Source organism: Balaenoptera musculus, chromosome 9 (genome assembly GCF_009873245.2).
Source record: "Balaenoptera musculus isolate JJ_BM4_2016_0621 chromosome 9, mBalMus1.pri.v3, whole genome shotgun sequence".
Lineage (NCBI taxonomy): Eukaryota > Metazoa > Chordata > Mammalia > Artiodactyla > Balaenopteridae > Balaenoptera > Balaenoptera musculus.
In genome coordinates, this window is record NC_045793.1 from 18,566,263 (window position 1) to 19,055,171 (window position 488,909).

The 488,909-nt window shown below is 41.2% G+C and overlaps 6 protein-coding genes and 2 pseudogenes across 43 annotated transcripts; 4 read left to right on the top strand and 4 right to left on the bottom strand.

Moving 5' to 3' along the window:
* Positions 1–1,629: 1,629 nt before the first annotated feature.
* On the bottom strand, positions 1,630–26,638 carry STRA8 (stimulated by retinoic acid 8). The gene is made up of 9 exons (XM_036862777.1): positions 26,526–26,638; positions 19,922–20,146; positions 16,073–16,148; positions 15,336–15,420; positions 12,344–12,556; positions 11,234–11,519; positions 6,619–6,692; positions 4,838–4,949; positions 1,630–1,880 (listed from the first exon to the last, which is right to left on the bottom strand). Exons 2-9 carry the CDS (start codon positions 20,111–20,113, stop codon positions 1,806–1,808), a joined length of 1,113 nt encoding a protein of 370 aa, XP_036718672.1. The 5' UTR covers positions 20,114–20,146; positions 26,526–26,638; the 3' UTR covers positions 1,630–1,805.
* Positions 26,639–32,795: 6,157 nt separating this feature from the next.
* On the top strand, positions 32,796–33,086 carry LOC118901209 (annotated as a pseudogene).
* Positions 33,087–42,787: 9,701 nt separating this feature from the next.
* Positions 42,788–70,389, top strand: WDR91 (WD repeat domain 91). 6 transcript variants are annotated; one of them, XM_036864066.1, is made up of 15 exons: positions 42,788–42,946; positions 44,329–44,508; positions 45,305–45,512; positions 47,316–47,398; positions 48,387–48,517; positions 49,641–49,806; positions 57,257–57,412; positions 59,204–59,397; positions 60,014–60,164; positions 62,095–62,189; positions 62,321–62,489; positions 64,870–64,978; positions 65,810–65,922; positions 67,193–67,390; positions 69,853–70,389. In XM_036864066.1, exons 1-15 carry the CDS (start codon positions 42,824–42,826, stop codon positions 70,015–70,017), a joined length of 2,241 nt encoding a protein of 746 aa, XP_036719961.1. In that variant the 5' UTR covers positions 42,788–42,823; the 3' UTR covers positions 70,018–70,389. The 6 variants fall into 6 exon arrangements, with proteins under 6 accessions (XP_036719961.1, XP_036719967.1, XP_036719966.1 ...); XM_036864070.1 differs by lacking the exon at positions 42,788–42,946 and adding an exon at positions 42,953–43,181; XM_036864069.1 differs by lacking the exon at positions 42,788–42,946 and adding an exon at positions 42,953–43,147.
* A 3,428-nt stretch (positions 70,390–73,817) lies between these two features.
* Positions 73,818–78,809, top strand: CYREN (cell cycle regulator of NHEJ). 5 transcript variants are annotated; one of them, XM_036864082.1, is made up of 5 exons: positions 73,818–74,531; positions 75,657–75,867; positions 76,244–76,367; positions 76,875–76,950; positions 77,797–78,809. In XM_036864082.1, the coding sequence occupies exons 4-5, from the start codon at positions 76,885–76,887 to the stop codon at positions 78,034–78,036; spliced, it is 306 nt and encodes a 101-aa protein (XP_036719977.1). In that variant the 5' UTR covers positions 73,818–74,531; positions 75,657–75,867; positions 76,244–76,367; positions 76,875–76,884; the 3' UTR covers positions 78,037–78,809. The 5 variants fall into 5 exon arrangements, with proteins under 5 accessions (XP_036719977.1, XP_036719978.1, XP_036719974.1 ...); XM_036864083.1 differs by lacking the exon at positions 76,244–76,367; XM_036864079.1 differs by lacking the exon at positions 76,244–76,367 and having other exon boundaries at positions 73,820–74,531; positions 75,657–75,920; positions 77,794–78,809.
* Positions 76,957–93,503, bottom strand: TMEM140 (transmembrane protein 140). 9 transcript variants are annotated; one of them, XM_036864076.1, is made up of 4 exons: positions 93,331–93,497; positions 92,847–93,125; positions 81,742–81,825; positions 78,694–80,228 (listed from the first exon to the last, which is right to left on the bottom strand). In XM_036864076.1, the coding sequence occupies exons 3-4, from the start codon at positions 81,745–81,747 to the stop codon at positions 79,635–79,637; spliced, it is 600 nt and encodes a 199-aa protein (XP_036719971.1). In that variant the 5' UTR covers positions 81,748–81,825; positions 92,847–93,125; positions 93,331–93,497; the 3' UTR covers positions 78,694–79,634. The 9 variants fall into 9 exon arrangements, 6 of the variants coding, with proteins under 6 accessions (XP_036719971.1, XP_036719972.1, XP_036719970.1 ...); XM_036864077.1 differs by having other exon boundaries at positions 93,319–93,497; XM_036864075.1 differs by adding an exon at positions 82,343–82,574 and having other exon boundaries at positions 92,847–93,497.
* Positions 93,504–102,238: 8,735 nt separating this feature from the next.
* AGBL3 (ATP/GTP binding protein like 3) lies at positions 102,239–200,783 on the bottom strand. Its single transcript, XM_036864084.1, is given in 20 exon segments — positions 102,239–103,163; positions 113,209–113,255; positions 123,408–123,628; positions 125,943–125,992; positions 125,994–126,081; positions 128,808–129,004; positions 130,192–130,240; positions 146,349–146,427; positions 158,161–158,227; positions 158,955–159,023; positions 159,025–159,065; positions 159,269–159,369; positions 159,946–160,072; positions 161,217–161,379; positions 164,967–165,746; positions 167,702–167,840; positions 170,772–170,879; positions 197,937–197,997; positions 199,332–199,436; positions 200,418–200,783. Coding segments are annotated over 19 exon segments (2,853 nt in total). The 5' UTR covers positions 199,392–199,436; positions 200,418–200,783; the 3' UTR covers positions 102,239–102,757.
* On the top strand, positions 167,024–167,529 carry LOC118901063 (annotated as a pseudogene).
* Positions 200,784–206,045: 5,262 nt separating the features above from the next.
* CALD1 (caldesmon 1) lies at positions 206,046–385,510 on the bottom strand. 21 transcript variants are annotated; one of them, XM_036864044.1, is made up of 16 exons: positions 385,292–385,509; positions 345,632–345,672; positions 321,588–321,679; positions 299,375–299,486; positions 241,215–241,361; positions 236,780–237,740; positions 235,412–235,489; positions 230,085–230,227; positions 226,000–226,258; positions 223,290–223,430; positions 218,630–218,673; positions 218,450–218,531; positions 216,498–216,635; positions 215,931–216,026; positions 210,770–210,850; positions 206,046–208,362 (listed from the first exon to the last, which is right to left on the bottom strand). In XM_036864044.1, exons 4-16 carry the CDS (start codon positions 299,443–299,445, stop codon positions 208,354–208,356), a joined length of 2,250 nt encoding a protein of 749 aa, XP_036719939.1. In that variant the 5' UTR covers positions 299,446–299,486; positions 321,588–321,679; positions 345,632–345,672; positions 385,292–385,509; the 3' UTR covers positions 206,046–208,353. The 21 variants fall into 21 exon arrangements, with proteins under 21 accessions (XP_036719939.1, XP_036719941.1, XP_036719938.1 ...); XM_036864046.1 differs by lacking the exon at positions 321,588–321,679 and having other exon boundaries at positions 385,292–385,510; XM_036864043.1 differs by lacking the exon at positions 345,632–345,672.
* Positions 385,511–488,909: the final 103,399 nt, after the last annotated feature.

The window sequence follows — 488,909 nt, forward strand, 5'->3', positions numbered from 1 at the left end:
CCCCGCTCACGTGGGGCGGGGACCCTGCCCTCTCGAGTACCTCTGCACCCCGCACATGGTGGCAGCCAAATAAGTATTAGATTAAGACCACGACAAGCGTGCTTTGACCCAGTCACTGAGTCACCGAGGTCTGGCCCCAAGCTGCTTCCTTCCACTGTGCTCCAGCCCTCCCGTCTCCAGTGTAAACCAGTCCTCTTGGCAGTATTTTGATGCATCGGGAGGAAGAGGCTTTGGGTGGGGCAGGGGACGGAGATGGGGCTGTTTGCTGAAAGGTGACGGGAACAGTTCTCTTCCTCCCCAAAGAGGCTGGAGGCCCTGCCAGCACCCCCAGGCCCTTCTCTTCCAGACGCTTCCTCTTCCAGGCCCCTCCCCTCCAGGCCCCTCCCCGCCAGGCCCCTGCCATTTGTAAACACTGAAGGGCCAGCAAAGCTACAATCCCTGCACAGCCCCAGCGCCAGTCCTTGGGGTCAGACTGTGCATCACAGGACGGTATAGTGAGGCAGTGGGCTCTGGCGCTGTGGAGTCAGGACCAGGTTTGGATCCTAAGACTTAACCTGCATGTCAGGTTCTCAGAGGGACATTAAACAGTCAAAGCATTTGAGAGGCCTTCAGTGGAGCGGAGCCACTGTTGTTATGATATATAAACTGTAAAGAGCCAGGCGAACCTGTTCTCTCTGCATCCTCAGTGGATTAGTCAGGATTCTCTAGAGAAACAGAGCCAATGGGTGTGTGTGTGTGTGTGTGTATACACATACATGTCTGCAGAGAGATATATACATGTGTATACACACACACACATACATATATGGGGGTGGTGGGAGGGCAGGGTGGGGAGAAAGAGAGAGAGATTGACTTAAGGAATGGACTCATGTGATTGTGGAGGCTGGCAAGTCCAAAGTCTGCAGGGTAGACCAGGAGGCTGGGAAGAGTTACAGCTGGAGTCTGACGGCAGTCACTGGCAGAATTCCCTCTTCCTGGGGGAGGTCAGTCTTTTGGTCTATTCAGTCCTTCAGCTGATTGGATGAGGCCCACCCACACTATGGAGGGTAATCTGCTTTACTCAAGCTCTACTGATTTAAATGTTAATCTCTTCTAAAAAAAAATACCTTCATAGAGACACCTGGAATAATGTTTGACCAAATACCTGGGTACCATGCCCTAGCCATGTTGACATATAAAATTAATCATCACACCCAGTGTACAGGCCCAGGGACATTTATGCACTCTGCCCAGGGGCCTCACCAGAAAGCACTCAGAACACTGTGGGATCTGGCTTGGACTCCATTCAGGAGTCTTTATTATCAGAAGAAGCAGATGTAGCTGATTCTACCTTGATGTCCTGGAGCACAGGGTTGAGGTCAACACTGTTCCTGGGCTCCTAGAACATGCAGGATGTGTGGTGGGCTCCAGAACTCTCTAGAACCCATCAAAACAATGTCCTGAACCCAGGTGTGCCGCAAGTACCCGGTGTCATGGGACAGATCCTGCCTGTCCTGTTCTTGAAAGGCTCGTGGCCTGGGCTTCAGGTGCATCCGGTACCCCCTGAATAGGAGCACAGTGGGAGCAGGTGTGTGCCCTGCAGCAGGCCAGCACCTCATACCAAACAACCCTGAAAGACTGACACGGGGCCACACTCCTCTTAAATACTTTATAATAATCAGAAACTACAACCATCAAAATGCTTTCAGGACAGCCCACTCCAAAACATCCTGCAAGGCTGAGGCAGGGGCAACCTGGGCTGCCAGCATTCAAACCTGGAGACTGCCCGCCCTCCTTCATCCCCTCCTGCTCCCAGCCCTTCTACATCACAGATCTTCATCGTCAAACGTCTCCATGCACCTCAACATTATCATCTCATCGTCGACGGGAAGGTCTGGTTCCTGCAAAACACAGGTAGAAGAGGATTCAATTTTATTTAAGGGCTCTGGGTCTCAGGCAGAGGAGAAGGCCCCATCATCTCAGGCGTGCCCCCCTCCCTCTGTCTCTCCCCCACATCTCTTCAGTGGTATCTTCTTCTCCAGCTTCCAGCCAGGAAGTTAAGAGCAATGGGGGGGGCAGGGAGTCCATTTCTATTTCACTCCACTCAGTACTCTGTGATCTCCAGAAAGGCTTCTCCTGGATTCAACAGAACTGATTTCTTTCCTCTCCTGGAGATTTCTGGGATCCCATAAGAGAGACGGGGGCAATCTTAAAGCTTTATCCAAATGCCCTCAACAGAGGATGGTAAATTACACCATGATGCACCCACCAGCTGTTTCAAAAAAAAAAAAAAAAAAAGGAATGAGATCCCTCTCTATCCGTAGGATAAACTATTTTAAAAGGGCAAGGTACAGAGCAATGTGTATAGTAGGCTACCATTTGTGTTTGAAAGATTCTGTAAATATCTGGAGAATATCTTTGGCTGGCTGTACAGAAACTGGTCATGGTAACTGCCTTCAGGGAAGGGAATGCGATAGTAAGCAAGGGACAGTGGTAGGCGAAAGACTACGTTTTCTTTGTATATCTTTTGGTAACTTTCGAACTTTAAATCATGTTCATGGGTTAGCTGTTTGGAGATAATTTTTTAAAAGAAACAGCGCTGTGTCTGTTTAGCAAGGGTTTCTCAGTCCTTTAACAATGACCCCAGCCAACCTCTCTGACTCCCCATTACCTCTTCCCCTAACCGTACGTTCCTGGGTTTGTGTTCTTCCTACCTCTCCCCACCCCAGCAGAAAATCAGCCCTGTAATTTGTTAGCCCTGATGGTTAGGGGTTGATCCCCTTGGGCCCTGGGAAGCACCCCTAATCCAGCCAACCATCTTATGAACGTGGGACCTGGTCCCCAGGGTGACGGCCAGCTTGGGGGTGACTCTGCAAATGAAGCCTCTCCAGCTCTGGAGAACGGTCCTCACCTGCTGGGCTCTACTGATGGGGGCGGGGTGCATGAGAGCCAGGGGATCCAAGAGGGGGAACAGCTGGTGAAAGGAAAAACCACCCAGGCCCATTGTTCAGGGTGAGGATACCGCAAAGGTTGAGAAAAGAGGGAGTCGGAGCATAGTGGTTGCCCGGAGGCCAAGCGTCCTGGGAGGGAAACACACACTGGAGTCTCTATCACACAGAGTGCTTGAATGTCATTCCAAATGTTCTACTTCCTTAAGCCTCTGAAAACGGCGAAGAGGCATTTTTAAGCTGCAGATTTGTGAAAGCACTAGGCTGTGAGAGGTGTTTGCTGGAATTGGGTGCTGAAATGTGTTGAGTGGTGTTCCCTCTAATTCATATCCTCCTGAAACCTATTTGGAAATAGAGTCTGTGCAGATGTAAGATTAGTTAAGGATGTCAAGCTGAAATCATCTGGATTTAGGGTGTGCCCTCAATCCAAATGGCTGGTGTCCTTACAGGATGAGAGGGACGGAGAGATACACAGCAGAAGGCCATGTGAAGACGGAGGCAGTGACTGCAGTGATGCAGCTACAAGCCAAGGAATGCTGAGGGTTGCTGGGAGCCACCAGGAGCTAGGAAGAGGCGAGGAAGGGTCCTTCCCTAGAGCTTCCAGAGAGAGCAGGGCCCTGCCAACACCTTAATTTGGCCTTCTGGCCTCCAGAGCTATGAGAGAATAGATTTTTGTTGTTTTAAGCCACCAAGTTCGTGGTAATTCGTAACGTCAGTCCTAGGAAACCAATACAGGTACTAATTAAGTTTCATCCAACCACCTCCCATGAAGCTGATAGCGGGGAACAAACAGGGAAGAGAATGCAGTTGCCCTCTTTACAAACCATCTACCAAAGCCTGAGGCCTCCTGCACGAGGACACTCTTGAACAGCTTGTCCAAAATACAGATTTCTGGGGCCGCATCTCTCAACACTGAATGGGCATCTTGGGTGTGGGGACAATGGGAGTCTGCATTTCCAATAAGCTCCCAAGGCGATTCAAGTCTGAGCACCTCTGCTTTCCATGGGTGCTCCAGCCCTGCCTGTTCTTTCTTTCCTGCCACGTGTAGAGAAAGGAAGCAGGGAAAGCAAAGACTGTCCCATCGATCCATTCTCAAAGCCTTGGTAAAGTGAACTGACTTCACTGTGTTGAGAGAAAGGGACACAGTGGTCAGAGCCAGCGGCCAAGGGTTGGGAGGTGGAGAGCAAAGCGCAGGGAAGGGCCCTGGCTCCAAGTGGAGATTCAAAGTGGTCTTGGCAGAGGGAAATGAAGGGTTAGCGGGAAGAGGGCCCCATGGAAAAGCTGTCCGAATTATTTGAGACATTTTCATCACTATCACTTACCTTTTTAAATGAACAGCTTCAGTTTTGCTAAATTCGTGAGAAAATCCATGGCTATGAACCTGAAAGGGCCTGTCCCCGTGGCAGCTCAGGCGTAACCCTCTCCCCCTGTGGAAGCTTCCAGGAATGGACCTTCTAACCAAGACCCCCCACAGTGCATGTCCCTGAGGCTGCACAGTCAGCTTTTTGGAAGCAGAAATTAATATCCTTCAAAAGCTGGCAGCAAATATTACCCCAGGGTCTCCGAAGATGACGAAACGGTCCGGCCCCTTAGAAAGGCATCAAGGAGTCACACAACATGTAGGAATGCCTGCGAAGGGCCAGGCCCCTGAGGTCTGGTCCCGGCATCAAGGGACTCCCAGGCTCAGGTCTGCCCTGAAGAGCATCCCTCTGTCTCTCCCCTCCATTTCCCCAGACATCCTCCGTTTCACAGGATGCATTAGGCTGAAGTCAACCACCCGTGGAAGAACGCCCCCCCCCCCCCGCCGTGGTGTGAGCTGGGGGAGCTGTAACCAGGTCTCCCCTCCAGAGCCCTTCTCGCCCTCCGAGGGGAGGTGAGCCAAGGCCTCACCGTACTCTGCTCCATCCTACCTGTTTGAACTGGGTGTTAACACAGCAAAGGCCTTTAAAAAAATTGATGATCTGCATGTAGAGCTGAAACTTCTCCTCGGGATTTTCTGGGTTGCAGACAGCCAGCACGGAACTGACAGCAGAAAGGAGGAAGAAACAGCAAACCTTTAGAATCCTAACGTTCTACCTCTGTTTGTACCCACTAAAATATCTGGATTACAGTGGGAGCCAAGCACTTTGAAGCACGCAGCTGAGCCCTCCATGGAAGGCTTGCATGGCCCCAGTTCCAACACCATGTCTGGAACCTGCTGGGAAAGCGAGACTACAGGGAGGCAGGCTCGCGCGCCTAGCTTAGTGTTCTGAGCTGTGGCCTGTGGAACAAGGAGCGAGATTTCCTCTCCTCCCAGAGTCAGGCTCGTACAGCAACGCCACACGGTTCTGCTCCCACCGGTGGTTGCCCAGGCTCGGGGGGCTCAGGGCACGGTCAAGACCAGCCCCTTGAGATGCCTCCGCTCAGGAGGTCTAACACGGAACACAGGCCTGGCGCAGAGGGCAGGCTGCTTTGCAGATTCCTTTCCTGCTGCTTCCTGGAACAAGGGGAGAAGCCTGCCAACAGGACCGTGAATCAGGCCTGGACAGCTGACTTCCTGCTGGAGTGAGGTCCCACAGTCAGCGTGGGAACCCCTGGCAGCAACCCCTGCCTTTTCTAGGGAAAATAGAAAAAAAAATGTTTTAATTGGTTGTTTTTTGTTCCATCAGTAGAGTGAGGAGTTCCAAGTACACTTTGGCCACTTTTCAGCAAAATCGTCTTCACAGCCCAAGCCCAGCTCAGAAATAGGAGCGTATGTCTCCAGCCAGTTTCAGCCAAATCAGACTCCACACACAGCTGGGAAGAGCCTGAGTCACCAGGGAAAAGCGCTTTGAGATTTTGGGCAAGTCTGCCTGGGCTGGGGGCGGTGGGGTGGGAGCAGAGGAGCAAATGCTGACCTCTGATCTGCCTGCAGGCGGCCAGGGCTCCAGGCCGTAGCCACAGGCCTCGGGGACAATGGAGATGTTCTTTGGGATCACGAGGACATGAATGTCAGCCTCACTCCCAAGGCAGAAAAACTAAATTTTCTTGCTTCTTTTTAGCCAGCTAGCCAAAGGGCCTGTGCCTTCAGGCTGTAAGACCACAGCTTTTCAAAGTAGCAAGGGAATTTCCATCCTAAACTTTCTTTCTGAGAAAACACACCTGTTTTCTTTTTTTAAAACAAGCTGCTTCTTGTTTTAACATCTCCCCAGATGCTCTTCTCACTTCAGGGGGTCAGCCATCCCCTCCTCCCCTCCTTCCACATCCTTCCCATCAGCACTGTGAAAAGCAGCTTCTCCCCTTGTGCGACTCAGAGCTCAGGGCACCGGGCCTGTTTCCACGTTGGCCCCGGCTCTCTGTGCCCCAGAGGCCCCCCACCCACCTCTCGGAGCAGACCGACTGCTGTAACCTGCCCATGGCCACCTCACCCCGGGGAACAGTGCAGCACAAGCAACCTGGAGTTGATAACCTGCTGTGTCTCAGCCCTGGGCCACGATGGAAGAACTGTCTACTCTGAAGAAGCCCCAGACAACATCATCCCCAGGGCAATGGCACAATCCTAGGACCTGCTTTGAATCACAGAAAAAAGTGGATTTCCAAGAACTTCCACTGAATTATGCTCCCTTCTGAGAGGCTGCAGGGGAGAGGCTCGTAAACACCCCAACAGGGGTGCCCATGCACACACACACTTACACACTCGTATACACACACAGTCTCACACCCCCTTCTTCACCTGGAGCTAGATGTACTTGGAGCCTCACTTTTGTCCCGGAAACTTGCCACATCGAAGGCATCTTCAAAAAGGATCTGAAAGGAAGCACAAAACTTCATGTGTCAGAAATACCCCTACACTTTGATGTTTGCTCTGGGTGGCTGGGGGAGAGATGTGTAGAAAGCCTCTCTAGCCCTCAGCCCCAAATGGGTGCATGTTAAAGCTGAGGCCCAAACCCAGGCTCTCTGCTTGGTGACCTTTCCAGAGGATGAGTATTAAGTTCTTGCCCACCGAGAACAAACTGCCAACCCCGAGAGGTGGCTGAGAGACGGGGAAGCACTGGGGACCATGGTCTCCTCCTTTTAAAGAAGGCGGGAGCTTAGGCGCAAGATGCAACAGCCAGAGGTGAACCTCAGTTTACACTGGAAAGGGCTCATCTACACCTCCCGAGGGGCAGAGACTATCTGAGCCCAGGATCCACAATCTAGCGGTTTCATGCCAGGGCAGCTGAACAGAGGTTAAGGGGGCTCTGGGGTTAAGCTGCAGGAAAGCCGACTCCCAGCCCTGCCATTCCCTAAGCTGTGACTTAATTTCCCAAATCCCAAAGGGAATCACAACAGTGCCTACCCATAGGGATGCTGCAAGAATTAAATGATGTATGGGAAGCAGCTGGCACATAATAATAGCTCAAATATGCTAGCTATTATTGAATACTATGTGCTTTGTAAAAGAAACACATGTTCATCTTGGAAATTTTGGAAAATAGAAACAAAGTTAAAATCACTGAGAAACAATCCCACCCAGAGATGTCCATTGTTGACATACTGATCTGTTTCCTCCAGTCATTTCCCCGAGACATAGCATATATTTCCAATTTTGGAATCTTGCTATTTAGAAAGTTCTCAGTTCTGCTTTTTAAAAATTTGTTGATTAATATTAAATATTCCACGGGAACATGATATACACTTAGCATTGCAGGATTTTGTAAATAAAGATACAGGATGCTTGGTTAAATTTGAATTTTACATAAAGAATGAATAATTTTTTAGCATACAAATGTCCCAAGTATTGCATGGACACTCTTATATGAAAATTTTAACTAGGTGTGCTTTTTACCCCTTCTATATGGGAGTCAAGAGGGCATTCTCTGATCCTAGTTGGCAAGTTCTAGCAGGTTCCCCAGGGTCTCCTCTTCTCTTACCTGGGGACACATTGCTCTTTGTCTTGGACAGAAGGGGTCCTTCTGTCTGCCGTTCACGTCTTTTTTTTTTTTTTTTTTAAGTTTTTTATTCTTTGATGTGGATCATTTTTTTAAAAATTTATTTTGTAATTTAAACAAGCTGCCAGATTTTTTTATGAAAAAATCTTCATATTCCAGATTGATTTTTTTTTAATTAATTAATTTATTTATTTATGGCTGTGTTGGGTCTTCGTTTCTATGCGAGGGCTTTCTCTAGTTGTGGCAAGCGGGGGCCACTCTTCATTGCGGCGCGCAGGCCTCTCACCATCGCGGCCTCTCCCGTTGCGCAGCACAGGCTCCAGACGCGCAGGCTCAGTAATTGTGGCTCACGGGCCCAGTCGCTCCGCGGCATGTGGGATCTTCCCAGACCAGGGCTCGAACGTGTGTTCCCTGCATTGGCAGGCAGATTCTCAACCACTGCGCCACCCGGGAAGCCCGATCATTTTTAAAGTATTGAATTTGTTACAATATTGCTTCTGTTTTATGTTTTGGTTTTTTGGTGGCAGGGCACGTGGGATCTTAGTTCCCCAACCAGGGATTGAATCCGACCCACTGCATTGGAAGGCGAAGTCTTAACCACTGGACTACTGCCAGGGACGTTCCCCACTTCATGTCTTCTTACAATTCACTTTCCCTGAACTGAATTCCCTGGGACTCTGGAATTGTGAATTGTCCTCCTGGCTTTCTGGACATTTTCTGGTGTCCTTCTTTTGGATATCCCTTTGGTCACCTCAGGATTTGGGAAGGGGTCACTGAAAGGCCTGGGCTCCTGTGTCCATCAGCACAGAAGCCCATTGTCTCCGTGTTCCTCCCCAGCAGGCCTGAGGCAGGGATGCAGGACCTAAATTCCTTCCCTCAAATCAATCAGCCCATCACAATCACAGGCCACATACCATCCTCACCTGTGCAAACCCCTCTCACAAACCAGCTCTTGGGGGCAGCATGGCCAGGCTCTGAGGTCCTTCTGGGGCACCCGGCACACTTACGGGGCCGCACCTCTCAGAAGCGAGGGGCACTGGCCACCTGATCCCGAGTCCAGGGGTTGGCACCAAACGCAGCTGTTCCACAGCAGAACCTCTCAGGTGGACCAGGAGCTGCAGAGGTTTCACTGCAACTAACTTAGAAGCCACAGCAGGAGTAAGTGGCTCTGTCCCTACCCTGGGCATAACTGTCATCTGCCCCGCTCACCTTGTCACTCAGCCCTGGGCTGGCCCAAGCTTGGGGACGGCGATGCAGGCAGAGCCCTGCTCTGGGCACGGCTAAGAGACTCTGCTGCCAGCTTCCCTCGACACCAGAAGAACGTGAGCCCTTAACCCTTCCTGAAAAAGCCCAGACAAGCTGCTTCTGTGATTTGGAGACATTAGATTCTGGGGTTTTCTCTTTGGGTCTGCTCTTCCTTGAGGAAAGTTTTGTGCTGCAAACACGTGTGCAGTCAGCTCAGTTTGACAGAATTTTCATCCATTTGACATACGTTTTCTTTTGCCTTCTTTGTTGTGGGACCCCAGGGCCAGGCACTTTGAGGCTACAAAGACATCTAGCCTGGCTGATGCTTGCCTTGGGTTGAGGTCTTTTGGGGCTGGTTGTCTGGCCCTGCTTTGGCCATTAGGGAGGAGAGCTCACATCCTCTCATGGTGGACCCAACTATTCGTAGTCAGATCAGAAGCCATAGTCCAGTGGAGTGGCGAATGGCGGGTGGGGAGGGGGCATGGGTGGTAGCGGTTGACTGTGGCATATCCGCCCTGCGAATTCCCTCGACTAACACCCGCGGTCATCAGTCACCTGGGGTGCTTGTTCAAAATGCAGATTCTGAGCCACCCCCTCGGGGACTCGGATTCAGTGGGTCTGGGGTACTAGCCAGGCACCTGCCTTTTTTTTTTTTTTATAGATTTATTTATTTGGCTGCCTCGGGTCTTAGTTGCGGCACGTGGGATCTTCGTTGTGGCATGCGGGATCTTTAGTTGAGGCATGTGGGATCTAGTTCCTTGGCCGGGGATAGAACCCGGGCCCCCTGCATTGGGAGCACAGAGTCTTAGCCTCTGGACCACCAGGGACATCCCCAGGCACCTGCCTTTTAACTAAACTCCACTTGAGAAGCATCAGGGGAGATCATGGAGGATAGAGCATAAACAGGTGACCAAAGGGCAGAGACTTGAAAAACTCTGTGCTGAAGGATACAATGCTTGAAGCAGGAACTATGTGCCCTGGACTTGCTAGGACACATGCTAGGCCTGGTCTGTGAACTGGAAGTACTGGGCAAGGTGACCACTGCTCCCCTGGCCCGGGCCCTGGTGGCTGGGAAACCTCCCAGAGGATGGGGCCTCCAGGGCTGGCCCCCAGCATCAGAGGCACTTGGAGGAGGTTCTCTGGCTCTAAGACTCCCCAGAGAGACACTGGACGTCCCCTCCAAGGGACCACCCGCGGAGGAGTATTTGGAAAGTCAGGGCAAAGCAGGGGGTGGGGTCCACGGAAGCTAAATGTCCCGCAAAGCACTAGACAGGCGCGGAGAGCAAAGCCGCAAGTGGTAGCAGCAGCCTTCTGAGGCTGTCCTAATTCTGGAAGAGTAGCTGAGGGGCCCAGTTTGATCTCAGCGCTGACCTAACGCCACCCAATGCTCTGCATGGCTCACCATGACCGTTTTTGCTGCTTGCACGCGGAGAAGCACATTTACAGCAGAGGCGTGGTTGCCTCCTCCGCGTTCTGCAATGCTCTTTGGGGTGGGAGCGGACCTGCTCTCAGGGATTGGGCCTGATTGGTCCTATCTCGATTACTCATTGGCTCAGTAATCTGGCAATCTGGCCAATTCTGGCCAATGAGAGGGCAGGAGAGGTACGGTGCAAATTCTGGGGAAGTTCTTCCTTGACCCTTAAGAAAGAGGCACAGGGAATCTTTTCTCCTACCTGATGTAGAGAAGGAATAACAACTTAATTGCTACCAGCTGCCGTTCCACAGTCACCACACGGGGTGGGGGAAGTGGGGTGGGGAGGGAAGGTGAGATGCCGGCCTTGAGACGAGACAGAGCAGGAAGACGGGAAGAGCCGAGTCGGCGGCAACATCGCAGGGAGACGAAGTGGAAGTCCTGCCTGGGGCCCTCCCTGGGTGTGCCGAGTACATTTCCTCTTGGTTTAAAGAGCGAGCAACTTGAAGCCGAAAGAATCCTAGTGCATACAACCTTCTAAACCTTCTTTTCTGTAATCCCCATGGAAAGGCCAGGAAAGTAGCAGGGGAAAAATAACTGTGGTTCTGTGGTTGCGTATACTATGTCGGGAAAATCAGAAACTTACCGCGCGCGCCAGAATCCAAACAGCACCTCCAAGTTACTGTCTGACCCGGGCAGCTCCCTGGCGTCTCCAGGCAAAGGTGATGCCCACCCTCCACCCCACCCGTCGGTCCGCTCACCTCCTCGGGGGTGGAGACGAGCGAGCAGCTGGCCCCCTGGCTTTCCACGCCGCTGTCCTTCACGCTGCCCTCGGCGCAGGCCGGCTCCTGACAGGCCCCCGCGAGGCCCAGGAGGCCGCTGTGCTTCTGCGCCCAGGCCTGCAGGAGGCTGGCCTTACTCTCCTCGGAGAGGGTCTGCCACAGGTGGGAGATGGCCGCAGACACGATGGGGAGGGTCACCTCCTGCGAGGAGACGATCCCGTTCCCGGTCAGAAGGTCCATCGTCTGCTTGTAAAAGTTGAGGTACCTGCAACAGAAAGGGCAGCAACTCCCGGACCTGAAGCCGGTGGCCCGGGGTCCCGCCCAGGCCGGCTCCTCGGGATCCCGTGGTGGCGGGGAGAGGGGAGGCGTGCACAGCACACAGGCCTTGCCCGCGCTGTGCTTCACCAGGGACTCAGCCTCACTAGCCGCCGCCTGCCTTGCCACTTGCAGAGTAGAAGCTATCTGGGGGGTCCGTGGGCGACTTAGCTTTGTGCTTCGCAGTCCCTCCCCAAGTCCTCCCAGCGCCCCCTGTGAAGCTCTCTGCCGGACAAGAGAGAGGATGAGAGGCAGGGCAGGCTCAGCTCTCCCCCCAGGGGAAAACTGCTTCAAGTTTAGAGCCCAGACACGTGCAGATGTGATATGACCTCGCTTTAGTTTGGAAGCTGTGGAGCGAGCCTCCTTCTACTGGGCCCGCCCCTCCCCCGTGGATGTGGGGGGCCTCAGGTCTGTGGAGGAGCGGTGAGGGGCAGGGGGAATCTGAGCCATCCAGCCACTGCCTTTCTTACCCCAAGATTAGTAATGCTGCTGAAGCAGACCTGTGGTGTGTGTGTGTGCAGCAGTGGGGGTGGCTTTAGCCCTCATATCCCACCCACGGGCCCCCCAAAGTCACCCCAAATAAAGTCAGTCTAAGGAAACACAGTTCACGTGCTATGCAGATGTGGCTTCAGGACTATTTCTCTGGCTCCTCTGCCAAGCTCATCCCTGAGCCCCCGCCATGTGGAAATCCTGGAGCTTCCATGACTCGGGGCCTGCAGGACGCCCCAGGTGGAGCACCTGTCCCCTTCCCCACAGGGGCCCAGCTCTTCACACCGTTCAAATTCCAAGAGGTCTGGCAGCAAGGTGACTGGGGAGTTTAAGAGCTCCACTTTTTTCTCCTCTTCCTCCTCCTGCTCTTCCTCATCCTCTTCCTCCTCTTCCTGGTCCTCCTCCTCCTCCTCTTCTTCCTCCTCAAACTCCTTCCCGACTGCCTCGATTGAGCACCAGGTGTCGGAACCTTTCTGAAGAACTGTATTTAACACCAGACTGGGGAGGAAATGGAAACAAGGTAATCCCTCATGAACATCAAGACTGAAATTCTTGACACAGTTTTAGCATATATAGACTAAAGAGAAAAAAAAAACCTATATGATCATCTCAATAGGTGCAGAAAAGCACTTGGCAAAATTCAACATCCATTCATGATGAAAACTCTCAGCAAACTAGGAATAGAAGGGAATTTCCTCAACCTAATAAAGGGCATCTACAAAAAACCTACAGCTAACATCATACTTAACAGTAAAAGACTGTTTCTCTGCTAAGATCAGGAATAAGACAAGGATGTCCTCTCTTACCACTTCTATTCAAAATTGTGCTGGAGATTATAGCCTGTCCAATAAGGTGAACCAGAGAAATAAAAGGTGTACAGATTGGAAAGAAGAAATAAAACTGTCTTTATTTGCAGACAATGTGATTATCTATGTAGAAGATCCCAAAGAATCTACAAATATGTGACCAGAACTAAGAAGGAAGCAAGGTTGCAGAATACAAGGTCAGTATACAAAAACCAATAGTATTTCTATATATTAGCAATGAATAATTGGAAATTGAAATTTTAAAAAGTACCATTTACAATAGCACCAAAAACCATGGTTAAATACTTAGGTTTAAACTAAAAGCTCCATCTAGAAAAGAAAAAAATGAATAAGTTGGGCTTTATAAAGTTTTAAATTCTGCTCTTCAGAAGACAGTTTTAAGAGACTGAAACAACATGACACAATTTGGAAAACCAGGACTTGTACCCAGAATCTCTTCATGCTGATAGGAATAATCCCCAAGGTATCAGATTGAGTTAAAAAGCAAGTGTGCCAGAAGAAAACATAGGAGAAGTCTCAACCTCTCTTTCTCTCTCTCTAATCTCAGAGTGGAGGAAGTCTTTCTGACTATTCACCCAACATCAGGTGCCATTACAGATGGACAGATTAGACTTAATTTTTGCATGGACAAAACAAAAAACAGAAACATTGAAAGCAAAATAGGAAAACAACCAACCAAGGTACAATTGTTTGTAATCCATATACTAGAAAGAGAGCTAATTTCTTATGATACATAAAGCCCTTCTACCACTAAATAAGAAAAAGACCACCAACCCAACAGGAAAATGGGCAAAGAATAGGTTAAAAAAAGCTCCCAGGAAAGGAAATACAAATGATCCTGAACAAAGGCACTTAAGTTCACTCATAATGTAATTAATTAATTAAAATATAATAATTATAAAATGTAATTAATCTATTTCTCTGCTGGTACCACAGTTTTAATTATTGTAGGCTTACAATAATTCTAGTGAAAAAAATCCTCCCTAATTAATATGATTCTGAAAGAAATTTAGTCATCCTCATGTGGATAAGTGATACAAGTATTAATAAGATTTTAGTATGTGATAGTGGTCGTATGTTAAATCAGGAAGGAGAGGATGGCTTATGTAATAAATGTGGTGGGATCAGTAGCTAACATCTGCCTCACTGAGATCATCTCCCAGGCTGATTTCCAGGTGGGGCTAGTCTGATTTGTAAAACGTGGCCACAAACACCCTGCCACGTACACTCAACACACACACACACACCCCACTCTTGCCTCCGCCCCCCGACGACCAAAGCAGTGCAGAGTGTGATTATAGGTGATCGTGTCCTAATACTTTTCTGTATTCTCACGTTGTCTACAATGTGAATTTAATTTAATTTAATAATCTATCATTTCCCCCTGATTATTTCCCTTAGGATATAATACAAATTTATTGTTTAAAAAAATTGGAAAATACAGTAAAGCACGGAGAAGAAAATAAAATTCATCAGTAGTAACCCCACCGACAACAAGAGGAAACAACATCACTTCACCTCGGCAGGCTCTCAGGAGGTTCTGACAGTAAGCAGTTCGCAGTCCCCTTTTCAGAGTGAGTAAAATTGTTTATACACGTACTCCTGTGCCTCCTGAGAGGCCAGCCTGAATGTACACTGTGCTGGGCACGCCCTGGGGCCACCAGAGGTGATGAGGGCCTGGCCATTGTCCCCAAAGTCCAGGCCGCTCTTGAAGCAGCTGTGCAGGATGGTGGTACAGGGCCTGGGTCATCCTTTGAGAGCACAGCAAAGACTAAGTCTACAAAGTACACATCAAAAAGTGCGAGAGTTAAATGTTCAAAATGAGATCATAAAAGTACGAGAAAGACATTGCTTGAATCAGCCTCTCTTGTCTGACTGTGACATTATAAAGGAGGTTCCCCTTTCAGCATCTGTGACACCTGGGTGTACAACTTTTCCTTTCCTCTCTGAAGTTCAGTTTGGTTTTTCTTAGGTTCCTACGAAGCTTGGAAAGTAGGCAGAGATTTGGATTTTCATTATTTTCGTATATATCCTCAATAAAGCCATTAGGTGAGTTTCTTTAAAAGCTATAACACGGTATGAATACTATGATCTCATTTCTGTACAAAATAATGTGCAAAATGAAAAAAACTAGGATATTCTTTAAGATTAACATTGATTTTCTTTGAGTGGTGAGATAATATGTATTTCAATTTTCTTTTTTGGGCATTTCTGTCTTTTTGACATTTTCTGTTAATAAGTAGGATTTTCATAATCGGGAAAAATTCCAATGCGTGTGATTCGAATAACATAGAAAAGAAATCTCTCCAGCACAAGACTGTTCTAAACAGGTAAGCAGCACCTCTTCCTCGGTTCTGCGTTCTGGAGGGGAAAGGTGGGCTGTGGAGCTGCAGCAGCACTGTGGTAGTAGAACAGCAGATTCTAGGTCTCCTGGTGCTTGGGTGTCTTACCTGGGATTTCTGGAGTACATGCTGGCATATTCTTCCTTGACCTCCTCTAAGCTGTTTACATTCCCATCCTCCAGGTTGAAGGATTCTATGAGGGAAGTTGAAGTCAAGGGTCACACATGATAAAGTTGGGACTTTGTCCAGTCTCTCCTGCCTTTCTGGCCTGGGTGGACCATGGGTGGTCGCTGAGCCCACCCAGGTTCAGTGTTAGGGAGTCAAGAGCCCAGTTTCACCTCTCCTGTTAGGTGTGGGGGGAGAGCACTAGAACAGGGGAAGAGTTTCTTGAACTGGACTTTCTCAGTCAAGACATGGAAAGTATCCCTTTCAGAATCGGCTTCCACTAGCTTATGAAACCCAAATTCCCAGCCAGCCATGTCTCCCAGCCTGAGTGCAAGGAAGGGAGACAGCTTCTGCCCTTTGCTTTTGAGTTGGACAGGCCCCAGTCCACTTCTCTGGCCTCTCTGACCTGAGGAGGTCAGGCACCCTTCAACAGCACCTAGGAAGGAACTCATCATGCTCACACAGCCCGCTGATGTCTGTCTGTCCTGCCAGACGCTAAGCTCCCTGATGACAGGGACATGGATCTCACTGTACCCCTGGCCCAGGTGCAGTGCCTGGCACACAGTAGGCTCTCAATAAATATATGTTCACTTGGCTTAACCCAATCTCCCTGTTTTCAATAGAAAAACAAACCAGCCCTTCCCTGGGAGGTAGAGGGGTGGCAGGTAGGGATCTCTTACCTTTCAGCTTCAGCAGATCATCCAAGGTTTGTTCCAGTTCCTGAATATGATTCTTCGCCTTATTCAAAACCTGCCACTGAGGACAGAGACAGACAGTGCGGAAAAGCCAGGCTCCCACCACAGAGATGGTTTTGCGGGCACAGGAGCCCCTTTCCCGGCCTGAGGCCACCCTCCCTCGGGGGCAGAGCCCCAGTCCTTGATGCTGTCGACAGAAAAGGTAGGAAGTTTGCTCTGATCCACAGAAGGCATGACATTTACTTTGTATTCTGGAAATGGTTCTCACAGAAATATCAAAGTATTTGGAAACAATTAAGCTGAGCTCAGCAGACAACTAGGGTTGCACACTACTATATACGCTACATGAAGTCGGCGTGGACGGTGACGGCACAGGTGGCCTGATGGATAGAGCTCCAGGCGGCACGAAGGCCCATTAACTTCTGCTCGCTTGTCCCAGTGTGCGACCGGCAGGTTAACATTAAACGTGCTAATATTGTTTGTTTGCTAAATGCGTACACTCTAGTTGATCTAAACATTTATCAAGTGCTCTATCAACTTGAACTCTGAATTTCCTATTCTGCAAGAGTAGAATCACAAGCATTTCTGCCCTCCCTCCCTCCCTTCCTTCCTTCTGTACTGTATGTAATATTACTACAGTCAAAATGGTAACTGCAAGATTATTCAAAAATGAGAAACGCTGAATATTGTTTATTATGCAGACACCCGATGCCTGTCAGGAGTCCCACACCTTCATCAGGAATGTATGGGGGCAAAGCTGTGTGCTCAGCCCGGGGACACAGAGTAAACAAGACAGCCCTGCTTTCAGGCCGCTGACAGTCTAACAGGGAAGATGAGCATGGAAACAACCACTCAACGCACAAAACACTTAACAACTACGTGTAACCCGCGCTAGAATTCAGTAAGCGCCGCAAAGCGCTGTGGGAACGCACGGCAGCGGGAGGAGGGGCCCATCTAACTGGAGGGCTCGATGGAGCAGGGCATCTGCGCAGCTGAGCTCAGCTGAGCCCCGGATTATGCATGGACTCTGAAGGGCTGGGGGACGCAGGCCTCGCTCAGGGAGCTGCGGAAAGAAAGGAGATGGGGAGGCGGTGGGAGAGGACGCCACAGCAGCCAGGGGCCCACAGCCCAGGGGCTGCCATTCTAGATTCCCACTGCCCTGGCTGGTGCGCAAGAAGACTTGAGGGGAGCTCACAGCACAGCGCTCTGCAGACCCAAAAGACAGCGACAGGAGAACACGGTGGACTACAGGACCTCCTTTAGCGCAGGGGCCACCTGCTGTCTTACACCATCTGCTGCCCCCGGCCCACCCCGGCTTCAGGATTATACCGTTGGGTCAGCAAGGACTCTGTCCCCTCTTCGGACACGAGGGGCTGACAGGTGGCCCGAACCTCAGGCTTGTTCTTAGAGTGAGGCGAGGACTTTCTAGTCCTCTGGTCCAGGCCGGTCAGCTGTGTCCACACAGCCGGGCCACCCCACGCTCACCTCGCAGTCTCACTACGTCAACTGGACCAGCACAGAGCCAGGTAAGCCGGGTGCGATTCATTGAAATTCTGTTTCTAGAATGGTTTTGGCAGGCTGATTTTCTTAGGACCTTTGTCTGGGTTGAATTGTGTTGCCCTAAAAAAGATATGTTGAAGTCCTAACCCCCAAACTTGTGAGTGTGACCTTATTTGGAAATAGGGTCTTTCTAGAGGTAATCAAGTTAAAAAGAGGTCATTAGGGTGGGCCCTAATCCGGTATGACCAGTGTCCTTATGAAAAGGGGGAATTTGGATGCAGAGACAGACACACACAGAGGGAAGACAATATGAAGACACAGGGAGAAGACGGCCATGTAACTGGAGTGATGGCTCTGTAAGCCAGGGAACGCCAAGGATTGCCAGCAAATGCCAGAAGCCAGAAGAGGCAAGGAAGTCTTCTCCCCTAGAGCCGTCAGAGGGAGCACGGCCCTGTGGACACCTTGATTTTGGACTTCTAGAGGCCAGACCTCTGAGACAATACATTTCTGTTGTTTTAAGCCACCTGGTGTGTGGTATTTTGTTTTGGCAGCCACAGACAACTAGTAAGACCTTGCTACCACACATACGTGCATCTCACTCTTGTAGAACAAATCCTTTCTCCATGGACATTACAAATGCAAAATTCAGGGTTGTCCCTCCAGCACGAAAGAGAAAGAAGGAGAGGACAGAAAACATCTGATTTCCAGACTGCCCTCTGGCTGTGCCCTTCCAGGCAAACTGTCTAACTTTCTGGAGCCTCACTTTCCTAAGTGATACTCCTAAGTGATACTAACATTCTGAACCACATATGACCATGCTATGTTTTTCATGCTACTATACTGCTAAACTCCACAGCAGGCCTCAGGAAGCCATGACTGTTGCCCCCGTTTAACAGGTGTGTTAACTGAAGCTTAGCGAGTAACCTGCCTCACGTGGACCGAGGCCAGTTAACATGCAGGCTCTCGGCCACCACGTCGTGAGGTGTGAGTTTTAGGGGCTGCAAAGGGTTCTCCTCCAGATTCACTCCCACTCCTTACTGCCGGCCCTGAGTGCCTGTTCTTTCTTCAGCTGTGCTGCAGTCTGTGCACACTTCTTCACTGGCCAATGACAGGGACTTCGGAGTTTTCGTCACCCAGGGGACACAGAGCAGAGCTGTGCTGGACAAGCTCTTTGCCGAGAGGCCCAGGTGTGGACTCTCCCTCCCCACCCTCACCTGAGTCCCGAGCCCCTGAGCCTGGCCCAGCCGGGGAGTAGCCCTCCCCGTGCCTCTCCCGCCACAACCTATCGCCTTCCAGAGGAGCACGTGGGACCTCTGTTGAGATTCTTCCAGCCCCACTTGGAGCCCTGCACAAGGGCGCTCTGGGCGCCTTCCTCTAATTTCCACAGAGGCCCTGGCCCTGTGCCCACTGAGGGGCTCTCCTGTGTGCCTGCCCTCAGCAAGGCTCCGGCACCAGCTCCGGAAGCAGGATGCTCCCGCCCGTCAAATGGTCCCTCTCCATAAGTGCAGCTCTGCTGAAAGCACCAGCCCAGAGGGAAACCCGCTGTCTGGAAGCAGTTGCAGGGCATTGGGCTGGTCCAGAGAGATGGACGGGGAAAGAGGGCCAGGTCTGGAGCCCCGAACCAGGCCTCCTCCTGGACCTGCCACCAACTAGCTGACAGGTCCCGTCTGGACTCCAGTTCCCTCCTCTGTTAAAAGAGGGTGGGGGGCCTTGAGGCTGTTGGGGACCTCTCCCCTGTTGGAGACCTCCTAAATGCTTCCCGCAGTGATACCCACTCCACTCTTCCACCACCACCCAAACCCACCGGAACCTTCTGTGCTCCACCAGAGGCACTGATCAGCAATGAAAAAGCTGTATAAGGAGAAAGGCAAAATTAAGATCAGGAAAAAATAAATGCCTACCTGGAGAGCCCTGTCGCCTAGGGAAAGACCTGGTTGATGCATGAAAACTGAGAGGCACACACGGGCATGTATTGGGGGGTGTGCTTTGGGGTATGTGTGTGTGCTTGGGCTGGGGACATAGGGTCTGGGCAGCTGCTAGAGGCTCACCACTGCCCGTGAGAGGGATGGGCGTTGCAGTCACTGGCTCACTGGGCCTCTCGGGCCATCACTTCCCCTCCGAGGCCAGGCTTGTCTGCAGCGGGTAGGTAAGGCCCGGCTCTCAGGCTTTACCCACATGCAGCAGCAGACAGAGCGCCATGAGGGGTCCGCAGCTGACCGCTGACCTGCCCAGGCCGCAGCCCTCGGGGGCGGGAGCTCCAGGCCAGTCCCCATCTCGGCTCCACTGTCCCTCCACGCGTGGGACCTTTTCCTCCCTACCCTCAGGTCCCTGTACCTTTGAGGCTGTGAGATCGGAGTGGGAGTAAACGATCTTGCTGAGGCTGCTGAAGAGGGCTGCCAGGGTGGCTCGGTGGCGGGCCTGGGACAGGCGTCTGCGGGCCACGCGCGGCTCGACCTTCTGCAGCTGTGCCGGGGGCCGGGGCGTTGCTCTGCCACTGGGGTTGTTGTCTTCTCCAGAGGTCTCCATGAGAAGCTGCAATGTACTAGCCTTTGTTTGGCCCTAAATAATAAAGATACAACATTAAAGAAAAAGGAAGGTGGATTGAAGCAGAAAGAAAGGGAAACAACTCCCAAGTAAAAGGTCCCAAACCAATGAGTCTAATCGATGACAGATACACAATAAATAACAGATGATAAAAAATCTGTTATTGAAGCTCGACTCCTAAAACACAAGGTGCTCATATCTGACTTACAGTTGAAGGGCACAGCTGCTTTACACCAGGAAGTTTCCAGGACCTTGCAGGTACTCACCAGACGCTTGTTAATTGACCACAGTGGCCAAGGAGAGCAAGCTGTACCCTGAGATCCCATTCTTTAGTCTGTCAGAGGTGGAACAAGTATGTGTCCCACCCTTTGAGGTCTTTCCTACTGTGAGAAGGCACCCCTCTTTGAGTTGGGAAGTAGTTACACAGGTGTATGTAGTATATGAAAAAAAATCCATCGAGGTGTATTCTTTAGATTCATGAACTTTCCCGCATATATACTGTACCTTCAAAAAGAAGAGAATGCACTCTTCTACATGTGAAAGCAAAAAGGCACGTGACGGCAGAGAAGTGGAAGCTGGTTTGCCTTGAACTGCTTCCAGTGGGTTCTGAAAATGATCATTATGTTGTCCTTGGTCACATCTAACTTTACAAATCAGGAGCCCTTCTCTAAGAGAGGCGGTTCTAAGGCTGATAACGTAACAGTTTTAAGAAAAGATTGAGTCATGGATGGCTCTGCCAGCAATTTGAACAGGGGGCTGCATTGTCATCCCCTCTATACTAGCAGGAGGTGCTCAGCACTGGGGTTTGAGCGAATTAGGATGGGAGTTCTCCGCGGGGTCCGCTCTCCCCTGAGCACAGTTCTGCTGGGCAGAGACAATGCATGACCTGGGTCGGTTTTGATGTATGTCAGCCACCTGGCGAGACCGCTGAAAATATACATGCCCAGGCCCTGCCTCAGAAACACTGGATCTGCATCTCCTGGGGTGGCCCAGGCGTCTGTGTAGGTGGCATGCTGCCTGGATGATTCTGATGCTTTCCCGGCTGAGCCACCACTGGGGCGCAGGCAAGCAGCCCCTCTCTCAAAGCACCTCAGCTGACAGCAGCTGGGAGCAAAATCTCCTTTGAAGAGGGAATATCAGGGAAGGAGGTGGAAGAAAGCTTTCTCACTAAGTTCTAGGGGGGAGAACTGGCCACAGAGACCATGAACCCAATGAGGTAATGTGGGATTTTAAAACATCTTTTAGGTCAGACAGCAAGTCTCCTGTCACCAGTGTGGTCTTCACTAGGGTGTCCACTTTCCCTCGGTTTGCTTCTCAGAACAGTGGTGGAAAGATGGTAAGTAGATGCCATTTTTGTTGCCCGCGCTGATCCCTTTCAGCTCCTGTAACGTTCATTACCAGGAGTTATGCCATCGGTGTGGGGAGGACAGCCACAGAATCACAAAGGCCCATCCAGCCCGAGGGCTAGGTTACATCAGAGGCCACGCTTTTATAGTCTCCAACTTCCAGACATCAACAAATCTTTAATAGGGAGCAAAGTAAAACAGTGAAGGTTTTGAACTACCTACAGAAAAACAAGAAACTTTTGAACCGAAGAACATAGGTCTTCTTTACCTGTTTAAATTAAAGAGAAATGCATGTGCCTGGACACCAGGGAATTTAGGTCGACAAATGGAGGAAAAAATACCAGGGTCCTCCCAGCATCTCAAATTCTCTAGTAGTCTAGGAATATGAATACCAAAGGCCTTTGGGCTTGTGGGGAGTCTGGAGCTCTCCCAGTGCCCATGCTGATAATTTGGGTTTCCTCCCAGGCTTCTACCCAAACACATTCCTCAGGAGGGCAGCCTTCTCTGCCTGCCTCTGGGGTGAGGATGGCGCCAGAGCATCTGCCCAGCTGCCGGGAGCTGTGGCCTCCATCTCAGCCTGCCTGCCTCGGGCGCCCCAGGTCAGGAGCTGGGAGATGGGAACACCGCAGTAAAAGATGGGAGGTGATCCTTCCACTCTGCTTTCAGTGGGGTATCAAGCCAAGGATCTAATCAAGATGTTAACCTTCATTAGACCTTGTGCAATTTTAAATATCCTATTCCTAGATGCTCCATCGTGCTCTCCACTAGGGATGATTTGCTATGATCCCCCAAAGCCATTCTTTCCAAGTTATCTTTATTGACTTGCACTGTGGACCCAGCAGGAGCTTAGGTGGATATTTTTCAGACAGAGCCTCTTGTTGCAATAATACAGTTGGATCTGTCCCATCCGCATCTGTGATCTGTGTGAAGGGGTGCTCGCCCAGGACAAGTACCACAGAAGTCATGTTCTTGGATGGGGGAGGGGAGGGCAGGACCCTCCTCCGCCTTCTTGCAAACTTGGCTCTTTTGCTAGGAATGGGGGAATTAACGGTAAAAATGAGATCAATAAGTGATCTTTTATTTAAAAACAGAACAAAACAAAAACAAACCTTTTCTCCTAAAGTCCCTACGCAGATACAAAGTGTGTTAAGGAAACTGCCCCCAGCAGTATACATTACTGCCCTGCCCACCGACCCCTATTCTGTGGCCCATTCTCTTTCCTCCTACCGAGAATGCCTCCCTGCCCCCAGTTTCTACCTCTCTAGAGTCAGCTTGTCCTTCAGTTCCCAGTTTAAGTCCCAATTTCTCTGAGAAGTTTTTCAGCCCCAGTCCACACAGATTCCTCATTTCAATCTTGTTTTGCCAACAAATTGGTACGATCCTTCATCAGGATCCATGTATCCAGCATCTAAAGTGTTCTTCCTGGGGTGCATCAGAATAGGAATAAGACAGGATAGCATTCAGAGAAAACCTTGGGGGCAGGAAATAATAGCGAGTTCAACCCTGACCCAAAAGACCTCTCTGGATCCTAAGCATTTACAATCTCATGGATTCAACTCTTGACAAGGTTCACAGTGAGAAGCACATATTTGAGAAGCTGAAAAAGAAAAAGCCTTTGGGGCTTCCCTGGTGGCGCAGTGGTTGAGAGTCCGCCTGCCAATGCAGGGGACACGGGTTCGAGCCCTGGTCCGGGAGGATCCCACATGCCGCGGAGCAATTAGGCCCGTGAGCCACAATTACTGAGCCTGCACTCTAGAGCCTGCGAGCCACAACTACTGAAGCCCATGCGTCTGGAGCCTGTGCTCCGCAACAAGAGAAGCCACCACAACGAGAAACCTGCGCAATGCAACGAAGATTGGCCCCCGCTTGCCGCAATTAGAGAAGGCCCACGTGCAGCAAAGAAGACCCAACACAGACAAAAATAAAATAAATAAATTTATTAAAAAAAAAAAAAAAAGAAAAAGCCTTTGAAGGTGATCCTGGCCCATTGCCATGTGAGACAGGTGGGGAGGGATTATACAGGGGCAAGAACCTGGGTATCCTATTCTGGCTCAGGAAACGGGGCATGTTTGGAGGGTGAGTGTGAATGTCCGGGCATCTGAAAGGTGTAAGAATTGGGGGAACTCAGTACGGGGATAGTAGGTGGAAGGAAGCTAGTCCTACAAATCCACGGTGGGTAGGATGATGCAGGGATGCTCCCAGAGGTGGTACCCAGCCAATGAGATGAACCAGTGTGGGAAAAGGCAGGATGGATTATAGATTGGCTCAAGACCTGGGTTGTAACTCTTTGTTAACCAGCAGTGTGACTTTTTATGAGCCAAGAAACCTGAAATCTTAATTTCTTTATCTGGATAAAGGAGGTGAAAAAAATCCTTAACTAGATTATAGTTTAAACTTTCCACCCCTGGAAGGTCATTGTCACAATTCTGTGACTATCCGGGACAAGCGCAAGTAGCACAAGCCGCTCATTTTCCAACAGAAGTGGAGGAAGGAGCATACAACAGCATGGGAAGCTGCATGTGAAGGAATTCTGGGGACTGCAGCTCCGTAAACAAGTGTTTACTGGGCACTTTGTGCAAAGCTCATTCATTCTGAGGGAAACTGGGGCCAAAAATAATATTAGGCATTTCAGAATGGCCATAACTCTGATATCTTTTCCTTTTTAAAAACTTTTTACTGTGCTCAATCCTGTTCATTAGATCAGCCTGCTAAGCGTAACCTTCAGTCTCACAAAGTTAGAAGACAGCTTCATTGATGCATTCTTCTAAAAAGGCATTTTGTGAAGGTTCATACTATCATGCCATAATTTTTTATCACCTCTCATGTATAAAGCAAAGTATACTTTCACTACCAAAGACTTTCTAATTAAAACACCACTTAGTACCCATTTAGAGCTGACATTTTTAAAAACTCCCTAGGCTGAACTTTTAAAAACTATGACTTCACCCTCTCCAAGGTTCCGAGTAACTTTCAATCATTTTTAAGCATCAGTCTGCAAAACATATGAGTGTGATCCAGTCTCATTAGCAAACCCTAAGCAAACGCATACAAGATACTGGATAATGTTTTGCAACCCACCGGCAGCTTCCTTTGGTTCCCTATGCTTATCAGATCATGTAAAAAAAAACCATCCAAAATCAGTCTCAGAAATATGTAGGGTGTCAAGATGACATGTACAAACGCTCCTATTAAAGTCTGGACCCAGACCTAAATGTTCACCTGTTTGGATCCAGGGGCTTGAATCAATTGCATGTACATAAACACCCACAAGGACAAGTGCACTTTTCTGGAGGAGCCAGCCGGCCGGCAAGGTGAGAAGGTCAGCCCCGCCCCTCCACAGCGTTGAGTCGACTCACCCTCGGAGGGAGATGGGCACCCAGACACACGACGTCCCCACTCCCGGAACACGCGCGCCGCCGGAGGGCTTGACAGCGGTGGCAGCGGTCACCGGCCTCGCGTGCCAACCAGAGTGCGGACCGTGTCTCGGCCCGGGCCAGACAGACCCAGCACCTCGACACAGGCGCAGGGACCAATCGCAGTGTGTCACCGGGCCCACAGCCAATGGGGACGCGCGGTGGCCAGCCAATGAGGGTGCAGGCAGTGGAAGAAACAGTGTAACATTTTGTCTGAAGGCGGCACAAGAAGGCGGGGAGAGAGGGGGAGGGGCAGGGCTGAACTTCTCACCTTTGCCCATGGCTCCTTTCCAAGCAGAGGCCCAGGGGGCAGGGAGGGGATACCTGTGTCACCTCAGGTACCCCAAACGGCTTGTATGTGCCCACAGAGAACTGAACGGATGTCCTCCGACTGGGTCTGCTCTCCTGACCTGGAACCCCAGTTTCTTCATCCCTCAGACGGGGCTCTGACACCTGCCTTATGGGGTTATCCTGAGACTTAGAGAAGAGGAGGTCAATAAAGGGTCAAGAGCAGAGGCTCCCTGTCTCAAGGGAAAAGACGAGAGCATGCAGGTGTGAGGAAATAGACGCATAAAAGGGGGAACCCGGGAATGATGTTTTAAACTAGGGAAGAAGAAATGGGGGTGGGGCTTAAGAGGGGCTGGGCAGAAGAGGCCTTTAAAGGTGGGATCCAAATAGCAAGAAGAAAAGAGAAAAGGTGCTGACTCTTTGAGACAAGAGGAAACAGATATTCTTCCAGCTTAGGGGAAAAAATTCATTTTCCCCCAAATATAGATAGACTCATGTGTCTAGGTTTCTTTTTGCTTGAGTTCTTGCACCCCTGAATGTTTCAGGATGTGGTGTTCCCACACCTTCAGTTTTACCCTAGGACGCAGCAGCCAGGCCAGGTGCCCCTTGCTGTTCTCTGACCTGGGGCAAGCTGCTTCACCCCGGGGTGAACCTGAGGTCACACGGCCTCGCTGAAGCATCCTGGGCCTGGTGGCACTCAGATTGGGATTCTGATCCAGGATGCACCTCAAAGTGACCGTGAGGATCATGAGTTCTACCTAAAGCAGACAAATAGGGTACCTGGCACGCAGTGGACACTCCTGAAATTCAGCTTCGGATTTTGGTGGAACATTAAATTAAACTTTGTGTTGTGTAGGAAGAAACTGCCACATGGAAAGCACCCAGTAGGAGCAAATTCTCCTTCTCCTTTTCCAGGTGAATGTAAAATGTTCATTTTAAAACCAAATTCTGCCTAGGTTGAGGCCCTGTCCCTTCTGGCTGTCCATGACCCAGGGTCACCGAGGGTCCCTGAGGAGCGGCTTTTCTCCCCTCCCCCACTCCCTGGTTTCTCTTCCCTGGCCCTGCTCCTTGCCTCCCACCACCAGCCTCAGAGTTGCTGAGACCCCCTGGGAGCAGAGGGCATTCAGGAGTCTGTGTACCTCTGTCTTGGAGAGCCTTACATTTGCACCGAGAGGGCACACAGAGGTCCAGGAACCAACCTGCCTGGCCTTCATCTAGTCACCCCCTCCCCCCATCAACCACCACCCCACACTCATCTGCCTCACTGGATGAGGCCCACTGGGGAGCAGATCTGCACCCAGAAGAAATGCAGTCCTGGGGTGGGATGTTGCTAAGAGGGTTCCTTACCTGCCGCAGCCTGATTTCTTTATAGAAAGTGAAGATCTCTGGTCCACTTCAGTCAACCTTCCCCGCAGCTGTGAGGCAGGAGGCTCTGCTCATGAACCCTGGGACCTCCGGGTGGCCTCTCACCAGCTTTGGATACAATCAGAGTTCTCCACGGCAACAGCCAACACACCCCATCACCTTCTGACCCTGACCCCTCCCTCACAGTATCAGAGATCCTGCCCTGTACACGCCTCCGCATGGTAACATAGATCCTGCCCCCAATGCCAGGCCCCTAAGTAGCATAGATTCCGCCCTGAAATACCCCTGCCCTCCACCAGTCTGAGAGCACTTCCTCCCCTCAGATCCAGCTCCACACCTGTCCCAACGGGGAGCTAACATTCTTGCATTAATGCCAACCCAGTATGGCCACCTGTGTTCTGTGTCCTCGGCCTTAACTTTCTGGTTGAAGAAACAGCCTTTTTCACTTGTTCTCCATTGTTGGGGATGACGTATTTAAGATCATTTAAAAATAAAAACGGAGGAACTGTGGTTCAGGCGTCTCCAATGGAGCCGGGTGGCCATTGTGGATGTGGTTTCAGACACATTCTTGCATCGACTCCTGAATTTTCTGAACTATCTCAAACTCAAGGACATCATCAGCTGTTTTCAAAACAATATCTGCTAGCAGCTGCCAGTTGCAACCTTATGGTCTCAGGGTCTCCCCTAGTAACTATGCAACCATTTTGGGCCCCAACCAATCCGTGCTTAACAAGCACCCTTACTTTGTGCCAGCTCCAATCCTAATTCTTGGCAAACAACTTATGTAATTTTATGGGTTTTGCGTATATAAGCCTCCTTCATTTTGTGGTCCAGTGGAACACAATTCAAGTGCTTTTTGAATCTGTGTCTCCTGGGCTACAGTCCTCATTTTGGCTCACATGAAACTCTCCTCTATCCCTTATTATAAATTGTTTATTGATTATTTACATCAACATTGTTTTCCATTCATTTCATGTGATGAAGGGCAGAGGGTCTCAGACTCTATCTCCTCCAAACAAAATAAGAGAGATGGATCGTGTATTGAGCACCTACTATGTTCCTAATCCTTGTGGATGACCTTGTGAAGAGTCTTCTCTTGCTCATTTTATAGATGGGGAAGCCAGCTCAGAGAAGGGCAGTGACCTGCCTAAGGTCTAAACACCTAAAGTTCTCTCTGGTCTTCTGCTCACCACGGCTCCTTGGGTGGCATTTAGTGAAAGGAATATTAACTATCTTTGACTGGAGAGAAATTTGCACGATTTTGTAAGTTTCAGAGCAAAAGACCCTCAGCTGTGAACTGAGGTCTGTGGACAGTAGCTTATAGGGAGGGATGAGGAAGGCAGAGATCCATGAAGAGGTACATTCTCTGACTCCAGTTATGAGCTCCCAGCACTTCTGCTAAGAGGAACCTTGGATGCAATCTCAGATGGGCTTTTGCCCTCCATTTCCTTTGCACAAGGCCAGATTCTGGCTTCCAGGAGAGGCTGGGAATATAGTAGGCTCCTTTATGGGGAGCAGGTATTGCTGCGTCAGCATGGCTGGGCACTTTCTGCTGTAGAAGGGCAGATATATGACTACCAAGACATGTCCCAGGGTGAGAGTACCCATCCTCCCCTGACCTCTAGAGTAAAACTCCCAAAGGCTCAGGGCCTGTCATCATGACTCAGCACCAAGGGACCTCCTTCTGGGGTTTCTGTTTTAAGGGTTTAATGTATATGAAAGTGTTTTGAAACGTAGAAAGAGCTATACAAATACTCATATAGAAAGTTGAGGCTTGAAACTATAAAATTCCTAGAAGAAGACATATGGGAAAATCTTCATAACATTGGTTTTGGCAGTGATTTCATGGATATGACACTGAAAGAACAGGCAACGAAAGACAAAATAGACATCAAACTAAAAGCCTTCTGCAAAGCAAAGGAAACACTCAACAGGGTAAAAATGCACCCCAGAGAATGGGAGAAAGTATTTGCAAATCTTATGTCTCATAAGGGGTAATATCCAAAATATGTAAGGGACTCCTACTACCCAATAGCAAAAAAACAAATAAACTTTTTAATAAACGGGCAAAGGACTTGAACTGAGGTTTTTGAAAAGAAGACATACAAATGGCCAACAGCTATATGAAAAGGTGCTCAGCACCACTAATCATCAGGGAAATGCAAACCAAAACCACAATGAGATATCACATCATACCTGTTAGGATGGCCATTATCAAACAAACAAAGTCTGGCAAGGATGTAGAGAAATTGGAACCCTGTGCACTGTTTCTGGGATAGTAAAATGGTGCAACTATTAGGGAAAACAGTATGGAGGTTCCTAAAAAAATTAAAAATAGAACTAACATATGATCCAGCAATCCTACTTCTAGGTATTTATCTGAAAGAACTGAAAGCAGGATCTTTTTTTTTTTTGAAACATTTATATTAACATATTTCCATACAAATAACCCAATGAAAGTTTAGTATTAGTTGTTTTGTTTGTTTGTTTTTTTATACTGCAGGTTCTTATTAGTCATCAATTTTATACACATCAGTGTACACATGTCAATCCCAATCGCCCAATTCAGCACACCACCATCCCCACCCCACCGCAGTTTTCCCCCCTTGGCGTCTATATGTCTGTTCTCTACATCTGTGTCTCAACTTCTGCCCTGCAAACCAGCTCATCTGTACCATTTTTCTAGGTTCCACATACATGCGTTAATATACGATATTTGTTTTTCTCTGAAAGCAGGATCTTAAAAAGATGTCTGCACGCATGTTCATTTCAGCATTATGCACAATAGCCAAGAGGTGGAAGCAACCTAAATGTCCATCGACAGATGAATGAATAAAGAAAATGTGGTATATACATACAATGGAATATCATTCAGTCATAAAAAAGATGGATAAACCTTGAGGACATTATGCTAAGTGAAACAAACCAGTCACAGAATGAGAAATACTGCATGATTCTATTTATATGAGGCATCTAGAGTAATCAACCTCATAGAAACAGAGAGTAGAGTGGTGGTTGCCAGGGGCTGGGGGAGTTGCCAGAGGGAAATGGGGAATTGCTGTTTAATGGGTATAGAGTCTCAGTCATGGATGAAAAATTTCTAGAAATCCCTGTACAACATTGTGCATATAGTTAACAATATAGTACTGTACACTTATGAATTTGTTGAGGGTAAATCTCATTTTATGTGTGTGTGTTTTTTTTTTTTTTTTTTTTTCATGTAATGTCTGAAACATTTATATTAACATATTTCCATACAAATAACCCAATGAAAGTTTAGTATTAGTTGTTTTGTTTGTTTTTTTATACTGCAGGTTCTTATTAGGCATCAGTTTCATACATATCAGTGTATACATGTCAATCCCAATTGCCCAATCCAGCACACCACCATCCCCACCTCACCGCAGTTTTCCCCCCTTGGTGTCCATATGACCATTCTCTACATTTGTGTCTCAACTTCTGCCCTGCAAACTGGCTCATCTGTACCATTTTTCTAGGTTCCGCATACATGCATTAATATACGATATTTGTTTTTCTCTTTCTGACTTACTTCACTCTGTATGACAGTCTCTAGATCCATCCATGTCTCAACAAATGACTCAATTTCGTTCCTTTTTATGGCTGAGTAATATTCCATTGTATATATGTACCACATCTTCTTTAGCCATTCGTCTGTTGATGGGCATTTAGGTTGCTTCCATGACCTGGCTATTGTAAATAGTGCTGCAATGAACATTCGGGTGCATGTGTCTTTTTGAATTACGGTTTTCTCTGGGTATATGCCCAGTAGTGGGATTGCTGGGTCATATGGTAATTCTATTTTTAGTTTTTTAAGGAACCTCCATACTGTTCTCCATAGTGGCTGTATCAATTTACATTCCCACCAACAGTGCAAGAGGGTTCCCTTTTCTCCACACCCTCTCCAGCATTTGTTGTTTGTAGATTTTCTGATGATGCCCATTCTAACAGGAGTGAGGTGATACCTCATTGTAGTTTTGATTTGCATTTCTCTAATAATTAGTGATGTTGAGCATCTTTTCATGTGCTTCGTGGCCATCTGTATGTCTTCTTTGGAGAAATGTCTATTTAGGTCTTCTGCCCATTTTTGGATTGGGGTGTTTGTTTCTTTGATATTGAGCTGAATGAGCTGTTTATATATTTTGGAGATTAATCCTTTGTCCGTTGATTCATTTGCAAATATTTTCTCCCATTCTGAGGGTTGTCTTTTCGTCTTGTTTATGGTTTCCTTTGCTGTGCAAAAGCTTTGAAGTTTCATTAGGTCCCATTTGTTTATTTTTGTTTTTATTTCCATTACTCTAGGAGGTGGATCAAAAAAGATCTTGCTGTGATTTATGTCAAAGAGTGTTCTTCCTATGTTTTCCTCTAAGAGTTTTATAGTGTCCAGTCTTATATTTAGGTCTCTAATCCATTTTGAGTTTATTTTTGTGTATGGTGTTAGGGAGTATTCTAATTTCATTCTTTTACATGTAGCTGTCCAGTTTTCCCAGCACCACTTATTGAAGAGACTGTCTTTTCTCCATTGTATATCTTTGCCTCCTTTGTCATAGATTAGTTGACCATAGGTGCGTGGGTTAATCTCTGGGCTTTCTATCTTGTTCCATTGATCTATGTTTCTGTTTTTGTGCCAGTACCATACTGTCTTGATTACTGTAGCTTTGTAGTATAGTCTGAAGTCAGGGAGTCTGATTCCTCCAGCTCCATTTTTTTGCCTCAAGACTGCTTTGGCTATTCGGGGTCTTTTGTGCCTCCATACAAATTTTAAGATGATTTGTTCTAGCTCCGTAAAAAATGCCATTGGTAATTTGATAGGGATTGCATTGAATCTGTAGATTGCTTTGGGTAGTATACTCATTTTCACAATGTTGATTCTTCCAATCCAAGAACATGGTATATCTCTCCATCTGTTGGTATCATCTTTAATTTCTTTCATCAGTGTCTTATAGTTTTCTGCATACAGGTCTTTCGTCTCCCTAGGTAGGTTTATTCCTAGGTATTTTATTCTTTTTGTTGCAATGGTAAATGGGAGTGTTTCCATAATTTCTCTTTCAGATTTTTCATCATTAGTGTATAGGAATGCAAGAGATTTCTGTGCATTAATTTTGTATCCTGCAACTTTACCATATTCATTAATCAGCTCTAGCAGTTTTCTGGTGGCAGTTTTAGGATTCTCTATGTATAGTATCATGTCATCCGCAAACAGTGACAGTTTTACTTCTTCTTTTCCAATTTGTATTCCTTTTATTTCTTTTTCTTCTCTGATTGCCGTGGCTAGGACTTCCAGAACTATGTTGAATAATAGTGGTGAGAGTGGACATCCTTGTCTCGTTCCTGATCTTAGAGGAAATGCTTTCAGTTTTTCACCATTGAGAGTGATGTTTGCTGTGGGTTTGTCATATATGGCCTTTATTATGTTGAGGTAGGTTCCCTCTATGCCCACTTTCTGGAGAGTTTTTATCAGAAATGGGTGTTGAATTTTGTCAAAAGCTTTTTCTGCATCTATTGAGATGATCATATGGTTTTTATTCTTCAATTTGTTAATATGGTGTATCACATTGATTGATTTGCGTATATTGAAGAAGCCTTGCATCCCTGGGATAAATCCCACTTGATCGTGGTGTATGATCCTTTTAATGTGTTGCTGGATTCTGTTTGCTAGTATTTTGTTGAGGATTTTTGCATATGTGTGTGTGTTTTTACCACAATTGAAAAAAAAAAAAAAGAGGCTAAGTGATTTACTCAAAATTCAAAAGCTAATCAATGTGGTCTCATTTTGGGTTTTTTCCCATTATTATAGTGTAACTCATGAAACTTTGTGGTCAAATATATTCTTTACTCATTCAATAATTTTTTTTTTTTTGACCACACTGCATGGCATGCGGGATCTTAGTTCCCTGACCAGGGATCAAATCTGCACCCCCTGCAGCGGAAGCATGGTGCCCTAACCACTGGACTGCCTGGGAATTCCCCATTAAAGAAATATTTATTGCATGTCCACTATGTGCCAAACATTGTTTTAGGTGCTGGAGATATGACAATGAACAAAACAGACATAAGTGCTGATCCTTGTTGAATTTTAATTCTAGTCCTGGGAAGATTAAAAAAAAAAAAAAAGACAAATGTGTTTATAGTATATTAGAAGGTGATAAACTAAGCCCGCATCCCAGCTAGCCAAGTGACCCCTCCACACCTTCCGCTAAGGTTTCAACAGACCTCACTGAAAGGCCATGTCAAATGGAACATGCCATGGAAACCATGATGCTCACGTTTCACAAATTGCTGGGGATAAAGTCTACTCTACAAAGGAGGACCTGAGGATACTCATGGAAAAGGAGTTCCCTGGATTTTTGGAAAATCAAAATATTGAAGGACCTGGACCAGTAGTAAGATGGTTAAGTGGACTTCCAGAGCTTCTTTTTGCTAAATGCTGGGCTCACTATTGCATGCGATGACTATTTTGTGGTGCACATGAAGCAGAAGGGAAAGAAGAATGCAGCATGGAGCAATTACTCCCACCATGATTAGACTTCTCCCGCTGGGGCGCTTAAGGAATCTGTCCCATAGCTTCCCCCGTATAAGGATTTCATGAGCAGATAGGGCCCCTTAGAAAAGGTACAAATAAAATCCAACTCCCATTTGACGAGCAGAGAAAGCAGAGTCAGTTAAAGCCAGATAAGCTTTTTTTAAAAAGTAAATTTATTTATTTATTTATTTATGGCTGCATTGGGTCTTCGTTGCTGTGCACACGCTTTCTCTAGTTGCGGCAAGCGGGGGCTACTCTTCGTTGCTGTGCGCGGGCTTCTCATTGCGGTGGCTTCTCTTGTTGCGGAGCAGGGGCTCTAGGCACGCGGGCTTCAGTAGTTGTGGCTTGCAGGCTCTAGAGCACAGGCTCAGTAGTTGTGGCGCACGGGCTTTGTTGCTCCGCGACATGTGAGATCTTCCTGGACCAGGGATCGAACCTGTGTGCCCTGCATTGACTGGCGGATTCTTAACCACTGCGCCACCAGGGAAGTCCCAGATATGCTTTTGATTTTTATATTGGTCACATCCTCTTGCCCTCAATAAACAACTTCCTTTTTTTCGTTCCTAAAAAGATGGTGATATGATAAATGCTAAGAAGGAAAATAAAGCAGGGGAGGGAGATAGGGAGTACAGGGGGAGGCGGTCCACTTTAAGTAGGTAGAGGGCATAGCAAATGCAAAACCCCTTGGGCGGGGTTGTGTCAAGTGCAGAGCAAGGCATCCCTGTGGCTGGAGCAGAGCGAGAGAGTGAGTGAGGAGGAGGATGGTGAGAGATGAGGTTAGAGGAGCAAAGGGCAGGGGGCAGGGCTTTCCTGGGACCTCTCTGGCTGCCGTATCAAGAAGAGGCAGTGAGGAAGTGATGGGGGAAGCCTGGAGGCGAGTTAAGCCCTTACAATAACACAGGTGAGAAAATATGAGAGCTGGTGGTGGACGAGGTTAGAAATCACTAGATATTGAAGACAAAGCCCACAGAATATCCTGATGGGTTGATGGTGGGAGGACACCACAGAAAGAGGGGAGTCAAAGGTGACTCCCTGGTTTTGACCCTGGAGAGCTGGAAGGATGAAATGAAAGGATGAGGAAGACCATGGGTCAGGCAGGTTCAGTTCTTGTAAATCAAATCATTGGTCAACTCCTTTATTCACTTGCTACATAAAATGAATTTTAATTATACAAAGAATACACATTCCCCTTGTAAAAATGAAAACATTTGAGCCCACCTTGGTCTTCTCTCCACCTTTATAGATGTAACTACTGTTATTTGTTTGGTATGAATGCTCCCAGATCCTTTGCTAGATGTTTACGTACCTACAGGTATTCCCTTGGAAAATATAGTTTTGTGAGTTCTGGAAGGAAAGAACTTTACATAAATACATCACTCTGCAACTTGCTGTTTTCATTCAATAATATGAGTTGGAAATGAGTTCATATTTGTACATAGAGATCTACCTCATTTGTTTTCATGGCTGCATAATATTCCTTATGTTAGACAACTTTAAAGGAATGGTGAATTCATTTGAAAGTGGAGAAAACTTTTGCAAGGTGTATTAGTCAGGGTTCTTCAGAGAATCAGAATATATTTATACAGGGGCGGAGAGAGGTGCGGGGGACAGGCAGGGGAAGCTGCCCTAATTATCGCAGAAGGTAGAAACAGGATTGCAGAGAGCAAGGAGTTGTTTTTTAGGAAATGTGGCAACAGAGACGGGATTCCCCCATGCTGTCCTCAACTCAGTGTTTGCGAAGGCATATTTCTTATTAACCTAGGAGACGTGAATTGTTCCAGCAGTGAAAGTGAATGATTTTATAGACTCATAAACTCATGGATTCCTGCTGCTGGCAGTCTTATGCCATTATTGACGGTTTACTGCCCTGTGCAAATGGGGACTTTGTTGCCACGTGGGGTGGAAGGCACAGGGCTGGAGGCAGGCAGTTCTCACTCTAATCTGAGCTACTCCTCAAGAGATATGATCACGGGACTTCCCTGGTGGTGCATTAGTTAAGAATCCGCCTGCCAATTCAGGGGACATGGGTTCGAGCCCTGGTCTAGGAAGATCCCACATGCCGCGGAGCAACTAAGCCTGTGCGCCACAACTACTGAGCCTGTGCTCTAGAGCTCCCGAGCCACAACTACTGAGCCCACGTGCCACAACTGCTGAAGCCCGCGCACCTAGAGCCCCTGCTCTGCAACAAGAGAAGCCACCGCAGTGAGAAGCCCTCGCACCGCAGCGAAGAGTAGCCCCCGCTCTCAGCAACTAGAGAAAGCCCGCGTTCAGCAACAAAGATCCAACGCAGCCAAAAATAAATAAAAATAAAAATAAATAAATTTATTTTAAAAAAAAGGAGATATGTGGTCTGGGAGAAGGTGGATCACTTTCAGTCTTTGGGATAATCTTAGAGATAATCTCTAAACAGACAGACCAAGGTTCCCAGCAGGTGCCTTATACCAGCATGAGGCCCATGGGCTGTACGGGCTGGAAGGACCCCAGGGTTCTTTTTAACCCAAGGTCTTTATGTTGCAACTGAGGGAGCTGGACAACTTGATCATCAGAGTTCAGGTGTAAGGTCCTATCTTTTGTTCTGAAAACTGAATTGTATAAGCATAGGATTGGGAATTCCTAGTTTAGCATCAATTTATATTAAAAAGTTTTGGGTGGATAGTTGATAAAAGCTTTGTGTGAGTCGCCACTAAGATATGGTTATGAAAAATGAACATGCTATATTTAAAGATAGTCATTATATTTATAAAATAAAATTAATACATGTTCATGGTAGGGAATTTGAAAAATATTAAAAAGTATATAGACAAAGTCAGAAATCACCCATAAAATCTCTACTACCTAAAGCCAATAATTGTAAATATTTTGTGTGTACATATAGATCAAAAATATTATATAAAGCAATCATGTTGCATCTACAATTCTGTATTGCACTTAAAATTAAACTTTTTATTTTGAGATAATTGTAGATTCACATGCAGTTGTAAGAAATAATAAAGAGAGATCCCATGTACCCTCTACCAAGTTTACCCCAATGGTAACATCTTGGAAAAACTATAGTACAATATCACAACCAGCATATTGACATTTATAATCCACTGATATTATTCAGATTTCCCTCTTTTACTTATACACATTTGTGAGTGTGTGTGTGTTTAGTTCTCTACAGTTTTATCACGTGTGTAGTTTCATGTATCCACAACCACAGTGAAACCCAGAATAGTTCCAGTACCACAAGGAGTTCTCATTTTGCCCTTTTATCATCACACCCCCTTACTCTCATACCCGCTCACTCATTCCTGACCCCTGGCAACCACTGATCTGTTCTCCATGTCTAAATTTTATCTTTTCAAAGATGTTATATAAATGAATTATAACTGCCTTTTGATATATATATATATATATATATATATATATATATATATATATATAACCTTTTAGAATTGTTTTTTTCCACTCAGCATAATTTCCTTGAGATCTGTCCAGTTGTGTATCACTAATTCACTTCTCTTTATTGCTGAGTACTATTCTGTGGTATGGATGTACCAGTTTGTTTAACTAGAGGAGGTGGGGTAGGTCAGCCATGTTGCCTGTTGTCGCTGTTTATTTTAGCCTCTACCAAAAAGAGTTGAAGGACATCTGGGTTGCTTCCAGTTTTTGGCAATTAAATAAAGCCGCTATGAGCACTCATGTACAAGTTTTTATGTGAAGATATGTTTTCATTTCCCTGGGACAGATGTCCAAGAGCTTGATTACTGGGTCATGTAGTAATTGTGTGTTTAATTTATAAGAAACTGCCTAAAATTTTTTTTGAAGTGTGAATCACATATTTTTTTTGTTTTGTTTTCTTTTGGCCATGCCACACAGCTTGCAGGATCTTAGTCCTCAGACCAGGGACTGAATCCATGCCCCCTGCCTCCTAACCACTGGACCACCAGGGAAGTCCCTGAATCACACATTTTTAACATGTAGTGTGAATATTTCTCTAAATAATAAAGTAGGCTTTGCAAAAAAGATTTTAAATGACAACATTATATTGCATGGGACGGGTATAGCATAATTTATTTAAGCTTTTCCCTAATGTTGAACATTTTGGTTGTTTCAGATTTCTCTTTCCCTGTAGAAATCATGATTAGACGCCTGCATGTGCAGTTGGTGTGAAGAACAGGCCGGCTGGAACTGTTCTTGCCGTGCCCAGTGATGAGAAGTTTCTGAAAGATTGATTTGTGCTAACTTCACTGCACAGGAGCCTGAGGGAGACATCAGAATGCCACCCTTCTTGTCGTTCAGTAAGAAATACAACTATCGCACACACAGGGAGTGTGCATGGTAGCACTGGCATAAACGGCATCCCCTTTGGCCTGTGTTGGAAGGCTAACATAATTGTAAACTCCTTTTTAGTTTACCAGGAGAAAGACACCAGAATGCCACAACTCTTCCTGTGGTCAAGTGCCAGGGTGATCAGATGGTCCCCTGGTGAGCTTGGAACGAGGAAAAGGGTGGACTACCTCTAATGGCCCCATTTTCGTGGTCTAGTGCCTCCTTCTCATCTTGGGAATGGTCTTGTCATAGAACAGAACTCAGGACATCTGCTGGCCGAGATGCACACGAGGGCTTCAATGGGCTCTGCCCATGGTCACTCTCTTGATTTCTGCATGTCTGTGTGCAAAACTTCTTCTGATGGGCACAATATTTATTTTGGGAATTGATGCCCTCAATCAAGTCCTGTGAGCCAGTAGCTTTTCTCTCTCCTTCCATTGACTTTGTCTTTGGTTTCTGATCCATTTTGGGTTGATTCTGCCATTCAGCACTCAGTGGGAAATGCAGTTTCCTCATTCCTAAGTTCTTGGAGGATGCTTCACTGTGGCCTCTGAGTACTTATAGCTTCTACTATTGTAAATAACTTTCATTATTACAAATAACTTGTGCTCTTACAAACAACCCATTCTACATGCATCTTGTCTTTTTAAAATTATTTCTTTAAGGGAAATTTTAGAAGCGTAGTACATTGGGTTCAAGAGTATGAACATTTTTTTTGTTGGTGGCGGTGATCATTTATAATGCCATCCCTAGGAAAGTATAATAGCTCATTCTGGAGCTTTGTGAGAACGCCCACTTCACTTTATGTTTATCAACACTGGCCAGTAGATGTTTTAATGCAAATTTAGTAAGTGAAAAGGGCATCTGTTTTAATTTGTATGTCATCGATTTTCAGTGGGCTGAGAGCTAATGTGTAAACAGCCTGCCCCCTAAGGCAAGGCCAAGGGTTATCAGCCGGGCTGGGCCACTTCCAGTTTTCAGAAGTGCTCAGAACTTTGTATGGCACTGACCACAGTAAGAAAAGATTTCTCTGCTGAAGGCAATGGTGATGGAAGCTCTGTACTGAGCGTGTAACTTGGAGTCCCAGGCAGTACAGCCAGGTGGGCTTCATTCATTCATTAATTCAACAAACAGCTCTTGAGTACCTCCTTTCAAAGGACTATGCTAGGAATTGGAGGATCGGCCAGACATCCTCTCTGCTCTCAGGAGTTTATAATCAAGGAGATGAGACAGACAGATAGTTACAAAGCAATGTGATAAGCACAAACAGGGCGCTAAGCCATGGGAACAGAGAGAGGGAAACACCAAGTGCAAGCTGAGGGGTGAGGGCCAGGGATGACTAGGTTGAGTCTTAAAGGATAGGAGTTCAAGGGAACAATCACAGGCAGAGTCAGGCAAACGACTGGGTGGAAAGAAATCTCAGAAATTGTAGGTTAAACAAAGGGCAGCCCAGAACATCAAGATTAGAAGTAAGGGCAAGAGGTGAAATTCTAAGGTACCCCAGAACCTTAGAGAGCTCCAGGTGCTCTTATACCTCTGATCTGTTATCTGTGGTACCCAGGGTTAAACTGATTGATCCCTGCCCCAGGCAGAATGCTCCAGCCATTACAGAGACCCTGCATGGTGAGTCTGAGCTCCAATACTCTTCAGAAGTGGGGTGTATTCATCCTCATTCAGCCACGTGGCCTGTCTCACAAGTTGACTGATTCAGTGTTGCTGCTGTGAGCACTGGTGGACTTGGAATCAGAAACGTCAACCTGAGACCTTGAATAAATCATTTAGTCTCCCTGAATCTCAGTTTTTTATTTCTAAGATGAGGGGAAAAAGACTTCATAGGGCTGCAAGAGGTTCAAATGAAATAAGGTATGTAAAAGTGTTTTGCAGCTACAAATATTATGGTTATTACTATTACTATTAAGCTTAAAATAGTCATTTATTCGTGGAAGCTCTGTGAATTGGCAGCTGATCCCTTCTATCCTCCTCTCAGACATGCGTGTTCCTAAGAATCCCCTGGAACTTGGTCCAACTGCAGATTCCCAGGCACCATCCCAAGCAATTCTGATTGAGTGGGTCTGGGTTGGTCCCGTGAGTTTGTAATTTAACAAGACCTTGAAGTAATTCTGATGCAGGTGGTGACACAATCACACGCTGGAGAAATGGGAACTGAGTTCTACTGGGTTGGCCAAAAAGTTCGTTCAGTTAATGAATACGTTGTTCGATAAAGTTCTTGGTGAAAATGAAAAACGTGCCTTTTATTTTTACTTAAAACTGAATGAACTTGTTGGCCAGCCCAATACAGTCGAAGGTAGCAGGACTAAAGCCTCCTTCACCGTTCTGAACTGAGTCTCCAAAAATGCTTCTGAACGCAACTGGTACAATTAAGTTTGAGATGCCTGTAGGATACCCAAGTGGAAATGTCCCTAGGTATTTGGGTAGCAGCTCAGGAGAAAGGTCTGGGTTGGAGGTAAGATTTGGGAGTCATCAGTGTACAGGTAACAGCTGAAGCCTTCACGAGGGTGGGGTAGGATAGCCGTGCTTCAGGTCCCAGTACTGCTTACTGTTTATGGGTCCCTGTTTGTTTTAGCTTCTACCAAAAAGAGCGTGTCTGGATGTCCCATGGTCTCCTCTTCTGGAGTTCTCTCTGCCCACAAATGGCACGATCATCCACCCAGATGCCCAAGCCAGAAACCTGCCAATCACGTACTATCTCTGCTCCTCACTCATCTTAGCTAATTAATCACCAAGTTGAGCTGATTCCACTCCTCCATAATTCCCAAATCCTACCCCTGCCCCTGCAATCTTCATCCCCACTGCCACCAGTCTAGTCTCATCTCTTGCTTGGAGTGCCACAGGCTCCTAGCTGGCCTCCATCTTCCTTCCAGCCCTGGTCCCATCCAATCCAGCCTCCACTCTGAAGCCAGAGGGTGTGTGCTTCAGTCATCCGGCTCCTCCAACCAGCCAGAGCTAGTCCGGAGGGCAGACACCCTGGTCTTGCATATAATTGTGTCCCTGACACCTAGCACAGTGCCTGGCATCTAGTAGGTGTTCATTAAATGTTTACCCCTCGTCCCATCCCCATGCTCCTTGTCCTCCCTTCTCTCCCAACTCGAAGCCTCAAGGGCAAAGAGAGATTATTAGATTGGAAGAAAAGATAACTTGTGGTTCACCTTGTGGGCACCCGCATACTTTTCTTTGTATAATGGAACTGCTGCGGCCCCCAATAGCACCTGCTTAAATGAATATCAGTCTACCTGTTACTTTCATAGCAGGCGCCAGAGCATAACCAGTAAAGGCTTAATCAGACATGCTGGAGCTAATGAGTGAGCTGGAGAATCTAGTGCCTTCTCCGGTTACATAAAGACAACTCAGTTAAATGTCTCCAAAAATTTTTAAAGAGAGAGTAAAATGGTAGGAAGGGAAGATGGGGGAAGAGGAATGCTTTGGACAGGAAACCGGTCAGAAGCCCACAGAGCCTACACACTGGAGTGACCCAAGAGTTTACATTCCCTCTAACTGGGCTGTCCTGCTTGAATGTGGTGGGTCCACACTGAATTTGTCCTGGTTTATAATTCAGTAAATTTTTATTGAGCCTATACTATAAGCCAGACACTGTTTTAGGCAATGGGGATATAGTAACAAACAATTCAGACAAAAATCTCCGTTCTCATGAAGCTTGTATTTTTGAGGGGGGAGGGGGACAGACAATAAATAAGAAAAATATCTAGTTTGTCAGATAGTGATAAGTGCTATGGAGAAAGATAGAGCAAGGCAAGGGGGCTAGGAATTCTGGAGGTATAGAACTGCTATTTTGTACAGGATGATCAGACCTTTCTGAGAAGGTGACATTAGTGTAAACGTGTGCAGCCTCCTTTGTGTATTTGCTCAAATGAGCTATCCATATGGGTATCTGGGAGAAGGTATGCCTGGTAGAGGAAAAAGCTCCTACTAAGGCCCAGAGGAGCTGCATTTTGTTGATCAGAAAACCAGTCTTAGTTGGTTTTATAGGCTCTGGTCTGAAATTGCCATGGCCCTTGGAGGTGCAGGAGGTGGCTTCAACTTCAGGTGCCTTTAGGGGAATCTAATTCGCAACTTTCCTGTAGGGGGAGGTTTGGGCATTGGCTGCTTGTCAGGATTTCCCAAGTTCACTTTTGAAGATCTGAGATCCCAGTCAAAACAGGATTTGCCTGGGGCCTCAGTAATCACAGAGGCGACTCTTCTTGCCTGCCCTGTGCAGCAAGGCTGTTTGCCTGGGGTATGCTTACACCTGTGGAGACAGGTAAAGCAAGCAGAGTGGAACAGGTCTCTACCTTGTCTTGCCACGGGTTTTGCTTTTTGTTATCTTTTCAGGTTTCTCTAGTGCAGATCAGAACGCCTTTGGGGATAAATTTCCAAGTAGTAGGATTGGAGTATCAGAGCAGAGTGGCAGTAATGATTCTGAGTAGTATTTTGACAAATACACAAAGCCATACCATTAGAGGGAAGGAGAAGGGAACAAACCTTGCAATTTACTGATGGGCTATTCACTGTGCTAAGCGTTTTCCATACTGATACATTATCTAAATACATTTGCATTATTACTCTGGAAGGTAGGTGGAAAGTGAGGCTCAAAGATATTGACTATTTCCCTGCTTACAAAAATATATGCACTTTATAAAAATGTCAAACAAAAAACCATAAAAAATAGGAAGTGAAAGTCCCTCAGAGTCTCACCTCCTAGAGGAAACAACTACAGGCGGTTAGTGTATAATCTTCCTGAATTTTAAAAATGTACACTCAAGCACATACACACATACCTTTTTTTTGCTCCCCTAGAAACTGGGACCATATTATACATATTGTTCTGAAACTTGCCTTTTTTCTCAGAACAGTGTGCCTTGGTTTTCTTGCGGTGTTAATAAATCTTATTAATGAAAGCAGACTTTTTGGGGAGTTAGAGCTCTCTGATAACACAACACCTGGTTGTGTGACTTCACACAAGTCACTTTGCCTCTTAGGACTACAGTTTCCCCCATTTGTAAAACGAGGGCAGGCAGATCACAGAGGATTCCGCGAGGTAATGCCAACGAGCAGGGCACCTCAGCCCCTCGCCCGCCTCGTGACTATCTGGGATAATCTCCAAGGTCCAGCCCTACTTGACTTGGACGGCAGCCGCCACTTTCAATAACTCAGATGACAAAGCCGCTGCCAGCGCTGCCAGAAAACCCCGGCGGGCAGTGCTTCTTTCATTCGCTCTTGGACCTGGGTGATGGTATCGCGGGGCGGGGCCGGGGCGGGGCCACAGACGCGCGGCGAGCGGTGCGTGCGGGCTGGTAGGCCGGCCGCGGCGTGACGTGATCGGCGACCGCGCCCGGCCCCGCCCCGCGCGGCCTCGGCCCCGCCCCTCCGTCCCTGGTCCGCCGCGGCCCCTCACGGCGCTGGCGCAGAGATGGCGGAGGCAGTGGAGCGCACAGACGAGCTGGTCCGCGAGTACCTGCTCTTCCGCGGCTTCACGCACACGCTGCGGCAGCTGGACGCCGAGATCAAGGCGGACAAGGAGAAGGGGTTCCGGGTGAGGGGCCGGCGGGCGCGGCGCGGGCAGAGGCGGCCCCGAGGGAGCCCGGAGCTGGCTCTCCCCCAGCACTGCCCTCCGGGGCGGGAGCGGCGCTGTCACCGCGCCAGGGGGACCGTCGACATCAGCGCGTCCGGCATTCGCTTGACAGATGCGGAACTGAGGCCCTGAGAGAGGACGTGACTTGCCTGAAGTTGCCCAGTGAGTTAGGAGCATCGCCGAGGCTGGAGCCCAGGTGCCCTGACTCCTGGTCCGGGGCTCCCTTCTCCACCCCAGCCTCTCAGCAGGTGCTGGCCAGTCATTGGTCAGGATGGCGATGAGGTTTTAGGAGCTAACGTGGGGTAGATGGTTGGGTTTTTGGCAGCAGAAGTATTCTGAAGTTGGCTTCCAATGGCCTTGGGAACAAAGGGGTCTGCAGCCCAACATGTTAGCTGGGTTCAAGTATTTGTTTGTTTGAAACGGCTTTATCAGTGACTCATTGGCAGTTTTGCTTCACGATTGAGGAAGACCTTGTTGTGCATTTGAAAACATACTTCCCCTGCTCAGACATGATTTTCTGTTGAGAAGTTCTTGGAATTTATATGTGTGTGATTTGTGTGTATATTTGCTGGCTTCAGTTGGTGTTGGCAGGTGAATTGAGAGAGGCAGTGAGCTAGCAGCAAGAACACTGGAGGGGAGTTAGGAGACCTGGGTTCTTGTCTTGCCGAAGTTAGTGGCTACTTGGTGGTGGCAAAAGCAAATCATTTCAGCTGTCCGAGCCTCAGTGTTCCTGATCTATAAAATGGGTGTGTTGGAATGGTATCAATATTCAAAAGCTTTTCCATCTTGTGTACTCTGGTATGATTGCTCCTCACAAGGAGGTGACTCCTTTGGCTGACACTCTGAGCAGCTGCCAGGACTTTGGGAGTGCTTTGAGGACTTGAAGGAGACAGTACATCTCACCATGAGCCTTGGAATCCTGGAATGGAGGAGTTAGGAGGAGGGGCATGGAGATTGTCTCACTCTTGTCTTTTTTGCTTTTTGAAATCTTAGGTAACTGAGACCAGAGAGTTGAAGTGACATTGCTAAGGTGGCTGAGTAAGTCAGAGGCAGATCCAGGCCCTGGACTTAGATCTCCTTCTTCCTGGGCCAGGGTGCTTTTACACCTGCAATTTCCATGCTTGGTAGAGGGTCAAAACACGTATCTAACATCAGGAAAAAAACCTAAAAGCTATTACGTTACTGTGTTTTGAAAGTTTTATAGATTGCTAACTTAAAGAAAAAAAAAATTTTAACATCCAGAAGCCACAGCAAGAGGAAAAAGCTGTATTAACTCTGTGGAATGAGGAGAGAATTCCCTTCCGTCCTTCAGTGCCTCCTCCATCTCATCTTTCTCTCACCAGGTGGACAAGATTGTGGACCAGCTGCAGCAGTTAATGCAGGTGTATGACTTGGCTGCCCTTCGGGATTATTGGAACTACCTGGAGCGTCGGCTCTTCAGCCGCTTGGAGGATATGTATAGACCCACCATCAACAAGCTGAAAACCAGCCTGTTCCGCTTTTATCTCGTCTACACAATCCAGGTGCTTTGGGTTTAGGGATTTCTTGGTGGAGAGAGTTCTTTGATCCAGAAATAGATTTTCTTTTAACGCCTAGGGACAGCTCTCTCTGTTACTCCTGGGAAAGGGTGAAACAGTCGCAGTGCAAATTATTTTTGACTGTGTTCCTACTTTTTTTCTCCTTCTCATCTGTAGATGATTGGACTTGTCTTCCTCATTCCTATTTCCCCTCTTGTTTCAAACACGTAAGCCTGGGTGGTGTTTTGAAGAATATAAGTAGCTGGGTTAAAGTTTGAGTAATAAAGATTATGGCTGACCTGGGGGAGTAAATCACTTAGATTATTTGAAAATCAACTAGGAATTAATTTTTAGGATGGTATTTATCATCAGGACTTTATTTTATTTTACTTATTAATTTTTTGAAGATTTTTTTGATGTGGACCATTTTTAAAGTCTTTATTGAGTTTGTTACAATATTGCTTCTGTTTTATGTTTTGGTTTTTTGGCCCCAAGGCATGTGGGATCTTTGCTCCCCGACCAGGGATGGAACCTGCACCCCCTGCGTTCGAAGGCGAAGTCTTAACCACTGGACGGCCAGGGAGGTCCCTCAGGACTTTAGTTTAAACCAGCTTCTTTGAAGTTACAAGGAACTTGAGAAAAGTGTGATGATTTTTTTGATTTTATAGAGTTTATAGATCATGTTTGGCCATTTACCCAGCAGGCCGATATTCAGAGGCTCTCTGCTGTGCGGTGGTGAAGATTCTTACCTCTGGACTTCTGTCTCTTCCCCCTCCTTGCTACCTCCTCTGTGTCTTGGCAGACAAACAGAAATGACAAGGCTCAGGAGTTCTTTGCAAAGCAGGCTACGGAGCTCCAGAACCAGGCCGAGTGGAAGGATTGGTTTGTCCTGCCCTTCCTGCCATCCCCAGACACCAACCCCATCTTTGCTGCCTACTTTTCTCGCCAGTGGGCCGACACCTTCATCGTGTCCCTGCACAACTTCCTGAGCGTCCTGTTTCAGTGCATGCATATCCTCTCAGCTGCCCGGGGCTGGGGGCCCAGGCTGAGGCAGCCCGACAACGTGATCAGGGGCCGCTGCTCTTAATGCAGTCATTTCTTCTACAAAATGCCCAAGGATCACTGTCATGTGTCATGTGAGGGGGCTGGACAGATTGTGGTTATTTTGATTGGTAGGCCGGAGATCATAGGCCGGGAATTGTAATCCTTAGTTCTGCCGCTCTGCTGCTGAATAGTGGACATGTGTGGGTGGGGACTGTACTAGCAATGAGGGGATAGGAGCCCTCAAATAGGGCCTCTCTCAGCAAACGCAGGGGTCAGTGCAGAGCTGCTTTGCAGCGAAACCGGCCAACCTCGAGAGCACCCTTTGTGCATGCCCTGTGCCCCCCAGGATTCACTTGCCTTTGTTGGGATTAGGTAGCAGGTGAGAACACTTCTAGGGCTGGAACTTCCTCCCTGTGTTAGTGCCTGGGTCACTGTCTTTATAATGACCTCAGGGTCCCTTGACTTGTCAGAGGACAGAGCAGCTTGAAGAATATAGGTGTGGATATTTAAGAGAGAGGATGTAAATAATTTACAGCCTACCGTGTTTACCATTTTGTCGTGGAAAGCCCAGGACACCCTCCTCGCTCACTCTTGCTCTCTAACAGGAATCCTGCGGGAGGAGAAGGGAGTCTGGTTTGAATGGGGCTGTCTGGTGAGTTACTGATAAACTGGACGTGTGGAGGCCCATCCACCATCTCCTTTTGGCTCTGGGAGGAACGTCTTCTGGTGGGGGTAGGAAGGGAGTGTCTTGTTTCCTTTTGTGCTGTGGTGAGTGTGAATTACGCCCGTGCCAGGTTGGCCTTTTCTCTGCTGCTGCTCTTCATCCCGAGGGCTTTCAGACAAACCTAACAGGGGGCCCAGCCCAGAGGCAGTTACGGCTTGACCCCGGGGGCACTCTAGGGAAGTTTGCTTCCCGGGTACTGAGGCCCTGCCTGCTTTGTGCTCCTCTGGACTGAAGCTGTTTGTGGTGGTCAGGAAAGACTGACACCGTGACCTAGGATGTGGGTGCTCCTAGGGTGGCAATCTGCAGAAAGCTTGCTTCTCAGTCTGAACCTTTGCCAGGGAGAGGCTCAACCTGCGGAGGGGAAAGGCGAGTGGCCAGCCCTTCTGCCCAGCTGGTGGAGCAGGTGGCGGTGTGCCCACGGAGCCACTGGCCGCTGGGCTGGCTTTTTGCTCCATGTCACTAAAGCTTAGGCTGGCTGTGAAGCCCGCAGGATACTAGCCCTTTACTGCTGGCATTTGGGAGAAAGCGTCAGGTTTGGATTTATGTCCTCTCTGTGGGCTAGCCAGGCAGGTTGTCATGTGTCCGTGAGTCTCTCTGAAGGAAATCAGGCCAGGCCCGGTGTCAAGGGAGAGACTATTCATAAAGCTGTGAGGAGCCCACAGCACAGAGTCTTTACTCTGTGTCATGTTCAAGGGTGTTGGTGTCGTGTCAAGAGTTTGGGAAGGGCTTTTAATCATTTTGCAGGCAGGCCTTATTCTTTCTTTTTTTTGTATTGAATTGTTTTATCTTATTGCAGAGTTTGTGATAGAATATATTTTTTGATTTGAATTTTATTTTTATTATTTTTATTTTTTGACTTTAATTTTATTTTAGAATATATATTTTAATTGGCTATTTTTCCCAGCTTTGTTGGAGTATAATTGACAATTAAGAATTGTATATATTTAAGGTATAAAACTTGATGATTCGGTGTACGTACACATCGTGACATAGTCACCACAGTCAAGTTGATTAAGAGGCAGGCTTATTCTTTAACTTGGTGCACCGGTTCCCGTGATCCTGAACTTCGATGCAGAGTGCCAGCGGACCAACCAGGTTCAGGAAGAAAATGAAGTTCTGCGCCAGAAGGTTTGTTGCGAACAATGCTTGCTCCTTGGGAAGTACTTCTGCTTTTCATGTGTAAAATTAGGTAGTAGCCATGGAGGGCTGATTTCAGTAGAGGAAAGCACTGATCTCAGATGAAAGTGAGTCACCAGAAAGGCAGTGTTGGGGATTTGGGGGCCACGTGACAAGTCTTTGAAAACCAGAGGTGAGGCTCATGTTGTAAGTCACGTAGCGCAAACAACACAGTAACAGGAGTAAACTTTTAAGAGGAAAAAGACTCTATGCATTGACGTCACCTTACATCTAACCTGCTTTCATACGTCTGCTTCCCACCCCTAGTGCTTTTCCACCTGTCCCCACATCTGTATTGTTTACAGCCCAGATATGATTTAATTGTTCTCAGCTAAGCGAAACTAGGTTTCTCTAGTTTGGTAAAATGATAGCTCCGGGGGACCAACATTTGCCTTTACAATTTGCCTGAGGAGCATTTCTCTAACCTTGAGATTGACACATCTTCAGAAAAGGGAGGATTTTTTAGAAAAAGGAAGGTTATAAGCTGTTTAGGTTTGGGGGTTTAAGATTCTTGGGTTTGGGGGTGTGTGTATAATTTTCTTCAGGCAAAAGGTCAAAAATGCTGAGCTTCATTAAAAATTTTTTTTTTTCCATTTGAGTTCCAAAGTCTGATTTTGTAGATTCCAAAGAGCAAAGCAGGATTGGGTGGAACTGTTTTTCTCACTGAATTCAGGAAGCGAGTCAAATGATAAAAAGAAAAAAAAAAAGTGTGTTTTGTATATCTAACGGTTTTTAGTTTTCTCACCTCCCTGTAGTCAAGTAACAGCAGCCTCACCCATTTTTCCAGTCTGCAGAGAGTGAGACAGGCACTCCGAGGCTGAGGGCCAGTGGCCTTTGAGCCAGTGTGACTGTGTTTCGGATGTGACGGGAGGTCTAACCTTCCCCAGGGGAGGGAAGGCCGGGTGAGATCCCCATCTTACTCACCCCCACCTCTACGCAGCTGTTTGCACTGCAAGCTGAAATCCACCGACTGAAGAAAGAGGAGCAACAGCCAGAAGAGGAAGAGGCCTTAGTCCAGCACAGATTGCCTTCTTATGTCTCCAACATGGACCGCCTGGGGGACTCGGAACTGTGAGTGTGTGCCGCGCCCACTCCGCGCCTCTGTCCCCTGTGCTCTCCCCTCCTCCCGGCGACGACGTGGAATTGCCAGGAGCCTCCCCGGTGCTCACTGTTATTGTCTGAGCTTTCTGAGTAAGGGCCCCTGGTCCTCTAGTTGTCCCCTACCTCCCAGCCTCTAGGCCTGCTCTTCCAGGGGCCTGCACATCCAGATGTGTGCAGCCTGGGTTAATAATCACAGCCGCTTTCGTGAAGCCCTGGGAAGTTTCTGTGCCCTGAAAGGAGCGCCTCTTGGATGACACGATTGCCAACCACAGGTTGGATGCATTTCTCCGTAGAAGCATGCTCTTGTCTCAGGGTTTGGAAAGGTAGGCAGGTTGGAAGAGAGGTATTTGAGCAACCTTAAAAAAACAGCTAGTTACAGCCGAAAACCCAGACGATGAGAATAATAGCAGTTGAAGAGACGTAGGTGCCACAGGTCACAGAATTAGCGATTGGTGAGTCAGGATGCAAACCCAGGCAGTCAGATTCCAAACCTGCATGTGGCCAAGTACTGCAGCAGATGAAACTGCTCTAGTTTCTGAGCTAGCGCCCTCTGATGGAAATAAAGTGCAAGCCAAAAATTGAACTTAAAAATTTTTAGTAGCTATGTTAAAAAAAGGAAAAAAAAGCTAATTTTAATGATATATTTCATTTAGCCCAACTTTCCCAAAATGTCGTTTGAACGTGTAATGAATATAAACAAAGTATTCATGAGATATTGAACAGTCTTTTTCATGCTCAGTCTTGAATCCCAGTGTGGATTTTACACCTCCAGCACATCTCCATTTGGACTAAAGACGTTTCAGGTGCTCAGTGCCACACGTGACCAGTGGCTATTAGACAGCGCTGCTCTGAGCATTACCACGGCCCTCAAAGAAGAGCCGCAGCCTTCAGCCTTCACCGCTGTGCCAGTTAGGCTGCTGGCTCCCTTCGTACAACAATAGCACCAAGCATCATGCCGCCTTAAGGCCCAGGCGTGCGAACCTGGCCAAGGCCCTGGTCACTGGCAGCATCCATAGCCTGGGAGGTCTGTGCCCCGGGTTCCGCCAGGTTCCCCCTCCAGCGCCGCGACCTTGTGCTGTGTCTGCTTCTCCAGAGCCATGGTGTGCAGCCAGAGGAACGCTTCCCTCTCCCAGTCGCCTCGCGTGGGCTTCCTGTCCTCGCTGCTGCCTCAGAGTAAGAAGAGCCCCTCAAGGTTGTTGCCTGCCCAGGCCCCGCCTCAGGCCCAGAGCTCGGCCAGGAAGGAGTCCTCTGGCGGCCAGGTTAGTGCAAGTCCTGCCTTTCTAACTCTCGCCAGGAGGCCTCCGACATCCCACTTGTCAGGTGGGGACTTGTCCACCCTCCCTTAGGACCTGCAGGTGGAGGGTGGATGGTGACAAGAGGAAGTATGCCCTGAAGGGCCCCTTCCCGTTTCTCATAAATGTCCTCTAGCTCATGAGTGCTTATGACTGCGCTTTGCCTACTCAAGTGTGAATTCAAGCAATTCTGGACTTTTAGATTTTTGGTGATATAAAGTAGCTTGTCGATGAAGACTAAATTAAAGTTACTTCTAAACCCAGTGTAGTATTTCTTTTACAAGTTCCTGATTCTGCAAAGGAGTTTTGCTATTTTTCACTTTTATAGAAACTTGCAAGAGAATTTCTTTTATGCCAGCATATGTCCAAAATTGAGTAGTTTTCCGAGCAGAGATGGTCAGAATTCATTGCTTTCAGAAATGCTGGCCAGAGTGAAACTTTAACAGGCCCATAGTTATGCTTTATTGCTCGGGTAGGGACTGTTTCCCTTTTAATATATTTTTATTAGTCGCAGATACAGTAAGTTGTCATCACCTCTGCCTTCCTCTCCTGCCACCCTTGGCTTGAGGACAGTTGCAAGTGAGGCAGCAGCGTGGGGCTGCTTGGGGAGAAAGGGGTCCGCCCCAAGGCTGCCATTGGGACGTCGGGGCTTTTAGCACAGCACTTGGGTTTAGTACTGTTGTTGAAGTGCAGACATTGAGCAGGACACCAGGGAAGAAAGAGCGTGGGCTTTGGAGTCAGGCAACTGTACCTTGTTTATCATCCTTGCGCAGATTGCTTAAACTCATCCCACTTCACTTGGGATGATGAAAACAGCATTCACTCCCTAGCGGCAGAGTTATTTGAGCTGATATGAGAGCCCTTGGTATATGCAGTGCCTGGCAGGTTATAAGCACGCAATACATTTTAGTTGTAGTTGTTGTAGCTGGGAAGTCAGTTCTGAGACCTAAAGTGGCAGCAATGCAAAATAACTGCAACCTTAGCATCTAGTGGGTTCGGGGCATCAAAAACCAGTCATGGTTATTCTACGACTGTTTTTTTGAAGTTCAAACCTTAAAATTAGAACTGCAGTTTTGTAGAATGTGGCTGAGTAAGTTTTACGGTTCGCTTTGCAAATCTCTTTCACTGTGCAAGATTTTGTAAGTGTAATAGATGATGTATGGAATGCTACGTCCCTTAAAATGTGCATGAAATGATGAAATTCAGTTTCATTAACTTAAAAGAAAATACGGAGACGGGGTCTTTGGACTTACGCCTGTGGCCTTATGTTTACGTGTTCAGGCACTAAGGTGTCCTATGGTGAGGGTGAAATGGGATTGGAAAGTTTTTGTATGGTTCTTGTTCAGGAGACAAAGGTAAGAATGTGTAATTTGCAGAAAACATGCCCTCCTTTACCTCTGAGATATATTCAAACAAAGCTTGGGTCACCGTGTGGCAGGTTAACAGAGCGGAGGCAGCCTTCTTTCCATTTCCTGAATGGAGATGATAAGTGTCTGCAATCTGAAAAATCCAGTGCTTGGGTCACTCGTTTTTTTTACTGATATATTTGACTCAGCAGTGATGTTTCAGTTCTAAAGATAACTAGTATATTTGAGGTTCAAGAAAAATCACCGAATTTTAGAGTTGGAGAAAGCTTAAAGGTCATCTGGCCCACCCTCCTATTGAGAGAGGGCACGTCCTGTGACTGATTGCCTCCTGTGCTGGGGAGGTCACTGCTTGTACGTGTGGGATGTTTGCCTGTTTGAAAGTTGTTAGTTGAAGCCTCTATGATTTTTACTCACTGATCTCAGCTTTGCCTTCGAGCTATTAGAATAAGGCTTCTGGTTAGGACAACCCTTCCTGTCTTTTCCAGGCTAAGTGCTATGTTCATTCCTTCCTTTCTGCCCAACTGTTTACCCATGTGGCATGATTTCTAGACCCCTCACCATTCTGGTTCTCTTCTTCTAGGGGGACGTTCTAATTTTTAAATTCCTCTATACAATCGATGGCCAAATTTGAGTTTACAGTTCAAGATGCTCTCTTACCAATAGCAAATGCAGTTAGCTGTATGATCACTTCCTGTGATTTTAATGCTATACTGCTTTTAACGCAATAGAAAATGACATTGGTTTTTTAATCAGCCACGTGGCTTCGTTAGTGCATATTAAGCTCGTAGTCTTTTCCTCACTACTACCATGCCAGAGCGCCTTCTTTCTTTTTTACTCTGAATAAGCAAACGAAACAACGTGAGTTGTGTTATTAAATTAGCAATACAGGGACTTCCCTGGTGGCGCAGTGGTTGAGAATCCGCCTGCCAATGCAGGGGACACGGGTTCGAGCCCTGGTCCGGGAAGATCCCACATGCCGTGGAGCAGCTACACCCGTACACCACAACTCCTGAGCCTGCGCTCTAGAGCCCACGAGCCACAGCTACTGAGCCTGCGTGCCACAACTGCTGAAGCCTGCACTCCGCGACAAGAGAAGCCACTGCAATGAGAAGCACATGGCACCGCGACAAACAGTAGCCCCCGCCCGCCGCAGCTAGAGAAAGCCCGCGCGCAGCAACGAAGACCCAACACAGCCAAAAATAAATAAATAAAAAATAAATTTATAAAAAAAAATTAGCAATACATAAAATGATAGGCTTTCCTATTTTAAATATTATTTATACATAGCATTGTAAGTTTCAATCACATCAGCATTTTACCCACTTGTGATCGGTCACTGTAACTGTTGTTGTTATCACTGAAAAGTTCATAAAATTATAGATGTAGAGTCTATGGCGATACACTCTCTGTGCTTTCAATATGAATCCGGAGGCAAAATTTTAGAAACACATGGAAGTAGCTGTAAAACCACAATTCCTAAGCTCTTCTGGGATCTCTGTGACAGAAGCCCCTGTGGGCACCTCTCAGCAGGCTCCCCCACTGCAGTTTTACCCCATCCTCCCCTCCAGTGATAACTCCACTCCTTCCATAACTACTCAGTCAGTTTGGGACTGTGAGGGGGAATTATGGTTATTATAGAGATAACCTCTGATTGGCTGGAATGCAGAGAAAGCAAAGTGACCACAGACTTCTGTGTTTGTAACTCTTATTAGTATCAAACTACCTTATAGCTCCCGTGACATCAGCAGTAAGAATGCTGCCCTTGGGGCTGTTTCCATGGATCTTAGCAGGATGGGGAAAAGGGAGCCCTCTTCCCCGTCTTTCATTCTGCAATTTCTGTGTTACTAGGGCCTGTCTTCTGGGTGTCTTTATTTTGCTTCAGGTGAGCCTAAATTACTGGAACTTGTTCTCTGTTCCATTTGGATGACTGCCTGGTAAGCTGTATTCAGGCCACCGAAAATGAATTTAGATCCTTCCCTAGAGTGAGAAGCAAGAAGGTCAAATGATAAAACATAGGTGAAGATACCTCTCCTGAACTGTAGGAGACAGGTAGATTATGGTAGAATATGACAATATAATTTGGACTGTTAGAATGTTATCTGAATCCAGTAGTTAAGATTTTTATGAGGTTTGCTCTTAAAATAAAACTTTCAATTACCGGTTGTATCACAGTGAACATTTACTTAAGTTATATGCATTTGTAGCTAGACACGAGTTTACCTTAACTTACTTATTTAGGTGTTTGGTGGATGGCTGCATTCATCAGCTTTTAGCATGCTAGTGTTTTTTTTTGATGTTTGCCCTTCTTTCGTAAATAACTTAGATATAGTTTAAGGAGAAGCTCTCTCTAGCAGGATCTGATAGGTCACACTTAGGTCTATAGCTCTTTTGGTGTAAACTACCCTATCATTATAAAGACAGTTCTTCTTAATTTATTGCAGTGCCTTATGTTAATGCCTGTGTGAATTTTCATTTCAGAGTACTGTCCAGCCCCCAACCTAATGATAAACTGGACAACTTCCTTGCCATCTTGACTTGACAGGGAAACATTGGTTTTGTTCCTCTTAATGTTGTAATGTATTTGCTGGGGAAGGGTTACAAGTGGCTTTTGTGTCAGCTAGAGCAATTTGAAGTCTATCCTGAGCCTCTCTATTCCATCAGTTTGGGCCAATTGAATTGAGCACTTTTAAAACCACGTGTTGGAAAAGGAAAAAACACCACTTATCAGGTGTAGCAGGTGAGTAAGGAAAGACAGGTGTGCCACCAAGTGCCTGTCCCTGCTCTGCAGCCTTCCCAACCTTTGGTTCCAAGGTGGGATACCCCTGTGGTCTGTGTACTTTCTTTGGGAATGCACGCAGTATTAAATGGGTTCTTTTCCTTCTCAAATATCCAGTTTAAAGATCTCTTGGTCAGGCTGATAAATCTGTCAAACCTGAATCATAGTTGTGCCAGGCTGTTCGAGACTTCCTTGCTTGCCAGGATCCCACTATTTTGGAAAACAGCCGTCAACCCTGGAAGCTGATCTTCCTCCTCCTCTCAGCAGTATTTTTATAGCTAGCTGTGGAGTTCCCATAGCCACCTTTGAAGTCCAGAAAACATGGCCTCTGCTGTCAGTTCTTCTTTTGTCTTGTCTATCAAAATGTTAGAGCTTTTGGAGACGTGTTTTGGAATTCTTCATTTCTAAATTTATTTGAGTCCTCTTTTTTTCTTGGTAAATCAAGCTAAAGTTTTGTCTATTTTGTTTAACTTTCAGAAAACCAGCCCTTAGTTTCATTGATCATTTCTATTGACTTTTTAGTCTATTTCATTGTTTTCCGCTCTGATCATTGTTATTTCCTTCCTTCTACTAAATTTGGGCTTCGTGTATTCTTCTTTTTCTAGTTCCCTGAGGTGTAAAGTTAGGCTGTTTACTTGAGGTCTTTCTTCTTAATGTAGGTGTTATTACAAACTTCCCTTTTAGAAGTGCTTTTGCATAAGTTTTGGTATATTGTGTTTCCATTTTTACTTGTCTCAAGATATTTTTTGATTTCTCTTTTGATTTTTTCTTTGACCAATTGGTTGTTCAGGAGCATGTTTTTCAGGCTCCACATATTTAAGAATTTTTTAGTTTTCTTCTTGTAATTGATTTCTAGTTTCATCCATTGTGATGCTTGCTATGATTTCAGTCTCCTTAAATTTATTAAGACTTGTTTTGTGGCCTAACATATGATCTGTCCTGGAGAATGTTCCATGTGTGCTTGAGGATGGAATGTTCTGTAAATGTCTATTAAGTCCATCTGGTCTAAAGTGCAGTTTTAAGTCCAGTGTGTCCCTAGTGATTTTCTGTCTGGATGATCTATCCACTGATGAAAGTAGGGTATTGAAGTTCTCTACTACTATTTTCTACTGCCTATTTCTCCCTTCAGGTCAGTTAATATTTGCTTTATATATTGAGGTGCTCTGATGTCAGGTACATAAATATTTACAAATGTTATATCCTTTTGTTGGAGTGACCCCTTTATCATTATATAATGGCCTTCTTTGTCTCTTATTACAGTCTTTGGCTTAAAGTCTATTTGGTCTGATATAAGTATAGCCTCCCCCGTGGCATTCTTTAGTCTGAGCAGTTTGCCCTCTGGATCAGTAGATACAGGGAGGAATTAATAGATTTGTGTAATGAAGGTTGGCATCCTTGGATCTCCTCCTAGGGAGTGAACCACCCCCCACCCCACTGCCCACCCCGGGACCGTGTGAGGGACCATGGTTCCCTCAGGACCACCTCTTACTTTTGGGAAGGTAACAGGAGTCATCTTCCACTTTCTAAAACTGTGGGACCTATTCAGTGTTCCATGGACCACGGGGTACTTCTCAAGAACGGCTGGAAGCACTGAGAGAAGGGCCTTATCTTGGTTGTTATTTTGCTCCAGGATTATGACATTTCTTCTTATCTTTTCTATTCAGTGTCACTTTCTTCCATGTGCTCCCATCATGGTTTTTCTTTCTTCAGGTTTCTCAGAGTTTGGGGCCACTGTCAGATCTGGATGTAAATTCCGGTTCTGTCCAGTTCTCCCTGTGTAAAACGAGTAACTTAACCTCTCTAAACATCTGCTCCCCATGTTAAAATAATGCCTCATCTTTAAGGGAATGTTTGTAAGGTTCTTCGCATGGCACCTTACATATGGTAAATGCTCAATGAGTAATATATATTGATGTTATTATTGTTGTTGGTTTTCTTCTTAGGTTATTTTTTAAAAATCTTAACTAAGAACTTTACTTTTCCCAAAATAAGTCAGAATTCAGAGAATCAAATACTCTTCCTAGAGAAAACATCTGTTACAAGCACAAGTAGATACCAATGGAGGTCGCCTCAGTCAGAAAACCAAAAATAACCAATCCTGTGTAGGTCAGCCCCAGTTAGGCTCCAGGTAAACTAATAGCCTTTAAAATTTCCTTTCTTAACTGTTCACATGACTCCGGGGTCCCAAGGAACATATGTTAATCATTTTAAGTTGTTTAGTGTTAACATAAAAAAATAACCAGTAGAAGAACTAGAAGCCCACAAATAGGCTTTGGTTGAGTTTATTCTCTTTACTTAGGACTTGTGTACAGATGATTTGTGAGGAGGTTGGTCTCAAGCCAGAGCAGCTGTTTGCATCCTATCCCTCTGCTAAGAGTGTAAAAAAAAAAAAAAAAAAACGTGTGTGTTGGGGGGGGTAGGAGTGTGACCATCACAATTTGTGGGAATAAGGGTGGAAAAAATGAAACCAGCCAGATAATCTGGAAAGGTGATGAGGTGGCAGCTCCTTTTTAAAAAGCTCTAGATTAGGAATCTTCAGTCTCTATAGGAGTGGGAATTACTGAGTTCATTTGCTGTAACCTTGGTTGACTTTATCTCTCTTGCTATGAAAAGGAGCCAGAAGATGCCAATTTCTCTCTTGTCCAATTTATCTTGCTCAAAAGGCCTTGAGTTTCCAACAATTTCTGTTAAGACTTTCTGGTTGCCTAGTAATCATTTCCAAATACCTCAATATTTGTTATCATTGGCTGGTTTAGTCATGCACTTGGCCCAAAACAAGAGGGTACTGTGTTCCTTTTTCCCTCCAGAGGGGTGATTTTATTTTGCATAATTTTTTTGCTGTATTGCCCAAACATATAATTGCTTGTAAATCTTCGTAACACCCAGCGTAGGGCCTGATCTGCCTCATAATTGTCACTTAGTAAGTGCTAAGCTAAATAAAGTTAACTGTTCCACTTAGATCAAGGAGACATATATGTATTACCTCCAGGTGATAGGTGTGGCAGGTGGAGAAGTGCTGGGGACCTGTCCTCTCAGGATGGGGGAGTGGGGAACAGAAAGGAGGAGGTCCGGCCTGCTTATGTTTTGCCCTTGACTTTGCTCATGGGCTGACATAGTAACATTTTAACTACCTCTCAGCATGGCCAGGGAGGAACCTTACCCAGGAGTAAGGGTAGAGTCCACTCCTTGGCTCCTGCTCCCCTCCTGGCCCAGGTGTCATGGCCTGGGCCCAGGTAGGAAGAGACTTTTCACAGCCTGGTGTCTCGTCCTCCAGAGCACCAAGGGTAGGGAACCAGCATGCGCACCCAAGGATGGGAAGAGCCTCTTCAGCGGGCTGGCCACTGGGGAGTCCAGCTGGTCACAGCACCGCCAGCGGCGCCTGCAGGACCATGGCAAGGAACGGAAGGAGCTCTTCTCCATGACTTTGCAGGTATGGCTTGGCCTTGGCGTCTCACGAGCGCCTGCAGGGACACCACGCGGCTACATGGTGGAGAGCCATGGAAAATGGGGGGGGCAGTGTAGGGCCTGCTCTTACCTCTCTTGATTTCTTCTGCTGTGTAGAGTGTGGTTTTGCCTGACTGGGTTTAATTGCTCGCACTTTGGTTGTTTTGTTCCAAAACCACCTGGCTCTCCAGTGATCCCTCTTCCTGATGTAGTTTCCCTAAACAGGGGCCATAAAATGCTGGCCTCTGAAAATGTTCCCAGAAGATGAGCTCTGTGAATAATTGGTTTGGGACCCCTTGCATGCTCTGTCCTTCCCTTAGGTTAACTGTGCATGTTAGCATGTCACGGGCACTCAGAGTCGGTGGGAGAGAGAGACCTGTTTCCCTTGGTTTAACCCAGCATCTCCCAGACTTGCTCAATCACAGGATCACTTTCTCCTGCACTCCCTGCTGGAGCCGCTGCCCCGAGAGCCACGTGTCCACACAGCGTCGTGCTGCGGCCCAGGGCCCTTGCCACGTGAGCTCAGGGACTCCTCTCACTAGTGAATATGGGTTGGGGTCTGCTCTTCCTGGTGGTATAAGCTGCTTCTGTTTCGGTCAAATACTCTGGATTGAAGGCAAAAGGGATTTACTGCCTAAGTCACCTTGTTGACCATGTATCTCCTAATTGAGGCTACTTGCCTGTTTTAAAGGCATATTTTGGCATTAGCAGCCCTGTGCTGGTTCTGGTTCGATAGCGTAGACCCTTACGGCTCGGATCTCAAATCCTTCTGTGCTGTAGGATTAGAGGTGCACCTGAGCTCAGCCACTCCCGTAAGATACCTCTCTGAGCTCGGAGGTCTCTGTTTCTCTGTTTATTCTCTTCTCTTCTCTTCTGTTCTATTCCATTCCATTCCATTCTATGTTTGCTGTAGAACTGCTCTTTCTGGGACCCCAAGGAGTGCTTAGAGGAGCCTCAGGAACCACGCGGGTGGTAGAGAGTGCCCTGGCTGGTGCCGCCTGGCCTGGGTTACGTCTGGGTGAGCCCATAGTAACCGTGATGGCCAACACTTGCGGCAGAGACGGGCGGCTGCCGCCCTCCCGGGTGGCAGGGTGTGTGGGGTGCCACGTGGTGCCCCGCCTTGCTCTGGCTCTGCTGCTGTGCTCGGGTCTGTCTCTGTGCCTGGCCCGTCACCCCAGTCTCTCAGTACCCCTCTCCCAGGAGGAGGTGCTGGTCGGCACGGCAGCGCACTGGCGAGGGGCCACGCTTACCTCTGACTGACCCGGCTCCACATCCGCATCCTACCCCGGGCCAGCTCTTGATCTTAGGCAAGTTATTTAACTTCTGCTTTCAGTCTTACTTTCCAGAGCTGTAAAGTGGGGTTAATAATAGGATCAGAAATGGTTGGGGGGGAGCATTAAATGAGACAATCAATCATATTCACGTAGTGCCTGGAATGCAGTAGGCACTCACTCACTAACTGATTCTTGTTATCATTGGCCTGGTCTGTCAAGGTGGTGCGTGCCCCGAGTCTCATCAGCTGTGGCTGGGAGCCTGTGGCCCACACTCCCTCCGCAGGGCCTGTGAGAGGAGCAGGGCCTCTAGGAAGGGGCCGCCAGCAGAGCAGACTCTTGTAGTTCAGAGCTCTTTCTTCTAGACCCCGAGACCACCAGGATCCTCCCCCGAGGGCTGTGGCCTGGCGTCCCAGACATCTCGCAGTGTGTCCCCAGACGTGGGGAACGGCTGGGCCCAGTGCAGACCCCTCACAGCTGACTTGTGCCCCTTTTGCTTGGTGCAGTGTGCAGAGAAGAAGCCTGAAGCTGGTGGCCCGGAGGCAGAGCCCTGCCCGGAGCTCCACGTGGAGGTGCTGGAGACACTGATGCGGGCTCCCACCGCAGGCCCTGAGGGTGGGGGGCTCCGCCCCGAGCAGCCGTTCATCGTGCTGGGGCAGGAGGAGTACGGAGAGCACCACTCCTCCATCATGCACTGCAGGTGGGTGTCGGGCCGGCCGGCCGGGGCCAGGGCCCTCTGGGGGAAAGGCTGATGGCCTGGGGTTTGGGCTCCCCGGGAAGCCTCGGTTTTCAGCCTGTGCGTGTGAAGGTGTGGCAAGCAGGATGATGAGAGGTAACAGAGATGCAGAGGGTGGGATGGCCCCGAGGGACCGTGGTCACCCCTGAACTGTCAGAGGAGGGCTGGACAGCTGCCGTTGGGGTCCTGCCAAGAGCTGCCGTTGGCCGGGTCAGCCTCTCCACTCCTGATCCTGGGGTGTAACGCCCAGAGGGTAGGTGATCCCTTGCTCTGATGGACGTGATGGGCTCCGGAGCCGTGACGCAGGAGGCTCTCAGTCTCTAGAGACCAGGAGTGCCGAGGGCGGGGCTGTGTGCATCTTGCCCACAGGGCTCAGCACATAATATTGAATAAATGCTTTGTAAGTCGTTCTCAGACAGACGCATGAATGAATATTTCTAGAAGTAGCTCACGCCCATCCTTGGAGCGTGGGCATTTGACTCTCAGCAGGAGAGTCAGAAAAGCAATCCTCTGGGTGCGCTGAAGAGGACGGCGGACCAAGGCAAGGATGCTAACAGCGTCCCTCTTTCTCTCATCTTAGAGTGGACTGCTCGGGGAGGAGGGTCTCCAGCTTAGACGTAGATGGGGTCATCAAAGTGTGGTCCTTCAACCCCATCATGCAGACCAAGGCATCCTCCATTTCCAAGTCGCCGCTGCTCTCTTTAGAGTGGGCCACCAAGCGGGACAGGCTGGTGAGTGGTCTTGCTTGTTGCTGGACCTGTGGTCTAAGGGAAGAACCCTCCAGGGCGCTCCCCAGGGGCTCCAGCACCGCAGGCCTGGTTGGGGCCTCTAAGACGAGCCCCTCCCTTCTCTCTCTCACTGGGAAGTCAGGGACCACACATCCAGGACTGTCCCAGCAGGCTCCTATCTGGAGGTTAACAGGAATTGGAATTAGGCTGCAGTGGGACCCTGTCCGATGGCAGAGGCCTTCTTCCTGTGTGCGGTGGTCTGGCTTGCTTTTCGTCTTCCCGCAGAGAGACCGGCTCACTCCCTGTTCTCCCCACCAGCTCCTGCCGTCCCTGCACATTTCTGACAACCCACCAGGAGGTTCTCCGCTGCTCCTCCTCCTGCTGGGACCCCTCCCCGCGCCAGGCCGGAGGGGGTGTGTCCTATTCTGGGGTTCCCACAGTGGTGTTAGCACAGTGTGCTTTTTCCCTCTGGACTTTAATATTTGACATAGAATTTGTAGTTAAGGAGATAAAGTTGATATATAGTGTTTTGTTTTTTTTTCACCGTATTCCATTTTGGAGGGGATCATACCCAGCAGCCCAAGGAGCAGACCTTGTTTTTTTTTTTTTTTTAAATATGGATCAGTGTGTCTTTTTTTTTTTTTTTTTTTTTGGCTGTGTTGGGTCTTCGTTTCTGTGCGAGGGCTTCCTCCAGTTGCGGCGAGTGGGGGCCACTCTTCATCGCGGTGCGTGGGCCTCTCACTATCGTGGCCTCTCTTGTTGCGGAGCACAGGCTCCAGACGCGCAGGCTCAGTAGTTGTGGCGCACAGGCTTAGTTGCTCCGCAGCATGTGGGATCTTCCCAGACCAGGGCTCGAACCCACGTCCCCTGCATTGGCAGGCAGACTCTCAACCACTGCGCCACCAGGGAAGCCCCCAGACCTTGTTTTTTAATAATTTTTTTTTTCAAAGCTTTTTTTTTTTTTTTAATTTTTATTTATTTATATTTATTTTTGGCTGTGTTGGGTCTTCGTTTCTGTGCGAGGGCTTTCTCCAGTTGCGGCGAGCAGGGGCCACTCTTCATCGCGGTGCGCGGGCCTCTCACTGTCGTGGCCTCTCTTGTTGCGGAGCACAGGCTCCAGACGCGCAGGCTCAGTAGCTGTGGCTCACGGGCCTAGTTGCTCTGAGGCATGTGGGATCTTCCCAGACCAGGGCTTGAACCCGTGTCCCCTGCACCGGCAGGCAGATTCTCAACCGCTGCGCCACCAGGGAAGCCCCTTAATAATTTTTGACAACTGCAGGAATTATCCTTATGGCACTAGGATCTTGGGGCTTACCCTGTACCAGTGTCAGTTTGCTAGGTGAATGCTGAGGCCATATTCTAGGGAATATTCCTGGGGGACACCCTCAGATCTGCTTCTGGTGTTTTCTTCTGGCAGTCCTCGTTATTGTCTTTGAAGTTTTCACCAAATAAATCACAAGGATAGCCTCCTCTGTTTTTTCTGGAGGCCTTTATAGGCCCAGAGCCAGAGCTGTCCCCAGGACACACAAATGGGGCTGTCACCCAGCCCAGTGACCAGCTGGGGCCACTGCCCAGGGAGGTGGTGGTGGATCAGGGGCCAGAGGGCAGGACTGGGGCAGCTGGGATTTAAACTGGAAGACACGGAGGGTGGGCAGAGGGTCTCATTTCCAGCTCTACCTGAGGAGCAATAGAGCTTCTATTCCACAGATTCCTTTTGTGGTTTTGCTTCTGTTCAAGGTCACCTGTGACGTCTTTAAGTTTTAAATGAGGCCCTTTGTAGCTGGGTTTCCCCTGAACTAGCTGGAGAAGTGGAGGCAGGCCTCACCCCGCAGCCTGGCCCACCGCACGGGGTGGGCCTGGCCCCCCAGTGGGCCTCCCTGAGCGGGCCTGACCCAGAACTGTCCTTCGCTTCTCCCGCCCCTTCTCCTTCCAGCTCCTGCTGGGCAGCGGTGTGGGGACGGTGCGCCTCTATGACACGGAAGCCAAGAAGAACCTCTGTGAAATCAGCATCAACGATGATATGCCCAGGTGTGCTGGAGGCCGCTCCCTCAACTGCTGTGCTCGGCGGGCCTACCTTGGCCTTGGCCGAGCCTCCGAGCCCCGCTCCGCCTCCCTCTGTGGACGGACGGAGCACTGACCCGGCCCCACGTGTGTTGCAGGATCCTGTCTCTCGCGTGTAGCCCCAGCGGGGCCTCTTTCGTCTGTTCAGCTGCAGCTCCGAGCCTTGCTGCCCAGGTGGACCTGTCCGCACCAGACATCGGCAGCAAGGGCACGAACCAGGTTCCTGGCAAGCTGCTGCTGTGGGACACGAAAACCATGAAGCAGCAGGTGCGGGCCTGCCCCGTGGTCTCCCTGGGGCTGGTCACACTCCCGGGCAGGCACACAGCCTGTGCTGCCCCTTGTTTCTGAGGTCTCTTCCCTCTTTGCTTTGGGCTCGTCAACATTTTGATTTGTGAGGAGGTTTCAACATTGAAGTGTTGAAAAGTAGTAATACTCCAGTGGGGCAGATTGCCGGCAACCGAAGTCGTTCAGCATCATGCCGCAAATTTAGGGTTCACACACAGCCTCTGATCGGGCCCTTTTGGCTTATTTAAAATTTTTTAAGTTAATTTTTTTTAATATTTGAAGTTTTTTCGTTTCTTTTATTGGAGCAGTTGTAGGCTCACAGTAGAATTGAGAGGAAGTTTCAGAGATTCCCCGTATACCCCCTGCCCACACGCACACAGCCTCTCCTGCTGTCAGCATCCCCCACCAGAGGGGCTCATTTGTTACAGCTGATGCACCCACGCTAACCATTGTAATCACCCAAAGTCCATGGTTATATCAGGGTTCAGTCTTAGTGTGGTGCGTTCTAAGGGTTGGGACAGATGTGTAATGACACGTATAGTGTCATAGAGGGTATTTGCCCTAAAATTGCCCCGTGCTCGATGTAGTCTTCTCCCCTGACCCCAAGCCCTGGCAACTGTGGATCTTTTTTTTTTTTTTTTAAATATTTATTTAATTTAATTAATTAAGTTTTTTATGGCTGTGTTGGGTCTTCGTTTCTGTGCGAGGGCTTTCTCTAGTTGCGGCAAGCGGGGGCCACTCTTCATCGCGGTGCACGGACCTCTCATTATCGCGGCCTCTCCCGCTGCGGAGCACAGGCTCCAGACGCGCAGGCTCAGCAATTGTGGCTCACGGGCCTAGTTTATCCGCGGCCTGTGGGATCTTCCCAGACCAGGGCTCGAACCCGTGTCTCCTGCATTGGCAGGCAGACTCTCAACCACTGCGCCACCAGGGAAGCCGGCAACCGTGGATCTTTACACTGTCTCCATAGTTTTGCTTTTTCTAGAATGTCATATGGTTGGAATCAGACAGCCTTTTCAGATTGGCCTCTTTCACTTAGTATTATGCATTCAAGTGGTTTATTTTTCAGGAGACAACTGGAGTCCCCTTCTGACTCCCTCTTAACTTACAATTGCATAACAATTGCAGCAGCAGCTAGAAGCAGTGAGGACACATGCGTATTCTTAAGAAATGACAGTCTTGAGAAAGCTTGCCCACAGGGCCTGTGGCTCACCTTCCCCAGGAGCGGAGGATGCCTTCCCAGGCAGAACAGTAGCAGATGCTCACAGCTATGACCCTGAATCCTGAGAGCTTCAGTGCTGTTTACACTCACCTGTTTAAAAGGCAGTGGTGTTTCTTGAGAGAATCAGTTTCGGTCAGGCCCTTACGTGCAGCAGCTTGTTTCCTGCTGGTACCGGACACTTGAAGTGTCCCTGTCTTGTTGGTGGCTGTGTCCCGAGTGTTCCGTTTGTGCCTTTCTGCGCCTTCCTGTTCCCAGTTGGAAGCCTCGCAGGTCTCTCCAGCCAGTCAGGGCCACCCTGCCACGTCAGTTCTTGCTCTCTACCTCCCTTGTCCTGGCAAATGTGTCCCACTGAGAAACCAGGTGCCTTTCTGAGCCAGCCTTCTCCCTCACCCTGAAGTCAGTCCAGGAGCAGACATTGTCAGTTCCACCTCCAAAACCTGTTTCCAGTCTGAACACTTCTGTCCATTTGCGGGGACATGCCCGCTAGCGCCCCTCAGCTGGACAGCTGCTGGACAGCTCCCACCACGGCGCCCGCCTGCCCGCCGGGCACACTGCGCCTGGGGGATGGGCAGACACGGGGCACGTCCTGCTCCTTCCCGCTCCTCCAGGTTTCCCATCCACACTCCCTGCAGCCCTGCCTGGCCTGGCCCTCCCTGCTGCTCCAGCCTCCTGGCGCCACCTGTCCTCCTCGTCTTGCAGCCACACGCCCTTCCTGCATGCTGTCCCCTCTCGAGAACGTTCCTACCCCACTCCATCCGGCTGACATCTGTCCTCCAGCATCTCGTAGGTGCTCCCCTTTATACCCACCCAGTCTGATTAGGTCCTTTTTAATCTGGTTAGTTTGTGCTAAGAACTTGTGATTTGTAATTTTATGTTCACTTGTTATTTTTCAATGTTTCATTAAATATTGAATACATAGAAGAGAATATTGAAATCATAGGTGTACGGAATAATGAGAAGAACAGTAAAATGAACACCTACCTACCACCACGGTTTAAAAGTGGGACATTACCGACACTTTTTATACCCTGGTGTGCCCTTCCTCAATCTTGGTCTCCTTCCCCCTTTCAAACAGAAGCTGTTTAGAAATTTGGTTTATTACCGTCTTACATTTTAAAATTTAGTGTGTCCTTTTCCTAGCTCCAGTTCTCCCTGGATCCGGAGCCCATTGCCATCAACTGCACAGCCTTCAATCACAACGGGAACCTGCTGGTCACGGGGGCAGCTGATGGTGTCCTCCGGCTGTTCGGTAGGCAGGCCTGCTCACGGCCATCCTGGTCCCCTCCTCAGATGCCCTGGGGAAGAGAGCTGGGTTTTTGCCAGCTGGACTGACTAGAGGCTATTGCAAAACCCCAGTTCAAGATGCTTGTAATAGCACTTAACTCTGGCCAGAGTCTGCTGTTTTCAGGACCCCCTAATTACCTTGCATGTGGTCCGTGTCCGTGGACACGGGGTGGATGTAGCTTAGTAGTCCTCCAGTCCTGAGCTGTTGGATCTGAGTCCTCATGGCCCGAGTGAGATCTAAGAGGATACGAGAGGGTCATGCCGTCCTGTCCTCTTGGTGTGACCACTTCATTGTCCCCGTGAGAGCGGTAGAACGGTGTGCATCAGAGTCATTGGCATGCTGTTTAAAGCTCCTCACGCCAGGCCCGTTCCAGGAGACCAGAGTCAGAGGGTCTGGGAAGGCCCTGGGGACTGTATCTTTAACCGATCTCCAGGGCTCCCTGGTGGGAAGTTACAGCGCCCTCCCAGGAAGGACTTATGTGTCCTCCTAGACTTACGGGCTCCCCAGATGAGCTCAGGCTCCACCCAGGGATTCCTGAACCTGACTTCTGACCCAGTGAAAGAAGCTTCCGTTTAAGATTGGTTAGCAGAAGACAAGGCACAGTGGAGGAGAGAACTGGTAAAATGAAGCACTCAGTGCCCACTCTTCACCAGGGGTCAGCTCTGTGACTCCTGTCGGGTCTGGGAGGCCCTCTGCCACCCACCGGGCAGAGGGAGGGTGAGAGGTACCTCCTGCTGTGGGCAGATGTCTCCCCAGGGCCTGGGCGGGAATCCTAGTGGCGTCTCATTGCCTCAGACATGCAGCAGCACGAGTGCGCCATGAGCTGGAAGGCCCACTGCGGGGAGGTCTACTCTGTGGAGTTCAGCTACGATGAGAACACCGTGTACAGCATTGGCGAGGACGGGAAGGTAGGTGGGAACGGGATTTGGGTCAGGAAGCTCCCTTCCTCTGGCTTAGGCATCTGAGATTCTAGAGAGCACCAGAATAGCATGACGGGCTGCGTTCCAGTCCTGACCGTACTTTTTACTAGCTCTGTGACCTTGGGCCTCTGCCTCAGTTTTGTCATCTGTAAAACAGAGATGAAAATAGTAACCAGTCTCACAGGGTCTTTGTGAGGTTTAAATGAGTTCAGTGGGAGTTGACTGTTCTTATGAAAGGGGAAGACCTACATCCTTCCTCCCGGTTGTAGCAAAAAGGACTCATCTCACTGACCCACCTGACTCAGTGGGGTGCCAGGGGTGCCAGGATGTACTTCAGTGAGCTTGGTCATTGGGTGGTCACAGCATGGATATGTAGAGCTTGCTGGGGCTGGGGGCTGCAGACTGTTTCACCCAAACAGAGTCAAGAAATGTAAAAAGGAAGCTGGGGAAAAAAGTAAAAATAAGTGCCCCCTTTAGATTCTCTCTGGAAGGATTCATTAGGATCCTTGGAAAGGGAGCTGGGGCAGGCAGAGCTGGGAGAAAGACTAGCTTTTCATGTGTACCCTCCTGTACCTTTTGGATTGTATACTATCCACCTGTATTATCCAACGAAGGCAGTAATTACCAAATGAATTCTTCATTTGAAAACTATGAGAAGGGATTTTTAAATCAAAGCTCTACTTCCTATTTATTTGAGTAGGATTCTCAGTTAAGCGGTGGTCACACCCAGGTAGCCTGTCCCTGGGGTGGGCTAAAGGGCTGTTTGCGCTACAAAGCGTGAAGCTCAGCTTATACCTCATTGCTCGTGTTGCATTGATTGCACTGCTGAGAAACTGGAAGTGTATTTGGAACTTGTCCTATTTTTAAGAAAAATCTAGTTGGGTTCTAACCCTGACAGTAATATTAATAATGAAAACAACAACAACAGTAATAATAACAATCACTGGAGCATTGCCCTTGCTTGAGAGATGGGAATCTAGGCGAAGGCTGTTGCCTGCCTTTTCCCTTTCCTGGAGTCAGGCCAGAGAGAAAGTTCAGGCTTTGACGTGAAGTGGCTGACTCTTTCTTGATTTTCTTCCCTTAAGAAAATGCTTAAGTTGTGTTGGGAAGAGTCGGGACTGTGTGGTCATCTCACTACCTTTCCCAGGGCCTGTGGACCCACCTCCTCTTTCCCGGGGCCTGTCCTCTCTCCTCCCCCCGGACTGAGGCTCTGTTGCTGGCCCGCTGAGAGTGCCGTGCTTGTGCTTTGCCGTTGCAGTTCATCCAGTGGAACATCCACAAGAGCGGCCTAAAGGTGTCCGAGTACGGCCTCCCCACTGACGCCACGGGCCCCTTCGTGCTGTCGGGTTACAGCGGCTACAAGCAGGTCCAGGTCCCCCGGGGCCGGCTCTTTGCTTTTGACTCGGAGGGGAATTACATGCTGACGTGCTCTGCCACAGGGGGCGTCATCTACAAGGTACCTGGCGGCTGGTGGCAGGGAGGTTCTTCCTCGGAGGTCTGGGCCCGGTTGAGTTCGAGCCTCTGTCCCTGTCTCTGTCCCAATCTCTGTCCCTCCCCGATGGCCGTGGAGAAGCCTTTGACCCGGGATGGACAGCTCCTGGGCCTCCCGGCTGCAGGCTGGCTCGAGGGAGCAGGCGGGAGTGGGCACGAGTGTGGCGTGTCCGTCCTCTCTGCTCCCCCGTCACTGTCCTTGGACGAGACTCTGTCCCTTTTCTGCCTCCTTCCTTGGGAATAATACCAACTATAGAAAACCTCAAGAGCTAGGGAGAAGGGCTGTAGGTTGGTTTGGGGGGACATACCCCAAACAGGAGGGTGCCTAGGTGGTCTGTTCCAGGTACTCTAATCTGGTGTAGGTTTATTGTTTATGGGAGGTCCTGTGGGTCAAGGACGTTACAATCCATGGCTGGGACAGAAATCCGGGGGTGTGATTTGTCACGCGGGATGTAAGTTGTCCACTCAGTTTATCTGCTTATTTTAATTCTCATGTCACAGCCTCTCTGGTTCATGTACTTTTTTTTGGATATATGATTGAACGAAATTATAAATCTCTCCTATGTTACTAGTGCTACCAAATGGACTAGGGATGAGGATTTGTGTCGTGGCCTAAGCACATGGTCTGGTTCCGCGTTGCCACGTGGATTCAGTCCTGAGCCTCAGTGTTAGCTCTCTGCCTGGCGGTGTTTCGTCTGCAGGTAGAGTGATGGAGTGGCATGCTCTTTCTCTGGGGCTCCCCGAGCTCGCCTCGCGTGGCTCACAGCCAGCGGGCAGCCGGTGCTCCGGACAGCAGCTGCCTGCGGGCGTGTCCTAGGCCCCGGGCAGTGTGCACAGGAGACGGAGAGTGTGGCCCCGCTCTCCTGGGGCTCACGCTCAAGTTAGAACGAGACGCGAGCCCCAACAGTGACGACGGTACAGAGCTGAGGGCCCCCAGGGGAGGAAGCCGGGTGGGGGCCGAGTCCTCGGGGAGGACTGGGCAGGGGGGCAGTCTGTGGATTTGAGGCCTTTGGAGGAGCAGGAGGAGGAGTTGGGAGGATGTGGAGGAAGGCGGGCTTTGGGGCTCCACGGGGCAGAGGGGAGCAAGGGCACACGGTGGGGTGAGGGGGAAGGGGGCTGCTGAAGTGGGAAGTAAGGAGGCTTCTGGACTGTTGACCTTGAGTGTGGCACCGGGAAGCCTGGGTTTACTGTCAGCCAGGCTCCCCTTTTCCGCAGATGGTGATGATTTGGGTGGCTCTTGCCCTCTCCTTAAAAATTAGTTCCACACTTTATTTTTACTTATTTACTTAAATATATACATTTAAAAATCTTTTAAAAGTTTTATTGAGGTACAGTTGACAAAAATTGTATATATTGAAGGTGTACGGTGTGACGGTTTCATGTAAAGCTCCATAATTTCTGGTAATTGCTATCGGGAGATACCGTAAAACGTTTGCTGTCTACAAGCCTAATTTTAGTTTATTATTTAGAGTTAGTTGAGTTTCAGGTGGGCTCTCCTTTGCTCTCTGTATGATTGTGTGTTGTGTGTGTATGTGTGTATATTATTTTATTTTTGATCGTGCGGGCTTTATCATTTGTCCTGATCAGTTCATATGGTTTGCAGTCAGACTTTCTCTATAACCAATTAATGGGTTGAAAGATTTTCCTCTGTCATTTAAAAAATGTCAAAAACGGGGTCTAATTACTTAAGGAATATAATGACCTTCAGGTCCCATTTTTACAATCTATAAACAATTCATGATTTTTAAAGATGTTTTCTCCGTGAAGGCTGAATACTTCCTCTCTCTTGCTCATGGATGTTGCATGTAGCTGGATAGATAGTCTGCTCCTGGTTTCCCTTCCTTATTACCTTCTGACCCCTCACACCTGCGCACCTGAGTCCCGGGCGGCAGGTGCTGGCGGCACAGAGGAGAGCCGTGTTTGTGCCCTGACCCAGGGCCTCCGGTGCCAGCACTGCTGTCTGGGTGTGTGCCGGCTGCACGGCAGGGAATCACCAAGACCCTGCCCTCCTGCCTTCCTGCCGGTGGTGTTCCCTGGGGGAAGCAAATGTAAAACAGAGAGGCAGATACATGATATGAGGCTGGGAGCGGTAGATGGTGCTGGAAGAGAACACCGGGCACGAGCAGGAGACATGGCTCACAGCAGGTTAAAGGTGGCAGGGAAAATTGTGTCTTTCAGAGCATATTAGGGACTTATTTTCCACTTCAGCTGAAGGAGTAACTATAGTCGGGAAAGTGAAGATATTTCCTGGTCCAAGCAACGAACCTGAGACTTTCTGGAAAGGGGGACCTGTGTGCCTGGGCATGTCCTCAGCTTGGGGTGGCAGCCCCCAGGCTCGAGGCGGCTTGGCTACCGAAAGTGGATAAAGTGGATGTGTTTGTGAGCAGTGCCTGATGATGCAACCTCGTCTCTCCTGTCCCCTTGCAGCTGGGCGGGGAGGAGAAGGTTCTGGAGAGCTGTCTGAGCCTGGGCGGCCACCGCGCCCCTGTGGTCACCGTGGACTGGAGCACAGCCGTGGACTGCGGGACCTGCCTCACTGCCTCCATGGACGGCAAGATCAAGCTGACCACCCTCCTGGCCCATAAAGTCTGATGGGGCCCGCCCCAAGGGCCACCCACGGAAGCAGTATTATCCTGGGAGGCAGGCAGAGACGGCTCAGGAAGACAGGACGCTCCCCTTCCGGCTCCCTGCCAGGGTGGGGAGTCTTCAGGGAGAGACTGCCCAGGGGGCTCGGGCACTGTCCAGCCACCTGACGAGAACGGGAGCCATGTAGAACTGTGGCACGTGTTCCCCAGACATCGGCATGCTGGCCTCTGCCAGGAGCAGGCGCCAGATGGTGGGAGGAAAGCTCAGGAAGCAGGAGAAACATTGTGATGGCTGCTCTGTTGGCCTAGAAGAGATTGAAAGTATTTTGTATATATTCGCTCAGTTTTCTTTTTTATAAAAAGAATGCTCTTGGGGTCACCTGGTGTCTCTTTCTGGAACGTATGCGTGCAGCAGAGCGTCTCCCTTCACCCTTTGCCCTGGCGATGGTCATTGTGAGCTTCGGCCCCGCGCCCCAGCTCTTACCTCACCAGCCATGGGGCTGACCTTTATTGGAGGTTTGCTTGTTGCTCTGCCACGGAAGTAGGACGTCCTCTCTCTACTGCTGCGTCGGCTAACCAAGGTTTGTGCCGTTCCCGTTTCTTTGGGCTCATGTCAAGGAGGCCATGGTGTCTTCTTTTCTCTGAGAGTTGGCAGCTTTTGTTAGGACAAGTGCAGGGTCTGAGGCATCTGCCCCTCTCCATCTGGGTGGCTGTGGTTTCCCAGGACCTGTCATTGTGGTTCCTCCCATTCTTTCAACTTCACTTCCCGAAGTTTGAACAAAGCCGGCCACCAGCGCCCTCTGCTGGTGAGTGGCCAGAGGACAGGAGCAAGTTGGCCAGGTGCCGGCCTGGAACCTAGGGTTCATGCCATCCGCGTGTGTCCACAGCCTGGCCCTTTGCTCCCTGGCTGGGGTGGGACCTTGAAGAGGCAGATGCCCTCACAGGGTGGAGAGGAACAAGAAAATGACTCTCTTCTCCCACTTGCATTTCCACCTGAGGCGGTGGGATTTCAGGCCTGGACCTCGGGCTCTGACACTTGACAGGGGCAGTTTGTCACAAAGCTGCTCAGAATAGTTGTTGCAGAGGCTCCAGCCCAGATCTGGGGTGCAGGTCTGGTGTGGGAGTGCTCCCAGTTACCTACTTTTGGAAAATCATGAAGAGATTGGTACTAAAGCTTTGGCTCTGATCTGCTGGGAGTTGGGAGGAAAGCAGGGAGGTGTTTATTTGGCTCAATTATGAGATAACACCAGAGACTTAGTGATAAGTAGTTACTTACACACTGTTACCCATTTCCACCTGGTAATCCTCCTTCAAATGAACAAACTCAAGACTTTTCCATTTATAATTTTTCCCATCTTCTGCACTGAAGCAGCAACCTTATTAATCTCTCCCAGTGATTCTGTAGGACATTTAAAAAGTGGTCATGTGTTTCATTTGAGTGAGAGAATTCATTGTTTAGCTTTTCCTCTCTCCATCTCGAAGTTTCTGTCTTATTGCCCACTCTCTCCTCTCAATACGGTCTCCACAGTTTGCTGAAATGTCTTTAAGGTTTGTAGAAAACACTTGAAGAGCTGTCTCTTCTCTCATTTCCTTTAGGCTCTGGGTTGGATACCTGTCTCCCTCATGTTTTGAGCTTGGCTCATAGCTGATGTGACTGAGGCTCCACCAGGAGGGATTGAGGTGGGGCTTCCACATCACTTTGAAGCTGCCTAAAAACACAAAACCAAAACACCATTAACCTCTGACCTTCTGAAATTAGCAAGTAGGATACGTGCAGCGGGCCACCCTGTCCCCTCCTGGCCTCTCTCTCTCTGACCTCCACCCCATCCTGAGTGCTTGTCAGCATGCATTCATCCTGGTGTTCCTGTCCCACCTCCTCGCCCCTCCAAGACGAGCTCTCATCCTCCAATAACGCACGTCAAAACTTAAATTCAGGGACTCCTCTGGTGGCGCAGTGGTTAAGAATCTGCCTGCTAATGCCGGGGGCACCGGTTCGAGCCCTTGTCTCAACCTCTAGGAAGATCCCACATGCCGCGGAGCAACTAAGCCCGTGTGCCACAACTACTGAGCCTGCAAGCCACAACTACCAAAGCCCGCGCACCTACAGCCAGTGCTCCGCAACAGGAGAAGCCACCGCAATGAGAAGCCTGCGCATTGCATCGAAGAGTAGCCCCGGCTCGCCGCAACTAGAGAAAGCCCGTGCACAACAATGAAGATCCAACACAGCAAAAAAAAAAAAAAAAATTCACCTCTCCCTCACAATACCTGCTTGACATCTTACTGGAGAATGCCAGCAAGACTCCCCCACCAGCTTGGGCAAGGGCAACTAGATGAAAACCGTCAAGCCAGTCCAGCCTCAGGCCCCCAAGCCCGCACGCCCTGCGCAGGTGTAGCCCTGGCTCTGGGCTGGGCTGCACGAGAACAGTGAGGTGCATTTCCCTCATCCTTGGGACCTGTCTGCGCTTGCCTGCTTCTGCTCCAAGACCTCAGACTCGCTGAACTCAGCATTCAAAATGCTTCAGGAGCTGATTCCCACCCATTCAAATCCCACAGCTGGGGTTTCTCATCCCTATTTGGCCTTTCACACAGCAAGTTTTTTATGCAGATGGGTTTCCTGCTCCGCAGACCCCATTTTTCAGCTGGCTATGGGAGAAGGTTTTTGAGAAAAAGGTGGAGGGAGTGGTTCTCATAATGGCAAGTGTTCTCTGTTCCTTTATTAAAACAAAATGATGCTTCTCCACCCATTAGACTTGGGTTTGTCCTGGCTCACAGACTGTGGGAGCGGAGGACCCTAGAGGTCAGTGATTTTGGAACCTTTAGGGAATCAGAGGAGAAGCAAGTCCTGCCTGGAAGGGTTGGCCTCCTGAAGAGGCTGGAGGCAGAGCCCAGGTTCAACCCGCAGCTAAATTACCCCAATGCACAGCAGGTTGGTTTTGTGACTTGAAATCATTGATTTACTCCTTGAGCCTTGATTGATTGAAACTTTCCTGGACCAGACTACTTCCCTAGGATTGAGGATTAGTATGCGGTGAAAGTGCTTTGGAGAAACCAAAGGCACACACAGTTGGAAGTGAGAACTCCTGGCTCTGGATTCTCCAAACTCTGGATCACACTCCCCTATCCTGCACCTGTAGCATATGGAGAGTAATTATTCGCTGATTTGTTGTAAGTCACATTTCAAATGGCTGTCTTGATAATTTTGCATTTTGGGGGGTAGATGGTTGGTTCTGATCATCCTTTTGCCTCAAAATGTGGTAGAAGTTTCACCTTCTGCACTTGTGCTTGTGTTTTTAGTGATGTGTGCCACCTGGGTTGTTTTTTGTTTTTTTTTTTGTCTGTCTTTTAAGCTACTTCAAGCTGTGTGATTTTAAGTTAAACTAGATGCTAACTCCACATGTAAACTGCAGTGCTCAGCATCAGGCTGAAAGCAAAGCAGTGAGGACATCTGGGCAGCCTTGTGGAGCAGCCCTGTTTACAGAGGGAACACTTCTGGCCAATTTGAAATGTAAACAGAATCTTTAATTTCCCTTCCTGCACCCGGGGGGGCTCACCTTGCACCCCCCTTGCCTGGGAGTGCATGCCTCCAGCAGGGAGCACTCCGCCTCTGCCCTTCCCCAGCAGAGCTTTCAAAAATGCAGATCCCCCTCCTCCCCTCCCCCTAATTTCTGGTGGCGGGGGAGGGCTGGGAATTGACACTTTAACAGAGTCCAACCAGCAAGCCTCAAATGGAGCCACGTTTGGGGACTGTTAAAGAAAAAATATTGTTAAAAATTATTTATGACACTTGTTAAAGACAAGTAAGGCAAACTTTATTCGAGGGGGCTACTCAGTAGGGTTTTGCAGTGGGGGCGAAGTTGGGCTCAACTCCCAATACAAGGAAAAGTGGCAGGGTGGGGGGGTCGGTGGATGGATGATTATTAACAGGAAACATCAGGGGTAAGAGGGGATTCTGGCTAAATTGACCTAACAGGATTCTTGCTGAGGGCGGCCGGGTGATTAGACACCACCTGGAAGATGGTGGCGGGTGAGGATCAGAGGCGGGGCATGGGTGGACTTTGGTTAAATCAACTTAGCAGTATTCTTGCTAAAAATGGACAATTTGGAGATGCACACGGAAGTCCAAAAGGCAGGGCCTAGCTGAGAGGAGTTCAGAGGAGCCCGACCTGGATGTGGTCAAGGAGAGACTGTCAGGACCCGGGACAGCGGGGCCGGCGTCTCCCATCAGATGGGGAGTCAGGGCTCCACCGCCGAGGGCGCAGACAACGCGATCTGCCGGCAGGGGGCGCGCCCGGGCCTCCGCGCCCGCGGGCGGCCGGAAGCCGGAAGTGCGGGGACGCGGCCGAGCCGGGGGTGGGCCACGGTGCGCGCGGGGCCGGGGCCCGGCCGGCCGGGCTCTGAGATCCCTACAACCACCCAGAATCAGACTCCCGGACCCGCCCCGGAAGCCAAGAAGGGGGCGCGGGTCCGGAGGCAGGAAGCCCTGCTGGAGGAGCGCCGGGGACGCGGGCGGCGCTGTTGCCGGTGAGGCCCCGCGTGGTTGTCGCGCGTGCCCCCTCGCCCTCCTCCTGCATGTCGGCACCGGTCTGGTCGCGCCAGGACGGCGCGGGGTCCCCGAGGGCTGCGGCGGCTGAGAATCGGGAGCTCTGGGCTGGGCACGCGCCTGCGGGGCCGCGCCGGGGCGTCCCAGGCCCTCACCCACCCCCAGCCGGCGGAGTCTGGAGGACCCGCGTGCGTGTCCCGGTCGGCCATTTCAAACTTTTTTGTGACTTTGTGCATACTGCTCAGTCTCAGTTTCTCATCTGTAAAATAGGCTTCAGAATATCTACCTCATGGTCAAATCAATGTATGCACCGACCGCCGCGCTGTGTTTGTGCCGGGCGGTTAGCGGTGCTCGTTAGGTGTGGGAATGAGTATTAGCACCGCTTGAATTTAGGCAGAAGGCGCCCGCAGCTGCCTTCAGGGTTAACTGCTAAGTGGAGGGTGGAGCCCTGCACCCTTTGAGTCACAGGGTCGGGGCTGAGCTTTAGGAGGAGGGGCTGAGGTGGAATCCAGTGCGGGTGGGGAGAGGCCCAGTAAGATGAGACACTCCCCCCAGCCCGGCGCCCTAGCTTCTGGATTCCTGACCCTACTGCTGGCTGAAATCTGACCGGTCAGAAGTATCTTTGGTGTAAGGGAGTGGGTGTTGGCCAGTGAAACCTCACTGTGAATCAAAATGGCCTTGGAGTTTCTTATAACCGCTCCCAGAAGAGGGAGTGAGAAGTCTGTGGTTGGGAGAAACAGGGGAGAGATCTTTGAGAGGTGTCCTAAGGGTAGGATAGTCAGGGCACCCCGGGGACCGTGAGCATCTGGGGTGGAGAGGAGCAGGGGCACCTCCCTCCCTGTTTCCTCCTGGGAGGGTGTTCATCCCACTCCTCCCGGGTTGAACGGCTCAGTGCAGAGGCTCCTGGAGGCGTTGGGCCTGGCTGCCGGTGGGGACCCTGGGCCCTGCGTGGAGGGCTGCTTCTCCCTGAGCCCCTCGCCTGCCCCTTCATGCCCTGTGAACGGCACATCTGCGTCTCCTGGGCCCTGCCCTGACCAGTAATTTCAGCTGATGCCTGGGAGTATTCTCGCTTATTAGAATTCACTGGTCTTTATTCTTCTTTGTAGGAATTAAAGCTGGACTCCCATTCAGGACAGACAGACCTATAATTCCTGGTGTGATGAGAGAGTGGGATTTGCCGTCCTGAAGTCATTAAGCTTGGGCCCTTGTTCCTCTTTATGAGAGACTAGGGAGATGGAAGACTTAAAATCTGAGAATAAAAAAAGGGTGCTTCCCGCATGGATGACAGCCCAGGTGGCTGAAAAGAGGACGGTGCAGGTGAGGACCCCCAACAAGAGGAGAACAGCCACGGCGCCAGTGGCTGCAGCAAGGTGGGCAGCTTCTGGTCCTCCTGGGGAGTTAGGACACGGGGAGGGATTTGGGGCATCACAGTTGGGGGTCCAGTCTTCCCGTGTTGGCAGAACAGTGAGGTGGGGTGTTTCAGTCCACAGACCTCTCATCAGCTCTCAGGGGGTGCACAGGAAGTGAGCTGTGCCCTCCCAGACTGGCACCGGCTTCTGCCTCTATTGGTGAATCTCCACCGCCAGACCCTCACTTGTCAGCTCCCGATAGCGGCTCCCCCCTCGGGTCACACACACCAGCCAAGCTCTCAGACGCCAGTTGTCCAAATCGCCAGTCTCTTCTCTTGCCACAGAAATTGTGACCATCCACTGGGCAAGATGAGTGACGAGGTGGTCCGGTCTCCCTGCGGGTAGATCTTCAGGGACAGACGGACAAGCTGCAGGTTGCTGTGCCGGCCTGAGATCAGAGGCTGTGGGGTGGGTTAGGTGAATGGTGGTAGTGGAGGGGGTTTCTGGGCCGCCAGGGAGGGGCTGCCCCTGCTCTCTCCCCTCGTGGTCCCCGGCGCTCACTGTCTCTCTCTGCTCTTCCCTTTCTAAGTTTTCTTCGTTGACCAGCCTTGATTTCTGGTCTTTGCAGCCCTCCTTTACTGTGTTCGTGCACTGCGGTGGGCGGGGGGTGGGTTGAGTCTTGGCTTGTTCGATCTGCTCGCATCCACCGTGTGTGTGAGTTTGACTCTCAGAAGCCGGCCGTCGTGCCCTATTTCCAGATCCTTAGGGGAGCTGGTGGAGGGTGGGAAGCCCCACACTGTTGCCCCGAGAACCCCCTGTGCCAGTCACTGGTTACAAGGCTGCAGAAGCCACGTTGGCGCCCTGGGGAAGCTGGTGCTCTCACCCCTGCTGGGCAGGCCCTGAGACGCAGCTCTCGCTCTCATTCTCTCCCCCTGGTGATTCCGTGCCGTCTCTAGCTTTGTGCTTTTCTTTCAGACTTCCTGCCATGAGGACTGTGTACTGCATGAATGAAGCTGAAATCGTAGACGTTGCTCTGGGGATCCTGATTGAGGTAAAGTCAGCTGCGTCTTTTCTTATGACCAGAAACTCTTGGTGGGCAGAAACTAGACCAAGGCCTGGTTCGTGCTAGTAAAAGAGGCGCCCTGCCTGCTGGGGTGGCCAGGGGCCCGCTCACCCGCAGCCCGCTCCCTGGTAGGTGGGCACCCGCTTGGGGCTGGAGACCTGGGAGGGTGCAGCTGTGCAAGGGAGGGCAGCCCGCTCTGTTTGGGTGCCTCTGTGCTGGTGGCGTGTGGGGGGGACAGAAGTCGTTAACTGCTCACGTTGTCTGGAGGGTCTCAGTCGGGCGAGGTGACTTCTGAGCACCGTACGGAGCACCACGCCGCCGAGTGTCTTGGCTTCCGGAAGCGAGTAATAACTGTCCCACTTTAGAGCTGTATAGTACTTGGTAGTTGCTCAGGGACTTTTGTATATTCCTATCGCGCTTATTCCTTGCAATAACCTGCTGATAGATATTATTATTAGTTACAATAAGTGATTTGGTGCCAATAAGGGAGAGGCTAAGGCCCACACTCGGGGTTCATATCCTGTGCTCCTTCCGTTCTGTCACCCTGCCTTTCCACGTACATTTATTCTAGTTTTCTTTCCTGTGGCGCTGTTCCTCAGGCCCCTGCCGCCGCTCTCCCAAGCTGGTCTCTACTTCTGCACCATCTGAGAAGGGGTGGCGGGGAGGTGGGGAGTCGGGTGAAGGGAGGGAGGGGCCACCTGTGATTTGGGGGCAGGGCCTGACTCGTCACGTGCTGGCTTCACAGTTGCTTCTGGGCCTGTTCTGCGTCGCTGACAGATAAACCAGCGAAGTAAAACCCCGTCTGTTTTGCCTGCCATTGCTTCTACTCAGCAGGGCCGAAAACAGGAAAAGCCGTCGGAACAGCTGCCTGTGGCAGGCGCTGATAAGCCAGAGCACTCCCCAGCCGGCTCAGCGCCGCCGTCCCCGAGTCCCCCCGGGAGCAGCAGTGAGGACGAGGCCTGTGGGGCAGACGGCCCTCCTGCGGGGCCTGCGGGTTCTGACTCGGCCTGCAGCCAAGGCCGCGAGGAAGACCAGGATGCCCTAAAATACGTTAGAGAGATATTTTTCAGCTAAGGGACAAACTTCCAGGACTTTCTGCCCAGAGTGGCTGGAGGAAGCTGGGTTTCCCTCTTGGCCTGGGCGCTGCCCTCAGACTGTCACGGCTTCTGCTCCCAGCTTCGCGCCGCTCTGGGCTGCGCAGATTCACCTTGGGAGGTGAGGAATCAGGATGAGCTCCCGTTAGAAATCCTCCCTGCACTGTGCTCTCTCCTCGCTCAGAGGGTCTGGGATCCCCACCGTCTGTTGTGTTCAGTTACCTGGTTCCAGGGAGGTGAGGTTGTGGTGGTCAACTTACTGGAACCAAAGAGTCAACTTAATAATTTTTAAAGAAAAACAAGTTTGGCTGCTAAGTACACTGGAATTCCTACTGTTTGGCCTCCCTAAGGAGGAAGCCTATTTTAAAAATAGCTTCCATCGCGAGGCAGTCAGTCAGTCTGTGAGCCCTTGCTCGTCCAGCCCTGAACCAGACACCCTGCCACAGTGCTGGGCTCCGTCTAGGAGCCGGAGGCTCAGCGTACAGATTGGGAAGCCTCCTGACCAATCAGGCCTCCTCCCCCCGAGCTGCCACCTTTCTTCCACTTGGTGGCCTCGGCCTTGGTCCCTGGACAGTCGGAAAGCAAGAGTGGGACAGGAACCCAAAGGAGACACCAAGGACAAGACATCACACTAGAGTCCGTGTTTCTGCTTCTGTATTCAGTGTGGCTTTTGACAGGCATAGGATGAGGCAATCACGTGCTGTACAGGTTTTAAATATACAGGTGCTGAAAAATACACACAGTTCGCCAGTGCATGAGTTGTGCTTGTATCCTTTCTGGGCCCGGGGTGAGAGGTGAGGGGATGCGGCATTCACGTGGATGTGGAACCGGTCAGTCCTGTGCACCTTCCTCTCCTGACCAGGGACCCAGCGTCTTCGGCTCCTGAACTCCCAGGTCACGTGCTGGGAGTGATCTGCCCGCTGACCCCCTGCTCTGTCGGGCTTCAGGTCCGGGAGCCTTTTCAGAGGAACCTTCAAAGCCACCAGGGCTGCTCTTCGTGCCCATGTGTTCTGTCTTCGGTGAATCCCCCAGGTTATTCCTGGGCCTTTGGGAGCGTTGTCAGAGGTGGGGGGCTCATCGCATTCTACCCGCCTTGGATGGAGGTGGGGAGCTGGCCAGGCAGGGCCCCCGGGGCCCCTGAGGTGTTTCTTCATAGGCCCTCACTGGGTTCCAGTCTGGCATTTGGCAACTTGTCCTGGAAATCTGGCCCCATGACAGGAAGCCTTATTTCCCCGTTGTTCTGAGGATAAAGTAAGAATGGCTTGCTCAGATCAGTTAATTAAAGCAGGAATTCTTGTGACAATGAGCTGTGTGGTTTTAGGGTGTCTTTGGGAACCTTACAAGTCCCAAAGGACACACAACCCTACACTAAGAAGCTGAGGGAGCCCTGGCCGCCCTTGCTGCCTCTTGTCCTTGACGTCGGGTGCCCTACCCCCTCCGCGGTGGGTCCTGTCTGCTAGAGCTTGAGATCAGCATTAGCTATGAAACAGGATGGCTGAGAAGACACAGCAGCCCGTGAATTCTCTGGCACCTTCTCTGAGCATAGTTCAAACAGAACCCTTGCAGTCACATAAGCCTTTAGACAGAGCTAGCAGCTCTAAAGTTCTTGTCCTTTGCCCTCTGAGGGAACATGACTGTGGCCATAAGCAAGAGGATGAGTAAGCCCTGGGCAACACCCAGAGCTAGAAACCCAGGCCCCAGGAGGGAGGGCCGGAGCCACTTCCATGTGTAGGTGAGGAAGAGGCCCAGGCCGCTGGCCAGCAGCATGGAGGACGTGGCCAGGAAGCCCACGGCCAGCTGCCACTCTCCCTCGTTACTGTTGCACCAGGCCAGGAAGAGAGGCAGGGGGACGAAGAGGGTGAGGACCAGGGCCCCGTACACGCCAAGCCTGGCCAGGGCCAGGCCAACTCGAGGCACCCCCAGGGCCTCCAGCTCAGGGAACTGGTGACACTGTAGGGCCCCAGTGCCCTCGTTCCAGAGACAGAAGTTGTAGAAGCCAATTCTGAGGTTGGGCAAGTCGATGAGGTTGCCGGCCTTCCAGAGGAGAGCAAAGAACAGCAGGAAGATCACTGTGACTGTGAGCGTCATGATTCCCAGGAACCGCAGCTGGTTCCTCCGCCTTGACCTTAGGACGGGCATCTTCTGCGCTTCGCAGGGTGTCTCCCTGGGTACCTGCAGGAAGTCACGCCGTGAGTGTCCAGTTCTCCCTGTCTCCCTCCCAGGTTCTTCTCAAGCTCATGCTCTCCCTTCTGGAATTACATAAAAACCTGTGGCAAACTCCCTTCAAGACAGCCAAACCAGAACCAAGAGATCTGGGGTAACCTCCAGGCATGGTCCATGGGCTCAGTCCTCAGCTGCCTCTCTGGGCTGAGATCAGGAGGAAGGGCCCTCCTGGCAGCTTTGAGGGCGGGAAAGATCATAACTGAATGCCCTTTGGCCTGAGACTTTGCTGAATCTGATTTTTCCTTAGGATTAATATCTAAAACTACAATCACTGGGTCAAGGGTAGCAATATTTTTTAGTGATTTTACTGCATTTTGCCAAATTGATCTACAGGAAACTTGCCTTCTCTAGTCCCTCCATAGTATATAGTATCGATATATATAGGATGTACCTTCCTCATCTTTTTAGAAAAATCTTTTCACTAAGTTTTTAATCAGAAGGACTTCTCCAAATTGGCCTCTCAAACAGTAGTCTGCATACTGTGCCTTTATATTTGTAAATTTGCCAATATGGAACAAAAGAGCCATTTCCATCCTGAAGTGCCTAGGAGCACAGGGCCAGAGCACAGAGTGGTGTCCTGCAGTGCACCCGGCCAGGGCTGCCCGTGGTGTGGGCACTGCAGGGAGTGGTGGCCAGTGGGGGCCTTAGAGAGGGGCCCAGAGGCAGCCCTGGAGATCAGTTTCTGGAGGGACCCCTTAAGAGGCGCAGCCCCTCACCTTTCCCAGAGCTGGCTAGAGGGTCTGCCTGACCATTCCCACACTTGTCCTGCGCGTGGAAAAACAAAGCGTGGTGGGAGGGGGCAGGATGTGGAACAGACTGAGGGGGAGGGCGGCGTCTGTCCGTGCAGGCTGCCACAGCAAGTTACTTTGGGCTGGGTGCCTTATCAACAACAGAGGTCTCTTCCTCTCAGTTCTGGCGGCCGGCAAGTCCAAAATCAAGGCACCGGCTCATTCGGGGTGTGGTAAGGGCTCAGCATTTTGCTGTGTCCTCACATGGTGGAAGGGACCAGGAACTCTCTGGGGCCTCTTTTTTAAGGGCACCGATCCCATTCTAATCACCTCCCAAAGGCCCCACTTAAAATACTGTCTCGTTGGGGGTTAGGTTTCAACATACGAATTTTGGGGAGACACAGACGTTCAGTCTGCAGTAGGTGGCTAATGAGAATAAAGCTTTATCAGTGACTCCTTTGGCAGAGACAGAAAGATTTATCAGGTATAAAAAGGTTGTGTTTAGTCCACGGTGTTAGATTGGTACGGTAAGAAGTTTTAACCAGTCCAGCCCAGGGGATGGGAAAAATTCCCAACAGGAACATAGTTTGCACGGTTTTACATATTAACAAGTGTTTGTAAAAGCCTGTATCTCCATTTTTAATGGATTTAGGTATTTCGGGGTGTAGGATGGATTTCCAGGGCTGGAATCTGGATTTACACCATTGTGCAGTGGGAAATAAGATTTGACTTGCCTCCATGGTCCAGGTTGGGAATTGGGGTGCCTTTGTGTAAATGCTTCCTCTTACTTCTCCTATTTCAAGCCTGTTACACTTGGGCTAAAAAAAAAAACACCATTATTATTAAGCTTAATGCAAAAAGATTCCTGGGGCTTCTCAGAGGAGACTGCATGAGCCACCTCACGCAGCAGCTCCCCAGGCACCCAGGGCCTTTGTTTCTGACTTCCTCTTCTCTCTCGAGGTTTTCAATAGAGAGTGAAACAAAATAAATTGGAGCTAGGAAGCCCATGAGCAGGCATGTGGAGAAGGTGGTAGTCCCTGATTTACTTCCTCTCACCCCTTTATGCACATAGAATTCAGTCCCAACTCCTGTGCCTGGTACGTGAGGCTCACCACGATCTGGTACGACTTAGAACTTGAACTTGGGTTCTCTAGTGAGGCCCTGCTCCCTTTGGTCTCCCCCCCTTGCTTTGCTGAGTCCAGCACCTGCCCACTGTCCCCGTTCCCGACTGCCCACCCGCTCAGCCACTCCACCTCCTCAAGTCCTACCCTGTTCTCTGCCTCTCTGAGTCCTACTGATTTTTCACCAGCTTTCTCAGACTACTTCAGCACACACTCTGATATAGCTGAAGGCCAAGCTTATGCTTCCACTAGCTGTTTTATCCCAGAATGGTGCCTGATACACAGTAGGAACTCTTTTTTTTTGTTGTTGAATGAATGAAAATGACTTGTAGCGTCCTTTAGGTACTGCATGTACTTATCTAACAAGACGGCAAAGCTTCTTGAGGTGAGGGGCCGTGTTTTACGTCTCATATATACTCAGTGCTGGGATGGCTCCTCCGTGCTTCCTGTTGGGATGTGGACAGAGAGGTTGGGGGCTAGTCCTAGCTTCTTTTTTCTAAGCACTTCCCAGTAAAACGATATGGTTATTTGGTTGGAAAACCCTAGGGTACTCTTCTCTGCCTTCCTAAGAGCTTACCCTGTTCTGTTCTGTTTTGGCTTTTAACAATCCTAGTATTCATGTTCTCACCACAGTGAGCTTTTAAATTCCCTTTAGATGATAAGCCTGTGCTTCCTTCAGAGGGCAGAAGGGGACACTGCTGAGTCACTGTTGCTATTTTTAGGTGAAGTTTTTCCTGTTTATAATAAAGTAATGCATGTTGGTTGTAGAAAACTAGAAAAATGCACGAAAGTATGGAGACAAGACTAAAAATCGTCTATAACTTCAAGGTTGTAGAAGTAAGCACTCAACGACACATTTCCTTCTATAATGTTGTTTTACATAGTTGGGACCACATAAATATATGTGCTTGTATCCCGCTTTGTAAACATCATTATAGCATTAATATTTCCCTTTGTCATTAGAAGTGTTTCCTAAACAATATTTTTAACGGCTGCATTAGCTGTTCTGTTGTGTATGGTTTATATATTCTGTCCTACGATGTTGTTTTATAATATTAAAAATAATGCCACGGTGACTATGTTTGTGAATCAGTTTATCCTTCCACCAGCAGTTTAAGAGAGTACTTATCTCATCTCATCCTCCCATATTGAATTTTCTTGTCTTTTCATCTTTGATAATGAAAAATGACACAGCATTGCTATACTGTTTCTTTTTAATGAGCAAGGTTTAATGTTTTTTAAGTGTTTGTTGACTGTCTCTGTTTTTTTCTCTTGGGAGTGCTGTCATTTCCTTTTTTTTTTTTTTTTGTTTTTATCATTTTCAGTTTTGGTTTCTGTTTGTCAGTGTATATGAGCTCTCTATAAATAAACGCTGCTAGCCTTTTGCCGTCACAACGGTCATCGTAAAGCGTAACCCTTTTGGGGCAGTGGGGCCCCTGGACCAAGACACAGATCTCTACTCTGAGTGAGTGTGTGGAGTGTCACCAGAGAGCCCAGGGCAGCAGAGTCCCAGTTAGAGAAGCAGGAGGAGAACACTCCCAGACCGTGCATTTGAGGCAGTTTTTTTGTTTGCTTCTGTTTTTTAGTTTAAGCACCTCTGAAGTTTTCACTTTGATGGGATGATGGCTGAAAGAGGCACAGACATAGTATCCTGATCTTCTAAATTATGTTCTTGCCACCTTCAGGTTAAAAGAGTGAAACTTTCATGAGGTCGTGTCTGAGGGGGGATTGGAGTTCTGGCAGATTGTCACACTGAAAATCCCTCCGGCCGCCCATGCCCCGAATATAGGACACCTGGCAGGCAGAGAACGGGTGACCAGAGAGCTTTTCCCAGCATAGGTTTCACCCCTGGCCTGTCCCTTGACTGTAAGGAACACTTGAGAAGGGCGATGGAGCGGGGAGGCCGGCCCTTGCCACTGACACCGGCTTGTTTACTTCAGATGGCTGAAGGCCCTACCGCGTGCTCTCTTGAGTTGCAGAGTCAAAATGGACTTTGTAAACTGCGGCCCCGTTGACCTTTGTTTCTGTTTTAGAGAAGGTCTGTAGCTCTAATCTCCGGCTCCCAAACACTTCTTTCTTTTATGCTAAAATATTTATCAGCTTAATCATTATGCAGCTGCTGTATACAAATGTTGATCATATACTTATTTATAACTTATGATTTGTCACTGCTCTAATCATGACTTCACATATTACATTTTCATCTTATCCCAACATACGAGATTCCCCACAAAACTCCTTTCTCTACATTGACTTAGCAAAAATACCCACTCCCAAATCACCCACCTCATTCTGTTTTTTCAGTTCATTCTTCCTGCCTGAACGTCTAATGATATTCGGTAACAAGACTTTATATACAGCTGGGGCTTATTTAGTTTCTCGCCATTTTGCCCGAGTTCACCACCCGCGCGCCTCTGTCCCGAGTGACGCCCCCGAGGGTAGCCTCCTGGGGCACCCTGCACTGTCGCTCGTATCAGGGCACCGCTCGTCCACCACCGGGAGATTCTGCTTCGTTCATCAAGTGTTTAATGAGCCCTTAGAGGTGCCCGTCGGAGAGGAAGGCAAGTTCCTGCAAGTGTCCCCTTCAGTCCGAGCTCCCCCTCCAGAGGGTGGGGACGAGACTCTGGAACGTTTGAATTCCTCGGCCAGGGAATGGTACAGTGTGCTGTGCCCGCAGGTGTGTAAACGTCCTGGAGCTTGCTAACAAGGATGACTCTTGACGCCAAGGGCGCCCACTTTCCAGGGACAACATTAACAGTAACTTGGCCTTCTCCTGCTTCTTTGGGACCAGGACTCCCCAGTGCTGTTAGTGCCCGTGTCGCCTCCTGGACGTCTTCTCCCGTTACTCCTGCTCTCCACTCCCTCCCCCGGCTTCGGCCACGTTGGCTCCTTTCGCATTTTCCAGAAACTTGAGGCAGGCTCGGGACTTTGCACTTGCATTCCTCGCCTGGAGTGCTCTTCTGTTATCCCTTGGGTCTCTGCTCAAAGGTCCCTTTCTCGGTGGCGCCGTCCCTGGTCGGCATTTTGAAGCCGTAGCAGCCCCTCCGCAGCCCCCGGCCCCGCTCTCCCCGCGCTCCTTCCCTGCTCTTCCTCCTTGCCGTTTTCCACCATCTAACATGCTAAATGTTTTCTTTTGTCTTCCACCTACAACCCTCAGTAGAATATAAACTTCATGTGGACAAGGAATTTTATCTGTTAGGCAAATCAGACAAAAACCTATGGCTGTCCGCCTCTCTCAAAATCTGTCTTTAACTGTTATATCCCCACACCCGGGACTCCCTGGCACATTATGGGCACGCAGTAAGTATCCACTGAGTGACCTCCGAATGGTTTCGTGAACGTCAGCCATGGCACGTAGAGCTTCGTAAATGCCTCCTTCTATTTTTTTGACCTGAATCTCTGTCCTAGTTCTCCTCCTTCTGGTCCTTCTGTTTTTTATTCTTCCCATTTCCTAAATGTAAGTTTCCTCAAGCTTGTCCCCTCTTTCTCAGACATGTATGTGAGCCTGTAGCTCCAGGCGTTGGACGCTGTGAGGCCCCTTGCAAGGACGGACTCAGGTGTGGTGAGTCCGTGCCCCGCTCCACCCTGGCACCAGCAGGAGCAGTTGCTGCCGTGACCTGGCAAAACTTGGATGTTATAATTTTGCTGCTGTCAGACACTACACAGTTTGCAAGTTTTGTGGAACAGAAGCTTGAAAGAAAAACGGATGGGTTTTTAGTTTATTGGCTACAAATTCATCTCCCGGCCTTCCTTCTCATTAATGACTTAAGAAAGCTATAGCGGACCTTAGAGGGCAGAACTTGCTTTGAGAAGTCTTTGTGATCACTGGAGGTGTCTAAGAAGGAATCTAGTTTGATTGAGGGCTTATTAATGATTAAATACTGACCTCAAAATCTTTTTGAGCATTTACTCTGTGCCAGGCCCTGTACTAAGCACTTAGCAGGTATTCTTAAGTTTTCACTGTGAGAGCACACTTAATGTTATTATCTTCACTTTCCAGAGGAGAAAACTGAGGCTTACTGAGGCTCAATAAGTTCCCCAAGTGAGCCTGGTGAGGCCTGTCGGGCAGAATTGTGAAATCACTGTAAGAACCTGAGCTTTGTCTCCCGAGGTCTGGCCCTCACATGCTGCATCATCCCCTTTAATCTTCACGGCCACAGTGTGTGGACATCACATTATTCTCCTCTTGTATGGGGGTGACACTGTGGAATAGTGCGTCTGAGCTTAGACTTTGAAGCTGTGTGTACTGGGTTCAAATCCCCGCTCTACCATTTACTAGCTACGTTAATGTCTCTCTGCCTAGTCTTCTCATCTGCAAAATGGGTACAATAATAGAACTTGTTTTGTAAATGTTATGGAAATTAAGTGAGGTGATTTATGTGCACCATGTGGAACATTACCTAGTATTACTTAAATTATTATTATCATAGAGAGGAAACTGAGGCTCAGAGAAGTGACATTCTTGAGGAGACACTAGTGCTGGGGTTCAGAACAGAGCTTCCCTGGAGGACCTGGACTCCAGGAAGCTGGCCTCACTGGTGGCTGGCGCCGACGACTCCAGGATGGTGTGAGGGACGTGGTGGTGAAGAGCGTGGACCTTAGTGCCAGACCACCGGGGTTCAGGCTGCTGTCCTGTCGCTCATAGCGCGTGACCTTGGGCATGTCCTGAGCTTGCCAGCGTCTACATCCCCGCCCTTAACGCGCCTGCGGGCCTGTCCCTGGGGGCTGTCGTGAGACTGAAGTGAGTTAATTTGATCTGCACAGGTGGACTGGTGCCTGCTCTGGTGCTGCGGTGGAGGCTGTGGTCCAGGGGAGAAAGGGAACACGAGGGAAGAGCAGGGCAGGGGCGGAGGGTGGGGCTGCGACGTGAATGGGGGGGAGCAAAGCCCAGGGAAGAAAATACGAGCAGAAGAAAGTCAGAAAAACAGAATCTGACAGAGGAGAGAGCCAGCTTGTCAGAGGGGGCCTCCAGCCCTGGCGAAAATCTGTCTCGCTGAACTCACTGAGCATCAGTGTGCTCGTGGTTTGGGTGTGGCTCCTGACGAAAATAAAAAGGGAAGAAGAAAGGGAAATGTGTCATCTTTGCTTTGGCAGAAACGTGAGCTCAGGTTCTTACTTTTGAAAACGAGGCCACAGCGCTGTTTCCCAAATGTTGTAAGATGGAAGCAGCAGCCTGGGTTTCACATGCCGCTTGGACGGCCGGGCCAGCCGTGGCTTTTTATGGAACACTGTGACGTCTGGATTTACTTAATTTTTCCATGTAAATAAAAACAGCTTTGCCAGCGGACACATGACTACACCATGAGACTGCAGCGTGGAGTTGGAGCCCTCGCCGCCCCCTCCACCTCCAGCTACTGGAATAGACTGTCTCAGCGGCCCCATTAATATTAACTTGCTGTTTGTCCAGTTGTTTTGTTGCTCGTTAGCCCTGCTAGTAAGCAGACGATCCAGCTGGGAACAAAGGTCAGAAAAAAATTTAGCGCGGGGAAAAAATCCTTAAAAATGAGAAAACGCCTGCACCTTGGGACCCATCCTCGTTTGGTTTTTACTGGGGACACTTCACAGTGCAGTTTATGGGGGGCCAAGATTCACAGGCCCCAAGGCAGAGTTTGAAGACAAATAACAGTACCAGCAAAGAGTGACGGCCTTTGCTGTCACTCTCGATGTGCAGCTCCTGCCCTCTCTCCTGCACTCACATGGGGAGTCACTGCCCCCCTTCTGCTGATGAGGCCAGGGTTTCCTCTTGTGACTCCAGCCATGATACATGTTGGACGATTCCCTGAGTCACAGGCCCCGGGGAATCAGTAACATGCGGGGCAAAGCAGGGGCTTGCCTTCCTTGAGCTTGCACTCTGGTTGGGGAGACAAACACCAAACATGTATTTTTAAAAAGTTAATTATAATTTTTGAAGAGATTTGGGAAGCAAATAAACAGGGTGACGTGAAGGAGAGAACCTGGTAGAAGGAAGTGATGGTTCTCCATTGGAGGGTCAGGGAAGGCCTGTCTGTGAAGGAGACATTTGATTTGAGGCCTGAGGGGTGTGAAAGAGCCAGGGGAAGAGCCTTCTAGAAACAGAGTGCAGTGGTTATAAATACCGGGTTGGGAGAGGAACAGACCAGGGGCTGGTGACAGCCCAGTGACTGAGGGGACAGGACGAGGCTGGACAGGGGAGCGGACCCAGGTCCCTGAGGACTTTGGAGGCCAGGGTGAGAGGTTTGGATTATATCCTCACTAGGTGCTTCATTAACTCAAGCCCCTGCTCCCCCAAACCTAAGGCGCGAGGCCCCAGGTGGCGGGGCTGAAGGTGTGGAGAGTTCCTGAACTGGGGTGGGAGCAGTGCCGGGCGTTGTCTCTGGCGGTTCTGCCCACTAGCCCTGCTGTAAAACTAGTGAACGTAGTTTGCCCGCAGCAGTCAAAAGTAAAGAAGAGGAGGTAAAGAATGATAGACGGTCACTTAGACTTAGACCTTCAGTTTTGCAAAAGTTGTTTTGAGAGTTGGCCGGAAAGGAGGCTAAGTCTTCTAGGACTTCACCTCCATCCCCACACGGGAGGATGCGGTTCTTACCTGGAGAGCTTGTAACGCATATGAAATGGCTTTGTAACTCACCAAAATAACTCAAAGAAAGCAAATCACAGGCCAACTGAGTAGCAGGTGCTATGGGGCCTCTCCCTCCGTCCCTGAGAAAGCAGATCTTTCCCTGGTCACTCTTAGGGGGGTGCTGACCGAGGCCTGATGCTTCCTGGTGGGCAGGATGCTGCCAGAAGGGGCCGAGGTTGCTGCTCCTTTGTGTTCTCTGCGCTGCCAGGGTCTCTGCTGTTAGTACCTCCACCTCCCTACTGCTGCTGAGTGGGCAAAAGATCTGTGTCCTCACAGAAAAGCTAGGGATCAGGGGTGTCCCCTCCCAAAGTCTATTCAAGTCTAGATTTTTGGCTGATAAAGTTAAGTTGTATATTGGGACTCAGAAAATGAGGCGGCCCCAGTGGCCCAGCCCAGGTCACAAATCTAAACCCAAGTCAGCCTGCATGGGAAACATCTGTCAAGGAAACCTAACATACACCAATCACAGTCTTCCAGCAGCTTGAGGCAGCTCACCTTCCCCAGGAAATAGGACCTGCTGGCTACGAGGTCGAGGTTTCATCCTAAGCCATGTTACCTCTTCTAATGCTCTGTCCCACGTCCCTAGAAAGAGTGCTCCACTGCTTGCGAGGTACTGTGCTCCCTGGATCTGTGGATTGTTTTCCCTTGAACGAAGGAATGAGTAAACTCATTGCTAAATTATTTCAGTTCTGTCATTTTGACAGGGCTGAGACAGCTGAGGTGGTGTGAGCCCAGGGGTATAGAATAAAGCCCTGCAAAGTCTCAGTTTCTATGACAACACACTGTGCATGCATTTGAAGATTAAACTTCCAAAGATATTTATTATATTAATTAATTCACCTTAAGCTGTAATTCACTTGAAGAGGCCTAAGGCAGGCTAGAGTCACTGAGGTCATTGCAGTGTCCAGCTCCCAGGTAGAAATAACTGAGGGGAAAGTGGGCCCAATAGAACAGAATGGCAGGGGTACTGGATGGACAGCTCAGAGAGCAGAATATCCCAGAAAAGCCATGTATATGAAGTTAATACACCATAAAATTGGTGTTATAATTCGGTGGAAGAAAGGGTTTTCCATTGACTAATGCTGAAGCAATTGATTAGTTAAAACAAAAGAAAATGATTTTAGGGCCTCACCTCACTCCACATACCAAAATAAATTTCACATGGATCCAGTAGTGAAATGTAAGGAACAAACAGACAAAAGAAAAAAAAGATCTAGAAAAAAGTAAATATTTGATTTATGAATGAGAAAGAATGCTCTGAACTTAAAAGCAAATTGAAACTACAAAGAAAAAAGCAGTACAGATTTAACTATTAAAATATACATTTCTGTACAACAAAATGTAAAATTAAAAGTCAGTGAGCATGGAGGGCTTCCCTAGTGGCACAGTGGTTAGGAATCTGCCTGCCAATGCAGGGGACACAGGTTCGAGCCCTGGTCCGGGAAGATCCCACATATCACAGAGCAGCTAAGCCCGTGCGCCACAGCTGCTGAGACTGCACTCTAGAGCCCACGAGCCACAACTACTGAGCCCTCGCACCACAACTACAGAAGCCCACACGCCTAGAGCCTGTGCTGTGCCATAAGAGAAGCCACCGCACCGCAATGAAGAGTAGCCCCCGCTCGTCACAACTAGAGAAAGCCGGAGCACAGCAAAGAAGACCCAATGCAGCCCCCCCCCAAAAAAAAAAAGTCAGTGAGTATGGAAAAATATCTGCAACAAACATGAAATGGTTAATATACCTAATATAACAAATGTTCATGCAAACAGATAAGAAAAACATTAATCTCCATAAAAATGGACAAGGCATATGAAGAGATATTTCACATAAGAAGGAATGCAAAATAGTTAACTGTAAAAAATTCTTTTTTGTTTATTTGTACCCTCCACCAAATGTGTGAGGGTTTTTCCTCACCAGGGAATTCTCTGTGACACCTGGATGTCCTATAATTTCACTTAATTCTGACACTATCTACCTGGAGATAGCATCAGATCCCACAGGTTAAGGGGTCAGTGCCGCAAGACGAGCGTTGCCCCCCCCCCCCCCCAGTGCAAGTCTAAGATAACTTCGAGTTTCCTATGACCCCCTCCTTGGGTTTGATTAATTTGCTAGAGTGGCTCACACAGAACTCAGGAAAACAGCCTACTTACTAGAAAACTCATTCATCAGAGAAGGAACAGCCACCCAGAAGATGCAGAGGGCAAAGGGTGGGGGGAAGGGTCGTGGAGCTTCCATGCCCTCTCTAGGCCTGTCACCCTCCTGGCACCTCCATGTGTCAGAAGCTCTTGAACCCTGTACTTCAGGGATTTTTATGGAGGTTTCATTACGTAGGTATGATTGATTGACTCATTGGCCACTGGTGATTGAACTCTGTCTCCAGCCACTCTTACCTCCCTAGAGGTTGGGGGCTGGGGTGGTGGTTTTCCCTGGCAGCCGGCCCCATCCTTAGCGACTTGCCAAAAGTCGAGTCATTAACAACTCAGAGGTGGTTGAAAAGAGTTTGTAATGAATAAAAAAAAGACACCTTTACCTCTATTATCACTTAGGAAATTCCAAGGGTTTTAGGAGCTCTGTGCCAGAAATGGGGACAGAGACCAAACACATATTTCTTATTATAAAACACTCTATCACATTAACTAACATGAAAAAAAAGTCTATACCTCATGTAATGTAACCAAAGATATGCCAAGTAAAATAATCTATAAGTTTCCCTATTAAAACTGCAGCTAAAAACACTTGATATCAAGAGTGCAGTAAAACTGGCATTTTCATATAATGATGGTGGATGTGAAAATTCTTAGAAACATTCTGGGAGGCAATATGGCAAAAGGCACTAAAAACCCTAAAAATCATCATACCTTTTGGCCAAGTAATTCCACTTATGAGTCTACCCTAAGGCAGCAATCAGAAATGCAATCAATGATTTATATACAGGAATGTTCATCACAGTATTACTTTGGCAAAAAATGAGAAGCAACTTGAATGCCCAACATTAGAATCAAATTATGACATATCAAGATACTAAAACTCTATGCAGCCTTTAGAAGAACCAGGTCTGAAATCACACTTTATAGTATGACTGCAAGAAAGAGACTAAGGAATTGTTCTAAAATGTTAATGTTTGCCCTGATATCTCTGGGCATTATGGGTAAGAGTTCCTTTCTTTTTGCATTAAAAATATTTCCAGAATCATGTGTTATATTTATGTAAAAGTGAAATTTAGAAAACGAACAATCTTAGTGATTAGATAAAGCAGGGGGTTAGCTGGAAAGAGTGTTGAGAAAGGGGAATATACAAAATCAAAAGGAGAACGTCATATGCACGGATTCGGGACTTTGGGAGAGATGAGGTTTAGGAAGAAGATACTGAAAAATGCATTTCAGCTGTCATGAGGGAGGAAGGAAGGACGAATTACATACATACATGTATTTATCTCTTCCCAAAGAGCCTTTGATCTTACAGGTGAAGAAGCATACTGGAAATTATTAGGGAAATAGCCCACATTAAAAAAAAAAATCTTTTAAGATCTGCACCAACTGAACTAAAATCCCACCGTGAATTTCCATCAAGGTGTGAAAAGCAATGTAGTCTAATAACATAGGGTCTGAAAATCTCTTAGACCCTCTTGTCTTCTTTCTGAGTCAAGAACACAGGTCTTTCTGACAATCTTAGTCCACAGTGCGTATTTTAAGAACTCATGATGTTTCCTGTAACTACCAGTTTAGCTACTGCGAGTCAGTGATCTGCTTTTGTTTGGTGGCCTATTTCTGATGAAGAATCCACTTCATGCGTCACTAACCATTATTTGTACAGACTCGGTGCAAGACCCTGCTGCCCACAGTTCTCCCCTGCATTTCTAACCAGTTATACTGGCATTACCTGCACCACTTCCGAGGCCAGAGTCGCACAGGGTGATGCTGAAGGGAGTAGGGAGAAGGAGGGAAGAAGAGCAGAGCTCACGAAGGTGGGTCTGTGTAGGGGGGAAGGTCCCCAGACCCTGACTACCGGTCGTTTCCCCGGGCCCATGGCTAGAATGCAGGGTCTGAGAGGAAAGCCGACTTGTCTTGCAGAGAGGCAGGCGTCTGGGCGGGCCGTGGGGCACGTAGGGTAGGTACTTACCAAACAGAAGGTGCAGAGCCCACAAAACACTCACAAAGAGGAGGAGCAGGAAATCAGGTTCGCTTGATTCTTCTCTCTCGCTGCCTCCTAATGTCAGGTTCCAGAAACGAGGCTGGTGGAGACGGGGGCGATGCAGCCCCGAGCATAAGCCCGGAGCTTGTGACCGGCTGGAAGGCGCAGTTGTGCCTAAGTAAACAGCTCTCTGAACTTTGTCACATTTGTGCTGACTGATGACACTATCCCCTGATTTCACTTTCATTTCTTGCCGGTGGCTCCTGACTTTTCAGAAAGAAAGAATGTAAACAACATTGTTGTTCCCCAAACCGGCCACTTTACCCACACCTGAACCAACCAACCAATAGACTTAAAGAGGCAGGTAAGTGTCTTGATTATATCACACCACAATTCCAGAAAGGAAACTGGCCAAGACACTCTCAAAACTCCTAATGTTTTAAACCAAGATAAATACAACCTAGAATCTTACTCAGAAGGGACCCTCAAGATCATCTGGTCTGAGATCCCAGACCCAGGTCACCACTGGGGAAGCAGTTATGCATCTGTCCCCTCCTTTTCAGAAATCAGCTTTGTAGGATGACTGGGCATCCCTGGACACAAAACCTTGTCGTCTTAGTGTCCTCACCAGGGTGTTTAGGCCCATGCTGGAACAGCTGGAATATCTCTTATTTCAAAATAAGAGCAGAACAGAGCTTTTATTTTTGTAATCATAGGGGCTCCTAGCCAGAGTTTAAAAATTGCTTTCTATGCTCACATGACCAGCTGGAAATTCCAATTTGGGGTTAAGCTCGGTTAAGTCAGTACACAGCTACCTAGTAATATTGCTGAATCCTTCAGGGTTCCTCTTCCCCTCGCTGGCCTTCCCTCAAAGGAGTTCTTTGAACTGCTACATTTTTTCCCCTTTGTAGTTCTTTTAAACTCAAACCCTAGAAAGAGGTGATAACGGTGATGTGATCTAATAGGAAGGAAGAACAGAAACTCTGGGATCAGGGAGCTCTGCTACAGATTAGTAAATTATTTAACCTCTCTGAGCATCAGGGTCTCATGTGTAAAATGGAAACAATACCTATTTTGCATGGCTGTTGTGGAAATTGGAGATAATGCATGAAGGTTCTTAGTACAGTACTGGGCACACAGTAATGGTAGCTGTTATTATTAAAAGCAGAATTTCTGAATATCTTGTCTAGCCTTCATAATAATGCCTTCAAGGCAGAGATAAAATTAATTTTTTGGTACTGGTATAGACTAGTCACGCTGAAACCTGAACACTGGTGAATGAAGTGACACAATATAGAAGAGATAGAAGTATACATTTAAGAATTTTATTTGAAGTTAGAATGCACATAGTTTTTAAAGAGTCAAGAATTTGTCAAAGTTTGTTATAGAAAACGGTAGTCCCACACTAGCACCTTCTTCTCCAGGGTAAGCACCTCATCTGCTTTACCTGATTCTTTAGGTATTTACCTCTGCTCTGTAAGTAACATGCTGATAATGGTACTTCTTGATTTTTCAGTTTCCAGCATAATCTTTTGACTCTCAACTATAGAAGATGAAGATGTAGCTTTCTTCTTCCTGACCCATGTTCCACAAGTCCTAATTCCCTCTTCCAAATTGGTTATTATTTTGTTTAAATTGGTACTCAGTGTCTACAATATTATAACTATGTAAATACCATATATAGTAGCTGAGCCACACAGAAAATGATGATTTTTTTTTCCTTTCCTGCATAATTTTTTTTTTTTTAAAGATTTATTTATTTATTGATTGATTGATTGCTATGTTGGGTCTTCGTTTCTGTGCTAGGGCTTTCTCTAGTTGCGGCAAGCGGGGGCCGCTCTTCATCGCGGTGCGCGGGCCTCTCACTATCGCGGCCTCTCCTGTTGCGGAGCACAGGCTCCAGACGTGCAGGCTCAGTAGTTGTGGCTCATGGGCCCAGCTGCTCCGCAGCATGTGGGATCCTCCCAGACCAGGGCCCGAACCCGTGTCCCCCGCATTAGCAGGCAGACTCTCAACCACTGTGCCACCAGGGAAGCCCTCCTGCATAATTTTTTGTCTTTTTCTGGAGATGATACTCGCCTTAACTTTTTGTTTGCTTGGTTTTCTGTGTACTTAACACTAACCCAACCCTTAAATCTTCATAATATCTTTTTTCAAGGAATTTTTAGGCATGATACTTGATCTCTTCCCAAGATAGTCTCCCCCGGAGCCTTCCCAACAAGTCTGGGCTGATACACAGCTGTCATCCTGGCATTTCATTTCACTACCACCATCCTGGGGTTCTCATTGCCTCTGTCCAATGTTGGATCTCATATTTCCTGTGTCAAATGCTTTTCTTGATCTAGTCTTTATTCTGTTCTTAAATTTGATCAAAGCTAGAAGAGTACAGACTTTTAGGTTAAAAATAATTTGCCTTTATAATTTTGAAAGTCTTGTTGCATTCCATCTGGCTTTCACTAGAAGTTGAGAAGTTTAAAGCCATTCTGCTTTCTAGCTTCCAAAATGGCCTCCTCTCCTAGTCTCATCCTTGTAGCTTTGTCTTAAAAGATAAAATTGTTATTTTAGTAGGTTTTTGAGAAGGAGCATGTGTGTCCTTCTCAAAAGGATAAATATGTTTCTAAATATGTGTCCAGTTTGCCATTTTTTACTGAAAGTCTAATTTTTTTTTTTTTTTTTTTTAAACCCTTGGAGGGCTCTTTTTAGCTGTCTCTTTCAGTGGTTCCCTCTGACAACATAGTGGTCCTCTAGTAGAGTTTGTCGCTCTTATCAAGCTACTAGCCTCCTCTTAATTGCTAACCACCCAAATCTCTGTTGTTTTTGACAGCACCCTTAGGCTTGAACTTCTCCACATTCTGTTCCAAACAAACCAGTATAGGTAGGGAGAAGTTCAGAGCTCTTAGTTCTTATGGAATGCCTCTCCTCCTGGGGCAAACTGTCTGAGCCACAGCTGTGGAGCTGGGGGTGGAGACAGCGATCCACTTCTTCTCGAGTGACACCTCTGCTTTTTGAGTGTGGTGCTTGGTGGGGCGGTAGCCGCTGGTCTTTTTACCCTGCGTGGAACCTCCACCCTATGAACAAGCTTGGGCAAAGGTGACTGGGACTCCAGCTTCTTGGCCTGCTGAATCTGGGGAAGAGCCTTTGTCTTGTCCTCCACCCAGCCCTCTGGTTGGCTGAAGGACAGGAGGCTCTGACCTCTTGGTTGTACTTGCCTGGAATTTAGCCTCTGAAATAAAGGTAGGGGCATGAGAAATGCTAGCAGCCTGCCTTGCCTGGGGAGATACCATAGCCCTTGACTGGGAGCTGGGGGAGTGCTATTCCTGTGTCCTTGATCACACACTTGGGAGAGTGGAATTTCCCTCATGCTGAACTGGGGTGAAGGGAGAAATGGGTTGTGGCTTAAGTGCCACAAACTCTCACTGCTTTTACTGAGATTTGGTAGATTTTCTTGAATAAATGTTTCTTCACTTGTTGTGTACCCTTAGGACAATTTCTAAAGACTTAATTTTTTTTAAAAAACCAGTTTTGGTATTCTCACTGGGGAGTGGATGGAGGATTTTCTCAGGTTGCAGTTCTAGAACTGGATTTGTGCCCCTTTATTGTTTTGTAAAGGGAAAAGTTTTAACTGCATATAATCTAAAGACATTTAGATAGCAAAGAGTATCATGAACAAATCCGAAATGACAAATTTCAGAAAATTACAAAATAAGAAACAAATGTTTGTAAATTTCAAGCCCCTTAAATTAATCTGTGAACTTAGAATGTAACTAATAAAAATACTGATAGGTTTAGCAGGGAATATCTTTGTTGTTGTTTAGGTTTTTGTTTTCTTGAAGCTAATAAAATGAATAAAAATTTATTGAGGTAAATATTAAGCTACTTTTACAGACTTTTTTTCAGACTTTTTTTTTTTGCCTGAGCCGCAGGGCATGTGGGATCTTAGTTCCCCGACCAGGGATCAAACCCACACCCCCTGCAGTGGAAGCATGGATTCTTAACCACTGGACCACCCGGGAAGTCCTATAGACTTCTAATAGATATATTGTAATAGTCTTCTTTTTCCCTTTGTTTCAAATATCTCCACCTAGTTTTGTAAAACATTGATGATGGTTTAAATAATAGTAAAAATACAGTACTATATCTTCTAATTCTAGGGTGCCTAATGAAATGGAAATAATGTATCACAATTAAATTAAAACCATATATATTTAAAAACACTCTTAGGAATCATAGTTCTATCAAACAATAAGAAAAAAAACAAAGAACCAATTACATAACAGCAGTTAAACTAAATAGAGGTAAATCGAAATTACTTTTAAAGAGAGAAAAACAAAACAAAACAAAACACCAGATGTCCTGCAGTGCATGTGGATGTCGTGGAGTTGGCTGCTTTGAAATCTGAATTGAACCTGCATGGGACCCTGGATTCCTTATGGTGACCTCATGGCTTAACTCTCCTCCTTCCTTTGAAAAGGGAGAAGTTGTCATCATCTGTATGACCTTCTCTAAAGAGAGCAGGTAAACTTATCACCTGCAGCACAGTTTCAGTAAGAGAGTTTAAGGGATCCCTTTATCATTTACAGCCTGTTTTATTCCTGTGTAATACTTTTCAAGCATTTTTCTTTTTCTGGTTCTTCAGTTCCCACACTCTTTCTGTCCCTCATCTTCTTGGGAAGGCAGGGTTAGGTTTTCCTGCAGATGAGTGTTTTCATCCAGACCATCCATGATTTCCCTTTGAAGTTGTTCTACGTTTTTTCTGAGATGCCTTTGGCATTAATTGGTTGGGACTGGAAGGATTTCGATTCCGTTTTGACTGGTCGTGTATGTTCTTGAAGATGAGCCATTAGCACACCATGACGTGAGAGTTAAGGAACTTCGCTTTTAGATTGGTTTTGAGAGGTCTCCTGTGTCCTCAAGTGAAGAGGTGGACCCTTCCACATTTCTATTAAGTGTTGCCTAACACAGACTTTGTACCCTTAGAGAACTGGCCTCTCTGAAAGGCAGTTTGAGGGCTTCGTAGTTTTGTGTGAACTCTTTAATCTTTTCACTGACATAACAGTATTCTTTACCCAGGGCAGAAAAACTTTTGACCAGCTCTTTACTCCTCCTTACAGTATGTTGGCTTCTTACTAAAAAAAATAAATCGTAGCAGCACATACTGAAGGAAAACCCAAAGGGCTTTGCCTCAAGTAGTCAAATAACACTATCAGAGCACTGCTCCAGGAGCCGCCCGACAGCTAGTTCTGTGGCAGTCTGAAGGTCCTCTGTGGCTCCAAAGACACTGACGCTGGGTCTCTGGCTGTTAGTATGCCGTGGACCACAACTGCCTGCTTCTACCCCTGTGGAGCGTTGTACTTCCAAAACAAACAAGTACCTGGCAACCAGGTCAGACCATTGGTGGGTCAGGGCAAGTGAGGCCTGGTTGAATGAAACGTTACACTCTTTGTTCTGTTCACTGCCGCACACATAGAAAGTGAGGTTTGTACTGTGCATTGGGGAAAATGTAAAAGGCTGACTGTAGCCAGAGGAGACTAACCCATGAGCTCTGGCCACTCTGGGCCCCACCTGATGTTGCATAAAACTAGGGGATTAGAGTGGTGTCATGCTATAACCCATTCTCTGAACACAAGCACGTCAGGGCATAATGGTGAGACATGCTGAAGCAGAGGACTCACATGCCCACGTTCCTGGGTGAGGCTCCTTCTCCTGCTTTGGAGTTTCTTTCTGTAGCCTTGAAGCCTGATCCTGCCTGCAGAGGTTCCAGGGATCTCTCTTCTCTGCAGGCTCGCTTGAGCCCTGTGTTGGTCAGTGCAGACAAGCTGGGTCAGAGAAATGAAGAACCTCCCCAAAGGTATTTCCTCACTGATCTGGAGTTCAATTACAAGAACTCAGGAGACATCAAGAAGAACTGTCGGTGTCTTCACATTTCATGTATTTTCAGTGGAGCCTTGTCGTAGTTCATTCCAAGTGTTCTCAGGTGGGGTGACTCTTTTACCCAGGTGCCTTCCCTCATGTGGCCCTGCCATCTTGGCACAAGTCATCTTCAGAACTGCGGTTACCTCTGTAGAGGGAGTACTTCATTCTATCAGCTGACTTTGCTATCTTTTATTTCTTTAAACAATATCTCACTCTCCTAGTATCTCTCTAGTAGATTCAGGCCCAGAGCCTCTTTTGTCCATCACGCAGGACTCGGACATGAACAGTTCTTTCCACACAAACTTTTCCAAAGAAGAAAGGATAGAACAATCTGCAAAGACTGGTCTGGGAATCCTGGAGGGTGCCAGGGTTTGGGCCAGTGGTCTACCTAGGAATGTGGAGAATAGAGGCTCTTACCAGGCTTGGAGGTGAGGGGTGAAGATGGGCAAATGCTTGATGAAATACTTGTTTCTTTGTTTATAGTTTATTTATTTGAAAGAGAAATTGCCAATTAGGAGTTTATAACATGTTTCTGAAAGTAGAGAATTCAGCTATGATAGTATAGAAGGAGATCTTTGTATGGAAAAAATGACTTAAGTAAACCCCTTTTATATGCAGAAAGGATGCTCACCCTTCCGGGATAAAAACGAAATATAACTTTTTTTGGTGATGGTGGGCAGATCGTCCTTATCTTAAAGCCTAATTATAAAAGAACAATTTAACGATGTCAGGATGAAAGCTCCAGAGTTAGTGTATGTCTGTTTTTCCTATTATAAGGCCCTTCTGCCTGGGTCAGTAGCATCAGTGCCGACTCAGGAACCCAGGCTCCATGAGGCATCACTGCTGTCATGTGTGGAGAACCAAAGGTGACATAGAATCTGGGTCCTGTCTGCAAAGAGGATGGGGTCACAGCACATACTCAGCCCTCCTATCACGGTGGTCTCTGATTTTAAAGGATTTTTTTTTTTTTTTTTTTTTTGGCTGGACATGGAATTCAGGTTTGTCAACACCACACTGTCTTGATTAATGTAGCTTTATAGGTAAGTCTTTTAAGTCTTGTAGTCAGATAATATCAATCCTCTGACTTCTTCTTCCCTTTCAGTATTGTGTTGGTTATTCTGAATCTTTAATCTTTTTAAAAAAAAATAAATTTATTTATTTATTTATTTTTGTCTGGGTTGGGTCTTCATTGCTGTGTGCAGGCTTTGCAGGCTTTCTCTAGTTGTGGTGTGCGGTGGCTACTCTTCATTGTGGTGCGTGGGCTTCTCATTGTGGTGGCTTCTCTTGTTGGAGAGCACGGGCTCTAGGCGCACGGGCTTCAGTGGTTGTGGCACGTGGGCTCAGCAGTTGTGGCATGCGGGCTTCAGTAGTTGTGGCTCACAGGCTCTAGAGTGCCGGCTCAGTAGTTGTGGCGCACGGGCTTAGTTGCTCCGCAGCATGTGGGATCTTCCCAGACCAGGGATCAAACCCATGTCCTCTGCATTGGCAGGCGGATTCCCAACCACTGCGCCACTGGGGAAGTCCTAATCCTTCTATATAAACTTCAGAATCAAGTTTGTTGACAATTTGCTAGAATTTTGATTGGGATTTCATTGACTCTATAGATCAAGTTGGGAAGAACCGACATCTTGACAGTAGTGAGTCTTCTTATCCATGTACGTGGACTGTCTCTCCATTTATTTAGATCTTTGATTTCTTTCATCAGAGTTTTGCAGTATTCCTCATATAGATCTTGAACATATTTGATTTATACCTAAGTATTTGAATTTTTGGTGCCAATGTAAATGGTATTGTGTTTTTAATTTCAAATTACAGGATTCATTGCTGGTATATAAGATAGCAATTTACTTTGGTATATTAACTTTGTATCTTGCAACCTTGCTATAATTGCTTATTACTTCCAGTAGGTTTTTTTTGTGTTGATTCTTTGGGATTCTCTACATAGATAATCATGTGTTCTGTGAACAAATAAAGTTTTATTTCTTCCTTTTATTTCCTTGTCTTAATGAATTACCTAGGGCTTCCAGTACGATGTTGAATAGGAATGGGAGAGCAGATACCTTTGCCTTGTTTCTGATCTTAACAGGGCAGTATCTTGTTTCATCATTAAGTGTGATCGTGAGTTGAAGATTTTTTGGTAGATATTCTTTATCAAATTGAGGAAGTTTCCCTCCATTCTTAATTTGCTGAGAGTTTTTAATCATGAATGGGTGTGGGATTTTGTCAAACTCTTTTTCTGTATCTATTGATGTTATCATATAATTTTTCTTCCTTATTCTGTTGATGTGATGGATTATATTGATATCTGAATGTTAAACCAGATGTGAATGCCTAGAATAAAGCTGACTTGACTGTGGTGTATAATTATTTTTATACATTATTGACTTCTGTTTCTAATATTTTGTTGAGTATTTTTGCATCTATGATCACAAGAGATATTGGTAATTTTCCTTTCTTACAATATTTTGTCTGGTTTTAGCATTAGGGTAATGCTGGCCCCATAGAATATGTTAGGAAGTAGTCCTTCTGCTTCTGTCTTCTGGAAGAGATTGTAGACAATTGGTATAATTTCTTTCTTAAATTCTTGGTAGAATTCATCAGTGAACTCATCTGGGCCTGGTGATTTCTCTTTTGGCAGGTTATTATTATTATTTTAAAATATTTGTTTATTTGGGGGCACCAGCTCTTAGTTGCAGCACGTGGGATATCTCCACTGCCTGATCCTCATTAGCCTCATCCTGTAATGGGTGCCACTGTTGACCTGCAGCTACAGGCTGATTGACTGTTTTCTCACCGCATCCATCTCGACTTATTTGCCTGACATACCTGTTTCTCTGCAGTGTCCTTTAGGAATCTCACCAGTACTCACTGTCTTATGAGTGACAGACTGTGAGGTGCTCCACTTGCTTTCACATTGAATAAATGGCTGGAGCTCTAACAGAAACTGCACGTCTAATCTTTTACACTTTTGCTAAATTTTGAGAAGTAAAATGACTACTTAAACAGTAATCTGTGCATTTTTGTGCCATTTTGTGTCAAACTTTTCCTCTGTGCAATTAGCATCTTTTAATATGTAGTATTTTCTCTAATTATTGGAGATACACAACTTAGTACTTTACTATGCACTGTCTTATTCTGCAATTATTTTAGTCATGTATGTTTTATATGTACAATTATACAGTAGTAAAAATACAGGAATGTCTTTTATTTTTTATTTATTTATTTATTTTTTAATTAATTAATTAATTTATTTTTGGCTGTGTTGGGTCTTCGTTTCTGTGGGAGGGCTTTCTCTAGTCGCGGTGAGTGGGGACCACTCTTCATCGCGGTGCGCAGGCCTCTGACTGTCGCGGCCTCTCTTGTTGTGGAGCACAGGCTCCAGATGCGCAGGCTCAGTAGTTGTGGCTCACGGGCCTAGTTGCTCCGCAGCATGTGGGATCTTCCCAGACCAGGGCTCAAACCCGTGTCCCCTGCATTGGCAGGCAGATTCTCAACCACTGTGCCACCAGGGAAGCCCAGGAATGTCTTTTATATCACTAGTGGTTTCTAACACACTGCAGACACGATGTTTGTTGACTGATTCATTAAAGTGCCTAGTAGGGACATTAATGTCAGTGATAGTACATGTCATTCCTTCTCTGAGGTCTTAGTCTTTTGGTGTTGTATGAATAAGTCATTTCAGAAGAAATCAAAAGTTCAGAGATTTTTTTTTCATCTTGACAAAAATTAAATATAAATATCGAAGTGATTTTTAATTTTCTATATTTCCTCTGGATTTCCTTTTAGCTCTCTGAAAGATGTTCCAACTAAAGAAGATGGGATATCTAAAATCTGTAGTTCAGTACATGCACATGAACATGTAGGGAGTGGGATAGGGATAGAAGGACCGGGAGGGCTTTTCTTTTTCTTTCTTTTCTTTTTCATTTTACTGTGTAAGCGTATGTTATCTTCCATCCACAGTTTTCAAAAAGCAGCGTAAAGCTAGATTATTTGTCCCTTTGCAATTTCAAACGAAAGGTGGGTTGTCCATCCTTCTTTTTTGGTTGCTCTCCCTTATTTTTAGTTGGATGGGGGGCTGTTTGCATAGAGTCTTGCTGGTTGGATTCTTCAGTTTGCAGACTCTTGTCTGCATCCTTCTCAGAACTTGAGGGAGTAGTCTCCCATTTGCTGCTGATAGGTTTCATGTATTTAGTCTTTGTGGCCTTGACTCGAGAATGTTTTTTCCTCTTCTTGGGCCCTTTGAGAGGTGACAAACTTTCAAATGACTTCTGGGACACAGACTGGAGCCATTCTGAGGAGCTTACCATAAGAGTCCTTTGGCTTATCAAAGGGGCATTTCTGGGTGGTGTCCAAGATGTGCTGTATTTCTTTATGTAAGTAGATGGGTTTAGTCTAGGAAAGAAATGAAATATGTGAGTTTTTGCCCAATATGTACCATAAGTATTTGTAGTCCTTAGGTATTGTCATAGTATAAATCATTTTTTTTTTCCTTTTGGTGAAAAAAGGAAAAAATCAATATTGCTGATTTTTTCCTTCCATTCTCCCTTAAGACTCTTACCTTTATTTCTGTGGGAATGATCTAACTTCACTTCTGGTTATGAATTTTCAGCACTACTCCAATCTTGTATTTGTAAATGCCTAGAGGATATGTTTATTTGGATACCTGCCCTGACCCCAGGCTTCCTAATATAACGGCCATTCTGGGCCTTAGCTCCTTACTTATGCATCTAGTTGAAGGAAATGTTCTCTAAAATTCTACTTTGCTCTAAAAATCTACTTTGTTTATTCCGTTAGAATCAACTCAGTATACATGCTCTAACTTTTTTCCCCCCTGTAGTCAGTAAAGGGATCGATATGAGTCCAAGAGAGGGAAGTTTTCCTCGAGAGGGAGGTTTTATAAATTGCTAATTGTCGCTACCTAAAATCTCTCAGTTTTTCTTTAGAATTCCATTTTTTAACCACAGAATATCAACAGTATTTTTAATTAAACTCTTAAGTTTGAGATAATTGTAGACCCACCTACAGTTGTAAGAAATAATATAGAGAGATGTAATGTACCCTCCACCCAGTTTCCCCTAAATGTAATATCTTGCAAAACTGTAAACAGTAACACAATCAGGATATTGCCGTAGATATAGTCAAGATACAGAACAGTCCCCTCATGTTTCCCTTTTACTGTCATACCTACTTTCCTCCTTCCTCATCCCCTCCTTAACTCCTGCCAGTCAGTCTGTTGTCCAAATTACATAATTTTGTTATTTCGAGAACGTGGTTACCATATGTAACCTTTTGCGATTGGCTTTTTTCACCCAGCATAACTCTCTGGAGACTCAGCCAGGTTGTTTTGTGTATCAGTGGTTCATTCGTCATTATTGCTGAGTAGTAGTTCATGGCATGGATGTGCCAGTTTGTTTAATGATTCATCCATTGAAGGACATGTGGATTGTTGCCAGTTTATGGCTGTTACAAATAGAGCTGCTATAAACGTTTGTGTACAGGTTTGTGAACATAAGTCTTCATTCCTCTGGGATTAATGCTCAGGAGAGCAATTGCTGGGTCATATGGTTGTTATATATTTGGTTTTAAAGAAACTGCCAAGCTATTTTCCGGAGTGACTGTACCATTTTAGATTCCTACCAGCAGTATGTGAGTAACCCAGTTTCTTTGCATCCTCATCAGCATTTGGTGTTCTCACTATTTTTTATTATAGCCATTCTCATAGGTGTGTGGTGATATCTCATTGTGGTTTTAATTGCATTTCCCTAATGGCTAATGATGTGGAACATCTTTTCATGGCTTATGTGCCATCTGTATATTCTGTATGGTGAAATATCAATTCATGTCTTTTGCCCATTTTCTAAATGAACTATTTGTTTTCTTACTGTTGAGTTTTTTTTCCTACTTGTGTGTTTTATGATATTTTTATTATTATTATTTTATTTTTATTTTTTAAATTGAAGTATAGTTGATTTACAGTGTGTTAGTTTCTGGTGTACAGAAAGTGATTCAGTTATACATATATATATTGTTTTCATATTCTATTATGGCTTATTACAGAATATTGAATATAGTTCCTTGTGCTATACAGTAGGACCTTATTGTTTATTTATTTTATATATAGTAGTTTGTATCTGCTAATACCAAACTCCTAATTTATCTCTCCCCCACTCCCTTTCCACTTTGGCAACCATAAGTTTGTTTTCTGTGTCTGTGAGTCTAGTTCTCTTTCATAAATAAGTTCATTTGTATCATTTTAGATTCCACATATAAGTGATATCATATGGTATTTGTCTTACTCTTCCTGACTTCACTTAGTATGATAATCTCTAGATCCATCCATGTTGCTGCAAATGGCATTATTATATTATTTTTATGGCTGAGTAATATTCCATTGTATATATGTACCACATCTCCTTTATCCATTCATCTGTTGATGGACATTTGGTTGCTTCCATGTCTTGGCTATTTTAAATAGTGTTGCTCTGAATATTGGGGTGCATGTATCTTTTCAAATTAGAGTTTTTTCTGGATATATGCCCAGGAGTGGGATTGCTGGATCATATGGCAACTCTATTTTTAGTTTTTTAAGGAACCTCCATACTGTTTTCCATTGTGGCTGCACCAATTTACATTCCCACCAACAGTGTAAGAGGGTTCCTTTTTTCTCCACACCTTCTCCAGCCTTTATTATTTGTAGGCTTTTTTGATTAGTATGTGTCTCGGTGTGTTCCTCCTTGGGTTTATATTGTATGGGACTCTCTGCGCCTCCTGGACTTGGGTGACTATTTCCTTTCCCATGTTAGGGAGGTTTTTGACTATAATCTCTTCAAATATTTTCTCAGGCCCTTTCTCTTTTTCTTCTTCTTCTGGGACCCCTGTAATTCAAATGTTGGTGCATTTAATGTTGTCCCAGAGGTCTTTGAGACTGTCCTCATTTCTTTTTGTTCTTTTTTCTTTATTCTGTTCCATGGAGAATTATACTAATTCTCTCAATCCTGGAGAATGTTCCATGTGCACTTGAAAAGAACATGTATTCTGTGTGTGTGTGTGGTTTTTTTTTTGGATGTAATTTCCTGAAAATATCAATTAAGTCTAACTGTTCTATTCTATCATTTAGGATCTCTGTTGCCTTATTGGTTTGACATTTGGAAGATCTGTCCATTGATGTCAGTGGGGTATTAAAGTATCCTACTATAATTATATCCCCGTCAATTTCTTACTTTATGTCTGCTGCTATTTGTTTTATGTATTTAGGTGCTCCTGTGTTGGGTGCATGTATGTTAATGAGTGCAATATCCTCTTCTTGTATTGATCCCTTTATCATTATATAATGTCCTTTATTGCCTTTCTTTATGGCCTTTGTTTTAAAGTCTATTTTGTCTGATATGAGTATTGCTACCCTTGTTTTCTTGTCATTTCCATTTACATGAAATTTCCTTTTCCATCACCTCACTTTAATCTGTGTGTGTCTTTCACCCTAAAGTGAGTCTTTTGTAGGCAGCATATTATAGGTTATGTTTTATTATTCAGTCTGCCACTCTGTGTCTTTTGATTGGAGCATTTAGTCTATTGACATTTAAGCTAACTTTTTTAAAGGATTTTCTATTATTTGTTTATTTATTTATTTTTGGCTGCATCGGGTCTTAGTTGCGGTATGGGATCTTCATTGAGGCACGTGGGATCTTTTGTTGTGGCACGCAGGCTTCTCTCTAGTTGTGGCGTGCAGGTTTTCTCTCTCTAGTTATGACGTGCAGGCTCCAGGGTGTGTGGGCTCTGTAGTTGTGGCGCACGGGTTCCAGAGTGTGTGGGCTCTGTAGTTTGTGGCACGCAGGCTCTCTAGTTGAGGCCCAGGAGCTCAGTAGTTGTGGTGCGTGGGCTTAGTTGCCCTGCAGCATGTGGGATCTTAGTTCTCTGACTAGGGATCGAACCCACGTCCCCTGCATTGGAAGGCGGATTCTTTACCCCTGGACCACCAGGGAAGTCCCTAAGGTAATTATTGATAGTTATGAATTTACTGCCATTTTAAACCTTGTTTTCCAGTTGATTTTGTATTTCTTCTTTATTGCTTTCTTTTTCTTTTTGTTTTTCCTTTTGTGGTTTGATGGTTTTCTTTTATATTATGCTTTTGCTCTATTCTTTTTGGTTTTTGTGAATCTATTTTAAGTTTTTGATTTGTGGTTACCCTGATTTTCAAGAATGATAACCCATTACTATATCTACTTGCTTTAGACTGGTAGTCATATAGGCTCAAATACAATCTCAAAAAAAATCTACATTTTCTTACTTCCCTCCCTCACATTCTATGGTTTTGATGTCCTCTTTTACATCTTCATATTGATCCTTTTGCTATTCATTGTAGTTATGATCACTTTCACATATACAAATTAAAAAAAATTTTTTTTCTATCTGATCTGTATACTGGCTTATTTAAGTGATTTACTTTCCAATTGTGTTTATCTCTTTCCTATAGATTCTTCTTTTCTATTTAGAGAAGACCTTTCAATATTTCTTTTAGCATAGGTTTAGTATTCTTCTAATTTTTGCTTGTCTGAGAAATTTTTTTTTCCCTTTGGATTTTTAATTTTTATTTATTTATTTATTTATTTTAACACCTTTATTGGTATAATTGCTTTACAATGTTGTGTTAATTTCTGCTGTATAACAAAGTGAATCAGCTATATGTATACGTATATACCCATATAACCATATCCCCTCCCTCTTGCATCTCCCTCCCACCCTCCCTATCCCACCCCTCTAGGTGGTCACAAAGCATGGAGCTGATCTCCCTGTGCTATGCAGCTGCTTCCCACTAGCTATCTATTTTACATTTGGTATTTATATATGTCAGTGCCAGTCTCTCACTTCGTCCCAGCTTACCCTTCCCCCTTCCCATGTCAAGTCCATTCTCTACGTCTGTGTCTTTATTCCTGTCCTGCCCCTAGGTTCTTCAGAACCTTTTTTTTTTTTAGATTCCATATATATGTGTTAGCATACGGTATTTGTTTTTCTGACTTACTTCACTCTGTATGACCAACTCTAGGTCCATCCACCTCACTACAAATAACTCAATTTTGTTTCTTTTTATGGCTGAGTAATATTCCATTGTATATATGTGCCATATCTTCTTTATCCATTCATCTGTCGATGGGCATTTAGGTTGCTTCCATGACCTGGCTATTGTAAATAGAGCTGCAATGAATATTGTGGTACATGACTCTTTGAATTATGGTTTTCTCAGGGTATATGCTCAGTAGTGGGATTGCTGGGTTGTATGGTAGTTCTAGTTTTAGTTTTATAAGGAACCTCCATACTGTTCTCCATAGTGGCTGTATCAATTTACATTCCCACCAACAGTGCAAGAGGGTTCCCTTTTCTCCACACCCTCTCCAGCATTTATTGTTTGTAGATTTTTTTTTAAAATTTATTTATTTTTAGCTGTGTTGGGTCTTCGTTTCTGTGCGAGGGCTTTCTCTAGTTGCGGCGAGCGCGGGCCACTCTTCATTGCGGTGCGCGGGCCTCTCACTATCGCGGCCCCTCTCATTGCGGAGCACAGGCTCCAAACGCGCAGGCTCAGTAATTGTGGCTCACGGGCCCAGCTGCTCCGCAGCATGTGGGATCTTCCCAGACCAGGGCTTGAACCCGTGTCCCCCGCATTAGCAGGCAGATTCTCAACCACTGCGCCACCAGGGAAGCCCTGTTTGTAGATTTTTTGATGATGGCCATTCTGACCGCTGTGAGGTGATACCTCATTGTAGTTTTGATTTGCCTTTCTCTAATGATTAGTGATGTTGAGCATTCTTTCATGTATTTGTTGGCCATCTGTATATCTTCTTTGGAGAAATGTCTGTTTAGGTCTTCTGCCCATTTTTGGATTGGGTTGTTTGTTTTTTTGATATTGAGCTGCATGAGCTGCTTGTAAATTTTGGAGATTAATCCTTTGTCAGTTGCTTCATTTGCAAATATTTTCTCCCATTCTGAGGGTTGTCTTTTGGTCTTGTTTATGTTTTCCTTTGCTATGCAAAAGCTTTTAAGTTTCATTAGGTCCCATTTGTTTATTTTTGTTTTTATTTCCATTTCTCTAGGAGGTGGGTCAAAAAGGATCTTGCTGTGATTTATGTCATAGAGTGTTCTGCCTATGTTTTCCTCTAAGAGTTTTATATTGTCTGGCCTTACATTTAGGTCTTTAATCCATTTTGAGTTTATTTTTGTGTATGGTGTTAGAGTGTGTTCTAATTTCGTTCTTTTACATGTAGCTGTCTAGTTTTCCTAGCACCACTTATAGAAGAGGCTGTCTTTTCTCCATTGTATACTCTTGCCTCCTTTATCAAAGATAAGGTGACGGTATGTGTGTGGGTTTATCTCTGGGCTTTCTCTCCTTTTCCATTGATCTATATTTCTGTTTTTGTGCCAGTACCATACTGTCTTGATTACTGTAGCTTTGTAGTATAGTCTGAAGTCAGTGAGCCTGATTCCTCCAGCTCCATTTTTCGTTCTCAAGATTGCTTTGGCTATTCGGGGTCTTTTGTGTTTCCATACAGATTGTGAAATTTTTTGTTCTAGTTCTGTGAAAAATGCCATTGGTAGTTTGATAGGGATTGCATTGAATCTGTAGATTGCTTTGGGTAGTATAGTCATTTTCACAGTGTTGATTCTTCCAATCCAAGAACATGGTATATCTCTCCATCTGTTTGTATCATCTTTAATTTCTTTCATCAGTGTCTTATAGTTTTCTGCATACAGTTCTTTTGTCTCCTTAGGTAGGTTTATTCCTAGGTATTTTATTCTTTTTGTTGCAGTGGTAAATGGGAGGGTTTCCCTAATTTCTCTTTCAGATATCTCATCAATACTGTATAGGAATGCCAGAGATTTCTGTGCATTAATTTTGTATCCTTCTACTTTACCAAATTCATTGATTAGCTCTAGTAGTTTTCTGGTAGCATCTTTTTTTTTTTTTTTTTTTTTTTTTTTTAGCATCTTTAGGATTCTCTATGTATAGTATCATGTCATCTGCAAAGAGTGACAGTTTTACTTCTTCTTTTCTGATTTGGATTCCTTTTATTTCTTTTTCTTCTCTGATGGCTGTGGCTAAAACTTCCAAAACTATGTTGAATAATAGTGGTGAGAGTGGGCAACCTTGTCTTGTTCCTGATCTTAGTGGAAATGGTTTCAGTTTTTCACCATTGAGAACGATGTTGGCTGTGGGTTTGTCATATATGGTCTTTATTATATTGAGGTAAGTTCCCTCTATGCCTACTTTCTGGAGGGTTTTTATCATAAATCGTTGTTAAATTTTGTCAAAAGCTTTTTCTGCATCTATTGATATTATCATATGGTTTTTATCCTTCAATTTGTTGATATGTTGTATCACATTGATTGATTTGCATATATTGAAGAATCCTTGCATTCCTGGGATAAACCCCACTTGATCATGGTGTATGATCCTTTTAATGTGCTCTTGGATTCTGTTTGCTAGTATTTTGTGTAGGATTTTTGCCCCTATGTTCATCAGTGATATTGGCCTGTACTTTTCTTTCTTTGTGACATCTTTGTCTGGTTTTCATATCAGGGTGATGATGGCTTCCTAGAATGAGTTTGGGAGTGTTCCTCCCTCTTCTATATTTCAGAAGAGTTTTAGGAGGATAGGTGTTAGCTCTTCTCTAAATGTTTGATAGGATTTGCCTGTGAAGCCATCTGGTCTCGGGCTTTTGTTTGTTGGAAGATTTTTAATCACAGTTTCAATTTCAGTGCTTGTGATTGTTCTGTTTATATTTTCTATTTCTTCCTGGTTCAGTCTTGGAAGGTAGTGCTTTTCTAAGAATTTGTCCATTTCTTCCAGGTTGTCCATTTTATTGGCATATAGTTGGTTGTAGGAATCTCTCATGATCCTTTGTATTTCTGCCGTGTCAGTGGTTACTTCTCCTTTTTCATTTCTAATTCTATTGATTTGAGTCTTCTCTCTTTTTTTCTTGATGAGTCTGGCTAATGGTTTATCAATTTTGTTTATCTTCTGAAAGAACCAGCTTTTAGTTTTATTGATCTTTGCTATCGTTTCCTTCATTTCTTTTTCATTTATTTCTGATCTGATCTTTATGATTTCTTTCCTTCTGCTAACTTTGGGGTTGTTTTTGTTCTTCTTTCTCTAATTGCTTTAGGTGTATGTTTGGTTGTTTTTTTGAGATTTTTCTTTTTTCTTGAGGTAGGATTGTATTGCTGTAAAGTTCCCTCTTAGAACGGCTTTTGCTGCATCCCATACGTTTTGGGTCGTCGTGTTTTCATTGTCTTTTGTTTCTAGGTATTTTTTGATTTCCTCTTTGATTTCTTCAGTGATATCTTGGTTAGTTAGTAGCGTATTGTTTAGCCTCCATGTGTTTGTACTTTTTACAGTTTTTTTCCTATAATTGATATCTAGTCTCATAGCGTTGTGATCAGAAAGGATACTTGATACGATTTCAATTTTCTTAAGTTTACCAAGGCTTGATTTGTGACCCAAGATATGATCTATCCTGGAGAATGTTCCATGAGCTCTTGAGAAGAAGGTGTATTCTGTTGTTTTTGGATGGAATGTCCTATAAATATCAATTAAGTCCATCTTGTTTAATATGTCATTTAAAGCTTGTGTTTCCTTATTTATTTTCATTTTGGATGCTCTGTCCATTGGTGAAAGTGGGGTGTTAAAGTCCTCTACTATGATTGTGTTACTGTCGATTTCCCCTTTTATGGTTGTTAGCATTTGCCTTATGTATTGAGGTGCTCCTATGTTGGGTGCATAAATATTTACAATTGTTATATCTTCTTGTTGGATTGATCCCTTGATCATTATGTAGTGTCCTTCTTTGTCTCTTGTAATAGCCTTTGTTGTAAAGTCTATTTTGTCTATGAGAATTGCTACTCCAGCTTTCTTTTGATTTCCATTTGCATGGAATATCTTTTTCCGTCCCCTCACTTTCAGTCTGCACGTTTCCCTAGGTCTGAAGTGGGTCTCTTGTAGACAGCATATATATGGGTCTTGTTTTTGTATCCATTCAGCCAGTCTGTGTCTTTTGGTTGCAGCATTTAATCCATTTGTATTTAAGGTAATTATTGATATGTATGTTCCTATTACCATTTTCTTAATAGTTTTGGGTTTGTTTTTGTAGGTCTTTTCCTTCTCTTGTATTTCCTGCCTAGAGAAGTTCCTTTAGCATTTGTTGTAAAGCTGGTTTGGTGGTGCTATATTCTCTTAGCTTTTGCTTGTCTGTAAAGGTTTTAATTTCTCTGTCGAATCTGAATGAGATCCTTGCTGGGTAGAGTAATCTTGGTTGTAGGTTTTTCCCTTTCATCACTTTAAATATGTCCTGCCACTCCCTTCTGGCTTGCAGAGTGCTGAAAGATCAGTTGTTAACTTTATGGGGATTCCCTTGTATGTTATTTCTTGCTTTTTGCTTGCTGCTTTTAATATTTTTTTTTGTATTTAATTTTTGATAGTTTGATTAATATGTGTCTTGGCGTGTTTCTTCTTGGATTTATCCTGTATGGGACTCTCTGCACTTCGTGGACTTGATTGACTGTTTCCTTTCCCATATTAGGGAAGCCTTCAACTATAATCTCTTCAAATATTTTTTGAGCCCCGTTTTTTTCTCTTCTTCTGGGACCCCTATAATTTAAATGTTGATGTGTTTAATGTTGTCCCAGAGGTCTGTGAGACTGTCCTCAATTCTTTTCAGTCTTTTTTCTTTGTTCTGTTCTGTGGTAGTTATTTCCACTATTTTATCTTTCAGGTCACTTATCCGTTCTTCTGTCTCAGTTATTCTGCTATTGATTCCTTCTAGAGAATTTTTAATTTAATTTATTGTGTTGTTCATCATTGTTTGTTTGCTCTTTAGTTCTTCTAGGTCCTTGTTAAACGTTTCTTGTATTTTCTCCATTCTATTTCCAAGATTTTGGATCATCTTTACTATCATTACTCTGAATTCTTTTTCAGGTAGACTGCCTGTTTCCTCTTCATTTGTTTGGTCTGGTGGGTTTTTACCTTGCTCCTTCATCTGCTGTGTATTTCTCTGTCTTCTCATTTTGCTTAACTTACTGTGTTTGGGGTCTTCTTTTCACAGGCTGCAGGTTCGTAGTTCCCGTTGGTTTTGGTTCTGCCCCCAGTGGGTAAGGTTGGTTCAGTGGCTTGTGTAGGTTTCCTGGTGGAGGGGACTGGTGCCTGCGTTCTGGTGGATGAGGTTGGATTTTGTCTTTCTGGTGGGCAGGTCCGCATCCAGTGGTGTGTTTTGGGGTGTCTGTGACCTTATTATGATTTTAGGAAGCCTCTCTGCTAATGCATGGGGTTGTGTTCCTGTCTTGCTAGTTGTTTGGCATGGGGTGTCCAGCACTGTAGCTTGCTGGTCGTTGAGTGGAGCTGGGTCTTAGTGTTGAGATGGATATCTCTGGGAGAGTTTTCACCGTTTGATATTACGTGGATCTGGGAGGTCTCTGGTGGACCAATGTCCTGAACTCGGTTCCCTCACCTCAGAGGCACAGGCCTGATGCCCGGCTGGAGCACCAAGAGCCTTTCATCCACACGGCTCAGAATAAAAGGGAGAAAGAAAGAAAGAGAGGGAGAGGGAGGAAAAATAAAATAAATTTATTAAAATAATAAATTAAAAAATTGTTATTAAAAATAAAAAATATTAAAATGTAATAAAAAAAAAAGAAAGAAAGAAGAGAGCAACCAAACCAAAAAACAAATCCACCAATGATAACAAGTGCTAAAAAGTATACTGAAAAAAAAAAAACAACAAAAAACCAGACAGATAGAACCCTAGGACAAATGGTAAAAGCAAAGCTATACAGACAAAAGCACACAAAGAAGCATACACATACACACTCACAAAAGGAGGAAAAGGAAAATATATATATATCATTGCTCCCAAAGTCCACCGCCTGAATTTTGGGATGATTCGTTGTTTATTCAGGTATTCCAAAGATGCAGGGTACATCATGTTGATTGTGGAGATTTAATCTGCTGTTCCTGAGGCTGCTGGGAGAGATTTCCCTTTCTCTTCTTTGTTTGCACAGCTCCTGGGGTTCAGCTTTGGATTTGGCCTCATCTCTGCGTGTAGGTCGCCTGTGGGCATCTGTTCCCGCTCAGACAGGGTGGGGTTAAAGAAGCAGCTGATTAGGGGGCTCTGGCTCACTCAGGCGGTGGGGAGGGAGGGGTATGGAATGCCGGGCGAGCCTGCAGTGGCAGAGGCCGGCATGACGTTGTAACAGCCTGAGGCATGCCATGTGTTCTCCCGGGCAAGTTGTCCCTGGATCATGGGACCCTGGCAGTGGCGGGCTGCACAGGCTCCCGGGAGGGGCGGTGTGGAGAGTGACCTGTGCTCGCACACAGGCTTCTTGGTGGCAGCAGCAGCAGCGTTAGCATCTCATGCCCATCTCTGGGGTCTGCACTGATAGCCACGGCTCGTGCCCATCTCTGGAGCTCATTTAGGCAGTCCTCTGAATCCCCTCTCCTCGTGCACCCTGAAACAATGGTCTCTTGCCTCTTCGGCAGCTCCAGACTTTTTCCCGGACTCCCTCCCGGCTAGCTGTGGCGCATTAGCCCCCTTCAGGCTGTGTTCACGCCGCCAACCCCAGTCCTCTCCCTGCGATCCGACCGAAGCCCGAGCCTCAGCTCCCAGCCCCCACCTGCCCCAGCAGGTGAGCAGACAAGCCTCTCAGGCTGGTGAGTGCTGGTCAGCACTCATCTTCTGTGTGGGAATCTCTCTGCTTTGCCCTCTGCACCCCTGTTGCTGGGCTCTACTCTGTGGCTCCGAAGCTTCCCCCCCGCCACCCCCCCGTCTCCGTCAGTGAAGGGTCTTCCTGGTGTGTGGAAGCTTTTCCTCCTTCACAGCTCCCTCCCAGAGGTGCAGGTCCTGTCCCTATTCTTTTGTCTCTGTTTTTTCTTTTTTCTTTTGCCCTACCCAGGTATGTGGGGAGTTTCTTGCCTTTTGGGAAGTCTGAGGTCTACTGCCAGCGTTCAGTAGGTGTTCTGTAGGAGTTGTTCCACATGTAGATGTATTTTTGATGTACTTGTGGGGAGGAAGGTGATCTCCACGTCTTACTCCTCCACCATCTTGAAGGTCCTCCTGTCTGAGAAATTCTTGATCCCTTCTATTCTAAATGATAGTCTTGCTGGGTAGAGTATCCTAGGTTATAGGGTTTTCCCTTTCAGGACTTTGAATATATCATGCCACTCCCTTCTGACCCACAGAGTATCTGCAGAGAAATCAGCTGATAGTCTTATGGGGGATTCCTTGTAACTGACTCTGTTTTTATCTTGCTGTCTTTAGAATCTTTTATCTTTTAACTTTTGCCATTTTAATTATGCTATATCTTGGTGTGGGTCTGTTTGTGTTCATCTTGTTTGGGACCCTCTGTGCTTCCTGTACCTGGATATCTGTTTCCTTCTCTAGATTTCAGGAAATTTCAGCCATAATTTTTTTCAAATACATTTTTGATCCCCTTTTCTCTTTCTTCTCCTTTTGGCATCCCTATTATGCATATATTGGAACACTTTATATTATCCCATAGGTCTCGTATACTGCTTTTTTTTTTTCCATTGGTCTTTCTGTCCGCTGTTTTGATTGAGTGATTTCCATATTCTATCTTGCAGATCAATTATTCATTCTTCTGCGTTATTCAGTTTGCTATTTTATTGCCTTTACCTCAGCTTTTATCTTGGCAAATGCATTTTCTAATTTTACTTGGTTTCTCTTTATAGTTTCTAGTTCCTTTTTACAGTAATCTGCATTTCTATCAATAGCCTTTCTTAATTCCTTCAGTATTTTTATTACCTCTTTTTTGAACTCAGAGTCTAATAGACTAGATAGATCTATTTCATTGTTCTTTCAGGGTAAATTCTCTTGATATTTTAATTGGGAGTGGTTCCTCTGCTTCTTCATTTTACTTATATTCCTCTGACTCTGTGAGTTTAGGAGAAGCAATTATCTGTTGTGGTCTTGAATGGCTGTTTTTATGTGGGAGTGTCCTGTGTAGCTTGCATGAGTCTAATATTTTTGGTTTGAGGGCTGTTTTTAAATTTTTTCCAATATTATAGCTTGCTTTTTATCCTCTTAACGGTCTTTCAAAGGGCAAACGCTGTTATTTTGATAAATTCCAACTTATCAAGTTTTCTTTTATGGATCATGCTTTTTGTCCAGTTCTAGATTCTGAAGATTTTCTTTTTTTCTAAAAGTTTTATAGGTTCATGTTGTGCAGTTAAGTCCATGATCTATTTTGAGTTATTTTTTTGTATAAGGTATGAGTTTAGGTCAAGGTTCATTTATTTGGCCTGTGGATGTTTAATTGCTGCAGCAAGATTGGTTAAACAGGCTCTTTCTGCTCCATTGAGTTGCTTTTGCATTTCTGTCAAAACTAGTCAAGGATATTTGTACAGGGTCTGTTTCTTGGTTCTTTATTTGGTTCCATTGATATGTATGGCTATTCCTCTTCCCATACTATATTCTCTTAATTATTGTAGCTATATTAAAGGTCTTTAAATCAGATAGACTGATTCGTTCCATGTTATCTTTCTTTTTCAAAATTGTTTTTGCTATCTTAATGCCTCTGTATATATATTTTAGGATAATCTTTTCTATATCTACAAAAAGTCTTGCTGGGATTTTGATAGGAATTACATAAAACTTGTATATCAATTTGGGAAGAACCGACATCTTTACTCAGTTGGGTTTTCTAATCCATGAACATGCTATGTGTGTCATTTTTCTGTTTTGAATTTCATCTCTTTATTATTCCCTTCCTTTTACTTGCTTTGGGTTTATTTGGCTCTTCTTTTTATAGGTTCTTACAGTTGGAGCTTATTGGTTTGAGATTTTTCCTCTTAATGTATGTGTTTAGTTCTATAAGTGTCCTTCCCAGCCCTGCTTTAGCTGCATCCCACAAATTTTGATATATTGTCTTCATTTTCATTCGTTTCAGTATATGTTTTTATTTCCTTTGAGACTCATGAATTGACTCATGAATTGTTCATAAGCATGTTGTATAATTTTCAAGTGTTCGTGAGTTTTTCTGTTATCTTTGTGCATTGATTTCTAGTTTGATGCCATTTGTGGTAAGAGAATATGCTTTATATGATTTAAATTCTTTTAAGTATGTAGAGGTTTGTTTTACGGCCAGGATATAGTCTATCTTGATATATGCTGCATGCATACTTGAAAAGAATGTGTATTCATCTATTGTTGAGTGGAGTACACTATAAATGCAAATTAGATTTTGTTGGTCAGTGGTGTTGAATTCTTTTACATCCTTATTGCATTTCCATTTAGTGATTTGATCATTTGTGGATTTGTCTATTTCTCCTTTCAATTTTTGCTTCACATATTTTGTAGTTCTATAGTTTTGTGCATACACATATAAGATCACTATGTGTTCTTAGTTGGTTGACCTTTTTATCGTTATATAATGTCCCTCTCTGTCTCTGGTAATTTTCTTTGCTCTGAAACCCACTTCGTCTTATATTAACATAGTCACTCCTGCTTTCATTTATTGTTTTCATGATATGTTGTCTTTTATCCTTATACTTTCAGCCTGCCTACACTGTCATATTTGAAATGAGTTTCTTGTGGACTGCATATCACTGGGTAATATTTTTAAATTCACCCTTCTAATCTCTGTCTTTTAATTGTTGTATTTAGACCATTTACATTTAATGTAGTTATTGTTATCTTAGGGCGTAAGCCTGCCTTTTTGTTTTGTTTTTTGTTTCTGTTTGTTCTCAGGTTTTTCTCATTGTTTTCTTTTTCCTGCCTTCCTGTGAATAATGTGAATATTTGGGGGAATTCCGTTTTTATTTATCTGTAGTGTTTTTGAGTGTATCTTTCTGAATAGGTTTTTGAGTGGTTACTCTAAATATTACATTACATATGAATAACTTATATCTCATGGTGTAATTTTACCAGTTTGAGTGGAGTGTAGATATCTTATCTCCCTTTATCTCCCTTTACCTTCTAATATTTATAATTGTCTTAAATATTTCCTTTATATACATTTAGAACCATATCAATGTTATAATTTTTGCTTCAATCATCAGAATATTTTACAAAACTCAAGAAGAGAAGGAAATCCCATTATATTTACCTGTACATTTGTTCAGTATGTTACTTATTTCCTGATGTTCCTCCTTTAATTATTTTCTATCTGTTGAGAAAAATTCCATTAGCCATTCTTTTAGTGTAGGTCTTTTAGTGAAAAATTCTCTTAGTTTTCCTTCATCTCAACATTTCTTGAGTTCTCCTTTATTTTTGCTGGGTGTAGGATTATGGGTTGACAGTTCCTTTCTTTCAATAATTGAAAACATTGTGCCACTTCTTCTAGCCTCCATAGTTTATTTTTTTTCATATTTATTTATTTATGTATTTGGCTGTGCTGGGTCTTAGTTGTGGCACGTGGGATCTTTGTTGCCATGTGCAGGATCTTCATTGCAGCATGCAGACTCTTAGTAGCAGCATGTGAACTCTTAGTTGTGGCATGCATGTGGGATCTAGTTCCCTGACCAGGGATTGAACCTGGGCCCCTTGCATTGGGAGCGTGGAGTCTTAACCACTGGACCACCAGGGAAGTTCCATAGCCTCCATAGTTTTTGATGAGAAATCTACAGTAATTCAAATTGTTTTCCCCTATAAATAAGGTGTCATTTTTCTCTGGCTGCTCCAAGAGTTTTTCTTTTTCTTTAGTTTTCAGAAGTTAAATTTTGGTGTATCGGGACTTCCCTGGTGGTGCAGTGGGTATGAATCTGCCTGCCAATGCAGGGGACACAGGTTCAATCCCTGGTCCAGGAAGATCCCATGTGCCGCGGAGTAGCTAAACCCGTGCACCACAACTGCTGAGCCTGCGCTCTAGAGTCCATGAGCCACAACTGCTGAGCCCAGGCACTGCAACTACTAAAGCCCGCATGCCTAGAGCCTGTGATCTGCAATAAGAGAAGCCCGTACACAGCAACAAAGAGTAGCCCCCGCTCGCCACAACTAGAGAAAGCACGTGCGCAGCAACAAAGACCAACACAGCCAAAAAAAAAAAATTTTTTTTTTGGTATATCTTGGCATGGATTTCTTTGGGTTTATCCTGTTAGTGGTTTGCTCAGCTTTTTGATCTGTAGGTTTATGTCTCTTGCCAAATTTGGAGTACCTTTGAGTACCTTCTCAGCCTTGCTGTTTTCTCCTCTCTTCCTGGGACTCTGATAATATGAATGTTAGATCTTGTTTTATAGTCCCACAGGTCTCTGAGGCTCTGTTCATTTTATTTCCAGTCTGTTTTCTCTCTGATGTTCAGGTTGGGTTATTTCTGTAGTTCTATCTCTTCCAGTTCATGGATTCTTTCCTCTGTCCCCTCAATTGTGCTGTTGAGTTCAGCCACTGAGCTTTTAATTTCAGTTATTGTGTTTTTCCATTCAAAAATTTCCCTTTGGTTCTTCTTATTACCTTCTATTTCTTTCTCTCCTTCTCTGTCTACCCGCCCCCCACTTTTTTTCCCCCACTGAGGCTTTATATTTTCTTGCATTTGTTTCAAGTGTGTTCGTGTTTGTTGAAGCATTTTTTATCATGATTGTTTTAAAAATCTTTTTCAGAAAATTCTATTATCACTGTCATCTCATTGTTTGCATTTACTGATTATTTTTTCTAATCAATTTTAATCTTCCTGGTTCTTGGTATGATGATTTATTTCTGATTAAAACATGGACATTCTCATATTATGTTACGAGACTCTGGATCTTATTTAAACCTTCTGTTTTAGCTGACTTTTTGTAACTGCTGTAGCAGGCGTGAGACCTCATTACTGACAGATGGAAGCAGAAGCCCAGGTTCCCCACTTGGACTCCACTGACACCAGAGGGGAGGAGCTTCTCATTCCTGCTGGACAGGTGTGGGAGTTTCACCTCCCCATGTAGCCTCCACTGATACTATGGTAGAGGTGGTTTCATTACTGCTGGGCATTGGTAAAAGTTCTGACTCTCCACTAGATCTACTCTGACACCACCATAGTGGGGAGGGGGAAAGACACCTCATTTTTGTCCAGTGGGTGTGGAAGTCTAGGCTCCCCACATGGTGTCCAATGACACCCAGGGGAGGGGGTCTTTACAGGCCAGTGGGGATGAAAGTCCTGACTTGGTACTTGCCCTTCTTTGACACTACCTACAAGGGGGGGTTGAGAGGCCTCATTATAATCTTATAAGAGTGGAAGTCTAGACCCCTCACTCTGCTGCTGCTTATGTGGGTGGGAGTGGAGCCACTGTTTATCTGTAGTGTTTGGCTGGAGTAGTGCAGTTTTTATCTAAATGTTTTCTATTTTGGTAGGTCATCCTTTTCCTGGTAGGTCTTTTGGTCGTATAGTGCAGGCTTTTATTGTCTTCTTTTCTTTTTTTCTTGGTCTGTGTCCATTGGTGTTTCTATGTTGGTGGCTTCTTCAGCTCCAGTTCTTGGATATATGAGGCAAAAAGAAAACCCAGGCCACTCACCACTGTGTTGTCATTTTTTGGCTCTTGAGGTCCCTAGCTAGTCTACCTTCTTTTCTCCACCTTTCAAAGTTATCTTATATTTGTTTTATATGTAATGTCTAGGGTCTTTAATTGTTTTTAGTGGAAGAATAGGGAAAATACATTTACTTCATCTTCCTGGAAGTGAAAAATCTCTCCAATTTGATTTTGATTTGCATAATCTTTCTCAAGAATTTTCATCATTCGCAGATGGAATACCAAACATGAGATTTATTCCTCCATGTTTGACCTCTGACCAATGTTTGATCAGAGGTACATTTAAGAGATGTAAATCATCTTGCTAATATGCTATTGATTAGTAATCCACCTATATACCCTATTAATTTTCACATAAGAACAAAACAGTTTAATTTCCAGTCTTATAATTATATTCAGATTTTATATCCTTAAGCATGATAATTCTGCAGGCTGTTCCAATACGTTAAGTAGTCTTTCCTTAGTCGAAACTTGGATTGATACCTAAAATGGTTTAGCAAAGGTGTGATCTTTTCATTCTTTGCTTATTCTTACTCTACCCTGTAATCATGAAATAGTATGTCAGTGTGTTGAGCCAGTCAGGTAAGGGATATAGAAAACAGAGAAAAGGCAGCCATAAAGAAATAAGTTGTAAGAGCAAAAAATACCAATTTTGATGATGTTAAATATGTAGTGAGATCATCTGTTAAGAATAGTTTTGCTTTCGGCTTTCCTAATTTTTCTTATTTCCACCTATACCTATATTAGATACTTCTGGAAAGTGTCCAGCCCAGGCAAAGTTTTCCCTTCCTGGGAACTGCCTCTAGATCCACAAGGGTAGGGCTTCAGTCAGCCATGTTTGCAACTATTTGACCTCTACCCACTGGAATAGTTGCCAGTCAGATTATCTTTCCTATAATTTAGAATTGAGAATGACAGATAGTGAGTCAGTGTTTTAAGTGAAACTGCTGTAGGGTACAAATTTGTGAGTCAGGGGTGTGAAGACTTTTCTGCAGAGAGAGAAAAGCAGAGACTGAAGATGGATGGCTTTCCATTCCCAGTTCCAGGCCTTTCCTGAATCCTGCCTGAATTCATTCTCTCCCTTATTTCCATGAATAGCCTTATATTTTCTTACAATTCTATGTTAATGCTTTTTGATTAAGTTAGCTTGAATTATTTTGTTACATGTAACCAAAGAGTTCTTAATTAATAAAGACTACCATTTATTTACACCTTCAGGTTCTGGCCAGACCACAATGAGTACATGTCTAGGTTCAAAGTATATAAGGAATCTCTTGTGACGATAATGCCTAAAAATCAAGCGATGGCCGAATTGTCACCTCTCAGACCCCTTGCTTATATCCAGATTCTCAACTTCTCAGTTTCTTTGCCTAGGTCCATTGTATTTTGTTATTAATTTTCTGATTTTTGATTTTGCTGATATTATCATACTTGATCCCTAGTTTGCCTGTACTGTTTGCTTCTCTCATATTAGCTGACCTATTAGGTTCAATTTCTTTCAGGCACTGCCTTCCCCAGCATGATAGCTATCCCATCCCACTAGAAACTGCCACCAATTGCCTATTTTTGTAGTTTTTATTGACTTTGATGATTATACAGCAAAGAAATAGGCATTAATAAAAATTTAGAAAAAAATCAGGAAGAGGAGTATCATACTCTGCCAATACTTTTTCAATGGTTATGATAATCACTGTTGAGAATATGTGCTTCCAGAGTTTTTTCTAGGTATATATGTGTTTGAGTATGTACAGTATGCACACATTAAATATATATACATAATCTATAAGTGCAACCATACCAAATCAAACTGGTCTGCAGCTTTTATTCACTTATATATTGTGAACATCATTTCATGTTAAAATATACACTGATATATTTAATAGTTACATAATCTTTCACTTTATGGATGTACTATAATTTATTTAAGCAATCTTCTATTGTTGGACATTTAGATTCATTTTTCTTTTTCTTTGGCTCTTATAAGCAATACTGAAATGAACATCACTACAGAAATCTTCTAGCCCTTTTCTAGGTTTTTTTTCCTTAGGATCAGTTTCTAAAAGTGGAATTTCTTAGTCAAAATGAATGTAGATATTAAGGATTTTTCATATATTGTTGGATTGCCTTCCAGAAATTGTACCCATTTATAGTCCAACAATCAGTGAATGAATTCTTCCATTGATAGACAAAAATGAAGAGAATTTCATTATTGTTTTAATTTTCACTCCTTGGATTTAAGTGAGATCGAACATTTAAAAATGATCATTGGCCATGTTTTTTTTTTTTTCTTTTGTGAATTTCTGGTTCATATCCTTTGCCCATTTTCCTATTAAAATATTCATAATTTTATCATTGATTTGTAGGCAGTCTTTGAACATTAAGTATATTGGTCCTCTGTTTTTCATTTATATTATGAAATATCAAAGCATACTGATGAAGGACTCTGCAGTCAAAATGTCTAGTTAGGGTTGAATCCAATTGCTACCTATTGGCTGTGTGACCTTGAACAAATTGCTTAACCTCTTTGTACCTCAAGTTCCTTATGTGTAGAATATAAAATGTGTTTGTGTGTATAAACACAGAATAGTGTGTAGCACATAGAAATACTTTATCAAAATTTGTTGATAATATTAGTATTATATTTATCGTTTTCAGCTTGTCATTGTCTTGCTTTTATTTATATGAGTTTCCTTTTGGCCTTAGTGATGGTTCTTTTTTATAATCTTGAAAAGAAATCTGGTCTTATCCTTCCTGCTTTCCTCTGAATATCAATAAGCTGAAGTAGCTCCGGTTAATTATTTCTAATTCCAGTTGCCCCCTAGGATTATAAGGTTTAAACACCCCTAAGAAATTTCAAGTCAGGCTGTGGTCATACTTTATTAATGCATACTTTATTCATAGATCCAAATTAATGAATGGTTTCATGTAAACAAACAATCAAATAAGGCCTGAAAACCTGCTCCTTCACATATCCAATGTTTTCTTGAGGCTTTGGGCCTTTCTCCCTTTGTCAAACATGGTGTAGCTGTCAGTATTTTTAAGAGCCTATGTTTGTTTCTTAGGATAATGAATTTAATAAGCCTTGTTTCCTTATAAAAGAGCGTATGTATTAAATAGCTAAGAATGACAAAATTGTATTGACTTACTTATGTTGGATTTCTTGGATTGAGTATCTGTTTTCTCTGAGTAGTTTGCACATTTTTAGTGCTTTTCATGATGGGGAGCAAATACTGCAATATTTCTTGAGTTTCAGCTGTTTTTTTATCCCTGTAGATTCTTTTTTCATCATCTGTCCAGTTTACTCCAGGCTTCTTGCTTTGGAAAGATGGACATTCTTTCATATTGCTTTTTAAGTTGTACTGGAGATCTGGGGAGCAACCATAAAAATATGTATAGATATATAAACTGAATTGATTAAGCAGTTATATATTGAGCATTATCTGCCAAACATTCTATCTAAAAATTCTTATCCATCTGAAGCTTATACTTTAATTATGAGGCAGAAAATAAGCAAACAAATAAGATATCTATGTCAGATAATAAAAAATTTACAGGAGAAAATAAAGCTGGGAAGGGGAATAGAGAATTCTTGGGGGAGGGGCTGATTTCTGTTCTTAAAAAGGTGTTCAGAGAAGGCCTCCCTGCGAAGCTTCCACGTCAAAGGAGTTAGGGAACGAGTCAAGCAGCTATCAGAGGGAAGAGCGTTCTAGGCAAGGGGAATAGTAAGTGCAAAGGCCCTGAGCTAGGAGCATGGTAGTGTGTTCAGGGAACACCAAGATGGGACAAGTGACTAAAGCAGAATGAACAAAGAGAAAGATATAAGGTAATATGAGCTCAGATAGGTAACTTGGACTTAGTTCACATAAGACCTTACAGGCCATTGTAAGGACTTTGATTTTTACTGAGTGTGAAATAGGGACCCACTGGAAGGCTTTGAGGAGTGTCACATCTGAGATTTGCTCTAAGAGGATCATGCTGGTTGATGAGTTGAGAACAGATTGAACAGGGGTAAGGGTAAACAGGCAGGGAGATCTTTTAGAAGGCTACTGAAATAACTTAGGAGAGAGGATGGTAGCTTGGACCAGGGTGGTGGCAGTTGCCAGAAGGGTGAGAAGTGAGGGGGGGAGGGAAGTATCCTGAATATATTTTGGGATTTTCTAATGAATTAGATGTGGGGTGAGAAAAGAAGAGTGAAATCAGTGGTGGCTCCAAGGCTTCTGTTTGAGGAAATAGAAGGATGGAGATATAGTGAAAACTATGGTAAGAGCATGTTAGAAATCCCTTCTTTATTAGATGATATGAAGGAATTATTGTTTATTTTGTTAATTGTGATAAGAGTATAATAACATTAAAATGTGTAGAAAACTGTTTTAAAAAATAAAGTTCATTTTAAAAGTGTTTATTCCACCCCATACCCATTAGGATGGCTATTGTCAAAAAACAGAAAATAATAAGTGTAGGCAAGGATGTGGGGAGATTAAAACCCTTGTGCAGTGTTGGTTGGAATGTAAAATGGTGTAGTCAATATGGAGAACAGTATGGTGGTTCCTTAAAAAATTGAAAATAGAATTACCATATGATCCAGCAATTCCACTTCTGGGTATATTCCCCAAAGAACTGATAGCAGTGTCTTGAAGAGTTACTTGTACATCCATGTTCATAGTAGCGTTATTCACAATAGCCAAAAGGTGGAAGCAACCCAAGTGCCCATCGATGGATGAATGGATAAGCAAAATGTGGTATATATACAATGGAATGTCATTCAGCCTTAAAAAGGAGGGAAATTCTGACACCTGCTACAACATAGATGAACTTTGAGGACATTATGCTAAGTGAAATAAGCTAGTCACAAAAAGACAAATACTGTATTTGTCTTCCAAATATTTGATTCCACTTATATGGGATCCCTAGAATAGTCAGTCAAAGTAGGATAGTTGCCAGGGGCTGGGAGGAGGGAGGAATGGGCAGTTGTTGTTTAATGGGTATGGCGTTTCAGTTTTGCAAGACAAAAATAGTTCTGGAGATTGTGTGCACAACAGTGTGAATGTACTTAACACTGCTGAACTTGACACTTAAAAATAGTTAAGATGGTAAATTTTATGTCATGTGTATTTTAACACAATTTTTAAAAATTCAATATACAGAGGTAGAGAGAGGGGGAAAAAAGAACCCTAAGTAAAGCCTGAAGGAGAATAGGTAGACATTTTAAAGGATGTAGCAGTGTTACTTATAATTATGATGCCTAAACTGATATGTAGACAGCATAAGAAAAAGTAGAATACACTTAGAATAAAAGCAAGAAATACATTATGCTTTGTTTATCTAGTTAGAGATATACACTGAACTATTTATGGGCAAAACAATATGATTTGCTGACTTTGCTTTAACTACTTTAGCAAAAAAAAAAAAAAGCAGTGGGAATATAGATGAAACAAGAATAGCAGGATGCTGATAACTGTTGAGGGTGGGTGACGGGCACCAGCGGTTCATTATTCTATTCTACTTTTGTTTATGCTTGAAATATCCACAATAATGTTTTTAAAAAAGGAATTATCCATTAATAAAAAGAAAGGAAACAGATGACTAAAGCACTCACTGAATTAAGCTAGACTTGAAAGACAATGATTGAGGGTATGTATGATTACAGTATCTGGCAGTGCTGGCAAATAAACTGAATTTACCTACAGTCTCTTGAGAAGCCATTCCTAGGCCATTCAACAAATACTCACTGAATCATTATTATGTATCTGGCATTTTGTTTGGTTTGGTAAATAGGTATGAAAAATATAGTCCTTGCCTTTAATATGCCAACAGTTGGGACTAGAGAGAGAGAAGTAAAGCATCAATTAGAATATATATCTATAGAGATAAGGCAAGGTACTTAATAAAGGACTGCTGAAAAGGGACTTCTAGCCATACTTAGAGCTGGAAAAGGAAATATTCCTAATTCCTAATTAATCTGAGTCTTGATGCATAGCTATTTCAGCTAAGTAAAAAAAAAAAGGGTAGTAATCTAGATAGTGGGACTAACATGGCACATTCAGGAAATCACAAGTATGGTTTAGAATGACTAGAAATCAGTTAGGTGTGAATAAGTTGTTCAAAACTAGAGATCTTGTCTGTAATAATAGTACTTTTGGGAGATTTCCTGAGACAGGAATAATTTGTGACTGGTAGATGCTTAATGTTTTAAAAATGGAATTGTTAGGAGGCCATTGAAAACTTTATACATGGAAGTGATATAATTAGATGTGCATTTTTGAAAGATCACACTGGCAACCAGGAGGATGACAGGTTGAAGAAAAGTGGGAGTTGAGGCAGAGAGACAAGTTAGGAGGCTAATGCAGTAATTCAAGGGAGGCAGAAAGGGAGTCTGAACTAAAGGAGCAGCGGTATGATGAAGAAATGCAGAGTCAAGAGAATCTTTGAGGGCAGATTGATAGAGCTTCTCATTGTTGGATACCAAAGAGATGTAGAAGATTAGGATATGTCTTGGGCTATTTTTTAGGTAACAGGAGGACGGCAGTATTATTGACTGAGAAACAGAATGCAGCAGGAGAAAGAGATCTGCAGTGGGCAAATTGGATTAGAAGTATCTGTGAGGAAAAACAGAAGGATAATTCCAGTAGGCACAGTATGGAATTCAGAAGAGATGCCTATATTGATGATTAAAAAAATATGATTATGATCAGCACTTGTTTGTGGAAGCTACAGGTATAGATGAGAGCGCTCAGAAATAAAGTATGTGGTGAGAAGAGGAGAGACCAAAGGATGGAATACTGGGGAAAAGCCCACTTAAAATTCAGGCAGAGGAAGTGAAGGCCATGTAGGACACCAAACATGAATGGGCAGAGAAACAGGACTAAAAGAGAGAGAAGTTCCACATATACGTCTGTTGGAATTGCTCAGTGAATGAAGGGAGAGAGAGTTTTAAGTCTCTGGAATTAACCAACAGTAGAGAAGTCAGGTATGATAAGAGCTGATGACTTTGGAAATAATTTCATTGTTAATGGTGAGAAGCTAGATTGTAGTAGGTGGAGAATTATACAGGTGAGGAGGTGAAGGAAAATTTATAGCCCTAAATGTATATATTATAAAGAAAGGGACAACAGCAAAAAATAAGAAAAGATAACTCTCTCTGAAATGATTTACTTCAGTGAAAAAGAAGATTGTAGAATTTTTATTCGTATGTCATCAAGATTCATCAGGACATGTTAAAAGATAATATAACAAAAAAGCCATGAGAATCTCAGCTCAGGGAAGATGGGAAAGATGAGAAACAAATTTTAAATTAAGCAGTGTGGTGGCAGCAGTGGGGAAAACTGAAAAACAAATCTCCCCGTTGCAGCAAAATTCTGTAAATACTGTCTCCAATTTCTCTCCTCCTATTTTAAAATACACTTTAATTAGACTTGTACCTCTGTCATTCTACTGAGATTTCTCTGATCAAGATCCCACATAAAACCTCCATGTTGTAAAATCCAATAGTAAATCCACTTGACTTAATCAGAAGCATTAGACTTGGCTGCTTATTCCCTTCTCTTTGATACACTCTCTCACTTAGCTTCCAGGATAACACATTCCCTTGCTTTTCCTCCTACCCCAGAGGGGGCTTCTTAGTCTTCTTTTGTTGGGTTCTTACTCTTTTCCTGATCCATCAGTGTTGGAGTTCACAAGGACTTGCTCCTTAACCCTCTTCTATATCTACACTCACTTAAATCTCATCCAGCTTCATGCCTTAAAATACTATCTATAGGCTGAAAATTCCCAAATGTATCTTCAGCCCAGATCTCTTCCCTGAATGCTGGACTCATATATCCAACTGCCTATTCAGTACCTCCACTTCAGTGTCTAAAAGGCATTTAAAAAGCAACACGTCTAAACTGAATTGCTGCTCCACTCCGTCTTTGCCATCTGGCGGATGATAATTCAATCCAGCTAGTCGGTCTGGCCCAACACCCTGGAGTTTCAACAGTTGTAAATACCTTTGAGACCGTTACCATAAACAAGATCTAGAAAAGATCATCCCTAAAAGATTCCTGATGCTCCTTTACAGTCCATTCTTTCCTTCCTCCCTACTCTGTCCCTTCCTACTCTAGGAGACCTTTATCTACTTTTTGTCTCTATAGATTAGCTTGCATTTCAAATAAATGTGATTTCATATAGTATTTACTTTTCTGTGTCTGGCTTCTTTTTCTCAGCACAGTGATTTTGAGATTCATCCATGTTGTGTGTATCAGCTCATTACTTTTTTATTCTATGATATGGAAAGGGCATCAATAACAAGGAGGTGATGGGAATAAGGAAATTAAATTGATTTTTCAAGGCTATATTAAACAAACAATTTTCTTCTATATTCAACTTATATAGAAATTAAATAAGACAAATACTTTACAGAGTCAGGAATAAAATGGCTGTCTATCCTCTGTTTATAAAAAGTTCCCATAATCCAAATTTCATAGAATTTATCAATATTAATGATGATACAGTGAAAGCCACCTTTGTATATAATATTAAAATCCTAAACAACAACAAAAAAGAAAAACCTTCTGTTGGTATCCTTGTCTTCTCAGTCCAAATGGGAGTTTGTTTGCTCATAGGACTCTTCAAGGATGTCACTTTGACACAGTTTCCATACAAATCATTGATTCTGGGCTGAATTGTTTCCCGGACTGGCCTCTCATCGGTTTCTAAAAAATATCTTTGTTGGTCTTTGCTAAGCCTCCGAATCATAGTTTGGGAGCTGAAAGAAATTGGGTACTCTGATTTCAATGTCAACAATGAACTATCTAATCAAGAGTAATGTAATGCCATGTTATATCTGTATTTTACATCTCACAGTATGCAAAGTATTGTTACAGATATTATCTTACTTGGGGCTCTCACCAGTCCTGTGATACAGGCAGGATGGCCAGTGTTATCCCCATCTTACATCAGAGAGGGAATGTAAGGGAATGTTAGGGAATCAGAGAGGTTAAGCTATTTGCTCAAGATAACACAGCTAATAAGAAGGAGGGGCAGGTCTAGAATACGTATCTTCTAACTCCAGTACTTTTTCTATTACCTTCTCTTATGTTGATATATTATTTCATTTCTTTCCATAGATATGATAAGTAATATATTTTAAAAGTTAAGTCTTAGTTTAAATTAATCAATTCTAGATCCAAGTACAGGTATGGCCAAAGATGGTTTCTTAACCTAATTTTCTAGGTTTTGGGGGCAAGAGAGCCTACATATTTCAACAGAACCCATTACTGAGCAGAAACCAAGTTCTTAGAAAAGAGGCCAAGGAAGGGAGAACAGGCATACCATGTTTCCTCTGTTGTGCAAATTCAGTCTATTCTCAAATACTTACAAATCCACTGTTCAGGTGGTTGTTCATATCATTATCCCTAGAGATAGGGAAACTTGCCAGGGGGGCTAGTGGTATAATTACCGGTTTAGACAAAACTACAAAGTTTATCTATGTTATCCCTGACTTCCCTTTCTATTCCTTTTCCAGTTTTTAGGTACTAGTATAATCCCTACGGGACCAATGATTCAATTGCTATTATAGATAGTAAAACATTTGATAGTATTCATTCTAAGTAACTGTTTTATGCCAGAAGTATTTCTATTTAAAAAGAGAAACTCAGATAAAGCAATGATAATTGCTTAGAAATAAATGTCTAACTGCAGATGTTAAGGCATCCATTAGGGCTACTTTAGGGATACTGAAATCTCAGAACCATTCAAAATGCATCATATGTACACTCCTATGTATAAAACTGACCTAGCCACAGACACTGTGTAGACTATAAGGAGACAATTAGCAATTGTTATTAAAATGTCACTTTTAGCTGTTACTTTAATTCAAAATAAAAATCTTATAAGACAGAGGAAAAGGGAGTAAGGTAACCTGGTAGAAGAAATCAAGTGTAGTTCTCCTACCTCAAATATCTTTTTAGAAGCCAAGAAGGGGTTTGTCCAGGTATTTTTGCTAAAAAAGAGAATATACCATAAAATTTCTGAACTTAGGTTTTAAGGTTAACAAAACAATTTTTTTACTTTCTTCACAATTACCTCATTCATATATTTAATGGCTAGCTTGAGTTTATCTTCAATTAATCTGACATTATCTCATTCAGACATATGAAATATATCAGTGCATACTTCCTCTGGAAGCTTTTAAATGAAACTGTTTCAAGAGAAGAGCAAACAGTAGAAATACCTGTCCAATAATTATCAAGCATTTCAGAACTGAATTCTGCATGTCAGGCTCTATGAAGGCCATCTACATGTGTAGTAGGGTGACTAACTTTTAGAGCGCCAACTCAAGACACAGCTACACCAGACCAAAAAATTAGTACAATATGTAATAAATACTTATACACACATGATTATTATTTTAACATAAAATATAAATTAGGCATTTATTTAAAATTATATATTATTCTGTATTATTTGCTTTTTTGTTACATAAATGCCATTATTTAAGAAAAACAATAGGACTAGTTAACAGTGGCAATTAGTAGTTATTAATAGTGGAACCAATTAAACAAATAGTATGTGTGAGAATAATATAACATTATAAATAGTTTTTTCCTCTGATACAGATTTTAACTCTTTATAGGATATTTACATTTTATAGGCCATATTATGTCTTCTTAAGATACATAAATATAAGACCTTTAAAAAGTTGAATGTAAATACAATGGGGCTAATTAAACAGACATTACTTATAATTAATAAAAATTGACGTTTCTTTATGTCCCATGATAAAGTAGGATATTTTTGCTCTTTGTGTGTCCTCTTCCAATAATACTTCTCTGAACTGCCTGCAGCCTTCAGGATATCCTTCTTTTCTTTTATGTAGTGGTAAAACTGAATACATTAAAAGTCAAGGCCTCTGAGTTCTGCTCTTATGAAGCCCCACATTACACTGACCCCTGGTGGCAGGCCAATGCAATGACAGCAAGTTAGATATCCTGTCAACAAAGGAATTTGAGCATGGAATGTGACCTTACTTATTAGTAATAGCAGGTTTCTAGACTTGTAAGGAATTAGTTTCCAGCTTTACAAAAACTTCCATCCACTTTGTATCTACAGGCTTAATTTAGTAGGCTGGCTTTTGGGCATTTGGTCCTTTGCATCCTTAAATTCATCATGTAGTGTTCGCCATGTCTAAAATGTCCACTGTTTTTAGATACTCTGAAGCACACTGGATATCATTGCAAGTTAAACTTCTCTTCCTCAGGGAATAGGTTTTTAAAGCACAGAGGTAATTCGAACTTAAACTGAAGGTGGATTTCAAATAAATTACAGTTTTTAGTGCTGTTTAACTTGGCTGCCCTTTCTGGTGACATATTTTTGACTTCTGAGTCAGTCTTATTTCCCCCTAAATGTCATTTTTTTTCACTGTATGAGTTTTTGTCATAACCTACACATAATGTCAAACAACTGAGGTGCAGTTAGTTCATCCTTTTCTATGCTCCGTATGACCTCTTCAAAGGTCATCAAACAGAATTAGAAAAAGAGCATATAAATTGTTTTACTGTAGCCCTTTCCTCTATTCCCATCTTCTAACTATTTGCAAATTAGAGAAGGCCATTCTTCTTGTCCCACATATTGAAAATGTGATTTAATGGCAGACCAACATTTTAATGTGTTTTCTATGGCTGGGAACAATGATAGCCACCTTGTTGGCACAGGTCTAAGGAAACTGCCCTCTTTCATTTCTATAAAGTCGAAAATCTCATTAAGTGCTTCTGCATGTTTTGAGGAAACTAAAACATAACCAAAAAATTTCATTATGAAAGCCTCATTATCACAGGATAGCAAATCACACTCTCTTTTAAATACAAGGTGTGCAAGACATTTAGGAGATCAGATCTTTTTATTTTCTTTGGTAAGAAGTTGATAGACTGAATGAAATTTGCAAAAATATACATTTTATTTTTCATTGTCAGCCAACCATGCAGATAGATGAGCAAAGTCTAGTTTGTCTTTGGAGAACATATTGACAATATTTGGTTTGATGTTTTCTGTGGTTTCATTAAAATCTTCATAGAAATCAAGATTCTTTGAAACCCCATTTTTCAAATTAAAGTACCTAATAGCCAGAGGAAATGTTTTCTTTTTTATTCAATGTATCATGTGGTAACTGTAGAAAACATTATTGTTGGTAAGATCTGACAAAATGAGCTTTACACTCTAAGAGTCCAACACATCTGTCATCAAAATTTCCCCTTTGGTTAACCCACAGGGCATTTTAGTGGCAAACTCTGAATTAGGAAATGTAATTTTACTCAGCTTCATCAAGCAGTCAAGGGAATTATCTGATAATCAGTGTTCATTCATGTCATGTGCCCAAGCGAATCCACCAGCTATTATTTTTGACTGAGCATTGGTGTCTTTTTGAGAGGTGAAAAAAATTTCAATTGATTTAGAAGTACTTCTTGCTTCTCTCATTTGGACTTGTGAGATTCAGTCTCCTTCATGACGATCAATTCCAAATTCTTTTCTCTAAATTGTACACTATGCTCTGTTTTGGTTATTTATCTCCCTAACTAATTGTATGTGTCTATGAAGGTTGCTCAAAAAATTAAAAATAGAACTACACTATGACCCAGCAATTCCACTTCTGGGGATATATCCAAAGAAATGAAAAAAAAAAAAAGATCTTGAAGAGGTGTCTGTCCATGTTTATTGGAGCATTATTTACAATAGCCAAGACACAGAAACAACGTAAGGGTCAGTCAATGGTCGAATGGATAAAGAAGATACGGTGTGTGTGTGTGTGTGTGGTGTGTGTGTGTGTGTATATACACACACCCGCACACATTCACACACACAATGGAATATTATTCAGCCATGAGAAAGGAAATCCTGCCATCTGGGACAACAGGACCTTGAGAGAATTAGGCTAGGTGAAATAAGTCAGACAGAGAAAGATCAATTCAAAGATTTTTGTCTTTGTCTTTGGTTTTCTGAAGTTTGAATATGATGTGCTAGGTATGTGTGTGTGTGTGTGTATACATTATAGGAATTCCTATAATAGCCTTGTTTTTGTCTATCCTGTTGTCTTTGGGGTTCCCTAAGCACCACTTATCAGATAGAATACGTGTCTGGCTTGCAGCTCTTTTAGCTGTAAACCATTGTTCTTATACTGGAGTCATGTTGGTGTGGTGGTAAGGTATGGGGAAAGGGAACATTCTATAATCTTATTAAATCTTAGTCTTTTAGTGGGTCTGTGTCCCTGGGCTGTGACCTTACTTAATAAGCATTTCTTAGCTTTTCTTCCCCCTACCCTTCAATGAGACAAGAAGGCTAGAAGGGGCTGGCTCTGGTAGGGGGAGGAAGAGTAAGCATTGCTAACTATCCAGAACGTTCTCCCTAACAAAGGTCTACTCTCCAAATCTAGCCCTTTACATGCTGGAGCTTAAAGCTAGCAGTCCCCTTACTATGTTTACATTGTATGTCTATCTTTTCTTCTAAGAGTAGTTTCAGGTTTTACATTTAGGTCTGTCACCCATTTTGAATGAATTGGTGTAAGGAATGAGTCCAACTTCATTCTTTTGCATGTGAATATCTAGTTGTCTCAGTACCATTTGTTGTAAAGGCTGTTTTTTTCTTCATTGAATTGTCTTGGCGCCTTTGTTGAAACTTAATTGACAATAAATATAAGGGTTCACTTCTGTATTCTCAATTCTATTTCATTGATCTCTATATCTGCCATTATGCCAGTACCACACTGTTATGATTACTGCAGCTTGGTGGTAAGTTTTGAAATTGGAAAGTATGACTCTTTGAACTTTGTTCTTCTTTTTCAAAATTGTCTTGGTTATTCTCGTCCTTTACATTTCCTATGCATTTAGGTTTAGCTTGTAATTTCTGTTTCGGTAGAGATTTTGATAGGATTGCATTGAATCTGTATATCAATTTGGTGAGTATCGCCATCTTAACAAGTCTTCTGATTCCTGAATGTGGGGGAATCTTTCCATCTTCTTTAATATATTTCAACAGTGTTTTGTACTTTTCAGTGTACAAGTAACTGTTTTTGTTAAATTTATTTCTAAGTATTTTATTCTTTTTGATGCTTTGTAAATGGAATTGTTCTCTTAATTTCATTTTCAGAGTGTTCATTGCTAGTATATAGAAATACAATTGATTTTTACAACATATTGAGATCTAATTCACATACCATACAATTCACCCATTACAGCTGAGTTTTGCATGTTGATTTTCTATCTTGCAACCTTGCTGAACTGATTATTAGCTCTAGTAGGTTGTGTGTGTGTCTGTGTATGTATGTTCCTTAGGATTTGCCACATACAAGATCATGTGTTCTGCAAATAGAGGTAGTTTTACTTCTTTCCAGTCTGGATGCATTGTATTTATTCTTTCCAAACTGCCCTGCCTAAACCTCCATTATGTCGCATAGAAATATTGAGAGTGGACACCCCTGTCTTGGTCCTGACCTTAGGGGGAAGCATTGTCTTGTACCATCAGCTACGATGTCAGCTGTGGGGTTTTTGTAGATAGCCTCTATCAGGTTGAGGAGCATCCATCTACTCCTACTTTACTGAGTTTTTTTTTTTTAAATCATGAAAGGATGTTGGATTTTGCCAAACATTATTCCTGCATGTACTGAGATGATCATGTGCATTTTGTTCTTTTTTCAATTAATGTGTATTACATTGTTTAATTTTATTTCTTTTTAATTTTTATTGGAGTATAGTTGATTTACTGTGTTGTGTTAGTTTCTGTTGTACAGCAAAAGTGAATCAGTTATGCATATATATCCACTCTTTTTTTAGATTCTATTCTCATATAGGTCATTACAGAGTACTGAATAGAGTTCCCTGTGCTATACAATAGGTCCTTTTTGGTTATCTATTTTATATATAGTAGTGTGTGTATGTCAATCCCAATCTCCTGATTTACCTGTCTCCCACCTTTCCCCCTTTGTAACCATAAGATTGTTTTCTACATCTGTGACCCTATTTCCGTTTTGTAAATAGGTTCATTTGTACCATTTTTTAAGATTCCATGTATAAGTGATATCATATGATATTTGTCTTTCTCTGTCTGACTTACTTCACTCAGTATGACAATCTCTAGGTCCATCTTTGTTGCTGCAAATGGCATTATTTCATTCTTTCTAATGGCTCAGTAATATTCCATTGCATATATGTACCACATCTTCTTTTTCCATTCCTCTGCTGATGGACATTTAGGTTGCTTCCATGTCCTGGCTATTGTAAGTAGTGCTGCAATGAACCTTGTGATGCATGTATCCTTTCAAATTATGGTTTTCTCTGGATATATGCCCAGGAGTGGAATTGCTGGATCATATGGTAGCTTTTTTTAGTTTTTTAAGGAACCCCCATACTGTTCTCCATAGTGGCTGTACCAATTTACATTCCCACCAACAGTGTAGGAGGTTTCCCTTTTCTCAGCACCCTCTCCAGCATTTATTGTTTATAGATTTTTTTGATGATGGCCATTCTAACCGGTGTGAGGTGATACCTCATTGTAAGTTTTGATTTGTATTTCTCTAATAATTAGTGATGTTGAGTATCTTTTCATTTGCCTTTTGGCCATCTGTATGTCTTCTTTGGAGAAATGTCTGTTTAGATCTTATGCCCATTTTTGGATTGGGTTGTTTGTTTTTTTGATATTGAGCTGCATGAGCTGTTTGTATATTTTGGAGATTAATCCCTGTTGGTCGCTTCGTTTGCAGATATTTTCTCCCATTCTGTGGGTTTTCTTTTCATTTTGTTTATGGTTTCCTTTGCTGTGCAAAAGCTTTTAAGCTTAATTAGGTTCCACTTGTTTATTTTTGTTTTTATTTTCATTACTCTTGGAGGTGGATAATTTTCATATGTTAAACCAACCTTGCATTTCTGGGATAAATCCTACTTGGTCACTGTGTATAATCCTTTTTATATGTTGCTGGATTCAGTTTGCTAGTATTTTGTCCTACTCTTTTGTCTTAATTTTTAATAGATTCAAAACTTGGTAAAGAAAAAATACTATTTATTTATTTGGCCCCTGGAACCGTAACAGTTACCTTTTCTGAGAAACTTTCTCTGATACTCCCTTATCCCCAAACAACTCCTGTATAATATCATAGCACAGTAAGTAGCATTTATCTCATTATATTTCTACTGTCTGTTTACTTGTCACTCTCTCTGCTTCTTGAGAACAGACTATATTTTATTTTCCATTGTAGCCCAGTATTTAGCACAGTCATCGACTAGTATGTTGAGACCTCTGCGAAGCAAATAAACATCAGATTTTTAAAAGAACATGAACAAAGATGGAAAGGAGATTATGTAACAAAGGATGATTATAAGAGAGTGACTGAGCCACAGGAGAATAGTATCAGGAAGGTTAAAATACCAGATGAACTCAGATATGAAGAAATATTGACAAAAAGAAGTGAATTTTACTTAGCTATATTCAGAATGAAAATATATCAAATAATGTTTAGATTTGTTCTGCTGGGATTATTTTAAAATACTGATGGATGACAAAGAGCAGAGTCCCTCAGCTCCTCTGCTGCACCTGTCTTTTCTACTGAATAGAGTTTTCTTCTGTTTAGACAGGGGAGAATAAATATTGGTGAGAGATGTCAGGAGTCAAAAGGCTCTGAATGCCTTATCTTCAGTCCCAGACATAGTACATCTCAAGTAAGGGAAGAATTTTCATATAAATAAGATCACAAAACCATTGACATTAATCTTTTAAGAATTCAAGGAAGTGACTCTCCTCTTGCTGCTAAATGCCTAACTTATCACTTAAGACTCCATCATAATCATGATCATAATTTAAGGATCAGTTCCTTCAGGAAAACATTCCCTGAGATTTCCAGGCTGGATTACATCCCCTTCTCTGAGCAACCAGAGCAATTTGTGCATATCATTATCACTCAGTCTATCTCACTCTTATTGTAATGAACTGTATATGAATCTTATTACATTTTGAGCACATCATTATCACTCAGTCTATCTCACTCTTATTGTAATGAACTGTGTGTGAGTCTTATTACACTTTGATACCTACTCCTTAAATGATGAGTAGCTTATCTAGTTGAAGAGGGAGAATTATGTTTCAGGCAGAGAAGACAGAATGAGTAAAGGCAAGGAGGTGAGAAGACTGATGTATTTTGAGGCCACAAGAAGATCATCATTGCTGAGGTGTAAAGGAAAAGGCAGAGAATGGCAAGAGGTAAAACCGGAGAGGCAGTCAGGGGCCAGTTCACTGGAAGTCTTGTACGTCATGTTAGGGAACTTGGTTTCACTGATGCAGCTAGTGGTTGTCAAAAAAAATTTTTTTTGTTTTTAAAGTAACAGACCATTATTGAAAGAAAAATTGTACATGAAAGCTACTCAGGATGAATAAGAGTTGGATGGGCTAGGTCCCAAATGCTTGGCCTCCCACCGACTCTCACTATAGTTCCCAATGTGGTGAGTCGAAAAGTGCAGATCATCAACATCAGAATTATCTATGGTACCTTATTTAAAATGCAGATTTGGGGGTTGACAACAAAGGGCAACTCAGGATTCAAAGCTGGGATTATCATAAACTCCCCAGATAATTCTAAAATTTAAAAACCAGACATTCTGTAAGACTGCTGGCCCATAATCTTCAGTGCTAGTGCTGTGAATGACAAAGAAGGGCTGAGCAGATGTTCCAAATTAAAAGAGAATAAAGGGATATGGCAATTAAATGCAGTCCATGAGCCTGAATCAGGGAGAAGTTTTGCTCTAAAGGACATCATTGGTACATTTGGCAAAATTTAACTACAGTATGATACAAAGTAGTATTGTATCAAAGTTGAATTTCCTTATTTTAATGTAAGAGAATGTTCTTGTTCTTGGAAAATATATGCTGAAGCTCTTTAGGAATAAAGGAGTATTATGTCTACAAAAAATGGATTGGGGGGGAAATACAGCTAGGTAGGTAGATAGATATAGTTCTTTGTACTATTCTTGAAATTATTTAAAAATTAAAAGTTGAAAAAAAATTGAAAAGAGAAAGCCTAGAACAAACTGAAGTCTCAGGACTGTGCCAACTTCAACCACTGTTAGAAAACTGGGAATTACTGAAAGGCTTTAGGTAGTGGCATTAATCAGATTTCTGTCTTTGATAGATTGCTTTTATGGTAGTATGAGAGGTTGAATTAGGATGACAATATTGGTGGCAAGGAGACCACTTAGAAATCTAAAGTGCTTCTGATAAATAAGCACTGAAAAGAATGCTGGTAGTTAAGGTGGAGGAAAAAGGGATTATGTGGTAAAATCAGTTGGATTCAGTGGCTATCTAGATATGAGTGGTGGAAGTGAAAGAAGAAAAAAAAGATAACTATTAGGTTTCTAGCTTGGGTAGTTATGTAGATAGTACTGCTACCAAAGTTAGAGTGAATACAGGAGGAACAGCATTCAATGTGGGATTAGATGAATTTGAATTTGGCTACAAGGGACATTTAAGTGAAGACCTCAAGTAAAGATAATGAGATAAAAATTAAGAAAAAAATATACCAGAAATGTTAGAGATTCAGAGATTTATGTTAGACTAAGCAGATTCCTATAGAAGCAAATGAATAATCCAAAATTTAATTTCTCTCCTGGCTCATCACAAAAGGACCAAGGTGTTTTTTAGAACATAAAATCCCTATATTCTGTTTTGGGAAAAATCTTTCAAATCGGCAATATCTCTCAAGTACAGGGACCACTCAATCCAACCCTCCAGTCTAACTGACCACTCCTTTCTCTGTGCTCCCTTGGAACACTGTCCAGACTATAGGCATTGCACCGGTAACACTGCACTTAAGTTGTTTATTTGTTTGTCTCCTCCTATTAAAAGATGAGTTCCTGGGAATAAGAAATGGTATAGTATATTCTTAATATCCCTAGCACAAAGCACAGTGATAACCTCAAAGCTGTAGCACAAAAAAGTGTTTGTTGAGGAAATGAATTAATTTTTTTTTTTTTTAATTTTTTTTTTTTTTTATAGCTACGTTATTTATTTATTTATTTTTGGCTGTGTTGGGTCTTCGGTTCGTGCGAGGGCTTTCTCTAGTTACGGCAAGTGGGGGCCACTCTTCATCGCGGTGCGGGGGCCGCTCTTCATCGCGGTGCGCGGGCCTTTCACTATCGCGGCCCCTCCCGCCGCGGGGCACAGGCTCCAGACGCGCAGGCTCAGTAGTTGTGGCTCACGGGCCCAGCTGCTCCGTGGCATGTGGGATCTTCCCAGACCAGGGCTCGAACCCGTGTCCCCTGCATTAGCAGGCAGATTCTCAACCACTGCGCCACCAGGGAAGCCCTGAATTAATTGTTTATGAGAGGGTAAAAGCAGAACATTACCTGTCACATCAGAATTTGATTCTTTGTGTCTTTGAACTAAATGTCCTTTTTCACAAACCTAATGGAACACAGAACCAGAAGGAAAGCAGTACTATATTATAAACATGAAAATGAGGTATATTTTCTATGATTTATCGTAATTTTCAACATTTCTTATTTTATCCTCATAGATTTAGAATGGACAAAAATAATCTTTTAAATCAGAGTCTTCTACTATCTTTCACAACACTACTTTTCTTCTACAACAATGATAAAAGAAAATATTAATATTGTATTTTGGCATTAAAGGGAGTTTAAATTTTTTTTTACTTCATATAGAACTTATTTATGATGAGAAAGAGACAAAAATGTATGCTTATAATCTCACTTAATGAGAAGAATAAAGATGTAGCAAGATAAGTGTGAAATGAGTGAAACTATATAAAATTGTATGAAAAGGTATAAGCAATTACAAAACTGTGTTTATATAGAAAAGTTGAAAAAATATTTTCTTGTAGCTTGTAAAAAAATTCAGAGTAAGAAAGATCATACACATGACATTGCTGTCTATCTTGAGAGGAGATACTTGCCAATATGACCCAGTTGGACTAAAAGAGACACAAAACACCGTAGAATTGTGACTGCTAATCTTGAGTAGTCTACAAATCATTATGTGATTGTGAAAACATTTTAAATGATTCCCAACTTTTGTTTCTGCATCTGTGCTATGTGGATATTAGAAAGAATTTTCCAAAAGGGCCTGAGAAAAGAACTGAAAACATTTTGCCAAGATGTAATGCATACCAACTCATGATAAAAAGTAGACTATGAAATAGTTAAAAGCTAAAATCCTCTTTTTAGATAAAATTGAATGGCAGCCAAAAAAAAAAAAATTGACATAATCAGGATGAAAATGGGAGGAAACTGTAAAAATCAAAACTTGATTGTTGAAGGGAGAGAGCAAAGGGAATATTCTAGAAAAAGTTACACGAAGTTAAAAGTAGCAATATTATATAATCATTATAAAGAATTTGGAGAGACAAGGGGTGAAATTAGGCTGAAAAAAATTCACTTGTAGTAAGACTTGATTCAATGAACTCTTGATGTCATTTTTAGCTCTCTTCCTTTGATTGAAATAATGCTATGAACCATAATAAACTATTATATTTATCTCATAGAAAATCACCAGGCCAGTGTCCTTATGAATGTGATCTATAAATTCTAATCACAGTAATCTATAATTATTTGTTTTTGCTTAAAGTCTGCAAAATTAATTATTGAAAGTATCCTGGTAGGAAATAAAGTTAACTAAAATACTCTAATATTTTTTTAGGGATATACTGATATCTTAACAAGCAATCATTTAAAGTAAGAAATAGTTCAAGAGCATGAACTTAAGTTGACCTCAGGCATTAACCTCAGTTAAGATGATACTGTTCACTCTTTTTGCCAAAGATTATTAGAAAATAATAAAGGAGGAAAAGAGAAAAAATTTCAGAAGTTCTTGGGAAATTAGATTCCGTTAATTCAATCCACATTTAGCAGATGACAGTGTATTTGGTGCTGAGTATCTGCTGAATGAACTTGTGACTGCTAACTTTAAATTTCCCACTGGATCACTGTTATTAACTCCAGAAATATCTGAGTAGAAATCTTTTAAGTCTGGTACTCAGGTCTTCAACTTCTGGGATCTCTGCAAGTAACAGATGCTTGAAAGATTGATTGATTGGATCCAAGGATGATTTTTTAGATCCCATCAACTAGGGATGTTGTCCTTCATCTGTGTTTGCCAGGCTTATTTCCCAACTAGACGATTCTGTTTAACTCTGGGTACTAATCTTTCCCTGCTACCCCTTCCATACCTTCTGGAGCTATTTATTGTTCTTTACGTATTTGTTTCTTTAGTGACTGGCTGGTATATTTTAGCGAAGTCCATTACCCCCTGAAGTGTTAAACCTCTAATTTGCTCCCTGAGGGGTGCAGACTTGGTTGTGCCCCATTCTCTCTGGGAAGGCAGTGGTTTTAGCAGGGTTGTCTTTGACACCTTCCCTGATCACACCCCGCTGTTAAATTCCACTAATTTCTGGCTGATAGATCTATTGTTTTCAACAGTGCCCTGGGGCATAAATTGCTCTACAGACTAATCCAATCAAATTTGGGCTCCTTTGAAGGAATAGTTTCCCAGGCCAGGGTTTCAGATTTGTTCTGATGCCACCTCAGACTCCTCCCAGCTGTTCTCCTCCCCGCAGTTCTCTCTGGTGAACTAGCCAGCCTACAAGTTTAGCCTGTTTCTCCAATGGATCTACCAATCTTCTCCGAATTGCCTTTTACTCTACTTCTACTGTTTCTGAGAATGCTGTTAAGCTTGAATTTCTCCAGGAACTGTTGCAAATTAAGTCACTTATTTTGGGAAGACATGAGGAGCTATCTGTTTTACCTGGTTCCCCCGACCAAGGAAAAATATTTGGTCTATTGTGTCATTTAGCATCTCTGTTGCCTTACTTACTTTCTGTCTAGAAGATCTGTCCATTGATGTCAGTGGGGTGTTAAAGTCTCCTACTATTATTGTATTCCTGTCAATCTCTTCCTTTATGTCTGCTGCTATTTGTTTATGTATTTAGGTGCTCCTATATTGGGTACATTTATGTTAACAAGTGTAATATCCTCTTCTTGTATTGCTCCTTTTATCATTATATAATGTCCTTCTTTGTCTTTCTTTATGTTTTAAAGACTACTTTGTTTTAAAGTAGTACTTTGTCTGATTGCTACCCCTGCTTTCTTATTGTTTCCATTTGCATGAAATACCCTTTTCCATCCCCTCACTTTCAACCTGTGTGTCTTTTGCCCTAAAGTGAGTCTTGTAGGCAGCATATTGTACTTGTGGGCCGCATATTGTAGGTTCTTGATTTTTTATCCAATCTGCCACTCTATGTCTTTTGATGAGAATTTAGTCCATTGACATTTAAAGTAATTATTGATAGGTATGTACTTATTGCCATTTTAAACCTTGTTTCCCAGTTTTTGTCCTTCTTCGTTCATTTCTCCTTTGTTTTCCCTTTTGTGGTTTTATGGATTTCTTTTGTATTATGCTTGAGTTCCTTTCTTTTTGGTTTCTGTGAATCTATTGTTGTATCTTTTTGATGTGTGGTTACCCTGGTTTTCAAGTGTGTTAACCCATAACTATATCTCCTTGCTTTAAACTGATAGTCATACAAGTTCAAACACATTCTAAAAGATCTTCATTTTTATACTCCCATTCCCTACATTTTGTGATTTTGATGTCCTATTTTACATCCTCATCCTTATCCTTTTACCGTTAATTGTAGTTTTAATCATTTTTACAATTTTTTTGGATTGTGTTTTCATCTATGTACTGACTTATTTAAGTGATCTTCAATCCTTTTATATATTTGCCTTTCCTATTGTGATTTTCCCTAGATACTTGCTTCTTTTCTATCTAGAGAAGACCTTTCAATATTTCTTTTAGGTTAGGCTTAGTATTGCTGTATTCCTTTAGTTTTTGCTTGTCTGAGAAATTCTTTATCTCTCTTCCTATTCTAAATTATAATCTTGCTGGGTAGAGTATCCCAGGGGCAGGGTTTTCTCTTTCAGGACTTTGAATATATCATGCCACTGCCTTCTGACCTGCACAGTTTCTGCAGAGAAATAAGCTGATAGTCTTATGGGGGTTGCCTTGTAACTGACTGCTTTTTTCTTCCTGCCTTTAGAATCCTCTCTTTATCTTTTGCCATTTTAATTCCGGTATGTCTTGGTATGGGTTTGTGTTCATCTTCTTTGGGACCCTCTGTGCTTCCTGTACCTGGATATCTGTTTCCTTCTTTAGATTTCAGGAAGTTTTCAGCCATAATTTCTTCAAATACATTTTCGATCCCCTTCTCTCTTTCTTCTCCTTCTGGAACCAATATTATGTGTAGGTTGGCATGCTTTATATTATCCCATAGATCTCGTATATTGCTTTCACTTTTCTTTTTTCATTTGTCTTTCTGTCTGCTGTTCTGACTGATTGATTTCCATTATTCTGTCTTCCAGATCACTTGTTCATTCTTCTGTGGCGCTTAGTTTGCTATTCATTGCTTGTAGATTGGTTTTTATCTTGGCAATTGACTTGTCTAATTTTGATTGGTTCCTTTTTATAGTTTCTAGATCCTTGTTACAGTGATCTGCCTTTCTATTGATAATCTTTTAAAATTCCTTTAGCATTTTTATTACCTCCTTTTTGAACTCAGGGTGTAGTAGACCACTGAGGTCTGTTTCATGATTTGTTTATTCAGGGGATATCTCTTATTTTTTTAATTGGGAGCAGTTCCTCTCCTTCTTTTTCATTTTACTTAACTTTCTCTGTCTCTGGATTTAGGAGAAACAGTTATCTACTGTGGTCCTGAAGGGGTGCTTTTATGTGAGAGTGTCCCTGTATAGACTGTGTGAGTTCAATATTTTTGGTGTGAGGGCTAGTTTTGGTATGGATACCAGCCACATCTTTCCTCAGGGTAGGCTGGCCATTATCCCCTTGATAGGGGATGGGATTGGTGTTGTGTTGTCCAGAGCCTGCACTGGATTTTGGGTGGGGCCTCCTCTTTGCTCTGTGGCTGTCAGAGCCCTGCTGGGGGTGGGGTCTGCTCCCTGGTTGTTGGACTAGAAGCCCTGAGGGTTGGGCTCAGTAAGACTCTGTTGCCCTTAAGTATGTGCTCTGTTGCAAAGGAGGTGAGCACTGAAGCAAGTGAGGTCCATGTAGTCACAGCAAACCTATGTGCCACCATCGAAGGCATCCACAGTTCTTCCCAGAAGCAGCCCAAGGTCTTGTCTGTTTCTCCATTGTGTTTATCCCAGACTTACTGCTAGGCTGGTGCTGGGAGCTGGGGTGTTGTGGCTGCAGGAATTGAGGTCATTGTGTGGCTGCCTGGGGCTGCTCTCCCAGGACCTGTCCACCCACAATCCAGCTCCAAACTGGGGTGTGAGGTGGGAAGAACCAGAGCACTCTCACAGGGAAAGGAACCACTGTGTATTCCTCCCCAGGGGCTGTCTGCCAGAGACATGCGATTCTGTGATGCCACTTGGTGAGTATGCCAACAAAGTCCACTGCCGCTGTACCTGTGCCCCACTATGCATGTGCTGATGATGGGCTCCAACGGCAGACTTGCACTCTGCAGTGCATGTACTGACAATGGGCTCTGAGGTTTGGCCTGGGCCACACCCCAGACTCTCCGGGCTGTCTCTGTGCAGCTAGACTGAGTTCCCTCCCAGGGCACATAAACCCGAGATTCAGTGCCTAGCCACTGCACATACTCGCTGCCCCACCCGGCATGTGCTTCAGGCTGGGAAGTGTGATGAAGTGGCAGCCTTCAGCGCTGGTCTCTTTCTGCCCTGACTGATAGCAAGCCAGCACATGCACACGCCTTGAGACCAGAATCCAGGCCCCTCCAGTCCCTCTGTCTGTCCTGGTGGAGTTCCTAGCAGTCAGGGGGGTTCCCAGGGTGAGGGCTTGCCTGTGTGGACCCTCCCTCCTTCAGATACCTCCCAGGGGCGTCTTGTGTCCTGATGCCTTTTTCTTCCCATCCTACCCAATGACATGGGGATCTTTCCTGCAGCTTTGGTTGTATAAAAGAGATCTTCTGCCAGTTTCCAGTTGGTTTTCTGTGAGAATTGTTCCACATATAGATGTGTTTTTGAAGGGAGGTGAGCTCCACATCCTCCTACTCTGCCATCTTAATGCACTTATGCAAAATTTCTGATGTGTCTCTGGAGCTAAGAGTGGGGACAGTGGCACTCTTCTCTCAGTGGTACCCCACTTGAGGAGCTAAGATGTAGGTGGAAGGAGGGCAGGAACCTCAGGTCTTCTCTATTTGCCTCTTCCAGTGTGGAACCAACAAACAAACACTTTACAATCCAAGACGGGTGATTAGGACCAAAATATTTTCAGTGATGTAGCACACAAAGTGGAGCCTTCTTCTCAAGAATGGGGTCTGGGTAGAAAGAAGGGAGCCCCCACCTCCTGACTGCACTTACCTGGAACTTTGCTTCAACAACAGGCAGCTGGAGACAGGATAAGAAATACGCAAGCCCAGCCCTCTGGCTGGCATCTGTGGGGAGAGCAGACCCTGTGTCCTTGGCTGCACTCTTCTGGAGTAGAGTATCATTGAGCTGGGGGGCAGGGAGGGGAGAGTCTTGATTCAAATACCCCAGGCTCTCACTGGTTGTTTTTTTGGTTGTTTTTTTGTTTGTACCCAATTATAGTAGATTTTCCTGAATAGATGTTTTTTCATTTGCTGTATGCCCTTAGGACCATTTCCAGAAACTTTAAATTTTTGTTTTTTTTTAAAAAATAATTTTCTCTGATTTTTGCTGGTGAGTGGGTTTGCAGAGATCCTCATGCTATCATGATGGAAGGCAATCTCTCAGCACCATCTATTTTATACTCTTGTTTTCCCATTAATTTTTCTTAGTTTTAATTGATTTCTTCTTGCTATCCTGGATACCTCTTTGTAAGATGCCTCAAATACTTTTCCAAGTAAGGTAAGTATAAGTGAAATTTAAATATAGCACCTTAATAAGACCCACCTCTCATCTGTCAAGATTCTTTTGTATTTTTATAAACAGTAAATAATATGAGCAAAATTTTAATCATTAATTTTACCTGGGGAAAAATCATGAAGTCTTCCTGGGTATAAGAGGAAATAATTTGCCATTCTTGTTTTTTTTTTTCAACAACTGTTAACAACCATATCAATGAATATTTACCTCTTGCTCTTCTCTGATGGCTTGCTATGGTAGAGTTTCTTTCCTTCTTTGTTTTCAGATGTTTTTTCTTGTTTTTTATCTAGGTAAGAGAATCATATTTAAAATCATTATTTAATCACTATATCAAAGATAGTATGTATGTATGCAGACATAAAACTATCTTAAGACTTCCACTTCTAGGAAGATGAAGTACTCTTCCTCTTCTTTCCACTAAGTACAACTGAAACCCCTGGGTATTACATACCAGATAAACACAAGAGGCTCTAAAAGGTGAAAAGAAGAAGGCAGATGATGAGGGACTTCAGGAGCAGAAGAGGAGCATGAGGGTGAGTAGTTTCATGTGTTTTCTTTTTGCCTCATGTATCCCAGCCTTAGAGCTGGAGAAGTCCACAACCCACAAATGCCAAGGAGTGAAGAAATAATGCCTGAAAACTGCCCAAATTTGATGAAAGACAGGAAGGTAAATATCAAAGAAGCTCAGTGAACTCCAAGTAAGATGAAATTAAAAAACCCACAGTAAGTCACATAAACTTTCAAAGTCAAAGAGAGACTTTTGACAGCATTAAGAGAGAAGCAAATTATTACATGCAAGGGATCCTCAATAAGATCATTATCAGATTTCTCATCAGAAACTTTGGAAGCCAGAAGACAATGCAAAATAGGGAAAAAAACCCAAAAAACAAAAAACAGCAGAACTGTCCTTCAAAAGCTAGGTAGAAATTAAGACATTTCCAGATAAACAAAAGCTGAGGGAGTTTGTGACCATTTGACATGCCTTGAAAGAAATGCCCAAGGAATTTCTGCAAGGTGAAATGAAAGGACTCTAGATAGTAACTTGAAGCTGTAGAGAAAAATAAAGGTCTCAATGAAGTTAAATACACGGGAAATTATAAAAGCTAGTACTATTGTAACAATAGTTTCAAACTGAATTTTTTGTTGTCTACATGATTTAAGAGAAAAAAATTTAAAGAAAAAAAAGCATTTATTAGTATAAAATTAGTATTAGACTACTGTCACTTTTGTCTATAACTCTAAACCTTATTTATTACATAATTTAAGAGACTAATACACTTAAAGAATTATTAGTTTATGTTTTTGGGCACACAACATATAACTACGTAATTTGGTGACATATACAACAGAAAGCATGGGAGTGCAGCTGTAAAGGAACAGAGTTTTTGTATGTTTTGAAGTTAAGCTGGTGTAAATTCAAATTAGAGTGTTATAACCTCAGGATATTAAATGTAATCCCCATGGTGACAACAAAGAAAAGACCTATAGAATATACACAAAAGGAAATAAGAAAGGAATTTAAACATTTCACCACAAAAAAATCAACTAAACACAAAAGAAGACAGGAAGGCAGGAAATGATGGACAAAAATACTATAAGGCATATAGAAAACAGCACAGTGACAGAAGTCTCTTTTTATCAGTAATTATTTTCATTGTAAACATATTAAACTCTCCAATCAGAAGACAGAGACTGTCAGAATGGATTAAAAACACATGATCCAACTATATTCAGTCTATAAAAGACTCACTGAGATCCAGAGACACAAACTGGTTGAAAGTGAAAGGAAGGAAAGAGATATTCTATGCAAATAGTAACCAAAAGAGGGCAGGAGTGGCTCTATTAGACAAAATAGACTTTAAATTTAAAAATGTTACTAGAAACTACTTTAAAAAGGATATGTTAATAAAAGATTCAATACAGCAAGAAGACATAACAATTATAAACATTTACATACCTAATGACAGACCATCAAAATGTATGAAGCAAAAACTGACAGAATTGAAGGGAGAAATAGACAGTTCTACGATATAGTAGGAGACTTCAATACCCCACTTATGATAGGGAGACCAGTCAGACAGAAGATATATAAGGAAAAAGGACTTAACACAATGAACCATCAAAACTTAACAGACATATACAGAACACTGTACCCAACAACAATAGAATACACATGCTTCTCAAGTGCATATATAGGACATTTTCCAGGACAGAACATATGTTAGGCCACCAATTAAGTTTTAATAGATTTTAAAAGATAGATATCATACAAAGTATCTTTTCTTACCACAATGGGATGAAGTTAGAAATAACAAAAGGAAAACTAAAATGTTCAAAAAATTGTGGAAATTATACACACACTTTTAAACAATCAATGAATCAAAGAAGTCACAAGAGAAACTAGAAAATACTTAGAGAGTTAGTTGAATGAAAATGAAAACACAACAGAGCAAAATTTATGGGACACAGTGAAAGTAGTGCTAAGGGGGAAATTTATAACTATAAACACATTCAAAAATGAAAGATCTCAAGTAAGTAACCTAACTTTAAACTTAAGGAACTAGAAAAAGAAGAAAAAATTAAATCCACAGACAGAAGAGGAAGGAAGTAATAAGGATTAGAGCAGAGATAAATGAAATAGAAAAACTAGAGAAAATCAATGAAACCAAAAGTTGATTCTTTGAAAAGAAAAACAAAATTGACAAACCTTTAGCTAAATGGACTAAGAAAAAAAGTTAAATTACTAAAATCAGAAATGAAAATAGAGATATTACTACCAATTCTACAGAAATAGAAAGGATCATAAGAGAGTATTGCAAACAAGTGTATGCCAACAAATTGGATAACCTAGATGAAATGGACAAATTACTAGAAACACAGAACTTACCAAGACTATCTCATGAAGAAACAGAAAATATGAGTAGACCTATAACTAGTTGAGGAGATTGAATCAGTAATCAGAATTCTCCCAACCAAAAATAAAGCCCTGGACCTGACAGTTTCTTTGGTGAATTCCACCAAATATTTAAAGAACTAATGCTGATCTTTCTCAAACTTTTCCAAAAAACTGAAGAGGAAGGAACATTTCCTAACTCACTCTGTAAGGCCAGCATTACTGTGATACCAAAGCCAGACAAAGACACTACAAGAAAAATATAGACCAATATCCCTTATGAACACTGATGCAAAAATCCTCAACAAAATAATAGCAAACCAAATTCAGCAGCATATTAAAAGGATTTACACCATGACCAAATAGGATTTATATCTGGAATGCAAGGATAGTTTTAACATATGAAAATTGATCAATGTAATACACCAAATCAATAGAATGAAGGAAAAAAAATACATGACCATCTCAATTGATGCAGAAAAGGCATCTGACAAAACTCAACACCCTTTCATGATTTAAAAAAACTCAACAAACTAGGCATAGAAGGAAACTACCTCACCATAATAAAAGCCATCTATAAAAAACCTACAGCAAACATCACACTCAATGGTGAAAGACCAAAAAGCACCTCCTCTAAGATCAGGAACAAGGCTAGGATGTCTGCTTTCACCACTTCCATTCAGCATAGTATTAGAAGTTCAAGCCCTAGCAATTAAGCAAGAAGAAGAAATAAAAGGCATCCAAATTGGAAAGGAAGAAGTAAAATGATCTCTGTTTGCAGATGATATATTTAAAAACCCTAGAGTCCACAAAAAACCTGTTTGAACTGATACATTAATTCAGCAAAGTATCAGGATACAAACTCAACACACAAAAACAGTTGCATTTCTATAAACAAATAATGAAAGATAAGAAAGGAAATTACAAAAACAATTCCATGTACAAGAGCATCAAAAAGAATAGAATAGTTAGGAATTAACTTAACCAAGGAGGTGAAAGAATTGTATAACGGAAACTACAAAACATTGCTGAAAGAAATTAAGACATAAATAAATATAAACACATCCCTTGTTCATGGATTAGAAGACTTATTAATATTATTAAAATGCCAATACTGCCCAAAGCAATCTATGGATTCAATGCAATCCCTAGCAAAATCCCAATGATATTTTTTGCAGAAATAGAAATATTCATTCTAAAATTTATACGGAATCTCAAGGAACTCTGAATGCCAAAATAATCTTGAAAAGGGAGAAGGAAATTAAAGGGTTCACGCTTCCTGATTTCAAAACTTACTACATTTCTACAGTAATCAAGACAATGTGGTACTGGTATGAAGACAGACATATAGACTAATGGACTAGAATAGACAGCCCATGAATAAATCTTTGCATATATGGTCAAGTGATTTTTGACAAGGGTGCTAAACTATTCAACAGGGAAAGAACAGTCTTTCACCAAATGGTGCTGGGAAAACTGGATATCGATTCGCAAAAGAATGAAGTTGGACCTTTACCTAGCACCTTATACAAAAATTAACTCAAAATTGATCAAGGGCCTAAATGTAATACTTAAAACAATAAAAATCTTAGAAGAAAACATAGAGCAAAAGCTTTATGACATTGGATTTGTCAGTGATATCTTGGATATGACACTAAAGGCACAGGTTAAAAAAGAAAAAAATAGACAAACTGAACTTAATGAACATTTAAAAAATTTTGTGCATCACAGACACTATTCACAGAGTAAAAAGGCAAAATACAGAATGAGAGAAATATTTGCAAATCACATACCTGATAAGGGATTAATGTCCAGAATATATAAAGAACTCCTAAAACTCAACAACAACAACAAAAAATAAACAAACCAATTCAGAAATGGGCAAAGGACTTGAATAGACATTTCTCCAAAGAAAATATATGAATGGCCAATAGGCATATAAATAGATGCTCAATATCACTAATCATTAGGGAAATGCAAATCAAAGCCACAGTGAGATATCATCTCACACCTGTTAGAATGGCCATTATTTAAAAAAAAAAAAACAAACCCAGAAAATAACAAGTGCTGTCAAGCATGTAGAAAAATCAGAGCCTGTGTGCACTGTTGGTGGGAATGTAAAATGGTATAGCTGCTGTGAAAAACAGTATGGAGGTTCCTCAAAAAATTAAAAGTAGAATTACCATATGATCCAGCAATTTCATTTTGGGGTATATACCCAAGAGAATGAAAAGCAATGTCTTGAAGAGACATCTGTACAATCGTGTACATAGCAGCATTATTCACAATAGCTAAAATGTGGAAGCAACCCTGGTGTCCATTGATGAAAGAATGGATTAGCAAAATGTGGTATAAACATACAATAGAATATTATTCAGCCTCATAAAGGAAAGAAATTCTGAAATATGCTACAGCATAGATGAACCTTGAGGACATTATGCTAGATGAAATAAACCAATCACAAAAAGACAAATACTGTATGATTCTACTTATATGAGGTACTTAGTGTAGTCAAAATCATGAAGAAAGAAAGTATACAGTGGTTTCCAAGGGCTGGGGGAGCAGAGAATGGGGAGTTATTAATGGGTATAGAGTTTCAGTTTTTGAAGATGACAAGAGTTATGGGATGGTGGTGATGGTTGTACAGCAATGTGAATGTACTTAATATCACTGAAGTGTACACTTAAAAATGGCTAAGATGGTAAATGTTATGTGTATTTTTACTACAATAAAAGAAACTCTATATTTTTGAGGGGGCTACTGGAAAAGAGGGTATCTACCAGACTTACAGTTGTGAGAATGTGAGGCTGGAATTCCATTTCGCCAGCAAGAGAGGAGAGTCTGAGAATGGAACTAACCCAGAAGAGGCAGAAATGACATTAAAATGGGGAAAAAACTTTGAATCCTAGTGATATCCTTTGAGCCCCTTATTTAAGCCATGGCTAAAGCCAGTCTTGTCCCTAGACTTTTTCCCTTACTAAGCCAACCAATTCCCCTTTTAGCTAAGCCATTTTTTTTGAAGAGTTTTTTGTTCCTTGCAATGGATGGAGCCCTGATACATACCTTCAGAACATGATTTAGTAGGAAGAGAAGAAAATAGTCCCCATGTCAGTAAGTGGAAGCTCCATCTTCAGTTGCTCAGGCCTGGAATTCTGGAGACCTCTAGCTCTCCTTTTTATTGTTCAAACTCACACCCAAGCCATCAGCAAATTCTCTAGACTCTGTCAGATATATCTAAAATCTGATCACTTCTTATCCTCTCTATGGCTACCACCTTGGTCCAGCCACCACTTTTTCTTGCCTGGATAACTGCAATAGCCCCTTAAATGGTCTCCCCTTGTGGTTCATCATTCTACTCTCAAAACAACAGCGAAAGTGACCTTGCTGACACTTAAAGCACATCATGTCACTCCTCTGACCAAAACTCTCCAAACTCACTTAGAGTAAAAAGTGAAGTCCTAAGCCAGGTTTTACATGATTTGTCCCCCTCAACTTCCAACACCTATCTCACTTTATCTCTTACCACTGTTCTCCTTTTTCAGTCTTCTCTACCCTAGTTAGCCTCCTTGGTCTTCCTAGAAGATGACAGACATGCTCCTTTCTCATGGCCTTTGCACTTCTAGTACCTGTCCCGGGAATAGATCCCCCTGGATTGTTCCCAAATTTTTACCCTTCCTATTCCATTGATGTTAGATTTGGATATATGACTTGATTTAGCCAGTGGAATGAGAAACAGGGACTTTAAACATACTTTCACGGTTTGGCATGCCCTCCTGAACTCTTGTGATTTGCCATGAGCAGAACGTACCCTAACTGGCTGCTGGTCTTGGGGTGGGGGGAGGAAGAAATGTAGAGTAGATCTGAAACAACCCACCGTCTGGATATAAGTTCAACTGATCCCCTATTAGCCCAGTAGAGCCATAGATGATCCATGAACAGGAAAATAGGTATTTGCTATTATAAGCTACTGAGATTCTGAGAATTTTGTTTTAATGAATAAAATATGAATAGTGTTGAAACTGATACCTAGAAATAGAATGCTGTCCTAATAAAAACCTAAATTATGTGGCAATCATTGGCTTTGTGACTGAATAACAACAGGTGGCTATAGGAATCTAGAACAATAGTGACACAAATTATGTAGAGGTGATACATCTAGTAAAACTATCTTCTGTGACAGTGTGAAAGACAGAAAATGTACCTAACAGAACTGAGTCATTGGGCAAAGAGCTTTTGAGGCAGAAAGTTTAGACTATGAGTTGGTTGTTGCTAGCTTTATTTGATAAGGTGTGCTACAAGAAAAAAATCAGCTCAAAAAATGTGGATAAAAAAACTGAATTGAGAGGGAAAACAGAGAGCCCCAAATTCTAGAATTTGTAGGTTGGCTTCAACATAGCCTTGAGGCAAAGGTCAAATCAAAGTAATGGCTTTTACATCTGTGGTAGACAATCTCTAAGATGACCTCTGATGATTCCCATCTTTTAGTATTCATACCCTTCTGTAATCCTAGGTCACTGGGCTAAACCTAGTGACTTACTTCTACTGAATGGTATATGGCAAAAGTAATGGGATTCTGCTTCTGAGATTAGGCTACCTTCACTGCAGTCTTTTCAGAGACCTTAGATAAAGGAACCCAGATAAGCCACTCCTGGATTCCTGACCCACAGGAACTATGTGATAATAAATGTTTGTTGTTTAAAGCTGCTAAGACTTGGGGTAATTAGTTACTCAGCAATAGAAAATGAATACAACATCTGTCTTGGTCCATTCACCTGCTATAACAAAATACCTCTGACTGTGTGGCTAATAAATAAGGGACATTTATTTCTCATAGATCTGGAGGCTGGAAGGTTGAGATGAGAGTGCCAGTATGGTCAGATGAGAGCTTTCTTTTGGGTTGTGGACTGCTTGTTGTATCCTCACAAGGCAGAAGGGGCTAGGGATCTCTCTGGAGCCTCTTTTATAAGGCACTAATCCCATTCAGAGGGCTCTGCCCTCATGACATAATCACCTCCCAAAGGCCCCACCTTCTTGTACCATAATATGGGGCATTATAATTTCAACATATGACTTTTGGGGGACAGAAATATCTAGACCATAGCATTCCACCCCTAATCCCCTCAGATTCATGTCATTCTCACATGCAAAATTCATTCATCCCATCCCAACAACCCCTAATGTCTTAACTAATTCCAGCATCAACTCTAAACTCCAAAGTCTTATCTCAATAACATCTAAATCAGATATGGATGAGACTCAAAATATGATTCATCCTGAGGTAAATTTCCTGTCCAGTTGTGAACACATGAAACCAATCAAGTTATGTGCTTCCAAAATACAACTGTGGGACAGGCATAGGATAAGACATTCCCATTGCGAAAGGGAGAAAAAGGAAAGAAGGATGGGGGGATGTGTCCCAAGCAAGCTCAAAACCTAGTAAAGCAGATTCAATTAGATCTTAATGGTCATGAATAATCCTCTTGCCCCAATGCTCTGCCTCTGGACCCACTGGGGTGGCAGTAGCACGCCAACAGCTTGGCAGGGCGCTACTCATGCCTGGCTCTCTGTCTGGACTCTGCCCACACCACAGTGCACAGCTCCAGGCGGCTCACCTCCATGGCCTCTATTGGAAGCCGTCTGCCCTGTTTAAACCTAGGTGCTAATGGCCCTGATGATCTCTTAGTCACCTTCAGGGCTTTTTAAAATTTGTCTTCATGACACAAACAGATGGAAAGATATACTGTGTTCTTAGATTAGAAGAAGAATTAATATTGTTAAAATGACCACACTACCCAAGGCAATCTACAGATTCAATGCAATCCCTGTCAAAATACCAATGGCATTTTTCACAGAACTAGAACAAATATTTTAAAAATTTGTATGGAAACATGAAAAACCCAATAGCCAAAACAATCTTGAGAAAGAAAAACAGAGCTGGAGGAATCACACTCCCTGACTTCAGACTATACTACAAAGCCACAGTAATCAAAACAGTATGGTACTAGCACAAAAATAAACACATACATCAATGGAACAGAATAGAGAGCCCAGAAATAAACCCACACACTTATGCTCAATTAATCTACGACAAAGGAGGCAAGAATATACAATGGAGAAAAGAATCTCGTCACCAAGTGGGGGTGGGAAAACTGGACAGCTACATGTAAAAGAATGAAATTAGAACGTTCACTAATACCATATACAAAAATAAAGTCAAAATGGATTAGAGACCTAAATGTAAGACTGGAAACCATAAAACTCCTAGAGGAAAACATAGGCAGAACACTCTGACATGAATTGTAGCAATATTTTTTGGATCTATCTCTTAAAGCAAAGGAAATAAAAGCAAAAATAAACAAGTGGGACCTATTTAAACTTAAAATCTTTGGCACAGCAAAGGAAACCATAAATAAAACAAAAAGCCTACTGAATGGGAGAAAATATTTGCAAATGATATGACTGATCCAACATATATAAACCGCTCATATGACTCAACATCAAAAAAACAAACAACCCGGGACTTCCCTGGTGGCCCAGTGGTTAAGACTCCACACTTCTACCACAGGGGGCATGGGTTCGATCCCTGGTCAGGGAACTAAGATCTCACATGCCACACAACCAAAAAAGAAAGAAAGAAAAAGAACAAACAAGCAAACAGAAATCCAAACAACCCAATTAAAAAATGGGCAGAAGAACTGAATAGACATTTTTCCAAAGAGAAAATGCAGATGGCCAACAGGTACATGAAAAGATGCTCAACACTGCTAATCATTAGGAAAATGCAAATCAAAACCGCAATGAGATATCACCTCACACCTGTCAGAATGGCTATCATCAAAAAGAACACGAATAACAAATGATGGCGAGAATGTGGAGAATAGGGAAACCTCATACACTATTGGTGAGAATGTAAATTGGTGGATCCACTATGGAAAACAGTATGGAGGTTTCTCAAAAATAGAACTACCATATGACCCAGCAATTCCACTCCTGGGTGTATATCTGAAAAAAACAAGACCCCTCATTTGAAAAGATACATCCATCCCAATGTTCACAGCAGCATTATTTACAATTGCCAAGATATGGAAGCAACCTAAGGAAGTGTCCATTAACAGATGAATGGATAAAGACGACGTGTATGTATGTGTGTGTGTGTGTGTGTGTGTGTGTGTGTATACACACATATATATACACACACACACACACACACACACACACACAATGGAATACTCCTCAGCCAAAAAAAAGAATGAAATTTTGCCATTTGCAGCAACATGGATGGACTTGAAGGGTATTATGATAAGTGAAATAAGTCAGAAAGAGAAAAACAAATACTGAATGATATCACTTATATGTGAAATCTAAAAAATACAACCAACTAGTGAATATAACAAAAAAGAAGCAGACTCACAGATATAGAGAACAAACTAGTGGTTACCAGTGGGAAGAGGGAAGGTGGGGAGGGGCAATACAGGGGTGGGGAATTAAGAGGTACAAACTATTATGTATAAAATAAGCTACAAGGATAATTGTACAACATGGGGAATACAGCCAATATTTTATAATAACTATAAATGGAGTGTAACATTTAAAAATTGTGGCTCTCCCCTTCAGTTCAAACTGGTAGTTTTCCTGCTGGGGTGGCTGATTAGTTCCATGGTTCATACCCACACTCATCTCCTTATCAAATGGCTGGTCCTCCACACACTTACTGTTCTATTCTGAACACACATTCTCAATCTTTGGATTATGGATGGGCTGAGAATTTTCCAGACTTCAATGTTCTGGGTCCTTTTTGCTTAACAATTCCTTCTTCAGTTCATTTATGTCTTCTTGCATTTAACTGTATGCAGTCAGGAGGAACCAAGCCACTCCTTCAACACTTTGCTTAGATATCTCCTCAGCTAAATATACAATTTTGTCACTCACAAGTTCTACCTTGCACAAAACACTAGAACACAAACACAATTCAGTCAAGTTCTTTACCATTTTATAGCAAGGACTGCATTTTGTCCATTGTCCAGTAACATGTTCTTTGTTTCTGAGACCTTATCTGTACATGATTACTTATGTATTGTCTAAAAAGATGGAAACTCACTCTCCTGCTCTCTTCCTTTCTTTCTGAGCTCTCTCCACAATCACCTGCAGACGTCCTTTCATGGCAATATCAGCATTTTCTAACATGTACCAATAGAGTATTGTCTTAGCTTGTCTTAGTCACCTCCTAACACCGTCACATTGGAGGTCAGGGTTGGGGCGGGGGCACAAACATTCAGTACTAATACCACCTAAAGTCCCTAATCCTCCTGCTCTTATCTCCTCCTCGGGCACTTCTGATCATCTAACACATCATATATTTTACTTACCAACTAGAATATAAGTTACAGAGGGAGGGATTTTTGTCTTGTTTTGTTCACTGCTCTATTCCCAAGCACATAGTTGGAGCTCAGTACGTAGTTGTTAAGTAAATAAATGAATGAATGAATGAATGAATATAGGACTAGCAGTCAGGTGATGTATGTCATGCTACCAACTCTCATTAACAAGCGGTGTGGCTTTTGAAACGTAATTTAATCTCTCTGGATCTTAACTGTTCTCATCAATAAGCAGGAGTATTAAAAAACCCTAAGGTTAGGGCTTTCCTGGTAGTGCAGTGGTTGAGAGTCTGCCTGCTAATGCAGGGGACACGGGTTCGAGCCCTGGTCTGGGAGGATCCCGCATGCCACGGAGCAGCTGGGCCCGTGAGCCACAACTACTGAGCCTGCGCGTCTGGAGCCTGTGCTCCGCAACAAGAGAGGCCATGATAGTGAGAGGCCCGCGCACCGCGATGAAGAGTGGCCCCCGCTTGCCGCAGCTAGAGGAAGCCCTCGCACAGAAACGAAGACCCAACACAGCCAAACAAATAAATAAATAATAATTAAAGGTGCTAATAATTAAAAAAAAAACAAAAAAACCCTAAGGTTAGAAAATTCTATGATTTAAGGATATGGTACATAGTAAGAAAATAACAATTATGATATACAATAATTATACAACTGCAAACTTTTTTTTGCCTGATTGTTAGTCATAATAAGAAGAGTACCTATTTGGCATATCCATATCATAGGCAGAAATTTTCATTCGTACCTGAGAACTTAACTTGAGAAGATCAGTCTGAGAGTCATTGGATTCTGAACTGTCAGAGCCATGGCTACTACAAAAAATAATAAATTACTTCAATTTACAGAATGTTTTGGTGGTATTTTAAGATTTCAACTGTTACTTTTACTTTATTATCTTATTGGAATGGTAGAAATAGTTCTAATTATAAGAAGAATGTTTACAAAGGTAGTATAGATGTTTGGTAGTTCTAAGCATTATAAGAGTATTAGAAGAATGATGACTGAAATTGATTGGAACACGTCAAATATAAACAAATCTATGAGTTCAAAATGATACTCTCTATCTGCAAACAATACAGGGGCACTAACTCAAAGTCTGAAAATTTATAAATAAAGGGGAAGAATCAAACATTTGTTCTGCTTTTCCTATAGGAACTGCACTAAAGTTAGCACCTTCCTTCTTCCAATAACATTCCCTTGGCATTAAATTTTGCACTTATTATTCACTAACTTAGATTATTTATATGGTATCTCTATAAGTGTGTCAGTTCTCTGTGGGTAATGACAGCATTAAAAACAATTTGAATATGTCTTTCATATACAGTACATAGTGGGTGCTCAATTAATATCATCTGAACAAATGAATAAATGAAGTCTTGATGAGGTCTGGCTAAAGTAATGTGCATGGGAAAAATTTTCCTCCACCTATAGCCAGGATTTTCAGTACAGACTGAAAATTATATCCTCATATTATTATAAAGAGAATAGTGTAAGTAGAACAGCACAGCAAATTACATTACTACCACCATCTTGACTTACCTAGACTCTAGATCCAATGTAATTTCTTTCAGAGAAGTATCTGAATCATCAAGGACTTTTTCCAAGTTTATGTTTTTCCATTTCTTCTAATTCTTTCAGGCACTGATAATACTAGGGGAAAATGATAGATGAGTTAATTATAAAATAACTATTTCCTAATTAAACTGAATATTTATAGATACCTGGAACATCAAGTACAAAGAACACTGAACACTGTTAGGATATTAAAAGGAACAAACTGCTGTAGGCCCATAGGCAGGTTATGTTATCTGAGAGACTGGAGTCTGATGTATCATCAAATGGACTTTACTTACCTTGGTTCGGTTTGGATCACAGTTGTCCAAGAGAGAATCACAAAAATGATATCCCATCGACTCCAAGTCTTTTGTGTTGAAATGAGTGCCTCTTTTATTACCTAAAACATCAATAAGTTTAGCCACCTTTGAGGGTGACTTAAACATTTTTTCTTAGCAGGTAGGCCTAAGTTGCACAACAAAGTGTAAACAAAACATCTGATACGATTCCATGTTCTGTCCTTTGGATTTTCTACACTGGGACAGGTCATTTAACAGCTTATTGCTTTCCCTTGTTCCCCCTCCACCACCTGGACCAAAGGTGACTTAATACAGATTAGTCTATTGCAAAGCAGAAGAAAATTCAGTAAGAAAGTTATGGAATACTTGGTTACCAGTTATAAGCACCCTAGTTATCACTTAAGCCCAAAACAAGCAATTAAAGATTAGTTCATGAAACAACCAATTAGGTATTCTATGTATGTGCTAAAACTTCCTTTTCTAAACAAAGGAAAATGATGATAGAGATATATAATGGGAGTCTGTTTATCCTATTTATAGAATTGATTAGATATCAGTATGTATCTAAGTAGGAAGAAAGTGCTCACTATCCAGTTGCCTACACTATTAATCTTACATTAAAAACGTTTCTTTGGTTTAAAGCTCCGACAGTCATGAATGAGGACACTTGATCTTACCCAGAGTGGATCCACAAAAAGTGGCCTCCATGGTAGAGCTGTTCCTGATTCCCATTTTCCACATTACCACCCTTCCTATTCCCTCTTTGCTCTTCTGAATATTAAACTTGCAAGCTGAGAATGAAAACTGAAAAGACGCAAATAAAAATGAGACCCATTGCTTTTCTAATCACAATGTCTTTCATAAAAAGTAAGGTTGGAAATGAAAAAGTAGTTTTGCAAAAGCAATAATTCTCTCTAAAGCTTCGGGAGCTTTTATATCCTGACCAATGAAAATAACTCATTTTAAGGATGACATATTTACATTTCTGAGAATTATAGACTTAAATTCTGAAATAAATTTTATTTTTTATCTATATATAACATATGCATTCAAAACCAGCTGATGAATTCTTGATAGTGTTGACTTTAAAAGCTATAGGAAGGAGCCTAAACATGTTTAGCAATGAAGATCAGTGTTGTAGATTTTCAGAATCGAATAAAGATGCTTTATCATCACATGAAAGATAATCTGAAAGTCGCCCTGAAGGACTGTTATAACATCAGTATCTACAATGAGTTTTTGTAATTTAATTACAATTTAAAAAATTTACTTTGTGTTCCATTCTGTGAATTTTAACACATGTATAGGTTTGTGTAAACACTACCACAAATCAGGATATAGGACAATTCCATCACCTCTTAAAAACTCCCCTGTGCCATCCCTTTGCAGTCACAAGTATTTCACTTATTTTGGAGCGATGGTAAATGATATTCTTTTAAATTTTGGTTTCCAGTTGTTCACTGTGAGTATATAGAACTGCAGTTGGTTTTTGTGGGTCGACCTTGTATCCTATGACACTGCTAAACTCACTTATTAGTTCTAGGAGTTTTTGTGGATTGCATGGGTTTTCTATGAACACAATCACGCCTGCCTTTCCAATCTGTCTGCCTTTTCTTTCTTTTTCTTCCCTTATTGCACTTGTTAGAACCTCCAGTATAAGGCTGAATTAAAGGGGTAAAAGTGGATATCCTTGCCTTGTTCCTGATCTCAGGAGGAAAACAATCAGTCTTTTATCATTAAGTATGGTGGTAGGATATTGGGCATTTTTTTTCATATCTCAAATTACTGGTCATTAAACATTTCACACAGTTGCTTTCTTATGGTCAACTGTATAAACCAATCAGAATAACTAAATAAAAAAGCAGTTTACTGACTAATATTATCCATTTTGCTGTCTTGCATGGGCAACATGTAGTAAAGGAAAAGTCAAAATATTAAAGGTACTTACTTTATCTGGACAATTTTTGCTCAGCCTAAGTGGAAAGATTCGTTGCTGTTAGTATAATGCTTTACATCTATCACTATCATCACAGCCATACATGAAGATGTTCTCTTTCTTACTATGGCCATGAAGGTCACAATACAAAATAACCTCTCATTTCTCCATCAATCTACCAAGAAGAAAAAGAACAAGTTACTACATTTTACCTCTGCATTTTTCTTCTATGGCTGTAATTATGGATTAACAAGTCTAATATCCAAATAAATAGAATTTCTTATATCCTAGTTTTCAATTTCTTTTCTTAGCTCTTATGATTATTAACATATAATTTTTTAAACACCTACAGTAAGTTCCTATTAATTGTATATAAAATATGAATGTTTTAGCCTTCCACTATAAGGACAAAATTTACCTTACTCCCAAGACTTTCTCCAAGAGGAGATCTCTGCTCTTTTGATTGTTTTTTTTGTTGTACACAGAAAACAGCTCACTCTTATCTTTGCCTTTTAGCTCTCACATAGATTCTTTCTGACTGAAGTATCCTCTTTCTTCATCTTTGTAAATGCAAATACTACCCCTTATCCCTCAACACCAACCTCATGTCTCACTTCCTGACTAGTCAAGCCCACAGACTTTTCTTTTTTTGAACTCCTGTGGCACTTAATGTTGGTACCATTTACTTGGCACTTGCCTTGGTAAATTTTTATATTTTTGATATTTAATCTTGTTATGGATAGGGAATGCTTCAAAACATCTAAAACAGTGCTATGCACACAAGTACCAAAATATGTGATAAAAATTGAGTGCCTGATGACTTAGTGCTGAAGCCAATTAATATTTAACCTTTGAGTAATGTGGTGAGTAAATATCATTTTGAGAAAAACAGTACCAAAGTTTGAATTGATTGTTTTTCTGGTAAATTTCTAATAAATAATTTAAATCATTTCTCAAGAGCACAATTCTTAGCTTGCATAATTTAGGCATTCAATGAATATTAAAGTAATAAAAAATAAGTCCCCCAAACTGGCTGATGAAAATAACCAGTAGAGAGGCTTTCAAAAGGTGAAAAAGTGGTGGTGTTAAGGTGGTAGGATTACTGGCATTTTTGCCTTTATTTTCATATCATATTTCCAAACTTCATATAGCATTATTATATTACTTAAATAACTGAAATTACATATACTGTTTGTTATATCTGGAAGAATAAATACCAAATGTTAACAATTTATAGTAACATGAAATGTATTACTTTTATAACAAAATATTAAATCCTAAAATCGAAATATTCAAAGTGTAGCTTCTCTCCAAAACAATACTTCTTTAAACTATAGTGAAATCCCAAGCTGAAGTCTGTTACATGTATTAATTTATTGCCCTTTTTCATTTGATGACCAATAAATTCTAACTGATAACATAAAATTGACATAAAGTCACCAAATGATCATTACAAGTTTTTAGGAAAAGGACTAGATTATAAAGTAAGACTATCAAGTTAGCTCCTTAAATGAGATATGCTGTACATTTTTAAACCATTTCCCCAGTTTTAATGAACATTTGGTTTCTTATAAGTGAGTCAAAAGAAACCTCTAAGTAATTAAATCCCAAAGAAATGTTACTACTTTTGAAGTCAAACAGCATAATAGGGTCTCTCATCTTACACTAATTTAAATCACTTTAGAAACAGTTGGGATTTTTTTCTTAGCCACAGTTAAGATATTCTAAGTATTTTACACTAAGTATCCTATATTAAAATCTACTCTCTATTATTCTCAAATACTTTAAATATATTTAATCTTAGACATACTTACAGCCTCTCACCTTTCCACACGTATGTGACTGAATTTTATTCCATTTATCTGCCTATGATTAATTAATTGCATTAAAGTAGTTCTCTTTCTTGGAAGTCTTTCTGAAACTTATTGAATAGATTCCTGCCTTAACCTTCTTATGAGGCAATTTAAGAAGAACAAAGACATATAAAATATCTTCCATAGAGACAAGCCAAAGGGCCTTGGCCTGTAATCCATCTTGTGTTGGGCCAGCCACCCTTAATGTCAAAGAGCATTAAGTAGACATTATAAATACTCTAATGGGCATCCCATCACCTCCCTTTCTATTAAAAAATAAATAAACTTTAAATTTTGGAATAACTTTAGATTTACACAAAACTGGCAAAATAGTAGAGAGAGTTCCCATATATCTACCCCTCATCCAGTTTCCCCTAATGTTAACGTATTACATAACCACAGCACATTGTCAAAAACTAAGGAACCAATGTTGGCACATTACTATTAAACTCCCAACCTTATTTGGATTTCACTAGTTTTCCCAATAATGTCCTTTTTCTGCCCCAGAATCCAATCTAGGATACCACATTGCATTTACTCAGCTCTCTTTTCATTGTGTGCCATCCCCAGGAAAATAAGTAAGTTATGGGTTACTCTTTATGACTTAAATATTTCCCAAATAACTTCAGAGAATCCTGAAGTCCACATTTGTGAGGGGTATAAAACACGAGTTTTTACTCCTTTTTGTGGGGATCTGCACTTCACTCCCCATGTGTCTATAAAGATAAAAGGATTAACATGAAAGCTGAGGCTGAACTAAGATAACTAGAGCCATGCTGGGTGCTCCTGAAGCCTGTCAGCTCCTCTGAGGGACTGGAGGTATCTTTGAGGTCCTCCTCGAAACAGGGCTCTTATGCTTGTACTAGGGGCCCTGATGACAGAGCTGGATGAAGATATAAACACTCTCTATAATAGTACTTATTATTGTAACATTTGAACAATCCTAAATAGTTTACGAAGAGTTATTACATCTATATCTAATTCATTAACTTTTTTTCTTTCTACATTTGTGGAAACACTGAATACATTTAGAGCTTCCAATGTTCCAGTAATATTGGGCACTTTGTTCTGGGCACTTTAGTAGTAATATTCTCATTTAATCCTCCTGTCTGTGAGGTAAGCATTATTATTCCCACTTTATAGATGAGAAAACTGAGGTTTGGGTTTGTTTTTAAATTGCTCAAGATCACACACTTAGCAAATGATATAGCAGGGATTCCAATCTGATATGTTTTCACTCTAGTCTCCACATTCTTAACCAAAAAGGTTAAGAGGATTTGGGTGTTCTTTGACTCCAATAAATCTTTCTACTCTAGCAGTGCCTATTCCTGATTGTTATTACTTGAATCTATTAAAGAATTCACCCAGTAATTCAACAAGGCTTTAAATACTATGTGCATTTTACTGTTCTGATTCTTTAGAAAATTTAAAGCTGTTCATTTTTTCCAGGGGCAAATAAGACTATTCATGAAAGTTTAAATAAATATGTAACCTGTCATCAAAAGACTCATCATAGAGCAATGTATGGTCAACATAGTGCCAGAAGGCTCTGTAGATGTAATTAATTTTCACATATAAGGGATTCAAGGATCCCAAAATAAACATCAGTACTACCATTAACTTTAGGAAGAAACCAAATTTTAGGATAGGCAAATTTAACTATACATTTTCACTAAGCCATTAAAATGTTCTAGAATCTATTTCATTATTTAAAAGAAAGCTAGTGAATGTAGTGGCATAATGCCAGAAAGGTACAGAAGCAGACTTGGGAAGAATGAGGGAAAAAACTAAGTAGCTATAGTTAAACTATCTTAAGAAAACCTAGAGTAAAATGAGTGGGATTGTGGGAGCGAAATTCTTACTACCAAGTTTACTAAATAAGCAGAGGGTAATTTGATGCTTATTTTACCTACAGATCATGTTCCGGGTATACCAAACCGAAGGAAATGATTCCTTCAGGAGAGATGTATAGTTACAGTTTAAATCCCATCCAGCTAAGGAACACCGATAGTTTCCCACAATCACACCATCCGGATTCAGCATGGGTACCACCTTGAAGATGAAAGTGTCCCGGAGCAACTTTGCATCACTTGAGTCTCCTAAAATATAATCAAGGAAGCCCTTCATGATTCAAGAGCTGTTGGTTTCTCCTGGATGTACCCCTGCAGTCAAAATCATGGCCTTTCGCTTTCTTGACTCACTGTTCTTCAAGGGGGTAGTAATCGTTAAAACATACACCATGTTCCTAGTAATTGTGTGGCACAAGACATGTATTTTACAAAGCTTTGACTGTACTGGGTCATTATTGATGCTAGAAAGGTATTCTTGCAGGTTTGTGTAAGTGTATGGATAGCAGTGAGCAAAGTAGCAGGTATCTTTATTGTGTGGAAATTGAAATGTCCATGTAAGAGAGAAATAATGGCGCCCATCTTGCCCCTGGTTGTTTCTATAATACTTCATTTGGTCTCCTATTCTCTGCCAGCCAATATTATGAGCATTGGCCTCGTTTTCAGAATAAAACAGTGGGTGCATACCCCGATTATAAAGACTAGCAGGCTTGGTGAAATTGATAATAGTGAATCTGTAGACTATTCCTGCTTGGGTATTAGTGACTTGGAAATAGTACCACTGGGTGTGTTTATTTGTGAACAGGTCAGGGCGCACAGTCAGCTGGTATTCATATTATGCCCTAAGACACAAAAAAAGGAAGGGGAAAAAAAGCACATAAAAATGTAAAAATGACATTCAATTTTAAATTAAATAATAAAAGTAATAATAAATATACAAATAATAAATTACCTATTCACAGAAAGCTTTTTATTTGGGAAACAACATTTATTTAGGCAATGTCCAATAAGCAAGTAATTGCAAAAAATCAGTTTTGAAGTTTTTTCTTTTATTGGATGCGAAACTGCTTCTATGCTCATTCTAAAGCCTTTTTATTCCTTTGTAATTCGAGAGAGCACATAAAAAAATGGGCATTTGACAAAAATTATATATGTCAACCCAGTTATGTTTCCTATAAAAGAAGTGATTAAAGAGTTCTTAAGTTTTTAAGAATTAAAGTCCCATGTTTCTTTTTTTTACATCAGACATATATTTCTGTTTTATATTAGATTCTAACTCTAGGAATCTGAAATACCTATCACTAAGAAAGGTTAAAAACATATATAAATTACTATGAGCATATGGATTACAAAACTGTAAACTCTTTGAGAGGACAGGAACTGTATTTCATAACTATTTGCATCCCCCATACTTAGTCATTGAAGATACTTAAATCAAGGCAAAAATAATTTCATTAGTATATTACTTATATATCTAACAATTTTACCTGGTTAGTTGACTTTTTTTACCAGGTACTTCCTATTCTATCTGCATTATGCACTTATTGTGTGTGTATATGTGTTTATGTGTGTAGTTATCAACAGTGAACTAGGAATTGATGAAATGAATGTTGTAAAACCATGAGAGCCACTGAATCTAGGTGACGGGTATATGACAGTTAATGTAGAACTGTATTATGCTCTGTACTTAAGTGTATGTTTAAAATTTTTCATAAAAAAATTTTTAAAAAAGAATATCCTTGGATTGCAGGCATGTTCCCAAGCACGTTTTATAGAACACTCATCTGAAGAACTACTCCATTAAAAAGTTTGAGAAGCAGTGTGTGTGTGTGTGTGTGTGTGTATGTGTGTGTGACAATTCATATTGGCATACTGAAAATGTACATTACAGAAACCTGTTTAACTTTAATTCATAGTTCTCAAAATTGTTTGAATCCAGAACCTTCCATACCTACCCCCTTACAGTAATCTCTAAGTAGCATCTATACTTCAAGGAATTATAGTTCAGTAAAGGATACTAAAACTAATGTATCTAATACAGGAAATAATAAATAGTTGACAGTCTAGCTCCTCAAATAAAAATAATTAAAACCTACACTTTGATTTTGCGGCGGACGACATGGCGGCCTCCACGCTCAGCGCTCTGCTGCGGACAGTCTGGCAGGTGGTTCCTTCATCAGCTTCAGGCCAAGTTTGAAGTTACTATGTAGATTGGAAAATGCTGTGTGATGTGAAGAGAAGAAAAATGGCCTATGAGTATGCAGATGAGAGGCTTTGGATCAATTCTCTCAGGAAGAATACCATTCTGCCAAAAGACCTTCAGGAAGTGGCTGATGAAGAAATTGCTGCCCTTCCCCGGGATAGCTGTCCCGTTAGAATCAGAAATCGGTGTGTTATGACATCCCGTCCACGAGGTGTAAAGCGGCGCTGGAGGCTTAGTTGTATCGTCTTCCGTCACTTAGCCAACCATGGGCAACTGTCTGGGGTGCAGCGAGCAATGTGGTAATAATCAGCTCCAGAACCTACTGAGCTTACAGGAAAACCAGTTCTGGCAAGAAGAGACTTCTCTAATAGACAAAAACCTAGTTTTTATGGGGGTCCAGAATAAAGGTCTTCTCTACCTGATGCTGTCTATAGTTAAATTACTTTTAAATTTCAAATGAAAAAATCTGGAAGTTTCATTCTGTCAGTGAATTATCTTTTCTCTTGGACTTAATAAATTACTGTTCCCAAGCATAGTGTGAAGAGCAGAGTAATAAAAAATACTTCTGTGGAAAAAAAAAAACAAAAAACCTACACTTTGACTACCTTCTGTAGATTACCACTCTCAAACCTTGCTTCAAACATCAAAGTATCATCACAGTTATTCACAGGCTGCTTCAAGGGTGTTCGGTTGCCCCCAACTTGGGAATACACAAAACAAGGCTCTTTGTAGGCTGTTGAGAAACCATAAACATATCAAGCCGTAGCTAAAGTATATAGGCTATTCTGCATAGAGTTTGGAACCACAGTATAACTGAAGTGTCACTAAGGATTATAAATTTTAACATAATTTGACACTAGCATATAGGTTTATGTTGAAATAAGAAAGTCTAAGTATTTAGACTAGAAAAGCAATGCCTGAAATAAATTCATATATTTCTCACAGTAAAAATACTTACTCTACTTCTGGTTATAATGAAGTAATTGGTCCTGAAGTCATCTTTTCACTGTAAATGACTATAAAACTGGACAAAAAATATGAATTAACTGTTTTCATGCATTTGGACAACACAAAGACCAGAATTACATTTGGTTCTTGAAAGAAGGTAAATACATGAAATAAGCCCATGTTTAATTCTTGTTTTCTTCCTGGGGGTACTTTTTACCTCTTAGGAAGATGGCACTTAAGGATAGCATAACAGTCATGTTGAGCTGAGGAGGCGAGATTGTTGCCTGGGGCTGCTGAAATTGGTACCCTGGGTACCAGCGAGAAGAACGCGACGTAGAGGGAGGGCTTCAATAGTCTACATGGTGGTTCCCCAGTCCTTGGCTGAAGGCTTGGCTCTACAAGCACAGGATAAGACTAAGGAAGATAAGACAGAGTGCTACTGTGGGACTGAGATACCAGAGGTTAAACATTCTAGGATATATTGAAATTCCAACCTATCCAGAATACTAAGACTTCACTGAGCACCTCAGGCATTCAATCGTGACTCTAGAAAGGTTGTATATTAGGCATAAGAACCACATTCAGGAGTAAGGGCCACGACCTAGGACTAAGGACAAAATGAAAACAGACGTGTTTTTATAAAAAAAATAAACCAATCCCAAAGGAAGCAAAATGATTTGCCAGCAATTTAGCTGCCTACCAGAAAAAAATTCAACGTACTTTTTAAAAACATAATACAAACTCCTACAACATATCTTTCACAATTTCCCACAAATGATAAAAAAAAATTATGATGCGCACAGAGAAGAAGGAAATGTGATCCAATAAATATTTAACAGACCCCAAGATAACTCAGATGGTACGATTAACAGAGAAGGAATTTGAATATATGTTAAAATACTTAAAGGAAAAGATAGAGATAGTGAATAGATCAAATAATCTAAAAAAAAAAAGAAACTATAAAAAGAATGAAATGAAAATTCTAGAAATAAAAAGTACAATAACGGAAATGAAAGATTTACCAGATGGGCTTAAGAGAAACTGAATATTGCAAAGGAAAGACTCAGTGAACTTAAAAACAAACGAATACAATTATCCAAACCCAAGGCCAGAGGAGAAAAAAAGAACAAAGACCCAGTGACATGTGGGAGATAGCTAGAAATCTACCATATGGAATTGGAGTTGGAATTCCAAAGACAGAAGAGAAAGAATATTATGGAGAAAATATGTGAAGAAATAATGGCTGAAAATTTCTCAAATTTGGAAAAAAAAGAACCCTATTAAATTATGGATCCAAGAGGTTCAGCAAACTCCAAGCAGGATAAATATAAAGATAACCAAATCTAGGCAGGTCACAGTCAAATTGCTGCAAACAGCCAAACAGAAAAAGACACATCACATATAAGGAACAATGATATAAATTATGGCTGACTTTTTACTAAAGAGAACAGATGTCATGAGACAATAGAACAATATCTTTAAAGAAAGAAAAATATTTAAAAGAAAAAAATGTGAACCCAGAATACTATATACTCAGTTGTTTGGGGACTTCCTTCTCCTACAGCTACAGGTTTGGAAACCACTCTGTTCTCTTACCCCTTCAGGCCTAGGAGAAATAATGGTTCTGCTCTATTGACAATTCTATGTTGCTTCACCATCCCTTATTAGTCTCCCTTAATTCTGTCCACGCTTTTGTAAGTTATCCTTTCATTAAAGTTTCTTAAATTACTCTATGTATGCCATCCACTTCCTGACAAGACCTTGACCGACTCACCTCAACTACTTAGATCTCATTTATGTGTGAAAGTTATGAGGTACGTTAGCTGTGTAAATATTTGAAATCAAATATAAAAAATCAGAGGTGCTTTTCTCACCCCAGTTGCTTAAAAATGCATGAGTATATGATTTCTGTAATTGCTTACTGTATAAGAAGGAATCCCTGTGAATTTCTCTGTTTTGCCAGCTCTTTAAATAAAATACATTTGCTTCCTGGAAGTCATCTTTAATATATAGTCTAAGATATTGGGTTGGCCAAAAAGTTCATTCCGGTTTTTCCATAAGATGTGACAGTGAAACTGTACAGGAGTCCCATACTTCCTTACGTTGGTGCTTCAGGGGCAGCACAGTTTAGAATATAGGTTGAGACTTCTACGTTTGATTATTAGCATACTCTATCATGAAGCAGAGATTCTGCATTACCAGAGCTCTCAAGGTGCAATTATTAATCCTGAGTGTTAAGAACACTTTCCTGAGATGTAATCTTAGATGTTATTTGCAATGTGGGATATTTTCCTCTTTTCAAGAATGCAGTCCCAAGAAATGCATCAAACTGGCATAATATGAAAATAAACCATCTGAAAGACTGCATGAACATGACCTATAGATGGAAAGGGAATGATAGTTGCAGAGCACACCGCTGGATTTATCTTTGAAAACTGATGCAAAGTTTAATTCCATCTCAATAAGACTCTTCATTCTCATGGTCAACATGATGCTTTATCTTAAAGCAAGTTTGCATAAGCTGCAATATGCACCTTCAAGAACATAATTAGCACTGAATCAACATTTGGATTAATATGTAACCAGACATGTTTGTGGAGTCAGGGACTTCCTGGTAATTTGCAATTTCCACTATAAAAGCAGAACAAATATAACTAAGAGATTAGCCCAGGTACCAAGTTATTTTTTATAGCCACATGTCTCATTATGTACCCACCATCTTCAGCTAGGTGAACCACAGGATCTTCCTTGGAGCTTGCATAAAGGGTTTCTATATCCAGGCCTGTTGGGATGTACATTTGCTCAGTATTAGAAGGGGTCCAATCTGGAGAAAAAGAGAAAACAGAGGGACCTTCAAGATGGCGGAGGAGTAAGACGTGGAGATCACCTTCCTCCCCACAAATAAATCTACATGTGGAACAACTCCTACAGAACACCTACGGAACGCTGGCAGAAGACCTCAGACTTCCCAAAAGGCAAGAAACTCCCCATGTACCTGGGTAGGGCAAAAGAAAAAAGAAAAAACAGAGACAAAAAATAGGGACGGGACCTGCACCTCTGGGAGGGAGCTGTGAAGGAGGAAAGGTTTCCACACACTAAGAAGCCCCTTCACTGGCGGAGACAGGGGGTGGCGGGGGGGAAGCTTCAGAGCCACGGAGGAGAGCGCAGCAACAGGGGTGCGGAGGGCAAAGTGGAGAGATTCCCGCACAGAGGATCGGTGCCAACCACCACTCACCAGCCCGAGAGGCTTGTCTGCTCACCTGCCAGGGCGGGTGGGGGCTTGGAGCTGAGGCTCCAGCTTTGGAGGTCAGACCCCAGGGAGAGGACTGGGGTTGGCTGCATGAACACAGCCTGAAGGGGGCTAGTGCACCACAGCTAGATGGGAGGGAGCCCGGGAAAAACTCTGGACCTGCCTAAGAGGCAAGAGACCCTTGTTTCGGGGTGCACGAGGAAAGGGGATCCAGAGCACTGCCTAAACGAGCTCCAGAGACGGGTGTGAGCCACGGCTATCAGCGCGGACCCCAGAGACGGGCATGAGACGCTAAGGCTGCTGCTGCCGCCACCAAGAAGCCCGTGTGCGAGCACAGGTCACTATCCACACCTCCCCTCCGGGGAGCCTGTGCAGCCCGCCACTGCCAGGGTCCCGTGATCCAGGGACAACTTCCCCGGGAGAACACACGGCGCACCTCAGGCTCTTAAAACGTCATGCTGGCCTCTGCCGCCGCAGGCTCGCCCCATATTCCATACCCTCCCTGCCCCCTGGCCTGAGTGAGCCAGAGGCCCCTAATCAGCTGCTACTTAAACCCCGTCCTGTCTGAGTGGGAACAGGCGCCCTCAGGCCACCTACACGCAGAGGTGGATCCAAATCCAAAGCTGAACCCCAGGAGCTGTGCGAACAAAGAAGAGAAAGGGAAATTTCTCCCAGCAGCCTCAGGAGCAGCGGATTAAATCTCCACAATCAACTTGATGTAACCTGCATCTATGGAGTACCTGAATAGACAACAAATCATCCCAAATTGAGGAGGTGCACTTTGGGAGCAACGATATATATATTTTTTCCCTTTTTCTCTTTTTCTGAGTGTGTATGTGTATGCTTCTGTGTGTGATGTTGTCTGTATAGCTTTGCTTTTACCATTTGTTCTAGGGTTCTGTCTGTCCATTTTCTTTTTTTTAGTACAGTTTTTAGCACTTGTTATCATTGGTGGATTTGTGTTTTGGTTTGGTTACTCTCTTCTTTCTTTTTTTATTACTTAACAGAAATTTTTTTTCATAATTATTTTTTATTTTAATAACTATTTTATTTTATTTCATTTTTTATCTTCTTCTTTCTTTCTTTTCTCCCTTTTATTCTGAGCCGTGTGGATGACAGGCTCTCAGTGCTCCAGCCAGGTGTCAGGGCTGTACCTCTGAGGTGGGAGAGTCAAGTTCAGGACACTGGTCCACAAGAGACCTCCCAGCTCCACGTAATATCAAACAGCGAAAATCTCCCAGAGAACTCCATCTCAACACCAAGACCCAGCTCCAGTCAATGACCAGCAAGCTACAGTGCTGGACACCCTATACCAAACAACTAGCAAGACAGGAACACAACACCATCCATTAGCAGAGAGGCTGCCTAAAATCATAATAAGGCCACAGACACCCCAAAACACACCACCAGACGTGGACCTGCCCACCAGAAAGACAAGATCCAGCCTCATCCACCAGAACACAGGCACTAGTCCTGTCCACCAGGAAGCCTACACAACCCACTGAACCAACCTTACCCACTGGGGGCAGAACCAAAAACAACGGGAAATACGAACCTGCAGCCTGAGAAAAGGAGACCCCAAACACAGTAACTTAAGCAAAACAAGAAGACAGAGAAACACACAGCAGATGAAGGAGCAAGACAAAAACTGACCAGAACTAACAAATGAAGAGGAAATAGGCAATCTACCTGAAAAAGAATTCAGCATAATGATAGTAAATATGATCCAAAATCTTGGAAATAGAATGGAGAAAATAAAAGTTTAACAAGGACCCAAAAGAACTAAAGAGCAAACAAACGATGAACAACACTATAAATGAAATTAAAAATTCTCTAGAAGGAATCAATAGCAGAATAACTGAGGCAGAAGAATGGATAAGTGACCTGGAAGATAAAATAGTGGAAATAACTACCGCAGAACAAAACAAAGAAAAAAGAATGAAAAGAATTGAGGACAGTCTCAGAGACCTCTGGGACAACATTAAACACACCAACATTTAAATTATAGGCGTCCCAGAAGAAGAAGAGAAAAAAAGGGGCTCAAAAAATATTTGAAGAGATTATAGTTGAAAACTTCCCTAATATGGGGAAGGAAATAGTCAATCAAGTCCAGGAAGTGCAGAGAGTCCCATACAGGATAAATCCAAGGAGAAACATGCCAAGACCCATATTAATCAAACTTTCAAAAACTAAATACAAAAAAAAATATTAAAAGCAGCAAGCGAAAAGCAAGAAATAACATACAAGGGAATCCCCATAAGGTTAACAACTGATCTTTCAGCAGACACTCTGCAAGCCAGAAGGGAGCGGCAGGACATATTTAAAGTGATGAAAGGGAAAAACCTACAACCAAGATTACTCTACCCAGCAAGGATCTCATCCAGATTCAACGAAGAAATTAAAACCTTTACAGACAAGCAAAAGCTAAGAGAGTTCAGCACCACCAAACCAGCTTTACAACAAATGCTAAAGGAACTTCCCTAGGCAGGAAACACAAGAGAAGGAAAAGACCTACAATAACAAACCCAAAACAAATAAGAAAATGGTAATAGGAATATTATTATCGATAATTACCTTAAATGTAAATGGAATAAATGCTCCAACCAAAAGATATAGACTGGCTGAATGGATACAAAAAAAGACCCGTATATATGCTGTCTACAAGAGACCCACCTCAGACCTAGAGACACATACAGATTGAAAGTGAGGGGATGGAAAAAGATATTCCATGCAAATGGAAATCAAAAGAAAGCTGGAGTAGCAATTCTCATATCAAACAAAATAGACTTTAAAATAAAGGCTATTACAAGAGACAAAGAAGGACATTACATAATGATCAAGGGATCAATCCAACAAGAAGATATAACAATTGTAAATATTTATGCACCCCACATAGGAGCACCTCAATACATAAGGCAAACACTAACAGCCATAAAAGGGGAAATCAAGAGTAACACAATCATAGTGGGGGACTTTAACACCCCACTTTCACCAACAGACAGATCATCCAAAATGAAAATAAATAAGGAAACACAAGCTTTAAATGATACATGAAACAAGATGGACTTAATTGATATTTATAGGACATTCCATCCAAAAACAACAGAATACACATTCTTCTCAAGTGCTCATGGAACATTCTCCAGGATAGATTATATCTTGGGTAACAAATCAAGCCTTGGTAAATTTAAGAAAATTGAAATCGTATCAAATATCTTTTCTGACCACAACACTATAAGACTAGATAACAATTACAGGAAAAAATCTGTAAAAAATACAAACACATGGAGGCTAAACAATACACTACTTAATAACCAAGAGATCACTGAAGAAATCAAAGGGGAAATCAAAAAATACCTAGAAACAAATGACAATGAAAACACGATGACCCAAAACCTATGGGATGCAGCAAAAGCAGTTCTAAGAGGGAAGTTTATAGCAATACAATCCTACCTCAAGAAACAAGAAACATCTCAAATAAACAACCTAACCTTACACCTAAAGAATGAGAGAAGGAAGAACAAAACCACCCCAAAGTTAGTATAAGGAAAGAAATCATAAAGATCAGACCAAAAATAAATGAAAAAGAAATGAAGGAAACAACAGCAAAGATCAAGAAAACTAAAAGCTGGTTCTCTGAGAAGATAAACAAAATTGATAAACCATTAGCCAGACTCATCAAGAAAAAAAGGGAGAAGACTCAAATCAATAGAATTAGAAATGAAAAAGGAGAAGTAACAACTGACACTGCAGAAATACAAAGCATCATGAGAGATTACTACAAGCAACTATATGTCAATAAAATGGACAACCTGCAAAAATGGACAAATTCTTAGAAAAGCAGAACCTTCCAAGACTGAACCAGGAAGAAATAGAAAATATGAACAGACCAATCACAAGCACTGAAATTGGGACTGTGATTAAAAATCTTCCAACAAACAAAAACCCAGGACCAGATGGCTTCACAGGCGAATTCTATCAAACATTTAGAAAAGATCTAACACCTATCCTTCTCAAACTCTTCCAAAATATAGCAGAGGGAGGAACACTCCCAAACTCATTCTACGAGGCCACCATCACCCTGATACCAAAACCAGACAAAGATGTCACAAAGAAAGAAAACTACAGGCCAATATCACTGATGAACATAGATGCAAAAATCCTCAACAAAATACTAGCAAACAGAATCCAAGAGCACATTAAAAGGATCATACACCATGATCAAGTGGGGTTTATCCCAGGAATGCTAGGATTCTTCAATATACGCAAATCAATCAATGTGATACACCATATTAACAAACTGAAGGAGAAAAAACACATGATCATCTCAATAGATGCAGAGAAAGCTTTTGACAAAATTCAACACCCATTTATGGTAAAACACTCCAGAAAGTAGGCATAGAGGGAACTTTCCTCAACATAATAAAGGCCATATATGACAAACCCACAGCCAACACTGTCCTCAATGGTGATAAACTGAAACCGTTTCCACTACGATCAGGAAGAAGACAAGGTTGCCCACTCTCACCACTATTATTCAATATAGTTTTGGAAGTGTTAGCCACAGCAGTCAGAGAAGAAAAAGAAATAAAAGGAATCCAAATCTGAAAAGAAGAAGTAAAGCTGTCACTGTTTGCAGATGACATGATACTATACAGAGAATCCTAAATATGCCTCCAGAAAACTACTAGAGCTATCAATGAATTTGGGAAAGTAGCAGGATACAAAATTAATGCACAGAAATCTCTTGCATTCCTATACACTAATGATAAAAAATCTGAAAGTGGAGAAGATGGTGGAAGAGTAAGACGCGGAGATCACCTTCCTTCCCACAGATACAGTAGAAATACATCTACACGTGGAACTGCTCCTACAGAACACCACTGAACGGTGGCAGAAAACATCAGACCTCCCCAAAGGCAAGAAACTCCCCCCGTACTTGGGTAGGGCAAAAGAAAAAAGAAATAACAGAGACAAAAGAATAGGGACGGGACCTGCACCAGTGGGAGGGAGCCGTGAAGGAGGAAAGATTTCCACGCACTAGGAAGCCCCTTTGCGGGCAGAGACTGCGGGTGGCAGAGGGGGGAAGCTTCGGAGCCATGGAGGAGAGCGCAGCAACAGGGGTGCGGAGGGCAAAGTGGAGAGACTCCCGCACAGAGGCTCGGCGCCGGCCAGCACTCACCAGCCCGAGAGGCTTGTCTGATCACCTGCCGGGGCGGGCGGGGCTGGGAGCTGAGGCTCGGGCTTCGGTCGGTCGGATCGCAGGGAGAGGACTGGGGTTGGCGGCGTGAACACAGCCTGAAGGGGTTAGTGCACCACCGCTAGCCGGGAGGGAGTCCGGGAAAAAGTGTGCAGCTGCCGAAGAGGCAAGAGACTTTTTCTTCCCTCTTTGTTTCCTGGTGCGCGAGGAGAGGGGATTCAGAGCGCCGCCTAAATGAACTCCAGAGACGGGCGTGAGCCGCAGTGATCAGCACGGGCCCCAGAGACAGGCGTGAGACGCTAAGGCTGCTGCTGCCGCCACCAAAAAGCCTGTGTGCGAGCACAGGTTACTCTCCACACCGCCCCTCCCTGTAGCCTGTGCAGCCCGCCACTGCCAGGGTCCCGTGATCCGGGGACAACTTTCCCGGAAGAACGCACTGCGCGCCTCAGGCTGGTGCAACGTCACGCTGGCCTCTGCCGCCGCAGGCTCGCCCCGCCGCCTTTGTACCCCTCCCTCCCCCCGGCCTGAGTGAGCCAGAGCCCCCGAAGCAGGTGCTCCTTTAACCCCGTCCTGTCTGGGCGGGGAACAGACGCCCTCAGGCGATCTACACGCAGAGGCGGGTCCAAATCCAAAGCTGAACCCCGGGAGCTGTGCGAACAAAGAAGAGAAAGGGAAATCTCTCCCAGCAGCCTCAGAAGCAGTGGATTAAAACTCCACAAACAACTTGATGTGCGTGCATCTGCTGAATACCTGAATAGACAACGAATCATCCCAAATTCAGGAGGTGGACTTTGGGAGCAGGATATATTAATTTTTCTTTCCCCTTTTCCTTTTTTTGTGAGTGTATATATGTATGCTTCTGGGTGAGATTTTGACTGTATAGCTTTGCTATCACCATTTGTCCTAGGGTTCGGTCGGTCTGTTTTTTTTTTTTTTTTACTTAAAAAAAATTTTTTTCTTAACAAATGTTTTCTTAATAATTTTTTCCTTATTTTCTATATTTAAAAATTAAAAAAAATTTTTTCTTAGTAAGTTTTTTCATATTTTTTATTAAAAAAATTTTTTTCTTAATAATTTTTTTCTTATTTTTTATTATAAAAAATTAATAAATTTATTTTTAAAAATTAAAAAAAAATTTTTTTCTTAATAAATTTTTTCTTAATTTTTTTCTTATTTTTTATTATAATAGCTTTATTTTATTTTATTTTATCCTCTTTCTTTCTTTCTTTCTTTCTATTTTTTCTCCCTTTTATTCTGAGCCGTGTGGATGAAAGGCTCTTGGTGCTCCAGCCAGTCATCAGGGCTGTGCCTCTGAGGTGGGAGAGCCAACTTCAGGACACTGGTCCACAAGAGACCTCCCAGTTCCACGTAATACCAAACGGCGAAAACCTCTCAGAGATCTCCATCTCAACATCAAGACCCAGCTTCACTCAACGACCAGCAAGCTACGGTGCTGGACACCCTATGCCAAACAACTAGCAAGACAGGAACACAGCCCCATCCATTAGCAGAGAGGCTGCCTAAAATCATAATAAGGCCACAGACACCCCAAAACACACCACCAGACGTGGACCTGCCCACCAGAAAGACAAGATCCAGCCTCATCCACCAGAACACAGGCACTAGTCCCTTCCACCAGGAAGCCTACACAACCCACTGAACCAACCTTAGCCACTGGGGACAGATACCAAAAACAACGGGAACTACGAACCTGCAGCCTGTGAAAAGGAGACCCCAAACACAGTAAGATAAGCAAAATGAGATGACAGAAAAACACACAGCAGATGAAGGAGCAGGGTCAAAACACACCAGACCTAACAAATGAAGAGGAAATAGGCAGTCTACCTGAAAAAGAATTCAGAATAATGATAGTAAAGATGATCCAAAATCTTGGAAATAGAATAGACAAAATGCAAGAAACATTTAACAAGGACATAGAAGAAGTAAACAGGAACCAAGCAACGATGAAAAACACAATAAATGAAATTAAAAATACTCTAGACGGGATCAATAGCAGAATAACTGAGGCAGAAGAATGGATAAGTGACCTGGAAGATAAAATACTGGAAATAACTACTGCAGAGCAGAATAAAGAAAAAAGAATGAAAAGAACTGAGGACAGTCTCAGAGACCTCTGGGACAACATTAAACACACGAACATTCGAATTATAGGGGTCCCAGAAGAAGAGAAAAAGAAAGGGACTGAGAAAATATTTGAAGAGATTATAGTTGAAAACTTCCCTAATATGGGAAAGGAAATAGTTAATCAAGTCCTGGAAGAACAGAGAGTCCCATACAGGATAAATCCAAGAAGAAACACGCCAAGACACATATTAATCAAACTATCAAAAATTAAATATAAAGAAAACATATTAAAAGCAGCAAGGGAAAAACAACAAATAACACACAAGGGAATCCCCATAAGGTTAACAGCTGATCTTTCAGCAGAAACTCTGCAAGCCAGAAGGGAGTGGCAGGATATACTTAAAGTGATGAAGGAGAAAAACCTACAACCAAGATTACTCTACCAGCAAGGATCTCATTCAGATGTGATGGAGAAATTAAAACCTTTACAGACAAGCAAAAGCTGAGAGAGTTCAGCACCACCAAACCAGCTTTACAACAAATGCTAAAGGAAATTCTCTAGGCAAGAAACACAAGAGAAGGAAAACACCTAGAATAACAAACCCAAAACATTTAAGAAAATGGGAATAGGAACATACATATCGATAGTTACCTAAAATGTAAATGGATTAAATGCTCCCACCAAAAGACACAGACTGGCTGAATGGATACAAAAACAAGACCCATGTATATGCTATCTACAAGACACCCACTTCAGACCTAGGGACACAAACAGACTGAAAGTGAGGGGATGGAAAAAGATATTCCATGCAAATGGATATCAAAAGAAAGCTGGAGTAGCAATTCTCATATCAGACAAAATAGACTTTAAAATAAAGAATATTACAAGAGACAAAGAAGGACACTATATAATGATCAAGGGATCGATCCAAGAGGAAGGTATAACAATTGTAAATATTTATGCACCCAACATAGGAGCACCTCAATACATAAGGCAAATACTAACAGCCATAAAAGGGGAAATCGACAGCAACACAATCATAGTAGGGGACTTTAACACCCCACTTTCACCAATGGACAGATCATCCAAAATGAAAATAAATAAGGAAACACAAGCTTTAAATGATACATTAAACAAGATGGACTTAAGTGATATTTATAGGACATTCCACCCAAAAACAACAGAATACACATTTTTCTCAAGTGCTCATGGAACATTCTCCAGGATAGATCATACACAAATCAAGCCTTGGTAAATTTAAGAAAATTGAAATCATATCAAGTATCTTTTCCGACCACAACGCTATGAGACTAGATATCAATTACAGGAAAAGATCTGTAAAAAATACAAACACATGGAGGCTACACAATACACTACTTCATAACGAAGTGATCACTGAAGAAATCAAAGGGGAAATCAAAAAATACCTAGAAACAAATGACAATGGAGACACGACGACCCAAAACCTATGGGACGCAGCAAAAGCAGTGCTAAGAGGGAAGTTTATAGCAATACAAGCCTACCTCAAGAAACAGGAAACATCTCGAATAAACAACCTAACCTTGCACCTGAAGCAATTAGAGAAAGAAGAACAAAAAAACCCCAAGGCTAGCAGAAGGAAAGAAATCATAAAGATCAGATCAGAAATAAATGAAAAAGAAATGAAGGAGACAATAGCAAAGATCAATAAAACTAAAAGCTGGTTCTTTGAGAAGATAAACAAAATTGACAAACCATTAGCCAAACTCATCAAGAGAAAAAGGGAGAAGACTCAAATCAATAGAATTAGAAATGAAAAAGGAGAAGTAACCACTGACACTGCAGAAATACAAAAGATCATGAGAGATTACTACAAGCAACTCTATGCCAATAAAATGGACAACCTGGAAGAAATGGACAGATTCTTAGAAATGCACAACCTGCCAAGACTGAACCACGAAGAAATAGAAAATATGAACAGACCAATCACAAGCACTGAAATTGAAACTGTGATTAAAAATCTTCCAACAAACAAAAGCCCAGGACCAGATGGCTTCACAGGCGAATTCTATCAAACATTTAGAGAAGAGCTAACACCTATCCTTCTCAAACTCTTCCAAAATATTGCAGAGGGAGGAACACTCCCAAACTCATTCTACGAGGCCACCATCACCCTGATACCAAAACCAGACAAAGATGTCACAAAGAAAGAAAACTACAGGCCAATATCACTGATGAACATAGATGCAAAAATCCTCAACAAAATACTAGCAAACAGAATCCAAGAGCACATTAAAAGGATCATACACCATGATCAAGTGGGGTTTATTCCAGGAATGCAAGGACTCTTCAATATATGCAAATCAATGAACGTGATACATCATATTAACAAACTGAAGGAGAAAAACCATATGATCATCTCAATAGATGCAGAGAAAGCTTTTGACAAAATTCAACACCCATTTATGATAAAAGCCCTGCAGAAAGTAGGCATAGAGGGAACTTTCCTCAACATAATGAAGGCCATATATGACAAACCCACAGCCAACATTGTCCTCAATGGTGAAAAACTGAAACCATTTCCACTAAGATCAGGAACAAGACAAGGTTGCCCACTCTCACCACTATTATTCAACATAGTTTTGGAAGTGTTAGCCACAGCAATCAGAGAAGAAAAAGAAATAAAAGGAATCCAAATTGGAAAAGAAGAAGTAAAGCTGTCACTGTTTGCAGATGACATGATACTATACATAGAGAATCCTAAAGATGCTACCAGAAAACTCCTAGAGCTAATCAATGAATTTGGTAAAGTAGCAGGATACAAAATTAATGCACAGAAGTCTCTTGCATTCCTATGCACTAATGATGAAAAATCTGAAAGTGAAATTAAGAAAACACTCCCGTTTACCACTGCAACAAAAAGAATAAAATATCTAGGAATAAACCTACCTAAGGAGACAAAAGACCTGTATGCAGAAAATTATAAGACACTGATGAAAGAAATTAAAGATGATACAAATAGATGGAGAGATATACCATGTTCCTGGACTGGAAGAATCAACATTGTGAAAATGACTCTACTACCCAAAGCAATCTACAGATTCAATGCAATCCCTATCAAACTACCACTGGCATTTTTCACACAACTAGAACAAAAAATTTCACAATTTGTATGGAAACACAAAAGACCCCGAATAGCCAAAGCAATCTTGAGAACGAAAAATGGAGCTGGAGGAATCAGGCTCCCTGACTTCAGACTATATTACAAAGCTACAGTAATCAAGACAGTTTGGTACTGGCAGAAAAACAGAAACATAGATCAATGGAACAGGATAGAAAGCCCAGAGATAAACCCACGCACATATGGTCACCTTATCTTTGATAAGGGAGGCAAACATATACCGTGGAGAAAAGACAGCCTCTTCAATAAGTGGTGCTGGGAAAATTGGACAGATACATGTAAAAGTATGAAATTAGAACACTCCCTGACACCATACACAAAAATAAACTCAAAATGGATTAAAGACCTAAGTGTAAGGCCAGACACTATCAAACTCTTAGAGGAAAACATAGGCAGAACACTCTATGACATACATCACAGCAAGATCCTTTTTGACCCAGCTCCTAGAGAAATGGAAATAAAAACACAAATAAACAAATGGGACCTAATGAAACTTAAAAGCTTTTGCACAGCAAAGGAAACCATAAACAAGACCAAAAGACAACCCTCAGAATGGGAGAAAATAATTGCAAATGAAGCAACTGACAAAGGATTAATCTCCAAGATTTACAAGCAGCTCATGCAGCTCAATAGCAAAAAAAAAAACAACCCAATCCAAAAATGGGCAGAAGACCTAAATAGAGATTTCTCCAAAGAAGATATACAGATTGCCAACAGACACATGAAAGAATGCTCGACATCATTAATCATTAGAGAAATGCAAATCAAAACTACAATGAGATATCATCTCACACTGGTCAGAATGGCCATCATCAAAAAATCTAGAAACAATAAATGCTGGAGAGGGTGTGGAGAAAAGGGAACACTCTTGCACTGTTGGTGGGAATGTAAATTGATACAGCCACTATGGAGGACAGTATGGAGGTTCCTTAAAAAACTAAAAACAGAACTACCACACGACCCAGCAATCCCACTACTGGGCATATACCCTGAGAAAACCATAGTTCAAAAAGAGTCATGTACCAAAATGTTCATTGCAGCTCTATTTACAATAGCCAGGACATGGAAGCAACCTAAATGTCCATCAACAGATGAATGGATAAAGAAGATGTGGCACATATATACAATGGAATATTACTCAGCCATAAAAAGAAATGAAATGGAGGTATTTGTAGTGAGGTGGATGGAGTTAGAGTCTGTCATACAGAGTGAAGTAAGTCAGAAAGAGAAAAACAAATACAGTATGCTAACACATACATATGGAATCTAAGGAAAAAAAAAATCAGACCTAGGAGTCTAGTATATAATAATTGTGGCTTTTCCAATCAGTAGAAAAAAAAAATAATTTACTTACTAATCTTGTTGGCACACTTGGCTAGATGTTAACAGAACTAGATTGGGAGCTTACTTCTTGCAGCAAAATGGATTCCTGGGCTTCCCTGGTGGCGCAGTGGTTGAGAATCTGCCTGCCAATGCAGGGGACACAGGTTCGAGCCCTGGTCTGGGAAGATCCCACATGCCGCGGAGCAACTAGGCCCGTGAGCCACAACTACTGAGCCTGCGCGTCTGGAGCTTGTGCTCCGCAACGAGAGAGGCTGCGAAAGTGAGAGGCCCGCGCACCACGATGAAGAGCAGCCCCCGCTCGCCGCAACTAGAGAAAGCCCTCGCACAGAAACGAAGACCCAACACAGCCAAAAATAAATAAATAAATAAAATTTTAAAAAATGGATTCCTAGGGCTTCCCTGGTGGCACAGTGGTTGAGAGTCTGCCTGCCAATGCAGGGGACGCGGGTTCGAGCCCTGGTCTGGGAAGATCCCACATACCGCAGAGAAACTGGGCCCGTGAGCCACAATTGCTGAGCCTGCGCATCTGGAGCCTGTGCTCCGCAACGAGAGGCCGTGATAGTGAGAGGCCCGCGCACCGCGATGAAGAGTGGCCCCCGCTTGCCACAACTGTAGAAAGCCCTCGCACAGAAACAAAGACCCAACACAGCCAAAAATAAATAAATAAATAAATTAATTAAAAAAAAAAAAGGATTCCTAATAAAAATTTAGTCACAAAAAAATACAACTTGAAAAGTGTAAGAGAAACATGAGAATTTCAAAACCCAGAAGTCATAGAAAAACAGTAGATATACTGATTACATAAAAATTAAAAATTTCTAAATGACAAAGATAAAAGGTAAATGACAAACTAAGAAAAAAAGTATGCAACGTATACGACATAGTAAGCCAATCTCCTGAATATATAGAGAGCATATACAGACCAAGAAGAAAACAAAAAGTACAACCGACAACAAAATGGGCAAAGTATTTTATCAAACAGTTCACATAAAAAAGTCAGTAAATATACCTGTTGTTCATTTGTATGTTTTCTTTAGAGAAATGTCTATTCAAGTTCTTAGCCCGTTTTTAAATCTGGTTATTAGTTTTTCTGCTTTTCTTTATATATTTTAGAGATTAACCCCTTATCAAATATATGTTTTGCAAATATTTTTCCCATTCTATAGGCTGCCTTTTTCACTATCTTGATTTCTTCCTTTGCGTGCAGAAGCTTTTTAGTTTGATGTATTCCCACTTGTCTCTTTTTGCTTTTGTTGCCTGGGCTTTTAGTGTCATATCCATGATATCACTGCCACAAACAATGTCATGAAGCTTTCCCCCTTGTTTATTTCTAGCAGTATTACAGTTTCAGGTCTTAAGTTTGTCTTTAATCTGTTTTGAGTTGATTGTTTTGTATAAGGTTCCAATTTCATTCTTTTGCATGTTGACATCCAATTTTCTCAACAACATTTTTACAGACTGTCTTTCCCCCATTGTGTATTCTTGGCACTCTTGTCAAATATCAGTTGACATATATGCCTGGATTTATTTATGGGCTCTCTATTCTGTTCCATAGGCCTATATGTGTGTGTTTATGCTAGTACCATACTGTTTTGGCTACAGTAGCTTTGTAATATATTTTGAAATCAGAATGTGTAATGCCTCCAGCTTTGTTCTTCTTTCTCAAGATTGATATGGCTATTTGTAGCCTTTTGTGGTTCCATCTGAATTTAGAGTTGTTTTTTATTTCTGTAAAAAAATGCCACTGGAATTTTGATATGGATTGCATTGTAAACATCAGTAATCTTCAGGGAAATGTAAATCAAAGCCACAGTGAGACATCATCTTGTACCTGTTAGGATGGCTATTATCCAAAAAATAAAAGACAAGTTTTGGCAAAGATATAGAGAAATTGGAATTGAACTGAAATGTAAGTATAAATACAGACCAGATTTTGAAGACATAATATTAAAAAAAAAGTAAAATACTGTGATTATATTTGGATTAAATAAAATATATTTTGAAATCAATTTCACTCCCCCACCACCCCCTTTTTTTTTTTACTGGATGAATTCTATTTATTTATTTATTATTTATTTATTTATTTGGCTGTGTTGGGTCTCAGTTGTGGCACGCGGGATCTTTGTTGAGGCACGTGGGCTTCTCTCCAGTTGTGGCATGTGGGTTCTCTCTCTAGTTGTGGCACAGGGGCTCCAGGGCACATGGGCTCTGTAGTTGTGGCACGTGGGCTATAGGGCACATGGGCTCTGTAGTTTGCAGTATGTGGGCTCTCTCATTGAGGCACGTGAGCTCAGTAGTTGTGGCGCGTGGGCTTAGTTGCCCTGTGGCATGTGGGATCTTAGTTCCCCTACCAGGGATCGAACCCACGTCCCCTGCACTGGAAGGCGGATTCTTTACCACTGGACCACCAGGGAAGTCCCTTTTTTACGTTTTTAAATGTGACTACTACAAAATTTTAAATTATATACAAGGCTCATGTTATATTTCTGTTGGAACACACTGTTCTAATACCATGATTCTTCTCATTGAAATCAAGTGTGGCAAAGTAAATTTGCCAATGTTTGAATCCCGAAAACTAAGCTCAGCGGACCAGAAGAAGAGACACCATATAAATCTTGTGGTTCACGAAGACGAGGCACCCATCTCCCTAGCTGATATTCCAATAGTATCTGTGTAGTCCGGGGGAAAAATGGGTCACTAATAGAGTCAGCTGTAAAAGGATTCAAACACAATCATGAGTGATAAGAAGGAAAACCCCAATTCCTATAATTCTTTTACATAGTTTATTTTTTTTCCAATAACATTAATTTATGAATACTTGTGGATATTGTTATAAATATGTTATACTTCGTGGCATTTAAAAAAATAAAAGTACTAATGAAATTTTGTAATAATTAGTTTTCACAACAGCTAGAAAATAGTTGTTGACCTCATATACTATAAATTTATGCTAAATTCTCACTGTTACTCCAAAGACATTTGTTTCTTACAGCTTTTCTAGCAAACTGTCTACTGCTGGGCCTTCTTAAACTTAATCACACTGAGGCAACATTTGTCTAATGCCTTAAATGACACTCACTGACCATAATTCCTCACCACCTACTGGAACTATATTCTCAGAGGTTGCTAGTGAACTCTCGGTTACAACTTCTCAGTTCTCATTCTAGGGCCACTGTTTGACACAACACCAGGAACATAATTTGCATAGAATACAATGGGGTTGCCCCAAGTAGGTAATGCAGTGGCCCTCTTTCAATGGGATAACTGTGGGGCATCAATTTGATGCTGATAATCATCCCTCCTTAAGCTCATTTCCCTTGTTTTTTATGATGCTACACTTCCTAGTTTTCTTTCTATCTTTCACATACTTGGTTCTCCATTTTGTCTCACTGACTCCTCTTGCTCTTTCACCTCTGAAATGTGGCTTTAGCTAGATTTAATTCTTGGTTATTTTTTGTACAATAGCAGATATAGCAACTGGACTAAGAGTCAGACAAACTGAGTTCTATTCTACCACTTTGTTTCTATATGATTTTGGTTGGCCAATGCAGCCTCTTTGAACATAAATCTTACTATATGTAAATAAGAGGTAATATTACCTTCTCTTGCTACTTCTCAGGATTCTTATATAGATCCATTTATCTGACAGTTATTAATCATCTAGTATTCCATTATATGAATAGAGCACATTTTGTCTAATTTACAGTATGACTCAAAAATGGCAACGTAGCTATTTATGAGTTGGAAAATAAAATTAGATCCATACCTCTTACTATTTGTAAGTCATAGAGAAATTAAATACCAAAATTCAAACAAGTAGATAAAAGTACTTAAAGGAAATTTAGATGATTATATTCATGACCTCGGTGTAGGGAAGGTCTTTGTAGCTTAAACAGATATAAAAATAAAGAGCCACAAATGAATAATGATAAACTTAACATCAAAATAATTCTAAACAACAGAAGCAACAAAAGCAAAGTTAATAATGGATTACTATGAATGGGCAATTCATAACAAGGTGGAATATAAACAGTCAAGCATATGAAATAATTCTCAATTTCTATAGCAATCAAGGAAATGTTACTTAAAATAGTGAGGTACCTTCTTTCTTCCAACAGACAGGCAAAATTTTAAAGACAAAAAAGTGGGCAAAGAAGTCTGCACAATAGTACTATAAACTTTCTATGAATATGGATATAGGTATGTGTATAAATGCAAAGAAAAAGGTCTAGAAGGATACATACCAAACTGAGAACAGTTGTTATCTCAAAAAGGAAGATTTGTTATAGGATGGCGGTGAAAATTATCAAAAAAAAAAAGGATAAAAACCTTATCTTCAATTTCAGAATATCTTCAGATAGATATGTGAATATTTAGAAGAAATATTTTCATGTGTCTTTGAAAGTACTCTAAATGTATAAAATTTAAAAACTCAAGTATACCTCAAAATGGCCATATACATATACATTTGCAAGTGAATGACTTTATTAAGGAAACTCTTCACACAGGCATACTTCATTTAAATAAAGATGTACTTCCAAAACATTGTGTCCATAAAAATTTGAATCATACTGTAAATGCATTTAAAGAGCTAATTATTTAAAGAAATGTCAAGGTAAATTCTTATGTTAAGTGAAGTCCTTTATAATGACCACTTTCATTTAGTTTAATTAAAAATCAAACCTTAAACAAACCTTAAAAGTTTGAACTTCATGGGAGGATCAAGAAGACAGAGTAGGAGGACGTGGAGCTCACCTTCCTCAACAAATACATTAAAAAAAAAAATCTACATGTGGCACAATTCTCAGAGAAAACTAACTGGAAACTGGCAGAAGATCTCCTATACAACTAAAGCTGCAAGAAAGATCTCCATGTAACTGGGTAGGACAGCAAAAAAAGGCATCAGGTCAGGACCTGTGCCTCTGAGAGGGATCTATAAGGAAGAGAAGGTCCATATGGGCAGACCCTCACCCTGGGGAGGGAGCAGACAGACTCACAATCTGGGCATCCATGTCCTGGGGCCCTGCACAAAGGAGACAAGCCCTCTCGCCTGGGGAAATCCACTGAGACAGAGAGAAGGGCTGGAGAAGCCTAGACTCTACTTGTGAGGAGTGCACGTGAGCTGGCTTGCTAATAATCAAGGTGGAGAGAGCCTTGCACTGGCAGCTGCTGCCTTCCTGCACTTCCCAATTGGAAGGGGTGAACGCCCCGTCTCTGCTCAAACCACACCACAGCCTGGTGCGAGATCAGGGCAAAGATTTGATCTAACTGCACAGAATCAGACCAGGGTGCATGCGGTGTGATCCAGGCATAGCTGCGGTGACCACTGTCAGCACACACACAAGGCAGTGCCACAATAACGTGCAGCAGCTATGTGCTGAATCTTGGGCAGACAGGTCCTGGTGAGGAGTGTGAAGCAATCTGTTCCCCAGTGAGAGCGTGCTGGCTCCGCCCACTCCACGCTGCAGCTCAGCACCAGGTACGTGGCAGACAGGTCCAGGGAGAAGTGTGCCACAGAGGCAGCCCAGATCCCAGGCAGCAGCACAGCCACCTCAATTTCTGCAGCCACAATGCCCACATCCTCAGCCCCAGCCTACTCTACACCACAGCCTTGTACTAGACCTGGGACAAACACAATGGAGAAAGGGATACGACCTTGGGCTGCATCTGAGAGGAACCGCAGAGACCTACACAGGCAGTGCATAGGTTTGCTGTGACCACAAGAGCCTCACTTCCTTCAGCAATCACCTCCTTTGGGGAAGGGCACGCACTCAAGGGCAATGGAACCTTACTGAACCCAACCCTCAGAACTTCTACTCCAAAACCAGGGAGCAGACCCAGAATCCAATGAGGCAATGACAACCGCAGAGAAAGAGGAAACCCCACCTCACATCAAGCACAGACTTTAGACACTACAAAACAAATCACACCCCTTATCAAGGGGATAATGGCCAGCAAACTCTGAAGAAAGATGTGGCTGGTATCCATACCAAAACCAGCTCTCACACCAAAAATATTGAACTCACACAGTCTACACAGGGATGCTCCCACATAAAAACACCCCTTCAGGACCACAGTAGATAACTGTTTCTCCTAAATTCATAGAGACAGAGAAAGTTAAGTAAAATGAAAAAGCAGAGGAACTACTCCCCATTAAAAAATCAAGAGAACTCCCCTGAAAGAACAACTAATGAAACAGACCTCACTGGTCTTCTAAGCCCCAACTTCAAAAAGGAAGTAATAAAAATGCTAAAGGAGTTAAGAAAGATTATCAATAGAAATGCAGATCACTGTAATAAGGAACTAGACTATAAAAATGAAACAGTCAAAATTAGCTAATTCAATTGCCAAGTAAAAAACCAATGTAGAAGCAATGAATAGCAGACTAAGTGCTGCAGAAGAATAAATAAGTGATCTGGAAGACAGAATAATGGAAATCACCCAATCAGAATAGCAGACAGAAAGACAACAAAATGAAAGCAACACATGAGGTTTACAGGATAATATAAAGAGTGCCAACCTACGCATAATAGGGTTCCAGAAGGAGAAGAGAGAGAAAAGGGGATTGAAAATGTACTTGAAGAAATTATGGCTGAACACTTCCTAAAATCTAAAGAAGGAAACCGATATCCAGGTACAGGAAGCACAGAGGGTCCCAAACAAGATGAACACAAACAGACCCACACCAAGACATTATCAGAATTAAAATGCCAAAAGTTAAAGATAAAGAGAGGATTCTAAAGGCAGGAAGAGAAAAACAGAGTCAGTTACAAGGGAACTCCCATAAGGCTATCAGCTGATTTCTCTGCAGAAACTGTGCAGATCAGAAGGGAGTGGCATGATATATTCAAAGTCCTGAAAGGGAAAACCCTGCAACCTGGGATACTCTACCCAGCAAGATTATCATTCAGAATAGGAGGAGAGATAAAGAATGTCTCAGACAAGCAAAAACTGAAAGAATACAGCAATATTAAACCTAACCTAAAAGAAATATTGAAAGGTCTTCTCTAAATAGAAAAGAAGCAAGTATCTATAGGAAAGGCAAATATATGAAAGGATTAAAGATCACTTAAATAAGTCAGTACATAAATTTTTAAAAATCCAAAAAAATTGTAAAAGTGATTATAACTACTATTAATGGTAAAAGGATAAGCATGAGGATGTAAAATAGGACATCAAAATCACAAAATGTAGGGGAGGGGAGTATAAAAATGAAGATCTTTTAGAATGTGTTTAAACTTGTATGACTATCAGTTTAAAGCAAGTAGATATAGTTATGGGTCAACATACTTGAAAACCAGGGTAACCACACATCAAAAAGATACAATAGATTCACAGAAACCAAAAAGAAAGGAACTCAAGCATAATACAAAAGAAAACCATTAAACCACAAAAGGGAAAACAAAAAGAAGAAGAAATGAACAAGAAAGAACTACAAAAACAACTAGAAAACAAGGTTTAAAATGGCAATTAAGCGCAGCTCTATTTACAACAGCCAGGACATGGAAGCAACCTAAGTGTCCATCGACAGATGAATGGATAAAGAAGATATGGCACATATATACAATGGAATATTACTCAGCCATAAAAAGAAACGAAATTGAGTTATTTGCAGTGAGGTGGATGGACCTAGAGTCTGTCATACAGAGTGAAGTAAGTCTGAAACAGAAAAACAAATACCGTATGCTAACACATATATATGGAATCTAAAAAAAAAAGGGTTCTGAAGAACCTAGGTGCAGAACAGGAATAAAGATGCAGATGTAGAGAATGGGCTTGAGGACATGGGGAGTGGGAAGGGTAAGCTGGGACAAAGTGAGAGAGTGGCATGGACATATATACACTACCAAGTGTAAAACAGATAGCTAGTGGGAAGCAGCTGCATAGCACAGGGAGATCAGCTCGGTGCTTTGTGACCACCTAGAGGGGTGGGATAGGGAGGGTGGGAGGGAGACACAAGAGGGAGGAGATATGGGGATATATGTATATGTATAGCTGATTCACTTTGTTATAAAGCAGAAACTAACACACCATTGTAAAGCAATTATACTCCAATAAAGATGTTAAAATAAATAAATAAAAAAATAAAATAAAATAGAAGAAAAATAAATAAAATGGCAATAAGTACATACCTATCAATAATTACTTTAAATGTCAATGGACTAAATCCTCAAATCAAAAGAGTGACAGACTGGATTAAAAAGCAAACACCAACAGTATGCTGCCTACAGGAGACTCACTTTAGGGCAAAAGACACACAGATTGAAAGTGAGGCGATGGAAAAGGATATTTCATGCAAATGGAAACAATAAGAAAGTAGGAATAGCAATACTCATATCAGACAAAAGAGACTTTAAACAAAGGCCATAAAGAAAGACAAAGAGTGGGCTTCCCTGGTGGCGTAGTGGTTGAGAGTCTGCCTGCCAATGCAGGGGACACGGGTTCAAGCCCTGGTCTGGGAAGATCCCACATGCCGTGGAGCGACTAGGCCCGTGAGCCACAATTGCTGAGCCTGCACATCTGGAGCCTGTGCTCCGCAACAAGAGAGGCCACGATAGTGAGAGGCCCGCGCACCACGATGAAGAGTGGCCCCCACTTGCCGCAACTAGAGGAAGCCCTCGCACAGAAACGAAGACCCAACACAGCCATAAATAAATTAAAAAAAAAAAAAAGACAAAGGACAGTATATAATGATAAAGGGAGCGATACAAGATGAGGATATTATACTCATTTACATATATGCCCCCAATATAGGAACACCTAAATATATAAAACAAATACTAACAGACATAAAGAGAGAGATTGACAGGAATACAATAATAGTAGGAAACTTTAACACCCCACTGACATTAATGAACAGATCTTCCAGACAGAAAATCAGTAAGGCAACAGAGGTCCCAAATGACACAACCAGTTGGACTTGATACCTACAGGACACTACATCAAGCCCCCCACCCCTGAATACACATTCTTTTCAAGCGCACATGGAACGTTCTCTAGGATAGACCACATATTAGGTTACAAAACAAGTCTCAACAAATTTAAGAGGATAGAAATTATCTCAAGCATCTTTTCTGACCACAATGGTATGATACTAGAAATCAACCACAGAAAGAAAAATGGGAGAAGAATGAACACATGGAGACTAAGCAACATGCTACTGAAAAAACCAATGGGTAAGTGATGAAATCAAAGAAGAAATTGGAAAATACCTGAGCACAAAGGAAAATGAAAACACAAACTTACAAAATCTATGGGATACAGCAAAAGCAGTTCTAAGACAGAAGATCATAGTGATATAGGCTTTCCTCAAGAAGGAAAAAAAAGACTCAAAAAAACAACCTAACCTACCACCTAAAAAGAATTTAAAAAAAAGAACAAGGAAAAAACCAATGTCAGCAAAAGGAAGGAAATAATCATGTTAAAAGGAGAAATAAATAAAATAGAGATCCAAAAAACAATAGAAAAGATAAAAAACCCAAGAGCTGGTTTTTTTGAAAAGATAAACAAAATCGACACACCTCTAGCCAGGCCTGCCAAGAAGAAAAGAGTGAGGACCCAAATAAACAAAATAAGAAATGAAAGAGGAGAAATAACAACCAATATCGCAGAAATACAAAAAACTGTAAGAGAATACTATGAGGAATTATATGCCAACAAATAGTTTCTAGAAACACAGAGCCTGCCAAAACTGAGTCAAGAAGAAACAGATAACTTGAGCAGACCAATCACTACAAGTGAAATAGAATCGGTAAAAAAAAACCTTCCTGCAAACAAAAGTCCAGGACCAGATGGCTTCACTGGAGAATTCTACGGAACATACAAAGAAGAACTTACACTGATCCTTCTCAAACTATTCCAAAAAACTGAAGATGAGGGAACACGTCCAAACTTATTCTATTAAGCTACCATTGCCCTGATACCAAAACCAAAAAGGGACTACAAAAAAAGAAAATTACAGGCCAATATCTTTGATGAATATAGATGCAAAAAATCCTTAACAAAATATTAGTAAGCCAAATACATAAAAAGGATCATACACTATGGTCAAGTTGGATTCATTCCAGGTTCGCAAGGATAGTTCAACATACGGAAATCAATCAATGTGATACACCACATTACCAAGAGGAAAGCCAAAAACCACATGATCATTTAAATAGGCACAGAAATGCACGGATCATCTAGACAGAAAATCAACAAGGAAACACAGGCCTTAAATGACACATTCACCAGATGGACTTAATTGATATTTATAGAACATTCCATCCAAAAGCAGCAGAATAGACTTCCTTCTTAAGTGCACCTGGAACATTCTCCAGGATAGATCACATGTTGGGCCACAAATCAAGCCTCAGTAAATTTAAGAAAATTGAAATCATATCAAGCAACCTTTCCAACCACAACGTTATGAGATTAGAAATCAGTTACAGGGAAAAAACTGTAAAAAACACAAACACATGGAGCCTAAACAATATGTTACTAAACGACCAATGGATCACAGAAGAAATCAAAAAGGAAATCAAAAAATACCTAGAGACAAATGACAATGAAAACACGATGATCCAAAACCTATGGGACGCAGCAAAAGCAGTTCTAAGAGGGAAGTTTACAGCAATAAAATCTTACCTCAGAAAACAATAAAAATCTCAAACAACCTAAATCTTACACCTAAAGCAACTAGAGAAAGAAGAACAAACAAAACTCAATGTTAGTAGAAGGAAAGAAATCATAAAGATCAGAGGAGAAATAATGAAATAGAAACAAAGAAAACAATAGAAAAGATCAATGAAACTGAAAGCTGGATCTTTGAAAAGATAAACAAAATTGATAAATCTTTAGCCAGACTCAAGAAAAAAAGGGAGAGGGTTCAAATCAATAAAATTAGAAATGAAAAAGGAGAAGTTACAATGGACACCACAGAAATACAAAGGAACATAAGAGACTACTACAAACAACTATAAGCCAATAAAATGGACAACCTAGAAGAAATGGACAAATTCTTAGAAGGGTACAACTTTCCAAGACTGAACCAGGAAGAAACAGAAAGTATGAACAAACCAATCAGAAGTACTGAAATTGAAACAGTGATTGAAAAACTTCCAACAAACAAAAGTCCGGGACCAGATGGCTTCAGAGGCGAATTCTATCAAACATTTAGAGAAGAGCTAACACCCATCCTTCTCAAACTCTTCCAAAAACTTGCAGAGGAAGGAACACTCCCAAGCATATTCTACATTAAAAGGATCATACACCATGATTTATCCCAGGGATGCAAGGATTCTTCAACATCTGCAAATCAATCAGTGTGATACACCACATTAACATATTGAAGAATAAAAACCATATAATCATCTCAATAGATGCAGAAAAAGCATTTGACAAAATTCAACACCCATTTATGATAAAAACTCTCCAGAAGTGGGCATAGAGGGAACTTACCTCAACATAATAAAGGCCATATAAGACAAACCCACAGCTAACATCATTTTCAATGGTGAAAAGCTAAAAGCATTCCTTCTAATATCAGGAACAAGACAAGGATGTCCACTGTCACCACTTTCATTCAACATAGTTTTGGAAGTCCTAGCTACAGGAGTAAGAGAAGAGAAAGAAATAAAAGGAATCGAAATTGGAAAAGAAGAAGTTAAATTACCACTGTTTGCAGATGACATATTATACACAGAAAATGCTATAGATGATACCAGAAAGGTACTAGAGCTCATCAATTGAATTAGGTAAAGTTGCGGGATACAAAATTAATACACGGAAATCTCTTGCATTCCTATACACTAACAACAAAAGATCAGGAAGAGAAATTAAGGAAACAATCCCATTCACCATTGCATCAAAAAATATAACCTACTAAGGAGACAAAAGACTTGTACTCTGAAAACTATAAGACACTGATGCAAGAAATCGAAGATGATACAAACAGATGGAAAGATATACCATGTTCCTGGATCGGAAGAATCAATATTGTCAAAATGACTATACTATCCAAGGCAATCTACAGATTCGGTGCAATCCTTATCAAATTACCGATGGCATTTTTCATAGAACTAGGACAAAAAATTTAAAATCTGTATGGAAACACAAAAGACCCTGAATAGCCAAATCAATCCTGAGAAAGAAAAACAGAGCTGGAAGAATCAGGCTCCCTGACTTCAGACTATACTACAAAACAGTGTGGTACTGGCACAAAAATAAACACATAGATCAATGGAACAGGATAGAAAGCCCAGAAATAAACCCACACCCCTATGGTCAATTAATCTATGACAAAGGAGGCAAGAATATACAATGGAGAAAAGACAGTCTCTTCAAGAAGTGGTGCTGGGAAAACTGGACAGCTGCATGCAAAAGAATGAAATTAGAACATTCTCTAACACCATATACACACATAAAGTCAAAATGGATCAAAGACCTAAATGTAAGGCCAGACGCTAAAAAATTCCTAAAGGAAAACATAGGGAGAACACTCTTTGACATAAATTGCAACAATTATGTTCTTTGATCCACCTCTTAGAGTAATGAAAATAAAGCAAAAATAAACAAATGGGATCTAATTAAACTTAAAAGTTTCTGCACAGCAAAGGAAACCATAACCAAAACGAACAGACCCACAGAATGGGAGAAAACATTTGCAAACGAAGTGACCAACTAGGGATTAATCTCAAATTATACAAATAAAAACAAAAAAACAAAAACAAACAACCCAATCAAAAAATGGGCAGAAGATCTAAATAGACATTCCTCCAAAGGAGACATACAGATGGCCAACGGGCACATGAAAAGATGCTCAACATCACTAATTATCAGAGAAATGCAAATCAAAACTACAATGAGGTATCACCATACACCAGTCAGAATGGCCATCATCAACAAGTCTACAAACAATAAATGTTGGAGAGGGTGTGGAGAAAAGGGAACCCTCCTGCACTGTTGGTGGGAATGTAAATTGGTACAGCCACTATGGAGAACAGTCTGGAGGTTCCTTAAAAAACTAAAAATAGAACTACAATGATCCAGCAATCCCACTTCTGGGCACATATCCAGAGAAAACCATAACTGAAAAGCTACATGCACCCCAATGTTCAGCACTATTTACAACAGCCAAGACATGGAAGCAACCTAACTGTCCATTGACAGAGGAATGGATAAAGAAGATGTGGTACATATATACAATGGAATATTACTCAGCCATAAAAATAATGAAATAATGCCATTTGTAGCAACATGGATGAACCTAGAGCTTATCATACTAATAAGTCAGACAGAGAAAGACAAATATCATATGAAATCACTCATATGTGGAATCTAATTTTAAAAAATGATACAAATGAACTTATTTACAAAACAGAAACCAACTTAATAGATTTTGAAAACAAACTTATGGTTACCAAAGGGGAAACGTTGGGCAGGGGGGAATAAATCAGCAGCTTGGGATTACATACAGACACCACTATATATAAGATAGATAACCAGCAAGGACCTACTGTATAGCACAGGGAACTCTACTCAGTATTCTGTGATAACCTATATGAGGAAAGAATCTGAAAAAGAATGAACATATGTATACGTATAACTGAATCACTTTGCCGTACACCTGCAACTAAAACAACATTGTGAATCAACTGTACGCCAATAAAATTTAAAAACCAACAAACAAACAAAAAACAACCCAGTCAAAAAATGAGCAGAAGACTTATTTAGATATTTTTCCAGAGAAGACATAGAGATGACCAACAGGCCCATGAAAAGATGTTCAACACCGCTAATTATTAGAGAAATGTAAATCAAAAGCACCATGAGGTATCACTCAAACAGGTCAGAAAGACTATCATCAAAAAGTCTACAAATAATAAAGCTGGAGAGGGTGTGGAGAGAAGGGAACCCTCCTACACTGTTGGTGGGAACATAAATTGGTGCAGCCACTATGGAAAACAATATGGAGGTTCCTTAAAAAGCTAAAAGTAGAGCTACCATATGGTCCAGCAATCCCATTCCTGGGTATATATCCAGAAATAACTAAAGCTCTAATTTAAAAAGATACATACACCCCAATGTTCATAGCAGCAGTATTTACAATAGCCAAGACATGGAAGCAACCCATGTGCCCATCAACAGATGACTGGCTTAAGAAGATATGGTGTATATATATACATACATATATATATATATATATATATATATATATATATGTATGTGTATATATATATATATATATAAAGTGGAATATTACTCAGCCATAAAAAAGAATGAAATATTGCCATTTGCAACAACATAGATGGACATCGAGAGTATTATACTTAGTGAAATAAGTTAGACAGAGGAAGACAAATATTATATCACTTATATATAGAATCTAAAAAATAATACAAATGAATCTATATACAAAACAGAAACAGACTCACAGACACAGAAAACAAACGGTTATCAGAGGGGAAAGGAAGGGGGAGGGATAAATTAGGAGTATGGGATTAACAATCTACTATATATAAAATAGATAAGAACAAGGATTTACTGAATAGCACAGGGAATTATGTTATCTTGAAATAACCTATAATGGAAAATAATCTGAAAATATATATACATATACAACTGAGTCACTTTTCTGTATACCCGAAACTAACAGAATAGTGTAAATCACCTATACTTCAATTAAAAAAAAAGTTTGAAGTCCAAAATATTCTTATAAAAGTAAATACATATCTCCTTACCAATAACAGAATAATAATTCCCTATATTATTCACTGACTTTTTTTTCTAGCGCTCTCTCATTTTTCATCCACTTAAGGTACTATCAGAAAGAGAAGGGGGAATATATGAATAATCTCAAACCTGTTAAAAGTGCACACTGATGGATGTCTTCATTTACAAACTTCATAAAGGTATCCTCATCCTAAAACAAGAGAGTTTTAAATTATTTATCTTTTAAAAACCAGCGGTTTCCCAATCCAGAAATTTTTTACATCTACCTTAGTACTTAGAATTGAGTGTCTTTAATCTTTAATAAATGAAAAAATTCAAGGTTATTATTGGCTATTGGTCTCAAAGCACCCAACACTTCAAATATCCTGAAACAAAGTTTTCATCTTTCATTTCTCTTCTTCCACAAGGTAAGGTCATATTAATGATTATAGAGAAGGAACAGTTTAAAGATTCTTGGTAAACCTGGCAAAACAGGTTAAATTAGGACTAAAATTAACCAAAAAAAGAAGAAAAAAGAAACACAGAAAGCCATTGACGGGACTTCTCTGGTGGCTCAGTGGTGAAGAATCCGCCTGCCAATGCAGGGGACACTGGATTGAGCCCTGGTCCGGGAAGATCCCACATGCCGCGGAGCAACTAAGCCTGTGCGCCACAACTACTGAGCCTGCACTCCAGAGCCCGCGAGCCACAACTACTCAGCCCGAGTGCCACAACTACTGAAGCCCTCGCGCCTAGAGCCTGTGCTCCCCAACAAAGAGAAGCCACCGCAATGAGAAGCCCGCCCACCGCAACGAAGAGTAGCCCCCGCTCGCCGCAACTAGAGAAAGCCCGCGCGCAGCAAGGAATGCAGCCAAAAATAAATAAATAAATAAATAAATTTATGGGCGGGGGGGGGGGGGAAGAAAGCCATTGACTTAAAGGGTTATACATCATTTGGGGAGTTTATTTTGGGACCTTAACTTACATAGATAATTTATACTTTACTAAAATGTGAAGGAAATTTCTTCGAAATAAGTGCTGGGACCAGACAAAGTATTTGTAACCACTGCATTTTGTTTCTCCCCTCCCCCCTTCTTCCTCCATGTACTTTCCTTTGTTACAACAGTGCCACATGAAACCTATGATGGTGACACACAGTAGGTTTAGAAATAGGTTTCACTATTATGATACACATTATAATGTAACATAGAATTAGTACATATAAGAAAATAAGTGGACATGAATTATAAAAATAAAACCCTAATAATTACTTATTACACACATTTTAATAAAACTCAGAAGAATCTCAGCCAAAATATTTTCTCAAAAAAACCCCAAAATTAATATAGATTCTCTTTCTAGATAGGGCATACTGCACACATTAATAGCTTTGCTTTCAATCAATTTATTTCCCAACTTCAGTGAAAAGTGATTTAAATATCCAACGGATTTTTACAGCCAACTGAATTTATAGTATTTTTACTGGGAATTTATATTTTATAACAAGTTTTATTTCTAAGTAGGATTAAGTTGAGAAAAACATACTGATTCATCTTCACTGATTGTTCTGTCTGAATAGTCTTCCTTTTCTGAATCCTCTGACATCTCTTCCAATATTTGGCTCGAAATTTCTTTTATTATGTAGGTAGGCTGTAAAACAATTTGTAAGGAACTTATTTGACAGTTTTCTTTTTAAGTACACATTAAATGTGTACCCCCCAAATATATTCAATTTTATTTAATTAACAGTGACAACAGCCTTCTCTAAAAAGTAAATTAAGACACAGCTAATTAAACCTTAATTTCAAAGATTTGAAGAAATTTTCCATTTTTATAAGATAGAGAAGTCACAATAAGACAAATCATGTAAATAATTTAATTGAAAAAGGAATTTCCAGGGTACATAACCAAATCATTACATCCTAGATTTACAGTTAAATGCCACACAGCAATAGCGAGTTCAGAATGATTCTGAGGCATTGAAAAGATCATGCATCAGAGAAAAATTACCGTTACTTATTCAGGCAGTGAGCTGTAGCAATACAGTTAATTTTTTTTTTCGGCTTAATTTTCATTTGACCAAAAGTTCAAATGACAGTAGGTTTTTTTCTCTATATTTTGGTTAATATTCTGTAGAATGTCTCTGTTCTAATATTCGATCATATTAGTCTTACTGGAATTTCAATAGTTATCAGAAGGTTGTATCGACAATGACCTCTCAAGTGGTAATTAAGACAATGAAATAATAGAAATTCCTTGTCAAGAGTCTACTGTTTTTGAGAGACCAAAGGAATTTACTAATTTCGAATCTACTAGTTTATGCTCCTCTCTACAAAAAGTGGGTTTTCGAGCGTGGACCACAAACAATAAAGCCCAAGCTCCACAGCGAATAACTTTACGAATGCCACAGAGAAGTCTGTCTTATGGGTGACACCTTCAGTAGTAAGAGACTGAAGTTTCCGTCTGGGGATCACAACTCCGAATTTGGAAAACTGGACTGGCATAAATCTTGATTCTGTTTCCTTACTTGAGCGTATGAGGCGCACCAACGTGCTGACCTGCTGCGGAGTAAAACCTGAGCTTCAGGAGAGGCACACACACAGATGGATCTAATAAGCGCTCCGTGCCTACCTTCCACGTCAGAAGCGAGAGAGGCCACAGCAGGCGCGGCCTCGCCCAGCGGCGCCGCGGCAGTCTCGGGGCAGGAAGGATGACTTCCCTTCTTGGCGGGAAGGACGATGAAGCCACAATTCCTGGTGGCGAAGTCTTCCTCCCACACTCACTTCGCGACACGGCAGTGGAGGGAGGGGCGCCTTTTCTGGGCGCGCTCGTTTCGCGCAGGGACTTTCCCTCTCGGCACTTCACTGTCCCGCCTCGGCCTCCTCACCCTCGCCTCGAGTCCCACGGCGAGGCCAGCAGTCCCTTCCGCGCGCCGGGAGCAGCCGTCCTGCCCGTGATACCTACAGCCCAACGACTGGAAGGAACGCTACCGCTGCCGTTTAGCCACGAAGCGCAGCACTCGTTACCAGGGCAACGGGCTCACCCTCGCGAGACCTCAGACGGGCCAGCTACGCGGGATTTCGGCTGAAGGAAAGGGAGATCCCGGAGGATGACGCGAACTAGCAGCAGAGGAGTGGGCGTCAAAGGGCATCCCGAGGGGCGGGAAGGTAGAGAGCAGGGAGCTGGCGGGAAATTTTAGGGGTGGAGGCAGGACAGCTAGCTATTTGTCCCTAAGGTTCTGCACATCGGTTGTTTGCCATGTTTGTCCCTTCTTCGAGCAGACACTAGAGCAAACTGGTTAAGACTTTTGCTTTGTTGATCTTTAGTTGTATCCACAGCGAGTTGCGTTTTGCACAGTTGTGTGACTAATGATCTTTATTGGATTCGGAAAAAGAGACTTTTCTCTTTAAATATTTGATGGAAGAGTCATAGATTTTCTTGGGTGAGCTTGCAAGATTCTTATCAGCTCAGAGATTCTTTAAGTATAATAATCGTTAGCTAACGTATCAAGCACATCTTCAGGGACACTATGCAAATCACTTTACATGTATTGTCTCATCTAATTAAATATGATCTTCCCATAACAGATTTAGTCATTATTCCTGTACATCCCATCTTGATTTCCCCCTGGTCTTAGTGTAGCTTAGTGGATAATTTATTTGGAATAGTTTTCCAAGTAGAGCTAAAAAAAAAAAGTCTTTAAATGTTTGGTGCCTGCACGAGGCATTATGTGTCATGAGATTTGTAATACTGTAGAAATGGAGATAATGGAAAAGTAAAATAAAGGGCAAAGCAATAGCTTAAACATGAGGTTAATAGCCTCTGCTTATATTTTGTTAGTTTCCGAAAAATACCATGTTCTTTGAGGTCAGTGATTTAGAAGATTGGACCTTCCAGAAAAAGAAATAGAGCAGGTATTAGATCACACTTTCTTGAAAATTAATTACCCTTTATAATTGTACCTTGTTTTATGTAATACATATGTTACTAAAGGTGACATGCATAGAGAATTTTTATATATGGAATCTATTTTTCTGTTGGATTTTAGAGTCATGATTGCAAGCCATAGTGTCAGACACACAAGGTGAAACTCCAAGAAATGATCTAACCAGGTTACACAAGAAATTAATGGCAGAGCTGGGACTTAAATCTCAAGATTTTTAGTCCAAATATTTACATGATCATATTTCAAGTAATCCTACAGAGAAAAATTATTTTAGTGCATAATAAAAATAGGAATTCAAAAAAACCTTTGAAAATTGTATTTATTCATTCTTTCATTAATTCAACAAATATTTATTCAATGCCTACTAATTGCCAGGGACTGTTCCCGGTGTAATAAAATGGACATTCCTTGTGGAGGTTATGTACTACTGAGAGAAGAAAGACCAATACTTGAAAAAAGCACTCAGGTGATGAAAATTGCTGTGGCGAGAAATAAGGGAAAAATAAAGAGCATAGGGAGTGCTCTGGTGGGTGGGCCTTGGTAGGGGTGGCTCTCTTGATGGAGTGTCCAGGAAAGTCTCTCTGACCAGGCTTTTGAGCAGAGACCTGAAGCAAGTAAAGGGATGAGCCACATGGATGCCTAGGGGAAGACCTTGGCAGGCAGGGGAAACAGCAAGTACAAAGGCTCTGAGAGAAAATCATGTTATGAATTATACTAGGCAGTACTGTTTAGTTGAAGCTTAGCTGGAGTCAGTACATTTTAAGAAAAGAGATTTCATTAGGACCTCTTTCTTCCCCAGATAAATTTAAAATGATTTTCTTAAGCACCTGTTCCTTTTTAACTTTTTTTTTTAAACTTACTCTCCTATTCTAGACAGAATACAGTGGAAATAAATTCTTTGCCTTTAAGTGCAAGTGGAAGGAAGACCTGCAGTAAACTTCAACCAAGGACTTTGATGTCGGTCTGAGTTTTTGTTCTCCTTTTCTGTGATCTTATCAGAGAAGGTTATGGGACATACTCCTTATGGAGCCAGCTTCTGCTTCCTGGGAAGGCAGCTTTGCCTGTGCAGCAACCTTTCCTCCTCCAATGTTTTGATGCATTCATCACCTCTAAGCCTGCAGTATAAAAGGCAATATAGTAAGAGTAAGAAAAGAGGAAAAGGAAAACCAAAACAGTACTCCAAAAGGCACAATTATCGGCGTGGGAATCAGGAGGAAAAAGGTCATGTTAGCAACATGGCCAAATGTAAATTGTGTTAGGAATGTGATTTATTTTGTGTGATTATATCATTTTGAATTTGTTGAGCAGAGGCTTACATGAGCATATGAGATGACTAGGGAAGTCAAAGTTATTTATGACATCACAGAAGTTAGTGGTTATGTGGCTGTAGAGGCCTCATCATAATTTGGCTGAGGAAGTCATACTGGATCCTGGGAGCCCTGGGGTCATCTACTACCCGTCAGGCCTTCCTCAGACTATCGGGGTCTAGAATGTTCCAGTGTAGGGCAAAACCACTCCAACAGTTTCCAGATCTTAAGATCTGTCCCAGCCAGTCAACTAACCAAGACTTAGCTCAGAGGCCATCCCCTTAGTGAAGTCTTTCCTGATCCCTGTATCATTGGTAGAATATTTATACTGTTAGTTTACGTACTATGTCTAAATTTGGGGACTATAGTGAAGCATTATTCTTCTGAACACTTGGAAATGAGGTAGTAAGAATGCCCCCAGCCTGTTCAACAACGAACAGATAGGATTAAATCACCTCAAAAGAGGAAGTTGGCTCCCAGGCTCAGGGTGAAGTTTCATGATAAAAATCAAGAAATGGTACCCACCCCACTGCCACCAGTAAGTGCACCTGAACTGTGCAATGGTGAAATCCCCCTTCTCATTAAGGATGTGTTGGCCAGATCCCACAACTTTTCAGCCACTTCCTTTCATTTTGGTATTTAAGATTTCCTTCTGGTATTTGGTATTAAGTACACTTTAAACTTCAATTTCAAACTCGATTCAATGCCCTCCTTCTCGTTACCCCCTAGATCTGTCCCTAGCTCTGGTTGACTGAGGAAGTGGGAGGGAATTGGACTTTTGCTATTTACATTCATCCCCCCTTTCTTCTGAGTGCTAGTTCCTTGTTGTGTTAGGATGAGTAAGGGCTGGGGGGAAAAGGGCAGATATCTCCTTAACTGGGCCAAATTGCAGTCTGCATCGTTGGTCTCCAGTGCTGCTATTGGTCTTTGTTCGTGTGCTTCAAGAGGAGCATGGTGGCCCCAACCTGCCCCCTGACAAGGGGCTGTCTTCAAGGCATGCTCCTAGGAAATAGCAATCTCTTGTGAGGAATTATGGGGAACAGAGGTTAGAATCTTTGATTCTTTATTTACCACCTTATAATTAATTTGGTTTGGATAAGGATCCAAATTTCTGTTTCCATTTACTTTTCTTCCAGCATTTGCTTATGTTAGTGCTTGGCAAAGGTAGTTTGTAGAAAATAAATGTTTTACTGAAATAGTAATGTTGATCTTGGCAAACACTTTTCTCATTAGGAAGGCAAAGCTAATAGCCATTGCATTTATCCATGGACTCTAGTCTAAATGGACCTGCATCTAAAACTAAAGATATACAAAGGTTGAAAGTGAAGGGGTGGAGAAAGTTATATCATATATACAAATACACACACACACACACACACACACACACACAGATTGAAAGTAAACGGGGAAAGTAAAGTTATATCATGCAAGTGCTAACCAAAAGAAAGCCATGGTAGCAATGTTAAGAACAGAAAAAATAAACTTTAAGGCAAAAATCTTTGCTACAAATAGAGGGTCACTTCATAATATTAAAAATATTCAATTCACTTGGAAGATAAAATGATTCTAGATTTGTGTATGCACCAAAAACATGACTTTAAATATGAAAGCAAATTTAACAGAATTACAAGGAGAAATAGACAAATCCATAATTATAGAGGGAGATTTTCACATTTCCAATTCAGTAACAGCTAGAACAAAGGCACAAAAAAATCCAGGAATGATATAGAATGTTTGGACCACATGATTAATAAGCTTGAATACAAAATAGACACAGCACTCAGATCAAGACCTTGTTAGGCCATCTCCTCACTCCTGTGGAAGAACACATATTTAGGGTCATGAGATTTTCATTTCTTAACCATCCTTCCATTTGGAGCACACATGCAAGCAAGAGTAGAAAAAACCCCTACAATACAGACCAGTTTCTACATCACACAGAAGACTGTAACATCTTTGAGCTCAAACCCTGAAGACGCACAAGATTAATGTCCATCCAGCCCTAATCCTATCAGTTTGGTATTAGTACTACAGATTGTATTCTTTTCATTACTTAATTTTGTGATTGACTTTGATGATAACATTGTCTAAACTTAGACCCCTTCTTGTTAGAATGTAGAAGTCAAAAGTATTAATTATTGGGTTGGCCAAAAAGTTCGTTCGGGTTTTTCCATAACATCTTATGGAAGTATTTTTTAAGTTACCATAATTTTGTTAACTCGTCAATCTTATGAACAGGATTTAGGGGACTGTTCAGGGCCTCCCGACTCACAATTTAAAATCTTTGTGAGAAAAGCCTCAGATTTCAAGTAGTGCGACATAAATAATATAAAATTACTGGGACTTCCCTGGTCGTCTAGTGGTTAACACTCCACACTCCTAGTGCAGGGGGACCGGGTTTGATCCCTGGTCAGGGAACTAGATCCCGCATGCCTCAACTAAGAGCCCGCATGCCGTAAGTAAAAGAGCCTGCATGCCGCAACTAAGACCCACGCAGCCAAATAAATAAATAAATATTAAAAAAAATAAAATTACTATGAAAAAGTATCTCTGGATTTAAAGGTAATCGCCAGTGCCTTGCAAATAGTAAGTATTCTACAAACAAACAGTATATATTAAATGGGTATTTCTACTGTAAAAGACAATGCCTTTGGGAAAGCAGTACTGCCACCGTAGGTGCCAGAGGGGTGACATGTGTCTACACTGGGAATGAGAAGGAGGATGAAGGAACATTTGATAATGTTTTTTTGAAGAAGAAGGTTTTCAATCCCTCTTTTCAACCTTTTCTATATATGTTTGGTCAGTTGTCTCTACCAGAGCAATTTTTAATATTTTGTTGGAAAATTGACTGTAATAAGTATTTAAAAATATGAAATGGCTTTCCTCTTTAAAGAATGAAACCAAGACTCAATCTGAAATATGCATTTTGCTATACCATTATCTTTATTACATCAGATAGAACTCTTGTAATCAATATAGTACATAAAAATAAGTGAGGCAAAGACATTTGGAGGAATTCCATTTATTGTGGATGCATTTTCACAATATATATTTATTGCAGCGATCAATTATCAGTGAAAAATATCGTGTTTATAAAATTTTTAGGAATGGCAGATTCACAGAACATGCTAGTCACCTTGCAGTTTTACTTCTTAAAAAGATAACAAAGAGAATTGTAATCAATCAAGTAAACAAGGAATTTATTTTTCAAAAAATTAAATCCAAACTGAACAAAATTCTACCCTAAAACTTATTCCATCCAAATATTGGAATAAAAGTCAGGATCGATCGATATATTCTCTTCTTAAATTTAGACTTTCTAGAAAAAAATATATAATAGTGATCAGGAGAAGCTCTTATTCAAAAGTACAACAAAGAAATGTTATCTCGCCATAGGCCTTAATTCAAACTTTGATCCATTTCACTCGAATGCTGGGAGTCAATGCCAACTCAGGCACTGCATGTGAATTCTAGTTTATCTTATCATAGACTCATGTCTACTCTGTCATGGATGGGTGACTTGTGCAATATTGCTGGCTTTACTTTCTTTGGCCCAGATGTGCTAAAAGCTAGAGGATTCAACAACTCTACTGATTTATGAGGAAAATGGACTTTGGAAGGCACTGGTCACTCCTCATGCCAGCCCTACCCTGGCTAGCTCTCCCAGGGGAACACTGTGGATTAGAAAAGAGTCATTTGGGAGGCTCCCTCATTGTGGTAGGAATTGAGACTAAGACAATTTTGGTAAGTCATGAGGTATACGTTTATAGAACTACACTATATGTATATCTCTATGCTAGAACATATTGCCAAGACACTGAAGTACTCTTTTATCATCTATTGTGAAGAATAGATGAACGCTTATAAGCTAAAATAAGATCTGATATCTGGATTGTGTGTGTACAAATGACGAGTTGATAGACTCTTTGGGAAAAAGGTAAAACTAATAAAAATTACATATATTTTTTGAAAGTTCAACACATTATCAACTTATGGCAAGTGCCAATGACTAATAAAGGTAGAAAAGTTTAACTAAAAAGATGTTTCAGTATGTTAAAGATGGAAGTACTGTCATGACTCCTAAATATTGGCTTTTGCTTACTTTTCTGCTTCCAGAGATTAGCCAAAGTTGGTCATAGTACACCTATTCATGGAATTCCAATCTGTACAACTTTGTCACTAAAATTCTCGTCTTTAAATTTTAGAGAAGGAAGAGACCTCAGACATCATCTAAGCCAACCGATTGTGAACTTGATTCTTAAGAATAAAGTTTGGAGCAAGCTTTGAGATTTAGTACAATTCACACTGGACTTCAAGACTGCTTTTAATTATAAACTAAATACTATGCTTTATAGAAAATGTCAATTCATTTTGACACTTCTAATCTCTTTCTTATAGGTTATTGGGCATTGGAAACATATCGATACCTATTCTGCCATGTTTCTATTGGCAAATATGAAATATTAATATAATATTGTGATTTTTAATTTTTAAAAAGCAGTGATATTGGCTAGTTACAGGGACATACTGCTAAATATAATAGCCTAGCACATAAAAAAGCTTTCTACCATTAGTGTGTTTGTATATGTGTATGCACATACATACATGATCACGTCATCTAAAATGTGGTTCACTATCACTACCAAAGAAATCCACAAAGCAACCAACCTAAAGAAATCAGTACCACTGTCAGCTAACATCAAAATCCAATTTAGATATTCATCAGCATGAAAAAAGTAATACCTTAACAGTACATCTTTTTTTTTTTTTTTTAAAGACAATCATTATTGTAGTATCTAAAATCTGAAATGGGTTACTTTCACAAAGTGTTATAATTGCCTACTAAGATAATTTCTTCCATGCTTTATTCTAAAGTGCAGAAACAACATGATTTCTGTATTTAAAAAACAAAAAAACAAAAAAAACACTATGTTTCATCTTTCTGGATACTGCACACATTCCTCAGGCAATTTTCAGCTTGAATCTCCTTTTGTTGACTTCCGATGTGGTTGATATCACTGTTCAGACACAGAGTTATGATGATCAGTAGAAAAGTCTCTATTTCACAGCATGGGTTTCTTTAGAAACAGGCTCCTGTGCAAAGGCAATACTTTTACCATGAACATCTCTAGACCGTGATTATTAAATATAGTGATAATATACATGGGTTTACTGGGATAATGAAAAACAAAACAAAAGGAAATGAACCCAATTTAGTAAATCAACATAAATATAAAACAGAGCAAATTAGGCCTCTTCAACTGAGCTGGTCCAGCATCTTGAGCGGCTACTTTGGGTTCTTTCTTGAACTGTCTCAAACCTGCTAAGAGAAGAGAGCTTTAAGTCGTCAGGCCATGGTGTTTCAGCCAGACATTTTGTGTCAGAATTAAAAAAAAATAAAAAAGAATGATAATATGGCAGGAATAAATGTCTATGAAAGGGAGGATTATTTTTGGCATTCTATTCAAATATGCTCCTCTTCTTTCAGTCTATCCTTTCTTCTGTTGGTTTTTTTGCTTTCCTTTCTTTCTTCTTTATATTCCCCTTTTCATATCTTGATCTTGAGCCTTGCTCATGGCATTCAGGGTCAAGGAGGTTTGTTTTAAACACTACTTACTACAAGGGCCAGGACTCTATAATGTGTGTTCCAGGACAGGCAGCATGACTGAATGGCTGTCTCAGCCACATCAAGGCATGATGGTACACTGGACTATGCTTATCTTTAGTTTTCTCCTATTTTTTCACTTCCTACCTCCTATTCTTATGCCCCTACCCTTGAAACTTATCTGACCAATGGTCTTATTGTACACCGTTTCTTTCCCTCAGCTAGCTGCTAAAAATTCTTGCTGAGGTATTCACAAATGTTAAAGTGTTATGAATCTGCAATTTCAAATGTGTTGTATAGTTTCATTTCAAAGGAATTACTGCGTGATACTAGTGAATTTGAGATTTTGGATCAAAGGAGCTACCTACTTTGCTACCTCACAAATCAGCTCTGGGCCTGCTGGTTATGTTATTATTATTACTGTAGAAAGAGTTTTGTGGTATAGACCAAGGAGGAGGGGGCAGTATGTATGTGTATGAAGTCTCACCCTGTCACCGTCTCACATTGTACCACACACATTATTGCATAATTCCAGGGAGTACCATTCATGTTGTATATGAGTCGTGTTCTCTGAGACCTACCATTCCAGATCATATCTTTACTCTACTTCCTAGAACCCTGGTTCAGAGGAATGTTGTCCAGAGGGGATCTATTAAACCTGTGATGATGGCCTATGGAAAGCTGACACCTCCTACTCAGAAAGGAGACTATATAAACATTTAGACTGTCATTTCTGAAAGGTCATTTCGCAAAGGGTCATAATGGCTTAGGCCAACAAAAGTTCATTCTTTGTTTAAAAAATAAAAATAAAAAATGATTCCCCTCCATTCCACCAGAAGAAAATTGTACAAGGAACTTTAGAACTTTACATTTTCTGCTGAATATGCAATCCTAAAAAAAAGCAGCATGTATAATTAAGAATGCAGGCTCAGAACAGACTGCCTGAGTTTAATCCAGGCTTTGCTCCTTATTTGCTGTGTGACTTTGAGAAAGGTACTTAATCTTTCTGTGCCTCATTCGCCTTAGCTCTAAATGGGGGTAATAATAATGGTGATTGGAGGGTCAAATGAGATAATGTAGGTTGAGAAGGCATATAGTGGGTGCTCATTACATGTTAGTGGTTTGTAATGGTGAAAATTATTACTAGTACTTTGAATATATTTAGCAGTTATTTAGAAAATTTAACTAATAGAGAAGATGTAACACACTCAGGAAGCTGCACCACACTTATCAGCATGTCGTAGAAAGTAGGAAAGAGGAAGCAATTCTCTTCCTTCGGTGAGCTGTACAGATTCTTCAGTTGCCTTTGAGATGTTCTTCAGTCCTGAGTTTGCTTAAAAAGTGCTTCTGGGTATAGAGTTCTACATCAGCCCATAAGTAGTCTATTCTAATCTTACTTATTGTTGCTCTCTGATTTTTCCCTTTTCAATTTTCCCTCTACCAAGGGAGAAGACTGGAATTATTACTTGAATGGGGAATTAGGAGTTGAATTAGCTCCTTGTACAACAAGGGGTCCTATTTTTAGTTTGTGCATCATTTAGATATTGACCAGAGGCCACTTTGTCAAGGATGAGCGAAAGGCCAAAGAAAGACAAATCCAAGCATTCTTAGCCATTAGTTTTCATAGGGTAGCAAATTTTGCTAACTTTTGAATATTATTTCAATTTTTTTGCCATATCAGCCTTGAGTCCTAGGCTGCTGGCAATGTAACCCCTTAGAATGGTTCCAGAAAGCAGCTTTGAAACTACTCAAGGAGATAGACATTCTTTCCTAGGCGATCTGCAAATTCTGATTTCCAAGCCTGGACCTTGTAAGGAAATGTAGACTATGGTTATACCACACAGCCTTCTGTTTTCAACACCCCTACCACTATGGTGTTTCTAGAATGTCTTACTGGGAACCATCCCACAGATCTAGACTATTTACCTTGTATGACTGACAAACCTACCATGCTGAAGGCTCCGTGACATTGCCTTTCACTGTACCATATACAAGTCTTTAGAAACTGATGGTTACCCAGACAAGACTCTGTGGATAGGCACTATTTCTTTTTTGACCCTGGGACAGCATACTGCAGGATACAGCAGGAAAAGAACCTGTGAAAAACAAATCTTCGGTAGATTACCTTAGTGGGGGAAGTGACCTTGTCCACAGATTGCTTTTCCCAGAGGTTCCGCTTGCCAGATACGTCTCCTGGCCTCAAATCCTAATGAAGAGAAAGCAGACAAAATTGATGGGTGGCTCTTTATATTTTCTAGCCAGGTCTAAATAAATCACCACATCTGTTGTTTGTGTATTTGTGTAATACACTTTATCCTAGTCATCTGAAATGGGTTAAATCAAAAGGATCGTTAGCCATTGTTTGTTTTTATATGGACCCTGACCTATGCTGTGACATGAGAATGGGCTGAAACTATCCAGCATTTAGGTCCTGTCATTCCCCAAGGACTTACTGTTTATTGACCAGTAAAATTGGAATATAAGCATATTTAAAATGAGATAGCCAATTTTTAACTTTCTATGTCCTTAGAAGTGAATCGAGCATAGGTTAGTTTTAAATAATTTTTGGGGGGTTGGATAAGGACCTCACCCCTTGCCAATTAACTTTTCTTTGGTGCCTTGCCCACGGCCCCCAGCCCTTATGACTTTAATGCGTACCAGCTGGACTTCCAATGGCCAACACTGCATCTCTTTGCATGAGTACTTCCTCTGGCTGCAGATGCCCACTTTGCTCCCAGGAGGCAGGCTGGACATCCAGAGAGTTAACAACACCCCCAGGAGCAGTCTTCAACCACTCACCCATGAGATTTGGTGCAAGAATATTTCTCAGACTCTCTCACGCCTCAGGTAGGATAACTCGGAAGCATGTGTTTTGTGGTGGCTTTCAGGATTTCCCAGCAGGATTATGTTTAACAGCCCATGTAGTGAATTGCTTAATAAACATTCTTTATTGGCTGCCTTCTTTTCCTGCCTCACTTCCTGTAGTGTTGTCTTCATGTCTCAAGTAAACTACTTGCACACGAACCACTATTTTAGGGTTTGCTTCTGGACAGCCCAATCTAAGACATTTTTCTAATTGCACTTTCCTCAGATTAAAATCATTTTGTGTTTCCTGAGGAGTAAGAAGTGTATCAGGAGCACCTAGCTCCGTGAAATTAAACATTTACTACAAAGTGTACCCATAAGAGAAAGTGACAGTTGATGACATACATGAGAACATGTAAAGATCTTGGGAAGAAAACACTAAAATATGGTCGATAACAGCTATATATCTTTGAATCTTTATTTACTACCTCATAATTAATTTGGTTTGGATAAGGATCCAAATTTCTGTTTCCATTTACTCTTCTTCCAGCGTTTGCTTATATGAGTACTTGGCAAAGGTAGTTTGTAGAAAATAAATGTGTTTTACTGAAATAGTAATGTTTATTTTGGCAAACCCTTTTCTCATTAGGAAGGCAAAGCTAATAGCAACTACATTTATCCATGGACACCAGTCTAAATGGACATGTATTTTTTTTAATAGATACTATTGAGACTGCAACACTAGAAATGCACTGGTTAAAAACAGTACCATGTGAAGCAGTTCAGATTTGCCTTAATCTTACTGAATTTCTGGATTTTCACTGTGACATGGATTCCTGATATTCTATTAGAGAGTTACACCTATTTAACTTGGAACCAGTAAGCAACAAATCAGATTGTTTTTGAAGAATTCCACTACATACGCCAATGTAAGTAGAAGCTGCCAAATTGTCTGGAAGACTGTTTTAAAAATTTGGAAACTATAATTAGGAACATGCTAATGGAAGCTCTGGAAAGTGGCTATTACTACTTTATTTGATTCATATAAGAAAAATATTTTTCTTTCACATGAATACCCTTCTACTAAAGAAAATGAATTGTATTTTCCTTGAATCCTACCTATGAATGTTTTGAGATCACTTAAAGAGTTTAAAGAGTCCATTTTAAGAAAATATTAACATCTGAGTGGTAAATTGGCATCTTAAATCAAATGGGAAATATAAATGAAATTACCTGACCAGCCTACATTTTAGAGAAAGACCCACTCCAGAAGAAGAGGGAGAAATGAAGGCAGGGAAGCAGGTTTCCAGTCAACCAGAGATCAAAGAATGAAGAAGAAAATTCAGCTGAGAAAGACAATGCTGGGTTTTTTTTAAACAGAAAGAAAGACAAATTAGCATTTTAATTGCTGTATATAACATGTAGTTTAGACACAAAGAACAGACTAACCAGATACAACAGACATACTTAGAATTGAATTCCAGTTACAAAGTTACAGTGAAGTCCTATAAATTCTACCCACAAATAGCAATAGATGTCCCAGTAAAGAATCAGGTGTAGATCAATGTTTAAATAAGTTACTAGTTTTCAGAGACCCAAATAATATTGATTTGACAAGCTTTTGAGCACTTTTAATTCTAGGAAAATTAATGCATAACTAGTAGAAGAGGATGGTTTTTCTCTTCAGTGAATTTTAGAACTGGACACTAATCCCATGGATTACTCTTTTCCTGGTTCTTGAGGTTTCACTGGGTGAGCACTATTTTGGTAAAAGATTTTCTCTCTGGTTTTTCCTTAATGGCCACATGCCATACATCTGCAAACACAAACCCAGGCTTTCCCTTTCACCCATACAAGCCAAGGAATATAAACAAGGGGTTGAGAATAAATCACCTCTGGTCCCAAATTAGAAGGGAGCCTTTGGGAGCCTCCTATTTGCTGCTGTCTTTAGGTAATCCTCTGACATCCTGGGTTCAGGGTCAGTCTGACCAGAATCCCAAGGGTGTCAAACTCACATGCCTGCCATGAAGGGCCAGGCTGGAAACACATGCCTGAAGAGGCTGGTGTAAGAAAATTTTAAAAAAGAAGGAATCAACAAGTTAAAGAATGCATGCCTCCATACCTTAAAAACATGTTCAAATTATAATTTAAAGGAAGGAATATAGAGCACAATGGCCCTGACTACACAGATCTTAGCTGCAGGCCGCCAGTGTGAGACCCCCCTGGACAAGACCTAGACAAAAATCTTTGCTTGACCTGTCTTTCTAAGCTGCCTTCCGGGACTTAACCTTTTGCCTGACAAGTTTTATGTATCTGCAGGATCCGTCCAGCCCTTTCCAGCAGTTCGGACATTTTCATTTCTTTTCTGCTGGATCCGTAGTGTCTGTGAGTTACCCTCCTGCCTTACTAAATTCCAAGTTATATCTTTCCCCAAAGAGACTGCCATACTGCTATTCATGACGGGGCACATTGCTGGGCCTACTGCTCTTGGGATGTGCACAAAGCTCAACGTTATATATTAAGTACGATCTACTCAAACTGCCCTTTTATTTACAACATCAATTACACATTGCTTTGTTTCAACCTGGCCTTTATTCAGGAAGCCACACTAGTCTACCAAATCCAATGGGACATGGGGAAAAAGAGATCATTATGATGTATACTACTTGCCACATTCTTCTTGCCTTTTCTCCTCTATCCTCTAGTAGACGGTCTAGCAAATTACTTACTAAATATTAGATAAAGCAGGCAATGATTTTGTAATTTCCCTGTAATGCCTTTTTGTCCTGCCACTTTTAGGAGGCTATCAATAACTCCAGAAAATGGGGCTTTTGTGGAAACCTTGACTCATTTATACCTATTGTAATAATAACCGTATTGAATCTTTTTAACCCTCCCATTAGGGTGACATAGATGATAGGCTTATCAGTTAAAGTGTTGATAGAAGAGTATGGGTCAAATCCTGAACCAAATACATGAGTATAATCTGGGATAGAAATGAAACAGGTTGCAAATACATGTGAAAAAGTGACCATCTCCTTTAGCAATGTACCATACTCATCAAAGAAGAAAAACATATACCCTTTTCTCTTTATCTTTGCTGTCATGAGAAACCTTCAGTGTGTCCACGAACTTGCTGAACTTGTATTATATGCAGTGTTTTGGGGGAGAGGGTCTTTACATTTCATTAGGTTTTCAAAGGCATCCATAATTCAAAAAGGTTAATAATCACTGATCTGGAACCACAAAACTTTACATAACTGCCATTTAAAAAATAATTTCCACTCTTTATGTCACCTGGGGTGTTGGGGAAACTTGAGGCACTGAAGATCACATACCTTGTGGGTATGATCCCTCACCTCGACTGTCTCCTCTTATAGGGCCCCTTTCCTATATCTACTGGGAGAGGAAGAAGATTTTCTTTTCAATATATTAAGACTGTCCAATTATAAATTGGGTTTACATTAGTTTTATACCTCTTGTGAGGCCCGTATGCAGAGAATCTCAAGCTGAATATTAATTGACTACAAGGAACTGTACCCACGAAAAGTATGGAAATGTTTCCACTCTTTTCTTTTTAAATTGGAAAAGTGATAAAACTTTAGTGAATTTGGAGATTAAATATAGAGCAAAGGGATGCAATTAAATGCTCAACAGTGCAGAGGCCTAGGATTTGGAAAGCTTTTCTTCTACCTCTGGAATGGGGTGGTTGTGACAGGAGTTTTTGCTGCCTTGGGCACCAGCAAAGGTATAAAAGCCAACTTCACAGAGAAAGTGCACCAGTATACAGTAGGGAGCTTAATAAGTTTTTGATTATAACGATAAATGCAAGGCAATGATCAAATACATTCAATGAAAAGGTTAAAAGAATATTTTTATAGTAAGATAGCCACACTTAATAAGAAAATTTTAAATTTCCAAAAATAACATTCATAACCAGGTTTATAGTTTCTAGTCTTACTTTTTTTTTTTTTTTAAATGGCTTTCCTTTGGAGGTGTTGACAAGAAAATTACAGCAATTATTTCAACAACTACCCAGTAACTGTATTTTTGTGTTAAGTTACAGAAATTAGGCAAATTAGAAAACATGGGTTCAAATAGCCAACATACACATTCTTTTGGGAATAAGTCTAGGGGTGCTCTTGACAGAGAAATGGCCAAGATAATTTGACATTTTCATTTTCAAATTCCTATCTGTAATTTATAGAATAGAAGCTAAACATGCAGACCAGTTAAGAGTGTAAATTTGAACTGCCTCAACGTTCTGGGTGGAGAGGTGATGGTCCCATTTTACCTTCTGGGTAAATATAGTGCTCGGGACTGTTCTCTCTCAATCTGAAGCCCTCCTTGTTTGTTATTCAGCAGTCACGACCAAGAACAGGGGCCTTGTTTTTCCCAGGCAAATAGACCAACAGCCTGTTTTCTTCTGTTGCTGGAAGCTGAGCTATGAGAGAAATTCAGAAGAACCTGGAGCTACTTACAGAAGGTTTGGGAGCAGGTGACTTGTTTCCATCTGGGGTTTTGGTTAGCCATTCATTGATGCGGCTGGAGACCCCCACCTTTAAGCCAGCTGTTTCCTACAAAAGGCCAAGCATCTAATATTAAAGAAAAAAAAAAAAAACCTACCTGGAAAGAAAATTTCAAAGCAACCTCAAAATATTATCCAGTATTGTTTCACATAACACTGATCAATTATTGATCATTATATTGAATATTTTGACAAAAATAAACCTTAAACCTGATATTTAAAGAGTATGTTACCTGGTGTTCTTCCCCCTGCACTTCTCCTACCCCCACCCCCAAGGTCAGTGATTAACTCCGGGTACCGTATTTAGAGGCCTGTAGCCAGAGCACAGTGCATAGTCTATTAGCCTCAGGAACACATTCTCCCTGAGCTTGCTTTTTGGTCATTGCAAAAGAAAGTAAGAATTATACCTTTTTCACTGCTTTTGTAATTAACTATGTGATTCCTAAAAAAAAAAAAAAAGAAAAAAGAAAAAAAGAAAAACCCAACCTCCAAAATTAAAAGACGGCAATCCTCTGCTCACCTTATTTGGCGTGCCTGATGCAGTGGGTGATGAGAACACATTGCCTTTCTCCCACATGCTCTTGATGTTGCGGACACCTTCGGCAGGAACAGGAAGGTCCGAGGCTGCTGGCTTCGTAGGTTTTGCAGTTTTTGTTCCCTGAAGTATATGAATTATTTTTAGGATTGGTGCTGGTAAGTTTGCGCTCGTAAAACTATAGTAAGCTTGTCTTCTTCAACACTATCACTTAACAAATTCACTGTGTAAATGCCTTCACCAAAAATGAGAGTCATAATTTCTATTGTGAAAGTACATTCTGATGACATCTCTACCTCCAAATAAACCACTGTATCTACTTCAGAGAATCTTTCGAAAGTGAAATATGCTTTTCATTGGGACTCCACTTCTTGTTAAGGTGATATGCTACTTCATTGCTACAACAGACACTTCTTGAATGCCTGCTGTGTGCAGGGCACTGTGCTAGGCCCTGGGGACGTGGTGGTACGCAAGACAGTCCGCTCTGTAAGCTGCAGTGGACTGACATTAATAGGAGAGACAGTAACTAGTTATACACTATTATTTCACATTGCAGTAAGTGCTATGAAAGATGAGTGTGGTGCCATAAGCACGCCAAGAGAGCACACAATAGGACAATGGTACTTAGTTTAGGGGGGCAAAGAAGGCTACTCTGAGGATGTGACATTCAAACCCAGATCTGATGGAAGACTTGAAAGAGGCTGGTGAAGGAAGGAGAAAACACCGTTCCACACAGAGCTAACAGTACATGCCAAGGACCAGAGACGGGGGTGTGCTAAAAGACTGAAAGACCGAGAGACCACCACATGGAGATTGTAAGGAGGAATGAATGGGTGTAAAAAGAAAGGTGTGCATTCAAGATACTTTTCCAGCAGTAGTGATAGGCGTACCCCAAATCATGCAGTTTCTCTCCTGGTCCTGCTTTGGGGCCTGTGGCATGTGTCATCAAGGTGGGCAGCCAGGGTGAGTGGCACCATTGCTGGACTATGTGAAGGCTGAAGCCACAGTTTTGGCTTCATTAACCCTGTTAGAGCTGTGATCAATTCAACCACAGAAAATAACTATCTGCAATTTGTCTTATAATTCAGTGGCCATTTAATCTTCTGAAAATCTCCTCTTGAATGTTAAGACTTGATTATTCACTTGATAAATCATCCAGACCTCTCTCTTTCTTATTCCCTCTTATCATTTGTTATGAACTATTTTATAGGTATCTCCACTCTGCAGTACAAAGGAGAGGAGAAATCAAATCAAACTGATCCAATTACTTCATAGCAGGCAACTAAAACCACTGACTAAAGTCTACACAAAGGAGAAAAAAACCAGGATCACATCTTGATCAATGGCACCCTACCCTCTTAGTGCTTTGGTACTTGGAAATATAGTACATTATTTCTGAATAGAGTAACACCCCTAGGTCAACTGGGTGGAAAAAATGTTGAATTAGACAGAAGCATAAAACTATGATCCTTCATATATAAAACAATCAATTTGAAATTCATTAAATTCCAGCTGGCTATCATCTTTATATTAATTTATACTACCAATTTATTTGATAATAAAAGTTTTTATAGATAAAAGAGGACTAATCATGGTTGTAAGGGACCTGTTTAAACTATATATGGGAACACCTTTTATAAGGAATTAAGAATATTGAAGATAGACTTGTGAACACATAAATATTTAAATAACAATAAACTCATTCATTAAAAAAAGTAATACCTTCACTAAAGAATACAGGTGGAAAGTAGTAAACAATAATTTATTTAAAACTCTTCTATAATGTGTCTTTATTATTGTTTTCTCTCTAACTAGTTATAAAACATCATTAACATTCTAACACTACTGGACTTGATTATTGTCCTAAGTGTTTCTATGATTATTTATATAATCAGAGTTGATTTCTGTTTGACCATAACTCTGAGGGCATCTCTCACCTCAATTGCACTGGTGTATTGCTCCAGTCTGCTGTCAATCTTGGAGACGACTGCTGCTTGATGAGTTGATTTAACACCACTGCTAAGTAAATAAGCACACACATACATACATAAAATTGAGAGAATTTTTCCATACATATAATGGCTGATGATTCGCAATTCAACAATCAACCATATTACCTTTTCTGCACAGACTTATTCAAAAATTCTGCTCGCTCTTCTATCTAGGAATTGGAAAAAAATAAAACCAGTTAATATTTTCAGTTTATAAACAGTGTTTCTCAGCCCATACTACTATCTTCCCTGAACCTGGGGAATAAAAGTACCAGAGAGTGTCAAAGAGTATGAGGGTGCTGTGCACAGCCCCTCTGCTAGAGAGGAAAACTACGTGCAAGGTATTTGATAATGAGGTTTGGAGACGAAGGTAGGACTGGCAGAAGATAGAGAAATATGAAGTTCTGGAGACAAAGACTAGACAAAATGTTATTAAAATACCTCTGCAATAATATAAATCAAGGGCAAAATAATTACATTTCAAGACTAAAACAATTTTTTTTTGCTTTCTGATGTACTTTAAATTTTTTTCCATTATTTTTTATTGAGGTATAAATGACATATTACATTACATTAGTTTTAGGTATACAACATAATGATTTGATATTTATATATATAAGAAAGATAACCAGGAACTGTGAACTGTTCACTTATTGCTTAGCCTGATTTTCTAATTTGACAGCTCTCAAACCTATTGCTGAACTTAATTTGCCCTGAATATAGGAGATGGGGGCGGGGATGAGTGAAACTGGGGTTCGGCTCATCAGGAATGGCTGAGGCCTCTCATGAAGGCCCTATTAGTCCAAGTGGGAAATAAGGAAATAAGCCCAGAGAAACCGCTATGGATATACACCAATGGGCAGTTTAGTCATTTTTAATACATTCTTTTTTTAAAAGCCAGAAATTTTGCTACAACTAAAGCTGCTAAATCAAACATTATATTTTACTGAAACTGCATCACTGAAATCCAGATGTTCTTTATAAGTCAGCAAATATTTGTTGACTCCTCATGATACCCAACTCCAGGCTAGAAATATCCTCTGCCACGCATCACCTATCATCAGCAAATAGTAAAAGCTTCTTTGCATATGACTGCATGTGCAAAGCACACAGGTCCATTTTCTGCCCTGTTCAGGGCAGCCAAGGAATCTACTAGGCTACAGTTACCCTAGGCTGGTGTGGTTGACCGTCCCCTACAATCTTTAAGATGTCATGGCTTTTTCTGGACTGTTGGCCTGGGACTCATGGATTATTAATAAATACCCTTAAGCTTTTTGGAAAACATGCTTCACTCCTAATATCAGTCGAATAATACTTTTAAAGATGTTAGTTAGGGCACTTCATCCTTTCCAATGATTTCTTACAAAGATAAAATCAAACTCATTAAACATAAAACTTTATGCAAAAGAATGCTATAGGTATCCCTGAGTTTATGAGATGTAAAGGGTCTTAAATCTTATTTTTCTGATTTTAACATAAACTTAGAAGTGCATTTCTGGAGAAAAAGTTCCCAGTTGAATGAGGTAAAACACATTAGAACCACGCAATGCACTGGCACTTTTAATATTATTCACCCATCTATCCATCCTGATTTAACCCTGCCAACCTGTCAGTCAAACAACCAACCAACCAATAAATTATATGTGAGTACCTATTATATAAAGTTGAACACCCAGCGATGTATAAGACAGGTTTCCAGTTCTTTAAGGAGTCAGTAGGGGAGACTAGTAGAACACATAAATGAAAAATTTTAAATTCAGTGGTAGGTACCATATTAAAGATAAGAAAATGGGGGAATTCGAGAAGGCTTTTCAGATGTTCTGGTATTTGAGCTGAGATCCGTAGTTTATAGTTTACACAGCTTTATAAATGAGTTCATGAAAGTGAGGGTGGGAGTGCATGAGTTAGAGGGGGGAGGACATTTCTAGCAGAGCAAACACATATACAAAGATTTGGGGAACCAAGAGGCACGTAGAGTGGTGGGACTGAAGACTGGAGAAGCGGTCAGCGTGGGGGAAGGCCAGTGGAGAGGGGAGGCAGAGGTGAGACTTGTTCTTTGTAGCACCTCTAGCATCATTCTGACTCGGGGATCATCTTCTTAACCTTGGCCATCACATTTATTCACATTACAGAGGCTCTCAGACTCTACCTTCTCCTTTTGTATCTACAATATTCAATACAGCTTGACTTCATTATCACATTTTATCTGGATTTACCATCCATTACTGATGTACTCTTGTTGGAAAATTCCTGCCCTTAGTGACTCTGGGTAATGTAACAATTTGTACTAAATTTGTAAATTAAATCTCCTGCCTAAGGAGTTTAAAGGGGGAAATTGGTTCTTCTGAAGACCAAGAGGTGGCAGTGTTGTCCCAGAAAAACTCAGGGGAAAACCCCACACATTTCAGCAAACTGGCGCTCTCCTTACTCCACACTCCTTCCACCACCAGTATATGAAAACAATAATAATAAAAACAAAATTCTAAATTTAAATTACTTAAAACTTATTCTTTGCATGTCTTATGTAAGAAAAATCATTCACTGCTAGCATAATTTAACTATGAGAAACCAGGTTCTGAGCTTCCCAGACAAGGAATATAAGTCATGAGAAATTAACAAAATACACCAGTTGATAATATCTTGAGGTCAAATATCAAATGTTTCTCCTCCCACTGGCATTTGACAATGTTAGCTTGTGACCATTTATAAAAGTTGCAGGGCCAAGAGTATCAATAGTTGCAGGAATTCAATTGTAGGACATGAAATTAAGTTCTAAAACAAGAGCCACAGCAGGTTCTTCAAGGCACATACTATGGAGAAAAGCACTAGACTGTCTGTTCTTGAAAGCATGTCTCTGTTACACAGAAATTAAAAATGTGTTTTTTCTTTTTTACATATCAACTTTGATTGCTCACATGTGCCTCTCTACCAGAGTGAGTAGACAAATGGCTTTCTGGGAACCCAGGAGTCTGGCTGATGGAAACACTAGAGAAGTTAAGTTGGAAACTTGGTAGAGAGATGGCTGGAGGAGGATGGGTTGCAGTTTCTTCGAAAAAAAAGAGTACAAATTCGAAGTCTAGATGACTACTACTTTCCTCATGTTCCCAAGACAGTTCAAGGAAAGCTTAGCTTGAGTGGCATTTGAAGGAAGGTTGAAAGAGAGAGAACATGGTTTTCTTTAATTATTGATGAGTCAGGAATAGAAGGACCCAGACTGAGGAGGGACCTGGTGCCTGCACAGAGATGGTCTGAACTGAGCAGGGTTTGCCTTTCTGCTCTTTCTCCTACAGCAGGGTACGCAAACTATGGCCCATTTGCCCATGTCCTCCACCCACCCAAAAGCTAAGAACATTTTACATTGTTAAATGGTTGGAAAAAAATCAAAAGAATATTTTGTGACATAGGAAGATTTTATGAAATACAAATTTCAGATCCGTAAATGAAGCTCACCTACTCAACAAAGCCTCTCTCTCCTCCTCCTGCTCCACTCGGAGACCTGACCGAGCTGGTAGTCTGCACTTCATTACCTTTGTAATTCTTGAATTCTCCTGAGGCGGTCAATTATATTAGTGCCCTAGGGGCAGTGACCTTGCTTTGTGCTTCTCGCCTTCATAGCACATAGCGCACATTAGATTTGTTATAAATATCAAACATTAAATAAGAAAATCCCCCTGTGGTTTAGTTTGGATTCCCCCTGAAGCCGCTCTTGAGACGAGGGTTCAAGTATAAGGAGTTTATTTGGGAGGAGTTAGAACTATGGTGGACTGGGACCCAGACCATTCTAAAGACTAAGTGAAGTTATCTGGGGATAAAACATACTGTTTTTCATGTGAAACAGGTAATAACTGTAAAACGTAAGTAACTGGCTTTTGATCATTTTAGTGTGGACATTAGACCTCACACACAATGATACACACATGCACACATTAACCAGCTGGAGCCTGGCTATGATTCTATACTGGCTTTACCTGTTTGTCAGTGCTTTGTAACCTAACTAGGTTGATGGAAAATGAGGGTAAAATAAAAATTGCTCAAAGTTCCAATCTCTGAAGATTCATTCATTCATGCATTCATTCAATAAATACTTGTTGAGTATTTTCACTGTGTCAGGTACTCAAAACATGCTAACTGTATAAGCAAAAATAAGTATTTGAGTCTGCGCTCTTGTTCCTCCATGGCAACCATCCCATCATCTCCCTGAGTCAGCTCCTTCCTGCTCATTCTCTTTTCTTTCAGCAGCACTTCCAAGTCACTAGGAATTATGCTCTACGAAGGCAGTAGTCGGACCAAACTCATCCTGGCAAAGGAGCCTATCCGAGTCACATTTCATCTCCTCCCATGATAACAGCTTTAAAATTTGACATGTACCATTTCCAGCTGTGCTGCTCTTAATAATGACAAAGGAAAAAAATGAACATTAGCATGAAAAGCAGCTTAAACCTTTAAAATGAATTTGCCCACTTTATAAACTTTAAATGTTTCCATTTTTATTTGCTCAAAGTAATAAGGCATGTGGAGGGCGTGGGTCAGTGAGATCCAGAGATAATCACCAAAGGTCTTTTTAATGTATACCAAAGATCTAGTAAACAACAGACAAAAATTTCTCCACTTTCTCTCCTTTCCATATCTTGAAAACAAAAAGAAGCTGTGAAATTGCTGAAAGAAGGAGCAAAAAGATAAATGAAGCAAAACTTCAAATAATCAATAACTAAATCAGGGGCTAAAATCACATTTCTATTATATTTTAATAGACATATTATACGAAGGTTTTCTGGGGAAAAAGTACCTTGAGAGATGACCCTTTAGGAGTGAAACACTTGAAGGGCTTCTTGTCGTCTGATAAGCCGTCTTCTGGCATCTTTTGGCGTTTCTCAGCAGCTTCTGCCCTTCGCCTTTCAATCTCTTCCTTTAGCCTCCTCTTCTCTTCCTAAGAGAGAAAGAACAAATAACAAGGACATCAATATCAGCTTCAAGCCAAAAGGAAAGAGTGCTGTAGGGGAAAGCAGAGTCCCAGAGGAAAAAGACCCAGGTTCTAGAAAGGATGCTATCCCTTCCTCAAGGGTGGCACCAGAGGTTAAGCCTGAGCTTGTGAGTCTAACTGTCGACAAGCACTCTGGGCTGCCCCTTCTCGACTGTGCGACCTTGGCCATGTTACTCACCTGCTCTGTGCCTAGGTTTCCTCATCTGTAAAATGGGGATGATAATAATATCCACTGACTAGGGCTTCTACGAGGACTGAATGAGGAAGCCCCTGTAAAATGCGTGGACTAGCGCTCAGTGTGACGATCGGCATTGCCGTCATCATCCTGTCAAGTCATCTAAGACTGACCTTCCACTTTGTGCATGTGAAATAAGTATCCCTTCTGCCTGCTTCCTAGGAGAGTTGCGAAGACAAATGAGATGATTTATGTGCAAAGTTATACAAATGTATGTTACTATATTTACTAAATTGTACAAGAGACGATTTCATGGTTGTCCCCACCTCAGTTGAGTAGATTATTTTAGATGGTTTGACAAACCTGAAATGGTGTAGATATTGCACCCTAGTGGTGAAATCACAGATGTTTACAATCTGTCTCATTAACCCCTCTGTGCCTTCACTCCTGGCCTAAAATACTCTCCCCTGTCTTCTCATCAAGCTGCATAACCTCTATGAACAATTTTCTGAGAGATTTATGTAGTCTTTGTAGTTTTCAAACTGGATGTTCTCAAGCAGGGACCGGATGTTCATCTCTCAGAGGATGTTGCAGAAGGATCCTGTGTGTTATGGACTGAATATCTGTGTCCCCCCAAAATCCATATGTTGAAATCCTAACCCCCCAAAGTGATGGTATTAGGAGGCGGGGCTCTGGGGAGGTGATTAGATCATGAGAGTGAACATTTATGAATGGATAGTGCCCTTGCAAAAAGAGGCCCCAGGGAGCTCTCTTACCCCTTCTGCTCTGTGAGGACACAGTGAGAAGACTGCCATCTGTGAACTGGGAAGTGAGGTCTCACTAGACAGAGAATTTGCTGGACTCTGATCTTGGACTTCCTAGCCTCACAACTATGAGAAATAAATTTCTATTGCTTATCAGCCACCCAGTCTATGGCAGTTTGTTACAGCAGCCAGAACTAAGACACTGTGCTTGTAGGGGGTTAGACCAAGTCATCTCCTAGGTCCAATCCACTTCTCAGAGTTCACGTTTCTCTTCTGCTTTCATTGATATTCTGCTCCTCTAGATAACAATAACAATAATGATAACCATGACTTCCTGAGTGCCTATTATGTACAAGGCACCCTGAATATAATGATTTAATCATCGCCACAATCCTGAAAGTAGATATTTCACAGTTAAGGAAAAGAGGTCTCAGAGTAGTCCAGTGACTCTCCCAAGGTCCCAGCTTGCCAGTGGCAGAGTGTCTGATTCTAAAGCTCTATCATCCCAATTACTTCCTAACCAAAGATCATTGGCTCATTAAGAGCTGGAGTTGAAAGAGACCTTGAAATAATTTATCCAAACTTTCCACAGTTCAGGGAATGTTTGTATAGGATCCATGTCGGAAAGTCATCTAAAGTCTTTTTACATATTTTTTAATGATGGGAGAGCACTATCTCCAAAGATTTGTGGGAAAAGCTCTAGGCTGAGTTGGAGAAGCTGGGTCTCAGAACCAATTCTATCACTTATTAGTCAAGTAACTTCACACAGGTTACTCAAACTATTTGATTCCCACTTCTTTGTCTATAAAATGAGAATAATGTACCTCAGGATGAAAGGAAAAAATGCACCTTGTAAACTGTAGCAATGCTTACAGTAGTTGGTTAAGCACTTGTTCAGTTTTCAAAATTTGCCTTCTTGTAACTTTATCTGTTGTTTTCAGTTCTGTTTAAAAAGACGGAACAAATTCATCTGTTCATAATTACGGGGTTGCTGCTACATGCCTGGCGCTGGGCTGGGTCCTGGGTATACAGTAACGAACAATACTATCACTGCCTGTGAAAATCTAGTTACTTACTGTTCCACTTAAAACACCCCAGAAACTATTTTTGAAAATCTTCTCTATAAAACCTCTTCAAATATCAAAAAACAACTGTCATTATCATGTGACTCGGTTCTTGTAACCAATCTGCAGACTTTTTCATCCTTCTCTGCTAACTGTTCTTTATTGGGGGACATTACAGGGTCATGGATTCAGACAAGTGGGACCTGGGGAAAATGACAAAAACCTCTCTGTGCCTCAGTTTCCTGATCTGTAAAATGGGGATGAGAAGACTACCCATATCAGAGAGTTCTTAGAATTGCATAAACTAATGTGGATAAAAGCTTTAGAACCATGCCTAGCACACAGCAAGCTGATTAACCTTCAAATGTATTTGTAAGAATTCATGTTCGAAAGAGCAGCAGCAGTTCACCTGGGAAGAAACTATTTCCGGGGCTGGAAGGGTCACCGGAGACACGTCCGCAGGGGCTTGGGGAAGACACGACGCCCGCCGGGCCACGCTGCGCCCGCCTTACCTCCTCTCTGACCTTTCGCTCTGCTTCCTCCTGCCTCCTCCTCTGCTCCTCCTCCTCCAGGACCTTCCTCCGCTCCTCCCTCTTCTTCTTCAGCTCCTCCAGCTCCAAGGCTGCCTCCTGCTGCTTTTGCTTGAGCTTCTCGAACTCCTCGCTTTCAGTTTCCCCGCGGCGGCGGCGCAGCTCCTCCAGCCGCTTGCCGGCTTCCACTTGGGAAGCACCTTCAGCCTCCTTGGCCTCGCTGGCCCTCCCTCCAGGGCGGCTGCAAAGGAGTTGGACACACGTCTGCCTTGCAGCTCCCCTCCTCCCGCCTTAGGGAGGGGATGTCGGTCTGCAGGCTTTGCATCCCACACCGAAATCTCCTCTGCCCTCACTGGACAGTGGGTCCTCACACCTGTCCAAGGGGTAAGTTGGGGTCCACCTGGAATCTCCAGGTCTGAATCTGAGCCCCTGCTCTGCCACTTACCCTGGGTTTCCTTGACTGTACAATGGGGGCAAATAGGCACTGTTGGTGGGATTCTAAATTGACGCAGCCACTATGGAGGCTCCTCAAAAAATTAAAAGTAGAACTGCCATATGACCCAGCAATTCCACTTCTGGGTATTGAGCCAAAGAAAATAAAAACAGTGACTCAAAAAGATACATGCACCCCCATGGTCGTGCAGCATAATTTACAATAGCCAAGGTATGGAAACAACCCAAGTGTCCATTGATGGATGAATGTATAAAGAAAACGTGGTAAAAATACATACAATGGAATATCATTCAGCCACAAAAAGAAGAAATCTTGTTTAAATACTCATTAACAAGTAGTGAGGGCATTCTTAACTGTATCTGAACATAGGTAGCCCATTTCTGACACTTTTGTAACAGATGAATTACTACAGTCTAGTATCATTTATTCCATGTAGAGAATGGCACAGTGTTTCTAGCTATGAAGCAAGAAGAATAAAACAGAAAATGAGTTCAAGATTACACAGTTACCAATATTGATCTTATGTGTACGTCTCATGCTTTTAAAATAATGAGGTACGTCTCATGCTTTTAAAATAATGAGGTAGTTCTGAATAAACTATGTCCTTTAGGACTACGCATTTCAAGCTGCAAGTTGGAAAATCTATTTAGTGGACTGTAATTAGTGTTTAAAAAATGAACTAGAAAACATCAGAGGGCATTGCATGGAACAAGGGAAAAGACCATTTCTTGATATGCTTGTTTCAATTATAAATATATATGTAGATGTGTAATGGGTTATGATGTAAAATTTCTTACTAGAAGTTGAGGTTAAAAAGTTAAAGAATATTGTGCTAGGTTCTTGATGGCTAAAGATGAACTTTTATTTTTAACTCATTCAAGGTTAGAGCGTCCCTTAAAACTTGGTATTGCTTTTTCAGTCCTAAAGGCCCATAGGCCTGTGCCTACAGACAGGAACTCTCCCCTTTCAGTTAAAGTCTCTTTATCTTCAGAGATGAGTTTGCTCTCTCTTTGTGTTCATCGTGTTAGTGTCTGGTAGGACTGGCAAACACATGCCCAGAGAAACTTCTCTGGATTCCACTACGTGTCACTCAGTCTTTATATTGGGCATTCAAATGCCCATCATTAGGGACTGGTTAAATAAATCATGACCCATCCACCCAGTGGGACACTCTAACATTAACTGTAGGCTTATATTCACTGGTATAGAAGGCTAGCTAAGACACATTGCTATGCACAAAGCAAGAATCACTTTAAAATAGAGATTTATAATTATATACACATACACATACTATATGTATATGTGTGTGTGTGTTTTGAATGTATATACATAGAGAGCATCTGGAAAAAATGTTACTGGTGGTTTCCTTGGGTGATGGGTACTTAACTTGCTCCTTGAATTGAGATTTTCATGTCACGTTTTAGAGAAAACAATTTAGCTATAAGAAAACGGGTCTATCAAAGGGAACAGTAATTAAATCAAACAAAAGGAGCTATGCTCAAAACAGGAACAAGAGTTCTGTCCACATCACCTCTGCTCAGATATGCAGGCATGCCCTCAGCATTAGGGTAGCACTAATATGGAAATTTCTTCCAGAAGATTCTTTCCTCTATCCTTGGCTTCGCTAGGTGAAAGTTGAGATGAACATCAGACCTTTCACCACGAACACAGTTTGTTTTCAGTTAGACTATTAGGCACTAAGCTAAGGTAAATAGAGGCTCTTACTCCCTTCCTGGCTCCTCACCTTGTAACCATATGGAGCAAAACGAGGCGTCTCTGCTTCTATCGGCATCAACTTCTAATTGAAACTAAAACTAAGGTATGTTGGCAGCTAAACAAAAACTAACAATATGGTGGCAGCTTGTTTCATTTTTCTTCTGCCCAGACATAGAAAAATTAAAGCAAGAGTCCCATTTACGGGTTCTCACTGCTTAATCTGTTGCCATCCCTTGTGACTTCTCTCTTTGAGTTACCCAGTTATCTGGATTTTCAAACAATGGGCATGTTAATTATTAATTTGAGCTTTGACTGAAGCTGGTTGACAAGTTTGCCAATTGTTAACCAAACTTCTTTCTACTGACAGATTTTTTTAATGTTATTTCTCTTAACAAAATTGTACTCTTATCTACAACACATGTTTTAAACTATAAAGTAATTATACAATAATATTATTAGGTAATATTCTTTGAACACTTTTTATGAACCTGACACTGTTCTAGTGCTTTAACACATTAAACTACTGGCACTTCAGCAAGCTCTGCACTCAGCTTATCAGCCTGAATCAAACTTGATTTCTAGATTTTCTATGAATTCCTAATAAACTTCATTTTTACATCTACTTTCTTGCCAATCCCAAGTAACATCTATAGGTTCTACCCTTCTCACTCCTTCACACTTTATTTAGTCTTTGAATACACACCTTTTCTTCCATGTGCTTTCGGCTCTCTTTTGGATAATTGTGACTAGGTTTCTGCTCAAATTTTTGTGTAGAAAAATTGTTTCGGAACAACTATATTTATGTAACATCTTAGAGCAGCTGGAAATGTCCATCCTTAGTAGTTCCGTTTGCTTCTGTATATTACACATGCTTTGGTGTAAGGAGCAGTCTGACTTCTATACAATACCTACTTGGAACTTTCTTCTTTGAAGTGTTCCGAAAAACAGGGTCTACAGGCAAGGCGGCTGCCAAAGAACAACCCCATGGGAATCCATGTTACAGGGACCCAAGACTCTTTTCCAGAACACCTGGCACAGCAGCCAGTAACAGAGATTGGAATTTGGCACTAGCGGTTGGAGGGAGTGTGTGTGTAGGAATGGGGCACAGAGAGTTAGGTAGCCAGGTGTCCATGGCAGGCTTCTGCAACTTGAGTCCTTCTACAAAGCTGATGGGGGGCTCTCCATAGTCAACGTACCTAGAAGTGAGGATTTGCCTGCATATACTTGTCTATCTGTCCTAAAATCAATCGCCATAATGGGGGAGGGGATAAGGAGGGGAAGCTGAAGCTCTGCAAGAGGGTTTTCCAAACTGGAGCATTAGTTGCATGCCCTCTTCCTCCCTCTTAGAGATTCCCAAGGCAAATTAACATCAAGAGCTCTCAAACTGGTAAAGAGATCTGACTCATTTAGTTTAACCCAATGTTTCCAAAGTATTTGGCCACAGGGAAATCTAAGTTTTATGCAGCAATTTATTTACAACCTTTAGAAAATACATTCTTTAAAATGGTACTGAGAAGGGTCTCTTATGAAGTTGGCTGGACCATACAGAGAATGAGTCAATGACAACTCCAGTCATAATGTTTTCTAATAAACTGATCTTACATGAACATATTAGATCAGCAAACAAAAACATGGATGCCAAGCATGATCTGCCTTGCCAAATAATGGGAAAAGCAGATCAAACCTTGTCTGAGCAATGCCTGCTGGTCTCCTGTTAGTGATTGATAGCCAGACCTGCTGACTGAGTATCTCTAAGACAATGGCCAATGACCTCACAACAAAAGTATGTTGCCTGTTAGCACATTTCTGTCTGGAAGCACAGGGTAGGGAGACTGATTATTATTATTATTTTTTCACATATGAACACAGTCACTGTTAACTAGCCACAACTTCTTACCTGAAAGTATTCTCAGTGTGTTTAAGTTTGTGGGTCATGAATTCTCCATTCTGCGACTTCATTTCTGTAAATCCCTTCTTTCCATCCAAGAAGCTCTTAACTTCTTTGCTTTCTTTGTCCTTTTTAGTCTTCTCATCTTTGATCTAACCAATGGTACATATCAGGAAGAAACATAATGATAATAATCTTAATTAGGTTTTGGTTAGTATCACCAAATAAGACCCAACATCGTTAGGAAGCCAGAAAACTCAGAAGTAAAACAAACTACTGGAGAATGATGTGGTAGAGCTGGAATCAGAGGAAATTCTTAGAGCATAAGCTATGGTCCTCCAGCCTCAGAGCAAAGACCTTGACCACAGTTTTAGGAGGTCAAGATCATCCCTTATTTCATTGAGGTTTTATTTTCTAAAGTAGTGGAGGTGTTACCACTTAGAAACTATTGTGTTCTGGGAACTCCACATAAGAGTGGTTGTTTTCAGTTCCCACTGGGAGGAGCAATTATTAGTGTGGCCTTGATGGGAGAATGGCCAGGTTGCTTGGACAGATTTCTTCTTGGATGAAGGGCACTTCTTTGAGAAGGACACAGATGTGTTGAGGAGGGAATAAGAAACCTACTGAGCCAGATCTGTCAAGCCAATTTTGGCAGATGTCAGAGGAAGACCACCCTAGTATTTTAATCAAATGAATAACTAGGGTCCTCAGGATAGAAGACATAATAACCCTGCCTTTAGTGGGATGACTCAAGAGACCTATAGGGCCATGTTTGTAGTCATCTCAACCATTAAAGATAGAATGGAACAGGAAAAATTCCAGGGTTGACTTTGACTTCCACTGAAGGTAATAATTTAGTCTCTGGAAGTGGCTTTATGATTGTTGTGGAAGACAGAGGAAGGTGATACATGGAGAGCAGGTGTTAGCTTTAATATTTTTTTGTGGGTTTTGGGTTACAAGTTCCTCACAGTAAGTGAGACAGATTATTTCAAAGTATACTGAATTTACATAGCTTTTTTGGGGGGTAAAGGAGTTCAGATTACTTTATCATCTCACCCATTCTTAAAAAATGAGTGTGAAAACAGGTGAGGCTCATTATTTCTCATTTCAAGACAGTGACAAAGCACTAACCTTATAAAGAAACCTAAGGAGGAGGGTTTGGGCATAAGAACTCAGGGCTTCAGGGACTGCCCAGGATGGTCTCCCCTTACCTCATCACTCACCTCTTCGCAGCTGTTATACTTCAGATACCTAACCCCCGCCCAAGTGCATGTTTTACTAAGCAGAGGACATTTTTTTGCTCTTTACTGATGAACCTTCAGTAGTCCTTTGCCTGATTGCCTTTGTTGAGTATTATTTGATTAAATTACTATTGATGGACTATTCACTACCATGTTGCCCTAATCAGTTAAGACTTTAATCTTTCTCCGAGGGGCATATATCTAGGACATCCCTTGGACATGCTGAAGAGGGGGTTGTTATTTTGCCATTCTCTCTGAGAGCTTTGTAATCCGAGTTTTAGTTCTATTGCTGTCAACAAACTAGCTGTTACTTGAAGTCACCTAGCTTTTCTGGAATGCTGGCTCCATGTACATAAAAAGAGACGGGTGGACTAGATGATCCCTTCCTAATCTTTCATCCTGTCATTTCCCTCTTGGCTCCAGATTTGTCCTGAGAGGCGACAGAGAAGAGAAGGAAGCTCCTAGTCTGTCCTACAGCTTTAATAAGGCTCCTTGGTGACTATCCTTGCCTGATGGTAAATCAGTATTCATTGGGCAGGCAGGAGCAAGCAAAGTCTCTTCTAGTTTTGACCTACCATTGTCGGGTATAGTTCCAGAAACTATGGACTGGAGTTTATATCCTGGTTAAGAAGTATCTGGGGATACACGTTTAAGGGTGATGGGGTCCCATTTCAGGGAACCCATGAAAGAAATTGTGAGTCAAATCTCATAGTTTGTGGAGCACTATACAAAGAGAAATTCCTTTAACTCGTTTCTCCTATTTTGGAGTCTGAGATATTTCCCAGATACCTCCCAAAATGTACTATCTAATTTACCATCCAAAAATGTACTATCTAATTTACCATGTGTATAAAATAGATTTGTAAAACAATACATGTCTAACAGAAGAAAAATCCCTTTTTTTCAAGCTCTGCCTTTATTGGCAAAGTTATGGTAGATGGTATGCTTATATTCTCTTTGGAAGACTTTCTTAGAAAAATTCCCAGTGAAATAATGATAATGATGCTGACTGCAAATTATTTTTTCTTTCTGGGAAATGAATAAATAAAGTAATTCCATAACACTTTAGGAAGCACAGTGGGATGGATTCTATAGCAGATTCAACCTAAGCTAATGGGATATTCTGAGCCCACTCAGAAAAGCATTAGAGCCTCTAGATCAAAATGTTACCATGAAGAGAATCTATGCTGATGGATTAATACGGGGTTACGTATCCTGAAGGAGCTAAAGTGCTTCCTACACAGATAACACCAGCATGCTCATATGAAAGGCTCTGGTCAAATGTGATCATTGGGATAACACTATGGGTATCTGGGATATTCAGTGGGATAACACATGGGTGTATGTGTGTGGGCTGGGAATTCCAGTGACATGCCCTTGTGCCAGAGAGACACTCAGAAGGTTGTGAGCAAGTCTGAAAGGACTGAGACGCCAGTCTCTGTGCTGCATCGCTTTGCATCATTTGATTCCAGAATAGTGATAAGAACTGTTGCAAGTTACAGATTTTCAGACTAAGTTGAATATACTTTTGTTAGGTTCAGAAGCCTCAATTCCTTTTCCAAGTCCAATGTCTACCACATGGATATCCTTGCTACTTGCTACTGGTCCACGGACAACATGGATTTCACCAGGGAGCTGAGGCTCTACCCAGACCCACTGAGTCAGAGTCTGTGTTTCACAAGGTTCCCAGGTGATCAGCACGCACACTGATGTTTAGTGAGAGGCTCTGGCCTACGTGGTATGAACATCAGTTTCAATATTATATGAATAGCTCTGCTGGAAACTGTTTTCCTATTAGAGGTCAGAACGAAAAAAGAGTTCTGGGGTCAAGAACTAAAAGGAGGCATTTTATAGCACAGGGAACTATATTCAGTATCCTATGATAAACTGTAATGGAAAAGAATATCAAAAAAAAGAATGTATATATCTGTATAACCGAATCACTTTGCTGTACAGCAGAAATTAACACAACACTGCACTTCAACTATACTTCAATAAAAAAATTTTTTTTTAAATTAAAAGGAGGCATTTTATAGTTGGGGAAGAGAAAAAGCTAAATTAGGTTTCAAGGTTGCTGGTCATCTGCGATCCATCACCACAAAGAGTTAAACTGCACTGGGAGAAAGAAGGTTTTTTGTAAGGTATTGGAGTGACTTCTGGAAATGTTGCTCACCTGACGTTTGTGTTTACCTATCCTGCGTAGTTCCTTGAATTCAAAGGAAAGACTGTTTTTGAGGGGGGGAACAAAAAGGTGGGATGCGGGGCAGGGATGGAGGAGGGTGTTTACAATGGCTAAATCATGTAAAATATGATTTAAAGTTATCTACATGAAGCAACTACACAAATAGCTGGAGAGGGGGAAAATCTAGTCATTCAACTAGTAATTTATGTATGCAATGTTAAAACAGGAATAGCAGATTTTTTTTTTTTTAAACCTTGGGTTGAGGAGCTAACCTGTCCTTGTGTCAAAAAGAGGCCAAGTTTTGGGACACTGGAATGTGCTGGAGGGCAAACAGGGAAAGAGGCAGGTCTGAAATCATCATACCATGGCCATTATTGAACTGGGGCCTTATCTGAAAAGAGGCAAAAGGATGATCGGATGACTGCTGATGAGCCCCTTCCAGCTCACGGACACAATACATGAACACAGAATGCCTTGGTCATTAAAAACAAATCACATCTAAGTGAACTGAATTAAATTAGGGTGAATTCAAACAGTTATTCAGCCTCTCCTCCTGCACATAAACTTAATCACTGAGTTATGATTTCATGCCCTCTTTCTTCTGTACTTAAAGATATTCCCCACAAAACACTAGCTTTAGAGATGAACCCATGTGGGATATTTCTGTTTGAGTTTAGTCCCAAGGTAATTGTCATGTTTTGGAGATGAATTTGTAGGTGTTCTTCTGTTACAAAATGAGAACAATGTCTCCCAACATGTTTAACAATTTCTTTAGCTGCTTCATTAGAGCCAAATTCAATTTTCTAGTTATTAGTATTTACTCTTTCTCCTGCTTTTAACTGGGCAGTGTTCACATTCAGTTTTCACTCCCAAGCCACCACAAGTTCTATTAGAAACAGGGAGGAACACATACCGTAAACAAAATAAACGTAACATGAACTAGGAGTTCTTACTTTTTACGTGAATCTTAGGAAAAAAAAGTTTAAGAAAATAACCATTCCCCTGTTTAATCTCATCTATTTGCTAAATATGGATTTTTCTGTGTCTTATTCTATGCCATAATGGGCAGAGAAATGCAGCAAGAGTCCATTTGAGTTGGAGCTCAATAGCTACAATTCAGTCCCACAGGCAGAGTAATTCAAGTCTTTTTACCTTTGATACTTTAATTTTACCATGTTTAAGTACTTTGAACTTGTTAAATACTGTCATAGTTTTTAGGATTGCTTGGAACTGACATAAGCATGATGGTTAAAACAAGGTCAGGCTTTCTGATGCAGCATTTTAATTATGTCGGGGGCATAATGACATTCTCTCTGCAGCTCTGGTCCACTGACTTGTTTACTTACCTACAGTCAAACACCCTGGCACCAGCTCCTGTGTGTGCCTCAGAAATGCAATGCAGAACACTGTGCCAAACTTTTCTTTTGAAAACCAAATATCATCTTCAGTTCATCAAATTTTTTACTGAGATGTGTGGGAGTATTTTTCCTTTGAAAAGTTAAATCATTAATCAAAGCCAGTTGGAAATATTTCATGATTGAAACGAAAGTAGGATGGCTCAAGGAAAAAAAAATAGCACTTGGGAGAGTAGAAAGTGGGTAAGATTGATCAGAGGAGTGTTTTTCAAGCTTTCTGACTGTGACCCACAGTAAATAAAGACAATTTATATCACAGTGCAATACCTACTGGCCACGATGCCATCTGATATTTTCTATTCTATTTCATTTTAGAAATACAGATTGACACAGCTAGCTAATTTTGAGATGATTTAAGCTGATTTCACCATTCAGTGGATCATGAGTCATGGCTTGGAAAACACTGGATTAGAGGTTACAATTTTCATCAGACCTGAAATGCCATGGAACGCTGCTCTCTGAGGCTTTATGACTAGGTTCTGTCTCAATGATATTTACCTCTTCTTTTTTGAAGGTAGGCTTGTCTTCTTGGGACTTTCCTCTTTTAGCTTGCATTTTAGCCCCCCTTTCTTCTTCCTTTTTATTTTCAAGAATGGTAAGGTCACTCATTTAAAAGAAGCCCTTGCTAGCTTACAAGAGTGAGAGGGTGCTCAGGTCACTCTGCATGTGGCGTGAAGTGACTTCTCTTTGGCTGTCCCAATGCTCACATTCCCCCCATGCCAGTGGTTCTAAACAGCAACGTGGGACAGTTTCCTCCCACCAGAATCTTTTCTCATGAGCCTGCCATCGTGCTCACTGAAATCTAGCGTGATGTGGTGCATCTAGTGCGTGTTGACAAATCTTGTGTGTGGTCTGGTGCATCTTGTTCCTGATCATCTCAATGGAAGCTGTGTTTATGAGCCCCTTGTAAGAAGCAGGAGTGAAAGACAACTTCAGTGCAATGCAGACTTAGTGATAGAGAGTTCTCTCTGGAAACGTGGATACACAAGCATTTCTTTTTTCTTTTTCTTTTTTTTTTTTGCGGGGTAGATGGTGGTGGTATGGTGGTGGTGGTTAGGTATAGTGCTTTTAATGCAGCCTTGCAGACAGACAAAAAAGTATTTCTTAGCTTATAAATATTCTCCCACCCCCAATTTCCACACTTCCTTGTGCTACATAAATTTGCGTCACCCAGATGGTAAAAGACGCAAAATGTGTGCTCTTAATTGCCAGTCAGTTTTCAGTGGATGCTACCCCAGATGAATGGCTTTCTGCAAGTTTACATTAAGCTCAGGTCTACATGATGGCAAATCAGGGTTTTGACACTTTTTATAAAAGGTCCAAACTGGCTCCTTTCCCTCCCTTATTACCAGTTAATTCCAAGGGGGTTATTTTGCCTCCTTAAGATGATATTTCTGACCATGATTCATCATGTCAGTTTCCCACCCCAACTTTTAGCATATTTTATTAAATGCCAAACACACAGATAAAGTGAGGAGTTATGGTCCCCCTGCCTCATGTAGACCTGTGGATAGAGATAAGTTGTTAAAAGGAATGAGTTTAGATGCAGTGCAGAATCATAAGTCAATGCAGCACCACCACATTTGTCATCTTTGGGTTAATTCATTTTTTCTGGTATTCATAGCAACCAAGCACAGAGCAATTCACTTCTCTCTGGTTGTACCAGTAAATTTGGTTGGTGGAATAGTTAGCTATCAATTGATTGCTTTATGCTTGCACATTGCTATGACCTAAAAAAATGAGCAGCTTGCCAAATGATCAAGCACGTGGGGCTGTAGGAATGTGGGCTCAGTCCCAAATTTGATGTGCATTACATTTCTCATAAGTTGCAGGCATCACACATTTGGTGCAAAATGTTTACTGTACCTGTTTCTTTTGGACAGCTGTCTGAAGTTTATCTTCTTGTACTTTCTTTTCATTGACCCACTTCCCTTCTGTTTTCTCCTCTACCTTTTCCCCTTTTATCTTTTTCTCTTGCATTTCCCTTTTTTTCTCTTCTAGTTGCTTCTTACGTTTTTGCTCTTCTATCTTAGCTCTCTCTTCTTCCTCTGCCTTTGCCCTCTGCCTCTCCTCTGCTGCCCTTCTCTCCTCCTCCTTAATCCTTTCCCTCTCCTTTGCCTCCCGTCTTTCTCTCTCTTGTGCAGCTGCTTTTTCTTCTGCTTCCTTTCTTGCTTTCTCCTCTGCTATCTTTCGTTCTTGCTCGGCTTTAATTCTTTCCCTTTCTTCTGCTTCCAACCTGGCCCTTTCTGCCTCAGCTCTTTCCCTTGCTTCCTGTTCCATCTTTTCATTATGGGGAATCTCATCTGAGCCTTTTTCCCTCTCCTCTTCTGTCTTAGGCTCATCTGTACCGATTTGCCCATTTTTCAATGACATTACTGTTTCCTCCTGGGTTTCTGCTGCTTTCTCTTCTGCCACCACCTCTACCTGATTTTCTTCAATGCTCCCTTGCTTTGGCTTCTCTTCTTCTTCGTCCTCCTTTTCTTTTTCTTCTTCCTTTTTCTCTTCAGCATCCATCCACTCATTCTTCTGGTGGGACTTGGTGACTGTTTCTGTTTCCTCTATCTCGTATCTTTCTCGGCGACTTTCGCTTTTTTCTTCCTTCTCCGCCATTTCATTTTCTGCTGCGTTGTTTTGCATTCTTCTGCTGGGTAGCAACAAACTTGCATCTGCTATTGTTGGGTCAGAATCCTTCTGGCGCTCCAGTGCTTCCTGAAGGCGTTTCTGGCGTCTTTCCTCCCGCCGGGCCAGGCGCTCCAGGAGTGCAGCCTCATCGTCGGCCTCCACCTGAGTGTCTGGGGTGGTCGTCTTGACCTCCTCGTCGGGCACACTGGACAACAGAAACAACAGCAAGGACAGCTTGCTGATTAATCGGTCAGCTGGACTCATGTGCTGTGCCACATGGGAACTGTAGCAGATATACACATCTCCCCATATATAACCCCATATTAGTACATTCCTGCCTAGCTTTCAACTGGCAGCATATGCAAACCTTTGCCCATGGTCTTTCTCTGGCCATGGGGAATCTATTCCGTACACTAGAAGTGCTCTGAGTATTAATGCCACCTGGGCATTTTGCCTCAAGCAACAATTGATGAGCATTAATGCATAAATACCTCAGCTCGCCTCACCTTTGGAATCAGATAGCGCTGAGGTGCCTATACCGCAGTGGATCTTAGAGTTCCCCGGTGGAATTAAGCTCCTGATACCCACAGTGGTAATTTGCTTGGTAATGAAACCGTTATTTGGTTGCTTTCCCTTCTCTGTCTCACTTCCCCACACTGCTACCACTTTTTCCTGGGATCATGTTATAAGTAAACTGTGCTCAAATCTTTGTTTCAGAATCTGACTTTCAGGGAACTCAAACTAAGACAAGAACCAAACTGAAAAAATGAATTCCTCTTGTATCATGTAGTGTTCCCACATGTTGCCAAGTCATCTGGAATTCCTGATCTGGATTGCTGGAACTCTAAGCACTTTGAGAGGATGGGGGTGTATGTTATAGTGCAGAGATGCTATACTCAGGCCAGTGACCCCCATGGTGGAGACATCTAACTGTCCACCACAATTTATGCTCCTCTTTCCTTAGTCACAGGGAAGCGATTGCCTGTCAAGGATTATATTTCCCACCCTCCCCTCTTCCCCGCCCCTAGGTGGGGCCCCATGACCAATAATTCCAATGAAATGTGAGCAGAAGTGAGATGTCCAGACCAGGACAAGTAAGAAGCAGAGGTACATTCTCTTCCCTTTCTACCTCTGTCTACTGGCTAGATCAGAGGACTCCAAAGCCCCTGAAGTTGACAGAGTCACAGGAGGAAAGAAGATAGGGAACCAGTTCTACCAGTCAGAAATACCCACACTGGACTAGTATGTGTTATTGCATCAAACTACTAAACTTTGGGGACTCATTGTTAAAGCAGCTGATGTTGCCCTAACTAATAAATATACCATCTCCATTCTTTGTCAAGATTTCCATGAATAAACGGTCTCTTGCCCTTCTTTTCTGCAGTAGACAAAGAATAGTTAAATTTGATGTTTATAAGAAAAGAAAAGAAAATCTCTAAAAACCAGACTGTAGCATGTCCACCACTGTGCTCACTATTGCAGGATGCTGGACACTGCCCATGCCAGGGGTGCTGGTCTTCACTGCAGGAAACAACCAGTCATGTGATACTAGGACTGTGACCAGAGTTGGAAGAACATGCCTCGCAATGTTTAGAAACTCCATCAAATTTCATGGTTCATACCAACCTTGGCCCTTTTGAAGTTCAAGTTCACTTAATTTTGGAAAAACACATTTCACATTTAACAACAAGAAATGGCAGACTAAAGGCTAGATTCTAAACTTTCTTGGCCTCAGCTGTTGCTGTAAGATACTGTCTCCATGAATTAGACACATAAAGATTAAATTTCACTGAAAATGCAAATAGTTTAGAATTTAAGGGGGAAAATCTATATACATAAGGCATTTGGATCAACTGAATTCAAATAATTTTTAAGAGGTACCCCAAATTCCAAAATGCTAGCTGGCTTAAAGAACTCTTGAGTTAAGAAACAACAGACTCTACTGAACCTTTCTTTGCTATTTATAAATCAGGACAGCAATCAACAGGAGAAGCTGAGTACCAGTCAGTTGTTTAGCCGCAAGAAGAATACTTATTCTTCTTGTGGCTAACTAGTATGTCAGAGGTAAATCACATGTTATCAGATCTGAATATGCGCTACTAAAAAAAAGAATTTTGTACTCAATCAATGCATGAAATAACTAATAATAGTAAAATGTGAAAAAAGAAGAGAAACACAAGTAGAAGCAAGACTTTAAAAGCAAGAAAACTATAGGCACTAGTAATTTTTTAAGGCATTGTTGATTACTCACTAATAACCAGATTCACAAAAGGCCTTAAAATGTCATTTTTAAACTCTTTCTTTCCCATGCCCTTCAACTCAGAAATAGAAAAGGCAGTGAAGACTATGCAGCCCTGATCTGTAAGACTCTGCTACCATCTTCCTAATAATGGTCAAAATTACTATGTGCAAGCACTGTGTATTTTACAGGTATTATCATCTCATTTAAATTTAACAACATTCCTAAAAGAAAGGTATGATTTTTACTTCCATTGGACTGAAGAAATACAGTTAGTGAAGAACGGGTCAAGCTGGGATTCAAAGCCAGGTAGTGAACCCCAGAGAACCTCTTTGCTATACTCCCTCCCTAATCAGGAGCTACTTACTGAGGGACAAAGTCTGTTTTTCCACCTAACCAAGAAGCTTCCTGATTGAATCATCCTGCCTGCCAGCATGTTCACTACTGCCTTCAGAAACCCTCTGTGTACCCACTCAAATTCACGTTAAAGAGGCCAGAACTCTTTCCCTTCAAAATTTTCTACACAGATTGAATGAAGGGGATTATCAAATACAGTGCCCTCCCAACACACACAAAATAGAAGAATCTAAAACCAAAGCCACACAGAAGATCTTACATGGTGATTTCATTATATTTAACCAGTCCACGATTTAAAAATAAAATTATTTTTTTTCTCCATTCCCCCTCCCCATCTTTTCTATACCTTGGGGCATATAAATGATATATACTAACTATTAGCGTAATGCACTGTGTGACCTCGTATGTGTGAACTTGTAAAAGCCCCTTTTGAAAAAGTTGAACTTATTAAGTATTCTCGACTTTCCTGATTTCTACCAGGACTGGTATAGGAAAAAATGTAGTACTAAACTCATAAGCTTGTTTGAATAATTACATTAAATTAAACAGGATTCTGCACCTTGTTGAATATTGTAGAGATCAAAGAATACTGGTTTAGGGTGTATATCAGGAAAAAGAAGACATTTGCAATTCATGCCTACTTTTAAAATTCAAATATTATCTGCTACTGGTAGGTACAGAGGACTATTAAACTAATACATCTTCAGTTCAAAACAGATAACAATACCCTAAAGAATGAAGGTAAATAGTTTTCTTTATTTAAGCATATAACCCACGATTTTTAGTAAATAAAAAATTTATTAGATTACAAAAGAAAATAAAATCCTTCAACTGGGGTGTGTTTAGGGGATGGGATGCGGGGGGTGGGGTGGGGAGAAAGGAGCATTGGTGTCCTAATGTCTAAATCAGATTGACTGTCCAATCTGGTTAGTTGCCTAAAATATCCACAGAAGAATTAAACAAGCTAGAAAGACGGAAAGAGTTGAATTGGGCTGAGAAGGGGATGCTTTGCCCAACACATTCCTTTCATCAGACAGGCTAAGAAGCAACTGGAAAAATTCTCCCTTCTGAAGAGGACAGTACCTGTTCTGGGTATTGACCTCCACTTGGTCAGTCACCTGTCCCAAGGATTCTTCCTCTTGCTTCTGCCGCAGCCTTTCCTGCCGGGCACGGCGGCGCCGTTCCCGGGCGGCCTCTTCCTCATCATCGTCGTTCCGCTGGTAGGCAATTCTGTAACATCACAAAGACAACTTCTTGAGCTTGCCAACTGCCCACCATCTTCACCAGCTTCTTGGAAGGATCGACCCTGAACTTGACTACTTACTGAAACATAGAGTTCTAAAAGGATGGTTCTGTTCCTTAAGTTTAGAGACCTGATCTGACTAGTTTTTAAACTTTTAAGTATCTGAAAAGCATTAGTCCAATAGCTACAGAGGATAATTTACAATGACCAAATAACAGCTTAAACTAAAAAAATTTACACAAAAGCAACTGCCTTTGGAGACTGTGGGTTAGCATATTTAGATTTCTTTACTCAGCTGATGATTAGCATGTTAAGATTTAGAAGCAGAAATCCAAAGAACTGAACTGAAAGTACTCAAAACACTTATTGAAAAGATTCAGCATGTTGTATGAATTATTTGTGGATATGTTGTCACAAAGGTCAGAAAAGAATCAAGTTATGTTACCAAACCAGGACTTTGGCATTAATAAGCCAAACAGCTAACTAAAATCCAGAGCAGGATATCCTCTTTGCTTGGATTTAATTTTTTCCTTTTTGTTCACTTTCACTGAAGAAAAGTGTTATTGACAACTGATAGGAGGCTTCACAGTCAGTGCAGCGCCCTCTAAGGCCCCCTCTTTTGTTCTAAAACTGCTTTAGTGTCCCACTACCCACACGCTGGGCACATCTTGGGAGCCCACAGGTGTGTATTTAGATAGAAACCTAAGGGCTAAGGCAGGTAGGAGAGGCGCAGAGGGTTTCACATGCATATATGGTATTTAGCTTTCCTAATTTATCGGAAGCAAAGAACTACTTAGGGAAATTATACAATCAATATCACTAGTTAGATACGTTTCCCCTAATATTTATTCCCCAGTAAAGAATCGGAGCCGGGGAACTCCAGATGCCCAGACTCATGAGGAGATAGCCTGCGTGGTCACCTGGCTGTTTTGGAAGGAGGACTGTGTACGGACATACGGAGTGCTGAGAAGGCATGGCAGTGCTGGCTGGCCCAGGAACAAGCTGGCCCAATGGATGCATGGAATGCAATGGAGCTGCACTGTGCAGCAGACTGCTTTTTATCTTGGAGAGTTAACAAGCTTTTTTACAGTGTTACTTACATATCTACAAATAGAAATCCAGGTATGTAAACGTTTCATGCTTATCAATAATGACGAAGCTAAAATAATTTACAAATGAAAGAAAACAAAACAGCAGAATCATATAATTTATACCAACGAAACGAACCTAATATGACTGATGATGGTTTGCTCATGTTAGATTTACAAACTAGGTATTTTTAGATCCAGTACTTTACTTTACCTATCTTTTGACTTCAATAATACAAATGCTATGAATGTTTTTGACCTTACAAAAACAAGATGAACAGTTCTGAAGGTTGGTTGGTTTGTTCTTTGCTACTTAAGAAACTCCGACTTCATACTTGCTAAAATGTGCTAGTGTGCAATATTCAAATGCCAATATAAATAAACTGTCACTTAGTAATTCTATAAAGCTGACTGGTTTATTTCCACAAATATGGAGAGAAGGGCAGTGTGATATAGTTAAAGGATAACTAGGTTAATACTCAGAAAACCGAGTTTCTAGAACTGGTCTCTCCCCAGCTTGCAGCCCTTTGATTAGCCTGCATTAAACTGCCTTGTCTGTAAGTGGGTGACAATCAAATGAAATCATGGGTGTATTGTGGTAAGGCATACTACAGTGTAGTATTTTGTTGTTATTAGGAAAGTGCAGTGGAGGAGCTGCTTTGTGAGGAAAGATGAGTTCAATTTTAGACTTGTTGAATTTGAGGTGACAGCATGACATGATTTGAATGTTCCTTTCTAATTCAATCACATTGTAGTTTGCAGTTGAAAGCCCTTCCCAGTGGTTTGGCTTCAGTCTTCAGATTCTTGGCCTCATATTCCTTTGGCTTATTTCTCAGTAGACAGCTTTAACCACAGCAGGGAGAATGAGTCCTTAATGACTGCTTCCCAAGCTAATCAAACAGAAAGTCTTAATTTGCCCTTCTACGTCTCTGGATCAGCCATGAGGTCTTGGCTATTACTTGGGGCCTTCCTTTTCCAAGACAAGCAAGACGCATAAAAGCTCCATATGGGACACCCTATGGCAACAACAAAACCCTCCCCGCTCCTAAATGCAATCTCATTTGAAGCCCTTTATTTCCCACTATACTTGAATATCTCAGGGGTGTTACTCTCCCTCCTCCCACCCACCCAATGTGCTTCATGGCGGATGCTGTTGGCTTTTAGTTCTGACACGACCTAGATATGCCTTCTGTCTCGGCCAGGTCACACTCAGTCTTCCTTCATCTTAGGTTTCTCATCGGAGGCGTGGCCTTCCACAACCAGATCGCTGCCCCTGTCTCTGCTAACTCTTCTTGCTTCATACTGCTTAAAATTTATCATCACTTTCCATGGGTGGACTCTTACCTAGGATACACAGTTGCCAGAGCTAGATTTTTGAGGACTTTTTATTGCTACTAATAAAGAAACATGTTAAAATTGTTTTCATAGTTGAAAACAAAAAAGGAGCCAAAATGTTTTCATGGCATTTTGAATCAGAACGTGCCCGGCTGCTGGCTCAATAACATATCAGTTGACTTTGTAAGTGAAACTGTGCCCATGCCAAATGACTTGATATGTGTAGAAATTCTTCAAATGTGGGCCTCCCTACTTTAGTCCTCAGAGGGCAGAGCACACAGCGCTTGCTTAGCTTTCAGGCCTCTCCCACGGCAACTACCCTTCATACTACTACCAGAGGTTTATTACTTTTCTTTCAAAATTGAAAAACCTTAGTTGTTAAATTTTTTCTGATTCTAAAAGTAACATGCACTTATTATTTTCTTAAACCAGACATTAAAAAATGTACAAAAGAGAAAGTAAAAATCAGTTCCCTAATCCACCACTCAGATATGAACATGATTAACATTCAATGTATTCTACCAGAACTTTTCCTTTGCATGCATAGATATTTTAATTTTTAACAAAGTGGGATCATGTTATATATACTACTTTAGAAACAGCTTCTTTAATTTACCTTATTTATGACTATTTTAACACATTAGCAAAATATAATTTCCAACAGCAACACAGTGTTCTATGACTAGATGTACGTAGTGGATGTATGTATGTGGATGTACTATAATCTATTTAACCAGATTTCTACTGATGGGCAGTTAAGATTTTTCCAAATTTATGTTCTTATAAACAATGCTGTAAAGGACATCACTATAGATATACTTTTACCACTTGTTCAATTACTTACCTAGGAAAAATTCTCAAAAGTTAGAATTCCTGAGTTTAAGATATGCTCATTTAAAGGCTCCTGTTAAACACTGACAATTTGCCCTCCAGAAAGGTATGTAACATCAGCAATGTATGAGTGCTAATTTCACCATAACAAGAATTTATCCCAAAAGACAGATGAGAACACAACATCCTTAATATGTCCACATGATAGCACAACAACTCTGCTTTAGGCTTCAGTTAAAGACAAAACGTTAACGTTCTAACTTTTCACACACCAGACTTAAGTGTATTTGAAGTGCTGCTGACTAGTAAATCTCATACCTAACCACCCACTGGGTTGTAATAAAAGCATAACAATCCATTTGTTCTTTCTGTGAAAGTTCAGCAGATGCTGGCAGTAACCAGTCTACTGTATCGTACACTATAAAGACAACTGATGTTCCCAGATGATTCAGAGCAGCAGAGGACTCGAAGTTCCTCTGAGTCATCTGAGAAAGATTAAACTATGTTTATTAGAGTTTTAATCAAATGCATTTTACTTAAAAAATGAGTAATCCCAAATGATATGTAAGGCACCTTTTATTAAATAAAATGTTCAATTGACTTTCCCACCCAGGCTGGGGGTCAGCAGGTTTACTCTGGAGTATTATGCTTTGTTTCTGGGTAATTGCCTTTGCTCATCTCTTAGAGACCACTTGGAGAAAGGTATGATTGACCTTACTGCCGGAAGCCCAGTGCTGCTGGCAGCAAAATGGCTCATCAAATATTCGGGAGAGAGATGATCTTGTGTATGTGTGTGTGTGTGTGTGTGTGTGTGTGTGTATGTGTGTGTATCAATAAGTGCTGAACAATCTCAGAAGTCCGTAATAATTACATGATGTTATTTGACTGTGTCAGTGGTATGAAAAAAGCAGAAAGGTCTGGCTTTTCTTCCATTCCCAGAACCACTGCCTAAATATCCTGGTGTTATATTATAAGAAAAAACAGGTCTATGCAATGGGAAAACTCTCTTGGAATGTTGTGGCTTTCACACCAAAGACTTTTTAAGTCTTTACCACCAGACCTCTACTGCCTCAGTGTATTCAAGTAACACTATAATCATGTTACAAGCTGTGCCTTTTAGATAGAAAGTTCAAATAAATAAAAGTATTGCAGACATGGCAAATAATGAAACCACTGAGGACTCAGCATCTTTACATTTGGCTGGGCCAGGGTCTAAATGTACACTAGATGAGATAAAGAGGAAGTGGCAGAGGCTTCCACAGTAAGACACAGGAGCAAGGCACTAGCTGTCACCTTGCCCCAATGTCCCCCTCACCCCATCTTCTCCAATAAATATTTCTCAAGACTTGCTCAACACTGGCAAAATTCTCACTATGATTTCATCTACAGTACAGAGTTTTTTAACCCTGTGTTCTCCATAGTGTGAAGAATGTTACTCTCATTTCCTTTCATTTTGTCTGGTTTTTTTTATTTTGCTATTTTCTGATTTGAGACTCCAGTACCTGATCCTTAAAGTTTTCAAGTAAAAATGCTGGCAATAACATTTTATTAACAAGACAAGATCTCTTATCAGGAAACCATGTTTAAAAATAGAACAAGAACAAGCAATAACCAGTTTTATGAGGGGGTTGATTTTATTACAAGTTGAAGAGCACTAAAGAAAAGATTTAATTTTCTATATCTTACAGCAATGGTTACTAACATTTAAAGAATGTGGATCTCTTTAAAATATCAAGAAGAATTAAAATATCATGACAGTTGCTTATAGTTTTGTTATTTATTAAAAATGTTTTATAAAGTCTATAAACTCAACACTGCATAAAAAAGGAATCTGTATCTTATAAACCACTGCATTTATACATTTTTGCAGAGCAGTCTTTCATACCTGAAACAGTTATTTATCAGACTACAGAAAATAAATTTAGGAATCTCTTCCAATAACTTCACCACTAGAGAACCACTGGTATATAGAAAGAGATTACCAGAGTGCCACCGAACAGACTCTGACTTGTCCCCTTCAAGCTCTTTTGCATCCTTTAACATTCCTTGTGCTTGGTAAGCACACATAAACATACACATACACAGACACACACGCAAACCCGCAGGTTAAGTGAGGAAAACCTCGGAGAAAATAAAAGGCTCAAGGCACTAAAATGAGGCCCGTGTACAAAAGACTTATAGAGATCCCCATTCAGATCAAAGTTTCCAAGTCTCTCTGTTTTCCTTAATTACTTCTGCCACATTCCTATATTTTAAAAAGAGAATGTTGCACCTAAAATTCCAACAGAACAAATAAATTCGCTACCTGAAAGAAGGACTCCTACCAATAGTTCATCATCTGTGAATTCACAGTAACTTATAGGCCAGCAGACACTTAGCTGAACCCTAAGATCCGCTTTCATCTCCCTGCATCCCTTTGTACCTCTTCTTTCATGCAAGGAGTCATCCGATAGAAGGTGGTGCTGGTTGAAAAAGATTCCAGGTTGTAACTGTGACACTCAATCCCAAACACCATCCTGCCCCCAGCTTTCTGCAGCTGTGCATTCCCCACACAGGCCAGACTCAGGAGGAAGACTGACTGGGGTTCACATCTGCAAAGGACTTCTTAGTCAATTACATTTCTTTGATTTCCATCATTCTTGGTTCTGCCAATGTCATTGTCTTAGCCTGGGTCTTAATATGGGATCCAACTTAGAGTTAAAGCCTCATGTGGGTTGAAAATGTGGTCATCAACTATTAGGAGGAAAAATGATTCATACATACTTTCAGTATTGTTTTTCATGTGCCAAAAAACCCCAGTGATTTTCTTTCGTAATATGAAATGCAAGCGATTCTCCAAACATATCCAATTGGCCCTGTGAATTGCTCAAATGCTCTTAGTAAAATTTCAGGCAATGCTGTGATCAGGAGGGAAAATCCTGACCTGCTGAAATGAATCATATTTGCTCTGCAGATTTACTGTATATTTGAAAGTTAAAAGAGGTTTATAGATACATTCCAGGCTCTTAAATATGATTTTGTTTATGTATATGTGGTGTCTGTAAAATGTTGTGGTTTCATTTAATGCACATAAGGTCCAATTCTGAATGTTTTTCCCTTGGATTCCTTAAAAGAAAGGCATTAAAAATTACAGTGGAGGAAAAAAATCAAGAAAATAAAAATATTTTCAGGTCAAAATATGTTTAGAAATGGATTAATAGCTAATAGTCAATCGGTCTATTAGTAATTAATATAGGATAGAATGAAAGAAAGCCCTCCTCATTTAGAATATATGTGTGTATATATATATATATATTTATATATATATATTTTTTTCTGGTAGGGAAGGTAAAAATATGCTGAATTTCACTGAAGGATTCATTGCTATGTCAGGGGTGTGCCTTTTATGGGAGTGCAAGCATGCAAGGGGATACATTACTCTAAAGAAATTTACCCAGGAAGAGAGGTATGTCCCACCCCATCTCCCTGTACACACACACATTTGAGAGTTACTAAGGTTTGCAAAACAGCCATAAATTTTGGTTCTCAACAGTAAGACACTGTGTGCTTACACACTTCAGTGTTCTCATATATGTTGTTCACCACAAGTTATCACCAGCAGCCTACCATATGCTTTATATAATGGTGACATCCCATAATCACATGAGTTTCTATAACCACAGACCATGGTGGGGAAACGTGTCGCGGAACAGAGTAGAAAGAAACAACATCAGGCAGTGGGAGAAAAACCTCTTCGCCTTGCCTCCACACACTCTCATAGAAGGCTGGTTCTTAGTATCGTTATGACTGTGATGTCCTGGCAAACAAACAGGTCAGCTCTGGTTGATCATGTATGGTTAGAGGGAACTCCGGGAGTAGGGCGAGTTCTGATTCTGCCTCAGGGTTGTACGGCTGACTACGGCTTACGGGGACACAGTTCTCAGGACGGTCCTGCTCTGGGACAGGCAGGCCCCTAAGCTTAGAGACTCATTGCTGAATTGATACAGATAGTCATTTGTATCAGGAAATTTTAAAAAGATGAATTCTAACTGTTTCGGGTCAGTATTTTAAATTAAAAAGACGTTTAGCATGAAATATATCGTACCTATGAATGAGTGTATAGTACACCACCACGTAAAAGAAGAATAATGAACCAAACACCCAAGTACCTACTACCCAGCTTAAATAGCACCAGCACTTTGAAGATCCTTATGTGCCCTTCCTCAACCCCATTCCTATCTCTTTTTAAATGCCTCCAAATAACCTCTAACCTGAATTTTAATTGTTCTCTTGCTTTTCTTTGTAGTTTTACCCACAAGGGATGCATTCCTAAACAATTCATTTTTTAGTTTTGCCTTCTCGAACTTTATATAATCATACTATATGCATTCTGTGATTAGTTTCTTTCACCCTACATTATGCTTTTGAGATTCATCTATGTTTATATGAATAGCTGTAGTTTATAATGACAGATGAGATACAGGATTTCCCAAACATTTCTTGAGATTATAGTTTGGATGAGATAAATGTCTAACTTTTTATTCAACTGGTGCCATGTTCTTTTTTAAAGTCCATAGATATTCAGTAGAAATAAAATGAATAGAATCTGGATTATTTCTTACTGAACTGTTATTTTTTCACATTTATATTTTAAAGGAATAATGCATCTGTCAAATCTACTAAACACAGATTTTGGAGGGATAATTCCATGGCAGTTTCCTGAGATAAACTAAAATCTATTTGTTCTGTTACAAACAGGACCGAATTTGCACCACTCCCACTATCCCACCCTATTCAAACGATAAGCTTGGTCAGATACAAACAGTTCAGTTTTTAATTTATAAATGTTTAGAAAGTGTAGATATGGAAAGAGAAGATTGATGATGGAGAAGATATATTTTACTCCTCACTTGATAAGTCAAGTTAAGCTTTGATTTGAAATGAATGACAAGGAGTAAGAGAAATGTTTAAGTGGCTAGTAAGATAATTAAAATAAAGTAACCAAACTTTCCTCTCCTTTAACTCTGATTTGAAATTCAACTGGTATAAAATGTGGCTGATACAGGATAAACCCAATTACTACCTATGTTTTCATAAACATTACCTTTTCTTCATCCCCAACCTAGTATTCTTTGTCTAATAAGAAACTTAAATAAAATATGATCATTAATAAACTTGGGCTTTTAAAAATGTTGTCATTCAAAAGTAAAATCTGATTTGGGGTTGTTTTCTGACTGTTGTATCTATTAAAGGACAATCTTGGTTTAATGTGCATAGTAGATGTGGACAATGAACCTTGGGCTTAGGTAATTTATTTTCAAGTAAAACATGATAAAACAATTCATCAGACCTGGGTGCCTATGACTGGCAATGCTGCATTCTGCCAGTACTTTCTCTTGCATGTAGGTCTGAACATGGATATACAGCTGATGAAAAACACTGCCTTAGAGCGGGGTGCAGGTAAACCTCCACATGTCCAACGGCCGACTTGGATGCAACTGCATCTGACCACAGATATATAAACAAGCAGATTCTTTTCACAGTCAAAGACAATCTCCTAGAAACAGAAACTTCCATTGCCATCTTCAAATGTAAAAAAATGAACTCATTTTAGATGAGTCTTATACTTAGTGTGATCTAGAAATTAAAATATTACCCCCAAATTTGAAATATTTGTGTGATGCAGTACAAAGGTTCATATTTCACGTGGTGGGGCTTTGAATTATGGTACTGCTATCACATTGCTAAACACTGGACAAAAGAAACAAAGTGATTGGGAAAACAAAAACAAGATGTCCTTAAGTGGAGATTATGAACCTGTGACTAATTAGAAGGCATTCCTGTAAGGGAAAGCGGTATTTCAGACATGCTGACGGAAATGGTACATGGCATGTGGGTACTGCTAACTGAAGTCACATGTCCTATGTCAGCTGAGAGGATTCTCAGCATCCTCTCTACACAGGCAGTGCTTAATGCAGGGAAATTTATGGGTAATGGATTTTCATAACAGGCCTTTTATGATCTTCTCCTCCCTCAAAAGTGCCCTCTGGAGCTTTCCTGCTTCCACTCTCATTTTTCTTAATTGGAAAAAGATTTAGTATTCATTTCCTCTCTCCCAGTGCTCTTTTGGCTCCATTTCCCTTGGGGTGGCATGGCCTCCCATCATTCCCCCCCACCCCACCCCCGCTTTTGTCCTTCCTCTCTCCTTCAGAAACAGAAAGCTCAAATATACTGATAGATATGACACTGGAGCATTGTTTCCAGCAACTGTGGTGAGTGATGGGACCGTTATTCTAACAAGAAAGCATATTTTGGGGTGATTACTACCTCCCCAACTCCAGCGGTATTACACAACCTTACCTAACATCCAGCTGGCTCATAGCTAGAACTGCAGAGTTTTGTTTACAAGTGGTAGCAAGTAGAAAGACAAACCTTGAATAGAGACAGGAAATGGAAAAATGAAAGGCCAAATCCTGAACTTTGGACCTATGTGAAGAACATTTATTCTTGTAGGGGACTTGGGAGCCAATGGCTGTTAATGGGTCCAACCTCCCTACTGTTATGCAAAGAAGTCAAGGACTCTGCTCTGCACTTGGTGGATCATCTTCCTAAGTCAACAGAAACCTTTCCTACGACGCGGCCTGCTCCACGTGGAAGGAATAAAGCAGATACCTATTTGTTGTGATTTGGTAAACAGCCAGCCTGACCAAACCAAACCAAACCAAATAAAGACCTCCATAGTTAAAGTTAATAGAAGACCCCTATAAAAATGTGAACATTTAAACAGAAAAAGTAATATTAAATAACTAAGCTCCCACATTTGTGTGTGTGTGTTAACTGAATTAGATCACCGACAGCTGAAGAATCAGACAGCCGGGGCTCTGAGAGAGAGAAACATGGGCATTAGAGACATTCTTAGATAGCACTTAAATTGCTTGAGGTACCTGTCCTGCACCAGCAGATCGACACCCCAACAATAGAGTATAAACCAATACAGTCACTAGTTCTTTAAAATTGTTACCTAGTACAGGAGGCACTGCTTCAGTAGGGGAGATAACTGACTTTACTCTAAAAATATTTTTTTCTAGTTATAAATTACAAAGTTACAGCACTGGCATTGGTTTATCGGTTTCTGATCTTGTGTATATTCCTCTCTACAACCAAACCACTGATCCCCGTAGCACCTAGACTTTGAAGGGAGGACAGTTAAATTCAAGTGGGACATCAGAGTGATGGGCTCTGAACAGCCTAGATTCTGAGGAGGTGCTGGTGGCCGATGTGCCAGATATGAATGTGGCTTCTTAACTTACAGAATTGGGGTGCTGGTTGGTAATGCTACTCTAACATGCAAATTGACACCTAGGTGACTGGAATTAATTCATTCATCCAACACACATTTATTGAGTATTTACTCTATTCAAGCCACTGAGGGTGGAAACTAAGGTGAAAACCCTGAAAAGAGTTTATAATCTGGTAGGGAAGCTAAGACAGGTGTAAGAACATAATAATAGATAGAATGCAGTAAATATCATAGAAGATGTTGATAAAGTGATCTAAAGTTTAGAGGAGGAAGAAGACGATTCCAGCTAAGGGATCAGAGAAGGCTTCGTGGAGAAAGTGGTACCTGAGCTAGATCTTTTAGGATTGGGGCCAGGGGGACAGAAGAGGATCTTTCCACATACAGAGAGCTCCAATAGCAAGGCTGCAGAGTCAGGAAATATGGACATGAGAAAGCAAACAATCCAGTCTGGCCGGTGCTTGGAGTACATGAAAGGTATTAGTGAGGCTCCAGTTGTGCTTGGCACATACAGAAGGACAGCTTCCAGTAACTGGAAGAGTAAACCAACCATTTTACAAAGCTTAAGAGGGGTGCTCCTTCCATTGCGGTGGCCCTATGGAAACACACAGGGAGGATTTTCTAGTTTCAGTCTCCACTCCAGGTGTTTCATGTCACTCTGCAGCTTTCCCTGAGAAATAAAGGGCTAGCTACCCAATATCAAGGGCTCCATAAATCTTAGCTGCAAGAGGAGACTTCAGTTCAGCAAATCCTACGATCATTTAGAACAGAAGCACTGTGGAGGATCCTTCAAGAGCAATAAGCTGTGATTTCCAATTTTTCAGAGTGGCATTTTGTCCTTTTTTATTCTCCACTGTCTTGTACTCACTTTGCCCACATAGAGTAAATCAAATTTTTACTTATTCTGCTTGTTAATCAGATCCCAGGTGCAATCCACCACTGTGGCAAGCTGGCAAGATAGTAAAACAACAGAATCATTAAACTAGAAGGAATTTTGGAGGTTATTTTCAATCCATGCTACACATGGTGACCTGGGGTTGAAGAGGTGAAGTGACTCAAGCAACTACAAAATCAGGACTAGACCCAGGTCTTTAGATCCCATACTTGTTTTCTTTCTAACCTATGACACTGTATCAGCTTTCTTAGGGTGTTCTGTAGATTAACAAAGAGCTCCAGTCATCTAAGCCAGGGATTGGCAAACTATGGCTCAAGGGCCGAATCTGGCCCACATTCTGTTGTTGTAAATAAAGTTTTGTTGGAACATAGTCATTCCCGGATTGTCTATGGCTGCTTTCACCCTTTAATGTCAGAGTAATTACGACAGAGAGTATATTTCCCACAAATTTGAAAATATATACCATCTAGCCCTTTACAAAAAAAGTTTGCTGGGGCTTCCCTGGTGGCGCAGTGGTTGAGAGTCTGCCTGCCAATGCAGGGGACGCGGGTTCGAGCCCTGGTCTGGGAAGATCCCACATGCCGCGGAGCAACTAGGCCCGTGAGCCACAACTACTGAGCCTGCGCGTCTGGAGCCTGTGCTCCGCAACAACAGAGGCCGCGATAGTGAGTGGCCCGCGCACCGCGATGAAGAGTGGCCCCCGCTTGCCGCAACTAGAGAAAGGCCTCGCACAGAAACGAAGACCCAACACAGCCAAAAATAAATAAATTAATAAAAAAAAAAAAAAAAAAAAAAAAAGTTTGCTGATCCCTGATCTCAGCCAAAGGTCCTGAAATTTTTTTATAGTGTACCATCAGTGAAAAAATTTAAGCATATATATATGTATATATATATATATATATATGTGTGTGTGTGTGTGTGTGTGTGTGTGTGTGTGTATATATATACACACACACACATATATGCATATATATGTATATATATACACAGATATACACATATATAGTAACTTATTTATAAATTATATACATGTAGTGCTGTTTAAATGTTTATAGATTTGTAACACAGGAAAAAGATATGACAACAAAACAAAACATATTTAAAGTAAGTTTAATTTATTAATGTTCATAAAATCTTCTGTGAAAACTCTTAGTTTAACACACTGAGATAAGTAATTTGAAAATCTGGCTATAAGTTCAATTTATTTTGAAATTTGGTTTTAAATGACAGTAATAACTTAATTTTTTTAAAAAGCCCCTAAAAGATACATAGAGACAAGTGGAAAGAACACATCATTGGCTTGGCATTTGAAGCATGATACTAATACAGCCAATCTGCCCCACCAACCATGCAGTTTTCTGTAAACTTTAGGAAATTTATGTCTGTCCTGATATCAACTAGTTGTTTGTTCAGAGTCATCCAAAGGCAGTTTTACATTTTTAATAAACATCTCCACTGAGATGTTTTACTTGGGAGATTTTTAAATAGATAAGAAAATGTTGGTTCCAAGGTGAGGTGTGAAGATCAATACTCTTAGGTAGGTTACATGTTTACATCTGTTTGGACAAAAAAAAAAAAAAATCACAAAGCAATGGGGTCATTTCCCGAAAGATCTCTCTGCTGCATGAGTTTCTTCTAAAAAGCAGTTCTATTCCCCGCTCTTTGTGGACAGCTCTCCTCTGCTGAAAGGCACAGGTGAAGTGCGTGGCTCAGAAGCTAAGCGCTCATACACACTCACAGCATTAGTGACAGCTCCACCGCATTCTCAGAGTCTCCCTGGACTCATGTGGTCAGTGTTCCCTTCAACCTGCAGTTTCTGCAGAAATCCTTTTAAGTCCAGAAACCTGAGTCCATTTCATGAAGGTTAGTTTACTTTAAACTAGATAAGCTATACCATCGGTATATGCACTTACCCAGTTACAAGTAAACTGCAAGGATGTGAAAGGACAGGGGCCGCCCTCCCCTCTGGGGGCGGAACTCCTGCTCTTCCCTCAGGACCAGTCACACATGGTCGGAAATATGGACTTAGTGAAGGTGCCAGGGCCAGAAAGCATAATAAGCATCAGTAATGCTTCATTTCCTATTAGTTTAACTTCATTTATACTCTCTTGCCTTCTTTTCTTTGACCGTGCTCCTCCCTCCTCTCCATTTTTACCACTAGAGGCATATAGAGGGCTCTTCTCTATCCCTCATGGCCAGCTCAAACCTGTGTGAGGTCTTACCAGACGTAATGAAGGTCAACTGGAAGGAACTCTTTCCCTCCTGTGAAATCGTTGCTGTTGTTCCAGATATTTGTCAATATTGCCTTATTGTTATTTGTGTATCATCCTATCTCTCATACTATGTCATGTCTGTTGAAATCAAGAGTCATGTTTTATACATATTTTTAGCCCTCCTCCCCAACGTGTTTGTAGGTATTTGATAAGTATTTTTAGTAATGAATTCAGGAAAGGCATATGGCATAAGACACCGAGCAATGGCTAATTAACAATGATGAAGGCTAATTCAGTTCCCTGGATATGAGGTGAACTGCCTAAGTTCATATGGATTTAACTAAAACAAATATGGAAATGACAAATAGGTCAACATGAAGCCATTTAAAAGTCTTAGTGTTGGGGCTTCCCTGGTGGCGCAGTGGTTAAGAATCCGCCTGCCAGTGCAGGGGACACGGGTTCGAGCCCTGGTCCGGGAAAATCCCACACGCCACGGAGCAATGAAGCCCCTGCACCACAACTACTGAGCCTGCGCTCTAGAGCCCGTGAGCCACAACTACTGAGCCCACGTGCCACAACTACAGAAGCCCACATGCCTAGAGCCCGTGTTCCGCAGCAAGAGAAGCCACCACAATGAGAAGCCCACGCACCAAAACAAAGAGTAGACCCCTCTTGCCACAACTAGAGAAAGCCCGTGTGCAGCAACGAAGACCCAACGCAGCCAAAACTAAATTAAAAAAAAAAAAAAAGTCATAGTGTCAAATATAGGACAACAATGCTTCCCTAAAGGACAGATCAATGAAATGTGACTCAGTTTAGTGAATAGGGAAAGGCCAACAATTCTATATTAGGCGCAGGAGTATTTACCGAGAAAATGACATTTAAAGTTATTAGAGCATTGTCAGTGGGAGAAGCCACCCCCAAATGATGTCCCAAAGGCAAGTGTGTGGCGTACACACACAGTCATTCAGAAGCTTTGTGAGTCTCCAGGAAGGCAGACACTCCACACCGGCTTGTGAATATGAGTCAGGAAACCTGGCTGTGCCCACGGCCATACTGCACTGGCCATGGGCCTTGCTCTGACCGTGAGTTCCAGGAGCTGAAGCCTGATCATTCACCATGGGAAGAAAGGACCTCTCAAGTCTGAACTTCAACACTACGAAGTGATGGAACAGAGTCATATTAATCCGACCTGGGAGTGCTAGTGGCAGCTTCCAGGCTCTGCTTGGAGATAGAAGAGGGTTAGCAAAAAATACAGGAGGTAGAACGCCAATACCTCACATTTCTCTCAATTCCTTCCCACCAGAAGTTGGAAACAGCTACTAGTCAAAGCCATCTTGCCAGCGTCTCTGTGGGTAGGTACCTGGAAAATTTAGCTCACTGGCCAAAGATGCCAAAGTTTTAATGCATTTATTGTAAATTTGTTTCTCATCTGAATGCTATTTTCTCTGTAGATGGCATTATGTTGCTACTACGTACAGAAAGTCCCCTTGAGTTTAGAGCTGGAAAATGTATGTTTTCCTGGGTAAGAAGAACCAAATGGTTATGGACAAGAAAGATATTTGACTTTTGAATATAGTCAGTAATCAGGGACTAAAGTCAAACTGAGTCAACCAGTGTTTTCTAGTCTGTTTGTGGATCCTGGCCTGCTGCAAGAGCTTATGTGTGCGTGAGTAAGTGCACCTGCACACCTGCCATCAGCCTGTCTCTGTTCCTGTCACATGATTGGCCTTGGTGTGGCTCATGAACAGAGCAGAAACTCTTTGTTTTCCTGTTACTCTGGTGCATGCCTTTCCCCCCATAACTCCCTCTTGGATCATCAACCCTTATAAAGTCCTTATATCCCTCTATATTCTCTGTCCTCTCAGTATCAAGCCTACTATTGGTTTGGGCCTTCTGCAATGTCTGTGGAAAGCAAAAATAATTCAGTACAAGTAAGTAAACTAAGCAAGTTTGACTTAGCTGGTCCTTTAGAAATATTTTCATGTGCTCTAGTCAAAACAGATTCTGTAACTCATGGGGTAAATCATTAAGATAACCAAAAATAGCTAATTTCACTGTATCATGGGCAGTCTTGTCATTTTTACTTCTAGTTTCAGAGTTAGGTTTCTAAATTAGTTTAATCTACTTTGTAGCTAACCTAAACTCACCTAGGGATGTATCCAGAAGCATCTACTGAAGTGATTTTATTTTATCTCCAGACATCTTAACCACTTGCCCAACTGATAAAAATATCCAAAAAGTGAACAAAAAATAACAGTTCAATTTGGTTATGGAATGTCTCAGAACATTAGGTTGACTATTTTTGATCCAAATGTTAGTAGCCATAACCCCCAATAACATTGTATTATGGGCTTGTGCTCTCTAGAGGTACACTTTGGAACAAAGTGTCCAATGGCCCTTTTCAGACTGCATTTTATTTGACCTCACAGAGGTCTTTGACACTGTTGACCATACCTTCCTTTGTGAAATTCTCTGCCTACCGTTTATTTTGTAGTTTCCTTTGTGTCTTCCTCAGCGCTAGTCTTTTCTTACTCAACATACTTGCCTTGGGTAATCCCATCTATGTTTATTCCTTGTTAGTCAATTTTTAGGTGATGATTTTCTAATTTATATTCCTAGCTCAGGCTGTTCTCCTGAATTTCTAAATGACCTTTCTTCTTTGGTAATGAAATTTCCAGTGAGGAAGTTGAGAGTAATAAGTTATTCTGGACATCTGATTAATCCATCACTCTTCCAAAATTCAAAACTTCTCCCCATGTTGGTACTACACTCTCAGATCTTATTTTCAAAGATGGATGGTTTAAAATACTTTTTAAAAATTCCTCAGTCATATCATCCTATCCTTGCTACAGATAGCAATTTCACAGTTTCAGGATGTGAAGTTGGGTTAATATTAAAAGAAAAGTCAAATGAAGAAGCATTTACTAACTAAATTAAATATCAAAAGATGAATAGCTTGCATGAACACAGAGAAAACATTAAAACATTAAAAATTTAACTTCATTATTATTATTATGCCTTTGAAATGGAATCACTGTTTTTCGACTAGCTGGCAGAGAATTTCACTCTTTACATGCATGGAAAATAAAGTTCAAATAATACCCATGTGTCTAGAAGTCGATTTTGGTTGAAAGCACAATTCTCTGCTGTTAGGTTTAAAACAACCGAACTGAATTTACCAACCTGAGAAGAAACCTGTCTAACTCGTTTCATATACATATTGTATTTTCTTTAAAGGTTTCAAAACGTCAGAAAGAGAAAGAGGCTGGCCCTGCCCACCGGGAGCTGGATGATACAATAGAGGACGCATCCAGAGCAGTAGTTCTCAATCTTGGCTACACATTAGAATCATCTGGGGGAACTTTTAAAAATCCTTCTGCCCAAGCTGTGCCCCAGATCAATTAAATCAGACCCGCTGGGGGCATAATCCAGGCATTAAAGCTCCCCAAGTGATTCCAGTCTGCAGCCAGGTTGAGAAATACTGATTCATAATGAGTGACTGAGGAACAGTTCGGGCCAGATGCAGTCACGTTAAAAGGCAGCGTAGAGACATTCTGAAAACAGTGGACAGAGGAGTCATGGGCAAGTATTTAGAGATCAGAGTGGAAATAGATGAGGCCACTTGTCCTTATGATCCTAAACATTCTTTTTGTTTCTTTTATTTTTTAAAATTAGGGTACATCAATATTGGCAAGCAGAAAGTGAAAGTTGATATTTTTGTGCAGATAAATTTTTAAACTTATTAAACATTGGTTAAATACACTGAATGGTCTACCCCTTGTTGTCTCCATGACCAAATCTGACTGAGTCTGAGGTCACCTTCCTTCTGGTGGCAGCCCCTCAACCTCCTTTCAGGATGAAAACTTCACTTCACTCCACATTCCCATCTTTCCTCCATCATGGATGGTCTGTGTCAAGATGATACTCTTAAAGCTCAGCTAAGCTTTAAGCGAGAAAACGATTCTTAGTGTCTGTTTTACAGAATTCGAACTGTAAAAAGAGAAAAAAAACTAGTTCGGGAGCCGCAGCCAAACCAACGAGGTACCTGCCAAACCACACCTTATCCTCCCCAATCAGCAAAAATATCATCCGCCGCCTGACTCCTCTTACCTCACCAATAGGAGCTCCTTCATTCCCTTATTAGGACACTGGCAGTGGCGAGGGAGACTGCTCGTGTCTGAGTCCCAGAGTGGCTTCTACAACATGTGCAGTTCATCAGAAATGAGCAGAGGGTAACAGGCACCGAGGGAGGGGACTGGAAAAATTAAATCCTCGCTGTATGGGAGAAGAATCTATCTTGGTAGGCCACAATTATGGTTTTGGATGAAAAAAAAATTTTTTTTAAGGCCAAACCAAAAAAACACAATCCTAATAGTTTTTTTTAATGCATTTTTTTGGAAGGGTATTTTTGAAACTTAGTAATGAAGTCAAGGAAATTTTAAGTTGAATGCTTCCAGGGTGTTGAATATGTATAATCAGTGAGTATCTGGTCTTAACCTTAAGAAGGGCTGGGCTTGGATGGTCTGTCCCAGTTCTAAGCATACACCTGAACCTACAGATATCATTTGCTTTCTTTTTTTGAACCTGAAGCAAAATAAAAGCCCTGCCCCCCCCTTCTGTCTTTCTGCTTCTCACCTGTCTACAGGGGTCCCCTCTCCATGCTCTGACCCTTGTCCTACCTACCTAACCACCTTCTTCCTTTGTTCACAATCTTCCACTGCTTAAACCAAGCTTTTTTTCTATGATATTAGTACAACTGGGAGCAGCTTCCAAGTCAGAATGAGATGCTGTCCTGTTATGATCTGTGTCAGCAGGGCTGTCCTGTTAATCCCATCCTGTTTAGTGGCTAAGCTGTTTTCAGAGCCAACTCAGAAACTCAGATCCATCCAAACAATAATTTGAATCACAATTCTAACTTTCTAGAGTTTATAAAACACTTCCATCATGTACATGCTCTAATTTTATCTTTAGAATGCCAGTGAGGCAGACACTACTATCATTCCTGTTTCGCAGTTGAGGAAATAGGCTCAGAGAAGCTGAGTGACTTATATTCAGAGTCAGGACATCATTATAATTTTGGACTTTTCTGATTGATGCTCTCTTCCATCTCAGAGAAGTCATAGAACTGTGGTGTTCTGCTCAGATGAAGCTCTGAAGCCTACCAGAGAGAGTTTAGGTCTTCAAGTTCCCCCAAGGACCTTTAAACAAAAGGTGTTTAGGCCCCTGGGAGACTGTAGGAGGCCCCAGGAATCACTTTGTCCTCTGGGGTTGGGCTGCTGCTAACAACCAACTCCGCTAAATTTGACTCTGTGATAAAGTTGTAAGTTTAACATTTCTAAGACTAATAATCTAAATACAATAGCCATTGTCCATTTGAAATAATAACATTGGTGACAAAAAAAGAGGAATGTACTAGACCAGCCAGCCTTGACTTTGAATGAGTGAAGCAAACATAGAGATTGTTTAAAAAAAAAATGAGGAAGCTTATTCAATGGTGATAACTCCCATTTGTGCAGTCCAGGCATACCTCGGAGATACTGCAGGTTCAGTTCCAGACCACCGAAATACAGCAAATATCACAATAAAACGAGATACACAAATTTTGGGGCTTACACAAATTCTGGGGCTTCCCAGTGCACGTAAAAGTTATGTTTACACTATATTGTAGTCTATTAAGTGTGCAATAGCATTATGTCTAAAAAACAATTTATGTACCTTAATTAAAAATGCCTTATTGCTAACAATGCCAAAAAATTATAATAGTAATATCAAAGATCACTGATCACAGATCTCTATAACAAATATAGTGATAATGAAAAAGTTTGAAATATTGCAAGAATTACCAAAGTGTGACACAGAGATAAGAAGTGAGCAAATGCTGTTGATTAAATGGCACCAATAGACTTGCTCAACGCAGCGTTGCCATAAACCTTCAACTTGTAAAAAACGCAGTATCTGTGAAGCTCAATAAAGCGAAGCACAATAAACTGAGATCTGCCTGTACTGACTAGGTGTCAGGCAATGGGCAGGATGCATTTCATCTAATCCTTACAATAGCACTGAATAGACACGATGGTTCTTATTTTACAGTCTAGAGGAACAAACCGGGCACAGAGAAGTTGAGTAACTTGCCCAGGACCATACACATAGGATCTTAACTTGCATCTGGCCGGCCCCAAAGTCTAGGCTCTTTGCACAACAACGACATAGTACATCCCTTTCTTTCCAGGACTCAGTTCTCTAACTTGGACGGGGCAGGATTTAGAAGTTAAGATATGGAGAAGTTCAAAATTATTCAAAGAGTTTATTTCTTTAAATTGGCATAAGAAAGCCATGTGATTATTAGTAACAGTGAAATGAGAGGAGTTGCCAGTTTTATGGAAATACCTTTCCACTGTGGGGGAAAGGTACACTCATTGCCTCTTTGTAGGGCCCTTAAAGCAATATGTAGTCCCCTGGGCTGGTTATTTAAGGCAGAGTCATGAAAGATCAAAGACCCTCACTAGACCACTCCTCTCACCCCGTCCAGCCCTGCTCCACCAGGAGGAGAAGCTTGCTCATCAAGCAGGATCTGATGTCATATTACAATTGCTGCCAGAGTCTCCCACTCAAAGACCAGAGGTTAGAGCCGTGAAAGCACAGGCCGGGAATAACATCCGTTAAGTGTTAGCTGGAGAAAGCAAGGGAGCCACCAGGAGCCAGCTTGGAGCCAGGAGCCAGCCATTACACACCCACACAGGGAGGAAGTGGGCTGGCGAATCAACCTCTCTGGCCTCATTTTCCTCATCTGTAAAATGGAGACAATGGTGCTTAACTTGTAGTGCTGTTGAAGAATTAAATAAACTCGTATTTGTAAAGTACTAGCACAGTGCTTGGTACATTGTAAGTACTGTATGAGTGTTAACCATTATTATTATTATTGTTACTATTATTATTCTCTTCCTCCTCCTCATCATATGGGAAATAGGTTCTGTGCTTATATGCCTTCTAAGGTATGCTGCTGTTTCCAAGCATGAAGGGGAGAACTGGGCAGAAACATTTTTCTAACTCAAGGATCTTAAACTCATTTTCACTGAGAATATTAACACCAGAGAAGGCTGAGACATGCAGAACAAATATAGGAAAAAATTATTTTGTTGGTATTCCCTTATTCCTCCTCTGTTGACTACCCTGTCTCTGTCTTTCTTTTTTGAGCACTGGAGTGTGGAGAGGAAGAGTAGTGGCTAAAAATGTGCAATAAATGTGCAATAAATGGAATGCCCTTTATCGCTCATTTTCTCTGTCTCTCTCTTAGTCCCTGTCACTTCTCATTAAAATGTGGATGGAAATTTACCATCAGACAGCTTTATCTTCCTATGCCAGAAAACACTCGTGTCCCAGTGGAAGAGGATAATCCCCTTTCCTATTCTTCTTTGAGGCTGGCTTAACACCTAAACTTAGTGGAGAATTGATGGTTCAGAACTCTACGCATGGAGGTTGGTTCTGAGTGTCACTGGAATGGCTTTAGACAGATGGCCTGGCACTGCCCCCATATCCTTCAGCCAGCTGGCATTTTAATTGTACTAGAAAATTATCCCACTTATTGTTTATGAATTAAACTATGCAATGTCACATTAGAGTATTTTAAATCTTTCAGTACTTGTTATGGGTTGAAGTGTGTCCTCTAAAAATGATTGGTTGGTTGATCACCTAATCCCCAGGACCTCAGAAGGTGTCCTTATTTGGAAATAAGGCCTTTACAGAGGTAATCAAGTTATGATGGGTCATTAGGGTGGGCCCTCATCCAATAGGACCGGTGTCCTTATAAAAAGGAGGAAATCTGGACATAGACATGCATGGAGGGTAGACTATGTCAAGAAACACAGAGAGAATGTCATGTGAATACAGAGGATTGGCGTGATGGATCTGCATGCCAAGGACAGTCAAACTAAGAGAAGCTAGGAGAGAGGCCTGGGACAGATTCTCCCTTACAGCCCTCAGAAGGAAACAACCCTGCCTGTTAGTTTAAGGCACCCAGTATGTAGTACGTTGTTACAGCAGCCCTAGGAAACTAATACAGTACTCAATTTAAGGATCGAATGGTTCTATTTTGTTAATAATTTTTTTCGACAATTATTAGCACCTTTTACTGTTTATTTAGGTGAGTGGTTCATTACATTGAACTAGTAGCCCATCTGATTTATTAAGATGCCTTCTGTTGTAACTTATAATTTTACTCCCTCATATGTTCAGTTTTCACCTTTGCTGTGTTCCTTTTGCTCCTCTGTTACCTGAGGATCTTGGTTTGAGATTTACCTGTAGCTCTAGGTGGGCTCATAAAACCAGACTTCTTAAGCTTCTAGGTGGAGGGAATGTTTTACAGGGTCTCCCTCCCAACCTGCAAGTCTTCAGATCTAAGAGAGTCAGATTTGTAATGTTTCCCTGGGTCAAACTGAATGTTTGAGTAAGGTCAGAAATTTAAAAATGTATACCAGGGAGGGAGAGTAAGTGGAAAGTAAGTCTTTCCCGTAATACTAAATCGCATAGGCCTGAGACGGTTCAATCTCTGACTTCAAGGCTGTTTCCCTTGGGGTGAGAAGAGACTGTACAGACTTCCTGGGTGTCCTTCACTCACTGAGGTTAAAAAGAAAGCCCCAGTGATGCTTGAGTCTGAGGAGCTTTTGTCCTTTTGTGATCAGGAAGTATCCACTACTCAGCAAACTCATATCAGAATACCATTTCCACATTATGCCTCTCCAGGATGCATAAGGTTTGCTCAACTTATGGAGACCTCAGCAAACTTTAAAATGTAGAGGTAAGGGCCAGGTTTGTTGCATTTAATTCTAGGAACTCTGTACACTAATATAATGGGTCAAATTGTGCCGTCTCCAAAAATATGTTGAAGTCCTGACCCACAGTACCTCAGGATGTGACCTTATTTGGAATCAAGATGTAATCAAGTTAAGATAAGGTCATGAGGGTGAGCTCCAATCCAAAATGATTGGCATCCTTATAAAAAGGAGAAATTTGGACACAGAGGCAGACAGAGGGAAGGTGATGTGAAGAGAAATAGGGAGAATGTCATGTGAAGTAATGGAAGCATTGGAGCTCTACTGCCACAAACCTAGGCCCAGCTGGGGCCACCAGAATCCAGAAAAGGCCGGGAAGAATCCTCCCCCTATAGGATCAGAGGGAGCATGGTCCTGCAGACACCTTGATGTCAGGCTTCTAGCCTCTAAAACTGTGAGACAGAGACAATGAGTTTCTGTTGTTCTAAGCCACCCAGTTTGTGGTACTTTGTTATGGCGGCCCTAGGAAATTAATACAACTCATCACAGTCACTCATGCTTTTGTGAATACCTGGAAGCTACCTCAGATTCATCCCCTAGACACCCAGTTAATGCCAATAATTATTACTGTTAATCACCTCACACACATTTTTTTGAGCACTTACTAAGTGCCAGGCACTGTGCTAACTACTTTACATATCTTTTCCTCATTTTATAGACCAACTAAGAAACTCAGTGAGATTAAGTAATTAGCTAAAGGGCACATAGTTAATAAAATGATGCGACTAGGATTTGGGTCCAACTTTATCTGGATTTCAAAGTTAATATTCTTTATTTATACCCTCCTTACTTATCAAGCTTACTTAAAGATTGGTGGCATTGGGCTTCCCTGGTGGCGCAGTGGTTGAGAGTCTGCCTGCCGATGCAGGAGACACGGGTTCGAGCCCTGGTCCGGGAAGATCCCACATGCCGCAGAGCAACTAAGCCTGTGAGCCACAACTGCTGAGCCTGCGCGTCTAGAGCCGTGCTCCGCAGCAGGAGGCCGCAACAGTGAGAGGCCCGCGCACCGCGATGAAGAGTGGCCCCCACTTGCCACAACTGGATAAAGCCTTCGCACAGAAACGAAGAACCAACACACTAAAAAATAAATAAATAAATAAAAAATAAATTTATAAAAAAAAGATTGGTGGCATCGATGTCTTTGGCAAACAAATCCCTACTTCTTAACTACATCTTCCTTCACAATGTGTCTGGTTTAGGCCAATTTGGAAAAGTAGTAATTTTATATTTTGCCCCAAGTCTATTTTTAGCACATTTCTTTTAACTTCAGAGTTATCCAAAGTACAGTAGTATAGGTTATCATTTTTAAGTAGGAAGTAAATGGAGCAACGAAAATCTGAGATGAAGAGCTCCTCTGATTTTTCGAGAGTAGATGGATTTTTTGAACACATGTCAATCACAAACTGAATTCATCTGCCTTTTGCCCTAGCATCAGTCGCTTTGTTGGTATAAGATATCAAGCCATTTCTCTCCTGGGGTTTTTAGGAAAGGGAGTGCTCAGAGGGAAGGGGAAGGTAGAAAATTTAACACTGATTAAACATCCACTGTGGTTTACACACCTTCACATAACTAATTCTTTTAATTTTCACTAAACTTGCAAGACAGATACTATAATTTCTCCCCCCACATATGAAGAAACTTAGGCCTAGTGAAATTAAGAGACCTGCTCAAGTCACACACTTAGCAATGATCGAGGTCTAAACACAGATGTGGGAGTCAGGATACCCGACTCCAGTTTTCATGTGCCAAGAATGGGACCATTTAGTGCTTTGAAAGGTGGGTCTGGTCAGTAGAAAGAGTATTGAGACACTTTTTCCCAGCCAACAGTGCTGTTTAGCTCCAGAAAGACTACCGGAGAAATGGCAGAGGTGAGTGATCAGTTCCTTTTTAAAGCCATCTCTTCTGTTCCAAAAGTTCAGTGTACCTAGGCCACCTTGGACCTTAATTTACTCATTAAAAAGTTGTGTGAACACCATTATTTTCAATTCAATTCTTAGACATATCAGAATAATTCATTAAGTAGCTATGGAAATTACACAAAAGCTATAAATATCATGAAATCATATTAAAGGTAGGTTGAAAAAATTACTTAAATTTTATGTATTTCATGTACTTTTCTCTGGAAACTATGCAAGGTGATTATGAACTATGGCCTTTGGTGGGGGGAAATGTGGCAAATTTATTTTCTTCTTCTTGGGGTGAATATAGTCCTTATTTTATTATATTATTTTTTATATTATCTCAGTTGCATACAAAGTGAAAGGTACAGTGATTTGGAGAATCGAGTTCTAGAAAAGGTGAGTGTAGACATTCCTTGTAAATATCAGAAAGAAGTCATGGAAATAAAAGACACGGAGAGCTGATGTAGCAGGCAGAGCTAGCCTGGAAGAGGCAAATGTCTAGTGTGGGTTAGGCCCTAAATAGGAATTAATCAGCATAGAAAATATCAGCCTAAAATACCAGGCCCTAAATAGGAATATCAGGACTTGAAAGAAGCATTCTAATCAATGTCTGCATGAGATGAGGTTTACAGTAAGGTTACAAAGAAAAAGTGAAAGATCAGTGAGAAAAGTACCATATTTTCTCTAGAAGTTTATTGTTTTAAACCCTCCTTAATAAAGTTATCTCCTTTACTGGTTACTTTTATTTAATGTCAGTTGTTTTTAATAAAAAGCAGTCTTAATAGCAGTGGAAATGAGTGTTTATAAATCCAGTGGGCTAGAGCAGATACTATCAGGCAAAGCATACTCCTTCACAAATTGGCTCATGAGTTAAAAACCCAACGACCACCTAGTTGCTTCCTTGATTTTACAACCAGAAAAAAGTATTTAAGGGCAGAGGAAAGAGGATGACCTGACTGAGCTTCTTAAATACAAACCTAGTTACAACATCACAAACAAATGCCACTCAGATTTTCATTTGTGAAGTTGCATAATATTACAGCCCATGCAAGGATCTTTCCACAACTCTATAAAGAACAAATGGTCTCTCCAAGTTGTTCCTCTGATATTAAATTTTAATTGGGAAAAATAAGGCTGTTTAATAATAACTTGCATTTGTTACGTACTTAGTTTTTTCCCGTATACTTTAACGCACGTCATTGTACTGGATGGTCTTAGCACCCTGCAAGTTACCCTGAGCAGGCATGAGCATCTCCATCTTATAGCTGCGTTGCAGCGAGATGAAGTGGCTTCCTGGAAATCCCAGTGCTGATTAGAGAAGGAGCTAGACCAGAATCCAGACCCTCTGATTCCCACCTGAAAAGCCTCTCCTTAAACTTCCAGGCTGATCCCTGAGGCAGGCAGCCAGTGTGGTCAGGGTTACCAAGATTATGTAATATGTTCAGTCGTTTTCAAACTTCAGTTTGCAGCTTCTGAAATCTACTTAGTAGTTTATGACTAGCATTTTTTAATGATATATAAAATATAGAAAATCAGAGGGCAAGAAACTAAATCACTATATCAAAGAGATATCTGTACTCTCATGTTATTGCAGCATTGCTCACCATAGCCAAGGTATGGAAGCAACCTAAGTGTTCATCAATGGATGAATGGAGATATATATATATATATATATATATATATATATATATATATAACATATGGAATATTATAACATATATAATATATACAGAATAATATGGAATATTATTCAACCTTTAAAAAGGACACCTGAAACTAATACAACATTGTAAATCAACTATACACCAACAAAAATTATTTAAAAAAAAGAAGAAGGAAATTCTGCCGTTTGCAACAACATGAATGAATATGGAGGGCATTGTGCTAAGTGAAATAAGCCAGACAGAGAAACACGAATACTGCATGGTATCACTTACATGTGGAATTAAAAAAAAAGTTAAACTGGAATGGTGGTTGCCAAGGGTTGGAGATGGGGGAAATGGGGAGAGGCTGGTAAAAGGCTACAAACTTTTAGTTATAAGGTGAATAAAGTCTTAGGATCTAATGTATAACACAGTGACTATAGTTGATAATACAGTATTGTATAACTGAAATATGGTAAGAGAGTAGAACTTAAGTGTTCTTACCAGAAAAGAAAGAAAAGGTAAGTATGAGAGGTGATGAATTTGTTAATTAACTTAATGATGGGAATCCTTTTACAATGTACAGATCTATCAGATCATCACATTGTGCATTTTAAATATATTACGATTTTATTTGTCGATTATACCTTAATAAAGCTGAAAAAAATCTACAGCACAACTTGAAAAGAAGAAAATATCAGAGGGTGTACATAGCAAGAGTGAGCACTGTTTTGTGAAATATTTGTTTCAAATAGATCTGTGCGTGTGTATGTATATATATGTAAAATACTGAGTCACAAAATAAACTTAAGTTTATTATACTTAAGTTTATACTTAAGTATAAGTTAAAAGAAACTGGCATTTCTTTCGGAGGGTCAGAGGGAAAGAGAAAACAGGAAAACACTGATGTGGCTAATGCTGATTGGGCGGCTGTACTGCTCTGATGGCAGCCACGGCCCTGACGGATCTGGGGATGTGCGTATGTTGGGTGATGGCTGTGCGAGGGCTGAAGAAAGATTCCTGCAGTGGGTGGGAAGTTAAAAGACTAGATAATCTTGAAGCCAGAGTCTGTGTTTTGTTCCTTTTTATGTTCTTAGTGCCTAGTCCAGCAGCACTAACTGGCACAGGAAACCCTCAATGAATATTTGTTGAATGAATGCATGGAAATGAGTGAGGTTTACAGATTTTTAAAGGCTCCTCTTAAAAATTCAATTAGGCTTGGAAATGAATTCAGGCAGTCCTACATTTATGAAAAGCTTGTTTCCAAAACCTTAATTTGCAAATTGGTTTTTGGAACTTCAAACATTATTATACATGGCAGCTGGGATCTTAGGCCAGCCCACAGCTACCTTTTAAAACCCAGGATATATCTGAAGCTAGTAGTGAGAATGGAAGCTGCATTTCTACGGGATAAAGGCATCCTCGCTGGTCCAGCTAGGAATGCCAGGGGCAAACTGGCCTCCAGATGGCAGAAGAGCACCTCCCCAGCCCCCATTCCTCTTGCCTCAGCTGGCCCTGCCTCTGCAAAGCCATTTTGGCAGAACTGGGAGGGACGTGAGAAGCAGTATGAAGTGAGGGCTCATGTCAAGGATAGAAATAGGTCAAAGGTAAGGAGAGGGAAAGAGGAGTGAGCAATGCAAATTGCCTCAACCAGGAAGGAAAGACAGGCCTGTGGCCACCAGGCACTCAGCCCGTGTGCTTGAGGCCAGGTGGCCAGTAAGACACATGCAAAAAAGTCGAGACCAACTCCATAAAGATTTGGTGTAGTCACCACTGCAGGAGAGATTCAGCAATATCATTTATAGAGTGCCCCATACGTGCAAAGTACAATTGCCTGTTTTTCTGCCATTCTTTCTTATTTATTTATCCATTAACAGCAAGTAGTAATTTCACCCTTAACCAGAAGAGAGGTCCAGTAAAGTCAATCATTTAAAGCCAATCTTTGAACCCAAAAGTGAGCAAAAAATGGCCAGTTTGGTATACAAACCAACAGTCACAAAAGGTACATGCCCTTTACTTTGTAATAGAGAAGGTGCCTGAGTGCTCCTCTGCCCAGACAGTTGACTTTTTCCTTGAACACAATTCTAACAAATGGGGCTTCCTGATAGCCTTGGCTACATCCAAACAGAGTGGAACCGCTAGATTTGGATGCATTAAGAGCAATTAGGAGAGATAAAATAAATAAAAAGATAGAGGACAGCACACAATAATTGGACAACTTCTGGATGAGAATTGTATCCACTGAGATACCACTGTTTCACAGCATGATTTAAACAACTATATTCAGGGCTTCCCTGGTGGCACAGTGGTTGAGAGTCCGCCTGCCAATGCAGGGGACATGGGTTCGAGCCCTGGTCTGGGAAGATCCCACATGCTGCGGAGCAACTGAGCCCGTGAGCCACAACTACTGAGCCTGCGCGTCTGGAGCCTGTGCTCCGCAACGGGAGAGGCCGTGACAGTGAGAGGCCCGCGCACTGCGATGAAGAGTGGCCCCCGCTCGCCGCAACTGGAGAAAGCCCTCGCACAGAAACGAAGACCCAACACAGCCATAAATAAATAAATACATAAATAAATAAATTTATTAAGAAAAAAAAACTATATTCATAGTGACAATTCTCAGCAATGGGGAAGTGTTTCAAATGTATTGTAACATCTAGCTTAAAGAAGGGAAAGACATAGTTTTCATTACAATTTTTTTTTTTAATTTAGCATGCTGGAAAATTGTAATGCTACGTTCCCCAATAAGATTGAATAAACCAGGTATTTATACCTAAACTTTTTACAAATCTGAACATTTTTACGTGCACGTCTTCTGTATCTTATACAATTATGCCAATTATTGATTTCCCTGACATGTTTTTAACTTAGTTTCTTCAGAAAACAGTGGGATGAATGAAATAATTTCCTACGTTTCTTTGATTCCATGGTTTAAAAATTATATACCCTTCCACATTTGTTACAAAATGTGACAAAAGCATGGCTGTTTATAAGAAACCCAAAATCTTGACTCAAGAAGACTTCACGGGGCTTTGGGAAAATGAGAAAGTAAGTGGTGAAAATATTAGACTGCAAGTGACAGAATCTCTCAGTAATCTTACCAGGAACAAATTAAACAGCACCTTGAAATCTAAAGAACTGAACAGCCAATCACAATTGCCCCTGAAAATAACATGGCTCTGGATAGGTCTTGGCACTCAGGAATCTTAATGCACCTCATAAAAGAAACACCGCCAATCTCGCTCTGTAGGTGATGAAACTGAGATAAATTATCTGATGCAAATGCAAAGGAATTTAGAACTCATTTTGTTGGGCATCTGTTTTGGCATTTAACCTAAAACTTCTTCCAAAGCAGAAGGCACAGAAGCTTTGTGTGTTCCAATGACTCCAATGAAAAGTGTGAACTTAGATGAACTGAGTTTGATTTATCCAGTAATGGGAAAGTTAAAGAATATTTTTTTGAGCATTGGCACTGTGCTGGAAGCTAAAAGTTCAAAGTTTCAAAATAGTTCCTGCCCTCAAGTGGATTACCATATATTGCATTGGCATTCTACTAGCCACTTTTGCTCACTTTTGGGTTCAGAGATTGGCTTTAAATGATTGACTTTACTGGACCTCTTATCTGGTTAAGGGTGAAATTACTACCTGCTGTTAATGGATAAAAAATAAGAAAGAAGGGAAGGGAGGGAAGGGAAGGGAAGGGAAGGGAAGGAACAGGCATGCTCACCACTAACTTTAGTTCAAGGTTAATAATAGAAGGGTGGACAAAGGATATGGAGAGAAAAGAAGAGCTGAGGAAGCCTTGTGGAGGAAGGTAGCATTTGATTTGGGCCTTGAAGGACAGGAAGGAAGTCAGGAAAAAATGAGATAGAGCCCCTCATTCCTACTCTACTCCCCAGTTACCCCCCCCACTCCCCATCTCTTCCCTACCCCACCTTACCCTACCCACTCCACCAAAACTTCCTTGGAATCCTAGGTCTCCATGGAACACTTCAGAAACCCCCATCTTTTTTAATGTCTCCATTTCAGAGGGGAAACTGAGGCACATAGAGTGTTCTCCACGTAGGAAATAGAGTGAGCCAAGGAATGGAGGTGGCTTGTACATGATGAGTTTGGGGACCAGTGAGTGATCTGATTTGGCTGGAGCAGGGGGAGGTCAGAATGGGAAGGGATATTAAAGGCAGACTGTGGAGAACTTTGAGTGCCACGTTGAGGAGAGTGGGGTCTATCTTCAAAGGTGGGGGTGGGAGGACGGGAGGGGACAGGATCAGAAAGGGGACAGAGAATGAAGCCGGGACCAGATAGGAGGCAACTGTAATTGTCCAGGTGGCGGGCGATAACTGCTGAAATTCAGGAAATGAGAGAGTGATTAGAGAAGAGTGAGAGAGACATGGAGAAAGTAAACTGATAGAACTGTGGGCATGATGGAGCGGGAAGAAACCCAGAACCAGGAATTCAAACACACACACACACACACACACACACACACACACACACACACACACAGCAGACTGGGCTCTTTGCCCTGCATTCCAGGCTCTATTGTTGACCAGCCGTGAACACTGGGCAAGCCCTTCACCCCATGTGCCTCAGTTTCCTCATCTGAAATGGTGGTATTAAATAAGATGGGGGTTTCTGAAGTTCCATGGAGACCTAGGATTCCAAGGAAGTTTTGGCGGAGTGGGTAGGGTGGGGTGGGGTAGAGAGGTATGGGGAGTGGGGTGGGCGTGAGCAATGGGGGCGGGGGTGACTGGGAACTGCAGCAGGGATGAGAAGCTCTAGATCCAAAACTACCTATTTAATCAGAACATCTCCTTTATGTAACAGGATTCCTTGTAACAGTAAATTTGCTAAAAAAAACAAAGCCCCCCAACCAGTCTGATAACCACAGGACCATATAGATGACCTCTAACACCCCTCTGTGCTCTCACACTTGAGTGATCACATTTAGGGAAACTGGTTATCCAAGAGATCTGCTAATATAGTGGATGTGGACCCCATTTTTAGGACCCCATTGAGTTGCTGTTTATTTGATGTGCTGTTGCACAAATGCTGGAACAAATGGAACAACAACTGTCATGCTGAATCGACGCCAAAACTCTCAAAAATGGGACAGATTTACTGAAAGGCCATCTGGTGTTCTTACTCTTGTACCTTACCTTTTCCCAAGACCCAGCGAGTTTTCCAAACCTCATAAACACCAGCGTGAAAAGGGCCCTTGCCTGCAAGTACAAAGACACTGGCTTCCCTGCTACTGACTGTTATCTGGCTTTGGGTTAAGTAGAGCTGCCCCTCTGGGTTCTGTTCCCCTGTCTATGGAAGAAGAGCATTGCAGCAAACAGCCCTAGGGGCCCCTCTAGCTTGAACATTCCAAGATTCCAGGATCCTAAACTTTGGAGCCTGTTATCTGAACAATTCTCTGATCAATAGCATGTGCTCTGGGTCTTGTTCTGTCGCAGTCAGATGGTCAGTGTATGAAGGGCTTTGGGCTGTTGACTCTAAGGATTGGGCAATGTGTGCTTTAGCCAGAGTCTCCGAGCCCCGCCGATGCATCACTCCGAGCACAGGGCTCAGGTCTAAATTAACAGCAGATCTTTAGAAACACGATGCTTTGTGGATCGGTATGTGGAATAAGAAAACCCGTGCCTTTGGTATAAACACCCCCAAATGGTCTAAGAACCACTACGGAAAAAAAAAGGAACAGAGGAAAACCAATCAGAACCACCACCAAGTTGAGACCAAAAAGTTTCATACAGGTCTGATATTTACACACTCACTGCCTTCCTTTGCCTCCTGATTTCTCCTCTCGCCTCCCACTCCCACAACTAAAAAAAAAAAAAAAAATTATTTTATTTTTTTTTTACAACAATTCCTTTATGCGAAAGAAGAAGAAGAAGAAGAAAAACTGAAGAGGTGAAGCGAGCACTCACTGGGAGAGCACGGCCAGGCTGCGTCTTCCCTGCGATCCGGATCCCCCGAGCATGTCTGCAGCTGGAAAAGGGCTGCGAGTGCAGAGGTGCTGAGACCCTCTGAGCGGTCAGGGCGTGGACCGGGCCCGCGGAGGTGCCATGTTATCTGTGGCTGAAATGCAGTGTGCAGGATGCTCCCGGGCTCTCCCTTTGTGTTAACACTTTGGTCTGTCCCTGTGACGAAAGTCTGGGCTTGTCCTTTGCCAAATTTACTCCTCCCCACCCTTTCCCTTCGCATAGGATCATCAGAGAGCTGATTGTTATTTTTTACTGTAATCTCTCTAATAGAGGCCCATCATGTTTAGATTTAGATTGTAAATGGCTCAGATTGCTTCGTGATTTCCAGAATGTTATTACTGGGCAGTAGGGGCCAGGATCCCCAGTAGCTTTCATGGTGAAGACTTTCTATGATCAATTACAAATAATTCTTCCAAGGCAGAGAACTAGTTAAAGGAAAAGACACTGATCCACGTGCTCAGCCTTTCGGAAAATAGTCGACCATGGTATCACTTGCATGCACAATCCAATTCTGAAGAGATCAACGGAAATCAGCCCACCAAAAAGTTCATCCGGGTGCAGTTCTCAGGCCCTCGTTCTGAGCTCTGTTCTCAATTAGCATTGGTGTCAGTGGCTTCCAAAGCAAACAGTTCCCACTGAGAAATCAAATCTGGGAAACTCCTATTATCCCTTTTATTCAGGGGAAGATGCATGATATAAAAATGCATACAAAGGCAAAGGGAAGAGAGCCAGAGGATCAGTGATATGCTGTGTTATACAGGGTGTTTGGTGAAATGAGGGCAACAGCTTGACGAAGGAACATGTTGCAACAGTGGGCCCGGTCTGCCCCCGTGGCACTCTGGTGTGGTGATCTCATCCGCCAGGCCAGGCAAGGGAGCCTGGTCAGCAATAGCTTGGAAAGCAACCAGATTCCAACCCCTGTGGAGGGGGTGGTGTTGATTCTATCTGGAGATGACACTCTATCTAAGCTTGAGTTATGAATATGCTTCTTCATCGCTAACAAGGAATGAACAGATTGCTGCTGGGGCACCAAGATACTTATGGGACTGGCTTTCTGTTAAATAAGTAGAACAACCCAGATCTCCACAGTGTAGGGTTAAGATGATTCTTTTGGTAAATAGCAGGAGAAACAATCAACTTTACACATTGATTCACATCCTTCATACGATGAAAAACATCTTTGAGGTCTATGGCTTCGTATCACAAACATGGACACAGAGGCACAGAGCACTTCAAAAGTTCACCCAAAGTCATGGAGAGGAACCAAAGCAAGCATTCTTGTGCTCAACTTAAAGAAGTTTAATTTAGTTAGATTAAATCCTCTCTTCACTTTAACTAACTAGAAAATTTTGGTTGTTTTATTGCTTAAGTACTATGCTGTCCTCAAAGTCATAGTTTATAGAGTAATATAGTTTAATGAACTTCAAAATTAATTATCTCTACATATCATGATGAATATACACCTTTAAATATCCCTTTGATTATATATGTTATCACTCAACATATATTGACTATTTAAAGTGCATGAGACACTCATAGAGATCACACAAGAGGCTTTAATGAAATACTCACTGACTAGACTTGAGTTTATTGCTCCAAAGCTGTGATAGATACATGTATTGAGGCATTTTGCTATTCCTCTTTCTATCACATTTTTCCCATTTAATTTTTTTCCTTTTAAAATATTCAGTGATTTGCTGTGGCAAGCAGAATACTATTCCTCCCAAAGACATCCATGTCCTAATGCCCAGAACTTGTGAATATGTTACTTTACATGGTAAAAGGGATTTTCCAGATGTGATTAAGTTAAAGGCATTGAGGTGGAGAGATTATCCTGGATTATCCAGATGTGCTCAATCTTAGTCACACAGGTGTTTAAAGTGAGATAAACCTCTCCCGCTGAGGTCAGAGGGAGATATGGCTATAGAATAATGGCCAAAGAGATGACCTTGCTGGTGCTGAAGATAGAGGAATGGGGTCCAGGAATGTGGCAGCTTCTAGAAACTGGAAAGGCAAGGAAATAGATTCTCCCATAGAGCCTCCAGAAAGCAATGCAGCCCTGTCTATATCTTGATTTTAGCCTAGAGAGACCTGTGTTGGACTTTGAACCTCTAGAACAATAGATAGGTTTGTGCTGTTTTAAGCCACCAAGTTTGTGGTTATTCGTTACAGCAGTGATAGAAAACTAATACATTTGCTTATGGGACTCAACTGACCTTGGGAATACGTTTCACCTCCTGATTTCCCCTGTTTCCCACCCCCACTCCAATTCTGAGGTGGCAAGTATAGTTTTGGCATATTTGGAATAAGTTCATAAAATGGAGTAGCCTGGAAAAACTTCAGTGGTTCTTCTAGGCCAGCCCAGACTCTCTCTCTTGCTCAACACACACACACACACACACAGAGGAGAGCAAGAATTTAGTAATCTTCCACTAATATGCTGACATTCATGCACTGAAAGTATGCGAATGGCCAGCTGTATAAAAGATACCCACCAAGTTATTTTCCTAGTTGTAAAGACAGAAAGAGGGAAATCATGCACACTTGTAGTTGGCCCCTTGTTATTAATGTAATGTGTTCGGGAAGTAGCTGTCTGTCTTCAGTTTGTAAAACTAATGGATGTCATAACTCCTGCTACCTAATAGGGTACTGACATGACAACAGTGAAGAGAGGAGTGAGTTTTGGGCCTGGGTCAGACACCAGGAGGAAACAGGGAGAGCACGAAGGACAATAAGAAGGAGATTGGATGCATTTGGAGATAACTAAATCATGAGATGAGAGCAGGGCTGGAGTAGGCAAATGCTCCCAGGTAGCCTTCTGCGGTCCAGCTTCCTGAGGCCGGAGAGGCAAGGTGAGAGGAATTAGGAAGAACATACCAGAAGGTAATTTGTGGACAGTGTCTGTTTCTGCAGAGACCAGCAGGCACATGTGCTTTCACTGTGTAGCACAGACACAGGTACTAAGAGTCCAGCTTCCAGAACTGGTGTCTCTGAGAACTGAAGTAATGATCATTCATTGGCACCATGAACAACAGGGCCAGCAAGATAGTAGGTGTCATACATATGACATTTCCAGCCTCTTTTACTAGGGGAAACGGAAGTCTGGGCCACTCTCAAATTACTGATAGCACCCTTCATTTCTAGATACTTTGCTTAATTTTTCATCAAAGAGATTCTGGGCTGGGAAGGTTTGAAGGAGGTCAGTGCTATAGAATGAAACAGCTCCCACCACAGGGTGGTCTTTTATTAATAAAATATGATTAAAAGAATAACTTTACTTCATGGAGGTAGAATCTCCATGATCTCTTCCAGACTTTATGGTCTGCAATGGTTGTTTAAGAATAGCTTTTACCTTGGAGCAATTCCGTAGGGAAAAGAGAGGTATGTGGGAAGTGCCCCTTGTACTGCTTTAATGCACTTAAGACACACACACACAGAGCCACTCACCTCCTACAGAAACACAACTTAAAGTCAAAGGAAATCTATTCACATGAGAGGCAACCGTTCAAGTAATTTAAAGGGGATGTTTAAAACATCTTGAAGAAATGTTTTCTTATAAAGAGATTCATAGACTCTACACACTTAGAATGAAGCAAAAGATCTTGCCTAGACAACGGCTCACCAAGGGGTGGACAGGAACGGAGAGGAAGGGGTTAACTACGTATTTGTAGGCTGAACCTCTTGCCTTAGAGTCTTTCCTCCACACCTGAGGGCGTCACCCTCCTCCTCACTCCCCACCCCCAAAAGCACCGAACATGTTCACTTAAACTATATTGTTTTGTATTTTCCTGTGATACCGCTTTTTAACGGATCTTCCTAAGAAATCTTCTCATGAAATACTTCTCCTTTTTTCCATCTCCTTTTGCAGAAATTACAGACTCCTCTGCTTTCTTTCCTCTGCTTTCTACCATCCAATAAAGTCTTTTCCTCACCTCTCCTTCCCTATCGTGTCTTTGATAAAGTCTTCGTAGTTCCCACTGTGGAATGTGTGGTGGGCTGGGTGGAGGAGGGGGGTGGAGAGATGTATGTATTGTTATAGAAAGTCATCGTTTGCCCCTCCTCCTAGTCTTCCGTCACGAGAATCTTTATGGCCTTTGCTGACACAATTCTCTGAACTATTCTCTGGTCTGACTCCAGGCCTGTAACACATCTTGAGTTTCTATACTCTCTTGTCTGCCTTATAATGTTGGCCATATAGTTTCTGTCCCAGCATCTTCCCCCTATTTAACACTATTTGAATATTTACTACAAGCAAGTCATGGAGTTAAGTGCTGTGGAGGGCTCCAAAGATAAGAAGGGCAGTCCCAAAGGGAGATAAGATATGCGTACAAAAATATTAATGCAAGATGGAGAGTGAAGAGTATTCTGAAAGCAGCAGAGCTGAAGCACTATACTTCTAAGGTGACATCCTACGATCAAGGTCCCAGTGTTTAATCACTCTTATGCTCAATTTATTCTGCGATTGAACTAGACTTCCTGTGGCTGAAATAGAAATCCACTTATCTCTGTTAGGGCCACAGGTATTAAGTCATCCTTCAGTCTCGTCTTTTCTAGGCTAAACGCCAATGCCTATTTTCCATCCTTTTAATATCAGCTTGAAATATAACAACTCTTCAAACGGGAAACCAAAATTGGACATAATAAAGGTTTGACCGAGGCTGAATGTGGCTGGCTGAAGTCCCAGTGCTGCCTGCCACGTTCCTGTTAACACATCCTAACATTGTTTTCACGTTGATAATAGCATCTCTTATAGAGTTCATTCATTAATTTTTGTGCTAAATCCAGGGTGGTTTATTTTTTCTTCTCCAGATTTGTTGCTTAGTCAGTCTATCTCCAACATTTATCTGTTAAGCTATTTTTGTTGTTATTAATTACCCTTAATATAAAGAACTTCATACTCTTTCCAGAGGCTCATTTTTCAACTCTTTCAGGTTACTCTCTGTAGTATTTTTCTTGCCCTCCTGCTTAAAACACAAAATCTGATTTTATGAAAGGAGAAAAAGATCTTTCAGAAAGCATATACCTGCATTTCAATACCTGGGAATTCTAATGATCTATTTGAGGCAACACAGAGTTCAAGGTCCTAGACTGCACTCAGAGTGTATTTATATATTTCTATCTCCCATTACTAGCTGTGAGCTCCTTGAGGAGGGGGACTGTGTCTTACCCACTTTTGTGCTCCTCCCCTCACCCCAGTTAGCACAATGTCTGGCAGAGATCAGCCCTTCTGTAATATGTGCTGCATAAGTGAATTAGGGCACCTGGCTTCATAAAGAGCAAATAATGGCCTTGACCAAGTTAATTTGTTTTTTCTGTCATTGAGTTGAAATAGGAGGATAATTGATTGGTGGCCCGGCCTCAAGTTCAGTTGTGCCTACCACTGGAATTGAGATGCGTCTGGGCATGTGTGACGGTGTGGTGAGGGAGGCCTAGGGAGCCAATTTGCATGGGGGTTTGGAGAGTTGTCTGCTATTTCATGCCTTGGAACTGGTCCCTGAGCCGAGACCCATTGCCACATGTCTGTGTCCTGAGGACAGGGCTGGGCTGCAGAGAAGCGGAAGCTGCTTCCACAAGGTGTTTGCTGAGTCTAGGCCAAGCTTTGGTGGCCAGGTGACAAAGAGGAGCAGAGGAAAGTGTCCCCTTCACTACCTCTATATGAGCACAGCATGGTTTTGGAATTCTGGAAGAGCGAAGCGAACGCAGGGCCACTTTGGAACCTTGAAAGATTGTATCAAGGGCATGAGACAGCATCTTTGCAATGGCAGCCCAGGGTCTCAAGCGAACCCCAGGGCAGTGGGAGAAAGGGGCGAGGGCCTCACTGGGGCAGGGGGCCAGCAGCAAGGAGCCATGGGAGGTTGCACATGGTGGGTGAATGAACCATTCGTGAGGTTTTATAAGACAGACTTCCAGAAACAGAAGGACTTTTTAAAAAAATTGATGGTGGGGTGGTAGTCCTGCATCAGCAGAGATCATTAAGAATTATATTACTAGTAAAGTGATTCTGTTGACATCCATAGGCAGATTCTGATTGAGGATATATGGGTGACAGTTATAAGGTTTCTGTACATTTTAAAAATTACATCTTATTCTAAAATCTTTTAGACAGACTAAAACGAGTAAGAAACTATAATGAAGATCTGTGTGCTCACCACTCAGCTTAAGAAAGAAAACTTGCAAAGTAACTTCGCGCCCCATGCGCTCTCCTAGGATGGCCTTCTCTCCCTCTCCACCTGGAGGTAGCTATTCTTCCCCTCCCCTCCTCTCCTCCCCCCACAGCTGGCCCCACCCCAGCAGGCTCACCAGCAATGCCACCCTAGTATGTATTTGGTTCTAGAATGAAACAGGATGGGTGTGTGGGAGTGAGACATCATTTCACTCTGTCTTGATGCTTCTGTATTATCATGGTGAAATGCAGGTCCTCTGGTCATGATACCACCGTTCAGTTAAAAAGAGGGCATTCTTTCCTTCCCAAGGCCAAACCTTGAGCCCCAGCATTACGTTGCTAATTCTTCCCCTTAAGAAATCCTGACCCCCAGTTGTACCCCCCTGGCAATCTAACACATGTCTTCAGTGCAATGCACCCTAACATTGATCATAAAGGGGACTTTTGTTCAGTGAAAAGATTATTGGCATTCGCCACCGTTTTCCTGATATCTCCTGAAGCATTCTGCCTTTACCCAACAAAGCTATTCCATCTCCTTTTCCCTAGAATGGCTTTTTAAACCCCCTTTGCTTCTCTGAATTCTAGTGGTTCTTTAAGAACCAGTGTCTGGCTCCACCTCTATAAAGTCTTCCTCATTTTGACTTTATTTCTTTGTAATTTATCATCTTAGGAGGAGAGATGAGGAAGTTTGAACCCACTCTTGTTTGCAAGCATTTGAGAAATAGTTATGTTGTCACGTGTGACTCAGCCCTTCCAGCTAACTTGCTGTGAGGCTCCATTTCTGTTTAAACTCTTTTGCAACAATTATTTAGGTCTAGTCTCTAAGTTCTTTTTAAAATCTGGGGGTTTGGGCCTTCCCTGGTGGTGCAGTGGTTGAGAATCTATCTGCCAATGCAGGGGACACGGGTTCGAGCCCTGGTCCGGGAAGATCCCACATGCCGCGGAGCAACTAAGCCCGTGAGCCACAACTACTGAGCCTGCGCGTCTGGAGCCTGTGCTCCGCAACAAGAGAGGCCGCGATAATGAGAGGCCCGCGCACCGTGATGAAGAGTGGCCCCCACTTGCCACAACTAGAGAAAGCCCTCGCACGGAAACGAAGACCCAACATAGCCAAAGAAATAAATAAAAATAAATAAATTTAAAATCTGGGGGTTTTAGCCAGCTGGACTATTTTCTTTTCCTGGAAAGAAAAGTTTCTATCTTAAAAAGATTGTGCTTCTAACTCCCCTCTGCCCTCCAGCTTGAAACACATCTTTAAAACAATAAGACAGTGCTTGGAAATAGTAGGGTTCTAACAACAGTTTCTTGAATGAATGATTGCTGGTGCACATCTATAAAACCCTGGTTCTGGTCTCAGAAAATAATAGTATATACCTTATATAATTCTAAGAAAGAAGTGTGTACATGAAAGATATGATTTCTGCCTATAGGAAAATGAATTTAGCCCTTGGTGATAATTTTAGAATATAGATATCTTGTACATAGATACAATTAAACTGCAAAGGAAATTAAGAAACTATCATGGGGACTCTGAGGATGTAATTCTGGTGCAGGGAAAATGTCACATCTTCAAAAGGTCACATCTTCAAAGGAAGCACGTTAGTTCATAAGCCACAGAATTCTCAGTGTGTATCACTCTTGTTCAAAGTATCTAAATATTTCCACACCATAAATTTATTTTCTGGTGTCCACTTTACGCATCTGGATATTAAATTTACACATGGTTTTTATAGCTGGAATCAAATCCAGATTTTTTTCCAGTGATAGCATATAAGGTCTAAAAAAGTATTAATTTCTTTTTTAGGAGGTCAGACCTGGATTATATTTGTTCCTATTGCTAGAGAAATAGTCCAGTGTGTATTTTGGATACTTTGGATGTAGTGTTTATTATTGATATTACATAAATGACACTTTTTAAGGTACTGTCCTATTTTGTGATTAACAGATCACATGAATTAGTACATGATTATGATATCTATCTATAGATAGAAATAGATGGATGGATACACAGAGTCTTATTTATTCATTGTTCATGTGTATATACCTTTTCTCACCTGTTTTCTGGCAGGGATGATTCCTAATACCTCTTTTGCATCTGATACAGCTTAAAATAGTGTTAGACATATGGCAGGTGCTCAATAAATACTCATCATTTGCTCTCTGGGTTAAAGGGGGGACAGCAATGGAGTAGAGATGCTGCATCAAGAAGGCCAGTTGGGGCTTCCCTGGTGGCGCAGTGGTTGAGAGTCTGCCTGCTAATGCAGGGGACATGGGTTCGAGCCCTGGTCTGGGAAGATCCCACATGCCGCGGAGCAACTAGGCCCGTGAGCCACAATTACTGAGCCTGCGCCTGTAATTACTGAGTCTGGAGCCTGTGCTCCGCAACAAGAGAGGCCGTGACAGTGAGAGGCCTGCGCACCACGATGAAGAGTGGCCCCTGCTCGCGGCAACTAGAGAAAGCCCTTGCACAGAAACGAAGACCCAACACAGCCAAAAATAAATAAATAAATAAATTTAAAAAAAAAAAAAAAAAAAAAGAAGGCCAGTTGGCTGGTCCTCCCAGACTCCCACAGAGTGGCCTTTTTTGGAGTATTTCTCATGGTACAAGCTCTAGAAGCTCTGCTGCCCCAGTCACTGGATCTTGGGAGTTCTCAAAATGGACAGGTCTCAGAGAGATTGATTGGCTCACAGACTCACAAGAAACTGATGTATACATCAGAATGCCAATTAATGCCAATTAATTAAGATAGAATGGATGACCTCCCTCTTCAGTGCCTGGGGAGCTCTCATTTCCCAACCAGGTTACCCCCATTCCCCAAACCAGAATGTCAGGAAGCCTCAATCACCAGAGACTTCTTCATGATGTGGAGTCGGAGCAAAGAGAGGGAACATCATCACGAGGACGATTTCACCCAAGCCAAGCGGAGATGTGCAGAAACACCTACCTCAGTGGAGAGAATACTTATCATGTCACAGGACTGAACAAACCCTGAGACTCAAGGTCTGTTTTATCTGGATATTCCTAGATGACCAGTGCCAACCCTGGACCTGGCATCCATGCAGACCTCTTCTACTGGCCCATTCTTTTTTCAGACTTACTAAGGCCATCAATGATGTGGACTGAATGTTTGTATCCTCCCAAATTCATACATTGAAATCCTAATCCTGGATGTGATGGTATTAGGAGGTAGGGCCTTTGGGAGGTAATTAGGTCATGAGGGTGGAGCCCTCATGAGTGGGATTAGTGTTCTTATTAGAATAGACAGGAGAGAGCTTGCTTTTTCTCTCTCTCTGCTGTGTGAGGATACAACAAGAAGACAACCAACTGCAAACCAGGAAGGGGGCCCTCATCAGACACCGGATCTGCCGGCACCTTGACCTTGGACCCCCCAGCCTCCAGAGCTGTAAGAAATAACTGTTTGCTGTTTAAGGCACCCAGCCTGCGGTGTCCTGTTACAGTAGCCCAAACTGACTAAGGCAATAGATTACAGTTAGACTCCATTCGCTTATATCTGAGAGACCTAATGTAATTTGACACGCATTGAATTTATTAGAAATGTTCTTTTGTACACTTTTTGGGCACCTTTATGGTGGCAGCTTGAGACAAGAGGTTAGAAATAGACTAGGAGAAAGCTCTTCAGCTTTAGGACATTATTTTACTTTGAAGTTATTGAGCAATGAAATCAAGCTATTATTAAGAGCAAGGCAGGAAAAACCAATAGAGATCCTTTTTGCTCATTAGTTCATAGAGTAGAATAGAACAGGGGAGGGGTTTTAGTGAAAACATTTAATTAAAAAAGTCATATTCATTTTTCTTATTTAAAAGCCAAAAGCCATCTGGAAAGCTTTTTAATTTTAAGACCTCATGAAGACAACAAAGAAAATAAAATGGATGATACTTACACAAAAAGTAGCATACAGTACACTTCAAATCTGAAAGCCAGTGACCTGAAATATGCATTCAGTTTTCTAAAATATGCTGCAAAGTAGAGAGAGCTGGGGTAATCTGAGATTCCCCTAGGTATTTTAGAACTCAGTGTCTTTCTAGGATAACTTCAAATTATCTTTCCTTTTGACTCTTTTTCAGTGGATCTAAGAATTAAAAATTAAATTAAAAATTAAAAGATACAATTCTGAGACTATTCTATAGTGCTTCCAAGCCTATGTGTTCTGGGTGTTCCAGCTCATTAACTTCATTTTAATTACAAATTTTATGATAATGAATTAACCAAAGGGTATACTTTTGTAATTAAGAAACTCAATGCCTACTGCAGAATGTGTTGTATCGTAGTCAATGTTTACTAAATTAATCTGAATCTTAGAGTTTTGACTAATAGCTATTTATAAATGCTTCTCCTCTTTCTTCCAAACAGTACTTTTTGAGGTGTATGAACTATTAATAAAAACAAAAAAATTCTCCACTTCACCGAATATAAAGTTAACCCTCCGTATCTTGGTTTAAAAGTCTTGGGTTTTCTAACAGCTTTCTTTATTCTTTTTTTTTTCTTTTTTTTTTTCTTGGTTCATCCCAATACTAGAAAACAATGCACTATTTAGAGTCTAAAGTTTAGACCCAACTTGTGTGTTAAACACTCTCTATTTCAGAAAGAGTGTTGGTAAATATTAGTCTGAGGTTGGCCCTACCCCTAATCTACTTCTGCCCATCCTCCTGGGATTAACTGAGGTTGTTTATGCCTCCAGACCACAAACTTCGTCTTTCATTAGAGAAATTTTTGATTATATAGTTTGTTCACTGTTGGACTCTTTGGGGCTTGGTATGAACCCTGTAATTCAATGATTATCTGGTCTTATAATGCAAATGTTAATAGCAAATAACACTAAGAGCTTGAGTACTAGAGCAAATAGGCCAACTAAAGGGAATCTACTCTTACCATATGAATATCACTTGCCTCCATGATGCGACTAAATAAGCATAATGGTCAAAATTACATGGGGTAGAAAGTCCACTATCCTTAATAATCAGAGAAATACAGGAGGTGAGTTTCTTCATATCTCTAGAGACAAAGATAGGAAGTCAAAATTCCAGTGGCTCATCAGGAGAGTGATGGAACCCCAGATATGGTATGGATGGTGGCAGTACTCGGAGAATACCACAAAGGTCACCAATGTTTCTGCCTCCCCATAAATAACTTATCGAAGTGAGCAAAGTTCTGCCTTGGTACACAGATATGATCTGAAGTATCTGTTTGCTCATTCATTTATTCAGCATTGAGTATGGGCCTTCGGGGAAATAAAAGTGAGTAAGATGTAGTTTTGGATTTAGAGTTGCTTTCAATTTGGTGGGGAAAAGAGACATATGAACGAACAAACAAACAATAAAATGGGTGACGATAATTAACATACAAACAAATGCTATGGGAAACCCAAGGTGGGAAATCAGTCACTTGATTGGGGACCTCTGGGAAGGTGTTTTCCAAAGGATGACTGTTGAGATAGGCCTTCAAGGTACGAGTATACCACTTACAAGAGCTTCAGGAGGTAAGGACAGTGGTGTGGAACAGCATAGAATCACTATAAGCCTGAGGACTTTTGCTCACTTAGATGCAAAACCAGACAAGTAAGTGACCAACAGCAGGGTTTAATTCTGATTGGGATAAAGCCATCATTTTAAAGTCTTTTGAATTTTCTCTTCAATTCACAACTAGGGGGAAAGAGAAGATAAAATGGCTGCTTCTAATCTGTATTTGAGGTCCTAAGCCCTCTCCAGGGGTGATAGGCTCTGGGGAGAGTGAGAGGTAACATTTTATAGCATTTTCTCTGAGTCAGATTTTGGAAAGCCTAGAATGCCTGAGGGCCAGTTAGATAGCATAAGATTAGCAGAGAGAGAAGTGTGAACTGTCTTTTTTTTTTTTTAAATTTTATTTATTAATTTATTAATTTATTTATGGCTGTGTTGGGTCTTTGTTTCTGTGCGAGGGCTTTCTCTAGTTGCGGCGAGCAGGGGCCACTCTTCATCACGGTGCGCGGGCCTCTCACCATCGCGGCCTCTCCCGTTGCGGAGCACAGGCTCCAGACGCTTAGGCTCAGCAATTGTGGCTCACGGGCCCAGTCGCTCCGCGGCATGTGGGATCCTCCCAGACCAGGGCTCGAACCCATGTCCCCTGCATTGGCAGGCAGACTCCCAACCACTGCACCACCAGGGAAGCCCTGAACTGTCTTTTGAAACACAGTATATGACCAGAATGAAACTTGCCTCTACACATAGAGTTAAATAGAAGTGAATCTGATCTAAATGAATCATACAGGTACCCCTACCTGATAAGCACCTGTCATGTGCAGCTCCCTTACACTTTTGATGACATTTGTCCCTATCTCATTTAATTTGCTCAGCCACCCTGAAAAGTGTTAGTTCTATTTTACTGATGAGGAAGCCCAGATCTTCTAAACTTTCATCCAGTATCCTCTTTCTTTTATCCTTGATCTAAAAGGTACTCTCTTTCATGGTGTTAGAGGCAGTTGTAGGGGTTAGCCACAGCATAATGCAGAAGGAAAAGCACCAGAACTGGAGTAAATGACAAAGTTTCCAGATTTAATGCTGCCACTGACTATGTGCTCTTGGACATGTAACTCTGCAAGCTGGGTCCAATGATTTGGACTTCCAAACTCTTTTCTGAGAATGCAGGGAAGAGAGTCTTAATTTCTGACCACATAACCCAATAGGATACCAGGATATGTTTCCTAGCAGTAATTCCACATTTCAATCAGAGTTCTTGTGGAAAACTAACTCCTTTCTGAAGGGCATGCCTCCGTGGTTCACTCTACCATTGCTCTGACAAATGTTTCAATGAGATAGAACTTATATTCATGCACCTCTGAAGTGAGGCACTTAGAAATGAAAGGATTAGGAATTTCCATCCTACCTCAGCCTTGAGTTTTATAAAAGCTTCATTCTGTTCAGTTCATAAGCCATGGAGCTTCCATAGCAATGATACTCCCTGGGTAGCCAGGATATACTCTGAGGGTGCTGGCTTAGGAAACATACATATATTTGGAATGTTTTGCTTTCATGGTTAGTTAGGTGGGAAGAGTTAAAGGCTCTTAAAAGGGGAGTATCAGGAAGGAAGGGCATCAGATATCAACTCTTTCTATATCACAATTTTTGTCCAAGTCCCCTTAACAGTAATTTCTCATCCTCTTCATCAAGGAAGGAGAAATGGTGAGGGAATGTTAGATCTCCAAAATGGGTCCCCACTAAAAAAAAAAAAAAAATCAAGATATACACAACAGTTTTGATTAGAGAAACAGAAGGACTCTTCAAGGAAAGAGTGGGCAGAGGTATACATCTACTGCAGTTGCCAATAGTGCCTTGGGAAAGATGCAGTGTAATTATACCTGCTGAGGCTTCTGGTCTTCAAACCAGCATGATAACCCATCATCTCATCATGCTTGTCTGTTTGTTCACTTCCTGCTCAGTAATTTTCCATATTAGTCTCTTGATTTCCCCAGAAAGACCTGCCAACAGTGCAAGGTTTTCTGTGGGAATCAAAAATGGTTTGACTCTGTTATGCTAAACAGGCACAGTAGAGCTACTAGCTCCAGAAATAAAGGACTGTTTCATTACCTAGTTGCTGGGGCCAGCTCTGGAAGTTATCTAGTTTTCATTTGGAGAGCCCCTAATTATGCAAAATTCCCTCTGGACAATAAGACCCAGGTTACTTAAGAAAATAAAAAGCACACATTGAGCAATCTTCTGGAATCTAACAGTTGGATCCCTAAATGGTACAGGAAGATGGAAGCCAGTGAAGATGTGACACGGGGTAGACCATTTCACCCAGAATGGAAAATATGAACATCGGAAGAATTTCCTATTCTAAACAATATGCAATTTAAAGTACACTCTCTGGAGACTCTCCTGAATGTACAGGCTTATGGCTGCTATTTATAGTGGCTGATGTGTACTTTACCAAGATTTTTATTCCACCAAAGGAACTGTATGTGATGTAGGGGGTTATTAAAATGGAAAATAAACCCTCACATTTTAACTTAGTTAATTGGTACTAATCTCAAATGTAATGTCAAATCTCACTAATCTAGATAACTGAAAGGAAGGTCTTTACAAATTATGCAATATTTTTAAAGAAATTCAGTTTTGAAAATATGTTCAAGTATATCTGGTGACTTCAATCAAACTAAAAAAAATTAGAAACTTGTTTAAAAATTGCATGAATAAAAATGATTTATAATTAGCAAATTAAGCTTTTAAATGCAGGTGAATGTTCTCAGTTTTTTAAAAAGTTTTAAAAAGTTGTGCTCTCAAGTGTTTTTAATAACTAAGCCATGGAATGTAAGCTTGCATATTTAACGTATTAATCAAATCCTTTACTTATAAATAGTTCAAATTTATACTCTTCTATAGTTTCATAAAGATTTTAAAATGGAAGAATCTGAATTAATGAAGATTTATGATAGACTAAAAACTGATTTTCCAGCTCCTGATGAACATTACTTATTATGTGGCAAACTAGTGAAAAGAACTGATTTTATTCACAAGGTATGCACATTATTCCTCTTTAACCTCATTCACGGATGAAAGAGAATCCATTTATACAGCCACTGTATCGTTCCAACATGCTCATGTTTCATGTCCAGTGGTACTTTCTCATAATAATGTTAAGAACCTTTGGGATAATAAAGGTCAACTATTTCCCTAGAAGACTTCAAAGCAATTGAGATAGATTTCCCTTGAATAAGAATTTGGAATAGTCTGTAATCAATCCTGTCTGCATTCCCACCTGGCCAAATGATAGCTACAAATGCAGATCTCTTATACTTGGCTGGTCAGTGAGAAAACCAACGGGCAGAATAGATATACTCAACATACATATTTGATAGCCTTCATTACACTTTATTTGATTTTGATGAGCATTCGTTGCTTGTAGAGAATTCTTTGTTTGTAATACTTCTCCAGGGTTCCCAGCTGTGGACACAGAAGGACTCCTTTGGTCCTGTATGTTTAGAAAGGCAAATTTGTTGCCCTCTCAGAGAACAGTGGGCTTTCATTAACACTTTCACCTGAGTCTGGAGAGAATCTTTGGAAAGCTCTGGATCACAGGATCCTGGAAAAACTCTCACCTAAACTCATATTATCTTATTTAGAATTTTTTTTAAAAAATGAATGAATTTTTCAGAGTTCTGGTTACCTCTGAGGATGGGGAGGCAAGGGGGTGGGATAGGAGAGGGGTCTGCCGGGAGTTTCAGTGATATTGGAAATGTCCTAGGTCTTAAGATGAGTGATAAGTTTATAGTGTAGGCATTACAATGATTTATAACCTCTATATACATTATATAATATTATTTTGTGTGTACTAGCTTTTTCATAATTAAAATGAATAAAATCACTAATTTAGGATAAAATGATTAGAAGTTATTCTGTAAAATTTAGGCATATAACTTTCTTTATAAGTACAGTCTTTATGTATGCTGTTGAGAGGCTTTAGGTTACTTCTTTATTTGTGTTGAAACCATAATTATGTAATATGAAAAAAACCCTGTAATTCCACAAGGCAAAAAAAAACTATTTAGAATATATGATTAATTGAATATTAGATACATAAATTATTGAGATCAAAACCTTGATATGTTAGATACCAGACTACCCTATATCTTTATCTTGATTTCAAACCAGTATGGAAGATAAAAAAAAAAAAGACTCTTTAAAATAAGGAGGTAGATTTTCTTTTCAGGATGGATACTTCATAGCCATAATTCTCCCATCACTTTCAAGGTGATGGCTAAAACAGATTTGAAACAGAGTGGAGACTGAACACCATACTGTCTGAAGACGTGGGGACCGTGCACATGCTCAGTGATTCAGAAACCCCAGAAGGCAGCTGGAGAGGTGCCGAGTTTCTTGGGAGATGACTCTGGAGAGGGCTTTCCTGATAGCTCCCTCCTTACCATGTCCTCCAGCCAGCCGAAAAGTAGCAACGACAGGGAACATTCACCGTGCACTAGTCATATATACATACCATATATATCATATATATATTCTATCTATCATCTATCTGTCTATCTATCTATCCATCTATCTATCTATCTATCATCAGTCATCTATCTACCTAGTGCTTTGTAATCTATATGAACCTTATGAGGCCATTTTCCTGATGAGGAAATGGGCTCAGTGAGGCTAAGTAGAGTTATCCTTGCTAACCCAGCCAGGAATCATACCCAAGTCTGCGTGATTCTGCTTTCTGGGAGATATCATCATGTCTGTGTCCCACTCCAATCTTCCCCATTCTCCCAAAAGATAGTAGTTATAAAGATGAAACATGAAATCCTCTTTAAGGAATCGTATCAGTTCCTATCTCTCTCATATTTAGAGAAGAAACTCCTTTGATGAGTCTGAATTGCTAAAATGAAACTGGTAAGGATGGAGAAATCCTACATAGTAACTTAGTATCATAATTAAGGTTGGTGTAAAGAAATGTTGCCTAGACAACATATGCCAAATAAAAGACTTCCAAAATTGATGGCAAATGGGGTTCTCTTTGGAAAATCACCACAGTTTTCTTTTCCTTCTTGACTAAGACGGCAAAGTTCGATTCCTAGTTCCTAACAATTAACGGTTTTCATTCTGTATAGCTACTTATCTTTTTTTGCTTTTCATCTTACTCACCATGAAGTAATCTGACCAAGTCTCCTTTTATTTCGTAATATTATCCATAAAATGTTTTTTAAACAAAAAACACCCTGCATGCAATACAGTGCAGTATACACTATTTTCCCAAAAACATGCTCTACTTTCCTCATCAATAGCCATGGCATTTTCTATAGACAACTCCATTTATTCAGGGGTCTACACTGTGCCAGCAGGCTCTGCCTCAGCTTAGCAGGGTGATCTTGAGGAGGTCGGCATCCCTAGACTTAAGTCTCTTCATATGTAAAATGAACTTTTAAAATTCAGTAGATCAGGGATTCTTGGCCCAGTGTTCATGGGCCCTGTGGAGGTCTGTGGATGGAGGTCCATGACGCCACTGAAAGGAAGTGACAAGTTTTGTGGGTGCATATGTACATTTTTCTTGGAGGAGCATCTATAGCTTTCATCAGAGGCTCAAAGTAGTGTGTGGTCCAAAAATGGAAAAGTAACATTCCACTACAGCAGAGTATCCATAAGGTTAGTGACAGCCTTATGATTTCATGAGTGATGATGTGACTAAGTCCCTGTTCTAATGGTGAATACAATCTTATTGAAAAAAATCCAGAGAAAAGTCAAGAAGAGTTATGCCAACAGCCTCCTTTGGCTTGAGGGAGAAAACTTGATCTTCTCTGTTTCTATTTTCCTGTGAAATGGGAATAACATGGGAGATTTTTTGAAGGCAAACAAAGCAATGACTTTGTCTACATATGTAAGCAATTTACCTGAATAAGCATAAAGAACAGTTCAATTAAGCCCAATAGCCTCATTTTGTCTGTTGCCACATAACTGCTTTGAATGATTTCTCCCCATCTTAGGGAGTTATTTTGGCATTGTAGAGACAATGGACCTTCAGCCAAGACAACCAGTTGAAACATGAAAAATTATATTGATCGGGGCTTCCCTGGTGGTGCAGTGGTTGAGAATCTGCCTGCCAATGCAGGGGACATGGGTTCGAGCCCTGGTCTGGGAAGATCCCACATGCCGTGGAGCAACTAGGCCCGTGAGCCACAACTACTGAGCCTGCGCGTCTGGAGCCTGTGCTCCGCAAAAAGAGAGGCCGCGATAGTGAGAGGCCCGTGCACAGCGATGAAGAGTGGCCCCCGCTTGCCACAACTAGAGAAAGCCCTCACACAGAAACGAAGACCCAACACAGCCATAAATAAATAAATAAATAAAATTTAAAAAATTTATTAAAAAAAAAAAAAAGTGCCCTGCAAAATTAAAAAAAAAAATTATATTGATCAATTTGTTACAGTGAAAAGGTTTTGAGATTTGGGGCAGGCAGAACCAGACTGTACTCCACAGCTGTATGAAGTTGGACATGTAACTTAACCTTTCAGACCTACAGTTTCCTCAACTACAAAATAGGGATGATAATATCCAGGTCTGCTATAGACTGAACGGGTCCTCCCCCCATTAAATTCGTATGTTGAAACCTAATCCCCAATGTCATGGTATTTAGAGTTGAGGACACTGGGAGGTAATTAGGTCATGAAGGTGGAACCCTCATGAATGGGATAAGTGCCCTTTTTAAAACAGATCCAGAGAGCTCCCTCACCGTTTCCGCCATATGAGGACACTGCAAGAAGACAGCTGTCTATGAACCAGGAAGTGGACCCTCACCAGATACTGAATCTGCTGGTGCCTTGATCTTGGACTTTTCAGCCTCCAGAACTGTGAGGAATAAATTTCTATTGTTTATAAGCCACCCAATCTATGGTATTCTGTTATAACAGCATGAACAGACTAAGATAAGGTCATAGGGTTGTTCTGATAATTAAATGACATAAGGTATATAAAGTGCATCACCTAGCCTGGCACTTGGCTGATGCTAAACAAATGATGGTTCTTTTTCCTGTCTAACACTGGATGAAAAATTTGGCTGAAACTTTTTTCTACTTGAGAACTATTTTTGCTGAATTGAACTTTTCAGGTAAAATTCTAAGCTATGTTTTATATGCTATATTTAAAATAAAGACATATAATTAATGAATTAGAAAATTAACTTCATAGCTACAGTATGTGATTTTAAAATCCTCATATAGCAATTATATTTGTGTGGTAGACTTATTTGTGACTACAAGTTTTATTTCTTTCCCAACTTTAATAGAAACATCTTAGCAAATATTCAGATCAGTATAGGAAAGAAGCTTTGCAGAAAGGATGCAACAAATCGTAATGACTGAGCTGACAGATGAATGAAAATTCAAATTCAGTAAAATATTATTTTGTACCAAAGGCCTGCCGAAACATTAATATGATTTTAATAATAACATCTAACATTTACTGAGTATATACTGTGTGCCTGTAGTTGTGTTAATTTCCCTACATCAATTAGTTAGCTTAATTTTTACAATGATTCTGTGAGGTAGAATAATTATCCCCATTTTTATACATAAAGAAATTGAAGCACAAGATGTTTAAGTAATTTGTAATGAGGTTACCCAACTGGTAGTTGTCAAAGTCAGGATTCGAACTCAGGTCTGTCACGCTTCATCACCCACATACTTAACTACAACATTGTCCTACCTCTCCCCAGGTGAGCGAAGACTGGTAAATTATGAGTCACATATACAGACTGTAAAAAAAATTTCAGCACTATTTTAAACTATAAGTGTATTGACTCATATATATGCCACATTTTTTCCAGCTAAGAATGAAGTTATGGGTCAGCATGTGAGGTCCTTAAGAATCTAGATTTTTAATTTTTATTGAACAAGTGTCACATTGGGTAGATCCTGGACTCTTGATGTTCTACTGATCATCATAAAGTGGGATACTTTTAGGACCAGAGGAATTGTTAGGTAAGTGGAAATTGGTCCAAATATGCCATTTTCACTGTTTATAATTTGACCGTTTATAAATTGACAGAGGTAATAAATAATGTCTATTTAGAGTGAGTGAGAGAGAGAACAAGAGAGGGAGCATATGAATATGTATATATATATTGATTCTTCATGTGGCTGGACACAAATAAATAATTAAAAATCCCTTAGGTGGAAATTATCTAACTCATTTTCTCAGTGCCCCTCCGTTCAAGTTAGGCTGACCCTAAACAATATCAAATAAACATAAAACCCTTACAGCAATATTTTTAAGTCTCTTTCAAATGAATTACTTGAAAAAAATCTTTTAACTTAAAAGTAGAAATGTAGATACAAATCCTAACATTTTTTTTTGCCCCCTGGAGTGATGAATTTTCTGAGAGACCTAAAGGGAAGTTTTGAGCAAATTTAGCTCCTCTAATAATTTCGACTGTTTCCAAGGAATATTTTATTTAACTTCCGAATGGAAAATAATTTTCTGATTACAGAGTAACAAAAAACTGCATTTGTAAAGATTTTGATTTGAAATTTCAAGGTCACAATGCTAAGCATTTTAAACAAAAGTGTTTTTGCGTAATCGTTGATTGGCCATGCTGTTAAATCATGTAAAAAGTTTCAGTGATAGACTCCTGGGAGGCAACTACTTAGACTCAGAGGACTTTAAAAAATTGTTTGCTTTTTTAGTGAAGTAAAAATATTTACTTTCAAATGTCTAATCATCAGTATATTTCAGAGGCCCATAAAAATGTATGAACGATGACAACAGCAAGAGTGCTTTCATTCCCTTTATTTATGTCTATGAGCCTCCGAATCTGATAACAACTGTACAATGGGGTCCTTTCTTCTGATCAGAAAGAGGAACTTACATTTGGGTGTGGAAAGCAGGAGCTGGGAATGCAATGAGTTCACATCTTGAAAAGTGAGAGAGCTGCTCGTGAAAACAAGCCCAACGTGGGGAAAAGTATGTCTCACTGAAGATCTCTTCATGGATAAACCATCACTGCAGGTTTCTCAGCAGATACACCAAAGCTCAAAATCCTTTGGGCCAAATATAATAGAAGAGCTCAATTTGAATTGGTGTGAATTCTTCTTGCTGAGACAGTGTGATCCTCCCTCAGACCTTGTTACCAATCACGTCCTCAAAACTCTTCACTCAACAGCAAATTCCTGCTTCTCACCTTCCTAAGGTCACCTTCCTAAGGTTCCTGTATCCTCTGAGAAGTGTAGAAAGAAAGCATTTTTGGGGTACTTGTTGAAAAGGAAGAGAGCTGAATTTTACCTCTTTGAAAATGCATCCCTTTCCACTACATTTCCCCCTTTGAAAATGCTGTATTCCCCGATGATATAAAAGGACATGCATGCATAATCCAGGGTAGATGATTAGGAGGAGATTGGAATGGAAACAAGTGGATCAAGTGTTGATGAAGATGCACATGGACCAGGGGAAAACACATTAAGATGCACTAAGAAATACAGAGACAAAGGTAGAAAGGGATTGAAATAAAAGAAACAGAAAGGGAAGCTGAATATACCCATTCATTTTGTATTCCCATGAGATAGGTGAAGAATAATAGACAGCAAAACAAATTATTTGTTTGTTCAAATAAGTAATTGATTCAGAAATACGGTTTAATTTGAGATGTGTACAAATAGTATCTTTTGCCTAGAAACAAAGCATTTAGGATTTTCACTGATTACCTGCTCCATCCATTCTGCCTGCTGAAATTTTTTTCTTCCCCTTTTTGTCAACTTGGCTCTAAAGTTACTAATTCATCTATGATATAAGCTTCGTGACTATTGGGACACTGCCTGGACTGGTGAGAACTCATCCCTATGGTTCAGTTTACTATCTTGTACCTATTCAATACATTTTTTGGATGACGGAATAAAAGATGCATAGGATAAGGAGCAGGACAAAGAAGGGAAGTATATTTTTGATTTAACTAGGTTCCCAGTCTAGGTTACGGCAGGCTAGATGATTTGAAATGGACTGGACTGCAAACCCTTAGAATGAGGTGTGTGCACAAGAGTCTCAAGGCAGCTGTGATGCAGTGAATGATTGCCAGTCCCAAACCCAGGAAAGCCAGCATGGCCCAAAATGTACAGTTAGCTTTTTCAATATCTTTTTAAAAGCTCTATTTCTGAGGAATAAAATGCGTAAGAATCTGGTTTACTTTAATTTGTGGTCATAACATCTGGTGAGAGTACTGGTTTTAAATTATTTATCATTGCAAAGTAGAACAGCACCTGCTCGTCAAACTCAATAACAGCGAATTAAAATAACAGGGTATTTTTATTTGGAAAGGCTTTGTGGGTAAGAAGTGGACAAGTCAACAGCCTCTTCTCTGTGTTACCATTTCCCCCATGCTCTCTGCAGGGGTACAACATACAAAGGGCATAAGTCATCTTTAAAAATTATCAGTGAATATCAGAGTACATATTACATTTAAGGATGTAAAAGTGTAGTTGCTTGATACAGTGTAGTTGCTTTTATACAGGTTGAAAAGCATGAAGCACACTTTTCCCAATTCTGTCATTCTGCTTCTCTGTCCTTGGTGCCCCAAAATAAAGTTTGAAGCAGAGTAGGAGCCCAATAAAATTTTGTTGAATGAATGACTGAATGAATGAGCCTGCAGCTCTGAGCTTTGGGGCCACTCCAGATCAAGGCTGAGTTTTTTCTTTTAGTTGCATAAATCCAAAGGAGAGTCTGTTTTTGCCCCAGGTATTATGCATAAAGCCATAGAATCTCATTTTTCAAAATGGAAATCTGCCTTATTGTTTTATTTGTTTTTAAATAAAGTAATACATGATCATTATAAAAAATTAGACAATACTAAAAGCAAAAGGAAAATAAAAATTATCACCAATCCCCCACTCCTGTCACAGATGAAGAAGCCAAGTTCTAAAGCTAAAGGAAGAGGGACTTGCCCAGGGTCTTATATGCCCTTTATCTTCAGATCAAAGCCACGATTTTAGATGGTGCTTAATTTCCAGTTCTGGATATCTGCTTCCTGTACACACCCTGAAATTTCCCAACAAAGTTGGCTGGACCATAAAGCCTGACCTTCACTATTCCCATAAATGATCAGATTTTACAAAATCCTAAAGGGTGAACATGGACTTGCTTAACAAATTCCAGAATAACAGAACTAAAGTGTTCACCTTGAAACATGAAAAGGTAAACTTAGTACAAAATATAAGGAAGTACTTAAGTATTTCTCTTAAAAAAAAAAAGAAAGAAAAGGAATCAAATGAAATACAATATCCCCAAAGAATTAATACAGACAGAAATGTAAGTTAAACAAGTGTATTATAAATTTGTGTGAATTTATTTTAGGTTATTAAGGGTACCTAACTAAGCTTCACTGGGTACATTTTTTTTTTGAGATTGACTTTAAAGAGAGACATATCCTTCCAAACAAAACAAAAAACTGGAAGGAATGAACCATGTAGATGTGTGGAAAATTCTTAGGCAAAATCCTGGTTCTAAAAGAACCTAGTTTATTCCCTGTAATTACAGTATGGGTATAACCACAGTAAGTTAGTTCTATTATTCCTCTCACGTTGAGTCCCTGTTTCCCAATTCACATAGCAAACAAAGAAGCTGAAGATACTGATCTAGCCTGATGCCCAATTTCCTGTCCCTATTCCTGAGTCCCCCAAGCCCCAATTCTGTTAGGCCTGCCCCTACACTCTGGCCTGGTCTGTTCTCTGATCCTGCTGTACTTTGGTTTTCTAGCACACCATGAGGGACATAAAGACAGAAACTATGTCGATTTATATTTCCCCATTTTTTGTCACTGTTCCTAGCACAGCGCTGATGCTGAATAAACATTTGTTGGGAACAGTATTTTATAGATTTTCAGGAGAAACTGAGGTCACGTAACACATCATTGGAAAGGATAAGAGGTATGCTCCAGTGGGCCTGGACACCACCTACAAGGCTTCAATGTACGCTCAGCAATGGGTGCCCCATACTCTCCTGGGTTCTCCCGACTCCCTGAGTTTTTGTCTCCTTTGACGGTTTCCATTATGTCTTTATGACCTCTCACTCTCTCTCTCTCCACTTGCTTTCATGTCACTATCACTACCATCCATTTTCTGCTTTTGTGCTACCACTGCCACACTGAGTGTGCCCAAACTGACTTCTCTAATAATAATTTTTCTCCCCTTTTGAACAAAGATTGACAATTTCTATCTCCCAATGCCTGGAGGAAATCTCCAATTGGATGTGGTTTCTACCTGAAATTGAACACTCTCCCCATGCCCACCCAAGAATGGAATACTTCACAGTTTCCCTTTCCAGCTCCTCAGACTTACATTCTGTGGGAGAGTCTGAGTTTCTCCATCTCCTGAAAGATTTGCTAATTCTCCCTCTAAAGACGCTCATATTTGATCTTCATTTCCATATTTGCTGCCCTGATTCAGTCCTCATCACCGTGTGTTCAATACTAACTCTTCCAGTACGCCCACACTCTAGCCCACTGTAGATAACGTTCCCCAGTACGCATAGGTCCCCCACTAAGTCTCTGTCTGTCGCCTTTTATATGAAATAGAAACACCCAAGATGTACGAGTCCAACTCATTCTTCCTTAAGCACTTAACAGTTTCTTGCACCGGGATTCTTATTTCCACCTCTTGAGTTTTGCAGATGTTACTCCCTCCTCTACATGGCTCCCCTTTTACTCTTTGTCATCACCATTGTTACTCCCTCCATGGCCCTCCACTTCCAGGGAGCTTTTCCTGACTGGTTTCATCACAGGATGATAACTGCCTTTTCTTTTCTTGGTATTAATTTTTAGTTCTGACTATATTGCTCTGTTGTTTCTTACTTGTTTAGCTAATGATAATGGTTAAAAAAATAGTAGCGTACCATTTATGTGTCAGGTACTAGGCCAGGCCATTTATGTAGTTCAATAATCTTCACAACAACCACAGAAGCTACATAGATATTATGCCTATTTACAAATAAGGCAGCTGTGGCGTAGTGAGAAGTCACTTGTGCATGGCCACACAGCTCATAAGTGACAGTTGGGATTTGAACCTACAGAGCCCAGGTACCGTTCATGGTACCATGTGCCATATAGCAGCCTACTCTGACCAAGTTAATCAAAGGCAGTAATTTTACCTTCTTCTTTTGAATTCTCCATACAAATAGGTAGATCCTATGCTTCAAATACTTTTTGTTGGGTTTCCCTGGTGGCTTAGTGGTTAAGAATCCGCCTGCCAATGCAGGGGATACGGCTTCGAGCCCTCGACCGGGAAGATCCCACATGCCGTGGAGCAGCTAAGCCCATGCGCCACAACGACTGAGCCCGTGTGCCGCAACTACTGAAGCCCGTGCCTAGAGCCCATGCTCCACCACAAGAGAAGCCACTGCAATGAGAAGCCCGCACACCGCAACGAAGAGTAGCCCCCGCTCGCCGCAACTAGAGAAAGCCCACGCACAGCAACGAAGACCCAACGCAGCCAAAAATAGATAAATAAAATAAATAAATTTTTTTAAAAATTAAAAAAAATATATTTTTTTGTTGTAAGTGTAAGTTTCTAGTTTTCTGCTACAGGATCACTAAGGGGTCATCTTACTACTATCTTTTCACTTGTGCACTGGAATTACTGAGGCAAAATTGATTTGCTTTTAAGATCATTGTTTAACATTTTTCTTCCTGTGAATGCCTACTCTGCTTTCTCAAAAGAACATCTGAGTTAAGTCACATTAAATGCCACTGTCTTTTGCTCTGAGGCCTAAAGTTTTAAAATATGCATTTATACCCCTTGCCCCACACGTTACTGCTTTATTTCCCCAACCTGCCCTTGTAAGCCACCACAGCAGAGGCCCCACGCAGTATAGCAGCTTCCAACTAGACTCAGCAGCTCCACAGCACCACACTCTACCGGCTATTAACCCATAGTATGTGAGTTACTGGATTTGGCGGCTTTTCTAACAAGAATAGAAATTTGTCATAAGATCCATCTGGGTCTTATTGCCTTTATTCTTTTAGAGTGAAGACTTCCATTTCCAGAATGGTTTCAACATCCAATATTTGTCATTTTTCTGTCATTTCAATATTGCAAGTGCTTTTAAAACTTTTATCCATACATTGCTTTTGTCATTTAAAAATTCTAATATGAAAGACAATGATTCAGTGCAACTATTTGATTCTTCTCCAATCTCTCTTTTTCTTGATGTTTGTTTGTGCAGAATTTAGAGTCTTAACAGTTAGGAACATTTTCTATAACTGCTTTTGCAAACAGTTCAGTGTGCAATACATTTGGCCCTTGAGGCTGATGATCTTTGAGGCCTGAAACCAATATTGTGGATAACAGAATAGAGATACCTTTGAACCCAGATCCTTACCTTTCTGCTTCCAGACGCATCTCTTCCCGCTTTTGCCTCCTAAGTTCTCTGCGACGTTCAAAATCATCCATGGTATGGGTTCAGATTTAGGGAGACCAGATAATGTCTGGATCTGAAGGGGAAGAAGCAGAATCAATATCATAGATGAGTTGGAGGATTATTTCCCATAGTCGTTCCCTCACCATTTTTTCATCCCCTTTTTCTTTACTCTTAAGAAAAACACCTTAGAAGATGAGTGAGGTAGCCAGGGATCAATTTCTGCCTCCCAAGCCAAGCCTTGTCCTTTATGTGTTAAATTCAGTCTCATTCATGTAACTATCAGCGACAAATAAGTAAAATTCCAGGATCACAGTTTAAAAAAAAAAGGGGGAGACAGAGAGGTTTGAAGACTTGAAATATTGCTGGGATCACTTGAGAGCTACTGAATGGTTTTGTTCCTTGTAACCTGCTGAACTACAGACCAAAGGTATAAAAAAGTGAACAAAGAAAGAGGAAAGGAGAAAAAGTGAAAAAAAAAAAAAAGAAAAGTGGCAAGAAAAGGAATTTGTAGGAACTAAGAGAAAAGTAAAAGTAAAAGAAAGAAATAATATAAGTATCCAGGCATAATCTGCATATCCTAAAAGAATATTAATATCAGAATGATAATAAATACCACAGCAATAATACCACGAATAAACATAATGCAGCAGCATTTTTAAAAGCAGTTACATATGATCAAACTGTTTTCAGAGCTCAAAAGTAGCAGCTCTTTGTAACCCAACCATTTTATCCTTTCCTACCTCCTCCGTGATAGTTTTAATCCCAGAAAGATCTTCCCTTTCCAGCTCTTCAACTGAGGATTCCGCTTTTCCTGCGTTTCTGTGCCATGGAGTCAAGTATTCCAGAATTCCCCTGCAGCCCCCAAACCCAAAATGACTACCAGAAAAGGGGAAGCGGGCTCTTTTTGTCCTTGCTTTGTTTACAGAGCTGTCAGTGGTTAGTTAAACTCGGCCTGGAATCTGGCATTTAAGGCCTGCTTGAAGATTGTTTCCTGTGTGGAGCGGGAGGCCTCCACTTCCTCTGGAATCCTAGACTCTCTGCTGCACTCAGATCACAAAAAATATTTTCCAGCCCTTTCTGTGCACATGAGACGAGCCATTTGCCCTGCGTAAGAAAATAGGGAGACGTGCAAAACCTGAAGCCATCCCCTAATGGCATCTTTGTGTGAGGGAGTGAAAAGCAAAACTTAAGACTCTGAAGCCTAGTTAAGAAACCTTCTTAAATTGTCAGATTCTTTTATTTTTCAAGCATTTTTCCCCTTAAAAAACCCACAAAAACAAAAATAAAATCTCAGCCAACCAAAACAGAATTATACAACGTTTGAATGTTCCCCCCCGCCCCAACTTCTTATTCCCTGGGGTATTATTTATACTGCTTATAAATCCTTTACAAATTCAAATTTGGGTGTTTATTTGGGGTTTTTTTACTTTACAGTGTTTTTCTATCTTACTCTTAGAAAGAGTACTTTCCAAGTACTTTGTTAGTTATGAAGGAAAGAATCAGTTTTCCTTTTTTAAAAATTATTCCATCAACCATGAAAAAATTTCTTTCTATTTTCCAGTCTGATCTCTCCATAGCTATCAGAATGAAAAAAAAAAAGTGATTTGAGGGTCTCCTGAGAGGCTGTTGGTCTCCCTGGGGTGGGTTCCTGTTCTGGGCGCAGTGCAGGGTGCATGAGGACAGCCCTGGGGGCAGTGGGACCAAACCTCGCTGACTTGAATGCTGGGTGCAGTGAGAGCAAAGGCTTCTCGTTCCTTTCTTCAGTAAAGTCTTTTGTTGTATATAAACCACTTCTGGAATAACTATAGCAACAGCAAACAGAAATAGGAGAAAGAGGTCTGTCTATAAGCAAACAATTTCACTTTTCTTAATTTATCCAAGTAGCCTGAAGAGTAGCCTCTAAGCCTCTGGGTCTCGCTCCAACCTCATTAAGCCGAGGAGTCATGCTGGCTGCTTGGTAGCAGTGGCAGCTGAGTTTCTCAGCCTATACCTCTGGTGCAGGTGCCAATGAGCAGTGAAACAAATATCGCCAAGCAGGCCGAAGATGCACACGGCTGGCAGAGCCCAGCAGCATCTTGGAGCACTCAGGGGAAGTGAAGCTGAGTAACATCGTGTGGTCACTCTGGCCGGCCATGCTCACTGGCTCTCTACCCACGCAAATTCTTTCCCCCTACCCGTTCCCTCCTCCTGCTCCTCACCTTTTATTACTTACTCGGGTGTTTTTTTCCTCAACCATAAAGAAACTCTACCTAACCAGTTATTTACTCATGGAATGCTGCTGAGTGTGTATGTGAGGCACTGACGGGGAGAGAGAGGGAGTGAGCGCTATATGAAGCATCTACACAGACGATGCCTTTCTGGGTTCTGCTTGGTGGACATGTGGCGGGTGCACCTGAGGGAGAAGAGAAAGCACATCTGTGTGCCGTGTGGTGCGGGATGACTCTCTGTTGGGGGGGGGGGTGTTGTGTCTGTGAGTGGGAAGATGTGTGTGCTTGTGAAAATGGCTCTCTGTTGGTCTCACACTAGGATGGAGCAGAGGTCTTCCTTAATCCTCACACCCTTCTATCACAGAGCTTCTCTGCACCTCCCTGGCACTGTTCCTAAGTAAGGCGAGCCATGTCTGGGGAGAATTGTAAGTGATTTTCCCCCCTCTTTTGGGAGCAGCAGCTTCCATGGCCTCAGCTAGTAATCTCTCATTTCCTCCCCGACCCCCAGTCAATGCTGAATTCCTTCCAGTAACATTGGATAGGAAACAAGCTCTCCATCAACCAAGTGATGAAATGTCAAGGCAGAGAGCTTCTGTAAACAGTAAAGCTCATGAGTGTCACAAGTGGGCAGAGTAGCCTGAAAGAGAAACGCAGGCAAAGGGATGTATGTATCAATGAATGTGACAGATGGGTTCTTGAAGAGTTGTATGAAAATCTAAATTTTTGTGCTGGGGTGATTGTAGTCACGCTATTGAAAGAACCCTGATGTGACTCCTTTTGTCAAAGGAAGAGAGGCGCTTTACAAAGGCAGTTGAACAATTACCTTCTGATATACCTGTCTTTTCAATATGGGTTCTCAAATACCAGCTTTTCTTGAAACAGGGCATACCTATGTTACTGCAATTAAGTAATATGTCAATCTTAGAGATTTCAAATCACTTAACACGCTGCCCCTCCTTTGGGTAATGACACCACCAAGCCCGTGGCCCAGCTGAATGGTGCCGTGAGTGGGCCTCCTGGGTCTCACCTCCACGCCAGGACACCCTGAAGCTTCCTCCCTTCCCTATTCTTCTTGCTACTTTTCCCTCTCAACTTCTTTTGGGGGGAGGGGGAGATATTTATCAATATTTCTTCTGTCATTTCCCTTTTTATTTGTCTCATTCTCTGATACTTTTTTTTTTCCTTCTCCATTTCCCTCCCTCTATCGGGAATTAAAGTCTATTTATTAAATCCAATCTAGGATTCTTAAAAAAAATTGAGTTTAATTTCTGATGTGCATCTTTCAATCAAGAATTCTAACTATTACTATGTTTTACATTTGCAAAGCTTTTTTCTTTTTCCTTTATGGGCATGTGGCCCTCACTAGAGTTATTTTCTGTGACAACTTTATAAGGAGACCTACTGTTTCTGCTTTTGTTTGGGACAGGGTTGGTGGCAGGTAAGAAGCCCTCTTAGATGTGTATGGGGGTGTGCATGTGTGGGTGGGTGTGTGTCTGTGTATGTGTGTGCATGTGTGGGTGTGTGTGTGTCTGTGTATGTGTGTGCATGTGTGTGTGTGCATGTGTGTGTGGGCATGCACATGCACACAGGTGTAAATACAGTCGAGGCAGGAAGTGGTGGCATGCAGGCCAGTACTCTGTTATTGGCGGGGGAAATTTGTAGAGAAAGCTAACCTCTATCTATCTTCAGATCATCATAAACTGAATGGTGAATGGGTTGGAGAAAGTCCTTGGGATTTCAGGGCAGTGCCAATATTGGTCTTGGAATGCATCAAGAATAAAATCTATTCTGTCAGGGACCCTGAATAAGTTAATGCAACTTCCAGAAGTAACCAACATTAACTGAATATGTGCTATGTGCTGAGGCATTTTTTTTAAGCCATTTTAAAAAAATTAATGGGGTTTATTTCTTAGTTTTAAGTTCAAGGAAATATTGAACAGAAAGTACAGAGTACCCATATATTCCCTCTCCTTTACCCTCGCCCAGTTTTTTCTGTGTTTGCATTCAACTGTGTATTCCCCACCAAAAGATATGTTGAAGTCCTAACCACCAGCACCTCAGAATGTTACCTTATTTAGAAATAGGGTCTTTGCAATGTGGTCAAGTTAAGATGAGGTTATTAGGATAGCCCTAATCCTGTGTGACTGGTGCCCTTATAAAAAGGGGAAATTTGGACATAGAAACAGATATACACAAAGGGAAGATAATGTGGAAACACAGGGAGAATGCCATGAGAATATGGAGAGCCAGGAACACCCGAGGCTACCAGAAGCTGGGGGAAGAGTTGTTGAACAGACCCTTCCCTGGGGTCTTCAGAGGGACCGTGCTGACACTTTGATTTCTAGCCTCTGGAACTGTGAGATAATAAGTTTCTGTTCTAAGCCACCCAGTTTGTGGTACTTTGTTACAGCAGCCCTGGCAAACTAATACAGCCTATTATTAAAATCTTGCAGTGGTACATTTGTTACAATTAATGAACCAATATCAATACATTATTATTAATTAAAGTCCATGGATCACATTAAGTTTCACACTTTGTATTGTACCTTCTATGGGTTTTGCTAAATGCAAAATGTCACGTATCCACCGTTACGGTATCAGACAGAATCGTTTCACTGCCCTGAACAGTCCCTGTTCTCCTTCTAGGCACCCTTCCCTCCCTCCCCCACTCCAGCCCTTGGCAACCATTGCCCTTTTTAAAACGGTTTCTATAGCTCTGCTTTTTCCAGAATGTTGTGTAGTTGGAATCATAGAGCATGTAGTCTTTTCAGACTGGTTTCTTTCACTTAGCAATATGCATTTAAGTTTCCTCCGTGTCATTTTGTGGCTTGGTAGCTCTGCTGGGCCATTTAAAAATATGTGTTCTTATTTTATCTACATAATAAACCTGTGAGGTAGCTATTATAATCCCCATTTTAAAGAATTTCAAAGTGTGTGCTCTTAACCACAATAATATTCTTGAACTAACCCACTATTTCCCTCTAGGAATTGTTTTCCCTTTCAGGAAGTAGGTAAGGGTGCCTCCCTCCCCCACCTCCTACTGAGAAATTCTAAGACTACTGTCAGTGATCTCCAGCTTAATTCATTGGATCATTTAAACTCAGGTAAGAAGTGATCTTAAAAATTATTCAGGGGGCTTCCCTGGTGGCGCAGTGGTTGAGAATCTGCCTGCCAATGCAGGGGACACGGGTTCGAGCCCTGGTCTGGGAAGATCCCACATGCCGCGGAGCAACTCGGCCTGTGAGCCACAATTGCTGAGCCTGCGCGTCTGGAGCCTGTGCTCCGCAGCAAGAGAGGCCGCGATAGTGAGAGGCCCGCGCACTGCGATGAAGAGTGGCCCCCGCTTGCCACAACTAGAGAAAGCCCTCACACAGAAACGAAGACCCAGCACAGCCATAAATAAAAATAAATAAATAAATTTAAATAGCACTTGGCAAACAAAGAGAGGGAAGAAAAATATAGTTATATATATATAAAAAAAAAAGCCCTCAGACCTATGATTCTTTAAAAAAACAAAAAAAAAAACCAAAAAATTATTCAATCCTCTTCAATTTCAAACCTATTTGGTTTAGTTCAGAGAATTATCATGTCTGGGAGATAATTAAATTAAACCTTGCAAATGTTTATTAAACTTCTGTTATTTTATTGTTACTTCTTTGTAAGATTCTTAAACTAGGATGATCATATCTGGACCGCTTCATTGCATACTTTTCTTTGAAATTTTAGTGCTTCTTCATTTTATACTTTCCTCCTCTTATCCACTTTGCCCTCATCTCCAGCATAAGAATTTCTCTGTTATTGCAAGGAACCCTAGTCTTTCAACACTGATAACTGTTATTAGATCCCTGTTTGACTAGTTATCATTGTATACCCACTGTAAAATTACATGGTCCAACTACTTCCATGAAGCCCCACAAAAACATTTATACCATCAATTTTCGATGAGCATTTACTGAGCATTTACTATGTGCCAGGTTCTCTTCTAGGCAATAGAGATATAATGGTGAAGAAGACTGAAAAGGTTCCTGCCTTCCAGGAACTTTTATTTCAGACTTTCTTGCTCTTTGAAACTTCTCCCAGGCCAATCATAGCCATCTTCGACCTTGGATCACACCCATCATTTGCTTTCTGGTTTTTGTTCTTGAGATTCAAGGCTTTGTGGGAGAAAGTCAGGGACCATGTTTTGTCTATCCTAAAGGTTTATGTTAACTTCAGGTGGGCCATCACTGCAACTCAGTGATGCCTCTCTTCATCCTGTATGTACCGGGTGATTTCTGGGTATAACACACGCCAGCAGATTCTCCACCTCTGCTCTTCAAATTATCTTCACTCACCTCAATCCTTAAATTGCCCACTCCACAAACAGTGACCTGGACTCAGACTTAGGAGACATGGGATGACCCTCTCTGAGCCTTTCTTCTCTGTAAAATGAAATGGTTGGACAGATAACGTCCAAGGTTTCATCCTACTCCATGTAATACTACGGTTCTGTATCTGCTCTCCAATCCAGCAAAGATGGATGCATCACACATGGCATGTACATGTTTCCTTCTTTCCACATTTGAATGTTTGGATACCTCTGTGCATTCTCTTCTAATTTTCTGATTTAGAAAGCATTAACCTTCCTTTCAAGCTGATCATCCCATGGCACCCTAGATAAAAATATTTTATTACCTCTCAAATGTGTCATATAATTTTCTACCTCTGCTCCTTTATTCATACCATTCCATCCATCTGGAGTGACAGCCCCTATCCTCTTCATCGTCCATATTCTATTCAGTTGTGCATTTCTGGCTCAGATTTCACTGCCTGCATGCCTTTCCTGAGGACTCTAGTTTGGTAGTGATATCTCACTAATTGAATATCCATCATTCATTTTGGTAATTAATAATCTACTGCCTTGCCACTGCTTATTAGTTGTTCTAACTACTACTTAAATATGTTACCTATATTTTACTTTCCACATGCTTTCATTCTTAAGATTCTGTATCTTATGAATAGATACAGTCTTTTAAAAAATCTTTTCACTCTTGGGACATAGCAAGCACTCAGGAATTGCAGCTGATTTGAACCGTTGGATTTTTATTCTCGATTTTACCATTCTGAGAGTGGAAAATGTAACTCAAGCTGATTCATCTCTGTACTTTACTGACTGATCAGTGTTTACAAAGTTAATTAAAGACCTTGGTAATAGACTATATATGAATCTCAAAAATTATATAAACCCACATTTGCAGTAGTGGCAGTAAATCTGGCAGTGTTTTCTTTCTGACTATAGAAAATGAACTTTTGTCTTTTTTTTAAAAAAAATCAATTTATCAACCTGCTTTGCTCTTTTCTCAGCTAAATTGTTCATTTGGGAATCAAAAACCAAATAAACACATGGATTCTAACGTACCATTTGGACTTAACTTTAGCTCAACCTTCACCACTTTGTTCCAAAAATCTGTGCTACTTAAAAAAAATGCAATCACCGAGACACATGTGTCAAGACCAGCAACATAGAAATAAGAATGAATGGGATCGGGGCTTCCCTGGTGGCGCAGTGGTTGAGAGTCTGCCTGCCAATGCAGGGAACACGGGTTCGAGCCCTGGTCTGGGAGGATCCCACGTGCCGCGGAGCAACTAGGCCCGTGAGCCACAATAACTGAGCCTGCGCGTCTGGAGCTTGTGCTCCGCAACAAGAGAGGCCGCGATAGTGAGAGGCCTGCGCACTGTGATGAAGAGTGGCCCCCGCTTGCCGCAACTAGAGAAAGCCCTCGCACAGAAACGAAGACCCAACACAGCCAAAAATAAATAAAGAAATAAATTAAAAAAAAAAAAAAAAAAAGAATGAATGGGATCAACCTGAGGAGCTCTGCCTTCTCAAGTTGTTTCTTTTCTCTCATCATTGGAATCTAGAACTCAATGCCCTACTAAGAGCAGGTTAACAGGTTATGGCTTGTTTTTTCTTTCCTCCCCTTTTATCATTACTTTTTCATTACTTTTTCTTTTATCATTACTTTTTCTCTATTTGTATTTCTCCATTTGCCAAACAGGAGAACGGAAAGACTTAATGTTACAAAAGTCAATGTCTTTGTGGCCTCTCTTCCACCTTAGGAGGAGCAGGTACTGGGCATGTTAGATTTGTGAAGGAATGGTGTTTGTCTACACTGGTTTCCACACTGGGGAAGACCACACACTTAGGGATTTTATGTGTCATCTGCAAGTGTTACCACCCATTTGGAACACTTTAAATTGTTCAAAACCCCATGGCTATCACTGACCCTCCCAAGTAAGAAAAGTAGATTCACCTCTATTTAAAGAAAGGAGACTGAGACAAATAGGACTTTGGTATCAGTTCCTTAACCATGACCAATCAGTGGAAAACCAGGACTGATATTTAGGCCAATCTCTAAGCCAACCTGAAAAGTTTTCTTAGAAGAGCAAGAGAAGTGAAAATTTGGAACACAATTCCTTTGGCACCCTTTCCGAGAGTTTGAAATTCTTTTCCTTGGCAAATTCCAGGAGAATTAGGCCGAAAGACACAGAACAGAACATATCAAATCAGAAAAGGCATGTGGTCACTGCTGCTCTCTTGGTTCCTAAGGAAGAGAAAAAGCATCAAAAGGCGTGGGAGCGAATCCTACCACAGACAGAAATTCTACACCAATCTGTAAGAAATTTCTTACACCCAGGTAAGAAAATAAATGCATAGCTATGCTTAAAGAATGCATAAATGTGCTTTCTAAATGCATGCCTGATAACAGAGGTTAATTCTGATGTCACATCAGGGTGGGATCCTGACCCCAATGGAACTATTCGACAATGGGTAGGGCTGCTGAGAAAATGTGAACCCCTATTACTGGAAATAGTCAGGTAGAGGTGAAATAGCCATCTGTTTAGGGCTGTAGTGAAAAGATATTTTTTGAGATTCTCAGGCTGTGCTGCCCAATATGGTTGTCAGTTGTCACATGAGGCAGTTTAAATTTAAATTAATTAAAATTAAATTAGAAATTCAGTGCCTCCGCTTCACCAGCCCCATTGCAAGTGCTCTGTGGCCACATGTGTCTAGTGGCTTCCATGTAAGACCATGCAGAGAACATTTTTGTCATCACAGAAAGCTCTATTGGACAGCCCCCCTGTGAAGCCTTCCAACTCCTAATACAAAATGACTTTACCACAGAAAGTAATGTTATGCAGTTCAGAGACATGAAGATGTGTAAGACATGGTGTCTGTCTTCAAAGACCTTACAATCTCCTAGAGAAGATGGAATACAATGAGGGGTATGGTACGGGTCAGCCTTTCAAAGCACGGATGTGCTCTTTTAATCCTCTCATTAGTAACTTCTTTGTTCTCCTATGGAGGGTCTTTTGGGTCTGCAACCTTGCTGTTCTGAGCACACTTGCAATGGAGAAAGTGAAATGAATGCTCAGTGAATGCAAAAGAAGCTGAGATACTGTCTGAAGAGAGATCACACTTCGAATTGCATAACAAGGCCTAAGAGTGGCTTATTTGGAACAAAAGATCAGAGGCCATGGGTCTTTACCAGTTATAGACATGGTACAGAGGTCATTATATTTTACATAACAGTAGTTTTACTTGTGCATGACTCTCTGGCCTTTCTGGTCTACTCGGCTATAAAAATATCAGCAACCCATGAGTCTGCTCTTTGTGATTGGTTTTTCATCTAATATTTCCAATTTAGTGATCAACAAGAAGATCCAGAGCCTTAGCCAGATATCCTGCTAATATAAGACATTAGCAAGGTGACAGAGTTTAGATGGCAGGACGCAAATCCATTTACACTGCTGGGAACAATTCAAAGGTATGTCTTAGAGGTACTTTGTTACTGGCAACATTTTTGCACATGGAGGACATGCTATTACAATCAGGGACTATTTATTCCCTAGTAAGTTATGAAACATCTATTCATCATGATCATCAAATGCATTTATTGTGTTCTGGAATTAGGAAGCGAGTTAGAGACTATCTTCTGGGAGTTTATAATCTAAGATGAAAAGCTTTGAAACCAAACCAAGGGACATTATCCATTATGTCTTTGGACATAATAGATACACAATTTAAACATGTAAATCTGCAAAGAAGTTAAATAATAAATTGAAAAGTGCCTAGACTGCTTCCTCCTTCCTTTCACATGAATCATTTACATGGTAGTTTCACCCATTTGTTAGTTTGGGAATTTCTGGACTTTCCTTCAAGTAAGAAATGGCTCATAGTGCAGGCCTGCTTAAGACTAGCATGAGACTACAGGATCTCTGAACCTTGTACTCACTGATAAGAGTTTGTACTGATACCTATATTATTAGAGCTGGTATTTTAATTACTAAGTATATATCTGTCTTCCCTAGAAGATTATAATCTCCTTGAGGTTATTACTCATTTTTGTGATCCCTCAAAGTTCTTAACTATTTTTTCTTATAGTCAGCACTAAGTTCACACCTGAATTAAAATGGATTCTGGGGCATTGGTTATTTTTGGATTTCACTGGTTAACAGATGAACTTGGCTAAGACATGATCAAAAGGCCATGCCTCCAGTTGAGCTCTTAGTAACCTTGGGGATGGTGGTTCACTAGGAAGCTCTATTTTATATTGTGATTTGTAGTTGTAGTTGTTTTCTTCTAGTGGAAAAGAAACTTGTCTTAGAAAGACATTCTGTTTTCAGGAAAGAGGGGTATTAGACGTTTGTAACTGAGGGAATCAGTCTGTTCTGGGACCTTCAAAGAAAAAGAAGGACAAAGAAGACATATGCTGAATAAGAAAAGAAGAGAATTAGGGTTGAACTGAAACGCCCCAAATTTCCAAGGCCTTTGGAGATGCCTTGCCACTCCTCCATCATAATTAGAAAACACTGACATTCAGAGCTGATTTAAATGCTTCCATCAGTCTAAAAAAGTGTTGCCTGATTTTACTCTGTAACCATGCTCAGTAATTAGAAACATAAGGCACTGTTCTGGATGTTTTCTTGGGAACCTACCCTCCCAGGCCTGGTGTCACTACCCATTGGCTACAGGACCTTTATCTTTTCTCACCATCTCTCTCAGGAGCCCCTGCCCAGGTCACAGGAAGAGTGTGAGGTTGACATGGGCATTCCTGGAAAAACTGGAGACCTCTGGCGCCACTTCAGACTCTAAAATACATGGAAGAAACTCATTTTGCCTGCCTCTTTCCTTGCTGAAGCTCTATAAATCTGTATTGCACTTGGAAGGCAGTAGTTAAAGTACAGTACGAAAAGTGTTCAAATCAAAAGATTCAAAAGAAGGATCTTTGTGATGACCGGCTTGAAATGACATCTTTGTTTCTGAAAACAGAAAAGCTATCCCAATGGTTGATTCTAGACTTCCTCACACTCTTGCTGGGAAACATGTACTTTGCAAAATGTAGGATTAGAATATGATCTAACAAGCAGCAGCAGCAGCTTTTTACTTCTGACAAAATCCACAACGAAAATGGAAAAATACTTGTAATCAAGGACTTCAACTCAACAGTCACCTAACTTGTCAAATTAAAACATGTGGCAACCACCTGCCAAGCATCTTGAAACAACTATACCATCTTAGTTTTCTACCTGACCTGTAATCTCTTTGGAGCACATTTGCATTTCCCAATTTTTCACACTTAAACAATGCTGTCCACACCATGTATAAAGATGACTAAGCAACTTTGAATTAAGTAACCGAAGCGAGTCCTGCCAATTTTAGAATAATTAAGTTTCTGCAATCTAATATAAACAGTTCCAAGAACTACTTGCGGCCTACCAAAAGTATATATTACAAGTAGTCAACACTGAGGCCAGCTGGCAGACAGATCAACCTATTAAAGTAGAATTGTTCAGAATTCAGAGTATTATTTTTCTTTTCTCCCATTATTTTTTCTGCATCCAACTTTGTTTCTTTGGGAATGTTTTCAAGTATACAAAGCAAGAAAGTAATGTGGAATTGCACCTTTTGTAAATGAATGAGCATTTCTCTTGAGATTCTTGTTAGAACCAACAAGTCAGTCCCATTTCAACGCTGTCTACACAGGCAGCCAAAGTTAAATAGAGCAAGTGAATCCACTTTGTTCCCACTCAAGCTAAAGTGTTGGTATTTTGCTTGACCATCAGGAAGGTCAACAGTGACCACCAGACAAGCACATTAAGTTATATGCCCATCAGACACCTAAAACATCTTTCTGACTGTAGATCCTTGTACTGCCTCTATCACGTAGCTTGCTGGATCAAAATTTATTACTAATAAGGCTAATGTCATAGGTTTAATTCTACCAGGAATGAGTTAACTATTTGAGAGAAAAAAAAAATCCTAAACTATTGCCATGTGCTTTGACATTAATCTTGGCCAGCTACATGGCAGATGTGGGCTGACAACTTTCACTTGAGAACATAGAGATGGTTAGACCAACCCATCCCACCATGACCTTCAAGAGAGTGTATGGGACCTAGAGTCTGTCATACAGAGTGAAATAAGTCAGAAAGAGAAAAACAAATATTGTATGCTAACACATATACATGGAATGTTAAAAAAAAAAAATGGTCATGAAGAACCTAGGGGTGGGATGGGAATAAAGACGCAGATCTACTAGAGAATGGACTTGAGGACATGGGGAGGGGGAAGGGTAAGCTGGGACGAAGTGAGAGAGTGGCATGGACATATATACACTACCAAATGTAAAATAGATAGCTAGAGGGAAGCAGCCACATAGCACAGGGAGATCAGCTCGGTGCTCTGTGACCACCTAGAGGGGTGGGACAGGGAGGGTGGGAGGGAGACACAAGAGGGAGGAGATATATGTATATGTATAGCTGATTCACTTTGTTATACAGCAGAAATTTACACACCATTGTAAAGCAATTATACTCCCATAAAGATGTTAAAAAAAAAAAAAGAGAGAGTGTATGGCCAAATGAATGGGAGTGTGTCATCACACAAAAAGCCTCTCCACATTCAACTGCATTTTAAGCCTTAATGTCTTCTTCACTGTGTTTAAATTCATATATATTCAAGAGTGGTAAAGGCTCTACAACCATCATCACAATGATAACTTCAATAAAAACATTCAACAAATATTTATGAAGTACCATTTGCTACCTTACTGGGTGTGGCAAATAAGTTGTGAATGCAACTACCCTGCCCTCACCATGCTTATAGTCTGATGGTGGAGACAGGCAATAAAAAATAAAATACAAACTGCGACAAGGGTTAGGAACGAAAAATACAAGCTGCTATGAGAGAACTACAGGAGTGACTAATGGTTTTCTTTGGGTTAAAATACGATATAAGCAGTAATAGCTTTTTCAAACAAGAATGATATTAATACACTACAGACATTCATTCATAAAGGGAACATAAATGTATGAGATTGGAGTTTGTATTTATTAAATATATGTCAACATCTATTATGTGCCAGGCACATGCTCTTCTAGGTCCTGATAAATCGAACTCTTCTCTACTTTTCTGTCCTAAAGAAGGGAATGAAGAGTAAAGTAGCTAGTCAGGTTTGAGGGATGGTGAACTATTCTCACCCTTTCTCTCCAACCTCAGATCCTGTGTAAGTAATGTACAAATAATGACCTATGAGATACTGTCTGCTGGAATTGATATAGACACAGGGAATCCACTTAAGATATTAACTTCACACGGCTAAAGTGGAGGACATCTTTCTAGAAATCATCCAGCTCAGTGACCTTCTGACAACAAAAGCATGTTTCTCACCTGCCATCAAGCAGAAATTTGTTGATTTAAATGTAGCTGGTCCACTTTGTTTCTTCAAATTTTGCTTCATGATTCCAAGAAATGAACAGCCCGTAATAAATTTACTCCAGTGGCAGAATATCTCACGACCAGCTTTTCTACTTTGAATACCACAAACAGACCTTTAATTTGTTGACACACAGCCCCTGGACATTCATGAAAACAAGATGTTCTCTTGCTGCTTTTTAAGTTAATCAGATTTAAGTCAGGGTCTCAGCCGAATTTCAAAAACAGATGTTCCATAGCAAAAGGGCTGAACTGACCCCAGCAATGAGAGGTTGTTTCACTTGAACTTGAATATTCTTTGTTAGCAGGATGAGTGATCAAATATGCCTGAAACTGGAAACAGGAGCGACCCAAGGTTTACTACTGTCTCCATTCAATGACTGCCCTGGGGATCTGGGAAGGTTGGGCATCCATGACTCTTGGTTTGCGGAATAAGCTGATGCCTGGAAGGTTTAGGTGCCTAGGTTACGAAGGGGGTTAGTGAGGAGGGATGATCTTCCCCCACACGCCACCATCCTGTTTTCCTGTCGACCTCGGAGGCCCTCCATGGAATGGCTCCACTGTACCCAACACCTCTCCTGACTCACACTCACATGCAAACACAACTCACAGCCAGGCCAACTCCTTAGTTCTGCTACAATCCAGCTGGTATTTCTGCCTCTGGGCCTCTGTCCCTGTTTCCTCTCTCCTGTAACCTGAAGTGCCCTCCACTCCTTCTGCAAATCCCATATATTTTTCTAGAGTGTAGCTCAGTCGTATCTTTATTCCAGAATCATCCTCGCTTTCACCTTCTGCAGCATTGTTAACCCTGTTCTTTTTGATGGTCAATACTATATGACTTTGTTATTCAAATGTTCTATAACCTCTCTTTCTCTTGAGCAAGTGTGAAGCTGCTTAATGTCAGGGCCTGCCGTCTCCTTTGATATCCCCTCACAGTGCTGGGTGTTTTGCTCTGCCTTTTTAGATGCATGGGAGTGGTTGCTGAGTTGAACTTACTGAAAAGCTTCTGGCCTAAAAATCCAAGCTCCAAAAATTCCACAGCTCTGGCCATTAGTGCCGTTTGCCCTGTGTTCCTGTTTTACCCCTTCTGGGCACCTTATAGAACTGTACTTTTGGCCTCCTTGTGGTCAGCTGGGGCCAAGTGACTAGTTCTGGCCAATGAGTTGTGAGCAGAAGTGTCATGTCACTTCTGGGGCAGACCATTTAATTGTTGATATTAGACCCTTCAGAGTTTTTTTTCTCTCTACCAGCAATATTTCCAGATAGTAGCTCTCAGCCGGGGTCCCCAAGTAAGGATGGCAATGATGTGGACCAGAGACCCCAGCCTATCCAGGGTGAGAGACAAAGCATGAGTGACCAACCTTTGTTGTTTAAGTCACTGAAATTTTGAGTTGGCCCTGACCCCAGCATAACCTAGCTGGCCATGGCTGACCTTGCCTTTGTTAACTCCGTCCGTGATGAAAATGATCTTGCGGTATTAGGCAGTGCACATCTCTGCTTCATGAAGGTACTTATTCAAATTATCCTATTTTCTATTTCTGTTCTGTGACATCTAGTATATAAATAGGAATGGGTAGACTAATCAGGTAGGGCCTCAGGGAGTGGAAATGGTTCATTGGCTCCATCTGCCTGCTCCAATGAGCCATAAAGCTGCCGCTAACTGCAGGAGTGCTCATGTATTATGTGTTCACTCATTTACACCAGGGGTGACAAACTTGGGGAGTGGTGGCCTATGGAGAAATGGAGAATGCATGCATCCCTAAAAGAATCCAAATTCAAAATTTTAAGAAAACCACGCTGGGCAAAGGAAGCACATTTGCAGGTCAGTGTGGGCCTCAGGTTGCTGGTTTGTGACCCCTGATTTATACAGTCCTTCCTTAATGGCTATCATGTGTCAGGCTAGGCACTGTGAGGAGTTACAAGAATAAACTTACAAGTGAATTCATGTTAGCGTACACTCTAGATGGAGCTTATTTAGTTAGCCAACAGTTATACAGCACGCACTATGTACCCAGCACAGTTCTCAGAACTTTATAAATATCAGTTTAAATCTTTATAACAATCCTTATTGTCTCCATTTTACAGACAGAAAGACTAAGGCCCAGAGCAGGTGTGTCATTTGCCCAAGGTCACAGAGCTAACAAATAGTGGAGCTAGGATTTACATCCAGGCAGCCTAGCCCTAGAGTCTGTGCTTTTAATCACAGCACTATGCTACGTCTCACAAGACCTGTAAATGCATAATATTTACGAGGTAGCTTATGGCGAGAACCTCGTTGATGAAATGATCATGTGATTGCCTGAAGGATCTATGCTCCTCTACAAATGCCCCTGACTAGAAACTGTTTCCTGTCAGGAGGATTTGGCTTGCTTGATGTTAGGGTGAGTCCATATTTGATGTTTATTCGTGAAATAAAAATCAATCTCCTGTTTATGTTCATTTGGGCTTTGGCAAACTGATTTATTATTTCATTTAAGTGAGGTTCACTTTAGAAAATAAGCTGAATTTGTCCTAAATCCTTAAAAAAATAAATTACATCACTTCACACTTTGACTATTTCTTTGTTTTTTCATTTAATTAGTTTTAGACAGGAAGCAAAATCATCTAAGATCATATGTTTGTGTCAATCTTAGGGCAGACTCAGATATTGTAGGACCTGAAAATTACTTGGGAGGCCTTTAAGAAAGAGAATACAACGTTAAATGTAAAAAATTAGGCAGGGGTGTGGCAGAGGTCTGTTCAAGTGAGGGGCCCTGTGGTTTAAGGGCCACTGGTTTCATGGTGAATCTCCTTGGGTCTCTCACCTTTGATTCTTATGAGCATTCCAATAAAAATGCCACAAACCCTTACTTTGCTTTTAATTTTCAATTATTTTGATACTACAGTTATGATCACCCCCTAAAAAAATTTTCATGAAAACCAGAATTTAGGAAACAAATAAGGAGGGGAGCGATTAAGCATCATTCTTCAAAGAGATTTTCAGAAAAGTAGAATTACAGATATAGCCAGTGCACCGCAGTGTTTTGCCTATAAACCACATAATTAGAATGATAGGTGGATGAGAGGGCAGAGAAATTTAAAATATTATGACTCTTTGTCAAGATGAGGACAATGAAAAATAAAGTATCAGAAATCACAATTTACGTCAATGAATATATTATTGGAGTCACTAAATTTTCATTGCATTGAATAAAAAAATAAAAAAAAAAAGAGTCCATTTTATAGGAAGGAATGGAGGAACACCAGAATTGTTAATGCAGCCCATATCTAATACAGTCCTGGATGGAGAAGTTCCAATTCAACATATAGCTGTAGAGTGAATAAATTAATGAGTGACTGAATATGTATGTTTGAGGAACAAGAGAAAGGACAGATGGTGCTAAAGTGGTCACAAGCCTCCCCCATCAACCCCAACTTACAACTGCACGTTTTACTTCTAAACCATTAGCCAGCAATCTGGGGGAGGCAGTGGATATGTCCCCAGAGTCTCTCATTATAACAAATGTCTTTATGTTTATAAATCTTGTGAGTCTGTGATGGAATCAGATTCACAATCATGGGTATAATATACTTATTGGAGGAATTCTTTGAAGAACTTGGAGAAAATGCTATTAGAAGAGCTCCTTCCTTCAGGCCCACCATATGTTTGTATTCACTCCCTCTCTGCATCCTCTGGATATGATAAACACACTTTTCCCCAAACTCAGGATGCCCATTCCACAGTATGTCATTCTTGGTCATTAAATAACAGGACTCGATATTAATGTTGGCCGTCTCCATCCCTCTTTAACAAAGTGTTTTCAGCCAAAGATATTAAACTAGTCAACCTCTCTTTTCCCCTGTCAGAGAAACAGCCAGCAGCCTGAAATCACAGCTCATTTGTACCATGCTGGCGTGAATATTCAGACTCCATTTGTCTCCAGCTCTTAAAGGCTGGTGTTAGCGTGAATGATAGACATTTTGCTTTGAATTAGCAAAAAGAAGGAGAAAATCCCCCAAATAATAAGTTTGGCCTTAAAATATCTGTTTCAGGGAATGCAGCTCTGCCTTTTCCTCCAGTAAAAGTCGATTTAAAAAAATCTAGATTTAATTTGGCATTAAGTTGGACTTGGGACACAGAGAATAGTAGGAAGGAAAATGTCTCAGTCTTTTCCCCCCAGATTGAGCCTTTAAATCCTATTGGAGGACTGTTGCGTGGACTAGTGCAAGATGTTTACAACTTTGTTTTGTTGAACATCCCAAAGCAAAGTTTGGAAGTAGCTGAGTCTGTGTCCTTGAACTGTACAAATCCTGTCACAGTTAGAACCTCAGACTTCTGATAGTTTTGTTTGAATGCTAAATAGCAGGATCATTTTTTTTCTCTTTACTGCATACTCACTCATGCTTTTTGGAATAAAAGTCTGGAAAGGAGTTCTAGACAAGAACTCCTGGCACCATTGTTTGTTTTTCTCCCTGCTATCTGTGCCCTGATTTTGGCTTGCCCACCCTGACACAACCTCTTTCCATCAATAGCTGTACTAGACAGGAAGGTGTTCTCCATGGAGGTACCTCTTAAGGCCAGGTGCAATTCCCTGGCCAAGGAAACACCATCACTTGGCCAAAATTACAAAATCTGCACATGGTGATGCTGGAATGTCCTCTTACTTTCCTTATCATGAAAATTTCCAGAATTGGGAAGACCATGAGAATCCATGTTCCTTGTGTCCCCTCAATTCCTAACCAAACTTGGGCTCACGGTGTATTTTCCTCTTTATACCCCATGACAAGGACCTGAGAGCAGTCTTCTCAGGGTAAGATGAGGTGGATTCTAGATCTTTTCACATATGAGCCTCATTCTACAGTCACTACCAGAAATCTGTAGAAAAGACTATTAGTGTAAGAAAGACCCCTTCAGATCCTGCTGTAACAAGTATGGGCACATTAAACTAAACAGGAGACTGAACACTTTGTCAAGTGTGTCCAGGGAGGCTTGTTCTGCAAAACTCAAGAAAAGAGGAAGGGAAAAACCCTTCTCTTTCCATTCCATCTGGAGCTTCCACTGACTCCAAAAATATTGGCCCACAGTGGTTATAAAAACACCCATTTATGCTGTTCTAAAACAGGGCAAAGCCTGCTAGGTGCATACAACTCAAAGCACTTCTTTTACATTCTCATAGGAAAATTATCTTTCTCTCCAAATTCTATGGCTGACTGAAATTAATGAAACACAGTCGGGAGGCACCTCTGCTGGCCACTGGCCACCATTCATTTGGAACACCCCACTAGGCCATTCATGGATTGCAGCGCTGTTTTCTCTTGACTTCAGAATTTCTCCTTTCTCATTTTATACAAATAGCAATTTATGTAAAAATCACTGATACGGGTGTCATTGGCATTTTAGGTAACTGAGCGAAAAATGGCATCTTTTTCCTGGCAACTTGAAGAATATCAAGAGGAAAGTATGGAAGTGGGGGGTACTTGAAAAAATCTGATATCTCACAGTTCATTTTTAAGAAATGGAAGGGAGTATGCAGAGGAGGAGGAAACTTACAGACCTCTGATAGCCTCTTCCGCTAATAATCAGACAATCCAAAGAAAGATCAGAGGTTTCTGCTATAGAAAGAGAACCAATGGAGAAAGAAAAAAAAGCAAGGAAAAGAAATGACACTTTAGAAAATAAAAGAGAAGTGAATGAATAGCTTTCCCCCTTTTGTTTGCATCACACTAAGCAGGAAAAAATTGGGAAATTCAGTGCTGGGGTAAACATGGCCCGATTAGAAATGACATTTGACAGTGGGGCCCAGAGAGGAGAAGCTTGTTATGGCCACCACAACTCATGGACTGGCTTCTCCATGCCTCATTAGCCCCCATTCTGGCCTGGGCATGAAACACAAAAATACCACCAATGCCTTCTTGAGGGCACAGGAGGTATGGGGTGACCAGCAGGGAACAATGGACTAAGGAGGGGGTTCAGTGCAAAGGAGGTACACTCCCCCCGACTAAGTCCTTTACTGACTGTCTGGACAAGGTGATGTTCCATGGCAACGGAGTCCCAGCCTCCTGACCCTAAAAAGGACCCGCCTTCTGTCTCTTTGGACATTAAGGAGTCTAATCCTGGGGTTCCCCCACGGTGCAGTCTGATCAGCTCTGATTGTGATAAAGAAAATGGTCCTAAAGGAAAGTGTTGATGTATGACATCCCTGGGCATGCAGCTGGGGAGTCAAACACATGCTCATGCGTGGAGTTAGCTAGAGGGGAGCAAAGCTGGGTAGGGCAAGCCCCACAGGAATGGTTTGGGGCATAGCCCCTAAAGGAGAGGACAGAAGAAGGAATAAAATAGGACCAAAGGAATAAGTGGAGAGAGAAATAGATAGATATCCACATTAGCTAATACACATGTTCTTACAAACCCTCATTAGAAGTAGCATTTAGATTTCTTCCTCTTGGGAGGGTCCCTCTCCTGTTATTTAGCAGGAAAACTTTCTACACGCAATTTCTGGTGGCATTTTTACACCACTGCTCCTCTCCCTCCACAATCTTTCTGGGTGGCGTCATCCACTCTCATGGTTTTAATTCCTATGTATAGGTTATGATTGTGAAAATCTCTATCTCTAGTTCTCACCTGGGCTTCAGACTTGCATATCCCTTGTTTTCTAGACACACACCCTTGGCTGTCCCACAGGCCCTTAAATTAGCAAGTCCCAATCGAAACTCATTGTCCTTCCCTCTGGGCTCCCCAAACAGTGTTCTCACAGAAGAGTGACTGTATCTGGAGCAGGTTCATGCTATTTACTGTCTCCTAACTCTTTGAGGAGCGAGGTAAGTCTCCTGCCATCAGTTAATCATATCTTTCTTTCAGTCCCTCTCTCCAGCTTTGACTTATTTCCACCTCTGGGGGGCCAGGGGGCAGGCAGCAAGTGAGGAGAACGCACCACTAATAATCATCATTTGGAGGTAGTCTTAAAGCAAATAAATTATAGATTCAGAGACTGCATCTTCTCATCTATCCATTCATGTATTCATTCAGTCATTTAATAAGTACTATTAAACGCTTACCATTTACAAAACCTCCTCTAGTGCTGCCAAAGATGTAAAAGGCACACTCTTCAACTTCAAAAATTATATAATGTAATAGGGAAATGAGAGATGTGTACAAAGGACTACAACACACTGTAGGAAAACCAAATATTCTAAGAGTGATATAAATGCTAAGGGAGTTCAGGAGAGGAGAATCAGAGAACAGTCCATATGCAACAAACTAAAAATCAGCATACTGAGAAAAAAAGATGATGGGGTATTATGGACTGAATTGTGTTCCCCTCAAATGCATATGTTGAAGTCCTAACCCCTAGTACCTTAGAATATAACTAAATTTGGAGATCAGATCATTAAAGAGGTGATTAAGTTAAGATGAAGTCATTAGGGTAGGTCTTAGTCTGATATGATTGTTGCCCTTCTAAGAAGAGGAAATGTTGGAGAGAGAGAGAGAGAGACACCAAACATGTGTGCTGGCAGTGGGATGGCCATGTGAAGACACAGGAAAAGATGACCAAGAAGAGAGGCCTTAGAAGAAATCAAACCTGCTGACACCTTGATCTTGAACTTCCAGCCTCCAGAACTGTGAGGAAATAAATCTGCTATGTACCCAGTCTGTGGTATTTTGCTATGGCAGCCATAGCAAAACTTTTCTCCCTACTAGAGCCAACCTCGGAAAAATTGAGAATGAGTGAAGTTTCCTTTAGCTTCTCCATCTACCTTCTGAAATCCCCTCTTTCTGTTCCCCAGGTAGACCTTCTGCTGGTGGAAGTTCTCCCAGGTGAGGAGGATTTGCTGAGATTGAGGGGTATTTCCTCCTGAAATCATCGGTGTCTGTTCAAAGGTGAGCTTCTTCACCCTGAAGACTGACTCATCATCTCTCTATTCCCTCAAGTCAGCAACAGTCTTCTTGGGAAGTGAGAACTTCACTACTGATTGGGGACAGTTTTGCTTAAGATATTATATATGCAGGAAAAAATTTAAAATAAAGCAAAAAATCAGATTACAAAGCAGGAGAACAATTCCTTCCAAACTTGTTAGATTACTCGGTAAGTAAACTATGAGGAGCACAGCAGAAAGCTTGGTTTCGCACAATGCATCTTTAGGTGCAAGAATTTAGAAAATCAGGCAGAGAGGCTATGTAACTGCTAAGATCAGAGCCCCTCCCCAGTAAAATCACATAAACTCTACTCACAGCTAAGCAATCAGATGTCCACTTGTGAACCTCTGGTTGATCACCAATCCCTATGAATTCGATTGGATGATCTTGAAACTTTTTAATGATACCTGGTATAAAAGAAGGATGGAAACATAAGTGGAATAAATTTTAGTTAACGTGGAACTACATATTTTAAAATACAATTTCTTCCTCAGGTACTGCTGTTGGTTAGGACCGTAAAGGGGAAATAAAGCACAGATATAAATAGATATTGTGCATTTGCATTTTAAAGAAAACAAATACAATTATTACAGAGTCAATCCCTGAATTCTTCTAAATAATGGAGGGGAGAAGGTGGTATAGTTAGTACAAAGCGGGGAGTACTACCAAGGCCAACGATCAAAGACAACAGGCTTTAGAACATAGTCAGAGACACCGCCTTCTCTAAGCTCATGCTCAAAACCTTCTAAGCCTCAGACTCTCAAAGTCTTTTTGGAACCTTTGTCCAAAGTTTTCTGCTGTTGATGGTCAGGAACTTGGCTAACAGGTAGAAGAGGAGGCTCTGGAGGATTACAAATAATTACAGAAAAGTACTGGTAGATAATCTAGAGTTAACTCTCTTGCACTTGAAACACAGCAATAAATATTAAATATAAGAAGGGCCAAAGAAATAATTACCTGGGACAGTAAATCACCATCACACCCCTAAACCTGCCCCAACACGATGTAACAAGGGATGCTAATGGGTATGAATATGGAAAATGCAACTCTGGGTTTTAATGTTTGCCTTTCATTTAGTAGAATAATGGGCTCAAGTGGACCTTAAGAACATACCTTGCTTTCCCCCACCCCACCCTTTGCCATTTCGCATTGGAAGAAAATAGAAGTTCATAGAGTTTAAGGGACTGGCTTGGAATCACACTGCTGGAAATTGATCCCGGATTCCTAGATTCTCATTTCAGTTTTCACAGGTAAAAAACAAAACAAAAACCTGCCTAGCATGTTATCTATGGTTTGTATCCATCTGACAAAGGCTGGTTTGCAAACTAGGGATTGGGGAAACTTGAGGGGCTTGTAAATTGGTCAGCAAGACAAGGTGCCATCCATTTCCTTATTCCTGAGCAGTCACTCAGGCTGTTTTCAGCTCCCCTCCATCAACGTCAACCACCTCTTCCTACTTGTCCCAAATGCACTCATCTAAACAACTGTTGTATTGTCATGCATCTAGAGTACCTAGCTCAACCTAATCAGGATTTGGGGGGCTGGGACCCAGGCATATGTGTTTCTCAACTGTCCCCGGTGAATCTACAGTGCTGCCAGGTTGAGAGTCACTGAGATAAAGATGCAGCATTCTTTTCCAAATCACTGAGCCCTGGGCACATGTGGGGGTCAAGTAAGAGGGCTCCGCTCCAAGTCCTGCTCCTCTCTATGTGCCAGGAACATATTGGGGATATGCCAATGGACAAATAACCATCGTACCTGGCTTCATGGCACTTATGATGTACTGTCTCCCTAGAACAGAGGGAGACACCACCTATCAAAATCTTCTGGGAGAGCTGTTTTAAAAAATATGACATGACCTCCAGAGAGGTGCCCAGGAATTTGCACCTTAGAAGAAGTTCCCTACATTCAGTTGCTGATGTAGATTATAGTACCCATCCCACGGAGGCCTCCCATTCTTGACTCTTAGGCTTCAACTAAGGCATAGACTAGAAGAAAGCAAGGAGTTACTTGGCTGGATTGTAAATGAACAAACCAAGAGATTTAAACTTGCAGGGAAAAAAGTTCACAGTACCTTCCCCAAACCCTCTGGCAGAGTCAGTGTTTATTTGCCTGGTTTCCCTTTCCCTGGTCCCAATTCCCTCAGTTTTTTTTATTTTTAAAATTGGGAATGAATAAAGAAAAAATAAAGAAATCAGGGATCAGGGGAAAATTTTTTTGTTTGGTCTGTAGAGTCTCTGCATATGTTTATGAACTATCTTGTTAGTGAGAAAAAGACAAAAAGGCTTTTGAGAGAAACCATAAAGTGCATAGCAAAGTGACTAAATGTAGAGTTTGTCTTCAGATACACTTTCTATTTTCAGATTTACGATGGAAGGGCAGAAGGTTGATGAAGCTCTCACTCCTTGTTTTAAAATTTTTCTCTACTGTCAGCTACCTTGCAACTTCAAATAGATGCCTGGGTGAACCATTACTCACTGGATCCCTTTAAGCTTTTTATTCAGTGCCCAACACATAGATTCTGACTGACCTGGCTCAGAGGCAGTTGCTGAAATTCTCTGCAGGCAAAGCTAAGTCTAGACCAGACACAGTTAGGAAAGGAACGACCCGAGATGAAGGAAGAGGGGCTGGGAGAGAGAGCTGGACGGTGTGAGGTAAATGAGCCCGTTTCCCTACCGCAGTCCCCTTCCCAGCCAGTGGCAAACAGCCAGGTGCTATTTATTGCTCCTTTGATTGAACTGTCTGCTCAGGCATGTGGGGGAATTTGGGTTTTATATGAAAGCATTCACTATGGGAGAATCAAGGTGTAATAAAAAAGGAAGGAGGAATTTCTCTCCTTTCAACAAGCTTTCTAGTCCTCCAAGAGGAGGGATTTTCTTAAAACCCTTAGGAAATCTCTATCTAACGCCATTCAGTAGCATGACAAACAGAAACTAGCCCCTTCCTAGGTTACACAAATGGAAAAATATTGACAGTACATACTTGAAAAAAGTGGTTACAATTCTACTTTAAAATTCCTACCACAAGCGTTCACAGAAAGATGCCATTTTTCAAAGGGACACAAAGGCGTTGGATAAAGGGGAGGGTCTCAAATGATAACTTATTATAACAGGGAGTTATTGCAAAGGTTAAATTAGGGATCCTTTATAAAAATGAATAACTTTATGGAGTCAGCAAGAAGAACCAGGTTTTCATTAATTTATAATTTTGTCTTGTACAGTCGAGCTAGGATCCTTTGATTTGAACATGAATATTTATACTAAAAAAATCCCCCTTGACTCTTTTATAACATGCCCTTCTCTCATTATGGAGATATTAATAACTACCGTGTAATAAGGGCTTTTAGTGCCAGGCCCTGTGCTAAGCTCCTTGCACACATCTATCTCATTTATCACTACAACAACCTAGTGAGATACATGTTCTTAACTTAGGAGAAGCACTGAGAAGTTTGTTGTGTTTAAGACATTTGCCTAAATTCACCCAGCTAGTGAAGCTAATACTGGCTAATGAAGCCAGTATTCAAATCCAGGGGCTGACCCAGCCTGATGGGCGTATGGGAAGGATACACGTCCACATTCATTTATTCGTTGAGTGAGTTCTCTAAGCCAGGATGGGACACACGGTGAGGAGCAAGGACTCTGCTTTCATGGAGCTTACATTTTGGTGGAGTACAGACAGCATACATGTTTCCAATAGTGAGTAAATAAAAGAGCGTGATGTGATAGAGGGCCACTGGAGGGCCACTGAATGATGAGGGATGATCTCTCTGAAAAGGAGCTATCTAGGCTGAAAATATATTTCTAAGGAAGAGTCACTCATGTGACGAGTGTTCCTGGAGGAGCCCTTGAGAACCCTGGTGTGAGGTAGAGGGTTTTATGAGATGACTGTGTGCTCTGTGATCATGAAACTCTTCCAAGTTGTTCAGTCCATATGGGATTCAAGCTTATCTGTGTATTAGCAGAACACACAATGCTGAAAGATGTGCTGAACAAAGGGACTTACCAAAAAATTATTCTCAAAGTACCACCTTTGCCAGAAAGCATGAGGGTGGTAGAGGTGCTGGTAATCTGTCCCTACCCATAGGGGAGAGTGCCAGGGATACACATGGTCCCCTGTGCGTCCAGTGTCCAGAACAATAGAGGTCCCCCTGTGCTCCTGTTCACTTGGTAAACCTGAAGAGAGCTGCCTTCTGTGGGTTTACATGAGTTCCTTTCAGTCTTGTGCATTGGAGGATAAGGCAGAATATTTCTTAATAATAGAAGAATGAAACACTACAGGATATAATCCTTGGAATGGGAAAGGAATGGTAAGAAGCTATTTCAGTCTTAGTTGGCAGGAAGTCACATAACTTGTGTAGGGATAATTGAAATAAAATATTTAAAAATAGATCTATGGGTTTTAGTCAAAATGTATCAGTAACAATAAAACATTAATAATTGTCTCTTGTGAATTGTCTCTGTTTTGCATTTATAGCTGAATATGGGAGCTAGGAGTATTTTAGAAGAGAATAAATATGTGATCTCAGGGAATTTGGGTCATTTAAGTAAACACTAATGAGTGAATTGACCTTGACCAAGTCATTTAAGCACTCTTGGCCCCTCAATTTTTTCATCTGTAACATGAAGCATTTGGAATAGATTTTTAAGATCCCTCCAATTCAGATGGTTTATGTAGAATTCTATGGCCTTTTAAGGGAAAAAATGTATTGTATATGTCTCAGTATCTGTGAATGACCTTGTTATGGTTGTGAATAAAATAAGTTCAATCACGTTCACCCTTTTCAGCATCTAATGGGTTTCCCAGAGAAAGGTATTGCTTTCCAGGGACCACCTACCCTACCCCTTCTCCATTATTTCTAAGAGATGAGTATATTTTATAGTTCTGAGAGAAAGGATAATGTATCACATAATAATATCTATAATCTGTTGAACACCTACTATGTGCAAGGTACTTGATATCTGTTATCTAATTAAAAAGAAAACTGTGAAAATAGTTGTTCTTAGTGTCCTATTTGAAAGTAAGGAGATGGATTCAGATTCACTGTCACATAGTTAACAAGTAGCAGAGTTGAAATTGCAGCCCAGATTTGTTTGACTCCAAAGCTCTTTCCATGACTGAACACTTGGAGTAGAAAGGACAAGAGTATATAAGAGAATAAGAAACTAAGCAGAATGTTTCTGAAAAGCACAGCAGAGTTTTCTGCAGTCTCATGGAGCTAAGTAGGAAAAACTCAAAGTTCAAGAAGGAAGAACCATTCTGGAGTTGATATATCAATATCTTAATTGTGATGGAAGTTACACAACTATCTGTATTGTCAAAACTTACAGAACTGTACACTAAAAAGAGTAAATTTTACTGTATATGAATTACACTTTGATAAAAAATGGAAGCAAGGGAAAAAAAGAGGAAAGGGTCTTGGGATACAGTCTCAGTTAGACCTTTGGAGAGTTCATCCGTGGAGAAGGGGCAAACTAGAGGTCAATGGAGGTGTACAAAATGGCAGATGAGTTTCAAATCACCTCAGCCCTAATTCAACTAAAGTGAACTTCCCCAACTCTATCAAACTACCAGAAGATAGAGTAACTCAATTTGGAGGAAAGTAATGTCACCTAGCACCTCAGTTGGATATCCACATGGACAAACAGAAAACCAAATCTTGACTTTTATTTAACATCATACGCTCCCCTCCCCCAATTCCAGATTGACTGTAGATCTAAATGTGAAAACTTACACATTAAAGCTCTCAGAAAAAAGAAGGTACCTCCATGATCTTGGGATACGCAAAGATCTTGTAAACAAGATGTATAAATTATTAACCATAAAGGAATAAAATTGATAAACTGTACTGCATTAAAATTAAGGACCATAAGGAGAGTGAAAAGGCAAGTCACAGACTGAGAAAATATATATTAGTAAAACATATATCTGACAAAGGATTTGTATCTAATATACAAAGAATTCCCACAAATCAATAAAAAAGATAGATGACTCAACAGGAAAATAAGTAAAGGCTTTAATAGGTACTTCACAAAAGAGGATATTAAAACGGCCAAACAGACATATGAAAAAGTGCTCAATCTCACTAATCATTAGAAAAATTCAAATTCAAATTACACACCACTAGAATAACTAAACTTTAAAAGACCGACAATTCAACATTTTGACGAGAAACTATAACTCTTATGCACTGCTGTGGCAATGTAAATTGGTACAATCACTTAGGTAAAATATCGATATTTGGCAGTATTTGCTAACGTTGAATATTTGTAGATCTGGAGACCTCAAAATCTTACTCCTAGGTGTATACACGGCAAAGATCCATGCATATATTCATCAGAAGACGTGAACTAGAATGCTCATACCAGCACTATTCACAACAGCCACAAACTGGAAATCAACTCAGTGTCTATCAATAGTAAAATGGATAAATTGTGGTAGGCAAACGATGAAATACTGTATTGCAAATTAGAATAATCTAAGTATCACTCAGGCAATGAATCTCAGAACAATTTTAAACAACAAAAGTCGGACACCAAAAAAAAATTCTATAGGATTACATTAATATTAAATTCAAAAACAGACAAAACTAATACTTGGTGTTAGAAATCAGAATGATGGTTCTCCTGGGGCAGTGGCCAGGGGTGGCGGGGAGGAGGCATGACTGTGGAAAGGGGCACGAGGGGGGCTCCTGGGGTGCTAAGTAATGTTCTGTTTCTTGATCTGGGTGCTGACTACATCACTGTGGTCATTTTGTGAAGATTCATCATGCTGTACAGTTGTGATTTGTGCACTTTTCTGTATGTTACACATCAATAAAATGATTATTTTAATAACGTGAATAGAAAAAGATGAAGCCTCAATCTGGAAAAATGACAACAAAAGGGAATTTATGGGCTCGAAATACATAAAATCATGAAAATTCAATATTCCCAGTCATATATTACACTAGTAGGAAAATAAAATAATAAAAAGAAAGACAAACAATGAGGGAAAACAAAAAGGTAATACAAATCAATGTACTCTGCAGGGGGAAAATTGTAGTCGAGGAGGCTGGGATCAATTTGGCCAGTTATTTCTAAATTAAAAGTCAACACTGGATTATTTACCAATGACTTAGTGAACTTTCCACATATATATTTTGGCTTACTATATCTTAGAAGGGAAATATTGAATGTTTTTGCAAGTGGCCCATACCAAAGCTATTCAAATACAGGGACTACTTATCATCTTAAGATGTTGTGAAACCTCGCAGTGCATTCAGCCCCTTGCTTACTAACCACAGTTTCCCCTCTTCACTTTCAAACACCACTCTTCCCAAATCTATCTCCAGTGCCTCACATGTGCATTAAGTGCTTGCACTGCACAAAGTTTCCTCTTCACTTGTTTCAATTGTATGTTTCCATTTAAGCTTTTGCCTGTGTATCTTGAGCAACACTTGTCTATAGTTTGCTTGTATTTCAGCGTGAATTTTTACATCTGTGGGAGAATCTTTTGATTTTCATAGGATGCATTTTTTCATATTATCATGGAATTATGCATACGACCATACACAGATATTTGTATAAACTAGTAGATAAGAGAGACAAGGTGTATTAATAGGATACTATGTTAGGAATTTAGCTACCAGGCAGACTAAATAAAGCGAGAGACTAAGGAAACTGCTCTTATAATTCAAGAAAAAGTCAATTATCCAATGAAAGTAAGAATTCTCTTGGCATTCTGCAAGAAAAAGATTCACTGGATTGCTAACAAAGCTTTACACTATTCAGTTGGGTTGGACATAGGTCCTTCCCTTGAAAGCAGCATGGAATTGTGAAAGAAGACAGGCTGTGGGGTCATAACAGAGGTATGACCTTAGGGAAGTTCTTTGTGGGATGTCAGTTACTTATTTAAAAATGAGGATAATAATAACTGCCTTGAAGGGTTTTTACTCCTCTGTGCCTAGGTAGTTTTTTGTTAATGCCTCTATGGAGGCATTGCCACAGCGGGCTGTCATTGTATGAGCATGGGCTTCTTGATGGCAAGGACATGGTCTTACCCATAATTCTATCCCAAGCATTTAGCAAATTCTATGACATATAACACGCTCCATAAAAGTTTATTGGTGAGTGAATGAATGAATAAATGAGATAACATATAACCTAGAATGCTATAGGCCCCCAATGAACATTACTCCTCTCTTTTTCTCCTCCTTTATTATTCTCTATCTGGAAAGCAGAATGAATCAACCCTTAGCTTATTTCTATTAGGTGGCCAGGACTAGCAAAGATGGCCAAGGAAATTTTTCTGAATTCCCCTTAAAATTTCATGGGAAGCCAAGGATATAGCTTATATTTTTGTTCACAGAGGAGCCAATTTTGCACAAGTATGAAGATGAAAAAACATTCTTATTAGAACAGAACAAGATCACATAATAGTACAAAAGAAGGGCTTTTTTGTTTAAGATATCAAATCTTAAAACAGTGCCTATTTGCTGCAGCCTTTCCTATTTTTTCTTGGACAGTTTTTGAATTAAGAATAATCTATGATGCTGTTTGCATTGGCCAAGATTTTTCACTTGTTAATAAAAGAATCTGAATAGATTTTTAGAGGTAAGATATTTTCTGATCAGAGAAGCATTAAGAATGTGTCCATGGCAGGGTGAGGGTCATATGTTTATTTTTAAGCTGTATGAAAAGTTCTCTACTTCTCTAAAGCAAGTCGGAAAGTGAAAGTAATTTACGGTATTATGAAATTTCTGGACTTCTCATGGGAAAGTAGCTGACCTCAGTGTTTGATAAGCTTCCTGTGGCTACAAACATACAAGCCATTGACTCCTAAGAAAAATGTAACATTTCTCTTTACAGAATCATGGTGTGCCTGCAGCTGGAATTTGGTTTAACTGCCTCACATCAGGAAAAACCTAATGTAGATATTTTTAAATGTCCAAAGCTTGTGGAGATGCAGTCGTAATTGTCTCTGTCACCATCATCATCATCATGAACATCAGCATCACCACCACCACAATCATTATCATTATCAACAAGCACTGATGTTTGTTTGTATTATCTGTAAGGCACTGTGTTAAATGCTAGGGTTCCAATGAGTGATAACAAATGGTACAATTAATTTTTATGTATATTAAATTTTCCAAAGGATATAGTCTTCATGGCACTCTTCTGCCTATGTGGCTATGTATGGCTTCTTTATTTTTTTAATTGAATATATATTATTTACCATGTCTTATTTTATTTTTAAATAACAGTGTTATTAAGATATAGTTCACATACTACACAATTCATCTATTTAAGTATATAATTCAATAGTTTTTAGTATATTCAGAGTTGTGCAATCATCACCACAATCTTAGAACATTTTCCATCACCCCCCAAAAATCCCTATAGCCTTTAGCCACCTCCCCCCCCACTGCTGAAATAGCCCCTATATCTCCCAGCCCTAAACAACTACAAATCTATATTTTATTTCTATAGAGTTCCCCGTTGTGGACATTTCATATGAATAGAATCATATAATATGTGGTCTTTTGTGACTGAGTTCTTTCACTTAGAACAATGTTTTCAAGGTTCATCCATATGGTAGCATGTATCAGTATTTCTTTCCGTTTTAAGGCCAAATAATATTCCATTGTATGGATATATCACAATTTGTTTATCCATTTCGTTTGTTGATGGGCATTTGGGTTGTTTCCATCTTTTGGCTATTGTGAATAATGTTGCTATAAACATTTGTGTACAAGTTTTTGTGCACACATATGTTCTCATTTCTCTTCGGTATATACCTGGGAGTGGAATTGCAGGGTTATATGGTAATTATTCTATGTTTAATTGTTTGAGGGACTATGAGACATTTTTCCAAAGTGGGTGCACCATTTTATATTCCCACCAGCAGTGTATGAGGGCTCTGATTTTCCTACATCCTTGCTATGCAAGATGAATAACTTATAAATATATCTCCTGTGCAGTAAACTTCAGGCATATAGAATAAGTTTGATAATTGTAAGTTTAAATAAATCGAACCCATTAGTTCCAATAGACTCTCAGTTTATTAACAATCTCAGTACTCAGGAGTTTTGGATATTCACAAAGAAGCAATGCCCTAATTCAGTACTTTCTGGTTGAGACTACAGGTAATCAAAGCAATTGGATTATTTATTCAGTTCAGTCAACTCAGTGGAAAATTTGAGCACACTTTATTGATTTAGTGAATTGATTTTCTTGTTTCTGTTATATAATATGTACTTTGTTTAAAGTATTCTTAAAACTTTTTCTAGTGTTAGCTTTGACTACTGATTAAAATTTAAGTACCTGAGAACAGGGCTGTATATTATATTTTTTTTATGGCCAGTTGCTTAAGATGAGCAAAAACACAAAGCAAAATAACACTGAAAGTGGAATGATCCTGTTCCTCTTCTCTACCTTCTAACCAGCTAGCACTGCCCAACTTTCTCTTCCATTCCAGGGCTGTGTGCCGAGACCTAATCCAGTCATTGTGAAGCACAAAACTCTGACACAGAATCTGAACAGTGGTAGGGCTGTGGGCTCAGGTCAGAACCTAGAATCACCTTGTCTTACCCATGTAACAAAGGCAAAACCATCAATGTGTGTAGCCCTGAAAAAAATTTGCTGGTTGATGTCATTCCTCAGCATTTAAAAAAAATCAGTCTCTGCATAATTCATTTGCACATTTAACTCAAAGAGTAGCCAGTGAAGGCTGTAATCCCATGGATGAGATACAGAGGCCTTTACACTAGAAAACTGGTAAAACATCACACTCACTCTGTCTCTGTTCATCATCACCCAGTTATCGGAATGTTTGTGGTCTTGGAAACTGGACATCGGCAAACACAGCAAAATAACAATGCACAGGGGACCATTTTGTGCACAGGGCCCTGGGAAGGGCCAGTGGAATTCCTCTGATCAGTCTCCTTTTGACTTTTTCCCAGAGACCTTGTTTCTGCACTGAAATGTCTGGAATGCTTGGTAGGGACGAAGTGGGTTGGTCACAGGGCAATTATGCTACTATCATCAATGAGATCAGCCACTTGTGGACTGATTTCCAAGTGACTAGTGGTATCACCAGTGGGTTAAGAATACAAATGATAGCAATTTTACAGTAAACAGAACTTTCACATTCCTTTTCCCAAATGATTTTCATGTCAAGCCTGGAGATCAGTAAGACAAATATTATTGGCAACATTTTATAAATGGGACCTAGAGAGTCCTGGAGAGGTTAAATGGTTTACCCAAGGCCTCTCAGCTAGTGGTGAGTAGATCCAGGTCCCCAAATCTGTTCTCTTTGCAGAACATCATTCTGCCTCTTGTTGGTTACTTAACAACCAAGTTCATTCAGCAGGAGCTGGCTATTTTTTATTTTAAGACAAATCAATCACTACATTTATTTTTAGAAAACAGATGAATCCACTGATTTGGTTCCCAACTGCTATCATGGGATAAAAATTTTCAAAATGACAATCCTGAGAACTGATTCTTTGTGACCCTTGCAATTTGCACTGTCTTTGCAGTAATAACATAGTGGGGGGAGTGTTACAACTGATAAATCCTTCAAGTAACCATCCTAACCCCAAAGCATCTGAACATCAAAATAGATCTGTCAAGGTATGGTGGCCCACCACAGTGGCTTTCCACGTGAAGTCTCGATCTCAGCATCATTACCTGTGAAGTGTATCATCAGAAATTTGAGGTTTCATGTGATTTACTGTTTTTAAAAACATTAGGAAGGATTCAAGGTTATCTCTATAAACTTGCTTCTCACTCAGCTTTATTCCTGGAATCCTTCTTGAGTGGAAGAAAAGGCTTTCCTATGTGTGTTCCCATGAGTGAGGCTTCCCTGTGAATATCATTCTGCAGGCATGACACGTGGAGAAAAAAATTTCGAGATCTGCTCTTCTTCTATTTCTATATCATGAGACAAAACATCAGGCCCAGTTTGAGATTCTATTTCCAGTTAAGAAATGGAAGTTGCTAAGGATGTAGCAGAGACAGAGAGCGACAAGATCTCTGCCCTCACAGAGCTAACTCCCTAGTGAGAAAATCAATAAATATTAAACTATTTATATCTTATTCACTTTTTTGTTGTATTTTGGCTTGAGTTCTTTTTTTTTAATTTTTCTTTGTGGTAAGAACTGTTAACATGTGATCTACTCTCTTAACATCTTCTTCACTTCTGTATCCCCAGTGCCTTGCGCAGTTCTGAGCACATATTAGTTTCTTGGTAAATATGTGTTAGTGAATAAATAAATGAAGTCTCCAGATGTTCAAACTTTTCCATTTCTAAATCTTGATTCATTATCCAGTGTCATTCTTTCTGGGACCAGATTGAAAGTGGATACAAAGAGGACAATCAGAATCTCGCTGAAGCCTGGTACTAACAATTTTATTGGCAATTATATTAGATGGTTGATGGTAATGTGGACAATATCCCAGCGTCAATCTGTTATAGCCACAAACTTAAACCCAGGCTGCTATCTTTTAAAAAACTGTGTGTGGTTAAACAAACGGAGCATGGAGTGAAGACACAGATGGATCAATAAAACCCATTTTCACATTAATACAATATTTCAAATTTAACATCCTACAATAAATTTATCTTTAAAGAACAGCATTTTTTAAACATAGCATCTGTCTTTATTCATATGCCAACAAAAATACCAACGGAAGCCTCATCAGAGACAACATTTATAGCTGAGTTGATTGAATTAAGTGAAAAAGATAAATTAGTTCAACAAAACCTTTTGGGCAACTGCCACCAAATAATTTCACATTGGGCGGCTCTCTGTCTTTTGAAATGGAAATTCTGGCATTACGAAGGCACATGTAAGCTGAATAGAGCTGACATATATATAACTGTAAAACATAGGAAAATGTACTTTACAGAGACAAGACAACAATCCTTACATGTTTGGAACATAAAATGTGATTGTGACAAATCACTGCTAAAGAATGAAAAACAAATAACGACTGTAACTCAAAACAACTAAGCTTACATACAAATGCCATCCTAGAATCTTGGATAGAACTATAAATACATTATGTGAAATATACTACAAGTGTGAGAGAGGAAAACATTAAATTTAGCCAGAATTTAAATGGTATCAAGGCTGCACAGATACTTAGGTTGTTTGGGCAGTGTTTTTTTTCTTCTCTCTCTCTGAGCCCTTTCATTTCTTGATGTGCCTCAAAAGGAAAAGCTCAGAGATGAAAATAAAAACGGTCCTTATTATGTTTTCAGGCTATTTGAATCCAAAGGAGGGAAATCCAGGAGTGCAGGCACTTGATCATAAGATCCCTGAGTGAGCAATCACATTTTTATACCATTTACATCCCCATAGCAACTCATGCAGTACTCATCAATTATTTACTGGCAGGCTGAAATACTGATGCTTTTCAAGACTACTTTTGTTTCTATTCTACTCTATTGCAAAAGGTTCCAGATCATTAAATCTGTAAAGTCAGACCTATCTCTGAAAGCTATTAGTTATACATCTTATTATGGAGAATATACAAATATGAATTTCATTATGTTATAGAAAATTTAGAAAATATAGAAATATATGTAGAAAACAATCTTAAAGTCTCTTAATCCCTCCCGCCCTAAGATTACTTTAAAGTTTAAATATATCTCCTTCTGGTTTTCTTCACTAACACATATGATCTTATTTTAAAAACAAATTTATTATGTTATGTGTTCAGTTTTTTCACTTATACATATTTTCCTACACCATTCATTTAACATGATTAATAATGTCATTGTTTATATAATCATTCCCCTATCACTGGACATATATTTCAAGTTTGGGCTATTATAAGTAATGCTGTAATGGACATTCTTGTACATAAATCTTTATCCCTAAATCTCGATCACTTTGTTTTTAACTGCTAAGTAATGTAGAGGGTGATTCCAAGGGATCAAACTGATCACATTTTCTTTATGTGAATTCTTGTTTTCAAATAACCAACTGGAGAAGTTGGGACAGTAACTACAATGTCACCAAAATATTTGTAAATGAGTTACAGCAAATAATATAGCAAGACAAAATTGTAAAGGCCTCTGGTATCATCCATTCACTGCCAAGATTATAGAAAAACTCCCCCTAAAAGTTGTCTTTAAGAACCTAATTTTCAAGATTAACCAATTTGGGCGTTGAGAAATGAGATAATTCAAAAGTGTAGCAAATTAAACTATTATAACAAACACATTATATGTAGATACACACAGTGGAAGGGAAGAGAAGGAATAAGTTCTAGTAGTGAGGTAACCCATAGCATCATAGGAGAGCCACTGGTGGTTTGAGAAGGTCTGGTTAGGAAGTGCCAATAGTGGGCTTAATGCTTAGGGTGCAAGTACTCTGAAGGTGGGGTTTATACTTTACACTTTTGTTTCCTCTCTACAACTCACAAAATATTCAAGAACTCCTCCTTTTTCTTTTGGCAAAAAGAATATAATTGAACATAGTCGATAATCCCTGAATTGTTCCCATCTTCAAAAATGGCACCAGCATTCACTGGGCCGCTTGAGCCCTGACTTGGGAGCCTCTCCAGACATTTCTTCCTCACCAGCTATTCTCCGCCACTCCCCATGCAATAAATTACTAAGTCTAGTGATCCTCCCTCCAGAATATTTACTAGAAACAGTCCATTCGTCTTCACCATTGTTGCTACCACTCTAATCCAAGCCACTTTATCTCATCTGGGCCATTCAGGAGATGCCTTACTGGTCTCTTTATTCGAATCTTCTGGCTTTCTGCAAATAATGATCTTTTTAAAAACGTTAATCTGATCAGATAACTGCCCTGCTTAAAATACCTCTATACCTTCATAGTGCAGTTAGATTATATATTCAATTATTTATCACAGCCCACACTTTTGTTTGTGATTTGGCCCAACATACATCTCCAGTTTCCTCTGGTACCACCATTTTTGTGATCTGGTCGCACTAGCTTTCTTTCAATATCTTGCATGGATCCAAATCTTGCAGGCCATAGAGCCTTGGGTCATGCTGTTTTCTAAGACTAAAATGATTCCCCTACCCTTCCTTAGTAATACCAGCACATTTCTCACCTGGATAATCCTTAGTTTTCCTTAAACCCTCAAAGTCAAAGGTTTTGCAATACTCACAAAACACTGATTTTTGTGTTATAGCACAAGCACAAGATACATGTTAAAAGCTTTAAGTATCCTATCCATTTATTGCCAAGATATAGCAAATTAAAATTATTGTATTAGATATACAGATTTTTAAGATTTTTTTCCTTCGTGTTATTCTCTTTCATGGCTCTGTTATTTATCTTCATGTACAATTACAATTTGTACTGACATTTATGTTTGGATATCTGTTTATTTAATGTTTGTCTTTCCTACCAGGTTGAAAGCTCCATGAAGGCATGCCTGCCTTTATTTTTTAAACCACTGATCCCCTAGCACTTTGCAATTACCTAAGATACAGTAATCACTCAACAAATATGTATAAAATGAACAAATGGACAAGAAACAGTCAAAATATTTCAAAGGAATATCTAGTGACAAGACAGTCAGGGAAACTTTACAGGTTTATCACCTATTTTCAGAGAGGATATTCATTAAGAGCTTGTCATTGGCTAACTGCTCAATTAACTGAATAAATGAAAGAATATATGGGTGAATTTTTATTAGCTGTCAAGCAGAATATGGTAAGTTCTGAATGAAAGGCAGATACCTATACCAAAGCAACCAGTTAAATAACTTGCTGCTACCACTTTCCTCTAAAAGTAGTTTGAAAGAGAAAGCACGGAAAGCACACAAATATGCTTCCCATCGTAATAGCTGAATCATGCATTATCTTATTTGATTCTCATAAGAACGCTATGAGATACAGAGTATATCATCTCCATTTGACAAAAATGAAATTAAGTCCAATGTCTATGATTACTCGTAATGCAGTGGGTCCAGAACTCAAACACTGAATTTCTTTTCTTTTTTTAAAAATAAATTTATTTATTTATTTATTTTTTGGTTGCATTGGGTCTTCATTGCTGTGCGCGGGCTTTCTCTAGTTGTGGCAAGTGGGGGCTACTCTTCATTGTGGTGCGTGGGCTTCTCATTGCAGTGGCTTCTCTTGTTGCAGAGCACAGGCTCTAGGTGCATGGGCTTCAGTAGTTGTGGCACATGGGCTCAGTAGGTGTGGCATGCAGGCTCAGTAGTTATGGCACACGGGCTTAGTTGCTCCGCGGCATGTGGGATCTTCCCAGACCAGGGATTGAACCTTTGTCACCTGCATTGGCAGGCAGATTCTTAACCACTGTGCCACCAAGGAAGCCCCAAGCTGAATTTCTAACCCTAGAGACTGAGTAATAAGCGCAAGAGTGGAAAATCATGAGATAGCTAATGTGATTTTGTTCTGATATCCTCCTCTGCATCGGTGATAAGTTTGGTTGGGCTTTTAATAAATTGATACAGACTTTCAATAAGAAACAAATAAATACCAAAATCTTCCCAAGTCTTACAGCTTAAAAATCTGATTTTGGTCTCAACTGCTATTCCTAATAATTTTGAGATTGGCAAGATTTTATTTTCCTTTCCAGTCATATTTGAAAATATACTCTGAGCCACATTTGTCTCTATTCCTTTTAAACCAGTGAGAAAAGGCTCCCAAGAAAACTGTCTTGGTACAGAAACCTACTCATACACCAGCTGTGATATTGGCTTATTTCCATATAACCTAATATGGCTAAGAAAATGTTTGACTGGAACAGAGTGAGGATTGCCAAACTCAACAACTTTTTAGTAGGAAAATTGCCACAGAGTCCTCTGTTTAGACATCATGTAGTTGCCGTTCAGATGCTAATGCTTATCCATTCACATCAACAAAACTGTAACAACCTTTATGCAGTAACAAAAATCAGATACCTGCCCCTTTTGCCCACTCACAGGCAAAATGAATGAAAAAAAGCTGCCCCAAAAGGCTCTGGATGATAGTATATTGAACACGTTGCCCTTCTTGGGTTATAAAGGCCCAGTGACTGGGTACACCCAATTCAGATTCTGCAGGAGGTCCTCTGAGTTTGTGTAAAATCAAGTAGCTTCAAACAGAAAAAAGGATGAAAGAAAATTCACCTCCACCATCTCCTATCATGGATTTACCAACATCTTCCTCAAATAACATCTCTGACTGACATTCTTGCTTCTTCTTACTTCTGGTACTCAGATATAGATATCAATATTATCTTAAATTTCACCCCTTCTCTCAATACAAATACAATGAATAGTCATCAAATCTGAGGATTCTACTTGGGCTGTTTCAGTCATGAGGGCTTCCTTGCTTCCATTCCCACTATTGTTTTTGTCGTTCATATACTTTTGTGCCTAGACCGTTACTATTGTCATCTGGCCAGGCACTGCAATTTCTTTAGTTGTTTTGAGGCGTGAGCAAATGTATAAAGTCAGGCAGATCTGGGTCTGAATTTCAGATCTGCCACTTATTTGCTGGATGACTTTTGCAGATTGTTTAATTTCTCTGTTAAAATGGAAAGCGTCTACTTTGCACGGCTGTTGTGGGAATTAAATGAGGTACCATGAAGTAGTATGGCACCTGACATGAAGAAAACACTCAGTAAATGTCAGCAAATTCCCATGTTCTGCTTCTATCCTCTTCCTAATCTCATTGCATTCTGTATACTAGTGCTGGATTATTTTCCTAACTATGTATGCAGAAATTGAAGGTGAAAAATATACCCACTGACCCCTGAAATTTGCCTTGGTCATTGAGGAAGGGAGCACTGCCTAAAAATTCAATCTGGACCAAGTTAAAGAAAAACTAATGTCAAAATGTTTATTGTGTCTTAGAGTTACTAGGGGCATAAGCCTAGGGCAGATGACTGGTTTTTTTGTTTGTTTGTTTGTTTGTTTTTTTACAAAAACCCTGCAGCTAACAGGACACCCTCATCCCTTTTCCTCTTACAAATCTTTTTTTTTTTTAACATCTTTATTGGAGTATAATTGCTTTACAATGGTGTGTTAGTTTCTGCTTTATAACAAAGTGAATTAGCTATACATATACATATATCCCCATATCTCTTCTCTCTTGCATCTCCCTCCCTCCCACTCTCCCTATCCCACCCCTCTAGGTGATCACAAAGCACAGAGCTGATCTCCTTGTGCTATGTGGCTGCTTCCTACTAGCTATCTATTTTACATTTGGTAGTGTATATATATCCATTCCACTCTCTCACTTTGTCCCAGCTTACCCTTCCTTCTCCCCACGTCCTCAAGTCCATTCTCTAGTAGGTCTGCGTCTTTATTCCCGTCTTGCCCCTAGGTTCTTCATGACTTTTTTTTTTTAGATTCCATATATATGTGTTAGCATACGGTATTTGTTTTTCTCTTTCTGACTTACTTCACTCTGTATGATAGACTCTAGGTCCATCCACCTCACTACAAATAACTCAATTTCGTTTCTTTTTATGGCTGAGTAATATTTCATTGTATATATGTGCCACATCTTCTTTATCCATTCCTCTGTCGATGGACACGTAGGTTGCTTCCATGTCCTGGCTATTGTAAATAGAGCTGCAATGAATGTTGTGGTACATGACTCTTTTTGAATTATGGTTTTCTCAGGGTATATGCCCAGTAGTGGGATTGCTGGGTCGTATGGTAGTTCTATTTTTGCTTTTTAAGGAACCTCCATACTGTTCTCCATAGTGGCTGTATCAATTTACATTCCCACCAACAGTGCAAGAGGGTTCCCTTTTCTCCACACCCACTCCAGCATTTATTGTTTGTAGATTTTTTGATGGTGGCCATTCTGACCCGTGTGAGGTGATACCTCATTGTAGTTTTGATTTGCATTTCTCTAATGATTAGTGATGTTGAGCATTCTTTCATGTGTTTGTTGCCAATCTGTATATCTTCTTTGGAGAAATGTCTATTTAGATCTTCTGCCCATTTTTGGATTGGGTTGTTTTTTTTTTTTGATATTGAGCTGCATGAGCTGCTTGTAAACTGTTTTGTTTTGTTTATGTAAGTACTTTGACGTTTCTTTGCTTCTGTAAAAGATGAACAACACCTCCAACCCCAAGTCGCTTGGGAGAGAATTAAGGCAAAGAGCTAAAAAGCTGATTTCTTTCTCATATACCAGTCTCATGTAACTTCTGATTTAAAATATTTCATTTTAAACTGTGATCCAGTCTGGACTATACTGTAAGGTCCCTCTACCACTTGAAACCATTCATCAGAGTCTGTTTTAAACAACATAGCTTTGAGGAATGAGGAAAAAAGGAATTTCTCCATGCTCAGGGTGAAGCCGAGAAAGACAGGAAGGGATGGAAAGCTGTAAGAGGGTGACAGGAATTTGGAGCAGGAGGTGACGGAAAAACATAGGCATTCCCACCACTCTGTCTCTTTCTTGGGGATTCCCAGAAATACGGAGATGGAGGCCCTAATAATTTTACTTGGAAAAGAAAGAGTAACCCAGGAAGAACTTTGTCGTTTGCCGGTTACATACTTGTGAACAATTAATCAACAATCCAAAAACTATTATAAGTAAAATGTCTGTTATCATGATTAGTTTAAGTAATTCAGACAACTGTTGCTGCATAATGAAAAGTACTGGTTAGATGTGAAAAGACCTCAATTTTAGGTTCTGGTGACACTCCTAACTAGCCATGTAACTTTGGGCAAGTCACGAACTCTGCAGACCTCAGTCTCCTCAAGGGTAAAAGGATGAAGGGTGGAGTGGAGGAGCCCTGCTATCTGTGGATGAGACGGGTTGCAGTACTCAGGAAAGGCTTCACGGAGAAGATGGCTCTTAGAGAAGAGTTAACATTCAGATAACTAGCAAAAGAAAGGAGTGAGGACATTTCACTCTTGCTCAGGGAAAGAGCAAAGCCGTTTGAGCAGAAACACACAAGTTGAATTCACGAGTGAGCATGTTCAAAAGCCTGGCTGGGAGGGTTTGGGGAAGTGGGTTGTATTGATTATGTCCTTGGATGTCCATTTCACACTTTATTCTTTGGAGTAGACAGTAGGGGTTAGGATTTTTTATACAAATGATAGTTTGGGAAGATTGAGGGGACCAGCTAGTATGGAAATAAGTTTGGAGATTCTTGAAATCTGAATTAAAATGGTGATAATGAAACTGTGGAGGAAAAGACAGTCAATGAAGAATCGAGAAATATGCATTTATTTCCCCCAACATGTCTCATCTCCTCTGGTTAGTCTGCAGAGGTATCCCCTCTCAGATGCAATACTTAACTCTGATCCCTGGGTCTAAGTACTGAGCTATTAATGACTCATAAATCATTTGGGAGATTAATCTACAGGAAGGGCCAAGATCATTTTTTGTTGTAAGTATAAAATGACCTTGCGTTATTTTGCAAGTAGAGGTCTTTGCATTAATTGTATAACTGAATATAATCTTGTAAGTCTCACAAACCAACAATCAACTCCAATTGACTTCACTAAAGGAGAAATCTCCATATTATTCTGAAAGAATATACATATTATACACTAAGCAAACTTAGGCCTGCCTCTGTCTTATAAAGATTCATTTCCTGCTTCTTACATTTTTCTTGAAATCCAGCTAAAAGCAAGAGGTTAGCTCAGAAAGAATGAGAAATTTCACCCTGAGGAAGCCCTGCAATGTAGAAAACCTTGATGCTCCCAATCACCTTTCCCTTTTCTTTGACATGGGAAGGTTTACACCACTTGTGCACAACTTGAAACCTAGCTCTTGGGGTTTGATGCTTATCTAGAACGTCATACCACCCTAGTGGTCCTCAAGATGTAGTCCCCAGACCAGCAGCATCAGTGTCATATAGAAATTTATTAGAAATTGTGAAACTTCGGGGCCCCTTCCCACAACTACTGAATTAGAGACAGGGGAAGGGGCCTGGCAATCTGTGTTTTACAAGTTCCCCGGATGATTCCAATGCTAAAGTTTGAGACTCACTGTGTTAAAGTAGTATAGCAGGTGCCCTCAGCAATAAAAATGGTTAGCAATAAGTAAAAGCTACAGGGAAAAAAAACAGGAATATACATATTATAAGACTTCTACAAATCTGAAAGTTAGATTATGAAATTATCCTTACACAGAGAAAAAATATACTAATTTATCTCCCTCTTTAATACTTAGATATTTTATAGCAATTTAAAGACCTTGAACTATCCTAATTATTCATTAAAATAAATGATTTGAAAGAATAAATCCAAAATTAATTTTCTAGTAGCATTAACAAATTTGGCAAAGCAGATGTGCTTTAGCTGGGTACACAACATCCTCTTAACAGCTCTACGAACTAGAATGAGACAGCTGGAATCGAAGTCCAAGTCTACCAGAATGTATGACCCCATTCATTTTCTTTTTCTTTCTTTCTTTCTTCTTTTCTTTCTTTCTTGGCTGCGTTGGGTCTTCATTGCTGTGCGCGGGCTTTCTCTAATTGCGGCGAGCGGGGGCTACTCTTCGTTGTGGTGCGCAGGCTTCTCACTGCGGTGGTTTCTCTTGTTGCGGGAGCACGGGCTCTAGGCACATGGGCTTCAGTAGTTGCGGCACACAGGCTCAGTAGTTGTGGCTCGTGGGCTCTAGAGTGCAGGCTCAGCAGTTGTGGCACACAGGCCTAGTTGCTCTGCGGCATGTGGGATCTTCCTGGACCAGGGCTTGAACCGTGTCCCCTGCATTGGCAGGAGGATTCTTAACCACTGCACCACCAGGGAAGTCCCGACCCCATTCATTTTCTATTCAACTTTGCTCTCATCTTACAAATGTTACTTGCCTTGCCCTTTTCCCATCTCCCATTCCCTGCTTTATCTCAATCTTGATGCTTTGAAATGACAGTTTCAGGCCAAATAATAGAAGAATCTCTTCACATTATGGGTAGTAAACACTTGGAAAACATTATTTGCAGTGCTGGTACTGGGAATATAGGTTCAAGAAGAGTTTAGAGACATTATCGGATAATAGATTTAAAAGGGCCTCTGAAGGAAAGGAAAGGAAAAGAAGGCTTTAAGATAACATTAAGTTCTAGAGGTTTTAAAAGTTTCAAGGTATAAATTCCCACAATGGTCCCTTCTTGCCATCATCAGAGACACTGGGCTGTAGAATTCAAATTTGACTAAGTGAGATATATCTTAGATTCTAATACTTATAATAGTCTAATGACTTGTATATCAAATAGTCTCTTCATTTTTTTGTTGAGAAGTTATCATTACGATGGAAAATGGAAAAAGCAGAAGACTCCATGTGAGCAACTGAATGACAACTGGGAAGAAATTTATATTTATTATATACTAAGTGTGTGTCAAATGCCACGCATCTCTTTTTTAATGTTTCAAACAAACCCATGAGGAGAGTGTTTTTTCTCTCCATTTATAGAAGAGAAAATACAGGCTTGAGAGGTTAAGGAAACTGCCAAGCATCAGACAGAGGTGGAAGAGTTGGAACTAGAATGCACATCTTAATCTAGCCTCTTGCTACCACTCCAAAGGGAAACACTCGAAACAAGAAGGAAAGAAAGAAAAGGTTGTTCAGTTACCCAGTTATTTCATTCACTGTTGTTTGAACAGAAGCAATTGATGTCTTAAATCAATCTGATCAACTGCACAAAAACAGGTTGTTTGGATTTTTTTAAAGATTTGATTGAAAACCAGTTGTTTCAGTGGCCATATGTAGACCTGGACTTAATAAATGACCACCTTTGAGTCCCCCAGCTGGAAGAGTACAAAAGAACTCGGAGGCAAGTCAATGGCAATTTGCCACCCCAAACAAATTGCAGCATGTAAGCTCTGAAACTTGAATTACCCTTCAAGGATTAAAGTTCAGGACTGTGAAAAATTAAAAATGTTGCCTAGCCTAGGAAATAGCATATGAATCAAAAATATCATTACTAAGCTTAACTGCACTCCTAATCTTCCACTTTCATGACATCTAAACTGTTTTGTTATTCTTAATGGACCAAATCCCCTTTCTGGTAATGTTCTGGAAATTCTATTTTTGTGGTAATTTAAAAAATCATATGGCATGTTCTTTATATTTGGTTTATGTAGGAGTTAAGACCACTTCAAACATACTTTTCATTTTTATTCTGATGGCTATTTAATATTGTGTCATTCACTGGTTGAAATAAAAGTAGGTTAATCTGCAAAAATACATGAACACCCAAAAAGGATTGAATTGTATCTTTGAGAAATGATTTTTTTTTTCAAAGTCAGACATCAAAGGCTGCATATTGCAGAAAGTTTATTTTGAGAAGCTTCAGTCAAAACAGTTTGGAAACTATGAAATGAGTCATTTTTTCTTAAAGAAATGTAACTTTGTCTATTCCCACTGCATTTTTGGTTTGGTAGGAGACATCTTTATTCCACAGGATTTTAAAAGCATGTTTAAGATTCCATAGGTTTAGTATTACATCACTAATGGTTTCTAATGAGATCCAGGCAATAGCAAGAAAGGGAAAAAAGAACAGCACAAAAGCTGAATTCTACAACACCAAGTACCATGTAAAAAGTGGAAAAGTCCATGCTTTATCTAAGGCTGAAGCCTTCTGGTAAAAAAGGGGAAAAATTCACATTCTATCAACCAGATGTGGATGACAAGATACCTAATGTTTGGCAATTTGGAATCAGTTATCTAAGGGGCTGAATTTTTTACTTTTCATGCAGATGTTTGCTGCCCTGTAAACAGTGAAACATGCAAATATCTAGGTACAGTATTCATTCTATTGAGTGCTTAAGGCCTTAGTTACTTGTTTGATTTTGTCCTCACAAACACCTTTTATGTAAAAATTATGCAAATTTTTCTTTTGAGATTATGTCAGTGTATACATAGGAGGATAATGTGAAAAATAAAATTTCCCCAAGCCTTCAGCAACTCTGGCATTTCAAGGAACATAGATGAGGAGACAGTTGGGGTGGGTAGGATGATCCACAGAGGAGATTAGTTTATTTGGTGAAAGATAATGGGTAAATGAGATAAATGGAGACTCTAGAATTTTTGCTTAAGGGCTCTGAGTTAAAATTTCCAACCTACGGATGGGTGCGATAATAACCACTAACACCAGTTTAAAACTTCATAGTGTCAAAACTTTCACTGTCATGATCACATTTGATCCTTATCACAAGCCTACTACATAGGAAGTTTTCTATGAAACTACCCGACAATTTCATCTCAAGGCAACTCAACAATTATTGACCTGAGTCCAGAGCTTCCATGTGTAAAGTACTGTACTAGTCACAGTGGAGAGGGAGGGAAACAAAGGTAAATTAAAGCATAGTTTTTGCCTTCAAAGTACTTACAACCTTGTCAGGGAGATAGACACGACCAACTGTATCACAAAATAGAAAGCTGAGTACAAAAAATGCAATAAAACATACCTAATTCTCTTCAAATGAAGTAGCACAAGTTGCTTTAAGGTCTGGGGAGGAAGTTTGAAAAAGTGATGGTAAGAGGCCCTGTTTTAGAAATTTGAAATACTTTTATACAAGGAGGTATCAATGTCATAAATTATTTATAGTGTTAGCTTTCATTCATATGACAATTATCAAACACCTACAACATTCCAAGTGTATGCTAGTTAGTATTTTTCTTTTAAAAAATGGTAACATTAAATTTTGTCAAATTTCTTATGAAAATCACCACATTATGACATTCACCTGAAGAATAAAATCTCCATCAGTCTACTAAATGTCTTGTTTGTACCATGCTGGGGAACAAGTTTGACAAGTGAACTGATCAAACTCATGTCTTGTTTAGACACGTGATTCTAGAAATTCTAGAAAGTCTCTCTTCATTCCATTTACTCATTGTCATTCACCAGACAAATTGTCAGAACAAAACAAGGAAGTATAACATTTTCCCACATACCTGGCAAACCTCACTTTGGGCCCAGACATTAGCATAGTAAAAGATAGCTATTGGCATCTCATTAAACAGAAAATTCTAAAAATGAACATTTCTGATTTCCCTTCAAAGTATAACTTCAACTTGGCAAGCAGTACTCTATCTAAAATAATACAGAGTTGCCCAAGGATGGGCGCCATCTTGAGCAAGAATTTGGTGAAAAGTCACAAAGTTGTCAGTTGTTTTGTGATTTTAGTCTTAACTGTTTTGTTAATAGTTTAGGACTTTCCCCTATAATATAAGTGTCTGGCCAATAGGAGAATTTGGTGTGCTGTAGTTTACCCATTTTTATAAGAATTATTTGCTAAATCTTTGAAGGAAACAAGGAAATGATGGATGGATGGATGGATGGATAGAAGACAGACTGGGGTTATAATTGTTGTTGTTTGAACTACAGATGTTATCTTTAGACATTACCTGACTCTCTACTATAAGACACAGGGAAATTTGTACACTTAACACTTTTTTTAACAGTCCCTCCTTTCCCTATTTTAAAATAATATCATTATTATTTTTAGTTGTTAAGGTATAATTTTTAATCATAATACTGACAGTTGTTTAGCCTTAGTTTTATATTTAAATTAATTATAAATGTAGTCTAAGATTAATGTAAAACAACATGTTACATTATTAGTCTTCTTTTAAATCTTTCAAAATAATGGGTATGCTCACATATATTTTAAAGTCAAAACTTCTATAGTTCTCCACCACCCCCTGCTTCTTCTTACCCCACCTTCCAGGAAAAAAATATTTGGCCAATATTGCAAAGTAACACATAGATTTTTTTTTTTAATTGGGCAACTGTGGACATCTAGTGTTTACAGAGAATCTCATTTTAAATTATATTAATCACTAAAGGTGCAAGATAGACCTTCAGATCATCTAAACATTTCTAATGGATAATACGGTCAAAAAGTCTTCTTCCAGTAGCTGAGAAGATGATTTTTCTCTATACTATACACTACTTTCTATATACTTTGTACTATATAAGATTTCCTCCAATATCCTGTATATCCCATAATGGTAACTGAATAGGATCATCCAACATCTAGACTTTCATATATCTTTCAGCAGTCTTTTAGTCCCAGAAGTATTTTATCTGGAAGATTAAATGTGCTCAACCTGTTTTTACCTGTGACAGATTTCTCCTAGATTTTATTGCTCTTCTTTGCAAAAACAGAACTGAGGACTTCCCTGGTGGCGCAGTGGTTAAGAATCCGCCTGCCAATGCAGGGGACACAGGTTCGAGCCCTGGTCCGGAAGATCCCACATGCCACGGAGCAACTAAGCCTGTGCACCACAACTACTGAGCCCACGTGCCACAACTACTGAAGCCTGCGTGCCTAGAGCCCGTGCTCCGCAGCAAGAGAAGCCACCGCAATGAGAAGCCCACACACCCACACTCGCTAAAACTAGAGAGAGCCTGCAGGCAGCAATGAAGACCCAACACAGCCCAAAAAAAAACAGAACTGAATATTTTCCTGTGGAAACCAACAGACTTGGGAGTAAAATGGCTAAAAGGGCAGCTCTATTCATAGCTTTCAGATTACTGTCCATCTGCACAGTGTTGAAATCATCAGATCAGTCAGTTTAACCTTTCTATAGTGTAGACAGACCACCCTTATCAGTATGGACTGAAGTTACACTTAGACTATGCCTTAGAAGTTTCTGGTTACCACATATACAGACATGGACTCAAAATTCCCTTTTTAGATCCAAATTCTCATGAAAATCAAACTGAACTGAGTAGAAGGGTGAAACATAAGCACATTAACAAAATTATAAGACCATGTCTGATTTTCACTAGATCCATTATTTCAGTTCCTGTTCTCTTTTAGGGTATATTTTCATGGCTATCTTAATCTTTTCTTTAAAAGCATGCGTTTTATGTGTAGTCATTGTGGGGTTCTACAATGATTCTACACAATAGCTTCTTAGCTGTTAACTGAATTTTACAAAACTTGACAGAGATGATTTCAACACTGTTGGGCTGGGTTGAGGTTCTGAAGATAAACACTTTTGTTAAGCAATCTGTAGTATCCCAAACACTAAGGGTGTGGATGTCATTTGGGCCTCATGACACCAGCTCAAAACAACACATTTATAGGATTCACTATGTGCTAGACACAGTGTTAAGCAAAGAGAATAAAATTATAAACATGAGAGACATTGTCCCAGTCCTATTAAGTTTGCAGTCTAGTAGGGACATGAAAATCAAATATCACAATGCAGTGTGATAATCTTGCTCTAGAGAAAGAATCGGGCATTGTCATAGCACAGAAAGAGGTTATTAGCCAAACTTGAATCTGTTAAGCTTTCCTGAGGAAGTGACATCCAAGCTGAGACTTAAGGTAGTGGAGTGAGAGGGCATAGAACGGCGTGGAGAATCCTCCTTAATTTCCCAGAGAGAGCCATTTATGCCTCAAATGTGTTCTCCATGCTAGGCCCTTGCTTCTTTATCCTGGGCCTCATCTGGGGTCACTCCTCGCCCTGGTCAGATTCCTTGTCCTCAGTTCCTCTTTCTTTTAGCAGCATCAGGAGAGCTCACAGAGGAGAGGAGTAGAAGACATTTGTCTAGGATTTGGATCTGGATTTACTGCCTTTCCTTTCAAAGAAAGGCCCTCTTTAGAGTGGCCAGTTCAGATTTTCCTCAGTGATTGAACATGATAGAAATCTCTACCACATACCTCTGGCACCCAGTCTCCTGTTTTTCCCTCCTAAAGTTTTCCATTACAAATAAACAAAAATGTGGGCATGTGGACTACTGCCACTGGTTGACTGCTTGGTTTCGATCTTGGAGTGTGTCACAGACACCAACTTCACGTTGCATCCAGCAGCCTCCTGGAGCATGGCTGTGATCTGACCTGCTTCTGTGGTAACCCACAGAAGCTCTGGCACAGCGGTGGGTCATTCAGTTACATTTTCCAGAGAAGAGTGATAATTGCAAGATTTACTGAGTGGAGAAATATGACCCATTAGATTCAGCCTAAAAATAATTTTTGCTCTGAAAAAGAAAATCTAATTACTTTGCTCTTCACTATGAAAAACTGGGTTCATCTGGGTACAGAGACATGGAACCTTCCTTTGAAGTAGACCATACATTCCAAAATATATCTGGCAGAGTCCGGGGTCTGCTTCTGATTAGATAATTGATATAAACATAAACCTCCCTCCAATAAACATTGACTCCTTCAAAAACAGAGGAACCCAAGAATAAAACGTATCTACGTTTTGAGTAGAAAGGCTTCTGTGATAATTAGTTATCAGAAAGCAGTTTACTTTTCCTTTTATCAACCAGCATTAAGACCTAAGAAGCAGAAAGCATGCTGGATGAAATTCTAGTTGAAACTTCAGATCAGTCTTGGATCTATTCTAGACAGTATCAGGTTTACTATTAACCTTAAGGTAGTACTTCCACATTTATGGTGTTCCATCCTTATCCCACAAAGCTAAATTCATTGCTAATTATAAGTAATATACTTATAATTATAAGTAATACTTATAAGTAATATAAGTATTTACTTATCTTCCAGTTGTAAGATGAGTAAATACTAGGGATATAACATAGCTAATGCTGCTGTATGATATATAGGGAGGTTAAGAGAGTAAATCCTGTAAGTTCTCATCACAAGGAGAAAATTTTTTTCCCTTTATTCTTTTCTTCTTTCTTTTCTTTTTATTGTATCTATAAGAGAAGATGGATGTTAGCTGAACCTACTGTGGTAATCATTTCACAATATACGTATGTAAATGAAACCATCGTGCTGTACGCCTTAAACTTATACAGAGTTGTAGGTCACTTATATCTCAATAATTTCTTGTTGCTAATAAAATATAAATTTTGGAAAGTAAAGCATTGTTTTCACCTCAGAATATTTTGGTCTTGGGACTTCCCTGGTGGGGCAGTGGTTAAGAATCCGCCTGCCAATGCAGGGGACACAGGTTCGAGCCCTGGTCCGGAAAGATCCCACATGCCACAGAGCAACTAAGCCCGTGGGCCACAACTACTGAGCCTGCGCTCTAGAGCCCTCAAGCCACAACTACTGAGCCCACGCGCCACAACTACCAAAGCCCGGGGGCCTAGAGCCCATGCTCCACAACAAGAGAAGCCACCGCGATGAGAAGCCCACGCACCGCAACGAAGAGTAGCCCCCGCTCGCCGCAACTAGAGAAAGCCCACGCGCAGCAAGGAAGACCCAAAGAAGCCAAAAATAAAGAAATAAATAAATTTAAAAAAAAAGAATATTTTGGTCTTTACACTCAAAATAGCATAAGTATACCATGAGAAGAAAACAAAGCAAAACAACTCATGTGAGTGTGTGTGTGTGTGTCTTGCCTCCTTCTACAAGAATTGTGATCCATGTATGTACAACTTGAAAACAGTTAACCAGGAAAAAGGGGAAAAGGGAAAACTCCTGTGGTTTCATTCAGATGAGGTTATAACTCAGTGGGTTGAAGGTTACTCTGAGGAAAAACATTGTTTGAAAATTCTAGTCTTGCTGCCACATACCTGTGACTTTTCAGGCAAATCTTACATGAGGAAATAAAAAACAGTATCTTCTGTCTTAAAAGGCCTCTTAAATAATGAAACGAGTAAGAGAACTCCTGCCTCACTCAGCTTTCTAAATAATTTGTGCCAACTGATTTCTGCCTTCCCATATGGTTTTACCATTTAGTTTTTGTATACTTCATAAAATGAAACAATAACTTTGTTCTGTCCTTAACAGGTTGGACTTCATGAAGATAATCTTTTAGAAGAAATGTAATTTTTAAAAAGAGCTCAGTTTGGACTTCCCTGGTGGTACAGTGGTTAACAATCCGCCTGCCAATGCAGGGGATACGGGTTTGAGCCCTGGTCTGGGAAGATCCCACATGCTGCAGAGCAACTAAGCCCGTGCCCCACAACTACTGAGCCTGCACTCTAGAGACCATGAGCCACAACTACTGAAGCCCTCATGCCTAGAGGCCGTGCTCCCGCAACAAGAGAAGCCACCACAATGAGAAGCCCGTGCACTGCAACGAAGAGTAGCTCCCGCTTGCCGCAACTAGAGAAAGCCTGTGCATAGCAACAAAGACCCAACACAGCCAAAAATAAATAAATAAATAAATGTATTTATTTAAAAAAAAAAAAGGCTCAGTTCCAGGTGAGTTTGCCCTGAAAAGTGTGGAGAAGTGCTCAATAAACAACACTCAGGTACTTCCCAGTAAGAAGGTCAGGTTCTAGAGGAAGACTGTGGTTGTTCGGAATTATTTCTTGTTTTAAAAAGTCCTTCCTACATGAATAAAGTTTGTGGGTTGTACCAATGTCGATTTCCTGGATTTCGATATTATACTGTAGTTATGTAAGATGTTACCTCTGGGGAAAACTGAGTGAAGGGTTCTTAGGACCTCCCTGCACTATTTTTGTAACTTCCTGCTAATCTATAATTATCTCAAAATAGAAAGTTAAAAAATGAAAATAAATGTCAGCGGTCAAAAAGAGCAAACAAAGAAAATTGTCCTTTCTAGTCAGGTAAGTGTCTGTTGAGACAACAACTGTTTGTTAAATGGAACCCTTCCTTTGACATAGTCCTGTAGAAGTCCTCCAGCTAACTTGTCTACCTTGTACTCTTCTAAAGGTACACTCTTGACAATTTTGACCCTACATAAGACTAGTGACAAAAAATGAAAATAAAAATAAAACTGAAACAATCACAATTTCCTAGCAAGTGTAAACAGCACTTCATTGCTCTGGTTATAACATTAACATTCTCTACAACAAATAATCCAACTTGTTGAATCCTGTTTCTACTCCTCTAACATCCACTCTTTCAAAACAAAATGTAAATGACTAATTTTAAAGCCAGGAAGAAAACAGATTTCATCAGGGAAGTGTAAGGAAACTTAAGTTCATTGTTCTACCTTCTGACTCAGCAAAACCTCACCTACTAAAGCCATGGGATTGTCGATGAAATGTGACTTGCATTGGAACCACTGGAATTATATTCTCCTGTATTTGGTGGAAAACATTGATCATATGACTGCACAGTTCATTTCAAAGTGTCCTTACTCTCTAAATTTTACCCATTCATTTGGAGACTCCAAAAATCCTCCGAAATGCCAGTTCAGTCAAAGCAGCAACATAAACATAAATCTTCCAAACTCATTGATGTTGTATATACAAAACAGCCCACAGCTAGCTTAAACTGGCTGAATAGAGAGTTCAGGAATGGTTTTGTTGCTGCAAATATACACGTGATCTAAGAATGACATCCTAAACGGTTTTAAATATTTTGGAGTAGCTTTTCAAATGCAAACTAAATATAATTAATCAAGTTCCACTTTCCCTAGCATATGAAAATTACCAAGTGGAAAATGCAGGAACTCCAGTAATTTCCTTCAATAAATGGTTGTTAACTGCGATAAACGGTGAGGCTCTTAGACCGAAGGCGATGGCAGGATCCTCCTGGTCCTCAGCCTCATCTAGCTGTGCTGGGAACACAACTGCAGATCTGACGTACACATATAACCAGATGCTGCTACATCGGACTTGAGAGAACATTTTGTTTTACTTTAAAACTCTATAGTTTATGTTTGTGCATATAAGCTTTTGCACTTTTCCAGAAAAATAAAATATTAGGACTGAAGGAAGATTGTCACTGGAAGGAAATTATCTATCTGAACGAAATGATCAAACCCTTAGCTAGGCTGGGAGAAAACAGGACAGCACTAGTCAAAACTAGTATTCTAGATCTGGTCAAGAGAAGACTAGATGAATTCACAGCTGAATGACCCTGGTTAGCACAACTACAATTAAAAGGCAGATTCTTAAGCAACTGATATTTCGCAAAAGGAATATACTCCAATTAGAGAGGTTTAAAAAAATATTAATAGACTTTGTTTTTTAGAGGAAAGATAGTTTTTAAATGTTTTATTTGATAAAAAGTTCTTTTGAGAATGTCATATGTTAATCATATTAAGTATTCTATCTCTACTATCATTCTTTCTACGCATTTGGTTCAAACACCAGATTTCTCTTTTTTTTAAACATGATATAAATTTTTTGAAAAATTAATTAATTTATTTATTTTTGGCTGCATTGGGTCTTCGTTTCTGCGCGTGGGCTTTCTCTAGTTGCGGCGAAAGGGGGCTACTCTTCCTTGCGGTGGACGGGCTTCTCATTGCAGTGGCTTCTCTTGTTGTGGAGCATGGACTCTAGGCGCGCGGGCTTCAGTAGTTGTGGCTCACAGGCTCTAGAGCTCAGGCTCAGTACTTGTGGCGCACAGGCTTAGTTGCTCCGTGGTATATGGGATCTTCCTGGACCAGGGCTCAAACCTGTGTCCCCTGGATTGACAGGTGGATTCTTAACCACTGCACCACCAGGGAAGCCCCAAACACCAGATTTCTCAGTCCAACTAGTTCACTGAAGTTGTTCAGCCTAGTCAAAACCCTAGACCCTGTCAGCTTCTAGAAGCTAAAATAAAACCCTGGACTGGGATCTCATAGCCCTAAACATTCCCTCAACCTTAAAAACCATAAAAAATGGTGAGGGTCACCCCTCCAAACCAATGATTAGGATACAACACTGATGACCCTGAAGGAGCTGGTGAAGATATCACAGCAGCTGACTTGAGGAACACTGCTGGTGATCATGAAGAGCCAGGAGAAGCTAGGAGAACCACAGAGTGGAATGCAGGGCTGACCTTCTTGAAGGAGGGAGAGAAGGCAGGTAGGTAGGTAAGAAGAGTTTTATACTAGAGCTCAGTTCTAAGAAAGTCAGGCAAGACCCAGGGGAATCCTCAAAACAAAGTTGTCCGTCAGAGGAGTCCCACATCTCCCAGGAACAAGCCTACTTTAATATCCCTGTCAAGCTCCATGGGAACTGTGGCTTCAGTGAGAACATAGATTTTAAAGTGCAGCTGCTGAGGCATCGGGCAATTACACTCCCAACAGTAGAAGAGCTGAGAGGCCATTTCATAGCCACTGCTGTGGACTCAACTTTACCTTTCATTATTCCTATACATTCACTGTCCACTATCATCAGGTCAGTAAATTCTCCATGAAGTCTTACAATAATGCCTGTATTGTTGCATTTTAATATAAATACCTCCATATGACATATTTTTTTCTCTGTCTTAATCCTACTTAATCTTCAAGGCCCAGTTGAAACCCCATCTCCTCCAAGAAATCTTACTAGATCATTACGACTTCCATTTAACCTCTCCTTCTCTGGCTGGGGTCTGACCTCTACTTTCTATCATTTAACTACATACCATTTTATCCTGTTCTCTGTGGTTTTACGTGTGATCATTTAGCTTTTACCCAGGTTTTAACAATCTCAAAGTCCCTGACTTTACCCTTCTCTATAATCTTCTTAGGGCTCACCACAGTGTGACAAGAAATATGGTTAATTGAAAATAAATATCAGTCTTAGAAAGACAGACAATTCTAAATGTAGATTTTAAATTTTATAAGTAAATCTCAGACACATCAAATTCCCTAACCCACCCATCTTATTCCCTAAAGAGGTCTCAAGTTGAAGCCTCCTGAAGCTGATTAGAATAACCATTTCCTTACAAAACAAGATGGCACCATTAACTAAGTATACTAAAGGACCAAGAGCAATCATGAATAATGATTGCTTCAGGTTGAGGGGATGCAGCTGGATACTGGTTTTGAGGGCCACTAAAGTTAGACCAGGTGTCTTACCAGGTCATCCTATACACACCAGTGAAGGGTCAAAACTTGTGCTCAGTCAAAGTGCTCTCTCAGAATTTGGCAAGCAGTGAGGTGAGTCAGGAGAGTTGGGGCTTGGTCACTCTACTCATGTACTGGAGTTATACCCAGTTATAGATGATGATAAAGTCCAATCAGAAAGATGGAGCATGAAGGGCTGGGCTAAGATTGCAAGTGAGAGTCAAGAGTCTAGTGAGTTCAAGACTCAGGAGGGAGAAGTCAGTTGAGGAAAGATCTTGGGTGGGAGCAGAAGCTGCTTCTCACTTTGTTTGCTTGTTTATTTTTTCCAATGCTAAATCTTTAAAGAATTATCATTCACTCAAACCCTCATTCATTCATTCATTTGTTCATATTCCTGAGCTTATTACAGGAGAATGCTAGGACTAGGAACACAGATATAAGCAAGGTGAAGTTCAAGTTTGCAGAAGACTGTGAAGTAAACATGTTATTAAACCTTGGTGAGCTAAGGGCTGAAAAGAAGGAACAGGTATTATGCAGGCGTAAACGTGGTCTCTAGAGCTTTATGTGCCCCTAGTAAACAACCCCTCCACAAGCCTCCACTGAACTCTCAGTAGGATTGAAAAAGAAGCCCCAGAATTCTGCATGTTCCTGGAAAGAAACCCCTCCCTCCTCAGCAACAGTCCCAGACTTACTATTACAGTCTGCATGTGAGACCATCAGGACTGATTGTATCGTGCCCTACATTCTTCAAGGCTCCCAAGACTTTCAGATCCTCCTACATTACCCATATTCCATGCCCAACTGGCTCTGTACATCTCCTGTTCTGATCCCCTATCATCCCCCTACCTGATTTCTCTAGAACTCAGGATCAGTCATCAACCAAGACTCTATATTGAAAACTCTTTGATTATTCCCTCCAACTTCATGCTTCATATATCCCCTTACAATTTACAGTCCTTTTGACATCCATACCCTCGTATCACAGAGCCTGGAGGTGGAGGAGGTGTCCTCCTTACTCCTCTTTGCCATTTTTGCCTCGTTTCCCCCTAAAAATAGTACCCACTACCCCTCCTTGTTGCAGTCATCTACTGATTCCTGCATTACTCCCCTCTATTTCTAGAAGATTTTAGCTCCTGGTTGTAACTCTTTTCAATACTATGCCTGCCATAATTCTCAGAAATTTCAAATTTCATGTATGTGATCCTTCTAATACCCTGGCCTCTTAGTTCCTTGTGCTCCTTTCCTCCAATGGTCTTTTGCTCCAACATATCTCAGTCTCCCACCTCCTTTCACAGATGACACCCCCTGATTCATCACTCTAAACACTACTTTCCATTTGCAGGCAGGCAGCTGAACCCAGCTGGAGGAAACTCACAGCTAAGCTGACTGGTTTTACTTAAAATTGATTATTACTAATGTTGAGTGGATCCTTAGTGCTACCTGGCAGTTCTACTATGTTTCCCAAGTCTAAACATCCTCTCTTCTACTAAAACCCCTCAAATCTCCTCTTCCTTTCTAATGCTTAGCTGATAAACTTGCTTCCTATTTCACTGAAAAAATGGAGGTAATCAGATGGAAACTTCCCAGGCTCCCACCACCATATTTCCCAATCTACCTATAGCTGAATCCAGATAGTCTGCCTTTCCTCCTGCAATGATGCCTTATTTGTCCATGTTCCTATCTAAGGCCAAATCTTCCACTTGCACTCTGGGTTCCACCTTTTTTCACCTACCCAAGAGCATTTTTCTAGCAACTGTTACTTCTCTTCTGCATCATCAATATTTCTTTCTCCACTGGATTATTTCCATCATCAAACATGCTTAAATATATCTCATCTTAAATTAAGAAAAGAGAATCTTTATTAAACTCACATGTCTCTTCAGTAACTATTCCAATCCTCTGCTCCTCTTTCAACAAAAATTCTGAAAAGAGTTGCCTCTGCTCACTGTTCCTACTTCTTTTCCTCCCATCCTCTCTTTTTTTTTTTTTTTTTTTATAAATTTTATTTATTTATTTTACTTTATTAATTATTATTATTATTATTTTTTGGTTGTGTTGGGTCTTCGTTTCTGTGCGAGGGCTTTCTCTAGTTGCGGCAAGCGGGGGCCACTCTTCATCGCGGTGCGTGGGCCTCTCACTGTCACGGCCTCTCTGGTTGCGGAGCACAGGCTCCAGACGCGCAGGCTCAGTAGTTGTGGCTCACGGGCCCAGTCGCTCCGTGGCATGTGGGATCTTCCCAGACCAGGGCTCGAACCCGCGTCCCCTGCATTGGCAGGCAGATTCTCAACCACTGCACCACCAGGGAAGCCCTCCCATCCTCTCTTGAATCCATGCTGATCAGACTTTTTCTGCATTTTTTTTTTCAGGGTCATCAATACTTCTACACTACTAAATTCATTGATCAGTTCTCAGTCATTGTCTTACTTAGCCTATTAGCATTTGACACAATCACTTCCTCCCTTTGGAAGTTCTTTCTTCACTTGGCTTCTAGCACATCACACCCTCCTGGTTCTCTTTCTACTCCCACTAGCCATTCTTCTTATTCTCCTGGGATGGCTCCTGGTCTTCACTCTGATCTTTAATTGTCGGAGGACCCCAGAAATTGTCCTAAGACTGTGTTCCTCTATCTAACTCATTGCCTTGATCTCATCTTGCTTCTTGGCATTAAATATCATGCAAATGCTGATGACTCTCACATACATATCTTCACCCAGGACCTCCTCCCTGAACCCCAGACTTGTATATCCAACTGCTTATTTAACAGTTCCAATCAGATGCATAACTGTTATGTCAAATTCAAAATGTTCAAAACCGAACTACTGATTTCCACCCTCACAACTCCTTCTACATCTTTCCTGAACTTGGTAAATGAAATTCCATTCTTCCAGTTTCTTAAACCAAAAACCTTAAGCTCATTTTGACTCCTTTTCTCCAGTGATTTGCTGGTAAACGTGTAACAGCAGGTTCTCAGCTCTGAAGGGTGGGAGGTAGAGGAAGGTCCAACTTCTCTGTATAAATACTCCCATCATTATCCATTTCTAGCTACAAATGTCACATCACTGAATACTAAGTTGGTAGGAGATGTATAGTGGCTCTCCATTATGTAGTATTTCCACCATATAGACACGAAAGATACAAAAAAGAGCATAGGTAATTGTAAAATGTAATAAGATAATTAGGAAATGATGAGTTTTTTAGTATTCATTACTTTTATTTTAATATAACATTTAATTAGAAGTTTATATAATTAATTTGTTATATGGCTTGTATTTAATAACTGTCTTACAAAACTCCTAAAAATTTAGCATTGGTTCTCATGAGCTCTAATGAGCTGGCTCCAGAATACCACTGCCTGTTTCTCTTTCACTCTCAAATTCATTAGCAAATCCTGATGGCTCTACATTCAAAATAAATATCTAGAAGCTGATCACTTTTCACTATCTCCATCACTGCCACTCTAGCTCAAGCCATCATTATCTTTCAGCTACATCAGCTTCCCCACTGCCCCACTCTCCCCATAACATTCTGTTCTCAACACAGGATTCAGATGTAAACTCTAAGTCAGTTCACATCACTCCTTTGATTACAACTTTCTAATTGCTTCCTGTTTTATACAGAATAAAATCCAAAGTTCAACAAATGGTCTACAAGGCACTACCTGAAAGAATGGGGAAAAAAGAGGAATGGAAGAGAGGTAGAAGAAAGGAAGGAAGGAAAGAAAGGAAGAAAGAAAGAAAAAGAAAATAAATGATAGTGATATGAACAGGTGGTGCTGTGAGAGCAGAGAGGTACATAACTTAGATAGGGGTGAGGTAAATTTTCCTGGAGGATGGACCCCTTAAGTGGCACCTAGGATACACAAGTAATTGAGCCCCGATTTTGCATTCTGCTTGTTCAGTCATTCTGTGTAGTTCCAGATTTGGGAGAAGCAGAACTAGAGACTGCATTCTTTTTTTTAATAGAAAATAAAACAACTTTCTACTATACCAACCTAGATTGCTAAAGAGATAATCATAAGAAGCAGGAGAGTAATGGTGGCATGCTACTTACCAGGAACACCGTCCTGTGACATTCCCAGTAACAGTCTGGTCTCAGAAAAATGGCTAATTGCAAATATTTGATAAGTGCTTAAAAGTTTTCCCCAAAGCTCCAAACCCTAGGGGAAGATAGAGTGTTCCCAGGCCAGACTAAAACCTTTTAACCTTAAGTCCCTTAAACATAAATATGTTGCCAAGATGCCGAGTGGATATTTAAATCATCCACTTCCTGTTTCAGTGCTATCTCTCTGTTTTGGAGAAGGACCAAAAATGTTTCATTCCTTTTGGCACTGTTTTCTTCATTTAAAAAGGATTTATACTTCAGGGGTTTTGACTCCAGAAAAAAAAAAAAGGGAAAAGAGCACATATTTTGGATGTCAGATTCTGAATCTTTTGACCCTTTCAAACAAGAACGTCCTACTCTGTAGCCAGTGGGGTGAGACAATTAGATCAGGGATAGAACATGTCCAAATGGGTTTCTAAAATGACAAGCAAAGAGGGAAAATTGGCCCACCTACAATAACTTGTTTAGGAAACATTAAAAATAGCCCATCCAAGAAGTAGATTTTTTGTAAATAGTTTTGTTTAAATGTAACTTAAGATAATCTATCTAAGCATTTCCATCGTGCCCAAGCTATCAGTCAACTAAACTTCGAATATGATGAAAACACATCCATGGCTAGTTTTATGAGGTTTTCATTAAATGAATACGAGTAAATAGAAAGTGCTGAATGGTGTATCTTAGACAGAAAGGTTCTTTGAAGGTTCTCAACCAGGACGAGGGCTGGCGAGGAACGGGCAAGGATAATTTCAGAATGTCCTGAGTAGCAGAACAATCCACACTATCAGCCTGTGTAGTTTGAAAAAACTCTCCAGCCAATTCTGACTGTACTTGGCAACCCCTCTCCCCAGTTATGAGTCCCCAGGGAGACAGGATAATATCAGAAGTATTAATAGTGTCAGTGAACATTCCTGTCTTCAATTAACTGAATTCAATTCAGCATTTGTTGATCTTCTACTTTGGGCTTGAAGTTGTGATTTGCAGTGGAATTGAGGGTAGGATATACAAAGATCAATGAAAATTGTTCCTGCCTGATGGTGAAGTAGAGAGAAAAGAACAGTAAACTCTTTTGGTCAGATATAATACACAGTGGTTTAAGTCGTGGGAACCTTCTCCATCCACTCTGACTGGGGCAAGAAGGGGGTGGCGGTATAGGAGTTGAACTTTGGATTATGGATTGACTTTCAACCAGTAGACAGCAAATGGAAAAGCACCCAAGGACCAAGGAAACATTCTTCTTAGCTGATGGCTTGTGTTGATAGACATGTTCCTGAAAAATTCTGCATGTAACCTGGGTGGTTAGTCATTCCTCTTTGGCCCAGGAGCTGCCAGGAGGCTTGCCCACACACAGCTAGCAACTGCACTGTCAGCTGGAGGGGGATAGGAGGTATTCTCAGACAGAATGCAAAGGCTGAGAACAGAATGAAGGCCTGAGCAAACCTCACAGATAAACTTTGGCTTTCAATAAACTGCTACTCAATTCAAAAACTGGCACACACTTGGGTGCAGGGAAAGAGAAGGCCTTCTGCCACCACAAAGAGGAACAAGAATGAAGAAGTCAGTGGTTTGATCCTCTCAATGGCCAATTCAATGCTTGCAGACTGTAGCTCTCACCCCATGGAGCCATTGCAGGGGGCACAGTTTTGACCCACAGTGCTGGACAAGAATATATTGACTACTGGAAAAACAACATGCAAATATCCTACCAATAGTGTATTCATAGTACATATTCTTATAAAAAGATCATGGTATAATTACAACCAACTGGAGAGAAGGAGAATAGACCCTCACCAGGCATAATCTGGCAGTTCAAAGATGTATCAGAAACTGGAAAAATCTAGAAAACACTGATTAAGACAGCTGAGGATAACCCATTGGATGATTTGCCATCTCCAACCATTTGATTCACTTCATAAGGGCAGGATCTGTCTATTCGCTGAAAATGCAGGATTAGGCCAATTGAGTTGATTATATAGCAGTTGGCAATTAGTCACAATATGTTCACTTTTAGTAAGCATTTCTGATTCTTAGGTTTATGCTACTTCTGAGAATAATATTAATCAATTTAAATACTTTTATAAAAATTCCATATCTGCTAAGTGTTTTGGTGACCTTACTATGTCTGTAAGCTATCCAAGATTCCTTTTAAAAGTTTATAGCCTTTGGTTTTCTAAATATTGTCAAGAGATGGGGAAAAATCTTTAAACTTAAGGGTGTTCTTGTGGAATTTGGCTCCCATGTCCCATTTCTGTCTGTATAGCTTAATTTTTTTCTAGCAATGAAAATATGTTCTCATCACCTCTACAATACAAAGCAAGATGTTGGCTCACAGCCTCTTGCAATTGTGAGTAAGCTGTCAAGGCATTAATATTTTCATGGCTCCAAAGTTGATTTGAGGGAATTTTAATCTTATTGTCTTTGTTTTCCAATGTGACTACCCTAAAACTCTCTTTTCATGTTGGAAAATAAAAAATGACAGACATGACTAAAACTGACAGTCAAAATATAGACAACTGTACCATGTTGAATGTACGTTTTGTTCTAGATGAAGTGTTGTTCTCATAGAAAAGACATGAGCTGAAAGTAACATATATCAGCTTGGTAAAAAAAAAATCATGGCTATAAGAGGAGGGAACTAATATTTATTGAACCTCTACAGGCTCTGTGCTACATTATTTATATTATTTCATTTAGTTCTTATAACTCCCAGCCCTGCCTTTTTACAGATGAGTAAATGAAAGCTTGAAAGGGTTCAAAATTTTACCTATAGGTTTTACAGCTAGTATAGACCCCATGCCTTTTGTACTACACCAGGTTCTCTCTTGTCTGTCAATTCTAATCTATCAGCTTCAGCTGCCTAGAATACTGCATTGAAAAGAATTCTGAAGCCATGAGAAAGAATGCTAGGTTTAATTAGCAATGTCAGTCAAAGGCCAGGAGCAAGACTGGTGGCAAGTGTATTATTTGCACCCCCAATATTATACATACCTTGTATTGGTAATTTTAGCTTGAAAGTAGGGGCTTGGAGGAATATATTATCCTCATGGATTTTAGCCTTAATATCATTTCCTTAGTAAACATAGATTTTCTATAAGTTAGTCTTTCCCGTAGTTGTACTATTTTCTTACCATCCTAAACTCTTTAAGTACTTTTTTTCATCCCTTGGGAATGAGTCTTTAATCACTTATTTTCAAAGAGTTTGCTCAGAGTTATGACCAATGTTCCATTGTTGAAATTTTATATTTAAATACTTCAGTGTATACAGTGTAATCTATACATGTGTGTGGAAGTTAACTCTAACCTGTACCCTAGGAACTGTTGTTTGTTAGTATATGAATGACCCTAGTCAGGAGTATACACACCAGAAAGCATATAAGACTGATGTTTTAAATACCACTATCTAAATTCATACCTAAAGCCTGTAAATTAGCATAAAGGAAGTATTGAATAAACATAGTTTTTCATTTGGCAAATGAGTGGGTGTTCAATACATGTGATTGGGTTGCCTAGAAAGACTTACACAGGGATCTCATCCTAGTGTGTACAGGTATCAGGCAAGCCCTGCATTTGCAGAAGTGCCATAAATTTAGGATTCTGTTCAGGCTTGTGCCCATTTAAAAATTTGGGCCTGGCTAGAAAGGAAACTGATCCTGTCATCAGAATGTTGTAACATTTGCCAGGGAGTAAACCTTTTGTATAAGGTGCTTGTCAGAGCAACTAAGAGGACAGAGAGAGAACTTCTCCAAGTCTGCAGAACAGATTCTGTAATTGTTTTTATGCCTACTGTCTAACGAATGTTTGCATGTGTGCAGAATTTAGTCTCTGAGACTTGTTTCCATTGTAACATACCTGGTTATCTGGGAGGTTATCTGGGAGCAAGCAGTGCCTACATCTAATAATTGGAGACTACTGACATTAACCATAAAGAGCCAGGCAAATTAACTTAGGTCTTTGTACAACAACCAGTTATTGTGGCAAGTCCAGTAGAGACCTCTTCCTCCTTCTCTCCTCTCCCCACCCGCCAGTATTCCAGAGTTATTCACCAGGATGAAGGAGGGGAAGTTGTTCAGGAGCCTCAGCCATACAACTCTAAGCCACTAGACTCTATCCTGGGAGTAGAGGTGGGAGCAGAGCTTTGAATCAGATAAGATATGAGATTTAAATTTTAAAATAAACATTTATCTTTCTTGAGTTTGGATGCTGGGCAGAGATGTATTTAAGGGACCCCTCTACTCTGTGATAAAAGGAAGTTTGAAACAGAACAGTTAGGGGTACTAGTAGAAAAAAACATAAAACCATGTTGTCTTTATACCTGCAATGATTTGAGACTTCTTAATAAACCAGGCATTCTATCATGAAAAGAATTTTGTATAGTTGGGCTAATGCTTTAATGTATGTTAACATCTCCAGATTTCATATTCCTCATAATCTTCAAGGTGCAAGATTTATATTTCTCCCTTTAGGAGAATCACCTCTGTTTAAGAGGTTGAGCATGGAAAAACAGAAATAAAGAGTAGGGACTAGCTCTTCTAACCATCATGACTGTTCTCTACCTGCACACAAACACAGAATGTTGCCATTCTAAATATCTTCCTCCCATCATAGCTATCTCAGAGGAGGCAACAAATTTCCTTTTAAAATATATTCAAGGCTAAATCTCCAATAGGTTAATTTAATTTTACTCAATTAATAATGCAGACTGAATGAAGAAATAGGTGAAAATTTGAAAGTTAAAAAAAAAGTGACAATGATTATTAAGATATTCCAAAGCACTCAGTTTCATCTATCAGATCTACTGTTTGGGAGCCAGTAGAGGGAATTCAAAGACAAAGAGGTTAGCCTGGACTGAAGGTGTGACAGATTTCATTGCTAACATGACAGAAAAACTATAACAAAGCTCCTGGAGAAAGCCAAGAACTAGGAAGATGGTGCTCCATCTGTGAACAGGAACAGGAATACTCTACCCATGGTAACCTACTAATGGGGAAGCAATCTATCAGCAAGAGGCAAACCCTGGACTGAAAGGGGGAAGACCCCTTTCTGTGTGAAGGAATGGGATCCAAACCTGAACTACCTGCTTAAAACTTCCAGCCAAGAAACTGAAGTGAAACATGATCTAAAACCAGTGAAACTGACAGGGACCAGTGAAGGCAAATGGGAAACTATCCCATACAGATGCCTCCATGATCCAGTCAATGCCCTAAAACTTCTCAAAATGCTGGAGCTGTGCTTACAACTACCAGGAGGAGATTGTGAAAGTCTTCTTTGGATAAACTTGTTCAAGAAAAAGATCTAGAGATATTGGCATTTGATGATTGCCCATTGAAAAAAACTGGTTCATTATCTGCCAGTGGGCCCATCAGTGCCCCTGTACTCAGAGCTTCCAATCAGTTTTTTATTGTCTCACTCCTATATATGGACAGCCAGCCAAGGATCACCAGTATTTTTAGGAAAGAATTAAAGACAGAGACCAGCACAAACAACAAAAAAATAGGAACACAGAGGAAACATAGATGAGATAGGAACAGAAAAGCACTTAAAAGTATAAATGATATTTCCAAGGAGATAGAAGAACTAGTGTATCTCTGAAAAAAGATCAGGATGTTATAGAAAGGAACATCCAAAACAACAACCAAAGAACTCCTGGAAATTCACAAAGTTTCATGGTTAAAAACAAGGAATATAAAGCCAAAATTAAGGAAGCCTCCCAGATATTAGAATAAGATACAGAGAAGTAGAAAATATTTGGGAAAATATAAAATCAGAGGATCAGTGTAAGATATCCAGGAGACAGAGAGAGAACATGGAAAATGATGAGAAGGAAATTATCACCAAAATGATATAAGAAAATTTCCCAAAGCTAAAAGATGTGTTTTCTAGACTGAACAGGCCCACTAAGTAGTCAACAGAATAAATAAAAATCCAAATAATACCAGGGCACATTGTCATAAAATTTCAGAATATTAAAGATAAAAAGAAAATCTTAAATACTTCCACAGAGGAAAAAAATCAGGCAACATACAAATATTCGGGATTCAAAATGGCATCAGATGTAAAAAATCAATATTGGAATCTAGAAGATAATGCAGGCACACTGTGAGAAGTTTTAGGGAAAATGATTTCCAGCCTAGAATTCTATGTCCAGTCAAATAATCAACCAAGTATGAGATAAATGAAAGACACTAAAAAATTTTTGTCTCTCCTGCATCCATGTTCAAGAAAATCCTAGATGATCTTCTTCATCAAAATAGGAGTATAAAGAAAGAGGAAGAATGGGATGTAGGAAACAGGATTCAAATTTCAACCCACATGCAAAGGAAATTCCTTTCAATCCTAGGAAGGAAATTCCTAAGGTGACTGTGAAGTGAAGATTTAGAACAGCTAGCTGTGCAACAAACCTAGAAAATTCCAAGCAGTTTCCAAGAAGGATACCTTTAAAGAAAAAAAAATTGACAAATTACCTGATGTATTTGACTGTATTGAAAAGTTTGATGTTTGCTTTAATGATAGAAAACTAAGCAGGTAAAAGAAATAGAGTAATTATTAAATTATGAGGAGTGGGGGAAGAAAGGTACTAGTATATGAAATAAAAAGTAATCATAGTATATACTACCAGCTAGGAGCAATATTTATACAACAATAATATTGGAAAGATGGGGAATATGATGTCTACTTCTGTAGTTTCTCTTGTGTCTCATAGATCTATTTGTTTATTCTTACACCAATACCAAACTGTTTTGATTATGGTGGCTTTATTAATGTTAGACATCACTTGTTAATTTTCTACTATAGGAGATAAGGATTTAGCATGTTTATACTGCAGGTTAGTTACATTTTCAAATAATATGTGCAATATATCTTATATAATAAATACACCACATAGGGTCTAAAAATTCTGGAAACCCAAGGAAAATAATGTATATACTGTGTTTTTTAAGATTAATAATTGGACCCATTACTTTAAATTTAGAGATACTTCACTTGAAATGTTGTCTGAAGCTTGAAGAAAAACATATTGAGCAAATTACTTTAAAATATATCTAATTTATTATTTAAAATTAAGTTTGTCCTATGTTTTCAGAATTTTCAAACATCCTATATATCATCAATAATAACAAATATAATGGATTTATCTCATACATCAAATGATAAAAATCTCTGACTATATTTAGAAATTTATCTATATGCTATTTATGAAAGATCCACTTTAAAATAATTACACAGGAATACTGAAAAATGAAAGGTTTAAAACTTATGTAATAAGTAAATAACCATAGAAAGAAAGACATTATAGCAATATTAATAGCAGGCAAAATAGAATTTCAGGTGAATTAATGAAAGGAACACTCCATCAGGAAGATTTAAAAATTATGAATGTATATGTATCAAATAACACAGCCTTAAAACATATGAACAATAACAATGACAAATTTTACAAGTAGAGGTAGACAAATTCACAATCACAGCTCTTTTGGTAATTAATGGATTAAGAAACTTTAAAAAATTAATAAGATATAAGATAGTTGAAAAATACAGTTAAACTCAATCAAAAAAGCTTTAAGCATATGAGAAGTGTTAGAGTGTTCATTTTTGCTTCATTAGATAATCTAGCATAAAAGCACCCAGTTTTTAAAAAAATCAAAACATTTGTGCTAATCTATTGACACAAAGTTAACTAACCAGCAACATTTTCACTCTCACTGTCTAGAATTTTCAAATCCTCTTTTTGTGTATAATTATTAAAGTGCTCTGCAATTTACCAGATTAAAGTTTTTTTACTAGCTCTGACTTTCTGTACTATTTAAATAGGATATTTGCCTTTTTAGTTTAACTAATTCTACTCATTTTCATCAATTTTCTTGTGTTCTATCTTTTTTCCCAGTCCTCTAGTCATTTTCATCCTTTGGCTCTTTCCTATCAGATGCTGAAAGCTTTACAAATACTTATGACCTGTTCCCTGTCTTTCCTGATGAAGAAAAACACATATACACCATTTCCATCTATTCACCAGCTATTCCCTCTGTGTGCAAACTGGAATGACTTCGCCTGATCACTGTGATGGTATTTGCTACCAAGTCTTCTATAAATACTAAATGGTGCATTTTTTCACGTTGTGCCCCAAGTGAAGCAGGTTCTCTTTGTATACCAGAAGGCCAATCCAAATGATGCATGTTTGCTTTATCAACCTCTGTAAAAGTCTAGTGGTAATTTATATTGATTACATAATAAGAAACTCCATCCCTGGTACAACATGTTCTTTCAGCTGCAGAGCCACACCTGTAGAAATGCTAACTCACATCTGGCTCCATAAATCTGCTCTTTCTGATCCTCTGGAGAGATACTTTTATGTAAACTATATAGCTACATGTGGAACAGGAAAGACCAAAGCAGATGGCTAAACCCAGTAACCATTTCCATCCCATGGCTTGAGCTCTTACTCTCTTCCTTGACTTTGATGTCTTCCTATTTGAGAGTCAGTTCAATCATTCCTTTTATGGAAGGTGTCTCCTACCAGCTTTATTTATACGTAGATAACAAACTCAGAGTGTGCTGATAATGTTGCTATTAAGAAGTTTTAAGGGCTACCTCTGAGTCAAGAATATTAGTTTCACTCACTGATAAGTAGATTCCTTCAATTAATTTTTTGATATGAAGATAACAAGAAGATACCTACATTTCCTCATCATCATCTTTTTTAAAGTTTTTTTTAAAGATTTTTTTGATGTGGACCATTTTTAAAGTCTTTTTTGAATTTGTTACAATATTGCTTCTGTTTTATGTTTTGGTTTTTTTGGCCATGAGGCATGTGGGATCTTAACTCCCCGACCAGGGATTGTACCTGCACCCCCTGCATTGGAAGGCAAAGTCTTAACCACTGGACCGCCAGGGAAGTCCCTATATATTTTCATTTTTATTGTTTCCATTGCATGTAAGTGTTATATCTCCACACAAAATCAACTTTAAAAGACAAACCAACTGTTATAAATCAAAAAACTGGTTACCTTGAAAGCAACTCATTTGTAATTACTGTTTGACCTAAATTTAGCTTTTATTCCCCCTTTAAAGTGATTTGCCAGTAAAAGTATAACAACATTAAAGAAGTAACCTTGATAGAAAGGACAATAACAAGCCTTATGAAGGGAAGTTATAAAGCCAAAGATCTAAACAACGTTAGAGCTGGGAGAGAACACACCTAGTCCAACCCCTTCATTACAAGAATTGATGCCCCAAAAGGTTGAGTCCCCTGCCTGACATCATCAAGTGGCTCAAAGGCAGAAGCTGAATTAAACGGATTCTTTCTGCTATTATCTGCTGCTAACTCATATTTCAGAGAAAGTTTGGAAGCTCAGTATATGGAAGACTATTATTGGGATAACTTCCATAAAGCAAGCCCCTCCATAATTTATGTTTTAGTAATAGGTATTTTTCATAAATTGTGGTGTTTTTAAACTGGCCCAAACCTATAGATTTCAGGATTTTGGGGATCTTGGATCAGGTCTTTTTTTCCTTTGTTAGTGTCAAAGCTCTTACAAATAACTGTGATATGACACAGCTAAAGAGCAGAGAGTCAGGAGCTGAACAGCCAGGTAAATCCTTTCACTCTAATGCTTCTGCTTAAAACTGTAAAGGGGGAGTGGGAGGTGCTGCTGGATGTTACCATTTGTTTGGGATGACCAATCTCAGTGAAGCAGAGATGGGGTTCCAGCACCTGGCCTCAGGGTGGAGCAGGCTGAGGAATCTGCTATCAGCCTCAAGGGAAACAAACCAGAGACCAGAGGAGGCCTTGGCTATTTCAGGTGGAAAGTCCTCAGGGGATAACACAGTCTTCACACATACAATAGAGTTCCATCAATATCTCTAATTATGTACATATAAAAGTTTCACTATATAAAACATTATTCTGTTTTAAGGGGCTTAAAAAATAAGTAAAGGACATTAGGCAAAACCTAAGGTGATCCAAATAAAGTATAGAGTTTTATTACGAATAACGTTATAGCCAATGTTTCATCTGTTGTGAAAAATGTGCACAGCAATGTTAATGACAGAGGAAACTGGGGTATGGGTATATGAGAACTCTGTAATGTTCTTGCAACTCTTCTGTAAATTTAAAAATTATTATTCTAAAATAAAATTTTATTTTAGAAATAATAAACAGTTTGACCCACCCATATGATTGCTTGTACAAGCTTGGCCCAAGCACACTTGTTAGGATCAAACATGCTCTTCTTCTACCCTTCCCCTTAGGTTCCTGGAGCATTTTTAAACTTTAACGTATTTGGCTATAGATATTATAATCACAGACATTATAAAGCACAGCACTTTCACATATGTGATCTCATGTGTTAGAAATTTAAATGCTGATGAAGACAATTTTAGTGAATCTGAGGGTGACAAGATTCTAAGATCTGCAATTGTTCACTATGTGCTTTGGTTTCAGAAAAGCTTGTAAAAAACTTTTCTGATTACAGTAGAGAAAAGGCTCAAATTGGATGTTAATTTGTCTTAACCATCCTTTTTCAGCACCTTGGGGTTTCAGAGTGTCTCCAAACAAGATGATTGTCAATATTGCTTTTAAAGGCAAGGGTAAAGGAATGTGCTTGTCCCAGAAGCCTTAAAAAAAAAAAAAAAAAAAAAAGGAAAAGAAGAAAAGGCTGAAACTGGGGTTGGGGCAGCTTCTCCAGAAGAAGGAGTAAGCTGAAGCTGTCCGGCACAGAATAATTTTTGGAAAACTTCAAATTCTGAACTTTGAATCTAGAAAGTTTCCTTTATGAATGTATGACTTAACATCTTCCCAGAAAACCAACCAGCAAAAGTCTTCATATTTCAAAGGAAAAATAAAAGAAAACTATGTACTAAAGATACTTTACCACCTAAAGAGCCTTTATATTTAAGATCTCATTGCTCCCTACCTGGGTGTTATAGAGAAGGAAAAAGGCTATTGTCTGTTTCTAATTAAGAAGCCTGAGGCACAGAAGTCTGTTCAAAGTCACACAGGTTATCAGCGGTAGACATGAAGCAGGAACTGGGGCCACTTTTCTATTAGACCACCCACCTGTAATCTGAGGTACCCACAAAATATAAGAACCAAGATATCAAAAACTTAAACCTCATTGCAAATGCTCTCAGGAAAAAGAATTAGCAAGCTAGAAACTACTCCCAGTGGAAAGAGTAATTGTTTTGTTTTAACAGCATATCTAAGAGCAGAAATATGGAAAGGCATGAAAAATTTTTAAAAATTCTCAAACTCCTATACTTCTCATTTCCTATTTCCTCAAACACAGGTGGGTCAGCAGCTCCAGGCTGGCTGATATAATCACTCTATGCAATTTGGGGGCACTAGAGAGCTCCTTGGTAGATATTTCCATTCCGTCATTGCCATAACTATATACTTATCCTGCAGAGTGTGTTTGAAAATTTTATTTTTCCTTTTTTTATCATCAATCTTTTAAGGAAGATATATCTAAGCGAGAGACATAACGACATCATGGCTAAAGCATATGGCTACCCAACGGCAATAGAACATTTCCAACTGAATAAAGCTCAATGGGAGAAGAAACAACAACAACAAAAAATAGAAGAAGGAAATCAGGGAGGGGCTGAGCGCTGCCTTGTCGGTGTTGCGCCCGCGCTTCCCGTGGAAAAAGCCGCAGAATTGAGTGCTGAAGGTGTAACCCACCCTGTGATCCACCAGGAGAAGTGCCACAACATGACTAGCCGCTCTACTCATAATCGCCAAAAGCCAGAAACGACCCGAATTGTTCACCAACAGGCAAACTGGCATATAATCGTTCAATGGACTGTCAGCAAAGCAAGGGAAAGATCGAACAACACGGCAGCCAGGGTCATGGGTGAACGGGGGATCTTTCACAGACACACAGGGTGCCACTTCATGAAGTCCAGGAACAAGTGATGGAGGCGACAGAGGCCAGAGCAGTGGTTCCCTAGGCCTGGGTACAGCTATGGGGAGAGGGGCTCCAGGGAGCCTTTTGGACGGAATTCGTCTCCGTCTTGATCTGGGGAATAGTTATATGGGTGTATACATATGTAAAAATTCTTCCAGCTGTACCCTTAAGATTAGTGCACTTCACTGTATGTATATTACAACTGTGTGTACATTACACCTCAAAACAAGTGAAGGATGTAACAGCTCATTCTGAGTCAGCCTTTCCCATAGGCTCCAAAATCAAACCAGAAGGATTTAGTGGAAATTCTCTACTTTTGCTATGATGAAATCTCATTTTCGAATAAGTTACTCCCTATCATCTTCAAAAAAGAAAAAAAAAATAGAAGAAGGAGGGGGAGGGGAAAAGAGAAGGAGGACTAGGAGTGGGAGGAGAAAGGAAGGAAGGAGGGAAGGAGATACTTCCATAAAGTATCTTCTTTCACCGTTTTTCCCCTCATTTATTAATTTTTAGAGTACTTAAAAAAAGGAGAGAAAATTATGATCAAAACTCTAAAATAAGTAAATAAATAAAAGGACAAGAACGGCTTTTTCCAGCTGACACAGTGCTACACTGTCAAGTATTTCAGACATCTAGAGCTTGGTTTCCAGTAATTCGCAAGAGGAAACTATTCTGTCTTTCTCATTTTAGAGTTGACGAGGAGCTTCCTTGCATGACCCTGATTGATAACTGAAGCGATTTTTCAGAATGAACCATAAATTATGACTGAATCATAAAAAGAACTACATTTGAAAGGGATTTAAGTCAATGTTTATTCTATCTTGTTATCTCAAAGTTTATTTCTACATATGTTAAGCCTATAGCAGCCATCACTAGGCTTTTGGTATATATTACTTTAGAGGCTAAAATAATCCAGATTACTGAAGTCATAATGAAGGCAACACACAGTCAGCTTTGACTAATTTTTTTTTTCAGGCTATATATTTTCAACTCTAAAAGGGTATACACATACACACATTGAAAACGTGTCCTGTAAGATCCCAGACACATATACAGAACATGTCTATGTGATAGTTCTAGGTATGGCTGCTTATGTAGTATAGAGATTGTTCTAGTCTCTGAGCAGAGGTGCTGCATGGGTGGACAGTCCAATAAAGGGCTCATTTGAGACCCATGTGATGGTCGTGGTGGTTGCGTAACATTTGATAATTGTGGTGGTGGTTGTGCGTGTGTGTGTGTGTGTTTTCAAATATGCAGGCAATCTGTCCTGCATGTATGATGGCAGACAAACGTGGCCTCCCTGAGATGCAGTCAAGATTGTACCAAAACAAAGGGAAGAAGAGGAACTCAAGTGGTGAGACAATACCTGGAGTAGAGTGGAGGAAAGAGAAGAAGTGAGAAGAGGATAAGGGAAAATTGAAACTCACAATGACAAAAATACAAAAAGGTTCTTGGGGTGGAAATAAAAAGAAGAATCAGAACATAAATGGTGTTGCTGTCTCTTTAAGATCCAGAAACAGAGGGAGTTGTTGCTAGGTGAAGTAGGATCTATGGGAGACAGAAAACAGCCATGGGAAGGATAACTGTCCATCCCAAATTACCCCGGATAGTCTCCATTTAGAACCGCTTTTTTAGGAAAATTATTAATAGCTCCTCCTTTCCCTCTCAAAAGTGTCCTGGATTAGATAATAAATGATAGAATCACCCTCTCTGTAGACCACATCTGGCCTAAGACAGAGAGTAGCTGTAAGCGGGACTGAAGCTGGGAAATGGACACCAAGAAGAGCTTTAAGGAAGGGGTAAAGGGAAACAATGGCTAAAGAAAAAAGGAAAAAAGGAGACCAGGTATAACACGTGGACAATTTGTAACCAATTATGCCAAACACAGTTAAAGCTAGAAAGGCCATTTAGAGGAAAAAGTGTATTAAAAAGCCAAGGATGGATGGGGAAAAGATAGAAGAAAACAAAGACAAAAGACGAATGATTCAGAACACAAATATGTGCAGGCTCCTATATCTTCCCCTGTATTGGGGGATTAGTGGTTATGATCAGCATGTATAAAAATGACTTAAAATGGCCATCCTGGCTTTCCACCCGGCGCAGGCACACACAAAGTCCCATCTGTTGTTGCCTCCCAGCCTGCTGCTCCAAAGCTGCTCACCTCCTCCTAGCGCTCTGCCTCTGAGCCGTGCAGGCTGCCTGGACCAAGCCTTCCCACCAAGCCCCCTCCCCCACTTCTGATGGCCGCATACCAGACTGTCTGCCACTGTGGTTTCACAGGCTTCCACAGATAGGCCACAGTATGTGAAGCTGCATTTCACTGCGTCATTTCAGAGACCTCTTTTGACTTTTTCCTGGATCAGAATTTTGTATTGCGAAAGGCAGAAAGTAAATGTCAAGGGCAAGTTCAAAAGGCCAAGTGATTTCTAGCTAAGCATTCCCTACGCCCAGAGGGAAGATGGGCTACCACCAGCAAGTGGGCCTTTCGCACTTAGAGTTTCAGAAAATACGTCTTATAGATTTCCACCACCATTTTGAATTGGGGCATTTTGTGGGTTGAATTTTGTCTCCCTCAAAATTCTTATGTTGAAGTCCTAACTCCTAGTACCTCAGAACGTGACGTTTTTTGGAAATAGGGTCTTCACAGAGGCAATCAACTTACAGTGAGGTCATTAGGGCGAGCCCTAATTCAATACAACTGGTATCTTTATAAGAAGAAGAAATTTGCATACAGAGAGGACGGTATGTAAACATGAAGACGGCCATCTATAAGCCAAGGGGGGAGGCCTGGAACAGATCCTTCCCTCACAGCCCTCAGAAGGAACCAACCCTGCTGACACCTTGATGTTGGACTTCCAGTCTCCAGAACTGTGAGACAATAGGTTTCCGTTGTTTAAGCCACCTAGTTTGTGGTACTTTGTTACAGCAGGCTGTCCTAGGAAACTAATATCCCAGATGCAGTCTGGTCACAGATGGGAGTTACGAGAAGCTGACCAGACTAATTATAGCTTTTCCATTTCCCTAAGAAGACTAAGTAATGCTTCTTTGGTGTATCTGAAAGAATGGGCACTCCCTATGGCAAGATGGGACTGGACAATCCTGAGGAAATAATTTCTACTGCTCATGCCTCAGTTTCTCCTTCCATGGAGTTGGTTATAGGGCCTGTGGTCTGAAATCCCCACTAGGACTGATTGGTATGGCAAAGGGTGATCACAGAAATATTCTGAGTTTTGGGCAGGAAGATCAAACTTAAACTGTGGAGCCTTATTAATAAATACACTGAGAATGGCTGGCACGGCAAGTAGATCCTAACTTCTTTAGTCAATCACTGAAGTGGAGGACTTCCCACCTGATCCTCATAGAATCAGCTCTGTCTTGGCCTTTTGAGTAGCTAAATTTGACATAATCAAACACCAAAACGGCTTGCCGTATTCGGACAAACGGTTTAATCCTTCAGTACGTAGTTCCAGACTATGTCCCCTTGAGTTAGAGAAAAGGGTGTAACCTGCTTGTTAAACTATCTCTGCTCCCAGAAAAAGAAAACACAAAAATATTTCTGCACGTTTCTTTTCTTTTCTTCTTTTTAAAAGCTGCTATAGGCCTAGGTTCTCATTCTGTCGAACACTCACTTGAATAACCTCTTGAGTCAGTAGTGAAAGCAATGGTGTTTAGCCCCACTTCCTTATACGGCAGGGAAAGACAATGTGCTTGTCTACTTGAACTGCAGTGTGGCTCTCTGACAAATTATAATGACTGGTTATGGAAACCTCCTGCTCTGGTTTCCATCGCTCTCCCCAGGACAGACACAGAACAGACAGCTGTAGGGAAATGGAAAGGGTTGGAGTCAGGGAACAGTGCTGAATTTAGCTCTGCTCTTTGCCAGTTGTGTGACCTTGGGCAACTTATTTAATTTACTTTACTGCCCTGAGGTAGTTACCTTCAACCAGAACAGTGCTTGTCATCTAACAAGTATGCCAGCAAGGTAGTTGAATGAGTTAGCTTACCTTCCCAACCATCTCTAACCTAAAAGGCTTGGGATAACTATCAATCATTTCTATTTGCTCTCCCCTCCTAAGTTCAGCACGTTTTTCCCTAGATAAGTCTCAGTCTTCTCCCCTCTCTCATTCTCTCTTCTTTCCTCTCTCCCTCTCTCACTCCTTGTCTAAAACACTGAAAACCTACAAAACAACACAGCCTCGGGAATAATAAAACCCTTTAGCCATACTAAAGATGATTTGGAATATTAAAAGCAGCACAGGGACTTCCCTGGTGGTGCAGTGGTTAAGAATCCACCTGCCAATGCAGGGGACATGGGCTGGAGCCCTGGGCCGGGAAGATCCCACATGCTGTGGAGCAACTAAGCCCGTGCGCCACAACTACTGAGCCTGCGCTCTAGAGCCCGTGAGCCACAACTACTGAGCCCTCATGCCACAACTACTGAAGCTGGCGCACCTAGAGCCCGTGCTCCACAACAAGAGAAGCCACCGCAATGAGAAGCTCGTGCACCGCAACGAAGAGTAGCCCCCGCTCACCACAACTAGAAAATGCCCACGCACAGCAATGAAGACCCAACGCAGCCAAAAATAAATAAATAAACAAATAAATTTATTAAAAAAATAAAAGCAGCACAGATCCAATGATAAGGGTAGGGGAGAAAACTCTGAGGTTGAAAGGGATGGTGGAGGTTGTCTGCCTCTGCAGAGCAGGGTTGTCCAAGTTCCAGAGACTGATCTAGTTTAGAAAGTGCTTATACTGACCTGAATCAGGGTTTCCTGAAACTGTATCTATTGGTCCTAGTTCTACTTCCTGGAGAACCTGACATTAAAGAACTTGACATGACTTCATGTCATGGCGCTCCTTTTGCTCCATCTACATGATGGCCGTAGAGTAGGCAATTGGGGAGAGTGGGTGGCTAAGGGCATGGGGACTAAAAAGAGCCGCATGCCTACAGATAGCCCCCACAGGAAGCCACAGCTGATAGCTGACGATTTTTAACTTAGTGCCTATCATGTGCAAAGTAGTTTAGGGGTATTATTTATAGTCCTTATAACAACTACAAATGGAGGAACAATTATCTCCTTTGGTAAATGGTAAATTTGAGATTCAAACTCAAGTCTTCCTGATTTCAAAGTGTGTTCTCAAATAAGTCACATCCCCAGAGCCTCGCACAAAATCAAATGGAGTAATTAGGCAGCACGGTGTGGTGGTTGAGTACGTGGACTATGGAGTCAGGTTTGAATCCTGACTCTGCCACTTACTAGCTGTGTGACGTTAGATGTGTTACTTAGCCTGATTGTAACTCAGTTTCCTCATCTGTAAATCTGATTGTTATGAAGATTATTTATTTGATTTGCTACTTGGCCTGTGTCAGGCGCTGCTGTAAGCACTCAGTACTGATACAATTAGAGAGAAATCAATGAATTCAAACATGAATATTGGCTTCAGCTTTCTTATCAAGAAGAAATTATGGACATTTATTCCTTTATTCATTTAACTCACATATGAAGCATCCACTATATGTGGGTCAAGGCACTTTTTTAGGCTCAAGTCACAGCACCTGAAAAACGCAAAGTCTCTGATTTCATGGTGCTTATGTTCTAGGAGCATAGGAAATAATAAACGAGTGAAGAAATAAATAGGCAGTCATAAGCATACGTTATGAATATGCATGTAACTAAACAACAAAGGTATCCTGATTGGCTCTTCAGGGTAGAGGCTAATTTTACTGACTTGATACCTTAGGGTCAGTGGTGTGCTAGTAAATGTTTGATAACAAGCCTTGGGAGTTGGCAGGTGAGGAGAGTCTGATTTGTAGCATTTGCTAATTTCCAGAGTGTAAATACTTCCATCGTGGTTGATCTCAAGCTCCCAACATGACATCCGTGAATGAGGAACTGGGAGAAGAAGCTCTCTTGCACAGCATTTGGTAGTATTTCCATCATATGGATACAACAGATGTAACTAACCTTGAGAGCACAGATAATAGTAAAACGTAAAATAATTAGGAAGGGATGAGTTTTGAGTATTTATTACCATGGTTTTGATATAATTTATTTAACCGAAAGTCTATATAATTTAATTTTTAATAATGACAGTGTGTAACAACTAGTTCTCAAAATCTTAAAAATTTAACAGTTGGCTTTTAGGAGCTAGTGTGAGCTGGCTCCACACACCACTGTTTGGGGAGCATGGAGAAGGGAGACAGTTCAGAGGAAAAGGAGACTGAGTCACTGTCGTGTCATTATGCAGATGTGGGTCCTAATCTAATTCCTTTTTAGCTGCTCTTTTCCAGCAAGCTCTGCTTTCCTGTACACAGTGGAAGCGCTGCTCTGTAAACCAAATACCATCGGTATAAATATAGCAACAATTCTGGCATTCTTATTGGACCAGTTTGCTCATGCAGAGATAGTTTTAGCCCTACAATCCTTAGTGAACATAATTTATGTACTCAGTGCTCTAAATATGGTAGATTCTTCTGCGCAATACAGAGGATGTAACTCCTGACTGTTGAGTAAAGGAAGACCCTAGAGATGGATTTTCTGTCCTGCAAAAGCAAATTATTCCCCTTTTCCATGAACCTGAGGTCTCTTGTCTCTTAGGGCTCACAGGCTTCTGAAAGGGCCACCCAGGGAAGCACCTAAGGCCCCAGCCTCAGAGGAGATGGACAGTGGGAGTGGAGGAAGCTTCTCCACTATTCCCACTCAGGATTTGTACATTCTTTACCACAAAGTAGAGAAGACAGAAAAACATTTTCTGTTTTTCTTGGTAAGTTAAATATCTAAAGTAACCAATCTTCAAAACATCCTAAGGACAGGAATACTTAAAGAGACAATTTTTCCTCAATTTACCCCTCCCCCGAAGCCTAAATTTCACTTAGTAATGGTGGCTGGAACAGGAAGTGGAAATACCATGAGAAATTTTATTCTTGCCACATTTTCAATGCTTTACAAAAGCAAACACTGGAAATCTCATCAGAAAGCTTGACCTTGCAGGGTTGATAACTTTGCAGCCAAACCAAGAGTACGGGAAGCTGGAGGAATTTTCAGATAAATATTCTAGTGCTTCTGGAGGGACTCTTCATCAAAACTGATTATTTGGAATAGACAGCTGTAACTTTTAGAAAGAAATTATTTGAAACTAAACAACTAGGCTTCTCAGGAATAAGTGACTCCATGAATCTACTATAAGTTATTTTAAGCATAGATGTGCAGAACTGTTTCTCAGTCAGGGTGTTTTAGCAGAATCATCAGGGAGTTTTCACAAACTGTACCCCAGTGGATGGGTCTCAGGGATGTATGTTTTCAGAAAACCCTACAGTTGACTCCAATTAAGACGCTGGTTAAGATCTCCTGGATTATAGGCAAATCAGGCTGCACTGTACAATCCAAATCCGTAAACTGTTAAAATGGCACATTCGTGCTATCAGGAGAAACAATCCGGTGTACTGAAAGGTTAACAGTGTGGGACTCAGGAGATGTGTGTTCTGGAACCACCTTTGCCACTAATTAACTGGGCGACCTTGGTCAAGTCACTTGGTTTGTTCTTTCATTCAACAGATATTTACTGGGCTTCTGTGATGTGCCAGACACTAGGTATATATTAATGAAAAAAATAAATGTTTCCTGCCCTTACGAATCTTACTGACATGAATCAAAGAAACCTACAAATACGTGTATAATCTTACTCGGTGTGGCTAAGCTTTAGTTTCTCATCTGGAAAATGAAAAATAGATTACTGGTTCATTTTCTTTTTAAGAATTTCTTCTCAAGATCCCAAATTTCTTGCCCCAAACTTCCCACACACCATATAATTACATGTTTTAGGTCCACTGATTGAGAAAACACAATACCAAAAGCTACTATAAATTCAATAACTATTTAAAATAAATTAACATTTGTGTCATCATAACGCGTCTATATAATTAGAAAAATAGTAGCACACATTGTTTACTCAGTTTGTCAAAATCATTTGCTGCATCTATGGACTTGTTTACCTATTGCAATAATTTAGTGGCCTCCCAGGGATCCAAGGTGCAGAGGTTAGGAACCTACAGACCATATCAATCACATGAAATACATGGTACTTGAGTAGCAATGGCCCTTTTCTTCCACAACAGATGTCACTATCAATGACAGCGTTTTTTGCCCACAGAGAGTTTAAACTCAGCCTCAGAATCCTTCTCAACACAGTATTCCAGATGGTCACTACCAATTGTTTAAAGCTGGCAAACAGAGGAAAAATTATTGGCACTCCCTGGGCTAAATGACTCCTAAGGCCCTGCACAGCTTTAAAAAATCTATGAATCTTATGTATTCAGTTCTGCTGTCTTGAGAAACACAAATGCCTTCTCCCCTCTCTACGTAAAAGTTCTTCAGATGTTTGAAAGACATCCATGTGGCCGCTACATTTTCTTTCCTTTGGTATAAACAGCTCCAGATCCCTTATCTGTTCCTCATATTCTGTTCTCTCGACCACCTCTGGCCTTTGACGCTCACCCCTGTTTGCATATTTGTCAATACTTCCCTGAAGAACAGCCCAGAACTTCTCTCACTCCCCTTGACAGACACTGAGACATGTGTTCAGTGACTGAAAGATTACATTGCAAACATTGCCGAGAACTGAAATGTCCTTGATTGAGAGTATACTAGCTTTTATGCATTAAACTTATTAAGTACTGTGATTTACATTGAGATGTAGTTCTTTTCATTTATTAACATTATTAAGTCATTACATATTTAATTTTAAAGATTGCCTTACTTTGTGGGAAGCCATATCACACCTATGACTCATATGAAAATACTCAAGTGTTTTTCTTTAGAATCTTTCTAAAATGGATAATTCTTATCTTTTCAATTATCGGTGGTACAAGCTTCCAGGCCAACTCCTTCAAGATCGGTTCATCGGGCCACGCCAAAGTGATCATCAGGAACTGTATGACCCTGACAGTGGGTGTCTGCCTCTCTAGGAATTCAGTCACATAAAAATTCAAATGATATTCATTGATAGCTGTTGGATATTTCAGCTAATTTGCTTTCCATGCCTAACTTTCTCTTCTAACTAAAATTGCCCACTGGGCTTTTTGTCCCCCAGGGGTGACTACTGCAGCCAGACACACTGGTAATTCATCCATAGGCATGCCAGTAACCCTTGATGTTCCCTCCGCTAAGGGATTTGCCAAAGACAATAGTTATTAGCTGAACCAATCAGATTTCCTCTCTCAGAATTTAACCAGGAAGCACAGAAGGAATTTTCCAGTCTGCAGAACAACAAAAAGCAGCAGCCACATGTGCTGCAGCTGAGTTACATTAATGGCAGCACATAGACCTCTGCTGAGACTTTTTGACCCACCTTGATTCCAGCCCCATTCTCTTTGGACTCTGGCCCTATCTTGGCTTCTATCCTTGGATTTCCTTGTGATTCCATCCCTTTATCATTCCACATGTATCTTACAGTTCTGCGCCTTTACTCAAGCTACTGAAGCGTATTAATATAAGGGTCTATTTGTTCCGAACACAGTGTCAAGAGCTCTCACATATGTCACCGTACCTGTCTGTACACTGCCTTGCTAAGCAAGCTCTTGGTTTTTAACCTCCTGACTTCTGATTTTTGCTGTTTCTCTTTTTCTTACCCGGCTATAATTCACATGTTAGCCCATGGGTGTATTTTATGTCCATTCTGGCTTAGACCCTCCTGACACCAGTGGAACTAAAGTCCTCGATATTTCTGGCCCTTGGGTCCCTGGTTGGGGGTTCCGGGCTTGCTCTGGTCCTGCCCCTCTTTAGCACTCAGGTGAAATCTGCCTAGTTCCCCAGCTTGAGACAAGGGAGAGGGAATGTTACATGTGGGTGTAAAAGGAACTAATTACACGTTCCTACTTAATATGTCTTTCTCCAAGTGAGATGACTTCCTTACAGTCAAGTGCTTTCATCCACGTATTCACAAAACAATGCTAGAAGCCTCAGGAAATGATTAAAAAGTAATTTATGATCAAGTTAGCCATTGTTGGTACATATATATTTTTTAAAAGGAAAGCCATATACTAAAATGAGTGCTTAATAAGAACACCCTATTCACCTAAAATATTCCCCCAAATATTCATTTTCCTTCAGCCATTCCCTCACTGCTGTTTAGCAATCCTTTTATTAAGCTCTCAGCATACACTTAACAGCAGCCGTTCCTGAATTCCCCAGTCCCTAAGCGCCCCACAGAAAGCTGCTTCTCTAGAGATGATCTCCTTTTCTTTGAAATGGAGGCCATATGAGGTAACCTCCTTCTATATATGTGTGTATTTACACCTTCCTGTCTTCCTTCCAAAGAATCTGGGAAACAAGAAAGGACACCTCCTCTCGTGTTCTGGTCCCATCCACCCGTGTCTCCACTGGGGATCAAGACTTTACCTCACTCCCCACCCCCGACCTCCCCCGCCTCAAGGGTTTCTCACAGGTCGGTCAGAAAGGCGGGTTCGCAAAGGACCTTGAGGGGTTAGAGTTTTTATCAGGTTCTCAAAGACGTCCATGGGAAAAACAACAACAACACAGGGAAGAACAGCTGACCGGGCAGCCCCGTCACCCCTGCCTCACAGGCCCCGGTCACCCTCTCCTTCTCCCCTCCGCTCACAACACTCACCCACTGCCAGCCAGCTGTGAGTTGGGGGTGAGAAGCAGAGTGGCTCTTTACCACAGAAATGGCTCTACCATCTCCTCTGTCTGCGCTAACCTTTCTCCCTTGGCCTAAAAATGTGACGAGGCGTCCCCCTGCCTCGAACGTATCTGGGCTTGACCCTTCTGCTTTCGTCTGGACCTCATCCTAGAGCCAGGCCACTGCAAGTTGCCAGTGTGGATCAGGAAAACCCCCTGTTTGGACTGCGGGTGGAAGAACTAGAGAATCTGGTAGAGGCGGAGGCCTGGGGGAGGGAAGTTAGGGATGCCACCCAGGGTCAGTTACAGGGGACCCAGTTGGGGGTACTAAAGACTGAGGCAAACAGAGACGAGAGGGCAGATCCAGGGAGCAGTCTGGTCTCAATACCAACAGGAACCACAGCCAGGTGCTCCTGATTACCTCAGCCTCCTTACAAGGCCCAGGCTTGACATGCTGGGATTAGTTCCATGCTTTTGGCTGGAGGCAGAGAAGCTGCCTCATTTACTAAGGACTTTCTGTTGTCAGCACCTTGTCATTGGTCTTCCATTCAACTAGATCTTCAGGTTCCTGGATACGGCCTTACACCACTGACGACCCGTCTTATTCTCCTCCTGATTCCTGTGTCCTCCTGGTCTCGGATTACCAAAGCCAACATTTAGACAACATTGGGGTGGACCAGTATTCCCTAAACTCTGGGTTCAGGGTTTTAGAAAGAAGTAGGATCTAGAAGGTGTCACTCAAGGGTCCTCAAATATGAGGAAGGAAGGAGCAGATAATTAGGGAAAATAGATAAGAAGTGGAGATACCAGCCAAGATTAGCATAACGTCCAGAGGACTCAAACTGCAGGCAGTGGAGTATATAGCCTACAGAGAAGAGGGGGCGGACAGCTTCATCTCATTTACACATCTTAACCGCCGCGGGAGGTGCGAGAGACATTAGAACGCCCATTCTACAGATGAGGTCAAAGAGTTGATGACTCCCTTCAAAGGTTTGGGCTTTTTAAATAGGGGAAACAGTACTGGGACTGACCTCTCTTGAGTGAAGCCAGAGCTACAAGTATCTCTTTAAATTAACCAACTACTCAGAACCTATAAGCCTCTCTCCAATAATAAACTTGGATTAACTTGATGGATGAAGGACTTTCAGTAAGGAGCAAATGGTTCTATTTTGGGGCTTTGAGAGAATTTACCCAGAAAACTCTTTTTTAAAGTTCGAAAATTCTTTGGCAGCATCTTTCTAACCTCCTCCTTAGTCCTACCATGCTATTTGCATACCACTTCGTCAGCATTTTCCCCTGTCTCCCACCAGGGCCTCACCCTACCACGTTTCTGAGACATGTGATAGACTGCAGGCAGATGGGGAACCAGCTAATCCCTCCTCATGCCCATGTCTAAGTCACTTTTTTGTCTTGCTAAAGAATGACTAACTAGTAACCATCCTACCATGAAAATGACAAATGGAGACAACTACATGTGTTTCTAAGAAAAGGCCTACTAAGGTACATTTTACTTATCAGAACAGAAAATATGTAGGCTGGACTCTGCAACTTTCCACGGCTGAACACAGGACCACCCTATACCATCTGCCCCAGAGCAGGAGATCCTCAGGCCAATCATAGGAGCCAATTAGAATTGCTAATAGCCTCCCTGTCAGGGCATACTTATATGTATCTCATTTCAATCCTTTAAACTTCAGTTTGAACCTTCTCTTAACTTTAATGTAAGAATTGTGTATTTATTTAAAGCAATCTTTTGATCCTAATTATTTAAATTGTGCATTCTACTGGTTTTGAACAATGGAAACAACCCAGCCTGTTACCTATGGATCAATTCATAGTACATTCCTTGTGTGTGCTAAGATCAACTTTTTATTAGTGACTTTTTATTGCAGACTTTTGCCATTGTATTTCTCTTTATTGAATGATTTTAATAAAATGAAAATTTTTGCACCATGGTTTCATTGTGCTCCGTTTACCTCCCTATTTGGGGAGATGTGTTCTAGCTAATATTCAACAAGAGGAAAGTAGCACAAAGAGTGGCCTAAAGTCCTACATAAAGTAAAATATCCAAATCCCCTCGTTCCATCACTATGTAGAGTAGAACACTTAAAGCATTATTTCGAAAAAATGTGTTTTTCTGGTTGTTGGGGGTGAGAGAGCACACGAGGAGGACGGGACAGAGAGCGGTGGTAGCAAAGTTTGAACTCTCAGGGATTCGGAGATGTTGGTTTCAAAATGGAATTTATCCTCAAATCCCAAGATTATAGATTTCCTTCCAAATTGCATTCCCTACACGGCTTAGAGAACAGTTGAAAAAGAAATTGCTCTCCATATTTTGATTGACATTAAAAACACTGTGAAAATAGTTTGGAACTTGATCTCTTCGAGGGAAGGACAATAATCAAACTATAGCTTTCGCCTGCAGCCTTTCTTTCACACTTACTCAGAACTGTTCCAGGAAAAGAAATTCACAGGGAATTCTGTACTCATATATCACTTCTAGAAGGAGAGGGAGGCATTCTCAAGAAAATTATCCCCAAACTTTTAAATACAAAGAGAGAAGATTACTTAATGAATCGCAGCACAAAACCACCTCTATCCATGGAATAAAATCAAACTGAGTCAGTCATTTGGAGCTGGAAACCTTTAACATCCAGGTTTATTTTTAAAAAAAGATCAGATTTGCCCTTCTTGCTATATACCACCTAGTCTTCACTTAAGTTCTAGACATCCATGTCTGGTTTTGCCAAACACATTAGAAGGATTTTACTATTTCAGTTTACAAGTCCATCTGCATAGCTCTATTAACCGAAGGGATCCATGAATACCAAGTACGTTGTTCTCACCCATATTTTTGACCATGTATTGCTACAGCACTAAAATTCCCCCACCCTTTACAATCAGCTCTCTCTAAAAGGAATTCCAGGCTACTACCAACTAGCTGCCTTGTACTACTGTTTAAGATGCCCCAATATGTCGGACTATCTTGAAATGAAAGGCTGTTTCCTCCCTTTTCAGAACACACTTGCAACCTACACCTTTTTCAAATTCTCTAGTGACGCTCAGGCATGCTTTCAAACAGAAAATAAGATTTCTTAAGAAATAGTTTGGTCGGATGTTAAATGCGATTTCTAAAAACACACCCTCTAGCACATGCATTCTCTCATTATTAGGTTTTATAGGAAACAGATCATGGGAGGCATCTTCTGTCTCAGCAAATATCAGATCAGTTACATTAACCCAGCCGGTGCTAAATGCCAGTGTTCTTCCCCCCTCCGACCTTATTTCCTTGCAGCTCTAGAAGTCTAGTCTTAAACACTGGTAGCAGAATAAAACGTAAATGACTTTGTTTAAAAATTATCACTTTTTGGCTTCTCATCAACCTAAAAAGTTATTGTTCTTTTTAAAGCAAAACCTCTTTAAATCTCTGATAATAAAAGATGCAGGAGAGACTGCTGGTGTGAGCAGACAGGCACAGAACGGCTACTGACACTGACCTATGGCTATCAGGTATAACCCCCATGACACTCCTGAACAAAAGGCTATCTTATCAAAGTTGCCAGTGGTCCCTGAATGTAAGTCTCTATATAATCTCTCCTCTCGTCCCAACTCTAAGAACAAAACTTGAGATCTCATCCTGTTTGTCTTCCGGGAACATCTGCAGGGCAGCAAAGCCCGGTCTGGCTCTGAGAATTTGCATGGTTTATTGGCATTTACAATCTTGCATCTCCAGCTACATTGGCCAGGAATGTTGACTGAAACCCGGAGAAAGTCCCCATACTCTCTGGAGGAGATTATAAGAAAGCCCTCTGTGCCTTACCTCTCAGGCTGAAACTTCTTCCCAGGGACTAAGTCGGAAAGGAAGGACTGATTTCTTTAAGCAGGAGCACAGCAAGAGGGCAGGCAGGCAGGCAGCCTAATACACACTGCTCTATTCAATAAAACTCCAGACCGCCCTTCCTTAGCCCCTCCCAGAAGTCCATGCTAAGTGAACACATATCCCCTATGTTTACAGTCGGCATCGGTGGTATGCATTGTCCTGTAGTTTTTCTAATAGGCAGCCAATGACGACACCCCAGCCGAGGTGGATGCAGCCTGCCTGTGGAGATGCCTGTCATTCCCTAGGCATGCTCAGGAAATCACTCATCAGAAAAACCAAGACCTAAAAAGCTCTGAAGCTGCGTGCAGGCTGCCAAAACCAGCCTGCTACATGCCCTTTTTTGGTTATCCTTAGCAGGGCCTCTGGAAGTGAATCCATTGTCAGGAACAATCATAAGAAATGTTAATCTTGGAGAAAGAGGCTGTCTTGTAGAACACAAATGGAACTTTAAAAAAGAAAGCACAGTCCATGAAACTTAAACTTAACAGTCCGTAAGTTTACTGGGGTGGAGGTAGGGAAGGCTTTTTAATTGAGGGATCCTTGATAGCGTATTTCTTTTAAAAGTAGTTGTACATACAAAATGAAGTTAAATTGTGTATGTAATTTTAAAGCCTGAAATGGCTAGGACTCAGGTCTGATGTACAGGCTAGATTTCAACGTGAAAGAGGCACAGCCTCCTAAAATACGTCTACGTGTGTTATAAAAACAACTAATAAAAAAAAAACTTAGGTCTTTTTTAGTAGGTAATGTTTGCCAGAACAAGTGTGCCAGAAACTCAGCCAGGCAGGGTCCTATGGGCTTGGCTATCCTCATTGGTTTTCCACAGCACCTTTCTCTCTCCCTCCCCCTCCTCTTTGTTTATTCAGATTTGGCAACAGAGAGATATTGCTAGAAACTGAGCACAACAGAGAGGGTATGAAGGAACCCAGCACCTGCTTTGGAGCTGGTGTAGACGGATGCATATGCCCACAGAGATGACACTGATGTTATAGTGACTTCTTGAAAGGACTCCACCCAACTCTTCCTTGCGTAGGATGTGTGCTATGAGAGGGTCAGAATTAGGAGATGCTGAATTAAAATGAAATTAACTAGCCCATGTGTATATATACTCTGTGGTCTTATACTTCTCAATATAGAATTCACTCAATTGGTCGATCAGTGCTTAATTCAACAGCAAGAGACTATGAGCACTTCCTATTTGTCAGGCCTGGGTCTAGGTGCTCTAGGTGCTCTGCCTCATTCATTACTGCTCTGTGTTTGGAGACTGTTCCATCACTGACCAAGAGGAGTTCAAATATTTTCCCTGGCTAATTACAAGTCCAGAAGCATGGTCTTCAAAAATCTTAGGTTTTGCCGTATAAGCCTTTCCCTATTTATGAAGATCCAAATTAGAAATGATCTCTACTTAGGAAAAAAGTCCCTGCCCTTTGTGCCTCACTCAGAAGGCTTGGGAAGTGATTGATCCCTATGGTGGCTTCCTTCCTCAGGCCTGAAGCACTAACAAGTTACCCAGAGACATCTATATCAACCTACACTCATCTTTTTTGGGGGAAGGCTACTCTGTCCCCTCTTCCCAACTGCTACTGCAGCACAGACTAAAAAAAGCTACAGCAAAGGCTGCCAGGCAGAGGGAGAGGTGAGCTTCAGGCATCCCAAGTTAAAACTCAGAATGCACTTTCCCAGGGAAGCAGAATAAATAATGGCTTGTGGGAGTAGGACAGTCAATGCTACATTTCAAGTACGCTGTGGTTCAACCAGGCATGTGTGGAACACCACTGTTTATAAAATTGTTCCTATGGGAAAATGTTTTCTGATCCCAAATAAATGATTTGGAAATAAACTTCGGGAACACAACCCATTTGGGCTGCTGGGGACAGGTTGTAAAGATAGAATAACACTTCGTAGTCTGGTAAACTGCTGAGCTTGAAGACACTGTAGGGCAGACATCAGTGAGTTCTGAAAACAACTCAGCTGGTGAAATCTGTGTGAAGATATGACCTGTGTCCAGAGATGTTTGGCGCCTGTGATCTCTAGGCAGTATGGACCGTAACTCAATGCAATGAGGCCTGTTTTAATGTGCTGCTTTCCATGGCCACTGCTGATTATATCCTAAGCAGCATTCTCCCTGCTTGTTTGAGTAATACCCTTTGGTTGAGCAGCATCAGGGCATAATTTGCCACTGATGAATAAAATAAGTACCAGCTTTCCAGAGGAAAGAAAAGTTGTGCTATGAATGGGGAAAATATTATCAGCAGGAAACATGGAAAGGACATGCATTTTGCATGGTTTTTAGGAGATAAATGGCTAAATATTTTTGGATTACGTCTTTAGAAAAGAGACATATGTTTCCCTAGATAAATTCTGAATACAGGGTTTTGTGGATGAGCAATCATTTAGCCTATTTTGTGTATTTGAAAATAGCCTTATTGTACAGGAACTCTATAGTTGGAAGAATAATTTAACAAATTTCATGTAATATACACCATGATACAGAAAAATTCTTTTTTCATTGTCCTTTTACTTTTTAAAAACTAGGCAGGAATAAAAAAGAAATGAAAGGGAATAAAAAGAGAGAAAAGAGATATATGTTGCCAATCTCTGCCATGGGAAACTTTACTTGAATAGTATTCACTTTTTCCAGAAGTCATTTGTAAATGACACTAAAAATACAGGATTTATATAGGAAATTTCTGTGGAATTTATTTCCCACTTGGATCATCCCAGATAAAGAACAGCTTGCCTAGCATAGGATATATCTACCTGATCAAACCATAACAAATCTAAAAAGACATTTGGAAACATCTGGATGATTCACTGTATTTTTTCAGTTCCAACTGAGTATTTGCGATCATGTAGATCAGTAGTAAGCAGTTTTATTTTGCTAGTGTGTCAATTTGGGAAAAGTAAAAGCAGGCCATACTTTTTTCACTCAAAATTAAAATCACTTCATTGAGTTCCATGAAAAATATACATTCTTCCAGCTTAAAATATCTACTTTATTGAATTGAACAGATACTTCAAACATTTTAAAAGACAGTAGAACAACGCACCCACCACCAACACACACACCTTCTGTTCCTCAAATGAAGTATGTCCAGAGACTCAAGTTTAAAAAACAATCAGATCAGACTGGTAGATTGTTGATACCAAAATTGGACAACAAAAACAGTAAAAAAAGAAAAGAAAAGAAAATTAGACTAAATGTACTTACGAACGTAGATGAAAAAATTAGCATATTGAATCTAACTGTGCAAAGAAAAAGAAGACAAGCCCAATGCTGTGATGGTCAAAATCTGAAAATCTATTGACATGTTATACACTACTAGCAGTTTAAAAGTTTTTAGAAAAATAGAAAAAAGAAAAGAGAAAGATCATCTCAATAGATAAAAAATAATACTTGGTAAAATTATTAATCACTTATAGAAAAAAAAGCTCTTAATAAACTAGCAATAGAATCTTTATAAACATAATGAGAGACACTTAACCAGAAATATAGAGCAAACATCACGCTTAATGATGATATTTAAAAGTATTCCCGGTACAATCAATGAAAAGACAAGAAGGAATACTATCTCTTTTACAATTAAAAAATGGGCTGGAAGTCCTAACCAAGACAAAGAAATAGAAAAAAAGATATAGGAGCTACTGGAATTAGAAGAAAAACAAATGTCTTTATTTGCTATGACATGATTATCTATGTAGAAATTTCAAGAGAATCATCAAATATATTAGAACTAATAAAAGAGTTTCACAAGATTATTGGAATCAAGTTCCGTATGCAAAAATCCAGAGTTCCTGTAACCAGCCATCTTTCATTTTAAAATATACTGGGAAAATATGCTATTCATATTACTAACAAAAGTGTGCACTAGCTGGGAATAAATGTAACAAAACATGTGCAAGAATATTACAAAATTTTTATTTCCTGGATTTAAGGACATAAAAGGCCTGCCTAAATGGTGAAATATATCACTTTTATAAATGGCAAACCTAAAAACTATAAAGATGTAAACTCTCCTCAAATTAACCTATGCAGTTATTATTCCAACTAAAATCCCTAAATGATATATTTTGTAGAACTTGACAAAACAATCCTAAAAGTCATATGGAAAAGTAAAGGTCTAAAAAAAAGGACTAATATATTTATAGGGCAATTCTAATTAACACAAGACAAATAGACCAATAGAATAAAGTAGAAAGCCTAAAAACAGTCCCAAGCATTTATGGAAACTTTTAAAAATAATAGTGAAGGCATTACAGATCAGGCGGAAAATGGTGGACTATTCTATCCATGGTAAGGTTACAATTGATTATGTGAAAATAATAAAATTAGATTCAGAATTCCCACCCACACCCAAAGAAACTAGACTATGTGAAAAACAAAACTTGAAAATGATTAGGAAAAATTGTAGGAGAATATTTTTAAGATAGAGTATGGCAGGATTCTTAAATCATAAAAAACAAAATGTACAAATGAAAAGACTGAAAAATTTTGAGGATACGGTTAAACTCCTCAGATCAGATGCACAACCTTCATTTATTTCTGCCTCTTTCCCAAACCTCATCAAAATAATAATAAAGAAAGAAAAAGTCATAAATAAATCCTACAGGGCAAAGACTGCTGGAAAGGAATCAACATAGTCCGATGTCAGCCAAATTCTGAAATATGGAAAATGGATGGATGGTTGATAATTGACTTACCAGAGATGAGAAACTGAACTCTGGCCCTGTAGAGCGGAAGGCCGATGGACAAGAAAGAAGCCGATTCAAGCCTCAAAACCAGGAAAAACTCAGGATTTGGAAGCTCTGGGAAACTCTGAGGGTGAGGGATGGAGCAGAAAAGAGGTTTGGTTGAAAATCTGAGTAAGGAACAGTTAGAAGCCCAAATACTCCTCTCCCCACCCCACCCCCCAACACAGATGCACACCCCTCCTTCAACCAGACAGAAACTGGAAGTTTATTTTCTGAAGAGAAAGGCTGGCCTCAGAATGTCAGGCAAAGCAGTGGACAGAAAAGATGCCATGTGCTGAAAACAGACTTTGAAATGAACGTCTGCTCAAGGAACACTGAGCCCCGACCCCTCACTCTGCGGGGCTCCAGGACTCTCACAGTCAGGTTTGTACTCCACAGAAAGGAAACTGGGGGATTCCACTCCAGGGAAACTGGCATGCTCACGGAAAAAAATCTAAAGGCACAACATCTGAGGAACTCCGGAAATGTCTGTCTTAACACCCAAGGCCCTTTTGTGAACTGTGCACAGGAACTTTCAACTGGCTGTTTAGCATCTCACTCTTAAATACGAACATCAAGTTAAGGAAAGGCTCTGAAAGAGAGATTAGGACAACAGAAAAAGGAAACTCAGAGGAAAAAGAGGCAGGGTGAGAAAGGGAAAAAAACTTCAAGAAAACTATAATTACCATTTAACTTCAAGAAAACTATAATTACCATTCTCAGAGAGATAAGAGAAGATGCTGTAGCCACGAAACAAGAGAAATGTGCTGTAAAAAGGTATTTGCAGGGAACAGGAAAGAACTGTTGTAAGTGAAAAATACTATGAGAGAAATTTTTAAAAATTCAATTCAAGAAATGGAGGATAAAGTTTAGAATAATCTTGCAGAAAAGCAGAAGAAAAAGACAAGATGGAAAAAAGGAGAGAAAAGATAAGAACGTTAGAGAATCAATCAAATATCCAACATCTGAGTGTTGCAGAAAATTGTAGGAATGACATTACGAAAGAAATAACACGTTAAAATTTCCTCAAACTGAAGGGCAAAAGTTTCCAGATTCAAAGGGCCCACTGGGCATCCAGTACAATGAATGAAAACACATTTCATTCTGAAGTTATTAAGTTCTTGAGATTATATGCTTCAAAGGGGGAAAAAAGTTGGGGTTGAAACTAGAAACCAAGAAGCTTCGAAGAGAAGGATCAGAAAATAGAGGATGAAAACCCATGACACAGGGGAAAGTGGTCCCATGATGATGGTGAAAGAAAATTCCAGGACAATAGCTGCTCAAGAAAACAATCAGTAGAGGTTGGAGCAGAGGACTCCAGGAAGGATATTTTAAGAAAAAGACAAGTAGATAGATTACCTGATATATTCTTGGGGAAAGCATTTATGATAGGTACATAGGAAATAAATAAATATAAGATTGAGGTCATTATAATTTCAGGAAAAATAAAATATTTGTATGAGAAAGGAAAAGTGGTTATTGTACACTATATAGTTCAACTGTGAGAAAAAATTTACACAGTCATAATTATGTAAACACTGCATATTGATTTCACCAAAACAATGATGATGTAATTAGTTTCAGAGGAGAATGAGCAAGAACATGTTAGTAGGATGGATGATGGTAGACAAGAGAGCTAAATCTTCATTTTGCTTAGCAGGAAATCAATAATAAATGTCTACTATTGAAATTTTAATAAATAGTAGAATTAGTATATTGTTAGGAATACGAAAGTAAATACCAACTCCCCCCACAATAGTTCATTCATTCACTGAACAAATAGTTATTGAGTGTCACCCACATGCCAGGGCATGTTCTAGGCATTCATTGTGAACAAAATACATTTTGATAAAGGGAGACAGATAAACGCATTAGCTAATACATAAATATGTAATATCAGGCAGTGGAAAGTGCTGTACAGGAAAAATAAGAAAGTGTAGAGGAAGAGAGGAAATCAGGAAGTCCTCTTTGAAGAAGTTTTTCAATAGAGAGGTGAATAAAATGAAGGAGCAAGCAGTGAGAATATATGAAGGAAGGACATGCCCAACTGCAAGCATAGCAGGTGCGTACTAAAGAAATAAGAAAGATTTCAGAGTAACTGGGGAGAAGTGACCACCAATGGCAGATCAGATCATCCAGAGCCTTATAGCCATGGTAAGGACTTTGGGTTTTGCTCTAAGTCAGATGGAAAGTCATCGGAAGATGTTGAGCAGACAGAAAAAAGTCACTCTGGCTGCCCTGTGCAAACTAGGCAGAGAGACTGCAAGGGTAGAAGCAGGAGGGAGCTGTTGCCGCCTCATAGGCAAGAGGTGCTTCCTTGGACTAGGGGAGTTGTGGTCAGGGGACTGAGAAAGCACTGAATTTTTGGACACATCAGGACTCACGGATGGTTTGGATGAGGGATGTGAGAAAAAGAGAGGAATCAAGGATATCTCCTTTCATGGTCTGAATAACTGAGTGGTAGTGTTGTTTAATGAAATGGGGACCACTGAGGGAGTTATAAATTTCAAGGAGGGGTGGGAATCATACTAGACATATGTTAGGCATATTAAGATGAACAGAGGCTTCCAAGTGGAAGTACAGATAGGTCGTGGGATGTACAAATCTGGTGTTTAGGGGAGAGGATGAGGCTTGAGATATACCCCTGAGAGTCATCCGTTTATAAATAGTATTTTTAAACCAGGAATAAGTTACCTGAAAAAATGATGCAATCAGTGAAGAGAAGAGGTGTGGAAACTGACACCCCACTTAAAGCCCAGAAAAGGAGACTGAGAAGGAGTCATGGAGAGTCATTGCTTAGCAGGAGGATCAGTTGCAGGAGTGCGTGAGGTGGATGATGACTGCTTTTTGTTAAAAGCCACATGTATTATTTGACTTCAAAAATAATGTAGTTTGTAATAGATTGGATTGTTGTAGCCAAGTATTCACTTCTTCTTTGACTGGGATTAAATACTCATGTCCTTTGCCTTGTGTTGTTGCAGTGCTCTCAGTAGGAGGACTTGACCTGGGATTTGCTGTGAACCATGGGATGTGGCTGAAAGTGATGATGGGCCCATCCCAAGTGGAGGCTTTAAGAGGCATCACATTTTGCTTTTACCCTTGAGTGTCTGCCCTTTGCCATGATAACAATGGGTCCCATGGAATGGGTTGAATGGTGTCCACCCTCCTCCCAAAGATATGTTCATCCAGAACCTGGAAATGTCACCTTATTTGGAAATGGGGTCTTTGCAGATGCAATTAAGTTAAGAATCTCTTGATGAAATCATACTGGATTATCTAGGTGGGCCCTAAATCCAATGGCAAGTGCCCTTATAAGAAAAAGGCAGAGGAAGATTTGAGACGTACAAGTGACAGAAGAAAAGGGGCTGTGAAAGCAGAGGCAGAGACTGGAGTGATACATGTACAAGCCAAGGAATGCTAAGGATTGCCAGTGACCACCAGGAGCTAGGAGAGAGGCATGGAACAGATTCTCCCTCAGCACCTCCAGAAAAAGCCAACAACCCTGTCAACACCTTGATTTTGGACTCCTGGCCTCCAGAACTGTGAAAGAATAAATTTCTGTTGTTTTAAGCCACCCAGTTTGTGGTAATTTGTTACAGCAGCATAGGAATCCAATACAGCCCAGATCGTGGCTGCTCTTTAGCTTGAGTCCCAGAAGAGGAGACACAAAGAGTTATGTTGGGCCAGTGAGCCCAGCCAGGACCAGCAGAGTTGCTACTGACCAAGGAGTAAGAAATAAACGTTGTTATAAGCCACTGAGATTTTGGAGCATTTTTGTTTACCAAGAAAAAGCTAAGTAATATTTCTATAGAGTAAGAATTAAACTAAAGACATTTAAACTAAAGAAAATTTGGTTACTTCAAGATGTAAAAATTTCTGTTCAACAAAAGCCACCATATACAAAGTACAAAGACAAGCCAAGAGAAGATGTGCAATGTATAAAACAAAGGATTAGAATCTAGAATATCAAAGAATGCCTGAAAATCAATGGAGGCGGGTGTGGAAGGGAGAGAGAGAGAGAAAGAAACACACACACACACAAGCACACAGAAACCCAGTGAAAAATGGGAATAGGATATAACAATCCACAGAAGAAAAAATGCAAATGCCAAAAACCGTGAAACAATGCTCAAACTCATTAGTAACCAGGAAAATGAAAATTAAAACTTTGACACCAGTTTACAGCCGGCAAATTGGTAAAGGAAAAGACATTTAATTTTGAAAAACTAAATGTTGTTGATAATGTGTATACATTTGGATAAGAAAGTAAATTGGTACATTCACTTTGCAGAGTGATTTGGCAATATCTAGTGATGTTTAGCATATGCATTCCCTGCCTAGCAATTCCATTTTTAGGTATATCCTCTTGGGAAGCTTTCATATTATTTAGCAAGGAGACACATAAAAGGCAGCTCTTTATACAGTATTGTCTGTAATAGTAATATCATTGGCAAAAACCCCAGCAGCAATTAGTGGGGGAGAGGCTATATAAACTATAGTGTAGAGTGGAATACTACATAGCAGCTAAAATGAATGAACTAGGTGTATTTGATCTCAAAAACAAATTGCATGAAAAAAAAGCAAGTTGCAGTTGGAATGATTCTATTCATATGAATTATTTATGAATACATGTAATGGTAGACTAGAACCACACCATATTCAACATAGCGGTTGCCCGTAAGAAGGGAGAGAAAATGGTACTAGCCACAAAATAAAGAACTTGAAATTTATTGACAATATATAAAAGAAGATCTGAAGCAATTATGACAAAATTATTACATTTCTTAATTCTGCAAAGCATGTACACAGGTTTTGTACTATCCTTAAACTTTTTTTTTAAGAAACTGCTGTACAGATGAGAACTCTCTCCCCAGGGCACTAGTATCCGGTCACCTATGGGACACTGGGAAAGGCTACTGCCCCTCTTTGTCCTCAGACCAGTGGTGCCCGTCACCAGGGTCAGCCTGACTAGCAGGGAGAGGGGACCTGCCCTGAATGTGAAGTCCTCAACTTAGTCACACATTTGTATTAAGGTTTGGACACTATAGAAGCAATAGTTACCCTTAAAGGGCTAACACCTTAAGCCATAGCCTGCCTTAGTGCCTTAATGCCAATTTTTTTATGAATAGGGTGTGGCTGAAGTGACAGCCTGCAGTGCTGGGGCAAAGAAGAAAGAGGCGCTGGTCTCTTGGGGCACCAGGTGGAAGAAGAGGGGCATGGTTGTCTGGGATAAGGGTGAGGACCTGACAAAATGGAAAGAGTGTGTGATCAGAGAAGATCCAGTGTGGATGGAAGAAGGACCATCTGAGACAAATGTTATCTTTCCCTACTTCTACCCAACAGGACTGGACAATTCCCTCCGTCTCCCACAAGAAATCTCTGTCTCCCTATTTCTTGAGCTTGGGAGGATAACTGATGGCTCTATGGTTTCCACTCTTCCCTCAGTCATTTCTATTGGATTTGCTCTACCCTCAAAGAAAGCAGAAAGGTTACATTCAAGAGAAATTCCTCCTGTCACTCAGAGCTGTAACTAGATTCTTCTCAGATAGTTCTTCATTCATTCATTCATTTATTCAACCAACTCCTGAACACCTATTACCTGCAAGGCTTAGTGTTATGTTCTGTGCCTTCTATAGTCTTGTAAAAACCCTGCACCTGCCTTTAAAGAACCACCGTTCTGATGGGGAAGCTCAGACAAGTACACGAGATGGACGCCCAGATGGCAAGTTCTAAGAGAGACCCCCTTGCTCCGCATGTGTTTATTCAGCTGTATGTGTTTCCTCTTCCTGTCCCAGGCTTACTGAAGACTGTCTGAAATCCAACCAACACTGTGTGGTGAGACCTGGTGTCCTCTTTTAACCAGAAAACATATCTTCTCTCGTTTCAGGAAAAAATAAAAGCCAATCTCATAATTGGCTTTGCATTGCAGACATACTTGTGAGGGGTGCAAATAAGAAAATATTTAAAATATTTGATCTATTTTGGGTGAGGTTTTGTAGCTTTGGCCTGACAGAATGTCATCTGAGAGGCAGTGATTTCTCTTGGGGGGCAGACTATTTTTAAGATCCAAAAAAAAGAGAAAACATATTTTCAAAGAGATAGTTGAGTCTGGTACTACATGGGGAAAGATGGCTGTTTTGAACAAGCAAACTAGCTATGTAGCTTAGATGCATCTAATCACTGATCAAGCTCTGCTGGGGTTTGATCTCACCGTACCACCGAGAGGGCATATGTGAGACCTGAGATGTCTTTGCAGCCTCACACGTCTCCTTCACACAGGTTGTCCAGCCACACCTCACCTCATGCTCTCTCGTGCTCTCCTCTTTCTCCACTGGTCAGTGCCCTCTGTCTAAAAACATGTCCAAGCCTTGGGGGAAAATCACCTTTGGGTCTTGCTTCTTTTAGCTTCACTCCTCTCTTTTCTTTCGATGTCAAATTTCTCCAAATAATTAATTTATGATGCAGTCTCCCTCTGCCCCGACTCTTCTTCCATGACTTCCCTTCTTCTTGGCCCCTGGACATTTTGACTTCAGCCCCCCCTCTTCTGAGCAGTCCTGTCTGTGATCCCTGAGGAGCTGAATCCTGTGCAGTCCCCCCCTCAGCTCCCAAGCCCGCTTGGCTCTGTCTTTGATAGCCCCTGCCACTGGTGTCCTGACTGGTGTCTTACCTCTCCGGCCTCTCTGATTTTCCCACTTGGTCTTTCTTTTCCTACAACGTGGCCATTCCTCCATACCCAGGCCTGATCTCTCTCTTAGAGAATAATAATATCTACTTCACAGGGCAGATGTAAGAATTAAATGAGATAAAATGTTTATGAAGTTGCTTTGTGAACTAAATGCTCATTTATTTATTCATGAAGTACCTTCCCCATACTGAAACTTTTCTCAGTCCTGTATAAGGTACTGCACAGCCTCTTCCCGTAAAGGGGTTTGCCTTTTGCTGGCAGACACAGGTTCTCACAGAAACAAAGTAAAGTGGGCAGGTATTGTCAAAAAATTCTGTACAGTGAGGGTCACACTGAGCTACCAGAGAGGGAGAGGTCATTTTTATCTTAGTGGTTTTTTGTTTTTGTTTTTTAAATCTCACTTGTTCTCATGTTTTCAACAATTACCTCTTCTGATATGAAAAATAAAAATACATATTTAGCCCTGAACTTTTGCTTTCATCATGAATTTCCTTGCTCAGAAATCTTCAATATCATCTTACCACTAAAAGGATAAAGTCAAAACTTGGCTTGGCATTTTACAGTGATCCATAATCACCCTCTTCTTGCCTCTCTGCTGATTCTGACACAAACCACTCCCCCTCCCAGTCTGACCTGCACCTCCTGTCTCAAGGACTTCAGTCATCTTGCTTCTCCCCCTCCACACTTACCTGAGCCCCAGACCCACCAGAAAGCCATCTCTAAAATCTCAGCCCTCAGTCAATAGCCCTCCTCAAATGAACTACAGAACCTGCTGTCAGACCCACTCATTTTCTGTTTATCCATTACTGACTTATTTGATTTGATTTGGATTTTTACATCCTAGATTAATTAGTTAATGACTGATTAATCAATTAGTTGTTTAATTAATAGTTAATTAATTCATAATGAACAAATATTTCTACAGTGCCTGCTATGCCTTGTCAACTCTATTAGGTCCTAGTGATGTAGTGGTAAACAAGGCACAGAACTTTTAAAAACAGGGGCCATATGTAAAATTATGGGCTATATATTATGCTCATTTTTATCCCCCCTCCCACGCTGACTTTGGGGGCCAGAATTTGGAAGTACAAGCAAACCAAATAGTAGGATATCTTGACAAAAACTATTTATGTTCAACTGTATACAAACTCAGGATCAAAACTGAGAATTCAAGTCAGTGCTTGGGGCGTGGTGAGTGTGATTGGGTCCAGGCCAGGAACCCTGGAGTCTTGTTGGGACAATCCTGATTAAGAGGTGCAGGTGGCTGGGGGAGGGGAACTCCCACAGGTACATGAGTACCAGGCATACTCAAACAGAACTATCCATGTATAGAATTTAGGGGACACTTGGTTCTCATGGTTCTTCTGGAAGGCAGGGAAATAATAGTCATAATAAAAATTACAGACAAATGCGTATGACTAGAGTTGATTTAGAAACTAGAGTACCAACTTACTATCTTAAAGTTAAAATATAGCCTGAGACAGAAAACTGATGTGGCCATTTGAACCAAGGCTCCTTTCCAATGGGCAGCTCACCTCAGGACACAGAAGGGAGGTATTAGGGAAAGTTTTGACCCAAAGCCCAAGAGGCTGGCCAATTTGGAGGGATGATCTCACTTCATCTCTGGTGGTTGATAAATATTCCTAAAGAGGAATATTTCTGTCTGAAGAATAAGACCCCATTGCTGGGAGAACTTCTCCTAAAACAGTACTGGAGGAATACTGGCATATTCTTCTTTCCAAAGCTCTAAAACACCAGGCTTCTCTTTGCCTGTCCTACCATCTACATTGCATTCTTTCAACTTATAGATCTCAAGTTTATGTATTATTTTTAATTGACTATCTCCTCATATTCTATAGGAATCTATGTTCTTAGAAATTATCTCCAGAAAAGGACCACCTCTATATCTGTTAATCACTCTGTTGAATGGATAATTTCTGGAAAGTTTTCATTTAAATTGATTATTCACAGTCTGTCTCCTTCTCTTCCTCTTTCTCTGTCTCTGTCTCTCTCTCTCTCTATATATATATATTTATACACACACACACACACACACAAGCAAGTACTCATCTCGTATCCCAGTACATAGTATAATACCTAACACAAAATATTATGGAATGAATGAATGAATTTTAGAGAATTCAACTTCCTATTATCATTCCCAATTTTTGGGATTCTTCTTACTTTGGAAACTGTTAGCTAGGAGAGAGTTCAGCAACTCTCCCAAGCCAGCACTCTAACACTCTTCCCTTCCCTTGAAGAAAAGCCACGTTAGGGATTGGTCAAGTTCAAGCAGACTGATTGGGCTAATTTTCTAGGCACTAGGAGCTAAAGCCTTAGAGCATATCTATTTGGGGTCAGATGCTCCGGCTTTTCCAGACCAGAGTATTAAGGAGAGCTGGGGCTGTTCTCAGGAGAACACCCAGCCATTCATCACCTCTACTCCCTCTTTACGTACTTCCTCTCCATTTTTCTGGCTGGTGGGCTTCGTGTTAGCCTTTTTTCCTCAATGGAGTGATAAAATCCAAGATTCAATTGTAGATTCAATTGTAATCCAGCCAATCTCACTTGGCAGTTATCCTAAATTTGGGGCCAGGTCTCCAGCTGACAGGTGAAATGCTACTTCACCCGACACTGGATTCTGTACATCATTTCCTTTGCGAAGCTCAAAGAGATGGCTGCCTGATGGTGGGGGGTCCAGTTTGGGTGTTCCCAGGCACCTGCTAAATACCATCCCTTTAAGATAGTGTATAAGCTGCAAAGACCTGGTTGCAAATATTTCAAAAGTAATAATAAACCAAAGATACAAATAACGGTAACTATCTGTATCTATCTATATACAAACATAGATTATGTATTAATTTATTTACACATAAATAATGTATTAATTTACTTACATATAATGTATGTACTAATTTAATACAATACTATATTACTCAATTTAATACATCTATTATGTGTTAATATATTTAATGCTTGAATATTATAAGGACATTTTTAATACATTAAATATATTAATTTATAAAACAAATTATTTATTATTCCGTATTAATTTATTTAGCACTTTTATTCCAAATAACCATTCCACCCATGTTATCATCACTTTTATACATCCGCACAAAGCTAATTGGCAAATGTTATATTTACTTATGGGAAGCAAAGACAGGTTAAGAACCTGCCCTCAGAACACAGAAAGAGTACAAATCACAAGTTAAGCAATCTTAATAAGGCATTTAAGCTGTGTGAGTTTTAGTTTTCTCATTTGTAAAATAGCTGCCTTGAAGAGTTGATATGAAGATCAAATAGATTAATAAATGTGAACATGCTTTATAAACTGTTAAAGAAGTACTTAGCTATGAGTGATTATCATTATCAGCACAAAACTGAGATTAAAACCCAAGTGGCCTCCTGGTTGTCAGTTTTATTTTTTTTTAACTTTGAGTTAATCTACTGCAAATTTTCTTCCTATGAGATCTTGACTCGTGATAGACTATGGAACAGTGATTTTAGCCGCCGCAGAACTTTTTCTGATACTTGTCATTCCAAAGAAATTGGTGAAATTCCACTGTGTGCAGAGAGAAAAACACTAAAGTTTTTCTTAAATGTCGGAATAAGATATCTTTTGGAAAACTGGGTTGGGGAGAGGGGTGGGGGTGAGGAGAAGCAAAAATAAAACTTGGTGTTGTTCTCACAACATCCTATTATTTCACTTCTCCCCACTGAAGGCAATGATCCTCTTCTGTTAACTGTGCATTTTTTGTATTACATGCCTTCTTCCAAAGTTTATAAGTATCATTTTGTGTGCATGTATTTCCAGCCACATGGGGATATGTCTAATCCAGTGTCCCATGGGGACTTTTAAACAACCCTTGATTTGGGGAATTTCCATTAACATCAGTTTCATCTGTGTGAAAGGCCCTCAGGCTGGAAGAGAAGGGACTAGAAGAGGGTGCTGAGCTGAGTGACAGATAGCTGACTGTCTTGTGGGTTATTTTAAGTATATATTTCCAGGAAGAGAATGCCAAGCTCTATGTGAACTCGATTTTCTCACATGTCAACATGAGAATAGCAATAAAGGCAGAATCCTTCCCAGCATCCCTTTGAGAAATAATAAATAAATGTGATAAGAAACTGTTTCACAAAATAAAACAGACTTTGAAGTAAAAAAGCAGCCAGCCAGAATTCCACACGTAGCTGGAAATTGTTCCACATTTTAACCATTCCTGTCAGTCTAATGGGTGGCAATCAGTAACCTTTCCACCCTCACATTCTTACAATTGCACATACACATACACACACGCACACACACTCAATAGGTGCTATGGATATTTTAAAGAAAGGAGAGCTAACTTCATGTGTTTATAAATATATTTGGACTCTTATCCCAAATGACCAGTTCATTTAAAGTTTAAACTTATGTTAATTTTCATTTATATATATTCATTTATATATATAAATAAAATCAAGTCACGTCAATACGGCAGTCATCCCAGTTCTAAAATGAGATGGTTAGACTAGAAGATCTCAAGGCATTTTCAGTTCTAAGAATCTATGAATCCAGGATTTTTGACTTTGACCTTGCATTATCTTACACATGCTTTAAGAAAGAAGAACAGAGTTGCACATGACAGTCTGAATAAGCCAGTATCACTCAAACACAACAGCATATGCAATAGCCCGTAGGGCAGTTTCTGGTTGGGTAAATGTAGGCTATGCTTGCACACTGAACAGAATCTCTGTGCCACAAGTTTGACTCCAGAAGCGAACCTTCCATTGTCATCAAGTAGATGATCATGCATTGTCAACAGTCCTAAGCCTTGTGAGTGAGCAGGCCATCATCCTATATGGCCTTTCTAAAAGAGTTTTAACTATACTCCATATTTTAAAAATAGTCACAAAGGAGACTATCTGAACTCTTTTAAGAAAAGTCCTGGTAAGAACTCAGATCTGGAAACTGCTAGAAGTCTCTAGGCTAATTTAATGAATAACGTTTGCAGTATGTGGAAGCAGGTCTTCAAGGGACACAGAGCTGCAGAGTCTAGGCATCTACAAGTCAGTATATAGCAGATAGCAAGGTAGTCAGAGCCAAGCAGCTCTTTCTAATTAGAAAACTATAAGAGAATGGGGGTTGGGGTGGAAGGAGGACAGTACTGTGTACTGCACAACTCCAGAGGGAGTCATCCCCACTCTATTTCATGTAGATAGTGCTATCTGGAGAGAAGGGAGAATAAAGTACGTACAGTTTTCATTCCATTGGTCCATATGGAAAGCAAATATGGACAATAAGATTTATACTTCAGGTTGTTTATTCTTTTAACAAATAACCAAATAACTAAGTCTTGGATTTAAATAAATCCCAAAGAAAAGAATTAAATTGACTCAAAGTTTTCTGGCTAAGAAAGCCAGATTCAAGCCAAGTTCTAATATCATACATTGTAAAGCAATGAGAGCAAAACAGCAACTCTGAAGGAAGCAAATCAGTAAAGTGCCTGGAAAAAAGTAATCATAATAATGCTTTTTAAAGTTAAGCCTGGTATTAGCTTCATTCATCCTGCAAATGTGTATTTAGTGCCTACTATTTGTCAGACTGTGCTATCAGATGCATCCTGCATTTAAGGTTCTCACAGCCCCATGGAAAACTCAAATGTTTTTATCTTTGCACTTTTGTCCCAAGTGATCAATTCATTTAAAGTTAAAAGATATATTTATTCATTTTTATTAATTTACTATGTATGTGGTTAAATCAAGTTAAGAGTTTTCAAGTCAAGCACAGTACTCAGGAAGAAAAAAACAGGTTGGCTGCTTAGCTGGGCACCAGGATCTTGTGTATAAGCATCATGTAAGATCCACCAGTTCTAACTATATATTTATAAGCGTATCTAGACAGGGGTCTTCAATGTAGGGGCTTTATAAAGATGACAAACAAATTATTGAGATTGATTGACCCTCCTTTCAGAAGTGGGAACTCCATATAATTTATAATACATAGTTTACTATAACATCAAGTTGTATACTATGAATTAAAGCCAGTATTGAGTGGATTTTTATTTTAATCTCAACTTCTCAGTTATGAATAGATAGTGATAACCCTAGTGTAGCTAAATGAATACTTTCTCCAAATATTATTTTAATCGTAAGAACAGAATGCAGAGCCCCCAGATGGACTCAGGAGTATAGGGAAAAAATGGTATATAATAAAGGTAGTATTTTAGATAAGGGGAAAGGATAACTATCAATAATTTGTTGGGACTATTGGTTATGGTTATCCATTAGGAAATAGTAATGATTAGGTCCCTATTTCATGTCATTTACTAATAATTTTCAGATACATTAAAGATACAGGCATAAAAAGCTATGAAAACAATCAGAGGAAATACAGGAAAATGTTTTATTACCTTTGGTAGGAAAGACCATTTTAAACAAGACTGAGAAGGCAAACAACACAAAGGAAAAGACTGATAGATAGGACTAAAAAAATAAATTTGCTACTATGAAAAATAACACAAGCAATGTTAAAAGACAGGAGACAGATTAAGGATAAAATGTTTACATAATTCATCACAAACAAAAGACTAAGAACTGCCAAGTATGACTGTGTAAGCTTTACACTGCACACCACCAGGGGAAGCCATTCATGTAGACTACAATGTGAGTGGTGTCCCTGAAGTTGCCTTGATCAAAATCCATAATATTTAAAGCACTCCTTATCAATAAGAAGAAAAGATCAATAAGTCAACCAATGGAAACGTGGGCAAAGGATATGAAAAGTGAATTCATAGAAGAAGAAATACAAGTAATAGTAAACATATACAAAGATGTTAAATCTCACTTGCAGTCAAAGAAATGTAAATTGGAACAATAACGAAGCATATTTTCACCATATAAATAATGAAAAAACATTTCACACCAATAAAGAAATATCATTTCAGATTGACAAGATTTAAAATATCATTGTTGGCTAGGACATAGTGAAACCGTATTCTCTTGCATTCCTAGTATGAATGTTAAGTATGAATGTGACAATACCCATTTAAATTAAAAATGCATATACTCTATGACCTAACAATTTTACTTCTTCTGATCTAAAGAAAGCTTCACTCACACATACAACCTATTCATTGCAGAATTTTTTGTAATCACATAAATTAGAAACATCTCATTTGTACGCAGATCGAGTTTAATAGTTGAGTAGAATGAGATAGATCTATATGCAGTGAAATCAAAGATCTCCATTACATACTGTTGGGTGAAAGAAGTAATTTTCATAGTGATACATATGGTAGGATACCAGATATAAAAAACACACTCTCATATACACACATTAATCAACTTTATAATATATTATATAATTATGTGTATTATATAATTATATGTATTATATAATGTATACATATGTGTTTGTATGTGAATGCACTAGAAGGACTATACCTCAGTTAACAGAGGTACTTCTGGGAGCCAACTGGGATTAGGCATGGAAGTCAATAGTGGGTTTTAGTTTACTTTTAATGTTTGAATTGTTGAAAAGGAGGATATATGTGTTATTTTATTGACATTTTTAAAAATTTACACTTCCAACAACGTTTGAGTAATTGCCTCATGTTCTCCAGCAAGTTGTAAGACCAACACTGAGTAAGGATATATATCAAAAATAGAAGACAGCAAATATACTTTAGTGGGGTAACCTGAATAGATGGAGAGAAGTCAGGAGAAATTAACAGTGATGCCTTTATTGGTGACATTTTAGCAAAGGTTATCATAATATCCTACCCAGCAACATCTGTGACTGATACTAGTGCCATGTTTGTAAATGTAAAAAGTATACTAGTAAAGAATGCAAAGCAAGAAAAAATAAAAATAAAAAATAAAATAAATAAAAATAAAAAATTTACACTTCCATTCTGTGCTTGTATCTTGAGACAATGGTACTATTAAAAAGTCATGAAAGGGCTTCCCTGGTGGCGCAGTGGTTGAGAATCTGCCTGCTAATGCAGGGAACACGGGTTCGAGCCCTGGTCTGGGAAGATCCCACATGCCGCGGAGCAACTGGGCCCGTGAGCCACAACTACTGAGCCTGCGCGTCTGGAGCCTGTGCCCCGCAATGGGAGGGGCCGCGATAGTGAAAGGGCCGCGCACCGCGATGAAGAGCGGCCCCCGCACCGCGATGAAGAGTGGCCCCCGCCCGCCGCAACTAGAGAAAGCCCTCGCACGAAACGAAGACCCAACACAGCCAAAAAATAAATAAATACATAAATACATAAATAAAGTAGCTATAAAAAAAAAAAGTCATGAAAGAAGACATGTGGCAGTACTTTAAAAATGACAGTGGCAGTTATACAAGCTAGAGTAACCAACATTTCCTGTGCACTCCCAGATTTATCTAAAGAAGACTGTATTACCTGTCATTCATTTTTCTTCCCCTCTTCCCTTTACAATGTTCCTCCTTACCACATCTCAGGCCCTCACTCAGGAACCTGGCTCCTGGCCACCTGGGCTTCTCGCTCCCTTTGTTGTGACTTTCCTGGCCAGGATTCAAATCCAAGCTGGTCTGATTCACAATTGCACCACTGATGTCTCCTACAACAAGAAGACTACTATCTACATGGATAGGCTTGACCTCATCCCATCCCATCCCACAGAAGTCACATGCTGAACAAATTTATTCAGGACTTAATACCTGTGGAGAGGTCCCAGCCTCCTGCCCCAACTGGGAAAGCTGAGTCAGACGCCTGCCTCAAGTCCGTGCAGCTAGAGGAGCTTGCAAAGGCAGCTGGGAAATCAGGAGGCTAGAGTATGCAATAGAGGGGATAAGCACTCAGAAGGAAAATACAAATTTCTAGAGTCAGAGTAGGCTGGGGAGAGACTAGCAGGCACTTGGGAATTAGAAGCATGAAATTAGAGGCAATAGATTCAAGATGATTTATAGTCAGGGGCTAACGCTACAAGGCAGGAGAATAGAGTGTGAGAGGAAACAAGGCAGCAACAATGGGGAAGAGCCTCCCACTATGGCCCTATTTCACATTGTTGCCAATGGACTATGCCGTAGCTCTCATGAGGGAGGAGCCACCCTGGGCAGTTGACCTGAGCCAATGCTTCTCACCTGGTTTGCTTAAAAAAAAAAAAAAAAAAAAACTAGCAATGCCTGGGCTCCATTAACATTTCTTGGGTAGAGTCAGACATCAGCAGTTTTCAAATCTCTCCAGGTGATTCTGCAGGACTGAGATGCATTGCCCAGGCCCTACAAACTTGGAGTGGGTAATTGGTGGCATCTGGCACAGGTGAGGGTGGAGATTCCTGGGAATCCATTCCCTACAGAACAATTATTTCATTACTCTAGTAAATGAGATGATACACCCATTTTTTGGTGGAAGCATTAAGATGCCTTCTCTCATTATTTTCTCACATGAGAGTTCAGGCCCAAGGTTCATAACGTCATCATAATTTCTAGATCCTAAGACTAAAAGTTCTCTTTTCAGAGCTGAGGCTTCTCTGGACACACTCCACACCCAACCCCCACCTCCAACAGAGTTTGCATCATGGACTCAACATAACGTTCCATCCTTTATTTTCTCTCTGAAAATAATATATTCAAGATTGCAAAGTGTATTTTTGATAATTGGTGAGAAGGTTGGATTTATAGTCCAGTCTTATATGTCAGGCTCAAAATTTATTGGCAGAAATGTAAGTTGCGTAATTACTCGGCAGCAGTTACACATTCTTGACACATTTATTTCTGGAGCCTGAATTCTGTACATGCATGGACACATATGAAATTCCCCACTCCTGATGCCTCTTCTCTGGCTCTTGGAAGTAGATTTATGAAGGTATCACTGTACAATATATAGTTTTACTTTTATAATTTGGATGGTTTGTGGTAGCCAAGAGAAGTAACTAAACCTTTACATGATGAAGTAATAATTTATTCCTTTGAGAGTTTTGGGCTGGATGTACAAATACTACCACAAAATGAAAAATAAATTAACATGGAAATTATTTGGTTGTTTTGACTAGATAACAGATTTCTTTGGCATTATGCAGATAGACTCATTTTCTGACAGTCTCAAGATGCCCTGCTTAACCTGTATGAAATAAGCATTCTGTCCAAGTTGAATACCAAGTTGATCACCAAGCTCTTGAAATCTACTTCCTTAAGCTCTCAGGTCTGCTCTCATGATTCCTCTGCCACTTGAAGATTCCTATTAACTTGCTCCTGGAAATCTCCTCCCGGCACATCTTAAGTTTAAAATGCTGCATAAATGACATTAACTGAAAAGAAACTATGAGGCCTTGGAAAAGGAATCAAAGGACTCTATAGGGGAAGAGATATGGGAACATACGTATATGTATAACAGATTCACTTTGTTATAAAGCAGAAACTAACACACCGTTGTAAAGCAATTATACTCCAATAAAGATGTCTAAAAAAAAGGACTCTACAGCATAGATCAGGAGTCCCCAACCCCTGGGCCGTGGGCCATTACTGGTCTGCGGCCTGTTAGGAACCGGGCTGCACAGCAGTAGGTGAGCAGGAGGCAAACAAGCGAAGCTTCATCTCCCTATCGCTCCCCGTTGCTCCCCATTTCTCGAATTACTGCCTGAACCATCCCCTCACCACCGTGGAAAAATTGTCTTCCACAAAACTGGTCCCTGGTGCCAAAAAGGTTGGGGACCGCTGGCTTAGATGATGGGCTTATTTTCTCTACCAACAGTAAAGTCTTGGAATAGAAAGGAAGATGTGGAAGTTGAATGTCCCAATAAAGAGAAGATAATGAGAAATGAGATTTAAAAGACAAAACTATGGTCTTAGGTATTGGGATGAATGATGGATTCTTGGCCAGGGAAGTATATATAACCAGAGTCTGACCTGATTGAAAAACTAAATTAAATAAAGAAGGAGAGGGAGCCAGTTGCCTTGATAAGCCTATGAAAGTGGTACCTATCGAGGACAACAAGTATAAGATGAGAAGATGAATAAGAGTATGGGACTTGGTGTTTTGTACCCCCAAAATATTAGAGAGGAAATGGAAGAAGGAAATAATAACTTATAGCCTCAACATCTTTATACTAATAATATCTGTCACTGATTATTTACTATCTTCATATCACTATTAAACTTAGGAACAATCCTATAAAGTAACTACCATTATTACTTCCATTCTACAGATGGAGAAAATAAAGCTTATAGGAGCTAAACTTATAGACACTTAAGAAGCCATGTTCACAAGGACACGCACAGCTGGTTCTTGTGGGAAAAGGAGGATTTAGACATGGGCAATCTGGTCGAGAGCCCACACCACATCATACTGTCTCCCTAACATGCCGAGTGTATAGTGTAAGCAAAGTGAGCTTGAGATTATACCATACTGTGATTTTTGAGACATGGTGGAAAGAGATTCCATATTGAAATGCAATGATGGAAGAGCAAGTCCTATTCCTGAATGATAGGCCTCTAATAAGGGAAGACTGAATGGTACTATATGTCAAGGAGCTATTCACATGAATAACCTATGAATGGAAACACTGTAGAGTGAGGATGAGTTAGAGAAGAAAAGATATGGCTTGTATTGGAACTATGTTATGGGCCACCTGGTCAGAAGGAGAAAATTAATTACACATTTCTGACAGATAAAACTAATACAGGAGTGGGAATTCCCTGGTGGTTCAGTGGTTAGGACTCTGTGCTTTCACAGCCGAGGGCCCGGTTTCGATCCCTGGTTGGGGAACTTGGGGAACTAAGATCCCCCAAGCCACGCCATGTGGCAAAAAAAAAAAAAAAAAAAAAGAACTAGTAGTATAAGAGTGAGATCTAGAATTGATCACTGAATATATATTATGTATGGTGGTAGACCCATTCTTGACTTGTCTTCACCTTTCAGAAGAAAGTGGAAGTAATTTTTTTGGGGTTTTTTTTACTTTTAATTGCTAGGAGTAAAAGAATAAGCATAATTGGGCTTCCCTGGTGGCACAGTGGTTGAGAATCTGCCTGCTAATGCAGGGGACATGGGTTCGAGCCCTGGTCTGGGAAGATCCCACATGCCGCAGAGCAGCTAGGCCCGTGAGCCACAATTACTGAGCCTGCGCGTCTGGAGCCTGTGTTCCGCAACAAGAGAGGCCGCGATAGTGAGAGGCCCGCGCACCGCGATGAAGAGTGGCCCCCGCTTGCCACAACTAGAGAAAGCCCTCACACAGAAACGAAGACCCAACACAGCCATAAATAAATAAATAAATAAGAATTAAAAATGTCAAGGAAAAAAAAAAAAAAAAAAAGAATAAGCATAATCAAGCATATGCCTTAGACTTTAGGAAGACAGAATTTTTTTAAGCCTAGGGAAGAAAGGCATGGTTCTCCCTTCCAAGAAAAGGTACTTGGAAAGGCCTCAAATATGATTCCAGCATAATTAATAATACATGATTATAATAGGAAAGAACCAGGTGTTTTCCCAAGAATCTATGAGGAGAGTGTGCCAGTTATTAAGGTGCTACCTCTCAACTCCAGATCCACCCTCCTCTATTCTGCTTTGTGATGCTAGGACTCTGCACAGCACATTTCTGCTTTGACAGCAGGCGCCCTGTTGGACTCTGCCAATAGGGGGCGCCACAGGGAGACTACAGGGCTGAACGGAGGAAGGGAAGGGTGTTGCCTGTTCCTGTATGCTAGCAGGTCTTTAGGTCACCCCAGCAATGTTGTGTCACCCCAGCAATAGCAGTTTCTTCCTGAAGCGGCAGTTGAATCTAATTTGCAGTTTCTCCAAACACTTGCCATATCAACCCTCCACCCAGTCCCCCCAAGACATCTGATCTGTGCTTCCTCCTCAGAAATCTAGATTTCCTGAGGCCTCCTCTCCTCCAAGTTCAGAGATACCAACACCAGCCAAGCAGCCTCTTCTCCTCAGAAATCTGAATTTCATCTCTGTGGAAGCCCTCCCTTTAGTTTCTAAATTTTAATAACCCAACCTCCTTTCTTTGTTCTTTCTATTTTAGGAGTGCTTCCTGCTGTTGCTTCTTCCCTGATACCTTATTTACCCTTTTAGTTACCTTGCTAGCAACTCTATATCTCATTAACAGGCTTTAAAAATATATTAAATTCTCTTTGTTCAAATAACTAGTAGGGGGTTTTGTCCCCTGCATGGACCCTAACTGGTAGAGAAAGCATTGGGAATATCAAAGCCCTAAGTGAGCAGAAAACAGCGAAAAATATTCCTGGCAACCAATGGGGTTTTTAAAAGGAATTTCCTGATCAAGAGGAAGATCAAAGGAAGGCCAGATGTTTGGAGAGGATGGTAAAGTGGTTGGTGTCATTTTATTGGAGGATTTAGAACTTAGGCTGGATCATCAATGGGCAGAAATGTGCCAGAGGAAGTCATCAGTTGGAGAAGTGTTCACTAAGAGGACTGTTAGGTCTCAGGATTCTGAGAGGCAGTTCCCATCCCGACCCAGAGTTCCCAGTGTTCTCACATTATCAGAACAGTTCCTCAGGGTTTCTGAAGGGATCATTCTCTATTTCTTCCCCTTACTTCTCTAGTTCTGGGAGACCTGGACCTATTGGTTCCCTTCTAGAGTGTTATTCTTTACTATGAATTGCGTTCCCTAAAGAGGTCCGAGAATCTGCTCTTTCTGTGAGATCGAGAACTTCTTTGGTCTAACCCTGAGCTCTAGAAATTTATGTGTTCTCTAAATTAAACTCCAGAAATGTTACCCACTCTTGCACCTCTGGCACCTCAGAAATCTGTGTATTTCCTTGGCACTACTCAAACTTCTGCTGTCTTCTGGAACTTTGAAAAGCACCCCCTCTAGGGTTGGCTAAACAGAAGACCTTCATAAAGTTAGAATGACCACCTAGGTCCCTGGCTGTGGGTGCATCATGCCCTTCTGCATCCAGAAGCCCCCCAAGGCTAGATCCACCCCACATCTACCCGTTATCTCATTCTTTTGTCCTTGTCCTTGAAAGTCCCACTCCTTGCTCTGCACTATTGTGTCTCTTCCATGGTTGGTGCCAGGGCTGACAGGCATTTCTCTGTATTTGTGAAGAAAAATAAACCAGCCTATTTTCTCATTTCTCTGGCCTCATTAGACTAATCTCCAATTCCTCAGATATTATTCATCAACAGCTTCTTCCTTCTCCAAAGTCCAAATATACAGAACCTAAGCTCTGAGTCCCAAAAGTACCATTGCTAGAGATTCCAGCCCAATTAGGCTCTTCGCACGGACTGCCCGCAGAATCTCTCCAGTCATCCCAAACTAAGAGCAGTTACTTCATCAAATCCACACAACCATGACAGATAACACTACCGTTACAAACTGAAAAATAAATTCCACCATCACCACACTAAAAGGCTTCCCAAGTCTCCCAAAACTCTTGGACACTGAGAAAAAGGACAGGAATTATCTTACCTACTTTCTTTTTTTCTTCATATAATTCTACCACTTGCTCCTCATCTTCTCATTACTTACATATTAAGAACACATCACACCAGGTATTATATAGAACAATTAGGAGATGAAAAGCACTAGGACACTAATAGGAGACAGTATATTTAAAAGTGCTGGGCTTCCCTGGTGGCACAGTGGTTAGGAATCCGCCTGCCAATGCAGGGGACACGGGTTCGAGCCCTGGTCTGGGAAGATCCCACATGCCACAGAGCAACTAAGCCCGTGTGCCACAACTACTGAGCCTGTGCTCTAGAGCCCGCGACCCACAACTACTGAGCCCACGTGCCACAACTACTGAAGCCCCCGCGCCTAGAGCCCGTGCTCCGCAACAAGAGAAGCCACCCAATGAGAAGCCCGCGCACCGCAACGAAGAGTAGCCCCTGCTTGCCGCAACTAGAGAAAGCCCGCGAGCAGCAATGAAGACCCAACGCAGCCAAAAATAAAAATTAATTAATTAATTAATTTAAAAAATTTAAAAAGTGCTATTTTAAGGAATGGCAAAGCGACACCCCACCCCATCCCCCCTTTTAAAAAAAAATATAACCAGGGAAAATTTATCAGAGAAGATAGGTCTGAGGAGTGAAAGCTAAGTGGCAATTGCCCCTTGGAATTTAGCTTAAGTTCACGCTTCATGCATATGTTTTGATTTAAAATAATTACCTTTTGTTCAGCTTAACTCTGAACTCCCAAATCTTTCTGCTTTCAATTCTTCAAGTAAGGCACCCCTGCGTACAGTGTGAGGGAGTCAGTTTAATCCAGACTTCTTGAAAACAGCTTGGTATTTTCGACTAAATCCAGTAGCGGAATGCGGGCTTAACGGGCCCCACCCAATTTCTCCCACCCAGATATTTTTCCTTTTTGTCCAGCAAAGTGTCATCTATTCCCAAGGAAGAAAGAAAGAGAAAGAAAAATGTTTACTTAAACTATTACACTCTAAACTGCTCAATTGATTCTGACCAAATTTAAGATGCTTGATACTAAGTTAGAGAAAATAAGGGAAGTATTTATTTGAAACTTAGAAAGTGGAGATTTGACTTTCTTTATCCTCACTTGTAAGAATATTTAGGTTGCAGCTGTGTTACTGCTGTGCAGTAGAGCTGGCTTTGGATGCATTTATTTTATTGCTAAACACACACTTACTGTGTGCCTTTTAAGTACGAGGTACTGTGCTAAATAGTGTGAAGACACAAAGCATGATGCAGATCTTCCTTGACTTACCATGGGGTTATGTCCAGATATCGTAAGTTGAAAATGCGTTTAATACACCTAACCTACCAAACAGCCTATGTTAAATGAGCTCAGAACACTTACATTAACTTACAGTTGGGCAAAATCATCTAACATAAATCCTATTTTATAATAAGGTGTTGAATATCTCATGTAATTTATTGAATACTGTACTGAAAGTGAAAAACAGAATGGTTGTGTGGGTACAGAATGGTTGAGAATGTATCCATTGTTTACCCTCGTGATCGCATGGCTGACTGGGAGCTGTGCTTGCTGCCACTGCCCAGCATGAGGAAAGAGTACTGGACCGTATATCACTAGCCTGGGAAAAGTTCAAAATTCAAAATTCGACGTATGGTTTCTACTGAATGCGCGTTGCTTCCATACCATCGTAAAGTCGAAAAATCGCAAGTTGAACCATCGTAAGTCGGGAACTGTCTATATATCAGAGATCTTGCCTTCCAGGAGCTTACAAATCAGATAAGTAGAAAAGATAAGATGTGAACATACATTGCTATGATGTGGCACAATGAAATAAGTGCCATGAAGAGGTGCAATTAAAGTTCTGCGAGAGTCCAGAGAAAAGCGAGTCACTTCTTTTCTCCAAGAAAGTCTTCCTGGAGGAAGAGGCGTTTCAATTGCCCTTTCAAGAGCAAAGAGAGAAGGGCCTTCCAAGGCTTAGGAAGGGCGGGAACTGAGGGGCCTGTCAGGGGAAGGGAGGGGCTTCTCTGGGGAAATGAAGTGATAGTGACCAGGAAGATGCAGAGATAATGCCTTCTGAAGAATCTTGTTCTGGCAAGCTTACTGGGATTGGCTTACTTTGATTTTGCCTAATTTCAGAGTAATTCAGTCAGTGTCTGCACATATAGGTGAACTTCCTGTGCTTTCAATATCTCCAGAATTTCTTATAAAAAATTATGCAATCAGTCTTGCTCTCTCCCTCTCATACCTCCCCATCCCCAAATACAAATATTTCCTGATAGAAGAGAATAGAATAAATACTTAAAGCCAACTCTAAAGAGGCAAGGCCTCTAATTTTCTCCATTAAATAACTGACCTTAACTCTGAGCTACACACTCATTCTCATCAGAAACATCTGGAGGTCGCTGGTCTTGCTTCCTGGGAATGAGGTCAAAAGATTTTGGGCCTGAGAGCAGGCTTGATACTTCTTCAGCACTTTCCTTTGTCTAAAGGTGGCAGTTTTGGGTAACACCACCCTTGTCTGCTTTAATAAAAATACTTCTCATTACTATGAAGTATAATGAACTGCTACTAGAGAAAAAGTTTCCCATTGGCCAAGGGCTTAACCATGGGGCTTTGTTCTTTTATCTTTCTGTCTTGATCTTCCCCTTGTTAAAAGATAAACTGAGGCATATCACATTTTTAAGAGTTTATCTGAGCAAAAATCGATTTGAATTGGGCAGCACCAAACCAGATGTGGTTAGGAGTGCTTCACCACTTATAGAAGCTTGGGTAGAGACTTGATAGAGAAAAGGCAGAAGCAAAGCAAGGAAATTATCTGACTGGCTATAGTAGTTGCCTTATTTGGGAAAGTTTACTTGGTTATTTGTGATGGTTTCTCCTTACATTCGATTTCTTAACCTTGAGATGTCTACAGGTTTAGGTTTGGGTTTGCTTAGGTTTGGGTTAGGTTAGGCTACTAAGGCATTAAATCCACCTTAGTCTAACAGACTTCTTGTTTAATTAACTCCCTCAAACATGGGTGCTGCAGGAAAAGAGGGGCCCATTGTTTTCTAGACCTTAAAACATCCTACTGCTTTTTAAAATGATAGCAAACAACTGATCTGATTGGCTATTTTTCATAAAATTTATTAGAGGACTGTAAGCAGATAAGGAAGGGGTCCCCAGAGAAAGAAAACCAGGCATAGCTTTCTTGACATAAGTGAAGCCGTTTTTGGCCTAAGCCATTTTGTGATCCAAGCCTGGCCATGCCCTTGAACAAGTCTCAGTAATTAATGATCTCAAGGGAACAAAAGAATGCAGAAACAAAGACTGTTAAAGCAAGAGAGGTAACACTAGAAAAGATAATATATCACGTGTAAAGACTCCCAGTTCTGTTTCAGTGGTAAAGACTAGCCTGAAGCGCTCAACCACCAAATCAACTGCAAGCTAAGGGATGATGGTGTTGACATTTTCGGACCCTCCTGACTTCAATTAACGAAAGCTTGGACTCTGCCTACCACCCAAGCCCTTTCATGAATATGTGTGTACCCTTAGCTTAAACTTCCCCAGTTTCGCTATTCGGGGAAACACAGCTTTAGGAAAGATCCCTGGTGTTCTTCTTACTTGCTGCAGGTAATAAGAAATCCTTTCTTCTCCCGATTTTTGGCTTGGTTGTGTCTTTTGGCTCGACACTCACCAAGAGGTTGAGCCCAGTTTTCAGGTAACAGGACTGCACTGAGGAAATTAACCAACTGCTTGAGGATCATATAAACACTCAATTTATGGGTGTTCATTCTTCTGCCCAAGGGAACAGTGATTTCTGCCATGCCATAGCATAAGCAAATTAGATTTGAATCCTATACTTGTGAGATGCTGTATGACTAAAGTCATGCAAATGTCAAAAGGTGAATTCAACAAAAGGTAAGCAGAAATTAGGCTACAGCACTGTTGCAGATTATATTAGGATGCAGATATTTTAATAACCATTAGAGCTTTCTGATCAGTTCCAAGTTAATATTTTCCAGCACATGCTTGTTGCTTGTTCATTGATAAAATGCTGACTTGAATGATTGCACAAGCACAGAACATGTCCCTTTGGAAAGAGATGAACAACAAAACAACAAAATCATTTTACCAGGCATCAAAGAAAAGAAGTTAAGTATTTGCTGAGATCTCAGGGAGGGAAATGAACTCCAATCCTCACTCCCCTTAGATTTGCACAGGATTGTCAAGAGCTGAAGAACTTCAAAGTATAACAAACTGTGGCTCAATTTTAGAAATATGAAGCATTTGGAGTAGCTAATTTGGCCAAATATTTATGTTTTGGTGCATAGCTGAACAGCTTATCAGACCTTCAGGAATTCTTTGTTTTTCATTTTTGTGCTTTTATTTCCTCTCCTATCTCCTCCTCCACTCACTAGAAGAAAAACACCCTTGGGCAATGAAAGTTAAAGATGCTTCTCCATAGAGGCACCAAGCCAGGGCCTAGGGGGGCTGATCCCCAAGCCACTGCCAACTGCAGTCTAAGCAGTAATTTTCCTTCCCCCTGACTCTCTTCTTGGAAGTCCTGGAAAATGTGGAAGTCTCTAAGGCCTTCTAGGAGAGAAAAAGAAACCTTTCCCCTGATGAGCATTCCAACTCTCCTTGAAAGATCTTTTATTGACAGGACTTTAAAAGGCTGCTGCAGAGGGGCTGGCCTTTGTGTCTGCACCAACAGGCAGAGGTAAGGCAGGAGAGTTCCCAGGAACTTCCAGGGTTGAAGGACCAAATACTTTGCCTCTCTTTTCACTACCAATACTCCTTACCCTTCGCTACCTGGGTCCACAGTTTCTCTTCAGTCCTAACCTTAAAGAAGACTGCTCATTTACAAGGAAGAAGAGTAGGTGATACAGAATTTCTAACTCTCCGTGGACACAGGGGCGAGAGAGGCATTTCGATAACCTCTGTTGGAAATTATGCTGACATGGTGGATTTTTGTAAGAAGGGATAGAGGAACCACTATCTTCCTTCAGCTCCAGCTGACCTCTGCTTTCAGGGAGGCCTGCAGTGGCAAGTTCTGCATTTCCTATTAGTTTCTTCACCTCCCAGCCCTGGGGGCTGCTGAACCACACCAGAGATCCCAGGTGGGTCCAGACCAGCCCCTGCTAGCAGAGCCCTACAGCTCCCAGGCTCCACGGCCCACGCTGATTGGAGCACATTCCAGGACATTCCACAGCTGGGAGGCTGGGAGCCTGGGATGTCTGGAACCCACAGGCGGAAGGTGTCCCAGCATGCGTCCCCACGCCAACCACACTTGCCCGAAGATCCCAAAGCACCTTCCAAGGGTGATCTCATGTTCTAACAGGTGTTTATTTCAAAATGTTCATCCCTATGATGGCGATGACTCTCCTGCATGAATGTCACTTTGATTTTTTCACATAACCTATCTCACAGTAAGAACATCATATTGGAAACCAAGAGCTCAACTACTAATTAGATATGGAAACCCCTTTCCAACACATAGGGCTGTGAAATTTAACAATGAGGAAGAATGACCCCTCCAATTCCAACCTTTGAAAGAAGACTATGTAATGTGGGGCCCAGACATATTTCACACGTATTATCGTGTGTGTGTGTGTGTGTGTGTGTGTGTGTGTGTTTGTGTGTGTATCTCATAGTGCTAGTGTTGATGCAGTCTTCAGGACTTCCATTTCCTTATCTATGAAATGGAGATAACACCTGCTTTACAAAGTTCTTATGATCTTGTGGTATTGCCTGGCACATAATAGATAATAAGTGTTTGTTGATAAATACATGGATGGATGAACAAATGTAGTCTTTCTGGGCTTGTTTCCTTAAACTTGCCATGGTTAATTTACAAAGCAATTTGTAGGATTAAATGACATCAAGTGTTCTCAAAATGCTTTTGACACCTGAAACTAATGTTATGTTGTATGTCAATTATACCTCAATAAGAAAATAAAATGTTTTTGAAAACTAAAATTATATAGATTATTATTCATGAGGCCACTAGGTTTCCAGGTATATCAAAACCTCATGAATGGACTTCCCTGGTGGCACAGTGGTTAAGAATCTGCCTGCAAATGCAGGGGATACGGGTTCGAGCCCTGGTCCAGGAAGATTCCACATGCCATGAAGCAACTAAGCCCGTATGCCACAACTTCTGACCCTGTGCTCTAGAGCCCGCAAGCCACAACTACTGAAGCCCATGTCCCTAGAGCCTGTGCTCCGTAACAAGAGAAGCCACCGCAATGAGAAGCCCACGTACCACAATGAAGAGTAGCCCCCGCTCGCCGCAACTAGAGAAAGTCCATGCACAGCAACAAAGACCCAATGCAGCCAAAAATAAATAAATAAATAAATTAATTAATTAAAAAAAACAACCTCATGAGTGTATTTCTCTTCTTATATGCAGTGGGCACTAGACAAACTCCCAGTAGTTATCAGAGAAGAGCTCTGCCCCTCTTGGTTCCTTGTACAACTTGGTTTCTATGTACCACTCTCCTCTCTCTCATTAAAATTATTGAACATGAGTGCTTAAGGTTGGAGAGTTTCAGAGCTTGATCAGATAGATAGCATATGGGTGAAGAGTAGCAGTCCTGGAGTCAAATTGCCTGAAATTGTGCCCTGATTGCATCATTTACTAAGGAACTTAACCCTACTATGTCTTAGTTCATCCACAAAGGGGAGTCACTAGTAGGATCCATTTCATAGGGCTGCCATGAAGGTTGAATAAGATAATATATGTAAAACATTTAGAGAAATGCCTTGCACATGGGAAAAACTCAATCAATGTTACCTGTAACCATTGTTGGTGCTATAATTATTAAGATCCCTTTGTTAATGGAGCTTGTCTAGTGTATGAGACAGACTATAGTGCAAAGCTGGAGAAATGACACAAGCACTAAATAGGTCACCAGTGGTATGCTATGGGTGCAGAGGCAGGAGACATCTTTATTCACCATCCTCATCACCTCCTCCATGGAATCTCTAGTTTGTCACTGTTCCAACATACACAGAATTTTAAAATTATAATTAAAAATAATACCCCAGATTTCATCTGAGGAGCACAGAGCCTAATGTGTCTCATGATGGTCACACAATTCTTCCATTAAAGCAGCTCAGTTTGTGAAGCCATATCACACTGTTGGCTCAAATTGAGCTTTTGGTTAAATAAGACCCCCAGAGCCTTTTTACATCAACTGCTGCCAAGTTACATGTTCTCCATCCTGTATTCTTATAATTCATTTTTGGACCTAAAAACAAGACCTTGCATTTATCCTTATTACATTTCATGTTGCTGGTTTTGGCCCAGCACTGCAGCACATCAAGATAATGAATCTTGATTCTGTCAACTATCTTATGTCTTATTTCTATCCCCTCCAGACTTGTGTCACTAGCACATTTGACCAGCACACCTACTACATCCTCATGCAAGACACTGATAAAAATGCTAACCAAAACAAGGCTAAGAGAATAGCCTAATATTTCAATTGCAGAACCCTCTGCATACTTAAATGTGCCCACTAATCACTTGGGGTATGATTGATTAAGCAGCTTTGAACTCACTGAGTGGTATCCCTATTTCACCATTTTATTCAAAATGCCTTGTTGATATCAAGACACACTGGGTCTACAATATTGTTGAATATCATTTTAAACTTCCCTGAAGTGCTGCTATCTCCTTTGAATTTGATGAGAATAATCATGCTTATATCCAGATTATCAAAAAAGAACATGGGGATATAGTTTAATAGATTAACAATAAATTTATGCCATTTAATTATCACTCTTGTAGTCCCATTTTAGGCTTTAATTTGAAGGGTGCATTTGTTAGGGTATGCTATCTACTGTAAACAAAACAAAACAAAACAAAAATGTCTCCCAAATCCCAGTGACTTAAGACAATAGAAATTTATTTCTCACTCACAAGAAGTCATACTAAGTGTTCCTGGTTGACAGGCTGCTTTCCATGTGTCATTCAGGAAATGTTTCTTCCATCTTATGGCTTCACCCTTTCCTTGGTCTTTGGAGTCCTCTGCATTCAGCAGCTAATAGAGAAAAAGGAGAGATTATGACAGGTGCCGTGTTTCTGTGGTCCAGGCTGGGAAGTAGTGCACATAACCTCTGCATATATCACCGGTTAGAATTCAGTCACATGACCACCTCTACCTGCATGGGAAGTTGGGAAATGCAGTCTAACTATGTGCCCACCAAAAAGAGGAAATGAGTGAGATGAACAGTAAATCCAACTCTAAAACAGACAGCAAACATAATTTAGGTGGGACCCACATATTATTCCAGATCAAGTATGGGGCTAAACCTGCCAGTAGAGGAGTTCAATGAATAAAGAGTTATAAGAACTGGGTTCTTATACCAAGTCTACCATTTATTGGGTAAATATAGACTTGGACAAGACACACAGAACTGTAAGATTTCTGGGTCCATGAGAGCACAGTCTTAGCTCATTTTATCCATTGCTGTACCGCCACCCCTAGCCCAGTGCCTAGCATGTAGTTGGTGCAATAAAGATTTGTTCAATTGTTGAGTAAATTAATGAGTAACCTTTCTGGACTCTTTTCCTTATTTCTAAATTTGCTCTACCTACCTTATAGGTTTTCATAAAGAACAAATGTACTGTAGCTGTAAAAATGCTTTAAAAACTAAGACACTGTAAAAATATAGACTATAACTATTACTCATATTAAGACTGCCATTTGTGTCATATTCCATGGACTGACCTTCTCTGCATTGTTTTCTCTTATCGTACATGGTAGAAAGTAGACAAGCTCAAAAAACCATTTAAGCTAAAGCTCTGCCCACTTACATTTCTCCTATGACTTGAAGTCCAATCACCAATGTTCCTTCTCTGATTAAATTTAGGAAGGAGGCATTGAATTCCTGTTGGTCAGGACATGTGCTAAGATTTGGGGTAACACAAGGACTAATACAACCCATACTAAAATAGATAAAAACACCAGTCCTATAGTTGGGGATCCATCTGACAGTTGTATATACCAGAGAGTACTTGCCTAATTAATAAGAATGTTCAACAGAGAAAAATGAAAAACTTCACTGAAATCAGTAGAAATTATATTTAATTGGAGGCCAGATTACAGATGATCTTATATGCAAGGACAAGGGAATTAAACTTTATGCAACAGGTCTCATGAAGGCCATTGACTGTTGTTAAGCCGGGAAATCACATGGTCAAAGTGGTGTTTTAGAAAGTTGCATCTGAGAGATGGTATCTTACACCACTTGGAGGGTAATGCATTAGAGGGCTACTGCTTCAATCTTAGCATGAGGACTTAAGAGTATGGGAAAGAAATAATAAAGCATAGATGAAAGGATTTCTGATTATGATAATATGGCAGGCTAACATAACTTGAAAACTCTTCCTTCAGGTATACATAGGATTTCAGGATAAAATATAACAAAAACAATTTTAAAAGCAAAATTAAGATCATAGGAAAGAAGGGGAAATGACAGAGGAGGAAGAATAAAACCAAATAAGTTAGCATATGAACTGATGCTCCATTTGCCCTCAGAATTGGAGTCACAAATCTTCATAACCCTTGGAACTCGGGTCTTAATGACCACAGGAGATAAACCTGCACAAGATGGGGTGGAAATGAGACTCCCACAGGAAGCCAAGACCCTTGTAGACCGGAACCATCCGGGAGAATAATGACCAGGAAAAAAATTCCTAACCAGGACAGCAAGATTACATGAAAATTCAATTGTCTCTCTTTGTGGAAAAAAGTCCTTCCTGAGAATTTGAAACCCTGGACCTGGTCTACACATGAATTTGTTTTTTTAAATTGCCCTACTGGAATGGCCCAGAAACTTCCAAGCCAACAAATTAATGTAAAAACTGGTCCCTGACTAGTAATATTTTGGGAGTGTCTGGCAAAAGCAATTACAAAAACACTCTAGAGAAACATTCCACAATCCAGAACACAGGTAGTTTAACAAAAATACGCAATCCCCACACGAGATGAGCTCACAATAAAAGAAATTACAAAACACTGGAGGGACAAATCCGTCACGGGCAAGAGTCAATAGAAATTACAGACAACAGAATTCACCTCCATCACCTCCCACTTCCCAAGGAACTGAGCTACTAAAACAACAATCTGAAAGAGAATATAAAATAAGTCTGTTTAGAATGATTATAGACATTACAAAAGGAAATAAATCTATGGAAGAAAGAAAGAAAGAAGGAAAGAAAGGCAGGAAGGCAGGAAGGCAGGAAGGAAGGGAGGGAGGGAGGGAGGAAGGGAAAAAAGGCAGATTTAAAGAATCAAGTAGAAAGTCTAGAAACAAAATACATAGTTATTGAAATTAAAAACTCAATGGATGGACAGTACATTAGACATACCTTAAGAAGAATTACTAAATGAGAAGACCAAGCTAAAGCAACATACCAGAATTTAGCCTAGGGAAATAATGAGATAGAAAATTTGGAAGGGAAGTTAAGATAGAAAAGGTAGCAAACATGAGAAAGTTCAATTAAGTCCAAAAGGATTTCTAGAAAAGAAGAAAGAATGGAGTCCAGGTAACACTGGAAAAGGTAATAGTGAGAATTTTCTAATTTGATAAAAAACATGACTCCTCACAGTGAAGCAGCACATATAACAATGTGCCAAGGACATCATCTTTGTGATGTACCCTACCTACCGTCAAGCACCATCAGTGAGTGTTCTCTGGGGACTTAGGGCCATCTGGACAGAGCTGTCATTAGCCAAATCAGATGGCCTTGGCCAGAGGACGTATTGTTCAGCTTTGTTCTTTGAGGAATGGATAGTGGCACTCATTTTGCCTCCCTGTACGAAACACATGATTTCTCTTTGAAGTGTCTGAGACATAAAAGGAAAGGGAGGGACCCTGCTGCTCAGAGCCTCCACTTCCCAGGATCAGTCTGGGAGCGTGTAGCACGCGGAGCAGCCTGAGGGGAGCGGACAGGGCCGGGTGCACCTCTAAGCGTGTGCAGTTTTCTGGAGCTCTACACTCTCACGTACATATGCATATGTACAATGAGTTGTGGTTTTTTTGAATTTTTGAATTTTATTTATTTTTTATACAGCAGGTTCTTATTAGTTATCTATTTCATACATATTAGTGTATATATGTCAATCCCAATCTCCCAATTCATCCCACAACGAGTTTTAAGTACATAAATATGCTGTCTGTCCTCTTTGCTGGATCACCTCCTAAACTGGAATTTGAGATTCTTTTCACAGGCTTTCACTGATCTTACACCTCCATTAAGAGATTTTTGGACTTCATCCTATCTGTTCAGATATAATTCAGTTATTATTCTCTGCATTTAAGGGAGACGTTTGCTTTGGGTTTTTGATGTTGGTGGTGATGGTTTTTTACAGCAGAAAGTGACCTCTGCCTTCACTCCTTTTCCTTTAATAGGCACGTCAAGGAGAAGGATTTACGTTACCATTTCCCATGGCAGGCACCACCATATGCAGGAAGAATCAAGGGCCAAAACCCCCTGAAAAGGGACTTTTTAAAAAGTACTATCACCGACACACCCCATTAACAATTCCCCGGGAAGTAAAAATAGAATCTTTGTAATAGAGTCTGACCGTTTTTTCCCTTTCTTTTCCTTTGTGCTTTGTCTAGCTTCACTTGCTCATAAGGTGCCGCGTACAGAGACCTCTCACCCGGCACTTCAGACCAGAACTCCCAGTGCAAAGTGACCGCTCGGACACCTCAGCTCACGGGCCGCGGGCCGAAGCTCTGCTGCTCGACACTGCAATTCAAGATGGCGGCGACGGGGGCGGCGGGCTGTGCGCAGAGACACTGCACATGCGCTGCAATCTGGAGGTGAGCAGCGCAGCTGAGCCAGGCCCCTGAGAGCTCCACCCCTCCCCCGGCTGGCGAGATCCCTGTAAAGCGGCCCCGCCCACAGCCTGTCCCGGGGGTGTGTGCTCTAGAGCGTGAGCTCGCACCTCTCCATGCTTTGATCAAAGAATAAAGCTTTCATTCGCTTCTGAACCAACTCTGCCTCGTTCTGTTGGCTCCAAGGACACAGGACAGGAAGACCCTTGTTGGGGCCCAACCTGAAAGTGTCGGTAACAGTACGACACCACATCTGGTCATTCCTCTCCATTCTGGGGTTTTGAGTATGAGTAGCTCTTGTAGATTTCTGATCGGTGTTCTGCTGGATTTTTTTTCCTTTTAGTGGTACCGTCATGAGTTTCCCAGACGGCACTCATCAGTGTCCCCAAAATATTTCTCCATAGGCTACTGCTCAAGGACTCCATCAGACCCCTCATAACATGGACCCCAGCTGTGCTCTCAGGAGCCAGGTTTCAGAGAACTGTACAGAGCTTCCAGGTTGACACGCAGCACTCCCCCAGCCTAGAAGCTCACTCTCCCCTGGGTACCACACTCCCCGACCAGGGAAGCAGCACAATGCCCAAGAACACTGTCTTATCTCAAGTGACATTTCCTTATTATTCAGTGGTTTCCTCTGAGGGGCTTGTTATATATCCCTACCTCCCAGCAGTGCTCAACCTCAAGCAGCCATGAAATTTTACAAAAAGTTTTAAATTCAACTTTAAAGCCCCTTATGGCAATAGGATGTTGTGTAAATTAAGTCCCAGGAGCAATCCTAGGGACCCCCTAGTACTTGGAATAAGTATATAAACTTGTTTCTGCTAAGAGAATCAAGTTCCACCTGGACACACACACACACACACACACACACACACACACACACAGAGAGAGAGAGAGAGAGAGGAACAGAGAGAGAGAAGCCATTCCTTTAGGACTGTTTGACTGTTATTTAAATAAGTGAGCTACATGATATGCACACACTCACCAGATTATATGCATATATGGTATTACCACCCAAGTTTAAGTTCTAAGGTTTACTTCAATATTTCACCCCTCTGAACTCAGTTATTCAAATATACTGAATGGTGTTTGTTAATGTGCAATGAGTTTTTCCATCAAGACTCTCCAAATAGACTAATGTGTCTAAATTTTGAATTATGTGCTGTGACGAGGTGACATATCAATATTAAGGCACTTCAAAGAGACGCATTTGTGCTGCATCTATTTGACACCAAATATCTTGATGAAAATTGAAAACAGTGAATCTCAAACACTAATTTTCTACATATCCAGATGGTTGGCATTATATGAAGTGTCTGGGTGGTACAAAATGATTCACTCTTAAAAAATAAAATGAGTAAGTTTCCTCATGAATTTTGGAAAGAAATAAAAATCTGGCCACTTTGATAGGATTTTAAGAAATAACTCCTATGAAAGGAGACATTATTTTATCTGATGATTACCCTTGAACACAGAAAGCTATAAGTGTGTCCATTTTCTCTGTGAGCCACCCCTCATGCTCTGCAGGCTCAAGAATAATTTGTTTCCCTGTGTAATAACCAGCTTTGCTTCTGTAAGTCTCTGGTAATGTCACCGTTGCGTATTAGTAGCCCTTTAAATTTTAACAATTTAAAATAAATAATTTTATATAATATGTTCTCTATATGATATTTTATAAGATTATAATCTACCAAATTTATAATATATAAATTATATAATGTAAAGTATTATATAATTACTGTCACTTACATGTAATAATTATGTCATATAATTTAATATTATGTAGCAGACATTATTAAGCACCCAATATATGTATCACCTTAAAAGATGTACAAAATCTAGTCCTTGACTTCAAGAAGTCTACAATTTTATCAGAGAGAGCATTTTGAGTTCTTCTATGCTTTCTGAGAGAGATGTTTTCCCCTAAACACCACTTGGTTCTTATTCCTCCCTGCAGAGGAGTGAGTTACCCGATGTAATTTACAGAGCCCTGGCTGGGATGGGCCACTTACTTCTTGCCCACTCAGAAGCCCTGTGTCTTCTAACCCTGCCTGTGACTGGACAGGGGTCTGTCACATGCTGGGGTTTCATGTATTAGGAAGACTGTTGTTGCAGCACAGCAAAGCACCTTTCTTCAGAACCAGTTTTATTAGTAATAAAATGTTGTTTTGATCTTACCTGCCACTCTCTCCTCTCTCTCCTTCGGTTCAGAACTCAGGTGGAGAGGAGAAGGGTGTAATTTCTTGGGGCCGCCTTCAATCTCAACAAGGGTAAGACTGGTAACAGGTAATTCTAATGCAAAGCACACTGTGATCAGTGCGGTGTGAGTTCCACCTTGGAGGAGGTCCTTAGCAAAAGAACAGTCACTTCTGTCAAGAGGATTGCAAAGAATCAGAATCAGAACCGGGACATCCATGCCAGGGGCCTCCTGCTTCAGAACTTCTTGTTATAATTTTATAGATATAGCACATAATTTAATCAATAAATTTCATTATCAATAACTAAATCTATACATAAATAAATTGAGTTTTTTGTTTCTTGCCACTGGCTGTAAAAATTTAGCATATGATTGTGTGGTGGTCTCCAGAGTAAAGAACTGGTGGAGAAAAAAAAAAAATGATGGGAAATAAAACTAGAGATATAGTTTGGGGATAGAGGCAAAGGATCCTAAATATACTGTGTGTGTTTGGGTCTTTATGCTTTAGGCATTGGGCAGTCATTAAAAGTGTCTGAACAGGAAAATAACCAGCTTTGACGTGTGCTTTAGGAAGATTAATGCGGTACTGCTGTGTCAGGATATCAGGTGCTGCTCAGTGGGGTGAGACTGGAAGCAGGGAAACCTATTAGGAGATTATGGCATTAAATAATGAGAGAGGAAGTCAGATCTTGAACTAGAGGGTATCAGTGCGTATACAAAGGAAAGAAGAAACACAAAAGATACATGTTTTCAACAAAATTGACAGAACTTGACTGCTAATCAAATGCGGGACAAAAAAAGAGGGAAGAATTAAAGATTCTACCAACATTTTGAGCTGGTGGGATTAGAAAACTCTTAATTAACAGAAATAGGGAGAAGTAAATGTTCAGGAGGGAAAAGAAAAAGTTTAGATTTGAACCTATGAAGATCAACACACTGGGAGAATATATGGGTGGAAACTTCCAGCCAGGAGTTGGTGAATCCAGATGGGAACCATGAGAGTTGTCAGGGTGAGAGAGGAGGCTTCAGAAATGAGTCATAAGGACAGTAGAGTTAAAGCCATGAGACTGAATGAGTTTTCCAAGAGGACATATAGAAGAGAGGATGGAGAAGAGGATCAAGGGCAGATTCTTAGGGAAAACTTATCTTTGGAGCTGGAAAAGAAGAGGAAGTGGAGGAGACACAGGGATAAAAGGGGGGATAAGAAAAGTATAAAGGTAAGAATGGCCCAGGCATGGGGACACAGTTGGGGGTGGGGGGGAACAGGGCCAATCATATAAAGTGACTAAGCAAAATGAAAATAAAACAAAAAACACTGCATTTGGTAACCGGCTGACTATTGACCTTTAACAAATTATTAGGGAGGGATAAGAGCTGAAGCCTAATTGCAAGGATTTACAAGGGAGCTGGTGGTATCAGAATGAAGCAGTCGACAAAGACGACTTTTTAAAGAAGTTTTATGTTGGAGAGAGAGTGAAGGCACTTGCCCCAGAGGGGTGGGCAGCAGACTGGAGGGCCAGTGGTTTTGTTTATGTTTGTGGGGTTGGTTTTTTCTTTTTTTCTTTTAATTTATTTATTTATGTATTTTTTGGTTGGTTGGCTGATTTTGGAGAGGAGAAACTCGAATGTGGTTACAGTTAGGGAGCAAGATCCAGTGGCAGAGCCAAAGAGAGGAGAGTAAGAGAGACAGCATGTGAAACAGGGCAAAGCTTTAGGGCAGGTGGAGGAAGTCCAGTCAAGAGACTACGATGGCAGGTCAGCCTAGAAGGAGGCTGCCAAAGGGGCAGGTAGAAGCTGGCGAGGTAGCATCAGAACCAGAGAAGTCTAGGGTGGACAGATGGAACGATGGGGAGACAAGGGAAATGGACCAGATGATGGAGGTGACAGTGGATCAACAGTGCAGTGGGGGCTTCCCTGGTGGCGCAGTGGTTGAGAATCTGCCTGCCAATGCAGGGGACACGGGTTCGAGCCCTGGTCTGGGAGGATCCCACATGCCGCGGAGCAACTAGGCCCGTGAGCCACAACTACTGAGCCTGCGCGTCTGGAGCCTGTGCTCCGCAACAAGAGAGGCCGCGATAGTGAGAGGCCTGCGCACCGCGATGAAGAGTGGCCCCCGCTCGCCACAACTAGAGAAAGCCCTCGCACAGAAACGAAGACCCAACACAGCCAAAAAATAAATTAATTAATTAATTTTTAAAAAAATCCTATGAATCATGAAAGCCAAATGTCTAATTTAATCCTAAAATTACCTTCTACATTGCTACTTTGTAACTTGTGTTGTTCTTAATTACGGTATTAACCAGTCAATGCTTTAACATTTTTTTTTAATTCTAAAAGATGGATAAGTCCAAAACGTATATAAATAGACTAATCTGCATTGCTAGTTTCTGTGTTTCCTCAAAAGAAAGTTTGCCAGATAGAAGACATTTTTGAGATATCATCTGTTATCAGTCTAAGTGCCCTAAGTCTGGGTCTTCTAAGAAGCTTAAATCATGGTGCGGTGCTCGCGCTGCTACTTGTAAAGCCTATTCCTGCTGATAGTACCTGACTCTCCCGCTGATGAGGAAAGTACTGGGAAGTTGGAGTCATTGCAGGATGGTTTTGGCAGAAGCTTTTCTGTTTTTCTCCACCATTGCCTGGCCTGGTTGGGAAAACTGAAGGATTGCTTGATGCTCTTTTGTTTTAGTCCTCTTTACTTATCTTCTGATGTTTCTGGTGGTGTGATTTATATTTAGAATCAGACGCTTTGGATGCTGGGGTGGATGCAGAGGGAGAAAGAGACCAAGAGACTAAGAGAGAATCAGGATGGGATTTGAATGGGGTTTGGATTCTGGGCTTTTCTGTGAAAGGGACAGTCCCCCAGAACTAAAACTCACTATTTACTTTAAGGGTAGTAAAGTTCCCAGCAGAAACAACAACAGCGACTTCACGGCTTCACGTCTGGGAATATTTCTGCTTATGTGGTGCTTTGTGAATCTGTCCAGCGAAAATGCTGGAGAGTCCACAGAGCCTGCCATCCTGGTCATAAGTCTCCTGTCGGACTCTCCATTCAGATGTCTCGATTTAATTATGGCCCCAGCAGCTTTCATTTCTCTCATCAGCAACTTGCCTTACTGTTATGCATGTTGCTGGCTTTGCTTCCAGTAGGCAGCAAATCATTTTCCATATCTCCTTAAGCATCGCTCATAGCTCCGCTTAATATCCCCCCTCCCCCGCTTTGTCCTTGGGCCTCAAGGTGGCAGACAGAATCTGAAAGTTTTATCAGGTATGAAAGTAACTGGGGACTTCTTCAGAAGGCAGAGCCTTGAAGTCAGAGCCATTTGCACAAGAGCGCTAAGGGCGCCCAGCCAGGAAGAAGGCAGACCCTTGGCCAAGGGGTGATTTGTGCTGTGCCAGCCCTCCAGATCTTTCTCACATGTGCCCCTCAGAGTCCCCACCTGGACTCAGGACTGCCCTGCGTGGGCTATGTGCTGTGCCCTGGACCTGGGCTCCCTTCTCCCTTTAGCAGCATTTACCTGCCCTGTGACCTGTTCCTGTCACCACTCTCTTAGGTGAGAAGCACCCAAGGACAGAGGCTACACAGGGAACAGTTACAGAGCAACTCGGGATTTGAATCCCAGCTCTGCCGTTCACTGGCTGAGTGACCTGGGGCAAGTTATGTGACTTCTCTGCCCCTCCCTTTCTTCATCTGTAGAAAAGCAGTAATAATACCCCTATGAATAGGGCTTTATGAAGAATAGTGACTTAAATTGCACGTGAAGCACTCTGTAGTGCCAAATGTGTGTGTTAGTGCCTGAAAAACTTACACCTTCAAGGTGTTAAAAGTGGTCATTGTTTTACGTGTTGTCCCTTCTATTTTTTTTTTTTTAATTAATTAATTTATTTTTGGCAGCACTGGGTCTTCGTTGCTGTACGTGGTCTTTTTCTAGTTGTGGAGAGCGGGGGCCACTCTTCATTGCAGTGCGCAGGCTTCTCAGTGCGGTGGCCTCTCCCGTTGCAGAGCATGGGCTCCAGAGCGCAGGCTCAGTAGTTGAGGCACACGGGCTCAGTAGTTGTGGTACACGGGCCCAGCTGCTCCACGGCATGTGGGATCCTCCCGGACCAGGGCCCGAACCCGCGCCCCCTGCACTGGCAGGCGGATTCCCAACCACTGCGCCACCAGGGAAGCCCCCTTCTATGTTTTTGTTTGTTTTTTGTTTGTTTGTTTTCGTATTTTAATGAGAGCCTTATGGAAAGGGTCCAAGGAATTAACTTTAAAGGACAGAACAATAGATACAAGGTAGAGATCCTCCCATCACTCTTAAATCATACTAATGCAGCTGTCTAAAACATTGGTCCTTCCGGTCAGATATTCCCTACTATTGATACTTTCTTTTAAGCAAGAAGAATGGAGGCTGGGGGTTGGGGGTTAGGGCTGCTTAAGAATCATCACAGATTAAAGACTTAATTAATCCAGGAAGCAAGTTGGTCAGAGCTAAACCAGGGTTACAGTCATTCTCTACAGTAAATACGAGAGTACAAAGGAAAGAACAGTGCATCTAACTACCTGCCATTCTATTTGTAGATTTTATTTTTCCCATCCTCGATACAAAGGTTGGTAGCCAATAGGATGTCCATAAAGTAACAAATGTTAGTAAAGAAAATCACCAAGAATGGGACGTTAATCACACTGACTTAGATGATTCACTTCCGAATGATCCCTCACACATCTCAAATATGTCTAAATATGACTAAAATGTATTCATTAGGAATAAAAAGCAAAGGCAGGCTTAGATGGGTGAAAGCTGGGTTCTGAAGAGTAGAAGCTGAGTCACTAACGTTAAGGTCTCCCCTTTGCCCTGCACTCATGGCTCACCAACATCAGTAGAATCTGAACTCATAAAACGGACTTTGTCGGTGATTACTATTATTATTCCTACTATCATGATTATTTGGCTGTTCAGTTTCTGCACCCTTTTCCAGTTTTGAGAAGATTTCTTTTCCTCTTGATGTTTTCTGGGGCAGAAGCTGAAAACTCCCTCTCCCAGTCTTCCTAGCAGCTGGGACTCAAGACTATGACTGAGGCTCTGCTGTCCGGTGCACCCAGTGTAGCCTTTAGCTAGTGGTGCAAGGAAGCAAAGACAAGGAGGAGCCCCGTTGGCGGTTGGCAACAGCAGTGTCAACAATGTGGACTTTCTAGCAGCAGCAGTGGCTGGGGAGCCCCAGCTGCACATGTGCAAGGTGACTTCAGAGGGCAAGTTGTGATGTCCATCCTGCAAATGTTACCCTCACTAGATGAGCTCTGGAGCAAGATTTTGGCTGTGGTCCTGGCTGCTGCCACGCCTCATTTGTTCCTGCTCAGTTTCTAAGCCTGGTTCTGAAGTCTATGAAATACACAATATCCTTCTATTAAATTTTTTTCTCACTTAAATCAACCACATCTCTTTCAGTTGTTTGCAACTATAAAGCCCTGGCTAATACAACTGGTGAGACAAGTTTTTACTATGACGGCTGGGATTGCCAGCCATCTGCCAATTTTCTCCGTTTCATCTTTTGGTAGTAGAACTCCGGATTTTCGCTTCATGCATAGCAGCATCAGGTCCTGATCTTAAAAAGAAAGGGTGTATGCTAATTCTATCATCTGTGTCTTTCCTGGGTCAGTTCAATTGATTGATTTTCTTTCCCCCTCATTATGTGTTGTATTTTCCAGCTTTTTGGCATGCCTGGTAATTTTTGGCTGGATGTTAAACACTGTGAATTTTATCTTGTTAGGTGCTGAATAATTTTGTATTCCTGTAAACATACTTGAGTTTTGTTATGGAACGCGATTAAGTTACTTGGTATATTAGTCTCCTGAGGCTGCTGTAACAAATTACCTCAAATGTAGTGGCTCGAAACAATAGAAATTTATTCTTTAGGCCAGAAGATGTCAGCAGGGCATCTCCAGAGGCTCCAGGGAAAAATCCATTTCTTGCCTCTTCCAGCTTCTGGTGGCACCCAGCATCCCTTGACTACATCACTCCAATCTCTGCCAGTTATTTTCCCAGTGCCTTCTCCTCTCTGTGGGTCTGCTTTGCCTCTGCCTCCTTCTTACAAGAACACTTGTGATGGCATTTGGGGCTCACCTGGATAATCCAGGATGACCTCTTCATCTCAAGATCCCTAACATAGTCACATCTGTAAAAATCCTTTTTTCAAATCAGGTAACATTTATAGGTTCCAGGGATTAGGACTTTTGTCTTTGGGCCACCGTTTATCCCATCACACTTGGAAACAATTTAATCTTTTTATGTCTTGTTTTAAGCCCTGTTAGGTGGGACCAGAGTAGTGTTTAAGCTAGAATTCATTTTACCCCACTACTGAGGCAGAACCCTCTGAGAATTCTACTTGACATCCCATGAATTAGGAGGTTTTCTACTCTGGCTAGTGGAAGAGGAACTATTCTTGCCTCTGTGTGAGCTCTACAGAATTTTCTTTCTAGTACTCTCAGGTGATGCTTTCCCAGGCCTTGGCTAGTTTCTTCACACACATGCAGTGATCAATGCTCAGATGAGACCCGAGGGTAGGGTTAGGAGGACTCTGCAGATCTCCAGAGTTGTCTCTGTGAAGCATTCTCTTTCCCGGTACTCTGCCCTGCAAACCCTAACTACCTGGGCTTCCTGGGACTCCCAGCCCCACTCCCTCAACTCTGGATTTCCCCATCTTGCACCACACTCTGGGACACCTTCAGGGCTCACCTCATTTGTTTTCTTTCTCTCAAGGATTGTTGTCCTTTGTTGCCTGATGTCCTACATCTTGAAAACCATTGTCTCGTGTTTTGTCTTGTTGTTTGGCGTAAGAGGATAAAACCAGTCCCTGTTACCCCATCTTGGCTGGAAGGAGAAAGCACTGTTTTTTAAAAATAATAATCATGACCAAGTGTGCCCTCCCCTTCCCCTTTCTCCTTTCTTGCTCACTGGAATATGGGTATGATGGTGGGAGGTGGAGCAGCCATCTTGGACTATGAGGTACAGCCCTGCACTGCCTGCCCAGACTCTTACATACAGAGAGATACATTTTTATCTTGTTCAAACCATTGTGCTTTTAGATCTCTCTGTTTCTCTGGCTTCACTGGTACCCAATTAATAGAATTATTTACAAAACATCATAGTATCATCTCTTTTTGTCCTTTCTGGCTGAGAGACTTGAAAAATGATCCTCTGGGCCACAACAGCAGTCTACAGATAAACCCTCCTCAACAATTCAAAAATAATTTCTAATGGGAATCAGTGCATATGCAAGTGTGTGTACCTTTGTGTGTGTGCATGTGTGTGTTGCATAGATCAACAGACATTGTAACTTATTTTTCTTTTAACAAAATTTCTAAGCACAATAAATAACACTTAATAGCATTATGACGTCTAACTTCTAGTCTAGGTGCCATGAAACTATGACCTGTGGCCTAAATCTGGCCCTTCACTTGGTTTTGTACAACCCACAAGCTAAGAATGGTTTTTACATTCTTTTAAATAGTAGAAAAAATCAAAATATTTTTTTGACATGTGAAAATTATATGAAATTCACATTTCAGTGTCCATATATAAAGTTGTATTAGAACACAGGCATGCTCATTCATTTATACTTGTCTACGGTGGCTTTTATGCTTCAATGGCAGAGTTGAGTAGTTGTGACCAAGACCGTGTGGCCAGCAAAGGCTAAGGTATATACTATATGGCCCTTGCCGAGAAAGTATCCTGACCCCTATTTTAGTCCAAAGAACACTTTTTTAAGCTTTAGCTCTATCGCTTAATAGGCATTCGGATGGCATTGGTATGTGATATAAAGAGGATCGTCATGTAGAGCAACAGCAAATAATAGGCACGAAGTTCACTCACAGTTCTGGGGCATGTAAACAATAGTGCGTTCACACATCACAGTCAATAGCTGTTGGGCATTGCTGTTCCCCAGGTATTTCAAATCACCATGGAGCACACAGCCTAACCAAGGTTTGCTACTCACTCAGCCCACCAGATTTGGAATTAGACTATTCTTGAGGTTTCCTCTCACGCCTACCTCCAGAAAGAAAAAGGAGATTCATATTTTTTTAAATTTTGTTTATAAATTGTGTATTGAAATATTTCAAATCTTCAGAATTCAGATTGACCAACAGTGCAACCATACTGTAATGATATATGTGCCTCTCTCTTTGACATAGAGAAGAATCTTTCTTCTGTCTCATGCTTTATTCCACGGGTCAAAAGTTTCAGAGAACTGTTGACTAATGAGAGAGGGAATGCTCACTTTATTACTGATTCTAGTAGGATTCTAAGTTAAAAACCCCTAAACTGTATGATCTCTCAAGCTCTGTTCATGTCTAAGGGAGAAGTAACATTTGTCAAGCACTAACTGTTAGATACAGGAACACGGCCAACTCAAAGGGTGACGTTAATATGCTGTGGTCAGGAAATTGAGGAAAAGTGGAATATAATCCTAAATCTCCCACTTTTGAAGACCTCCCTGAGAGAGATAGGAGTACTGATTACGAAACCAGATAAAGCAATATGTTCTCAGCAGAGTTTGGATCCCATATGCAATGTAGGATCCAGGGAGCCAGGCTGAACCCAGGGAACCCCTCTTTTGTTCCATGGAAGAGAGGCCTGAGGAGGTGTATCTGTCAATCTCTGCATCAAGGGTCAAAAACACTGGATTGAGGGAAGGCTCCACCCAGCAGAAGCAAGACTTGCTTTGAGGCTTAGACAGGAGCTGGCTTGGGCTCTCCACACAGGTGACCGGGTCAGGCCAGTGGCCCTGGAGGAGGGTGTCTGAGGAGTGAGGAAGAGATGACAGGTCTTCCCAGCTCTGAGGAGCAAGATGTGGACCACCTAACCTCATCAACCTCAGAAGTGGAAGAGAAAAGGTCAGGAGAGGGAGTTGACTGCCTCCACCTCTGAGACTCCTTAGTCAAAAGGAGCTGGGGCTTCCCTGGTGGCGCAGTGGTTGAGAATCCGCCTGCCAATGCAGGGGACACGGGTTCGAGCCCTGGTCTGGGAAGATCCCACATGCCGCGGAGCAACTGGGCCCGTGAGCCACAACTACTGGGCCTGCGCTCCACAACAAGAGAGGCTGCGATAGCGAGAGGCCCGCGCACCGCAATGAAGAGTGGCCCCCGCTTGCCGCAACTAGAGAAAGCCCTCGCACAGAAACGAAGACCCAACACAGCCAAAAATAAATAAATAAATAAATAAATAAATAAAATAAAATGTGTTTATCTCTTTAAAAAAAAAAAAAGGAGCTGACTGCGGCTTCAGAAGAGAGAAAGAGGCAGCAGGAGCCAGATTCCTGGACAGGCATGGGACCTTTATCTCAGCTCACTGATGTCCCCCACAGGCACAAAGGCTGATAAATGTCCTTAAAGCTGACCAACCACGGCTGGGGGCGGAGGGGTGCGGGGGAGGAGAAGTGGGGGTAGACAGGAGGAGTGTTGAGCTCCCCCTGGAGGCCACAGCCAACTGCAGACCAGAGGCATCCAAGGTTGTTTCGAGCTGACCTTAACAACACTCCTTTGAGGTGGTCTAACTGTGTCCATTTAAGCAAGGAAACTGAGATTAAAAAGGCTCAGAATTTGGGGAGACAATGGGACATAGTGGAAAAATCATAGGCTTTGGAGTCAAACAAACCTAGGTGACTTAGCCAGCTATTGACTATATTATGTAACCAAGCTACTTTGAAGTGTTTATGTGAAAATAAAGTGAAATCATATTGCATGTGCAAGACTAGCATTAAGTCTGGCATATGGTAGATGTGCAGTAATTTTAGTAATTTCTTTCTTTGTCCAAGGTCACAGGGTCAGTAAACAGCTACAGGAGCTGGGGTCGATACCCTGGTCTTCCTGATCCAGAACCCCAGGCATCCTGCCCTCGGTGATGACTTCCTCTCAGCTTCCTGCGAGAATAAAACCCAGGTTCCCCTTTAAAAGACCTTTCCCAGAGCGTCCCTGGTGGTGCAGTGGTTGAGAATCTGCCTGCCAATGCAGGGGACACGGGTTCAAGCCCTGGTCTGGGAAGATCCCACATGCCGCGGAGCAACTAGGCCCGTGAGCCACAACTACTGAGCCTGCGCGTCTGGAGCCTGTGCTCCGCAACAAGAGAGGCCGCGATAGTGAGAGGCCTGCGCACCGCGATGAAGAGTGGCCCCCGCCCGCCGCAACTAGAGAAAGCCCTCGCACAGAAACGAAGACCCAACACAGCCAAAAATAAATACATTAATTAATAAATTTAAAAAAAAAAAGATCTTTCCCAGTTAAGCTGGTTCATCTTCACATCTAAGAAATAAGATGGTTCCCAAGCAACCCCTTTTTAGGGCTAGAGTGCTGTTCTTCCCCACAACCTCTTCACTCTCACCTCTGGGGAAATATAAACACTCCTTGGTGAGGGGCTGGAACTCAGAAGGCTGGCCAGCCTTGCCTTTCCCAGTGATTTTTTTGAGCTCGCAAGGGAAACCCTTGAAGGGAATCCCTCTGAGCAGCAAAGTCCATCCCTTTTATGGACAGATTCTCCTGCTGCTGCATAGCAAACCCTGAGCAAATTGTTTTGGCATGCACAAGGCTACAGATGTTTTTGTCCAAAAGGCAAACATGTTTCTCTGAATTCATAACAGCAGCTCAGTTTTAAAGGTTTTCCAATCCCATCGAATGCCTCCTCTAGCCAGACATTTCTCAAACTTAATAAAGAGTAAGAGGCTAAAGCTAAAAAGGGTCCCCCTATTTACAAAAATGATTTGTGCAACTGGCTACTTCTAAACTAGGGTCTCTCAACCTCAGCACTATTGACATTTTGGATAAGGCTTTTCTTGGCACTGTGGAATGTTCAGCAGCATCCCTGGACTCTACCTATTACCTGCCAGTAACACTGCCCCGTCCTATCCTCTCAAGTTGTGACAATCAAACATGTCTCCAGACATTGTCAAATGTCCCCTGAGAGTTAAAATCACCCCCCCACCTGGGAACCACTGCTCTAACAGACCTGGTATGACATTTAAAATGGGTTTTAAGACTCTGGTTTTTAACCCTTCCTTCCACACTGGACAACTCAAGTCATTAGTGAGCCAAGTGGGAATTTGGGGGGATGCCAAGTATGAATGAATTTAAGGGTGCTGAGAACAGTGGTGCATAGCATACTACAGAGATGTTTGCCATCTTATTTCTAACTCACTTAATGTCAGGACAAGAGGACCAGGGTAGGGCACTGAACCAAACGGACCCTAAACTACCCATTAGATGAACAAAGCTTTTCTGAAATATTAAAATCCCAGGCCAAGATACAGAAACTGCATAGGAACTTCAACGTACCCTGAATGCACTTCACTTGAGATCTCATTTAATCCCTGTTAGTAATAAAAGATATAGGTGTCATATCTTTTTTAGAGGGAACAAAAACTCGAAAAGGTTAAGTAATTTATCCAAGGTCAGTCGGCTGATAACTGGCAGGGAGGGGCTTAATACTCAGAGCTGGATGGGATGATAGTTAATATTAGAGATCAACGAGTGCTCATGTTTGGCCAAAGATTTGAACACATCAATTCTTTTAACCATATTGTTTGGGTTACTGTTATTGTAATATTGGGACAGAGGTCAATTTGGCCTTTCTCATTTAGCGATTTTTCCCATCCTTTCGGGTCAGGCAGCCCAGATGCTGGATTTGTCTTTTGGATCAAACACAATGCCTTACTCTTCTAACTGCAGTCACTCTGACTCCCTCTTCCCTTGACTGGTTAGCATCTAGCGCCCCTGGAGTCACTACGACCCCAGACAGTTGCTAGTTCTCGGCCTGATGTCTCTACATCCAGAGCGGCTAGGTTCTCTGACATGAGCTATCCTCTGGAAATTCAGTCCCAGGAGTTAACTGCAAGTCCCATTTCCTACATTCACAATGAAGTCCATCTGTCCTTCTCGTACTTATCTTATTGAAAAAGTCCCGCCCCTGCCCCCCCCCCCACCGAAGGTACTGTGGATCAATGGAAGTAAAACTTTAGACAATAAAAAGGAAAGGAGGGCAGGGATGGAATAAGAAGTGGTAATGCAGTAAGGAATGCAAAATACTGAAGATTACACAACACAAAACTGGATAGAGGGGAACACTAAAATCAGAAGATTAGGAGAAGGAAAGCAAAGAGAGGGAGAGTGGTCAAAAGATGGGAAGGAAAGAGATGAGAGAAACTGAGCCAGAAGAAAGGAATATTATAAAGAGAATCTGCCCCAAAGCCATCTTCTTGACTACTGATTTCTGGTTACCTTTTTTTTTTTTTTTCCCTTCAATTGAAGTGTGGTTGATTTACAATATTGTGTTAGTTTCAGGTGATTTTTTTTAATTGAGATAAAATTGGTATATAACATTATATAAATTTCAGGTGTACACCATTATAATTCGACACCTGTATACATTATAAAGTGATTACCAGCAAAAATCTAGTAACCAGCCATCACCATACAATGGACCGCCTTCACGCATTTCACCTGCCCCCCCCCACCCTCTTCCCCTCTGGCAACCACCAATCTGTCTTTCCGTAACTATGAGTTTCTGTTTTGATTGTTTGTTTTGGTTTGTTTTCTTCTTTTAGATTCCACATAAAAGTGAGATCATACCGCATTTGTCTTTCTCAGTCTGACTTATTTCACTTATATAATACCCTCAAGGTCTATCCATGTTGTTGCAAATGGCGAGAGCTCATCCTTTTTCAGGCAGTGTAGTATTCCATTGTATATATCCACCACATCTTTGTGCACTCATCCATCGATGAACACTTAGGTTGTTTCCATATCTAGGCTATTATAAATAATGCTGCCATGAAAATGGTTAGCTTTTAATTTGAGCATTTACCTGTGAATAAATGGCAAGATGTCTGTGCACAACTCATATAGTAAAAACTTCCACTTATTAGAACCTGACCTTTCTAGATTATTAAATTAGCCAGAATGGTTTAGCTATACTCTAATTTTAGGAGAAAGATGCACACAGAGTAAAAAGCTACTGTTAGGGGTTCAAAGAAAAACGCCATGGTGGATCTTCAGTATAGATTCACCCATACGTAGTGCCAAATGGAACCCCCATCACAAAGTACTGAGGTTGCTTTCCATAAACCACACCAGACAAGTGGCCCCACTACTATAAAATCCTACTTACATGATCAAAATAATCTTCAAACCACTGACTCAAAATCCATAAATATATAATAGTTACCATTTATTGATCACTTACAGTTATTCCTACAGCAATGCTGTAAGATGAGGACCATCGTCCCCATTGACAGGGACGAACACATAATGGCCAAGAAAGGTTGAGTAACTTGCCCAAGGTCACACAGCTAGTCACTGGGGTTGGCTCTAGACCCCTCAGTCTTTCCCCTAAGCTGGGTCCACCCCTCCCCCTTCCCACTTCCCCTCCCGCAACACTGCCATCTGGTTATGGTCAATGCACAGTTTTTGCTAGAGTAGACCAGTAAACTCAGACATTTTTATCCACAGAGGCTGAAACAAAATCATGCTTTGTGCTCAACTCATAGAATTGTAGAATTCCAGGGCTGGCAGGGACACCAGGTCATGAAGTCCCCCTCTCTTTTTTTGCAGATGAGCCAAACCAGGCTCAGTGAATTGAAAGGTCCAAAGGCACTACAGCTAACTAGAAAATTAAGTCGAATTCCCTATTCTTTAAAAATATCCTATTCCTTTCAGAGTTTCCCCTGGGGGCACATTCTTCTCTCCCAGAGGGCTGCTTTGCTGCTCTCACGCCAACTGTGGGCGCTCTGGAGCCTCCCAAAGGCACCATCTTGCGTCCCTCCAGGGTGGGTGGGGCTACAGTAGGAGCAGCCCCCGGGGTTGCTGTGGTGCAGGTTGGGAGGAGCCCCGAGGTCTCTTGGCAGACCACAGCTTTGCTCAGAAGCTATGCGGCAAAAACAAAATCAGCAGTCCCCAGCTCCCTGCTTGATACTATTACTTTTATAATCTATGGTTCCCTTTAAATATCGTGTAACATAACAGGCTTATAATTCAAAACACATTTGTACAAAATGTAAAAGACGTACTCTACAAGCCCATGAATACAAGAAGCAATGTTCCCTTCGGGCCTCCTATTGAAAGCCGACAATACTTCTTCAAACAATCTGACATTTTTTTGCCTCTTTGCTTTCACACTCCGCATTATCCACTCACTGTTGTTTTCCTATCGATCAACTCTTAAGTTTCGCCTGGGTCCTCTTGCTGGTATGTGAATGCACGTTAAGCGCTTGTTTTCTTTCAGGACAGACATTCCCCGCTGTGCTTTTCCTGGATTTGGACTATTTTTATTATTTACTTTATGTTGCCATGGAGATGGGGAGATCACAGATGTTCCGAGTTGGAATCTAGGGCCACAGGAGACATTTATCACTGTACTTTGGATGAAGTGGGCTCTTGTTCCCTGTTTCTGCAGAGCCAAGTGTTTATTTTGTAAAGAAGTTACTAATGAGGACTCAAGCCTAATAAATAATCCGAAACTCTCCTTCACCTCCACCGCACAACAGTGAGTGATCTTACTAGAGTGCAAGGTGTGGTTCTTGACAGTACAGAGATAAGCAGCTATCTGTTTCTTCCCTTGTAGGAAACAGAATGATGCCTCAGAACAAGGGACCCATTCATCATTGTTTCCCAGCCCCCCGAGAAGAGAAACTGTCCCAATTTATTTCAACCATGCTCTGCCAGGAAACAAAGAACCGGGGGGCTCACCAGGATGCTGCCATCATCACTGATGAACGTTTGCAGGATATCAGTGAACAAAGTGTGAGTCTGAACAAAATAAACTATGGTGGGCAATGCTTACAAGGCTACATGCTAAAGCCACACTGTTTAGTTACTACCCAGAGTGGGGGTAGTAACAGCAACCTTTATTATTTTCAAGGCTCTGCGGAGCTCTAAGTACAACTGAATTGAACTAAAGATAAAAATAAGGACACAAAAACTCACTGCAGGTGAGCTTTTTGGAGACTGAGCCCCAACATTTTAGCTTTTAAACAAGTACCTTATAGTGTTCATTCTCCTAAGGGCCACCTGAGGTAAATGGTGGTTATCGTCTCTCTGTCCAAACCAAATCGGGGTCCTTAACAGTTCCCTTCTGCACACCGGAAAGACCACTGATGTCTAAAGAAAACAAAGGAGATAAACACGATAATGGCAAAAGACTGTCCCCACTTTATAATATTCCAGGGCGTCAAGCAATCACTCCTAGTTGCCCTCTCCAACTACCAAGACCTCTCACTTGATCCCCTTCTCTCACTTTTTCTATGGGACTCTGATGACCGCCCCATTTTCTTGGACCCTTGCTACTTGACTTTTTGGCTCCCTCCAGGCTTTACCTGGGCACTGTGTTTGAGATTTTCCACTGATCTACATCAAGTTCCCTTAACCAGCCCCATAACCTCCTCCTGCTCCCAACCCTTGTTTTAGAGACCCCAGTTCAACATTTACCCTCTAAAAATATTTGGACCTAGTTTTTCATCCTTTCTATCGCTCCTCTTTCTTTTTTTCTTTCACCCTCACTCTTTCTCCACCTCTCCCTTTCCTTCTGGTTTGAAGCTCACATTTTCTCTTTAAACAATCATTTTTTCTTTCCCAGTAGCTTTTGTAATTTGGTATGAAAATTAACACATCTATAGCTAAAACATTAAAAGAGGCAATAGTGGCAGAAAGAACGTTGGACTAGTTTAAGGCTTTAGTTCTCACATTTACTAGCTGTAGGATATTGGGAACGTACGTAATGTTCCTAAACCTAGGTTTCCTCATTTGAAAAATGAGAATACTAGTCTACACTAAACAGAACTGTGAAACTAGCATGGAAGAAAACCCCTGGTAGAGTCTTACTAAAAGGTGATTCATTCATTCAACTGAACTCAAAGATTCATTTGGCAAGTGCTATTCATCTAGGTATGACATCTAGGTAATGGTGATGATATTTTCAGAAAGTAAAAAAATCCAGGTACAGTTGTCAAGAACTATGAAGAGTCTGAGGTTTTACCCTTCTTATAAGCTAGTAAGTTAACCTGGTACAGTTGTTTAAGTGCTGGCAGAAGACACAAGACTACTGCGTCAGAGACAAAGGACTTTGTTATTCACAACAGTAACAGTAGTTGTGTTTTGGCATTTTTCTTGTGCCAGATTCCGGAATCATGATCTCCATTGGGCAACATGAAGAAGGCCAGGTGACAGCTGCACACACAGTGGGTTGCTTTCCAGGAGAGGAACCCTGAGCTAAGGGAACCTGAACCCATAATAGAGGTCCATAAATCATGCCTGCTCTTTGCTCCTGGAGGTGACGCCGTCTCTAACTTCCAAAGCTGTTTACTATATAAATATCATTGAAAAGATCATCTAGAAGAAAGTCAGTGCCTCTGCTTATAGAACATCCAGAAATGCAAGAGACCCATGGAGAATTGTCTCCAAACAAGAGCAAACTGTTTGTCAAGCATCTGCCTAATCCTAGTGACAAATGGACAGAATATTTGAAATTTGAATGTAAGTTCAAGTCTTCTAGGTCCATCTGCACTACAACAGAATCTATATTAAACAATGGAAGACTACTAATTGTGACATAAGTCTGAACAGTAATTTACTACAATTTAAAAACAGCTAAGGCCAGGATTCATGCATTTCTAAATACAGAACAAGTCTTACAGACCATCTTTATTTGGCCACTTATCTCAGTTCCCATCTGAGATAACATCATTATATTAAGCTTTCCTTACTTTCCCATTAAATAAACAGATATAAATATGTAATTTATAGCAGTAGTAAGAACTCAAGCTCAGGAGTCAGCCTGCCCAGGCTCAAAATTCAGCTTAACCACCATAGAGTGACCTGGAGAGTTATTTAACTTCGCTGCTTTATTTCTGCTTCTGTAAAATGGAGATAATGATAGTGTTTTCTTCGTAAGATTGATGAGCAGATAAAATGTTATAATCCATGTAACATGCTTAGAACATGCTCAAATAAATGCTAGCTATTTTTAATAGTGAATATTCACACAATCCTTTGGATATAGTATTCTTCCTCAAGTGCCAGACTTTTAAAAATGTATTCAATCTAGAACCTAGGATTTCAGAATATATCCACAGGCACTTATAACCAAAACTGCTCTCCCTATTTTCTGCTCCTCACCACTAACCTACTTAAGTAGGGTTCTATGTAAATAAGGAGAAAGACAAATCGGTACCAAATAAAAGGTCCACCTTCCCTGAGCATTCATACGGTTAGTTTCAAGCTTTATTTCCATTCCAAGAAGAATGTTCTTTAATAAACTTTATTCATGTACTTAAGGGAGATGAAGAGAATAGCATTTATGGATTCTTATCTGGAAATAATCTGAGTTAGTATTATTGTCTTTTTGTTTTAGCTGTAGCCCAAACATTCTATTTAATGACTAAGTTGGTAAAGTCCTAAATAGGAATCTGTCTATTTATGTTTTCTTAGTCTTTTTAATTCTTGAATTCTCCAAAGGCAATCAGCACAAGAAATCCTGGGGCTCAAGGAAAATGTTTTCCAATCCACTAAACACATACTACCCTAGTTATAATTATCTGTGCCCTCTTTCAGTTGGAGCTGGAAGGGCCTTTGCAATCATGGCTTCAAACCCTTTGCTTTGTGGACCAGGAACCCAGCCAGCTGAGGCAGACGGTTCCCAGTCAGGGAGTGGCAAAGTTGTGAGCTGGGTTCCAGTGCTGTCTGATGCTCTGCATCATACCTTTCCTTCTGCCTCACCACTTTCTATCCCCTTATGTTTCCTTCATTCTCAGCATCAAAGCAGGTAAATTTAGTTCGTATTGCATGAAATGTGTTGAATGAGGTGTATTGAATGGAAACGAAATGTGTTTCATTTTAGTTGCTGGTGCTTTATTCTGCAGTTGTGAACAAGGTAACAAGGTTACCCTGATTTCCCAGTTGGGCTCTTTCAGCTTATTAAAACTACAGTGGTCCTCAGGGTGGTGACACTATCCGGTTTGACACTGTGATGGCAGACACATGATATTACACACTTGTCAAAACCCATAGAATGTACAACACAAGGAGTGAACCCGACTGTAAACTATAGACTTCAATTAACAATACTGTATCAATATTGGGTCATCACTTCCAACAAGTCTACCACAGTCATGCAACATGCTAATACTAGGGGAAACTGTTGGGGAATAGAGAGGTATCAGGGAACTCTGTACTCACTCCTCAGTTTTTCTGTAAACCTAAAACTGCTCTAAAAAAAATAAAGCCTGGGGGCTTCCCTGGTGGTGCAGTGGTTGAGAATCTGCCTGCCAATGCAGGGAACACGGGTTCGAGCCCTGGTCTGGGAGGATCCCACATGCCGCGGAGCAACTAGGTCCGTGAGCCACAACTACTGAGCCTGCGCGTCTGGAGCCTGTGCTCCACAGCAAGAGAGGCTGCGATAGTGAGAGGCCCGCGCACCGCGATGAAGAGTGGCCCCCACTTGCCGCAACTAGAGAAAGCCCTCGCACAGAAACGAAGACCCAACACAGCCATAAATAAATAAATAAATATTTTTTAAAAAGTAAAAATAAAAAAATACAGTCTGGGAACTCCCTGGCGGTCCAGTGGTTAGGACTCTGTGCTTTCACTGCCGAGGGCGTGGGTTCAATCCATGGTCGGGGAACTAAGATCCCACAAGCTGCGAGGCCAAAAATAAAATAAAATAAAATCTATTATATCTATTTTTTAAAACCTACAGTGGTCCAACCTTGTTATATTTGAGAGATAGTGTGGTAATGGAGTTTCTTTACCAATAAAAATAGCCACAAACAAACAAACACCAGTAATGTCTTATCTCATTTGGCCTCTGTCTTTGGTATGAAAAAGTCAATTCTAGAACTCATTAATCATATTGTTTACATCCAACATGGAAATATACAATGTAAATATTGTTTCTTAATAAAATTGACAATTTGTATGGCACTATGTGGTTTTGAAAGAAACTGTCATCTTATCAATAGCTGGTGCACATCTGCTCAACGCACAGTGAACACTGAAATGAATTCTGTTAATGGTTTTGAACTGTTCCTTCTGAGTTTTTTCCCTGCCATTGTTTTCGTACTGTTTGTACAGCTAGCTTATATTTTTGCCAGTTTCTTTGATGGCTTGTTAAAAACTGATCTAAACACCTTAAAATTTCTTCTTCTTCGTGCACATGTCAAAAGTTTTGAAAAGTAATAAATCTTTCTCATATTTGTCTGCATGAACTTATAACACAAAAGCAAGCAAAGCAGAGTGTTGTCCACCGGATCCGTGAAGATTTTGAAAATCTTAGCCTTTGAATTAATTCACCAAGCACATTGGGTAATAATTCTTGAATTTTTCACTATACTCTTGTCAGACAATGGTAGTGGTTGAATTTTTATAGTAGCCAGTTGCCTTGTTAGTAATGGAACGTTTAACGAGGTTTTCCCTGATGGAACATTCCATCCTGTCTCCCAGAGCCCATCTACTTTGAATGATGCTGCGTGTGAAGTTTCATTGTCAGATTTAATTTTAGTTCATATTCAGTTTTCTAGGAACAGTAATCTCAAGACTATAAGATGTAAGATGTCAATAGCCTTCTTTTTATTCTCACTATATTCTGTTTCAGAATACCACTGTAACTTGGCAGGCATTGTAGAACTATTTTGCAAATTTTTACTGCATGAAGTACATGCAGTAACTCTTAGCACCATAAAAGGTGAACCCCAGTGACAAATAATAATTACTGTTCTTCTTGTCTTTGCATGACTTTATGAGATACTTTTCCACACATGGCCTTCGTTTTCTGGAAAGATGCTTCATTCTGGTCAGACTTGTCATGATTAGCTTGATCCTTTTCTTGTTATAAACATAATTATTTCATCTTACAATGGGGGGGATAAATATAAATATAAACATAAACTCTGTCACAGAGATACATACATATATATGTATCATACCTGTAAATAGAAAGATTGAAAAGACAGAAAAATTAATTCATTAAAACTACAATAATATGATACTATCATAATGCAATGCATTACATGTCCATTTGATATTGTACAACTGATTTCCACTCCATGAGGAGAACACGTGCTAAACACATGCACCCAAGCCTTGCCCAGCATTTAATGGAGCGTGGTCACTCCCATGTTAATGGAGGGTATGCACTTGTAATAATTTACCCAAGGGGACATGCACAGGCCTGAATTCAGGAACAGAGCGGAGCAGAGCTACAAGCTCTGTTCAGAGGAACAACTATCCATAAAGCATTCAAATATATACACAGAGACACCAAGAGAAATGCTATTTCCAGGTCTGAATTAAACCAAGCTCACCCAGCAGTACAAATAGTGGTGGTCCCTAATATGCTAAAATCTGGTGCATGTCAAATTAGAGTGTGTGTTTATTGTCATAGTTTCTTTTTTAAATAGTTGAAGTGTATATATTTTAAAAAGAAGCCAGAGTTCTACATTTATGGAATCTTTGCAAGCAGGCATATGCTTGCTCCGTGGATAACATATGACAATGCAGGAATGGAACGGAGCCAAACAATCAGGAAAATGAAGCCCCCTCCCCTCCTTAGGCAAACATGAAACCACAGCTGGTGCCAGCATGTAGAGATGCAGAGGAAGAAATGGCCTGAGAGAAGGAGAAGCCTGAATACAGCAAGATCTTCTCCACAGAACTTTTCTGAGAAGCAGACAGAGTCTGGCAGAGGAGGGACCCAAAGGGCTGGACACACCCTGCCAGAGGAAGAGCAAGTGGTGCAGGAGATGTAGGAAGACGTTGACTCGCCATCTCTGTGGTTGTGCAGAACCGTGTCATGAGGCTGGAACTTCTTCCTCTCCTCCAAACAAGCCCTCGCAGTTCAAGACTTCCCTTCTCTCTGCTGTTTGGAGTCATCTGAAATCCCTCCATCTCCACTTCTTTTTTTCACTTCATTAGCTTGGGTGTGTGCCTTTTCCAAACTAGTGTTCTGTGGATCATCATTCCGTAGGAAGAAAGTAATTTTTCCACCTGGGATTATTATTAAGTTAAACTAAATTCAATGAGTTTCTTTACTGCAGAATATCAAGCCTTTACTTATACTAATGTTTCTTGGGAATGCCCAAGGGAGGTTATCATATGTCATATTTCTCATGCTCATTCAATTGAGAAACAAATTCTTTACTGAGTACTTGTAAATATCTCCCCAAACCCATGTTCCACAGAACACAGTCTGAGAAATACCGCATCTCCTGGAGGCCTCTGCTCTCAGTCACATACACGGTCTGTCATTCACCATCCTCTCCACATCTGGGGGAACTGGATACTGGGGAGCCAACCACATTGTCAACTAAACCCCTTAAAAGGAAACTGTGCTGTGGTTATTTTCCAGGTGAGAAGAAACAGGACCCAGGTCAGGTAAGTTTGGATTGGAGTGGAAATTAACAAGTCAGTGTAGACTCTAGGCAAGCATTCAATAGAACTGCCAAAGAGGTGTGTCTACAGGGTGCCCAGGGAATGAGGACTAAAAAATGGGAGAGCGGAAAATGAACACAAATGTCACTTACTTCCCTGTGTTGACTTGCTTGGCAGTAATTTTGGGAAATCTCCAGAACTTCATGTGTCAATGTAAAAGGTGGGCTTAAAGTTCCTCTCCCATTTTGTACCCCTCGTGATATATCCCTGAGTGCCTTGCATGTGACAGACTCTTGATAAAATCTTGAACAAATTGCATGAGTGAGTGAGTGAGTGAGAATGATCCTAGGCCAAATTAGAAAAAAAAACAAAGTTTATTTTCAGGTGTGTTTTCTTGTGTCTTGGGTTTCAATGCCTTCTCTCCCTCTATTACGAAAACTTCACACTAAGACATGCCTGATTCCACCTTAAAGTGCTCTTTTTTCAGGGGTAGGTTTTTGTCTTGATACAAGTCAAACCTTAACTAAAGGACTCTGACGCTATGGTGAGGAGGATCTCTGAGCATCAGAGTCTCCCCAGACCTTTGCAATACCACCACAAAAGAGAAAACCCACTCTTAATGGAGTCCCGAGGATCCACAAAATGAAGATAATAAAATGATAACCCATCACCTTTTGTTTCTACTTCCATTCCAGAATATCCTCCAGATATTGTGCCTGGTGGGATGTTTTTCAGAGGACACAGCCCCTGTGCCCTGGACAGGAATGTGGCTGCTTTGTGGGTGACTCCAGAGCATGCCAGGGACGGAAAGCAATGCATGTATCCAATTGAAACCGCAGGGGGGAATTCTGGTGGTCAGGATGTAATTACCCAGCAATCTGAGCATTCATCTTCCCTGTGCCATCTCTCCAACCAATCCATAATCAAAGCAGAGCGTTATGGCTGTGCCATGACGGATTTCAGACTAAATACTTTAATTTAAAAGGGGGATATTGTTGGCCAGACCTTCAAGTGATATAAATGAGAGAGGTGTCTGATGAAGCAGAAGTTCTGGGGGGGACATGGTAAGAGATTTGTGCTTGTTGCTTGATTCTAAAGTATGCAGAAGAGGAATACTTCAGGCATTATTTCAAGGATTAAAAAGAGAAAAGGACAACTAGAGCAGTCTTGCCTCAAGCCTCCCTTGGGACTTCATTTTCTCCCTCTATCCCTCTCTCCTGTCTGCCCTCACTTCTTTCTCTGCTCCCTTCTTCTCTCCTTCCTTCCTTCCTTCCTCCCTCCCTCCCTCCCTCCCTTCCTTCCTTCCTTCCTCCCTCCCTCTTCCCCTCCTTCCTTCCCTTCTTTCTCCTTTCTTTTATTTGTACTTATATACCAGGAACTGTGTAAAGCCTGCAGAGATAAATAGGATATGGCTTCTGCTCTGAATATATCAGATAACCACCCCCTCTTTCCTCTTCCACTGATCTTATCTGAGCATTCACCTCTGTTTACCTTTCTCTATTTTTCCTTACACTTTAGATAACAACCTATATTAGTTATGGTTCTCCAGAGAAAAAGAATCAATAGGGTATATATATCTGCATATGTATGTGTATGTACATAGCTGACCCTTGAACAAATCAGGGGTTAGGGACACCGATCCCCTCCACAGTCGAAAATCCATGTATAACATATAGTCAGCCCTCCATACATGAGGTTCCTCTGTATCCATGGTTCTGCATCCATGGATTAAACCAACCTTGGTTTTTTGTAATACCGTATTATTTACTGTTGAAAAATATACACATATAAGTGGACCTGCACAGCTTAAACCTGTGATGTTCAAGGGTATATATATATATATATATTATATATATAATATATATATTATATATTATATTAAATATATATATATTTTTATATTAAAAAATACATTTTTTTTTGAAAGAGATTTTTAGGAATTGGCTCACATGATTATGAGGGCTGGTAAGTCCAAAATCTCTGGCAGGCTGGAGATCAGAGAAGAGTTGATGTTGCAGTTCAAGTTCAAGGCAATCTGGAGGTAGAAATCCCTCTTCCTGGAGGGAGGTCAGTCTTTTTTCTCTTAAGCCTTCAACTGATTGGATGAGGCCCACCCACACTATGGAGGGTAATCTGCTTTACTCAAAGTCTACTGATTTAAATGTTAATCACATCTTTAAAAAAAAAAAGAAAACCCATCACAGTGACATTTAGACAGGCGTTTGACCAAATATCTGGGTACTATGACCTAGTTGACATATAAAATTAACCATCACACTGCCCCTCCCACCACCATTGCCAGAATCCTTCCTACATTCTTCCTTCTTCTGAGTCATCTCTGTACCTTATCCCCTCTTGTTTTCCCATCAAAATTCCCCCACCTTCACAGGGACACCGAGGCGACAATGATAATGGCTAACATCTACTGAGCTCTTATAATTTGCCAGGCACTGTGCTAAGCTTTGCATGAATTTCTTATTTAATTCTCATGACAACTCTATGAAGTAGGCACTGTTATTATTATCTTCTCTCATCCAGAGAGGTTAGGCACCTTACCCGAGGTCCTACAGCTGGTGCATAGTGGGGCAGGGATTCCAGGCCAGTCAGCCGGACACCAGAGCATGTGGTATTAACTCCTGGCCAGGCTGCCTCCCTCAGTAGGTGGGATGGCCACGACCAAAGGCAACCTCCCCTCCTCCCACCCTCCAAGGGGCAGTTCCAGGTTGTCAAAGTCCTCAGGCATGAGAGGCTGGTGCTGCCGCTTCTGTTGAACCCCAGGGGACAGCACAGAGAGTGACAGTGGACCCAGCAGAGGATGCCAGCAAGCATCCCACCATGGGATGTTCTCACCAGAACACATGTTCCTCTAGAGCACAGAAGGTCAGGGAAGTGCTAACCAGCCTGGCCCAGCGAAGGGTTCCTTGAACCCTGAGGCCAGGCCACACCAAAACCCACTGCAATGGGTTATTCTACAGCCACCTACAATCATTCAATAGGAGAATGTTTATTGACACGGGCAAATGTTCATGAGACACTAAATTAAAAAACCAGTTCCTAGCAGTTTGTAAATATGAGCTCATTAAAAGTGTGTATTTTGTATATTATACAAATCTAACATATAAATGTATGTGTATATATGTATGTATATACATAGAAAGAAGATTAAAAAGATAGGCTCAAAAATGATATATGATTATGGGGGATTTTTATTCTATTTTATGCTTTTCTGCATTTTCTAAATTTTTCACAAATAAATATATTTTGTAGAAATGTACAAAATACCATACTTTTACAATGAAACATGTAAACATACTTTGTAACTAAACATTTAAATATATTTTGTAGAAGTGTACAAAATATATACTTTTGTGATTAAAGAATGGCCAATATGAAGACACAAATATTTAACTCTTTCTTGGCAATTTAATCCTACACCAATCTATTTTAAAAAATTAAATCCTACAACTACTAGGCTCAGACAGATCCATGTTGAGATTATTGGTTACAGATGGGATGTCAGCCCTTAAAGAGATGAGGTGCCTTGCCCAGGAGGGAGCTTCAGCTCTCCCAAGAGGAACCTAATCCAACAAAGGTGTTTGGCTTAATGACAAGAATTTTCATTGCAAAAATATTTTCCATTCTTTAATCAGAGCCTAATCCAAAAGAAACTTCAGATGCCCGTCATGGTACTTTCCATTTAAAATCTCTACCTCCCTCTCATTTCAGTCTCAATAGCATTCCTTTGCTTTGCAAATGGTAATGAAAAAGCTGGGAATTGTAAAAGTCTCTGTCAAATTGTCACCCTTTTTATTAATCTCTCAAATTGTAATAGTGTGTAACTGAATTTTTAATCAACATTCTAGGACTAATGCAACAAATGAGAAATGTCTACTTTATGAAGACAAAAACTTATTCCAGTTAACTTTCATGAATCCAAACATTCTGGGAAATCTTGGTGTGAAATTACTTTCACAGCCTAGGGATAGCCATCTAAATGATAATAATAAATAATCATACCATGTATTTATACATTATCGCATTTATCCTCAAAACATCCCCCAAACTTTGTATTACTTCCATGGCATGGAGAAGGCCCTGAGATGTAAAGTTATTTGCCAAGAACACAGAGCTGGCAAATGAAAGTGGCTTGAGTTTATGGAAACAGCTATAAGTTATTCAGACCAAAGTCCTGTGACTCAAGGGGATCCTCAATCAATGGCTAAGTCAATGAGGAAATACTCATTGGACACTGTTCATGGAGCAGTCCCTGTACGTTCACTCTGAGGAGACTATTAGATGAATAACTAGTGGTCCCAGCTGCCATCAAACTGGGTAATCGTAGTTTTTGGTCAAAAAATGAGGTGTCACTATAATGTAACAAGACTGATGGTGTGTGTGTGTGTGTGTGTGTGTGTGTGTGTGTGTGTATGTGTGTGTGTATTAGATCTGCTCTGAGGTCTCCATTAGTATCCATCTCCTTGAAGGTACCAGGGACTTTTTAGATGTTAGGCAGAGCATGATGCTATGAACATAGGTGTGCAAATATCTCTTCAACACCCTGCTTTCATGCAAACTATTATATATAGTATGCATAAACAACAAGGTCCTAATGTGTAGCGCAGGGAACTATATTCAATATCCTGTGATAAACCATAAAGGAAAAGAATATGAAAATGAATGTATATGTATGTAGAACTGAGTCACTTTGCTGTATAACAGAAATTAACATGACATTGTAAATCAACTATACCTCAATAAAAAATTTTTTAAAAAGACACTGTTTTCAATTATTTTGGGTTTATACCCAGAAGTGGAATGCTAGATCATATGGCAGTTCCATATTTAATTTTTTAAAAACCACCATAATGTTTTCCATCGCTGCTGTACCATTTTACATTCCCAACAGTACACAGAAGTTCCAGTCTCTCCACATCCTAACACTTGTTCTTTTCCATGTTTTTTTTTTTTATATATAATAGCCATCCTAAAGGGTGTGAGGTAGTATATCTTTGTAGTTTTGATTTGTGTTTCCCTGATAATTAGTGATGTTGAGCATCTTTCACGTGCTTATTGGCCTTTTGTAATCTTCTTTGGAGAAATGTCTTTTCAAGTCCTTTGTCTATTTTTGAATCAAGTTGGGTTTCTTTGTTGTTGAGTTTTATGAGTTCTCCATATATTCTGGATATTAATCTCTCATCAGATATATGATTTGCACAGATTTCCTTCCATCCTGTGGGTTGTCTTTTTACTCTGTTGATTGTGTCTTCTGTGGCACACATTTTAATATTTTCTTAAAGCCCAGTCTATTTATTTTTTCTTTTCTTGCCTGTGCCTTTGGTGTCATATCCAAGAAATCATCACCAAATCCAGTGTCCTAAAGCTTTGCCCTGTGTTTTCTTCTAAGAGTTTTATAGTTTTAGGTCTTCGATTTAGGTTTTTAATCCATTTGGGGTTAATTTTTAATCTGCGTTGTTAGGTAAAGGTTGGCCACAGGTACTCTTTGAAATTGCAAACATTTTTCTGATATTCCTTTCTACAAACTCCAACAGCTACATAAGTAAAGAGGACCCCTCCCCCCCCCAAAAAAAACCCTCACTTTTTTCATATTTTGATTGGTAGGAATAATCACATCTTTCTCACATTCTCTATTCAAAACATCAAATGTCACAATTTCAATAAAATTGTATTTACAAAAGCTTGCCTAATGAATACAACCGCTTCAGAAGAAATGTTGACAGTAGAAGCAGCTGTTACTGCGGAAAATTTTGGGGCTATGTTACTATCTTCTCCTGAACTGGTTCCTCTGGGATGGTCTTCCCTTGTCGTTAAAGAAATGTGCTGTGATTTGTCTGTGCCCATGGAGCGTCCAATCTAGTCTCTAGCACCAGAAATGCCCTCCTGAGAGGTGCACGATCAGGGCTGCATACTTCTCACCACGTGGTGGGTGCTCATTTCTTGCAGAATGAAGGATGGATATTTTCTCTTTCTGGTCTTGGCAGGCTGGCTATTATGTTCTTTTTTGCAGCCCTTTTATTGTTTGTATTTGCTTCACAGTTCAAAACAGTCTTGAGTACACCCCCATCCAATCTCTTAAAATCATCCCTAAAAAATCTTTTTTTCTTTGTTGGTCGGCTGGTTTAAAGATTTGTCAAGTCCAAATCGGATAGGGAGACAATTGTAATACATTTAATTCCCCCAAATCATTGATTTGTCTCTGTATTGGGTCATAGAAAATGATGTGCATACTTCACCTAACCCATTCATTTGTTTCCACTCCCAAACGCAATAAAACTAATAGCTTTGAGGCCCGCGCACCGCGATGAGGAGTGGCCCCCGCTTGCCACAACTAGAGAAAGCCCTCGCACAGAAACGAAGACCCAACACAGCCAAAAATAAATAAATAAATAAATTTATGAAAAAAACCCCCAAAAAACTAATAGCTCTCACATTTTACAAGTTTTCTATGTTCCAGAAAAAAATGTTGGGTGCTTGACTTACATGTTAGTTCATTCAGTACTCAGCGTAACTCTGTGAGTGGATGTTATCAGCCTTAATTTATAAACAAATAAATCTATTTTCAATTAAGTCTGAAGTTTGGCGAAGCACTCCTCAATATCTAAAAGCATAATATTACTTTCATAATTGCTTGAAAATGTCCCATGGCACTTTTCTTATGCTGCAGTGCAGCTTTGGGGTTTGAAAGATGTGAGTTTGAATCTTCGCCTTGCCACTTGCTTTACTGGGACTTTAGACAAGTTGCTTACATTCCCCTAGGACTGTTTCCCAGGATGCGGTGTGGGCCAGTGGGGACCAGGCACTCCCACTAGCGAGTACTGTGGGCATTAGGGAGGCACTATAATGGAGTGTCTAGTTCTGGGTCAGCTCCTCCCCTCTCTAGGACACTCTGGGAAGGACAAGTTCCAAAGTCTCAACACCCCGAAGAAACCTCTTCTTGGGAGTTAGGGTTTGGTCAGGACTCCCTAAGAGCTGCCTGAGTCATAAGAAAATATGAGTCTCTCATGCTCCCTGAAATACTTCCAGAATGGGTCTCCAGGGCCCACCTCACGCAAAACGCATCGGGGAGGAGGTTCTACGGTTCCTCCACGTTAATCTGCAGTAGGTTTAGCACGTCCACTTGCTTATTAGCAAAGGGACCTCTTTGCTGGGTAGTTTCCCCTGTATTTTGGGTGTATCCCAGGCCCCTGGATCTCTGGCAGCATTCAAGGTATTACCATACAGTAGTTACTAAGGTGACCCAGGAATATTTAGCCATTATTTTTAAAAAGGTGTTGAATGGGTTTGCAGAAAGACTTAGCAAAGGGCACTTTGGAGTTTGCAATATTCTGTCAGACAGGTCTCTGCAGGAACATTACTCCTGTAGGTTCTCGGTTATAAATATTTAAAAGTCTGAGTCCACGTGTCCATTCTCTACGTCTGCGTCTGGGGAGGGTGGGATGAATTGGGAGATTAGGTTTGACATAAATACACTACCATGTGTAAAATAGATAGCTAGTGGGAACCTGCGGTATAGCACAGGGAGGTCAGCTAGGTGTTATATGATGACCTAGATGAGGGGAATGGGGGTGGGGAGGGAGGTCCAAGAAGGAGGGGATATATGTATATGTATAGCTGATTCACTTCGTTGTACAGCAGAAACTAACGCACCATTGTAAAGCAACTATATTCCAATTAAAAAAAAAAGTCTGAGCACACAGAATGCCAAATTTGCCTATCAGCTCTGCAAATAAAACTACCTATTATTTTTCCATTTAGTACTACACATTTCCTAATTTATACGTGCCCCAAATCAAGCTGTTCCTGCCTTATACAGTGGTTTGTCTTCTCTCTGGAGTGGCCTCAAGTGAGCCAGCAGCTAAGAAGACTGATGTTTTTTATTTGCAGTTTGTTCTCAGTCCTTGACCTCAGAGAAACTACTTTCATGAGAGGTTAGGACTCTGCTATGGTGGGAGCAGGGGTTGGGGTGATAGTGGTGAGGGAGCAGCTTCTTCTGGAACAAGACCATCCAAGGCCCCTTCTGACCTGCTCCATGAGGCCTGTGAAGAGTAAGGGTCTCCTTTCTCAGGAAGCCTTTCTCCTCATCTTGGCAACACCAGAGACCATGTGTACACCAGCATTAACACATTTTGCGGGGCAACAGGCAGAAGGAAATCAAATCTTTGCCTGAGGACTTGAGAATTTTCTGGCCCTTTCTTACCCACAGTATTTCTTATGCCTGCTTTCTAGTTCCCTGTGTAGAAGGAAGCAGAGAAAAAAGAACTAGCTGATTGCTGTTTAAAAGTGAGGTGAAGGACCACATCAGTCGTTATGAAATTTAAGCCTAAAGGGAATTCCCTGGTGGTCCAATGATTAGAACTCCGCGATTCCACTGCAGGGGGCACCGGTTTGATACCTGGTTGGGGAACTAAGATCCCATGTGTTGCGATGCAGCCAAAAAAAGAAAAGGAAAAGAAAAAGAAAAAGAAAAAGAAAGAAATCTTTATTTATTTTGAATTTTATTTTATTTTTTTATACAACAGGTTCTTATTAGTCATCAATTTTATACACATCAGTGTATACATGTCAATCCCAATCTCCCAATTCATCACACCACCATCCCCACCCCGCCAGGGCTTTCCCCCCCTTGGTGTCCATACGTTTGTTCTCTACATCTGTGTCTCAATTTCTGCCCTGCAAACTGGTTCATCTGTACCATTTTTCTAGGTTCCACATACATGCGTTAATATACGATATTTGTTTTTCTCTTTCTGACTTACTTCACTCTGTATGACAGTCTCTAGATCCATCCACGGCTCAACAAATGACCCAATTTCATTCCTTTATGTGGCTGAGTAATATTCCATTGTATATATGTACCACATCTTTATGCATTCGCCTCTTGATGGGCATTTAGGTTGCTTCCATGACTTGGCTATTGTAAATAGTGCTGCAATGAACATTGGGGTGCATGTGTCTTTTTGAATTATGGTTTTCTCTGAGTATATGCCCAGTAGTGGGATTGTTGGATCATATGGTAATTCTATTTTTAGTTTTTTAAGGAATTGCCATACTGTTCTCCATAGTGGCTGTTTCAAATTACATTCCCACCAACAGTGCAAGAGGGTTCCCTTTTCTCCACACCCTCTCCAGCATTTGTTGCTTGTAGATTTTCTGATGACGCCCATTCTAACTGGTGTGAGGTGATACCTCATTGTAGTTTTGATTTGCATTTCCCTAATAATTAGTGATGTTGAGCAGCTTTTCATGTGCTTCTTGGCCATCTGTATGTCTTCTTTGGAGAAAGGTCTATTTAGGTCTTCTGCCCATTTCTGGATTGGGTTGTTTGTTTTTTTAATATTGAGCTGCATGAGCTGTTTATATATTTTGGAGATTAATCCTTTGTCCGTTGATTCGTTTGCAAATATTTTCTCCCATTCTGAAGGTTGTCTTTTCGTCGTGTTTATGGTTTCCTTTGCTGTGCAAAAGCTTTGAAGTTTCATTAGGTCCCATTTGTTTATTTTTGTTTTTATTTCCATTACTCTAGGAGGTGGATCAAAAAATCTCTTGCTGTGATTTATGTCAAAGAGTGTTCTTCCTATGTTTTCCTCTAAGAGTTTTATAGTGTCCGGTCTTACATTTAGGTCTCTAATCCATTTTGAGTTTATTTTTGTGCATGGTGTTAGGGAGTGTTCTAATTTCATTCTTTTACATGTAGCTGTCCAGTTTTCCCAGCACCACTTATTGAAGAGACTGTCTTTTCTCCATCGTATATCCTTGCCTCCTTTGTCATAGATTAGTTGACCATAGGTGCGTGGGCTTATCTCTGGGCTTTCTATCTTGTTCCATTGATCTATATTTCTGTTTTTGTGCCAGTACCATATTGTCTTGATTACTGTAGCTTTGTAGTATAGTCTGAAGTCAGGGAGTCTGATTCCTCCAGCTCCGTTTTTTTCCCTCAAGACTGCTTTGGCTATTCGTATCTCCATACAAATTTTAAGATTTTTTTGTTCTAGTTCCATAAAAAATGCCACTGGTAATTTGATAGGGATTACATTGAATCTGTAGATTGCTTTGGGTAGTATAGTCATTTTCACAATATTGATTCTTCCAATCCAAGAACATGGTATATCTCTCCATCTGTTGGTATCATCTTTAATTTCTTTCATCAGTGTCTTATAGTTTTCTGCGTACAGGTCTTTTTTCTCCCTAGGTAGGTTTATTCCTAGGTTTTTATTCTCTTTGTTGCAGTGGTAAATGGGAGTGTTTCCTTAATTTCTCTTTCAGATTTTTCATCATTAGCGTATAGGAATGCAAGAGATTTCTGTGCATTAATTTTGTATCCTGCAACTTTACCAAATTCATTGATTAGCTCTAGTAGTTTTCTGGTGGCATCTTTAGGATTCTCTGTGTATAGTATCATGTCATCTGCAAAGAGTGACAGTTTTATTTCTTCTTTTCCAATTTGTATTCCTTTTATTTCTTTTTCTTCTCTGATTGCCGTGGCTAGGACTTCCAAAACTATGTTGAATAATAGTGGTGAGAGTGGACAGCCTTCTCTTGTTCCTGATCTTAGAGGAAATGCTTTCAGTTTTTCACCATTGAGAATGATGTTTGCTGTGGGTTTGTCATATATGGCCTTTATTATGTTGAAGTAGGTTCCCTCTATGCCCACTTTCTGGAGAGTTTTTATCATAAATGGGTGTTGAATTTTGTCAAAAGCTTTTTCTGCATCTATTGAGATGATCATATGGTTTTTATTCTTCAGTTTGTTAATATGGTGTATCACATTGATTGATTTGCGTATATTGAAGAATTCTTGCATCTCTGGGATAAATCCCACTTGATCGTGGTGTATGATCCTTTTAATGTATTGCTGGATTCTGTTTGCTAGTATTTTGTTGAGGATTTTTGCATCTGTATTCATCAGTGATATTGGTCTGTAATTTTCTTTTTTTGTAGTATCTTTGTCTGGTTTTGGTATCAGGGTGATGGTGGCCTCTTAGAATGAGTTTGGGAGTGTTCCTTCCTCTGCAATGTTTTGGAAGAGTTTGAGAAGGATGGGTGTTAGCTCTTCTCTGAATGTTTGATAGAATTCACTTGTGAAGCCATCTGGCCCTGAACTTTTGTTTGTTGGAATATTTTTAATCACAGTTTCAATTTCATTCTTTGTGATTGGTCTGTTCATGTTTTCTATTTCTTCCTGGTTCAGTCTTGGAAAGTTATACCTTTCTAAGAATTTGTCCATTTCTTCCAGGTTGTCCATTTTATTGGCATAGAGTTGCTTGTAGTAGTCTCTTAGGATGCTTTGTAGTTCTGCAGTGTCTGTTATAACTTCTCCTTTTTCATTTCTAATTTTATTGATTTGAGTCCTCTCTCTCTTTTTCTTGATGAGTCTGGCTAATGGTTTATCAATTTTGTTTATCTTCTCAAAGAACCAGCTTTTAGTTTTATTGATCTTTGCTCTTGTTTTCTTTGTTTGTTTCTATTTCATTTATTTCTGCTCTGATCTTTATGATTTCTTTCCTTCTGCTAACATTGGGTTTTGTTTGTTCTTCTTTCTCTAGTTCCTTTAGGTGTGAGGTTAGATTGTTTATTTGAGATTTTTCTTGTTTCTTGAGGCAGGTTTGTATAGCTATAAAATTCCCTCTTAGAACTGCTTTTGCTGCATCCCATAGGTTTTGGATCATCGTGTTTTCATTGTCATTTGTCTCTAGGTATTTTTTGATTTCCTCTTTGATTTCTTCAGTGATCTCTTGGGTATTTAGTAACATATTATTCAGCCTCCATGTGTTTGTGTTTTCTACATTTTTTCCCCTGTACTTCATTTCTAATCTCATAGCATTGTGGTCAGAAAAGATGCTTGATATGATTTCAATTTTCTTAAATTTATTGAGGCTTGATTTGTGATCCAAGATGTGATCTATCCTGGAGAATGTTCCATGCACACTTGAGAAGAAAGTGTAATCTGCTGTTTTTGGATGGAATGTCCTATACATATCAATTAAATCTATCTGGCCTATTGTGTCATTTAAAGCTTCTGTTTCCTTATTTATTTTCTGTTTGGATGATCTGTTCATTGGTGTAAGTGAGGTGTTAAAGTCCCCCACTATTATTGTGTTACTGTTGATTTCCTCTTTTATAGCTGTTAGCAGTTGCCTTATGTATTGAGATGCTCCTATATTGGGTGCATATATATTTATAATTATTATATCTTCTTCTTGGATTGATCCCTTGATCATTATGTAGTGTCCATCCTTGTCTCTTGTAACACTCTTTATTTTAAAGTCTATTTTATCTGATATGAATATTGCTACACCAGCTTTGTTTTGATTTCCATTTGCATGGAATATCTTTTTCCATCCCCTCACTTTCAGTCTGTATGTGTCCTTAGGTCTGAAGTGGGCCTCTTGTAGACAGCATATATATGGGTCTTGTTTTTGCATCAATTCAGCAAGCTTGTGTCTTTTGGTTGGAGCATTTAATCCATTCACGTTTAAGGTAATTATCGATATGTATGTTCCTATGACCATTTTCTTAATTGTTTTGGGTGTGTTTTTGTAGGTCCTTTTCTTCTCTTGTGTTTCCCACTTAGAGAAGTTCCTTTAGCATTTGTTGTAGAGCTGGTTTGGTGGTGCCAAATTCTCTTAGCTTTTGCTTGTCTGTAAAGCTTTTGATTTCTCCATCGAATCTGAATGAGATCCTTGCTGGGTAGAGTAATCTTGGTTGTAGGTTCTTCCCTTTCATCACTTTAAGTATATCATGCCACTCCCTTCTGGCTTGTAGAGTTTCTGCTGAGAAATCAGCTGTTAACCTTATGGGAGTTCCCCTGTATGTAATTTTCATTTTTCCCTTGCTGCTTTCAATAATTTTTCTTTGTCTTTAATTAAAAAAAATTAATTTAAACCTAAAAAGTCAATCTGAGGTGCTGGTTAAAATGCATATTCCTTGGCCCCATTTCCAGCAAATCTGGTTCATCAGTTCCAAGCCCCCTGCGGATGGCTTCCAGACTAGTTACCGGGGTAACTCTGGCAATTACTTAATCTACCCCAGCTGATACATCCCAAGGTTTTAGACTTCATTGTTCCCCAGCCTGGGGCCAAATATCCAGTCTTCATCGAACTCTTAGCCAGTCACTGATTCACTGTTATCTGTTGTAACTCTGCTTCCTGTTCAAGTACATGACCACACGGTCCTCCTATATAAGAACAATTCAAAGTTCCTGTGTTCCTCTTCCTCTGTTGTCGGGGAGACCCCCACGCAAGGCAAAGGGAAACAAGAGCAGCTGTTTTTCAGTGGAGTGAAAAGGCTCTTTGGTCCATCTTTCTCTCCCAATGCTTGCTCCCCTGACCCATCCCCTCCTCCAACTGGCATATTGGTCATTTCTCACATTTTTTAGTAAATAAAATCACAGTCACATCAGAGCTAAGCAGCACCTTTGAAAGGACCTGATCCTACCTCCTTATTTCCCCAGAAAGTAAACTAAAGGAGAGAGAGGTTAAGGGACTTACCCAAGGTCACACAGCCAACAGGGGCAATGGTGGGGTTCAAACCCAGGCAGTCTGGCTCCAGCACTTCTGCTTTAACCTCCATGCTCCATGGTGCATAGATTTAGTGAGAAAGCTGCGCTAAGAGTGGAAGACAGCCTGGCATAACTATGTTGGGAAGACACATGTAAAGTTTAGGGGCAAGGCTATCCTTATGCTATTCTTGTGATTTTGTTCTTCTGTCAGTTTGTGGGTAGAAAAATAGGCAAAGCTGAACACTGTCTTGACTATTCGGAAACACAAATTACATCAGAGAGGAGATTAAAACCCAGATTGTAGGGTTATTTGGCCTCTGTCACTTCATTCTTTCCCATAATTCACAAGAAGAGGCAGGTAGCATGGACAGGACAGGGAGCCCTGGTTGACTCCAGAAGCCTGGGATTCTACTCCAACTCCCAACTCTGCCTCTTCCTAATTCTGTTGGTAGAGAACTTCTCTTCTCTGGGCACTATTCCTTCATCTGTAAATTGGAAAGAGGATTTGTTCAAGGTGATTGCTGAGCTGCTTCCAGTTCTATGATTGGATGCGTGTCTCACCAAAGAGTTGGCAGGGGTGTTTGTGTTATCTCTGGGCAGCTGAGGTTGAGGGTAAATGTCTTGGTCACTTGCATTTCTATTGACTGGTTCTGTGTCAATACATACCCTCAGGAATGGGGAGAACCTTCACCGCCCTTCTAACTCCCTCAGTATTCTGCCAGTGACCGGTATTGAATAATACTGCTGAGTGGCTGTGTACAGGTCCAGAGCCAGCTGGGGACCCCCAGAGTCTTCATAAGGCTGCCCTCTATAGAATCCTCCTGCTCTCTTCCTCTTCAAGAAGTCATTCTGGAGTTTAGGGGGCTCAAGTATTCAACAAACAGATCTGAGTGACCCTCTGACTCTGTCATCTCATGGTGACTGGGCAGGAAGACAGCCTATCTCTCTGACTCTTGTGAGGCTGCTCCCCTGACCTGTATAGATATCTGACTGGAGACAAAGGATCCCTCATTTTGCTTCTTGCTTCGGTTGTCTGGGGTGCCTCAGGGTGTCTTTGACAAAACAGAAAGTGTTCAAAATCTTAAAAGTATCCCCCTGTCCCTACCTTTGACCTACAGCCCCGTCATCACCAATAATTAGTCAGTTTCATCTCTTCTCCCATATCCATATCTCCCATATCCCTGGGGTAGGGAGATGGGTTCCATCCTGGTTTCATGAGAGAAGGGTTATGAAGATCTGTGTCAAAGCCTAAGACTGTATAAAACCCAACAAATTATTTGCTGCAAAGGTAAGAACTTCTGTGCTTTCATTATGCTATGGCCAGGTAAAATTCCACTTCAACAAATATCATGGTAAATATGCAAGTTTTTTGCATAGCCCAGCTGTTTTCATATTTCTTTGTTGACTTGTTACAACATCCCTTCACAAAGAGTTGTCTGAGTCCATTCAGGCTGCTATTAAAAAAAAAATGCCATATACTGGGCAGCTAATAAACAACAGAAATTTATTTCTTTTAGTTCTTAGAAGTCCAAGATCAACATGCCAGCAGATCTGGCGTCTGGTGAGAGCCTTCTTCATGGTTCATAGATGGACAATTTTTTGCTGCGTTCTCACATGGCAAAAGGAGTAAGGATCTTTCTAGGGCCTCTTTTTCTAGGGCACTAATCCCATTCACGAGGGCTCCACCCTCATGACCTTATCATCCCAAAACCCTACCTCTAAATACCATCATATTGGGCATTAGCATTTAACATATGAATTTGGGGGCGGGAGACACAAACATTCAGTCTATATCAAGAGTCATTTAGTTGAACAAACTAATTATGTCTCTCTTTTAGATAGAACACGTCCCTTCCTCACAAAAGTAACCAATTGATGGCATCTACCTTATAAGAAGAGTAGACCAGAGTTCAGTGTAGTTATGTCTGACTTCAGGGCATTCTTGATCTCCAGAAAGCAGCAATTCCTTTTAACTCCTCTTTTATCTCTTTTCATGCCACAAATCCCACTAACACACCTAAAACTCCCCAAAATTCAATCAGACCCTTGGGGATGCATGTCACAGTGCTTTCCTCTACTGAGAGATTGAGCATAAAATCTCTTTCACTCCTTACTCCTTTCAGACTATGCAATGGTGTCCGGTGGTGAATTGTGTATACATTCCACCAAAACGAGCCAATGAAAAATGGAGTGAAATTGGCTCATTTTTTTGCTGTATGGATTCCTGAAATTTCCATCACATTGTCAAGTAGGCTTCCAAAATGGATAAGCAATGGTCAAAAATCTAGATGGCAACATTATGTAGAGGAACAAGTGCTATCAATAGACTAATGTGTTTCTCCCTTAATTCTACTTGTTAGCTGTGTGAACTTAGTAAAGCAAACAGTCTCTCTGAACAAAGATCTTCCTCTGTGGGCTGGATGATCTCTCAAGTCTTCCCAGCTCACTGATCCTGTACCTTTATTTCCCTGCTTATTTATAAAGCTTACCTTTTTGCATAGGACATCTTTGTTCTGCTTTTCTAATTTTTTAAAATATTTAATTTATTTATTTGGCTGCGTCGGGTCTTAGTTGCTGCACACAGGCTCTTCCTTGCAGTGTTCGGGCTTCTCCCTAGTTGAAGTACGTGGTCTCTAGAGTGCGTGGGTTTAGTTGCCCCGCAGCCTGTGGGATTTTAGTTCCCTGACCAGGATCGAACCCGCGTCCCCTGCTTTGGAAGGCTGATTCTTAACCACTGGACCACCAGGGAAGTCCCACTTTTCTGATATTTTAAGAGAGTAAAAGTTATTTTGCAAAAAATATTGAACTTCCCAATTTGCCATATACATTATTTTACCTAAAATGTCAGTTTCCCTATCCAGAACTGAAAACGTTCATTGATATAGTCAACTGTTCATTTGATGTTATTTCTTTCCACTCGGCGTTAATGTGAAAGAGCTAACTTTAGCTCATAAGGAAGGAACGACTGTTTCCAAAACTTTGGGAGAAGAATGAGGGAAAGAAGATTTCGTGTTTGTCTTGCTTTTATTTTAGTTTTTCCTCTGGAAGAACTCCTCCTATAGTAACCGCACCAGGACCCATCAGAGGGAAGAGGGTCCTCACACCTATGTTCAGATGGACGAAGGGTCTTGGGCACATTATCCCTCACTCGTCCTTCTACCCCAGATCCTCACTGAGGCACGTAAGTCATGTCCTATACGGGAACTCTACCTATGCCCACAGCCCCTGCTCAGACCCCTCCACCCAGCTGCCGCCCACCCCCCAAGCCTGGGAATTAGGTTCACCAGGCAGAACCAGCTGGACAACAAATGGTCCCAATTAAGGTGCTCTCTGATCACATTAAGGTGTGAACCTCTCCAGCACTATTTTTATTTTGTCTCACCTAGAGGAGGACTGTCTGAAGGAAGAGTGGGGAAGTGTAAACAGGCAGTGAGGTTGGAATATTCTGAAAGCCCAGTGCCTCCCACAGCTCCTGGACTGAGGCAAGCATGAAGGCTGCCCAGAAAAGGGGGCCATCATGCAAAAAAGCCACTGACCGGAAGTCAAAAAGCCCCATGAAATATGTACAGCATTAGAGTGTGTAACTTGAAAAGGGAGCGGGGAGCCTCCAGAGTCCCGCCCATCCCTTACCACACACAGTGGTGCCGGAGGCACCTCCTTGGGTGAAAATCATCAGTGATCACTTCCGAGGGAATGTCCAGCTGGAATAATTCCAGGAAGCCTCACTGCCTGCTGTGTGGAGGCCTTGATACCATTCCCTGATAGAAACAGCCAGAGGTGCGCAGGGAGCTTCTGCTTCCTCTGTAAAACTCCCTACAACCCTCACTTCACAGTCTGTGCCTCAGCATCCTTCTATCCTCATCCCAGCGGCTCCACCCTCACACCCACACACCCTACCTCCGTCATATCAAGCCATTCACAGTTGTCCACATCCTTTCACTTCTCCATCATTGGGATGCCTTTCCTCTGGGCGAGCCTCTTCTCAGCCTTTAAAATTCAGCTCAGATTGTACCTGTTAAAGCATAACCTTCTCATACTGGCCTGAAGTCTACCCTTCTTGGTCTTAGCTTTGTATTCACTCCTGAATATGATGTTTGCCAAAATCATTTCTTCTCTTCTTCACTTCTCTACTTGACTATCAACTCCTTAAGGTCAGGGACAAGGTTATATACATCTTTCAGCCCCAGGACTAAATACAGTACTTTTACACATGATAGTTACATTTCTGTGTCATCATGGCTAGCTATGGTGCACAGTTGTTTCATCAAAACCAATCTAGATATTGCTGTAAAGATATTTTTAAGATGTGATTAACATCTAAATCAGCAAACTTAGAGTAGAACAGATTACTTTCCATGTGTGGGTGGGCTTCATCCACTCAGTTGAAAGCTGTAAGAGAAAAGACTTAAGTCCCTGGAAGAGGAAGGAATTCAGCCTCCAAGCTCCCTTCAGACTTGAGTCACTACATCAAACTCTTGGAATTTCTAGGCTGCCAGCCTGTTCTGCAAATTTTGGACTTGCCAGTCCCCACAATCATGTAAGTTCATTCCTTAAAGTAAACTCTCTGCCTCTCTCTGTCTCCATTTCTCTGTCTCTCTCTGTCTCTGTCTCTCTCTGTCTCTGTCTCTCTCTGTCTCTCTGTCTCTCTGTCTCTCTGTCTCTCTGTCTCTCTCTCTCTCTATATATATATATATACACTATTGCTTCTGTTTCTGTGGGGAACCCTAACTAACATAATGCTTGTTTACTGCACCTCAGACTTAATAGCAAAGAAAGGAATATGGCAAATGGGGCTAAAGGCTGAATAGGAGAGGGAAAATGGCTGAAAATATGTGGATAGGTAGACAGATTGAATGACCAGAAAATAAACAACATGCCACTATTTTTGAAATAATGATTTCTACATTTATTATGCACCTGGGTACCATATGTGCATAGAAATATTTTAATGTAATTGGATATCCTTAAATTTTAGAGGTTCCCATGTAAATATCAAACTTTAAGGTAGAATGGGATTAAGATATGGAAAAGGGGATTTAGGCCAACATAAAGCACATATAACAAAGCGTATTTATATTTTGTAGGGGATTTTCTGGAATCTTTAAAGTCTTTTGGGACTGGATTAATTCCCTGGGATTCCTAAACACTTAGGAGTCCTCAAGCTATTTTCAGCATTTTTAGAAGTCACATTGAAGTCCTACCCCTGCCTGCTAAGACTGCATAGGCTCATTAAAATGTCAAATTTTGTTTGCTTTTGGCTAGAATTCTCTTAAACCAGTGTAATGACATTGGTTATCCTTTGCTGCTCAATATCTCTATTTGTTAATTGTATATATCTTTGATTAATTTTTTATAAATGGAAACATAGGGCTTCCCTGGTGGCGCAGTGGTTGAGAATCTGCCTGCCAATGCAGGGGACACGGGTTCGAGCCCTGGTCTGGGAAGATCCCACATGCCGTGGAGCAACTAGGCCCGTGAGCCACAATTACTGAGCCTGCGCGTCTGGAGCCTGTGCTCCGCAACAAGAGAGGCCGCGATAGTGAGAGGCCTGCGCACCGCGATGAAGAGTGGCCCCCGCTCGCCGCAACTAGAGAAAGCCCACGCACAGAAGCGAAGACCCAACACAGCCAAAAATAAATAAATAAATAAAGTGTAAAATTTTTTTTAAAAAAATGGAAACACAGCTCAACTAATTAACAAATATAAGATTTTGATAGCAAAATCTCTTCAGACAAAGGGGACCCAAGAGGTGGAGAAAAGTGGGGAGATAATGAAAGGAGTTTCTGGTGATGGAAAGGTAGGAATGCTCAGACTGGATGATTGCTGAGCTCCTTCAAGACCCCAGAGCTTAGTGAAGTCAGCCCAGTAGCTTATTAACCACTAGGCTTATGGTGGCCAAATGATACGTGCCTGCCCTCAAGTTCACATGCAGGTGGAACAAGTAAGATGGCTTAGAGAAGCTGGTCCAGCCAGCCGGTGGGTCCAGCTGAGAGGCAAGGTGCTAGAACAGCAACTGCGGCGGTTCTGCTCCTTAAGTCTTGACTGTGGGATGTTGAAGCAACACCCCTCAACCCAGACTGCCTAACTTTGAGTCCCAACTCTGTCTCTCACTAAGTCTGTGACATCTTTGTGCCTCACTTTCCTCATTTGTAAACTGATGATGATGTGTTCTAGATTTGTTATAAGGATCAAATACTTCAACATGCAAAGCACCTGGAACAGTGCCAGGAACAGAGGAAGCCTCCAATAAAACTGGATTTTTGTTATATGTCAGACATTGTATCAAACATTTTGCATACACTTTCTCTGTCTCCAGAATAACCCCTCAAGGTAGGTACTATTATTATCTCCATTTTACAGATGAGAAAACTGATGCTTAGAGAGTTTAAGAAACTTGTCCAAAGTCATCCAGCTCATCAGTGTCTGAAGTTGGACTCAGACAAACCTCGACATTGCCAGTCACTCTTTGCCTACCCCAGTGGGGTGAGGGGTGTGCCTGTGGGAGACCCCAGAGTTGCTCACACACTGTGTGCCTCTGGGCAAGTCACCCAGCCTTCCCAAGCTTCCATATTTTCATCTGTAAGGCTAGAGGGTTGTTTCCCAGTTTTGATAATTTATTAAGGTTATGTATACTGTTATCTTTGGGGAAAGCAGGGTGAAGCACAGCAACCTTATGCACTAACTTTGCAACTCCTTTGGAACTTCTAAAATGATTTCAAAGTAGAAATTGTAAACACTACTGTAGGGATATGCTACTTGGCATTCTTCTTGATGTCAGGCACTGTGTTTTGCACACAAATGGTGCTCATAAATCCTTACTGATGTGACTTATTTGATTTCTAGAAAGTGAAATGTGACCAGTACTGAGCAGATTGCTCTGTGTGATACAAAATACAGAGGTCTCTCTGTAAAGTCTTGATTTAAGTAGCAAGAACAGGTAATTTAGATGATGAAAACATCTTATTCTTTAAAATAACATTTTTCATGCATTTAGAATTTTATATTAAAAAAAATCCATCACATCAACAAACTAAAAAAGAAAAATCATGTGATCATATCAATAGATGCAGAAAAAGAATTTGGCAAAACCTAACACACATGACAAAAGCTCTCAGTAACTGTACAGCACACAGAATATAGCCAATCTTTTATAATAACTATAAATGGAGTATAATCTTTTAAAATTGTGAATCACTATGTTGTACACCTGAAACTTATATATGATATTGTAAATCAACTATACTTCAATGAAAAAAAATCTCCAAAAAATCCTCCTTTAGCTATCTTGTTAGTGAGTATTTTAATTCTTGGACTGTCTTATGTATGATAAATGTTTTATCCAGTTCATCATTTATATTTGCATGTTTTTGTATATAGTCATTAAACATTTTTGTATACACTTCAAAAAAAACACCTCTCAGTAAACTGGGAATAGAGGGGAACTTTCTTAACTTGCTAAAAACTATCTGCAAAACTCTTAGAGCTAACATTATACTTAATGGTGAGAAACTTGAAGCTTTCCCACTAAAATCAGGTACAACGCAAAGATGTCCTCTCTCACCAGTCCTTTTCAAACATCCTAAAAAATGAAGGAAATGGACTCCACGTTCATGGATAGGGAGACTCAATATTGTCAAGATGTCAGTTCTTCCCAACTTGATCTACAGATTCAATGCACTCCCAGTCAAAATTCCAGCAATTATTTTACGGATATCAACAAACTAATTTTGAAGTTTACATGGAGAGGCAAATGATCCAGAATAGCCAACACAATATTGAATAGAAGAGCAAAGTTGTAGGACTGATGCTACCTGACTTTAAGACACCTTAAAGCTACAATAATCAAGATAGTGTGGTATTGGTGGAAGAATAGACAGATAGATCAATGGAATAGAATAGAAAGCCCAGAAATATATCCCTTTAAATATAGTCAACTGATCATTGACAAAGAAGCAAAGGCAATACAATGGAGCAAAGGTAGTCTCTTCAACAAATGGTTCTGGAACAATTGGACATCTACATGCAAAATAAATGCATCCAGACACATACTTTATATCCCTTCACAAAAATTAATTCAAAATGGATCACAGACCTAAATTTAAAACACGAAACTATAAAACTCCTGGAAAATAACATGGGAGAAAACCTATATGATCTTGGGCATGGTGATATCTTTTTAGACACAACATCAAAGGCACAATTCATGAAAGAAATAATTGATAAGCTGGACTTCATTAAAATTAAAAAGTTCTGCTCTGGGGGATCCAGTGTCAAGAGACTTAGAAGGCAAGCCACAGATTGGGAGAAAATATTCACAAAGGACACATCTGATAAAGGACTGTTATCCAAAAATACATAGAACTCTTAAAAATCAACAAGGAAACAATTTAAAAATGGGCCAAAGATCTTAACAGACACCTAACCAAAGACACATAGATGGAAAATAAGCATGTGAAAATATGCTCCACATCATATACAGGAACTCTCATACATTGCTGGTGGGAATGCACCAGTGGGGTACAGCCACTTTGCAAGACAGTTTAGTGGTTTCTTACAAAACTAAATATACTCTTACCTTATGATCCAGCAGTTGCACTCCTTGGTATTTACTTAAAATAGCTGAAAACTTACGTCCGCACGAAAACCCGCACCTAGATGTTTATAGCAGCTTTGTTCATAACTGCCAAAGCTTGGAAGCAACAAAGATGTCCTTTAGTAGGTAAATGGATAAATAAACTGTGACACATCCAGACGATTTAATATTATTTGACACTAAAAAGAAATGAACCATCAAGCCGTGAGAGGACATGGAGAAAACTTAAATGCATATTACTAAGTGCAAAAAAGCCAATCTGAGAAAGCTACATACAGTATGATTCCAACTCTATGAAATTCTGGAAAAGACAAAACTATGCAGATAGTAAAAAGATCAGAGGTTGCCAGGGGTCAGGGAGGGGCAGGAGAGATGAGAAGGCAGAGTCTAGAGGATTTTTAGGGCAATAAAAATACTCTGTATGGTATTATACTGATGGATGTATATCATTATATGTTTGTCCAAATCCACAGAATATACAACACCAAGAATGAACCCTGAGGTAAACTATGGACTCTGGATGATTATGAGGTGTCATTGTAGGTTCATCCTTGGTAACAAGTGTACCACTCTGGTGAGTGATGCTGATCTTGGGGGAAGTTATACATGTGTAGGGGTAGGGGTGTATATATGGAAAAGCTCTGTACCTTCCTTTCAATTTTTTTGTGAAACTAAAACTGCTCTAAAAAAAATACAGTCTTTAAAAAGAAAAACAACTTAGAGGGCTGGATGTAGGGTTGTCTAAGGGTCCTTCCTGGGGTAAGACCACTGTCTGCAATAGAACAAGCCTCTCCCATCAGATTCTCTTCCAGCAGAAGCAGAGGTTCTGTGCACACCCTGCCCATTGCCACGGGCTGCCAGTCCCGTCTTCCGTCTCATTCAGTTTGGACACTGCCTCAATGGTAAATACTAGCGTGCCCAACCTCCGCCCTTGATGCAATCACTGCTGCCTTCAAGAGCAGCTGGAAATCCTTCCTGCCAGGTGTATTTTGTCTGATAATGTTGGTCACTGTGGAGGTGAAAACAGAACTAAAAGGCTCTCTGTGTTTCAGCGAGCTGTGAAAATCTGGGGCCAGGCAGGTGGGCTCCAAGCACCATTCCCAGAAATAGCAACAAAGGGATTCTTTTAAAAGCCTGGTGTTTTCCTTTTGATTGAACACTCTCTTAGCGACCAGGCATTTTGCTCTGGACAGAGAAATCTGTGTGCCTTTCTTTGTTATACAACAGTCAAGCAGAGCCAGGACACATCAGTCAACTGCTCTGTGCCTCAGTTTACCCATCTGTTATAAATCACCTCTACTTGGTGGGAAGCATGTCATTTGTACAATGGGGAGGGAGAAGGAGGGAGGGAATTAGAATAGAAATGAAAAGCTTCTTTTTTCTTATTTCAGTCCATGGCCAGAATGTAAACAGCAGCCTATTTCTAAAACTCAGCTGACAGAGGCATAGCAGTGAGCCAATGCTGGCGGGGCCCGGGACCAGCCTGACCAGAAACGACTGACGTGGTTCTATCTTGGTCCCTTCACAAATAGTGCTCACTGGGGGTTGCTCCTCAAGGCCAGGCCTCCTGGGCTGTCCTGGGCGTCAGATGGAAATGATTTGGGCACATCCGGTATGGCCTGAATTTGATCCTTTGGGTAAGATCTGAAAAAGAAAAGAAAGAGAAGAGGGAAGGCAAACCGATTCCCTTAAAAACTATGCATACTGAAAGCTTGATATTTAAGGCTCACCCCTTAGAGCTGTATTCCTAACTCTGGGTTTGTAAGACACAACATGTTTTTCCCCTAATCCTTTCCAAAAATGCATTCCATAAATTGTTAACATCCCTGCCAATGGCCCCAGTAAACTCACATACCAGCTTTAAAGTCAACCCCTTTTAAACCAATGCATCAGTCCTTTGAGTTAAGGGGATATTATTTCCAGATTCCTATAGCTGCTAGCTTCTCTTTAAAGTTGCAAATGATCCTGTTTCTTTGTTGCTGTTAATTTTTAGAGAGAAATAGATACAGTGGCAGCCATACATGTATACAGTAGCTGTGACATCCTCCACGGCCCCTTAGTACCCTAAGATACTCTGACAACCCCCCACCACCTGCCTCCTTGTTTAATCGCCCCTCTCCTAAGGGCTGAAAACTCTCCTTGCTCAGAATGACCAGAAGTTCCCATATATGGTATTACTGTGCCACTGCTATTATTATTTGTTTTATGACAGAGAGTGAAGTGTGGTGGTTTAACACATGGGCTCCAGAGCCAAACCACCTAGGTTTGAAGTCCAGCTCTACCACTTACAGCTGTGTGACCTTAAGCAACTTGCTTAACCGCTCTGTGCCTGGGTTTCCTTATCCATAAAATGAGAATGATGACAGTACCTTCTTCATTCACTAATGTGTATAAAGCAGTTAAGCAGAGCCTGCACAGAATAACTTCCACCCAAGTGCTAGTTGCTATTGCACAATTTTTCTAGGTAGTACATTCAGCCATCGGGGACTGCTCTAATGACTCAACCATCAACACGGAAAATGTCTAGAAAGATCTGGGGACCAGTTAAAATGTATGCAGGGAATACAGGAAAGCAAGCCTCATGACTTATGGCCCCTCTGGGTCACAAAGGCTGCTGAAGGAGAGCATCTTAGACCTTATGGGTCAGGCTGGGCCTCAAAGACTCCCAGGCCCTACCCCTCAGCCTAGAGCCTCTTGTTGACAAGTTGAGAGCAAACCTAGTGCCAGTCTCTAGGTCTCCATGTTTTCTGTCCCCAGACCAAGTTTCTCCCATTGCCTGGAGCTGCTCTCAGAGGGGAGAGCTGTCATTCCCCACCCAGGTCCTCATCACACCCAGTCCTTGGGTAGTGAGTCTCCCTGTTTGAGTTTTCCCTGCTCTGATCCCCTTTACATCTTTTTGCCGGAACAGTTTTGCTCAAATACAATTTTTTCTCACTGAACTCCAACATCTAAGGATCTGCAGGTCTTCTCTCCTGTATGTGACATGACGCTGATTTTTATGGAGTCATAAGAAACCAGTTTCATTGCTTCTCATTTTTCATGTGACTTCTTTTTCTCTCCAGTGCTTAATAATTTGCTTTCCCAAAGGGTAAGTGTTCAATAAATGCTTATTGCCAACAAATAGGACATTGGGGCCCTGAGATATAAATACAGAGAAAGAGACAGAGATAGAGATCCTCTGGCTCCCATGCACAATCCCTGAGCAGAACAAGGTTCATGGAGTACGTGCCTTGCTCTGAAACAGGACTGCCAGATTCTCAAAGCCTGTCTGCGATGTTCTTCCAGGAAAAGCTACTTTTTGATGAACTCAAGGAGAATTTATCCATCATCTAGGCCAGTGCAGTTCAAACTGTCCCAAAGTTCGGATGAGGTGCCACACAGGCCAGGCGAGGAAGGGGGGGAGTGAGCAGGGAGAGTTCTGGGGCCCTGGCTCCACTTCCAATGGGACAGCTCTGCTTTCACAGTGTCCTGGTTTAGAAAGAAGGAAACCATAATCTAGAGCACTGCCCAAGGCAATTCAGTTTCAGAGATGAAGCAAGTGACCACAGGTCATTCAGCTAGTTAGTGGCAGAGCCTGGAGTCAAACCCAAATCTTGGGGTCCTTTGCATCTCTCCATGCTGTACCACCAACTGTCTCATACATAAGATATCTCAAGCATTCTGCAGAATGCTCAAATACTGCTTTTTAAAAAGCATTAGGAAAGAAAGCACCAAAATCTCCATAAAGCGTACACAAGACTATCTATTGCCAACAGCCCGAGACAAAGATATCTTCACACCCAGCTTGAAAGTGTACTGTTTTCTCTCCTCCACCCCAACTGAAGATAAACAAGGCCAAGGCTTAGTGTAAATAGCTAGTCAGTAACTTTGTTTTCCAGGTCTTTCTTCAACATAATGCTTTCCTCTGCTTTAGCACCCTTTTCCTCTGTCAAAGCAGAGGGAAATCTACCACCAATAATTTTACCTGTGGTTCCGTTTACTGACTACTTTTTCCTTATGAATGGGTGTCTTCAGTATGCTCTGTTCCTTAGTGGTATTTGCTTTAAAAATTTTATCTCTAATGATTTCATAAAGATTTTTGGTCCCTTATTAAAGGAATTTCAGGCATGTGTGATGGAAAAAGGAAAGATACTTTTTCTTAGTGGTTGGGAAGATCTTGTGATCATATTAGGTACTCATTCAAGGTACCCTTAAGGTGACTTAGAAGAGCAAATGCTATTTTGATCTTTCAAAGGCAGAAATCCCTACCTAGTCCTCTGGATCTGGGTAGAACTTGAAGCATCCCTGGTTGATTTTTTCAACCACAGGCTACCTCAAAAGCCCTCACATGCATATTTGCCAGAATTCTGCCTGGTGGGGAGAGAGACATAGGTAGCTGGGGTGCCCTATTCCCCCGCCCCTTGTCCAACTCCACCAAAAATCTGAACCTTCCACTGCTTCTGACAACTCCCCTGTTCCAGGAAACGAGGAGTCATTCTTTATTTCTTGCTCCATAAGGGGAGGGCCCCACGTGACTCCCTGTGGAAGGGGACGGTGGGGTGGGGAGGCTGAGTGGCTCCTCGGGAGCCCACAGCGGCCCCAGCTCAGGCCTCCTGGGGGAGGACAGGCTCTGTCCCTTGCTGCTCAGCATCACCAGGCTGGAGACTGACTCCCCTTGGTACAACCCCACAGCAATGCCCTCCTTCCCCTCGTCTTCCCCACACATCCCGCCTTTACTGAGCTTTCCCCTCCCTCAGCCCCAGGGCTCCTGCTTGCATTCTTTCTATCTTCTGGCATTTTTGTCATGCTGTTTTACTTTGTATTTAATAATAGCTCTACCTTTTTTTTCTTTATCTAAAATCAAGAATCATGCCTGTATCATGTGTTCGCTTTGGGAATAAAATTTATGGCAATGCTTGCCATTGGATTAATCGCTTTTCATTAGCTTCATGCTTCTTAATGATTACAAATTGTTTGCCTGTACAAGAAACAGTTCCATCCTGTTCTCCGAATTTACTGGCCTTCAACTGCAACCAGAAACTGGAAGTCTTGGATTGCCCATGCTTGCGGAATGAGGTTCCTGGCTTTTTGCATCAGGGTCTGGCTATACTGAGGGTGGGTAATCCTAGATCTTTAGACTTCAAAGCTCAGATCATGGTCCATGGGCCAAATAAAAAGTGAACTTAGCTTTTCTAAGCCATAGACTGTTCTGTGTCTTGGTTCTCAAATCCATAAAGTGGAGTGAGAAAGACAGAAAGACAAGATATAGATATTTAATAACCAGTTTACTTTAAAATCAGTTTCAAAAAACCTATACTTCATATAATGAATGGGGTTTTAAAAGCAAGCAGGAAAGAATATACCCACCAAAAAGGGAGCAGCAGAATAAATCCCAATGGAAAATGTGTGCCTTTCTGTGGTCAGAGTCATTTGGTCAAGAAATGATGAAATTACAAATTTCTGAAAAGGGTGTGTGTTTTGGAGTTACTGAGGTCCAGGTCTCAGCGTGAGATTTAGGCAAGGCCAGCATTTAACTTCAATGCAGAATAAAGAGAAGGAAGTGGTCACGACCAGCATTCTTTCCCACCAAGGCAGCACCTCCCTGGTCTAACGTTGCTCATCCGTCTCTTCGTCTCCTGAACTTGGAATCCAGCTCTCTCAGCAAGCCTGTGTGCCCAGCATTCCCTGCGAGATAATTCATCCTTTAACTCTATATGGGAATGGTTGGTGAAAAGCGAACTGCGGCTGGAGGTGCAGGGGAGCTGGAGCCGTCCGGCCCTGCACAGAGGACCTGCGTGTGCAGCAGTATCAGCAGCTCTTGGAGCTGAGCGCTGGCGCTGGGGAGCAGCAGGAGTTTCTCCGTGCAGAGCAGCACCGCTGCCCTTGCCCACAGCCCAGCTATTGACTTTAGTCCTCTCAGTAACTAGGATCCGCCTCGGACTAACACATAGGAATAGAGGAAAGTAGACCCAGAAGAACCAAGCACTCCAGACCAATCTGTATGTTTTGCTCCCATAAACACAATGGTTCACTTATTCAATCATCCAACAAACAATTGGGTACCAACTGAATGAGGAAAGAAGCTAAGCTATTATGACAGAGAGGCATACACTACCCTGACACTGGCTTGCGCTCTCTCTCTCTCTCTCTCTCTCTCTCTCCCTCTCTCTCTCTCTCTCTCTCTCTCACCCCTGTTACATAAGATCATTTAGTGACCCAAATTCCTTAACTATTGTTAACCTCTTTTCCCCTAGCGCAGCGCTATTCAAAGTATGGCCCAGGGCTCCCCTGGTGGCACAGTGGTTAAGAGTCTGCTTGCCAATGCAGGGCACATGGGTTCAAGCCCTGGTCCGGGAAGATCCCACATGCCGCGGAGCACCTAAGCCCATGCGCCACAACTACTGAGCCTGCACTCCAGAGCCCGTGAACCACAACTACTGAGCCTGCGTGACACAGCTCCCTGTGCCCGTGTGCCTAGAGCCTGTGCTCCACAACAAGACAAGCCACCGCAATGAGAAGCCTGCACACTGCAACAAAGAGTATTGTTGCTCGCCGCAACTAGAGAAAGCTCTCGCTCAGCAACAAAGATCCAACGCAGCCAAAAATAAAAGTAAATAAAAAATAAATAAATTTATAAAAAAAAAAAAAGTATGGTCCAGGAATCGGCAGCATCAGCATCACCTGAGAGCTTGTTAGAAAGTTCAGTTCTTAGGCCCCAATTCAGAGCTGTTGAACCAATATTTCTGGTGGTTGGGCCCAGGAATCTGTATTTTACCAAACTCTCTAGGTAATTCTTTTTTTTTCAATTTTTTTTTTATTGTGGTAAATTTACGATTCTAGCCATTTTTAAGCATATAGCTCAGTGGTATTAAATACATTCATAATGTCGTACTACCATTACCATCAGCCACCTCCAGAATTCCTTTTATCTTGCCAAATTGAAACTGTACTCATTAAACAATAACTTCCCATTTCCCCAGCCCCTGGCAAGCACCATTCTACTTTCTGTCTCTATGATATTGACTACTCTAAATATCTTACATAAGTGGAATCATACAGCACTTGTCTTCTTGTGATTAGCTTATGTCACTTAGCATAATATATTCAAAGTTTATCCATGTTGTAGCATATGTCAGAATTTCCTTCCTCTTTAAGGCTGAATACTGCATTGTATGTATATATCATATTTTGCTTATCCATTCTTCTGAACACTTGGGTTGCTTCCATGTTTTAGCTATTTTAAATAATTCTTCTGTGAACATGAGTGTACAAATATCTCAAGAGCTTACTTTCAGTTATTTGGGATATATACTTAGAAGTAGAATTGCTGAATCAAATTGTAATCCTATTTTTAATTTTTAGAAACCACCATACTGTTTTCCACAGCTGCTGTATCCCTAAACATTTTCTACAGCTGCTGAATATAAAATTCCCATCAACAGTGTACAAGAGTTCCAGTTTCCCTACATCCTCACTGACACTTGTAGTTTTCTGTTTTGTTTTTGTTTTTGATGGTAGCCATCCTAAAGGGGGTGAGGTGACATATCATAGTAGCTTTGATTTGCATTTCCCTAATGATTAGTGATGTTGAGAATCTTTTCATGTGCTTATTGGCCATTTGTATATCTTTGGAGAAATGCCTGTTCAAGTCCTTTGTCTATTTTTGAATTGAGTTGTTTTTTTATGTTGAGTTTTAGGAGTTCTCTATATATTCTGGATATTAATCCCTTATCAGATAGGTGATTTGTAAATACTATTTCACACTCTATGGGTTGTCTTTTTACTCTGCTGATATTGTGTTTTGATACACAAAAATTTTTAATTTTCATGAAGTCTAATTTGTCTATTTTTTCTTTTGTTGACTGTGCCTTTAGTGTCATGTGAAGAAATCATTGCCAAATTCAATGTCATGAAGCTTTCTTCTAAGAGTTTCATAGTTTTAGGTCTTATGTTTAGGTCTTTGATCCATTTTGAATTAATTTTTATACATAGTGTTAGGTAAAGGTCTAACTTCATTCTTTTGCTGGTGGGTAGCTATCCAGATGATGCTTATGCACTTTGGTTTGAGAAGCCCTGGTCTCTAGCACTGTCCTCATTTACATGGTCAGAGCCAGGACTCTGGATGGTTTTGTGCCAGCTTGAAGGAAGGGAGGAGAGAAAGTAAGTCCAGGGCAGCAATTTCCTTTTAAGGATGTGAGGGTGGGAAGCTGAACTCTTCATTTTAGCTCACACTCCATTAGTGAGAACTTAGAAACATGGCCACTTGAGCTGCAAGGGAGGCTGGGAAAAGTAGTTTCTGGCTGGCTGGCTATGACCCCACCTGCAGTGTTTTATTATACAAGGAGAGAATGTGTCTTAGGTGGGTACCTAGTGGCCTCTGCCACTTGTGTCATGTGCTAGGCACGGTGCTAGTGGGAGGAGATGATGCTTGCTCTTCAACAAGACAGTCCACGCACTCAAAAGTGGTCTAATAAGGTGTTCCCTCCTGGTGCAATGATTAAATAACAGGGCCTGAGTGTGGGATAGTCCCCTCAAACTAGAGTGCACTAAATATGCAAGTCTCTCATCTTTAAAAAACGGTATTAATATCTATGGACATTCACATCCTAATAAGGCCACCAAAGACATTGCTCCAAAGTGGGGATTGGCCAGCTCTGACCAGTGAACCAAATCTGGCCCACTGCCTGTTTTTGTAAAAAGAAGTTATTGGAACACGGCCACATCCTTTCTCTTTCAAATAGTCCATGGCTGCTCTTACACTACGACAGCAGAATTGAGTAGTTTTGATGGAGTGCGTACAACCCACAAGGATGGCCGCATTTACCAGCTAGCCCTTCACAGGAAACGTTTGCCAAGACCTTCACAAGCACTCTTAGTTGTGAAGTTCACAAACCACTCTTGGTGGTGGGTGCTTAGTAAAGGCTTTTCAGGTGGTCTTGGCAGATCCAAGGAGACACCCAAAGTTAGGCTCCCCCATCATCAAGGGAGAAGAGGGAAGTCAGGTAAGGAAGCTGTTTATTCTAGGGACTGAATGATAATTTAAACTTTCTTCTGCAGCTAAGCACTATGCTAGACATTTAGATATGTTATCCTACCTAACTCTCACAAAACTCCACAACGTAGGAACCACAGCTGAGCCAAGCTGAGCCCCTTGGCTTCTCTCTTGTGATCCAGGGCTATGTTTTTAACTGGTCACAGGACATGCCTATGTAGATAATCTATTGACACCTTAAGCCCAATGTATTCAAAATAACTGATTGTCTGTTTCCCTAAACCAGTCCTTCGCTTCTTCTTTAGACTGTAAACTAACACCTATTTCACTGATTTCTTATCATTAGCAAATCCTAGATTGGTGCACTTATGAATCAGTTCCTTATTAATGAAGGTTATTCTGGTCATTCCTGTTTAAAACCTGCCTTAGTCTGTCTGGGTCTTCCCATTTACTCAGATCCCTTCTAATCAGTCTCCAAGTCCTGTGAAATTTATTCACTCCTCTGGCTTCCCGTCCTTCTGTTGTGATCCTTAAAGCTCAGTGTCAATGATATCACCCTCATGAACATTTTGTGAACCTGCAAATGAGCACCAACAGCATTTTATTGTTCCTGCTTCATGACATTATGCATATTCCTCCTAGAACCATAGCTAATGACAAACTTGAGTTAAGCTCCTTAACAGAGAGTAGGCTTCTTGAGGACCAAGAACTTGCCTTCGTATTAGCACTGAGCCAAGATTCCATCCTAGGATCTTTGCTTATAATGTGCTGAGCACGTTTACCTACACTGACATCTGTAAGAGTTAACAGCAAGTGAGAAACCATAGCAGAGACCTGTAGAGATTGAGATACTGATTTCCTCCAAATTATGCTTTTCATAGGAGATGTTTGTCTGCTTATTCCCTACAATCACCTGAAAGTATCTCTACCCAAGTCTGGATACTTTGATAATTGCTTGTAAATGATGGAACGGATTTTGACAGAGGGACCATCCTTTGAATTTTAAGAATTTAGATGGTAATTGGAAGAGATAAGACTATATTAGCAGAACTATTGGCTGAGCTGAAGCCATAATATCTCTTTTGCTTTGCCCCAAACAATATAGTCAATAAGTACATTTTGACTAGGGGGTCAAAGTAACCTCCATTCTAGACCCAGATTTTTATTTATTAGCTGTTTGATATTTGGCAGGTCATTAAGCTTCTGTGGAGCTCAATTTCCTCTCCCTTGCAATATGGGGACTACATACCTGCTCCTCCTGCCTTACTGGGTTATTGTGAGCAGAGTAAAGTGAGATAAGGTAAGTGAAAAAAAAGTATAGCGCATAGCTTTCGCTGCTGATACCCTAAAACACAGTGGCTTAAAATAATAACCATTTATTTAGCTTATGACTTTGTGGATTGGCTGGACTGTGTAGTCTGGGCCAGCTTAGTTGATCATTGCTGGGCTCACTCATGTGTTCACGCTGAGCTGGCAAATTGGCTAGTGGATGGGCTCAATCACATGGCTGCTGTTTGTCAAGCTGTAAGTCTGGGTAACAGAAGTGACTGGGCCATGTGTATCTCATCATCCAGGAGGTCAGTCTGGACTTCTTCATGGGCAGCCTCAGGGTTTTCAGAGAAGACAAGCTCCATTGTGCACATGTTTTTCAAGTCTCTGCTTATGTCACATTTCCTGACATTCCATTGGCTGAGCCCAGAATTAGGTGGGAGGGCATTCAAAGTTCCATAGTAAGGAAGCATGGATGGATGGATAAGGGAGGAGAAGAATGTATGGCCATTTTTGCCATCTACCAGACCATTGCCAATTGGGATAACAGCAGCTGAATTTCTAGCACTCAGTGAAGACATGCAAGTTTCTCACCTTTTAAAAATGGTGTTAATATCTATGAACATTCACACCCTAATAAGACCACCAATGACGTTGCTCTAGAGTGGAGATTGGCAAACTCTGGTTTGTGAATCAAATCAGGCCCACTGTCTTTTATTGTAAATAAAGTTTTACTGGAACACTGCCACACCCATTCATTTTCATATAGTATATGGCTGCTCTCACACTACAACAGCAGAATTGATGGTAATTTTATTTTTAATTTTTTAAGGAATCTCTATACTGTTCCAACATCATTGGTGGGAGCTGCAGTATTTGAATCCAAGTGGCAGGGGCATTGGAGTCCTTGCTGGAGCCGTCCCACACTGTGCTTCGTGTATTATTCTCAGCTGAGTAGCCTTCCAAGCTTAACTCTCTGGCCTTCCCAAAGAGTCTGTGAGGCATCTGATCTCTTTTAATAAATTCCTTTTTTGTTTAGACTAGCTAGAGTGGTTTCTACTGTTTCTAACTAACTAGGGATCCTGACACTGATAGTTTTCTAAGGCTGGGGTTCTATGGCTTTAAATACCCTATGCTGAAGAAGGCACAATGCTTTATTTTTTTGCAAATAAAATGTTTAGTTTACCTACTCCTAGGTATGCATTCATATAATCCAATTAGGCCTTCATACACCAGCTCTGGACTCCCCAAAAATCGAAGATGGTTTGAGAAAAGAAGGAAAGCAAACTCCATTTTCTCCCATTTAGAAAAGCAAACACTTCAATTTTGTTTGAAAAATCTAAGCTCACTAGCTCCACTCAGTGTCCCGATGAACTTATGTGGCACCATATTTGTTTGTAAAAGGATGAAAATAGCTTCATTGGACAACCTTATTCTTTGGCCAGCTTTATAGTTTTATGTCTTATGGTTAGGTATTTAATCCATTTTTGAGTGAATTTTTATAAATGGTGTAAGTGTCCAACTTCATTCTTTTGCATGTGGATATCCAGTTTTCCCAGTGCCATTTGAGAAGAGACTGTCTTTTCCCCACTGTGTAGTCTTGGCACCATTATCAAAAATCATTTGGCCATATGTGCAAAGGCTTATTTCTGGACTCTCTATTCTGTTCCATTGGTCTCAACATCTGTCTCTTTGCCAGTCACAGTGGTCTTGATTACTATTGCTTTGTAGTATGTTTTGAAATCAGGAAGTGCGAGGCCTCGAAATTTGCTCTTCTTTTTCAAGATTGTTTTAGCTATTGAGGGTCCTGTGAGATTCAGCTTTAAGATTTTTTTTCCTACTTCTGCAGAGAATGCCATTGGGATTTTAATAGAGATTGCACTGAACATATAGATCTCTTTTGGTAGTATGAACATTTTAACAACATTAAGTCTTCCCATCCATGAGCACTGATAACTTTCCATTTATATGTATCTTCTTTGATTTCTTTTAGCAATATTTTGTAGTATTCAGTACACAAGTCTTTCTTCTCCTTAGTTACATTTATTCCCAAGCATTTTATTGTTTTTGATGTTATAGTAAACAGAGATTGTTTTCTTAATTTCCTTTTCAGATTGGTCATCATTAGTGTATAGAAACACAAGTGATTTTTATGTGTTGATTTTGTATCCTGCAACTTTGTTGAAATAATTTCTTAATTTTAACCATTTTTTTTGTGGAATCTTTAGGGTTTTCCACATATAAAATCATGTCATCTGTGAACAGAGATTATTTTACTTCTTCCTTTCCAATTTGGGTGGCTTTTATTTCTTTTTTGATATCAGAGTAATGCTGCCCTCATAGAATGAATTTGGAGTGTTCCCTCATTTGAAATTCTTTGGAAGAGTTTAAGAAGAATTGGTATTAATTCTTCTTTAAATGTCTGGTAGAGTTCTCCACTGAAGGCATCTGGTCCTGGACTTTCCTTTGTTGGGAGGCTTTTGATTATTGATTTAATCTCCTTACTAGTTATATGTCTCTTCAGATTTTCAAATTTCTTATGATTCTGTGTTGGTAAGTTGTATGTTTCTAGGAATGTATCTTTTTCTTCCAGGTTATTCAATTTGTTGGCAAATAACTGTTCATAGTACTCTGTTATAATCCTTTTTATTTCTGAGACATTCTGAGTTGCAATGTCCCCCATTTCATTTCCAATTTTAGCTATTCAAGTCTCATTTTTTTCTTAGTTATTCTGCCTAAGGGTTTTTCAATTTTGTTGGTCTTTTCAAAAAAAAACAGCTCTTATATATCCGGAGAAAACCATAATTTGAAAAGATACATGTACCTTAATATTCATTGCAGGACTATTTACAATAGCCATGGAAGCAACCTAAATGTCCATCGACAGAGGAATGGATAAAGAAGATGTGGTACATATATATAATGGGATATTACTCAGCCATAAAAAACGAACGAAATAATGTCATTTGCATCAACATGGATGGACCTAGAGATTGTCATACTGAGTGAAGTAAGTCAGACAGAGAAAGACAAATATCATATGATATCGCTTATATGTGGAATCTAAAAATGGTACAAATGAACTTATTTACAAAACAGAAATAGAGTCACAGATGTAGAAAACAAACTTATGGTTACTGTGGGGGAAGTGGGGTAGGGATAAATTGGGAGATTGGGATTGACGTATACACTCTACTATATATAAAGTAGATAACTAATAAGGACTTACTATATAGCACAGGAAACTCTTCTCAATACTCTTTAGTGACCTATATGGGAAAAGAATCATAAAAAGAGTGGATATATGTGTATGTATAACTGATTCACTTTGCTGTATGACAGAAACTAACACAACATTTAAAATCAACTATACTCCAATAAAAATTTTTCAAAAAGCTCTTGATTTTAATTTTTTCTATTGTTTTCTATTCTCAATTTATCTCTGCTCTAATCTTTTTTATTCCCTTCTTTCTACTAACTTTTGGTTTAGTTTGTTCTTTTCTAGTTCCTTGAGATGTAAAATTAGGTTGTTGATTTGAGATTTCTTCTTTTTAATGAAAGCATTTGCCACTAAAACTTTCTTATTACTGCTTTCACTGTATTCCGTACATTTTGGTATGTTGTGTTTTCATTTTATCTCCAGATAGCTTCTAAATTCCCTTGTGATTTCTTCTTTGACTTGCTGGTTGTTTGAGTCAATTATTTATTTCCACGTTTTAGTGGATTTTACTGTTTTCTTCCTGCTATTGATTTCTAGTTCCATTCCATATGGTCAAAGAAGATATTTTATATGATTTCAACTTCTTAAATTTGTTTAGACTTGTTTTGTGGATTAACATGTGGTCTATCATGGAGAATGTTCCATATGCACTTGAGAATGTATTCTGCTGTTTGGGGTGGAGTGTTCTGTATGTGTCTGTTAAGTCTAATTGGTCTAACTGTGTTGTTCAAGCCCTCTGTTTCCTTATTGATCTTCTGTCTGGTTGTTCTATCCATAGCTGAAAGGAGGGATTAAAGTCTCCTACTATTATTATGTTTCTGTCCATTTCTCCCTTCAGTTCTGTCAATGATTCATACATTTGGGAGCCTTAATCTCTCTTTAAATAATATAGGATTTATGATTCTTATAGGGATCATATTTCTCAACAGTGGAATGTAAATGTTGCCTTGGGGAGAAAGTGTGTTCACGTAGCTGAAGCTCTTCAGTGGCAGTGAGGGCTTGGGCCACTGGACCACTCTTCTGTTTAGAAGAACTTCTATATCTTCCATACACCCCACCATGGCCCAGTCTGGCTTCTGTCTACTTCTCCAATCCCATATCATGATGCTTCATTGCTCATAACCATTCTTGAGCTATCCTGATATTATCTGTTATCTGTTTCTTAAACACCTTTTTCTGCCTCAGCACCCACACATGCATGCATGTGTACACACACATGCATGTGTACACACACACACATACACACCTGATTCAAGGTTTATTTTTGTTATGAAGATATATTTGTAAAGGTACATAAAATGTTAGCTTGATTGATATTTTAAAATATTTGGACAAATAGTATTGGGCCTCATAAACATTCAGGAAGGGCCTGGAGAGAAGTTATATGAACAGAATTAGTTATTATAGCAGAACATTGCAAGCATCTCATTGTTTCCCTTTGGGACATTTAAATTCTATCCAAATAATGGAATGGTATTTGTCCATATAATAAGATTGTTTGAAGCCCATGAAGCATGGAGAAATGCTTATGATGAAGAAAAGCATACAAAATCAAATCTAAATTAAGAATATATCTATGTGAAAATGCACATAAGAAAGAAAAAAATGAAATAGTTTTCAGGATTGTAGGATTAAGTTTTCTCTAGTTATTTTCAAAATATTTATATTGCTACATTTAACTCTATAATTTGAATAAAAGGCAAGAACACAACTCATTAAATAACCTGTTTCCACACCATTATAGCAGCTGCCTATGGAGAAATGCTCTGAGATGAAGGACTACTCAGCCTCACTTGCCTTTCTATCCACCAGCAGCAGGGTTTCCAGCTTTGCTTCCATGGATTCACACAGTGGGAAGACAGCCACAAAGCACAGTACAGATTAAGGTCAAATATCTCTAGACAAGAAATATTTTAAAATAAATCTACAAAAAAATGGACAGTTTAATGCTCAAGGGAGATAAATTTGGGGGATTCTTTTTAAAAATTTTTTTAAAGTATTTATTTATTTATTTTATTTATTTAGCTGTGTTGGGTCTTAGTTGCGGCGCACAGGATCTTCACTGTGGCGTGCGGGCTCCAGAGCGCGCCGGCAGGCTTCTCTCTAGTTGTAGTGCATGCGCTCCAGAGCGCACAGCCTCAGTAGTTGCGGCACGCAGGCTTAGTTGCCCCGTGGCATGTGGGATATTAGTTCCTCTACCAGGGATCAAACTCACATCCCCTGCATTGGAAGGCATATTCTTAACCACTGGACCACCAGGGAAGTCCCTGGGAGATTCTGAAGAGTAAGTTTGCATGACCTTGTCTGGCACCCAGCTTCATGAGGCAGAGAACTTGAAATCATTCAATTCTTCTGCCAGTGAAGAGACAAAGGAACAGGTGAGATCCAGCACAGGTAAATCACAGGCATCCATGGGAGGCTAAGAGCTCTGAGGGATAAGCAGATGTTAGATAGGAAATAAAAAGAAGGCAAAGTGGGGCAGGCGATGGAGGGGAGGTGAATGCAAAAGCAGAGCCTTAAAAAATGCTCGTGTCTCTGAAAGTCTCCGTGAAGTTCTGTGTGGTAGACCTTGTGAAAAGGCACCCTGACAAATCTTGGAGAGGATTGGAGAAGAGTAAAAGCAGAGGCAGGAAGATCATCTAGAAGACTGTTGAAATGTTTAAGGAGAGAAAAGATGAGGATGTGACTCAAGGCCTGAGCAATGGGGACAGAGAAGAGATGAATTTGAAAGGTATGAGGAGAGAGAACCAGCAGGACTCAATAAGTAATCAGAAGAAGGAAGGTCAAGGATGATGGCCAAATCCTGCCAAACATCTGAGTGCATCCGTAGGAACAACGTTGCCAGACAAGTCTCCAGAAACCAACAAGGACTTGGTATTAGTTTGTATTTTAGATTGAAAACTGTCTGCATCTTTCCCAGGTTACAATCCCATGGGGATCCACGATGTTTATATTTACACTTTATGTTTACCTAGGCTGAGCTCTGTAGTTACATAATCAGAGAAGGAAATCCCACAATCAATTCCAGGACTCTTTAGACATGACCTTTTGTAAATAGCCAGAGCTAGGTTTGCAGTCAAACCCAGAGGCATTTATGAATAAATACTGACCCCCAGTGTCTAGGTGCAGAAATAAAGATTAAAAATAAAGATAAAACACCAAGACTCTTAGGAGAGTACCTGGAATTCCAGCTACAAATAATGCTCCCTGCAATCCAATTCAGAATCCTGGGGTGCTTCAGAAACAAAAATACTGACTAGTATTTTACTATACCGATGGCTAGTGGCTGCCAGGAGAACTCTAGTGAATGTTCTATAGAATAAGTGTCAGAATGGATTTGGTCTCAATCATGGGTGTGTAACTATGTGATGGTCTTGGCCCTCTCTGCTCCAAGGTCCAGGTTTAACTACTCCCAAGAGTCTTCTCACTAAAAGAGTAGATTTTTATGCAATTAATTTGACTGATACAAACTCCAGCTGCGTCTTATTCCCCACCTAGGTCAGCATTACATCAAATGAAGTTTCCTCTCAAGTGGATGCAGGATAGTGTGGTTGGTGGATGTGCCCTTTTCAGTATGTGTGTGGCTAGAGTGAATTCATAAGAAATTCTTGAGTAAACTCTCTGCAGCAAAATAGCTCCTTCTGGACTTCCCTGGTGGCACAGTGGTTAAGAATCTGCCTGCCAATGCAGGGGACACGGGTTTGAGCCCTGGTCCGGGAAGATCCCACATGCTGCGGAGCAACTAAGCCCATGCGCCACAACTACTGAGCCTGCGCTCTAGAGCCCATGACCCACAACTACTGAAGCCCGCACGCCTAGAGCCCGTGCTCTGCAACAAGAGAAGCCACCGCAATGAGAGGCCTGCATACTGCAACGAAGTGTAGCCCCCGCTCGCCGCAGCTAGAGAAAGCCTGCGCACAGCAACGAAGACCCAACATAGCCAAAAATAAATAAATAAATTTATAAAAAGAAAAAAAAATAGCTCCTTCAGCTGCAGTTGCTGTCAAATGGCATATGTCTTTTGCAGACTGGAAATGGGGCACTGGCTGTTTGGAGACAAGCTTATGTCACTTTCTGGTCTATGCTGAAGTTTTTAAGAACTTGGCTTTGCAGAGAATTAAATGAAGCTGTCTTGAAAAGGTAGAGTTTCCTTCATGAAAACATGATCATTTTCGTGAACGTTGTTTTTAAAGTAAGAATAGACTTCAGGCTTAAGTGGTCAACCACAACATAAATAAAAGGCCAATCTTTAGTGCCAACAGAACCTATCTGACTTCTGCTTTGGGCAATGAGAAGCATTCATTACAGGCTATTGACCCTCAGCAGTCTTAGCAGAAGGAAGCATGGAGCAGCAGTAGAAATCATGGCTGCTTTGAGGTCACATGGATTCAAGCTGGGCGATGGCACTGAGCTGAGTGACACAGGGGACATGGGAGGTGGCCGCTGCAGGGAGCTAAAATCGAAGGAAACGGAGGCCCAGAGATTAAGTAGAGTTTAGGAGCCAAACGGTGGCATTAAGAAGGTATGCCATCCTAAGGTACTAAAAGATTAAAGTAGAAGGTTTTGTATCAGGAGAAATTCTATTTGTTCAGCTACAAGGTGATCGCAATCATAATCCTATTTTTGACTTGTATTAGCAGAGAAGCTAATTGTCTGATACATAACTGTAGCACTAGACCTAGTAGAAAAAAATGAGTGTACAACTTGTTTCTTGACAATACAGACTAAAGAAGTTTTTCCTTTACTAACAAAAACTGAGATTTCAAGAATAAAATGTATAGAAACCAGGCACCTTTATCCAGTCACTGCATATAGCGAAACATGTTTTAGTGACTGTACTTAATACAAGGTTGTTTTAGTTGCTTCTTTGTCAATATTTATTTATTTGGGGGGGGGGTTTTATCTTGGAAAATGTCAAACCTACAGAAAAGCTGGAAGAATAGTACATTATTAACTCTTTCCTCATCAATTATAACATTTACTATATTTGCTTTCTGCGTCTCTTTAAATATATAGGAGCAATTGTGTTGGCTCAAACATTTTAATGTGAGCTGCAGACATAATGACACCTCACCCTTAAATTTTTCAGGCCCCCAAAATATCCTCTATAACTTTTAATTAAAGTATCGAATTAAGGTTCAAATGTTAAAACCCTAATCCCCGGTGTGATGGTATTTGGAGGTGGGGTCTTTGGCAGGTGTGCAGATTTAGATGAGGTCGTGAGGGTGGATCTTTCATGATGAGAACAGTGTCCTTATAAGAGGAAGTGACCAGAGCCCCCTCCCTCTCTACCACGTGAGGACACAGCGAGAAGGAGTCTTTCTGAGCACCAGAAAGAGGGTCCTTATCAGACGCTAAATCTGCCAGTGCCTGGATCTTGGACTTCCCAGCCTCCAGAACTGTGAGAAATGTTTGTTACTTAAGCCACCCAGTCTGTGGTTGTTTTGTCACAACAGCCTGAACAGACTGAGACAAATGTTCTATAACCCATTATTGTTATTCTTTTCTTTCATCTCAAACGGTCCCAGATTTGGCATTTGAAGCCAATTTTTGTGTCCCACCAGTCTTTGGGCATTTTGTTCTTTTCTGACTCAAGATGTTCTAAGCTCACCTTATACTTTATCTGCCTCCAACCTGGAATCAACGATTTTCCCAAACATGCCTGGGTCTGTGGAACAGTATTTAGAAAACAAGATCAAGGGAACTACATGTGCTCATTATTACTAGGTCATGGCTTCTAGGCCCTTTCAGAGCACAGAGCCAGAGCTGGGGTTGGGGGGTGGGGGAGAGGTGGGGTGGCGTTGGGAAGAAAGAGAGAGGAAAATGCACACACATTCCTACAGGTATCTCCAGCTCAAAACTAGTAACACAGAGGTCTTCTTTATCTTCCTCCACTTTCTATCTCCCTTCTCCCATTGTGAGTAACCTAATTTACAATAACATCAACAAATTTGCTCAATTTTTTAAATCTATGAGATTCAGAATTACATCCTAAAAACACTCTCCAGAACATTTTCATCTTTAAACACTTGAATTTAACATCAGCGGTACCATATCATCCCAAATTATCCCGCAGAAGTCACACAGAGCAGACTAACAGCTCTTTAAACAGCAACAAGAGATAATGCACCTATATATAGGACTCGAATTGGACAACTTAGCAATGGCTGTTTCTTGAGAGGACCAAAGAGGACAAATTTAGAACAGATTACTGTGGCTTCTGCTTTAATTGGTTGAAGACTATTTGAGGTGTTTTCCTTTTCAAAATTTATCCTGTTTGATGTTTGGCATTTGTTTCAAAGCAATCCAGTGGACAGTGTGAGAAGATACACATACTGGTTAATGAGGTGGTAGTGGCTGATTGGTGAGTGTTCTTTGTGTTATTTATACTCTCAGCTCTTGTGGATGTTTAAAATTTTTTATAATAAAAAGATTTTTAAAAATATATTCCTGTCAGAGTAAGCATAAGCTTAAATGGCTAGCCCCAACTCAAATAAATGGCAAATAAGATGTGGCTCTATTATGTGAAAACAGGAAGTACTGATGACAATCTAGCTTATCTTTAAAAAATTGTCTAAGGAACTTTCATTTTTTTTGGACTTAAGTTCCGTGTCTTAAAGGCTAGTCTACGTAGCTAGATTATCCTCCAATAAATAAAACTTCACCAATTGTGGAAAAAGATTGACTTAAATTCTGCCTATCATTTTGCCAAATAGCTTTGTCACTAGAGGGAGATTGTATGATTAAAATATTCTTATAGTATGGATGTTTCACATTCCCCTTGGGATCAAAGTC

Excerpts from the sequence above, each read along its gene's own strand:
- STRA8 (XM_036862777.1), bottom strand. The coding sequence starts at position 20,113 with ATGGAGACCTCTGGAGAAGACAACAACCCCAGTGGCAGAGCAACGCCC. Across the intron at positions 15,421-16,072 it reads TGATCTGCTGAAGCTGAAAG|AATCCTTCAACCTGGAGGAT; the intron begins GTAAGAGATCCC and ends CTTCCCTCATAG. Across the intron at positions 12,557-15,335 it reads ATGTACTCCAGAAATCCCAG|TCTGGTGTTAAATACAGTTC; the intron begins GTAAGACACCCA and ends TTTCCTCCCCAG.
- WDR91 (XM_036864066.1), top strand. The coding sequence starts at position 42,824 with ATGGCGGAGGCAGTGGAGCGCACAGACGAGCTGGTCCGCGAGTACCTG. Across the intron at positions 42,947-44,328 it reads ACAAGGAGAAGGGGTTCCGG|GTGGACAAGATTGTGGACCA; the intron begins GTGAGGGGCCGG and ends TTCTCTCACCAG. Across the intron at positions 62,190-62,320 it reads ATCAACGATGATATGCCCAG|GATCCTGTCTCTCGCGTGTA; the intron begins GTGTGCTGGAGG and ends CGTGTGTTGCAG.
- CYREN (XM_036864079.1), top strand. The coding sequence starts at position 75,784 with ATGGAAGACTTAAAATCTGAGAATAAAAAAAGGGTGCTTCCCGCATGG. Across the intron at positions 75,921-76,874 it reads GCGCCAGTGGCTGCAGCAAG|ACTTCCTGCCATGAGGACTG; the intron begins GTGGGCAGCTTC and ends CTTTTCTTTCAG. Across the intron at positions 76,951-77,793 it reads CTCTGGGGATCCTGATTGAG|CAGGGCCGAAAACAGGAAAA; the intron begins GTAAAGTCAGCT and ends GCTTCTACTCAG.
- TMEM140 (XM_036864073.1), bottom strand. Across the intron at positions 80,229-81,741 it reads TCCCAACCTGGACCATGGAG|GTACCCAGGGAGACACCCTG; the intron begins GCAAGTCAAATC and ends GACTTCCTGCAG.
- CALD1 (XM_036864046.1), bottom strand. The coding sequence starts at position 299,445 with ATGGATGATTTTGAACGTCGCAGAGAACTTAGGAGGCAAAAGCGGGAA. Across the intron at positions 226,259-230,084 it reads CACACTGAGAATACTTTCAG|CCGCCCTGGAGGGAGGGCCA; the intron begins GTAAGAAGTTGT and ends ACTCCTTTGCAG. Across the intron at positions 210,851-215,930 it reads CACCTGCTCCCAAACCTTCT|GATTTGAGGCCAGGAGACGT; the intron begins GTAAGTAGCTCC and ends TCTCTTCATTAG.